Here is a 519,088-nt window from a genome sequence, read left to right as displayed (position 1 = left end):
AAAATGGTTTAAAAAGCAAGCTAGAAACAATAATAATATTATGTAGAGGTGTTGGCATCCGACTACCAATTTAATTCTAGATTCGAGGAAAGCTCGCCGGCGACTGCTGGCCAATTGCGGTGAACTAACTCCTACATAGGTAGGTACACCACCCAAAAACATTACTTGGACGGTTTAATAGGGGTATTAGTGAATAGCTAACGAAAAATCTTCTCAGTCGTTACAATCTTGAATTCTTGACGTCATAGTCGTCAGGAGTGTGAATTGTTGTGGGTAGTTGTTGCTCGCCTTTCGATGTCTCCCCATCTTTCCCTGTTGGTGATCAATCAAACAAATAAATACTATAGGTCTAATGCGTAAGTCAGTCAGTTAGTGCCTGAGGGTGATACTTATTGACATATTATGACGCGAGAGAGCTGAATCTGAACAATATGGCGGTTATCACACTGCGCCGCGCTCCGCCGCGGAGCGCGTGATTTTCATATAAAAAATCACGCGCGCGGACGCGTTGTCAGTGTGAAGTGCCGCGCGTGTTTTCTATACAAACTGAGGTACTTGCATACAATGATTAAATCTGTCGCGGCGCAGTGTGATAACCGCCTATCTGAAGTCTCGCTGACGTTTGATGTTTCAAAAACTCTCCCGTACCGCTCTCATACCTCGGTCACTTTTTTTTAATATTGTTATCAATTAATATCAATGTCGGCCGTTTGATGTAGTGGTTCAGAACGTGCTTCTATGCCAAGAGGTCCCGGGTTCGATTCCCGGCCGGGCAGAAATTGATATGATGAATTTTAATTTCTGTGACGGGTCTGGGTGTTACTATGTATAATATGTATGTATTTAAAAATGAAGTCGGTTGAAAAAGTATATAAGTAGTATATCCGTTAAGCTAGCACCCATAACACAAGCATTAAGTTGCTTACTTTGGGGCTAGCTGGCGATGTGTGAAATTGTCTAAAGATTTAAAGATTTGTCTAAAGATTTAAAGATTTATTTGTATTACACAAATTAGTTACCGTAAGCCCCTCGTGTTAAGCTAAATAAGCTTGTGTTACGAGTGGGCTCACCACAATAGTCGATTGGCGGTGGGATTCGAACCCGCGTTCCTCGGATCTCGAGTCGGTCTGTCCAACCACTTCACCGTTGGGGTATCGTGGCTATACTGACCGAGATAAGCGCCAGACACAGTACCTTCTAAGAAAAGATTTTCAGCTAGGCTAGATTGGCGACCGATTCTACATCACCACTCGTGCGCGCAAGTATTGCGTGATAATGAACGATAATAATCATTTCCAAACGATAATACTACTTCAGTGTTTGTTGGGACACTTGTGCAGACGTCTACACCTTTTCAAATACTTCAAACTTCTTATACTTTCTATTTGAATCAGTGAAATTCTTTGCGAGTGGACTCTACGCTTCTTGTTGGTTAAACTGTCTACGTTCGTTCGTTTCAGTCAAATGACGTCCACTGCTGGACAAAGGCCTCCCCCAAGGCTTTCCAGAAACTTGTCTTACATCCACTAAATTCACATTGATCCCGCCTGGTGAATTGTGACGTAACCTAACCCACAGTTGGGGCGATGTCTTGTCTGCAATTGGATGATTAGATTCGTGTCAACAACATGATGATTAAAGGTCTTCGTTATTGTTTGCTGGGGAAAATTCTACGAACTTAAATTGCAAATGGTAAAGTGGTTACTTTGAGTGGGTTTAAGTGGGTATTTTACCCTGGAAATAATGCCTAGGTATTACAGCACTTTATTACAGGATGTTGTCTTTTACATTCGATGGCGCGAGGCATTTTAGCGAAAGCTGAAAAAGGTGTTTTTTAACTTCAGTCTTTTAAATGGTTCTCATTTTCTTTGCGTATTAGCAATTAATGGCCCACAGCAGTATTGAACTAAAAATTTTGCTGGCTCAAGCTTGTTGGGTTAGTTTTATGAACTGCAACGTGTGAACAAAACGCTAATTTTTAATTGGGAGAAGATACTAACTACTTAGCGGACTTCTCTAAACTAGCATTCTCTCGTCCGTATTCACAAACATTACTATGAGGTCTCACAATGCGCGTGGACGCACAGGGTGCCACAAAAACCATTCAATTTGTTGCTTCACTTAAGCAAGCATCGTTTGAGAATTGTGAATACGGGCGTCGATCTGCTAGCTATAGTCTGCCTTATAGCAAAGCAGCGATCAACAGTGAGAGCAAATAATAACAAGAATTCGCGAAAATATAACCGTAATTATTAGTTAAGACATAATAAATAATAGTATTAATAATAATTATGTTAAAGGAAGGTTATATCATCTAACACGAGACAAAATGAGTGAATTTATTAGAGCGCAGTCGCCGAGTTAATATAATTGCCGTGCTCTTGTGAGACGTAATTAAATCTGGAAGATAACGAACACTCGTTACACGCACAATAAAGTGTTGAATAACTTTTTTTGTTATTATATTCGCTATGGCCTACTTCCTAGTTATTAGTAAGGAAGTATTAACTACTCATCCCTGAAGTTAGTGGGTTATGTTCGTTATAAGTTGTATAGGCAATTGACAACTGAAGACGACTCTAGTTTTATAATACTTAGTACAATTCTATCGATGGTTTGGTTTAACATGCTTTCCGAGGCATTTTATATTACCTTTTTTTCGAAAATCAGGTCAAACTGGGCACAGATTCTTACGCGTTTCCCATCTGGGAATCGCACCTGGAACTTCCGAGTTTAGAGAGTCGATAGGAAGTTATTTATTTTACCTGTACCTACTATACAGTTTATTTACTTCTTTGGCCAGGTTATAGGAATTCGAGGCGACAATTATTGTTCTGTTATTAATATGTACATACTTAAAAATATAAGAGCAGGGGTGGCCAACTTGATTAGACATAATATCTACTGTTTACTAACGAAACCCTGGGCGATCTAACACTTACATACTTCTTGAAATCTTAAATGGAACAGCATAGTTTAGTACACAATCCACCACCGTTGCCCTCCCCTGATATAGAGCTTTACCCAAAGTTAAACAAAATGAATGAATTTGAAGAAATTATTTTTCGTAGACACTTCAAAATATTGGATTGGTATCATTACACCCCAAAATGATAATGACAATCATGAAAGCGATAAATAACAGCATCACTACCCCATTTGCAATTCAAAAAGCTCGAACGTGTCCAAAAGGGAAATATTTTATTTTAAAGCATTTAAGAGTGATAAGGGTCCACAAATTCACAATGCGGGCACACAAAAGCATTAACATAATTAACCTTGTTGCGGTCGCTATGATTGATGATTCTGTTTCGCATTGTAATTTGAGGTATAGACAGGTTTATGTATTGTTAAATTTCATAATAGGTAGTCACGAGTGGTTTGAACTCCTGGGATCGATCCAGATGGGACACAGATTGAAAAATCACTTTGAGTAATCGTTACATGTGTCAAACAAGCATGTCAAACAAGGCTGTATGTTTCTATAATAAAGATAAATAAAATAAGATATTATAGGCTAAAATTGACTGAAAAGGAAATTGATGTCATGAATTTCCATTATGAAGTCTGACATCAGTAATAATTTGTTAGTCTACTCTAGACACGATCGAAGATTAAGATAAGATAAGAAAAACTTTATTTGAAACAAAAAGAAAAAAAAGAACAAAGGGACATAAACCATACCTACACGCATATTTTTTGTAATTACACCTACTTTTATATCTACATTAGACGATAGTATTACTTAAATGACTTATATCAGAGTTTCTCAAATAGTTATCAATTCCTAGAAGGTCTAGATGACGGGAACTGATCAATAAATAGACTGAAAAAAGGAGGGTTTTTGAAGCCACTAGCCAGGATCTAGAGCTGGACCATCAATAATATCTTAATCAAAAGACCTTAATGAGAACTAATCCGTAGATTGTCCTTCTTTAAATAGTCTCTATCTACCTCAGAATACCTCTATAACACAGATAATATAATTTAGTCTACACCAAGCCGTTCCGTTTCACTCGGCATGTCAACGGTCTCCGAATCCATTGACTGGCCGCACCGACGACCGACGTCTGCGCGGTGATTTATGAGCGGGCCGACGACCTTGCTGACCACGACGGATTTCCACGGCATATTCTGTCTATACTGTGCGAATTGTTTCAATCAGACTATTCTGGAGACTGAATAGTTCAATTAAAACTTTGGTACTACATTTGTTTATCTCTCACAATCAAAATGTTAGCTCAAACTTATTTATGTATCTGTCTTGAATAAAATAGCGCCCTAAAGAAAGACAGCTGCTGTAGCTACTGACGCCCGTAGTCATAAACGATGCTAGTGAAGCAGCAAATTGAACGCACAGCGTTGAATAGAGCTCTGTGATTGGTTCGTGTGTCACCCTGTGCGTCCACGCGCACTGTGAGACCTCATAGTAATGTTTGTGAATACGGGCGTAAGAGTCTCACAGTGCGCGTGGACGCACAGGGTGACACACAAACCAATCACAGAGCTCTATGCTGTGCGTTCGATATGCTGCTTCACTTAAGCAAGCATCGTTTGTGAATACGGGCGTTAGATAGAATATTATGCTTTTCACACCACTTACACTTGCGAGACAAAAAGTAAAAGTGCTAAGCAAAATGCATTAAACATTTAAAAATATCATTTATTATTTATTGATGTTTAATAAAATAAATGTTAGTATGGAAAAACCAATGTATTATACGAGCATTCGCGTGTCTTCTATTTTTATTTTGCTAATAACGAAAACTCAGTAAGTCAATTAAAGTATTGCTTATCGTTTTTACGTAATCGTTTAAGAAATTCATAATGTTTTGTCTTTCTTGATAATATTTGCACCGATATGAACAAAAAGAATGCAACGACCGTTTCAAAACACTCAAACTGCAATAAAACAATCAAACACTTATCTCGCAAGCAGTTTCGCAATAGTTACGGAAGCCGTTGCAAAGAAATAAGTTGTTGCAAGAAAGTTTTATCGTGCAATTTGTATTGCAGATTTTAAATTTCATCTGAGCATTGCAGGTAGTGTTTCCTAGTTCTCCATTATACGAAAAAAGTCATAATAAAGCTCAAATGTGGAGGATAAAAAATCTAGATACCGTTTTATCTTCAGCTGTGCCTTTTCCCATTCCATTTGGGGTCTCCCCTTCTCGTTCTAATGCACCGTCTTTGTGCATTCTGTCTTATAAAAAATCTTGATACCGCGGTTTACAAAAATACAATAATGTGACAACGCCATCTAGTAACAGAAAATCAAACCAATCTAAGTGAGAGATTGTACAGCGTTATAAATCAGGGATCTCGCAGCGTAGACTGCAGTCATTTACAAGTCAAATTGAAGATCGCAGCCTCCGCGCTTACGTAATAAAGTGCCATCTACGCAGTAGCTGCCTTAAGCGAGTTTCCTCGATGCTCAGTTTGCTGTAGTAGGTACTAGAAATTTGTAAGGTTATTATTACGTAATTTTGTGAAAATAGACTTAGGTCTTAGAGTATTTACTACCAGGTTATAAGTAGAAGTTACTTACTCCATTTAAAAGAACACATTTTTCACTCCTTTTCAACCAAAAGACGGCCACTGCTGTTAGTCCTGTGCTGCCAGCATCCAGATGCTTCCTGCAACCTTCACCAGTTAACCACCGAGTTAGAGAAGAATGTGTTCTACTTACTTGGTGTATTCAGGTGCGTGATCATCATTAGGTTAATTTAAAAAGGTATCTTCATGACTTTTTTGAGCTTTAAATTACAAGCTTTAGTGGGCATTAATCCTCGGTAGCCTTTTTAAACATGCTACTGCTAGAGCAACAAATAAAACAGCATGTTTAAAACCAAATATCGAATTTACGAAAACCAGCATTCGTGCAAGGACAAAACAATCTGACGTTCCGATCGGGAAACTAATCTGGAAAAGTCCTTCCGGAGTCTTGAATGCAAATTGAATGCAACGCTCGAGTGGTCTGTTGCATAGCAGTAATTATAGACGGCTGTTGCTACATTTGAAGTTATATCGACCTACGTGCAGTGAACACTCCGCGTAGGATGGTTTTGAGTCATGGAAATTTAATAATCTTTCTAAGTTAGTGATGCAAGCGTAGATACTAATATTCGAAGCTTCAAAATTTTGAGTAAAATAAGTTTATATTTTTATTTTGTTTAGAGTTAAGTTTGCCTTAGTTTTAAAAAAAATTCTGTTTATTGTAAATAAAAGCTTCAAACTCGATTGATTATGAACTATAGGCTTTTGATTGGTCCATCATCATTTCAGCCATAGGACGTCCACTGCTGAACATTCATAGGCCTCTCCCTATGATTTGCAGATTGGCCGTTGGTAGCGGCCTGCATCCAGCGCCTTCCTGCTACCTTTATGAGTACCTACCATTTTGACTGGTTGAATTTCAATATATACTCGTAGAACAGAATGTTAAGGAAGAAAGCCTTAAAATTTTCAAGTAACTTACTAAAACTGCCTACAGAAATTCATAGAGCTCTAACGAAAAACTTGGGGATCTCTTATTTCACCTAATAATTTAACTCAAAAACTTTAACTTAGTAACACTTTACTTCAATTATGTAACCACAGGAGTGTTATTTAATAAGTCCTAATTATAGGCTCTTAGTCTCTTAACCAAGTATCTTGCATCACTATTCTTGCCTACTCAAGCATACCGCAGTGGCGAAATGCGTGGAAATAGTGAAGTGAGCAGCCGTTCTCAGCGATAACAAGTACTTGCGTTTCCTGTCTTCACATGGATTATGCTAAGAGGTGTAGTGTGTGAATGAATAAGTAGCTTAGCTGGGCATGGTTATAGACTGGTTAACTTCGTTAATCATTAATCAGGTAAGGACTAGTAGGTATTTATTATGTGGTTAAAGTTACCTTAGACCTGGATTTTAAACGACTATAGAAGAAGACATGAAATATGTAAATGACATGAAAAAATCGTATTGCCTAAGGTGGGAATCAAACCCACGACAGTTTTTTTTTATCTCAGCCATAGGACGTCCACTGCTGTACATAGGCATCCCCCAGTTATTTTAAGTTTTTTAAAACTTACTTTGAAATGTGACTCTTAATTCTAAACATTTTTGAATAGGTAACTGAAATAAGAATTACGCAATTAAAGAAAATTGATTTGATTTATCAAAAAGTTTATTGCGTTGCAATTTGTTTGATTGCGAGTTCTGATTTATGTGTAGTCTTTTAAAAAATAAGTTTAATTAAGAATCTAAAACTAAATGAAATTGCTCGTGTTCTTAGCTCAGCTTTTATTGCAGTAAAAGTCAAACGCAGGTAAGTGGCGCAACGCTGCAGCGGTAACGAAGCGCGGCTTGCTAATTGGGCGCCCGAGTGGTGCTGCATTTAGACATTTATACCTCAGGCCGTGAGGGTCTGTGCTGTCATAGGGTCAGTATTTTGGATCAGTTTCTAGTTTTCTGTCTTTATCAATTTGATACAAACGTCTGTCATTAAAATAATCTAGGACTAGTAGGTTTTTGAATTAGTATCGAGTGTAGTTTTTATTCAAATTCGAGTAAATTGTTTGAAGGAAGTTTTCAGAGCTATTGTGATCTTAGTTTGTGCGAAAGGACGTATAGCGGCTGTTTCAGATGCAATCTACTTCAGTTTCAGAATCACAAACTTTAGTTTCTCATGGAACTCGTTTCAAAACCTTCTAAGCCTTTTTAAGAGCTTGTTGTAACACAAATTGTCAGTTCTTACTTTTCACACATCATGATTTCAGATTGAGTGATCACATTAGCTATTGCCCGCGGGTTTGCTCGCGTGATGAGTCCCACTCCCATGCCCTTTAAAGTTAAAGATCTGTTCTTATTTCTTACTGATGCTGATGATTGAATACCCCTTAATTCTTCACAATGAACAGTAACCTTCAAAGAGGTCCATTATTGTCTTATTGACTCACGTGTTCGAAATTTTCTGAGAAGAGGCCAAAATTAAGATCGAGTTTCATGAGTCAAAGAGAGCCGCTTTATTTCTTCTAATAAACTCCTTTTAATTGCACAATGACAATGCGTCTATTCTCGCCATTGTGTCAAATTGACACAAAACGTATTTTTAGACGGTGACGAAATGAATTCCGCTTGGTCCATTGTTCGAGTTAAAGGAAAAAATAGCGTTTTATAGGACAAGGATACGCAGTAGAATTTCGCGCCTCTAAGGTTGTAGATAGCGGGACTCTACCACATACAATTCGCCATCATTTTCCACCACGCCACTAAGTTAATTTTCTGGAATGTTTATCTAACAGCTACCTACTAACTAACTAAAGTAACTTGGCGCTTATCCCTTCTCCATTACCTTAGAATTATAACACACCTTACACGCGGCCTTGTGTACTTTCTTTCCTTTAGGACCATAAAGGGAGCTAAAAAATACCTTTTATATCAATTGAATGTTTTTTTTTTTTACTTCTTCATCATACATAATCATCCTTTTTTTGCATAATTGATATTTGGTTATTCATTTTCATTTGCTTCTCCTGAATCGAATGCTATTAGAACTAATTAATATTATCTGCCAGGAGTAAGCCTTTTTTATTATTTCTTGACTATGTCACCAACTCCGAAGAATACTTTTTAAGTGCGACTATTTTTACCGCGCCTGAAGAAAGGGCGGGGGTCGCAAGTTGAGTTTATGTACAGAGGACGGCTTATAACCTAAACACTGGCATCTTGTGTAGTTCTAATAGGGTCTATTTTTCAACAAAAATACAGACTACATTACACAGACTATACAGTCTGATGTGCTGTACTTTGAACACTGAAAGCGTAATTTTATGTAATAACTGTAGGGAGTAAAGGGTGAGAAATTTGTTACTTCATATTACGCAAATTGTTTTATAGATACGCGTGTTGAGACTTGAGATACGTGCAAAAAGGTAAAAGTATTTTTCAAATTGTTCCATCGCCTTCGCAATTTCATGGAGTTCTTGCTTTGATTCTTAAAAGCCTTACGTTGACGTGAGACAGAGAAATTCTTGTGTTATGATGTCTTTTTACGTTGTATTGTTGATTCCATGGTTATATCGATCAACTACTAAAGTGTTTAGTACTCTTGTTTATTTATTTTAAGAATTAAGTTTCATGAAGACTGCACATAAATCTAAAACTGCTGCTCTACTCCATCATGGACTTTTTTTCGACTTCTAGCCGTCTCTCTTCCTCCCATACTGTCTGAGAGAGACAGATAGAGCCGAATTATTTAATTTCGTTGGGCTGGTTCGGCAGCTTCGGCAATCGATCAGCGAAGGCTTTGATTAATGAACTGCTCGATACACTCAGGTGTCCGATCCTGAATGACACGATGAAAGGGAAATCTTTTGTAGTAATGGAAATTGTTGGTACTTTGCAAGAGGAATTGAGTGGTAGGTAATCCTTAACTGATATTATAGAAGGAAGGTAATCAAATAATAATTTAGTTTGGATTTTGTGTGGTGAGCTCAAAAGCTTCTTGAGTAATGTTCGGAAAATCTTTCAAAAAATATTCAGGTTTGAATCACACATCATTACACGGTCGAAAATTGTATGTGTTTGTACTTTGTACTCGCAGATAAAATGTATTCTGTGAAATGAAGTATGTACTGATCTGTACTTCTGACACTTTTTTGTTAGACAAGGTAGAATTTCTAAGATGCTATAAAGGGTTTTTAACTTTCTATTCTGTATAAATTACTTTCTCAGTTATTAATTTTATTCTATCAGAACTTTCAGGTTCTGAGCTCTATTATTTACCTTTATTGTAGGTACCTACTTACTCCAGAAACTGTACTAGTTACTCCACAAACCGTGAAGAACGGACTTGTTTAACTTGTTTTACAAAAGAGAATATTCAGGATTTAAGTTTACAAATAAAAAGTGCAGTTTCTTTGTGACTTTAATATTAGCAATGATTATTAAAATTTAATCTCTAAAGAGGAAGTCCAATTTAATTTTGACCTTTTACCTTCTCTGGCATTTACAAGGCAATTGGTTAATAATGTACATAGTATGTTTACTAAGTGCATACATTAAAAATGGAAATGGAAAACGAATAAATGTTACCAACAGCGTTAGTGGAAAGTCCACCCACGCAGTTTCGTCCCACGTGTGTACCCTCATTTCTATAAATCCCTGGCTACACTAAATTTTTCAGGAAAACAATCTTTTTTAATGTTGACCGGTTATTTATCAGTTGATATTTATAATTTAACTGAGCTATTGTCTATTTATTTACTTAGGCTGGGTTGCACTATCTTACTTTAACTTTGACAAACGTCAAAAATCTGTCAAACTCCATACAAAAAAACATCGGTTATCGTTAAAGTTACGGTCAAAGTTAGGTGGTGCAACTCAGCCTTATTTTTCAGAAAGCTTGTAATGTGTAAAGGCAATCAGACTAAAGTCCGTATTCACAAATGATGCTTGCTTAAGTGAAGCAGCAAATCGAACGCACAGCGTTGAATAGAGCTCTGTGATTGGTTCGTGTGTGACCCTGTGCGTCCACACGCACTGTGAGACCTCATAGTAATGTTTGTGGATACCTACGTAAGTAGCATTTTATCTATCTCTCTGTGTTAATAAGTTTTATCTGCCGACTCTTGTTATCTCTTATATCTTCCAAGATCTGAATACCAGATGGTCAGCCGAGCTGGTTGCTGTCGGACTATGATAACAGCTTATTTATGCGGTCGCACGAACATGGCGCTATCGGCGAAAACTTAACTAGGACGGTTTTACATATTCGCGGATGCCCAGAAATGTAGCAAGCCAAGCGGTGACCGAACTTGACTTCATAACTGTTAAACCTTTTTGAAATTTATCGCCTTTTACATGCGGCTCACGCTTGACCGTATTTTTATTTTTTATTTTGTCTATGACAACTCTGTCACCTTTCTACTCTCTGATCTACGATCCGTACATGTAATTGTTTGGTTTTAATAAATTCACATTTATTTCCTCGATAAAGACTTTAATTTATCAGGTTATGGGCCCAGTAAGCCCTAAAAGTGAAGCAGTGTAAAAACTTTTGTGGAAATACATACAGCGAACATTACAAAGTGAATGTGACAATCTACAACACGGCGGGTATCTTTTGTTTTTCAAATTTTCGTCTTCAAACTGAGCAAAATCTCGAAAATGGCAGGAAATAATTCACTGGCATTAATTGAAAAGTTAACTGGCCGTGAAAACTATGCAACCTGGCGGTTTGCAGTCCAAACTTACCTGCAACATGAAGAGCTATGGGACTGCGTCGAAAATTTTGACTCAGCGGCAGTTGTGGACAGAAAACGTGATACAAAAGCTAAAACAAAGATCATTCTTCTGGTTGACCCCATTAACTACGTGCACATTCAAGAAGCGAGTACTGCAAAAGAAGTGTGGGACAAACTGTCTTCTGTCTTCGATGACTCTGGGCTAACACGTCGAGTCGGCTTACTGCGTGATCTGTGTAACACCTCACTCAGTGCATGTCAAAGCGTAGAAGAGTATGTGAGCAAAATAATATCAACAGCTCATAAGCTCCGGAACATAGGCTTCAAGGTGGATGATGAGTGGCTCGGAACACTGCTGCTCTCCGGTCTTCCTCAGTCTTATCAGCCTATGATCATAGCTATCGAAAGCTCCGGCATGAAGATAACTTCCGATGCTATAAAAGCAAAGTTATTACAAGATGTAAGGCAATCCGAAAGTAATACTGAAGCATTTGCTGTGAACAAAAATTTTAAGAAGTTTCACAAAAAAGAATCTAAGGGACCTAGATGTTACACATGTAACAAATATGGACACAAGAGTCCCGAGTGCAAATCCAAACCAAATAATGCACAGAAGTCTACGAAGTCTTCATATGCTGCTGTGTTTATGGCATCATCCAGAGACTATGGTGATGCATGGTATGTGGATTCCGGTGCGTCCGCTCACATGACAAAACACAAGAACTTGTTTCTGACTCAAACAGTTCCCGGTGTTCAGAATATAAGAGCTGCAGATAATAAGTTGTTAACTGTAACATGTGCAGGACAAGTGAGCTTAGATGTCTACAATCATAAAGGACAAGAAAACAAAGTACTGCTTACCAATGTACTGTATGTCCCAGATCTGGCAACCAATTTGTTGTCCGTGAGCCAGATATTCAAAAGTGGTGGCCAAGTGAAATTCAACAGTACTGGCTGCACTATTTTAAACAGCAAGAACCAAATTGTTGCCACAGCAAGTCTCGTCAACAACATGTACCGGCTGAATATGCCAAAAGGCTATGCATGCATGTCAGATGTTGAAGAACATGATAGTTACTTATGGCATCAACGGATGGGGCACTTAAACTTCTACAGTTTAAAGAAGATGACATCCAACACTGAAGATGTAGTTCTCTCAGCAAAACCAGAGAAGGTGACATGTTTAACTTGCAAAGAAGGTAAACAGACACGACTACCTTTTAAACATGAGAGCTCCAAAGCTACAAAGGTTCTTGAGCTGGTCCACTCTGATATTTGCGGGCCTATGGAAACACAATCACTTGGTGGTGCCAAATACTTCATCACATTCCTTGATGACTATTCGAAGAAAATCTACGTTTACTTTCTCCGAAACAAGTCTGATGCCATTGAAAAGTTCAAAGAGTTCAAGAATGAAGTTGAGAACCAGTTAGATGCTCGTATAAAAACTCTTCGCACAGACAACGGCCTGGAATATGTAAATGGAAATTTCTCAGAGTTTCTGAAAAGTGCTGGCATCATTCACCAGACAACCACACCCTACACACCGGAACAAAACGGAACTGCAGAACGAATGAACCGGTCATTAGTCGAAAGGGCAAGATGTATGCTGCTGAACGCTAATTTGCCAAAAATGTACTGGGCTGATGCCATACATACTGCAGCTTACGTCATAAATCGTTCTCCAACTAAGTCCCTATCATTCAAAACTCCAGAAGAGATGTGGTCCGGTCTGAAGCCAACAGTCAATCACATGAGGATTTTCGGCTGTGAAGCTATGGTGCACTTACCCAAAGAAAAACGAAAGAAATTTGATCCAAAGGCACACAAGATGATTTTCATCGGATATTGTGAACACACAAAAGGTTACAGATTCATAATACCTAATACTAAAAGAGTAATTAAAAGCAGGGATGCTGTATTTATAGAATCCAGCGTGAAAAGAGACTTTGTTCCTGTAGAGCTGTCAACAGTGACACCTGAAACAGAAAAATGTGATACAGATGATACAGATTCAGAAAACTCATATGATACAGTAACAGAGAACAGGTCTACTTCAGAAAGTGAGTACTTACCAGACACAAGTATCAGTTCCCCGGAGACCAGAAATATAACATTGAGACCTAGAAACAGAAACATACGAAAGGTACAAAATCTGGAAGATGAAGAGGAAAATACTTACCTGTCTAGACACGAAGTCGATTCTACAGTATACATTCCTGAAACATACAAAGAAGCTATTAGTTCAACTGAAAAAGAAAATTGGATAAAAGCTATAAATGAAGAGTTAGATGCACACCAGAAAAATGAAACATGGACATTGGTAGAGAAGGAACCAAATGCAAAAGTTGTTGGATGCAAATGGGTGTTCAGACTAAAAGATGAACCAACTGGTCCACGTTTCAAGGCAAGGCTTTGTGCAAAAGGATTTTCACAAACCCCTGGGATTGATTTCAAAGAAACTTTTGCTCCTACCGTGAGGTACGACTCAATCCGTTTATTGTTGTCAGTGGCTGCGCACAACAATCTTGAAATCATCCAGCTTGATGTGAAGACTGCCTTCCTGTATGGTGAGCTAGAAGAAACCATATTCATGAGTCCACATGAAGGTCTGTCCTGTGATAAAAAGATATTTGAAATGAAAATATTAGATAAACCAAGTAACTATGTAGGAATGCAAATTGAGAAATCAGACAAAGGCATATTTATACATCAGACTAAATATGTAGAATAGGCATCAAATACAAAATAATACGATTATTGTGTTGCACAATAACTATTAATTAGTTAGCCAGTAGGGTAACACAACTGAGTACCTACTGTTGCAATACCTCCTAATATGTTAGTTGAATTTACAAGGCGAGAGTGAATAGGCACTTACAGGGCAGATATGTACCATCCTAGACTGCAGCCCACTTAACATCAAGGTGCGATTGTGGTCAAATATCTGCCTTGTTATGCATAAAAAAAAAGAAAGTAATTAGGCCCGGTTTCTGAATTGAAATTTTCTGCTTGAAAATGCTCATCTTCTACTGGAATACAGGATGCATACAGGTTTAATTTGATAAGTATGAAAGGTTCATACTTGATTATAAGACGAAGCTCGCTCAAGCCAAAATTCCCAATTCAGAAATGGGGTCTGCATTAAACACCTTATGTACTTACCTATACAGGGTGGAAACCATAAGTGATCTCATTCGATTATTTCTAAACTATACAAGATATCGAAAAGCTGGTTACTGATCCTGAAAGTGCTTCACTAGCTCTATCCAACGGTACTAATAGGTAATCACTTATCGTTTCCACCCTGTATATTTAATTTACACTATTACAATGCCACTTATTTCGCAATAAATAATTTGGATTTCAAGCCCGAAGTTAAGTAGTGTCTGTATGTACTTCCTGACATCTTCTAACCACCGTTTTTGTTTCCACTAATAGTCCGTTTAACAGTTGATGGATCCCCTGCACAAGCGAATCAGTTTAGTTTGCGGCTAAGTAGAGTCCGGTGTAACAATTAGGGAGAAATCAATCGGCCACGCTCCGGTCGAAGCTGGTCTGCGGGTATTGTGGGTAGCGGTCAAATGCGTAATTATTCTGTAGGTAGACGGAATGTCCCTATAAGATGCTGGAATTATCAACATTAGTATTATGATAACGAGATGAAATGACGTGAGGCATAATCTAAAATGAAATGTAGTCCAAAACTTTCTTTTTATGCATCAAAATGCAGGCAATTTGCTTCTTGAAAATTGGAGAGGATCATGCTCCTGAGTGGAGACTAAATTACCAGATAAAGAATCTGAAATCTTGATGTCATCACCTTCATTCTCACTAACATGACGATCCTAAAGATACCATGGAATAAGTTCTGTAAAAATTATGTTATCTGTTTGTGTTTTCACAAAAACTGCAGACAATTTCAGTTTCAAAACCTAGCCAACAAGATCAATATTATGTAAATGTACTAATGTAGACTCGCCGTTGCCGGTCAGAATAATATCTATGTTGAATGTCATAACCTCGCTGTATACAAGACTATTCATATCATTGAAAATTATTTGAGGGAATGAATCCGGAGTTTGCTATAATGTTTGTAGATATTCGACCGGAATGTCGATACACTTGGTACATGTAGCCCGAGCCTTAATGTTATGAACTCACCAAACATATCGTATTAAAGGCATATCCCAATCTACTGGCATGTCCACACTAATCCAGCTACCTAATGCCTAAGGTTGCACAGTAAAAGTTAATAGTAAAACATGATTTTATTAGTGACAAGCACAAAAGGCAGGTTGAAAGTGTCTTTCAGCGCTTCTTTGGTCTTTTACCTTTATGATTTGAGTTATCTATCATCTAACTAAATGTAGCATTTATTCAAAATAGCGCAGGTAACTTTCGTTACAGCTCAGGCCCAGCCCTTATTAGAAATACATAAGGTGTGATAGTGTTCACCTGTTTTGCCGTTCGTACTGGGCAGAAACGAAGCTATAACGTAAACGGAATGCAACTGTGTCTTTTTGTAAAAGCTGACAAAAAGCTACTTTTTCGCAAGTCATACGCTTCACGAACATTTGGTGTGTTTTAGTGAAAAAATAAGGTGTTCGGACTTATAATGGAAAGTGCTTAAATCCGTTGTTTTGTCTTTATTTACGCTTGAACTTTACCGCTATACCGAATTGCATATAAGCTGGAATGAAAATGGAGCGTGACTGGAGTGTGGACTAGAGATGATTCGCCATTGAATTGCAGACATTACAAATAATCACAATCGGGGCACTGGTCACGTTGCGTCATAAAGGTGGCAGGAAGACGCTGGATGCAGGCCGCTACCAACCGGCCAATATGGAAATCATTGGAGGAGACCTAATGTTCAGCAGTGGACGTCTTGTGGCTGAGTGTCGTGTTTGAATAATACACGCAAAAACAAGATATTATAAGGTCTTTTACTTCCCTTTGACTATGTCACCGTTGCTTGTCGGTCAAGTAATCCCGTATCGACAGTTTGCGCGGGAAACGTCGATACCGGATTACGTCACGGCGATCTTGTCAAAGACGTCTCCTTACAGTCGAGTGGTGCTGAGGATTTGATACGATTGCGTTCTGCCATTTGTGCCTTGTCCTGGGCTTAGTTGTATCCTTGTTTCTGGAAGAAAGAAAAGATGACATTCTGGGTTAGAAATTGGATTACTAAATGTACTACTTATTTTGATCGTGGAAGATTGGGCTTGCTTTAGTATTATGTTGGAAGTTTGTTTATTTGCAACTTTGGTAAACTATAAAAGTAATTAATAGATGGCGCCACCGCCAGTGTAAACATCGGCTCCGTATATTTCTTTAAAAATAAAAACACCAAGGATCTTTTGATGCTCACAAATAAACTCAAATTGTTAAACAACAGTGCGGACATATGTACAAGTGTTTGTGACGATAAATATTGCGGGACAGTGACAATATCTGCAACGATATGAATGCGAAATTATGTGAACTAAAAGTAAATTAGTGACTTGCCTAAGAACTAAATGGTGAAAAAAACATAGTTAAAAAACATTCTTCGAACAGTGCAGTGTTGTTTACCAAAATAAACTATAAACAAGCTTATTTCAAACATAAAATGACTAACTATTTTGTGTGAAGGTGTAATTATAAAACTTGTAAAAAGCACTACCCGAACCCAGTAAACAATCAACTGCTACAATACATCGCATACGGTGCTTATTTACATCAGACTTCATCAAGACGGATTGGCGCGTTGGAAACTTAAGCAGACTGGCCGAGTTGAACAAATCGGAGAGCACCAAGTTCCGATCCCACTGACATCAATAAAATTTGTTTTTCCTTTTTTACTTTTTGTTTGTTTTATTTTTATTATTTTTTATTTTTGTTTTTTTTTGTTTGCTTTATTTTCTCATTTATTGAAAAATGGAGAATATAACAATTCGCAACAAAATGCCCAGATCGAGATCGGACTTCGATTTATCTCGAGTAACACAGGATCTTTTAAACTCGACGATTATGGACACGACAATGTTAAGCATACAGAACGAATCTCAACTTATTGACACTTCAAACACTTCAAACAGTGACGAATACATGAAAGAAATAGCTACATTGAGGTCAGTGGCGGGGCAAGACCTAAATTTGATGTGGGCAAGACAGATTTCGCGAGGCCTTGTTCTGTGGCGAACTGAATTATAAAAAAAGTAATAATAAAAAAACAATGAACACTGACAAGTTTTTATTCATAAAAATACAAATTATAGATGACCCACGCTGAACTGTCCCACCAAACTCAATGACAGGGGGGCGCTACCATCGTTCAACTATATGGTTTTCAACATGGCAAAAATCGGAACCAGCGATTCGGTATTGACGGTGGCGCCCCACTGTCAATGTCATGCATAGGACAGTTCAGTATTTTGGAACTATAGATTAATATTTAAAAAAAAATTTTTTTGAGGCGCGACACTGGATCGAAATGGCAATAAAGTGGACATAGTAATTTTTTCCGGAAAATCGAATTTTAAAAATTGCCAATCGATAGGCCTTTACTCACTCATCACGACATGTCATATCACAGTTTTCTCTAAACCTGATACTTTAGCTTAAAAAAATAATTTGTGTTTTTTTTGTATGAAACGAGACATAAAGTACTAATTTTCTCCGAAGACCTGCTAGATTGTGACTTGAAACAACCTAGGTCGGTATAACTGCTTTATTTACTAATATTCTAAGTTATTTCCAGCTGCTCCAAACCGCAACTTGGCCTGTTAAACGATTCCGAAAAAAAATTAAAATTGACTCTTCTTGTAATTCTATTTTAGTACTTTTTTTTAGAATAAGCGTCTATTACGGTACTAGAAAGTGATTTTATCGTTAGGTGACATCGTTATCTATTCTCAGAATCTGTTAAACCCTTTCTTTCCTATCAGCACATGACTTCAAAACAACAATGAAGTTACACATACCTCGTAATTAACGTGTTTTGCGAATAAGCAGATAATGGTCAGGGGTGTGGGTAAAAAACAGATAAGGATTGTTTATTGGTCTTAAATTTAGTTAGGGCTGTGTAACGTCACCAATAAAATTCAACTTTAAATGCGGTTTTTAACATGTAATTACAATGGAAGCTATTGTGAATAATATAGATTTGTTCGTAGTCTTAAGAAATACGTTAAAACCTTTGATAGACAGTGAGGAACTTTATAATCACCTTTTGCAGAAAATGGTACATTTAACAGAAGAAAACAGTGTTAAGTTAAAAAAGTTTTGCCGGAATTTTTGTACTAATCTTAATGGACGACGGACAAACAGTCATCTATCTCTTCCCCAATTTTTAAGAAGAAACAGTGATTGGCTTGAATCTCCAATTAACTGGGTCTGACGCGCTCACAATGTATGAAAATGTTTGTTTTTGAATGTTTCCCGCTAGGGGCGCTGTACAATCCGTCATACATTTAATGTTATTTTTTGACGCGCTCAATGTAAACTCACACTAGGCCCTCAGATCTTTTTAATGTATGTATAGTAGCTGCGTTTATTTCTTCAGGAGAATAAGACTCACTTATACGCGCCACACAGCTTTATTTCTGTTTCGGAGTTAATTTATGTAACGGTTTCCTCGGGATAAAGGAAGTAGTCGAAGCATGTAGTGTAGAAGTGGCACGTTTTCTTTAATTGCATTTATATTTGACTAACACCAATATTGTTGGGGCACCATGATTGTGTCAGAAGAAAATCTCTAAAGTTCGCGTCGTGGAAGGTGCGATTTATTTGATGTTGAGTGTAGTTGCCAGACCCAGTTAATTGGAGATTCAAGCCAATGACTGTTTCTTCTTAAAATTTGGGGAAGAGATAGATGACTGTTTGTCCATCTTCCATTAAGATTAGTACAAAAATTTCGGAAAAACTTTTTTAACTTAACACTGTTTTCTTCTGTTAAATGTACCATTTTCTGCAAAAGGTGATTATAAAGTTCCTCACTGTCTATCAAAGGTTTTAACGTATTTCTTAAGACTACGAACAAATCTATATTATTCACAATAGCTTCCATTGTAATTACATGTTAAAAACCGCATTTAAAGTTGAATTTTATTGGTGACGTTACACAGCCCGAACTAAATTTAAGACAAATAAACAATCCTTATCTGTTTTTTACCGACACCCCTGACCATTATCCGCTTATTCTCAAAACACGTTAATTACGAGGTATGTGTAACTTCATTGTTGTTTTGAAGTCATGTGCTGATAGGAAAGAAAGGGTTTAACAGATTCTGAGAATAGATAACAATGTCACCTAACGATAAAATCACTTTCTAGTACCGTAATAGACTAAAAAGTACTAAAATAGAATTACAAGAAGAGTCAATTTTAAATTTTTTTCGGAATCGTTTAACAGGCCAAGTTGCGGTTTGGTGGAGCAGCTGGAAATAGCTTAGAATATTAGTAAATAATGCAGTTATACCGACCTAGGTTGTTTCAAGTCACGATCTAGCAGGTCTTTGGAGAAAATTAGTACTTTATGTCTCGTTCCATACAAAAAAAACACAAATTATTTTTTTTAAGCTAAAGTATCAGGTTTAGAGAAAAATGTGATATGACATGTCGTGATGAGTGAGCAAAGGCCTATCGATTGGCAATTTTTAAAAATCGATTTTCCGGAAAAAATCCCTATGTCCACTTTATTGCCATTTCGATCCACTGTGCGCGAGGCCCCTTATACCGCGAGGCCGTAGGCGGTGGCCCACGTCGCCCACGCCTTACGCCGCCTCTGATTGAGGTACACATTGGAGAGAGCGCATGATGAAATTGATAACCTAAACTTAGAAAATAGCGAATTAAAAAAGACTATTACAAAACAGGAACAACAAATAATATTACTCAAAACTATCAGCAGCGACTTTAAACGTAAAAATTTGACAATGACTCCAGTACGACATAAAATTATGCATATAAATAAAAACATATCAAGGACATCACCTATACATATGGACAAGTCTGTTATATATAATAGTACATCGACAAATATACCCGTTAGCCATAACATATCATCGCATACAGCTGAGAACTCCCACTTATCTTCCAATGATAAGAATAACTCATCGTTTAGAAACGCTAACAGTAATGCGGATGAAGACATTATTGCAAAATCTCAGATCTTCATTCTCGGCGACGAGCAAATCAAGGGCCTTTCAAGAAAACTTCATAGCAGTCGCAATCATGTAGTAAACGATCCTTACACAATCACTACCATGATGAAGACAGGAGCAACGTCGACCCAGGTTCTGAATTCATGTGACAGCTTTCAAGAAACTCTTAGAAAAGACGATGTTGTGATCTTAGCAATAGGTTCAAACGATAAAAATCCCTACATCCTTCTCTCGGAATTAGGGGCAGCGTTGTATAAACTAAGAAACTTTAATGTGTTTATAGTAAATGTATTAAATAGTGCACATCTTAACATAGGCTTATTGAACTATAATATTAAATTATTAGTAAGGAATTATGAAAAATGTAAATTTATAGATACTAAAAATAATAAGATGTATTTACAGGAATTATGCTTCAAATTAAATATTGAAATAGACTATTTACATTATAAACATGAGTATCTCGCACCGCAGAAAGTAAAAAATCGACTATACCAAAATAACATTACACACACAAAATTAAATATTCCTAATGATATGACTATGAGAGATAATATTAATAAGACACAAACATTGATAACAAATTATTTTCCTAAAATAGTGAAAAAGAATAACCAAAATAATGACATTGAGTTTTTTCGTTCCGGTGACAAAACTAACACTATTTCACCAAAATATAGCCAGCATCCTTAGCAAACAAGACCTATTTATGGTAACATTGGATGAACTAAACAATGAACTGAATGGTGTTGATTTTATTTGCCTTTCAGAGACATTTATCAAAAAAGGCTCTGAGAAAAATCTCAACATTAGTAACTTTAAAATGGTCGCTTCTTTTTGCAGAGGGGAACGACGTGGTGGCACTTGTATTTTAGTAAAAAATAATTTAGAGTACAAGACCTTAGACATAACTCAGGCATTACCATACACATTTGAATGTTGTGCAGTAGAGATTATACAATATAATCTTATAATTGTCTGCATATACAGAACTCCAAATTCTAAATTAGATATCTTTTTCCAACAGCTTCAGGCTCTTCTTAGCATGTTATCAAAAAAACGCAATAAGAAAATAATACTTTGCGGAGATTGGAATGTAGATATGTTGCAAAATAATAAACACAGCAAAGATTTAAAAAGTCTGTTGAGTAATTATAATATAAATAATCATATTAATTCTCCTACCCGTAAAAACGCTTGCTTAGACCTGATCACAAGTAATTTAAATGTTAACGTGACCTCAAAAATACATTGTTTATGTTTGTCGGATCATGAAACGGGGCAAAGTATAACCTTTGAACTTGACACAGACCCTAAATATAAAAAAAAGATAAAGTTTTGGTTTGAATATAGGCGTGATATGTGCAAGGAGAACGTAAAAAAATTTATCGACTGTATATCTGCACTATCATTTATGGAAGTTATTCAGGAAAGTGATATTAACAAAGCATTTAAGTACTTCCATGATATCATCATCCTATTTTTTAATCTATGCTTTCCAATCATAAAAGTAAAGGTAAAAAATAAACCTTTGAAAAATAATTGGCTTACTAAAGGTTTGAAGCGTTGCTGTATTCATAAAAGACAGCTATACCTCAAATATCGATTATCCAAAGGAAATAAAAATATAACAAAAAAAAGATACTTAAACTACACTAGAATACTAAAAAAATGTATACATCAAGCACAAAAAAATACAAATACACATTATATTGCTAATTCAAAAAACGTTTGCAAAACATCATGGGATGTCCTAAAAAAATACACACAAAATACAGACTTTAGAAAAGACATTCAAAATATAAAACTTGACAATAATAAATTAATTGACAATCCTAAAGATATATGTGACGAATTTAATAAATATTATATAGAATTGACGAAAAATAATAAAAATGACAGGGAAACGCAACTCAAACAAGCATTAAACAATATACCATTTCACCCTAATACCATATTTTTAACTCCTGTTAATGAAAATGATATATTTAAGATAATAAAAGGTCTAAGAAACACTAATTCTGCAGGTTACGACAACATCAACACAGAAATCATAAAAAAATGTGCTGAATTTGTATCGATCCCCTTAGCCTATTTAGTAAATCTTTCTCTCGAACAGGGTCGGTTTCCGGTAGAACTAAAACGATCCATTGTGAAACCCCTTTACAAGAATGGTGCTGATGATGAGCTAGGTAATTACCGACCCATTACCTTGATACCTATATTGTCTAAAATATTTGAAAAGGTTATGCATAATAAGATAACAACATTCATTTCATCTGAAAAGCTATTAAAGGATGAACAGTTTGGGTTCCGTAAGAATAGCTCAACGACGCTTGCTTGTTTTCATTTGATAAGGGAAGTAACACAAAATCTAAATGACGCAATGCACACATTAGCCATATTTTTAGACATGAGCAAAGCTTTTGATTTTGTCTCTCATAAGCTGCTACTTAACAAACTGGATAGATATGGTATAAGGGGAAACGCTCTATCCTGGATAGAAAGCTATCTAACGGACCGTCAACAGTGCGTAGAAATCACAAGAATATCTGAGAATGTTAAGAAAACATACTCATCTTCATACTGCTATAATAGATGCGGTGTTCCCCAGGGTAGCGTATTAGGACCGTTGTTATTTCTTTTGTACATTAATGACTTGCCAAATGTCACTAACCAACGATGTTTACTTTTTGCCGACGATACCACTCTTACCGTTAAATGTAAAAATAAAGAAGAGTTAGATCGTATTGCAAGTACTGAATTATGTAAAATAATAAAATGGCTTGAATGTAATAATTTGAATCTTAATGTTAATAAAACCAAATATATTAAATTTGAAGCAAAATTCAACAATGACATAAAACTACTTGACATATATTGTGACAATCGTAAAATAGAACATATAAATTCGACAAAGTTTTTAGGATTAAAAATAGATCAATTTTGTAATTGGAAAGACCATATTGACTATATGTATAGTTAACAAAATTGACAGATTTGTTTACGCCCTCCGCAGAGTTAGACAAGTAGCATCTAAAGATGCAGCAGTCATGGCTTATCATGGATATGTGGGATCTGTGCTACGATATGGTCTCATATTATGGGGAAACTCTGTGGATATGCCAAGAGCTTTTAAAGTGCAAAAGAAATGTATTCGATCAATCTGTGGGGTACATTATTTGGATAGTTGTAAACCTCTATTCAAGGCTCTAAACATTTTGCCACTTCCCTGCCTATATATATTGGAAATTTCGATTTTTGTTAAAAGATACATTCATCTCTTCGATAAAAACAAAGACTTTGATAGGTACAGAGGCAGGAAAACTGAAAATTTGAGAATTCCTCCACAAAGATTGACCCTCTACTCAAGGAATGTGTATTGTATGGCAATAAAAATATTTAATAAATTACCCGAAGATATTAAAACATTGACATTTACTAAATTTAGAAATAATTTATTAGAATTCTTAAAACAAAAGATGTATTACACAGTCAATGAATTCCTGACAGAAAAATCTTTTTGACATTTTGTACTTGACATCTAAAAATTTCTTAAAATATGACATTGTGTATCATTGACATTGTATGAATCTAATGTAATAATATGTTTGTGCTATTTCAATAATTCATAATCATTTTCTGACATTTGCATGACATTCAATTAATAATGATACTACTTTTTAATATTAAAAACATAACCGTATTTTTTGTAATATTTGCACATCGTATGTACGATAGAATATGTTGGAAACTTCTCTTTTTAAAACCATTTGTAACCGTATTCTGGCAAATAAATGATTTATTATTATTATTATTATTAAAATCTGAAACGCAAGTACTTACACAGGGTATTTCTCCAGAGGCAAAATTTTCGATGTCTTTGGGTATAGTTCTGTAACCAACTAACAAAATGGCATGCAATATTTTTTTTAGTATAGCTTAGCTTTACCCCTATCTGGCGCAAATTACATTTTTGAAATAATTGCTGTCTTTTTACAAAATAAAAATATTTGAAGTGTGATTCTCTGATTCATATGGTGTGTCCGTTAGCCATTTTCCGGAACAAAATGGTTGATGTAGCATTTTCCTTTTGATATATCAATATAAATTAAAATTATTTCGAAAGCTAATGAGTTGTCCTTCTACGAAAAAAATGTGTCATAATTTTAATTAAGTTAGTGTGTTCGCAAAAAAATAAATAAGCAGTGTCCGGCGTAAAATACTGATTTATATGGCGTGAGCTGTTCTTGACCATAACTGGTCAGGTTTTAATCATGAGAGTCTGGTTTCTGGCGTGGAGGCAAGCCCATCTTGCAACGGATGAGCTAGAAGGCAGACGTGGAGCTGGTTGGCTTAGAACCCGGTGTGACGAAGGCAAATACTTGATTCATCTGTGCTTGGTTCAGGTGGCATGCTGATTACAATGCCTACTTTATAAAATTACGTTATTACATTAAAAATCTAATCTGTCTTTCTTGTGATGCTTTTGGGTTATAGATTCATGTAGAAAAATGACAACCCTGTAGTCTGTATGTATGACGAGTTTTTCTCGATTTTAGGCAAAAAACTGATTTATCTGTGCGTGATTCATATGGTCAGGGCCCTATATGAATCATAAAATAAATTAGTTTTTGGTCTATCAAGCACCTAAAAAGGGTTTTTTAGCTAAGAATGACATCTCAGACTGCATCTCACTTAAGACCAGGTGCGATTGCGGTCTTGTTATGAATAAAAAAATACATTATCATTTTTATGCTAAGAATAATTTATGTGTTTAAACAGTAAATACGTAGTATATCCGTTTAGCTAGCAACCATAACACAAGAATATTTGTTGCTTATTTTGTGGCTAAATGGCGCTGTATGAAATTGCTCAACGATTTATTTATTTTTATTATTATTTCAGCTACACTTATGGCATCCATAGCACATAATAATATACTGCTGAGCATAGGCCTCCAAAGATTTCGAGATTAACTGATTGCCATTGCCACAACCTCTATAAGCTCATCTCACCTTCTTCACCTTGTAGGTGGACGTCTTAACAACAATAGCTTGGATAAGTGATAAAGCTCGGTAGAGTCATCTAAAATACCTTAGTGCCATAAGATGAAAGTCTACATCCAGTGTGTGTTATCAGTGATGACAAATTGTACTGAAAAGCGGCCTCTCACTGTAGGCTTACGAATCACAAAGTTGCATAGTGTACTATGGAATGGACTATGCTTGTTTTTTTTTATGCAATCGAATCTGAAATGAAAAGATCCGTAAATGATCTAAAAAGTCGCATGGTGGCATAGTCCAATGTTTTAGCAAGCTGAGGTGATAATGGGCAGGACACATAGTATACAGAAATGATGGTCGATGGGATAGCACGTTTCTGGAGTGGAAGCCACGTGCCGGAAAGCTCAGTGTAGAACGTCCTCCCACAGGAAGGCGCAGGATGCAGGCCGCTACCAACCGGTCATTATGGAAATCTTTGGGAGAGGCTTATGTTCAGTTGAAATTATTATGATGATGACAAAATATTATGGATGTATAGTAAAGTTTCAAAAAAATGAGTTTTCACGAATTATTGTGGAATCGTTGCATTTTTTCATAACAACAGACCATGGTTTTTGTTATAATATGATTATTTTCTTAATTTAGAGCCAATTGTACATAAAGATTATAAATTTTATTTCTATTTTTGATTAATATGTAACAAATTCTGATTCATATGGGCACAAAATATTTGAACGGCGATATCTTGAAAACTACTTTACAAAAACGAGTCCCTTATCCAAATATATGTTATTGGGTGTACCTATTTTCATATGAGTCTATGTTACAAACCTAAAATTGAATTTGAAATTTGTCCATATGAATCAGCCGAAGAATGCGATTTCGAAGAAGTGCCCCACAATGAAATCCCTCCAAAAACATTTTCATGTAGAATGTTAACAAGATGAACTGTCTGGCTCGCACTTAAAAAAGTTATCAGATCCCATGTAGAGCCAAGCTTCCAAACTCTACACCTCACCTATTTTCGTCAGCTAGTCGTTAAATTGTATCAAAATGGTCAGCACTCCAAATGTAACTTTACTTTCCTACTGCCAAACACGTTACCTACTCCCTATTTCTAGTTCTCTATGCACTAGAGAACGGACAAGATTTTCGTGGAAAATCCACGCTATATGCCTGTCTCTCCAGCTTTTGTGCTGTCTACTTATTGTCGCGCTGTCCGTGCACGGGGAAATTGTTTCGTGGAAGCTGAAAACGTGGTTGAGAAGGTAGAAAGTCGACATCAGACTGCAATTTCGTTGGAAAATAGCCACTGTTACAACTGTATAAGGTGGTGTGGTTTAAATAAGATGTTTATGAATAGCTTAACGTGCTGTGGACTGTGTAAAGATATGGAATTTAATATGACGGCCGTCTTCTACGTCACATGTTTGATTTTTTTAAAAGGGTGTGTTACATATCCACTTAACTACTATACTAAATGCGAAAGTCTGTGTCGCTTTCACGCCTAAACCACTGAACCGATTTTGATGAAATTTTTCATAGAGATAGTTTGAGTCCCGGGAAAGGACATAGGATAGTTTTTATCCCGGTTTTTGAAACAGGTACGCGCGCGATGAAGTTTTTCTGTGACATACAAAGTTGTATGCGTCAAGCGCAGCCGCGGGCGGAAAGCTAGTCTTCTATATCTCTATCTCTAAATTTAAGCTAGATTTCCGAGATTAAGTATAAGTAATAATTACTAGGTTATAAAGGTCAACAAGTAATCATAGTGAAAAAGAAATTCACATAGCCATACCTATTACACAGACTATTAAGTAACCAGAGAAAATTACCTGTATTAGATTTTCCACGATGTTTTCCCATAATTTTATTAGCCTCGTAACCGTGTGTTTTGCTCCTCAAATTAGATCCCTTTAGTTTTTATTAGAATTTACTGCGTCTGCTTTTAAGAAAGTTTAAATAAAGCTCTTTTTAAATTGCCTTAGATTCAAGTTATTAAAGAAAAATATCTTTACATTGTTGTCACAGATGGGTATAATTATTATGTTGCAAGTACTGTTCTGTAGAGCAGGGCAAAAATGATAACTCAGTAACTGTTATTCATTTGTTTTAGTCGAAGTAAATTCACCTCTTTTGTTCAAATTCAATGAAGCGCTCACCCATTCATGTGGGATGTGTGACATTGAATGACATGCTCACTGAAACAAAACACAACAATTAATCACACCTTCATTTGTTTATTAAAACGCTCTATGATAAATGTAAAGAAAGGACAGTGCCAGGGTCTGGACCAAGTGCTGCCCAGAATCAACCCATAGTGAATTTTGTTCCTCAGGCCTATTCTAATGTGTAAACCGAAGCGCACTGAAATCTATCCCTGGAGTTAAGAGAAAAAAAGAGTTTTGTTTCGAATTATTTACATACAAAATATCATCGATGTATACGTACTACGCATAAGATTTCGCGATTTTGGAATTAAATAACACTCGCTATGTTAAACTTAACCATACTGCATCCGTACACGTTACTTTAGTGCGATTTAGACATTCTTTATAAACTATCTAGCGCTGTTTTAATTGTTTGGTAAGTTGATAGAAATCCATTATTTCCAAAAATGAAGCAAGAAGTTTTAGTTCTATATCATTGCAAAAAATCTATTTATTGGTGTATTACAATCGATTATTGGAGTTATTCAGCTAAAACTTCTTGCTCCATATTGGAAATAATTAATTTCTGTCAACCTAACCAAACTACTGCAACAGCGTTTTATCGCTTATAAAGAATGTCGAAGTCGTACTTAAGTAAGGTGAACAGATGCAGTATGGTTAAGTTCAACATATTGAGTGTTATTTAATGCCACAATCTCGAAATCTTATGCTTAATACGTATACATCGATGATATTTTGTATGTAAATAATTCTAAACAAAACTCTTTTTTTCTCTTAACTCCAGGGATAGATTTCAGTGCGCTCCGGTTTATAAATTAGTATTGGCCTGAGGAACAAAATGCACTATGGTTTCATTCTGGGCAGCACTTGGTCCAACTTCCATACATGGATTGGCACTGTCCTTTACTTGACACTGGCACAAACCACGCGAAGCCATAAATGAAAGAAAAAAAAATGTTAAGAAGAAAGTGTTCTAAATTCAAACATTATGAAGTTATTACGAAACTTTTTGTAACAATAGAAAAAATATAACCAGGCAACGTAACCGTCACGGGTCAGTTGACAATGCAAACGGGTGGGAACCGCGGCGTGTTTACGATCTATGTCCGCTCCCGTGCGTTTGATTATACACTTTGCGATTCCAAAATAGAGATGTAATTTGAATGGAAATAATAGTATTGTCGTATAGCAATTTTGTTGTTTTGTTGAGTTTTTTTAGTCCATTGTTTAAACGTGCGAATATACCGAAATTGAGTTAGGTTTTTCTTCTCAATTTATTTGTTTATCGTAACTCAATTTTTTAAAGATATTTTTCTTACAAAGTGATGTATGTATACGAACTTTCTGAGAATCGATTGAACCGAGAAGGCGAAACGCCGAGAAAACGGAGAAGTTATGTTCATAAAACTTCGTACCAATTTATTAAACTGTATTGGCTCAGCCTCAAAGTATACAATGTATGAAGATTTTCCGTATTTTATATTAAAAGCGTGGAAGTAATCCATCCCGTGTATCATTACGTATTCTAAATATTTTACGGTCGGCTGGCGACGTGAATGTCAATATTTTCACGTCCACATCCCTTACGTTTTGGTTTTACTTTAGTAGCTAAATGTTGGTTGTTTTTATATTATGACAAATCAAAAAAAAATTGAAATCTTTGAATGCAATTAGACTCTTTCTTTTCATAAATAAAGGAATGTTTTCTTTTGAGTAAAATTTTCTGTTAGTAGGTATTAAGAGTACTTTTCCTCCAGGTGGCATTACAAAATTCCATCTTGTGTAAATGGAACGCGAAAGTTTAAAATGTTATAATTATTAAACTTTTTCATTATTTTAATGACTATAAGTGCGAAATGATCCAAAAAAGAGATCATAAGGTCAACCTTTTCATTATTTTGATAACTAGTCCAAAAATAAAGATAAAGTAACTAATTTAATTTCAAAGCGAGCCTGAATATCTGCTCCACATTTGTTACATAATTGCTCAGTAACCAAACATAATAACCCTTATTCAAATAAAGGTAGATATATTACCACTTCGTACCACTACTTTTAAAAAAGGATCCTAATTTTCGATATGGTGATACTTAAAGATATCGTGGTCACTTATTTATATTTTTAAATATATTTTTTTACTTATCTATGCCATCTTTCAACTTTTCAACGTCATTTGTCACTGTCAGGTAATGTCAAAGTCAACCAAACGGTTTTGGTGTGAAAAATTTCAAGTTTTTAGCGCGCGTTTTTGGTATTTTTGAAACTTTGTTCAACGAAAATTCTGATAAGTGTTTTTTCGATTCAAAATCCTAAACTATAACATTTATTGTATAGTCTCACTTATAGGCAGCGTCTGCAATTGATTTATTCATATAGTTTAGATATTTTAAAGAAGTGGTAAATAGTTTACCACTGTCCGATCCCGTCCTGACAAAAGTTTGATGATAATAAAAATAACTGTTGTTTTTTGTATGTGCACAAATAAAACTAAATAAATATTTGGAGAAATTTTAAGTTATTTTGATAACTGTTTACGTAACGTTTTGACATTACGTAATTAGTGAATTTATTGTTAGTTTCAGACTCAAGGTAAGCATAATAATTGTAAGCATAATGACCAATATTAATTAATATTATTTTTATAAAAACAATATTATTTCATTCCCAAAATATTTAATAAAATATAGGTAGAACCAAGAGGAAGTCACTAGTCAAGAACCAAAAATAAACCAAAACGGACAATGGTAACTATTTTACCACCAACATTGAATAATTTGTAGTCATGAATGGATAATGGTAAATTATTTACCACCCAAAAAACTACCCCTTCCCCTATTTTTTAATAAATGATCAAAAATATGAAATAAGTGACCCACAATTACCCAAAATCCACTTCAACTTTGTAAAAAAAATGCATACCAGCTCGCATTTGAATAAGGGATGACACGTTCGTCAAACGAATTCACGAGATTATTTAAAATTATCATGTATTTTAATTATTCATGATGTAGATTTTAATTATGAAGCACGGTTGGATTCACGAGCTTTTTCGTTTGAAAAAGGCTTTACAGAGGTGTGTTAATAATTCGTACGTGTTTGTCTACATAGTACAGTTCAGAACATCAGGTTATGGTATACATTTTTGTTCTAAAATAGCGCCTATTACAATAAAATACAGTGTAACTGGATGTGCTGCCGACTGTACCTACCAACGGGTTTAGGTAAATACGAAATTAGTTTTTACAGTAACCCTTTTTGAGGTCGTATGAGGTTCTAATAGGTATTTGTTAAATTTTGTCAGTAGGTACATTAAAATTTTATTCGTTAGACAATTTATTGTTATAGCTACTTACTTGCCTTAGTTGCACCACCTTGACTTTAACCACCTTTAACCGTGCTTAACTATAACCTTAACCGGTGTTTTTGTATGGAGTTTTGACGTTTGTTAGGAGTTAAAGTAAGATGGTGCAACCCGAGGTAAGTGTTAATTTTATATTTGAATGGTAAGCGGCAAATTATATCGCGATCGAACGTCGAGTCTTTCGTCATCGTAGTGCGCACTCGCTGAAATAATATTTTGTATATCTGAAAGTGTTGTGAATGCTTATATTAAAACGTTTGTTTTTATTTGTATAGAGAACAATAGTGTCTAGACAAACCTAAAAAGGATTTAGGACGCTATTTGGATCAAATATCGCCCATTTGCGACGACACTGTGACATCTCGACATAAACGATTTTTTGTTTTACCGAAATTCTGAACCGCGATCTTGCGTTCTTTTATCTCCAAAAACAGGGTATTTGTTACTCCAAAAACAACAATACTATGAGAGAAAGAGACAAAATATTACGTTATAGCGCTGGCTCGTTCGGCGATCTAGTTGGCTTCGACACTGTGACAGTTCAGTTGCCACTTGCGCTTTGAGATGTGAGGTGCTCTTCGTTTTTAAGAAAAACGTGACATCTCGAGGATACCGCGGTATTGATGACAAAGGTAAGTTTTTAAAATATTTTTATTTTATTCGACAATGTGGCACGTCATACTTATCACAGTGTTCTTGTAAAACAAAAAGCAAAGTAAAAGAGAAATTATTTATATGTCACGTTATTCTTGTAAGAAAATCGAAGTATCATCGGGACATCTTAACTAGTAACGTTGTAGATGATGAAAATTTTTCCTATATTGAAAATATGTTGTAGGTCATTTGTTGATGTTCTGTTATTGCAGAATACATGTTATTGAAATTGAATGGTATATCTACTTGTCACGTTGTATACGCTAAACAGTAATACTAAACTCCAGATATCATTACAGATGGGGACTAGCAATGCAAAAAAGCAAAGTTTAACATTTGTGGCGATGCACTGCCTGAAGGAATTCCACAACCTAATCCGACAACATGACTAACAGCGCTATGCGAGCGCTGTGAAAGGGTCTCTTTGAGCTACAATAACGTCGGAACTAATACGAGTAGATGTAGACTGATAAACATACATTCGTTTTGAAGAATAGTTCAAATACTAGAAATACAGTGCAAATAAAACATACTTATACGACTGTCTGTTTTTACAGACACAAAAAGCAAAATATTTTATATTATCATACGATAGCCTTAGATTAGCTTAATCTAAGACGATAGCTAACAAAATTATCTATTAGTAGAAGTATGCTACGTCTTCCAGCCCGTGGTCGCCATCGGCCATCGTCTCTACGAGCTATGTGCCCCGCCCACTGCCACTTGATTTTAGCAATTCTGCGAGCTATGTCGCGTGGGCAGGCCTCCTACTAGGTGGACCGACGATCTGGTAGAGGTCGCGGGAAGAGCCTGGATGCGGGCAGCGCAGGACCGTTCATTGTGGAAAACCTTGGGGGAGGCCTTTGTCCAGCAGTGGACGTCATTTGGCTGAAAAGAAGAAGAAGAAGAAGAAGAAGTATGCTAGAATATCAATGCGTTAGATGACCCCAGATATTTATTTATTTATGTAATTATTCAATGTTACTTAGCTGTATTGGCTATGTTTTGCTTTCTGCAAAAAATGTATTTTAATGTTTTAATATAATTACAGATAATCAGCAATTGATGGAATTTTATCGCTTCTTGCCCAAATATACTTTGGCGGGCGCAACATTGTTTTGTATAATAACATTGCAATAGGTATAACTATTTCAGAAAAAATACGCCAATAAAATGGCTACATTATTTATAAATAGTGGTTGTTATTTTTCACTATTAATACATTTTTTAAAATATCTTTTATAAATTTAATTTTAAATAAGTATAAAAAATTAAAACACCATAAAAGGTACCAAAATGTCGCTTTTTTGCCATTTTATGCGCCGGAGACGGCGATTTTTGCGTTGATAATTTTAGGATTAAATTGTCATGACTAGTCAGTTAAAAAAATCTATTTACTAACCTAGTAGGTACCTACAATTTTTTCTTCTGCATACAAACATACTTAGTACCTACAGTTTCTCTTACTGTGTTTTTTTTGTAGTAGTTTACGAGGTTTTACTTTTGAGAGTTTTTCGTTTATTTTGATAAGCATTAGTTTTTAGAATAAGAAAACTTAATGTGAGCTTAAATATTGTATACAACTGTCTGTCTACTTAGATAATATTTTTATAAGTGAAATTTAACATGGCAAAGCGAAATATTCGCCTGTTCCAATAATTACCTCATTTTTACTGATTGTAATGTTATTAAAATAAAATAAAAATTTTCAAGATCAACGTTTTATCTAAATAATGACTTATATAAATATATTTTTTTACATCATCTTCAACGTGACAACTGAACTTACCATCTTCAAAATATTATTTTTTACTAGAACAACGTGATAAGTTGTCTCTTTTTTTTTCAATCGCTATAATTTCATCAATTTAGATGCAAAGTTATGTCTTACTATAAATATTTAAATTCATTAATAGTTAATCTTTAAACGTTTCATACACAATTAGGTAATCCTAACCTTCTTTTAAGAGTTATGGTCATTCAAAAGTTAAAAAGTCGATTTCTGTAAAACCACTGTTTTTGATATATCACAGTGTCGTCGCAAATGGACGATATGTAATTGCTCAAAATGAATAATAAATAAATAAATATGTTTGTCTAATACTTAGTTTGGAATAGGTTACCAAGCACTACTTACTAATAAATAATTCTGTGAACTAGTTCATAAAAAGCGGGCATAAAATATGCATGAAAAGCTAGCTCGTTGCCGTTTCTTCCATCTATTCGATTTTATTTACTTTAAAATCAATAAATCATTCCGCTAGCTGACTAGTCTAGAAAGAAGTATCCACCACACAATGACGTCAAACGTAATATTTCCATATTTCATCATCATCCCTATATTGCTAACATTCCACCAGCTCGCACTAAGCGTTTCGATGACTCTTTTATAATGCGAACAGCTAGGGACTGGAATTCGCTGCCTGCTGCTGTCTTTCCTGAAGACTATAATCCGGACCTTTTCAAGGCGAGAGTGAATAGGCACTTACAGGGCAGATAATATGTACCATCCTAGACTGCATCCCACTTAACATCAGGTGCGATTGTGGTCAAATACCTGCCTTGTTATGCATAAAAAAAACCATTTTAGCCACAGGACGTCCACTGCTGAACTGAACATGCCTCCCCCAATGATTTCCATGTTGACCGGTTGGTAGCGGCCTGCATCCAGCGCCTTCCTGCTATCTTTATGAGGTCGTCAGTTCACCTTGAGGGTTCTCATTCAAATATTATCGCATCCCATTTCCATATTAACCCTAATTTATAGTAGCAGCTAGCAGCTTTTTTGATAGATCTTAGAAAATTCCAGCTACCGGTGGTGTTAGCCTCTATTATAAAATATCCTACTTATTTACATCTTATGGGTTCTCAATAAACAAGGTATACCTAACTAAAGATACTTACTCAGATTTATATCTTTCGTAAGTATTTATTGAAACAGGTGCTGCAGATTAACTTTATTGTCGCGTAACTTTACTGCAACAGATTTTGTAGCTTTATTGATTGTTCCTCCCATAAAACAATCGAAAGACAGCCATGACAAATTATTATTACGACCTATTTTGAATTATAAGTTAAAGGAATAAGGTCGAAGTTCCTTTGCATCGTGTTCGTTAACCCCTGGGTGCCTGTCTAAAGGAAGTATTAACGGACGTCGAGAATTTTTATGAACGACTCATTATTCGAAGCGACTCTTGTTTATTTATGAATGAGCATCATGAGACCCGAATTTATGTTTTCCTCGAATAGCTGTTGTATTTTGGTATTCCGAATTTCCGACCTAGGTTTAACATGATAAAAGTTGTTTACTTTTAAGCTATGAAGTTAAATGCAGTTTGTTGCCACTGACCAAGCACTGATAGGGTTAAATTCAAACATTTTGTATGAGTATGCGTATTTATTGTAAAAAAGAGAGGGGACAATGAGTTTGTGTTTATAAAGCAGGAATCTTTAGAACCAAAATACGTATTTGAAACAGTATTCAACCATTTGAAAGGTACCTTATTCCAGATCGACATGGTCTCACAGTTCGCGTGGACGCACAGGGTGATATACGAACCAATCACAGAGCTCTATTCAACGCTGTGCGTTCGATTTGCTGCTTCACTTAGCATTTGTGAATACGGGCGATAGACTATTATAATATTATGATAATATTACTAAAGAGTTAAGACACACTTTGAACCCGGGCAAATGATAATTAAAGCCTCCCAACGATTTTAATTATCGTAACTTCTTAACTTCTGAAAGGCTCTTCATATTAATTTAATTAAATCTTTGTCTATTCTCCGCCTACGTTTGGATCATTCTGAGGTCAGAGTACTTTCAGAAGCTCGCTTGATTGATTCTGTGGGTAATAACGTATAATACCTGTAATACCATTAGGTATTATCCATTAGGACTGCTGTAACAGGCAATCGCAGCTATTATGGGTAAATAATTAAGTGTTTAGCCTGTGACCGGTAGAACTAGATCGATAGCACAAACTACTATTGACATAAGTGTATGCTAGTTACTTTTCATAGGCTATGTAGGTAAGTACTACTAATATCGAACGCTTCAAGAGCACACGTGATAGGTCCCCATAGTTAAGCGATTACTGTCCGTTGTGTATTTTTCTTAAAGGTTAACCTTATTTGTACATAGCTTTTCACCTAGCCTTAGCGTACTTACTAACTAGCCATAAGTAGGTACTGTCTTTTGTTTTTTTTTGTTATTGCTAGTCAAATGGCGGTTTATCTTTCCCCTGGTGCCTTAATATATAAATTATTTCGTAGCAGGGGAAACGACAGGTACGATCTCTACCTACACTCATAATACAGTCACAAAATCGTTAGGTAGGAAATATTGCCGCAAAGGGTTAAGTATTATGTAGGGTAAGCAACATGTTTCCATTCCATAATGTTAGATTTACATTAAAAAACTTGAAATTATAAACGTAAAGGTTAGAAAGAAGATTAGAAACCGAATAAACTTATCTTGGAAAAGACATTTTTACTTATTGCCGGGCTACTCCAGTCAGACACCTAACTAACATTCATGTAAACATTAGGTAACTACTCTCCTTTATTCGAATAAGCAGTTCATCTAGTGGAGGGGCGCTTTTCAGAGTGGATTTCCATACTTATTTAAACATTATTCCATTTTTACGTGAAATGCGTCAATGATTTGGTCAGCCGCCAAAAGTATTGAGGTAAATGCTACTATTGACAGATTTGAGACGGTATTTATTTTCGCTATTTGGCTTTCTAATATGTTTAATTGCGTAATTGACTGTCAATTTAATAATCTACACATGTCTATTACGAGAATTCAAGTAAAAGTGAAATCTGTAATTATTTTTTATAACATTTGCAATTATGATTTAACAAAGCAGACATCTGTTGGTAGGTACTTTTAATTTGATCTATTAGTTTTAAGAGTGTTATTCCAACAAGTAATTAATTTATTATTTACTACTGAACTAATCGTATATTAGAAAGTGTTTACAGTTCAATAATACAACTACATTTTCTCTAATAAGAATAACATTTCGATTGATGCACAGACTTTCAATCTAAATTTTCAACACAGTCAGTGACAATTAAAAAGTTTTTTAGCCTTACTTCTTTTGCCTACTTTTTTCAGCTTTTCTTTTTTTTCATATTTTCTTTGTGGCCAGCTCCACGTCAGCAACCGCACGTAACCGCCAATCGTTGTTCTCGACTAAAATAGCGTAATCGATTGCCTCGCCGATATCAATTTTTCACAACACTGCCTCGGGGGTAACGATCCAAAAATTTTACGCGCCCTACGCGTATTTATAATCCGATCGCGGTTTGAGAGGTCATTAAATGTAATATCTGATAGTTAACCCTCCTTGAGCCCAAAAAAGAACCTAATCTACAATTATTTTGCAATTTTTGTGCCATTTCGTGGGAAATTTTCTCTAAATATGCTTCAAACGACGATACCATTAAATAAAATCCTCGTTTCACGTTCGAGAGGCTTCAAGTTTGAGTTTGCTGGAACAAAAAGGTTTAGTGACGGTCTTTTTACAAAATTGGAAGAGAAAAGGTAATGTAATTAAAAAAGGTCGAGTGTTCGTTATCTGAACAGCTTTATAGCCATTTGCTGTAAAAGGTTTGAGAACACTGAACTCGAGCAATTTGGAGTTACCTTAAGTATTCAAGTTTGGGATTACATGTAAAAGGGACTGGTTTTCAGTTTTTTGAATGTTAAAAAAACGTATTAACCTTCGTCCACCGCAAATAAGGCTTAGTATTAGTCCAATTCATTTTAATGTAATAGGGACATGTAATATTGTCTTACAACTTAAGGTAAGGTTTAGATCTTATAAAGGGTTTATTAAATACGACCTCTAGACATGAGGGTAGATAAGTTGGAAAATATAGTCGTCAGTTTAATGTCATACTTTCTCATAGCATCCAAACGTAATAATCAAATTTAAAACAAGCATCTATTCGTAAAATTTATCTAAATAGATATTGATGAACTGCCTCGGTGATCTCAAGTCTCATCATTACTTTCAGATGGCAATCAGATAAAATTCGGTCTCAGTTTCAGTAGACTTGGCCTTATTTAATTATTGGATTATTACAGTCTATGTGCGAAGACTAGCACTATTGACTCTACCATAAAATCACATCTTTCCATGAGATTATCCATGCGAGAAACTTATTATCCTCATCTAAAATAGTTAGATCAAATGCTCAACACATTTAACCTCTCGAATATCATGGCCGGTCTAATTTCATCAGTGTAACTAAAGTGATATCCAGTTTAATTATTCAAGCCCGCACGGGACTGGCGGTTGCCTGAAACTAATGTCTCTACACGTTGAGAGTTTAGTGAGATAGTCCCATTTGGGTAGCATTTTTAATAGGTTAGATTAGACAAACGTGGGCTGTACACAAGTTTTAGTTTTGCTGAAAACCAGGCACACGTGAACGCTGAGGCGTCTCAATTAATGCTGAACGGGCGCCTTTTTATAATATGTAGGTATGTATAGTTTTTTCTCTTAGTTCACTGTATTTTTTGTGTCAAATAAAGATTTTCTATTTTTATTTTTCTCCCTATAAGCTGTGCTATAAGGCGAAAATGTGCAAGTTTTTAAAACCGTCAACTTATTTGTTTTTATCACAACACCACCATCCATCGGAAAACATACGCCTTTTGTCCAAATAGACTCTTCAATATCATCATCAATCCAGCCATAGGATGTCCAATTGTCCACTGCTGTAATAATAAGACTCTTGGCTCTCAGAAAACGGCAGTTTTATGGTACTCATAACATAAGTCATATACCTACTTAATCCTTTATTTAGCCTTAAATATGGCTACTCCGTCCAAAACCCGGCGCAGACGATTGTTCCCGACTCAAAGGCAGGAATTATGCTAAGTTGGAGCTCCTGATACTTTTTATTAACGTCTGCAGAAAGTTAACTGCAAGATATTTCGCGGGAGAGGACCGAGTCGAGTAAATAAATGCACGACGTTTTTGAAAATATCTGCTATTTTATGAAGTTATGGAGATAAAATTTAATATTTAAAAACTTTCATTTTGAATTTTTACTAAATTGTCAGTACTTGGCTTGGCTTTACTACTAGCCCGGTCTGTGAGCACGTAGTCATTGGACAAAATTCTACGTGCTCGCAGACCAGACTATACTAGGCTAGACCGTCTCAAAGAAACCCGGACTCTGTTAGTGTAGTTTGTCAAAATGACTGTGCCACGGTTGAAAATATTGTGCAAATGCGGGTGGGTGGAGAAAATTAATCGCGCCCGAGCAGACGACGCCGCATCTCTTCAGTCTGTCCGCGACCATGACTCGTGCAACCGAGTCGACGAAACGCCGCGAAGGTATTTTACCTTTTTATAAGTGGGTGTGTGTTGCCAAATCCCGTAGTAGTGAGAATTTGATAAAATTAAAGTAGTAGGTGAGTAATGGTTTCCATTATGAAGATCATTTTACCTACAACCAGGGTGCTAGTAACAATGTTTATTCTTCTTTTCACTGTTTTGGTTATAAAATTTCTTCAAGCATTAAATTTGGTATGCCAAATTTTATTATTATGTTTGTACAAAACACCTATAATGCCTATCCATAAACCATCAGCAGAGTTAATTAAAAACTACATTCCCAAAAGTCCACAGATACGAGTTCAAAAGTTTAATTCGGGCGCATTCCCGTCCCGTAAAAAGTTCCGGGTCTAAAACTGGAGTGTTAAAATTTTAATCCCCATCATTTTCGTTTAAAAATAGAACCGGCGCGGTTCCGGGCGGCCCCTCCCTACGCCATAATCGACGTAAGCATCCACATCCTCGACTCGCATGCATTGTTATTAAATCGACACACCTTGGACGCACTAGTGCCGGTTGATTTAATTTTAATTTGGCGCGAAGTTCAGTCAGCCATTTTTAATTTCAGTGGCCTGTAAAATGAGTTTTTAGAGGCCACAGTAAAATATGGAAAGTTTTTGCATAGGATAAAACTCGTAATATAGTTATGCAATAAATATGAGTCTTATTTATTGTATATTCGTACGATAAATTAAATTAATAAGACATTTAACGAAGCAATAACTACCTAAGTATTTGAAACATTCACAATAAACTTATCCAACTTTTAGAAGATTTCTTTACATCAATCAATAAACGGAATTTGGTTTTCAAATACCTAATTACTAATTGTTTTACTTTTGATTTGTGTAATTTATTTAATAATATTACTTAACTATTGTGAATATTAAAACGAATTAAATTCGCTACATAAAGCAATTGTATTGTACTTACGATAATTGTATTACATCACTGAAAATAAAATAAAATAGTGACATCATTAAGTTAATGATGTGTGCAAAAATGCTGCCAAAAGTATCTATGTATATGTTAGTAATGACAGCTAGAGAGCGTGACATTGAATAATTACGCTCATTAATAATACACACATAGCTCCAGTTATACAAAACTGATATTGCGTCAACTGATGCACATTATGGAAGATCCAAGCCCAAACTAACACCCACTTTATTCGATTCGTTTCAGTACCTCTAGTAGGAAAAACTTTCGAGTTCGTTTCGTTGCGTATTCAAAGTGTCATCGAAAAATTTTGTATGAAAAATTAAACAGCGCCCCCTAGGGCGGCTATAATATAGGGGGCGCTGTTTAATTTTTCATACAAAATTTTTCGATGACACTTTGAATACGCAACGAAACGAACTCGAAAGTTTTTCCTACTAGAGGTACAGCTCGTAATGACAACTTCTCAAAATGACAACCGGTTCACAAAATGTCCACTTCTCGAAATGACAACTTCTTAAAATGTCAACTTCGCTAAAAGACAACTTCTCATAATGTCTATTTCACACAATGACAAATTCTCATTTGGTCAACTTCGCATAATGACAACTCTAGAAATAATGAAAGTAAAATATCAACAAGTAGTTTTTCGCCCCGGTTGTCATTTTGAGAAGATGTCATTACGAGCTGAAACGATTCGATTCACATTTCATTCGATCGCTTCTTTTATTCGATTGCGAGAGCTGTCAGAGGCGCTTCCTTAATGTTGAGCACTCGTACGCTGCGAGGCTGACAGATGGACGGTCATGATTCCTGTTTACATACACTTAATGCTGGCAGACTTGCGACTTGCGTTTCCTTTTTCACACTTGTCGATTTTTAAAATGTGTCCAGGAAAAAAAATCTTTCGTTGCGGGTCCAATGACAGTTTAACTTTCCCCCGGGACAAACTTGACCTTCATTGGTTGGGTTTTTATGGCGGTCAAGCTGTAGATCCTGGCTACACAGGAGTTGTAGTGGTGGGAATGAGAGGTGGGAATAGTCCCGTACCCAGGAAAAATATGGACTGCTAGGATTTTGCTGACTAATTTGTTATGCATCCCTAGACTGTTGGGCTATGTAGAGCGGTTTTTCGTTTTTCCTGTTGAATTGTCCCAAATGACAAAGCCAAATGACATTCACTGGACAAAGGCTTCCCCCAACGACTTGTCCTGCTGAATTGTAACTCATGTAAACATAGGAAAACTTTTTTATTCAAACCAACGCATATTTATTCAAACTTACATTTGTTGTTTTATGCATAACCAAACAAAATACGATACTTACGTGATTCAAATACGACGCTGCGATTAATCGCATCTGTGTAGGGCAGAGGGCACGTAAGCTGCGTTTAAATCGGATAGCCCGCTGAGAGATTAGTTAGCCAACACTTAGCCCGATTGCTTTTTGGTGTTCAATGTTTTTATGGCGCGGACGGAGTTAGATTTAGTATCCACACCGGTTTTTATACGGGTCAAAATCGCGTAAAATATTCACTGGGGCTAGTTTTAGGGCTAACCTAAAAGTAAGGGTAAGTTTTACGATTTACGATAAGTGGCTCAATTTATTTTGCGAATGGGGGTCTTGTTTATCTGAAAACGCATATGTCTACAGTCTTTTTTCCTTTACATAAACCCTATGTTCGCTTTATTTGACTCTTTTAGTCTGAAATCTGATATGTCACGTATCCATTTCGCACTACATCATGAGAGACAATCTCTTTTTAAAAACGTTATCTCCACGCCCAAACAAAATAAACAGCAATATGTAATAATACCTAAACCTATTGAAATCTGAACGTAAACTAATATATCACATCCGTATGATCATAAATAAAGCACCTGAATACAAATTGCACACCTCAAACACAATTTCTTTACCTTCAAAAGAGAACATGAATTTTCGCGCCACTCCTTTCGCCGCCATGACAGTTTTTTCCCGCCCTTTTCCCAGCGCTGATTTATAACGTCTAGGAGTTGATGTTTGCTCGTACCGCAACAGAACAGATGCTTGGGTCTGATGGTCGTTGCTAAGTGGGCATGCGAATTTGTAGCTCGTTATTGTAATGTAAATAAAGGTTAGCCCCTAAACTTTTAGTTCCTTTGCCTAAATGTTACTGATTCTTTCATTTTGTTACGAAGAGAGCAAAAATAAAAAGTCGAAAAATTGTTCGAAAGTTTGACATCTTTATTTTGTTTTTAATTTCTGTCCTTGACAGTTACGTAATTTTATCCTAGGTACTTTACCTACAGAAATTGGTGAAAAATGGATAAATTTTATATGAGAAACACATCGTTCATTCGTTCGTTTCAGCCAAATGACGTCCATTGCTGGAAAAAGCCCCCAAGGATTTCCACAACAATCGGTCCTGCGCTGCCCGCATTCAGGCACTTCCCGCTTCCTGAAAAACACATAAGTAACTTCTCATTAAGAAACGTGAAAACTATTTATAACATTTGGTAATAAATCATTTGTGTTATTTGATCGGTTGAAACGTGTGTTGTAAAAAAAATATGACATTGCAACCCAAATTCGCGAGTACAAGTCTCAGGTAATAAATCGATACAAATGGACCAATTTTTTCATGATTTCTACATTTAGAGAATGTAGATACCTAGACAATAACTCCGGTCGCTCACATCTTAGTCGTTGAAGCGGTACTAAGTAGAAAAAGTTAGTTTCATTGCGGCGCCAGCGCAGAGTTACGACATACAAGTTTATGTCAGAATGTTGCGATTACCAGCTATATTATTAAATCCATTGTTTTTGGTGAGAACTCCACAAACTAGAGGTGTGGCCGGCTGATTATCATGTTCATTGTTAACAGATATTTTACACAATTTCGTTGTGACATGACACCGCATTATGATGATTTATTATGAAAGCTAGTAGTTTCGTGCCGGGGCATGGCTACAATAAAGCTGTAAATGGAGTTTTAAGCGGAATGCCTGACCAGAAGAAAAAAAGGTTTAAACAATGAAATAAGAAAAAAGCGCTTATAAAAATGTTTAACTTTTGGAGCGTGAAAACATGGAAAACTCTACGATACATTACAATGGACGTGAGGTATTTAATTTTTATGAACTGTTACTTCGATAGTGAGTGTAGTGGAAGTTAATTAAATGAAAGAGTGGACTGTATACAATTAATTGTCTATTCGGTATAAATTAACAATGATATTGAGACCGTTTAGTGCCAAGTCGTTGAAGAGAGTGCGTCAGAATCGTCTTCTTCGATGTTCGCTCGCGAACCGAACATTGCTCGTTCGTTCGCCGAACGCTCGCCGCTCCCTCCGGTCACGCCGCCCGCGGGCAATGTCTGTGAGTAGACATGAACTCAATCGATGAGACTATAAATTTTCTAGCATATGATTTTAACGTTCACTTTTACTATCATCATGTGAAGTGGAAGTGATGAAAGACTATAGAAAAGCTTGAGAACTAGATCACTAAGCGATCCCTTAGGCAGATATAGTTGTTTGAAACATTTACAAACTATTATATTAACTTTTCGCTTACCCACACTTCAGCATCTTTTTTAGGCCAGCATTTTCCAGTTAGACGTTAAATAATACATTTTTCCATTTCGGCTCTACTAAAATAGTCATAACGTCCCGCCACACTCGGCCGCGTATTGCGTCGGCCATTACGCTGTAGTTTTTGAGCGCAAACGGTTTTTAGGGTTCCGTAACTCAAAAGGAAAAACCGAACACTTAGGCCCGGTTTCCACCAAAGTGCGGAGCAGAAAAGTGTGTTGAAAAATCAATCAGTTATCATTATTTCTACTTCTTGTCTTCGCTCCGTGCTGCGCCGCTGCCACTGGCAAATTCTATAGAAAAATTTGACGGCCCGATACTTCTCTGCTCCTCTCCGCTTTGGTGGATGAAGATGGAAGGAAGGTGATCCACTTGAGTCCGTCGGTCTATCAAAACCCTTTTTCTCAGAATGATATTAAATGTATTTGTTTGAATGGAATAGCGAGGGATATAAATTAAATTATAAATTTCTCCGAATTGCGTGGATGTTTCAAGTGAAATTAACTAAGTACAATAAGTAGGTAACTTTTTCTGCGGTCCCTTGAAGGTATAAAATATCAAGCTTCTAAGTTAGCGCAATCTTAAGTTACGAGTTACTCCATTTGAACCTTCTAATAATTCGCAGGGGAACCAAAAAAACCTATTAGGGTACTTTTCATAGACCTAGAATCTTGAGGCAAGAAAAAGAGCCAAAAAACGTTAAATTGTTGTCCCATCCCAAAAAAAAAACTCTTTTTATAGGTACAAGTTTGTACGGAGCTCTCGGTGCGCGAGTTCGACTCGCATTTGGCCGGTTTTAGTTTTTCCGCGCGGAACTGTTCGCGGCTGGAATTCGCTGATTGCAGTATCATAAGGTTTTTGTAGTTTGATATTAAAATATAAACGGTATTTGATGGTGATTGATCATTGGCGCTGGTTTACATATATGGGGCATTCGTTATGTTATGTGTTGTCACTTTACAAGGGGGTCCTAAAATAAGCAGGTTTTTAAACGTTGTAGTTGTTACACAATGGAACTTCTTATAGTGATAGATTAGACTTCTTATAGAAAAGTAGTGAAGCCATACAGCTATTTATTTAAATGATAAAATATGAATGTCGGATATCTCTCAATGCATCATTGAATTTTGGTGGTACTTTTGACTTATTCTAAATATTTCCTTTGGTACCAAAATAGCCCAAGGGCCTCAATACCAGCTTAAAATAGAACACCAAACACGATTGCGTCAATCAAAACACTATGAGCGCTACAAAAAGTAATTTTATTTGTTTTACTTCCCTCTATATTTCTGTCACGTCCGTGTCCATCTGTGGGCTGTAATGACGCCATATTTCCTTTATTTTACAAGCTTTTAGGTTCCAGGACAGATGTAATGGGCCTTGGTGGATTCCTTTTAGTGTCATGCCTAGACATTTTGTGATTAGGTTTTTATCTAGGAATTTCGTGCTCCCTATTATTGCAACATAGTTGATTATTGGATTTGGTATTCTATTCAACCAGTCGAAAACGATAATTTACTATACATTGCATCCATAACTTTGACTTCGTCTATGAAATCTAACCTTACGAGTTAAGTCATTCAGTAGACTTTTTAAAACTGCATAAGTCCTCTATTACTTTCCTTCTAAAAATTTCCAATTTTTATTTTTAAAAGCATAAACACTAAACTAGTAGGTTACCAGCGAACTAGAACTAGTAGGAATATTGCAGAAACTTGTATTCCTCTGCATAATGTTATCAAATTGCTTCTATACGCTTAGATTACTCTACGAGTTCGTTCGTTATTCTACGAACGAGATTACCTACAAATAATAAATTACTTAGCATGATATACCATAACCCATTTTTCGGTTAAACCGATTTAACTTATCCAATTCGTATACTTTGTAGGGTTCCGGAATTAAATATGATGAAATAGATCTTGTATGGGTTTCGGTCTTTTTGTCCGCGGAAACATAAAACGTTCTTGTCGAGACCAAAGACGTTCTTGATTATGGTGATTTCCTGCATTTGATTATTCGTTTTCGAATGAAGGAAACGTTTAATAATGTTGCCAAATTTTCATTATGAATTTATGTGATTTGTATAATTTGTACAAACGTTCGTTATTTATTATAACTAACTACATAATTGTAATTATTAGTATATAAATTAAGTTACCCAATTTAAATTCAATTAATTATTAGGTGTCCTATCACTATCACAGAATATAAATGACGTATTCATCCAATATCCATCCTTGCGAAGCTTTTACTCGTAAAATAGTTTCTCTAAACTTCAAGGAGCCATAAACTACGGACGGTTATGGAATACAACAAATTGTAGTATTGAACATAGCCATGCTTTATGTGGGAATAAAGCAGATAACCTGAAAACCTTTGACTTGTGCCCTTATCGAAAGTACATTTTAAACAGTAATGATATCATTACAATGTCACCTCCATTCAACTTTATAAAGTTACAAAGCTAAAACGTCTTGAAATGGGCCTTTAAACAACACGAAAAGAAGCTAGAAGGTCTTTAGCATTAAGTAGGACAATTCAGTCTGGCATTACGTAGTTCCAAATTCTAGGCGCGAGTTTAAAAGAGTCATTTCACGAACGATCCTCCCCAGTGAGAAACAATTCAATTGAACTGGAAATAATAAAGAGTCCGTTTAGTCGTTCTAGCCAGGAGTGAAGGAATCCTCAAACAATAAACCGTTCTTAGCTGAGTGAATGACGATTAAAGCACACGAAACTGGACTTTGTGTTGTACTTTCAAGGTTTACAATGGAGCTGAAAGTTTTAAGGTACATGAGACCTTTGTGAAGAGAGATGGTAGTCGCTTTAGCGTCAATGATGATTGCTGCAAAAGGAAAATTGATTCTTAAGTTAGACATCTCAAGGTGCAATTTGGAAGTTTTAAGGCAGGTGTAGCTACGTTCTTTTGGGTTCTAGACGACTGACAGCTTCCCTAGTAATCAGGTCACGTTCCTTTGAAGCGTAGTGACGAAAGCGTCGTTGTGACGTGTGCGTATGGGCCTGCCCAAAATAAAGTTTATTGTGCCGGACTTAATTCCATTGTAAGTTACAAGTTTAGTTTGGATAGGTGTTTAAGGGGTACTCTGACCTTTTGAGACTATAAATCAACAGTCATGAGTAAAATTATGCTACAATGGAGACATAATATGTGCCTTTTAAGACCATAAATCAAGAGATGTAGACGTGTGTTTAATAAAGCAGTAAAGTTTTTGAAATGAGTATCTGAAATAAGCAATTTTCAGCTCCATCCTCAGAGCAATGATAACAATTACTCATATAAGTAACAGACAAGTTATCTTAAATTTATTAATAGTTTAAAAACTATTTTGGTCAGAGAATTAGCCTGGCCATTCAACGTGGCAATGCTGCCAGCCTTTTGGGCACCATTCCTGACTGCGGCGCTGGGGGTGAAGTATTTTTTATTTTGTAAATAGTTTTTATAATTAGTAATTTTTAAATTTTTGTTTGTAAGTCATTTTAAGTTAATGTATTATTATAAAATTTATTCCTTATTAATAAAAAGTTACACCCGGGATGAACACTGGATTAAAATTACACTTTGAATCGGAGTTCAACCAACAACTTTTATTGATAAGGGGGATTCATTGCGGTCCACCTCCACCCATTATACGTCGTAACTCGTTCTTTTCCCACATACTCTTTATTAAGGGCCCGATCTGGCGCAGAGGGGTCTCCTATAACCTTATGTGACCGCCAGTAAATACTTTTCAGTAATAAGCTCCGGGCGCCATTTTCCAAACCAATGGCGCGATGGCGACAAAGACTGAGCTTTACTTTGCTGTACTATAATATATTTGTTGAAAAATAGCATCTATTACAACAACTTAAGAAGGTATGTGAAGCTTGATAAGCCGTTGTCTGTACTGCTTTTGTGTTTTAGTTTTGTCGACAAGTAAATAGGTCGCGCAAAGAGAGTTGAGGCCATAAAACAAACAAAAAATTATCTTTATTCGCTTGTCACGCTGACGTCTTGCTTTTTTTGATTGATTTATGTGTTCTGTATTTAAATATTACATCAGTGTGAACTATGAGTATATTCGCCTCAACTTTTGTTGTGCGACTAATAGGACGCGAGTGAATTTAAGGCGTACTTTTCCCGACGAAAAATAAAGGCGTCCTATAGAGCTATTAGTTACTAAAAAAGGCTATGACTAAAATGTTTACACACGTTACGTGGATAGTAAATTAAACGGTGTTGTGTTATAAATAAACGGCCCATGGGAAATCTACTGAAAGACTGAAACCTTGGAAATTTCATTGCGGTCATTTATTTTTGGAGTTTAACTAACTGTCAGCACCCTATAGTCGATAGAGGATAATTTATTGGTGTACCTATGTGTTAACCAGCTATCGATTGAGATAGAAACGTTTTCTGTTATAAGTTCAAAACACGTACCTACCATAAGTCCAACGCAACGCATCACAACACAAGCCATTTGTTGATCATGCACCAATGGGTCACCCTGTATATCTAGGAAAGTATGTAGGTATTATAATACAGCATAAATGTAGGTCCGCAGTTTCACATGCCGTCGTCACTTGTCAAAGGCAGACACCCATAAGTCGGTCTTAATTACCCCTCAAGTGCCGGTTAAACCCCACGACCCCATAACCGGCGCATTGACACACATAAGTGCACGTCGCGTATGGGAAAGCACTGTCAATGTCATGGTGGCCATACTGTGCCCAAATGTGACTAAATGACGTACAGACGGTTAAACTAAACGTTGGGGAATCTTATGAGGCTTGTCATAAGTGCTATGTTGCAATGAAAATGTAGTGTTGTGAGCTCTTGACTGTGCAAGTCAGTTTGGTGATAGAAAGTTGGTAAAGGAAAAATGAGATCATTTTTAATTACTGACGTCACCAACATATTGGTGAGGCTTTGTACGTTAACACCACATCATCATGAGGTCATTTGGTCTCCATTAACACGACCCTTTCTAATTTACCAAAGTATAAGGAAATGCAGCGTGGGACGGTCCACCCACAAGGTGGCACAGGCGCTGGATGCAGGCCGCTACCAATCGGGCGATGTGGAAATATTGGGGGAGGCCTGTGTTCAGAAGTGGACGTCCTGTAGCTGAAATGATGATGATGAAAAGGAACATGGCCCATTATTTTGTTTTGAGAGACATGAGTTTCGCACATTCGTCCTTTTGCAAAGCAAAGCAAAGCTTTGTAATGTATTAAACTATTATATTGCGGGTTTTAGTTAGGTATTTAAATGTAAACACATAATAAAATTGGTCAAGGCCCTTCAATGAGTAAGGAAGACAAATGACAACGTTCGATGCCCTTGATTGTGATACTTAATCAAGTATAAAATATAATGAAAAGGAACCATCATTCATTATGATAGACAATTAATAAGCCTAGTTGGCATGCGAAGACAGACATGATGGAAAATCAATGAGGGCTATCGTTTTTATACTTAACAGTTGGCACCCCTGGCCATTGACAGGACCTTACTCTACAGTGGCGCCATCTTGATGAGTGCAAATCGATGGCTCCTACGTATAAAGGCGAAACTGCCGCTTACGCCTTTTTCCAATTATTTAAGCAATGATTTCATTTTGCTCTAATCTATAACGTCAGTAAGAAAAAAAAAATTTTTTTCCATTAGATACAAAATAAAATTTTAGGCAAATAGGCGTATGTGCAAAACTACGCCACGTATAAAGCCCAATCATACGATTCGTCAATCTATACGAGTAGTTGCTTACATAAATATATATTTTTTATAATCCAAATCTTAAATAAAGCCATGAAAATATTTAGCAAATTGTTTTATTTATAAATTACTAGCTTTCCGCCCGCGGCTTCGCCCGCGTGGAATTTTGTCTGTCACAGAAAAACTTTATCGCGCGCGTCCCTGTTTCAAAAACCGGGATAAAAACTATCCTATGTTCTTTCCCGGGACTCAAACTATCTCTATGCCAAATTTCATCAAAATCGGTTGCGAGGTTTAAGCGGGAAAGCGTAACAGACAGACAGACAGACAGACAGACAGACAGACAGAGTTACTTTCGCATTTATAATATTAGTTGGGATGACACATTATATAGTTATTTAATTTTTAGCGTTAAGAGTCGCATCTCAAACTAATTTGAAAATTATAAATAACTTGAAAAAATCGAACTGCCTAAGGCATCGTGGGTTCAATTCCCGCCTTAGGCAGTTCGATTTTTCAAGTTATTTATAATTTTTAAAAATATGACACATTATGTTAAAAGACCTAACTAAATCTCGAGGACAGTATATGGGCGTATTTGCGTTAAAACGTAATAACGATACATTAAACAACTTTTTCTAACTGATTTATTATTAATATAGCACATGATAACAATTAAAATAATTACATGCATACATAAAGAGAGTAATCGCTTAAAATATTATATTTACGTTGTCATTTAAGTCTCTTTACGTTGAACAATATACATTAAATTATAGAAATGTGACGACGTAAAAGGGCAATGCGTAAAATCTCAAAATATATAAGAAAAATATAAAAATTGATAACAGCAGTAGCAAAAGCATTACATGTTAAGGCTAAATGTGAAATTTCATTAAATTCGTTTTAGTAGGTCAGAAGATATGACCCAAAAATATGGTTCTGGCCACTAAAATGGCTCTCCTGTAAAATTTACTTTTTTCACTTACGCCAGTATACGTAGGAGCCATCGAAATGCGATAGTCCTCCTACCACTTTAGCGCTCACCAGTTGGTGCCACTGTCTTCGCTACTAGCAAGTGACAGGAAGGACAAGTGACAGGACTCTACAGTGGCGCTAACTGGTGAGCGCTAAAACGATAGCCCTCATTGTTGGCAGTACCGCGGAACTTTGAAGCTATCAATAAAGAGGGTGTATGTTAACTAAACAATAAAAGTTCTATGTAATGTAATCCTAACAATGTATCCTATTAGGATTAGTACATAATAATTGTTAGGATTTTGGTAGCGATGTAGAGTTCCAAAAATCAATGTTTGAAATATGAGAGATTTTTTATCGATTTTTTTTCATGCCAATGGAGTTCGTGAACGAGTGGCAAATAAGCTTCTCTCATTGCCAAATAAAACTATTTTGAAAGCTCAGAAAAAGTACAATACGTCAACGGTTGGATATTGATGTCAAGTATTGTCAAGTCATTGTCAAGTACTCAATTTTATCAATTCCTTTTAGAGTAGGCGCACACCGTTGATTTTTCGTCGGCCGATAGTTTAGTTGGGCAGTTGATCAGTATGGGCATGTATGGGAGTGCGCACACTACGCCGATTAGATTTGGCCGATTCTTCATACAATTTAAAATCGGGCACAACTATCGGCCAACTAAAAATCAACGGTGTGCGCCTACTCTTAAAGCCAACGAAATATCGCATCGTATCTAAACTTACTAACTTATCGTTTAAACAAAATTACCGATAATCAACTTAAAGATTAATATTCAGGGATCAAACATCCTTCAACTTTACTTTACCCGTATCCTAGAACGAGGTCAAACTGTCAAGTTGATATCAATACAAAATAGAGATCACGAGCGAAGGTCGCATTGATAAAGGAATTTTAATCTAGACTCAAAGGGCAGGCTGTGCCCTTTCACGGAGTGGTATTGTGCAAAATGTCAACACATTTTGTGCCAATAAGCAGGCAAGTGGAGTAGTGGCTTATTTTATTGTGGTGGTGATTCATGAAAGGTCACATTCTTAGCCTGCAATGCGGCTGTGATAGTGCGGTTTTGGTTATAGTCTGGTCCGTGAGCACGTAGAATTTTGTCCAATGACCCCTAGCTACCCATCCTTATCGCTCGCGCGTAATTATGTTGCTATCGCGCTCGCACACTCACTGCGTGTGCCAGTCGCACAGTCGCGACAGCAATATTATTACGCGCGAGTGATAAGGATGGGTAGCTAGGGTCATTGGACAACATTCTACGTGCTCACGGACCAGGCTTTAGAATACCCGATTATTAAAATTATTTGGGTGCTTTTAATATCATTCATCATGGACGCGGGATTGTCCTGCTCACCCCCACGCGTGCGTATTCCACGCATTGCAATAAATACTTGTATGAAAAGAACACTTGCGGTTAAGCATGGGGAGCAATCCCGCGTGCGTGAGGAAATCTGATATACGACATTAAAAACACCCTTAGTAGTACGTAGGCCCTTTTCTGGGCTTAAACACGTCCCAAATATAGCTTGCCTTTCCACTACTTCGGGACAACAAATCAGATGGTGCTGAGAAGTGACGGAAGGAACATGTAAGAGAGTAAATATTATATGAAACACCGAGTTCGGTGGCTTGGCTTTTGGCTTGTTCTCCAAAGTTCAAATAATAATTTCTTTGACCGTATAAACTCCGATGGCTCAAAGTTTCTGTTTCAGTACCTTTTGTCGTATCTTGTCTACAAGTTTGCATGTTTCTATTGTCTCAAATATTATACTGTAAGTTTTCGCAGTAACCGAATCCTATGTCGCAAAGCTGCGGTCGGCTTCAAATCCGCGAAACCTGAACTCTGGCGTGGTGATTAGGTTCCACCAGGTTCACGGGGCAGGAAACCTTTATTTACATAAAAATATTTACTAAAGATTTTTAAGTTGTACATTGTTTTATAATGCGCTGTGCATTAAATAGGTAATATTTCTTCAATTAGATAGCTTGAAATCTGTCTGTGTATTTGATGGCATTTTGTGAATTTTATATAGAGGCAATGGTAGCTAACAAATTCAAGTCAAAATGTTTTAACTCAGATAATAATTATTATTATTTGTAGGCTACATTTTGCTTGAGTTTGAACTGAGTTAGGTACTTGCGTCGTTTCTTACGGGCTTATTACTTCGGCGAATTCGCTTGTGTTTGTACACCAAAAATAGTGTGTTCCAATAGTGTATCAAATAATGATTTTCCCTGTAATTATGTTTCTAATTAATATTTGTTTTGCTTCAGGTAACTTCGAGATCCACTTCGTATTGAACATGTGTATTCTCGCAAAATTCATAATTCGGAGGGCATGGCGTATACAGTCAATGTTACGAGGACGGCGATTCGAATCCCGTAAGGTATTGTGTCATTATCCCGTCTATTTTTATTACATTTCCAAGAATTATTCCTTTTTGTATTAAAATGAGATCGTTGACAGTTTCTTTTCAAAGGAAATTTATATTTCTGTAAATATGGCAAGTCAACTTGATAAAATGTAAATTTAATTGCTTTCAGAAAAGGATAAGTAATACATTTAGGTGATTATATTGCTTTTTTAAAGGATTTGCCACGTTAGATGCGTTCTATGGCCAGCGGCCCCCACTATGTATGAAAAACATTGTAGGTCTAACACATTTCGGGCTTTTACTTGCAGAAGTATGCTTGTTTTTCTACCTACAATCAGAAATACACCTTCGGATACGTAGAAAAACAAGCATACTTCTACGAGTAAAAGCCTCTGTATACAGGGTGGAATTTTGTAATGCCACCTGAAGGAAAAGTAAGTATCCTTAATACTGTAAATAGAAAATTTTACTCAAAGAAAACCTTCATTTTTTCATTTCCGAAATTTTTTCGAAAGTTCACCAATAATTTAAGATTTCGAGGTTTTCCTTTCATTTAATTTATTAAGTTTCTTAGAAAGATTTCATCCTTATACTTAACCCTAACGATTGATGCAATAAAAATACAGGGTGTAATTTTTAACAGATTTTAGTTGTTTCGATTCCCGGGAGTAGCAACTTAGCAAGCAATTTTTTGTAAATCTTTGAATGCAGTTCTATTTCTTTTCAAAAATAAAGGAATGTTTTCTTTGAGTAAAATTTTCTATCTACAATATTAAGAGTACTTTCCCTCCAGGTGGCATTTCAAAATTCCACCCTGTATATCTTCGGCAAACCTCTTAATCCAGGCTTAACTTGTAGTGTACTCCGTGCCTCAATAACTAAGTTTTCGAGTTGGATTAGTGGGAGGTGGTCACGGGGAGAGGCTGGATATTGAAATTAAAATACCGTGAGTTTAGATTACTATATCGTTACTTAACTTAAATGTTTGCTGTCATAAATTAAATCCTACTAATATTATAAAGGTGAAAGTTTGGATGTCTGGATGTGTGTTACTCTTTCACGCAAAAACTACTGAATGGATTTTGTTGTAACTTTACAGTATTATTGTTTATAACCCAGATTAACATATAGGCTATAATTTATGACGATATGTTACAAATAAATTTCAATAAATAAATAAGACGTCTAAAAAGCGCCATCTATCAACATGATATCTAACGAGGGTAAAACGAGGTCCACGAGTACGAAGTCGCGGGCGGCCGCTAGCGTAAAATAAATATTGGTTAGATCTCATTCTTTGTTTAGGTAGGTTTATTATTATAATGTATTTACATAAGTTATTGAACTGGCGGAAAAGGTGAAAAGTTAATTTGTATTTGATTAGATAGAGGGTATATGCTAATTTGAGTTCCTTTTTTACCCTCTGGGTGCGAGTAAACAGGAAACTTCTGCCGGGCTAGAATGCGCGCCGTGATAAAATCTTAACGATTATTTTAGACGTTAAAATGTATGGGCTAAAATCGATAAAATGATCGACAAAAGATATTCGCGGCGTGTATCCTAGCCTACTGGTTTCGCTTTATCAAAGGTTTTTTCGCTCACCAGTAGGCCTAAGATGCGCACCGCGATAAGCGGTTATCACGCCATTTTATCGATTTTGCCCATACAATTTGGCGTCGATAAAAGTTATCACGGCGCGCATCTTAGGCCTACAGGTGAGATTTTTACTTATATCTAGTCTATATCTCCGTACTACATAAAACCGAACTGAATTTGTGAAAATGAATTTCTATCAGTTTTCTTCCCCCACTTACCACCCTGACCCTCGTCTCATTGACAGGTTTAGAACTAGAGAAATTTCATTCAGAACTTTTGAAGGCTCCGAAGGATTATACCGATTGTTTGACGAAAATTAATTGTTTGAACCGCGGATTCCTGTAATTCGATTGGAAGTCGCTTTCTTCGTTGTTAATGTTTCATCGACAGTTCGCACTTTAGAGCTTTGTTTGAAGTTAGTTTATCGATTATTTTCATGAAAAGTTTGTTGAGAAAACTACGCTGTCTTGGGAGTGCTAATACATATTATTATAGAATGGAAAGATTAGTTACCTACATGTAGTATTGAGAAGATCTGTGCGTTACATTGGAAAAACATCCACTTTGTAATTAAAAAATGATGAATGTCGTCGAGTCACAATGCAAGTCAGTGCTAAAAATACACTCGACATCAAATAAATCGCACCACCCGCGACAAGCATTTTCAAACTTATGCATCCCCACTTCCCACCAATATTGGCACCATTTAAAAGCCTAGTTCTAACCTTCATTTCATTAAAGGAAAGGTTTTTACCCCAAAAATGTGTCTTTACAAGGATCCAGAGTCACTTCTTCAAAAAATAAGTAGTTACGCTTGAGCCAACTTTTATGGCTATTAAACTGTTAAGTTGGGATTAATCGCTATCCATCTGTTAAAGAGGACACGTGAGATCATTATTTGGTTTTATAATCATAAAAATTGGTCTAATTGATCCCATAGTTGGGCCCAAAGTGAGGTATTTTTTCAAGTCACATTTATGGTATATGTTAATTATTTATTAAGAAATTAAATGTGTTTTTCTTTAAGGATATTTATTGGGCTTTCAAATAACACCAATATTGTTGAGGCACCATGATTGTGTCAGAAGAAAATCGTTAAAGTTCGCGTCGCGGAAGGTGCGGTTTATTTGATGTTGAGTATAGTTTCGGAAAGTTCTTAAATCTAGTTAAGATTGTCCAGCAGTCTGAAAATTCCAACTGGTAACCAAAAGGATGGTGTTACCTCGGACTCAAATGTTTTTGGATATCCAGAGAGGTAATAACAGCACCTTTTTGGACCTATTAATACAAATTAATAATGCAATATCTTCTGATCCCGCTGCCGCGCTGCGAATATCATATCAATATCGAAACCAATTCTAAATATCAAGCCTTCGATTACAACTTCATTGCAAACGTCACAGATATGCAAATTCAAATTAAAAGGCACATCTTAACCCGTTGGCTGCCGCTCCGCTTGCCAGCCGCTGGCTTTCTGCCATGAGAGACCCAATGGAGGAAATTGCTTCTCTCTGGGTGAAGGGGAAATTAAAAGACACATGTAAGCTAGTGGTTCTTCTAACATAGATTCTGTAGTTGACCTTATTTATTTTGCTTTTTTTAAGTAGGTAATTTGTACCTACTTACCTTTTTTCACACAAATTACCAATAGTCAATGTTATTTGTACTACAGTTGTTCAACTTACGGTTGTTTGCATGGTTATGTCTATTGCAATCCGCTGCTAAATTTTCATCCAGCCATTCCTAGCTAATTCAAATCTTCGTTTATGATACAAAAAGTGCTACCAATAGTTGCTATTCCACAAAATAAATATTCATCATGAAACCAAATACATTAACATTATCGAGTGGGTGGGTATACATGTGTAGGTACACATGTAAATAGGTATTTATGAGTAGTATTGAAAGGACTCAATAAATGTCTGCCTTAGTTATTTGATTTCTAAGAATACCATTTTAGGAAGATTGATAGAAGTACTTCATGTGTCCTTAAAAGAAATGCCAAATGTTTTAGAACATGTTAAGAAGAAAATAATACTTTGTTACGAATATAATATGAACTCTGGTAATTTTATTAACCAAAAAAACATTTTTCTTTTTTTCTTGTAAGATTTCGTGACAAAATATCTTTGAAAAGGGTGCAATTTGCGTTAACTCAATGAGTTACCGATAACTCGCGGCCGTTATCGAGTTAACGCGAGAAATTTCCCGACTTACCCATCCGAGAAATTTCCCGACTTACCCATCTAGGCTTTGGCATTACATGTGTTAAGGAAACAACCTGCGACTCGTTTGGCGCTGGCGGTAGCAGCCAACTTGGCCATCTGCCATATTGGTGCTCTCGAGTAGGTACGCGATCCAGCCAATATTTGCCGAACGTTCCGCCGAATTTCCGATCTTGTTATCTCGATCTGGAATAACAATGTTAAGTTACTGCTGATGTCTCAGCTGCGAACTGTGGAATAACATTTTCGACATAACCTGTATTTTGGCAGATCTTCTGTATAACTTTTCGTCGTCGTCGTACCTATAGTATTGAGTAAGAAGTATTTCATAGGTCAATAAGCGAGATAGATATTATAAATCAGAGTATCTAGAAGTCTCGTTTTTTTTGCAGTTGCAATTCGAAACATAGTAACCATGTCTTAGGAAGTTAATTAGAAAGTCTCCTTTGAACTTTTCTCAGATGGTTAATGGTACTTAGTTAATTGTCCAACCATTATATTAAAAATCCACCATGGCCATCAAATTGGCAGTAACGGAATATTACGGAAGACGTTTAATTTTCTTCTTTAATTTATCTATCTGAGGGCTGGATATTAAACTGACCAAACACAAAAAAATACTATTACAAAAATTAAAATCTTCACACCGTGTAACTGAACACTTTAGTAGTTTAACAAGCATCGTACCACTGAATAAGCCGCCTAATCCGGTCTAAGTAAACGCTTATCTTATTACCGCCAGCAATGTAAGACGGGACAAAGCCCACTCCGCCTTGTTACGCAAAGCATGTCACAAAGACGTGTGACAGCGAGCAGACTTGCTTTGACATGTCCCAAGAAATTCCTGAAATATGGTTGCTATGGGTAGGAGGTAAATCCATAATTTAGAGTCATTGTATTCATACCTCCACGAATAACAAAAAAATTAAAACCGACTTCAAAAAACCTGCACTAAAAAGTGGAAAAGTTTTGATAGTCCTTGGTCAAGGCTAGACTCGGCTAGAGGACATCTCGACAGTTTTATTAAGCAAAGTTTTACTTTGTATTTTTCGTAGCAGACACTAGAAAAAACTCAGATCAAGGAAAACAGGTGGTTTAACAACTAACAACTAAATATTCGTATTTTTACTAGCTTTCCGCCCGCGGCTTCGCTCGCGTGGAATTTTGTCTGTCACAGACAAAACTTTATCGCGCTCGTCCCTGTTTCAAAAACCGGGATAAAAACTATCCTGTGTCCTTTCCCGGGACTCAAACTATCTATATGCCAAATTTCATCAAAATCGGTTTTGTGGTTAGGCGTGAAAGCAAGACAGACAGACAGAGTTACTTTCGAATTTATAATAAATTATAAGTATAGATAGATATTTTGATCTCTGGAATAATTTCAGGCGGTCCGGTACGACAACCACCGCCCGTCGGCCACTATAATTGTGTGCTTTGACGTGTAATCGTTATCACTTGTCTTGGTAATTATAGAATTGACCTAATTTTGAGTTTAACCTGTTGAGGCCCGCACTACCTGCGGGACGAACTTACCCAAGTTGGTATCTTGGGACAAATCTCAATAACTTTACAGGTTATCGGCAATCAGTTTTGGTAATTTATGAAATTCTCTATGATACCTCAAATAAGAATGTTTGAATTTTATTTGGGTTTAAAAATTCTTTAAAACTTATTTTATCTACAGGATGATATAAATGGGTATATGAGCCGACACTAGCCCATGTTAACATTATGCATATAAATGGTCTCGTGAAGTCAGAAAATTGATTTTTAATTTTCATACAAATGTGATTTTATAAATTCTATTTTGTATGAACATTTACCTAGCAGCCTGTGTAAAAGTCATTATTTTTTTGGAGTTAACATATTAAACACTAATTAAGAAGTAACTATGAAGAAACTGTAAAAATATTAAATTGTTACTAACCAAACTATAGACTGCTTTTGTCTGAAAATAAATGCTTTTAGTTATTTATTAAATATATCTTTATTGAAGTGTTCCTGGCTTGATTGTGACAAAGTGATACACTTCCTGAACAAGACAAAAATATTCTCAAAGTAACTAGTTTAATTAGCTAGTTCAGAAAATTTGATTTCGCTAGTCTCACATATTCCATTTTAAGCAGCAGGTAAGCGAGATAAGACGTGTATTCTCAGGATATTTAGGGACTACCTGTAGCCTCTCAGGCTAAGAACTTGCGAAGTTTCCCCACGTTGCACCCTTCTGTGTATTAACCTACGTGGATAGAGGTTCCCAACATTTTGAGGGTTCACTATAGTGTTGAACTACCAGTTTTACATTTTTAATGACGATGAACTTGAAATAAAAGGTGGAAGAAAAGTTAATAATATTATCTTTCATATTTTTTAAATAAAATTAAGTTAGGTACATATGATTTTGAGTTAATTAACATTATGGCTTTAGACCCTTTGTTCAAAATTACTTATTTTGGAGACCTATAACAAATTATTATGTTTATTAAAGTAAAGTAAAATTGACTCAAGCGAGATCGTAATGTTGGTATTTAAAGTCTCAAACGTTTTCTTAGACCCAAAACCAGCCAATCGAAATTACAATGTGCTATTCTATTTCTGAATCAGAAATGAGGAAATCCGTAAACGAACTAAAGTCGCTGACATAGCCCGACGGATTAGCAAGCTGAAGTGGCAATGGGCAGGGCACATAGTGCGCAGAACTGACGGCCGATGGGGCAGCAAGGTTCTGGAATGGAGGCCGCGTACCGGAAGGCGCAGCGTGGGACGTCCACCTACAAGGTGGACCGACGACATCGTAAAGGTAGCAGGGAAGCGCTGGATGCAGGCCGCTACCAATCGATCAATGTGGAAAGCATTAGGGGAGGCCTATGTTCAGCAGTGGACGTCCTATGGCTGACATGATGATGATGATGATGATTCTATTTCTGAAAATGTCTGGAGTAGAGACTTAATAAATAAATAAGCATTTAAATAATTTCTTTGTATTTCGTCTATTTATATGTATACTTGTCGTTTGAAAGGATCTGTGCTATATTTTTGCTTCAGTGGAACATAATAGATCCAAAGGATTACTACTGTACTTAACGTCTGTCTGTATTTTATACTAAAATAGAATGGCTTTTCCCGTAGATTGCTTTCCAACTGAGAAAATATTGAGAACCACTGTCCTGGAAATCCAGCCAGCATGACAGGTGGAATTTCATTACACGTACTTCATGGTCTAGTCTAGGACCATTTATAGGCAAATTAAATTCCCTAGATATTGGTCTACGGACCGTGTAGAAGCTCTCTATGGTTATAAAATTTAGTTATGATCATATTTTATACTTATGGCACTGCATTAAATTTTAGTATAGAATCGAATAAGATTTGTTGAACACAGTAAGCACAATTTATAAATAAACAAATTTTAAGACACACCTTTTACGTTTTTTAAACAAGTTTCCTCTAGATTTTGTTGTAGACTTTTGTATTGCTTTAAAGCGCATTAAGACCGCCTAAAATGTGCTCTCTTCTCTCTCTCAGCAATAAAGTGTGTTCTATTTTTCTGTCTTTCTATCTATATTTTCTTTATTCTATCTACTAGCTTTTGCCCGCGGCTTCACCCGCGTGAATTTTAGTTTGTCACAGATCGTCATAAGTCATATGTTATTCTGGGTCATAAACTATAATACTGCAAAGTTTCATCAAAAGCCTTTTAGTAGTTTTTGCGTGAAAGAGTAACAAACATGTTGACATCCAGACATCCATACAAACTTTCGCATTTATAATATTAGTAGGATAATAGGATTACATTTTGTAGACTTTATCATTACGTAAAGGCACAATAATAATAATATAGATGAATAGCGTATAAATGAACAGATTTTAGCATAGCAGGTAATAAGGTTAAATAGGTCTCAGTAGCAGATATCAATAGCCCTTCTTCCCAGTTTCCCACTTCCCACCTCATTACTATGCAGCGGCGAGCTCCGCTGGATGGAGGCATCCTCTTCATTATGCCGCCTTATTGTTATGCAGGCCCCAGTTTGTGCTTGATATAATATATGTATCATTTCAAATAAAACATGGTTTCAGGGATTATTTTGTTTTCTTGGAAATGTTGAAGATGCCTCCGGAATATTTGTGAATTTATAGGTATTCTTCTATTATGTCTGTCTGGTGACAGACTTTATGCCGACATAGTCACAGGTGTGTAATGTGCTTCAATCGGAATGGCGGCTTAACATGGCATGCTAAGCTCATAATTATATTTTGGATCAAGTTGATTAAAGTTCAAGCCTGAAATGTCGTAACGAAAGTAATAACAACAAAATTAAATTGTCCCATTTGGGATTTGAAGCCCCAACTTCGTAAGTCGAGAAAGTCCTAGAGAGAGTATAATTTGAATCAGAATTTATTTACATGAATAATAATCGCGGAAAAATTCGTACACTTGTTTTGTTACAGACATGATTTATATTCTATTTCCTTGACAATAACTCGTATGTAACAATCATGCCTATTATATTAATTATTGCTTAAGAATTGTATGCTCATTCATATACATTTGCAAATGATTTCGTCATGAATTATACAGTAATTTTAATACCGTGAACGGACTTCAGCTAAATTATGCGTCCCTTCAGGATTTGCGAATAAGTTGGCGTCGGCATTAGCATTTTTATTCGTCCAATCGTCAGTAATCTGTGCAATTAAATTGCCATAATCGTTGCGTTGGCGTTCCGGCCGCGGGACCAGGCGCTGTCCCATTAGTGGTATCAATTATACCTACAGCGGGACGCGAGCGTGGAGGGGTTAACATGGTGCCATTTTATTTAGCGATGTAGTGGGAATTTGGTAATAGTTTAATAAGTAATTTTGTCTTTTCGACTAAGTATTTTTTATAAATATTTAGTTACCTACCCCTGACACATCAGAAAGCTTACCTACTTTTATGTTATTAATTTCTGGATGAGTTTGTATAATTTATAGATTTACGGCCGAATACTGAAACGCCATTTAAATATTTGACGGCTTCTCAAATAGTTAAGCAGCTCCTAAACTTACATTTCGCATACTCAAAACAATATCTGAGCAGTTCTCAATTTTTAAGCACCTCTCTAATTAAGTTGCACTCAAACGCCATTCAAATGAATTTTCGCATACTGAAACGTCATTTAACGCTAAGCATTACTCAAACAACTGTCAAATCGTCCTAAGCAGCTGTTAAATTTGAGAGTGCTTGCGCGGTATCTTAAATCCTATTCTTATACCTAAATCGACCTAAATAGTGGTAAATAATGTGTGTCATCGTTATCATTTCTTTCGAGCCTCGAGGAAATACCTAGATCTAATCGCAGGAACGCAATAAGGCTGAACGCTATTGAAAAATATTATTATAATGACATGCAATTCCGAGCGAGGTTCCGCGTCTCTAAAGAAACGGTCTTGTTTCTGGATTCATAATTTGGAAGCTCTTTGAAACCCCTCACCAAACGCCATACAACCAGTGGACCAAATACTTATTATAACCCTACTGTTCTACGCAACGGGAAGTTATGAACGTGTACTAGGTGATATCTTCCACATCGAAAGGCCAACTGTGCATCGTTCTAGTGCACAAAGTAACAACCAAAATAGCTGCTATGAAATCGCTAAACATGCCTATTTCTGAGGAATATGGGGACATCGCATAGCAGCATTTCCAAGAGTTGTTGATTTGTCAATTTGATACTCTGTCAACAATGATAAATCGTCAGTTGCAGGTTCACTTGGGGTAACTGACAAAATACGGTTTTTGAGTTAAATATACAGTTTTTCTTAGTTTTTTCTGCTCTTTCGAATGGTATACTTAAAAAAATTCTAGCTTTAAAAAAAATACAATTACACGGACATTTTCAGGTGTGAACTTTTCAGATTTCCTTCACAATTTTGGTGTAACTGACATTGTAATAATTTTACCAGGTTGAATTGGTGTATCTGTAATAATGTAAAAATTTTGCTACAAAACTTTGCAATTACACTGATTTGCTAAGGTTTATAACATGAAATAAAATAGGAATTTAGAAAGTTTTAAGGCTTATAACATTATTATTATACCAGCAGTATCAGTTAAAGAAGTTAAAGTTAGCTCAACAAAAAAAATAATTGAAATTGAGCAACTATCCAGCCAACTAGGCGTCACTGCGCGTTGCTAACATTAATCTGTTGTTACTCTGTTACTTTTAGTGTTGTAGTCTCATGACCTTAATTCAACATTGCTATAAAGAGGTGGGAAATTAAATCCATTTTGTTTACAGTTTAAGTTGCCCTGTAGAGCTAAATACGGTATTGGTAAGTCAAAGCTTAAAAAAATATTGAAATTACTTAGTTTCACAGTAATACTTTAGTTATTTCAATATTTCTGTCTTAAAAAAATTAAATACACATATTTTCTTGATTCCCATGGCTTTTTTAACATTTTTTAATGAATAAAATAAAAGTTACTTCTAATAAAATAAAAAAAAAACAAAGAAAACGACAAAATGTTATTTTTTTCATGAATTCTCTTATTTTTTAATACTTTTACATAAATTATACAGCAACTAAGTAAACAAAACCCAGCAAAAACATCAAATTATTTTAATTTGGGCAGTACTTACACCAATTTGACCTATGTTTTTTCCAAAAGTATGGTGTAAAATTAGTGTAACTGTCAAAAGTACAAAAATACATTGGTGTAACTGCAATTTATTTCCTTAACTAAGACATATTAGATAATTCTTTTTATTTAATCTAAAACCGCGTAGAATTCTAAGCATTTCTGTAAAAACAGATCCAAAAAAGGTTAAATAGGAAAAAAGCTATGTCCGATTTAAGACGAAAAAAAACTTTAAACGGCTCTACTGAAAAACTGTATTTTGTCAGTTACCCCAAGTGAACCTGCAACTGACGAAATGTCAATTGTGGTTACGTTTCGGTCCACGATCGCCACTTAATAGATTTCAACAATAAAAAGTATCACCTTTAAAATTATTTTTTTAATTAAATAAAAATGCAAGCATAAATTTCTTTATATGATAAAACGAGATTTATATACAGTGTGAGTCACGTTAAAGTGTACATATGAAAATAGATGAAACTAGACCTATTTTTATCGACAAAAAAGAGGTCAAAAAATTTTTGAGATTTTTTTTAAATTTTTTATAGATTTTTTTTTCTTCAAATTACTTATTGTAAAGAAAACGTAATAACTTTTAAACTAAGCGGTATATCCTGATAAAATAAAAACAATAATAATGCTAAATAACAGGCGATACTAAAAAAATACATAAAATACACAAAAAATGCCAACAAATAATAAAAAACGATACTTTTTGAAAAAAATCTGCTTAAAAATTCGTGTTTTTTTTGGTTATTTTATAAATTTCTCCAAAAAATGCCCCTATAACAGGTGGTTTTTATTACTTTGTATTATTTTCTATCGTATTATCTTTGTAAAACCAAAAATCGCATGTCTCTATCCCTATCACAACATTTGCTATGATCGTTTGAACAAAGGCCTGCCACAAAATTATTCTCCGCTACAGGTAGAGACAATTTTAATTTTAACTAAAATGCTTATTTTACTTCGAAATCTTTTGTTTTTATTTGAAATCTAGCTTGTCTTTATCAAAATTACAAATCTAGAGCCATTTTCAGTTTTGTTGTTAACGAAGCGTTGAATGGCGCGCCCGGAGAGGCTTAGTTCAAACGATCATTGCAAACGTTGTGATAGGGATAGAGACATGCAATTTTTCGTTTTACGAAGGTAATACGATAGAAAATAATACAAAGTAATAAAAACTACCGGTTATAGGGGCATTTTTTGGAGAAATTTATCAAATAACCAAAAAAAACACGAATTTTAAGCGGATTTTTTTCAAAAAGTATAATTTTTTTATTATTTGTTGGCCTTTCTTGTGTATTTTATGTATTTTTTTAGTATTGCCTGTTATTTAGCATTATTACTGTTTTTATTTTATCAAGATATACCGCTTAGTTTAAAAGTTATTATGTTTTCTTTACAATAAGTAATTGGAAGAAAAAAAATTCTATAAAAAATTAAAAAAAAATCTCAAAAATTTTTTGACCTCTTTTTTGTCGATAAAAATAGGTCTAGTTTCATCTATTTTCATATGTACACTTTAACGTGACTCACACTGTATAATAGAAACTAAAAATAAACTGTTCTATGTTAAGTTGATTGAGTATATTTCCATAAAAGACAATACATAACCAAACGATGCTGCGTGTATTGGAATGGGCCCAAGCTCAGAGTAGATATCCAAAGAGGCTATGCACTCACATATTTGCTACACCCAAACATCGCACAGCAGCTTTTCGCGGATCATTCAGATTTGCGTCGTCCCGGTGCTGGAACGACCTGCCTCCTCCTCTGCGCGCCCTGAAAACAAAATTTACTTTTAAACATAACCTAAGAAAATATTTAATGGAATTGCAAAAGACTGACAATGATGGGTTACTTACCAGCGGGTCATGCGCGGCAAGCGTAGGAGACCTATCAGGGCGTCCTGGCGCCGGTAAGCCGCAGTAAAATGATGGACGGAGGCCGTGATCATGATCATAAAGCGCTGGGTTCATTCAAAGTTGCCACCATTCCCATTTCTATTCCCCATTTTCATTCTCGGGGCCCTCCCTGCGCATGAGTGCATCCTGGAAAGTAAAGTAGTATTATTTTTATTAAATTGTATAATGTATCAAACTAAACAGTGAATGGATAACTTTCTCACCAAGTTACTTGCACTTCATGCCCAAAAACCAAGGCAATGAGTGGGAATCAAAACGCCAAGCACTTCGTTTGGCGTCGTCTCGGGCCTGCTTTACTTTATTTTATTTTCTGGTTTGACCTTTATATAGTGTGTCTATGAATCACTTTCTTCCTGTGCTTTCTTCAATCAAAATCAGGAATCCAATTCCAAAGATGAAATCACGTTTTTATTGCGTGGCAGCACGCGGTCTTCAATGCATGCTTCATTCCACACTTCATTCAGTCATCAACCATTTTTTTTTTTTTATTTTTTTTTTTCTCTGTTTCATGCCTTTGAGTTTTATGGTATTCACAAGGGAAGTGAAAAGGTGTATTTGGATAGTTTATTATAATTAAATATTTTATAAATGTTTGAAAGTTTTAATATAATTTATTTTCTTTTTGTCTGGTTAATCTGTGTATTGTGATTGTGTGATTTTTTGTTTATGTGCTTGCATTGGTGCACACTGGGTTGGCCATAACCTTTGTTGGGCTGGCGTCATGAGTCGCCTCCAGTGTTGTACAATATTTTAATTTCATAATTTAATTTTTATTTTCTTCTTGTTGTAATTATTGTGCGGTGAGATAGTGGCGCCCTCTTTGTCAATGTTTTGTATAATGTTATTTTTTATTATTTTTTTTATTTTTAATTTAAATGTTGGTTGGAGAGGCACCCGCTGAAAACCAGCGTCGGGGCACGCGTGCATGCACGCGTGGCTCGATTAATGCTGAGCGGGCGCCTTTTTGACACAAGTATGCGTGTATAGTTTTAAGTTCCTTTGTTCTATTTTTTATTTTTGTGTCAAATAAAGTTTTTCTTATCTTATCTTATCTTATCTTATTGGATAAAAAACGTAAAGTTATCATTTGTGTAAATGAAAACATACTTTTTTTGGTAAATGTTGCCAGTAGGTAAACATTTGAGAGCTGCTTAGCTGATCACGGCTTCAAATCCTTTGAGTGGCGTTTGAGAATACCATTTAAAATTGAAGGATACTTAAATTTAGGAGCCCGTCAGCTGAGTGAAAGATTTGAGTAGTGTTTCAGTATTCGGCCGTTAGACACGTTGTTTTTTTTTATGTGATAGGAGGCAAACGTATGGATATTACGTTTTATAGTTGAATTCTTTACCTATATTTTGTTTACTGTCCGAACGTCCAAATCAAATGTTACCACCAGTGAGCGTCAGTAATAAGTAAATTAAAGGATAGTGCCAGGGTCTGGACCAAGTGTTGCCCAGAATCAACCCATAGTGCATTTTGTTCCTCAGGCCTATACTAATGTGTAAACCGAAGCGCACTGAAATCTATCCCTGGAGTTAAGAGAAAAAAAGAATTTTGTTTTGAATTATTTACATACAAAATATCATCGATGTATACGTACTACGCATTAGATTTCGCGATTGTGGCATTAAATAACACTCGCTATGTTGAACTTAACCATAATGTATCCGTACACGTTACTTTAGTGCGATTTAGACATTCTTTATAAACGATCTAGCGCTTTTTTAATTGTTTGGTAAGTTGAAAAAATTCATTATTTCCAAAATGAAGCAAGAAGTTTTAGTTTTCTATACTTGCAAAAAATCAATTTATTGGTGTATTACAATCGATTATTATTGAAGTTATTGTAAGCTAAAACTTCTTGCTCCATTTTGGAAATAATTAATTTTTGTCAAGTAACTAAACTACTGCAACAGCGCTTGATCGCTTATAAAGAATGTCGAAGTCGTACTAAAGTAAGGTGTACGGATGCAGTATGGTTAAGTTCAACGTAGCAAGTGTTATTTAGTACGTATACATCGATGATATTTTGTATGTAAATAATTCAAAACAAAACTCTTTTTTTCTCTTAACTCCAGGGATAGATTTCAGTGCGCTTCGGTTCACAAATTAGTATTGGCCTGAGGAACAAAATGCACTATCGTTTCATTCTGGGCAGCACTTGGTCCAACTTCCATACATGGATTGGCACTGTCCTTTCTAAATAAAATACTTGGTAAGACTTGTGGAATAATACCGGTTGTGGAATTTCAATGTATTATTTTATTACAACAGTTATTTATTGTTTCCGATTAGAAATATTTATGACTGAATTCTGCTGCTACTATTGTAACTTCAGTCAAATTGCATAATGCAATTACTAATAGGAATATGCAACTATTTAACTGGAGCGTTACTACACGGTAAATTATAATTAATTTATAGTACTAAGAACTTTTATATGTAATTAATTAAAAATTGGGAAGTATAAGAAACTTTCTTATTGTGAAATATCTTACTTATTACTTGATTTACAGTTATTCTATTACGTACTGTCTAAACTATAAATTAAATAAATAAAACCGTCAATGTGTCAATCGTGATATTATCAGCTGCCTATTCATTTTCAGCAGCCTAATAATCCCGTGTCAAATTGTCATTCCGCTGTGACACGTGAGGTGTCAAAACAATTTTGTTTTTATTATTATAGTGGCCCCGGGTCTACCTATCTGGTGAACTGGGGACTAGGGTTGCTAAACGATCGGAAAATCCTCGTTGTGGATAAAAAAAAATCGCGGATAGTCTTGCAATAGAGTACTTAGACGATCCTAAGAAGTTAGCTGGCAGTAGCTACTTGAAAAATCGTGCCTTATTTTTTACAGTGCTGCTTAAATGATGATTATGAGGGCCTAGGATGTAGGATGGACCTGTAAGCCTAGGATGCGCGCCGCGATAATCGGTTATCACGCCATTTTATCGATTTTGACGTCGATAAAGTGGCGTAAATATCACGGCGCGCATCCTAACCCGGTTGGTCTCATGTTATAGGTTAATGCACTAGCAAGCCATAAGACTAAAGAAATTTTTGGCTAAACCCTACAGGCTTTTTTGTCCCGAAATTAGCGCATCCAAATTTGGCAACCCTAAGTGGTCGGACGTGTCAAAAGTGGCCTACCTTCGTTTCGGCAGTTCGTCGAGGCACGCTCTGACGTCATTGCTTTTTTGGCAGGTCTTCATGTATTTATTTACAAATTCTTGTTTTTATGCATCGCTTGATAGGAATGGCCTACTAACCTAACCTACGGCCGAATACTGAAACGCCATTTAAATATTTGACGGCTTCTCAAATAGTTAAGCAGCTCCTAAACTTACATTTCGCATACTCAAAACAATTTCTGAGCAGTTCTCAATTTTTAAGCACCTCTCAAATTAAGTTGCACTCAAACGCCATTCAAATGAATTTTCGCATACTGAAACGCCATTCAACGCTAAGCATTACTCAAACAACTGTCAAATCGTCTTAAGCAGCTGTTAAATTTGAGAGTGCTTGCGCGGTATCTTAAATCCTATTCTTATACCTAAATCGACCTAAATAGTGGTAAATAATTGTGTGTCATCGTTATCATTTCTTTCGAGCCTCGAGGAAATACCTAGATCTAATCACAGGAACGCAATAAGGCTGAACACTATTGAAAAATATTATTATAATGACATGCAATTCCGAGCGAGGTTCCGCGTCTCTAAAGAAACGGTGTTGTTTCTGGATTCATAATTTGGAAGCTCTTTGAAACCCCTCACCAAACGCCATACAACCAGTGGACCAAACACTTATTATTATAACCCTACTGTTCTACGCAACGGGAAGTTATGAACGTGTACTAGGTGATATCTTCCACATCGAACAGCCAACTGTGCATCGTACTAGTGCACAAAGTAACAACCAAAATAGCTCCTATGAAATCGCTTTACATAAACATGCCTATTTCTGAGGAATATGGGGACATCGCATAGCAGCATTTCCAAGAGTTGTTGATTTGTCAATTTGATACTCTGTCAACAATGATAAATGTCAATTGTGGTTACGTTTCGGTCCACGATCACTACTTAATGGATTTCAACAATAAAAAGTATCACCTTTAAAATTATTTTTTTAATTAAATAAAAATGCAAGCATTAATTTTTTTATATGATAAAACGAGATTTATATAAAATAGAAACTAAAAATAAACTGTTCTATGTTAAGTTGATTGAGTATATTTTCATAAAAGACAATACATAACCAAACGATGCTGCGTGTAATGGATAAAAAACGTAAAGTTATCATTTGTGTAAATGAAAACATACTTTTTTTGGTAAATGTTGCCAGTAGGTAAACATTTGAGAGCTGCTTAGCTGATCACGGCTTCAAATCCGTTGAGTGGCGTTTGAGAATACCATTTAAAATTGAAGGATACTTAAATTTAGGAGCCCGTCAGCTGAGTGACAGATTTGAGTAGTGTTTCAGTATTCGGCCGCTAGGCTTCCAGATTTATGCCTAACATTAGATAACGATTTGAAACCCATCGCTTTGCTACTGGTAACATTTAAGTTTTGTCGATTCATAAAAAAACTTAAATCATATGAAATAAAAACCAACTGATAGTAGAGTAATTAACTGCCCATGTTAACATCCTAACCATGGGTTACACCATCTTGCCTTAACTGTAACCAACGTCAAAAGTCTGTGAAATCCATACAAAAATTCCGGTTAAAGTAGATTTAATCGACCAATAAAACAAACATAAAGTTAGGGTGATACAACTCAGCCTAAGACTATTTTCAAATAGGGCCCAGCCAGAACAGACGGTGAAACGCAACTGCAACGAAACTGCAACTGCTAGTTACTTTTGAGTTGCATCTAAGTTTCTGCCGTAGCGTCCGTTGAGAGACCACACATGACGCGATCAGTTTGAAACTTTCAGTTTCAGTTTCATTCATCAGAATCATCAGAAAGTTGCAGTTTCGTTGCAATTGCGTTTCACCGTCTGTTCTGGGCCTATTTTTCTGGCGTAGTCGGGTAAAAAACAAAGTCCAAAGATCCGAGATAGCGTTTGATAAATTAATACAAACTCATTTAGCGCCTCAACGAGCTGCCAGCGACCGGAGACAACTCATTGTCTATTGCGTGTATGAATTTTAATTTGGAATACTAATTACTGGCGAAGGAAGGAGGAAGCTTGTTCAACGTTAACTGATAATCAAACACAAGTGGTTGACTGTCTGACACCACCAATCAGCTGACATACTTTTTAAGAGCTGTAGATTTAGATCCGCACTAAAGACTACCAAAACTTGATTCAATATTAGCCAGATTCTGTTCTGTGATTGTTGTTAGCCAAAAAAGAATTTGAATTTGAATAGCCAATCAGATGTCTCAATTTATGCTTGAGAACATGATTCTATGACGTCACGAATTCGCTAACTAAAATAAAGCAACTAAACATCCTTCATAAGGAAAATTAATTTTTTTTAGAATAAGTTATGCTTTGGAATTCAATTCGCGAACAGATTACTCTCAAAGTCTCAATGAAGGTAGTCCACCAATAAATTGTACAATACAAAAACTTAGTAGCCACATACGTAGGTAATATTAGATATTGTATTATCAGATAGTATGCTGTCATATAATGTAGAGTCAGCCAACCGTCACTAACGAGCGATTAGAACGGGCAGTTCGCGCGGAATGACCCACTAACTGTAGTGTGTAACAGCCCTAATGCTTTCCTCACCTCTGAACAATGCCCTTATTAACAAAAGTAACATTACTGCCGAATCAATTCAATCATCTTGTTCAAGGTGTAAAAGCTTTGACCGAAAGAGAGTGATTCGTAAATACGATTATTACTTCACTAAAGGTCTTTTTCAAGTCTGTAAATCTTCGGATTTTATTAAAGCGAGATCAAAGACAAAATTCCGCCAGACTTAAGAAATTTGGACTAGAAAAAATCCACCAAATCACACTAAATTATTCAGTGCCGGATTAAAACTATACTGAAATACTGAAACCTGCTAAAAATCATACTGAAAAACCACCAAAAAAATTAAAACGCGAGGTGATGGAAACAAATCACCAGGAACCTTGCAAAAGCGCCAGTTCTAGTGGTAAAACCACCAAAGTAACACTGTATGTTTGTGTCAGGAGCAGGTTCACTATAATATGTAGTCCTGCGGCGACGGAGTTCGAATTCGCGTTTCTCGGATCTCGATTCGACCAATACTTAATAATAGTCCATAATATCTTAATTCGCTTCAACCGCAGTCTACTGTAGACTGTTCTCAAATTAATAGTTAATTATAATTATCAATTCTATGTACAGTTGACAAGGAGAAGTAGGGCAGAACAAAAAAAAAGTTGTGCAGAAAGCTCGACCCGACTCGATACGGCCGTGACAGCAAAAAGCAAACTTCGCCATACTTGGAAAGCTCTATTTGGCCAGAGCCTTTTGCAGATAACGGACGTGCGCAATCAAGTTCAACCAACAATGAACTAACGACTTTTCAATGGCGTCGTTTTGGACATACTATGTATGCTAGAATATAAGAGCGCTTTCACATTTTAGGTGATTTAGCAGCGCGACAAACGCGCGACAGATGCGCTGCTGAAAATTTCATACTATGTGACAGCGGATCCATTGCCTTCACATTATAAAAAAGCCGCTGCCGCGCTGCAGTCGTGCTACTAACGCCCTAATGTGAAAGCGCTCTAAGAGTTAACATTTTTGTAGCAAAAATACTAACCATCACGACTACATGCCACAGGCACAGGATTGTTCAAGTTAGCCTCACGTTCGTACGTACGAGTACGAATTTCCCTTGTATTTTTTTTATAAAATAAATATGTACTAAGTAAGAATGATCTCAATTTTATTGAGCTTGATAAGTTAAAAAATTGAAGCAAAGTTGACTTTCTGACGAAAAGAGTCGCACATCACATTATACGTTCTGGATGTTTCCCTATAGAAGGGCTAAGCATCTTTTATGGTTAAACATTACTTACCAAGCAAACATTTGTTGTTATTCGCTCTACATGTACCTATGTGTGTAAAGTAGATTAGCTTGTAGACACCTCTATACTCATAAGGGGCTCATGAAAATCGAACTCTACATTTTATGTTTGTCCCTATTTGGGCAGAAGAATCATTCCATAAGATGACTTCTTGCAAATAAAAACTTACTATACAAGATACAAACAGTATGAAAAATAAAGCTACCCATGCTTCCCATCAGTCAATGTTCAATAAAAACAATGACCTCATCGTTTGTATAACATAGAGACCGAAATTATGGTCCATCTTTAGTCCCGTCCCACTCCAAAATTATCAAAAAGACAAAGACGGATGATCAGCTCCGTGTCACGGTTTGTTTACTCGTGAGTCACTGGCGCCGCGCGTGGGCTTGAGGTCGACTGGTTACGTCGTGTTGCGCAGGCGCACAGTATATGCCTCAGATCATAGAAAGAGAATAGATATTATTATGAAGTCGCGCGTAACTACAACGAGAACCAGTGTCCCCACATTTCCCCCACCACAGCTCCCACACACACATTCAACTGTGTAAAAACAAAGCGACTGAGAGTCTACGACAACATGTGCAACCGGCTTAAAAGTGCTGTGATTGGCCAGAAGGCGTGCCTTATGGCCAATCAATGGCCGCGTGACGTAACGCACACTTTAAAAAAAGCAATTAGAGAGAAGAAAGATAAAATGGAGTCGATAAGATATCGATACTTTAAATCCTGGGGGCAAGGCTCGAAATTGGTTTAAAAAATGCTTGTATGAAATCCTTTTTATTATTATACGTTATTATTATGTTCTTTAACGATTTTTGCATAAAGGAGTCAGTTCCATTTTGTATGGACGAAAAACTCAGAATCAATTATTGGGACTAAATGAAGTTACCTTATATTAATTTACCCCAACCAAAGCTCAATGTCGCTATCGCGCATTAACTTTTTAATTATGGCGAAATTCGTACCGCCTATGTTTATCAAAAATAATGCCTATATTAGGCTTTCAACTAGCTCTTATAGTAATTACATAGTTGACAGTTACTAATCCCTTCTACTATTGTTATTGTTTTTGTAAAAACTTAAAAATCGCAAGCAACTCATGATTTTTTCATTCAAAATTAGAAAATAGAAAATAATAATTTACTTCTATTTATCGATAATAGGAAACCGTATTAGAACACGAGCCCTGCACTATGTTACGACCGGCACATGCGGCCGTACTGTGTATTTTCACGCGTCAGTGGATATCGGAAGAAATAAAATACATTGCGCAGTAGTTACGCATGACATAAAGTGGTTGCTAACTAAATCGTCAATGTACAACGTGTTTGAATTTTTATCACCACTAATTTCGATATCGCAGTAAATGTCACGGCACTGAATTCGTTCGTAAAAATGTTTAGTTTTTTTTATTTATAAGCAAAATACCAATGGATTTGCAATACTTACATGTGGTAAATGACTTCATTGTTCCTGTAGTTCTTCGTTTCACTTATGTTATTGCACGTTACGACGCATTATCCAACAATATCGGAGAACATTTCCTCAGTACGACTGAATCGCGACTAACCTGGCGTCGCGGGCGATGTTCGTTTCTGGGCATATCGCGGAGACACGCGCCACGCCCCCGTTTCACATCTATTCCCTTCTATGATCTGAGGTATATGCTTACTATGACAACAACATTGTGCAAAATACTACCTATATTCTTTCAATAAATCCACAGGATTTTAGTATTACAAATGCTGCCTCGTTACACCAAAAGACGTCCACTGCTGGGCAAAGGCATTCGCTAAGTATTTCCATAACGAAAGGTCCCACCCTGGCCGCATCCAGGTGCTTCCGCGACTTATGAAACAATATTTTTCACTTAAAAATCTACTTCTGCTGAATCTTGAACTCTCAACCTTTCACTCGCTTACGGACGACTGCTCTTCTAATGATCGTAGAATAAAATAGGACTTCCTTTTCAATCAAAAGACGTTCACTGCTGGAAAAAGGCCCCCAAATATTTCCAAAACGAATGGTCTTGAATTTTCCGCAACAAGGAGTTTCCCGCTCACCATTATGAAACTTAGACAATGTTTGAAAGTTGTCGCAATAATTTCGTAATTTGATAACGTGATCCGAATTTACCGACAAACAAATTCTATCAACTTCGCAATTGTATATTTTGCCCCGTTATATCTCCCCTCCATATTTCGCTCGCTGGGATTGTCCCAAGTTCATAATAATGGTAAAGTTGGAATTAACCTTCGCGTTTGACTCGCAAAGATCTTTCTTGTAACACGCCAATGGAGCTTTTAGCGATAATTGAAAGGGATAGGGACGTTCTGGATATGAAATTTCGGATACTGGATTTTTTTATTTGTTATGGAGAATGTAGAATAATTATGTTACTTAACCCTTATTATGTGACCTTGGTTGATGCGCTGTAATTTTGTGATCTCGGATCGGAGGCAGTCGGTGTTTTCAACAGAATTTATCTTGATTTGGAATGAAGAAGTTATTTTGCTTAAATTGAGTTGACATGATTTCTGAATAATTGTTGAAAGATGTTTAGTCACGTCACTAGCTCGGGGTTTGGTTTGCTATAATAAAATTTACGGGTTCGTTTTATTCGGATATCGGGTATCTTCGGATATTGTTACCAATTTTCATAGCCAGGTTCTAACTTTTGAGGGGGTAGATACAAAAACGTACAGTGTTCTCGTTCTATTCTCCGCCTTATCATAATTGATATAAGATCGATCGTTTACATTTTATTCCTTCAATTTTGGGTATCTCGTAGAAAGTCTTTAAAAATAAGGATTCTTTGATCACCCGTGATTCGCGATTGCAATATTTACGAAAATACTTTTTTTGTCAAAAATTAATTTATTTTGCTTTGACACGACTTCGAATCGGGGTTTAAGTCGTAATATTTAGCTTGAATCATAACTTGTGAGGCAGATGAAAAGGTTTTTGTATCAAAAGTCTTCGTAATTAATTAGTACGAATGGAATATCGCATTGGATCACCGATGAAAAGAAAAAAGACTGTGTTTTTGATTACATTTGGATCCTTTTTTTTGCTTTTCATGTGTTCTGTAAAATCCTGCTGAAGATAATCATCTTTTACCTACTCAGTGGATAATGCCCTTTCCCTCTTCGGGATATTGATTTCAATGTGCCTTTTATTCACGCGAGTATTCTCATCAATAGATCGTATATCATAATACATTTGGGGTCAATGTCAAAATGGGGTAATATTTCTTCTGGTCCGAATGTTATCGGTGTCGGTTGATTTGTGTGGAAATAAGGTTTTGTTGTTATTGCAACATTGCCTCCAAAATATCTGTGGGTTTTTAACCGACTTCAAAAAAGGAGGAGGTTTGGCTTTATGTATGTTTTTTTGTACAAGACAGTGCCCAACAGTGGGACGATAAAGGCTGTCTTTTTTTTGAGTGGGAGAGCATTTTAAGTTCAGCGATCTTCACTATTCTTCGATAAAGTTGTGTCATTGAGTTTTATCGCTATTCTTGCTCGTACAAGTTGTTTAAAAGTATAAGCGCAACTGTCAATATACTTAATAGTTTTTTTTTCTGGCGAGTCGCCTCTCTATCTAAATATTTTTAAAATAACTTGAATAAATCGAACTACCTAAGGTGGGAATCGAATCCACGAGTTTCAAAGTAACTCAGATGGACGAGCAGTCGCCACACAAGCAAAAGATCGTGGGTTCGATTCCCACCTTAGGAAGTACGATTAAAAAAAAACTCATAAAAACTAATTTATTTCTGTTAATAGGCTTTAAAAAAGCACTTTTACGATTATATTATATTATATTTTTTTAAGTTAGCTCAATATATGGTTTAGATTACTTTGTAGTACTTTGTAGAAATGTGCAGGAAGCCATATTACCTCTTTTGTAAGTAAAAAACACAGACGGACACCTCAAAAGGAAATCGAAAGTGGTCAAGCGGGTGGCAGAGACAGTCGCATGCGCATGCATAAAGAACAGCTCACGTAACAGCTTGTCTGGTCAGTGTTGGTTGGTCCAGTGCCATAGAATTACCTGTCATGAGGTGTAGAGCTAAGTTATGGGCAATTTAGATTCATTCGATAACTTGTCATAATAATGTAAGATGATTGACATTGTCATGAATGTTATTAGGTACTGCAACTGAGTAATATGACTTTTGAGATAAGCAACTCGATTTCAGCATAATCAAAAGGTATCATAATAATTGTCAGTGAGAAATCGATGGCTCCTACGTATACTGGCGTAAGTGAAAAAAGTAAATTTTACAGGAGAGCCATTTTAGTGGCCAGAACCATATTTTTGGGTCATATCTTCTGACCTACTAAAACGAATTTAATGAAATTTCACATTTAGCCTTAACATGTAATGCTTTTGCTACTGCTGTTATCAATTTTTATATTTTTCTTTTATATTTTGAGATTTTACGCATTGCCCTTTTACGTCGTCACATTTCTATAATTTCATGTATATTGTTCAACGTAAAGAGACTTAAATGACAACATAAATATAATATTTTAAGCGATTACTCTCTTTATTTATGCATGTAATTATTTTAATTGTTATCATGTGCTATATCAATAATAAATCAGAAAAAGTTGTTTAATGTATCGTTATTACGTTTTAACGCAAATACGCCCATATACTGTGCTCGAGATTTAGTTAGGTCTTTTAACATAATGTGTCATATTTTTAAAAATTATAAATTACTTGAAAAAATCGAACTGCCTAAGGCGGGAATTGAACCCACGATGCCTTAGGCAGTTCGAGTTTTTCAAGTTATTTATAATTTTCAATTTAGTTTGAGATGCGACTCTTAACGCTAAAAATTAAATAACTATACAGGGTGACTTTTGTATCAGTATCCAAATTTTTTTCAGACATTAGGTATCGTTTATAGATGTCATTTTTAATAAAAAATAGGTAGGTCAAGTTTTAACAAAATAAATTTTTTCCCTAACCAAATAATAACGTAGTGTGGTCACCGCGCTTAGCGCGTAAACATTTTGCGGGTCGGGCGGAGAGCTGGCAACAACGCTCGACCGGCCGGCCTGGCCGCGGCCGCGCGGTGCATCAATCAGTCGCCCGCGCAACCCATTACGTGACGAGCGTACCGCTGCGCGCGCCGACCGTTACGTCGCGGTCGCTAACGTAACGACGATGTATTCGCACCGCGAGTATTATGAAATGGTTCGGTGCTACATTTTAAGTGGAGAGAGTTTGAGCCGAGCCCAGAGACTCTACGAATCGGACAGTGTTCCTAGGCTTCGTAACCAAGGTCTAAATCCAACAGTGCCAAACCGTCGAACGATTTTAGGGGCAAATCAAAGACTTTTAGACCATGGTCAATTTACCACACCCGTACACGCACAAGGACGTGGCGGAACCTGGCTGCCGTTGGAAATCGAAGACCAAATCTTTGATTTCTTCGAGCGAGATCCGCGAGCAAGTACACGTGACGCAGCTCGTCGCTTCGGTGTAAGCCAATACGGTGTGTGGAAATTATTAAACGTAAGTGGGTTACACCCGTACCACTTCCAGAGAGTACAGTGCATAAATGAAGCGGACGCAGTCCCTCGTCGTGCTTTCTGTGAACGGCTGATCACACATCCCAGTGCCTCAATTTTGTGGACAGACGAAGCTATGTTCACACGCGTCGGACTGTACAATATCCACAATGAACATTGGTGGAGCTATCAGAATCCCCACGTCATTAGAGAGTGTCACCATCAAGTGCGGTTCAGTGCAAATGTGTGGGCCGGGATTGTCGGCAACCAAATACTGGGGCCGTATTTTATTGAAGGCCGATTAACCGGTGGTACCTATCTTGATATGCTGCGAAATGTAATTAGTGATTTTATGAACGATGTGCCCTTAGCAAACTACCGGGACTTTTACTATCAACAAGATGGTGCACCGCCGCATTACGCCGCCTCCGTACGTGACTACTTAAATACCGAATACGGCGATCACTGGATCGGTCGCGGGGGCCCGGTCGCCTGGCCTCCACCACCTCCACGATCACCTGATCTCACACCTTGTGACTTTTTTTTTGTGGGGTGAGATTAAGCGGCGGGTTTACGTGGATGAAGCCCAAAGCCTTGAGGCACTCAAAAATCAAATAAGGTGTGCGTTTGATGCAGTGCGAAATGACACTGTAGTGTTAAATAAATTGAAAGAAAATGTGCAAAAGCGTGCAAGACTCTGTCTGGAGAGAAATGGTATGCATTTTGAACAATTATTAAAATACTCATAATTATTTATTGTGTTAGTTTGTAGTTAGGTTAGGTAGGTTTGGTAAGAAATCTCAATTATTGTACATAAAATGATGATTTTTTAAATTAATGTACATAAGTTGATGAACTTTTTAAATACGCCTGAATGCAAAAGAAACGTAGTTACCGCTCTCGGTGATTTTATTTTGTTTTTGTTAGCGTAATTATTGTCGTAGGTATTTAATTTTTCTAACTTAAATTAGTAAGTCTGTTTAATTAAAACTAATTACCACTTTGAAATCTTTTGCATTTTGACGGTCCTAAGCCCGTGAAAGTATGAAGGGAAAATCGACAACTTATGAATCGTCTCGCAATGAATGACACGCGGCGCGGGCAGGCGCGCTTACGTGTGTGCGTGCTGCGTGCGTAAGCGAGTGAGCCGTGACCACGGTGTAAGTGTTTTTTCAGACTGTTTCTGGGTGCTTTATTTTGACATTTTTGTACTGGACGATACAAAAATAAAAAATACGTGTTTTGTCTTTCGCTGCATAGATTATTATATTCAAATTTGGATACTGATACAAAAGTCACCCTGTATAATGTGTCATAATTTATAAATAAAACAATTTGCTAAATATTTTCATGGCTTTATTTAAGATTTGGATTATAAAAAATATATATTTATGTAAGCAACTACTCGTATAGATTGACGAAACGTATGATTGGGCTTTATACGTGGCGTAGTTTTGCACATACGCCTATTTGCCTAACATTTTATTTTGTATCTAATGGAAAACATTTCTTTTTTCTTACTGACGTTATAGATTAGAGCAAAATGAAATCATTGCTTAAATAATTGGAAAAAGGCGTAAGCGGCAGTTTCGCCTTTATACGTAGGAGCCATCGAAATTGTCGCAACAGTTTCTTGACCAGAACCTGTGATTTCTTTTACTGGACAAAATATGGAATTTCAGGAAAAAGAGATGGTCGCAGACACTCAAAAATAAGTCTAGGGCTTGTTTTAGTACTACCGGAAAAATTCTACTAATTCTAATTCTGAAATAAATCAAAAACTCATAAAACTTATTTTTGCAAATAGGCTTTTCTAAAAAGCACTTTTACAGCAATTTTACTTAAACTTTTAGACTAGGACATCTCGTGTAGAGACTTCTGCGGTTAAAGTCACCAGCAATCTTTATTTATTAGATAGTGTTATATGTATAAGATAACTATCTAACTCTACCAAGAAGCGATGTAACTGACCGCACAGCCTAGACAATTATCAGTCAATTCCATCGATGACGTAGGCGTATAATCGCAAGATAATCGTTCAGTATTAATCACGGAAGCGCCATCTGGACCTTTTGGTTTGAGGTCATTAATCCCGTGATCAGGTCTCGGCATTTTGATCACTCCGAGAAGCTGTTAAAGTTTGGTTTGCGATTTAGTTCCAATTACATTCCAGGAATGGAAGACCATAGAGGCTTCGACCCTTCGTAAAGTCAGCGTCAAATAATTTGTGACACCCAAAGTAGTCAAAAATTTCGCAACACAATATCTTTGTTACAATTGGAATAAGGTTGTGTTTACCTTGGCCACTTTGGGTATCACGAACTATTTGGCGCTCACTGTACCGGATGAATCTCTAAAGAGGTTGCAAATGTCTAGTTTCTTCGTCGTTCTTTTCTTTCTTCTAGTCTCTCCATCTCAATTCACAATTTTGTCAGACTTTTTGAACTGTCTTAGGATTCTAGATCCTAAGGTTTATGGTCTAACATAACATAACATATCTGGTGTCTAATATTTTTAATCAGGACCTAGACTAGATGTTTGTAGCTGATAGCGACAGTGACTGTAGTATTAACTTGCCACAAAGTTTCAGTTAATTTCCTCTTGATTTTTGAAGTAAAGTCTATTCGGAAAATTCATCCTTTAGTAATGAGTTGATGTGCTGTTGACTCTACTTCAATATTTACATATTTCACATTAATTTTAGTAGCCATTCTAACATTTATGGACGATCGATTCAGCATTACAGTAACAATGTTCTATTTCAAAGTAGCCAAATAAAATATTTTAGTGTGGCAGCAAAATTCGTATTTTGCATTTATAACGCAAGTTTGGAGTCTTTACTACTATCGGGGCTATAAAAGTTCTCTTTACGATCAGATCGGGTGATTGATGATACATGTATTATGTTTGGGGTAAGAATACCATTTGTCATGACACGATCGTTTTGACGCGTTCGTAGAGAATCAGTGATGTATTTGAAGTGATAGAAAATGTTAATTTTTCATCCATCTTCATCAAACTGATGATTTTATCTAACATAATATTGTGTTCTTAGATTGTAGGTATAATTTTGAATTGCAACTGAGTAGGTGCTTCAATGATTGTATGCAAATCGTCTTAGATAAGCATGTCTTCCACACATAGCTAAGTCAAAACTAACTTATTGAATTTCTTTAATTATAAAGAAAAGGTGATGTATCTAGTAGCTTCTTCCATCGATTTTCTGGTAACAAAGGGCAGAACTATCGTTTTAAACATATTTTTGATCGAATTAAAGAAAATCTACTATTCTGGCGATATCGGATCGTCATTTTTATAGCGGTGTCGATACAAAGCGAAACGCAATGTGTAACTTGATTTCCCCGAAAAAAGTGCGAATTCGAAATTAATACTAAGATCTCTATTGTATGAAAATAATTAACAGACTTTTTTTTAAAGATTATAGCAATTTCTATTTCACAAATTAGTAATAGTCCCGTTAGCCCCTTGTGTTAAGCTAAATAAGCTTGTGTTACGAGTGGGCTCACCACAATAGTCGAGCGGCAGTGGGATCGAAGCCGCGTTCCTCGGATCTCGAGTCGGCCAGTCCCGACCCATTCACCGTTCGGCTATCGTGGCTATTATGGACGTGTCACAGCTTTTTTTTTTTTTTTTTGTTAATTACACTTTCACTAATGGCATTCGAGCCTATTCGACAATCGCATCGCTTGACGTGCAAAAGATGATCCTAATTACTCAGCGGTTGACCTGAGCACTCGACATTAGTACGGCTTCGCACTGCAAGACGTTTCTAGAAATTATTAACAAGTACAGCCAATAGCACATTAAACTAAACACTGTGGAAACTTAAGCTTGTAGTGCTATTTTACAACCTATTTTGTACCTTTCTCACAGTAACATTTTGGGTTTTTTGTAGCATTTTGATATTGCTGAAATAGATTTTTAAGTCATCATCATTATCTCAGCCATAGGACGTCCACTGCTGAACATAGGCCTCCCCCAATGCTTCCCATGTTGCCCGGTTGGTAGCGGCCTGTGTCCAGCGCCTTCCTGCTACCTTTATGATGTCGTCGGTCCTATGTACCATCCCACGCTGCGTTTTCCGGAACGCGGCCTCCACTCCAGAACCTTGCTGCCCCATCGGCCGTAAGTTCTGCGGACTATGTGCCCTGCCCATTGCCACTTTAACTTGCTAATTCGTCGGGCTATGTCAGCAACTTTAGTTTGTTTACGGATTTCCTCATTTCTGATTTGATCTCGTAAAGAAACACCGAGCATAGCCCTCTCCATTTTAGATTTTTAAGTAGGTACTTAATTAGAATTACTGTGTTTAACGATATAACTCAAAATGCTGCTTAAGGTAACCTGAAAAATAAACAGAGACAGACACTCTTGTAGAGGTTTTCCGACATATTTAAAATTAATTTATTGCGCATAAAATAGGCCTTTGTGAATTAAACCCCTAAAATAAAAGCAACTTTGTGAGAAAACTTATTCGAATAGTCAAAAAATTCATTAAGTTCTAAAGTAGGTCATGTCATAGAGTGCGGAAGAAAATTCGGACGCATTAACAAAGGTCAACGACCGGCTACCTGTCACAATCACTTACAGACGCCGTCCTTATCCGACTCGTGGGTATTCATAGCGCTGTCTTACTCGCACGAACGCGTGCGCGTAGCATATTGTTGATAGCCGCTTAAATGGGTGTTTTCAGACATAAATATTTACCTTTTTTAACTTTTAAGAGGAGTTTATAGGTATTTAACATCTGTTTTTTAGGATTTATCTTGCAAAGTTTGTGTCTACTGTGTGATCTTATACAAAGCTGAATTTGGGAAGAAGTTGTTTTAATTTATTTATCTACCTAACTACCTTCCCTTTAAATAATAACAGTTTTAAGTGCAAATTAGAGCAGAGTCCCAGAATCCCATGCCGTTTTATGGGTAAAATGACCTAATACAAAAGCATTCTCATAATATTATGTAATGTGTTTATTGTTGATGTTCGTAGACATTCTCACGATTAACAATTCGCTAAAATTATTCAAATTAATTAGTAATTTTGTTAATTAAATCTGGAAATAATTTATCTTAGCAAAAATCTGTGTTTTGGCATTTTTTTTTTTTTTTTTTTTTATGTGATAGGAGGCAAACGAGCAGACGGATCACCTGATGGTAAGCAATTGCCGTCGCCCATGTACACCCGCAACATCAGTGAAGTCAAGTGGCATTTCCTATTATCACTGTTTTTAGTCTTCAAGATGGGTTTATTAGATTTTACAGGTGATAATAATTAATGCTTAATAATTATACATTGTTCTTGCCACAGTTTGTGAGCACGAAGTTTTCTTAAACCATACTTATGAGATTAACTAAAACTTTAGTTTACTTTGGTGTTCATTTAAGTAATGTTAGAATATACATATTTATGGTAGTTTTTTCGTTTGCTTACGGTGCCGTCATGCTTTCGTGAGCGTTATTAAAAATTCTTTGGTAGTTTTTTACTATTTTCCAATTTTAACGGAACTAGGGAGAAGTGATCTTTAAAAAAACCTCTAAAACAAATTTCAATTTTGATAGGCAGTCTTCTTTCTTGGTAAGTAATTTTAGCAAAGTAAATGAATTTTTTAGAACGTTTAATGTTTTTTTATTTACTCTTAGGTTTACTTGTGTGTTTTCAGTTGATTTTAAAATCTATTTAAACATGCAGCAACTTACTTCATTTGAATAATGAAAAATAAAGAAAAATAAGAATGTAATTAGTGTACAAAGATTATCTAACTAATACCATTTCAGTTACATATTAACTAATTAAAGGATTAAAATTATTAATTATTATACTACTTTAGAATTTATTACTTCATACTGGCAACATTCTGACGTAAAAAAACAGCTTTACCTGCACCCCTGTGATCGGATTACCTCCCCCGACTCAAGAGGGATAAGGGACGGCTCCTGCCGGGAACACGGGAATGAAGTAGTTATTACGGGATATGGGGAGAAAGTAGCGTGTAAACATGAAAATGGGGTGATTTGTGGCATTGGTTTGTTGATGGAATGTAAATCTTTGAGCTTTTCCGGGCATTTTCAGCTTCTGGATATTTTATGCTGTGTAGTGATAATTTGTTAAAACTGTGACTTAGTTTGTTATTTTGTGAGAGAGTGACTCCTTCTGGCACAGGTGCCATTACTGTTGCACTTACAAGAAAGAGTCTCCCTAATTAACCATTTTTCATTTTTATTTTTTATTTTCTTTTGTTAGAAGATATTTAGTCAATCTCTTTGATATTAGTACAGAAGTTCTGATACGATCACTTCTCATTATCATATCATAAGGATTAGTGCATTGAATGTGCGTAAATCTAATATTTTCACACAAGGAAATATGTAAAAATAAAGCAAATTAGGTCCCGGACAACGTCCAAAAAATATAACATACAGAAACATAAGCGTTTACAGTAAAAACGGACAAAACATAACAATTCTTTCAGCAAAGGTTGTTCCCAACAAATTGTATGCCATCAACAAACCTCCAAGTGTAGCTCATTCCGCGGACTGTTATCAAATGGCTGCTCAAAAACTGCAAAAAGAATTGGTAGAAACGCTCCAGACTGAAATGGCAACACCGATTAAAACTGGCCGCAAAAAGTCCGCCCAAATTGCTCTCAAAAAGAAGAAAAAACTTCCCGCGCAAACTGTAATCGTTGGAACGCGGGTATGAATGGGAATGTCCCGCCGTTTTCGCGCGGGTTTTGTTTATTCAACGTTCCATTGGTCCTCAGTATTGGCACGCTGACAGGAATTTTGGGTATTGTAAGTCGAAACTCGTAGGCGGGCTGCTGGCTGGCACGCTCGTCAAGCGAATAACTTTATTGGATGAAGCAGATGATGGAGTAACGCCTCGATTGTTTATAGTGCAGAAAAGACCTAAGAATATTGGATAGCCCTCATTAGTAGGAAAACTCTTTGAGATGGTTTCCATTATGGCTATCGCTGTAAGTTTGTATCGACCTAATAAATTGATAAATTGATAAAGTTTAGTATGACGCCGTTGATACTCATACAGGTTTGATTCTTCACTTTAAAAGTAGTAGGAACGCGCCAACTCTTTTCCTGACTCATAAGTGAATCTTAATTATTTATCTTGTTACTTTTTTAAGGGGACTTTTTTAAGGGTAACTATGAGATATACATGCAGGTTATTATTGTGCAAGTATGTAATACTCTCAAAAAATATTTTATTCGGTAATGCACACGGTTCTTACAAAAACCAAGTTGATTCGGCAGTGGCGTGCTTTTTACGCACTGTTTATTTACTTAATGTATTACAAAAAATATAATAATGATTAACTGACAAAAAGAAGACCAGACTCAAAAAGCTGGAATTAATTGTTATAAATATGTAGTTGGAATTTCAGATTTTTATTAGGTATACGTAAGTATAATTGGAATTGAATTACATACATAACAAGTTTAGTAATATTACCGCAGTTACGTCTCCAGCTTGCCTCAGTCTAATATTAGATATAGAGCTTCCATGAGGAAACATTAGTTTGCCAGTAAAACCTTTCCTCGCATAATCTCTTTTTATCATCATATCATCTACCAGCCTTACGTATCTAACACTCATCGCTCCACCTTCATAAAATTCAAATGAACACATGCTTAGATGTTGACCAATCATTAAGGGACTTGCGATCAAGGTTAGGATTTTCTGAAATGTTTCAATTCGTTCTGCGGACATTCTCACCGTAAAATCCACAAATGGCTGGGGGGAATGCGGTGCACGAATGTGCGGATGTAATCTAAGCAACTGGACGTCCCATTGGCTCCAGCCAGGCCGATAGAGCGGCGGGAGTCGTAAAATGAATTTATTGCAGCTCGTAATGACGAAGTAATGGGCGATTTTCAAATGTCCTTTTTGCAATTGCTCTGGTTCACTCGTTCTTGCAAAAGGTATCTTGACTCCTTGTCTAGCAAGGTCTTTTTAGTAAAATATGCGTACTTACATTCATGGTCTATTCTAATCTCTCTAATCTCGTAGAGAGATCGTCTCGTGGAAGCCATGGAACCCTTTTTTTGACACGTCATGTAAACGGTTTTTCGACGGGGCACTACTATAATTTTTTATTTATTTTTTTAACATTTTAATACTCCCGTCAGCCCCTCGTACTAAAATAAATATGCTTGTAACACGAATAAGCTCACCACAATAGTCGAGCGGCGGCGGGGACCGAACCCGCGTTCCCCGACTCACGAGTCGGCCAGTCCGACCCCTTCACCGTTCGGCTATCTAGGCTTCATAGTATGTATAAAGAATGCCTTAATTAACGAATAAATATCATTGTTCCAGATCCAACTGACCCCCAGCATGGTGCGATGACCTGAAAGCGATGCTGCTGCAGCAGGCGTCGTCGTCGCCTGGTCCCAGCGGCACGGCCAGTCCCAAGCTCCCTCCCAGCCCGCGTCCCAACCCCAGTCCCAGCTTCAGTTCCCGCCTGACTGGCAGCCCCAGCCTCAGCGATGGCGCCGGCTCCAGCCCCAGATTGGGCGCCAACAGCCCCATGTTGGGCGCCAACAGCCCCAAGTTGGGCGCCAGCCCGAAATTTGGAAGTCCGCGGCTGGGGTCGGGAAGCCCAAGGACTGGACGCACGGCGGTGGAAGACGAAGCTGCATTGGAGAGGCTGCAAGCTGAGCTGAAGGAAGGCTGGACGGTGCACACGGGGAGAGATGGCAGACTGTATTATTGCAAGTAAGTGAAGTATTTTCAGCGCTATTCTAAGTAGGATATCATCGTCATATAAACGAGTCATAACGTGTCACTTTTTGATAGATTGTAGTTCATATGTGGACAGAACCGTCAAAATATTTACATGTCATGCATCAAGTAGCTACATTCAATCCCACGAATATTACATAACGTTTGTTTGGAACGCGACTTCCAACTTCGTATCATAAACGATTCCAGTATAAATCTGAGCCGGCTGCATCCAAATTGTTTCCATTTGCTTTGAAGTCTGGCTCCGAGCGCAGCTGCAGCTGACTGCGCAAACGGCCGCTTTGCAAAAAAACAAATCATAACTTTACTTACCTTTACATGCACGTGGGCTTGCAAAAGGGAGGTATTTTAAAACTTGCTCGTGCTATGCGGGATTTCGCTTTGAGTGGGGACATTCAGAGTTTAGACTAGCGGTAGGGATTTATTTATTTTGTTTTTCTAAACAGCTACAATTTTCATCACAATCTCATAATATTATAGTGAAAACTATTATACTCGTTCAATCTTTGCGCTTCATGAGACTAAAGCCCGTATTCACAAACGATGCTTGCTTAAGTGAAGCAGCAAATCGAACGCACAGCTAAACAGTTGAATAGAGCTCTGTGATTGGTTCGTGTGTCACCCTGTGCGTCCGCGTGCACTGTGAGACCTCATAGTAATGTTCCTGAATACGGGCGTAAGTATGGTTAGGATTACTCTAAAAAGTATTTTAAATCTGTTACGTAATGGCGAGTTCTATTTTCAAAATGGAAATTGACATTTTGTTTTTTTCTTCTTCCCAAAGTTGCCAGTACTTTTCGAAAATATTTTCACGTGGAAAATATCATGCGTATAGCCTGACCAGGAACATAAAAACCCTGGCATAGAGGCGCGTCAATTGCATTTGATAGTGCAACACTGAGTACAGTCGTACCTGTGTTAAATTAATAGGCTAACTTTATGTATCAGGATTCAGGATTACGGGCTAATTTGATATTTTCATAAATTAACGAAAAAATATTATTATAGGTAACCTGGTTTAAATAAATTAAATGAAACTATCAATCGAGTTAGTAGGATTTATTTTATTATTCATCAATAATCAAATTCAGAACTTGAATATTCAACTGCAATGTCTGCTCATGAACGCTTCAAACTCGGTACTTCTTTCCCAATTCCATAAAATTCAACACTTAGAAAGTGACAAAAAACTTTAAAATAGGTAGTTGAAACAAACCACAGCTAATTTTCATAGTGGACTGTACTATACGATAAACATGTCAGTCAATTTGACAACCTTTGTCGAAAACATTATTCAATGAAAATATTGTCCGAATCCTTAGTATTTCTCTTCGACAAATACTTTAACACATTGTGAACCACTTTTCTTTCACGACTATAAAAAGATTTTAGCAATTTAATTCACAAAATCAATTGCGCACATTTAAAATAAAGTTTGTTTACACTTTGACAACAATAGACTGACATGCAAGGTGACATGTCAATGAAGTTTTCAGTTACTGTTGCCATTAAAAGAAATTAGTACCATTAGTTTTCCGCAACATGGCGAGGGTTTTTATGTTCCTGGTCAGGCTATACTTCCGGAAACACACGCGGCCCAGTAGCGCCACCTGCACAATGGGCGCTGTCACTGGAACAGGCAGTGACGTCAATATTCCGCTTTGTCCGCTGACAGCTGCTGGAAAATAGCGCTTCGTTGCGAAAAATGTGCCTCATTTCTCTAACACGTGGTAATTTTTTGTGTTTATTATTACTCAACAGTTCAAAGAAAAAATGTTTAATTTAAAAGGCTTGTTATGTAACAATCGATATTTTGGTTACCGGAAGAGGTAGGTGTGGAGTTTTTCCTTTTTCTTTGGACTTGTTTTATTGTATTAATTTAATTGGTTTAACTACTTATTATTTTCGATTTTTAAGTTTATTACGAGAGATTGGCTACAAATTGCACCTGGTGATGGGTCACACATAGTTCGCGTGAACTCGATATTTTTTCATCTGTAAAACTGCTACTTTTTTCTCCACGTCATAAGAAAAAGCAGTTTTTAGTTGATTGCGGTTCGTACTACACTCGCGAGCAAAAGTATGGAATCACTTACATGAAGTTGTTTCCACGCGATCTTGTGTACTAACAAATTTGTTAGGAACAAAAAAAGTGGCACCATTTTAAAGATTAAACTTTTATCTTTAAATTGATACCAAATTCATTTAAATCACACCAGTATTTAAAAAGATATCCCGGCTGATGTGAAGAAGTAACGAAAAAGACATGTATGAACTGTTTGATACGTCGCGAGTTGCGGCCTATTTACCCCCTATAAAAACACGCGTTTTCGGATTTTTGCTTTCACACGTTGATTCATACACATCTCCGCTTCTTTTGACACTTTACCTGGGATTCTACACCTTCAGAAGCAGCACAAATCGTTGCACTATTGCAAGAAGGGCTCAGCCAGCGGGCTGTCGCACGTCAGCGCCACATAAGCCAGTCCTGGGTTTCGAAAGTTTTAAGACGCTTTCGGGAGACTGGTGGCTTTATCCCGAGACCAAGTTCTGAACAGCGCCGGCGCACATCGCAGAGGGAAGACCGTTTTTTCATGTCAACCTCTCTATGAAATCGTCATTTGACTGGAATCGACGTCCAGTAAGAGCTCAGAAATGTTCGTAGGATAGCTGTTAGCGAGTAGATAGTTTGTCTAAGACATAAGCAATAGAATTTAACTCCAAAAAGGCCTGCCACAGGCTCAAAACTGACGGCAGGTCACCGATAAGCACGCTTTCAATTTGCTCGTATACATCTCGATGTTAAGTCGAGCAAGCCACCCCCATAAGCCACTGTTTCAGCGAACCAGCACTGCACAAATCGCTCCTCAGGCCGCCTATAAACCCGACCTCTTCGACTGGTGCCCTGCAAACACAGTTTGCATTCATCGGAGAACAGAACTCGCCTCCATTACTCGCCTTCCGAGTGCGAGCTAATTGAAAGCGTGCTTGTCGGTGACCTGCCGTCAGTTTCCAGCCTGTGGCAGGCCTTTTTGGAGTCAAATTTTATTGCTCATATCTTAGACGAACTGTCCACTCGCTAACAGCTATCCTACGAACATTTCTGAGCTCTTGCTGGACGTCGATACCAGTCAAATGACGATTTCTTAGAGAAGTTGACATGAAAAAACGGTTTTCCCTCTGCGATGTGCACCGGCAATGTTCAGAACTTGGTCTCGGGATAAAGCCACCAGTCTCCCGAAAGCGTCTTAAAACTTTCGAAACCCAGGACTGGCTTATGTGGAGCTGGCGTGCGACAGCCCTCTGGCTGAGCTCTTCTTGCAATAGTGCAACGATTTGTGCTGCTTCTGAAGGTGTAGAATCCCAGGTAAAGTGTCAAAAGAAGCGGAGATGTGTATGGATCAACGTGTGAAAGCAAAAATCCGAAAACACTTGCTTTTATGGGGGGTAAATAGGCCGCAACTCGCGACGTATCAAACAGTTGATACATGTCTTTTTCCTTACTTCTTTACATCAGCCGGGATATCTTTTTAAATACTGGTGTGATTTAAATGAATTTGGTATCAATTTAAAGTTAAAAGTTTAATCTTTAAAATGGTGCTATTTTTTTTGTTACTAACAAATTGGTTTGTACACAAGATCGCGTGGAAACAAATTCATGTAAGTGATTCCATACTTTTGCTCGCAAGTGTATTTTAAACTAACCTTGCTCTCGGTTAAAAACCTGTTTTCTTTCTTTAGGCTGTGTGTAACCGTGCGTTAAAACTGAGGGTACTTTGTCAGCCGTCCGTCACTCACAGTCACAGACTCACATGTTTTTTTAATTTATCCTGAACAATATTTTGGTAACTTAGATTTTACCAAAACGATTGTAGCAGCTACTTGGCTCAGATTTGCGTACAAATAAATACCTACCTTCAATTACTTAAACGCATTATAAGAATAGGCATTTTGATTCTTTTCACATGTGATAACTACTGAACCGATTTTGATAAATTCACATTTTTAACTTGACGAAATATGATTCTGGTGTGTTTCTAAATCGTTCGTTTCAGCCAAATGACGTCCACTGCTGGACAGATGCCTCCCCCAAGGATTTCCACAACGACCAAATGTTTCCAAATGTTCAAACAATAATAATTAGGACATAAAACATACTGTAGCATGTCCGAGTCAATGAAATTAACCCTCAACAAATTGGCCTCTGTCCAGCGCGGGAGCAGTCGCGGTGACACAGTAATTAATATCAATTACTTAATGAGTGACGCTTTATTTGAATTACCAACGTGAAAGCTGAATTTGAAGCGAAGGTAAGTAGAATCACCATCTTACTTTAACTTTGACAAACGTCAAATATCTGTCAAACACCATACAAAAACACGGTTATCGTAATAGTAACGGTCAAAGTTAGGTGGTGCAACTCAGCCTAAGTTTATTTTTTACCTCTTCCCGCGGCTTTATTTCGACTCTGTAATTAAACACTCTTCACTTCTCACCAAAACTAAAGCTAAACTTTTAATTTCCTAACTAACAAATAATTTTGATATCCCCTTTAAGATTTTGTCCTTCTGCTAGATCTATCAAACAAGGCATAGACCAAAGATAAAAATTAATGGCGTTTAGATTTAGACGACTCTACACCGTATTCATTCAGTACACCATTTTTAATACTTCTTTGCTCTACAAGTATTGTAATTATCATTTACACAAAGTCTTTTTTAACTTAAATAGAGTTTACTGCGATCCTTTCATATGATCTACCCGTTACCCATAGGGTGTTTTGGACCCCACCTTGGCATGCAGGGTTAATTTATATCCTCAGTGGCACATGCTAAGAAAATTAATAGTCCTTCTGCGGCGTGTTCCGACAACACTTGGGGTCTATTCGACCCCGAAAACAGATTTGTGCGACACGAAGAATTTATGTTTTATGTTTGTTTGTTGATGGTGGTTTTACTTGTAGTAAGTAAGTATAGGCAGGCATAAAATATTATTATCAAAACGTTTTCACAAAATGCGGTTCTTATTGAACTACTCTTATTTCTTAAGCAAGTGAATATATTTCAACTATTTTCGACATTATCTCGTTATACAGATACAAGTAGGTACATGTGTAATGATAAATGAAACCCATGTTCTGATTAAAATTCAAACTAATTATTCCTGTCGGTTCCATGTTCCATGATAGTTTAATGTGACTTGTTTGGGTATGATAGACATTTGAATGTTAAGTAAAATAAACATTCAATTCCAGAACCATTTGATCGCAACACTCACTGTTTTTACAGTCTGTTTTGTTTTCGCAGTTCCAGTGCCCCATGAAAACTAAAACTTAATTTTGTCGTTTAATTAAGCCCCGTTAATAAACCGGGCGTTAACTAAACACAATTTCCATCGTGTTCGTTGGGATAAACTAAATTTCTGTTAATTTCAAGCTTTTGCTCCAGTAGAAAATCAACGTTTTCAGAAATACTTGGAGGGCGAAATGAGAAATTTGAGGTCTACTTCACCCCGACTTAGCCCGCGAGTTGTTTATTAAAATTAATTGGAGGGATTGTTTTGTATGGTGAGGAGGGTTGGTGGTCTGTGGCCCTCGTTTCCCATCGTTTGAAGGAAGTGGTGTCATTGGTGTTTGAATGTCATCGTTTGATGTAGATAAGTACCTTTGTAGAGTAAAATTCAAATCTTAATTGCACAACAAAATGTCTAAAGTTTGTGGATTTTTTTAATGCTAAATATTAAGCCAGTTGAGCTTGAGTTACACATGAAAACATTACAAATAGTAAAGGAAATAGAAAATGTTTCTCTACTAAACTTCTTCACTATGACAGCAAAATAATACATTTTTACGGAACAAAAGCCGCAATATCAAAAGTCAAAATCAAAGTCAAAATTTCTTTATTTATTTAGACTAATAAATAGTTCTTACAAATCGTCATTTTGCTCTTAAGGAGCCTCTACATGTCTCATAATCTTTTTACCCTACCAGCGCTTCGAGACCAACATTTGGCAAGTGCTGAGAAGAAGCGCCGCAACAAACTCAGTCACCACTGTCTGCCGGTTAATATAAATAAATAGAAATAGTAGTAGTAGGTACACTCGATTCAGGAGCAGTTCACTGAATTTACCATGCATTCTTGTATGGTGTATCATAAGAATGGGTATACAAGATTGCGTGGTATATTAAACAAGGTAGTGACGTGCTAATATAAAAATGAAACAGATTTTACTTTCAGCACAATGAATCTTGTATAAATCGAACACGTTCGGAGCAAATTTCGACGCGTCCCAGATATCGGCTGTCAGTCACTCTACACTGTATAAGGCAGTAACCACACCACACGTCTATCATATATTTTTTATGGGTTCGATGACGAATATTTTTGTACTTATTATAAGCTAACTGTCATGCCAATAATCATCATTTGGCATAGTTACAGATGACTGAAGCTCACACGCGATGGTTATTGAAATACCTACAGAAAAAACTGTATATTATTAGGTAGAGAAATATAATCTATATCTAAAAAGCGTTAGGTTACTGACTGACTCACTCATGACGAAATCTCAGAAACTACAACTAGGATTCTCAAATTTTGCATGGGGGTTCTTTTTAGAACTTATGTGCTCACTAAGACGAGATTTTGCAAAATTCAACTCCTAAGGGGGTAAAATAAGATCCACGCGTAGGAAGTCGCGGGCGGCCGCTAGTTTTGTTATAAACGTACCGTGTGTTTTTGGGCAAAATAGAAGAACACTCCGATTCTTCCTGAGAATGTAGTAAAAGTCAACTTAAGGATAAACATTCTAGGCTAAATCCTCGATTTGCCTCTGGTAAATAAGAGACGGTACGGAACGTAACGGACCCAGTGATAAAATACGTGAAACTTAATGTTATTGATAGAATCTGTCTCTACCCTTTGCAGCATTTATAATTCAATGAGAAATTACAATCAACGAACGAAATAGTGACTGAGTTTCTTGCGCTGCTTTTCAGCATTGGCCCATTTATTGTCCCGAAGCAGTGGTAGGGTGAATACTGGGACGGGGGACGTGTAAAAGTGCTTTTTAAAAGCCTATTTGCAAAAATTTATGAGTTTTATTAGAGAGAACAACCTTGAGGTTTACAGAGCTCTAGAGAATCTCCACGTTTTACTGTGCCGTCCAAACAAAGCCGTGTGCACATCTAGTCGGTCCCGCGAACATTCGCTTAACAATGCGAGCTTAACATGCCGCTTCACTATTATCGCCCCGGCGCTTCTGCGACCCACATCTGTCATTGGAGGCGTTTCCATAGTCGTACGTCACGATATTGGGGTTATTATTTCATTTTGTGCTTTGCTTTAGATGGATATCGTATCATTGATCCATTGGTGTTTCATGTTTGTTCTTTCTTAATGTAAGGAGTAGAAACCGTGGCTAAATGGACTAATCTTTTTTTCTTTAAAAATTAAATTTTGAGAGCCTTTTGCAACCAAACCTCCTCTTTGAGAACCTTTAGGAATCATATTATGTACAGTCAGCAGCACATAAAACAATACATTTTGGCTCAAAGTAGCATCTTTCTCATCAACATATATACTCTAAATTTATATAACTGTAAAATAGTCATATTTAAGTACCTTCAATGTTTGACATATGATTCAACTGAGGAGCTACTTGTAGTACCTATGTAACCTAAGTATTCTTAATAATTGTATTTAATAAAGCTAATTGTTAATTTATTTAATTTATATTTAACGTGTGAGCTTTTTTCGCCTGAAACACAGGTTTTTAACCTAGCTCAGGCTACAAAAGACTATGAACCGTATATGTAAACTCTAGCATAATAAGTTCTTGTAATGCTCTTATTTTTAATGAACAAACTATTTATTTATTTTTATTTATTTATTTTACAAAATTAGAAAAGTACCACAGTGTTTAGCTTGACTAGCTGTCATCCAACAAGTATTATATAAGAGCAGAATGGTAGAAACAGAGAGCCAAAGTACCTACTCAAAAAAGATAAAACTTTGCTTTTAAAGCTTATTCAAATTTCTATGAGAACGGCACAAGTATGTCGTGCGTGACAGCGTGACAGTGGACACGAGCTTTCACGGAAGCTTTTATGCCATCCGAATCGCTTTGATTTACGACTGGGTCGAATTACAACGAGCAAAGTGTATCACAACTTCACACTTGCGTAAACACGCGGTGCGTGCGCAATACGTCATGCGTTGGCGACTTCTGACTTAGCGGCTTCGTTTGATGCGAGTTTGTTTTGCGTGGAAGTTTTTGTTGATGATTATTCTGGGAACATATTGATATACTTTATTTTAGCTTCCTCTTTTTGTATTTTCCATTTGAAGGGAAATTGCCAATACTCGCCACGCTTGGTAGGCGAGTTGGCGAGCGCAGTTTTTTATAGGTTTCACACGCAGACGCTTCTGCCCATCTTGTGCTACAAGAATTAGTCGCCTCTTACGACACGCCTCCTGTTGGCGGTGGGGAATTGTTTTCTTTACGTCCGTCCCCCCCCACACTGCACAGTCATTATCGAAATCATTGGAGAGGCCTATGTTCAGCAGTAGACGTCCTATGGCTGATACGCTGATCAAATTCTAAATCATAGACTCAGTAGGTAGATCCAGTAATTCACTCGAAGCTTAACTCTACTCCCTCCCTATTTCCTTATTACATTACTTAGTGTTGATTAAGTGTAAATAATTTAATTATTGACTTCATTTATTACACTCAATAAACTCAACCCGTTGAATCGTAATAATTTGTTAATTGGCCTTTTATTGAATCAAGAATATCAGGTTATATTCGTATCAGAAAGTATGCAAATGTAAGTAGTTCCAGTGGTAATAAAGTGTCGGCCTAGAGATTAATAATTAGGTTAAAAGGTAAAAACTTGTACCTATTTGACAATGTGTTGTGTGGCCTAGTGGCTTTTCTAAAGCAGGGATGTTATGGATATCCGTAACCGTAACCGAAACGATCGGATATCCGAAATAAAAAAATATCCGTAACCGAAACCGATTCAAAAGGATAAAGGCGGAGTTTACCTAAATCTTATTATTTTTTAATATTTGTTACTTGTCTGGCATTCCCTGGCATCAACTACTATCCCCGCCTTTTTACCTTTATCATAGGTGTCGTTGTAGTACATAAAGTGGCTATGTGGGTCATGCAGCATCTTGCTATTTGTATTTTACATTTTTAAAATTCTAATATCCGTAACCGAAATTATCCGAAACTTTCGGATAATCCGAAATGATTTCATATCCTTAACCGTAACCGAAACCGGTACAATATTATTCTAATATCCGTAACCGTATCCATAATACAACATCCCTCATATAAAGCTTTGGCCAAATCAACGCGTGCAGCTTGCGTCGACGATAGCGATCACGAGGCGAGCGCGTACGTAGATCACCGCGACCAATGACAGGACGCGTTGATGTGAACTCATCGCTACAAATTCATACATGACATCTGATCGCCATCGCCACCGCACACAGGTTGCACACGTTGGTTGTGCCGAACCTTCACTAATAACTAGTCTTTGTCCATAGTTACTTTTTAACCGATTTCAAAAAAAGGAGGAGGTTCTCAATTCTCCTTTTTGTTTTTAGATTGTTATTAAAATTTATTGTGATTAATTAGAGAGTTAAAACAATAGGTTTCACAATAGCGCATCTACTTATCTTGCGAATTCTCTTTTGATGAAGTTGAGGACCGCTCTATCAAGTGGTATTCTTCTTCTTCTTTTTTTTCAGCCAAATGACGTCCACTGCTGGACAAAGGCCTCCCCCAAGTGGTATTATATCACTATTATCATAATTATTAATTGTAACTAATTTTAAAACTAAAATAAGTCTCAGTGTAAAATTTTTCAAACGACATCGTTTTTGTGAAAAACTGTTCAATTTGGTCAATATCACATTTCCTGGGTGAAAAATATTGCAATTGTGGAAACATAATAACATATGATTATTACTATGTCTTAACTCCCAAAGGAGGCGTGTGTCAGGGCAGGCTCATGGCCCTGCATTACTCTACGTCACCAGACCCTTATCTGCTGGATTAGTGCCGCCGGAGCCACGCACTTGATAGTGGACTGTTATAATTAATGAGGGTAGTCTAAATACATTGTGTTATTATCATTCCGAGCTTGATGTAGTGTGGGTGCAACGTGTATATGGACTGAGGATTGTCTTGGGCTCAAATTACAGGCTCGGATTAACTTAGTGGGTGCTCGGAAATTATTCTTATCGAGCATATTTATTATTTAGCTTATTTAATCGAGATTATTTAGCGTTTCGATTTAATTAAGCTCTGTCAAGTTTAGTCTGATGTAAAGCCTGATCTAGATAGGTACGTACATTTCCACTGTTTTAATTTTAAAGAAGTTTTGATCTGTGAGGGTGACGTTTTAAGCTTCCATAGCCAATGCATTTTTCTCAGCTAAAACACATTCTCTTTGTCTCTAAGTAATCTTGTAGCACCACCACGTTCGTTCGTTTCAGCCGAAAGACGTCCACTGCTGGACAAAGGCCTGGGACCAAGGATTTCCACAAAGACCGGTCCTGCGCCGCTTGCATCCAGGTACCTCCCGCGACCTTCAGCAGATCGTTGGTCCACCTAGTGGGAGGCCTGGCCACGCTACGTCTTTCAGCTCGTGGTCGCCACTCAAGAACTTTCCTGCCCCAGCGGCCATCAGCTCTTCGAGCTAAGTATGTGCCCCGCCCAATATTTGTCCCCGGCGAAAATCCAACTTGCGACTCTTAAATTATTATCCCAAACGTTTAGTATCTTGCCGAAGAATCTACAGACGATTATCATGTCAAGCATTCGGCAGCGTTAATGGGCCGCGATCGAAGTTCGCGTCCCCAAAGTTCGCCGCGAGCCGAAGTTCGGCGAATCTTAGATGCCGCGAATGCCTCCGGCTGTTTCGGTTTGGTTCAGTCTAATACTATGCTGTTATTATTGGAATTTAATTGGTTTGGGTTATGAGTTGGAAATTGGTAGATGCGAGTTTGATCGAAAAGTTACTCGTATTGCTAAAGTTGCTGGCATTGTTAGTTACCTAATTATTCGATTAAATTAGGTGATTAGGTAATATTAAGATGTTAATGGGTGGTTGGCGACATCCTACTTTTTATGAGCAGTCTAAAGGCAGAAAAAAATTGTATGTATTTTAAATTATTAGAATAGTAGATAATCTATTTATGTAGAGACCCAAAAAAAAGTAGGTGCTTAATTAAAACTTGCCCTTTCATAACGAGAATGAAATGTTGGTATTTTGCAAGGTCGACTGACACCATGACCCCAGTAATTTCAGTAAAGATTAATTGCAAATTAAACATTACAGAGAGATACGCTCAAAATACAAACTGACAATCTTCATTTTTTTTATTGGAACATTTTTTATTTATTTATTGAAGTTTAGAGTGAGCGCACAATACGAGTAGTCTCCTAGTTCGCAATAAGTAAATAATTTAATTTTGAATTTGATACTAACAGAGACTATTTATTTATCTTAATCTTGTAGGTATATTATACTAAGAGTCAAATCGATTGCGTCACAAATGTGTGCCCTATCGAGGAATCGATCCTAGACACACAGGCGCTGTAAGCCCGGGCGCTGGACAGCATATTGATGGCTCGTGCCGCTAAGCCGCACTGATACACATGTCACGGCTCCAGACATGTCCTGAGCAGGGGTTTAATACACACTATTAATATCATGGCTGGTATATAAGTACTTGGAATTATGTGGGATGATGGTGGTCGTAGTAAGATTCGAGCGAGTTTGAGTCAAAGTGTCGGCCGTTTGGTGTAGTGGTTCAGAACGGACTACTATGCTGAGAGGTCCCGGGTTCGATTCCCGGCCGGGCAGAAATTGAAATGATGAATTTTAATTTCTGTGACGGGTCTGGGTGTGACTATGTATAATATTTATGTCATGAGTACGGACACTAAAGTGAAACGCAAGTGCGCCACCTAGCGGCGAATCGGCGCAACACCGCTTTGGCGCGCTTCGACAGAGTCGTAACGGTCACGGCGGGACGGATCGAACTCACTTTCGCTCCGGACGCCGACAAGAGAAGACATCGTCACGGAACTGTCCCACGTTTCACCTAGTGCCTATTTTATCGCTCGACGAAGTCTAGATTGTAATACTAAGAACTAAGTGCTGATTTTGAACTCTGTTTGACGATTATTAAAAGTGTTCGAACACAAGTCTTATTCTCATTGCACGATACCCTATTTCGCCCACAATATCTGAGGTTCGAATCCCTGACGAGCCGACATGTATTTAAAAAAAAAAAAAAAAAGTATATAAGTAGTATATCCGTTAACACTAGAGTGCTCGCGCCCCTAAATACTCCTAGAGTGCTCGCGCGGGTGACATATGTCCCCCATTATGATATGGGTTTATTTTTGCTAATCTTATTTAATACAAGTAAAACAATTTATAATATTAAACATCAACTATATTTCTTACTAAATAATTTTAAAAAAGTGAGAAATTCTTTCATGAACTTTTATTATAATAAACCAAAAGAAATACTTCAATATTTTTCAAATATTTTAGAGTCGAAGAGACCAAAGTAGTTTAAATAGTCGTTTGACCCGTTATTTTGGCAAAAATATCACCTAATTAGAAAGTTAATCAATAGATTGATCTTATTCTGTAATATTTTGATCACAACTCGGGCACGATATGAGTTGATGATCTGGATAAAAACGCCTATTCCACTTGTTACATTTGCTTACGAGTGCTTCGATTTCTTGCTCTTGTGCAAAAAACACATCGTCCTTTGCCACGATACTGGCAAGTTTTGTGCTAGTTGGTGTTCTCGCAAGCCCAGAAGAATCCTGGTTTTTTATTTTATAGTCCTAGGTGAATTATTACTACATTGCATACAATCTAAAACAAGTACTTTCTTGCATCAGTTTACGCTTATAAAACAATATAATTATTGTAAATGTTTAAAAAATGGTTAAAAATTATAACTTTGAGCTTACATGAAAGTAAACTTGATTTTAAACCGCGACGATAGGGGATCAAACAATTCCTCGAGTGCTCGCGCGGGGGACATGCGTCACCCAAACACTTTAAATGTTTTCTGCACTCACGTTGATGCGTCTAGCAAGATGGCGTTACTACTAAAATGTGCGACAATACATGCTAGAAGAATACCTGAGAAGGCAGTACTGTAGCTCGATACCTTGAAAAAATATTTACAAATTTTACACCCTGGGTGACATATGTCACCCGCGCGAGCACTCTAGTGTTAAGCTAGCACCCATAACACAAGCATTAAGTTGCTTACTTTGGGGCTAGCTGGCGCTGTGTGAAATTATCCAAAGATTTATTATTATTATGTTTGTACGCTTTGGAGCTCACGGGTCAAAAGTGGCCCGGTCCTTTATAAGGCTTGCGTGGGGATACAGATCCAACAAGTAGAGGCCGTTTTAAGCGCAAAATAATCGACAAAAGTGAAAGTGGTGCACATACTGGATCTAGTCTCTGACTATATCATGGGATGTAGCCAGAGACCATCCCCAGCCTGTGCACAGGAGCTATTGCAGTTATTGGAGAATGGACTAGGGTTATGGATGAAGGATGGATGGACTGGTTACTGGGCTATGGATGGAGACTACGGGACACCTGCCTGGTTCATAGTCTCTGACTGAAAAAATGGCAGGCGGTGACTAGCCAGCGACTAAATGGGCCCCCCCTGGCGTCATGGGTCGTATAGACCGGACTGAGGGGCAACATTGGCGTCTGCCAGCTCAGGGGTGTAGAGAGGTGTGCTGCGCTTTCTCCGGAGTTACTCGCGGCGTTATGCCCTTTAACACTTCCACCCCTGGAGCATATAGCTCTAGCGACTCCACTCTGGCCGGCCGGTTAAGGCAAGCCAGAGGTGAAAGTCCTGCAGACCCTCTCGGATTCCACTTCGGCAAGCCGAAGACGAGGGTCTTGACCGACTCTCGGGAGCACTCGGATTAACAACTGGCCCCGTGGTGTCGCTACTCACCAACAGCTCGCCACAAAGCTGCCCTGCGGGGCTATTATTATTATTATTATTAAAGTCAAAGTCAAAATATCTTTATTTGTTTAGAGTATTAAATAGTACTTACAAATCGTCAAATATTTTGCTACTACCAGCGCTTCGAGACCAACATTTGGCAAGTGCTGAGAAGAAGTGTGTGAAGTGTTGTGTGTGTCAGAAGTGATGTGAGCAGTGATGCATGACTGTACGAGTACTATAACGAATAACATATCATCATTTAGGATCTCTGTGATCCAAACCCTAGAAAACATATACAGGGTGACTGGAACTGAACCCGCCATAGCTAATACGCGTATAGAGGAGGTCATTTGCTAATTATTGAACCTTACTTTCTATAGTTTAGGAGATATGTCAATTTTTAAACTTTTTTCAGATTTTTCCGAAATTTAATTTTACCTAAAAACTGCTTAAATTTTTTTCTCGCATGATTTTAACCGATTTTTTTATTTGACACTAATATCGAATAAACTTTTAGTTAAATAAAATAAATTTCAGATCCAGATAATGCCACGAGCCGCCAAAGTTCAACAAAAGTACAAAACACGATAAAAAATGAAAGTTCGAATTTGATTTAAAAAAAAGCTAATGGTGATAACGGATTGCCAATGATCTTCGGAAAAATCTAAAAAAAGTATAAAAATTTACATACTTATCTCCTAAACTATAAAACTTTAGTCATAGAAAGTAGGGTTCAATAATTAGCAAATGACCTCCTCTATATATGCAGAAAAAAGCGAATTGGCCCAATAGTGAATTGGACCAATTGCGAATTGGACCAATCGCGCCTAAACGTCTAAAAGAAACCCCCATGCAAAATTTGAGACTCCTAGCACTCGTAGTTTCTGAGATTTCGTGATAAGTCAGTGAGTCAAATTAGTTTTCTATGTATGAGATGCACTAGCCTGATGTCTCGATTATGTCCCATATCTGCGCTTGGGACATTGCTATACGCCCGTATTTACAAACGACGCTCGCTTAATTGCAAATCGAACGCACATCGTTGAATAGAGCTCTGCGATTGGTTCGTGTATCACCCTGTGCGTCCACGCGCACTGTGAGACCTCATAGCAATGATTTATGAATACGGGCGATAGTATCTTTGTTCACCTTTAAATTGACGAAAGACGTAAACGATAGAAACTCCCGATCCTCGAGTGATTTAGTTAAAACTTAAAATTGGTAACTAAAGTAAAACCACTTTAGGTGCGGTCCGTCTGAGCGCAGTTTCCAACTTGGTTAAGTACAGACAGACATCGAGGCAAATAATATGACCCTTTATATCCTTGAAATAGATGCCATTTTGCAGTTGTATAGTTGGAGGTCGACTGTACCGTAGTTGTGAACTAACTAATCTAACTTTGATTTGAATAAACACAAGTTAAATTATAAACAAAAGCTAGACATACGAACTCGCCACTAATAACTTGTGAACGTTAAAATGGATAATGTTTAAACCATTTCGCTGAAGATTCAATTAAAGGCGAAAGAAATTAAAATTTCAGAAACATGAAAGAATAAAAATAATAATGAAAGTAATTTCTTACAAAAGTACAGTTTAGTAAGAACTAAAAAGTGTCGCTTTCTCAAGATTTATAATTTATAAAAGTACATAGCGGTACGTCCGTGTTTTTTGTAATCTTGTATAATAATTACGCGAATTTGAACGTTATGTACTTACTATCTAAAGCACGTCAAGCTTTACATTTTACGCTTTTCTATACAAACGTTCCAACAATATCAAATCTACTGTCGGACTGACTTCCGAACTGCCTATCACAGACAGTTTTCAACAACTTGTTATCGCTTACTTAGAAGGCACTTAGACAAGCGTCTCAACTATCGTTTTATCAGTACACTGCCTCCACAGTAAAGATAGTTGGATTCGATTTGGGTTCAATTCTCGGAAGGAACATGCAAATTGATAATTAAATTGATTTGTGATTCACTTTGGGACACTATATCGGCACAGCTTAATCGGCATAACCTTTTAGCCATTTTGAGAGAGAGACAAAAAAGTCATTTAGTTGTAAACATTGCATTCTTCTATCGTATCTTTTACACACACACACACACGCACACGCACACGCACACGCACAGACCACACTTTATGAACTTTCTCACATGGCTTAATCAAATGATGAAATCCACACACTTTTTTCTCTTTGTCTAACAACATAGGAAAGTCCATGTACATGGGTTTGTGCCTGCTCTTAGGTATTGGAAGCAGGCTTTTCTAAAAGCTAAGAATCCATTGGTAAAAAAGCCATCATTTTTACCGCATAACATTACTGAGTTTCTAATTAACTTTTTAAAACTATCACATTTGTAATGGTCAAAGTAATAATCGTAAACTTAATTTTATTAACATTATAAATACGCAAAACAACTCTTTCTGTTTGATTGTTGTGTTTTAACACCTTAACCGCTGAATTAACTTGGACAAGGATACGAGCTACGCCGTAGTATAGCTACGTAGATCTTAGAGCAAAGCCACGGGCCGTAGCTAGTCTACGACTTTCGTAGCCGCCTGTACTACGAATTCCGGTTCGTAGCAGGAGCGAATTCGTAGTATTTGTTGTAATTAATTATTTTATTTGGGTAGCGCATGAAGTTGAACAGGCTTTGCTGTGCACGCGAAAGGCTCATTTAATTTTATGTATTAATTTTTTGGTTCTGGTAATTCATTGTTACAAAAAGGGTACACGGTTATTTGGTAAATAAATATTATTCCAAATACACATTTTGGTTAATGAATACATACTGGTCATCACAAAAATCGGCCCACCTACGTTTTACAGGAAAACTCGTTTCTACTGACACAATCATGGTGCCCCAACAACATTGGTGTTATTTGAAAGCCCAATAAATATCCTTAAAGAAAAACACATTTAATTTCTTAATAAATGATTATTAAACGATTAACATATACAATAAATGTGACTTGAAAAAAGACCTCACTTTGGGCTCACCTCTGGGATCCATTAGACCAATTTTTATGGTTATAAAACCAAATAATGATCTCACGTGTCCTCTTTAACAGATGGATAGCGATTAATCCCAACTTAACAGTTTTATAGCCATAAAAGTTGGCTCAAGCGTAACTACCTATTTTTTGAAGAAGTGACTCTGGATTCTTCTACACACATTTTTAGGGTAAAAACCTTTCCTTTAATGAAATGAAGTTTAGAACTAGGCTTTTAAATGGTGCCAATATTGGTGGGAAGTGGGGATGCATATGTTTGAAAGTGCTTGTCGCGGGAGGGTCGATTTTTGTGATGACCAGTGTACATATTTAGGTATCGGTAGCTTGTTTAACTTATCATTTAGTAGTTTTCTGTGTTAATATACTGTAATTTAATGTCGTATGCGAAAACATTTATTTCTTAAATTAGAAGACTTTCTAAGAAATATTTTTTTTCATTTCATTTCAGTTCTTTTTAATCTTACATTTTTGTTCTAACTTAATGATAAGCTATTAACAGTTGATATGATATAACGAGCATCGATTCTAAAATAACGGTATCGATCGTCCCCTAAAACAGAATGTGTTTAATTTCCAAACAGTGAATAACGGGAACGGGAATTGGTTATCAACCGTATCGTTGACCAATGGCCCTGGAATAACCTTTGAGCACCGCTGCCAGTCCTGTATTCATGCCGTTCCAATTCCATACAATAGGTATATCAATTTAAAGTGTATAAGTGGGAATATTATCCAAACAGTGTTCATGGAGAATTGGCTATCAACTGTATGTTATTGACCAATGGCCCTGCAATAACCTTTGAGCACCGTCAGTTCCCTGTATTCATTAGCCTATCCAATTTCATACTAAATGACATTTTAAACTAGTGTCGAAAGCGCGAGAAACATTTTTGTATCGTATAGCAGGGGTGGCCAAACTTTTGACCTGTGAGGTCTACTTATGCTCCAAAATATTTCTTGCGGTTGACTGCAAGGTACAGTTTAGAGGAGTGAAATAAAACATTTTTCATTTTCAATCATTTTGTTCAGTTTATATAACTCGCGGGCTACCAAAATCGTCTTCGCGGTCGACCGGTAGACCGCGGTCGACATCAAGGCCATCACTGTCGTATATAGCACAAAATATAACAGAAGACAAACTCCATACTAAACGCGCTCGAGCCACGCACACATAGACACCGCTCTAGCAAGACTGTCTTGGACGAATGCGAGCGCGACGTGGCGCGAGCGCGACAAACGTTCGCCACACGTTCGCTGTGGTTCGCTTGAGTCACGCGCCGGTCATCCGCCTGTGATATGTATTATTTTGTTTTGCGAAATTGACGAAAATGAGTGAACAGAAAAAGTCGTATTATAATTGTTCGGTATTTGGTTGCTTAAACTCATCATTAAATACAGAATTTTCATTTTTTAAATTACCAGTTGATTCGGTGAGGTAAGTAAGTTATTTATTTGAATTTCAATTGAAATTGAAAGCCAACTCAATTATTAGGAATATCGAATTGTTTTAGAGAGGTTTTATGAATTATTGGATAACTAGCTTTTGCCCGCGGCCTCACCCGCGTGAAATTCAGTTTGTCACAGATCGTCATAAATTATAGCCTATATGTTATTCTGGGTTATAAACAATAATACTGTAAAGTTACATCAAAATCCGTTCAGTAGTTTTTGCGTGAAAGAGCAACAAACATCCAGACATCCAAACTTTCGCATTTATAATATTAGTTGGATTAGTTGGATAATAGTGTCAACCACTCAACTAAATACTACTTCCTTCTCGTGTATTTGTTTGCAAACTATTACTTATTGTCTTTCTTGCATAGTATTAAGAGTAACATTTTTCTATCATAACGAAATAAACGCAACACATGACAAGACAACCCTAGCGCGACGGCCGAGCGTGCGAGCGAGAGAGGTATGCAAAGCGAGGTACATACATGAGTTTACCTTCTGTTATATTTTGTGTATATAGTCTGGTCCGTGAGCACGTAGAATTTTGTCCAATGACCCCAAGCTACCCATCCTTATCACTCGCGCGTAATTATGTTGCTATCGCGCTTGCACACTCACCGCGGGTGCCAGTCGCACAGTCGCGACAGCGATATAATTACGCGCGAGCGATAAGGATGGGTGGGTAGCTAGGGGTCATTGGACAAAATTCTACGTGCTCACGGACCGGGCTTTAGTACAGTTGACGTCGGGAATGGTTATCAACGTGTATCGTTGACCAATGGCCCTGCAATAACATTTGAGCACCGCTGCCGCCCTGTATTCATTAGCCGTTCCAATTAGCCGCTGTCCTCCCGTGGCCTTCGTTGTTTTGTTCCACGCCGATCGCCTATTCGTTTTTATTTACATCGGGGTAACTCTCAAATGCATGCAGTGGAAACAAACCAATCTATTCCTTGGATATTAACCGAATTTTTCCGTTATTACACCGTTATAGTATTTTTGTCGACAGATGTAAACAACTTTTTAATAAGACCTTTTGTCACGCAATTATTTTGATGCTTAATTTTGACTTTTGCAAATGCTTTTTTAACACACGATCGAAATTGGTTAGGTATTTTTCTTTGAATAAAATATGATTAGTCCTTTAATTTTGTTAATGTAGAGTGACATGACCATTGAGTCGCCTAAGAGATTTGTTTATAAAATTAAACGAACACCTTTTTTGTCTTCGCAGAATATTGTGATAATTTTGTAGTAAATAATTTTTCATGCATTGGTACCGGTTTGAAAAATAAACAAACTCAGTTGACACGGACGATATTTAATTTTGATTACGTGGTTTCAACGTCTGATTAAAATTCTTGTACAGTCAGCGTCAAATACATAGTTCGTGACATCCAAAGTAGCTAAAACGTTCGCACAAGTCTTTGTTAAAATTTTAATAAGGTTGTGTTCTCAACTTTAGTCAGTTAGGGTGTCACGGACTATTTGGCGTTGACTGTACAGCCCCGTAGTTGGCGAAACTCGGGTGATTCCCCAGCAATTTAGGAGATCAAAATGTTAAACACATTGGAACGTTTTTCGCATAACAACGAAATTACTTGTTGCGTCCCACAAACCGCGGTCGATACGGCAATTTGGGGGTTTAGGGTCTTCGCATACGATGTCCTTTATTATATTAAGAGTCAGTACCTAAAAGTATAGTATTAATGAGAAAGTTTGGGAGAAATAATCCATTTGTGTCATTCATGAAAACTGCAAACATTCTGATGAAATTTGACGATATCTAGGTTTATTATTAAACTAGCTTTTGCCCGCGGCTTCACCCGCGTGAAATTTAGTTTGTCACATATCGTCATAAATTATAGTCTATATGTTAATCTGGGTTATAAACAATAACACTGTAAAGTTTCAACAAAATCCGTTCAGTAGTTTTTGCGTGAAAGAGTAACAAACATCCAGACATCCAGACATCCACACAAACTTTCGCATTTATAATATTATAGCATTAGTAGGATTCCTGACAGTTTCACAGTTCCCAGTACAGTACAGGGTTTGATGAAATGTTTTTTAAAGGTGGGAAACATTCAAGCAATGAAGATGAAGCGACGAAGAATCAATAGCTTGTATTCGGGGCGGCCTACATCAATCAAACGTAGCCATATCTTTAACAATGCTGTGTGTACGCGTTTTTGGGTGATGGTCTAGTTCTAAGCATAAATGTTACTTTCTTTATTTATTACTTGTTGTGTATGCCTAATTCATCAACTCATTCTGTCAGTATATTTCTGTATTTTTACTAGCTTTCCGCCCGCGGCTTCGCCGGCGTGGAATTTTGTCTTTCACAGAAAAACTTTATCACGCGCGTTCCTATTTCAAAAACCGGGATAAAAACTATGCTATGTCCTTTCCCGGGACTCAAATTACCTCCATGCCAAATTTTATCAAAATCGGTTCAGTGGTTTTGGCGTGAAAGAGAGACAGACAGACAGACAGAGTTACTTTCGCATTTATAATATTAGTATAGACTTGTTGTGTATGCCTAATTCATCAACTCATTCTGTCAGTATATTTCTGTATTTTTTATGTTACAATGGAACAACCTTATTTGTAAGTGAAATGTAAATTTTCTTACGTCCTTAGGTCTTGTCAGGGCATGATAACGACGTGTTCAAACGCAGGATGAAAGGTTACGAGTACATTTGCCAATTTTCTATCTTTAGGCGACATCATTTGGCGCAGGAAATGAATATTTCGTTTCCACATTCGGAAAGGGTGCGAGGGACGGTTGAAGTATAAATTTCGTCTTATACGGGTAATTTATAAGATCTTTGGTTAAAAAGAGCCTTTGGAAGAGCTAATAGATACCATATTATATCGTAAAACGAAACTAAATGTCACAGGTCGATTTAAATTTATCAATTTCCATGTCCCACAACCAAGAACGGTGTACCTATCTAGATTCTAGACAGTCCAACTTTCTAGCTATGAGCAAGACGTAAAGGCACTCTTATGGGATGCCTTTTAATGCTTATTTAGATTGCCTAGATTACTATAATCTTCAACTATTTTATTTTATTTTTTGTTATACTGAAACAAAGGATTTCCAAGCTTATCAAAATACAAGGAGCTTTAAGTAAAATATGTTTTAATTTAAGCTCCTTGTAGTCTTAAAAATCCTAATCAAAACCAACAAAGAAAGGCGATCATCCCGCCAGCTTACGAATGTAAATGGAGGTTAAAATAAAAAACTAAACCAATTAACTAGAGGAAAATAAGTAGGTAGAACTGGAAAGCTACGGAACTTTTATCAAATCATTTGAAATGTACTGTGAAAAATTTTCCTTTTAAAACCTGAAACAGGTAATTTAGAGGGAGCGGGGTAGACTTGGGGTTGTTAGGAATAAAGAGGGAGACTCACCGTTGTTAAGAACAGAAATACAAAACCCAGACTTGTTTTTATAGTCGATTTGATGAAAAGTATTAGAAAATAAATAGGCGCCTACTTACATTTATGAGCAAAGTTGTTTTGGTTATCATTTGCTTGTAAAATTTACGTTGGCTTTTGATAAGCGATAAGTTTACTTTGTTTGGAAAGAAGATATTAAAAGTACCTACTTATCTCTTGTTTGGTTCTCACTTTACGACTGATTCAATTTGGGCTCTGATCAATGATCACATTGGACTTTTCCATTGGTTAGTTGAATTTGTTATCTGACCCTACTCTTACAACTGCTGTTACAAGTTTGACTTCTCTTACATATTTTTATATCATTCGTATAGATTGAATTTTGTGATGCCTTTTTGCAAAGTAATCGCTACGTGAAGCAATAGTTAGTCTCTGTAAAAAGAGGGATATTTTGCTGTCCATCCTTCCTAACCGTGTGTCGCTGAATCAACAGGGCGAGCTAATGAATACAGACCGCGGCCGTAGTCCACCTCTCGATCCCAATCTCGTCTCAAATTGCCATCGGTATATTGTTGGGGTATGCACGGAGAATTACTTTGTGGAGGAATTTTAAAACGGTCTCCTACGACTTTCGTGCGCTTTGTTACAAAGAAACGGTTTCGGTAAATTACGTAGTTGATTTCTATGAAAGCTTTGAAGGAAAAGAATAATTATATTATGTAGAGGCAAAAGTACATCAGATGTTTCAGTTGCAGAATCGTCCATCGTCGAACAAATATTTGAAAGAGAGCTCTATCAAAATTATAAGGAACTCGGATTGGAATAGAGAAAACAAGTGAAATAGAACGTACAAAGGCAAGTTTTAATTATGTTTGCTGTAGATAATCGTTCGTTTCAGCCCAATGACGTCCACTGCTGGACAAAGGCCTCCCCCAAGATTTTCCACAATGAACGGTCCTGCGCTGCCCGCATCCAGGCTCTTCCCGCGACCTTTACCAGATCGTCGGTCCACCTAGTAGGAGGCCTGCCCACGCTTTATTGCTGTAGATAATAGGTAACGTTAAATAGATAGGCTTTAGTTTGCACACTAAATAAAACTGCCGAATGTAAGAAATACTTACAAAATTGAAACTGTACAATGTAGGCGGTTTTATTGTTAGGAAATAATCTCTTCCAGGCAGCCTAGGACAGATGTTTAAGATAAAACATAAGGGGGCTTAGTGCGAGTTTACATCAAATGTATTCGATATCTACAGGATCTTTTGTATGAACATTAAAAAAATTAAAATGATGATATCAAATTTCTGACTTCACCATACCATTTATATGCATATGTTAACTAACATGGGCTAGTGTCGGCTCACATACCCATTTACCTAACACCCTGTATAAAGATTTTAGCTTTTGAAAGTATCCGCTATGGGCGCTGTACAATCCGTCATACTTTTAATTTAATGTAATTTTTTTACGCATTCGATATCGAATACGTTTGATGTAAAGTCACTCACACTACGCCCCCAGGACAGTACCCTGTGGCACTGCTCAAACTCACTTACTAGCTGTAGCTAGAACAAGTTAGTAGTTCACCGAAATTATTTCGTTATCCTCTTTGCATATTTATTTCATGTTTGCCACCTATGCTAGCAGTGTGTCAGCCTACAGAGAGCAGGTCGGTACAAGCTAATGAACACAAACCACTCCCGCTGCGCCCTGCACAGATTGATCGCCACTCGTAGGCCGATCAAACAGCTCTGCGAAATCACTTTGAAGCTTACAAGGCCTCTGCGACAGTATGAGTGCGGCACAGAGTTAGATAGACAATAATAGATATAGTACCACAGAATAATAATAAGTACTAGTACCTACTCCGGCAGTGGGAGACGGCGTATGTGACCGCACCAGACAGTCTGCCAACAGAGAGAGATGGCAGGAGATCGTGCGGAGGGCTCAAAAACTGAACTCCAACAAACTTTACTTCGACATTACGTTACTCCGACACTACTGAATATCGACATGACTTTACTTCGACACTAGACTACTCAGACAAAGGCGAACATCCTTAATGTCGAAGTAACGTTTATCGGAGTTTACTTAGGTATCCCGTGCGGAGAGTTGTATCCGCCTCTACAACCGATGTGAACAACGCCTCTACGTGACCACAAGAACGAAACGAATAAGAAGACCTATTCCTAGTAAAATAGTTATAGTATAGGACTATGAGTATTACCACTTTCGCGTTCACGACGCTGCAATTCCTGTGTAGCCTACAGCTTGACCACCAATAAAGACCCATCCAGTGACGTTTGTCCCGGGGTACATACTCGTATACATAATAATTAGTTCTGGTACAGGACATAACTATATCACCTTTTTCAAATCTTACTGTGAAATTACACACGCGGCCAGATTGTTCTATGTTTGGTGAGAGAACGATAATCTGTGGTTTGCTGTATTGCTTTCTGCGAGCTAATGTATACTACTCCTACTTTTTTAACGTTTTCTCAAAAGCAATTTTTATTTATTTCCCAATGGCAGTAGAAGATGAGAGCTTGAAATGAAAAATACATAACGAAATAAAGGTCGCTAATTGTTGTCACGTTTTTTTCTTCCAGACTCATTTTTCATTCCAGAGCATTCGATGACAGCTAAATGCGTAGGTAATCTAAGCTTTTATTCGGTCACGACCGCCCTGTATTTCATCTGCCCTGGATTAAGTCTGTAAGCCAGACACGATTCCTCGCAATATTATTAGGGGTCTTCTAAGCCTTCTAGTTTAATTTATTATGCTCTTTTGCGGGGAGGATATCTCTTAAACACTTTTTCTTTTTATCTTAGGTGCAAAGAAAAGTAGCTTCTTGCCCATAATTAAATTTAAAACGGCGAAGCAGCGAGCCGTAATACTTGTGGACCTTTTTATGCGTCTGTCTCGGAGAAAGATATTTAAGTCTCTCCCGCTTTGATATTTAGAAAACGTTACAAGAAAAAAATGTTATTGTTGTGATTTGAATCGTTATAACAATTTAAAATGTATTTTCAGTTTGATCTCATACACTTAATTATTGTGCATGTGCAATTATTATTTACTTTTAAGTGAATTTTCATAAAATTTTTAAGTGCTTTCGTAGAGTCATACTTAGGCGTCGTTTTACGACCTTCTGTGTCATAATTACTTAAAATATTTTAGCATCTACCACAAGTCAAGCTGTGAGGGTTGCTCTCCTTAATTTGTTTCGTAATCATCACCAAAAATATTTTCTAAACATTCCGAAAGAACCTTTCTATTAAGTTTAGTCTGGTAGTAGTAGGTTTAGGGTAGTCGAACCTTAATTTCGAACTCCTCTTAAGTTCTTCTGATTAATTTCGTTGCGGGTCCAATGACACTTTAACTTTCCCCCGGGACAAACTTGACCTTTATTAGTTGGGTTTTTATGGTGGTCAAGCTGTAGATCCTGGCTACACAGGAGTTGCAGCGGTGGGAACGAGAGGCGGGAATAGTCCCGTTACGAGTGCAAAGTCACAAGTCATAGGAAATTCAATTAAATACATATTAGTGTGCGGTCCTTATTTTTCTTGTGTCCCCACTTTGCATCTTAAAAAAGGGTTGTACAGTCGACAGGACATCAAACTATACATTTTTGTTCCAAACTCTACGTTAATACCCCGAAATAAGGTGCCACAGTGTTAATCTTGATGTGCAGTCTTCCCGGTGTTTCCCGGGACAAGGCAGCCCTCTTGCGGCGGTAGATTCAATTATTTCTATCCCGTCACGTAAATTAGGGAAGATGGGGAAGTAGGATGAGGTGCCTGGCTTGGGAGAACGCGGGTACTTACACAACTTATAAACGTGATAGAAAAGTGTTGTATTATCTTTGGGTTTTTAGGGTTCCGTAGCCACATGGCAAAAAATGGAACCCTAAAGGTTCGGCCAAACCAACGCGATCACACGCGATCAGACGGCGCGTGCAGCGATGGCGACCAGACTTAAATGCATTGATCGCCATCCTTTATAGATTCGTCATGTCTGTCTATGTCACAGCCAGTTTTTTTTCCGAAACTATAAGAGCTTATACAGTTGAAACTTGGTAAGTAGATGTATTTTGTGAACCGCATTAAGATTTTCATACAAAGATAGAAAAAAAAAACAATAAATTTTGGGGGAACCCTCGGTGCGCGAGTCCGACTCGCACTTGGCCGGTTTTTGTATTGTCCATGAAGGCAAGGAAATTTAGCGTTGATTAGAGGTGAGGTGCGCTGAATTTTGTCAGTGTGTGCGTGCGCGCCGCATACGTATTGGCGCGCGCTCACAAACAAACCGCGCTCGGTGCGTTTCTATGAAGATGACCTACTCATTTGTATTTACTCTGATGAAGGTTTGTCTTTGGAAAAGCCTGCGAAGGGCTCAGGAATTTTGTTGCATCAATCAACACAAATAAACGAACTCAGTATTAAAAGAAGAGAGAGCAGAACTAATAGTTTTAAAACTAAGTTTATTACAGTTGGGTAAGTAAGTAAGTAATCAAAGCAAAAAAGGCTTATTACCTCTGAATTGTCAAAAAATGACAGCTGTCAGAATTCCGTCGAATTAAAAATCGGACTTTAGTAGCGAAGACAGTGGCGCCAACTTGTGAGCGCTAAAGTGGTAGGAGGACTATCGTATTTGCACTCATCAAGATGGCGCCACTGTAGAGTAAGGTCCTGTCAATCGCCAGGGGTGCCAACTGTTAAGTATAAAAACGATATCAACTCTCAATACAAAATACAACGATATCAATACTCAATAACAATATCATTGCGCGTTTGTGCGATTGTGTAAGTATCATTATAAATAGAAAATTTCTGAGAATTATTACACCAGTTAGTCCAATTAACTCAAACTTAGGGAAGTAAAATTCCAATCCCATCACAGAGTTGAATAATTTATTTGCTTGAATTTTGATACGTTAATATCTGAGAATAAATCCTCAGTCAGACGAGACGGGCTATCTCGTAGACCCATTAGGAATTAAATTGATCTGCAATGCAAACATTATCGTCTATCGTAGAGGAACTTGAGAGTGATTGCAGTTAGATGAGTTGCCTTAGGGAGCTTACAGACGAGCGACAGTATATCGGTGACTGCTTGCGACTTATGTCGGCGACCGTTGCCGATAATCGCCGAAGACAGATATTCAAATTAGACGACCGTCGCCGTCGCATCGCGAATACCGCCAATGGTCGCCGATTCATTGCGACTTTCGAAAACGGGCAGTCAGAGAAGCGAAATCATGACAGCGAAAGGCGCAACTTGGTGACTGTCGCCGACAGTCGCCTAGCTCTATCGCAAGCAGTCGCCGAATGTCGCTCGTTTGTGAGCTCTCTTAGGAGTGACTTTACCGCGCAGATATAAATCACAAAGGGAGTTTAATTCTATGTATGCTCTGATTACAATGGCCCAGTGTGGGGAAATCCTTCCTTAATGGTATCCATGTTTCCCAAGTTTGCTGGTGCAATTATTGTAACGTAGGTGCTTAAGTAAATGCATCATAGCTGTTTAAAAGCTGTATAAAGTATTGTTTTAATGCTAGAAGTTGTATATTTAGTCTCATCTTAAAACTCGTAAACCATGGAGTAATTACAATTTACTATTTATTATATGCTGACTATTCCTCCTCGGACTCTGTCTCGTGGAACTCTAAGTGATCACTAGGGATTGCAATCCGGTATCATTTTCAATCCGGCCGGATTTCACCGGATTGACGCTAATCCGGCCGGATCCGTCCGGATCCGGCCGGATTGCAAAGTTACTTGGTCTAGTATTTAGTGATTTTTAGTTTTGATAATAGTACATAAAAAGAAAAAGAAAATACGTATTTATGGAAAATAAAGTCACTTTTATTTATATTTTTCGGTATTAATTGTAATTTTTGGTAAGTACGTACTATTTGTACTAATAAAATTATGAAAATTCTAAATAATAAAGTTAGTAATCAGTCTGACTCTCACTTATTGCTGTATGTAAGTACCTGAAAGTACTTAAGTAATAATACTATTAAGAAAGAAAGAAAGAAAGAAAGAAAGACACATTTATTACAATGGACATCACACAAATACAGGCAATTACATAGACATGACAGTGGCACATAATAATGGAAGAAGAAAAGATAAAAACAAGAGTAAACTGAGCAGTGCCACCCATCCACCAACAAGATGCCCACTGCAACGGGACTCCACTCAGCATATGCCGTGGCCCACGGTGACGAAGGCCACGGCGCTGGTTTTCAGTGTGCCCCATGCCGAGTGAGGGTCACGGACCATTGGTAAAATAAATAAAATACTAAGCTGCATAAAATTGTCTAGATAAACATACATAAATAGTAATATTAGTGCACAGATAAATACAAAAGGCGGTAAATCGGTAAGGATGATAAGACTACGTTTATTAAGAATACTAATGAAAAGAATACTAATAAAAAGATAAAACTGTTTGTATAGGTGTGTGTGTAGTAATGGTAAAGTAATATTGTGTTAATGTGTAATATTCGTAAAGAGTGTCTCGACGCCCGCAAAATTCAACTCTTATTATTAAACTCTTATTAATAATTTACACAGACTTAAATCAACAAAACAGTCTTTTAAATTTGTACTTATAAATTCAACTTCAGTTCTTTTTAAGAAATAATCTGACTCCTAAGAAACAATAAAACAAGAAGCATTTATTTTTTGCAAAGGAAAATGCAATGTAGTGTCGCGGCACGTCTAGCGATCTGGCAAATGCGCGCGCGCTTGACTTTCCCAGTTCACGTTCGCGTATTTTTTGCTTTACCGGATCCGCCACCAGATCCGGCGCCGACTCACCGGATCCGGTAGGTCCAAAAACACACCGGATCCGCCGGATTACCGGATCCGCCGGACCGGATTGCAATCCCTAGTGATCACATAAGACTGAGGTAACAATTAATTTAATTTCTATTGCGTCTTGATTCGGTGTTAGTTACGGACGAACTTGAAGGGCTACAGCATGTTTCCATGTTCTTTAAGTTTTCACGTTTTAATTACAATCCATCCAGTAATACGTATAAACAGAATATCAACTCCAGCTAAAATGAGGGACCATAAGATATTGAGACGTCGTAATGGCTTACCGGGCGGATTATGTCCTCCCTACTTCAAATGGATGAGGCTCTGCCCTGGCCAGAGTGAGAGGTGTTACATAACGTTGGCTATGTAACAAGTAATTTTTATGCTCTATGACTATAACTTTTACCCCAACAAAAAGTAGCAATAAATACTTCAAGATCCAATTTATTTCTAAAGCAAACTTCATCAAAATTCAGTAACAGACAGGCAGGCAGTTATTTATGTAAGTGGATATTTTACAAAATATTATAAAGATGAGAGAAGATGTATTTAATAGCCTTTTGTAGAATACTACTGTTGTCCTAGAATGTCCATGTTGCGCCTTACCCAGTTTCGGTTGGGGGCTCAATTCTCGAGATTGTTGACAAGTATGTCTACCTCGGACAAACGATTCAGCTAGGTAGGTCCAATTTCGAGAGGGAGGTCAATTGTCGAATCCAACTCGGCTGGGCAGCGTTCGGGAAACTACGCAACATCTTCGTCCAAAATACCTCAGTGCCTGAAGACGAAAGTCTACAACCAATGTGTGTTACCAGTGATGACAGTGTTTTTAATGAACATCTATTGGCATATTTTAGGCGGTACGAAATTTGCCGGGTCAGTTAGTAGTTTATAGATTGGCTCTGAGAGAATGTTCTGTACAGCCAAAAGTAAATGTCACACAAAACATTTTCGTAGCAAAGTAGCACCTATCACAACTAACATAAAGTACCAGTATTTAGCTAGACGCCGTTACACGTGTTCTATTAAACAATCAATGTATCCATTAGCCTCCCAGGAGACGTTTTTCCGCCGCATTAGGGCTCGAGACAACACACGCCAGCTTTCGCTGAAACACGCATTAACTACGAGTTGGGAACTCGAGTGTAGCCCATAAAGAACAGCCAGCTCTTTCAAAAAAAGTTATTTATAAGTTTCGTTTTTTTCCTTTTAAGGTACCTACTACGGAACCTTAATATCCCTGTCATTTTAGTACTTTTTTTCTCATCTCTCGTGCTATAAAGTGTTACCATTGTTATCATTGCGATATTTGTGTGGAAATTCAATTGAAATAACCTGTAGATAAAAGCTCTTGAAAAAGTATGGGCTTTCTCTTGTCATCCGAGACCCGGTTTATGGTAGAGCGAGCTTTTCCAGAAAATGCCCTGTTCACTCATGCCTTGTAGGTTATAGAATTTATATATTTTCAGGAATATAAAGCTAACCGAGAATTCCACTCCTTGGTAGAAGATTCAATGGTTTTTGTGTAATTAAAATTATCGCTAATATTCCCACAAGCGCGTAAGCATTTCAAAGAATGAATAGGTTTTTATGTACTGTCAACAGTGTTAACTACCCATTGTAGGTCCACGACATGCGTCTCGTTCTATCGCAAAGAATCACCATTTGATGAGAGGGAGAGCAAAAACGGAAATGGATAGTTTACACTGTGGGCGATAGTACTAGCAATCTTACAATGAATGACAATTCTACTTATCCCTTCTTACGAGTTCTACTCATAAAGACGAAATAAGATTTTAAAAAAATGCGTGGATTTCGTTTTGGCTGATCTATTTTACCCATTTTAAGGTAATCACTGCGGAGGATTCCCCTCTCGATAAATATTTAAATTGTCGTCGGTCGCTCCCTCATTACGATTACCTCTGCAGAACTTTGTTTCCAGGGTTGTCAGCCTAATGAAAGTAATTTCGTGTTGCCAGTGTGGCTTTAAAGTTTGTTGTTTGTTTATTATTACGTCTGCTGAGATTCAATATTTAACATACGCGTTAACAATTGGCATAGCTGGGCACCGTTAATCAAATAGTTAACTTCGTTAATCGTTAAACCGTTAATAAAAAAATTAACTTCGTTAAACGTTAAAACGTTACATTTAGCAAGATTTAACGGAAGTTAACGTTAATCGTTAATCCGTTAACACATGATAATAAAACAAAAAAAGTAATTGTATGCAAGGTTCAAATAATTTCGAAAGCTTATATTGCGCACGGAATTTATTCCTCTTTTATGTTTGCGCTACAAGCTTTCGAAATTATTTGAACCTTGCATACAATTATTTTTTTCGTTTTAGTAACAACTGCATTTCAGAATAAAAGCTTGTTTTTATTAAAAAAGTATTTTATTATTGTAATTTTAATTTACACTTTTTAGTAGTAGACTTAGAGCTAGTGAACGCCAGACCTACGTAATTTTATTAAAGCTAAAAGTTTGTCAGCGTATGCTCCTAATATAGGATAGAATGTTGGTGAATCATGAAGTTTGGGTCATCGTGACTTTAGCATCCTAAAAAAACCGTCTGGCAAGGAGTTGGAACTGTCAAAGCTGTCTGGCTGATGAGAAAACTACTTTTAATTATTGCCCTAATATTTTATATAAAAATCATCTGTATATTCAATAGACTAATTCTACTTACGTTATACAATAAAATCTGATTTTTATATATGTTACGGTTAATGTGATAAATTGAAAATTATTAATAATAACCGGTTATTATGAATAATTCCCGACAGTCGCGGTAAAAGTGATAAATTAATCACATTTAACAGTGATTATTTAATAATTCAATCTTAGTACTAACAAATTTCATAAAAGAGAACAACATCTTGTGTACGTGTTCGTCTACAGCCAAACTTTTGAACGTTTTGATATCATATATTAATGTAATTTGGCATAATGAGTTTGGAATGTTTCTTGCATAATATTACTTTTCCATGATGACTATAACATAATGTTTTGATTTAAAGTGAAAAATAGGTTAAGGTGCGGCGGGGGTTGCCCTTGGGCCACCCCTAAGCCGCCTATTTAGTTTTATACACATATAAATGACCTCATATTAATCACATTTACCAAATCATGCGGTAATTATTCATAATAACCGGCGATTATTCATAATTTTCACATTTATCACTTTGACCGTAACAATTATATAATATTTGGGGAAGGATTAGAAGTTGTTTCGACATCAGCCACACATAGGGTTGTCAGGTCCAAAAACACAAAAGCCGGACTCTGTGCTTTATTTGGCCGGACATTTTACCCTAAAAGCCGGACATGTGACGGGGGGGGGGGGGGGGGTGAACAGGCCGGACAAGATAATATTTGGCCGGACAAGACCGTAAAAAGCCAAACATGCCGGACGCCTGGCAACCCTAGCCACACAGCTTTGACAGTTCCAATTCCTTGCCAGTTTTTTTCATAATCCACCAACATTCTAACCTATATTGGGAGCATACGCTGACAAACTTTCAGTTTTTATAAAATGACGTAGGTCTGGCATTCACCAGCCCTTAGTCTATAGTATCTCAATCTCTGAGCCTTGGTTCAATTACAATACAATTTAGCACCAAAATGCTCGAAAAGACAAATCCAACACACCCAAACTCGATAAGTTTCCACCGTTTCGTTTAGGAATTTCTATGGCCACCTCCTAACTCCATGATCAGGACCCTGGACATCATCTAATACTAAAATGCTCGAAAAGACAAATCCAACGAACCCAAATTCGATGCGATGCCGCCGTTTCATTTAGGAGTTCCTATGGCCACCTCCTGACTCCATCATCAGACCAGCTTAATGGTACCATAACATTGCATTTTGATCGTACTTACATAAGTATCCCAAACAAGTCAATCGGTTGAGAACTGGTCTTAAAAGTTGCAAGATTTGTCCCACAACTCCCACACATACCTACTAACAAGTGAAGTCAAGCTTGTAAATAAATTAAAAAATAGCATTTTTTATATCGTTTCGTTCTGGTTACAAAAACTGTTGTTTTGGGTTCTGGAAGTTCTGGAAGCCCGAACGTACTTGTCAGAACGCGTTTTTCTAGTGCTTTTCAGCGTGCCTGCTGTATCTTTTTGGTAAATAGTAGGTACTTCATTAACGATTAACGGACTTAGGATAATTTAACGGAAGTTAACGAGTCCGTTAACATTTTTTAAAGTTAACTTAAAAGTTAATCCGTTAATAGAAATGTTAACTTCGTTAATTAACGATTAACGGATTAACGAGTTAATGCCCAGCTATGACAATTGGGAAATGGGGACACAAGTGACGTCAGACTAGGTAGAAGCTAGTAGGTAGAAGCGTTTGATAGCTCAATCAGACAAATTCTGTTCTTTGAAGCCATAACCAAAGTACTATTTTATGTTTTTTTTATGCATATGCATAACAGGGAAGATATTTGACCACAATCGCACCTGATGTTAAGTGGGATGCAGTCTAGGATGGTACATATCTGCCCTGTAAGTGCCTATTCACTCTCGCCTTGAAAAGGCCCGGATTTTAGTCTTCGGGAAAGACAGCAGCAGGCAGCGAATTCCAGTCCCTAGCTATTCGCATTATAAAAGAGTGCAAGCTGGTATTCGTGGTAGTAATAGACTTGTAAAATTTATCAAAACGCGTTCTTAATTAGCATGGACAAATCAACCATCCTTCCATCTATCCACACAAAATTTCGGCATTTGTAATTATTAGTATACCCAATTAAAGCTATGGACCATCCTAAGATGTGGGACTTAGATCGTGAGTACTGCACTGCTATGCAGCACCGGAGGTGCTGCATATCCCTGCCCTGCAGAATTATTCTGACCTTAAAATGTATCTCGTATGCTAAAGGACCCACTGCTGGACAAAGGCCTACCCTAAGGATTCCCACTGCTGGACAAAGGCCTACCCTTAGGGTTTCTACAATGACCGGTCCAGTGCTGCCCGCATCTAAGTGTTTCCCACGACTTATACCAAATCATCAACAAAACATACCTATTTGAACTTACTGTATCTGGTTAAAACCAGTTACTGCACCTTATTGTCTTCATTTTAATAATTCATATTCAACGTACGAATAATTTTACTGTTGTAATAAATCTGGGGCCTGGAAACATAAATAAAAACTGGCCCAAGATACAAATACGATAAATAGGCCTATATGAGTAAGTCCACTCATACCACTCATGTCTTTTATTGAATTCAGATGTTACGGAGATCTGAGTCTTTGTGATGATTGAATTGCCATCGATTACTAATAAATAAAATAAGTCGTCGGTCCACCTTATGGGTGCACCTTAGCAGGAGAGCGCTGGATGCAGGCCGCTACCTAACCGGTCGATGTTCAAGTCATTGGGGGAGGCCGCAAACCTGTGGCTGAAATGGTGTTGGTGATGATGATGATGACTAAAATAGGAATCAATGGTCTGTATGTGGATATCGATTGTTTTGGGCGACTATGGACTGACTGATGGACTGGTTACAGGGCTATGGGTGGAGACTACGGTCACCTGCCTGGTTCACAGTCTCGGACTGAAAAAATGGCAGGCGGTGACTAGCCAGCGACTAAATAGGCCTCCCCTGGCGTCATGAGTCGTATAGACCGGACTGAGGGGCAACTATTGTATTAACTGTGTATATTGGAAAAGCCTTTGTCATTTGGCTGAAAAGGACATTAGTCCGTAATTTTGTATAGGTTTTTAGTCAAATGTGAGGCTACTATACCTACCCATGTTGTGACATACAAGCAATAACCGTGCATGTCTGGCGACGGGCCAGGCCGCAGGTTCGATGCTCGACTCGTATTTCACGATTTTGTTTTAGGGTCTCCATTTGCATTTGGCTCGGGATGCTTCTTTACTGCTACACGATGTTTTGGTTGGCTTGGATTACAGAGGTTTGCGGGTTTTTACAGTTTTTGCAGTGTCGGCTTTCTTTTAGATGTTTTGATATTTCTATTTGAGTAGAATATTGCTTTGAAGAGTCTTGTTTGATCGATTAGGTTAAAGACTTCTTATTTTACTGACAATTTAATTTACTTTTGGATACTTTTGTTTGACCCTTCAAGTACCCGTGAATCGAGACAATAGAAATTAATTGCTACCGCGGTCTCATGCAATCGCTTAGGGTTTGTTTGGTTAAAGGAAGTATGTACACACGTGTTAAGGACTAAAAATGTATTATAACGAATGTTGTTACTCCATATCCATAAATTCCAACTGCCTAACGGGATGAGCAAACAGAAGCCAGATAAAGTTTATCTTCCGGAGCTCGCTCTGATAGTTCGATAGCTATTCGCGGAACTTCGCAGAATTTCGCAGACTTCGCATTAATGGATTTTTAGTCTGGAGTTTCTGGATAAAAAGAGGGTGAAATATTGAGGTTTTTTGTTGAGAATAGAGAATGTATAGTGACTTGAATGTTTCTAACGGTTTATATTATTTGATAACCAAGTAACTAAAGTCACTGTTTATCAAAAGACTGTAGAATTGACCCCTTTCTTGGCGTTAGGATCAGTTTGATTTCTGGGCGATACAAAAGTGGAATTTAAGTTCACAATGTGAACTACTTACCCGTACTTGTTCCATTTTGTTTTAAGTAGATACTTCTTAAGGACGTAGGCGTAGGACGTCCTCCCATAAGGTGGACCGACGACCTCATAAAGGTTGCGGGAAGGCGCTGGATGCAAGCCGCTACCAACCGGCCATTGGAGAAATCATTGGGGTAAGCCTATGTTTAGCAGTGGACGTCCTATGGTTGAAAATGATGATGATGATGAAATACTTCTTTCAGATCTATTGATCATCATTGATCAGTGATATGTCTAAAAACAAATATGATTATGTGAGTTGGATGCCTCTGAAGTATGAGGAATAATAAGACTCAGTAATTAAAATTGCCATAGAACCATAACTTTATTTCTTTAATTTTCTGCTGCTGATACACACCTTTTTCTGCTGACGGTTAATTTGTCTTGAGCATTCGAAACTTCTGCAAAGGATCCAACAATTAGAAAACAGGAAAAATACGTGAGCCCAATACAAACAGTTTCTGGAGTTGATTATCGGATTCGACGCTCTTGCTGCCTTAATCTTAAGGTTCAAATTGGACTCGTTTTCGGGGTTAATTAATTTATGTAGCTAATTCTTAATTACACCGAAACTCGCTGTGAAGGTATAATTACTGAATTTAAAGGAAACGACTTTTAGTTCGTTTTACTCTGGACTTGGTCACTTACTTTGTATAATTACATAGACGTTAATGTTTTGTAAAAAGTAGGTAGTATAGTGATTTACTGATAGGACAGAAAAGTCCTCGAGTGGCGATCTTGAACCGGAAAACTTAGTGTAGAGTAAGCCTCCCGCTCGATGGACTGACGATCTGGTGAAGGTCACGGGAAGTACCTGGAATACCTGGATGAGGGCAGCGTAGGACCTTTGATTGTGGAAATCCTTGGGGGATGTATGTAACTATGTCCAGCAATGGACAACATTAGTCCGAAAGTTATTAGACGAAACGGCGCAGTGTAAAAAATTACCAAAGATGTTTAATAATATTTTTTGCTTGTCGTTCAAGTTCGCGTTTTTCACATTTTTTTCTCTAAGAAAATCAAAGAATTCCAAACAACTTAGTTCCAAAACGGGCGTCTCTCGGGGGTAGTTGTTTGTAGCAACAAAGCAACAGCTGTAATTAGCTCCCAGACGCTTCAACTTCAATTAACTTGGCTACAATTACGATTTGTGATCGCTGAAAAGGAACGGTCTTTTGGGACGTTACAAAATAAAAAAGTTAAATTTTCACCGTAGACAATAAGAACTTCTTAAATATTTAAAAAAGGCAATTAACTTGTTTTCAGTTTGGGGAGGACATTGCATTCTAGAATCAACCTGATCGTTCGAAAAGAAATATCGTTGATACTTCGTTTAAGTAAATTAAATAACTTGAGGAAATTAGCGACATAAACATTGAAACCAAGTGTATCGCATGTACTTTACACACAAGATACCTAATATCTGATCAATCAATTAAGTAACTGGAAATAGAAATTGCATTTTATTTAGTAAGGGACGGGTCTTATTAACGCGACGTTTATTAATGAGTTACATTATGTACTCACGGCTTGACCACGGCTGCTATGCTGCAGCCGTGGTCACAAGCAGACTGTGTCTTGCTAATTTAGTTGAAATGGAACACGAAAGTTTAAAATCTTATGTTGCATTTTATATGTCACAAACTAATTGTATGACATAATCCATGCGGTGTCCTTTTAGCGAATAAATTGCTAAATTACATAACGGTTAACGGACTAAAATACTCTTGGTTAACGATTTCGCTAACAATTTCTTAAACTAAGTTTGTGACTTAATCCTTTAAAATTAACAATGTTAAACCCCGCTATTCTTAGAAGTAATCCTACATATCATGAGTATGTATGTCGTAGAATTGAAAGGGGATTACACCTGTCTCCTCGACTACCCGGGCCCAGCTGGTGTCCGCACCGTCAGCATAAAAAGTAACAGGTTTTATGAACCCTTGTGTGCTGTCCGTACGAGCCTAATCATGTTCAGTATACCTATTTAACTGACCGTATTTTTTCCAAAGTGTAGCGAGTGCTGGTAAATATAAAAGCGAAAGGTCACTGATCTCTGACTCACTCATCACGAAATTAAGAAACTACAAGTGCTAGGAGTCTCAAATTTTGCATGAGGCTTCCTTTTAGAACAGGGGTGGCCAAACTTTTACCTGTGAGGTCTACTTATGCTCGAAAATATTTCTTGCGGTCGACTGAAAGGCACAGTTTAGAAGAGTAAAATAAAACATTTTTCATTTTCAATCATTCTGTTCAGTTTATTTAACTCTCGCGGGCTACCAAAATTGTCTTCGCGGTTGACCTCTTGGTCAACAGTTTTAGAACGTAGGTGCTCACTAAGACAGGGTTTTGCAAAATTCAACCCCTGAGGAGGTAATACGGTATCCAAACGAAGTGGCGGGCGGCCGCTAGTTAATATAGGTACTAAATGTAATTAATTAACTTGATGGATGATTAAGCTAATTAAACAATAAGTAGGTACGGTAAAGTCAAGGTACTATAATATTAATTGAGTAATTGCTATCTAATTTGTAGCAGAAACTAGGGCTGAGTTGCACCACCTGACTTTTACCGTAACTACAACTAACCGGTGCTTTTTATATGGAAATTGACAGATTTTTGACGTTTGTTAAAGTTAAAGTCTAAAAATCAACCTACTACCACGGATGTAATGTTGTTGTTCCTATTAAGTTTAAGTTTTCATTGCTACTTAACATTACAAAAAAACAATGTGCCTTTGCGATGTATTGAATTCGATTTGTTCTTTAATTGTAACATTTTCATTAATATCTTAGGTTTCAGAGACTCGTATAATAAATTAAAACTGTAATGCCTGTTTTCACCATCAATCCCTAATTTTTAAGTGACCTCTAGGTAACACTTTACATGAATAAATAAATTGTGGTTTCATAGGGGTCACTTAAAATTATGGATTGATGGTGAAAACGGGCATAATTCCATCAATTAATGTTGTATAACGATGAATTAATTGCATTAAAATCAGGGTATTTAACCTACTTTTGTTTTTCTTACAGGTAAGTGTTTCTGTTTCATTGCGGTGCCGTGGAAGGTAATTATTATTTAGAAGTATTGTTTTAATCTTATACCTATCCTTGGTAGAAACAAAGGTATAAAAACATCGCTTCAAATAGAGTGAAGGTAGTGGTTGTTAACACCACGTTGCCCTACCACGTTAAATTGTTTCAAAAACCACGTTAGTGCCCTATACGACGTTTCACGTGGTGGTTAGGACATCAAATCATCTACATTCTACAGGTTAGTACCTACATATTTTATAGATCGTGCCATCCACGAAGACGCGCCCCACCAATTTTTGGTAAGTGACTGAGTTTGTTGCGGCGCTTTTTCTCAGCACTTGCCAATATTGTTGGTCTCGAAGCGCTGGTAGGGCAAAAAGATTATGAAACTTGTAAAGGCTCCATAAGAGCAAAACTTTATTTATTAGTGTTTTTTTTTTAATATTTGACAATAAGTAAAAGCACTTTTTTATTTATTAGAGTAACGTAAATAAAGAAATTTTGACTTTGACTTCACTGTTGCTATAAATGTAACGAAAAACATTTCAATTTTCACTTGATTTTTGAATGATTGATTTCAATTTTCTGAACAGGACCAAAAACTTGTCCTAATTCAATACCTAGTCTTCATTTTGCTTACAGAGGTCTTAGAATCAAAAGAATTGACCTTTTGTTCAATTGCGTTTATATTTTATCCACTTTGTCCGAATTGCTGCAAAGTATATAAGGATATTTCCATCCGTTACAAAGTTAGGTCCAATCGGAACATGTCCGGGCACACTTCTTTGCAACTAATTTCGTCGAACAAGACCCTTGGGTGACCCTTTACTAGGGTTGTCGACGTTACAAAGAAAGGGACACTAATTCAATTACTAGGGCCAATGATAAGTAGGTAGGACATGAGAAAAAAAAGGCAAACATTTCAGACCATTTAGTCTAAAAGCATATGCCCTGGGTACCAAAAGCTGTTGAGGGCAAACGATAATAGTAAACTTTGAACTACTGGTGTGAATTTACTTTGAAAATCAATTTGGAATAACAGAACTGGCGAACAGCACCATGTATAATATTACACGAACCATTTGGAGCCATAACCCCCTTATAACTCGTAAAAGTATTTCACATAAACGTGTCAAATTTGGCTCATATACTGAGACTTGTGAGATAATAATATTATGTATGTGCTCCTTTCATAAACATCATATCAAACGGTTATATTTAGGTATAATATTTTTTAGAATATTTTTATTGATCATCCGCTCCTATTGATCGTACGGAAGCGGGTAAACAAAACAGCATGTGTAAACTCGTCTTTACCACTTTCGATTTTCGGAATTTTGTAAAGTGTGACGAATCGACTTTGTGGCGAATCGACAGTACCTAACCCAAATAAGCCTATCGATAAAATGGACTATCCAACGCAAAGCGTTTCAACGAAACAAACTCTTCAGCTTTATAAAAATACGCTTGTTAAGAATACTTATGTAGATTAAAAAGAAAATAATATCTTGGCTAAAATATTGTCTTAATATAAATCATCAGTGCTAAGTACGGCTTAAGACAAATGGTCAAGTATTTATTATTTTGAACCAAGGGGAATGTTGAAGCATTGTTTTACAGCGTACTACGCGTTTTAATTAATTCTTAAGCTCGGCCTTAGACGTCATTCGAGTTATTATAGGGTAGTAAAAGAGAATCACTGGCAACTCCCGCTTATCTCCCGACGCGGGGTAGCCAGGTTTTTGCGCACTTTCGGTTACTGGTCTGGAAAAAGCTTACGCGGGAGCTTTCGTGGTTATTTTTTTACTTTTCAAATTTTTTTTATCCACAACAAGGAAGCTCTTGGCCTGTATCTCACCTCATGGTAAGGGACGATCAGGCCGAAGGTGGAATCGAGCTTCACCCGGAATCCTCAACCTGCCGAAACACAATAATACTGTTAACATTGTTGTTATGGCGACAGACTTAGGTAGGATGGTGGTAGCTAGCCAGGCGGACTTAGAACAATCCCTACCACCTCAGATCATAGAAGGGAATAGATATGAACTCGCGCGTAACTACAACGAGAACCAGTGTCCCCACATTTCCCCCACCACAGTTCCCACACGCACATTCAACTGTGTAAAAACAAAGCGATTGACAGTCTACGACACAGGCGCAAAAATGCAATGATTGGCCACAGGCACTTCACGCACACTTTGAAAACGCTAGTGAGAGAAGAGAGATAAAATGGAGTCGATAAGATATCGATACTTTAAATGGTTGGGGGCAAGGCTCGAAACTGGTTTAAAAAATGGTTATGTATGAAAACCTTTTTATTATTATTATACGTTATTATTAACTACTATCACGCATAAATTTTTAATTTTGGCGAATTTCGTACCGCATATGTTTATCAAAAATAATGCCTATATTAGGCTTTCAACTAGCTCTTATAGTAATTACATAGTTGACAGTTACTAATTACTTCTACTGTTATTATTGTTTTTGTAAAATCTTAAAAATCGCAAGCAACGCATCATTTTTTCATTCAAAATAGAAAATTATAATTTACTTCTATTTATCGATAATAGGAAACCGCATTAGAACACGAGCCCTGCACTATGTTACGACCGACACATGCGGCTGTACTGTGTATTTTCACGCGACAGTGGATATCGGAAGGAATTAAATAAGTACATTGAGCAGTAGTTGAGCATGACATAAAGTAGTTGCTAATTAAATCGTCAATGTACAACGTGTTAGAACTTTTATCACCACTGATTTCGATATCGCAGTAACTGTTACGGCCTGAATTCGTTCGTAAAAATGTTTAGTTTTTTTTATTTATAAGCAAAATACCAATGGATTTTCAATACTTTAAAGTAGTAAATAACTCCATTGTTCCTGTAGTTCTTCGTTTCACTTGTGTTATTGCACGTAACGACATAATACAATGAAAATTAAATATCAGAGAACATTTCCTCAGTACGACTGAATCGCGACTAACCTGGCTTTGCGGCCAATGTTCGTTTCTGGGCATATCGCGGAGACACGCGCCACTCCCCCGTTTCACATCTATTCCCTTCTATGATCTGAGCCTACCACCAACCAAACCGAACAGAAAAATCTGCCCCCACTGGGAATCGAACCCCCGTCTGCGTCTGAAGCAGGTGGTCTTACCACTAGACCACAGAGGCGGTTAGATTAATATAGAATTTTAATATCAAAAGATTTTCTTCTCTGGAACAAACTTGACCTCCATTGGTTGGGTTTTTATGGCGGTCAAACTGTTAGATACTGGCTACACAGGAGTTGCAGCGGTGGGAACGAGAGGTGGGAATAGTCCCGTCAAAAGCTTTTCTTTTGTGTAAGTAACTTATAACAGAAAGACTTAAGAAATGGTTTTATGGTTTTAGATATTTATTTTTCTAAAAGAATACAATTATATTCACTTATAAGAAAAATACAGAATACACTTTATAATAAATAAGCAGCAAGTGCACGCAACAGACAAGCTCGTTTCATTTATGTATTAAATGAAACTAGGTACAGAAAATAATGAAGTTAAAATAAAATAAAATAATAACAAACCACTCAAATGCTATATTTTTTCAAATTCATGTGTAGTTTTATTCTTAACCTACCCACACTGCGACTACAAAACCAGAAAGAAACCGGTATAAAAACTATCCTACACATATTTTCCTCATCTGAAATTATCTGTATATCCATCAATATAAAATATCATGTATATTTTGGAAATATATACGAGTACGAGAACATACTTTTTAATAACATAACCCTCCATCTGTCGTAGTCGGGTAAAAATGATTTTGCATTTGTTATAAACTAGCCTATAATTATGTTATTCTGGGTCATAAACTACAATACTGTAAAGTTTCATAAAATCCGTTCAGTAGTTTTTGCGTGAAAGAGTAACAAACATGTTAACATCCAGACATCCATACAAACTTTCGCATTTATAATATTAGTAGGAAGTAGGATAGTTTGCTACAAAAACAATGAGAATTTTGGCAATCAGTAAAACCGCTTTTGTCCTAAATTGCATTAGGTATATAAATAGAACATCAACAATATTATTGAATGATCAAACGAACTTACCAAGTGAAGTTCGATCTAAATTATCCTGTTTTCGCCGAAGAGATTTATTTTACCATGTAGTACCCCTGTACGACAAGCCAATCCGCACACAATATTCAGCGCAGTAGTAGTAAAAAACAAAAGAGCGGGCAACCCCACCCCTACCACGCTGTGGGCTCGGTGTCCGAGCGGTCTCATTATATTTAGAGAAGAGATGACATTGACGTTTACCTCCAGGGAAGAAGATATAGAAATCTTCGGGTTGGGAGGGACCTTAAATCTCTTCGGCGAAAACAGGATAATTTAGATCGAACTTCACTTGGTAAGTTCGTTTGATCATTCAATTATCCTGCTTTCGCCTCCGAGATTTATTTTACCATGTAGATGTTTAGAGCATGGATCAATGTCCATGTTAAATGGTTAAGAGAGTAAATGTCAATGTACTAAATACATAATAAAGCAATATTTTTGTATTATAATCGTATTGCATCACTTATTCATAACAATAACAAGTATCACGGTCTCAACAAGATTTTGTTCATTATAGAGTATTATTATATACATTTATTTGTACTTCTATTAACTGTTAAGTACGACTACTGATTGTAAAAAGTTGCCAAGACAGTTGACAGAGCATCCTGTCTATCCAGCACACTGGCTAATTGTATCAACGTTGACAGCGGCGCAAACCGCAGGCAATACTGCCGCGTGTCGCGTGCTGTGTGGGCCGAACACCCTCGTGTCGACACTCCTTTCCTATATTTATCCAGTTTCATCTCAGAACTGAGCTTGACGACGGTAGTGGTTAACACCGAATCGATCACAGTGACTGCAAGGCTAACACTCTGATTGTTGTAAAACATAAGCTCACTTGCATTTTAATTAATAAATAAATAATGTGGTTAATTAAAACTTATTAATTTATTTGGATACAGTTTGACCAGTATTCCAAAACAGTATTAATTTGGATTCCAAGTAACACTGTTGCGAGGAAAAAGTTTGGTTTCTATTTAATAGCACCTTTTAATAGCAATCTTTTGATTCTTGAAACCTGACCTATAAATTATATTATTTATTTAAATAATTATATATTTCAATAAATTATATGATTTCACTAACGATATTGCTAAGCGGTGGTTATTTAATGTTATTATAGGATGCACCCGACTTTAGAATATGCTAAGAAAATAGAGTAAGGTAGGTAAAATGATGTAATTGAGCATTGTAAAAATATTTATTTGTCAGTCATTTAGTGTAGTGGTTTCAAAACGGACTACTATGCCGAGAGGTCCCGGGTTCGATCCCCGGCCGGGCAGAAATTGAATTGATACATTTTAATTTCTGTGATGGGTCTAGGTGTTACTATGTATAATATGTACTTATGTATATAAAAACGGTATTTAAGTATGTTTATATCCGTTGTCTAGGACCCATAGCTTTGCTCAGTGTTTGGGACTAGGAGCGTAGTGTAAAATGTCGAAGGAAGGATATTTATTTATTATTTGCGGAGTGTATAGCGGAGTCTGGTACGTTTTGTTTGATCCACGACTGCCAAATACAAAACTTACTGCAAAGGAAAGGTAAGCTTAAATGGGCAATATGGTACTACTGATGTACCTGTTGCCCCAGCATTCTATTTAATTTTTTTTTTATTATTATTATTATTATTTTTTATTTATTTATTTTTTAGTGAAAAACGTATTAACGTCTAAAAAAAAATGGTCGCCATTCTAAGGCGAATTAATTGGAATTAATTCATGTTAATCGTGTAGAAATCTCTACGCCAGACGATAAAATATGAATTATGACTAAATATCAAACAAAGTTCAAGAAACAAAAAATAGGTTTATGTCATGTACAGAAACCAAAGCGTCTAACATTTTCTGAGACAATATTAAACCAAGCTCCTACTCCGTGTCTTTATTCAGACACCTTGATTCAGTCAGCTTCAGTATTATGACTGTGATGATTGAATTTTTATAATCATGCTAAGAAAAAATAACAAAATACTAATTCTCAATTTATACTTCATAGAAAGGGAAGAAAGACTCATTCATTATTATGAGTTTGTGGCAGCGTTATCAATTCGTAAAATAATATCGCATTATTTTTTGGTATTATTAAAAAATGTCCTTAATCTAAACTAAAGGTTACAAGTAGTGGTAGTACTGGTAGGTACCTACATAATACATAGTTTATTTTATGTGGTTGATTCGTTCTTTGACTGACCAAAGTCCACTAGTCCGGTTGTTATTACAAGCGGCCCGATTTATTTTTTGATGCGTCAATAATTTTCTATTACATTGATTACAATGTAATTATTATTGTGTTATATTTATAAAGGCATAGTTATTATCGCTTTAACGCATAATAAGATACTTTGCTTGTCTAAAAGATTTAGCAAGATAAGAAATGATTCAATGTATTTCATGATGTCGCATCTCTTCTTATGAGAATTCTAACGTTATACATAAATAATTTATACGAACCAATTGTAAAACAGTACATGGAGTTAAAACTGACCTTTTTTTTTTTTTTTTTAGTAAATAAATAATAATAATGATGATGAAGCCTTACTTTGTAAGACTATCAATAGTATTATTAGCATTAATCATACATTGATTAGTAGGTACAAACCTACATAATAATGTTTTTCCAATACAAGAAAAAATGACGTCATCTTATGTACCGATACCGATACAGTTTAAGGAAGCTCTTAGATTTTATCTATTATTTATAGATACAAGCTGGTGAGACGTCATGAATAAAAAAATAAACTTTGTAAAAATATCAGGGCTAAAGAAAGGCCGCAAAGAGACAAACAAAAATGTTGCCTGTTTGTTCAGATACAAAACAAGCATCCGTTAAAATAAGACCATAATTCTATTTGCTTTTCAGTGGCTATCGTGTTTATGTAATAAACATATTATATTAGTAATAAGTTTCTTTAAACCATAAATGAATCTTTTGTTAAAAGTTTAATTGCGGTTAAAATATCATCCCTTTTGAAGTGCTTAAACCACATAAACTTTGTTTAGCATCTTATATAAACGCTATCTAAGTCCACCATCTAGGAACATTTTTTTTTTTTTTTTTTAACAAGTGGGTAATCTCAGAATGTACTCGTGTCGACGGGTGCGATTAAGAATATTTTTAATATCAACGTCTCTGCGCCGACGTGTATAATTATTTTTGTTATGTACCTATAATTAATTATGTTTACTCGCATGGTTATGATGATTATGAAAAAAATCATCTGGGTTCGAATCGGGAATCGAATAGGTATCTCGGTACAATAAATTCTGTAACCGGATATTAGGTACATTGCATTTAAAATAACAATATTTTAAGCGGCCAGCACATACCTGTACATAGATGGCGCGTCGTCTAGGGACGCGGGTTACCTTGGTGTTCTGGTCGGTCTTTAATGGCGCTTCCCGCGTTGCGCTGGCAGCGCTGGGCATGCGGCGGCGGCGGCGCGGCGCTGCGGCGTAAATAACGGCGCCTGCGCTTGTGGAAGGTGGCGTGGTTGCGCCGCGGGCGGGTGATAGGTCTTAGCCCATCATACCATACAGCAGGGCGTAGCTTGTCGGTACGGCCTCTGTATAAAGCCTCGATTCACACAGTTATGCGAACGGCTAAAGCTTAATTATACAGTGTGTCCGGGCATGTAGTGATCAAACTTTAAGGGCGTAATCTATGGACAATTTTATCGATGAAAATACTTCAAATTTGGGGCTTGACCCATTTCTCGCAAAATTACAAGGATTTAAGTTTTGAATTTTAAGTTTTCACCTCTTCCTTCAAAAACAAGTGATAGCGTGGGTAACTTAACACTAATAAGCAAAAATTTTTTATCATGCGATAGCCAATAAAATTATCTATTAGCAAAAGTAGAAAACAGATACAAGTTTCATACATTTTAAGGGAGTAAGAACGGATTTAATTAGAAAAAAACATGACTTTTTTCACTTCTTTTTCAGTTATTTTCCAACACAAGAAAAACCAGGTCGTTAAGGTATGTTTTATTTGCATTGTATTATTAGTATTTGAGCTATTCTACAAAACGAATGTAAATTTATTAGTCTACGTCTATTAGTTTCGACGTAATTGTTAAACAAAGATACCCCTTCCCAGCGGTTTCCATAGCGCACGCGACATGCGAAAATGCACTGCCTGAAAGAATCACACAACCTATTCCGATTACTATGGAAACCGCTGGGAAGGGGTATCTTTGTTCAACAATTACGTCGAAACTAATAGACGTAGACTAATAAATTTACATTCGTTTTGTAGAATAGCTCAAATACTAATAATACAATGCAAATAAAACATACCTTAACGACCTGGTTTTTCTTGTGTTGGAAAATAACTGAAAAAGAAGTGAAAAAAGTCATGTATTTTCCTAATTAAAACCATTCTTACTCCCATAAAATGTATGAAACTTGCGTCTGTTTTCTACTTCTACTAATAGATATTTTTATTGGCTATCGCATGATATAAAATATTTGCTTATTAATGTTAAGCTACCCCACGCTTTCACTTGTTTTTGAAGGAAGAGGTGAAAACTAAAAATTAAAAACTTAAATCCTTGTAATTTTGAGATAAATGGGTCAAGCCCCAAATTTGAAGTATTTTTATCGATAAAATTGTCCCTAGATTTGGCCCTTAAAGTTTGATCACTACATGCCCGGACACACTGTATATTCAGTGCAGCAGCCTGGATTAGTTGTCATATCAAATAAATACCTCTTTTCCCGTTTTAGAGGATTATAATGAGTTATAGTTGTCGACCGTCGATGTAATTGGTCGACCGACCGGAAATGTAGAAAGATCTTTGTAAGTTTCTAACAAAAAAAATGTGAGACTGATAAGTACTCAAAATCACAATGTCAGTTAATATGAGTCGTTGCATAGAAAAAACGACATATTGTCATACTTCATATATAAAGTAGGCATTTATTTCCACTTCGACTCGGTTCGGTCAACAAACCGGCCTAAGGTTTATTTAGGATCTTTTATTCTGACCTTATAATAGCAAGTAATGAATCTACATAAATGCACTTTGAATTTTGATCTGATACTTATTTCTTTCTTACTAGCCTTTGTATTTAGACCAATATCGATTGGTGTAATGTATAAAAATACGAAACAACAAAATTATTCAGTTACCCTTTGTAGCATTGAACAATGTGTATGGCCACAGGGTCATCGGTCGTTATAAAAGCAGGCGGAGGCTCGACTGGGGCGAGTGCGTCCGCGGCGCCGGGTCATCAGGCTCCAAGACGGTTGATGGTTCATAAGGTGTAAGGCCAAGAAGGCAAGCTCTTAATGTGGGTAGTTTCGTACAAACGCAACATTTTTCTGTATGAGCTCATTATGTTCTGTTTTTACGGCTTTTTAAAATGGCCGAAAAGAAGATACTTAACTCGTAAAAGTGAATAATATTACAATACCTGGCTATCTCGGTAGTTAATATCTCGTTTTTACTCGCTAGAGCAAAAAACGGCTACTGGTTAAAAAATAACCGAACATAAAGTGGCTGCTGGTTAATATCTCGTATTAACGCTACTGGTTAAAAAATGACCCGCAAAAATGACCGAATATAAAGTGGTTGCTGGTTAATATCTCGTATTAACTCGCTAGAGCAGAAAATGGCTACTGGGTAACATCTCGCATTACCTCGGAGAAAAAAAATGGCTACTGGGTAACATCTCGCATTACCTCGGAGCAAAAGAATGGCTACTGGGTAACATCTCGCATTACCTCGGAGCAAAAAATGGCTACTGGTTAACATCGCGCGTTAACTTGGAGCTAAAAATGGGTCAAAGTTACGCGTCGTGTCACAACGCTTATAATAAAAATGTACGAGCACTTGCACAAAATAGTTGTTACAACCAACCTTGTGTTGGGTCTAATTCTCGTCACTACACTGCACAACTTAAAATAATTACGTTTTTTGTCGGTAAAAACGTCCTGGTGACGTCACTTAAGCATTTTTCTTATACTGCGTGCGGTCGTTGCGCGTGCGCACAAAGGAATGAGACCGCTCGGACACCGAGCCCACAGCGTGGTAGGGGTGGGGTTGCCCGCTCTTTTGTTTTTTACTACTACTGCGCTGAATATTGTGTGCGGATTGGCTTGTCGTACAGGGGTACTACATGGTAAAATAAATCTCGGAGGCGAAAGCAGGATAATAATTGTCAGAGATTACCCGACTTCGCTAGAGATCGGACAGTTTGAGAAATACAGTTTTTTTTGTTATGTATTATAATATTCTGCAGTCTATGTGAGTAGCTTAATTATTATTAACGAAATATTGTAGGTACTTATCTATACTAATATTATAAATGCGAAAGTAACTCTGTCTATCTGTCTGTCTCACTTTCACGCCTAAACCACTGAACCGATTTTGATGAAATTTGGCATAGATATAGTTTGAGTCCCGAGAAAGGACATAGGATAGTTTTTATCCCGGTTTTTGAAACAGGGACGCCGCGATAAAGTTTTTCTGTGACAGACAAAATTCCACGCGGGTGAAGCCGCGGGCGGAAAGCTATATAATTTATGTATAAACTACGTGTTCGAGGTATAATTTAAAGGTGCGGATAACTACTACTTTTTAATACCATAATTATTATGGTATTAAAAAGTAGTAGTTCACCAGAAGCAATTTTAAATACTTCTTTTGAGAAATTGCTACTTAAAAGTTTCTGTTTAGGTTGTTGTCTTGAAACCTTATATTTTCATGTTAATATGGATGCTATTTTTAAGTTTAAGTTATTTGATTTTTAGCGATAAGAGTCGCATCTCAAACTAATTTGAAAATTATAAATAACTTGTTCAGTAGTTTTTGCGTGAAAGAGTAACAAGCATCCAGACATCATGACATCCATACATCCAAACTTTCGCCTTTATAATATTAGTAGGATATAAACTAAATGAATATCAATATTTAAATAATAATACTGCATGACGACTAAATGTTTGCTATCGCTATGTCGATGAAACATTTTGTTCTCCTAACAAAATAATAACTGAAATGTACGTGTTTTAAGCAAATAAATAAATTTGAATTTGATTTTTGAAAGTACCAAAACGTAAATCTTTGATAAATAGTTACTTAAAGTAAGTTATATTTTGACTCTTTTCACGATCACCTCATAGTCATCCTTCTCTCTTGTCAGTAACATACAAAATTCATGCGTGAATTAATAAACTGCTCACAAAATTAAGTTAATGTTAGAAAGATATCAAAACAATGAAAATAAATGAATAATATTAATATTTTTGAACACCTTCACACAGCACTTCGCACAGGGCTAGATAGCCCCAAATTAAGCAATTAATAAACGTATGTAAAGGGAAGGTGCGTCAAAATCAAAACTAGCATTAATTAAGATTTTTAAAAACTTCTGAACCTTTAAAACCATTAGTTAGTAAATAAACAACTGTTTTGAATTTTCGAAATAAAACAATTAATATTTGATATCTCGCTAAATCAAAAATATTTACCTATCATTTTTCTTGACTCATTTTTCATCATAATTTAACACAGCAAGATTACTATTCTGAAGAAAATACCTAAAAATATGTGTTCTTTTTATGCAGAACGGTCACGATTGATAGGTACTTACCTTCGTGGATCTTCCAAGAAAAAGCTGAAGAAATATGGGAAAGAGATAAAAGTCACAAAATTGCCTTCTTGTATGGTTAAGCAACCCAATAATTGTGAAGAATAACATCACTAATTTATTTGCTATACCTACTTATTTTTTTTTCTAAAATTGGTGAAGGGATAAGAACGTTATTATTACAAAACGAAGGCAAATTAAGGACAAACTACAAGACATTCCTCGTTACGGTTAAAAATATTGACAACATCATTATTATGGAGGAGTGGTTTCAACCCCAGAATCTGAACTACTTTCTTATAATAGCAATAACAATATTATCATGTTATCTATACTGCTCTTACAAACTAAACTACTGGAAAAGGAGAGGTGTTATACAACTGAAAAATACAAGTAAGATATTTGGGGATTTCAAGGATGGAATTTTGTTTCGAACTGCACCTGGCTACCATTTGGGCCAGCTGTACAAAGAGGCGCCCGCTGACGCTCCTTACGTTGGATTCTACATTTTCCACAAACCGTGCCTCCTGCTGAAAGATCAGGAGATTATCAAGCAAATACTGATCCGCGATTTCGATAACTTCTCCAACCGGCACTTTGCGGGCTCCTTACAAAAAGACAGCATCGGCATGGTCAATCTCTTCGGCATAAACAACCCTGCTTGGAGATACTTGAGAAGGATGATCACCCCGACGCTGTCCCGGGGAAAACTCAAGCAAATGCTTCCGCTGATGATAGAAACCGGTAAACCTATGATGGATCATTTGGACCACTTGACTGATTGTAAAACACCTAAAGTTATTGATGCCCAGGACGTTAACTACAAGTATACAGCTGACCTCATCTCTAACGTCGCTCTTGGCACCAAGACTAATTGCTTTAACTTCCCCGACTCCGATTATTGCAAAAACGGTAAGTTATGCATAAAATAACTCGATACATGACGATCATACTAGAACCCAATAATTAATTTCATAATTCTATGTACATTATTCTAGTTATGGCGTTTTTCCATTCCTTCAAGAGAATGGTGGCTTTGGTCACAGTATTTTTCACGCCAGAACTCGTTAAAATGGTCGGATCTCCTATTTTATTTGATTCGACGTTCATCGGAAAAATGTTTTGGAATGCTGTGGAGTCACGCGAAAAAAGCAGGGAAAAAAGAGGAGACTACATTGACTCAATCATTAACTTGAAAAATGGGACGCAGGATTCTCTTTACAGTAAGTTATAAATAGGTAGTTGAGGACAAATGTTGTTAGACGTTAATAATAATTATCCCGTTTTAGAATTCGATGGTGACAATCTTTTGTTCCAATCCGGAACATTCTTCTCCGGCTTTGAATCGAGCTCGACAGTAGCCGCTTTTACACTCATGGAGTTGGCAAAAGAGAAAAATATCCAAGACCGAGTTAGAGAGGACGTCAAACGTGCCATCGATAAGCATGGGTGGACCCTGGAGGCCTTTTCTGAAATGAAATATTTGGACCAATGCATTTCAGAAGGAATCAGGCTGCATCCCTCGGTTACTACTGTTGATCGTATCACTTTTGAAGACTACCAGGTAGTTCTTTTCTTATCGCAGACCAACAATAAATTAGCAGACATCGATAGCTAATAATTAAGTTCATATTTTAGATCCCGAACACAGATGTCGTTATCGAGAAAGGAACCCCTGTCTACATTACACTGTATGGTCTGCACGGCGATCCACAATACTTTGAGGAGCCAGAAAAGTTTAAGCCGGATCGTTTTGACAGCGACAGAATCGTACCTGATGCGTACATGCCCTTTGGTGCTGGGCCTAGGAAATGTGTTGGTAAGTAATGGTAATTACTCATGTTCTAATTTCTTCAAATATATCAAATGAGCAAAATGTACATAGTGCTGGAAAGATGGAGTAAGATGCACTATTTGACACTGTGCTGTTAGATATTTGTGGCCTGTAAAAATACTAATAATTTTAATTGAAAAAATTATCATCTTTCAAGCCTGCTGCAGACGTAATTTTAATCTTAGAACAACTAAAATGAAGGCAACGAAGAATTAATAGGTCTTTTAGTAACAATCAGTCGTATAGTGCAGTTTCGAAGGTACAACATGTTATTTTAAAAGAGCCATTTTACACTGCTCGCTCCAATAACACCAACGTTTAATGTTGCAGGTGTCCAAATTGGCCAATTGCACGTGAAAGTGGTGTTATCCATGATTTTGTCCGAGTACGAAGTGCGTCAACCGAAATCAGCGGAAGTCAAATTGGACAACCGGTCCACCGTTACATCAGCTGCTGAAGGAATCAACTTGGAATTCATTAAACTATAAACATTGTTATTTATATCTCATAATCTTAACGGAAACTAACGATCTGAATGGGTATAGTTTTCTATGTGTCAGTCACATTAACGATAAAGAAATAGGTAGCTTTAATCGCCCGATTTTTCGTATCAATTAATAGTAGGTCAACAAAGCGGTTATCACTATCTCCAAAGTCAACTTTATTATTGTTAATTACAATTGTATGCCAGATTAAGATTGGATGTTTATTTGAAAACGTGACGTTCACGCTTATCATGTGACGTCGAATGTTTTGTTTTAGATATTCGCTATATCGACCATTCAACCAGCGGTCCTAAGTCTTTGCCCTCCAATAGTACAGTGGGTCACAGTTCCAGCTACCTATTTCCGCTTTTTCTCTCGCTCTCATCAAGTGGTGATTCTTTGCGTCAGAACGAGACGTTATGACAGTGGCCCATAGTAACATGTGGAGTGTAATTGTTCGAATTCTACAATAATGAACTTTGAGTTGCCCATCCTGAATCCCGAATTCAATATTATCAGTCTATACATTATTTGTCCACAACGAGGAAGCTCTTGACCTGCATCTCGTTTGTTCGTTCGTTTCAGAACGAAAGAAAGAAAGACGAACCGAAAGACGTCCACTGCTGGACAAAGGCCTCCCCCAAGGATTTCCACAAAGACCGGTCCTGTGCACCTCCCGCGACCTTCACCAGATCGTCGGTCCACCTAGTGGGAGGCCTCGAGAACTTTTGAGAGCTATATTATATCGGTCACTTTGGTTCTTCTGCGACCTGCATCTCACCTGATGGAAACTGATGATCAGGCCGAAGGTGGAAGCGACCTGAAATCCTCAACGACAGAGGAACTGGCTAACTTCCTTCCAACTGCTGGAACACAACAATGCTGAACATTGTTTTTATGGTGTTAGACCTAAGTATGGTGAACACTTTTAGACCGCTACTGTTTTTTTAATTGTAGTTTGTACCTCATACCTACTTATGTTGATAGTTAGTACTTATTTTTTCAGCCTTTAGTGGTATAGGGCCTTCTATTAAAGAAAAAATGCAAAAAGATATAAATGTAAAATGTGTTTACTAGAACTAATTTTTATCTTATAAGACTAGTGTGAGTAATATAAATGTACTTTTACTGTATAAAATGTTTTATTTAATAAATATAAATATAATATAAATATCCTTGGACATTTTACACTGCGCTTCTAGTCCCAAACTAAGCAAAGCTTGTACTATGGGTACTAGACAACGGACATAAACATACTTAAATACTTTTTTTTTGTAAATACATACTTATTATACATAGAAAACACCCAGTCCAATACAAACAAATTTATATGTTCATGCACACAAATGTTTGTACTGTGCAGGAATCGAACCCGCTACCTCCGGAATAGTAGTCCGTTTCGAACCACTACACCAAACGGCCGAAATGGTGCATTAAAAATAATTATAAAAAACTGAGTTAAGTATAAGTTAAGTATGAGTTACGTACCTACAGTTTTTTTTTCAGTAGTATCGCTCTTACTGTGAATGCAGATGTTCTAATGACAAAGATTCTACTAAAATTACTTTTTCATTGGTACAGTCGGCGTTTGTGACACCTAAAGTTTCCAAAAAGTTCACAACACAACTTTATAGACATATCGCGAACTTTTTGGATACTTTGGGTGCCACGAACTACTTGAATGCTGACTGTACTCTACATAACAAGTAGAATCAAACCTTTGTTTGTGGACTCATAAAAGAGACACCCTGTATACAGGTACTTTTATCAGGCTCCATAGTTAAATTTCGTCCGCCGTCGCGTCGCGTGTGTAGCCCCGTACCTACTTATAAACCCCGTTTTATTTTAGGAGGATTATGAACTGGCGGAGTGCCGTAATTTTGAGCCGGGTTCTTAAGGGCTCCTATTATCATGGAAGGGCCCGAACAATGGGACGTGATGAAGATGCCATGTAGAGATTATGTCCGACCTTTTTGTTCTAGGTTAGGGTTCGTTAGGAAATGTCAGGACGTGTTGAGTGCCTGTCATATTTCTAGGTAGGGAATGTTTCATGTTTTTTTTATCATTATTATCATATTTAATCATTATTATCATATCTTTATTTTATTAATTTATCATATTTTATCTTTAAGTGAATATAATGACGTATCCTATGTGATATGATGTGTGTATCTCCATAATTTTTCACCTTCTAAAGACCTACGCTTAAATTTTGCGAGTGCACCTTTAATAGTGACTGAGTTTCTTGAGCTGCTTCTTCTCAGCACTGGCCCATTGATTGTAAAGCTGGTAGGGTTAATACTGGGACGTGTAAAAGTGCTTTTTAAAAGCCTACTTGCAATAATAAAATTAGTTTTATGAGTGCGCCTGCGTGCGCGATGGCGATCAGTACCTAGAAAGTCTGTCGTCATAACAACAATGGTAACAGCATTATTATGTTTCGGCAGTTAGAGGTAAGATAGCCAGTTCCTCCGTGGTTGAGGATTCCGGGTGAAGCTCGCTTCCACCTTCGGCCTGATCGTCACTTACCATCAGGTGAAATACAGGCCAAGAGCTTCCTCATTGTAGATATAAAAAAAATGACTGTATCGCCATTGCCATCGCTATCGCGCACGCGGGCTGCACGCATTGGTTTAACTTTAACTGAACCGCGGGATCAAGGCTTAACTCGAGCGAAGTCGCCGTGAAAAGCTAGTTGTACACCCATATATTTCTATCAGGCTTAAACCTTGTCCCGTTGCTATCTAAAGCAATAAAATGCTATCTACCCAAGAAATCCGGAGTCTCCGTCTGACTGCGCAATAAAAAATACCTTCCTTCTGGAGGCAACAGGTTGACCTTACGCCTGACCCTTGAAATCTGGATCTGTTTTACGCCCTTTCTCAGACCTTACGATCTTAACGGCATTGTTATGGATATTTTAGAGGCCTACTATCCGAGACATGATCTTTATGGTAGGGAAGTTCTTTCAGGACAAGTTTTATGACGTCATTACCTAAAGATTCGGATTGATTTAGGCGTATTTGATGGTGATTTGGATGAAAGTAAACGCCGTTCGATAACCCATTTTGGTCTGCAAGGGTTTTTAAATTGTTTTGCATAATTTAATGCTACCAAACTCTACGTTTCAATCAGGTATTCTATAAAAAAAGTAATGTATATTCATTTTGCCTTTTTATAGACTTAAATGAAATGGTTTAAAATACATATTCATCAATTGTTTAAAACACCATCCGTTGATGAATTATCGCAATATTTTTTATGAAAGTTGCTTTTGATGTTAGATTTTATAGACAAAATTGAATTAAAGCCTTAGAAAGTTTCCATCCAGCCACTGATATAGTACGACCGTTAAGAACTTTACTCTATCACAAGCAGCACTAAGTTGAAAATTAAGTTGAAAAGTGTAATGCGACTCTAGTGTCGGCTAACAAAGGCGTGGAGTTCACAAAAGATGCATCAAATTAGCCGACGGCTGCTCTACAACTTCAGAAAGTTCCTAAAAAGATGAGTACTATGTAACAACACTACCGCCTCTTTGTTTACAAAGGGCGAGTACCTAGTTAAAAAGCTGGATAAATCATTAATAAACTTTTATACCTAGTATGTACCAATAGAAGTGTAGGACAAATTAAAAATGAAAATTCTTCTTACTCTTCAGAGTGGCCGTGGTTGCGCTGACGAGGTACATGGTGGGGTGATGTCATCTCCGAGGGTAGCTCTCCTGGCGATGTGCTTCCATTTCTAGCGGGTAGAGGCATCGCGAGTACACTGGCCCCTAGCCCCTATTCCACATATTATCCCTACTGAGATATCACCACCGGTAGGGAAACTAGGATTTTTTTCCAATTAAAGCTACCGGTAGAGATACGTCATCCAACGCATTAAAATGTGCATGTGGATTGAGTGATCCTTGCTTCAATCTTAACAAAAATCGAGGAAGTTTTACTTAAAATATGTTAAAACATTGCGATGAAGTTTAAAAATTTGTTAAACCTAAGATAAAAATGTTATGGCCAATAAATAGGAGCACTCATACCGCACGCTTTAAGAAAACGTCAACATGTTTATTTCAGAAAATAAAGCCTTTCCACTTCTTTTTATAGTATTGAAAAATTGTTAAGAATATGTTAAAACTATTAACAAATTCCGAAATCCCTTGCACGTCCCGTTCCAAAGTTATGACGATTATTTAGGATCACTCACACCGCACACGGGCCGTATGAGTGCTCTTCAAAATCATGACTATTTATTAATAAATACGTTTTATTTCTGTTGGGAAATGTGTGCAAACTGACGAGCGAATTTGTTAAAGAATAAGTGTGACAAAACTTAAAAGCTGAAGGAAGAAATTAACCTTTATTCTTTCCTCCAATATGCCGTGTGAGTGATCCTTACTTTTACCTCTATCTGCTCATATGTAGTTCGTAGGCAGACTGAGATAGTATCTAAAATTGTTAATCGTTTCTAACAATAACTTGGCATATATTTTGCTTTTATTAAGGTCATAATTTAAGAAATATCAGGCTTAGATGATTCCTAAAGGAAAATGTTGATTAGGGTACATATGATTTTTTATTTTGTGAGACTGTTTCGATTCATCAGAAGTTTTCCTAAGGACGTGTACGAGCTAATTGAAAGCGTGCTAGTCGGTGGCCTGCCGTCAGTTTTGAGCCTGTGGCAGGCCTTTTTGGAGTCAAATTCTATTGCTTATATCTTAGACGAACTGTCCACCATCCACACGCTAACAGCTATCCTACGAACATTTCTGAGCTCTTGCTGGACGTCGATACCAGTCAAATGACGATTTCATAGAGAGGTTGACATGAAAAAACGGCCATTCCTCTGCGATGTGCACCGACGCTGTTCAGAACTTGGTCTCGGGATAAAGCCACCAGTCTCCCGAAAGCGTCTTAAAACTTTCGAAACCCAAGACTGGCTTAAATGTGGAGCTGACGTGCCACAGCCCGCTGGCTGAGCCCTTCTTGCAATATCGTCGTCAGTTTGCACACATTTCCCAACAGAAATAAAACGTATTTATTAATAAATAGTCATGATTTTGAAGAGCACTCATACGGCCCGTGTGCGGTGTGAGTGATCCTAAATAATCGTCATAACTTTGGAACGGGACGTGCAAGGGATTTCGGAATTTGTTAATAGTTTTAACATATTCTTAACAATTTTTCAATACTATAAAAAGAAGTGGAAAGGCTTTATTTTCTGAAATAAACATGTTGACGTTTTCTTAAAGCGTGCGGTATGAGTGCTCCTATTTATTGGCCATAACATTTTTATCTTAGGTTTAACAAATTTTTAAACTTCATCGCAATGTTTTAACATATTTTAAGTAAAACTTCCTCGATTTTTGTTAAGATTGAAGCAAGGATCACTCAATCCACATGCACATCGCATTAAACGCAAGTCAAACTTGTAGATGAAAATAATTTATACATTTTACATGCTTAATTAAATGAGACAGAGATTTGGTTTTTATCTTATGCTTTTGAGTTCAATCAAAGATCTGTCTAGGAACCATTTTTAGTAAAGTAAAAGTAGGTAATTAGGCATCTAAATCTGATTTATGTTTATATCGATTACCAACTTAAATTGGCATGCAAAGAACAAATTTTTGGTACCCAACATTATTTTTAACGAACAAAGGGAATAACAACTGCCATTAAGGCCCGATCAACCCAGTCTAAACAAACAGGACCGGGACACCGATTAACAGACTACCCTCCCATTGGATTGTGTAACTACCGCCATTCAGTAGCCCATTTGTGCGTCTGCCCCATTGACCCAACTGCCGGCTTTGAACTGAGTTGCGGAGAAGCACCATTTATTTATTTATTTATTTATTCAGAAACTCAACAGCTGTTTTACAAATTTATTGAAATAAGATCATAAAATATTCTGTAATTAAAAAGCGAAATGAGGTGACCAGTAGGCGGAGGATACGAATGCTAGGATTTTTCACGATTACCCTTTCATGAGTCGTCTAGAAATTTTGATGACACAATGTTATAACTTTATGTGTGACGTGTGAGTCTTGATAAAGTGCACATATGAAAATAGGTGGACCTATTTTTATCGACGAAAAAAAGGTAAAACATATTATCAGAGATTTTTTTTTCTTTCATTTACTTGTCGTAAAGAAAACGTAATAACTTTTAAACTAAGGGGTATATCCTGATAAAATAAAAACAGTAGGTAATAATGCTAAATAACAGGCAATGCTAAATAACAGGAAATACTAAAAATACATAAAATATCCAAAAAAGGCAAAAAATAATATAAACATGTTACATTTTCAGAAAAATCTGCATTTTAATTCGTGTTTTTTTGGTTATTTGATAAATTTCTCCAAATAGTGCCCTCATAACAGGTGTACGTGTCCTTTTGATTTCCCGTAACTTTAAGGGTTTAATCTATGAATAAAAACTAGTTAAAATATCTTAAGAACTAAACGCATATTTTCAAAGATATCATCAATCTTAGTAGTGTTTATTTCAAAGCTTCCAAATTATTATCAATCAATTATCTAGTTTTTATGTACGTACAAATTTTCATTGATAAGTTATTTTTTGAGTAAAAATACATGGTTTTACATAGTTATTTAACTAGGGCGAGTAATTTTGTATGAAACAATTGTTTTTAGTACGAATAATGAAATAATGTTCGGCCTAAAACATTTTTACTCAGGTTATCTTCTAAATATATAGAATATTTATAGTTGGATTATAGAGTATACTCTATTCTTAAGGTAACCCCACAAAAATAATTTTGCTGGAGTGAAATCGAGGCTTCCTGATGGCCAGGTCAGGAGATGTCACCCCTGCGTGAAGATTGTCCAACAGTAACACTAACCTGGCGTGAACACATTAAGAACAAAGAAGCCTGGAGAACAAACTGCTGATTTACAAATGCATTGTAAGACCCATGTAGACATTTATGATATAAACCCAGCTTCTCAAATGTAGAAATACTTTAACGTTTTCAAAATAAAGTATTAAAAATCTTGAACTGTGCACCTTGGTTTACAAAGTCCACTGAAGTGCATGAATACCTAGAGATACCAAACGTCAAAGAGGTTGTAGAAAAGTCTTGTAAAGATTTATAAACAAAAACTTCAGCGTTATGAAATCAGCTTGCTGCATCCCTTCTAAATTCTGAGAACTCTACATTCAGGCTCAGGAGAAAGCGAATAGCATCAATCTGAATACTTATTATAATCGAGGAGACACATCATGGTATGTGCAGAGCCGGAACTGTCATTATTACCAATTCAATCCAATCTGATAAAATGGCTGATGTCTGATCGTAGATATCTATCTACGATCAGCCATCAGCCATTAATTAGCCAAATAAAAGAGGAAAAAAAAACATCATTAATTACTATTATAAATATGCATGTCCGAAAAAATATATTTGTGAGACCTGATCCATTTAAAGCAAATAATTTTTTATGATGATTTAGATTCTGATTCAGCTAAATGCTCTCATTTGAAGTGTGACACGTAACCCCATCTGGCTGAAACTAAATATTCCTGTTATAGGCTCCATTCTTGCAGTATACTGAAAATAATATCTTGATTCAATAAATAATATAAATTAGTGTTTTTTCTTTTTACAAAGGATTATTAAGAGTACCTACAGTGTTTTTCATGAGTTAGCGGGAAAATACTTTTGTATGACTGACTCACTGACATATCAACGCACAGCCTAAACGGCTAAACGTAGGCACTTGAAATTTGGAAGGGACGTAGCTTAGGTACCGTAGAAGTGCACTAAGAAAGGAATTCCCAAAATTCCCACGGGAACGGGAATTAGAGTGCAAATCCTTTTGTATGAAAAATCTAAACCGCTTAAGTTAGATGCTTGAAATTTGGCATGCAGGTACCTTAGTAAACTTAAAGCTTAGTTACAACAGGATATTGCAAAATTCCCACGGGAACGGGAGTTAGCGGGAAAAAACATTTGTATGAAAAAATCTAAACCGCGTTGGATAGATGAAGGGGGTAAAACGGGATCCACGCGTACGAAGTCGCGGGCGGCCGCTAGTTTTAGATATTTTTCTTCGAGTGTTTTCCCGATAATATTTGATGAGAATCAATGGACAATAATTATCACACTAATCAGCTTAGTGTCACTCAATTATGAAAATCACACTTGATTACTTTATTTATGAACGGAGAAGTAACATTAGTAGGTATTAGTAATTATTCATTTTTGTAAGGTTTTCTCTTTACCCCTTAAAGTGTATATGTGTTTGATAACAAATTATCTATACTCTATACTTATAATAAATCTTGTAGAGAGGTCAATTCTGTACATGAAATATATTTTCAAAATAACTATCAGGGGGTGATAAGTGATCGATATTGATGCCAAAAATGCAATCAGTAAAATTTTTGTCTGTCTGTCTGTCTGTATGTTCCTTATAGAAACAAAAACTACTCGACGGATTTTAACGAAACTTGGTACGATTATTCTTCATACTCCTGGGCAGGTTATAGACTAGGTACCTTAGTAAACTTAAAGCTTAGTTACAACAAGGAATTCCCGAAATTCCCACGGGAACGGGAATTAGCGGGAAAATCCTTTTGTATGAAAAATCTAAACCGCTTAAGTTAGACGCTTGAAAGGCACGCAGATACCTTAGTAAACTTAAAGCTTAGTTACAACAGGATATTGCAAAATTCCCACAGGGGCAGGAGTTAGCGGGAAAAAACATTTGTATTAAAAAATCTAAACCGCGTAAGATAGATGAAGGGGGTAAAACGGGATCCACGCGTACGAAGCGTCTTGAATAATTGCGTCAAAATAAAAAACTTGCCGCAGTAGTGTTCATACTTTTTTTTACAAAACGATGAGTTCAACATTTTAAGGAAATAACATATTTTGATTAACTATTGTGTAAAAAAAACTGCAATTATTCTGGGGGTTTTAAGAGTTGGGGTGGACAGCAGCACTACTTAGGTTGCCGATACAAACAAAAAAACAGAAACATTTGAAAAATTTTGGTCATGGTAATGTAAAATATCATAAGGGGTGTCAATTTTCGACGAATTTCATAATTTATTGTGTAACTGAAAAAATAATTGAGATAGATTTTTTTTCTTATTTTTCCTAAAGTAGTCATGACTATGTCCACCCTGCGGCGCCGGCTTATCGTTGAATTTTGGGACACTTTGTATAAATGCAAAAACAAAATGATTATTCCTTTCCATGTAGAATCAACAAGTTTAACAAGTACAATAAAGTAGTGCGCAAGTAGATTAATTTCAGCCGACGTTAAAATGTGTAGTTGAACTAATCAAATCAATAAATAGACGCATTGCTATAAATACAGGGCCATTTCCCAAGCGGCGCACAATGCGCGAGGTGACTGGCGTGACGCGTGACTGTGACTGTTGACAAACAGGTAACTGATTTTTATTCTTTCATGAATTAAAAACTGCTATTCGGTAGCCATTTTGTGATGTTAAAACTTTAAATGTTTTTTCACTAGATTATAAGTTCGCTATATGACCACCAAACAAGACACAACTAAATGCATACATAATATTTTCGACAAAAAGTACATCTTAAAATAGAATATTGAAATGTAACGTATTATAATAACATACGAGTTTTGAGTAATTAGACTTCACTGCAATAACTTCATTGAAATAATTGAAAACATGATCTGAAACTGTATCTTTTTCCGAATGTCATATTATGAATCCTCTATTCACATAGGTACATAATAGTCTAGTCAATGAATGCTTTAACGACTGTGTAGAGAGAAATCCGTGGAACACAATTTCTGACTTCGGGACTTTATTTAGACTAGTTAGGAGGTGAACATAGCAAAAGTCCCCGCCCTTAGCCCTTGAGCCGGCGGGGTGAGGGGGGTTTAAAGGTACCACTTTTCGGTTTTTCGCTTAATCCTCGGAAACTACTTATACGTCCTAGTGACATGACTACTGAACCAAAAAAAGCTTATTCAATTTGCTACAGGTGAGATAGTCATGTTTTTCTATATCTTGTATAGTTTACGCGGCAACTGCTCTAGAAGGTCTGTAATATTGGAAATTTTATTTTTGTCTTACATGTTCCCATCAGTAGAAAATCGACTAAATCAATATTGAGCAAACTACTGTGCATTAACACTTCAAATTTGGCTCTTGTGTTGAGACTTGCAAGATAAACGTTAGCTTCAAATTTCATAAATATACCTCAAACGATTATTTAGGTATTGACGTTCAAACGTCGAGCTCGTAGCGTGAAAGGGTAAAGAGACAGTCGTGATCCGACGGCGTTCCTAACTGGAGTTTTAGACCATAAAGGTTATTATTATTATTTTAAACTTAAATGCACATAAAACATTGTACAGTCGCGGAATGAAAAGGTTCGTCACCTTAGTGTCGGTTTTCGCTTGCAGTAGGTACTGTAAGAGTAAAACCTGCCAACATAACCGTGCAAGAAACAGTGCTGCTAACATTTAAATAAATATGACGTTTGCTAACGAATAAGGTTTTGCTTATTTATTTTTCTATCTCATCAGTGCAATCACGGTGCAATGTTACAAAATGTAGTTTTTTTTATTTAATAGATAATGGCAGGTTGAACCAGCAAGAAGGTTTTAGTTTATCAATCATAATAATAATTATCTTCTTGACAAGTTAAATCGTCAAACAACTTTGATCTGAATAATTTTGAACTTTACTGACGAACAGTTAAAGATTATTTTCTCTAACTCGAGATTATTCTGTAACATAGTTTCAAAAGATAATATGTGCTCGCGATTCGTTGAAGGAATCAATTTGAAAACTGACGAACCTTTTCATTCCGTGACTGTACATAAGGCGGACTTAATGCCTTTCGGCATTTTCCTCGGTTCGGTCAAACCAACGCGATTACACGCGATCAGCCGGCGTGCAGCGATGGCGACCAGACTTAAATAAATGCATTGATCGCCATCGCTACACGCCGGCTGATCGCGTTAGTTTGGCCGAACCTTAAATCAAAACCTTGAACTCTGCTATAAAACCTTAATTACAACAATCAAAATGTAATTGCAAGTACGTAGCTTGTATTCGTTGCTGAATTAATGAATGATAACAACTCAATGGATATTATAATCGTATCTCTGATAAGAAAACATGAAAGTTATCAAAAAGGATAATACACTAGTTTTCAAGGTTTAAGTATTACCCAGAGATGAAACTAATATGTATCGGTAGAGTCATAAACCCTTACATAAAAACTGAAGTAAAAAAAATTAGGACGTCCAATTTTGTAAATATTAATGATATTAAATTTACTTATTTTTTATAATGTTTGTACAGTTATCTCAAATACAAATCAAAATGGTTCGTTTTACTCCATATTTTATACTGATTAGTATCGTTTCCCTTATTATAGACCAGCAGTAATCCGCTAACATAATTATTTTTATCCGAAAATCCTTAGTATATTTCTTCAAAAACCTTCAAATCTTGGTGAAAACATTCGCCACACCTATCACTCACGTTTCCCAGGTTCTCAGGGAAAAATTCAGGTGAGAATGTAAAAAAATAATTTTTAACGACATATTCACTTCCATTCTTTGGTATTTTCTTAATAAATTGGAAACAATTTCTGCATAATTTTTTGTTTCCCAATAAATTTTCAAGCATCTATTTTTTGACTCAGGATAAGTAACAATCAAAATTTTCATCGTTTAATATCTTTCTTATTTTGGGCCCCACAAAGATTCCTTCTTTGAGTTTTGCATCAAACAAACTAGGAAAAACGGTTTTTGTTGTTAAAACCTGTAGTGTCAGTGAGGCAGAAGTAAACAATCAGTAGTATGACTTGTTGGTTCTCTCCATGTCATTAGAATGCCGAATCGTAAATGTTTTCTCTTTCCTGCAGTCCAGTTCAATAATATAGGGGAGAGTTCGGTATATTGTACCGCCGGGTAAATTGTACCACCCTCATATTTCGTAAAGTATTTATTGAATGTCTGTAATTGCAACACTCAGCGATACACAACTAAAATAAATCAATATCGGCCATGTGGTTTTTGCCGTGACAACAAACACGTGTGTTTTATTTTGAAAAGTATTTTTTCATTGTTTTCAAGTAACTTTTGACAATGCATGTTTAGTTTGTAATTTTGTTAAATTTAATCACAGGGTGTTTCTAATATATTATTTAGAAGCGTAAATTAGTGTGGATTACAATTATTTGAAACATTTTTCGGTATTTATAAGCTATATTTTTTACCGATTTTTTAAAAGCACTATCACCTAGTCGGCTAAATTGTACCACATCAAGTTGTATGGAACTTTACCAAAGGATTTTGAAACTTTTTTTACTAAATCATATTTTGAAGTTATAATAGCGTAGTTATGTTTGACTAACAATAAATGAAAGCAAAAGACTGGCAAAGTAGATTAGGTACAAGTGTGCGTTACGATAATTGGAATTGCAAAACTTGTACTCAAAATCGTGATAACGTGTAAAACAATATCGATTGTCTATGTTATTAACTACTGTTCCTTTTCGTTTCCTAATTTGTTAAGAATGTATCGTATAATATTTTGCCATAGTTTTTTTATAGGCTTGAAATTTATTGAAATTCAATTTAGTAACCCTGTGGTACAAATTATCCAACCGGTTGGCTAAATTGGACCGAAGCTCTGAACTCGTACTTTGTTGATTTGTGCTAAATATACAACAATCATGTTAATTAATACTTATGAAATAGTAAGTTGAATAATGTATCTTTTATTATATACCATGGACATTAGCAAAAACAAAAGAAAACTATGTGTAAAATGGGATTGAAAAAAACTGGTCCAAATTAGCGGACTCTCCCTTACATCTGCAATTTTCGCATTTTTATCAAGGCCCATTGTTTCAATAATTTTAAAGTAATAGAAATAAGCTCGTTTTACGGCCTCAGTGATTGGTCTCTTCTTTTTTTGACAAAATAATATTTATGACCACAAACTTAGTAAAAATTGTTTGAGTTTAATTACCCTGCCTTGGTGACATTTTAAAGCAAATGAAAATGTTTAAATAATACTTAAACGCAATAAAAACAAAATAGAAACTAATACATGGCTAACAAGATAGCTTACGTTACTGTGGATATCTCAAAAACATGACGTGATAAAAATATGACATATATTTTTGTAGTAAGGGGATAGGCAGATAACACATCCAATATTATGAATTATCTTTGGGTAAAAGAAAAACGTTTTTTGTAAAGTAGTGTTATAGGTACCTATTCAATATAGGAAGAACCTGCATAATAGGTACTTCATTCGTTCATCAGGATTCTAAAATGATAGAAGACGATTTTTTTAACTATGCATGGGTCAATAAAAATGTAATAATCACACACTAGCTTGCTGGTGAGATAAGCTGACCTGTCTAACTTAACAACAAATCAAAATCAAAGATAATTTTGATTTTGATTTGATTTTGATCTACCTTGTTGTATTACCATGTCTCGGTGAAAATGAAATGATCTTTTCACCATTTCGGTAAGTTCTTTGGCTATCATCTTTTCTTTATCGACGAGTGTATCTAAGTACCTAATCTAATTTCACACTATCTATTTAATTAAAGTTAATTCCAAGGATTTCGGTAATTATGAGTTTGCGGATCTTTATCAACTGCGTAGCAAATATTATTATGTACTCGTATATTATGATAATCCATTTTTATTGCATAAAAGGCGTTTTGATTTGATCGCTGTAAATAAATATAAAATGTGATTAAAATTTCATTGCGCAGTCATTCATAAACTTAGTAAGACCTTATAGATCTTTTTGTAGCTAGATCTTTATGAGATTATTACTTTTAATATTATCGTGATCTATACTAATCTATACTTATATTATAAATGCGAAAGTAACTCTGTCTGTCTTGCTTTTACGCCTAAACCACTGAACCGATTTTGAATAGAGATAGTTTGAGTCCCGGGAAAGGACATAGGATAGTTTTTATCCCGGTTTTTGAAACAGGGACGCTCGCAATAAAGTTTTTCTGTGACACAAAATTCCACGCGGGCGAAGCCGCGGGCGGAAAGCTAGTTAGTTAACTATAAAAGAATTGCAGTGAAATCATACGAAGAATTCAACCACTGATCAGGGACGCCCGCTGATTGGAAGGTACAACTTACGTCAAGAGCAAAACTAGCATTTAATTGGGACTTTTATAAACTTCTGAACCTTTAGAGTAGGCGCACACCGTTGATTTTTCGGCGGCCGATAGTTTAGTTGGGCAGTTGATCAGTATGGGCATGTACGGGAGTGCGCACACTACCTACTCGTACACCGATTCGATTTGGCCGATTCTTCATACAATTTAAAATCGGGCACAACTATCGGCCAACTAAAAATCAACGGTGTGCGCGCCTTAAAATCAACGGTGTGCGCGCCTTCTTAAAACTATTTGGTAGTAAACAACTGTTTGGAATTTTCATAATAAAGCTACTATCATAGTTTAGTTCATATATTCATACAGGTTGTCCCAAAAATAGGGTCAAGCCGAAATCCAGAGGTAGAGCAACACTAAGACTGGGTATTCGGGTGAATCATCCCCATGTTGTTCTCCGATTTATTGATAGTATTCGAGTTATGATGATTCTTTCAAATTTCTGTGCTTAGGCACTTTTTTGGTCACTGTGGCGCGAATAGAAAAGGTAAGAATACTAGACCTAGCTGATTCAGAAGTATTTGCATTCATAACACGAATGAAAACTAAAAAAGTTTAAAATCCTGTATGTTGTAGAAAAAAAATCATAACCCGAAAACTATCAAAAGTCGCGGTGATTCGGGTAGCCTCAGTGATGCTCTACCTCTGTAGCCTTATTCACGTAACAAAACTTCAATGACAACAAATCGCTGAGTTACGATCCTATCGAGTAATCGTTCTATCGAAAATGACCCTTGTGAATACTGATTTAGAACTGTTTTTCAATGGGACGACGTAACAAAACTTCAATAACAACAAATCGCTGAGTTACGATCCTATCGAATAATCGTTCTATCGAAAATGACTCTTGTGAATACGGATTTAGAACTGTTTTTCAATGGGACGACGTAACAAAACTTCAATGACAACAAATCGCTGAGTTGCGATCCTATCAAGTAATCCTTCGATCGAAATGACCCTTGTGAATACGGATTTAGAACTGTTTTTCAATGGGACGACTTCTGAACGTCAGTGAGATCTTGACTGTCAAAATACGTGAATTGGGCCACTGAGCTTCGGCATAACACTATTTTTGGACGCCCTGTTTATTCATTCTAAGCTGAGAATTTATCATTTTTCTTGAATAATTTTCCATCATAACCAGCTCGTTATAATTTAATACAACAAGCTTACACAAGCATCAAAGCAGCCACTATTTAATTACATTCCACTCTGAAGAAAATTACCTAAAAATATTTCTTCTTTTTATGCAGAACGGTGACGATTGTGTAATACCTCCGTGGATCTCCCAAGAAGAAGCTGAAGAGAAATATGGGAATTTAAAGAGATAAAAGTCATAGAATAATATTGTGAAGAATAACATCACTAATTTATTTGCAATATGTTAAAATTGGTGAAGGCATAAGAACGTTATTATTACCAAACGAAGGCAAATTAAGGACACCCCACAAGACATTCCTCGTTGCGATTAAAAAGATTGACAGCAGCATTATTATGGAGGAGTGGTTTCAACCCCACAATCTGAGCTACTTTCTTATAATAACAATAACAATAATATTATCATGTTATCTATACTGCTCTTACAAACTAAACTACTGGAAAAGGAGAGGTGTCATACAACTAAAAAATACAAGTAGGATATTTGGGGATTTCAAGGATGGAATTTTATTTCGAACTCCACCTGGCTACCATATGAGTCAGCTGTACAAAGAGGCGCCCGCCGACGCTCCTTACGTTGGATTCTACATTTTCCACAAACCATGCCTGCTGTTGAAAGATCCGGAGATCATCAAGCAAATGCTGATCCGCGATTTCGATAACTTCTCCAACCGGCACTTTGCGGGCTCCGTGCAGAAAGACAGCATCGGCATGATCAATCTTTTCGGCATTAAGAACCCTGCTTGGAGATACTTGAGAAGGATGATCACCCCGACGCTGTCCCGGGGAAAACTAAAGCAAATGCTTCCGCTGATGATGGAAACCGGTAAACCCATGATGGATCATTTGGACCACTTGACTGATTGTAAAAAACCTAAAGTTATTGATGCCCAGGACGTTAACTACAAGTATACAGCTGACCTCATCGCTAACGTCGCTCTTGGCACCAAGACTAATTGCTTCAACTTCCCCGATTCTGAATACTGCAAAAACAGTAAGTTATAGTACACAAAATAACTCGATACATAACGATTATACTAGAATCCAATATTAATTAATTTATTAATTGTATTTATTCTAGTAGAATCCAATAGTAATTAATTTATTAATTGTATTTATTCTAGTTATGGCGTTTTTCCATTCCTTCAAGCGAATGGTGGCTTTGGTCACAGTATTTTTCACGCCGGAACTTGTTGAAATGATCGGATATTCTATATTATTTGACTCTACGTTCGTGCGAAAAATGTTTTGGAATGCTGTGGAGTCACGCGAAAAAAGCAGGGAAAAAAGAGGAGACTATATTGACTCAATCATTAACTTGAAAAATGGGAAGCAGGATTCTCTTTACAGTAAGTTATAAATAGGTAGTAGAGGACAATATGTTATGTTAGACGTTAATAATAATTATCCCGTTTTAGAATTCGACGGTGACAATCTTTTGTTCCAATCCGGAACATTTTTCTCCGGCTTTGAATCGAGCTCAACCGCAGCAGCATTTACACTCATGGAGTTGGCAAAGGAGAAAAATATCCAAGACCGAGTTAGAGAGGATATCAAACGTGCCATCGATAAACATGGGTGGACCCTGGAGGCGTTTGCTAAAATGAGATATTTGGACCAATGCATTTCAGAAGGTATCAGGCTGCATCCTTCGGTTTCTACTGTTGATCGTTGTACTTTTGAAGACTACCAGGTAATTTATGTTTTTCTTATTGCAGTCCAACACTTAACGTCTTATGGTCTTTTACTGTGGGGCTCAGCAGCAGACATAGAATCAATTTTCATTTTACAGAAAAGAGCTGTCCGGGCAATATACGGTCTTAAACCACGTGACTCGCTTAGAGAAGTTTTTAAAGAAATCAATATATTGACTGTGGCTTCGCAATACATATTTGATAACATTATGTATGTCCGTAAACATCTACATTTATTTACTAAGAAAAGCGACGTCCACTCATTTAACACGAGACATAAGAATAAACTTGCTGTTCCATCTTTTAGGTTGCATAAAATAGGTAATTGATTCTTGGGGAAATGTATTACCATATTTAACAAAATACCACACAACCTTGTCGAATTGCCAATAAACAAATTTAAGAACATATAAAAATACCCTTATGTCCTTATGTCACAAGGTTCAAGACTATATTGATGACAAGGATGCGTGGTCAGTTCAGTCTGCACATATTTGATGTACTCGAATTTGGTTATTCTTACCGTTAGATAATTCCTGACAATTGGTGGTGACTGAGTTTGTTCCGGCGTTTCTTCTCAGCACTTGCCATAATAATATGTTTGTCTCGAAGCGCTGGTAGGGCCCAAAAGATAAGGAGACATGTAAAGTGCCCCATAAGGGCTACCTTTTCTTTTTTTATTATTTTCTATAATAATATTTTGACGTTTATAAGTGCCACTTGTGGTCTAAACTGAATAAATATTTTTGATTTTGATTTTGATTCTGAACAGACACGGATAGCTAATAATGAAGTTCATATTTTAGATCCCGAACACAGATGTCGTTATCGAGAAAGGAACCCCTGTCTACATTTCACTGTATGGTCTGCACGGCGATCCACAATACTTCGAGGAGCCAGAAAAGTTTAAGCCGGAACGTTTTGACAACGACAGAATCGTACCTGATGCGTACATACCCTTTGGTGCTGGGCCTAGGAAATGTGTTGGTAAGTAAATAGCCGTGCTTGTGTTCTAAACTAGTTTGTTTAAGTACTTCACATGTACGAAATGTATGTAGTGATGGATAGATGGAGCAAGAAACACTATTTGAGACTGTGTTAGTGGTTTGTAAAAATCCTTATTAAGATGTTGTTTGTCTGTCTGACCTGATGGGACTAAAGGCGCTATAAGGGAGATAATCATCTTTCAAGTCTGTTGCAATGTTCCGTCTCGTATTTTTAATCTTTGAACAACTAAAATGATGGCAACAAAGAAATTAGTCTTTTAGTGCTATTATTTGCTGTATGTAACATCTGCAAATAAATAATTTTCATTTTCATTTTTCGAAGATAGCTACAACATGTTATTAAAAGGCATTTTACACTGCTCGCTCCAATAACACCAAGCGTTTGTTGCAGGTGTTCAAGTTGGCCAGTTGCACGTGAAAGTGGTGTTATCCATGATTTTGTCCGAGTACGAGGTGTATCTACCGAAATCAGCAGAAGTCAAATTGGACAACCGGTCCACCTTTACAGCAGCTGCTGAAGGAATCAATCTGCAATTCATTAAACTATCGTAGACCTTATGATATTGTTAGACCTATAATTATGACCTTATATTAGAGCTAACGATCGGAACGGGTATATTTTTCTATGTTTGTGTTATTTATTTATCAGTCATAATAAAGTCATTAAGATTTAGAATAGTCTATTGTTAAAAACTGTCAATAAGTTATTCAATAAAGATTTTTTATAATTTATTTATTTATTTAGAGTTCCAATACAAACCAACAATAAAATCTTTACTTTTAAAATTAAATAAAAGCCCACACAAAAAAGCTCACTCAGAATCAAAGAAATAGGTAGAGTAAATTTTAATAAATCTGCAGATATTACATCCCAATTTTTAAATAGGTCAACAAACCTGCGACTATCGATAGTAATAAAATCTGCTTTATTTTTGTTAGTTAAAATTTGATTGTATGCCAGATGTTTGTTTTAAAGCGTGACGTTCACTCTTATTATGGGTCGTCGAATGTTTGGTCTAAATATTCGCCATTTCGACCACTTAACCAGCGGTTTTAAGTCTCTGCTCTGCCCCCTAATACGTACATGTGGAGTGTAATATTTTTATACAGGGTGTTTGAATATCAGGTCGGTTGCTGACCAACAATATTTCGAGACACCCAATTCATCAGTTTTGTTAGGGTCTTCTAAGAAGGAAACTATGAGATTTTAAAGATAATTAATGATTTTAAAAGAACTTGAAGTTCAATTACGTGAAGTTCAATCATAATTATACGAAGTGCTTCGTCCGAAGAGATTAGTATAAACATAGATTATATTATTATAACACAATGTAGTTTCGCATAGTCACTCCACTTTTGCACTGTTGTTTAAAGAAAACAATAAAAAATAACCCATTTGAGGGCAAGCCTGAAAATGTTTTACTCTCCTCTACCGGCGCCGATTTTCTGTATACTAATATTATATGCGTAAGTAATTCTGTCTGTCTGTCTTGCTTTCACGCCTAAACCACTGAACCGATTTAGATTAAATTTGGCATAGAGATAGTTTGAGTCCCGGGAAAGGACAAAGGATAGTTTTATCCCGGTTTTTGAAACAGGGACGCGCGCGATAAAGTTTTTATGTGACAGACAAAATTCCAAGCGGGCGAAGCCGCGCGCGTAAAACTAGTATTTTAAAATTGCAACTACGCGCTTGCTGCGACCGCTCCCGGAAGACTGATCGGGACGGGGCGGGACGTTAGCTATGAGTCGAACTAGTAAGTTCTGACACTTCCATCATCATCATCATCATCATCTCGGCCATAGGACGTCCACTGCTGAACATAGGCACGGTAATACTATCATACAGTATTGTAACTTCATATAAACGGACGAAACGCGAGCTTTCCTTCGAAATTCAAATCTCGGTATGCGCTCGACATGCAAAAGTCGGGGGTGTCGCGAATGTGCCACAGTAATAAACGGAAGATGTGTTGTTTTTTAACAGTAAGCGCTCTTTTTTTATAAAAATAATTACAAGTACCTATTTATACAGGGTGTTAGGTAAATGGGTTTTATAAGCCGACACTAGCCCATGTTAACATTAAATGGTATGGTGAAGTCAGTGATATCATCATTTTATTTATTGAATTTTCATACAAAATAAAATTTATAAAATCAGATTGTTATGAAAATTAAAATTATTAAAATGATGATATAATTTTCAAATCAAATCAATAGATTTATTTCAGACACTATAATTTTTCTGACATCACCATACCATTTATATGCACATATTAACATGGGCTAGTGTCGGCTTGTAAACCCATTTACCTAACACCCTGTTTAATAATCAAGCATTTTGTACGCTTCAGTCGAGGCGCATACATTTTACGGTCGCAAAATAAGATTTGTTACTAAATCTTAACACAATATATTTTTTTAATTAAATCTACTAATCACAAAACAACGTGCATTTTTATCCTATTTCATTCACAAAGTATTTTGTTTGTCAAAATAAAATAAAAAATTACATTCACAAAACTAGATAAAAATTCTTAGTAGGCAGATGTAATGAAAATAGGGTCTGCAGGTGGGCAGCCCTATCGCATGTTGTCATACCGTGACGTTCCGCGCGGCTGTTGACATTTATTTCAAAAATATGGTCGAGTTGGAATACTGTATAGATAGTATTACCGTGACATAGGCCTCCCCCAATGCTTTCCATGTTACCCGGTTGGTAGCGGCCTACATCCAGCGCTTTCCTGCTACCTTTATGATGTCGTCGGTCCACCCTGTGGGTGGACGTCCCACGCGTTCTGACACTTAATGTCATGGAATTTGGAGCTATGGTAACTTTGTCTCCTGTGGCTGCTGAGCTTTTAGCAGATTCTACGTAGAATTGTATGACTATCTTCGGATCGGCTCAAGATCAGCAGAACGTTCCCGGGCCCGGGAACCGGAGCAGATTTTTGCCGGCCATTGTGATTTGTGATGGCTGAACCATTGATAGTATAATCTGTATGTTTTTTGAACCTAAGTCAGTAAGCAAGTAAGTTTTCACCATCAATCCCTAATTGTTAAGTGACCTTATGGTAACAAATAAAATGAATTTTGTTTTTATAGGGGTCACTTAAAAATTAGAGATTGATGGTGAAAACGGGCATAAGTGTCATAGATACTATAGGGTCCTGTCCCCCAGCAATGTGTTTTTTGGCGCACGGCGGACTCGTGTTCACACGACAGTACAGTATCCCGTTTTTTGCAGGTACGGTTTTTTGCGGTACAGGTTGTTCTTGTTATAGCTTCTTTAGCTACTCGTCACTGTAAAATCTATACAGTGTGAGTCACGTTAAAGTGTACATATGAAAATAGATGAAACTAGACCTATTTTTATCGACAAAAAAGAGGTCAAAAATTTTTTGAGATTTTTTTTAAATTTTTTTGAGATTTTTTTTTCTTCCAATTACTTATTGTAAAGAAAACATAATAACTTTTAAACTAAGAGGTATATCCTGATAAAATAAAAACAGTAATAATGCTAATTAACAGGTGATACTAAAAAAAAAACATAAAATACACAAAAAATGCCAACAAATAATAAAAAAATATACTTTTTGAAAAAAAATTGCTTTTAAATTCGTGTTTTTTTGGTTATTTGATAAATTTCTCCAAAAAATGTCCGTATAACAGGTGGTTTTTATTACTTTGTATTATTCCCTATCGTGCTATCTTTGTAAAACCAAAAATCGCATGTCTCTATCCCTATCACAACATTTGCTATGATCGTTTGAACAAAGGCCTGCCACAACATTATTCTCCGCTACAGGTAGAGACAATTTTAATTGTAACTAAAATGCTTATTTTACTTCGAAATCTTTTGTTTTTATTTGAAATCTAACTTGTCTTTATCAAAATTACAAATCTAGAGCCATTTTCAGTTTCGTTGTTAACAAAGCGTTGAATGGCGCGCCCGGAGAGGCTTTGTTCAAACGATCATTGCAAACGTTGTGATAGGGATAGAGACATGCGATTTTTGGTTTTACAAAAGTAATACGATGGAGAATAATAAAAAGTAATAAAAACCACCTGTTAATGCGGCATTTTTTGGAGAAATTTATCAAATAACCAAAAAAATACGAATTTTTAAGCAGATTTTTTTCAAAAAGTATCTTTTTTTATTATTTGTTGGCATTTTCAGGGTATTTTATGTATTTTTTTAGTATCGCCTGTTATTTAGTATTATTACTGTTTTTATTTTATCCGGATATACCGCTTAGTTTAAAAGTTATTACGTTTTCTTTACAATAAGTAATTGGAAGAAAAAAAACTCACACTGTATACAGTGTGAGTCACGTTAAAGTGTACATATGAAAATAGATGAAACTAGACCTATTTTTATCGACAAAAAAGAGGTCAAAAAATTTTTGAGATTTTTTTTAAATTTTTTATAGAATTTTTTTTCTTCCAATTACTTATTGTAAAGAAAACGTAATAACTTTTAAACTAAGCGGTATATTCTGATAAAATAAAAACAGTAATAATGCTAAATAATAGGCAATACTAAAACAATACAAAAAATACACAAAAAATGCCAACAAATAATAAAAAATGATGCTTTTTGAAAAAAATCTGCTCAAAAATTCGTATTTTTTTGGTTATTTGATAAATTTCTCCAAAAAATGCCCCTATAACAGATGGTTTTTATTACTTTTTATTATTCTCTATCGTATTACTTTTGTAAAACTAAAAATCACATGTCTCTATCCCTATCACAACATTTGCTATGATCGTTTGAACAAAGGCCTGCCACCACATTTTTCTCCGCTACAGGTAGAGACAATTTTAATTTTAACTCAAATGCTTATTTTACTTCGAAATCTTTTGTTTTTATTTAAAATCTAACTTGTCTTTATCAAAATTACAAATCTAGAGTCACTTTCAGTTCCGTTGTTAACGAAGCGTTGAATGGCGCGCCCGGAGAGGCTTAGTTCAAACGATCATTGCAAACGTTGTGATAGGGATAGAGACATGCGATTTTTGGTTTTACAAAAGTAATACGATAGAGAATAATAAAAAGTAATAAAAACCACCTGTTGTAGGGGCATTTTTTGGAGAAATTTATCAAATAACCAAAAAAATACGAATTTATAAGCAGATTTTTTTAAAAAAGTATCATTTTTTATTATTTGTTGGCATTTTCTAGGTATTTCATGTATTTTTTTAGTATTGCCTGTTATTTAGCATTATTACTGTTTTTGTTTTATAAGGATATACCGCTTAGTTTAAAAGTTATTACGTTTTCTTTACAATAAGTAATTGGAAGAAAAAAAATTCTATTAAAAATTTAAAAAAAATCTCAAAAAAATTTTGACCTCTTTTTTATCGATAAAAATAGGTCTAGTTTCATATATTTTCATATGTACACTTTAACGTGACTCACACTGTATATAAAAGAAAGTCGTGTTAGTTACACCACTTATAACTCAAGAACGGCTAAACCGATTTAGCTGAAAATTGTCAGGGAGGTAGTTTAGAGCCAGGAGAAGGACATAGGATACTTTTTATCCCGTTCGAAATTTAAAAAAAAAGTCTGCTTATTTATTGCCATTAAGGCGGAACAAAGTTCGCCGGGTCAGCTAGTGTAGAATAAATAGGTACGTGTTTGTTTTAAAACTGTCACATACATCTTGTAGTACTTTTAAATAAAATAACTGCCGTCAAAATGCTGGGCCATATATTCTACAAATACCCACAATAAGTTTATTTTGCACCTTTTCTCACATCTTCCTGTTTTTCATGTGGGATTGTGAATAAATCTGCCATATTTCAAGCGGAACACATTTGTAGCGCTTAGTTTGAGACAGGAGAATAAAAATGATAAAATGGTGACAACACTACGGGTTGTTATGGGGGATATAAAAATATTCAAACAACTGTGTGAACAAACCCTAATAAAAAATATTTTAGTAATTTTTATTTTCTACAGTTTACTCTTACGCCCGTATTCACAAACATTACTATGAGGTCTCACAGTGCGCGTGGACCCACAGAGTGACACATGAACCAAACACAGAGCTCTATTCAACGCTGTGCGTTCGATTTGCGGCTTCTCTTAAGCAAGCATCGTTTGTGAATACGGGTGTTAAGATTTTATTCGCGAAGCTAGTTCTTTTTCTTAAATAAAAGCACCCCTTGAAAGTCTTCGTTACATAATATACCTTACCAAGTTAGTAGACTACCAATGAAAGTCCTGTCAAAATCAGTTCAGCAATTTTAAGGATTTTCCACACTGGATGCGGTCTGCAGTCAGCAAAGTTATCATACTTACATTCATAAATTCAAAGCACATATTAAAAGTACCTTAATGAATAAGGGCTACTATAAAGTCGATGATTATTTAAAAGATAAAAATGTTTGGGATGCGTTACTGCCTAGCTCGCATAAATATTTATATAACTATAATTATATATTTTAAACCTTTGAAAAAGAGGCTGACAATAGTGACTGAGTTTCTTGCGCTACTTCTTCTCAGCACTGGCCCATTTATTGTCCTGAAGCAGTGGTAGGGTTAATACTGGGACATGTAAAAGTGCTTTTTTAAAGCCTAATTGCAGAAATAAATGAGTTTTATAAGTTTTTATTATGCTGACTGCATTCACATGGACGACCGCAGGCTGCATTCAGTGGGTCAAATCATTTTAAGATAAGCTGGAACAAACAGAAAAAATTAAAGCAGTTATTTTGTTACGAATACCGTTTACTTATCTTTTACAACTTGACCTTCAGTGGTTGGATTTTTATTGGCCGTCAAGCTGTAGATCCTGGCTACACTGGAGTTGCAGCGTTGGCAACCAGAGGTGGGAATAGTACCGTATCTTCATTTGCATTTAGTGAAAATCTGTTATTTTTATTGGCATGCTAGATACTCGTACACACTTCGAGTTCATTAATTTGTTTAGATTTCATTAAAGCTTGTATGTCTAGCAAGGAGCAAACTCCAGCTCCCAAATATAAACAAAAAGCAAATTCACTTCCCAACATCCTCACTAAACTGGGACTCCTACACAAAGGCTCTATGCAATCAGCAGCTGTACCTACACTTTGTTTTAGACCTAAACAATAAACGTTAAGGTTCAAAATTAAATTCAAGGCAGTATCTGAAAGTTTGCTCTGCAAACTAGGCAGGCCTTGTTTTCCAAGGCAGCTAATTTTCGCATATTAATCTTACTCATTTTTCCACCCCCCATTTTTTACTGGACTCCCTGACCTAGAACGCCACAGACTTTCAGCTTACGACATATCGGCATGGATGATTTGCTGATTTTATGATTTATCAACATAACTAAATAGTATAGCGTTTACATGCGAAACGCGTATAATGTTATGATGCTGATTCCATTAGTAAAAAGTTTATTTTATGTACCAGTACAACGTCACAGGAATTATAAATTATATAAGTACATCATCACTACATAATATTATAAAACATAGTCGCTTTCCAGTCTGTCTGTCCCTATGTATGCTTAGGTCTTTACAACTACGCAACGGATTTTGATGCGGTTTTCTTAAATAGCTAGAGTGATTCAAGAGGAAGGTTTTAAGTATCATTGTACCTGTGCAAAGCAGGAGCGGGTCGCTAGTATTAAATCAAATAAAGGCCAAAGGTGGAAGCGACCCAGGTAATTTAGACGTAAACGCAACTCTGTGGCACACCAGCCAGCAGGAAGGCCGCCTGGATAAATTATCGTCCAGGAGTGACTTTTTTAATTATTTTCCGAAACTAATCGCTGAAACCCTTGCCATTACTTGAGCTCTGATAGGCAATTTGGGCCACGACGATAAATAGGGGTGCTTAGGCAGACATCCATCTTCACCGGTAGCAAGGAGTTACGTAATTAAATTAAAGGCATCTAAGAAACATAAAAAGCGACTCTCAAAGATTATAAGTTATAGACGAAGATCTGGTGATTGCCAGACCTACGTCATTTTATAAAAGCTGAAAGTTTGTCAGCGTATGCTCCTAATATAAAATATCCTATATTATACATAAAAATCAGATTTTATGGTATAACGTAAGTCTAACTTTTACGGGCAGTAAAAGACGGCATTTGGGCAATAATTAGAAGTATTTTCCCCAACAGCCAGACAGTTTTGACAGTTCCAACTCCTTGCCAGACAGTTTTTTTAGGGTAGCTCCCAAATTCACGATGACCCAAACTTCATAATTCACCAACATTATATCCTATATTGGGAGCATACGCTGACAAACTTTCAGCTTTTATAAAATGACGTAGGTCTGGCGTTCACAAGCTCTTAGTCTATTAGGGAGAGATATGAATATTGTAAGAGTTGATAATCAGTTATTACTTTGTCACTTTGTCGGTTTCATTTAAATTTAAAATATTTAATGTGATTCAGTTTCTTCCGCCATTTCTTCTCAGCGATATGTTGTCCCAAAGTGGTAGTAGGGTATGCTATTTTGGGACTGTATACTCGTATGTATAAATGCCCTGAAAATAGTCTACGTATTTTTTTTTTATTAAAATGAATTAACGTTTTTTAATAAATGCACGTGTTCTTCTCAGAAATATTTGCCATATCGTAGGATTAGATACCTTTGAAAATAATAAAGGTAAAATGAAAGGTACCTGTATTTTTCAACTTTATTTTCTACCAGTAACATCGAAAAATGGAGAGTCAGTAAACGCGAAGTGTATGTCTGTGTACTCTTCTTCGGGGTACAGGAGAAGATATCTGTAAAACAAATCATTTTATTACATTAATCTACACTAATATTATAAATGTGAAGGTAACTCTGTCTGTCTGTCTGTCTCGCTTGAACCGATTTTGATGTAATTTGGCATAGAGACACGTCGTTTGAGTCTCGGGAAAGGACATAGGATAGTTTTTATCCCGGTTTTTGAAACAGGGACGCGCGCGATAAAGTGTTTCTGTGACACAAAATTTCACGCGGGCGAAGCCGCGGGCGAAAAGCTAGTAAGTAATAAATAAATATCCTTGGACATTTTACTACGCTTCTAGTCCCAAACTAAGCAAAGCTTGTACTTTGGACACTAGATAATGGATATAAACATACCTACTTACTTAAATACTTTTTTTGTAAATACATATTATAAATACATACTCGTAGTAACACCCAGACCCGTCACAGAAATCAAAATTCATAATTTCAATTTCTGGCCGGCCGGGAATCGAACCCGGGACCTCTCGTTACATTACACTGAATGTTTTTCATCTTAACTAATTCTAACTTTTCTTTATTTGCAGGTAAGTCAACAATCATCATTTTCACACCAAAGGGTAGGTTAGGTTAGAAATTTCTGCCTGTGGTATCATCCGTTAAGATTATATCAAGGGAGTGGATATTTTTTCTCTAAAAAAAATAGGCTTAAAGCGATGTGTCGGCATCTAACCTCCGAGTCGACGAACGGTAGTTAGATTCTTGTCGATCGCTGGATTATGGAGAAATTAACTTTATAAAAACATTCTACAAATAATTTAAACAGTGGATGCCTCGTAGTCTCTACACTCCCCTAGGTCTATAAGGCATTTCACAATAGTGAAATCCTATTGTTCCGAGTACTATAGGGGTGAAACGCGGACTTTTTTATGGGAGGCAAACGAGCAGACGGATCACCTGATGGTAAGTGATTACCGTCGCCCATAGACACCCGCAGTCCGAGGGGCGTCACAAGTGCGTTGCCGGCCTTTAAGGTGTAAAAACACTCTCTTCTTGAAAGTTTGCTGCAAGGACTGCACAGTGTTTGTACCTTTCAAGAGCGATCTTCGCAGTAAAGGTATGGAGCCTGCTGGTGAAGGGCAGGGCGAAGTCCTGCGCCGCGTTGATGTGCTGCACCAGCTCATACGCCCACTCTGACAGCTCGTACTCTTGGACTGCGAACAAAATTATTGGTCAAAGATTTTTATGTAGTAAACAATGTAGGTAGGACCATCCTAGACTGCTTCCCACTTAACATCAGGTGCGATTGTGGTCAAATACCTGCCTTGTTATGCAAAAAAAAAAACTTTTAGAATTTAATTAGATAGGTAGGTCAAAGCACGGACGGTTATTGAAATAACTTTTAATCAAGTAACGATATGTGTTAGGTGTTAGTTTGTGGAATAAAAATCTTTGAGAGTTGCTGCGAGCAGCAGATGCCTTTTTCCTTATTTGCAATCGACTAAATGAATTGTAGAGACCGCAACTTAGAGAGAAAGTTAGTCCTAGCTAGACGTCCCTCTATTAATATCATCGTAAAACAAAAGGGTGAACAATACAGGTTCACTGTAGCGATTTTCCACCAATTAAGTACCTAATTATAAGGGAACAACTACCCTACACTACACGCATCATATTTTTAGCATAGCTACATTATAGAGACCGTCTTGCACTTGCAAATGTACGCGTATATCGAATTAGTATTATGGACCAACCTCTTCTTAAATTACCACTTCTTTCCGTCGCGCAGTCGGGTAAAACTGTGCCAACTTACCAGGAATGTTATGGATATCCGTAACCGTAACCGAAACTTTCGGATATCCGAAATAAAAAAATATCCGTAACCGAAACTGATATAAGTATTGTTCCTATATCCGTAACCGTATCCATAACCGAAACTACATATCCATAACATCCCTACAACTTACTGTCTTGCTGGGTTCCCAATCTCAACTCCTCCAAGTCCGGGATGTCCAGGATGACGTCCAGGCCCTCTTCCCCCAGGATCATGTGCATGTTACCCTTCTTCTTCTTCAAGTCGTACGGGTATATCACTTGAACGGTAGCTAGAAAAATCAAATTTTGAAAATAATTTGCAAAATATTGTGAGCACGGTAAAAATAAGGGCCAAGTTGCGCAAATATGCATATTTGATAATTACAATTTTTATTGTATTGTAAATTAATATCTTAATAAATAATAAGTAATTTGTATAATGAAATAATAAACACTGTAAAACGGTAAAGATTTTTATTCTAAACAACTGTATCTTTAATTCCTTAAATATTTAACTTTGAAAATGGAATTTAGATTTTTACATGACCACACCATCACACTTTTTCTATTACATAATTCTGGAACATTTTTACATATAAACCGTTTCAGAACCTCGCTTCTCTTTTCTATTTTGTGCTCGCCTCATGAACTATGCATACAATAGTATGCTGTGTTGTTTGTTCACTCCGGTTAACCGGGGAGCGCTGAATGCAGCTAATTATACTGAGCACGGCTCGATACTCCGCTGTGCCGGGTGCCTATTGTTTATGGACTATATTCTGTATCTGTATGTCAACTACATTGAGCAGCAAGATTCAAGTAGTCTATTATACACTGCGGACTATGCAATTTTGTTGCAAGTATCCCCTATTACAACTACATGTCATATTGGGGATAGCAAATAAAAAATAATTCGTACAAAGAATATCTTATGCTATAATAATAATGTTAACAATAAACGATTCAGTATTGAGTAAGTTTTCAGGATTCATATCGCTTTAAAGATGTTAATCATGAAATAAGAAAATTAGTGATAACTCGTTTATGTTAAAATATGTTAAAGGAGAAAAAACTATGAGCAGTTCAATACTACTGGAACCATATTTAACTTTCTACTAAAAATTTGCCCTTAAACGCAAGATTTTTCGAAATTGCTTTCTTCATCAACAGGCCTTTACAGCCTACTGCTGGACTATGAGCCTTATGGTTTTGCCATAATCTCCACGCTTGGCAGACGGATTGAAGATTGCACTTTAAAATATTAATGTTTAACAGAGTTCGCTTGCTTTCTTAACTCAAAGATAAGGTTCTAATTTTATTATGATTATAAACTCAGGCAACATTATGCATTGAAGATTTAACTGTGTGAGAACTATGTCATCTGTCCAGCCATCTTGTATACTCATCCTCATCCCCAACCCTCGGCTGAATGCATCGCTAATTACGCCATAGCTCGAGTTCCATTGTTGGGTATTGCGGTGCTTTGTGGCGGCCAAGGGCTGGATCTAGTGGGTATTGTACTATTATGTAGAATTCATATAGGTAATTTATCTGTCTAACTCTACTAGAGCTTTAATAATCGTTTAATCGTTCCCCATGCGAGTATAAATAGTTGAAGATTGAATACTGGTTCACAAACAATTTTGCAAAACTTGGACCCAAAGTCAAATTGATGGTGTGGCCGTCAACACTACGGCAAAATAACTAAGCTCGTCGTCCGAACTTTGGAAGCTCCGAACATAAAGCTTCGCGGGATGATTGATATCGCTTTGTGGAAGCTCTGAAAAGATTTCAAAGGACAGGATAAACAAAAACGCTTTCTAATGGCTGAGGATTATTACAGTGAAATATAATATTATTATAATAATGTAGTATGATTTCTGAAAAGTAAGCTTTGTTTTGAATTAAAAACTTTTAAGTAGTAGGTATTATTTATAACCCAGAATAACAAATAGGCTATAATTTATGACGATCTGTGACAAACCAAATTTCACGCGGGTAAAGTCGCGGGCTAAAGCTAGTCTTTGATAATTTTGTTAAAATAACTATTTCGCGCTGTATTATGTCGTCAAGCTGAGAGACAACTGAATATTTGTGAATCTTATTACGTACAGCTCATCATAATAATACAGTTTTGTTGTAAAAATCGCTTTTATTACACCTACATAAGAAGCCACAATATTTATTTAAACGTGCCGACGTCCATAGATCAAAAGAAAATTAAATCGTTAAAGAGTCCATTAACGTTCCTATTCACATTATTAGAGTGGTCGGAAAGTAACTAAATAGGCTATTAGAGAACGAAATTAGAATTACAATCCCAAGTGGCAATAATAATGTGTTACTTGGAAACGAGAAAGTCGAGCGAATATGGTCCGAATGTCTGTATAATGGTATATTTATTCAGTAAGTACAATTAATTATCAGGAGTTATTTTTATAAAAATATATAATTTAGTATCTTTAATCTGATTGATAAAAAGTATATTAAAGACCTAATCTTTTAAACTCTTATTATTTAAAATGTTGCAACTTGGCTCATCTAAAATAAACTCTACTGTGCTAAAAATAAATATTGGTTGTAAAAACTTAAAAAAATTATTAATATGCACGCTTTCATAAAAATAAATTCATAAAAATTCTGACCAATAGAGTAAAAAAAATTAAAAAACAAATTAGGTAAGCGTTTAATATTATTACTGAAATAAATAATTCATTACTCACCGTTTCCAGTGAACTTCTTCAATGGGCCTGAAATAATAAAATAGCCTAGGTATAAACGATGTTTATATTTTAGTGTGTTTACATACAGGGTGTCCCAAAAACAATGGATAACCCTGTAACCATCGATAGGCCTCGCCATGGTCTCCCTAATGTCCAATTTTGACCCCAGTAAAAATATCACCGTTTTCAAGATTTTTAAGTTTTTGTGCATTTTTAGAAAATTGCCACCTGCGATTACTTTTTCTCATGCCATTTCTATAAATGAGGATACTTTTCAATCTAGTTTTTTTCCTTATCACAAGGGATAGTTGGGCTATCAAAAGAAAAGATTAAAGTTCAACAAACTAGTTTAAAAGTATGAAATTTTTAAGAAATTGCAGAGAAGAAGGAAAAATTAATTCATTGTCTTGCACTTTTGACCAGCCATCGTGTAAAAAAAATGTAGGAAGACCATCGTGCCCATTACCTTAAAAACTTCCTTGGTTAATTGAGATTCTGAAAAGGTATCACAAGCTTATGTATTCTGTATTATTTTTATCTTATGGCTACTTGAATAGCAACTAGTATGAAAACTGCAAAAATGAGTTTTTCTCGTAATAGTTAAACTAGGACTGCATATTAAAAATATTTTATTGATATGATTGAATAACGTATTGATTACTCGACAACAGTATTTGTTTTATGTGTATCTGTTTTTATACGTCACTTTTTATATGAATAATACTTAAGTTTGAACTACGAGTATACAAACAGAGTTAAATCTCAATAGGTATTGTGACACTTACCATCTTGCTCTCCAATACCGGAAAATGCTGTAGAAATAATAAAATTATATTAAAAGGGTTTTCTTAAATTAAAATGCTAGCCGAGAGTATAAAAATACATGACTTTATTACACAGACTGACCGCAATATAAATAAGTAGGTATAATTCGAAAGTATCCAGTAATTTTGAGTGAAGGACTAACTAATATTCATGTGTTCCCACAAAATTAGCAATATAACTGCAGTTTTAATGTTTAATAATATACTAGTTTTATAACTTACTAGCTGTGCCCGCGACTTCTTACGCGTGAAAACCCGTTTTCGCAACATTTTTGCTCTGCACCTATTACTCGTAGCGTGATGGTATATAGCCTATAGCCTTCCTCAATAAATGGGCTATCTAACACTGAAAGAATTTTTCAAATCGGACCGGTAGTTCCTGAGATTAGCGCGTTCAAGTAAACAAACAAACTCTTCAGCTTTATAATATTAGTATTGATTAAAATAACCAACACATACCGTGAGCTGGGTGAGCTGGGTCGGAGCACGGTTGCGTGTCATTCCTCACTTGTTGTATTTTCAATGGCAGCTCCAAAATTAATGTGTATAAATTCGTGTCACTGTCAATTCTGAAACAATTAAATATTCATATTTATTGTACTGGAATTAATATTATACACGAAAAAGTGATTCAGGATAGTAATTATAATGTTCTACAAGCTGAAAAGGCTCACTAGTAAGCGCTACTGTAGAGTAAGGTCTTGTCATTCTAGAGGCTAAAATACTACTGTATTTTACCTCTGTATTGTAATGCCGAAGGAAGCAGTAGAAGTATGGCATTCAGATTCACCATATTTTAATTAAATTACTATCATTTTTTTTTATCCACAACGAGGAAGCTTTTGGCCTGTATCTCACCTGATGGTAAATGATGATCAGGCCGAAGGTGGAAGCGAGCTTCACCCGGAATCCTCAACCACGGAGGAACTGGCTATCTTAACTCTAACTGCCGGAACACAACAATGCTGTTAACATTGTTGTTATGGCGACAGACTTAGAGATGGTGGTAGCTAGCCAGGCGGACTTAGAACAAGCCCTACCACCAACCAAACCGAACAGAAAAATCTGCCCCACTGGGAATCGAACCCGGGACCTCTGCGTCTGAAGCAGGTGGTCTTACCACTAGACCACAGAGGCGGTTAAAAAAAATCGAATACGTTACAAACGAAGACACTGGAGAATTGAAGTCTATTAAATGATTTTAGTGTAATATAGTACTTGTTATTATTCTGTGGTAATAGTTACCTACACATAGACAAATGCATTCGTAAATATAAAGCTCAGAAATTCCAACCTCAGTACATAGTGAATAATGTTAATTAAAATTATTAAATTATTCAACAAAATAACAGTACTTCGAGCATAAACCAACGCTAAAGTATGTAATATAATAAACCAGTCTGCGGGATTCTCCACAAACTGTTAGTTTCTGTTAACCGTAAACTGCTCGTGTTCCAAAGATTCCAAGTGAGTGCTAAGTTTGGTTACACCTGTCTGGAAACTTCCAGAGTGGAGTTCCTCAAAGTGACGCCAAAGTGTCGATAGTTGTTGTTACAAAACAATCGTAGAGAGCTGAAATATCTTTGCTGGAACTTTGAAGTAGGTAGGTATGTGTACGTGTAGGTGTGATAAAAGTAAGTACATACTAGGGTGGAGCGAATTTTTTTTTTTCAGATATCTGTAATGTAATAGTCAAAATTTTGTGCCTTTAGGGCTTAAATGAAGTCATGCAAAATATTAATCAATTCGGTTTAGAGTAACTGCCTCCGCATCGACACTGAATTTATAAAAAAAGTTGGTTTTAGACCTCACTTAGGCGCCACATATCTGTGCAATATTTAAATAAAAATACTATTTTTTTATCACAAATCGTTTACTGATATGCTATATTTTCAATGTAAAATACACAAAAAGCCAGGCTTTGGGTTTATAATTTTTATAAGGGCGTGAGAGAGCGCGAGAAGAGAATTTTTCTGGCCCTTTTCGCGACTCGCGTCTTTGTCAGATAGTCTACTGGAAAAGCTCTGGAAACATGTGAGAAACTACCTATCTATAAATTTGAACAAATTGAAGGACAAATGTGATCAGAAATGGCCAATTATCTGAGTACTGATCAGCAGAACTTGCATAAAATTGCTTCGGCGGTAATTAGGCGTATTCTCACAAAATCTCGCAATAATTTCTCCTGGTGAATTGTATCATGCCCGTTAGATCACACGAGCGTACCGAATACTACGTTTGTATTGTAGAAACTTAAAATCCAATAGAAATTTTGATACCTCTGGCTACTATTGTGGTTAAAGTCTATGCTTCTTCCTGGTTTTTGATTAAGACAAAACCATCATGCAAAATGGCACCCGTCATCTGTTTAAAATTATTATGGCCTCGAGAGGCCTGCCAGATACCCTATGAAAGATTTAAGAACTAGTTACCCGGAGAAAAAGCTATTACGAGTATCCTGATAGCAGTCTTCTTACGATGTCAGAGAGCTGGCCGCTCGTCGCATACTAAAGTCACACAGTACGAGTCACCCTTCAATACCTAGAATTTTTTAAGTACTAGTGATACACTTTAATGCTATTTTATATATTTATTTAATTTACTTAACCAAACAGCCGCTTTTGAGATATTTATTTGACTAAGAAATTTAGCACATTGTCAAATCTGGTGGTGAGAGCAACCCTTTGTTTTAAGGCTTCTCTACCTCACTCAAGCTGTTGAGGGACCTGTGAAGATTACAATCAAAGATTCTATTTCTCACTGCATCCAGAAAGTCACTAATAAGGTGCAATAAAAGTCAAGCTGGAATCGCGAAACGTGATGCCTAAATTTTGATCAAAAATGGATTTTCAAGCATAATAATTAAAGTAATTTATCTAATTCTTGTATGTATTTCTTGTTATATTACCTTAGTAAATATCTAATCTATAAATTATCTGTCATTTAATACCTTCTTACTAATAAATAGAGCGCAATATTTCACCTTAGACGACTTTCAACTTTAAATAAAATTTTAAAATTTTGAAGTCACTGCGGAGGCAGAAGATATTCATTAAATGGGATAAAAAATTACAGTTATTTATACTTTCATATAAGGCACAAATCCCCCCCTATTAGAACTTCGAAACTAAAAAAAAATTTTTTCCCATACAACCGTGCTCCACCCTAGTACATACTTAACATCAGGAGTGTATAAAAAGAACAGGACAAAAACTTATATTATCAGGAGTGTATAAAAAGAAAATACAAAAACTTAAATTTAATCTATAGGTATTTTGCTCAAATGAATGTCTCTAACTTAGTACATACCATTTGTTTTGTTTCTCAGTGACATAATAATATGATCTAAAAGAATTAAAGTAGGCACAAAGAGAATATAAACATTTTAATAAATAAAAACTTTAAAAAAAGTGAACCAAGCTAAAAGTAGAAGAATCACTATGTAAATCATTTATTAGAATTACAATTTAATATAAGCTGTATGCTAACTGACAATAATAGGACTGCACTTTTGATAAAATACCATCTCATATTATTATTGAAGTACACTATTCTTATGCAAATAAGGAATTTGAATAAGACTATCGAGTTTCCATGTCAGAGCATAATGGATTATCGATAAGTAAAAATAAACAAACCACACTAGTGAGTGCTGCATTAGACGGCGATGAAAGTGTTAATGTTTGGAAATGCACTTCGAGCGGTTTCAATCGATTCGCTTGCTAACGCTGATTACTTGTGGTTCAATTTATCTTCCTCCTGGATTAATCCTTCCTTTTTGGTAAAGGTATACAATATAGTAAAAATAATTGAAGTCGTTACTTAAGAAAAGACACATTAGAATCTAATACAGTACATTCGTTAAATTAATAAATATTGAGAAAAAATGCTGAAAAAGTGTATGGAGATTGGAGTTGCTCATATCAACGAGATAGAAAAAGTTAGTACCTATCTCTATTACACAAAGAACTGACACTTTTTAGACGTCAGAATTGCACATTCCATGCGGATCAAAACTATGCTTTGAGGGAGTAAATAACAGTTTTTTTAAATGGTGAAGTTAATGGATTTTTTTAACTTTAACTTACCCAATGCCAACCAACCGGCTCTCCTCCAGTCCAGACAACTTGATGCAGGTTCCGCTGTCGCCATACCGGAAGTAGTAAGGCTCGTAATCCGCCAGGCCCAGCTGTGGGCTGCCCAGCAGGAAGTTGTCCCGTAGGGACTGGTACTGCTTCTTGAAGCAGACGAAGTCGGTGGAGTGACAGGCTATGAGGTAGCGGTCTGGGAGTGACAGAGAATAGTTTAAGTTGTGGTAAAAACCTCGGATATTTACTACTTCTCATAATATTTATGCATTTGCGGATTAAATTAACTTGATAAATTAACAAAAAAACAAAAGACACCGTACAACATTTTTACAGCACGCAGTTTCTTTTTCCTCTTGAACAATTATTATTACTTTTACACTTAAGAGATTTAAACTCTAAGGCGTCGGTATGCTATTGGACTCTAAATTGAAAATTATAAACAACGCAATCTTATTGAAAACCTTTTTCTTTTTATTATTTGGTTTTTAGATCTACGGGTATCTGTTGATGGCCTAGTAAAGAAGTAAATTTTAGAGACCACACGGCCAAACTCCTTGACTGCAACTGGCCGGCGAGAAACTTCTTTTTAATTAATTATTATTTTTCGTCTGTCATTAGTTTTTTCTTTTCAACAGAAATTATTAATTAAATTTTAATATCTTAACTCTACTAGAGTTCAGACATTCAAAATTTAATTTTATTAATTTGAAATGATTGATGAGATGTCATTATCAGTAATATAGAACGTTTATTTTTCGCCCGAAAGCTAAACCAAATAACCGCAGCAGTTGGTTTAATAGGGATTGACCTGCCGCTTGACCGATGGTCGCGCACCGGACCACAAAGCCCGCGGTTGCGGTTTGAGTCTTTACTGGTTTGAGGGCGCAGTAATATCAGTTTGGGGCAAATTGTGTGACCAAACGAGCTTTTAATTTTACTTAAAACAATACTCGTATTTTATGTCTGTGACTTTTATGTGCCTACAATCATCGTACGGTATGTATTCTTTATGAAAACTTGTACAAATAATTGCTTTATTCTTTGCCATTACTGATGAGGTATTGTATGATTTCAAGATAACAATTAAATGACAAAAATTTAGTAAATATTTGGACATTTCACACGTCGCTGTAGACAGCCCCATACTAACAAATAGAGGGTACAGCCTGATTGAGCTAATGCTAATTGCGCACCTGGCTGGAATGCGATTCTCCCTCGCATTTACTCGCGCACCTACCCGCGTTTGCCCCGTCCGTACAGCAGGGTACTCGGCTAGATAGCCGTGTAGCATGTAATGTATCAGATACTGTATCAAGTGAGTACATAGGCACGAGCCCGCTGCGAGCTGCTCACGCGTGGTTCGCAGGGAGATCGCAGCGACCCGCCGAGTGGCGGTATCACTGCGAGCACAAAGGCGGCTCGCAGTAGGATCCAGGAGCTCGCAGCCAGATACGCGATGACCGTGGACGAGCCGTACTAACTTAAAGGTTGGTTGCGTTACATGCTACGTTACGTGCTACATGGCAGGTGAGTAGCCAGGTGTGCAGTTAGCTCGACCGAGTTGTATGGTAGAGTTCTCGTGCTTAACGAGTCCATGAAAAATTATCTGCCCAATATTTTATCGTAACAACTCTCATACTAGAGGCACTGACCCGTGTGAGTTTGCCATTGAATTTTAAATCGCAATCGAAATCCCATACAATCCTGAAAAAGTCTGCATTCAACAAAAGGGGTGGATGAAATATTAGTACTTCGCGCCATAACATAAATATTTATGGGCAAAGAATAGTCGATAAGGTCTAATAGGGAACGAAATGACATAGAAGTGTAATGTTACCACACTTTTGGAATATTTGGAGTTTGCAGCAATATGTAAAAGTATATTGTCATAAAAATGATGGTATTTTGTGCGAATAAGTGTATGCAATTAAATAGTGTTGAGTTAATGAAATAATAAATGTATCTTTCTTTCTTTCTTTCAAATAGGTTGCGCGGTTAAATGTCGGACCATGTAACCTTAAGAACAGAAAGTCTTGATAGTCCGACTCCTTAATCGAACCAACAGGAAAAAAAAGTTCACGTGGTCCGATTAGTCGGACAAAGCAGTCGGACCACGTGTCCAGAGGGGTGTCGACAGCAAAAAAGTAAGCAATAAGTTGACATCAAAAAGTTTTTCAAAAGCTCCCATTTAAATATCTTAAAAACACTTGAACCGGACACACTGTATATTATTGCTTATAGTAATAATGTTTTTCTCTTGGTAATTGTTTTTCTCTTTTAGATTTGTATAATGAACTGACATTAAAAACTTAATTTAAAGTTATAATAAAAGCACGTAGGTACTTAATAGCGTAATTTCAAGGAACCAGTTTTTCGCGGTCATCCGGAAAAATCGTCATTAAAATAAGCCTTTTATTTTCAGTTTTTCCTTGAAGCTGAAATATCTAATATCTGCTTCTATTTTTTCCTGGGACCAAATTGTCGTCTGGGGAATCTGAAATATGCATGGGAATGACGCGTCACATCGGATGAATACTTGACGTGCTCACCGACTCTTCAATCGGCTTGCCTGGTTACATTTCACGGTGAATGGTCTTTGGGAATTACCTAGATATTAGGTACAATAAATAGTGTTTGGAGCTTAGGACTTGATTTTGTGGTTGCTGCTTGCAGAATAAAATGACTTGAACGCTTTACTTGAGCTCATTTACAATTCGCGGATGCCCATAATAATATCGTAAGTTTTAAAGGCTGAGGCTTATTTTCACGCACCATAATGCCTATTAAGCTTTGGAGTTAACTGTGTGTACGTAATTTTCCAAGAACGAAGTAAAGTGGCAATTTTGAAACCATGCGGAGCGGATAAAAATAACTTGAAAAAATAATTTTAGTAACTTAAAATTATTTTTTTCAAATTCTGAGTCGCTCCTGGCAACTATTTGCAAAATTACCGTGAATTTTCCCAATTTTACATTATTTCGATTTTTTATTTTGTTATTCTAACATAAAGTAGATCATAAACTTACCCAGCTTATCATAAAATTCCCTGGCACTACACAGGGCCACGCACAGTAAAACTAAAACACTCGAGCCAAACCTCATTTTACACCAATTTCCATCAGAAATATTTTAGACTAACTGAAGTAAATCGCACGCACGTCATTCCGAATGAAAAATAATACCTATCACTACAAACACTGGCGACTTAGGAAAACTTGAAATATATCAAAAGGTACGCAGTACGTTTATTGCCGTGTGTGTCGAGCGACTGAAATATTTTATTTGCAAAGAACTCGACTTAAACTGATTGTGTTTTAATTATTGTTTTAATAAGGAAAACGTACGGAAGTTTGATTATAAACAACACCTAACAACGGATTAGAATACCAAATCACTTGTAAAGTTAATTGTATGAATATAGATTATTTTATAATAAATGTTATTGACATTATAACTTTTATAATAATTTTAAAAAATATTTTCACGCTAGTCGGATATTTTTTTATTTTCTCTTTTACATAACGCCCATTTGTTAAACTGGCATAATATCTATAAATAGTTATGAATTTATTATTAGGTACAGTTACATGCGATAGAGCCGTAGTTTAAGTATTGTACCGAATCTCTTTAAGCGATCTTGATTTGACTTATGGTCCTATGTCCCCTAGATGGGGCAGAGGGCGTCCAAAACGGTTTACTGTTGTGTTCGTTTCGTTAATCGAGTATTTTCGGGCAAGTGGGTGATTAACCTGCTGTACCCTAGTCCGGTGGTGGGGCTGCCACCTCAGAGCTTCTGGACTCGCTCGGTTTTTTCCGGGTATCCTCCCTAGTGATGAGATTCTGTTTTCAGGCGCAGAATACTCGCCTTTCGCCCTGCATCCTCAGCTCAGCTGCAAGTCTAGGTAGTGGGCACGCAAAGCGTGGCTGCAGCAGGTCCCAGGGTGGACGACGAGGACGTGGATGACGCGGACTGGCCGGGGTTCTGCTACATCGGTGTTTCACTACTTAACACAGCAGATGGTTTCTTGGCATTTTGTAGGCAATGCTGACCTCACTACGTCAGCAATTACCACCAAGACCATGCCCCGGCTTCCCCCCCAACCCCGGCTTCCCCCCTCTTTAAGCGATCGCGATATTTAAATATAAATAGTTATGTAATTAAATAGTCCACAAGAACTCACTTATGTTAGTAACGATATATAACGTGATGTGATATAATATTGTGTAATGGATAAAATAAGAAAAATGGGTCTCTGTCCGTTTTCACCATCAATTCCTAATCTTTAAGTGACCCCTATGATACATAGCACATAACAGGAATTTTGTTTTCATAGGGGTCACTTAAATTAGGAATTGATGGTGTAAACGGGCGTCGGACTCTCTTTCGCCCCTTTGCCTTAAAATGAAATGGGTTATTAAGAATCATATTAGTATGAGGGGCGAACTTACTGGGCGAACAGATCCGAGACAGAAAGAAATTAACAACCCTTTTTTTTAGTGATCTGTCTCATCTATTTTATAAACTTTGCCCAAGTCCAAATGTTTAGTTTCGGCATTGATGATTGTTTATTGTACAAAACAATGGTCTTCAAATTGTTTGTCCAAGTGTCCTCGTGCTCTTGAAAACGAACGCGGTTAAGTTACGCTTGTTTCATTAATTTGCATGCTATTAAGGAAATTAATAAGATTTCTCTATTTTTTGTTCACTTAATTTGTAATTTAAAGTGGTTCCTTACTTGTTGAAGACCGTCCCCAAGGATTTCTTTGACCAGCCCAGCGTTGCTCTCCTCCTGGTGCTTCCCGCTACCTTCACCAAATCGTCGGTCCCCCGAGTGAAACAAAGCCTATACTTCCCAGTCTGTCGTCGCCAATCGAAAACTTCTCTGTCCAAAAGCTTCTTAAGTTTGGCAATTCAAAGTTTGTAGCTGTGGTCGTGTCGTGAACTATCAAAGTCGACCCATACGTCTATTGAAACTCGCTTTAAAAGAATGAGGACTAGGTTAATTCTATTTTTTTAACATGTCAATGTAAACAAACTACTGTATTTACAAAGTCGTGCTAAAAAAGTATGCCCGCCGGGTTTTTATCTAAAAATCTTTTGAATAACTTTGTAATTCCCTTATAAGAAATCTGTCAGTATTAATGACATAATTTACAATTTCCCTTTCATTGTGCGCGTGCGCATTCTGCGAACATCAGCGAGCGCGAAAAACGTGTTGATTAGATCTATTGTATCTGTATGTACCTACCTGCTTACTTGTTAATAAGAAAGATATAAAGGCTTTCAAAGATTGTAAAGTTGACAGAATATCAGACATTTATACTAGGCGCAGATCACCGATTTTTAGTTGGCCGATAGTTGTGCCCGATTTTAAATTTTATGAAGAATCGGCAAAATCGAATCGGTGTAATGTGCGCACTTCCATACATGCCCATACTGATTAACTGCCCGACTAAACTATCGGCCGACGAAAAATCGATGGTCTGCGCCTAGGCTAAATTTTTGTCGCAAAATAGCACTTACGAGTTTAACAAATACTTACATTTTCTGGTACTCGTTAAGATAAAGAGTATTTGTTTTTGCAATACGTAAATAATTAAATTAATAGTACTTAATTATATGATTCCTCTTTTAAATCGAAAACAATTCAAGTCAAACATAGAATAAAGTACCTTTTATTTGAAGAGTTCTTCATCACATTATCTTTTAAAATGTAAACTCGTTCCATTACTTTCCGGTGGGGTATTAAAATCTAGATCCAGCTTTCACTTTGCAGATGCCCTCGCTTTGAGGCTGGATCTCGTAGATTGACGAGGAGCAAAAAAATACCTCCTGCATGTTAAAAGATTGGATTTAAAACGAGTTCTTAGGTAAGAAACGTTTTTAATATAAAAATAGTAAAGTAAAAAATAAAGTATCTTTTATTAGTTAGTAAATAATCTGCTCTTTATTTTTCTTGCTGTTCTTGCATGTTATTTTTTAAGTTACGATTCAAATAAAATGAGTATAACAAGAGCTTTTGATCTTCAAACAGTAAAGTTATACTGGTTATCTTGAAAATTATCTGAAAATCACTTTCTGTCCTTTGTAAAATGCGTTCTGGGAATTTCGGTGCTTTTTATATGGGGTTTGACAGGTTTTTGACGTTTGTCAAAGTTAAAGTGGAATGGTGCAACCCAGCCTTACTGTCACGGTGTGACAAGAAGTGACTCGTGCGCGCAATGCCCAAGTGCATGACATCGCCCGCAAAATACTTACATTGCGCCCGCACTCCTGTGTCGCGTTGTCGCGTAGTATGGAAACTATAAAGTGACACCTTCTTGCAATAGTTGCGATACTGCAATAAAAAGAAATAATCAGATGTACCCGACAGTACTTGCAATGATTCGAGATATTTTTGTCGAAAACCGTCTGCTTCAAAGAGAAGCAATCACAGTTCAACTCGGGATTGTCGGTAACCAGTTGCGCATGAACAACTCAAAGAACGTTTTTAGGGTTCCTCCCTAAAAGTCTCATAAACCTTAATGAGTAGGTAGACAGTTAAAATTTTCACAGAATATGAATGTATTTTGAAAGGAAACATGTTTTTTGGAATCATTGGTTGATTTTAGTATTGTCAAGGCTTTCTTATATTGAATGAATTGACTTTTGATGACAACGACCTGAAAAGGGCAAACACGATCAGTAATAGAGCGAGCCAGTCCAAAAGATGCCTTGTTTGATGTATCTTAAAGTTTGCTTTCAGTTTAAATGTTTTGGTACGGAACCCATCGTTTGTAAACCCGGCTCGCCCTTAGCCAGTTTTTTAATATTCGTTCTCAGCAAATCTCCCTCGGTCTGAAATTACTTCCTTCAATATCTTTGCGTTTTTACACCGTTAGTTTTCTCTTTAAACGCAAACTTTACAGCAGTAGTTTTGTTTGAACTGGTGAAATTTTAAGTTTTCTGAGCTGTAATGCAACTAAATTAATATGCGGGTTGTAATAGTAAGTTTAATTGATTCTGGTAACCAATTACTAAGACTCTCCAGAGTTCGAATGCTAGAAATTACGCTTTAAGATAATAATTTTGAATGATTTATTGGAATTAGGAAGGTACAGAAATAGGTACCTACATAATATTTACAAAGTATACAGCGTAGCAATGTCAATCTTCAGCAGACTTATTTTTAAAACAAAGAAAGACAATTTTAATAACATGTTTGAAAAATATTACAAAGGAAGCTTTAGTAGAGAAATAAATTTTTGACTTACCACTCTGATCATGTGGTAAGCCACAGAAATTATCTTGATGCCTGGATCAGCAGCTTGACCACAACCAATGAAGTTCTTGTATGCCCAAGTTTCAGCTTATATTTTCCTTCAACAAAATAGCCAATAAGCAAACAAACCCTTTATCGCGATAAGATGGTATTCTCCGGCCTGCTTCTCAGATCTGGAGCAGTGGGTAATCGGAAATTTCCGCAGAGGCGCACGTCAAATGCATTTCTCTTTATCTTTGGATCAATTTTCTATTTGTGCACTATGTTATATTTTGATTAAGATACAGATATTTGTGTAAGGTGGAATGGAATGTCGCAGTGGTCAAAACATATGTAGAGTAATGACACACGCCTTTACACCCTTGCAGTATATTATTGTGTACTTATGTAATCGTGCCGCTTTAAGAATATTTTTTATTCTTCGGCCAGCATGCGCCCTAAGACTCTATTTATTCGCAAATAGCATTCTATGCGAATTAGCTTGCAAGTATTAAAATTATCACATGCATATTTGTCTGTCTGTCTGTCTGTCCGTCCGTCTGTCTGTTTGTGTCTGTTTGTTTATACATGCATTTCACACAACCCTCACAATTAGATTAAACATACCTATTGGGTGAAATATTTATTCCTGTAGGTAAATAAGGATTGAAATAAAATTAGAATAGAAAATAATTATGAAGAACATTAAGTACCTAACTTTACTTACCAATATTTTTCACTTGTAGCATACCTAGTACCTACCTATTTTGGGCTTTAGCTTGTAATCTTAATATTCTTTAGAGCAATTTTAATATAATATTTTGTATTCATGTCGACTGTACTTCGTATTTATTCCGTATTTTCTTATAAACCGCACTGGCAGTTCACAAACAACCCACGAGCGGCGAAGACAAATTTGTTCGCCATTCCCACGGGACGGGAACGATACGGGAACGTTTCCAGTTCGATCGGGACGCGTGTCAATACATCGGTTTCTGAAGCAGACTTCAGGATAAATAACTATCATTCATTCTAAATCTTGTTCTTTAGATATTTAAATTAGCTCGCATGGATTTCGATAAATCGTGGGTCGAATCACGAGAAGGCGTAACTAACAAAATGAAGATATTGAGAAACACAACATGTTATTAAAAAAAGCATGCATTTTATAACCTCACAAAAGATCTTAACTTAATTCTTTGTCAAAACTTCAGAAGCCATTGACAGTTAAAAAATGCACATTTTCCAATACTTCAAATTTTCTGATGTCGCTACTGTAAAATTGATATAAAGCAGTTACGTCTTTTCATGATTCGATCATAATAACCTGTGTTATGAGTTGTTTAGCGTTATTTAAGTTTGTACTTTACAATTTATAAACTGTCCAATGTTTTTTGTGCCAAGGAGTAACAAAAATCCTCCCATCAATCCTGTAGATAAGCAGTATTTCACGCTTAGCTATAAAAACTAATTAGAAATACTTACATTATGTTCTTTGAGTATCAGTTCATTGTCTGTAATGATTGAGAGGATAGGTAACTACAAAAGCATAAAATAGAACCCTTGCATTAATTTGTTATGTAATATACGTGTTATCCTTTAAAACATATCGCTTAGTTAGCCATAATTTGACTCGCATTTTGACAGAGTTTACGCAGTGTGTTTGCTTAGGGTGTTAGGCTACGAACACACAACTGCTGTAGTCTAACTACGAGTGCGTATAATATACCAAACAGGCTAGGATGCGCGCCGTGATAAAATCTTATCGATGATATTATACGATAAATAGACTTATCGAGTTCGTTCGTTTCAGCCAAATGACGTCCACTGCTGGACAAAGGCCTCCCCCAAGGTTTTCCACAATGAACGGTCCTGCGCTGCCCGCATCCAGGCTCTTCCCGCGACCTTCACCAGATCGTCGGTCCACCTAGTAGGAGGCCTACCCACGCTACGTCTTCCAGCTCGTGGTCGCCACTCGAGAACTTTTCTGCCCCAACGGCCATCGCCTCTACGAGCTATGAGCCCCGCCTACTGCCACTTGATTTTAGCAATTCTGCGCGTAAAATCGATAAAATTGAGCTATAAAAGCTTCCTACAAAACAGTGAAAAAAGCTATGACCTAAAGCTACCTGTTCCAAAAATACAAGTTTAAAAAGATGTCAGGCAAGTTAAAATGGTCAGTAGGGAATCATTGTAGCGTAGAGTTAGGAACATTATCAAATAGGAAAAATCCTTACCTAAGTTGCCCCATAGGTCGATTAAATAATGACGTAAACGTATTTTCTACAAAATTCATTGCTTGTTATCTATTAGATCCATTGATTCGCGTATTTTGCACAAGTGCACACCCAGCTTAAGAGTAGTTCGAAATTCGAATGTTAATTTTACACCCCCTTAACGTTTACGAGCGGTCCGCAAACTGTTAGCACGTGCTTGTTCGATACGCGGCGTAGGCGTCTTGATCGTTTATGTCGAGTTTGGTGCCCGATTCGACCAAGATTTGTTTGTCTACGCTATATTGGATCATGGGTAAACTAATTAGTTAATTAACGGGTCTTGTCATGACGTATTGATTATGAATTTTGCGTGTTGGCTCTATTATGAGCACGTTTGGAGTTAGTGCAGTGTGAAGACATAATTATGGAGGCCTGGGAAATTAAATAAAGTGTCGGTTTATAGTTTATACACCACACTTACATTGTGTCCTTTCTATTGATGATTCAATTGTTAAAATTTTAGGCACAGCAATATAAAACAAACTGTTTAAAAACTTACTTATTCAAATACCCTACACTGTTTGAAGCTTAGTCAAACATGAAAAAGATTTTCTTTTCACGGACCAAAGAAAACAAAACTCTTTCGAGTGATCGTTGGGATAACATCGAGTTGAGTTTAAACGAGCAACTTCATCGCAAACAGTTTTATTTGCGCGGCATTTAGGGAGCAACTCGAGAACTCGCAAATGGCGGCCGAGTTAGAGCCAAAGCACACGATGCGCTGCGGCGGCGATGCGGTGTCGCTGCGTCGTGTTAGGGCTTGTTCCCACGGTGGCCATTTTTTGCTGTAACAGTTTTATGCAGGATCCCGTATAATAACGTTCACATGAACATCCCGTTTGCAGTGTTCCACAAAAAGCCGATACGTTAGAATTTGTAATTCGAATTTCAAACACATTAAGTTAGAGCCAAAGCACACGATGCGTTGCGGCGGTGCGACGCCGGAGCGGTGTCGCTGTGTCGTCTTAGGGCTCGTCCTGTAGTCCTACGGCTATCCAGTTTTGCAGGAGCCAGTAATTCAGCATTCGGCAAAACTGGATTGTCATGTGAACACACATGTATGTTGAAATTTCTAATTCGAACGGATCGGTTTTTGGGGGACACTGCAAACGTGATGTTCATGTGAACGTTAATATTAAAACACGTATACTACTAAACAGGATCCTGCAAAATACGGGATGGCTCCGTGGGAAAAAGCCTTTACATAGGAATATCTGTGGCGGGCACAAGAGTGGTGCGACGATACGGTGAAATCTTTGCGGTGCAGGCAGCGCCGCAACGCATCGTGTGTTTTGGCTCTCAGGAAATGGCAAGCGGAGCGGTTTGGAGAGATTTTGTATTGTTCGTGACGTTTTTGATTGAAAAAAGAAAAAATATTTGAAACGGTATTACGAGCCTCCCCTCAAGGTCTTATGCTGCGCAAATCCTGGTGCTTCCCGCGACCTTTACCAGATCGTTGTTCCAAAGAGTGAGAGGCACTACGTTTTCCTGTACGCGATCGTCCACATTAACAAGAACAAAAGTTTTAAATGGTTGGCAGTCCACAACTGTGCGTTTCTCTAGAAACCTACTGCCCTGCACAACCAAACTGTGGAATGGACTGTCGTCTGCGGTATTTACGGGCTGATACGACCTACATTTTTTCAAGAATAGAGCATAGGCTTATTTCTGAAAGGCCGGCAACGCACCTGTAACTCCCCCGGGGCTGCGAGTGTCTATGGGCGGCGGTAACCAAGCATTTACCATCAGGTGATCCGTCTATTCGTTTGCCTCCTGACCCATAAAAAATGCTTCAGGAACCCTAAAAAAGAAAAACTGGACACATTTTCCCATCTCTCTCGGGCTCAAAATTTTCCACGACAACGTTGTAAACCAAGCCTTAATTATTTTTTGGACGCGGGATTAGGGGGGCGGGGAGGGGTAATAAACCGCGTAATTAAGTGTTTCAAGCCCTTCCTTTGTGTTTATCTAACATCCTAGGGGACACCCTTTGTGCTGTCTTAAAATTGTTCCAGGATAAAATAAAATTTACCCAATTTAATTGAATTTAAGGTTTTAATTGCTAGTTACAAAGTTATCGTTCCAGAATTCTAATTAGCTAGGTACCAATATTGTAGGGATTAAATTTTGCGGGTGATAAATTCTAAAATGGTAGTGATAGAGGTAATATTACAATTAATTTCTGACTTGTCGTCGCGATGTTTTTGGTAACTTAATCTAGAAAGTTAGGTTGATTTACGAGTCGTAACGAGGTCTGAGGAGGTAACTATGTTGTGATTTTCGGTTATAACTCTCCCAGAGGTATGATAAAGGTTTAACGTAAACTTGTAGTTTGATTCCTTAATTTATTAATTTAGGTCAAATATTTTACCTACCTTCAATGTTTCCATAGTTTTGTAATGTTTTTTATTAAATTAGTTTTGTTTTATTTAAATTATAGAGGACTATATTTTGAAAAGTTACTACACCCTAGTTGAACTCTGGTTTAAATTGTCATTTAGTATGAAAATCTCACTATAATCCAGTGTTCATATCGGGTGTAACTTTTTCACCCCCCTTTTTAGGTTTCCGTAGTACTGACAAGGAACCCTTATAGTTTCGATATGTCTGTCTGTCTGTCTGTCCGAGGTTTTTCTTGGAAACTATTGGCACTAGGGAGCTGTAATTTTGTGGAGGTATGTATATTAATCACGCCGACAAAACGGTAGGATAAATTTTTGAAAAAAAAAAAAAACAATTTGTAGGGTAGGTACCTACCTTACATGTAAAATGGAGATGATTTTTTTTAAATGGCTTAGGGGTTTCTAAGACCATTTTTCGATTTAGGGATCCGTTTGCAAAATGTTAAAGTTTAAAGTGCCAATTTTTGTCCGAGTAGGGCGTCCCCCAACTTTTCAAGCCCAGATTTTTCAAGCCACCAGTTTAGTTTTTAGAGGGGGGGCCTCTATCTATCATATAGTTATCAGAAAAATGTTAAGGGGTCACTCTGAGTTTATTTCTAACTCAACACCAGAAAAATAAGAAACTTCAGAGGTCACAATAACTTTATTTCTCACTTAACAAAACAAAAAACATGGTCAAACGATAACCCGAATAGGTTATGAGGAAAAATGGCTCTTCCTTAATCCAGTTGGACCAAACTAGAAAGTTTCTGAACAAGCGAGGCGCAACATGTTTTGGCCTTTTTGCGCCGTTTGTTTGTCCTCGATATTTGTTTGAAGGGTTCGTGGTTTGTTTCGAGTTATTGTTGTAACTAGTTAAATGGACAAGTGCATTTGTTACAGATATTGTATACATCTTACTTACTTTGACCGTAACTATGACGATAACCGGTGTTTTTAGTATAGAGTTTGATAGATTTTTGACGTTTATCAAAGTTAAACTAAGATGGTGCAACCCAGCCTAAGATGCCTTATGTCAGGTGTATTCAAATCATCTCCATGTATGCCATGTATGCTCTACGACAGGGTTTCCCAATTTTTTTTTTGCCAAGGAACCCTAATTGATTATACTTTTCCTAGCGGAACCCCCGCTACTCCGCCCGCACGCTCTGCCCCTCCCTTGTGCGTAAACGTCGGTCACGAAACGTGGGATAGTATTTTTTACGGAACCCTTGCGGCCCTTCCACGGAACCCCAGGGTTCCGCGGACCACCTTTCGGGAACCGCTGCTCTACGATTTTGCCTAGTTTTGGAGACAGAATTGTTATTTTTGTTATTTTTAACTTTCACCTATTGTTGGTTTTCAGCAGTGAAATGATATATAGGCCAGTAGAATTAAACACAAAAATTGATTAAATCGGAAATAATTCCTACAAAATATTTTTTTGCTTTAATGGCTTCATTGGTTGCCCATTAAGACTCTCCTAAGTTTTCGACTTCGACGGAGTTGTGCTTAAGTGGTGGGGCCCCCCGAAAGGGGCGTTTTTTCGGTTTTCCGGTTATACCGCGTAAAGGACTTACCCTATCGAAAAGTGGTCTTCATGACGGTTAAAGGGCACTTAATCCTGCATTGAATAAGACCAAATTCATATGTTTTGGACAAACCGTTCTCGCACTAAAGTTCGGCAAAGTAGAAAATATACGTATAATTAATGACCCTCTCCACGTCCAATGGCTTGTTACCCACATGCTTCCAAGCCTTGTAAAGGGTCGCCTTAACCAGTGTAACCCTAACAAGGCTCACGAGTTTGATTCGCTTATCCTTGTTCGTCCCAGCCGTTCCTTAACTGCGGTTGCTCCACCTCTTCTTGGCACTCTCCTGAACGACTCTGTGTTACCTAATGTGGCTGCCCCTCTTCCTTGTACCCTCCTGTACGATTTCATTGCTTAGCCATATGCCTGGTCCAAGGTTCGACGCCACAAAATCAACTTCGTACGAGTGAAAATAGTTTAAATACTATTTCCCGTGCTTGCAACATTTTTCTTTACTGCTTCGCCTCTATTAGTCGTAGAGTGATTGTGTATATCATATAGCCTTCCTCAATGTATGAGCAATTCAACACAAAAATAATGATTTCAATCAAACTAGTAATTCTTAAGATTAGCGCGTTCAAACAAACAAACAAAAAACTCTTCAGCGTTTTAATATGAACTTGTTGTTGTTGATTTTTGGCGTCGAACCTTAGACCAGGCATACGGCTAGGCAACGTAGTCATGCAGGAGGATACAAGGAAGAGGGGCAGCCACAGTAGGTAACACAGAGTCGTTCAGGTGAGTGCCAGGAAGAGGTGCAGCAACCGCAGTTAAGGAACGGCTGGGACGAACAAGGATAGGCGCATCAAGCTCGTAAGCCTTGATAGGGTTACACTGGTTGAGGTGGCCCTTTTCAAGACTTGGAAGCCTGTGGGTAACAAACCATTGGACGTGGAGAGGGTCATTAATTATACGTATATTTTCTACATTGCCGAACTTTAGCGCGAGAACGGTTTATCCGAAACATATGAATTTGGTCTTATTCAATGCAGGATTAAGTGCCCTTCAACCGTCATGAAGACCACTTTTTGATAGGGTAAGTCCTTTACGCGGTATAATCGGAAAACCGAAAAAATGCCCCTATCGGGGGCCCCCACCACTTAAGCACAACTCCGTCGAAGTCGAAAACTTAGGAGAGTCTTAATGGGCAACCAATGAAGCCATTAAAACAATAAAATCTTTTGTAGGAATTATTTCCGATTTAAAAGCTAATTCTACTGGACTAATATGATAATGATGATGATTGTTGGTTTTCAGTTTTTTTTTTTTCGAATTTAGAATCTGCCAGCATTGATAAATTCCTCTATTTGCCTGTGTTAAATTTAAGAGGGACAAGCTCCTGCAGTGTAGTCTAGACAACTAAGATGAGTTCGCGTCGCGTACTTATACCAATCTTTAGGCCATGGAAATAAATTATATTTTTTTAATAATTTGTGAAACTCTGTGGATAAAAGATACCAAGACATTCATAAAGTACAAGATAAAAAAAGCGCGGGAAACGTTGAACGCGACGGGCGTCTTTTTTGGTTCAAAAGTTTTGTAAATTTGTTTTAGCATATAAATAGATCAGTATTGTATAGTGTTCTTGTAAATTTATTGTTTTGTGTATATATTTTATGTAGATAGTGTTTAAATCTTGCTGTACTACCGGTGAGTCTATTTATTTAATTACTTGGAGCCGCAATGAACGACCCGCCCAATCCGGGCGGTTCTCTGCCGCCCGATGAAATTTCCCTTGATGCTAGTAATGTTCCGCCGGCGGGTCATTTCGTTACGGTTACATCTAACCATGGTTGGGAATCCGATAATTCCACATCGGGTTCAACAGCTTGCCCTCGCAAGCGTAGCCGTAATAAGAAAAGTCGTAAACATCAGGCTAAAATTGAACGTAGACTTCTTGCTAAAAATATGACAGAAGAATCTACTGATATGGATCACCAAGATGTTCCACAGACACAGCAAAAGGTCATTGCACCTGCAACTAGTATCTCTGACTTGCCTCCGTGCAACCCTACTCCAATTGCTCGTAATCTGTATAATGAATCAGACAGTGCGCCCTACGTAGTCCATGTTCAGAAGATCGAAACTAGCCCAAATGAAGGTCCGTCAATGCACGCACTCTCATTTGGGAAATTCCTGAAACAGAATTCCTTTCAATGTATAGTTAATGGTAGTGTAAAGCAAATTGGCCGGAACAAAATTTCGATTTCATTCTCGAACTTCAACCATGCGAACCTGTTTTTAACTCACAATAGTTTAGTGACCAAAAACTACAAAGCCTTCATTCCCTCCTTTAATGTTACAAGGATGGGCCTTGTCAGAAGTATACCAGCGGATTGGTCACCGGAGGAAATAATTGAAAACATTACAGTACCAGATGATTGTGGTAAAATTATAAAAGTTAGGCGGCTGAATTACAAAGTCTTTGTGGATGGTTTTTTTTTTTTTTTTTTTTTTTTTTTTTTTTTTTTTTTTTTTTATGTGATAGGAGGCAAACGATGGTGCTCCTATTTGGAAACCATCTCAATCCATTGTATTAACTTTTGATGGACAAGTATTACCTAAGCGCCTATTTATGTGTTATAATGCCTTACCTGTAGAGCTTTACATTTTTCCCACTATCCAGTGTTATAATTGTTGCCGTTTTGGACACACAAAAGTTCAATGTCGTTCCAAAGCAAGATGCTTCAAGTGTAGCCAAGGTCATGCTGGCGACACATGCCAAACTGACGAAATTAAAGCATCATGCTGTTTGTGTTCTGGGTTCCACTATGCCACAAGTAAATCCTGCCCTGAATTTCTAAGACAGAAAAACATAAAAACTTCTATGGCTAATAACTCCATGTCATATGCAGAAGCCTCAAAAATTCATCCACCAGTATCCAAGTCTTATGCAGACATAGTTACAGCAAAATCGAATTCCCAAATAGTACAGGATAAGTCTCCTAATCTTGTTTCATCCTACAAAAAAACGGTATACAAAACTCCTCGTTCCACTCCCACATTAGGCAAAAGCTATGACCGTGAAGCACATGAGACTATCATTAGGGAAAACTTAATTCCTTCCCCATCTAATGGTTGTGCTATTAATACCGAATTTCATAATAAAGAATCACCAGTATCTCTAACTGAATTAATACTTGCTCTTATTAATATTGTTTCTAAGTCAAATTCTAGTTCACCGTCCCACGCTGCCTATAGAATTGATAAGTGTATGAGAGTCATTCAAGATGGCGATGCAAGCTAAGCTGCTACAGTGGAACTGTCGCAGCATAGTTAGTAAAAAAAGTGAAATTATATACTTGCTAAACAAATATAAGCCATTTGTCTTTGCTTTAGCAGAGACATGGCTCAAACCCATGCAAAATTTTAAAGTGCATGGATATACCTCTGTCAGAGATGACAGACCTGATGGGTATGGTGGTACTGCACTTTTAGTTAAAAGCTCAGTGCCATTTTCTATTATCTCACTACCTTCCCATTCTGTAAATATGTCAATTGTAGCTATAAGTGTGTATAATATCTGTATAGTTTCATTGTACATTCCTCATCCATCTGTAGATATTTCTGAAGTAATTAACCGGTTATTCTCCCTTCTCCCTAGACCTTTTCTAGTATTAGGAGATTTTAACTCCCACCACCAATCTTGGGGTAGCTCGCTAACTAATAGTTTTGGTGAAGATTTTATTGAAATGTTTGATGCACATAACCTTTGTATTTTAAATACAGGAGCACCCACCCGTCGTTCTCAACCTGGTCAAAACAATAGTGTTGTTGACCTATCAATTTGCACCCCTAGCCTGGCTTCTACACTATCCTGGGAAACATTACAGTCAAGTTTCGGCAGTGACCATTTTCCGATCATTATCTCTTTTCCATCCATAAGGTCAACAAACTCTAGCCACTGTTCTCGGCTCAGATACTCCATCCCTAGTAAATCAGTTACTCAGTGGAACCAGTACAGGAGTTGTGTTGAAAGAAGAGCATCATTACTTCCAGTTTTCGATTCAAATAACCTTAGTTCTTGTGCTGCTGCTTTGGCTAATATTTTAGTAGATGCCGCTAATGAAATTTTTCCTAAAAAGACTACCCCTACAAAAATACCTTCCCCCCCTTGGTGGGATAAAGACTGCACTATAGCTATCAAAAATCGTAAAGAGGCCGAAATAAACTATAAAAATAATATGAATGAAGATAATTATAATATACTCTTAGAAATTACAGCTGATACGCGAAAACTGTTTAAAATGAAGAAGTTCGATGGATGGAGGAAGTTTTGTGATTCTATTTCACCAAACACTCCTCCGACCTTAGTGTGGCGCAATATTAAAAGATTTAGATCAGCTATGACAGACTCTTCTTTCAGCACAGTTCCTGTATCTCTAGCGGACGAGTTTCTTGATAAGTTAGCCCCACCCTGGGTACCAGAAAACATTAGCCTTTTTCCATATTCTTCGCAAGAATTGATTGGTCTAAATTCTCCCTTCACTATAACTGAGCTCAAAGGCGCTATTGCTAACGCCAAAGACTGCTCCTGGAGCAGATGGGATTTCTTATGCATTTTTAGCCAACATTTCCAATAGCATCCTTTGTTATTATTTATCCATCATCAATGACATATTGTTGACAGGTGACATTCCTCCATCTTGGAAATCACAGATTGTATTACCGATTCTGAAACCAGGCAAACCTTCTTCCGACATTTCTTCATACCGTCCAATATCGTTATCGTCGGTGCTACTTAAATTAGCAGAACGTCTGATTAAAAATCGCCTAGAATGGTATATTGAAAGTAACAGCCTGTTAGCCAATAGCCAATATGGTTTCAGAAAAGGGAAATCCACATTAGATAGTATTAGTATATTTGTATCTGATATTCGGTATTCCCTTACGTTAAATGAGTCTCCCATAGCGGTGTTCCTAGACATAAATTCTGCATATGATAATGTTCTTTTATCTGTTTTAAAAACTAAGTTAAATGCGTTAAAAGTGCCCCATTTGCTATGTAATTTTATTTTAAAGATTTTATCTCAGCGGTGTTTAATACTTCCGGTCGCCGACTCAGAAACAAAGCGCTCAGTGTGGAGAGGATTACCTCAAGGGTCTGTGTTAAGCCCCCTTCTATATAATATATACACGTATGATCTAGCTTCATCTTTAGGCAATAATATAAAAATACTTCAGTACGCAGACGACTTATTACTTTATCAATCTAGCCCGTCTGTAGGGCAAACTCAAAACCTATTACAGAATTCTCTTAATCTGCTTAAAACCTGGATGGATGAAAATGGTATGAATTTATCAGTAGCTAAAAGCGCTGTAGTTATTTTTTCTCGTATGCGCAATCCTACTCCTTTTCAGTTGTACTATGTTAATAATGTTATTCCTATTCTCAATGAATACAAGTTTCTGAGTGTAATCCTTGATTCAAAATTTACCGGAGTTCCTCATTGTAACTTTGTTTCCAACAAGTGTGAAAAACTTCTCAATATGCTAAGATGCCTTTCAGGCGTCTGGTGGGGAGCTCATCCTTTTTCTATGAAATTGATATATAACGCATTAATTAGGAGTATATTAGATTATGGCACATTTCTATTGGAACCTGCAAATGTTTCAGCTTTTAAAAAGCTGGATTTAATCCAAAATAAGGCTTTAAGAATTATTACGGGTGCGATGAGGTCTAGCCCGATATATGCTCTTCAGGTTGAAACCTGTGAGCCCCCACTCCATCTAAGAAGACAGTATCTATCTGACAGATTTATTTTCAGAGTTATTCAGTTAAATAACCATCCTCTTATATCCAATCTCCAGGCTCTCCAAGAGGTATCCTCTGATAGTTATTGGTCTCATAAGTCTTTGCCCTGTATATTAATTAGTTACCAAAAGTTCTTGTCCCTCACTTCTCCTACTCATTGCTCTAATCTTCTTCCTCTGTTTTCCAATTCATATGAAGTCTTAACCTTTTCCCCGGTAATTCATTACAACCTTTTTGATAAGTTAGACCCTTACATTAAGGATAATTTTAGGTTTATTACTGATACACAATTTAATGATTATCACCATATTTTTTCAGACGCTTCTAAACATTCCAATTCTGGCTGTGTAGGCGTGGGTGTATTTCACTCGCAATCTAAAATAGTACAAAAAGTGAAGCTTCCTCCTGAGTCTTCGGTATTCACAGGGGAATGTTTTGGCTTGTTTAAGGCAGTAGAATATATTCGTGTAATGAAATTGAAAAGAGCCATTATTTTCACAGATTCGTTAAGTGCCCTTCAGGCATTGGAAAAATTTCCATTCCATCATAAAACTCCATATCCTATTATTTTTGATACAAGAAAGATTGCCTTTGAATGTTCACTGAAGGGATATTCAATTCAATTTGTTTGGGTTCCGGGTCATCGCGGAATTTTAGGAAATGAAACTGCATACCGCGTCGCTAATGAAGCTATATACTGTGGTGACATGTTTCCATTTAAAAACTATAGTCACGATTTGTTAAATTTACCAAAAGCTTACCTATATGATACATGGACCAGTTTATGGCAATGGACGAGTCTGTCTAAAGGTAAATTGTATTCACTTATTCAGCCTCAAATTCCGCGCAAACCTTGGTTTTTTAAATCTAAGTTTGGTAAAAATGTTACCTCAATGTTAATCCGAATGAGGTTAGGTCATGTCTGCACTCCGGTGCATCTGGCCAGACTTCATATTTTAAATAGTTCATTATGCGAGTGTGGGTTGGACGAAGGTGATCTGAACCATATTTTCTTTTCATGTCCTCTTATCAACCGTGATTCCTTTATAAATAATCTCATTTCCCATAAAATTCCTTTCCCTACCACCATATTAGCATTACTTAGTCTTAATGATGTAAATATTCATAAATTCATCTGTGATTTTATCAATGTAAATAACTTAAAAGTTTGATTGTTTTTTTATGTACAATTAACCATTGTACAGTCACGGAATGAAAAGGTTCGTCAGTTTTCAAATTGATTCCTTCAACGAATCGCGAGCACATATTACCTTTTGAAACTATGTTACAGAATAATCTCGAGTTAGAGAAAATAATCTTTAACTGTTCGCCAGTAAAGTTCAAAATTATTCAGATCAAAGTTGTTTGACGATTTAACTTGTCAAGAAGATTATTATGATTGATAAACTAAAACCTTCTTGTTAGTTCAACCTGCCATTATCTATTAAATAAAAAAAACTACATTTTGTAACATTGCACTGATGGGATAGAAAAATAAACAAGCAAAACCTTATTCGTTAGCAAACGTCATACTTATTTAAATGTTAGCAGCACTGTTTCTTGCACGGTGATGTTGGCAGGTTTGACTCTTACAGTACCTAGTGCAAGCGAAAACCGACACTAAGGTGACGAACCTTTTCATTCCGCGACTGTACATAAAAAAAACTGTATAATACTTATGTCCTATACTTAAGTTTATGTAAATATCTCTGTATTTTTATACTATAATTTAATATCTAATCTTTTAATTTACTTTCCTGATCTATCCTTTTTCCAAATTCCGATTTCCGTTCCTTGTTTTCCTAATTTCACGTTTCCTCGTTTTATGGGGGGGGGGGAGAAACTTGATATTGGCAAATGCGCAAGACGCGCGAGCCATAAAAAAAAAAAAAAAAAAAAGTACAAGATATCATAGAGAATATCATATCCAATATCAACACGTCAGCAGCAACCACAGATAAGGATAGCGGCCATCAATAATGGCACAAGACGATTGACGTTGACGCGGGTTGCGTCGCCGCAACAAATTCCACCGATTCACGACACGACACGCTTTACTACATTTTTATAGATTAATATTGGTAGGTTTTTTAGCTATGTCCTGCTATGACTCGACAAATAGAGCTTTTTATTATCTTACTAGCTTTCCGCCCGCGGCTTCGTCCGCGTGGAATTTGTCTGTCCGTGAAAAACTTTATCGCGCGCGTCCCTGTTTCAAAATCCGGGATAAAAACTATCCTGTGTCCTTTCCCGGGACTCAAATTATCAAAATCGGTTCAGTGGTTTAGGCGTGAAAGTAAGACGGACAGACAGACAGAGTTACTTTCGAATTTATAATATTAGTATAGATTTGCAGAAAATTTAAGACTTTTATCATCATGATTTCGCCCATGCCCTGGCATGATGGTATTTTTTATCCAGTTACTGCCAGTTATCTTCTTGAGGTCGTCGGTACATTGAGAAGGGAAAATCTTGCACTAGTTTTTCGTAGACTCTATTCGAGTTACAATCTATTATTTTAACTATTTCTGGGTAGGTACTTGGCTAATCGAACCTATCTCTTAATTTTTTTCATAAATACCAGAGTTTAGTATACCTTATACTTTACAGGACATAATTTTACCCTATCTGAATTCATATTCATTCGTGTACCTATTTACCTATAAATGGATATCCTTGGGGAAGGCAAATAATATGTCCATCAGTGGATATCATTTGGATGAAACGAACGAACCTATGCATAAACGTCCTTCAAGGTAGAAGAAAAAAATAGTAACCTGCGAATAGTAGGTCATCTTAAATTTCCAAGTTTTTCACAGATAAAATACGAGTAGGCATACCGGTGCCCCAGTGTTACCAGTTCATTTGCGGGGAGTCCCCGGGGTGCCCTGAGCAAGCCCCTGATTACGGCGAGATTGAAAAAGTGCCGCGAACATGTATTTTTTAGCAACTCCCAACAAAATCGATTTGTTTTTGTATCTGTATTTATGAGGTAGAACCCTGTTAACATTTTCAGCCGGTTATTTTTGTTGGTGCAAAGAGGTTACCTTAGTTATTTATAACGTTTACCGCTGTATTTGAACTTTATGAACATTACAAATTAATGTTACTCCTAACTTTCGCATAAAAGTAAAAAATATTTCTGTTACATTGTCCTTTCATATTTAGATACTTTGATGCGATGGGTTCCTTATTATTTTACCTATAATGACGCTGAAATGACCAAAGGGACAGAATTTTGAAAGTTTAGTTTTGATATATTCTCGTAGTTTAAAAACCAAGTCCTCATTTTGAACGAAGTGATTCAAACCATTTTCAATTGATAACAAGACATGGAAAAATATCAAAAGCACCTACATTTCAAATGGAAACCTCCACAATATCCAATGCATTAAAATGCAGTCGTTTGCCGATAATGCAGCAAATCGATCGTATTCGTGGAGGCGGCGAGACGGCGCGTGTTCAATAATAGGGAATGCAGAATCGGTTCTGGTTTGAGGAACCGGGTTTTTCGGGTCTGGTGGTCATAAGAACCGGGAGCCCCGGTTTTTTCGGTTCTTTCGGTTCCAAAAAAACAATATTTTGATTATGTTTTTTTTATTGAAATAACACTTCTTTGAATAGACTAGGAATAATCAACAAACATGATTTACAATATTTTTCTATTTTTACTAAATTCTACTCCCAAAAATAAAAAAAGTAAAATAATTAGTTTTCAATTGAGGTACCACAATCAGTCTTTTTCATCCAACTTATCGATATATTTGACTATTTATATATTGACTGTCAGATGCAAAGCAAATAAAGGAGAAGGAGTGTTGCTAACTCTCACACAAAAATATCATCATCATCATCATTTAATTTTAAACCATAGGATAGGACGTCCACTGCTGAACATAAACCTCCCCCAATGCTTTCCATGTTGATCGATTGGTAGCGGCCTGCGTCCAGCGCTTCCCTGCTACCTTTATGATATCGTCGGTCCACCTTGTGGGTGGACGTTCCACGCTGCGTTTTCCGGTACGCGGCCTCCATTCCAGGACCTTCCTGCTCCATCGGCCGTCAGTTCTGCGTCCGCGTCGGGCTATGTCCGCTGAATCCGCTGACATAGAAATGAGGAGATCCGTAAATGAACTAAAGTAGCGACTTTAGTTTGTTCTGATTCGATCTCGTAAAGAAACACCGAGCATAGCCCTCTCCATAGCACGCTGTGCAACTTTGAGCTTCTGTATAAGGCCTATAGTGAGAGGCCACGTTTCCGAGCCATAAGTCATCACTGGTAACACACATTGGTTGTAGACTTTCGTCCTCAGGCACTGAGGTATTTTGGATGAAAAGATGTTGCGTAGTTTCCCGAAGGCTGCCTAGCCGAGTTGGATTCGACGATTGACTCCCTTTTCGAAATTGGACCTACCTAGCTGGATCGTCGACAATCTCGAGGATTGAGCTCCCAACCGAAACTGGGTAGGGCGCAACATGGACATTGGACATAAGCTTTGTTTTGTCCATATTCATCCTCAGGCCTACCTGTTAGGAAACTCGATTAAGGTCTTTGAGCATTGTGCCAAGATCTTACAACGATTCTGCCATGATGTACTCGCCATTAATGTTTATGCCGAATCCTTTCCATTCAAGGAGTTTGAAAGCGTCTTCCAATGCAGTGGTGAACATCTCCCTGCCTAACGCCTCACTGCAGAGGAATCGTCCTCGTGCTCTGCTCCTGTACTCGGACCGACATGGTGGCGTTTTTGTACAAGCACTTCAGCACCTCGATATACCGATAGTCAATACGGCACCGCTGAAGAGACTGTAAGCACTGCCCAAGACCCGAACGAATCGAAGACCTTCTCATAGTCTACGAACGCCAAGCATAGTGGCAAGTTATACTCGTCAATCTTCTGTATAACCTGTCGCAGCGTAAGCGAAAACAAAAATATGCCAGTGATTTAAAAAAATTGTAAGAAAAATGCTTAAAATATTTACATATCTCATAAAAAAAACAAAATACAAAACCAATAAGTAGGTAATCTTTATTAGTAGCTAATCTGATATCTTTAGGTTCTCTATACGTTCGCAATGTTCTTGTTACGACTCATGCCTAATACCTATAACAGATTTTTAGATAACTATGCAAAACCCGAAAGTACCGAAAGAACCGGGTTTTGAATTTTTAAAACCCGGTTCTTAAGCTGTCGAAAAAACCCGGGTTTTCCCGGTTCTTTCGGTTCCGGGATTACCCGGGTACAAACCCTATTCAATAATATGCATACTGCAGTTATCATTAGCGATAACTTCGGGATATCACGCGCACCCAAGTACCTACTTTGTATGTTATATGTCGTTATTTAATATCGGTATTTAATTAGTTATTATAAGCGTGTATCCAAACGTAGTTAGTTTCTAAGCATGATTCAGGATGTGTATACGAGATTCCTTCTTCTTGATTCGCAAGGCAAAATGGCGATAAGTAGGCAATCTTGTAAGCTCTGTGTTTAATCGAAAATAAAAGACAGTATCTTCACATAGAAACAACTTTTATTTACGTCTCCAAGGCGGAGACACCACAGAACAGGGCACTTATTTTGTATGGAACAGGGCACTTATTTTGTTTGGAACAGGGCACTTATTTTGTTTGGAACAGGGCACTTATTTTGTTTGGAACAGGGCACTTATTTTGTATGGAACAGGGAATAGAATAGAGAGTAATAGAATGGACTGTATTGAACACACTTTATAAACAAGCTTTCCACCCGCGGCTTCGCGGAAAAATTCTCAGTTGTAGCTCTACCAACCGAGACAGTAGTTAAAAGAACTTTGCTTATACGCGATTAGCTTATTATGTCTAGAAAACTTAGCTATTAAATGTTGCTGCTTGCTAGTTGATATTTTTTCAAAGTTAAATGATATATTTTCTTGCCAGTATCGATTGTTTTTATGTTTATTCTCGCGGGCGATAACAGCTCGGTGCCCAGAGTTTATGAGGCGCCACGGGCCTCCAGGGTTCCTGTAATGACCCCTTAAGGAGGAATATACTGGGAATAACGACTAACGGTTTGCTGCCCTTCGGAGTAGTCATCCTTCACGGATAGGTTGATGACCGAAAACTAAAAAGTCTGAAACCTGGAAAGGTGTATTTTTGGAGTGATAAATTTATTGGCACTGCACTACATTTATTACAACTACATAATATGAAAGATGCCAGTACTTAGCTTGACGTCCTGTTCCTATTTCTTTTTTGCGCTCATCTGCAACAGTCCTAAACTATAAGCAGATTTGTTCCATGTAGTTTTATATGTTCAAGGAACTCCCCAGCAGGACACTCCTCATTCACCATCTGTCACCGAGTATATCGTGGCTGTTCAGTCGTTTAGTGCAGCTGATGGTTGCCAACGCGGTAGCCAACTGATGGGTGATTTCCCAATCGCGTTTTATATTTATTCCCTGTTAGCTTTAGCTCCTCCCTAACAGTTCTTATGCTCACAGCTTCATGGACTTCTGTGTTGGTAAAGAACCATGGTGCATATGAGATAACCATCTTTCAGGGTTTGTACTCGTCTTTTAGCTTATTTTACCAAAAAACCGAGCGAAAGCTTACTGGATTTTCTTTTAAGCCATTTTCATAAGCCTTTGGTAAGTCCAAGAAGAGTCAGTCGATATGTATCCTCTACTATGTATTATGTAAATGTATGTATGTAGTCTTTAGAAGCCGAATTGCAGCGAAGATCCTTTTTGTAGACGGGTAAACTAAATAAAAGTGACACAACGTTCAATTTCTTTGGGACACTTGAATCTGACCGCTGGGTCTGCCGTCATGAATAAAATATGTCCACCCTAATGCGACCCACTTGTTCCACATTTGGGTCCTCACACAACCGTATCACTGCAACTGAAACTTTATGCCACAAGGAATAAAGACTATGCAACGCAAATGGTACGGGAAACCTCTTTGCCATGTTTACTTACTGAGTCAAGAAGCAGGTCTTTTATCTTATAAGTTTTATTTGATCATTTGATTCCGAACGCCCTTTATATCCCTGACAGATGATACAAAATGGCGTCTATTTCTTGTTATCTTAGACTCAAGTTTGGTGCTAAATCTACTTAGAAACTTGGCTGTATTTCAGTACTTTAATGGTCTTTACATTGGACGAAATTTCTTATTCAAATCGCGGTCTTAGCGGCGACCGAGCGGGTGCATCTACTTGTAAATTAATTTAGTAACTAAGTATACTTTGAAATACTTTGCTGTTGAAACTTACTCTTTATGATGGACACCACAAAGCATGTTCTTTTGTTTTTTCTTTAAGCGGGTACTTAGCACGTTATTACAATATGCTCTATAAGTTATTTAAATTTCATAAACAGTTTCGCTTCATAATACACGTTTATTTTTATTTTGATGCACAAAACACGCTGTTGCAATAAGGTTTCGCTTATTCATGCGAAAATCGCAGTAAGTTTGTAAAAAAATGAAATTCAAAGCTCGTTCTTTATTTAATTTCAGAGTAAACAAAGTGTAATAAACAGGGGCAGGTTTTATTACTTATGTAACTTTCCACCCATTTCTACTGTGATGGCATTGAACTTAGTTACATTAATGAGTTATTCCAATATCTCAAATTCAAATTCAAATTCTCCTTTGAATTCAGAGAAGTTCCATTAACAAGATTGGCCTACAGTGCCTACCTATAGCTAATTCGGGGACTTTTGTCTTCCCGCCGCCTCCAGACTGCTTTCAAGTCATTCCAGTCAATGTCCGCCATTTAAAATAATTACTGCTTCGTATTGAGTAAGTGGGTCCATCACTGGGAAAATTTTATGGCGGCAGAAAACCCTCGCCTTGCCAGATGGCGCTTTCTTTTTGTAGAAATATATATAAGTATTTTTTATGAATTTCCTTACTTTAAAGACGTATTAAAGAGGAGAAACACTGGTTTCAACGCGACATTTTTATGACGTATCTTCAAATCATCGTATTTCCATTCGCATGCGAAATCAAATTTATTATTACAAATTAATCCCAAAAAATAAAAAATAGATGCAGATTCATGTCCAAATTAGAACTGAAGGCTGCATTTTTTGGCATTTCGTAAAAAAAAGTCTAATGTGTCTATTTTCCTACGCAAAAATGCAGCAAAGTCAAAGTTATACGCTACTTACAAAAAAATGCACACAAACGACGCCCTTATGGCAAATCGGATCCATCATGCTCCCATTATTTACCCCCTAAATTAGGGAAAAAGCCCCTCAGTTAAACAGAGGATTAATGGTATAATTGAATAAAAACGCTTTTCGCTTACAATCGGCCCCACATTCTAAAATTCTTTTCGATTCAGAAGGGTGATCTTTTCAGTCGAAAGGCTTTTCAGGTCAAATTTCAATGAAAGGGACATCGTTCAATATGTAGCCTGACACTGAATTGGCCAAATTATACCGAATAGGCTTGTTGGAGAACAAAGCCTTTTCGGATTAGGTATCGTATTGTATAAAATAAGGGATATGTACATAATTCGAATGATTTTTGGGTTCAGTAGTTCTGAAAAGGTGAAAGATGAAATTAATTTCCCAATTTTATTTGTTATGTTTTGAATTAAATTTTAGTCTGAAGAAACTGTTGTGATGCTCTCTCACATCATATTATTATTTAAATACAAAATGCAGTTAAAAGGTTCGTGTAAATAACATGTTTTTTTCAGGCGCACTAAAATTCTACTAATTACTTACAGCCAAATGAAAAAAATCGAACCAAAGTGACAAACGCAGATGTCGGCTGCTAATCCTGCATCGCGCTATCAAAGTTTCGGAAACTTTTGGCAACTTTCCCTTTAATTGCTCCGACGTTTCAACTTCGCCGGAGCGTTCCAAACGGAAACCAAATTTGGAGGGAAATTCGTACAAATCGCTTACAGACGAAAAGTTTTAATTCTTTTCATTTGCTTGAAACAGTGCTGAGTTAGTTTATCTAACTGTTTTTTGGATGAAATTATACAGAAGAGCCTTTTTTAGTTCTAAAGTCTACATTGAAATTGGTTCTTAATGCGCCTTGAAAGTAACTAGAGATTTCGAAGTCTTACGCTTATTCCGAAGTTGTTTTTCGAAGATTGTTGCATAATTACTTCTAACTTTGCCAATTTGCATAGCACGCCGTAAGTATTTAGAAAAACACACTTTTTAAAATCATTTTAGTAGGATCGTATAATGAATCATAACCCTCCTTTTGCTTTGCCGTAGTCGGGTAAAAATTGACATGTTTTCCCCAACCAGGCACTAAACGCAATCCTTTCCTTCAAAGCGGTGCCAAACCCAATAAGCATGCATCACGAACAAATCGATCACACGTTCAATCAAGCCCGTCCCACTAAGCCAAGAGGTCACGGGACAAAAACTGGAACTTTTCCGGTACTTTCCGGAATCCTTCATATCCAATAAACGGAGGTGACGACATTCCACATTCCGTACCCATCGCGCGATAGTTCAAAGGGTACTCGTATATTGATGCGAATAGTTTTGAAGATTCGCGCGTTGTTTTCCTGTTTTTATGATGTTATGGGGATTTGTTTGGGATAATTTTGAGTTTAAGTTAAACAAATCTTGAAGGTTTTAGAAGGTTTCCAAGAATTTTCGGCAATCTTTGCTTCAGCGGCGTTAAGTACAGAGTTTAGCGTCTTGTGAAACGTATTATAAGGTGACCCTCAAAAAGTACCTACCTCATAATGGTTTGTGGAAATGTGGAATATGACACATGGCTACTATAATGTCTCGATGTCTTGCCTACCCCGAAAAACTATGATCGCTTTGTTGAGATCGTGTGGACCATTTCTCGGCACTGTATCCCCCGGGGTTGCAGGACATCCTACATTCCGGGGCTGTCGGCGGACTCCGCCGAACTACTAAGGCAGTATGAGCTCATGTATGACTCTGACCCTTTCTCGGAAGATACCACCTTGATAGGCGAAAAGCTCCTGACAAATATTGGTGAAAACCGAAAGATGAGGTGGGTTAACACTGTCACTAGCGTCGATATGACGCACAACAGTAAAAAGGCCTGGACAACTCTCCGCAAACTCACAAGCGAGCCCCCTCAACCCGCATCGCCCAGCCAAGTCACGGCCAACCAGATTGCGCATCAGCTCTTGTTGAATGGCAAATCTTCGTGTCCCCTTGGTAGAGTCCCCAAATCAAAAGACATCACGAACAACTGTGATGATATCAGCAAACCCTTTAGCCTGACTGATATAAAAACCGCAATAAAACTCCTTAAGTGCCGTAAATCCCCTGGAGTCGACGATATCTCAGTTGAGCAAATTAAGAACCTTGGTCCTGCTGCGGTGTCATGGTTGCTGCAAAGGTTCAACTTCTGCCTGGAACATGCCTCAATCCCCCGGCTCTGGCGAAAGGCAAAGGTCATCGCTATCCCAAAACCGGGTAAGGCAGCGGACGATCCGAAAAACTTTAGGCCAATATCATTATTGTGCCATTCTTACAAGTTGTTCGAGAGACTGTTGCTAGCCCGGCTTACCCCAATGATCGACCCAAAGCTAATCCCCGAACAAGCCGGTTTTAGGCCTGTTAAGTCTTGCAGCAACCAGACGCTCAAACTAACGCAGCACATTGAAGATGGTTTCGAGACAGGCATGGTTACGGGTGCTGTGTTTGTAGACCTCTCCGCAGCCTACGACACTGTTAACCTGAGACGTTTGTTGTGGAAGGTGGAGTCCCTTACCAATGACAATAAATTTGTCAACGTACTCCGCGAACTTCTGCACAATCGGAGGTTCCAGGTCCACTTCCTGTCCGACAAAAGTCGTTGGAGGACACAAAAAAATGGTTTGCCTCAAGGCAGTGTCTTGGCACCCATTCTATTTAACGTGTACACCAACGACCAACCATCTAACCCCCACACGTCCCGCTTCCTATATGCAGACGACCTTGCTTTAACCTCTCAGGCTGCTAGCTTCGAACAGGTTGAAGACGACCTATCGAACGCTCTGGAAAGCCTGGGAGAGTACTATGAGGCTAATTCCTTGAGGCCAATGTAGCGTTGCAGTTTTGGCTGTTTTCACAAATTGATATTTCTTCTCGATATTTGGATTTAGGATACCACTGGCGACATCTATTGGCGTGATTTTGAATTAATTTGCAATAGATGGCGCTTTTTGCTCAGTCAATTCAAATATATTTTATTGAAACATTTCCTGATGTTTTTGTTTTGATTATTCTATTTTTTAATGGAATATTTTCAGTGTTCAGGAGATTGTTTTCATCATGGTTTTTATTAGTATTTGCTTTTTACCTAAGCGGCGAAACGAAACGTCTTGCGATGTCAATGACTCGCAGGCTGTCAGTTGAGCTGTCAAATCACTTTGGAATTTTGGTCGATCTTGCGCAACCGCAATTTTATTATTTTCGGGGATGTAATCCCCTGTGTTTTAAATCGTGTGTTGCAGAATGCATCCACGATAATTTCATAATATAATTTAAAATAATCACACATGAGGTAAGTTCCCGTCGGAGAATTTATTTATTTTTCGTGATTGATATTTTTCGTATTCCAGTACGTGGTATTTTATGTGATGGTTTCTTTCAGAAATTCCCTAAATTCTATTCGGATGAGGGTATTGGGTTGCTGAGGGCTGCGAGCGAAGCTCAAATTAGTGAACAGCCTTCGTAAGTATTTCTTTCCCATTGCGGGGTTTTTCATAACCTAATGCCACGTTCCACATGTGATGCTGACAGTGTTTTTTTCGTTTCAGATGCGGAATTTCAAATTTTATATTTTATATTTCATATTTTACGATTTTACATTTCATATTTTAGATATTTCAATATTTCATATTGATTTCTATAATTATTACTCCTTTCTGAACTGCTGATCTCTTCGCATTTCCTCCTTGTCATCAAACCTCTGTCTCTGCAAGAGTTTGAACGCTTACCTGTCAAAGAGATGCAAGAGCTTCACCTGGCACTGCGCGCTTGAGGCCGTGGAGGACGCTGCTTGTAACCTAAAAGTGTGCGAGACCCGTTGGACCCCGGAAGAAGAGAGGAACGTTCAGGGTAACGGCTTATAACCGCATGGCTTCCAAGGTACCCACTTTTCCATCCTTCAAGTAGGAGTCTTTCCGACCTGACATCGCGCAGTTATCTTAACTAGTAGAGTCTTTTAATATTTAGGCTGAGTTTTAAGAAATTTGTAGTGGCGATAATATTCACCAAACCGAACCTAATTAACGACCCTGAATCCCTTGAGATTGGCACTATTACAGTAGTTATTATAATATCGTAATTGTTAACTATATACGAGCATACGAGATAAAAATAAATTGTGTCAATTGAGAGGGAGCTGTTTTATTTACATTTTTAATTTCATACAAGGAACGGTAACTTATATAAATTTCTGCAAGCCGGACAACCTCTTTTTTCACGTGCAGACAATTCACCATCTTCTCCGTCTGCACCGGTGGCGGTTCAATTCCAGTCACCAAGCCGCCAGGAAAAACTGCAAGAAAGGATTTTTTCCTGGCGGCTTGGTGACTGGAATTGAACCGCCACCGGTGCAGACGGAGAAGATGGTGAATTGTCTGCACGTGAAAAAAGAGGTTGTCCGGCTTGCAGAAATTTATATAAGTTACCGTTCCTTGTATGAAATTAAAAATGTAAATAAAACAGCTCCCTCTCAATTGACACAATTTATTTTTATCTCGTATGCTCGTATATAGTTAACAATTACGATATTATAATAACTACTGTAATAGTGCCAATCTCAAGGGATTCAGGGTCGTTAATTAGGTTCGGTTTGGTGAATATTATCGCCACTACAAATTTCTTAAAACTCAGCCTAAATATTAAAAGACTCTACTAGTTAAGATAACTGCGCGATGTCAGGTCGGAAAGACTCCTACTTGAAGGATGGAAAAGTGGGTACCTTGGAAGCCATGCGGTTATAAGCCGTTACCCTGAACGTTCCTCTCTTCTTCCGGGGTCCAACGGGTCTCGCACACTTTTAGGTTACAAGCAGCGTCCTCCACGGCCTCAAGCGCGCAGTGCCAGGTGAAGCTCTTGCATCTCTTTGACAGGTAAGCGTTCAAACTCTTGCAGAGACAGAGGTTTGATGACAAGGAGGAAATGCGAAGAGATCAGCAGTTCAGAAAGGAGTAATAATTATAGAAATCAATATGAAATATTGAAATATCTAAAATATGAAATGTAAAATCGTAAAATATGAAATATAAAATATAAAATTTGAAATTCCGCATCTGAAACGAAAAAAACACTGTCAGCATCACATGTGGAACGTGGCATTAGGTTATGAAAAACCCCGCAATGGGAAAGAAATACTTACGAAGGCTGTTCACTAATTTGAGCTTCGCTCGCAGCCCTCAGCAACCCAATACCCTCATCCGAATAGAATTTAGGGAATTTCTGAAAGAAACCATCACATAAAATACCACGTACTGGAATACGAAAAATATCAATCACGAAAAATAAATAAATTCTCCGACGGGAACTTACCTCATGTGTGATTATTTTAAATTATATTATGAAATTATCGTGGATGCATTCTGCAACACACGATTTAAAACACAGGGGATTACATCCCCGAAAATAATAAAATTGCGGTTGCGCAAGATCGACCAAAATTCCAAAGTGATTTGACAGCTCAACTGACAGCCTGCGAGTCATTGACATCGCAAGACGTTTCGTTTCGCCGCTTAGGTAAAAAGCAAATACTAATAAAAACCATGATGAAAACAATCTCCTGAACACTGAAAATATTCCATTAAAAAATAGAATAATCAAAACAAAAACATCAGGAAATGTTTCAATAAAATATATTTGAATTGACTGAGCAAAAAGCGCCATCTATTGCAAATTAATTCAAAATCACGCCAATAGATGTCGCCAGTGGTATCCTAAATCCAAATATCGAGAAGAAATATCAATTTGTGAAAACAGCCAAAACTGCAACGCTACACCAAATCCTACCAAGACCCAAAGTTGCGTATTCCACCTGCGCAATAGAGAGGCGGGCCGAAAACTCAACATCCAATGGCGTGGGGTGCCCATTGAGCATACCGACTTTCCCAAGTACCTGGGTGTCTTTCTGGATAGGTCACTGACTTTTAAGAAAAACTGCCAAAACATCAAGCAGAAGGTGCATTCCAGAAACGACCTCTTGCGCCGACTGGTTTCCACTAAATGGGGAGCCTCGCCCGCTGTTCTGCGGTGCACTGGTTTGGCGCTTTCCTTTTCAGCAGGTGAATATGCGAGCCCCGTATGGAGCCGCTCAGCCCATGCCAAGCTAGTAGATACAGCACTGAATGAAACCTGCCGGTTGATTACTGGTTGCCTAAAACCGACACCGGTACAAATGCTGTATCCGCTGGCTGGAATAGCGCCCCCAGAGATCCGCAGAGCCGTCGCGGCCTCCTCCGAGAAATCGGCCATGCTGAGTGACACACGGCACCCACTTTTCAATTACGACCCTGTGCCTCAAAGGCTAAAAAGCCGAAGCAATTTCGTAAAAAGTGTGTCCCCTCTCCTTCATGACGATCGGTCAAAAGAGAGATGCAGGTTATGGCGCGAGAGAGCTGATCTCCCCTGCCCTTTTGTCCCTATGTCTGAGAGTCCTCCACCTGGACATGAGCTCCCCTGGCTTACCTGGAAGTCTTTAAATAGACTTCGGACGCAGGTTGGCCGTAGTAAGGACAATCTTCTGGCCAGGTGGGGATTCTTGTATGGCTTGAACATGGAGTGCAGGTGCGGTTTTGTTCCCCAGTCGATGAGGCACCTGATGTCATGCCCTGAGTGCCCAAGCAACTGCACTCAGGAGGATTTGATGAGTGCTACTGACAACGCCACTCTTGTGGCGGAGTTTTGGGCTGACACTGTGTAGGTTTGTTGTCGACACGAAAAGAAGAAGACTATAATGTCATTGTCGTTTCTTTTCTTTTGAGCTTGGATTGACACGTGTCGTGACTTCTATACAGTTTGCTTCTATAAGTACTCAAGCATAAATTCAATCGTGATCTAAATAGAGAAATTCAGCCAATCATTATTGCTAGCTCTAATTATCGAAATCCACAAATAGGTGTGTTTTGTATCTATGCGCTTGCTATCAATCTATATTCTAGTTGCGTTTCAAGAGCGTTTCAAGAGCGTTTCAGGTGCGTTTCAACGGTCAGTACCTACTTAATGATTGCGCATACCTACTCTACATTAGGGTACTATAGAAGTTATTGTATTTTAGGTTCATTAATCTAACCAATTAGTTCGAAATTGCGAGCCTCTTTTATTAATGCCCACAATTACCTATCTTAAGTTTTCTATCTAAATAACGAAAGTAACTGTGCGTATGTCGCACTGAAAATTGCGTTTATTACGCTGGTTCAGGGAATTTGATTTGAAAGTGGACTGTATAGGTTTTTTATAATAGAAAATTGATGAAAAGTAGATCAGTCCTCGCAACACAGAGACAGGTAATCTGAGCTTCACCAACCTTAAAATCGACCCTCGCCACGGACGGAAGCCAACCTGCAGACGCACGGCGTTCTGGGCGGTGGAGCACTGCCAGAGTATGCTCGGAGCTGATGCTGATGATGATGATGGTACGCGGAGCACGGCTACACGCGAATTATAGCAAAAGACACGGTCTTTTCAGGGAGTGAACGTCACTCGTAGACTCGCTAAGCGTGCGCGACACACGGGTGTGCGCGATGAGCGTCGCCGGGCAAGTGGGACTTGCTCCGACCATTGGACGATGGTAGGATAATAAAGTTGGCGAAGCAAATGTGAGAATACCCGCCAATATTTTTACAAGGACTGAACATACCCCCCACCGAAATCACTGTGATGATTTCTAGTAATTATTATTTGTGACAGGTATGAAATAAAATAAATTTAGTGCCTAACTACCTTACATAGACCTAGTTATAAAATTAAAATTAGAAAGTGTATGTTATTTAAATTAATTTGCATAGGGTAAAGGGCAAACTTTATTAACGGGTCTTTTAAAGATGCAATTTTGAGTTCTTACAGTAATGATGCGGACAACATTATCAGGTCCAGGATGAATTTCTTCAATCCTGCCTCGCGGCCACTGTAAGGGTCGAGTTAGATTAGATTTAAGCAATACTAAATCTCCCACTTTTAGATTAGGTGCAGAAGAAAACCACTTTTCCCTCTGCTGAAGAGTATGAAGGTAGTCATTCGACCAACGCCTCCAAAAGGTTTGTGAGATCTTTTGGACTGATTGCCAACGAGACAATCTGTTCAGAGGAACGTCCTCAACTTCATATTCCGGGACGGCAAGTAAATTTTGACCCACCAAAAAATGACCAGCGGTCAGGATATCAAACTCATTGGGATTATTTGACATTGCACACAAAGGCCGAGAGTTCATTACGGCTTCTATTTTGCAAAATATTGTTGTTAACTCTTCAAATGTGAGAGAACGGTCGCCTACTGCGCGACACAAGTGATATTTTGCTGACTTTATGCCAGCTTCCCAGAGGCCGCCCATAGAAGCGGCATTTGGCGGATTGTTGCGCCATTCTACAGATCTAGATGTCAAGCCATTTAGAATTTTTTCTTGCCATTCCTTTTTTTAAAAATAATTATGAACCTCCTTAAGGTGTTTCGCGGCAGCAATGAAAGGACAATGTTCGTTCTCCATACATTGTTCGCCTAAGAACCAACAATTTTGACATATTACTACCCGAAAGCGAAATAATACGATTCTGTGTGTAAGAACAATGATTCCTGATGGACACTTGCCATAAAATTAATGATTAAGAATATTAAATCACAGCGATTTTATAATATGTCGTTTATGACAACATGGCGTCTAATGTATTAAGTGAATGTATGAACACCGATTCGCGAAAAATGTTTTGTATTGTCGTCACGCCGAGTCGCAGCCAAATAGTATAAAATAATAGAACAAGTTTTAGAAATACAACTCGGCATTCCACTTTTATAATATGCCCACATATTGCACGTAAATAAACAACATGAATCGTAGGTTGTTTCCACCCTTGTCATCTGACACATGAAATAAACTCCTATTGTATTATAGATATCGAAGCCGAATCGTATATAATAATAGAATGGGTTTTGGAGATCACTCGGGGTTCCACTTTTATAAAATACCTACATATTGCATAAAAATAACACGAATCATGAGTTTTCTTTTCACCATTTACATCTGACACGAGATAACAAACTCCTATCTCCATGACTACCGTCGTAGTCTATGCCAAAGACTACAATATTTTAAGCAAGAAGTTTCAAACCTTAGCGGCTACGGTAACCCCTGAGCCACATACATCGTGATAACATTCGGTCGACACTGGAACGAAGTCTTGCGATTATGCAAAAAAGCATCGTATTCTAGTGCGGCTATATCACGTTCAACCGGGGTTTTAATTCGACTAAAGTCCTGACTAAAGACTGGAAGAAAATACGCCGCATTGTATGAGCACTTCGTGTTCGCTAAAGCGGCTTCAGATCTAGAGCCCACATAGTTTTCTTTCCAATAATATCCGCAAGTAGCGCTGCATGATCTTTACAACAAAAACGGCAATAGTTATTCAGGTGCCAAAATTATATGATTACTTTGGCACGGTATTATACACGTTCGAAGATTTGTCATTTTCATTCATTTCATCATCATCATCATCATTTCAGCCACAGGACGTCCACTACTGAACATAGGCCTCCCCCAATGACTTCCACATCGCACGGTTGGTAGCGGCCTGCATCCAGCGCCTTCCCGCTACCTTTATCAGGTCGTCGGTCCACCTTGTGGTGGGTTGACATTGCAGAATATGACTTTTGATAGGTTCATCATAGAATTCGGCGGGGATATCCTCACGGAGGAAGTTCGTAAAAGGGCGGAACAAGATCTTATAATAATGCAAGGCCGAAGCTGTAACGCGCGTGCTCCTACGTGTAATCCGGCGAGTATGCAATAAATAGTAATGTCTGGTAAATAGTGGTAATACGTATCGTTCGTTCGTTCGTTTCAGCCGAAAAGACGTCCACTGCTGGACAAAGGCCTCCCCCAAGGATTTCCACGAAGACTGATCCTGCACCGCTCGCATACAGGCACCTCCCGCGACCTTCACCAGATCGTCGGTCCACCTAGTGGGAGGCCTGCCCACGCTACGTCTTTCGGCTCGTGGTCGCCACTCAAGAACTTTCCTGCCCCAGCGGCCATCAGCTCTACGAGCTATGTGCCCCGCCCCGTCTATGTCTATATGCGCTACGATTACAGGGTATCATTTTGCATAGTCGCAAGACTTCACTCCGCTGCTGTCAAATCAATGTCGCATAATGTTATCGCAATGTGTGTGGCCCTTGGCCAAATCACAGAAGCCTATGCGAAGAAAGAGCACTTGAATGACAATGAAAATCAGGGTTACCATTTTATAAGATCTCCTCACTATTGAGGGTAACAAAGTAACATTAATAATCTAGCCATTAATTACATTTATTACCTATACGAGAAAGTAAAGCAACATGCGGTTTTATTTTAATTTGTAAAATATTTGTAACAGTTTGTTCCAAGTTTAGTTTTACAACAGTATTGCTGTTTCAGCTGTCACTGTGAAGCTTTGGGAAAATAAATAAATACAAAAAATATTAACATAAATATTTATTTAAGTTTTTATGTTCATTATCATAATATGCCAATTTAAGTTACACTGTGTGACAGTCTTTGACACTAAACAAACTCTTCAGCTTAATAATACCTACCTACAGGGCGTTTTTATAGTTACTCTTGCTGATGAAACAAGAAGGGTTGATTCTACTACTGAAATACAACTACTTTTCTTACAGGACCAATATCAAATTCTCAAAAAAATTCACATCCTCGTGATGGTGATAATTTCTATGGAGAGGTTTTTTTTTATATTCGGTCTCTTGGGATAAGTATTCCATTTGAGCAGTAGAATTAATCCTTTTTATTTGATCACATATAAAAATAACACAAGTGTGTGTGTTTAGGAAAACTTCTTCTTTGGTATGGTATCACTACGGAGTTATAATGTCGGCAACTCTGTATCACTGACTTGTAACTTTCAAACAGTATGAATAATAAGGGCACCACATTGGTTTTCTTTCTGAAAAAAGGCTTTCACTTTTAGTACTAACCCTTTAGCACTATTTCACTGAAATAAAAATACAATAAACGCACAGAAGACTGAAATTGAGTCAACTGACGTGACATTTATAATTTGTTGACATTATGACAGTTTGACAAGACTAGGGATTGAAAAAGTTTTAATTGAAAAAGTAAAATGACAATTTATTAAAACGATTCACAAGGATATAATCGATTAAAAATATTTATAAAATGTTCTGATACTTGCCTGTAGCGATTATCCAATCCTGGTTTCTACTGAAAAACTACTTCGTGGCAAGATTTTAATAAAATAATAAAATCTTTATCTTCTCTTTCACAATCTATAAAAGTTCATTTGGTCTATTATTAATGTGCTATGAATGAGGGTTTTCGCGATTGAAAAATCCGCGAGATGGCAATACGTAGACGCGAGGTCCAAATGCTGCATGATTGGTGGATATCTGTCAATGTCATGTCAAAAATAACCAATCATGCAGCATTTGGACCTCACGTCTACGTATTGCCATCTGGCGGATTTTTCAATCGCGAAAACCCTCATTGGCATAGATTATGAGAGACTGGCAACTATACTAGGTTGATATATGTTTCTCACACTTCAACTGGCATTGGATTCAACATCGGATTCTGACACTTTTACAGTTATGATACCATGAATATCAGTTTATGGTCCTAATTATTTTTATTTTATTTACGACCTTCGACCAGTTGGACACTTTAGATAGCTTCTTGTAATAGTGTCAATATCTTTTTAGCTTTTAACGCAAATCTAGTCTTCAAAGCAGTTTAATCGATTTATTTTATTTTCAAAATCGATATTTTATTGTCTATGATGGCCGCAGGAACATCACTATACATGGACTCCCAGCAATAAAGTACGGTAATGCCTCGTACAGATTTTATCGGCAAAAATTATGGAACTTGATAGGTTTTAGACCATGCCACGCACCAAAACGTCCGGAAGTTGTAATAGTATTATAGAATAAACGTTAAAAGACTTATTTATTTAATTTTTCAATGCTTAAGTGTCCATTAGAACGAAAGGGTGCTTAATGTATTAAAAAAAATAGAAAATAATTATGATGGGTTAATGTTTTTTGGCGGTTTTTTAGGCGGTTTCTGACAATGTCCTTTGTACCGCAGTCGGAGTACAAGCAGCTACATAAACCACGGCGCGAAACGAACCGATCAAAGGCAGCTAAAAAACATTCACATGAGAGGTCAGTGAGAACCTCTAAGTGAACTGCTTTTGTAGAAAAGCAAATAAATAAACAAAGATATGCCTTGTGAACCTTTGCATTACGACGCAGACTTTCTTTTACGAAGAAAGGTCCACCGATATCACAACCAACGTGGTTGAACACTTTATTAGGCAACAATCTAGACGCGGGCAACGTGCCCATAATAGGTTGTAAGGCAGAAGGCCTGCATTTAAAGCACTGAACACATTGAGACAGCACGGATCTGATGATGCTACGAGCATTTATAATCCAATATTTTTTACATAGGATTCCGTGCAACGTGCGCGGACCTACATGTAAATACATGTGATGATAATATTTTATTATTAAGGAAGTGGTATGACACTTCTTAGGAAGCAGCATGGGATGCTTCATATTATATGAAAGGTCAGATTGTGAAATTCTACCCCCCACCCTGAGGAACTGGAGGGTGTCAATGAAGGGAGAAAGCTTACGCAATGAAGTCGCGTAGCCATTTTTGTTTAAGGAATTAATTTCATCATTAAAATGATTTGTTTGAAGTGTTAAAATAATTGAATCGTGACCCTTTTTTAACTCTGATGATTTCAAAGGTCCAAAACTTCGATTTTGTTTGGTTTTTAAATTATTAATGAAGCGATGACACCATGCCATAACGCGTTGTAATTTGTTAAAAGAAGAAAATTTGTTAAAAGTTAATTCGAGGTCATTAGATAAATTTTGTTGGTCACATGCATTAAAACAAAAAGTGTCAACATTTGATTTTAATTCTGGTATTTTCGTGTCATCTTTTAAGAAAAATGTGTTTGTTGGCCAATCTTGTGGCTCAAAATGTAACCACTGAGGACCGTTAATCCACTCAGTACAGCTTTCAAGAAACTGTTGAGGCAACATTCCACGCGAGCAAATGTCTGCGGCGTTGCTTTGACTGTTTATGTGACGCCAACAACTAGGAGGAACAACGTCTATGATTTGACTGACGCGACCAGATACGAAAGTTTTAAGTTTATATGGCATTGTATGTAGCCACGACAACACAACACTCGAATCAGTGAAGGCATAAATTGGACCATTGAAATCAACAAAAACATTTTGTTTTATAAAATTAATGAGCTTAGTGAGCAGCACGGCTGCCATTAATTCAAGTCTAGGAATTGACATAAGAGGCTTGAGCGGAGCGACTTTTGATTTGCTACATATCAATCTCACCTTAACGCATCCGTTCCTATCTACGCTGCGTAGGTAAACACAAGCGGCATAACCGCGCGATGACGCATCACAAAAACCAACTAACTGCATCTCACAATGGGCAGGTATCAATAAATGCCGCTCGAGGCGTAGATCGGCCAGCGACGGCAATTCGTTTACGAATTTACCCCACTTGTTTTGCAATGTTAATGGTAAATTATCGTCCCAGCCTAGACCCAATTTCCATAAATCCTGCATGATGCATTTTGCTACAAAAGTGCAGGGAGAAATAAATCCCACGGGATCATAAATGCTAGCAAGCAACTTTAAAACTGAACGTTTTGTCGACATTGAGTCGGTAAAATTGTAATTAAAGGAAAAACAGTCGCACGAGGGTAACCATGTCAAACCTAGGACTTTTAAGGATGAAGATAACGTATCGTCATCAAAATTAATTTTTGTAATATGATCTCCTTCCATTCGAGTCAGGAGCTCTGGTCGATTGCTTGACCACTTTTTTAAGTCAAAACCACCACATTTGAGAAGTGACATTAATTCGTCCTGTATCTTGCAAGCTTCAGTGATAGATTGACAAGACCATAAAAGGTCGTCAACATAAAAACCGTTTAGTAGGATTTTAGATGCAGAACTGTCCAAGTTATCCTGCGCAAGCTGGTGCAGCGTGCGTACCGCAACAAACGGAGCGCTGCGAAGCCCGTATGTATTTGTTTTTAACTCATAGATGCGGACCGGTTCCGACGGATTGTCACGCCATAAAATATGCTGATATTTACGTTCTGAGGGATCGATAAGTACCGCACGATACATTTTAGAAACATCAGCTGTAAAACATACTTCATACAGTCTGAAATTGGTGATAATTTTTATAATATCAGAGTGTAGTTTTCGTCCGGTCAAAAGTATATCATTTAGTGACAAACCGTTATCTGAAGGAGCCGAGCCGTCAAACACAACCCTGAGGGGCGTAGTGGTACTACTTGGGCGCAACACGCAGTGGTGCGGAATAATGTATTTAGAAGGCTCTGTGCCTTGATACAGTTCCATGTGATCCAAGGATTCATATTCCTTCATGAAGTCACCATAGGCCTTACGAAGGTCTGGTGCTCTGGCGAGACGGCGCTCGATTTGAGTGAGTCGTTTATAAGCGACATCATAAGAGTTACCTAGATCCTGGTGATCAGGCTTCATTAATATTGGGGAAACATATCGACCAGTTTCATCACGATAATGTTTTTCTGAAAATATTTTTTCAGCTATTTCTTCAGACGGACTCATGGGAATTGAGCACGGCTCAGATTCCACCTCCCAAAAACGTTTGAGAGTTTCATTGAGGTTATTTTCCTCGATAGTGTACGACACTAACGATGTTGTAGACGCTACAACGGTGACGTCACGGACGTCATTCACTGACTGAATTGACAGTTTACCGGTAATCACATAGCCAAAAACACTGCTTAATGCAACAGGCGTGTCTGCATTGATAACAATCTTTTTTCCATCGTATATGTGAGGAAAAACATCACCGGCTAAAATTAAATCAATTGAAGATTTTTTATAAAAGTTAGGATCGGCTAAAAACAAACTACTAAATTCCTTAACAACGTGCTGAGGAACTTGTACATTGGGCAAGTCGGATGTTATTTTTGGTAAAACAACAGCGTCTATATTAAAAGTGAATTCATTACTATGTCGCGGTTTAATAACACACGACGTCATACCGTGATTTTTTATGCCTTCTCCGGCGAGTCCAAAAATATTAAAAGAACATTTACGTTGAGGTAGGCCTAAACGTTGTAAACAAGAAATAGAAATAAAGTTCGATTGCGCTCCCGAATCAATGAGAACGCGACACGGCTGACGGCCGCCAAACGCGTCCTGCACGTGCACAACAGCTGTTCCCAATAGTACGGACGTATAGCTATGCATAGATGACGCATGGCAGGTATTGGATGCGCGCGGCGAGTCGCTCGCGCCCGCGCCGCTTGAGATTAGTGGCGGCGGCGGTTGCGCCATCGACGTCCCGGGTTCACTGCCTGCGCGTGAGTCGACGTGCAATAATGAGTTATGCATTTTTTTGCATACAACACATCTGAATTCGCTCTTACAATCCTTAACTTCATGATTTTGCTTAAGGCAATTGTGACACAACTTTAATTGCTTAGCACGGCTAATACGTTGTGTACTTGACATTTTACGAAAATGTTCACAGCGGAAAATCATGTGATTTTCTCCACAATGCGGGCATGACAACATCGTTGAGCTATTATTAGAACGAGTAATTGAATTGTGCGAAACTTTATTAATATTTTTGTCATATTTTATAAATTGTTTATTTTGTTTATTTTGCACTTGTAAAGTGCTTGAATAAGACATAGAATGATTAAGTACCTTTACTTGGTTATGAATAAATGTCATTAATTGTGAAAATGTGGGTATTTCATTTTGATTAGAGCCTTGTTCAAAAGACTTTCTTGTACTTGGGTCTAACGCCCTTAAAGCAATATGACACATAATAATGCTGTTTAAATCTTGTATGTTAAGCGCTTCAATGGCCTTATATGAATTCTCAAATGTTTCTATGAACAAATTTAAATTATTTGAGGACTCTTTAGTGAGTGGAGAAAAATTTAACATTTTATCTAAGTATCTTCCGACAAGCAACCTATTATCTTGATATTTATCAAGTAAGCTTTTCCATACTAAATCATAGTTGTTCGCAGAAATTGGAATGCTTTTTACGATATTTAATGCCGAACCTTTAGTACATGATAACAAATAATGAAATTTATCTATCTTCGGAATATTAGGCTGGTTATGAACCAATGAACAAAATGTTTCATAGAAGGTGGTGAAGTTTTCTAACTCACCGTCAAAACAATAAAGTTCTAACTTCGGCAGACGTGGCCGAGATTCAATTGAAGCATTATCGACCTTAATACTTTCAACAGAGGGTTGAAGCTTGGATGCAAATAATTTCGTTCGAAAATATAAATCATCGAAATTTTTTAACTCTTGGTTTTGTAATGAAGCATCCGATTTAAATTTAATTTCTTGCTCAAAAATTTTAAAAATACATGCCTCAAATGATTTTCTTAAATCATCCAACTCGTTGACACGCATTAAAAATAATTCCTTTGCGTTAATATTGAAAGGTGGCTTGATTAAATCGTAAAGACTTTGCATTTGTTCAAAATATCTTTCTTTACGAGATATTAAAACGTAATATTCTGAAGGTATTTCAACGTCGTCATAGTGAACTTCAGAAGACCCAGAAGGTTTCGTATTTTTAGATTTAGACATATTGAAGTTATGTAGTTAAATGCAAATAAATAAAAATAACACTTTCTGTAATTTACGTAATAAAATTTGACGAATCTGTCATATGTTCTAGAAGCTTCGATAAAAACTATTGTAAGGTAGTTTGACATAGAACGTCTATGTAAGTTAATGAAACGATTTTTAGCTAGGGCTAAATTGATGTTATAGTTCTAAATATGTATTAAAGAATTTAAATATGGAACAGTCGGCTCGAAGACCAAAAAATTGTGCGTATGTCGCACTGAAAATTGCGTTTATTACGCTGGTTCAGGGAATTTGATTTGAAAGTGGACTGTATAGGTTTTTTATAATAGAAAATTGATGAAAAGTAGATCAGTCCTCGCAACACAGAGACAGGTAATCTGAGCTTCACCAACCTTAAAATCGACCCTCGCCACGGACGGAAGCCAACCTGCAGACGCACGGCGTTCTGGGCGGTGGAGCACTGCCAGAGTATGCTCGGAGCTGATGCTGATGATGATGATGGTACGCGGAGCACGGCTACACGCGAATTATAGCAAAAGACACGGTCTTTTCAGGGAGTGAACGTCACTCGTAGACTCGCTAAGCGTGCGCGACACACGGGTGTGCGCGATGAGCGTCGCCGGGCAAGTGGGACTTGCTCCGACCATTGGACGATGGTAGGATAATAAAGTTGGCGAAGCAAATGTGAGAATACCCGCCAATATTTTTACAAGGACTGAACAGTAACTTTGGTTAATAAAACAAAAACTAAACCAGCCATAATGGTTTGTAATAAAGAAAACACGTAAGAGCTTAGATTCCTTTCAAACAATCACGAACAAATCGAACTCGTATAACTTCTAAGCGTCTAAGTTTTAGCCACTACCATATACAGGGTGTAAGTTACAATACAGCTCACATTATTTAGTTACTTATTGAATGAAAATAAGGCTTATTTCTGTATTCAATAAAAACGTTATGATCTTTTAAAAAAGCTCGATTTAGATTAGAACGTTAATGGCCGATGATGATCGCACACCATCAGGTAACATACCGATTTTATCTTATTCTCAAAATATCATTAAAATTATACGATGCGACTTCTTTCCATGTTTTGGAGAAAAAAAGCAATTTTACAAACGAAATAATTCTTGATATTTTTTCTATAATTAAATTAATCACATAAGTACACGAATTTGAATTCAAATAGTTGATTCTCTACATAATATTTTGTTATATTAAGAAGAGAGCAAAAATGAAAAACCGTATTGCGTTGCGTTTGTTTGAAAGTAGGTAGATATAGCTATCTTAAAAATACAATCTTAAACCAATTACGAATAACTGAAACTAGCAAGATATAAAATATATTTATAAAAACAGTTACTAACATTTCTCGTAGCAAGCTCAATAGCAAGCTAACCTATTTTAACGAAAGCCTTTACATAATATAGGGTGTAGACGTTCCTAACCGTAGCGTTCATGAAACCGTAAACCGATATTGGCCCGAGCACCGATTTACACCGTAGTAAATCCAGCAATAAAAGTGGTTTAAGTCTGAAATGGAGGCACTAAGTCTATTTCGGGCTAGAATTAGTTTGTGATTTGTAAAACAGCAACCCATTTCGAATTGAATTTTTCGTTTCTCTCTCACTTGACTGTCTTTTTTTATGGCTAATATCCTATCTTACTACTAAGTACATACTTAATACTCGTATTATAATGTGAAAGTTTGTGAGGATGGATCGATGTTTTTTACTCTTTCAGGTGAAAACTACAGAACGGATTTTTACGATACTCTACAATACTATTTTATAATATTAGTTTATGTTGATGAAACCGGGACCAAAAAGGAAATTTTAGAATAATTGTGTTTTGATGTTAAATATTACATGAGACTAATGACCTTATTCTTTCTTTCCAGGTAAGTTCCAGCATTTCGCCTAAAGCATAAAAAGGTACCAGTAAACACAAAGGGCATTTTCCAAATGAGATGCGTCGCTAATGGGCCACCCTTACTACGCGAGTGGGTCACGTAACTCGCCGTTAGCGGCGGATTAAGATTTAATTACGCTTACGTTAATTACACTTTCAAAGTCAGTAAACATGTTAGAAGCTAACATATTATAGTTTCTTGGTACATACTTGAAACTTGCGATACCTTGGTTTAGATACTTCAAATAGCTAGAACTGGGAGCCTTGAATTTGATTATAACCCTATATTTTAGGCGGACATAAATTCAAAATCAAAAAGACCTAACGAAAAAATATTTGAATTGAAAATGAAACTGGCCACGCAAATTGCAAACAAAAGACATGCTAACAAAAAAATGCAGACGCGCGCTCTAGAAAAATAGAAATAGACGAACAACGATAAAGTTTTAAAAACAATAAAGCAAAGGCATAACCTAAAAGATGCTTGTAAACATCATCAAAACTTAATAAAGCAAAGGCATCAAAATATAAAGCCTTAACAGATACGGCCACGATAAATCCCTAGCATTTGCATCCCGTCCGATGCAGTCGCGATAATTGCACTGATTCATTTGCTGTCGCCGCGGACTGTTAGGACTTCAGGGCGTTTGTAGATGGCGTTAGTGGCTGTGCTTGTTTGCAGCGCTTCGATTTGAATTTGAGGTCATGTAAACAAGCATGGCAAAGATAGAGCGATAAAAAATAGGTACTACCCTCATATTTTTGTACTTACTACACTTGCGAGCAAAAGTATGGAATCACTTACATGAAGTTGTTTCCACGCGATCTTGTGTACTAACCAATTTGTTAGTAACAAAAAAAGTAGCACCATTTTAAAGATTAAACTTTTAACTTTAAATTGATACCAAATTCATTTAAATCACACCAGTATTTAAAAAGATATCCCGGCTGATGTGAAAAAGTAAGGAAAAAGACATGTATCAACTGTTTGATACGTCGCGAGTTGCGGCCTATTTACCCCCCATAAAAGCAAGTGTTTTCGGATTTTTGCTTTCACACGTTGATCCATTCATATCTCCGCTTCTTTTGACACTTTATCTGGGATTCTACACCTTCAGAAGCAGCACAAATCGTTGCACTATTGCAAAAAGGGCTCAGCCAGCGGGCTGTCGCACGTCAGCTCCACATAAGCCAGTCCTGGGTTCCGAAAGTTTTAAGACGCTTTCGGGATACCGGTGGCTTTATCCCGAGACCAAGTTCTGAACATTGCCGGTGCACATAGCAGAGGGAAAACCGTTTTTTTTTTCATGTCAACTTCTCTACGAAATCGTCATTTGACTGGTATCAACGTCCAGCAAGAGCTCAGAAATGTTCGTAGGATAGCTGTTAGCAAGTGGACACTTCGTCTAAGATATAAACAATAGAATTTGACTCCAAAAAGGCCTGCCACAGGCTTGAAACTGACGGCAGGTCACCGATAAGCACGCTTTCAATTTGCTCCTACACATCTCGATGGGAAGTCGAGCAAGCCACCCCCATAAGCCAATGTTTTAGCGAACCAGCACTGCAAAAATCGCTCCCCAGGCCGTCTATAGACCCGACCTCTTCGACTGCTGCACTGCAAAAACAGTCTGCATTCATCGGAGAACAAAACTCGCCTCCATTACTCGCCTTCCGAGTGCGAGCTAATTGAAAGCGTGCTTGTCGGTGACCTGCCGTCAGTTTCCAGCCTGTGGCAGGCCTATTTGGAGTCAAATTTTATTGCTCATATCTTAGACGAACTGTCCACTCGCTAACAGCTATCCTACGAACATTTCTGAGCTCTTGCTGGACGTCGATACCAGTCAAATGACGATTTCATAGAGAGGTTGACATGAAAAAACGGTCATCCCTCTGCGATGTGCACCGGCGCTGTTGCGAACTTGGTCTCGGGATAAAGCCACCAGTCTCCCAAAAGCGTCTTAAAACTTTCGAAACCCAGGACTGGCTTATGTGGAGCTGACGTGCGACAGCCCACTGGCTGAGCCCTTCTTGCAACAGTGCAACGATTTGTGCTGCATCTGTAGGTGTAGAATCCCAGGTAAAGTGTCAAAAGAAGCCGAGATGTGTATGGATCAACGTGTGAACGCAAAAATCCGAAAACACGTGCTTTTATAGAGGGTAAATAGGTCGCAACTCGCGAAGTATGAAACAGTTGGTACATGTCTTTTTTCTTACTTCTTCACATCAGCCGGGATATCTTTTAAATACCGGTGTGATTTAAATGAATTTGGTATCAATTTAAAGTTAAAAGTTTAATCTTTAAAATGGTGCTTCTTTTTTTGTTACTAACAAATTCGCTAGTACACAAGATCGCGTGGAAACAACTTCATGTAAGTGATTCCATACTTTTGCTCGCGAGTGTACTAAGTTGAGCTGTGAAAAAATGACTTGTGTTTAACATAAGGCGAATCTTCTATGTAAAAAGAAATGCGCACTGGCTAAAATAAGAATAAATAGGATACTAGGGGTACCATATCCAGTGTAGAAGATTTTTTCTTACCAATTGTTGTACGACAAGTTCTACGATCAAATGTAGCAAGGAAGGCATAATCCCATTTCTTTGAAATCCTACGTGCTAACACGTTCAGCTTCACCATAATAAGGTGAAGAAGAGACTCTCGTTTTAAGTTAACATTATTAAGAAAGCACGTCATGTATCAATTTATAAAAGACCAAATTAAATATAGCAGGAATCAAAAACCAACACACAACTTCACAAACTTTTAATTAAAACTAAAGCAAAGGCATCAAAATATTAAGCCTCACGTACACTAAGCATTAACACCGCTAACTTTTAAACACCGAGTGAGGGGCAAAGGCATTAAAATTACCGGGAGTTCGCGCAAGTGTTATTAGTGCTCTGTGATTAATTTGCTGTCGGTTGCCAGCTGTTAGAGCGATGTTTGTCTGTGGCACTAGTCGTTATTTGCTGTCAGAATTTTAGACGAATCTGCATAGTATATTGATATTTAATTAACTAAGAGGGCTGAATACTTATTTACTAAAAGGATAGTAATAATGTATTATTGGACTTATACTTAAAAGATGTTTGAAAATAATATTTAATGTACAGACTCGATACTCAATGAGGGCTATCGTTTTAGCGCTCACCAGTTAGCGCCACTGTAGAGTAAGGTCCTGTCACTTGCTAGTAGCGAAGACAGTGGTACTGGTGGTACCAACTGGTGAGCGCGAAAGTGGTAGGAGGACTATCGCATTTCCACTCATCAAGATGGCGCCACTGTAGAGTAAGGTCCTGTCAGTCGCCAGGGGTGCCAACTGTTAAGTATAAAAACGATAGCCCTCATTTGTAATTGTCTGTTAGTCCAACTAATGCGACTCTCGATTCTCTAGCAAATTACATCGATATATTAATCCAATAAACTCCTGAATTATGTATACAGTTTCTTTGCGACAATACTGGCTTAAAACAATCTGGCCATTCGAAAAAGAAAATTATTCTGTGTTTCTGAAGGCATGTTAAGCCGGTCCGATTGAGCCATGTGAGACACCTATGGTGGTGGTCCATTAAGTCTGCCTACAGGGTTGTGTCATTCCCAGTTGTTACCAACATGATAAAAAGAAAAAGAATAAATAAAAACCGACGAGTACCTTATACGCAGCACCCCAATGGCACGGGCACAAAGGATGGAATGTTTCCAACGAAGTTTTTCCCAAATTAAAATGCACGAGAAATAGTTATAACCCGTGAAAATAATCGGCTTTGCAAAAATACTCGCGGGTTTTTGTAGGTTAAGAGTAAACTTTAAAAAATACAGCCCTGAATTTTTTGGTTAAAACTTAAATACGAAAATATTTTATACGATATTTTGTTGTTGTCGTTATAACTTTTCAAATTATAAATCTTAGTTTTATTGCGAAAGATTTCCATTATATTATGACAATATCAATACTGTTTTTGTTGGAATAATATTAAAGCTTGTTTCGATAAAAAATCGTTTATTTTTGTAAGAGTAAATTGAGTTTTTAAAACATCAAAAGAAGATTAAAAATGTAGGATAACAAAAAATACTAGAGAGAGTTCTAAAATCTCTGTGTAACGCACGAAGGTTATTGTTTTTTATTTATTCATCTAAAACCGTTATTATAAAAGAAAGGCAATTTTACGGGTAAGTTATCAAAATCACTAAGGCTGGCTTACACCATCTTACTTAACTTTAACAAACGTCAAAAATCTGTCAAACTCCGTACAAAAGCACTGGTTATTGTTATAGTTACGGTTAAAGTAAGTGGTGCAACCCAGCCTAAGTTACTTACCTAACCGTTTATAATTACTATTACCAGTAGTAATTTTCTCATACTTCTCATTATGAGGTGAACTTAAATGGAAAAACTTAGTGATGTATCGCTTAGATTCTAAAAAGTTGTTATTTATTTACTACGATTAGTCTTTGTGCTTTCTTCCGTAGATAATAACCTTACCAACTTAATACTTAAAAAGTATTTACGTCGTTTTCGGCCTGCCTATTCATGAAATAAATTATAGTTTATCTAGCTTTTGCCCACGGCTTCGCCCGTGAAATTTAGCTAGTCACAGATCGTTATAAATTATAGTATAATATTCTGATGTATAAACAATAATAGGTACTGTAAGGCTGTCAAACTTCATACGAAAAGGCACCGGTTAATGTTATTGTTACGGTTAAAATAAGGTGGTGCGACTCAGCCTTAGGGCCTTATTACAAAAAAGTTAAATCCGGGATGAACACTGACTGGTTTAAAATGAAATGACAGTTCCATACTAAATGTCCAACTTTTTGTAATAGAGTAAAAGTTTCATTAAAATCTGTTCAGCAGCTTATCAGTCAATAGGTACCACTTGTCTACACGTCTGTTTCATTCAAAAATCGCATATATTACAAATATCACCGAGCTTAGCTTGATACCAGCGCTCAATTTAGCTCATTTAAAAAACTTACGACACAGTGTATTCACAATTTCACACAGTGTGTAACTGTACTTAATAAAGTGCAAGCAAAATCTACATAGCATTATAATAAAAGTATACCTAATAAATAAATTTATTACTTAATGAAAGTGAGTGAAAACAAATTTTGTTTACTTATTTACTAAGCGGGTACTTAGAACTAATTTACAAAATAAACGTTACGCTTGTTTACGCCTATTTGCAATCACGTCAACATCTGCTCAAACTTTCTATATAATTAAGTAAAAGTCTACTAAGCCCTTAATTACAATGTACAGACTGTTCCAACGAACGTGAGGGTATTCGTAATTCCCTAATATCACACACTGACATTCTTTTCCTTCGTTATTGAAATCGTGTCAAGAATTTCGTGCGATTCTCGAATCAGGTTTGTTATTTTACATTGGACCTACGTGGGTACGTGGATTGAGAATGATTTACCTACTCCACACGTAATATTAACATTTATTTGATAACCAAGTATGTAGACTATTTGACTGACAGTTTCTCATATTGTAGATTGTCCTGTAGGCCTAAGATGCGCGCCGCGATAAGCGGTTATCACGCCATTTTATCGATTTTGCCCATACATTTTGACGTCGATAAAAGTTATCACGGCGCGCATCTTAGGCCTACTGGTTTCCTGAATAATGAAATCTGATTGGTTATGCAAAACACTGGCCGTATAATATTATTGCTACCATTTTAAGTTTTTTGTGTCTAAATACATCTAAGCTGTTTCTATTGGTTTGAGTGTACCACTACAATAAAGATTACTCATAAGTCATTCATTTAGTTTTAAATGCTGAAGGACTCTCTAATTTAGCAATTAGCAGAGGCAAATCCTACACGCAGATGAGTTGGTGATGCGATGTTCACATTTGATTTTTCTCTTACAATCACAGGAAGTTCGAATACGTATGTTTTTGTTACACAAATTACACTTGTAATAGATATGAAACAAACTTATCCCAGAAACATGCCAAAATGTTAAACATACAATTAAAACCTAGAAATAGACCGCAACGTTTGTGTTTTGATTGTTCCGAGTGACCTTTTGCCTCCGGCTTAATTAAAGGTCGGAGAGGGCGCAAATCCGCGGTTTTGCGGTAGTTTTGACTCGTCACATGACCTGGATAGCCCGACACAGACAAACGAAAACAACCATGCTTACTTAGGTACTACTTATATCTAGCCGCTCCCATACCTCGGGGATTGACTTACTACTAGACCGAATACAGGCATGTAATAACTGTATGACATTTTGAAGACGTTGCTTAATTAGTCATAGTCATAGTCATATATGTTTATTGCATCATGTTGGTACATTTGGATCTTAAATATTAATACAGAGTCCCGAAACATGGCCCTGTAAGGGCATTGCAACATTATAGGTACATACAATATTAAAATCTAAATTATCAAAATAACAATATTACAGACAATTGCTTAGGTATATTTATTTATTTATCTAGATTTGAGATCAAAGAATTCTTTTAACGTGTAGAAACATTTACTTAGTAGCCATTCTTTTAATTTTTTACAAAACAAATTATCTTTTTCAATGCCTTTTATTTCCTTAGGTATCATGTTATATATTTTTATTGACATATGATAGGTTCCTGAGCTAACTAGATGTAATTTAGTGAAAGGTGGAACTAGTCTATTTCTATGTCTAAGGTTTCTTTCCTGAGGATAGAGATCTTTGGCTTGGGAATATTCATGACAATTTTTTCTGACAAGTTTACATATTTCTATAATATACAAAGAGGCGAGTGTAAGAATGTTAAGTTTTATGAAGTGAGGTCTGCAACTTTCCATATCTGTAATGTTAACGAGTATTCTAATAATTATTTCTAATGAGTTCCTTCGGAATCCTTTTTAGGTACCTACTAGCTCTGTGGAGTGTACCCATGATCTCAAATTCTTAATATCCTACTGACTCTCATCTCTCTCTGTTGCATAGTAGAAGTTTTGACTTTTTCGGGACTCGGCAGAAACTACCGTTCGTTCGTTTCAGCCAAACGACATCCACTGCTGAACAAAGAAGATGTGAGATACAGGCCAAGAGCTTCCTCGTTGTGAATAAAAAAAACATCCAGGTTCTTCCCGCAACCTTAACTAGAAACCACCGTGCTATTTTTTTATTTATTCAACATAGGTAACTAGCAGCAGGAGTTTGTGGAATAGCATAAAGTATAACCAAAAATCCCTTCGTAAAGGGTCCAAATTCTAAGAAAAGTTCTTTTAACTTTTTTTTTCAAATGAGTTGTCTGCATTTCCCTAAAATAGTTCCCTCATTAAGCTCGGGCCGTAATTAGAGAACTTCATTACGCGCTAGGAATGATCGATGTCCTCTGTCGATCACCGGATTGGCCGAAAATAAAGCGAGCAAAATTAGCATTGGATTTCCGCGAAAAGTAATTTAGTGGAAGTAATTTTGGACGATCATGACCAATTTATTTGGCGAATCAAGATTTTCAGGGGTGATTGTGGATTGTTTAAGAATTTTGATGTGTATATTAAAATCTAAGATTTATATCGCTTTAAATAATGATATAGCAAAGCTTTCGGTTAGGACGGTTTGCAACTTGAAATTGGAGGTGCACACATCATCATGCATCACATTTTTATGTTGCACCATCTTATTTTAACTATAACAAACCTCAAAAGTCTGCCAAACTCCTAAAAAACACCTGTTAAAATTATAGTTAAGGTTAAAGTTAAGGTCATGTGTCTCAGCTTAAGAATTTCCCTCAAAACTTCAAAGGACAATGTTCGTTCTCCATACATTGTTCGCCGTTAGATCAACAGTGCCGAAATAATACTTTCTAGGTTCTAAATGACACAAATCTTTATGTAAGAACAATTATTCCTGGCGGACCAATTCTATAAACTTATTGATAGCAATATTGTTATCATAACCTCTTACTTACTAGTATTGTATTATATTATTTCATGCACATCGATTTGGGAGATGTTCTGTATGGTAGTTGTCGCAGCCAAATTGTATTATAATATTGGACGGGTTTTGGAAATAGCTCGGCGTTCCACTTTTATGATTTACTTACTTACATTTTGCACGTAAATAAATAACATGAATCCTATGTTTACTTTCCACTCTTGACATTTAACACGTGACTTACCAAACTAACTATCTCCATGGTTACCGTCTTAGTCTATGCATGACTAGGGATTGAACAACTTTTAATTGAATATTATTAACAATTCTCGATAATTATTATCGATTGAAAAATATTCGGTATTTGAATCGAAAGATATATTCACTTTAAGCGGCATTGGATTTTTCATCGAATTTTGAAACTGTAACAGATATATTAAAGATGATCCCATATTGTTGTCATTGTCTATATCAGTGTTATGATCACAATTCTTTTTATTTTATTCATGACCTTCGACCAGTTGGACACATTAGATAGCTTCTTGTAGTATCGTGCAATATATTTTTTAACTTTTAATTAAAATCTAGTCATACTGTAGCAATTTGGACGATTTATTTTATTTACAAGATCGGTATCTTATTGTCTATGATGACCGCAGTCAACATCACTATTACATGGATTCCTAACAATGAAGTATGGCATTGCCTTGTGCCGATTTTACATAGATTTTATCGACACAAATTATGGAACTTCATAGGATATGGAGCAGGCCACGCCCTAAAATGTCCGGATGTCGTCATAGTATTATGGAATACATATAAAATACTTTTATTATTTCATTTTTTAATCCTCAAGTGTCCGTTACAATCTAATTAATATTTAAGTATTCAAAAAGTAAGAGATTAATTTTGATACTTTACTGCTGTGCCCAGGAATCTAAGGCGGTTTCTGACAATGTCCTTTGTTCACTAGTGGTCAAATCCTGACATAGATATTTATTCCAGTGCTTGATTTATCGACAACTGCACGTCCCTAACTCTCGTCACTTTCCCGCCACAAACGGAATCTGTGTCAGTCAGTGATAGCGCCATTTCTGGAAGTGTTCCCGACTGTCCCCGTGGGACATACGATCTAGGAACACGACCGCTTGTGATCGTTTGATCCAGTTTTCAACAAGGATCTGTTACTGACACACACTTTGTAGTTTTGCAAAACCTAATATGTGTAGGTTTACAACATAATGTAGTGTTCTTAATGAGACCATTCCCGCCACACTAGTTCACAATGATATTATTATGTTTCTTTTTCTATCAGCCAGGATCTAAAAAGATACAGTAAATAATAACTTTTATCCAGGCAATCTGTGTCTAAAGTTTTGATAGCCAATTAAATATAAAATGCATAAAATATTGTATGGTGTGAAATATTCGGTTTCTACATCTTTGTAACATTAAAAAATGCATGAAAAAATCGAGCGGTCGGGAAGTCGCAAAGTATTTTTTCACTAGCGGCCGCCCGCGACTTCGTACGCGTGGATCCCGTTTTACCCCCTTCATCTACTTGTATTTTACGCGGTTTATATTTTTTAATACAAATGTTTTTTCCCGCCAACTCCCGTTCCCGTGGGAATTTTGCAATATCCTGTTGTAACTAAGCTTTAAGTTTACTAAGGTACCTGCATGCCAAATTTCAAGCGTCTAACTTAAGCGATTTAGATTTTTCATACAAAAGGATTTTCCCGCTAATTCCCGTTCCCGTGGGAATTTCGGGAATTCCTTTCTTAGTGCACCTCTACGGTACCTAAGCTACCTCCCTTCCAAATTTCAAGTGCCTACATTTTGCCGTTTAGGCTGTGCGTTGATATGTCAGTCAGTCAGTCAGTCAGTTTCTCATTTTATACATATTTAGATACTAGGGGGGGTCGTGTCATGAAAAAGGTTGAAAAACACTGCCTTAGCCCACATTTCAGCCTTGCCTCTTATAAATTCCATCTACAGAGCTGACAAAGACAAATATTGTCTGAATAAAAATAATAATCATCTTGTCGTACTAACATGGTGGAAATATGGAGGTCTTAAAGCGTCTAGTTCTAGAACCTAGATTGTAAGTTATGAGAGCATTACTCAACGCCGAGAATTGAATTTGAAACCATACAGTTCAGTCGCTGGTCGTATGAAGGAATCTCCTTGTGAATTTGTCGCTGTCGGGGAAATAAATTGCTTTATAGTGAGGTTGTTGTTGGTTTTCTGAATCTTGTCATAATCTTTTAAATATTAATTTGTACTCCAAATTAATAAAAAAAATATTTATTATTATTATTTGACAACTTTTGACGTTTTTTCTTGCAGTGTGATTATATTAACCTTTTATTGCGTTTAATTAAAGACTTTGTTTGATTGAATAATTAAACAGTTTTCCACTTTTTCTCATTATAGAACCTTGATTGGAAATCAACGTAATTTTGAAAAAAAATCGTCGTACTGTTCGACCATTTTCGATATTGCGCTTATTTTTCGACACAAACACAACTTATTTTTCGAGCAACTTAAGGAGTTACGAGTATTCATATTGATTTTTAAAATAGAAGTTTATGGTTTATAACTTGACTCTTCTTTTTCTATTTTGTTTTATCTTAGGTCATTGTCATGCGCTAGAGTCGAGTTCGCTTAACAAAGTTGACAACGAGCTATTTGTTCACCTTCGTCGGGAAATTCGCATCAAAAATAGAAAACCACATTTCGAGACGTTCGCGAAATTGTGCGCTTAGAAACACGGAAAAAGCCATTTGTCAAATCAAGTAGAGTGAGAACAAACAAGCTAAAAACCCGGTCAAGTGCGAGCTGTACTCGTAAATAGAAGGTTCCGTAGAGTTCAGTCATCGAATCGCATGATTTATCGTTTTGAGAACAAAATACCTATTTTTATATTCTATAGAAAACCGACCATCCGTCAAATAGAAAAACCTGAACGATCTTGTAATTATTATTTTTTTAAACTATACGGAACCCTACAAAGGCATGTACAATCAGCATCAAACAGTTTGTGACACCCTTCTTTTCTTTTCTCTAGCCCTTTTCCCATTTGGGGTCGGCTCTCCTTGTTTTGAGGCACGAGGACAGTTTGTCCTGGGTTGTCGAAAATGTCTGAGCACGATCTAAGTCCTTGGCCACCTCTGCCTTTCTTTTTATACTCGTAGTTCGTGTCTTCGTGACACCCAAAGTAGCCAAAAAGTTCACAACACGTCTTTGTTACAAGAATAAGGTTGTTTTGTCAACTTTTTGACTACATTGGGTGTCACAAACAATTTGACACTGACTGTACCTACTTCTTCTTCTTTTCGTGTCGACAACAAACCTACACAGTGTCAGCCCAAAACACAGTACTTTTGGTACCTCGTAGCAAAGAAAGAAGATTTCTACGAGGTTTTGTCGGCCGTTTGGTGTAGTGGTTCAGAACGGACTACTATGCCGAGAGGTCCCGGGTTCGATTCCCGGCCGGGCAGAAATTGAAATGATGAATTTTAATTTCTGTGACGGGTCTGGGTGTGACTATGTATAATATTTATGTATTTAAAAAAAAAAAAAAGTATATAAGTAGTATATCCGTTAAGCTAGCACCCATAACACAAGCATTAAGTTGCTTACTTTGGGGCTAGCTGGCGCTGTGTGAAATTGTCCAAAGATTTATTATTATTATTATTATTCTTTGCAACTAGGTACATAACAGGTAACTATTCCTCATAGCACCTATGTGTTTACAAATACTCATACATACTTATTTTTGTTAGTAGAATTCTGTTATAAAACCAATCGTACCACTTCCTGCTTTCCTAGCCTCACTTATCGCCGCAGAAAAGTCTGACATCGGAAAAGGCGTTATGTTCGAAGTAAGTCGAGATTTTTGTTAAAAATGCAGATATTTCAGGGACGTACTTACCACTACTGCACGTTTCTGCCACTTGCAAATTGTGGAGACGTGGAATACTTGGAAATGGGGGAATTTATTTTTCTTTGTTGTAAAGTCGGAGTGGGTACATGATGGCGGATTTGAAACACTGTTTTTCGCCCGCGTGGAATTTTGTCTGTCACAGAAAAAGTTTATCACGCGCGTCCCTGTTTCAACAAACCGGGATAAAAACTATCCTATGTTCTTTCCCGGGACTTGAAACTATCTCTATGCCAAATTTCATCAATTCTAGACACTTTCTTTCGACGTTTTACGAATTTAAGTCACCTTTTTAATACTTATTATTTGTTGTCATAGAGACGATACATATTTAGTGAAAACCCACCACTACGATGTAACGCCTGGTTTCCACCAAGACGGAGTAGAGCGGAGCGGAGACAGACGGACAGCAAAGGTTTAATAATAAAATCGAATACATACAGAACCTTTAAAATGGCTGCATATTTTTTTAAGTTGAGCTTCAAATAGCTAAGTCATAATAAACAGAGATATTTAACTTTAATCCAGTCATTAGACAATGTCTCAAAATCCCATTAGCATCTGTTAAAACCGTGCCCTATCCCGAATTCTGGTACAACCTAAAATTAACTGAAGTGTGCTCGTTTATTTTGACAACGTATCAAGGGCGAAGGGCGCAAATCTTTCGTATGTAACACTGTTAGACTAAACTTGAACCTTATGCTTATTAGGGTTAGGCTTAGAGTTGATTGTGAGCCTGTATTTATGCTTAAAATGACACGATGTGTGGTACCTACTGTTGTGAAGCATTGAAGATTTACTTAAGTCAAATTCGTCGAGTTTCAGTATGTGTGTCAATACCAACTTGTCTTGATAAGAAAAATACATAGTATTATCAGTTTTAAGAACTTTGTTTATCCTTAAAATATAATACATGACAAAAAGAATATATTGATTCTGACATTCATCTTCTTCTAAAGGTCGAAAAAATTTGGATGGATTACGAATTTCGAGCGCCGATACAAAATACGGGCAGTATTTGGTAGTTTACTTTATTTAGAAGTATCTCTCCTTAAGTATTCAAAAATGTTTTTGTAAGTTTTTTGGGCTAGGTAGTAATTAACGGGTTTCTTAAAAAAAAATATTATTATGTAATTGCTGAAAATAAAAGCGCCAAATGCTTAAAAATTAAGCGAGAAAAATTAATATCTGAAAAAAACAGCATGTTCCAACATTCGTGGAACTCAAGCCGCAATAAACGACAGAGGGATTCCTGGAAATCCTCGTGGAATTGTTTCAAATGACGTATCCATTGAAAATTGTAAAGAATTCACAAGCAATTCCAGGGTAGGCCCTAGTACAGGGAGAAACGAACGACAGCTGCCAACCTTATCACGATAGACATGAGGGTTATTTTAACGAGCAATATTATTCCCGACTGTGCCCTCACTCTTTGTGCGCGCAGAGCGACATTTTATTAAAATTCTTCCAGAGAAAATGTGTTTCCCGATTTTTGTGGCAAATTAAATTCCGCTATAGCAAATCTGCAAGTATGTCGCACGACTAATCGCTCGGAAACTTATTGGATTACAATTTATATCTTAATAGCAATTTGATCAAAACATTTTTTGAAGTCAAAGTGTTTTTAACATTTTTCGTTGTGGCTAATTCAACAAATGCCTTTTTTGCCTGTAATCAATTGATAATTAATTTTTCATGATTCAACTACAGGATACAGTATCTTAAACATGACTTTAGCACTTATAAGTTATGACCCAGACGAGACCTGAACCCACAACCTTTCTCTTGCTGGTGGATAACTCTCATCGCTGAGCCATTGAATTTTGAAAATCCTAACCACCAGCATCATTAATTCTATCAATGTGAAAACTCAAAGTGCTACTAGTACATACATCCTAGACTGCATCCCACTTAACATCAGGTGCGATTGTGGTCAAATACCTGCCTTGTTTTGCATAATAAAAAAAAAGTTTATTAATTTCTCATCGGAATTAATAAAGGGAATATTTGTCCAGAATATAACAAAGAGCACATTCTAGACATATAATTAAAGGTTTCAACTGTATGCTCAAGAAAATGCCTTCGGAAAAAACAATTACAATTTCCTTAAACAATCTCCTTTGTTGAGACAGTGAAAAATACCTCATGAGTTCAACAAAGGGATCCCTTAATTTCCTTTATCATTGAATGTTTTCCATATCATTAAATGTAAGACAATGTTTTGAGGGACGGGTCGGCGCATGTCAGACGCGGTCGCTGTCATCAGATAGACTAAGAGCTAGTGAACGCCAGACCTACCTACGTCATTTTATAAAAGCTGAAAGTTTGTCAGCGTATGCTCCCAATATAGGATATAATGTTGGTGAATTATGAAGTTTGGGTCATGGTGGCTTTGGGAGCTACCCTAAAAAACTGTCTGGCAAGGAGTTGGAACTGTCAAAACTGTCTGGCTGTTAGGGAAAATACTTGTGATTATTGCCCAAATATTATAACATAAAAATCAGATTTTATGGTATAACGTAAGTCTAACTTTTACGGTGGCTTTTTCTGTATATTCAATAGACTGTAATTCTACTAACGTTAAAGCATTAAATCTGATTTTTATGTATAATATTTGGACAATAATAAGAACTATATTGAGAGCATACGCTGACAAACTTTCAGCTTTTATAACATGACGTAGGTCTGGCCTTTACTAGCTCTTAGTCTAAGAGGAAATTAAACGTCAATTTGTAGACGGGCCTCGTGCAAAACGTATGTAGGCACATGTAGGAATATGAAAAACAATTTTAATATAACGTCTCCACGTTTTATTTACATATTTATCTCGTTCTATCTTGAAAGCATCTTTGGATATGTAAAAGAGAGTCTTCCAGTGACTTGGCCCAGTTTTAGCTTGGTCCACGGGCCAAGTCGCTGGTTTCTTCTTCTTCTTCTTTCCGTGCCTCTTCCCATTATTTGGGGTCGGCCCTCCTCGTTCGCATGCGCCAAGTCGCTTCTTCTTCTTTTCGTGTCGACAACAAACCTACACAGTGTCAGCCCAAAACTCCGCCACAAGAGTGGCGTTGTCAGTAGCACTCATCAAATCCTCCAGAGTGCAGTTGCTTAACGCCAAGTCGCTGGTTGGAATTTTTAAATATTTTTTCTTTCAGCAACTGGGCCCACCTTCAATGTTATATTAATAAATTAAACACCAAATCAATAAAAATCCTCTCTAGAATCTTAGTGGGCCCAGTTTCCGGAAGAAAAAAATGTTTAAAAATTCAATCCGGCGACTTGGCCCATGGACCTAACTAAAAATGGGCCAAGTCCCCTATCCCTAATTTTTAATTGACCTCTATGAATACAAAGTTCCTGATAAGTGTTACCATAGGGCTCACTTAAAAATTAGGGATTGATGGTGAAAACGAGCATCAGAGATGCTTGTGTAGCTGCATTAAATTGACGTAAGTATCTTGAGAGTACCGTAGTTCGTGTTTCGAAGGGCCCAAAGATAAGGAGAAAGGTAAAGTGTCCTCTAGGGCCGTTTTAGTTTGACATCCTAAAGTGCCGTTGTGCGTTGCGCGGAAATTGAATGAATATTTTTTTATTTCATGTAACACTCGTATGTATAAAGCGGAAAGAGACTTGTATGTGCATAATATCTTAATGTACAAGATCTTAAAACCGTTCAGTTATCTATACTAATAATAAAAAGCTGAAGAGTTTTGTTTGGTTTAACGCACTAATCTCAGGAACTACTGGTCCAATTTTTAAAATTGTTTTTGTGTTGAATAGCCAATTTATCAAGGAAGGATTTAGGCTATGTAACATCACTCTACGGCTAATAGGGGCGGAGCAGTAGAGAAAAATGTTGCAAAAACGGGAAATATTATTCAAACCGGGCACAGCTTAGCTTAGCAGTCTTATAAAACGCACCTGATAATGCTTTTCTTTCAAAAGCATTTGAAGTCTTACGAAAAACCTATGGCTTTATCCCAATCTTCAACCATCAGGTCGTAATCCTCTATACGAAAAGGCAAACTGAACTGAAGATGAGTGGAATCCAAGTAACTCACGCAGGCATTAGCATAACGAGGTGTGAGTGAAAGACAGGCATGGATCCAGGTGAAAATGAACGATTTTCTACGAAAAAACATGCTCTACAACCCACAACCGACTCCTCTTACAGAGGTTGGTCGTTGCAGAGACGAATTCAAATTCTTTATTAGTATGTATTGTAGGCCCTTTTTAGCTTACTTTTTTCTATGCATAACAAGGCATGTATTTGACCACAATAGCACCTGGTACTCTACCACCACTTACAACATAGGTATTAGCTGGTGTTGAGAAGAAGTGATGGAAGAAATGTTTATATGAGCCGTTGGGAACTAAGACTGACCACATGTGAGAAAAGGGAGAAGTTTCAGTCGAAGATTCTCCTTCTGGAATGCCCTTTAACATCTGCAAGGGATGCTCTGAATACGTAGAACAACGAGGAATGCGAGGGTTCAGTTTTGGTCTGGCAAAATACAATAGTGCCGTTGACAATAACATGAAGGAGGTGGGAAGGTAAAAGAGACAACTTCTCACCCCGTTCGCACTCTCGTTCGAACACTGTCAATTTAGGACAATATTAAAATGAAAGCTTAGGATTGTGGCACACCTCGTAAATTTACCCTGGATCCGGACCTGGAAAAGAAACCTCGTTTTGTCTCTCGAATGAGGGGAACAGATTACTTGAGACTTCGTCCTCTCCAGAAAAGGGTCAGGGGCGTGTGTAATAATATGATAAAGGGGTGTGAAAAGGGTGTTTTCATGGTTTTTTGTTGATAATGTTTAGTGGGAGTGGAATATCTTGTGTTTGATTTCAGGACATGTCATGTTTCATCATATATAGGTATCTCTCTGTCCCGAATATTATGTTAAATAAATAAGAAAGTTGTTTAAGTTTAATGAATATTTTTGAATCTGGGTACGAAATAACCAATGAAAGAAAATTATTTCGAAATCCAGACTCAAACTCGTTTGGCAAGTACCTAAAATATAAAATGTTGAAAGTACACAGTGTCTAACAATTTAGGGGATATTCTCGTAAACAAAATCGGCAAATTGCTTAAAAAATCTTAGAGTAAAGTAGAACGTTATCCTTTCCTTGTAAGTGGGTATTTGTTTCAAACAGGTGGATAGGTCTGCTCGTTCAAATGCTAAGAAATTATGCATGTCGTGGCAGCCTATTAACTAAGGCAACACTATTCAATATACCCCCTTAGTGTATTTTTGTAACGTTTAGGTAGGTATATGCTTTGTTTGCTGTCCTAAAATAAATAGCTGGTATCAACTGGTACCAATGAACCTTACTTCCTTATCACTCTATCGATCACAATCAGAAGAACCCGATTTCGCGGAGGGGAATGTACATTGTCACGTATTATTTATGATTATCTATTATATTCGATGTCGTCGATACATCTCCATTACTCGATGTTATTGTAATCTCGACATCGCTCGCGGCGTCAATTTGCCCGAAAGACACAACTAAAGTGGAGATGGTAGAAGTACCCCAAAATCTCAAAAAAAAGTAAGTATAAAATATAAGGCCCGATTCGCCAAACTTTTATCCGATAACAACTCGTGGTATAACTGGCAAACTGACAGTTTCAGAGTGGGAAATATTATGCAAAAATTTCAAATAACTGACGATTTATTCTGAGATTAATATTTACTCTTGTTTGGTCGAATCCACCCTAAGAGAAATATCTAATATTTAAACAATCAAATATGAGACTGTTACTGGGAATAAACACTTATTTGACAGTGAAATTCACAAACTTTAACCCCTTTAGATACGTCGTAACGAAAAGTTACAAAGTAAGTAACTACTAAACGTTACTTCAAAGGCTTGTAACTTTTATTAGTCCGTCCTTTTTTCTTTTTTTTTAGGTTTATAGGTACCTACCCAGGGGAGTAGTAGTGGCTTATAACCACTCACATAACTGAAATATAAAGTGCAACAGAAGCCTGATCTGTTTGAATTGAACTTTAGGTAGCTATATTTATTTGTAACTTAAAGTTAGACGGTTTGGTTAACTTAACTGTTTTGTAAATTCTTTTTTTCGTATGGGTATGGGTTCACTACTTACAATCTTGACTTGACCTTCACTGATTGGGTTTTTATTGGCGGTCAAGCTGTAGATCCTGGCTATACAGGAGTTGCAGTGGTGGGAACGAGAGGTGGGAATAGTCCCGTTTTATGGAAATTTTGTGCGAGGAGATGATATCTAACCTACTGCATTATACCTCTTTTGTGGAGGCCTCACAGGCCGCGAATGCCTCTTTGTGTCGACGTAACGAACTCGGAATGAAGTGGTTTATTTACTCATTTCAGTCACAAACTCGATTTCTCGAACCAAAATCGAGCTGATAAATCGAAATCAAAGGCTAACTCGAATAACAGGCAATCACATTTGTACTGTTTCTATGTTAACATCGAAAGAGATTATTTTTTATTAGAAACGTTATTTTATCTGAATTATTGTCAGTGTGATTGCAATTTATTTCATCTTAAAGAAAAATAATACTATCTGTGTGAATAGCTAGACAAAAATGTGCACAAAATTCATTTCTCTAGCGTTGACTTCCGCAATTATGAAAATACTCGAGTAGGTAGGTACCTAACGAATAAAAAAGGCAAACAAATAGCTATCCAGCGAGGAAAGGCAACTTAACTTTTATTTTTTACAATAGAAATAGCTTTTAGTTTCTTTTATATTTCAGTTATTTACATACTTTTTAATTCCAATTCCACTTTACATCCATATCATAATCCTTTAAAAAAAGAACATCATATTTCACACGTCATCAAAATAACGACAAAGGGCGTCTGCGAGAGTCGAGTACGTCGGCTCGCAACTAAATCAGAGCCCGCGCCTCTGGTGAAATTACAAGGGTGCAAAGCAGGTGGAATGAAGATTCCGTATAATGTTTTACTATCGTATGACCTGGATAAGTAAGGCATAAGTTCTTTTGTACGGAAATATTTAAGGAATAAGGAATTTAGAGCAGCTTAATTCTTGCAGTTAACGAAGAGACGACGAAAAGCAAGTAAAAGAATCTATTTTTGCCTGTAGACAATCTTACATTCGTAACTTATATTGTTTACACCGATTTTGATTCTACAAAGTAGTATTACTGTTTGTACGAAACTCAAGAACGTTTCGATCACGAAATATAATCTGCCATAAATGTCTTATTGTCTAAAAGTCCTGTTGAACTTTAGATATTCTTTCCGATTTTGGCATTTTAATTTAATTTAATTCTCTAGATGTGAGATGTCTCAAGAGGGTTTTCTTATTAGACCCGCGGAACGCTAAAAAAAATCATTCACGCACGTTCTCGGATAACCCAGTTCGCGAGATGAGAGCACAAACACACCTGCACTATTTAACTGCAAATAGGTACGGAGTTGCGCTAGTGATATGAATAAATCACTTTTATCGATAGTCTAAAAACCCAAGGAATAAACAAAACTGAATTGAGTACCTCGTGCTTAGTCAGTTCATAAAACCACCACCGAAACACACCTACCACGGGCACATGAAAATGGAACAATTAGTGAAAATCAATTTTCTTTTTTAATTAATTTAGTGATGTTTATAATAAAAACGAATTTTGCAATTACTTATCCGTTTCGAGCCCAGCAGAGAGGTGGTCAAGCAGGCATGGAACGTAACAATTTTAAATATTGACAGTCATAACAAGTGTAAAATTATCGGTCACACAGCTGGCTTCGTTCGTATCAGTCAAAATATGACGTCTACTGCTAGACAAAGGCCTCCCCAAGGATTTCCATGTGTGCCAGAGTACAATATCAAATTATCGATGTGTATTAAAACCGTTGCATGTCGGACATCACTATCATAGTACACCTTTTTTATTTAAACTCTCTGAGCTGCATTCATTTGATCCATTTAAGGACACATTCGATATTATAAATGCTTTGGATTCGTATGTAGATTTTATTCAATATTGCAATTTGTTCGAGAGGTTTTAAATTGTTTTACAAATGGATTTCGTTTGATACAAAATTGTATCAGTTAATTGAATAGTTGTAAACTCATGTCAGCAAGCTCTGTAGTGATCTACATACTGGACAAAGCTAAATATAGTTGGGGGTTTGATTCTCGGTGGGAGCTTAATGGATGAGTGCGAACGCTCATACTTATGGTATGGCCTACCTAGGTACCTTTACTAGGCAGGTCAAAAAAACTTCTTAAAATCTGTTGCAACCTTTTCCTAAACATCTTTAAGCTCCTTAAAATTCATTGTGGATAAAAAAAAATGGACAAATCTTTAACATAAGTACCTACTATACTTAAAAGATTATATTGCCTTTCAACTAGCATCAATATTACATAAAAGCATAAATACCTTTTCCAGTAATACTTCAGCAATTATTCCAATAAACCGTACATGAACCTGACTGTACCTCGACTCAAGTATCCAGCTAACGAGGCTGCATTAGTTCCGAGCTTACAAAGCTTAAATTTATATATTTTAAAATCAAACAACGCTGTGCCGTCATTAAAATTACGAGAACGACAGAGTACCGTTCAAAGGCTTTGTTTCTATGGTGTTTTATTATGAACGGGGTTAAATACTAGGATGGAAGAAAATAGTCAATAGTTGTGGCGCAGACCACCGACTTTTAGTTGGCCGATAGTTGGGCCTGATTTTAATTTGTATGAAGAATCGACCGATACCAAATCGGTGTAATGTGCGCAATTAATCTATAATTTGATTGATTTTAGTCTAGAACCTTGGATGTCTAGAAAATATCGCTTTCTATCTAATTTTGGTCTCATAGAGTGTAGCTTAAATCCGCCCGTGATTGTCTAAAATTTAATTTTACCAAGACAAAACAGTTATAATATTTTATCTATGAGAAGATAAAATATCTTTGAGACCCAAAGATCATCACTTACCATCAGGTGAGATACAGGCCAAGAGCTTGCTCGTTGTGGATAAAAAAAAACAAGCATTGTTAAAATACCTACGAAAAGCTCTACCGTTAGATTCAAAGCTCGGATCGATAAAGAGGAGATAAGTTACATTTCTAAGTGCAGTCCGGTGCCGGTCCGGAGCGAGTTCCAGCAAATATTCGAGCCATTGTGTCTATCGGTATTGTTAAAAGTTAGCTCGGTGATTGTACACAGTCTGGCGAAGACAGACGGGCACATATAGGCCAGTAGAATTAGATTTTAAATCGGAAATAATTCCTACAAAAGATTTTATTGCTTTAATGGCTTCATTGGTTGCCCATTAAGACTCTCCTAGGTTTTCGACTTCGACGGAGTTGTGCTTAAGTGGTGGCCCTTTTTAGTTTAGGAAGAGGGGCAACCACAGTAGGTAACACAGAGTCGTTCAGGTGAGTGCCAGGAAGAGGTGCAGCAACCGCAGTTAAAGAACGGCTGGGACGAACAAGGATAGGCGCATCCAACTCGTAAGCCTTGATAGGGTTACACTGGTTGAGGCGCTCCTTTTCAAGACTTGGAAGCCTGCGGGTAACGAGCCATTGGACGTGGAGAGGGTCATTAATTATACACACATTTTCTACTTTGCCGAACATTTGCATGAGAACGGTTTGTTCAAAACATATGAATTTGATCTTATTTAGGCAGGATTAAATGCCCTTCAACCGCCAGGAAGACCACTTTTCGATAGGGTAAGTCATTTACGCGGTATAACCGGAAAACCGAAAAAGCGCCCCTTTCAGGGGCCCCCACCACTTAAGCACAACTCCGTCGAAGTCGAAAACCTAGGAGAGTCTTTATGGGCAACTAATGAAGCCATTAAGGGACTAAAATCTTTAGTAGGAATTATTTCCAATTTAATTCATTTTTGTGTTTAATTCTACTGGCCTAATAGGTATGATTAATAAATAGGTAAGATAGCCAGTTCCTCTGTGGTTGAGGATTTCGGGTGAAGCTCGCTTCCACCTTAGGTCTGATCATCACTTACCATCAGGTGAGATACAGGCCAAGAGCTTCCTCGTTGTGGATAAAAAAAATCCTGAAAATAGTTTATTTCTCGAAAATTGCAAAAACAAAACAGAACACAGCTTACAACTACAGTTAGGCGGTTATCACACTGCGCCGCGCTCCGCCGCGGAGCGCGTGATTTTCATATAAAAAATCACGCGCGCGGACGCGTTGTCAGTGTGAACTGCCGCGCGTGTTTTCTATACAAACTGAGGTACTTGCATACAATGATTAAATCTGTCGCCCCGCGCTCCGCGGCGGAGCGTGGCGCAGTGTGATAACCGCCTTACCTATTAACTAGTTTATTAATTTAATTCCATTTAATACTTACATAGTAAGAAGAAAGATATGTAATAATAACGAGGTCATACTGGTGTGAGAATTGAAACAAATCATGATTTTTTTATATTTCACTGCAGTTGATGTAAAAGTGAAGTGGCTTTTCTTTTCAGTATGTGGCTTCTAGTAACTTTCCTTAGAATCGGAGGTAGACTGGTATTCATGCATATTCTATGTCTATAGACAACATTGTTAGATACTGATCAAGTTTCCCTACGTATCTCCCTTCGCTATATTACGTTCCTGTACAAATAGCAAGCATTTTTAAACCGATATTTAGCCGATAGAGAAAGTTGATCCTTATAGTTAAGATCTAAATCCATGCTAGTGATACTGTTCCAGTGATGTGAGCTGTTTTGCAATGACTGATTGGTACTTCGATGTAACGTCATTACTGACTTAGTTACTATATTGTAACTTCCTATTTTTTTTTAATTTTAAACCGGCAGACAGTGGTTACTGAGTTTGTTGCGGCGCTTCTTCTCAGCACTTGCCAAATGTTTGTCTCGAAACGTTGATAGTGCAAAAAAAGAATGAGACATGTATAGGCTCCTTAAGAGCATTTGACAATTTGTAAGTACTAATTTAATGAGTCTACACAAATAGAGATAATTTTAATTTGATTTGATTTATTTATTACTTCAGATTTATTTATTACTATTATTGCTGAAATGATGATGAAAATAAACAATCAATCTCAAGCCCTTCAAAGTTTACTAAAGGTTAAACTCATTCGATGCGGCCGTAAACTGAAATACGAAGCTGTCCCAAAAGTTTCCGACCGTTGTTTCTTATTGTGCGTCTATTTTACGGAGGTTATTTTTTTTGTCTTGGTATTAAAATAATTTAAATTGACTAGTGCACGTATAAATACCACATATAAAAAAGGTAATTTTCGCATTTATTCAACAGACTTGTTGCTGAACAACTACTTTAACCACAGAGCAACAAATATACTAGAGTTATCTATTCTGGATTTTTAACGTAAAAGTCACTTAAAGGAAATCAATGTTTTGACAGCTCGGTGGTAATTAACCACTGGAAATAGCAGTCATGGACCCCTGTCCCACCTAAGGCAGTTTGTCAGCTAAATTATATTCCTGCTACATAGTCGGATACTTTCTGGACAAGTAAATACATGGTTATGGGAAACAATTACACCTCCGCCCCACTTTACGGCGCCATAAAAGTTTCATTATTTCCCAATTTGTAACGAAAATGAGATCCGCCATTTCCCGATAATATTTTGACAGCCGCCTTCAGCTACAGTGCCGTTTTTCATAAGCGTGTGTTTAAAAATCGCAACAGCGCGTTAAGAGAAAGTAAAGGATTTGTTTAAACCTAAACGTTTTTTAATATAAAATTATAAATAAAGAAATATCCGAAAACGCAATTTAGTCTAATCATCTAAGAAATAACTTTTTTAGGTGAGCATCAGGTTATTCACAATTCGGCTGAAAGGAAAGTTTGAAAAAAACTCACAGCAGTTCACCTTTGTAAACAAATATAGCACTTAGATACACTTAAAAATTTATCATTTCAATTTCTGTCCGGCCGGGAATCGAACCCGGGACCTCTCTGCATACTAGTCACAATTAAGTAGGTATCTTTGCAAGCTTGCAAGTTTCCAAACCGAAAGTTTTTACAAATAGAAATATAATTTTATAAAATGTCAGAAGATAGTCGATACATTTCCCATTTTTTATATTTTTTGCGGTTTGTAAACTTGCCAGTATTCGCTTTATTTTCCTAGCGATTTCTGGTACATATAATGTTGAGTCAGACTTTATGTCATTGTATAATAACACAGCTTTTAAAACTCATTTTATTTTTGCAAGTAGGCTTACACTGCTTCGGGACATTAAATGGGCCAGTGCTGAGAAGAAGCAGCGCAAGAAACTCAGTCACTATTGTCAGCATTTTTTTCTAGAATTTACAGTCTTTAAAATATGAATGTGACAGTCAAAACTTTGGTCAATATCACTTTTGACTGATTTTTCCTAACTAATGCCCTTGGTCAAATCCACTTTTGGCTGGAAAAATTAGTCAAAGGTGATATTGACCAAGAGCATCAGTCTAAACCACTTTTGACTGATTTTTGCGGTCTAAAGTGGTTTTGACTGATTATGAGTTTTTACTGCAACATAAACATTGATGCGAGCTAGACAGTTAAACATTCCAATGTAAGATGCTAGAGTTAAACTTAATATATTGACCTCTACACCAACTGTTCCTATTTTCTTTAGTGTAGTGAAGTGACAATAACATTTCTCAGTAGCGACAGAATGAGGTCAGAGCATATTGAGTCAAAAACTTTTTCACAGAAAGCGTTAAACCAATTATAGTCTTTATTACACTCAGTCCAGGATTTTCACCAGCGAATAAAACTAGTTTAAACTACTGTATCCGCAACGAAATATTATTATAACTCAATTTTACCGAGATCCGTGCGAATTGTGTTACAAGCAAAATTGAACTTTGTATGAAAGTGTGAGGGTTTATTTTTGTGAGGGATAGTGATAGCATTTTGCGGGTAATACGCTGCCATAGACGAATGTGGCGAAAGAGCGGTGATCCAATTGCTTCATAACAGTTTTCGTTACGTCAGAACGTTGTAAGCTAGATTTCAGAGCACTTGTCCGGTTGATCTTTTAGCTATTATTTACTAGTGGATATTTAAACACTTTTATAGACTTACTCGCGTATTCAACTGTAGTTCAATCAAAATTATTAGTTTTTTATACTAAACTTCACTTCAGTCCAATGACAGTTTAACTTTCACCCGAGACAAACTTGACCTTCATTGGTTGGGTTTTTATGGCGGTCAAGCTGTAGATCCTGGCTACACAGGAGTTGCAGTGGTGGGAACGAGAGTTTTTTTTAAACTTCACTTTAACTACGTTTTAATGCACATGCATAATTTAGGGGGCTAGGTTTTAAATAGGCATGTTATTTAGCTGTAGAACTCCGGCGCTTTTTATTTGTATTTTTAGATTTAAAATAGTCACCAAGGTGACTCTGCAATATTGTATTGTGTCCGTTAAACTAGGACAATTCTATGCATAAATATTTTTTCCATTAACCAACACGCTACAAAGCAGAGTGATGTATTGGGCCTTGCTTTACTAATATTACATGTTTTAAAATCACACTGTTACTGTAAAAATATTGCCACTGACCTTATTTTGTCATGGCAGCAATAATTGGTTGCAGATTCTAATCAGCTATGATGGATTCGATAGAATATAGATTTATTATAAAAAATACTTTATTTTAAAACCGGTACCACCGGTACTTATTATGTAGTACTATGTGCCCTGCCCATTACCACTTCAGCTTGCTAATCCGTCCGGCTGTGTCAGCGATTTCAGTTCGTTTACGAATCTCCTCATTTCTGATTCTATCTCGTAAAGAAACATCGAGCACTTCACTTCACTTCATAGCACGCTGTGCAACTTTGAGCTTCTGTAAAAGACATATAGAGAGAGGCCACGTTTCCGAACCATAAGTCATCACTGGTAACACCATACGTCATCACTGGTGGTGACTGAGTTACGGAGCTTTTCTCAGCACTTGCCAAAAGTTTCCCTCGAAACAATGTTAGGGGCAAATAAATCATGAGACAAGACATGTAAAAGCTCCTTTCACGTCCAAAAATATTAAAAACAATTTTATTTTATTATTAGAAAATCTTCCATTGTTAAAATAACATCGCTATCGTGCACCAGTGAAGCGCCCATCTCACGGAACGTTATTGAAGGAACAGTGAAATCACAGGACGAGTATCACGCGCCGTCACGCCCGCTGGCGGCGCTGACCGGAACCCACCGGCCCGGGTGACCCTTGTCGGGAAATTGAACATAGGGCTGCCATTGCGGGCAAAATTTCGGTTTCTAGAAAGGATGATATCTAAAATTTTACTTGAGTTTTGAACTTTCTGTATAAAACACGAGCTGACAACATATCAAACAAAACACTGTGGTATCTGAACGCTTTTGACGCGGAAAAAATACTTTGCGCACCATTACCACCGCCGAGGGACAGGGTGGTGTGTGGGACTACCGGCACCCTGAAAACCTGGTGGCTACCGGCGTTCCGTCATCGTCCGAGTGGGCGTGTCGTGAGGTCGTGAGTTACCGGCCTTATTATGTATTTGACTGTCATCATTTACTTACATAATACTTTAAGTTTAGAGTGCTTAATGAATAACTAATGTATTGCACTGAAATCGAACTAATAACAGGCTAGTATCAATAGAGTTTTGAGTCGTTTCAGAATATTCATCTACAGGGAACGTTTCATGTGCCAACCCTGTCACCGTAATCTAAACACCGGGCGCGTCGCGGTCGCTCTGATTGCAGCGGTTTGATCGACAATTGACCACCTGGAAACACACAGGTCGAGCGTTGACATAACGTGTACCTAGTATGTATACTTGTATGTAACAGACTGTTACTACCTCTTGTTCTCATCTCTAAAAACCTATACGATAAACCCAAATAATTGAGATTTGTTATGAATAAAGTGATATAAATAAAGGTTGGGGTATTTAAAGGCATAGTTAGTCAGACGATATTAACCTGAAGAAAATAGAAAGAATTTCAAGATAAGGATCAATTTTAATTTAATTGCAAAGCGGATGATAGAAACACAATGACACTTCATTAATATCTTTGGACATGAAAAGTCATATTATTCAGACAGAAATTAATGACTTTTATACCCATTATTAATAAAAGTTACACCCTAGTTGAACTCTGGCTTAAATTGTCATTTAGTATGGAAATGAAATTTTAATCCAGAGTTCATCTTAGGTGTAAATTTTTATTAATAGTACGAGTTATAAAGGTAAATAAAGGTAGCGGGTAAGCGCTGGATGCAGGCCGCCACCAACCGGCCATTGTGGAAATCATTGGGAGAGGCCTATGTTTCAGCAGTGGACGTCCTATGGCTGAAATGATGATGATCATGATGAGTTAAACTCAACCGGGAATCAAACTAACCCACGAGGAAGAGTAATAAACTAGTGAAAGCAATATTTCTCGTTTCGCCCTACTTCCAGCAATTCCCCAATACATCGCCGCAACATTTTGTGCAAGTAACGCCTCTTTACCGCCCTCTATGAAGGGATTTTTCTGGAATTTCTGCGTCGTTACTCACAGGACTGGCACTGCGTCACTAGCGCTAGTGATGGGATTTGACACAAGAGATTATCGATAAAATAAGTAGGTAAACATAATGAAACTACGTTTCAATTCACCATCAGACGATAGTGGTCATACGCAATATTGCTTTTAATAATAAATACTTAAAATTAAATAAATTGAGATCAATCAATGACATTTCTATTCTTAATTTTAAGATGAGCAACAACTACATGTGTAATTTTGGTGTTAAATCGCTACATTTATCGTTCTAATTCTATGAATAGTTAATCGTCGAGTTGATAGGTCATAAAAAGTATGACAATATGCATATTTATGAGCTTCGTATCGTATCTTTTTAATTTTATTACACTAAGCTGTACTAAACCTTCGATACCATCAATTTTGTGATGATTGCTTCTCCAGATTGTTTTCGCAGTCTGTCTCAACCGTGCGTAACGATTTACGATTAATTTTAATGTCACAATCGTTTACGATCTCCGACGATTGAATTATTGCTCGTTTGATGCATTGTTATTTTATCGATTTCTAGAGCTCCTCTGCAATTTCCATTTTCATAACAGCTTTTTATTATTAATTTTGACAACAGAATTAGGCTGTCATGGAGTTAATTCTAGCTGCCACATAGTTGATTCTAGCAATACAGGTTACTTAAACTTAAAGAGAGGAATTCCCCAACTACTTGTAACATTCTTACTAAGTGTCAATAAAAATATTTTTCATTTTCATTTCTAGCACAGTTAGTTTAATATGTATTTGACAAAAACCATTGGGTATAATCTGACCCGGTTTCAATACTATGGTGCTCAGTAACCTGGTTTAAAATGTATCAAGACAACATCAACCCTACCTTTGTGTTTTGCATTGAAACAAACACGTAATACGTATACTCGTATTCACAAACATTACTATGAGATGTAACGTGTGGACGCACAGGGTGACACAGGAACCAATCACAGAGCTCTATTCAACGCATGTAGGTTCGATTTGCTGCTTCACTTAAGCAAGCATCGTTTGTGAATACGGGCGGTAGGTCTTACCTAAGTTTTGCTATATCGATATTATTATTGAGTAGATGACATAGAACATCACTATTGCAGTTTACAGGCGTTCACGTCGTTTTTGTTGGGCTTATTGAGTTGCGGCTGGCGATTCAATTATAAGCTAGACTTCACAATCTGCTTTGACGGGCGCGTAATAAAATAACGCGACGAACAATGCCGACGGGCGGGGCTCAAAAAACAATTAACATTCATTTATTTCGATGATGAACAAAGGGCGTAGTGAAAGTAAAGAGCTAGAATTGAGTACCTACCGCTTGCCTATACATATGGTTCTTGTAGAGTAGAATAGGACCCAGCCAAACCTTCTGTGGATTTCATAAAAGGCCAAAGAGAATATTCCATTTTCCACTGGTAACTATAATTTTCCCAAGTTACTTCCTACCTGATTTTTTGAATTTGAATTTGATTTTACGGAAATTAAAACTTATCTGAATTACAGTAAAAAGTTACCCTAAAAATTCTAAGTCAAGAAAAATTCACGTATCCAATCAAAAACCACACCAGCATGGCTCGGCTGAATTACCTAAAGGGCAACTGAACAGTAAAAAAAAGCCCTGTAAGTTCAAAGTTACCCAAGGTATACTAGTAACTTTTATTATTTCTGCTGGCAAGTCAAGAATCACGTATCCATTCAAAAACCACTCCAGCAAACCTCGGCTGAATTACAGGGCAACTGAACATTACAACAATTTACAATAGTGTCTAGACAAACCTAAAGAGGATTTAGGACGCTATTTGGATCAAATATGTAATTGCTCAATAATGAATAATAAATAAAATAAAATAAATAATTAAAGTAACCCTGAAAATCCAAAGTTACTCATTAAACAAGTTACCCTAATAATTCAAAGTTACCCAAGGTATTCTAGTAACTTTTAATATTTCTGCTGTCAAGTCAAGAAATATTTACGTATTCAAAAACCACTCCAGCAAGCCCGGGATTTCCATATTCCCCAGTCCTCAGGTCCGGCATAATCCATTAAGCTTATATGCATTTGCATAGATCATATTTTATCTGCCGCTGCAGCCGCGGGCACAATGAGCCATTGTGTGGGGACTGGATTGTTTTAAGGTAAATGAGAGGTAATAAGGTTTTATGCAATAATATGCGCTGTGAAAAGGTTTCGCAATATAAACCTATGCTTAGCCATTTAAAATTGTTATTTTGATTTAAAATTAATAACGAATTAGCAAATTACTTAATATTATTGTGATGACTCAATTTTAGTTATTTAAAACAATATAAATTTACATTTATTCATACATTTTCGACACTGTCTATTTGTCTGTCATATGTACATATCCATAAATATAATAATTAATGCAACAGCCAAAATTTACTTTACGACCAATTTACGACTCTCTAAATAGAATATTCGTATTCAAGCCATGAAAAAACACGATTTCGGTAACAAGTGACATCGAACAATGGCTTAAATTTCAGCGACCGATGGCTCGTTCTTTGAATGCATAAAAAATAAAATTCCTCCAGCGAATTTGAGGCAAGAAAAATAAGAAAATAAGCATTCCGGTGGCCGGCAGCCACTTATGGCCCGCTGTAGAGCCGCACAATGGCGGATTAGCGACATTGTTCGCGTTGTTGCAGAGATTACCCCTCTGTTATTGCTTAAAGCTGTATAAAACCTAGCTAATAAACGACCGTAATGCGATTGCGGTTAAAAATGCTTTGTAATTAAGTTCAAATGAAGGAGCGTAAATAAGGAAATCCTTTGATTACACAGCGAAGTACACAGCTAAACAAAATGGTTGCTCTTGCTCTTATTTAGTTTCGTTTGTAATTACAGGGACTCGTAAATTTCAGTGTTTGTTCAGTTCAGGCGGGGATAAAAGCTTTCAGGCTGATAGACAAATTCAACATACAAATAAAGACAGGAGTTGAGCGCTTAGTGGGTATTCGTGTTTTTCCATGGAGTTTATTGATTCCTGGTGTAATTTAAAACTTATCAAACAGATATATTGTTTTAAACTGTTCTGGTCACTAACATTAGGATAGTTATCCACGGGTTTTCTACCGTGTACCTATTTATTTACGAGCATCCGATATTTCGGCACTGTTGTAAGCGCCATGATCACGGAGTAACAAACAGAATATGTACACGTACTTACTATTAAGATATCAGGAATATAAAGATATTCCTGATATCGTTTAAAATAGGCGAGTAGATTAATGAACTTTTTCCTGTCTTCTATAGAATAAGAATGAATAAGAATAAGAATGTCTTTATTTGCTTCAAACATGGTATAAGGATGTTGGTTTTTACAATGTGCTCATGTTTAGCCTTTTAAAAATAGCATGCAAATCATTTTCATAAAATGTCATTTTAATAAAATATTTTATTTTATATTTTATATACTTGTCCTTTCTTCTTCTTCTCAGTCATTACACTCTTGACTTTTGACCACTATCGTGTGTGTAATGGCAAATAAAATATTTGTATTTGTAATAAACGCAAGCCGAGAAAATCGCTGAAAATCTCATTATTTTTTGTTGTGATATCTCATTTGTTGTGATATCTCACCTACTAAAACTATACAAGTTTAAATGCCGTATACATACGAAATGCAACCGAGTAATTTACCGAAAGCACCACGCTATCGTCGAGTGTTATCTGGGGGTTATCTGGCGGATAAAGCCAGATTAGCCGCCGCAGCATCGCCTGTTAGACACGTCCGACGGGAACACTTAATCGATATTGTTCACAATCCATTACTAGTTGATTCCTCTGCTTTCAGCAAGTAAGGCGGCGAAACTAGTGAATTAAAATGAAAATGAAATATTACTATTATACTAATAAATTATCACGGTTTAGTAGGTACACGTAACGAACTACATACTTATGCCAGAGATTGCGGGTTAAATAATTCACTGACTTCAAAAAGGAGGAGGTTCTCAATTCGGTTGATATGTTTTTTAATCTACTATATAAAAATAAGTCGGGTTTTCCTCCCTGACGCTATAACTCCAGAACGCACGAACCGATTTCCACGGTTTTGCATTCGTTGGAAAGGTCTCGGGCTCCGTGAGGTTTATAGCAAAGAAAATTCGGGAAAAGGGGGTAAAACAGGATCCACGCGTACGAAGTCGCGGGCGGCCGCTAGTAGGTTATATGTTGCTGGGAACACTCAATCGATAAGATATTTTCATCAAGCATGGCGACGAAACTTGTGAATTCTTATTTTTGTATCTGTACTGTGTGAAAAACATTATTTTTCGTTTTGATATGTGCGTTTATCTACGTTTAAACATGTAGAAAAATGCTTTTAATTATTTTCATTGTCAGCAGCTATGCTTGGTTTAGGTCTAAATGGTGCTATTATTGTACTCGTATTTATCCAAGAATATTTATATTAATTTTATGTTTCATATAAAAATAATGTGAAAACCGCAACTCTATTATAGCGGCTGTCAGTCACTCGCTAAATAATAACCTCACAATCGCCACTACGACAGTCGCGAAAATGTCCGGACAGTGCGCGGCAATTACGGACAATATCCGTAACGACGTTACCCGGCCCGGACGGTCCGGACAGCTGTCCGCGCGGCTCGCGGATTGAATTACCCGCGTGGAATATTCTCGCGGTAGGGCTGAGACTTATTGTTTTAAATAAGTATCTTCATTATCATTAAGGATCATTTTCCTTCTAAATCTGAGTTTAGACTAAAGTTTGATACTTACAGCTTTACGATCATACAATGACGATATTTTAGTATTTATTAATCTAATCCTATAAATATAGAGATTCAATGAATCAGAAACTTAAATCTTTGCCGTTGTATAAAAGGATAGGCCTGAGAGTATTAACCTCGTCAGCGCAACCACATACACTCTGACAAGAGTGTCCGACTAAGAAGAAGAAGAGAGTATTAAACATCCATAATAGCCCCATGCCCTAGACCAGCGGTTCCCGAAAGGTGGTCTGCGGAACCCTGGGGTTCCGTGGAAAGGCCGCAAAGGTTCCGTAAAAAATATTATCCCACGTTTAGTGATCGACGTTGTTCGCGCGCACCGACTTGTTTACAAATAATTGCATAAATTTTTTTTATTGTTTTTCATTTAAATTTCCATTTATCAAAGTAGGGTTCCGCTAGGAAAAGTATAATCAATTAGGGTTCCTTGACAAAAAAAAATTGGGAAACCCTGCCCTAGACTGCCTATTATCACCTACTTTCCGTGTATTTGTAACGTGACATAAGTAGGCGAAAGCAAAAAAAAACACTTTTTAATCGTTTTTGTCGCATAATACACAATTCACAACATGGCACCCCAGTTTTGAAAGCATTCATTCGCGAATGGACTAATTCTCAGAAGAATTTATTCGGGAAAAGGCTAAATAAATATTAAAGAGCTTAATTCTTAAAAGGATTAAATTAAATCTCGCAAGGACTAACGCAAAAATACCTAAACCTTAAATTTGGTAGTTTTTTTTCTATTTATTTAGTACAAAACAGTCATTACAAATAACACTTCTAAACAAAAATAGTAACTAAGAAAATAAAGACAACGATTATGCTATAATTTCTTCGTTTTATTATACAGCATTTACCAACCCTACCGCAGGGACTTCGTTCTGGGAGTGTATTCTCGCATCGCTCGAATATTGCATTACTCGCCCAACGAGACCAGCACTTGGAGAAACACTCCACTTGAGTTAGACTACGTGAGGCGACGGTAGTTGAGGAGGAATTCATCTTACGAAATGTCAAAAGTTTGCAAACAAGCTGCGACCCAACAAGCAAGAGCTTGCTACGAATACTGAAGGAAAAATAGTTTTTTTTTCTACCTGTATACTATGTATTAAAGTTCAAAATAATCTAGCAAACTTTGTTATAAAACTCATTAAAACTCATTAAAACTCATTTATTTCTGTAAATAGGCTTAAAAAAAGCACTTTTACACGTCCCAGTATTAACCCTACCACTGCTTCAGGACAATAAATGGGCCAGTGCTGAGAAGAAGCAGCGCAAGAAACTCAGTCACTATTGTCAGCCTCTTTTTCAAAGGTTTACATGCTTTAAAATGTACAAAGTTATAAATATTTATGCGAGCTAGGCAGTAACGTATCCCAAACATTTTTATCTTTTAAATAATCATCGACTTTATAGTAGCCCTTTTTCATTAAAGTACTTTTAATATGTGCTTTGAATTTATGAATGGGTAATTCTACAACAGTTTGTGGTAATTTATTAAAGAATTTTATACATTTTCCCATAAATGAATTACCAATCTTATGCAAATATCTGAAATTTGGAACGGCAAGTTTATTTTTGTTTCTTGTATTAAAGTTATGCAAATCGCTCTTTTTCGTGAATTGCTCTATATTTTTGCGGACATATAAAAGGTTTTCATAAATGAACTGTGAAGCTACTGTCAGTATGTTTATTTCCTTAAAAAAATCTTTCAAGGAAAATCGGGGTCCAAGGTTATAAATGGCCCGCACTGCTCTCTTCTGCAGAACAAACACAGTTTCAATGTCCGCGGCTGAGCCCCACAACAATATGCCGTATGACATTATACTATGAAAATAGCTAAAATATACTAGCCTTGCCGTTACAATGTCAGTTAATTGCCTTATCTTTCTCACTGCAAAAGCAGCCGAACTGAGCCTTTTTGACAAAGTTTCAATATGAGGACCCCATTGAAGTTTAGCATCTAAAGTGATTCCCAGGAATGTTGTGGAATTTATGCTATTTAATGGTTCATTCTTCACCATTAATTGCGTGGAAACCTGCCTCACATTAGGTAAGGTAAATTTAATGCACTTAGTATAGCCTTTTGTTATGGCCTTATGGATGTTCAATGTCGCGTTGAGACCCGTGTTTTTCTATTTTTTTTAGTTGAAAATAATCAGGTAACATTTATATTACGTGAGCTATTTCATATTAACTGTCAAACAAATTTTGGTTAAACCGAAAAAATTAACCTTAACGTCATGTAATCACATTCAACAAACTATCACAAATTACTTTCCTAGAAAATTGAAATTACCTAACATTAAACGAGCCGTCACTAACAACTAATATAAAAGCACGAACCACCGACATTAATAAGTAACACGCAAAACAGGTTATTATACACAAAAGCTATTAATTTTTGTAATGACGTCACCAGCGAACCGATGGCTCAGCGATATTTTGGCCCAGCGAAATATTATAGTGACGTAATCCGGACATTGGAAGTCCATTAACACTGGATGGCGGCGATTAAGCGGGGACCAGCGCGATAATTGAATATTATTAACTAATAATAACGCTTTCGGAAAAGTGTCACAAGAACTATGAGATTTATTGATGTTTTTCTGTGACCAAGGATCGTTGCAATAAGCCAAAATTTAGGAAATTCGACAATTAAATCATAAATGTAAAAATCACAGCATATCGCGCTAAGGACTACGGCGTCTTATTAGTTGTTTTTGCAACTAAAATGTAGGTGATGTCCTTTGATATTGTAGAAATGTATTTTGTCATTGTGTCTAATATTTTTTCAGTCGATTCAGTCACGTGAAATAAGGCGTTTTTCTATATAAAACAAATTTCGAGTACCTACATAATGCGTATAACTTCAGTTACGCAACTACATAATTTCAGATGAAATGTTTCAATAACATTGCGCTATACATTCCTTTAAGTAACTTCCGAGTATTCTCTGTTTGTGGAATGTTGTAGGATACAGGTAATAAATAACCCATACCGTTGCATTACATACTTATAACAATTTATTTGTCTGTAATTGGCAATAAGAATGGAATACGGAACCAAATGTGGAATAGATTTTAGTAGTAACATTTATGTAGGTAATAAAATGCCTTTATCTTTGTAATTATGTTTTTTAAAAGATAGCAAGGTAAAGTCCAGTTTTATAGTAGGCTTTGTTTGCTGAAAATAGTTCTAAGCAAAAAGTTTGCATAGATTTACATAGGTAAATGGAAAAAGTAAAACGGTTTTTTGTTTCAGAAAAAACTAATTTGTTTCTAAAAATAAATAAATATTAAACAAGTCAAAGCCCCAATTGTTTGCTTTTCACCGAAATCGAGTTAACTTTAACACGGTTTTGGTCCCTATTACTAAAATAAAATAATTGGAGAGGCGAAAATATTCGATTTACATAAAAAATACCCGTCGCCCATAGTCAACGACTTGTTTGTAGAAAAAACGCTAATTTAGCACGAAGTCTACAATGAAAGACAATAACGCCCTTATTACTATGAGGTCTCACAATGCGCGTGGACGCACAGGGTCACACATCACAGAGCTCTATTCAACGCTGTACATTCGATTTGCTGTTTCACTTAAGCAAGCATCGTTTGTGAATACACGCGTAAGGTACAAATTGTCACAATGCAAATTTGGGCTTACTATTAAAACAAAAATATTTTAAATTTTTATGAACCCGGTGGAAAAAAAGAAGAACAATAGAGTCGTGGACCTTTGGGAATAAGCCACTAGCTATAATGTTATTTAACATATCTATTATCTGCAGGTTTCAGTTAAAATGAATAGCAACAGTCATTATCATTACTTTGCAAAAACCCATAACTTTGAGCGGGTTACACTAATTTCCATTATTTCCCACAACTTTAGCCCATACATTATTACGATTAGTTTCATTAAGCCAGCCCCATAGGGCCCCATGGGTTAACGCTATTTAAGTATAAGGATAAATATTATGGAAAGTGCTAGTTTAAAATTAAAGTCCAATGCTATAATTTTAACCACAAGCAATAAATTTTAAAATTGATAAAATACCGGTTTTTCAATAAATATCGTATCGTATTTATACCCTACTAGCTTTTACCCGCGGCTTGACTCGCGTGAAATTTCGTTTGTCACAGATCGTCATAAATTATAGCCTATAAGTTATTCTAAGTTATAAACAATAATACTGTACATTTCATCAAAATCCGTTAAATAGTTTTTGCGTGAAAGAATAACAAACATCCAGACATCCAAACTTTCGCATTTATAATAGTAGGATAGTTCACTTTTCTGTATGCAAATATTTTTCATAGATCTGTAAACTCTTTTTGAAATGAATTACCTATCAAAAGTAGCTCAGCCTGGTAAACATCTCACAAAATAATGGCTCTCGCAAAATAATGCTGCTAGAAAATATCGAGCCTTTACCGCCATTTTAGCGCAACCGACAAAAACCAAATTTTACAGGAGAAGGTTTTTTTTAAATATTTTTAATCAGAAGTGTGCTAATAACAAGAAAAATGACATACGTTAATGATTTTTAGAGATTTAAATATATGACTGAAAATAAAACAAAAATAATGAGTATTTATGCCATTTATGGCGCATACAATATTTTTGCTGTCACAGTCTATAGATATTCGGGCGTTTACGATAACATTACCTATCAAAATTACTATGTCCAAGAAATTATAATTGTTAAATAAATAGGCATTTTAAAAGGTTTTTAAATGAAATATCCACATAATAATCAAACATTACTTATTCATGAGAAATTTCTTCTTGTACAAATCAATTAACACCACTTATTCAACCACTTATTGCATCTAGAGATTGCAAATATTCAATTGTTTTCTATTTCGAATATTCGAAAAATTTTTCAGTGATATTCGAATATTATTCGAATACTTTCAAAAAATAAAAAGCACCTAAAATATCAATGTTTTTATTGCTGGTTTTATTGCTTTAAGAACTATGTTTTAACTATTTAACAATAAAGTTCTTAAAACAGTTATAAAATTCTCATCATCATCATAATTTCAGCCATAGGACTTCCACTGCTGAACATACGCCTCCCCCAATGACTTTCACAATGACCGGTTGGCACCGGCCTGTATCCAGCGATTTACCTTTTACTCAAAATTTGATCTTCCTAGCCGAATCGTTTGTCAGAGGTAAACATACTTGTCAACAGTCAACAGTCTCGAGAATCGAGTTCTAACCGAAACATGGACGTTGGACAAGCTTCGTTTTGTCCATTATCATCCGAAGGCCTACCTGTTGGGAGACTCGATTAAAGTCTTCGAGCATTGTGCCAAGGTCTTCAAGCGATTCTGCCATGACCACAATATCGTCAGCAAACCGCAGCTGAGTGATGTATTTGCCATTAATAGGTATTTATGCCGAATACTTTCCATTCAAGGAGCTTGAAACCGTCTTCCAATTCAGAGGTCAACGGTTTCGGAGATATAACATCTCCCTACCTCACGCCTCGCCGCAGAGGAATCACCCTTGTGCTTTGCTCCTGTACTCGGACCGACATGGTAGCGTTTCTGTACAGGCATTTCAGCACTTCGATATACCAATAGTCTGAGAGACTGCAGCACTGCTTAAGTCTCGATCGAATCAAAGGCCTTCTCATAGTCCAAGAAGAGCACCACCACGCTTCTATCCCATGCCTCTGGCGTTGTTCCCTGAAGTAAGACGGAGTTAAAGAGTCTCTGAACGAGTTTCGGTATTCCACCTGCGTTCAAAAGCTCCGAGGTTATGCCGTCATCAACTGGTGCCTTGTTGTTCTTTAGCTGTTTGAGAGCCTTCCCAATCTCGTATAGGCTGATATACGGGATGTCTTTGGTATAGTGTCGCGTTAACCTATCTCTTGCGTCTGTTGCTGAGCTATTAATTGGTTGGGAGGTATATAGCTGTCCATAGATCTTTTCGATCTCACCCAGAACCTCGGCTTTTGTTGACGTTACCGTCTTCCGTCTTCAGCATCGTCAGCTGACTTTGATCAATAGAGTTGTCTCTTTCAAGTTATTTGGAACCTTGGTTTCGCTCTATCGCCTCTTTTATACTATGTGTATCAAAGTAGCGAAAGAAACACAACTACGTAAAAATGAACAGAAAAGGTAGAAACAAGACAACAATGACTAGTTTTTTTAGTTGGTGATATGTATTTGATGCTTCCGACTGCATTTGCAAACACTAAGTCGTCTTTTTTCTATCTTTTCTGTTTATTTTTGTAATATTTGAATATTCGAATACATGTTAATTAACTATTTGAATATTCGATTGCAATCTCTAATTGCATCAGAACTTTTGCTGATATAAACAACAGGTTTGTTTATTAGTAAACGCCCACAGTGAAGCGCTAATGTCGCTTGCGATAACAAGTGCGGTCGCTTGCGATAAAATGCATGTGTCGCTTACGTTAAGTTTTAGAAAAAATGTGTATTCACGATAATTTTAGCACTTGCTGTAACTTTGTAACGGTTTTTTTTTTGGCGGGAAACACCAACAGGGATGGGTCCGTTACGGTTTAAAATACTAGAATCGATAAAAAACGGTTTTTTGACAAAAGTGTCGCTTACGATAATTTGGCGGTAAAGGCTCGATATATCAAAAATATTTAACTAGCTTAAACATCGCATTACTTACTTCTAAACTCGCTTAATAACTCCAGTCCCATATCCGGTGCAGTACTGAATATACCAAAGATGGGAACTCGCGCACGTAAGCCGTTAACGGGTTAAATTGCCCGCGGAAACGCGCGCGGAGCGGCGGGATATGACGTGTTAAGCGGGCCCATAAGCGACTAACTTTATGGGACCATCCCTTCAGTTTATAGAGAAGATTGCATGTGAGGAAACTGGCTATAATGAATAGTTTATATTCATTTAAGCTGTGGTTGGTACAGTCTCAAGATTAACCTCACAAGTGGCTCGTTAAAAGGAGACTCTAAGGAAAGATCATCGTGACATCTCATTAAGAAACTCATTCTAATGAAAAAGAAAGTCTTAAAGTAACGTTTTGAGAAATCATCAGATGAAATACTTAACTTAAAAAATCTATCTTTTCTTGTTTTTTACACGGATGAAAATTGAGACTCTTCTAGGAAGAAAACCGTTGTATGTGCAAAAGTGTAAATAAATAAATAAAAACCATTAAGCGACTAATAAATTAGGTAAAGAAAGCCAAATCAGATGAAATAACTAACCTAAACTAATTTAACTTTTGCTGCTTTTTACACGGATGAAAATTGAGACTCTACTAGCAACAAAACCATTAAGTGACTGATAAATTAGGTAAAGAAAAAACAGATATTACCTAATACTGTATTCCTATAAATAAAACCTTCTTAAGAATATTATAGGTAGGTACTATCAGCAACAGTGTTAACTGCCCATTGCCGGTCATGTCGTCTCGTTCTATCGCAAAGAATCACCATTTGATGAGAGCGAGAGCAAAAACGGACCATATTCTATTCGTACTCTATACCTAGCTATCAGGAGTCACATTTCACTTTACTTAAAGATATAAGCTGAATAACACTAAGCACTGTTTAGCGTGAATATTTCCAAAAATACGAGTAATTATACGTTGAATAACTGTATGATTTGTAGGGCCATACATTTATCTAAGTAGAGTTGAAGTTAGTTGAAGTAGAGTTGAAGAGCACGTCGAGAAGAAAAGATCTCCAAAGTTTAAAGTTTATATTGTATTAAAATACTGACAGAGTTATCGTGGCAAATCTTTTCTTGAGTAGTAGTGTTACGTGGGATGGTTGTTGACGTACTGAGTTATAATAAAGAAAAATACTTAAAATAGTAACTAACGCGCGCCCAAAAAGTAGGACGCAAACGTAAGCGTAAAAGTAAGTGCAATGTACGATGGCTTGCCCGTACATATTGGCAACCCGAAAAGAAAATAAGATGAACTAGGAAGTAAAACTATCAAGATTAAGATATGCCATTACAAAGCAAACAATTTTTAAATACTAATCGTCAAAACTAAAAGTAACGTGGTTCTTCTTTGGTGCCGCAGTAGCAGGCGTTGGAGGCCGGGACTCGCGGGGGCGCGGCGCCGGCGGCTGGGTTGGGGCTGTGTGTTCTTGACCCACCCCGTAGTGTGTCTTTATTTCTTCCAGTTCAAATGCTTCATTTGTATGAGTTGTCATGCCGTTGTGCTTGGTACGGTAAGAGTTGACAAGTTTTCTGGTAATCCATACACTCATTCCAATTATTGCTGCACTGAGGAGTGCATAGCATATGGTGTATTGATGAATGTCGTGATTGGAAATAGATGTGGGTAAAACTTCGTTTTCATGCAGGGAATGTAGTCGCTCGTCAATTTCTTGAAGTTCAGTATCATGTGTTTCTCGGAGTACTTTCCATGACACATTATGGCGAGTTAATTGGATAATGTTATTTGCCGTAGAGTTGAGAGTTGGGATTTCGGAGTAGTGATCGATGTTGATAATTTTGCTGTTGTATTCATTGTGCGAGTGAATAGTGAAGTCCTTGGATTGTAATACACATCCTTGCGCTAGGTTTACTATTCCAGATGACGTCATAGAGTGCGACGTCACGTCAAAGTTGCAAACCGTGCGCAAAGTGCAAGCCTCGCAGCAAACGGCCAGCCAGCTGTTCGGTTCGTGTAATTCGATCCAGGCGTCATTGCACGACGCTGGCCTGACGTCACAAGTTGTCCCCGAGCTGTGACTCAATAACTTAGCCTCGCACGGAGCATTGTAGTTATGCAAGTTGAAAATAGGCACATTTTTATAACATAAGTAATTATCTGTTTTGACTTGAGTACAAAACTTCAAATCAGTTTCTGTAACAGATATGTAGGTGTTCTTGTGGAAGTTGACAGCAATGTATTGAGATTGCAAGTTTATAATTGTTGTACCATTTTCAGTCTTGACAGGCAGTGGAATCATCTTGTAGATGAGGAAATCTTCGTCTGAAGTGAGTGGAATGTGAACTTCAAACAAAAAGTAATCTGAAGTAACTCTTGCTTTCGCGTACAGTAGTTTGTAGACTGTTTTGATGTCTTCTCTTATGTTTTCCACAGGTAAGGTTAATGATTTCGGCAATTTTCCAGAAATGTCATTAAGTTGGTCAATCAGGTTTACTGGAGTAAGTAAGTGCACGTCCATATGTCCTTTATAGACGTCTGTAAGTGTGTCGAATAGCATGTCTTGCATAACTCGCATATTTTTAATGAGTAAATATGCCGTCAGTGACGCTGAGTTGAAGTAACTAGTGGCCATCATGGCTTCCATAGTTGATTCGATCTTGGCTAAGTTGGTGTCAGTTTGGTTCATGTAGCCTTCCATCATGGAGACTTGGCGATTTATGTTGTCTTCAGTTTTCTTTAGCACCTTGTTTTCGAGTTCAACAATCGAAGTTTGATTTTTTACCAGAGTAAGTAAATAGTTTTCATTGTTTTGTAAGGTTTCAATGTCCTTTTGGTACTTGTCAGCGAATTGTTGATCCAAAACTCCAAACAAGGTGTTAGCGATACTGCCAATGCCGTTGATCAAGCCTCGTTTTTTCCGTTCGTAGAGGTGTTTATGCGGCGCTAGCAGAATCATGTTGTAAAAGTCAAGAAGTTCCATCTCGTGTGATAATTGATCTAAAGTTGTTTTGCAGTATCTGGGATCCGTTTTGTCACACATATCGCTTAAACCTTGAAGGTAAGTTTTGAGTTGGTCAACTTTAGTCCAATAATTAGTTAAGTTGTAGTACATAAGCAGCGTCCACTCATCGTGAATCATTTGCAGTTTGCCGACAGTGTCATAATATATCGGCCGGTCGGGTTCAAGTGTTGTAATACGAGCGCTTGACGCCGCTTCGCCATATGATCCAGTCAAAACAATAAACATTGTTAATAGTGCAGTAGTTAAGGCTGATAACCCTTTTGTCTTGCTATTTTTAGTTTTCGTTGATTGTTTAGGTGTGATTTCGTCTTGCTGGGGCTCTTCAGATGTGCATATTGGTAGTTTGGAGTTGATTTCAGTTTCCAACGGGAGCGGTGACAGTTTGACGATGGGGCGCTTTATAACGCCAGTTTGAGTTTTCAAAGTAGTCACTCGTACGTATCCGTCAGAACCGGGATGAGTTTCAAGCACACGAGCCATGGCCCATTTTCCAGGGGGCAAGTTGTTGTCCTTGACCAGCACGATATCACCTTCCTTTATGTTCTCAGATGCTTTGTTCCATTTGCTTCGTCCTTGTAATTGCGTTAAATACTCGTTAGACCAATTTTTCCAAAATTGTTGTAGCATATTTTCAGTAAGTTGCCATCGCCGACGTAAGTTGATGTTGTCGTCACTGTGGTCGGAGATCGGCAGTGACATCACAGGGCCACCGGTGAGGAAGTGTCCCGGAGTTAAAAAGTTTTGAAATTCTTCAGGATCTTCAGTTAGTGGACACAGAGGTCTGGAGTTCATGCACGCTTCGATCTGTGTTAGTAAAGTTTGAAACTCTTCGAAGGTCAGTTTCTGATCTCCGAGTACACGCCGTAAGTGGTACTTCATGGATCTCACAGCAGCCTCCCAGAGGCCTCCTGCTGTAGGCCAGGCTGGTGCGTTGAAGTGCCAATCTACCTCCAGGTGTCCAATGTGGTCGAAAAACTCTGAAGAAAGTTGCAGATGGAATTGTTCGGATTCCTTTCGCAATACTTTAGATGCGCCGACAAAGTTGGTGCCGCAGTCCGAGTAGACATGTTTTGGAGTGCCACGTCGAGCACACATCCTTTGGAAGGCGGCAATGAAAGTTTCAGTACTGAGATCTGATACTAGCTCTATATGTACGGCTTTAGTTGCCATACAAACAAAGATAGCTATGTATCCTTTTGAAGTTTTAACGCCTCTTCCCTTATTCAGTTTGACGTCCACGTGGCCAGTGAAGTCGACCCCGGTGTGCGTGAACGGCCGGGAAGGTGTTACACGTTGTTGTGGTAGGTCGGCCATAATCTGTTGGCTTTCAGTTGTTTTGTGTCGATGACACCGAATGCAATGACGTAATTTTGCTTTAACTGCCCGATTTCCGCCAACAATCCAGTAGCGTTGTCTTAGATGAGCCAACGTCAATCGAGCACCTCCGTGAAGTGTTGTAAAGTGAGCTTGATCGATAAGTAGACCAGTAAAACGTCCATTCCGCGGGATGATGGCGGGATGTTTCATCTCAAATGGTAAGTTGGAGTTGTTGATACGGCCGCCGACACGTATAATCCCTTTGTCGTCTAAGAAGGGGTTAAGTTTGAACATGCAACTTTTGTTCGAAATAACATCTTGTTTCATCAGTTGTCTGTACTCGTTATCGAACTCTGTACGTTGCACGAATTTAATTATTTGCTCATTAGCAGCTGATATTTCTGTAGTAGTCAAGTGTTTGGTGTCAAGTTTTGTCGTACGGCGCGCGTTTGTAATAAAGCGCAGTATCCACGCCGTGACTCTTGTTACACGTGTCAATGAACTGCATTTATTTATTAAGTTTTCAATAAAATGTTCTTGATTTGTTTTCAGGCCTTCCACCTTCTTGGTTTTAAGTTCAGTATTTGTAGTGTATAAACAAGTAAGGTTTTTCATTGACTTTTCAGTTTCAACGTTTTGAAGGAACTCGGGACCTTTCCACCACAGCTCAAAGTTTATCAGTTTGCTGGGGTACAGTCCTCGAGAAGCACAATCTGCAGGATTTTGTTCTGACTTAATATACTGCCAGTTTGTTGATGGAATAACTTGCTTGATTTTGTTGACCCGGTTGGCCACGTATCTCTCCCATCTGGATACGTCTCCTTGCAGCCAGGCGAGAATAACTTGAGAGTCACACCATGCTCGGACGTTAATCGTGTGTCCTTTGAAGGCTTCTTTTATTTTCTGTACAAGTTGTGAAAGTAGTAGTGCACCACATAATTCCATTCTTGGCAGTGTTGTTTTTTGTGTCAAAGGGGCAACCCTAGTCTTTGCAGTGAGTAATTTTATAGTTGGAGGGCCTTCAGGGTTAGCGACATAACTGTAGATGACGCATGAATAAGCCTTCTCGCTTGCATCTGAGAAGCCAAGTAGTTCGATGTTTGATTGCTGGCCCCCTAGCCATCTGTCAAGTTTGACATCTTGGACTAGCGGAAGTTCACTTCTAAGTTTGACCCAATCGTCTTGAATGTCGGAGGGTAGAGCTTCGTCCCACCCTAACTTGGCCGTCCATACTTTCTGGAACAGTAGTTTTGCTGTAATTGTGACAGGTGAGAGCCATCCCAGGGGATCATAAAGTTTTGATATCTCTGATAGTAACGTCCTCTTTGTAAGAACAGCTTTCACGTTGTCTCCAAGTTCCCAGTTAAAAGAGAATTTGTCAGTAGTGGGGTTCCAGCCGAGGCCAAGTGTTTTCAGTGATTCATCATGTTTGAAGTCGAAGTTGTTGCGTGATGAAATTTGATCTTCAGTTAAGTTATTTAGTAGAATGGGGTCGTTCGCTGACCATTTTCTCAGGTTCATGCCGCCCAGTTTTAGTAGTTCGATTAGTGATTGTTGAAGTTTGATTGCGTCATCGAGTACGTTGTGACCACTGACAAGGTCGTCCACGTAAAACTCATCTTGAAGTATGCGTGCTGCTTCTGGGTGTTTGTGACCGTCGTCCATTGCAAGTTGTTTGAGAGTTCTCATAGCAAGCCATGGAGCACATTTCATCCCATAAGTCACGGTACACAGTTCATACTCTCGGAGCTTTTCAGTTGGTGAGTCACGCCAAATAATTTTTTGTAGTTTCTGTTGATCTGGAGTTATTTCTATGCAGCGGTACATTTTCTCTATGTCCGCGGTGTATGCATATTTGTATGACCTCCATTTTAAGATAAGCGCCTGAATATCTTTTTGTAGATTTGGGCCCTTTTCTTGTAGTTGGTTGAGACTGAAGCCACTTGTAGTTTTTTGAGAAGCGTTGAACACGACTCTCAGTTTGGTAGTTGTTGATTGTTCACGTAAAACGCCATGATGCGGTAAGTAATGTTGCGGTAGGTATGTAGGTATCGATGACGACGGCGTCATGTGACCAAGTTCAATGTACTCGTTGATAAAGTCTCGGTACATTTGAGCAAGTTTATGGTTTCTCTCAAATCGTCTCTCCAGTTGTAAGTATTGTGAGAGAGCGATAGATCTTGAGTTTCCCATTTTTTCTTCATAGTTAGATAGAAGTGGCATTTCAACGATGTACTTCCCGTTTGAGTGACGTTGCACGGTGTTTGAGTAGTGTTTTTCACAGAAGTCATCCTTAGACAGGTCATTGTCGTCTTGGACGATGTCTTCGCTTTCCCAGTATTTCGATATTTCGTTAAGATCGATAAGAGTCACGTGACAGTTTAAAGTTTTCAGTTTGCCGCACAGAATCCATCCCAGTTGTGTTTGTTGTGCAATCGGTGATTGTTGACTTCCTTTGAGTACTCCGTCTAGTAAGATGTCGGAGTATACGTCGGCTCCTAGCAGTAGGTCAATAGGGCGCGACATGTGGAAGTCTGGATCTGCGAGCTTCAAGTTTTCTAAGTGTGGCCATTCATTTGGCTCAAATGACGAGTTTGGCAAGTTGTTAGTGAGCTTTTTCATTACGAGGGCTTGTACCTCAAACTCGTAACTGGAGTAAATGGACTTGCAAGACAGATTTAGACGTCCTTTGCAGTCTCCAGAAACAGATCCTACTCCTGTTACGGTTGCGTTCAGTCGCTTTCTAGGCAGACGTAGCAGTTGCGCCGCCCTTTCAGTAATTAAGTTCACTTGCGAGCCTTGATCTAGTAAAGCCCGAAGTTTAATTTGAGTGCCGTTTGCAGACATCACTTGCAGCTGTACAGTCGGCAGTAAGATCTCCACATCTTCAGTCGATAGATGATTGGAAGATGGTTGAGAAGAAGTTGAAGGTCGTGGTTTTGAGGTAGTTTCGTTTGATGTTTTAGTTGTTGGTGAATATTTCTTTGTAGAGTTGTGCAATAAAGTGTGGTGTCGCATATTGCATTCTTTGCAAGTTTTTGTAGAATTGCATTTGTCGTTGCCGTGCCTGTATAAGCAGTTTTCGCACAAATGCAGTTTTGCAACAGTGTTATTGCGTTGAGTGGGGTTCATGTCGATGAACTTTGGACATTGCATCAACACGTGATTCTCGTTACAGTTAGGGCACTTTCCATAAGTAGTGTAATAAGTTTTCTTAGGTTCGTTGTTGTATTTCTTGAATGAATAGTTTCTCTCGCTGGTATTCCACGATGGAATGTTTCTGTTTGAAGTTGAAGTCTTCGTAAAAGTATGCTTCTGATTTTGAGTACCAAAAGCTTCTTTTTTGGTGTTTTTCATGGACTCGTACGCCATGAACTTGCACTCGAGAAAGTATAGAAAGTCGTTTAGGGGCTGCAATTCTCTGTGGTCTTGTAGTTCTTTCATGTATTCCGAGTAAGTACTTCTGTCGAGTTTTAGTGACATCAGGTGGACAATAAGTGGGTCCCACGTAGTCGTGTCAATGCCAATGTTTGTGATTCCATTCAAACATTCAGTGATGACGTCGTGCATCTTTTTCAAGTTGTAGCTATCAGGATTTTGTATAGTAGGCAAGTTGAGCATGGTGTTGATGAAAGATGTAAACTGAAGGCGTCGGTTTCCATAGCGTTGCGTTAGTATCTCCCAGCATGAGTTGTAGTTGTCGGCACTGATACTGAGATGCTGCACTATGCGTTCTGCCTCGCCTCTCAGTTTAGATTTGAGATGCTGCATCTTCTGAGCGTTGTTTATCATTGGATTGTTGTGAATGGTTTCCATGAAAAGATCTTTAAAGGAAATCCATTGAGTATAGTTGCCAGAAAATTCAGGTATTTCCATTTTCGGCGCTGATGTTTCGTAATGCACAGTCGACCATATTCTTGAGTTTAAAACTCGTCGGATGTCGTCATACTTGTCTTCCATTTCGACAAATATGTTGTAGTATTTGTCGTTAGAGCCCTTGTACTTAGCTTCTAATTCCCAATGTAGTTTGTCAATGTCTTGCCACTTAGATTTTAGTATAGCGAGATGGTCTTGAAGCTCCCACTTCTCGGTGATAGTTTTGAGGTCAATTTTGGACATAGCACGGTCAAGAGCCTTGAAGTTACACATTTGTTTTTCCAGCAGTGAGTTTGAAGATGAAGTTTCATCCGAGCTGTCCTCCAGCATTCCTGATAGGTCGAATTCCAGAGACTTGGGCTCAGATAGTTTTTTCAGTAAGCTCTCCATGCTTGTTCTAGTAGTTTCGTAAAGTTGTTTCGTATTCTCGTAAATGTTTTCGGTGAAGTAGTTGATGTTCTTGTCTTCGAACGTTTCTAGTAGTTTTTTATGTCGTGCACTGAAGTCGCTCCACTGTGCCTCGAGAGACTCCAGACGTTTAAGTAAGTATTCTTGGTTTTTTCGGTTTTCGCTGTCTTTCTTGTAGTTAGAGCAGAGAGTTTTGATGTTGTTGAAACACTGTTGTTGTAGTTCCAGCATGATGTTGTTGAAGTAGTTAGTTGATTGTAGTTGTAGAAGTTGGATGAAGTTTCGTAAGTAGTTCGTAGCTTAGTGATCTGGCACGTAGTTGACGGTGGCAGATGAAGCTTGGTGTTGGTTCGTTCCAGGAGGTAGTGTAAGTACGTGATAGGATTCCTCTGCGATATGTGCGCCTTCTCAATTGATCTGGGGATTTCCTCTTCCGGAAGGCCAGTCAACCGATTCGCTACCGCAGATTTATCACTGATCACACACTGTACACTTCACTGGTGAATTTATACTCGAAGGACCATTAAATGTATGATTTGTAGGGCCATACATTTATCTAAGTAGAGTTGAAGTTAGTTGAAGTAGAGTTGAAGAGCACGTCGAGAAGAAAAGATCTCCAAAGTTTAAAGTTTATATTGTATTAAAATACTGACAGAGTTATCGTGGCAAATCTTTTCTTGAGTAGTAGTGTTACGTGGGATGGTTGTTGACGTACTGAGTTATAATAAAGAAAAATACTTAAAATAGTAACTAACGCGCGCCCAAAAAGTAGGACGCAAACGTAAGCGTAAAAGTAAGTGCAATGTACGATGGCTTGCCCGTACAATAACGTTGCCGTAATACCGTTATTCCTGCTAATACCCATAAATACGACGCGGAAAAAGGATATTCCGCTAAACAATTATCCATGTCCCGATAACTCTTCACTGTTTATCTTTTTAGGGTTGCCATTTAACACATTTTATATGTATAAAACCTTTTAATAATAAAATAATAAATTTAATCACTCCTTCAGAGATCGCATCTGTAAACCTTGGGTGAGATTGTTATCAAGTTATGAGCAAGCCATACTGACTGTAAAGAATTTCTAGACTAAAATCAGGTCCTGAACTCCTGATAAGTACTTAACATTTGATCTGACTTAATACGAAAGTAACTCTATCTATCTGTCATTAGGAATCAGGAATACTAGACAAAGTGTACATTATAATCGCAAACCAGTCGAAAAGTGGTCGAAAAGCCTTTTTTTTTTGTATGGAGTTTTGACGGATTCAATTTTCGATTCGATCAAAAAGTGCATTTTGTCTAGGGGTCTACCTATTAACTTATTTCAACTGCCTAAGCATTTGCTCAAAGCAGCTGCTCAAACCCCAGCTAGGGCAGTTGTTTCGCTATTGTAATAAGGGACAACATGACCCTTATATTGAAAACAACCCCTTTTATTGGAAACAACTGTCCCTCGGGTTTTCTGGAGGATGTCGTTTTCCAGCGATAAAACTGTCTGAATTGTGTTATTCCAACTTACACAACAAAATATATCTTAAGAAATAAACCTTATGCAGAAGACTGCAATGTAGCATGGTGATGGGTTCTGCTGAAGCTTGCTACCAAACAAAGTGAGACGACCACGACCACTAGGTATGTCAAGAGTGTAGTGACGAAGAAGAAGAAGAAATTCGCATTATTATTAGTAAAAACGTGTTTTATAAATGTTTCAAGTCTCAATAACTAATACCTAGGTCTAAGTATTTGAAAGAGTATCATACATTGGATAAATACATTGGATAGGTTCGTTTGCAGCCAAATGACGTCCACTGCTGGACAAAGGCCTCCCCCAAGGTTTTCCACAATGAACGGTCCTGCGCTGCCCGCATCCAGGCTCTTCCCGCGACCTTCACCAGATCGTCGTGGTAATGCTTCCTAATCCCAGCAAAAAGCGGGCTAACTAGGCAAATCGTTTAATAACCAGGATCAAGGCCGAACAGTGTCCTGGCACCTTCCCAGCGGTAGGTATTGTGGTGAAACCTTTTCCCATATATTTCACAAAATGTAAAAATAATTATTTCATTTCAAATAGAGTAGTAGAGCAGTCAATTTAAAGCCTTATGGTGCTCAAAGATAGTTCAACTTGTCCGTTGTCTTTAGTTAATAAGAAACGGTTGACCTCTTGCAGTGGAGACTTGAAGAAATGCCTTGATGATTATGAGTTCAATGGATTGAGCATTCATAGAGCCTATATTAAAGTAGTCTTCCCCTAAACGAGGGGATTAAAGTCTATTATCATAGAACAAGTTAGTGACGAGTAGTATGGCAATAGTTCGTTGGAACGAACTCATTAAGCTGCGATCAGATCGACTCATAATACGCCCGTATTCACAAACATTACTATGAGGTCTCATAGTGCGCGTGGACGCACAGGGTCACACACGTATCAATCACAGAGCTCTTTTCAACGCTGTGCGTTCGATTTGCTGCTTCACTTAAGCAAGCATCGCGTCGTTTGGGAATTCGGGTGATAGTCAAATATCTTTTCAACTTGGTCCTGTGTCAGGTGTAAAGAACGCAAACAGTTATTGGCTCGACTTTGTCCCGGTAACATCGCGTATCCCAACCCTACCCTGACGGGCTGATTTATGCGGCGGCCGATAATGCCGACACCTCCGCTAATGAAATTGTCACGCAGCTAATGCGGGACACGGGACACCCAGGGAATTACTTTATTTATTTATCCGTTTATTCTTTATTGCTATCGGAATTGCGCAAATGGTGGGCATAATGACACGTGGCATTTCCATCAGTCAAGGTAATGGTTTTGTGCCCGAATTAGTGAACAGAAAATGTTGAAGGCGAAGCAAATAAGAAGCTGATTAAGGTATGATGAAAGTTAATATAACGTCCCTATTAACGTTACATACGTTTTACCTACCAAATTTTAATTTTAGACAAAAAAGAAGTATGATTCTTTTTTCAATATTTTTTACCTCTTTAATTAATCACTCACGATTCTAGTCTGCCGATCCTGTATTAAGTCACGGTAATACTATCTATACAGTATTCCAACTCGGCCATATTTTTGAAATAAATGTCAAGAGCCGCGCGGTACGTCACTGTATGACAACATGCGATAGGGCTGCCCATCCGCAGACCCTATTTTCATTACATCTGCCACTTAGAATTTTTATCTAGTTATGTGAATGTATTTTGTGATTGTAATTTTTATTTTATTTTACAAACAAAATAGTTTGTGAATGAAATAGGATAAAAATGCATGCTGTTTTGTGATTAGTAGATTTAATTAAAAAATATATTTGTGTTAAGATTTAGTAACAAATCTTATAAATTTACAACCGTAAAATGTATGCGTCTCAACTGAGGCGTACAAAATGCTTGATTATTATTATACAGGGTGTTAGGTAAATGGGTTTATAAGCCGACACTAGCCCATGTTAACATGTGCATATAAATGGTATGGTGAAGTCAGAAAATTGATATCATCATTTTAATAATTTTAATTTTCATACAAATCTGATTTTATAAATTTTATTTTGTATGAAAATTAAAAAAAATTAAATGATGATATCACTGCACTGTCTTCACCATACACATGAACATGGGCTAGTGTCGGCTTATAAACCCATTTACCTAACACCCTGTATAAATAGGTAGTTGTAATTATTTTTATAAAAAAAGAGCGCTTACGTTTTAAAAAACAACACATCGTCCGTTTATTACTGTGGCACATTCGCGACACCCCCGACTTTTGCATGTCGAGCGCATACCGAGATTTGAATTTCGAAGGAAAGCACGCGTTTCGTCCGTTTATATGAAGTTACAATACTGTATGATAGTATTACCGTGATTAAGTAGATTATCCCGCGGAATTATCCGACCTCACACACGGCACGGAGCGTTCCTTGTGCACCATGGACTTACCATGGACGCTGGTCTTGATTAGCCGGCCTGTCACGGCGCGATTTCTGTGTATCCAGGATACTCATTTTATGTGTTTAATTGTCACCTGCCATTGGTCCCCTGCACAGCCGATCAGGAGACTCCCCGCGTGTTTAGCTGGCCCGTCACGACACGTTCTCTGTATTATCCGGGATTATCGTCTCGTGTGTAGCCTGTCACGGCGCCCGGGATTACCGGGAATCCCGGGATCTAGGCCACTCGTGTGAATTCCCTTATTTACCAAAAAAGAATTTCGAGACGTTGTTTATTGAAGAAATACTTTTTAAGAGCGAGATGAGTTGTGTGGGATTTTATTTTAGCACAAAATTAACTATGTAGGAATGCGCAGAAAGTACGTAGGTGTTATATGTTGAAACTAGACAGGCGAGGCAGAAGAAGAATGTTAGAGAAATTAAACCTTCAGTTTTCAGCCGAAAGACGTCCACTGGTGGACAAAGGCCTCCCCCAAGGTTTTCCCACAAATACCGACCCGCATCCAGGCACCTCCCGCGACCTTCACCAGATCGTCCTTTACCGGTCCACCTAGCTAGTGGGAGTCCTGCTCATACTACGTCTTCCGGCTCGTGGTCGCCACTCGAGAACTTTTCTGCCCCAGAGCCATCTTAGTTCTACGAGCTATGTGCCCCGCTCACTGTCACTTGTTTATAGCGTTTCTGTTCTGCGGGCTATGTCAATACGGGCTATATTAATTTTAAAGTGACATGTTGTATGCACAATAATCAAGAACACGAGTAATGATTTTCACTTTATTCTCGCCGTATTTTGATTTTCAGGAACATTACAAGTTGTGCGGGAGTTGATGCCTCATTTACGTTATAAATGTGCTAATCAAGCTTCAGCCAAGTTTACCTCGAAGGCCCGGATTTCCGCTGAATAAAATTAACTCGACGTTTGATTAAGTGTTTGTTACAACAAACAGGTAAATCGTGCCAATAGAAACTGGCTATTTTTATAACAAATGAAGCCAAAAAGAACATTAACATTCCACAGCACTGTGTAGTGTGTGCTTGCGTTAGGTGTGCAGTCTGCACGCTAACGATAGCGTAAATTTACATGAAATGTATGACAGATTCTATAGCGCCCCTAGTGGTTACTTTCAAGCACAAAAATCTCCATATATCTTTTTGACGCACTCGTTAACGATGACTTTTAATGTAAACTCATGGTATAGCGACTGTTAAGTTCCGGCAGTTGGTGGTAAAATGCCAGTTCCTCTGTGGTTGAGGATACCGGGTGAAATTCGCTTCCACGTTCGACCTGATCATCATTTTCCATCAGGTGAGAAGCTGGCCTAGAGCTTCGTCTTTGTGGATAATGTATTTATAATTACTAGCTGATAGTGTACTCATAGTTACTAAACTCATCATTAATTGAAGACACAACACGCACAGGAAGATTTAATGAAGGCTACTGACATCGCCACCCACGCCAAGAAGAAGATTGATTGAAAATGTGGTAATTTCAAGGGTACTGAGGCAGTTAAATCTTTCTTTGAGTCGATTCTTATAATAATGCATTAAAAAGCTGCCAGTTTCTATTGGAGCGTTATATTTGTTTAGTTATAGTTACACTTCATAGAATATTCTATTTCTGGGTTGATAAAAGCAATGCTTAATTTAAGACGAAAACGTAGAATACGTAGGTTGTTTCGACATGATGTTGTAAGTGTAGACTGATGAATGAGGCGATGTTAGGGCTGCCACTTATATGTTTTATAAAAGATCATACTTAAAACAATTATAATTTGTATTTAGAGTAGAAATCGTATGGATGTGGTCTAGGATTAGCAAGCTGAAGTGGCAATGGGCAGGGCACATAGTACGCAGAATTGACGGCCGATGGGGCAGCAAGGTTCTGGAATGGAGGCCGCGTACTGTAAAACGCAGCGTGTGACGTCCACCCACAAGGTGGACCGACGACATCATTAAGGTAGCAGGAAAGCACTGGACGCAGGCCGCTACCAACCGGGTAACATGGAAAGCATTGAGGGAGGCCTATGTTCAGCAGTGGACGTCCTATGGCTGTAATGATGATGATGATGATTTAGAGTAGCTGATTGATGTCTTCTAAATACATAATTATTATTATGATTATTTAACCAAAGGATGTTTAGAAAGTAGTTGATATAATATTGGTATGTAGGTACTGTTACCCTGACTCCACATTGTATTTTATTGTGAACTACTAAAATTGCTCACAAATAGACCAATAGCAGTACCATTGATTCCTTAGAATCACAAGGAAGGAAACGAAACCACAGTGATTATCCACCTATCGATGTCAACAACGAATCAAAAAAGTCCAACAAGAGAACTTTATGAAACTTAAAATTATACTTATTTCCAAAACCAGTTACGTGGGGTCAAATTAAGGTGAATTAAGGTAATAAAGGTGATAGGTTTACTAAACTCAAACCAGACGCCGCTAAGTTAGGTCTTTAGTTACGTATCAACCCTAAACTGTGTAATATACGAGCGCCCATTTGCGGCGTCCACGCTATTTTTCACGAGCGCGTTTTTTCGCAATATTGTTGGATTCATTACGCTGAAAGCCGAGCATTACGTGATAAAGCCGAATCTTGCGCTTACCGCTGGAAATATATTTTAATAACACGAGGGGGGACAACTCGAAACTGTCATTGTGGCGACAATTTTGTTTTGAAAAGTTTTATCTAACTCCGAAAGCAAAACGGTGCTATAAAGAATAAACCGTGGAAATTGTCGTGGAAAGTATTCGGAACAACGCCGTATACAATTTTCAGGGGAATATTGTTTGATAAGTTTGTATTTGCCCGCGGGTTTGCTTTGAAATTGGGATTTGTTGAAAATCAATTGTAATGAATTTAGTAACTTCAAATTGTCACATCCATAATTATTATTTAAGAATACACAAAACTGTTTAACTATTTGTGTTTCTTTATCCACTAGTTTATCTTTAATATTTTAAAATAATACTAGTTTATTTTGCCTAAATCATCAATCACTAACATCTATATTAATAATTTCGTCAAGGGGTACGGTAGACTGGATTGAAACCTTATATGAATAACAAAGCATAAAAAAATATCGATTTTGAGTCGACAACATATATCCGCAAAATTCGGATAATGGAGAATTTCGTTAAATTCCGATGGCACTGACAAACAAACCGCTGTCGCCATCTTTAGTAGTTCACCATCCACTCACTATGCGATCAGCGCCAAAACCTTACTATTTGCTGGGTTGTCATCGATCCATAAATAAATGGAGATATAGTTCCAAAATAGTGAACTGTCCTATCGATGACATTGACAGTGGGGCGCCACCGTCCATACCGGATCGCTGGTTCCGATTTTTGCCATGTTGGAAACCATATAGTTGAACGATGGTAGCGCCCCCCTGTCATTGAGTTTGGTGGGACAGTTCAGCTTGGGTCATCTATAACAGTGCGTTTCGCGATTTTTATGATAATACTCTTTGTTATGTGTTTTTTCTTTAAACCTGATATTGGCCGATTCAACCACAGAAGAAGAATATTAGCCATAACCATAAAAGTTGAAGTTCAAATGTCAATGTCATTTAGTTTCGCACAGTGATAAATTCCAGTGACATGCAATTTTTGTAATGGCAAAATATTTGTAAGAAACTGCAAACAAATGCAAATGTGCAGTCGATGTGTGGAATGCGACAACATTATACTCGGTAAGCGGCTTAATATTTTTTTTTATTTAACCCGACAAATAATAATAAATGACCACATGCATAGCCTGTGTAATGGCCTGTGTTGAGTTGTTATCAACATACAGAAACAGACACGATTTTTGCACCGTTTTTTCTGATAACGGAATAGACTCCTTCATGCGCAAGTTCCACTTGAGCTCGGCTGGTTCTTATTATAAATAATTGTGTAATATATTTTTGCAGATAATTTCAATTATTGCGAGTGTTGTCGCTTAGAAACAATTAGGCAGTTAAGAATAAACAAGGCTCGGGCACTATCAAACCTTTTTCCTAAAAAGCAAAAAGCTGCTTCTGCTGCATCACAAGATTTATTTGATGACTTTCAGGTAAGTTAATAGTGTAGGTCACTGAGTAAAGTAAAATAAATATAGAGGTGGGAGGATATACCTACACCTACATACATTCACAATACTTATTAATATTTGAATATTTGTCTAAAAATAAAATATATTTCTCTTATTAAACTCAGTTAGCTCAGATGGTAAGAGCGCGACAACGGAGAAGTCGAGGATGTAGGTTCAATTCCTGCATGTGGTGTATTTTTTCATCACATCTTATTAAATTTGTTTAATAAGAGTAACACAAAAAGCATTAAAAATTTAAATTAAATCTTTAAATTAGCTATTCATAAATATATTTCTCTTTTAAGGTTGATAACGAAGAGTTGACGCTAACCGAGGATTCATTGATGATTGATGATGCTTCTTCGGACAACAAGAAAAAAACAGCTACTGTCAGTCAGCAGTGATGAAGCTTCTTCGGACAACAAGGAAAAACAGCTGCTGTCAGTCAGCAGTGATTTTATTTCTTTAGAAGAAGATGAGAAAGAAAACATATCAAATGGCGGGCAGACCCCCGAAAAAACGTAAATATTCAAGCAGGTTTAGTACAGAATATCAGCCCCCCAGGACTAACTATTTATATTTAGCACTTTCAAATAACTCCATTCAAGTATCAGTACATTCAGTTGGTTCTATGATTTATGAATGTGTTCAATGTCAAGCACTTCATTCTGACTATTAATAAGAGTTATTTACATAACCTATATTAAAGATTGAATTTGATTGTTTTGTTAATTTGTCTTAGTTTATTTTGAATGTTGATTTAAAATAAAAACAATTTGTGTAAAAACTTTTGCAGTTTTTATTTACCATATTTATTAAACGCAACTAACGAAGCTATATGAATCTATATTTAATATTATTTGAGAACCGATGACTACAGAAACATCTATCTACATTTTGCACCTAGAATTGTGTATTATGAGTCAAAGGACATTGTCAGAAACCGCCTAAAAAACCGCCCAAAAACATTAACCCATCATAATTATTTTCTATTTTTTTTAATACATTAAGCACCCTTTCATTCTAATGGACACTTAAGCATTGAAAAATTAAATAAATAAGTCTTTTAACGTTTATTCTATAATACTATTACAACTTCCGGACGTTTTGGTGCGTGGCATGGTCTAAAACCTATCAAGTTCCATAATTTTTTCCGATAAAATCTGTACGAGGCATTACCGTACTTTATTGCTGGGAGTCCATGTATAGTGATGTTCCTGCGGCCATCATAGACAATAAAATATCGATTTTGAAAATAAAATAAATCGATTAAACTGCTTTGAAGACTAGATTTGCGTTAAAAGCTAAAAAGATATTGACACTATTACAAGAAGCTATCTAAAGTGTCCAACTGGTCGAAGGTCGTAAATAAAATAAAAATAATTAGGACCATAAACTGATATTCATGGTATAACTGTAAAAGTGTCAGAATCCGATGTTGAATCCAATGCCAGTTGAAGTGTGAGAAACATATATTTTTTTTTTATGTGACAGGAGGCAAACGAGCAGACGGATCACCTGATATCAACCTAGTATAGTTGCCAGTCTCTCATAATCTATGCCAATGAGGGTTTTCGCGATTGAAAAATCCGCCAGATGGCAATACGTAGACGTGAGGTCCAAATGCTGCATGATTGGTTATTTTTGACATGACATTGACAGATATCCACCAATCATGCAGCATTTGGACCTCGCGTCTACGTATTGCCATCTCGCGGATTTTTCAATCGCGAAAACCCTCATTCATAGCACATGTATAATAATAGACCAAATGAACTTTTATAGATTGTGAAAGAGAAGATAAAGATTTTATTATTTTATTAAAATCTTGCCACGAGGTAGTTTTTCAGTAGAAACCAGGATTGGATAATCGCTACAGGCAAGTATCAGAACATTTTATAAATAATTTTAATCGATTATATCCTTGTGAATCGTTTTAATAAATTGTCATTTTACTTTTTCAATTAAAACTTTTTCAATCCCTAGTCTTGTCAAACTGTCATAATGTCAACAAATTATAAATGTCACGTCAGTTGACTCAATTTCAGTCTTCTGTGCCTTTATTGTATTTTTATTTCAATGAAATAGTGCTAAAGGGTTAGTACTAAAACTGAAAGCCTTTTTTCAGAAAGAAAACCAATGTGGTGCCCTTATTATTCATGCTGTTTTAAAGTTACAAGTCAGTGATACAGAGTTGCCGACATTATAACTCCGTAGTGATACCATACCAAAGAAGAAGTTTTCCTAAACACTTGTGTTGTTTTTATATGTGATCGAATAAAAAGGATTAATTCTACTGCTCAAATGGAATAACTTATCCCAAGAGACCGAATATAAAAAAAACCTCTCCATAGAAATTATCACCATCACGAGGATGTGAATTTTTTTGAGAATTTGATATTGGTCCTGTAAGAAAAGTAGTTGTATTTCAGTAGTAGAATCAACCCTTCTTGTTTCATCAGCAAGAGTAACTATAAAAACGCCCTGTAGGTAGGTATTATCGATGGCTCCTACGTATAAAGGCGAAACTGCCGCTTACGCCTTTTTCCAATTATTTAACCAATGATTTCATTTTGCCCTAATCTATAACATCAGTAAGAAAAAAAAATTTTTTTTCCATTAGATACAAAATAAAATTTTAGGCAAATAGGCGTATGTGCAAAACTACGCCACGTATAAAGCCCAATCATACGATTCGTCAATCTATACGAGTAGTTGCTTACATAAATATATATTTTTTATAACCCAAATCTTAAATAAAGCCATGAAAATATTTAGCAAATTGTTTTATTTATAAATTATGACACATTATATAGTTATTTAATTTTTAGCGTTAAGAGTCGCATCTCAAACTGTATGAAAATTTATAAATAACTTGAAAAAATCGAACTGCCTAAGGCATCGTGGGTTCAATTCCCGCCTTAGGCAGTTCGAATTTTTCAAGTTATTTATAATTTTTAAAAATATGACACATTATGTTAAAAGACCTAACTAAATCTCGAGCACAGTATATGGGCGTATTTGCGTTAAAACGTAATAACGATACATAAACTACTTTTTCTAACTGATTTATTATTGATATAGCACATGATAACAATTAAAATAATTACATGCATAAATAAAGAGAGTAATCGCTTAAAATATTATATTTACGTTGTCATTTAAGTCTCTTTACGTTGAACAATATACATGAAATTATAGAAATATGACGACGTAAAAGGGCAATGCGTAAAATCTCAAAATATATAAGAAAAATATAAAAATTGATAACAGCAGTAGCAAAAGCATTACATGTTAAGGCTAAATGTGAAATTTCATTAAATTCGTTTTAGTATGTCAGAAGATATGACTCAAAAATATGGTTCTGGCCACTTAAATGGCTCTCCTGTAAAATCTATTTTTTTCACTTACGCCAGTATACGTAGGAGCCATCGTTATTAAGCTGAAGAGTTTGTTTAGTGTCAAAGACTGTCACACAGTGTAACTTAAATTGGCATATTATGATAATGAACATAAAAACTTAAATAAATATTTATGTTAATATTTTTTCTATTTATTTATTTTCCCAAAGCTTCACAGTGACAGCTGAAACAGCAATACTGTTGTAAAACTAAACTTGGAACAAACTGTTACAAATATTTTACAAATTAAAATAAAACCGCATGTTGCTTTACTTTCTCGTATAGGTAATAAATGTAATTAATGGCTAGATTATTAATGTTACTTTGTTACCCTCAATAGTGAGGAGATCTTATAAAATGGTAACCCTGATTTTTATTGTCATTCAAGTGCTCTTTCTTCGCATAGGCTTCTGTGATTTGGCCAAGGGCCACACACATTGCGATAGCATTATGCGACATTGATTTGACAGCAGCGGAGTGAAGTCTTGCGACTATGCAAAATGATACCCTGTAATCGTAGCGCATACAGACATAGACGGGGCGGGGCACATAGCTCGTAGAGCTGATGGCCGCTGGGGCAGGAAAGTTCTTGAGTGGCGACCACGAGCCGAAAGACGTAGCGTGGGCAGGCCTCCCACTAGGTGGACCGACGATCTGGTGAAGGTCGCGGGAGGTGCCTGTATGCGAGCGGTGCAGGATCGGTCTTCGTGGAAATCCTTGGGGGAGGCCTTTGTCCAGCAGTGGACGTCTTTTCGGCTGAAACGAACGAACGAACGATACGTATTACCACTATTTACCAGACATTACTATTTATTGCATACTCGCCGGATTACACGTAGGAGCACGCGCGTAACAGTTTCGGCCTTGCATTATTATAAGATCTTGTTCCGCCCTTTTACGAACTTCCTCCGTGAGGATATCCCCGCCGAATTCTATGATGAACCTATCAAAAGTCATATTCTGCAATGTCAACCCACCACAAGGTGGACCGACGACCTGATAAAGGTAGCGGGAAGGCGCTGGATGCAGGCCGCTACCAACCGTGCGATGTGGAAATCATTGGGGGAGGCCTATGTTCAGTAGTGGACGTCCTGTGGCTGAAATGATGATGATGATGAAGAAATGAATGAAAATGACAAATCTTCGAACGTGTATAATACCGTGCCAAAGTAATCATATAATTTTGGCACCTTAATAACTATTGCCGTTTTTGTTGTGAAGATCATGCAGCGCTACTTGCGGATATTATTGGAAAGAAAACTATGTGGGCTCTAGATCTGAAGCCGCTTTAACGAACACGAAGTACTCATACAATGCGGCGTATTTTCTTCCAGTCTTTAGTCAGGACTTTAGTCGAATTAAAACCCCGGTTGAACGTGATATAGCCGCACTAGAATACGATGCTTTTTTGCATAATCGCAAGACTTCGTTCCGGTGTCGACCGAATGTTATCATGATGTATGTGGCCCAGGGGTTACCGTAGCCGCTAAGGTTTGAAACTTCTTGCTTAAAATATTGTAGTCTTTGGCATAGACTACGATGGTAGTCATGGAGATAGGAGTTTGTTATCTCGTGTCAGATGTAAATGGTGAAAAGAAAACTCATGATTCGTGATATTTTTATGTAATATGTAGGTATTTTATAAAAGTGGAACCCCGAGTGATCTCCAAAACCCATTCTATTATTATATACGATTCGGCTTCGATATCTATAATACAATAGGAGTTTATTTCATGTGTCAGAGATCAAGGGTGGAAACAACCTACGATTCATGTTGTTTATTTACGTGCAATATGTGGGCATTTATAAAAGTGGAATGCCGAGTTGTATTTCTAAAACTTGTTCTATTATTTTATACTATTTGGCTGCGACTCGGCGTGACGACAATACAAAACATTTTTCGCGAATCGGTGTTCATACATTCACACAATACATTAGACGCCATGTTGTCATAAACGACATATTATAAAATCGCTGTGATTTAATATTCTTAATCATTAATTTTATGGCAAGTGTCCATCAGGAATCATTGTTCTTACACACAGAATCGTATTATTTCGCTTTCGGGTAGTAATATGTCAAAATTGTTGGTTCTTAGGCGAACAATGTATGGAGAACGAACATTGTCCTTTCACCCGAGCGAAGCCGGGTTTTCATCTAGTTATAGTAATAAACTAGTAATCATTATATTATTTTTGACATTAACCTCATAAATAATTTTATGTCAGCATCGAGCTAACCCCAGCGAACTTAATGAATATTTTCATTGCTCATAACCTCCCCAATATAAACTTAATCGAAGAAAAACTGCCAAATCGAGCCGCCATTATTATAAAGTGCGCACGCAAGCAAATATTTTGCGGTAATATCGCCTGAAAAATTTCGCAAAGTTCTATCATTTTTCATACGAAATTACAAAATGAAAATTGACGACTACGGACTTGCTAACTTGAGAATTATTCACTTGTTTCTACGTTATTATTAAGGTACCTTTTTGCTGATTTGGAGTCAGTTTGTTTATTCAAGTTGCTAAACTTTTTTTAGTGAAATATTCGGCCTGAGGGCTGTGTGAGTTTACATCAAAAGTCACTAGTGAGCGCGTTTAAAAATGTATGAAGATTTTAGTTCTTGAACGTATCCGCTAGAGCCCTAGAGGTGCTGTACAATCCATCATAAATTTCAGTCAATTTTTTTACGCGCTCACTAGTGACAACATTTGATGTAAACTCGCATTAAAAGCCCTCTGATCGAGCTTTGGCAATCGCGAAAGCGTCGCTAGAGCATACAGTGTAATAATGCATTTTAGTGAACGTAAATAGTAACTATCTAATAAAGAAACATTCACCTTTAATAGGATTTTACTAGGCCATCCGTCAGGCAGCCTAACACCGCCTTCTAAAACAGTTTTTTCTCGTCTAAAGTCGTATCGCCCTTTACAAAATTTTTCATTATTCTTTAAAAACAAAATCTGCAAAGTTACAAGATTAAACGACTTGTCAAAGCATGTTAAACAAGTTGCTCCTAACCGTCATTACAGCTTAAACAACCAGGCGAGCTGGGACGTCCCCAGCTCAAAATTTCAACACCCACTCAAAGCCTTTTAGGGTGTATTTTTCCGCACCTATTCTACGGGCAATTCGCACTTTGTACTCCCCGGACTCTGGACCCTCCTGATAAAAGTACACACAATACTGAGAAACAGTAGACTCAGTACTTAACAATCAGTAAAAACAAACGCACGAAAATATTGTTCCGAATTCGAAATTCGATTTCAAAAGAAAAATAAATAAAAAATGTACTCGTGTTGTTCGAATTTTTAAAAAGTTTCGATGACCGGCCAAACATATCGATAAATAAATTAAGATATTCATTTAATAATTCAGATATTCACACCTATGGAGAACTAAGCTGACAACAGTGACGATCTTTTTCTGCTTTATGTCATATGAACGTCTTAAAAATTAAATAGGATAAAGTACAGGATTAAATAAAGTTGTTTTGAAATGTGTACAAGAAAAAGCTTTTTTGAATTAGGTGCCAACTCTAATATTGGAGATCTGTCTCTCTTGTTTTAATATTGTTTTTGTTTTAATCTATGACTTTGAACCTTCTTACTTTTACTATACTGTGGCTTCCAGGACAAACACGTTTACATTCCCCCGCCTTATCGTGGCTCTCATTATAATAAATTCGCGCAATTCTTTGCAACTTCGCGCAATATTGTATTTTTATTGCGCTGGGAATCATTTTAGGCGTAAGGCAATACATTAGGGTGATTGTTTAGGCGATAAAACACGTAAATTATAGAGTTCCTGAATATTCTTCAGGATTTCAAACAGAATTTCATCGCATTTAAAGTTAGGATACCTAACCTAATAAATAAAGCTGAGGAGAAAGTTGTAAATAACTAAACGTCAAGTAACTAATTATTTGTAATTTAATTTTTAGGACCTTGTTGTGCTTGTGACCTCCTTGGCCGCGCGACACTGGCCACCGAGAAAATTACGTTGTTTTTTCATCGCTGAATATCGTTACTCTTTTGTTTCTCTTCTCGCTTACGACCCTCGAATCGTCCTCGAAAATGCATAATATATTTTCCACGACTCGTTTAATTTGTAATTATCTATATACAGGGTGTTTCTTGTAAGGTGTCAAGCCGAAGGCAGGTGATAGGTGAGGACTAGACCTATCGATTTCACCCCCATGTATGTTCTACGATTTTTCATAGTTTAGAAGTTATCGTCAATTTTGTGATTTTTTCAAATTGTATAACCCAGTAGGCTTTAAATTTTTTTATCTTTTTTTTGGGTCGACTTTTCTCAGATTTCTTTTTTTTGACAGATTCCCTATTAATTGCAGATTTTTTAAAAAAATAATCAACTTCCTATCTTTGATGCAAGATACAAAATTTTTGCTAGAAACATAAAAAATATGCTATTAGCGGAATATTCTAAAATTTTCAACTTAAAAGTTAAAAAAAAAAGAAGAAATTCCATAGGTCCAAAATAATTTTAAAAACTGCGCAGTTTTCTGAACTTTCATAATAACACAAAAAAACATGTACTTAATAGGCCATTATTTTCTGTAATCGCTCCACTAATGTGGTAAGTCGGAGATTCCGTTACATGTTTTTGACTTTCTTAGGACTAACTAATGATTGCAATTCTCTAAGTTTACGTTACTTAGAACACATTTAAAGACAATAACTGAACAGAACATTTTTTTATCCACAACGAGGAATCTCTTGCCCTTCATCTGACCTGATGAAAACTGATGGATGATCAGCGAGCTTCACTCGGAATCCTAAACCACAGAGGAATTGGCTGTCCTAAATAGGTGGCCTTACCACTAGACCACAGTGGTGGTTGTTACTTTACGATTAAATTCGATATAACTACCTACATATTAGAGTGTGAGAGAAAGGGAAAGAGTTTGTGTGTGTGTGTGTGTGTGTGTGTGTGTGTGTGTGTGTGTGTGTGAGAGAGAGAGAGAGAGAGATAAAGAGAGAGAGAGAGAGAGAGAGCAAAAATGGGTGTAATGATTTATTTTAAAGTAAATGTTCATAATGTCCGCCGTTGACCTGAATGCACATTCGACAACGACGCAAAAAAATCTTCGTAAAACCTTCTTCTTCATTTTAATTTGGTTTTGTGCTTCAGTCAGCTTTGTCCGCAGTTCATCAATATTTTCATATTCCCTATTGTATACCAGATGAAGGGCAAGAGCTTCCTCGTTGTGGATAAAACAATGTTCTGTTCAGTTATTGTCTCTAAATGTGTTCTACATAACGTAAACTTAAGGGATTGCAAACATTACTTAGTCCTAAGAAAGTCAAAAACATGTAACGGAATCTCCGACTTACCACTTTAGTGGAGCGATTACAGAAAATAATGGCCTATTAAGTACATGTTTTTTTGTGTTATTATGAAAGTTCAGAAAACTGCGCAGTTTTTAAAATTATTTTGGACCTATGGAATTTTGTTTTTTTTTTTAACTTTTAAGTTGAAAATTTTAGAATGTTCCGCTAAAAGCATATTTTTTATGTTTCTAGCAAAAATTTTGTATCTTGCATCAAAGATAGGAAGTTGATTATTTTTTTTCAAAAATCTGCAATTAATAGGGAATCTGTCAAAAAAAAGAAATCTGAGAAAAGTCGACCCAAAAAAAAGATAAAAAAATTTAAAGCCTACTGGGTCATACAATTTGAAAAAATTACAAAATTAACGATAACTTCTAAACTATGAAAAATCGTAGAACATACATGGGGGTGAAATCGATAGGTCTAGTCCTCACCTATCACCTGCCTTCGGCTTGACACCTTACAAGAAACACCCTGTATATAAAAGAAAGTCGTGTTAGTTACTCCACTTATAACTCAAGAACGGCTGAACCGATTTAGCTGAAAATTGTCAGGGAGGTAGTTTAGAGCCAGGAGAAGGACATAGGATACTTTTTATCCCGTTTGAAATTAAAAAAAAAGTCTGCTTATTTATTGCCATTAAGGCGGAACAAAGTTCGCCGGGTCAGCTAGTTTTTAAATAAATCCACGTTTTTTACATGATCTCGCGTAATGCTTTATTTTCTACGCATCGAAACCACGATACACGCCATATTTAGGGCCATCGAGCCCTCACTTACCTTACCAAAATAAAACTTTCGAAATAGGAAAATTATTAATGTCTACAAAAAAAAGAAAAACGTTAAGGCTTGGGTTGCACCATCTTACTTTTACTTTAACAAACGTCCAAATTCTGTCAAAATCCGTACAATAAACACCGGTCGTTATAGTCACGGTTATATTAAGGTGGTGCAACTTAGCCTAAGCCTTTTCCGAGGCCCAAATCTGTATAACTAAAGTGCACACTATTAATAAATAATAATGTTGTCTCAAATCATACAATAACTTCCTGCCCCGTACAACCAAACTGTGGAATGGACTGTCGTCTGCGGTGTTTCCGGACGGATACGACCTGCAAGCTTTCAAGAGGAGAGCGTATCTTTATCTTAAAGGCCGGCAACGCACCTGTAACGCCCCTGGGTCTGCGGGTGTCTATGGGCGACGGTAATCACTTACCATCAGGTGATCCGTCTGCTCGTTTGCCTCCTATCACATAAAAAAAAAAAAATACTAATAAAGAATCTCTTGTTCCAGCCATATCACGCGGACGGCGAGCTGGCTACCGCCGGCGGAGAGCTGGCCTTCCAGCAGGGAAGGCAGCAGCGGCAGCCAGGCGGAGGACGAGGATGACCTGCCCTATGGCTGGGAGCAGGCCATGGATAGCCATGGGAAGCCTTACTACATCAAGTGAGTGAAACTCTTTTATTTGACTGTGAATTTTATGTCCTAGATCATCAGCATTTGAGCTATTCTACAAAATGAATGTTATTAGTCTACGTCTATTAGTTTCGATGCTATTGTTGAACTAAGATACCCCTTCTCAGCTGTTCCATAGCGCTGTTTACATGCGAAAATGCACTGCCTGAAAGAATCAGATAACCTGAAAACTTGACTAGCCGCGCTATGTAACCGCTACTACTAATAGATAATTTTATTGGCTATCGAATGATATAAAATGTTTGCTTATTAGTGTATAGTCACCCACGCTTTCACTTTTTTTTGAAGGAAGAGGTAAAAACTAAAAATTAAAATCATAAATCCATGTAATTTTGCGAGAAATGGGTCAAGCCCCTGAAGTATTTTCATCGATAAAATTGTCCATAAATTACGCCCCTAAAGTTTGATCACTACATGCCCGAACACACTGTATATCACGAACACATGGAGCACGATTATGACTTCTTGAGATAGACCGAAGCCTCTGACCTCTGAAGATTGCGAATGTTTGTTAAGCCTGTGGCTAAACAAATTAAATTATATGAGCACTACTGCTCTACAGTCATTATGGTACCGTACCTATCCTCATTGCGTTTGCGATGTCATTGCCATGGTCGGCTATATCAGTCATTTTCGAGCGTACCAGTACCAATAACACTCTTAGAACTCATTTATTTTGCAAATAGGCTTTTAAAAAGCACTAGGAGGGACTTTGTAGTTACTTTGTACATAGTAGGAATCGGTCGAAAGCATCATCACCATCACTATAGCTTTGATCAGATGCTATTATCTGTACGTAATAAGAAGTAAGTACACGAAAATCTTATTAGAGGTAAATCTATAAATTGATCTATTTGTACTACAAGGTTCGAGACTATATTGATGACAAGGATGCGTGGTCAGTTCAGTCTGCACATATTTGATGTACTTAAATTTGGCTGTTCTTACCGTTAGATAATTCCTGGCAATAAGTGGTGACTGAGTTTGTTCCGGCGTTTCTTCTCAGCACTTGCCATAATAATATGTTTGTCTCGAAGCGCTGGTAGGGCCCAAAAGATACGGAGACATGTTAAGTGCCCCATAAGGGCTACCTTTTTTTTATTATTTACATTTTGTCGTTCATAAGTGCCACTTGTGGTCTAAACTGAATAAATGTTTTTGATTTTGCCTGCTTTGCCTTGAATTAATTCCCCCATTTTATTAATTTCAGTCACGTCAACAAAACGACTACGTACGTGGCGCCCGAAGGCTGCTCGTGCGAGTCTCCCCCCGCCCCCCGGGACGTGGTCTTGGAGCGAGACCCCGAGCTGGGCTTCGGCTTCGTGGCGGGGTCCGAGAGGCCGGTGCTGGTCCGGTTTGTAACCGACAACTCGCCTAGCGTGGGCAAGGTATTACTATCCCTGATAATAACAGCCACAAAAAGGAATATAATTGAAAACCTTTGAAAACCAAGCCTTCTCGGTGTACCTATTGATCATCCATCAACACAGCGAGCATTTTATACTCGCTGTTAGGGTCTTACTAGACGTTAGATATAAATTAAAGGCGGACTGTATTTCATAGGTGTAATGATTATAAATATATCGCTAGTTCGCGCCTACGTGGGAGGGCCGCGTCTGACACCGGTGACGGTCGTGAGGCTGAGTGGGCGTCGGGCACGTACGAAGTGTGCCGGCGCCTCGCGCGGAGACGATGATGGCCGATCGATGTCGAAGAAGCCCGAGGACCCGAGAAGCGCCAACATACTCCCCGGGTTGAAGAGTCATCTTCTTCAATGAAGTGGAAGCGGGCAGATGCAGTTGAAGGCTCGACGTATGGTCCCCCTCTTGGTCTTCAACTCGGCCACCCTGGTGATGCCATCCACGCCTGGATAGGTCTTTACGACCCGCCCTAGTGACCAGAGCAGTGGCGGGGTCTTCTCCTTGATGAGCACCAGCTGTCCAGGCTTGACCTCGCCTGTGGATGCCAACCATTTCGTCTTGGTCTGTAGCAGAGAGACATTCTCGTTATGAAACCGTCGCCAGAAGTGTTGCTGAACGTGTTGGATGCGTTTCCATCGATCCAGACGGGTGATAGTGACGTCAGCCACATGAGGGTGAGGTACAGTCAGCAATGGTCGCCCAATTAGGAAATGGGAAGGTGTAAGAGCCGAAAAATCGTTAGGGTCAGAAGAAAGAGAGGTAAGAGGTCGTGAATTGAGGACGGCCTCGATTTTACAAAGGCAAGTTATCATTTCCTCGAATGTAAAATGAGTGAGATGCAATAATCTTTTTAAATGATGCTTGCATGATTTGACTGCAGCTTCGGCTAATGAATTAAAATGGGGTGTGTAGTAGGGTGTCCCGTCGTTGTATGGGAAAAAATTTTTTTTGAGGTACGGTTACGCAAGAGGTATCAAAAGTTGCGTTTTGACATATAGATTACGATAAGCATTAAATTTATTGAGATATCTGTCATCTTGAGGCCTCTACCTGTCCTTAAAAAAAATTTAAATTGCTATTTTAGGGGTTCCTAACATAAACTATTAATAATACAAAAATAGCGTTTTTATGAAATTTGAGGGTACACAATGAGTCACAGCAAGGTTTAAAATAGTTTAAAAACCAATAAATCCATAAATACTTTCAAAACAGAATTGGCTTTTTGACCAGAATTAGGCATTTACGCGCGCGATTTTTATGTATTCCTAATTAATCCATGGGTCAGCCAAGATATCGATTTAATTCGAGGATACTCAATTCCCTTCTCACAGCAGGTTAATAATTTTACTACGCTATTATAAAACAATGATTGGCATCTCTAAGTGGAAGCTAACAAAAATGGCAGTCAATTTTAGAAAATCAACCATAACTTGAAAACCATTTGTCCGATTCCATTACTTTTTTATTTAAATGATAGCTCTACGTGTGCGCTTGATATTTTGTGGTATAAATTGTATCGATTAAATCAACCTTTAGTTAGTGATTAAAGGAAAATTGATTTTTTTTACATTGTTGTGATACTACTTTTTAAATCATTTTTTTACAAAATGTCTTATACTCTACTAAAAGTTTTACACGAGCCAAAGAAGTGTATTAAATTGTCTGTAATTTGATATATAACATGTATGCGTTTCATAACTAAAAATATATTTTTACTTCCGTTGAAGTTCACCATTGATAAAAAACTGCGTAGACAACAAAAACTTCAGCTAGTAAGTGTATGTAATGTACATAAATGTTATTTATATTTAATAGTATGCTAAAACTATTTAACATGTCAATTAGTATTCTGTTTAAATATAATATTATAAAGATTTTTGACTAGGTAGTTTTTACCTGAAAAAAATCAAAAAGTATATTACTACCATATATTGCTAATTTTTTGTTAAATTTATGCTAAAAGTATGTAATATTATAACAAAAAAGTACGGTGCGATACCTTACTGCAATTAAACCTCAACAAAAACAATACCAACAGTCTCGCCGAAGGAGTAGAAAATTTGAGAAAAACAAGTCAAAATATGAATTCTGCTAGTTCGAACCAAACCTATTCCTCACTAGTCCTAGTCTGTCATTGCCTGCAAATCATACCATAGGGTTCCACTGCCACTGTTATTACAAAATAAAATGAAATAATTGTGAAAAAAATATAATAGATGACCAACAGTGAAGGGCTAATTAAGTGATTTTTTGAGACATAAAAATGCCGGTAGAGCCCTTGAGACATTATTTTATATTTTTTTAATTATTTTTACGGTAATCTACATCTTATGACGCAACTTTTGAGGGGTCTTGTGTAGCGAAAATATAAAAAAAGATATTTCGGGACACCCTAGTGTGTAGGGAGGAGTAAAAATAAATTCAATGCCTTCCTGTGCTATATGAGATGCAAGATTATTACTCGAAAGGAACCTTTGCAGATCATTCGATGCACCGACAAAGTTAGTGCCATTATCGGACGTGATGCTTTGAGGCTTGCCTCGCCGCGCCACGAACCGATTCAGAGCAGCCATGTAAGCTTCGGTGGTGAGGTCCGTAACAAGCTCCAAATGTACAGCCTTCACTGCAGAACAAACAAAAATGCACAGATAAGATTTCAACAACTTACAACCACGTCCCTTTCGATCGGCTATCAAAACTGGGCCAGCATAGTCAACATTACAGTTTTGAAATGGAAAATCTAATTGTGTTCTATTAAGAGGTAGCTGTCCCATTACAGGTTGTACATTTTGAGCTCTATGTCTGTAACAAATTACACATTTGTTAACAACATGCTTTGAAAGATTTCTGCCTTTAAGAGGCCAATAGGTTTGGCGAACGCTAGCCAAAAGTAATTGAGGGCCGGCATGTAAAAGTTTTATATGTTGCATTTGAAAGATAAGTTTAGTAATGTAATGAGAGCCACATAATAAGATTGGATGTTTTAAATTATAGTCGTAGGGGGAATTATCAAGCCTCCCGCCTACGCGAATAAGACCATTGTTATCTAAAAATGGTGATAATGGAATCAATTTATTTTTGTGTGGCAATGTCTTCTTGGACTGTAATAATTTGTATTCGTTAGGAAACATTTGAAGTTGAGCACAATGTAAAATTAAGTCATGAGAACTTTTTAATTCAAATAAAGAGAGATTGCCACACCTTTTATTATTTATGTTTTTAAGGTTATGAACAAATCTACACAAATAGGCTACAACTCGCTGTAACTTAGTAAAGCTTGAGTATTGCGATATTAAAGATTGAATAATTGTTATGTCAATGTTATTGGTTAAGAAAGCGCTACTACGACTACAAGCATTATCTACAGCATCACTACTGCTAATGATGTGAGAAGCTACTTCAGGTAGATCACGCTTCACGACATTAGGCATGACGGGCCATTCATTTTCACTCTGTGTTAAAAATGAAGGTCCAGACCACCATAGATGGGTGTCGCCAATGACGTCAGCTCTTAGGCCCCGTGAAACGAGATCTGCCGGGTTGTCCTTTGACGGCACGTAGCTCCAGGTATGACCACAAGTACTCTCTTGAATTTCGTTGACTCTATTTCGCACAAAGGGTTTTAATTGAGTAGATGGAGTTGACAGCCAACCTAAAACTATTGTGGAGTCACACCAAAATCTACATTTATCTATGTGCAAAGTAAGCGAGTTAACTACTTTTGTACACAGTCTTGCACCTAACAACGCACCACAGAGTTCAAGTCTAGGTATGGTGGTGGGTTTTATGGGAGCTATGCGGTTTCTAGACGCCACAAGTTGAACATGCACCGAGTTTGAGCCAGGGTTGTAAGATCGAATGTACAGGCAAGCTCCATAGGCCTTCTCGGATGCATCTGTGAAAACATGGACCTCGTAAATAGACGATTCCTCACAAGAAATCCAGCGTGGGATGCTAAGTTTGTTAAGAAAAGATAAAGTACTTTCAAACAAAAACCATAAGTCCCTAATTTCAAGTGAAACCGTGTCATCCCAATCGTACTTTTCTAGCCACAAACGTTGCATAATGATTTTTGCTTCGACGACACATGGTCCCACAAGTCCCAGGGGATCAAAAATTTGGCTTATTACCGAAAGAATGTGACGTTTGTTATGATTTTAGAATGTTCTATATGAATTGAAAAGGTTAAGTTGTCTGTATTACATATCCAATGAAGACCTAAAGTTTTAGACTGACAGTTGCCTTGGCCCTGCTCTGAAAAGTCAATAGAATTATTTGGCTCACCAGAATGCGCGCCACTAATTTGAGACAAAATTTCGGGAGAATTTGATTTCCATTTACGTAGATGAAGTTGGGCTGAAGACAGTACCGATGCTACTTGTTTAGCAACATCGATGGTTTCTGAAATTGAACTAGCAGAATGGAGGAAGTCATCTACGTAAAAATCACGTTGTATAGCGGATTTAACTTGACTGTCTTCTAAATTGTCCGCGAGGCTCACTAGACATTTGGTGGCCAAATATGGCGCAGAAGCAGTACCATACGTTACTGTATTTAAAGTGTAGGTTTTAAGAGGTTCCTTTGTATCGAACCGAAATATGATTTTTTGTAAGGGTCGTTGGATGGGATTTATTTCTATCGCTCTGTACATCTTTTCTACGTCGCCCGAAATCACGTACCTATGTTGGCGAAAGCGTATTAAAATGGAGAATAGATCATCTTGAACGACAGGCCCTACCATTTGGAGGTCATTAAGAGACACTCCTGAAGAAGTGGGAGCTGAAGCGTCGAAAACTACGCGAAGCTTAGTAGTGGAACTAGACTCCCTAATAACGCCGTGATGTGGAATAAAATAACTTCCCTTAGAGCTGTTAAGCATAGAGGCGCAATCATTGTCTAATGTCATGTGACCTAGTGATTCATACTCGTGCATGAAATCAAAATAACGATCTTTGAAGATGGGATCGCGGTGAAAACGTCGTTCTAACGACAAGAACCTACATTTAGCGTTTTCGTAAGAGAGTCCCAGTAAACTTGGATCTTGTTTCAGTGGCATAGAGACGACAAAACGACCGTCGTCCTTGCGGAAGGTTGTCTCAAAAAAATGTTTCTCACATGCTCTTTCCTCTAAGGATTGTGAGTGATTAGGTGAGACATAATCAAGTTCCCAAAATTGAGATAGGTCAGGAGTAGGGGCTAAACTTGTGTGGTTACAGGACTGAAAAGTAGTGCTATTCTTTTGGCATGATACGCTTCCTGAAACCAACCAGCCAAACTTTGTTTCACACAATTTGGGGAGATTTTTACCTAAATCAATGAAATTGGAACCTAAGACATTCCAAAAGACTTCCGCGCCTACCAGGATGTCGATGACCGACGGAATATTGAAATTCGGGTCAGCTAACTGAAGACCTGGGGGGATAGGTACGTGATTTATGTTCACGAAAGAAGAGGGTAGAACATTAGAGATCTCAGGCAAGACATGACACACTATATCTAGATTGTAGGCACAGCATAAAGACTCGATTGTGAGGTTACAAGACTGTGTACTTGAAGAGATATGGTTGTTGATACCTGTGACCTTTGTTCTCGTGCCGCATCGTGACAAACCCAACTTGTCACACAAGCGTTGCGTTACGAAGTTGGCTGTACTACCGTTGTCCAGTAGTAGCCGGGCAGTGTACTTCTCGCCCGAAGTGTTCAAGACGTTCACCAATGCTGTGGACAGTAAAACATGGGAAGAAGTAGCAATCTGCAAGGAAGTAGCTGCGGAGGTAACATTGTCAATAGCAGAAGGCAAAGGATTAATAAAAGGTACTAAATTTTGTGATTCCAAATGTAAAAGAGTGTTGTGTTTAGTTTTACAATATTTGCAATGAGTGAGCTTGCATTGCTTAGCAAAATGACCAGGGCGTAAGCAGTTAAGACAAACTTTAAAATCCTTTGCGTTTTGTATGCGGTTCTCAATAGACAAAGCTCTAAAAGATTCACACGAAAATAGTAAATGGCGTTGGGAGCAAAGCGGACAAGTTAAAAAGTTTTGTTTACTATTATTATAACTGTTATTATTATTTGATTTTTTATTTTGTTGTGTTTGTTTATTTAAGTTTGTATGATTATTATTTAAGGCAACCAATATATTATTATTAGACGAGTTATGATTTGTTTCAATTGATTCCAATAAGTCCGCTTTCCTTCCTATAAAAGTACAAAATTGATGTAAAGTGGGTTCAATAGACAACTCATTGCGATACTCTTCCCAGTGGCGACTTGTTGTTATGTCCAACTTTTTAGCCAATATAAAAATAAGAAGAGTATGCCAATGTTCAGTAGGTTGTTTTAATGTTGTAAGGGCTCTAATGTTTTTATTGATTACATCAACTAAGTTTCTAAGAGAAGTACTGGACTCCCTCAATACGGGCTCAACATCAAATATTGCCTGCAAATGATTGTCTATAAGAAGGCGATTGTTATTAAAACGTTCGCATAATAAGTCCCATGCCACATTATAGTTATCGCCGGTAAAATCAATATTTTTTATAATTAAGGCTGCATTTCCTTGGAGTGAAGCTCGCAAATAATGAAATTTGTTAATATTGTCTATGCTATTATTATCATGAATTAACGAAATAAATGTGTCTCTAAACTCGAGCCAGTATTGATAGTTCCCATCGAAGCTAGGTAGATTGATTTTAGGTAATCGAACAAAGTTGTTATTGAATTGTGCATTAGTGTTATCATGTTTGGAGTCTGATACGGAACCTTTGGAAGAAACCCCAAGCAGAGAGCGTGCGAGGGCCACCTGGCTGAAGTACTGGCGCTCGAAGTCCTCGCGCTCCTCGAGCAGGTCCTCGGGGTCCTCCTCGAGCATCTCGAGGAGGACCCCAGCGAGATGATGTCTCAGGATCATCATCTCGCTCTGCAATGCATCGAATTCAGTGTACATAACATTGAATCTACTAAAGCGTTCCTCGAGGTCTAAACGTTGCAATTCTGAAATTGTGGATCCAGTGTTTAATAAATTTAAATAATTGGTAAAGATTGTAAGCTTACATTTATACGTGCTTCGTTTTTTAAGTAAAGATTTTATGTCAGCCATTTTGATTTGAGCAAGCACGTGTAAAGTTTAATGAAAGAAAGGGAAATTATGCGTAATAAAATGAATGAATAGCGCGCAAACAGCTGATTGATGCAGTCAATGCAGTTTAGTGCGATTACGTAAGGAAGGCGGGTCCCGTTAGGGTTATTGACCGCGTGTACGTAAACACGAGCTTGCAAAAAAATACGAAAAGAAAGAGACAGATAGTAGGTTTGCGGGCTGATAAAGTGAGAAGCAAGACGATGAATGAGAAAATATGAATTAAGTTGGCAAATAAGAACGATTTTCGGCAAAGTTGAAAAAAAATAGACAATTAGGGAAGCGACTAATTGGAACGACTCACGCATGAACTGTATACTCCCCAACAATAGGTGACATCAGCTCCAGGATCCTCTTCCACGCGGCTAAGGTGACGACGGTTCCACGTTGTTCCGGTCAAAGTCCACGACGAACGGTGACACGCAGTTGTACAGCGATCACTCAGGAACCAGACGAGTAGACGGCGAGATAAGGACCAATGTTAGGGTCTTACTAGACGTTAGATATAAATTAAAGGCGGACTGTATTTCATAGGTGTAATGATTATAAATATATCGCTAGTTCGCGCCTACGTGGGAGGGCCGCGTCTGACACCGGTGACGGTCGTGAGGCTGAGTGGGCGTCGGGCACGTACGAAGTGTGCCGGCGCCTCGCGCGGAGACGATGATGGCCGATCGATGTCGAAGAAGCCCGAGGACCCGAGAAGCGCCAACACTCGCTTACATTTTAGAGCATCTACTGATGCTACACTATAAGCTGGGGAGCACGTTAATATCTATACTAATATTATAAAGCTTAAGAGTTTGTTTGTTTGTTTACTTGAACGCGCTAATCTCAGGAACTACCGGTCCGATTTGAAAAAATATTTCAGTGTTATATAGCCCATTTATCGAGGAAGGCTATAGGCTATACAGGGTGGAAACGATAAGTGATCTCACTCGATTATTTCTAAAGTGTACAAGATATCAAAAAACTAGTTACTGATCCTGAAAGTGCTTCATGAGCTCTATCAAACGGTACCAATAATAGGTTAAAGAATAAACTGGATCTAGCCAAAAATTCAATGTTTCCGGCTTCCATACATTTGGTACAGTCTCATAATAATAAAAACTACAAAAGATATCGTAAAACTGGTTACTGATCCTAAAAGTGCTTCACGAACTCTATCCAATAGTAATATTTTAAGAGAGAAAATATCTTCATATTTTCCACAATGACTTTTCACTATGACATTCATTTGATAAACGTCAAAGTCATAGACAAACCATAGACCTTAAAGTAAAGAAGTATTTACTTTACATACATTTAGTACTATCACAGATATGGCGCACTCATCTCTTGATAATAATATAGCAAATAAAGCCTAAAACTAATGTTTTCCATAAATAATTTTAAATAAGAATGCAATTTACGAGTTTATTTTAAGTTTAAAAAAAAATACACTTCTAATATTGAGTAGTTGGCATACATTTAGTATGGAAGCTGGAAACATTGAATTTTCGGATAGATCCCGTTTATTCTGTAACCTGTTATTGGTACCATTTGAAAGAGCTCGTGAAGCACTTTCAGGATCAGTTTTTCGATATCTGGTATAGTTTAGAAATAATCGAGTGAGATCACTTATCGTTTCCACCCTGTATATCATCACGCTACGAGTAATAGGTGCAGAGCAACAATGAAAAATGTTGCGAAAACGGGTTTTCACACGTACGAAGTCGCGGGCACAGCTACTAGCTCATATTACTGAATGAAATAGTCTCTTCAGTTCAGGAGAAACTCGATAGAAACAAAATACGAATAGGAGCCAGGGGAGTATCTAATAATACTTAGAGCTCATGGAACTTTTGTGTGGATAAAAAAAGAGACACTAGTTACACTATAATAATGTACATTACCACGCTACCATTATAACCAAAGGATCTCCACTACTGGACAAAAGCAACCCCCAAGGATTTTCACAACGGCCTGCCCACCAGATGCTTACCACAACACAGTAACATAGTCAAAATTGTCGCGTTAAGACCCGTGTCTTTCTATTTTAAGGACCGATGTTGTGCTGCCCGCTTCCCGCGACTTACTAGATCGTCCGTTCACCTTACACTTAACTACATCTTCATAATCCCTAATCCCCATTCCAGCTAGAGCCAGGCGACCAGATCCTCTGCGTGAACGGCGAGGACGTGAGCTCGGCCGCGCGCGAGCACGTGATCGCGGCGGTGCGCGCGTGCGCCGAGAAGGTTACGCTGCGCGTGTGTCAGCCGGCACGGAGCGGGAACCCTATGAGGAGGTTATTACAATTTTTTTTATGTGACAGGAGGCAAACGAGCAGACGGATCACCTGATGGTAAGTGAGTACCGTCGCCCATAGACACCCGCAGACCCAGGGGCGACAGGTGCGTTGCCGGCCTTTAAAGAGAAGATACGCTCTCCTCTTGAAAGCTTGCAGGTCGTATCGTCCGGAAACACCGCATACGACAGTCCATTCCACAGTTTGGTTGTACGGGGCAGGAAGTTTCTAGAGAAACGTACTGTTGTGGACTGCCAACCATCTAAGTGATGAGATGGAACACAACACTTTCTAATACAAATCCTGAAAACCTGAAGCCTTTCAGACCTCCTGTATCATTCAATTTTGAATCTATTGTAGAAGGGAATATAAAAAAAATATAACTGCAATTAACTTTTTAAAAAAATAAAACCGACTTCAATGCGTGAACACAAAAAAAAACTAAAAATTAAAAATATTGCGTATAAAAAAGTTCATCCCCAATTTTCCACCCTTGGGGGTGAAATATTTTCTTCAAATTCGCATGAAACCACCCTTTTGATAATACCTATTCAACAAAAAAATAATCGTTCAAATTGATTTATAATCGGCGGAGATATTGCGTATAAAAAAGTTCATCCCCAATTTTCCACCCTTGGGGGTTGTTTTTTCTATTATTAAATTTAAATGGGACCACCCTTGAGGTATTACCTATACGCCGAAAAAAGATTTGTTCAAATCGGTTCATAATTGGCGGAGTTATCGCGTAACAAACATAGAAAAAAAAAAAAAAAAAAAACATACGGGTCGAATTGAGAACCTCCTCCTTTTTTGAAGTCGGTTGAAAATAAACGTCACTTCTATGGCCTGGCGTCTCGGCCGACCTTACGGAAGGTCCGCGCCGCCTAATCAAATTTCACGATTACGTCACCCTACCTACCGGTAGGTCCGGAGCTATTTTGATTAATTGCATTCTTTAACACTTCTGCTTAGCCGTACCTATCAATATCTGTAAATCGTGAATCCTACCTCCTCAGGGCAGGCAATTCTGTTTTGTATTAGTTAATCTGGCAATAACTATTTTTAACTTTTTTCACTTTTCAGGTCTGCGCTGTTGTCGGCGGCAAAAAGGGCGCGACTGAGGGCTAGGCCTCCGAGGGTCCGGTTTGCGGACTCGGTGCAGCTGAATGGGGCTCCCATGTATCCCGTAAGTCACGAATTGAAACCTTCATAGGGTCCAATACATGAAAATCATAATTTGAACGTTACTCACTTATCGTAAAGATCTAAAAGCAATGAAAATTGTCAATGACTGTGTTGTGCTTTAAAAAGGGTTTTACGATAGGGATCACTGACGCTTATTAAACAATACTGATCTTATCATACTAAAGCGTATTCTCTTCGCAAAAAAACCCGGTGACCAACTGACCATACCAGTACAACCAGATTAATTTACTAATTTATAATGTTTGCTGTTAAAGAACAGAATAAAAATAGGATGAAATAATTCCTGCGATGAAAACTAGTAATTTTGTCCCAATTAGTAGAAGATTTATCAGTTGCGTTTCCTGTTTCAGCCCTCCGCCTTCTCCCTCGGAGACCTTTGCCTTCCACCAATGGCGAACGTCCTAAAGGTTTTCCTCGAGAACGGTCAAACCAAGTCTTTCAAGTACGACACCACCACCACCGTCGCGGACGTCGTCCAAAGCCTGAAGGACAAACTGTGCATCACGGCTGACGAACACTTCAGCCTTGTGGTTGAACATGTCAAGAGCTTGAGGAGGAATAAGCTCACGTTGTTGGACCCGAAGGAATCTTTAGCGAGGGTATGTTTCATAACCGATAAATAATATCAATAGTTTAAAAAAGAACTAGTGTTGCTGGCAGTTTGGCCAGCAATCCTCTTTTGATAATTGTTTATGGTTTTTTACTTTTTTTAAATATTGTTTTAGATTTTTAAGTTGCTTTTCTACTCTCTTGTGTTCTAGTGAAAATGTCTTGAGCAATATACTGATTTGGCCCTATTTTGGAGTGTTTCCTTGCTTCTTGCATAATATCACCACCGGCAGGCCTATCTCTACCATACAGGCCACTCCATCGTTTTTAACAACTAGTATCTGTTGTCCAACAACGAAACAATTATTATTAGTACGTCATCTAGATACATCATTTATACAAATATTATTATCTCTTATTAATATTTTAATTATTCTTTAGTAATCATTAATTAATCCAAAACGCCTAATAAAATAGGGATATCCACCACAATTAATTAAATAAATTACAATAAATCTCTAACAAATCCTAACTAACACCTGATAATAACCCGTGCCCATATCAATACTCCAGATCGCTGCCCGCCCCGGCTCCCACAAGATGCGTTGCCTCTTCCGAGTGGTGTTCATGCCTAACTCGGCTGCCGAGCTGGCCCAACGAGACCTGGCTGCCTTGGACTACCTTTACATGCAATGCTGCAACGACGTGGCCCAAGAGCGGTTCGCGCCGGAACTACAGCCCGATGTGGCGCTGCGGTTGGCAGCACTGCACATGCATCAACACGCGCTTGCTAATAATCTCTCGCCGGCCAAGCTGACTGTTAAAGCTGTTGAGTACGTACTATGTGTTCATGACTTTTTAATAATACGATATGCCCTCAAAATTGTAACCAATCTAGGCCTCACTGCATTACAAAGGTCGACCCAGTGAGCGAGACAGAACGAACAGCTCTAAGTGCAAGCGAGATATGGTCAGCGACAGTCGACACACATTTTATGTAAAAGAAGCATCTAAAATGGATCTTAAGTATCTGTACTTAAATACGTATACGCATTACAATACTTCTTATCATAACACACACTGTTGCTAGGGCTTGATAGATTAGTATAAAAAGGCAAACAATTAGATTAGCTGACTTCATTGTCTACCTTTTCTAAGTATTTAAGTACAGATACTTATGATCCCACAGTGTTTAGCTTGATATTATGCTGGCATACCTTTATTCATTTACGATTTCAAAATATTTTAAACCCTCCACCTTTCTAATACCAAACCCCTTGGTTCCAGAAGAGAGTTCGGCCTAGAGCGGTTTATTCCAAGCGGACTGCTAGAGAGTATGAAGCGTAAGGAATTGCGGCGGTTACTGGCTCACTGTCTCAAGCTCAACTCGCAGATGACTGGGAGTCAGAGGCAGCTCACACAACTACAGGTATAAATCTATACTTCTATACTATCTATACTAATATTATAAATGCGAAAGTAACTCTGTCTGTCTGTCTGTCTTGCTTTCACGCCTAAACCACTGACCCGCGGTTGATGAAATTTGGCATAGAGATAGGTCGAGTCCCGGGAAAGAACATAGGATAGTTTTTATCCCGGTTTTTTAAACAGGGACGCGCGCGACAAAGTTTTTCTGTGACGGACAAATTCCACGCGGGCGAAGCCGCGGTCGGAAAGCTAGTTAGCAATAAATGGGGCTTTATTTTCATTCTTAAGGACACGGATTTTTTACACGATTTTTGATAAGCTTACCAGTTTTGTATGAAATGTCTTTGAGGAGCCATATAACACCAGCTCATATTACAACTAAATGTACATAGGTAGGTACTTGAAGCAATTTGAGTCCGTACACAAGTCAACAGTTCTAAACTGTTGACAGCTGTTATGCTTCTTTAGAATTTCACTTTTGGTTGGAAGCTTTATAAACTGCCATAGAACTGGGATGGCATGTACGGACTGTCTCGAGATCTTCTACGATATCCAATTCAATTTCGCATACATTTCACATCAAGATCGCGTGAGCAAAGTTATGAAATACTCGAGCTTTTCGTATTATATCTGCCCGAAAACGTTCTCTCAATTCGAACTCTATCTCCAACACATAAAATTCAAATTCCAGGCAAAACTGCACTACCTAGACATAGTGGCGGGACTGCCGAGCTACGGCGCCAAATGTTTTAGCAGTAGCCGGCCGGAGCGGGTGCTGCTCGTATCTCCGAGGTTTGGACTGAGCCAGATAGTCGGGAGGAATAACTCTGTGGTAAGTTATTATGAGATATTGAAGATAGAAGTACAAGTCAGCTTCGGAAAGTTTAAGATGAGTAGACACTAAACTCTTTGTTAAATTTATGTGAGCTATAGTCTGGTCCGTGAGCACGTAGAATTTTGTCCAATGACCCCAAGCTACACACACATCCTTATCGCTCGCGCGTAATTATGTTGCTATCGCGCTCGCAGTCGCACACTCACTGCGGGCGGGTGCCAGTCGCACAGTCGCGACAGCAATGTAATTACGCGCGAGCGATAAGGATGGGTAGCTTGGGGTCATTGGACAAAATCCTACGTGCTCACGGACCGAGCTTTAGAAGACACCGCTCTGAAGTGACTAGCTTCAGAATAAGTATTCATATAAATTGGGAATGGTCCAGGCAAAGATTCTTCGTTTGGCTCATTCCCATTTTATTTGGGGTTAGCCCTTCTTAACATTCGTCTCCAGGCGGCTTGGTCCTAGGTCGTCTCCTTGTTGACTTGAGTCTCTTTGAGGTCCTTATTTACTACGGATATCTATATGTCATACGGATATCCATAGGGGTTTAGTTTCGATGTCTAGCACTTTTCTGGTCATATTGTTGAGTTTTCGTTATTGAATTCGTACCATTCGAAACCTCATACGCCTATACATAGATTTAGCCCTTCCAATTTATTATTTCCTGTGATCCTCACTTTTGTGCGGTACACAGTCAACAGCACATAAAACTAGAGATGTTTCTTTGATGTAGGTACTACACTCAACATCAAATAAACCGCACCTTCCGCGACGCGAACTTTAAAGATTTTCTTCTGACACAATCATGGTACCCCAACAATATTGGTGTTATTTGAAAGCCTAATAAATATCCTTAAAGAAAAATACATTTCATTTGTAAATAAATGATTAACATATACCTACCATAAATGTGACATGAAAATAGACCTCACTTTGGGCTCACCTTTGGGATCAATTAGACCAATTTTTATGGTTATAAAACCAAATAAAGATCTCACGTATCCTCTTTAACAGATGGATAGCGATTAATCCCAACTTAACAGTTTTATTGTCATAAAAAATGGCTATAGCGTAACTACCTATTTTTTGAAGAAGTGACTTTGGATCCTTGTAAAGACACATTTTTGGGGTAAAAACCTTTCCTTTAATGGAATGAAGTTTAGAACTAGGCTTTCAAATGGTACCAACGTTGGTGGGAAGTGGGGATACATACGTTTGATAAGTGCTTGTCGCGGGAGGTGCGATTTATTTGATGCCGAGTGTATATTCTTTTACATCTACTATTTACATCTTCCGCAGCCTCAATCGATCGCCTCTCTGGAAGAGGTGGAGGGCATCAGGGTGAAGGGCTCGGGCGCGGGCAGCGCGGACGTGGCCATCTTCCTGCGCCGCGACCGCGTGCTGGCGCTGCTGATGGACGAGCGCGACGCCGGCGAGATGCCGCTCGTCATCGCAGGGTGAGCGATGTTGTCAGTCATTGACACAGCCTTATTCAACCACCTCTCAGGAGAGGTAGGCCCTCCTCAGGATGAAGGACGACGCGATGTTAGTGAGATGCCGCTCGTCATCGCAGGGTGAGCGATGTTGTCAGTCATTGACATAGCCTCAGTCGACCGCCTCTCAGGAGAGGTAGGCCCTCCTCAGGATGAAGGACGACGCGATGTTAGTGAGATGCCGCTCGTCATCGCAGGGTGAGCGCTCCCACTGTCTCCACAGCTTCAGTCAACCGCCTCTCAGGAGAGGTAGGCTCTCCTCAGGATGAAGGACGAGTCGATGTTAGTGAGATGCCGCTCGCTCGTCATCGCAGGGTGAGCGATGTTGTCAGTTATTGACATAGCCTTATTCAACCACCTCTCAGGAGAGGTAGGCCCTCCTCAGGATGAAGGGCGACGCAATGTTAGTGAGATGCCGCTCGTCATCGCAGGGTGAGCGCTCCCACTGTCTCCACAGCCTCTCGACCGCCTTTTAGGGGACTCCTCAGGATGTAAGACTACTCGATGTTAGTGAGACGCCGCTCGTCATCGCAGGGTGAGCGCTCCCACTGTCGTCACAGCCTCGCGACCGCCTTTTAGGGGACTCCTCAGGATGTAAGACTACTCGACGTTAGTGAGATGCCGCTCATCATCACAGGGTGAGCGATGTTGCCAGTCATTGACACAGCCTTATTCAACCACCTCTCAGGAGAGGTAGGCTCTCCTCAGGATGAAGGACGACTCGATGTTAGTGAGATGCCTCTCGTCATCGCAGGGTGAGCGCTCCCACTGTCTCCACAGCTTCAGTTAACCGCCTCTCAGGAGAAATGGACCCTTCTCAGGATGAAGGACGACGCAATGTTAGTGAGATGCCGCTCGTCATCGCAGGGTGAGCGCTCCCACTGTCGTCACAGCCTCGCGACCGCCTCTCTGGAGAGGTGGGCCCTCCTCAGGATGAAGAACGAGTCGATGTTAGTGAGATGCCGCTCGTCATCGCAGGGTGAGCGATGTTGCCAGTCATTGACACAGCCTTAGTCCACCGCCTCTCAGGAGAGGTGGGCCCTCCTCAGGATGAAGGACGAGTCGATGTTAGTGAGATGCCGCTCGTCATCGCAGGGTGAGCGCTCCCACTGTCGTCACAGCCTCGCGACCGCCTCTCTGGAGGTGGAGGGCATCAGGGTGAAGGGCTCGGGCGCGGGCAGCGCGGACGCGGCCATCTTCCTGCGCCGCGACCGCGTGCTGGCGCTGCTGATGGACGAGCGCGACGCCGGCGAGATGCCGCTCGTCATCGCAGGGTGAGCGATGTTGTCAGTCATTGACACAGCCTTATTCAACCACCTCTCAGGAGAGGTGGGCCCTCCTCAGGATGAAGGACGACTCGATGTTAATGAGATGCCGCTCGTCATCGCAGGGTGAGCGCTCCCACTGTCGTCACAGCCTCAGTGACCGCCTCTCTGGAGGTGGACGGCATCAGGGTGAAGGGCTCGGGCGCGGGCAGCGCGGACGTGGCCATCTTCCTGCGCCGCGACCGCGTGCTGGCGCTGCTGATGGACGAGCGCGACGCCGGCGAGATGCCGCTCGTCATCGCAGGGTGAGCGCTCCCACTGTCTCCACAGCTTTAGTCAACCGCCTCCCTGGAGAGATGGGCCCTCTTAAGGATGAAGGACGACGCAATGTTAGTGAGATGCCGCTCGTCATCGCAGGGTGAGCGCTCCCACTGTCGTCACAGCCTCTCGACCGCCTCTCAGTGGACTCCTCAGGATGTAAGACGACTCGATGTTAGTGAGATGCCGCGCATCATCGCAGGGTGAGCGATGTTGTCAGTCATTGACACAGCCTCAGTCCACCGCCTCTCAGGAGAGGTGGACCCTTCTCAGGATAAAGGACGACTCGATGTTAGTGAGATGCCGCTCGTCATCGCAGGGTGAGCGCTCCCACTGTCGTCACAGCCTCGCGACCGCCTCTCTGGGGACTCCTCAGGATGTAAGACGACTCGATGTTAGTGAGATGCCGCTCGTCATCGCAGGGTGAGCGCTCCCACTGTCGTCACAGCCTCGCGACCGCCTCTCTGGAGGTGGAGGGCATCAGGGTGAAGGGCTCGGGCGCGGGCAGCGCGGACGTGGCCATCTTCCTGCGCCGCGACCGCGTGCTGGCGCTGCTGATGGACGAGCGCGACGCCGGCGAGATGCCGCTCGTCATCGCAGGGTGAGCGATGTTGTCAGTCATTGACACAGCCTTATTCAACCACCTCTCAGCAGAGGTAGGCCCTCCTCAGGATGAAGGACGACGCGATGTTAGTGAGATGCCGCTCGTCATCGCAGGGTGAGTGCTCCCACTATTGTCACAGCTTCAGGCGACCGTCTCTCAGGGCAGATGGGCCCTCTTCAGGGTGAAGGACGACGCAATGTTAGTGAGATGCCGCTCGTCATCGCAGGGTGAGCGCTCCCACTGTCTCCACAGCTTCAGTCAACCGCCTCTCAGGAGAGGTAGGCCCTCCTTAGGATGAAGGGCGACCCAATGTTAGTGAAATGCCGCGCATCATCGCAGGGTGAGCGCTCCCACTGTCGTCACAGCCTCTCGACCGCCTCTCAAGGGACTCCTCAGGATGTAAGACGACTCGATGCTAGTGAGATGCCTCTCGTCATCGCAGGGTGAGCGCTCCCACTGTCTCCACAGCTTTAGTCAACCGCCTCCCTGGAGAGATGGGCCCTCTTAAGGATGAAGGACGACGCGATGTTAGTGAGATGCCGCTCGTCATCGCAGGGTGAGCGCTCCCACTGTCGTCACAGCCTCGCGACCGCCTCTCTGAAGGTGGAGGGCATCAGGGTGAAGGGCTCGGGCGCGGGCAGCGCGGACGTGGCCATCTTCCTGCGCCGCGACCGCGTGCTGGCGCTGCTGATGGACGAGCGCGACGCCGGCGAGATGCCGCTCGTCATCGCAGGGTGAGCGATGTTGTCAGTCATTGACACAGCCTTAGTCCACCGCCTCTCTGGAGAGGTGGAGGGCATCAGGGTGAAGGGCGACGCAATGTTAGTGAGATGCCGCTCGTCATCGCAGGGTGAGCGATGTTGTCAGTCATTGACACAGCCTTATTCAACCACCTCTCTGGAGAGGTAGGCCCTCCTCAGCATGAAGGACGACGCGATGTTAGTGAGACGCCGCTCGTCATCGCAGGGTGAGCGCTCCCACTGTCGTCTCCACAGTCTCTCAACCGCCTCTCAGGGGACTCCTCAGGATGTAAGATGACTCGATGTTAGTGAGATACCGCTCGTCATCGCAGGGTGAGCGCTCCCACTGTCGTCACAGCCTCGCGACCGCCTCTCAGGGGACTCCTCAGGATGTAAGACGACTCGATGCTAGTGAGACGCCGCTCGTCATCGCAGGGTGAGCGCTCCCACTGTTTCCACAGCTTCAGTCAACCGCCTCTCTGGAGAGATGGGCCCTTCTCAGGATGAAGGACGACGCGATGTTAGTGAGATGCCTCTCGTCATCGCAGGGTGAGCGCTCCTACTGTCGTCACAGCCTCTCGACCGCCCCTCAGGGGACTCCTCAGGATGTAAGACGACTCGATGTTAGTGAGATGCCGCTCGTCATCGCAGGGTGAGCGCTCCCACTGTCTCCACAGCTTTAGTCAACCGCCTCCCTGGAGAGATGGGCCCTCTTAAGGATGAAGGACGACGCGATGTTAGTGAGATGCCGCTCGTCATCGCAGGGTGAGCGATGTTGCCAGTCATTGACACAGCCTCAGTTATCCGCCTCTCAGGAGACACCCCTCCTCAGGATGTAAGGTGACTTGATATTAGTTAGATGCCGCTCGTCATCGCAGGGTGAGCGCTCCCACTGTCTCCACAGCTTCAGTCAACCGCCTCCCTGGCGAGATGGGCCCTCTTAAGGATGAAGGACGACGCGATGTTAGCGAGATGCCGCTCGTCATCGCAGGGTGAGCGATGTTGTCAGTCATTGACACAGCCTTATTCAACCACCTCTCAGGAGAGGTAGGCCCTCCTCAAGATGTAAGACGACGCAATGTTAGCTAGATGCCGCTCGTCATCGCAGGGTGAGCGCTCCCACTGTCGTCACAGCCTCGCGACCGCCTCTCTGGAGGTGGAGGGTCCACAGGATGAAGGACGACGCGATGTTAGTGAGATGCCGCTCGTCATCGCAGGGTGAGCGATGTTGTTAGTCATTGACACAGCCTTATTCAACCACCTCTCAGGAGAGGTAGGCCCATATCAGGATGAAGGACGACGCGATGATAGCGAGATGCCGCTCGTCATCGCAGGGTGAGCGATGTTGCCAGTCATTGACACAGCCTCAGTCAACCGCCTCTCAGGAGAGATGGGCCCTCCTCAGGATGAAGGACGACGCGATGTTAGTGAGACGCCGCTCGTCATCGCAGGATGAGCGCTCCCACTGTCGTCTCCACAGTCTCTCAACCGCCTCTCAGGGGACTCCTCAGGATGTAAGACGACTCGATGTTAGTGAGATGCCGCTCGTCATCGCAGGGTGAGCGATTTTGTTAGTCATTGACACAGCCTTATTCAACCACCTCTCAAGAGAGGTAAGCCCTCCTCAGGATGAAGGACGACGCGATGTTAGCGAGATGCCGCTCGTCATCGCAGGGTGAGCGCTCCCACTGTCTCCACAGCCTCTCGACCGCCTTTTAGGGGACTCCTCAGGATGAAGGACGCCGCGATGTTAGTTAGATGCCGCTCGTCATCGCAGGGTGAGCGCTCCCACTGTCGTCACAGCCTCGCGACCGCCTCTCTGGAGGTGGAGGGCATCAGGGTGAAGGGCTCGGGCGCGGGCAGCGCGGACGTGGCCATCTTCCTGCGCCGCGACCGCGTGCTGGCGCTGCTGATGGACGAGCGCGACGCCGGCGAGATGCCGCTCGTCATCGCAGGGTGAGCGATGTTGTCAGTCATTGACATAGCCTTATTCAACCACCTCTCTGGAGAGGTGGGCCCTCCTCAGGATGTAAGACGACTCGATGTTAGTTAGATGCCGCTCGTCATCGCAGGGTGAGCGATGTTGTCAGTCATTGACACAGCCTTAGTCCACCGCCTCTCAGGAGAGGTGGGCCCTCCTCAGGATGAAGGACGACGCGATGTTAGTGAGATGCCGCTCGTCATCGCAGGGTGAGCGCTTCCACTGTCGATACAGCCTCAGGCGACTGCCTCTCTGGAGAGATGGGCCTTCCTCAGGATGAAGGACGAGTCGATGTTAGTGAGATGCCGCCCGTCATCGCAGGGTGAGCGATGTTGCCAGTCATTGACACAGCCTTATTCAACCACCTCTCAGGAGAGGTAGGCCCTCCTCAGGATGAAGGGCGACGCGATGTTAGTGAGATGCCGCTCGTCATCGCAGGGTGAGCGCTCCCACTGTAGTCACAGCTTCAGTCAACCGCCTCTCTGGAGAGATGGGCCCTCTTAAGGATGAAGGACGACGCGATGTTAGCGAGATGCCGCTCGTCATCGCAGGGTGAGCGCTCCCACTGTCGTCTCCACAGTCTCTCAACCGCCTCTCAGGTGACTCCTCAGGATGAAGGACGACGCGATGATAGTCACATGCCGCTCGTCATCGCAGGGTGAGCGCTCCCACTGTCGTCACAGCCTCTCGACCGCCTCTCAGGGGACTCCTCAGGATGTAAGACGACTCGATGCTAGTGAGATGCCGCTCGTCATCGCAGGGTGAGCGCTCCCACTGTCGTCACAGCCTCGCGACCGCCTCTCTGGAGGTGGAGGGCATCAGGGTGAAGGGCTCGGGCGCGGGCAGCGCGGACGTGGCCATCTTCCTGCGCCGCGACCGCGTGCTGGCGCTGCTGATGGACGAGCGCGACGCCGGCGAGATGCCGCTCGTCATCGCAGGGTGAGCGATGTTGTCAGTCATTGACACAGCCTTATTCCACCGCCTCTCTGGAGAGGTGGAGGGCATCAGGGTCATGGACGACGCGATGTTAGTGAGATGGGGACTCCTTAGGATGTAAGACGACTCGATGTTAGTTAGATGCCGCGCATCGTCGCAGGGTGAGCGATGTTGCCAGTCATTGACACAGCCTCAGTCCACCGCCTCTCTGGAGAGGTGGAGGGCATCAGGGTGAAGGGCGACGCAATGTTAGTGAGATGCCGCTCGTCATCGCAGGGTGAGCGATGTTACCAGTCATTGACACAGCCTCAGTCCACCGCCTCTCAGGAGAGGTAGGCCCTCCTCAGGATGAAGGGCGACGCGATGTTAGTGAGACGCCGCTCGTCATCGCAGGGTGAGCGCTCCCACTGTCGTCACAGCCTCGCGACCGACTCTCAAGGGAGATGGGCCCTCTTCAGGATGAAGGACGACGCGATGATAGTCACATGCCGCTCGTCATCGCAGGGTGAGCGCTCCCACTGTCGTCACAGCCTCGCGACCGCCTCTCTGGAGGTGGAGGGCATCAGGGTGAAGGGCTCGGGCGCGGGCAGCGCGGACGTGGCCATCTTCCTGCGCCGCGACCGCGTGCTGGCGCTGCTGATGGACGAGCGCGACGCCGGCGAGATGCCGCTCGTCATCGCAGGGTGAGCGATGTTGTCTGTCATTGACACAGCCTCAGTCCACCGCCTCTCTGGAGAGGTGGAGGGCATCAGGGTGAAGGGCGACGCAATGTTAGTGAGATGCCGCTCGTCATCGCAGGGTGAGCACTCCCACTGTCGTCACAGCCTCTCGACCGCCTCTCAAGGGACTCCTCAGGATGTAAGACGACGCGATGTTAGTGAGATGCCGCTCGTCATCGCAGGGTGAGCGCTCCCACTGTCGTCACAGCCTCTCGACCGCCCCTCAAGGGACTCCTCAGGATGTAAGACGACTTGATGCTAGTGAAATGCCGCGCATCATCGCAGGGTGAGCGATGTTGTCAGTCATTGACACAGCCTCAGTCAACCGCCTCTCAGGAGAGATGGACCCTTCTCAGGATGAAGGACGCCGCGATGTTAGTTAGATGCCGCTCGTCATCGCAGGGTGAGCGATGTTGTCAGTCATTGACACAGCCTCAGTCAACCGCCTCTCAGGAGAGATGGACCCTTCTCAGGATGAAGGACGCCGCGATGTTAGTTAGATGCCGCTCGTCATCGCAGGGTGAGCGATGTTGTCAGTCATTGACACAGCCTCAGTCCACCGCCTCTCTGGAGAGGTGGAGGGCATCAGGGTGAAGGGCGACTCGATGTTAGTGAGATGCCGCTCGTCATCGCAAGGTGAGCGCTCCCACTGTCGTCACAGCCTCGCGACCGCCTCTCTGGAGGTGGAGGGCATCAGGGTGAAGGGCTCGGGCGCGGGCAGCGCGGACGTGGCCATCTTCCTGCGCCGCGACCGCGTGCTGGCGCTGCTGATGGACGAGCGCGACGCCGGCGAGATGCCGCTCGTCATCGCAGGGTGAGCGATGTTGTCAGTCATTGACACAGCCTCAGTCCACCGCCTCTCAGGAGAGATGGACCCTTCTCAGGATGAAGGGCGACGCAATGTTAGTGAGATGCCGCTCGTCATCGCAGGGTGAGCGATGTTGCCAGTCATTGACACAGCCTTATTCAACCACCTCTCAGGAGAGGTAGGCCCTTCTCAGGATGAAGCACGACGCGATGTTAGTGAGATGCCTCTCGTCATCGCAGGGTGAGCGCTCCCACTGTCTCCACAGCTTCAGTCAACCGCCTCTCTGGAGAGGTGGGCCCTCTTCAGGATGAAGGACGACGCGATGTTAGTGAGATGCCGCTCGTCATCGCAGGGTGAGCGCTCCCACCGTCGTCTTCACAGTCTCTCAACCGCCTCTCAGGGGACTCCTCAGGATGTAAGACGACTCGATGCTAGTGAGATGCCGCTCGTCATCGCAGGGTGAGCGTTCCCACTGTCGCCACAGCCTTTCGACCGCCTCTCAGGGGACTCCTCAGGATGTAAGATGACTCGATGCTAGTGAGATGCCGCTCATCATCGCAGGGTGAGCGCTCCCACTGTCGTCACAGCCTCGCGACCGCCTCTCTGGAGGTGGAGGGCATCAGGGTGAAGGGCTCGGGCGCGGGCAGCGCGGACGTGGCCATCTTCCTGCGCCGCGACCGCGTGCTGGCGCTGCTGATGGACGAGCGCGACGCCGGCGAGATGCCGCTCGTCATCGCAGGGTGAGCGATGTTGTCAGTCATTGACACAGCCTCAGTCCACCGCCTCTCAGGAGAGATGGACCCTTCTCAGGATGAAGGGCGACGCAATGTTAGTGAGATGCCGCTCGTCATCGCAGGGTGAGCGATGTTGCCAGTCATTGACACAGCCTTATTCAACCACCTCTCAGGAGAGGTAGGCCCTTCTCAGGATGAAGCACGACGCGATGTTAGTGAGATGCCTCTCGTCATCGCAGGGTGAGCGCTCCCACTGTCTCCACAGCTTCAGTCAACCGCCTCTCTGGAGAGGTGGGCCCTCTTCAGGATGAAGGACGACGCGATGTTAGTGAGATGCCGCTCGTCATCGCAGGGTGAGCGCTCCCACCGTCGTCTTCACAGTCTCTCAACCGCCTCTCAGGGGACTCCTCAGGATGTAAGACGACTCGATGCTAGTGAGATGCCGCTCGTCATCGCAGGGTGAGCGTTCCCACTGTCGCCACAGCCTTTCGACCGCCTCTCAGGGGACTCCTCAGGATGTAAGATGACTCGATGCTAGTGAGATGCCGCTCATCATCGCAGGGTGAGCGCTCCCACTGTCGTCACAGCCTCGCGACCGCCTCTCTGGAGGTGGAGGGCATCAGGGTGAAGGGCTCGGGCGCGGGCAGCGCGGACGTGGCCATCTTCCTGCGCCGCGACCGCGTGCTGGCGCTGCTGATGGACGAGCGCGACGCCGGCGAGATGCCGCTCGTCATCGCAGGGTGAGCGATGTTGCCAGTCATTGACACAGCCTTATTCAACCACCTCTCAGGAGAGATGGGCCCTCTTAAGGATGAAGGACGACGCGATGATAGTGAGATGCCGCTCGTCATCGCAAGGTGAGCGCTCCCACTGTCGTCACAGCCTTTCGACCGCCTCTCTGGGGACTCCTCAGGATGAAGGACGACGCGATGATAGTCACATGCCGCTCGTCATTGCAAGGTTAGCGCTCCCACTGTCGTCACAGCTTCAGGCGGCCGTCTCTCAGAGGAGATGGGCCCTTTTCAGGATGAAGGATGACGCAATGTTAGTGAGATGCCGCTCGTCATCGCAGGGTGAGCGCTCCCACTGTCGTCTCCACAGTCTCTCATAGTCTAAGATCCCGCTTTACAACGACCTTCACCGAGATGCTTATTTGATGAAACATATTTTATATTCAATTTAACATGTCAATAATTATATTGCTTAAGGGTTGCCTAATAAATTTCAGTCCAGGATATGATTAATTAATAGTTAAAAATAGATATTTTTTTTAATATTTCATCGGTTTGACTATTAAACAAACTCCATACCAATCGAAATTATGAAGCCCATAGAATATGCAAACGTTAGGTTGCCTATTCTTTTCCAGTCATAACTCTCGGGTTGCCAGGTATAAACAGGTAAATTGATAGAGCATTTTGCACCGGTCTGATAATTTAATCAAATTTCAATGAAAATAAAGATTATTTCATTATGAACACGGTGGTATAGGGTTGCCTGCGAAAAATCAGTCCTGAATGACGGTTGTCGAATTTTGTAAAGTGAAATTAAAACTCAAAGGTGACATTTTTCGAGTAGTTGGCAACATTTGGGAAAGACGAGTTGTATGAGGTGTTTGTGTGTCTTGTCAAGAGGTATCGCTTGGGTGAAGAAATTTCTCCAGTGTTGCCATGCTTTGGGAGATTTGGTCCAAAAATGTCGAAAGTGGAAATAACGACTTCCGGTCAAAAATTTGGATGACGCCTCCTGCAAAAGGGTCGTGCAAATGATATTTGACCATTTTCATCTCGATCACCTGGCAACACTGGCAGCTACGGGGAAAAGTATTTTTTTTCGACATGGGTGTCTTTAAAGTTAAGGACGGACAGAATGAGATATGGCAGAAAAAATCCAAAAATGGGGTTTGGTCGGTTATACGACCCAAATTATGGGAAAAATCCGAAAATTCAGAAAATGTAGATAGCGACCGAGTGAGCGGCCATTTTGTAAAAAGTTTCAGATTTCTGATTTTTCAAATGCATTTTTTTGGCAGTTGGCAACATTTGGGAAAGTCGAGTTGTACAGAGCGATTACGTAGTTTGCTGAGGAGTGTCGTTTGGAAAAACAACATTTTCCAGTGTTGCCATACTTATTGCATTTTTCGCTTAATCTAGACCATTTTCCGCGCCGAAACCCATTTTTACTTTTTTTCTAACTTAAACCAATCCCGTGAAACAATTCCTTAAAACCACCCAAGTCCCAAAATTTTGTGGCCCCGTAACTGCCAGTGTTGCCAGGTAATCGAGATAAAAATAGTCAAATGTCATTAGTTTGACCTATTTGCAGGAGGCGTCATCCAAATTTTGGACCAAAAGTCGTTATTTCCATTTTTTACATGTTTTGACCAAATCTTTCAAAGTATGGCAACACTGGAAAATGTTGTTTTTCCAAACGATACTCCTCAGCAAACTACGTAATCGCTCTGTACAACTCGACTTTCCCAAATGTTGCCAACTGCCAAAAAAATGCATGTGAAAAATCAGAAATCTGAAACTTTTTACAAAATGGCCGCTCACTCGGTTGCAATCTTGATTTTCTGAATTTTCGGATTTTTCCCATAATTTGGGTCGTATAACCGACCAAACCCCATTTTTGGATTTTTTCTGCCATATCTCATTCTGTCCGTCCTTAACTTTAAAGACACCCATGTCGAAAAAAAATACTTTTCCCCGTAGCTGCCAGTGTTGCCAGGTTATCGAGATGAAAATGGTCAAATATCATTTGCACAGGGCCGCGCCGACCGCCGCCAGCGCCTGTGTGCGGAACCTATGAAGCGCCTCTTTTCTAATGAATCGTCATAAAAAAACGAATTTAAATTTTTAACGAATATTTTAATTGTTAATTTTGACTAAAATAAATGTTCTCCAGTTTTACAGTACTTAGAATAATATTATCATAAGTGTATTATAACTGGAAACCACTTAGGAATTAGGATACTAAATAGGTAAATCCCGTTCGTTCTGCTTGCCAATTACTACGAAAAGGAAAACTCGAACTAAATTTTTACATACTTAATACAAAGAATTGTATACTTAAATATTAATAACAAAGAAGCTGACTTTTTTCTAATCATAATAATACTAATATGACTATTACGTACCTACCTATGCTATGTTTAAAAAAACAGCAAGTCTAACATTTGCAAGAATATTTTAATCATACTTAAATTATAATACAGGGTTTGGCGGAAGGTTAGACAAACTTCGTGGGTGTATAGGTAAGGTCATTTTAAGAATACAAGTTCGCCCATTTGACCCTAAGTGGTAATTTTTTTTTAATTGATATTTTTGTTTTCATTTAATTTTTTCCGAAATTTGACCTAAAAACTGCTTTTTTTTTCTCGCGTGTTTTCAATCGCTTTTATTATTTTAATATCGAACATGTCTTTAGTCAAGTAAAATACATTTCAGATCCAGATAATGATTGGATAGCTAGTTACGAGCCGCCAAAGTTTAACAAAAGTACAAACCACGATAAAAAATTCAACTTGGAATTCTATTTAAAAAAAATAATTAAAGTTTTAATCGGGACATCCTAACATGGTGTCCCGATTAAAACTGAGCGGGCGCCCTTTTATCACACTTTTTTCTTTTATTTTATTACTTTTATGTTTTTATGCTGTGTGTTTAATAGTCTTTTATTATTTATAGTTTTATTATTTATAGTTTGTGCTTTTTCTACCTTAGCTTAAAAGCTGGAAAATTTAAGATCAGCTACGGAATATTAATTATTATTATTTTGATTTTTTGTATGGAAAAATTACATTGTTTTGCGTAGGCAAATACTTATCTAATTTGATTGCAATCAATTCAATCATTATCTGGGTTACTTATCTAATTCAATCATTATCTGGATCTGAAATTTATTTTATTTGACTAAAGACATATTCGATATTAATATCAAATAAAAAATGCGGTTGAAAACATGCAAGAAAAAACATTAAAACAGGTTTTAGGTCATATTTTGGAAAAAAAAAAATATAAACAAAAACATCAATTAATAAAAAAGTAGGTCACTTAGGGTAAAATGGGCGAACTTGTATTCTTAAAATGACCTTACCTATACACCCACGAAGTTTGTCTAACCTTCCGCCAAACACCCTGTATACTGTGGTTTTGACTCTTTCGTTAAAATCCCCGTGGCGGGGAATCCCCGGGACCCCATCCCGCTTGTGTCGCAACGCAATTCGCACGCATCGCATCGGGTTGCGTTCATAAACTCACTCATAGTCATAAACATTTTGTATTACAAACTCGGCGCCTCTACGGTTCAAAATAACTATACTTTATTTGAGGTTCAAAAGAACTGCCGCCGTTTTACGTTGAGCTCGTAAGTAATGTAAACTAAAACCCTAAGCGCTTAGGTTTTATTAATCTAAGCCTAAGCGTAAAAATGAAACCATAAACTTGAATCATAATAAACATATATAGCCTGACCAGGAACATAAAAACCCTGGCATAGAGGCGTGTCAATTGCATTTGATAGTGCAACACTGAGTACAGTCGTACCTGTGTTAAATTAATAGGCTAACTTTATGTACCTACCAGGATTCAGGATTACGGGCTAATTTGATATTTTCATAAATAAACGAAAAAATATTATTATAGGTAACCTGGTTTAAATAAATTAAATGAAACCATCAATCGAGTTAGTAGGATTTATTTTATTATTCATCAATAATCAAATTTCGAACTTGAATATTCAACTGCAATGTCTGCTCATGAACGCTTCAAACTCGGTACTTCTTTCCCAATTCCATAAAATTCAACACTTAGAAAGTGACAAAAAACTTTAAAATAGGTATTTGAAACAAACCACAGCTAATTTTCATAATGGACTGTACTATACGATAAACATGTCAGTCAATTTGACAACCTTGTCGGAAATATTATTCAATGAAAATATTGTCCGAACCCTTAGTATTTCTCTTCGATAAATACTTTAACACATTGTGAACCACTTTTCTTTCACGACTATAAAAAGATTTTAGCAATTTAATTCACAAAATCAATTGCGCACATTTAAATTAAAGTTTGTTTACACTTTGACAGCAATAGACTGACATGCAAGGTGACATGTCAATGAAGTTTTCAGTTACTGTTGCCATTAAAAGAAATTAGTACCATTAGTTTTCCGCAACATGGCGAGGGTTTTTATGTTCCTGGTCAGGCTATAAATATTGAGAGACTTGTTTAATAAGCATAATATTTGTTTTGTTGTGTACAAGGCTTATGTTGCGCATACTGTACCTACTTACTTATCGATACTCCATTTAAAAAAAAAATAGGTGGCAGTAGCGGCGCGGCGCCCCTATTGTCTTGGCGCCTGTGTGCGCCGCACACATCGCACACAGGGGCCGCGCGGCCCTGTTTGCACGACCCTTTTGCAGGAGGCGTCATCCAAATTTTTGACCGGAAGTCGTTATTTCCACTTTCGACATTTTTGGACCAAATCTCCCAAAGCATGGCAACACTGGAGAAATTTCTTCACCAAGAGATACCTCTTGACAAGACACACAAACGCCTCATACCATACAACTCGTCTTTCCCAAATGTTGCCAACTACTCGAAAAATGTCACCTTTCAGTTTTAATTTCACTTTACAAAATTCGACAACCGTCATTCAGGACTGATTTTTCGCAGGCAACCCTATACCACCGTGTTCATAATGAAATAATCTTTATTTTCATTTAAATTTGATTAAATTATCAGACCGGTGCAAAATGCTCTATCAATTTACCTGTTTATACCTGGCAACCCGAGAGTTATGACTGGAAAAGGTTAGGCAACCTAACGTTTGCATATTCTATGGGCTTCATACTTTCGATTGGTATGGAGTTTGTTTAATAGTCAAACCGATGAAATATTAAAAAAAAACATCTATTTTTAATTATTAATTAATCATATCCTGGACTGAAATTTATTAGGCAACCCTTAAGCAATATAATTATTGACATGTTAAATTGAATATAAAATATGTTTCATCAAATAAGCATCTCGGTGAAGGTCGTTGTATAGCGGGATCTTATACTATCAACCGCCTCTCAGGGGACTCCTCAGGATGTAAGACGACTCGATGTTAGTGAGATGCCGCTCGTCATCGCATGGTGAGCGCTCCCTCTGTCTCCACAGCTTCAGTCAACCGCCTCTCTGGAGAGGTTAGGGTATCAGGGTGAAGGGCGACGCGATGTTAGTGAGATGCCGCTCGTCATCGCAGGGTGAGCGCTCCCACTGTCTCCACAGCTTCAGTCAACCGCCTCTCTGGAGAGATGGGCCCTTCTCAGGATGAAGGACGACGCGATGTTAGTGAAATGCCGCGCATCATCGCAGGGTGAGCGCTCCCACTGTCGTCACAGCCTCTCGACCGCCTCTCTGGAGAGGTGGAAGGCCCTCAGGATGAAGGACGATGCGATGTTAGTGAGATGCCGCTCGTCTTCGCAGGGTGAGCGATGTTGCCAGTCATTGACACAGTCTCAGTCGGCCGCCTCTCAGGAGAGGTGGGCCCTCCTCAGAATGAAGGACGACTCGATGTTAGTGAAATGCCGCGCATCATCGCAGGGTGAGCGATGTTGCCAGTCATTGACACAGTCTCAGTCGACCGCCTCTCAGGAGAGGTAGGCCCTCCTCAGGATGAAGGGCGACGCAATGTTAGTGAGATGCCGCTCGTCATCGCAGGGTGAGAAGAACCAACCATCGGCTTTACCCACAGTCAAGTTCACCTTGTAGCCAAGGTCACCGAGTACCCAAGCTCATCCAATACTTAATTTGACCCAAAACTTTAAGCTCATAATAGAATACCCAAAATCACCCAAGTTCCACGGATTAGCAAGCTGAAGTGGCAATGGGCAGGGCACATAGTACGCAGAACTGACGGCCGATGGGACAGAAAGGTTCTGGAATGGAGGCCGCGTACCGGAAAACGCAGCGTGGGACGTCCACCTACAAGATGGACGGACGACATCGTAAAGGTAGCAGAGAAGCGCTGGACGCAGGCCGCTACCAATCCATCAACATGGAAAGCATTGGGGGAGGCCTATGTTCAGCAGTGGACGTCCTATGGCTGAAATGATGATGACGATGACCCAAGTTCACCCTACTCTCTACTCAATATCCAACCAACCATGATGAATACTGAACTTATCCACCACTTAAGCTCGCCCAACACTGAAATAAACCCAAGATCTTATTTTGGCCATTCAAATATTAATTATATTTTCAAGCATATCTCTTGACCATGTACTCGTAACACTATCATAAAATCCTGAACATGTTTTTATTTTAACGTTTCAGATACTACCGTCTTGCTACGGGCCAGGAACTGAATGTAGAACAAGAAAGAGAGCCAATAACAGAAGATATAGGTATGAAAAACATTTATTGTTTTAGAACATAAAACATATTATGCTGGTCATGTTTTTGGTTTTCTGATTGACACACCATTCTTCGTTTCAGCTCCGCCATATTTATCTCAACACAATGTGGTGCCAACCAAGTGGAGTTATTTACACTTCGACGATCCCAATGTTCTATCCAAGAAGCACTACGCCATCTTCAGCATGCCGCCGCCGTACCACTCCACGCCCGACCAGTCCAGGGCCAGCCTCGACACCAACATGAACTCTATGTCCAACAAAAACAGCAACCATTCAAGCCCCCTCATCGGATACGACTCCAAGGGACTCCTAGGACACGATGTCCACTTCGACAAATGCAAGAGAAACGAAGACTTCAGACTCTTCGATCCAAACGACTCCTGCTATCTCGACGATGGAATGGGTTTCGACCTCCAAAGCGTCCTCTCCATGGAGCTCCTAGAAAACGCAACCAACAACCCCAAACTAGTAGAGGCCAAAAACGAGGAAGTGTTGCGAAGAGTAGCAGAAATGCAAAAGCTCGTCGAAAACTCCGAACAATATTTGACTGAAAATTGTGATGTTTTTAATGATGATCCTTATAATGATGGCATTTTAAGAGACGAACTAGTAGGTAAAGAAACGTGTGTAGATAATACTGAAAGTGATACCGAATCTAATAATAGTAGGATGTCCGCGGCTGACGACGCCCCGGGAATACTGAAGCATAGCGATTCTTTATTACTTCTTACGGAAACCATTAACCAGGGGTTGAGTGTTTTGAACGTACCGGAAAATGGTACAGACAATAACAGTGTTCCTCTAACCAATCGCCAGTCTCAAGGCCTCAGCGCTATACTGAATAACTGTGGCTTAACGGACGCTTTATTAGCTTTAAACAGTGATCTCTGCCATTCCGAAAGTGATAACGATTCTCTATATACACCGACAAACAGCCCTATACGAAGACACCAGAATAAGCCTACTAATAAAGTAGTTAGAACTAGTTTCGGCCTGCATAGCCCAGACCCGCAAGACAATAAAGAACCGAACTTAAAAGAATATTTAAAGCAACTTAAAGAAAAGAGCAGTCAAGAAGACGCTAAAGCTGCCGAGGTACCATTTTTTTACCAAGAAACTTTGGTGGACAATGACGCCGAGCTTATAGATTTAACTTTAATACCTCCCCCGCAAACCCCTGATGAACTAGATTGTGCTACTCAAGTGCCTCAAATTTTGCCAGTCGTACCACCTTCGTTTGCTGACGACAGAGAAAATGTAGTACAAAACAGTAGCTATGCTGCGCCAAAAGCGAATACGCTCGAAGAGTTTATCGCTAATGTCACAATACAGCCACCAACTGTCAAAGTGACGCCAGCTATAGAATTAACTCCGGAGGAGATACTGTCGTACATAATCCCTCCTCCGCCTGGCTCAAATTCGTCGACTTTAGACAGAGACCAGGTCAGCTACGCTAATCATTCTCAAATTCTCGAGGCAAAAAATGCTCAAAATACAAATATTGATGTCAAGCCTAGTAATGGTGAGGTAGTGAAAGGTACATTAAGCGTTAGTGAGATTAGGAATATGTTTACAGCAAAAAGTTTAAGTGATGCTAGAAACAGCCTTTTGCTGAAAGATAAGAGCAAGACTCAAGTTCAGGGTAAGTCAGATTCGCCAAAAGGTAAAAGAAAAAGCATTAGCGAGAAGCAGTCGAACGGGACTGCACATGTGATTGAATATCCTACTGTAGAAAGGAAAGGAATGTTCTCATGTTGTAGCAAAGATAAGAATAAATCTGACGACAGTGATGAGGCTGATAAAGTTGAAGGCCACCTAGAAAATTCTGATTCCATGCCGGACGTTTGTGAAATAAGGCCTCCTCCTCGAAGAAAAAACTCTGAAGTGCGTAAAGCACCCGAGAGACCACCCAAAACACCGCCTGCGCCGGCGCCTAGACCGCGATCGAATTCGTTTACGTGCCTGAATAACGAATTGAGTGCGGTGGAAATACCCAATAGTCATTTCAATACGCTGAACAATAGAAAACTCAATTACAAAGTTGTATGCGAAATTAACGAGCAATGTGTCGACCCACTGGTGCTCCCTCCGAGAATAGAGAACAAAGTGTTGCCGCCACCGCCTCCGCTCCTACTCCCGCCCAAGAAACCGCCGCTACCGCCCGTACCGAGCATCGAGGTTCTTCGACTGAAGAAAGCTCAGAAGCAATCCCCATTAAGAAATTCCGAGCAACGTCTAGCCAGCATCGGCTCGCCGCACTTCCAGCGAAATCTGAACACGTACCGCAACCTCGAAAACGAGAGCCGGATGACGGACGAGGAGCCTTTAAACGTGCGCTCCTCGCAGAACTACAGCTCGATGACTTTGCAGAGCAGGCACGTGCGGTCGCACTCCGAAACTAAGAACACCATACTGAAGAATAAGGAGATGTCAACAGCCTTATCTCTGTGCTCGCCTCAGATGAACCGGCGGTTTAGCAATCGTCCGGATCTGTTGAACGGTGCCCCGACAAATGAGCATAAGGTTTTCAGTCCTCCGCTGGCGGAGCGAAAGGCGTTCCGATTGGAGAGTGGGAGCCCGACGCCGAAGGTTCAGAATCACGTGCGGTTTAAGGAAGACGTGGTAGATGATATTCCGACGCCTCCGTCACCGCCAGCGGGGTTATTGGCCGGGCACAATGGCCACGTGCCGCTTGAAGCGCTGCTTCGCAAGACAGAGGCGGCGGTGGACGGGCTGCTGCAGCGGCTGCACGTCGCAGCGCAGACCTGCTCTCATCAACACGCGCACGGTGGCGGAGAAGATATCGACGAGGTCAAGTTTCAGGTAAAATCTTTATATCCCTTTTTCAGTCATCGGACTCGGCTTTGCTATGGGAAGTCTATATCATATTACTATACAGGGTGGCCAAAACAGTGAGGTCTAAAAGAAAAATTTAGATTCCTTACATCAATGTGTATCTAAATCACCCCCATGTGTATCATACGATTGTGCTTAGTTTAGGAGATAGAGTTAATTTTGTGATATTTTAAAATTTGATGACCTAGTAGGCTTTAAACATTTTTATCTTTTTTTTGGGGTGACTTTTCTCAGATTTCTTTTTTTCGACACATTTGTTATTATTGCAGATGTTTGAAAAAAATAATCACTTTCCTATCTTTGATTCAAGATACAAAAGTTTTGCTAGAAACATTAAAATTATGCATTTATCAGAACACTATCAAATAAAAATATATTTTTCTTCATCGTTTCCGAGACAGTAACCTATCCCTGGAACTTCTCCACTTTCTTTGTGGTCAGGTTTTATTGGAGGCCACATAGACCTGTGCCCCGATTACGCTAATTTTTAACGTCTCCAATACAGACGCGCTTATTAGATTTCTTCGATTCTGCGATACGGATTTGTTCAAAACAGCTGACGTCCGGGCCCGTTAAAGATGAAAATTTTTAGCGTAATCGGGGCTCTGGTTATACAGGAGTTGCAGTTGTCTTCTTTGAGTAATGTGACATTATCAGATGAATCACACACGCTGCTAGAGCGTCCGATCTTAGGCCGTATACAGAAAGAAAGCTGTAAACTTATAAGCACTTGTCAGCGCTGGTAACCCGCGCAGGAAAATATATGAACGCGCGCCGATAAGCACTGAACGGCGCCGACTAGTTTCAACACGCGCGCGTTTTCCAGCTTTCTTTCTGTATACGGCCATATCCCCGTGATAGAAGATTATAATATTCTCTTTCCAATTTATTGACCGACCAAGTAACAAATGTACCCTTCTATCATCCAGCGCGCGCGCAGCGAGCTGACGTCATGCGCGGTATCCTTAGTGGGCGCGTCACGTGCCCTCGTGGGCGCTTTGGGCGCGTCCGCCCCCTCCCCCGCCGCCTCCGCTGCCCCCGCTGCACTAGCGGACTGCCTCGCGCCGCTACGTAGACTGGCTGACCTCGCACAGGTAAGTGCGTTCGTTTCAGCCGAAAGACTTCCACTGCTGGACAAAGGCCTCCCTAAACACTAAAAAGAATTAAAATGAAAAGTAATGTATAAACTAATAATAATTTCTCAAATGTTATAGTGTCATGCTTCTCAATCTGGACTGTTACTTAGCTTTATTATTAGTTTTTTTAAAGAGATAACTTGGAATTGTCATTCTCACTAAAATGTCTCTGGGGTGGTGGCGTAGTGAGGCGGGTCGTTACATTCCCTCTAATATGGTCGAGTGAAGCGATGGCTGGTTCACTCGTCATGTCTGTGAACAGGCTACTACTATTCCTATTTATTTATATTAACCGGCAGACAGTGGTGACTGAGTTTGTTGCGGCGCTGCTTCTCAGCACTTGCCAAATGTTGGTCTCGAAGCGCTGGTAGGGTTAAAAGATTCTGAGACATGTAGAGGCTCCTTAAGAGCAAAATCACGATTTGTAAGAACTATTTATTAGTCTAAACAAATAAAGAAATTTTGACTTTGACTTTGAAAGACTTCCACTGCTGGAAAAAGGCCTCCCCCAAGGATTTCCATAAACTATTCCGGAAGTAGCGGGTTCGATTCCCGCACAGTACAAACATTTGTGTGCATGAACATATTTTATTTGTATTGGACTGGGTGTTTTCTATGTATAATATGTATGTATTTACAAAAAAAAGTAGTTTATTATGTTTATATCCGTTGTCTAGTACACATAGTGTAACAAGCTTTGCTTAGTTTGGGACTAGAAGCGCAGTGTAAAATGTCCAAGGATATTTATTTATTTATTTATAAAGAGCGGTCCTGCGCCGCTCGCATCCAAACAACTTCCGCGACCTTCAACAGATAGTCGGTCCACCTAATGGGAAGCCTGCCCATGTTACGTTAACCGGCTCGTGGTCGCCACTCAAGAACTTTCCTGCCCCAGCGGCCATCAGCTCTACGAGCTAGGTACCCCGCCCACTGCCACTTGATTTTAGCGATTCTGCGGGCTATGTCAGTCACTTTGGTTCTCCTACGGATCTCCTCATCCAATATACTCTAGCTAGAAGACCAATTTACACAGGACTTAAAACTCTATGCTGCACTTGACTTCAACACCACAGAATGATGTTTCTGATACCGCACTTTTAAAACTATACCGAGATTAGGGTAAACCACCACGTACAAGTGGTTCTTCCTTAAGATGACGACCAAAATAAGGGTCGCTTTCACTGAAACCAATTTATATTTATTTCAGGCGCTTGGCAGACACACCTCAGCGCCTCTCCAAACCAGGAACCTGGTTCTACGAGTGCACGACGTCACGGCTGCCTTCAAAGAGCTGGCAGGCGCCGACATGGCAAAGATCATTCACGAACACAACACCAAAAAGGCCCAGGGCCAAGGACAAGACACCAACTCCACCCTAGAAGGCCAACTCGCACTTAGAGCGGAATGCTTAGCCAACGTCCTGGCCACGCTGCTTCGAAGCTTAAGAGTTTTTTCGCCATAAAATATTAAAAAAAAACTACTGTCACAATGACAGATCACAACCATAGACGTAACTACCCACCACAGAAAAAGGCCACCAACCGGCCAGCATCATTTCCTTCGACTAAATCGAGCTATGCAACCGGAACGTAGTGTAAAAATAGTTTTCATTTGTTATTATTAAGAATTTCTGTTGAAATGTAACCGTTACTAAAATGAGACCAAATAAAATTAGGTACGTTTGTATAATTGTAGTTGGCAACACCTTGTGTTAATTTTAGTTGTAGTTTTGTAAATTTTAACATGCGTTAATGTTTAAATTTGTTGTTAAATACCTGTATTTTTGTCTTGTGAACTTATTTTAGGAATCACTAAAGCTTTTTCGCGAGTCACTTTGATTACCTTCATTCTTTACTGTAGAAGTATTTATAAAATTAAAGGTCTAATGTTTAATCGACTATGTTACATATTATGAGCCAGATACATAGTTTTATAGTACACATATATCAGTAAAATGGCTCAATGTATTTTGAAATAGATACTTATAATATCACAGTGACTCAAAAAGCGACTATATTGATATCTGGCTAGGACTGTAGTATTTCTTCTGGTCAGAACTTTGCATAAGATTCCAGTGTTACCATAGAGGTTAATTTACATTTACCTATACATATCTATTTACATAAAGTATTGTATATTTCTACTTAAGGGCATGTGATGGCGATGTAAGTCCAATAACTTTGTCATATCTCAATGTCTACTAACCATATCTTGCATGAGTTGTCGTTGATTGCAGTTTGATTATGTTTTAGTACGTGAAATCGTTGTAATTGCCGCGCTGTAAAAATTTGGTGTTGCTAGATGTAAAATGTTTTTTTCTTCTGAGGCAAGGAATTTTGTTGCAGTTTTAAATAACTATGTAACATTTTAACTACGATGTGTGATTTTGAATGTATTATTTTATATAGCCTTATTTTTAATCTATTCATTATCATATTCAATTTTTCCATTGTTTTTTTCTTGTGACAATTTCCATGCCTCAGAACGGATAAAATGTTGCCAGCGCTCGTTTTTTGGTACACACGATGTGCTGATATTATAATATTGGTGCTATTTTGAGGATACTGTACGTTTTTTGTATTGTGATCGGTTAATATCCTACACCAATATGATATTGTTTTATCGATAACACTGCACAGTGATTTGAACTACCTAATAAGTATAAATAAGGTTGTTTTTGCAATGCAATAATCTAACGCCTAATGTAAAGATATCTTGCTGTACCTCTTCACCTGCTGAGTACAATTGTTTTTTTTGCTCACGTTCCAAAGACAAGTGGAACCAAAGACAGTTTTGTTTCCCTGTTAAAAGTTTTTATTTACATAATAATAAATATTATTTACATTTTTCATTCCTTCTTTGGCTTAATGTTTCTTCTTGTTCTATAGAGCAGATTATACTCGAAATATCGAAATACTAAATACATAGAATAATTGTTTTAAATGCCCATCTAGTACACATTAATTGTTCACTATTGTTTTAATGAATGCCTTTAAATATTGCAGTTTATTCGCATTATTAGTACTTATCTATTGTTATTTATATTTAATAAATTTATGTCTAAAGTACCTATGTTTATCCGTATTATACTTTGTCGCCATAATAAAGTTCTGCTTGTACGGAAATAGCTAAGTAAATTTTAGTATAATTATTGAAATGGTGGAAAAAACACGCGTCCTTTATTTATAGATTTATAGACATTTCATAAAACTATGTATAAAACACATAGCTTTGAGTGAAATAGGTACATATCTTTTGCAACGTGTGTACTATGTGGGCATTTAATCGTTGTAATATAAAAGAAACATAGTTAAAACGTTATATACAAGGTAATAATGTATCACACCAGTTTATTTATTGTTCAAAATAACATAATGCAATGCATTTGATGTAATAAACGATATGAATCTATTTTTTGTTTTAATTTCTTTTGTCAATTTTTTTTTCATTTTCTTTTTTTTTTGTCTAAGAATAAGAAGAATCTAAAGAATATAAATAATCTACACGGGGTAGTCTTAATTTTCTAGGTCCTATCCACCAAAAATCATCAAAATTCTGTTACCTAATTAGGCATGGAGCATGTATTAAGATAGACAGACATTCGCATTTATTTTTTGTTGCCACTGTGCACAAAACTTTGAAAGTACAAGTACGTAGTACTTATTATTATTCTGTGGTACAAGTAAGTATACTTGTACCACAGAATAATAATACTAATAATAATAATACCGTGGACGTAGACAAAAGAAATAAAGGAGAGTAGAGTCGGCCCTGCGGTAAAGATCTGTGGTCGACTTTAATCCGGTAAACCTTTAGGTGTTACTTTCATATCAAATTACAGCTCAGAAAAAATAAATTTTATTGGTGGTGGATGATGGGCATATTGGGCGTTAAACCAACAGAAACAAAAAGTATACTAAATTAAAGCTTAATACTAGTACTTCATTTCATAGTATGACAACAACCCTGAAATACGCGGGGATACGGAGATAGAGGTCGTTGAATATGCAAAGTTTCCATAGTATTTCACATCACATTAGGGTAATAAAAATAGTATTAGGTCAATTACATTGCTTTTATCGATCATATTGAGAGTATTGTATCATATCTTGCTATCGATTCTATCGATTTAGTAAGTATGTATACCGAATAAATCATAATTGATTTTTCGATTGCAATAATCGATTATATTGCTGAAAATAAGGAATTGAATTAACAATCAAATGATAGTAATGATGGTAATAAATAAAATCGATTAATCGAATTGTTAATCGATAAATCGTTTTTTGGAAATCGATTAATAATCGATCCGTGATCGATTATGCGACAACACAACAACTTAACTGGTAGAAATCCCATTGAAACATGACTGTGTTCATGTCATTTCTCTAAATGGTACCTAGATAATGGTCCTACGCTTATAATGTAGAACATGGTTTAAATAAACCATTTGTTGGCCCCACTCCTGAACTGTTGGACATAATAATGTATAAATAACTTAATGTATTTAAAATGTAAGTAGATAAGTACAGTGGCGGCGTAGCATGGGTTGGTACCCGGGGCGATCCCCCCCCCCCGTCATAAGTCCTAAGGCACCCCCTACCCCCCAGCCCCCCAGCACCCCCCGTATCATGAGATAGACCGCAGACTTGTCATGCAGATGCGCTAATCAGTACTAATTTGCGCGACTTGTGTCACCCCCTGAGGCTTGGCACCCGGGGCGGACCGCCTCCACCGCCCCCCCCTAACGCCGCTAGTGGATAAGTATATTAATTAATAATATTTTTTGTTTGCGTAATAAAGCACCTATTACTATTACACATTATGTCAATTTCCAAGCAAACCCGGGAGTTTTTGGTAGTTATTTATATGAAAATATATTTCTGATATTAAGTCCTAACAAATAATAGTAGTTACATTTCTGTTGGTTTTACGCCCAGATTCCATAGAAAAGTGCCCATCATCCTTTAAATTTTCAGGCGTAGCAAAGAGATAACTAATTTTAAACAGTAAAAATAGAGAATATAGAAAGCTAAGCTAATCTAGAAGCCAAGTTTTTACAAAAATAGAGTGTGTAGGGTAAATAAGAAGGTAATGCTTGCCCAGTTTTATCAATCCTTTTTTAAGAATGTTTTATGGTTTTATCGATCTCCTTAAGTGTTTAGATATTTTCCCAAGAGATCGTTTTATTTCTAACCACCATATATTCTGCGTATTAAGATTATATCATAAAATGTCGCTTATGTGTGGCTGGGCAATTAGCGCCGTAACGTAAGCTAGGTTGTCGCCGCCCGGTCGCAACCGGTTGCCCGGGATATCTAACGACCGGTCGCGGGTTCTGGATAAATTGCTTATTCCAGGGGTGGCCAACTTGATTAGACATAAGATCTACTGTTTACTAACGAAACCCTGGGCGATCTATCACTTACATACTTCTTGAAATCTTAAATGAAACAGCATGTTTAGTACACAATCATGTAGTATTTTTTGCCTTCCCATGATCGACTGGACTAATATTCGCGATCGACCGGTTGGCCACCCCTGGCTATTCTAAGAGGATGGATTTCGTTTTCAGCCAAAAGGGACAGATGCACATCTTGTTTCACAGAGTAAAATATTTTTTATTTAGTTATCAACCATTAACACCCTGTAATTTAGAAGTCTTCTGAAAAGAAGAGATGCTGAAAGTATCTAGTCTTACGCCCGTATTCAGAAACGATGCTTGCAGCAAATCGAACGCACAGCGTTGAATAGAGCTCTGTGATTGGTTTGTGTGTCATCCTATGCATCCACGTGCACTGTGAGGCCTCATAGTAATGTTTGTGAATACGGACGAGTTGATAGTTTGTGTTAGAGTTGATAAAGCAAAAGTGAAAAGAAGATTTTAAAGTCAGTCTGAAATCTGAAAGAAAATATCTCCACGAATAACGCCGCAAGTCAAAACTAGTCAACGTCAATGATTCAATAATCTTCATTTTTATAAACCATGCATTGTTATCATTCAGTAAGCAGTTTATCAATTAAGGCAGGCCTTTTTCTCAGTGTTGTTGAATAAATAGTACCTAGTTATTGTCCCGCGGACCCCTACCCGACTGGTTTTGCGGTCAACCTGCCTTCTGCAAAAAGAAAACGAATCTAGCACCTGTATTCTGTTTTCCAGTTCAAGCTAGGATATTTGCTACGACCACAAATCTAGTAAGTAAAAAAGTTTGGTCAGAAAACAGAGGCGCTGGATGCAGGCCTACCAACCGGCCTATCTGGATATCATTGGGGAAGGCCTATGTTCAGCACTGGACGTCCTATGACTGATATAATAGTGATGACGAGAGCTCAACATAAATGACTGCAAGGTTGACCACCCAATAGGTACGCAGTAGTGGAGTATAAGAGTAGGCGCACACCGTTGATTTTTCGTCGGCCGATAGTTTAGTCGGGCAATTGATCAGTATGGGCATGTATGGGAGTGCGCACGCTACGCCGATTCGATTTGGCCGATTCTTCATACAAATTAAAATCGGGCACAACTATCGGCCAACTAAAAATCAACGGTGTGCGCCTACTCTAAGCCTAGAGATGGAGTGAGACTTTTGCCCTCAACCCATTGAAAACGGCTGTGTTTTTCATGACCATGCCTTAGAATATTAACTTTATTATGTTTTTTTTTTACGTTCATAGAACTTGCCCATAAGATTTGCAAACAAATAGCAACGAAAATGAGGTCTAATTTCGCTAATAAGTAATATCAAATACGACCAAAAAGCTAGCTTTAAGAAATCATGTTATTTTGTGAACGATCTTTGGCTGAAACGATGATGATGAAATTGAATTCGCTTTTAAAATAGCTCTCCCAGTGGAACATCTCACCTTCGGCCGCTGCCAATGTTTACAAATAAGGCATGTGATCCACCGGTGATTGAACCCGCACTTTTTGCTCTTGCGCAGCGACGACAAAGTTTATGCTGCAACCACTAATTTGATGGACACGCAATGAATTATTATAATAACTATACTTTTCTAGGCTGGACTTGTAGACCGTGAGGTGGTTCTGTAATGGCCATAAGTGTACTGAAGATTTGTTACGTTTCAGGCAAAAATGCTGGTATCAGTCGGTTCCGAACAAATTTTAGCCGAAATGAGTAAAAAAAACTGTTTTACAAGAAACAACATTAATACCTGCTTTAAAATAATCAACATCTAAATAGACTAAGAACCGAAAATATTGTACATTTTCAATGTGATTTGATGAAAAAAGGTATTAATGCATTACGTAGGTACCAAAGCCTATTTTTAAAGTTTCAATTTAGTAACAGTAAAGCTGAAACTGGAAGAGAGGTTGAAAATTCCATGGTGTGATAAACGCTGCTGTTGATAATAACTGACATTTTCAAAGCTGATCAGTTTACGTTGGGCGAGGTGCTGATCTAATAGCTAAGGCCCTAGAGTAATGATATCCTCCAGTTAATTCGCTATCACGGGGAATCGAACCGAGACCGTTCATCTTCCGATTCCCATCTCAGATTGAGATCGTCTCAATTATGTAGATATACAGAATATGCAAACTCTTTTAATTGCTAGGAAACTGGTCATTAATATTGATAACTAGTACGAATATAGATCTCTGATCATGGAGAAAACTAGATTAAATTATTTGCCTTGGGGACTACAATATACAATAGTGAATGCATTAAATAAACCTAATCAACGAAAGTAACAGAATCATGACTTTGTATAGAGTTCTAAACTAATTTGGAACACTCTTTATCTGATCTTCAGCAGAAATTATTGTTCAACATTTTATTCCTTAGGAACCATTTTTACGCCAAAGAATAGGAATCTACCTCAAGGTTATCATTGACTTTTCGCCTATTTTCAGGTCAGTTCTATCTTTACGTCAAAATTAGATCTTAAAAATGTAACTTTTGCATAATAATAACATTAAGGCCCGATTCAACCAAACTTTTATCCGAGGATAACTCTTGGTATAAGGTATACCTAACTTAGGAGAGGCCTATGTTCAGCAGTGGACGTCCTATGGCTGAAATGATGATGATGATGATAACTGGCACATTGACAGTTTCAGTATGGGAAATATTTCAAAATGTCTAATAACTGACGAGTTATTCTGAGATTAATATTTACTCTTGATTGGTCGAATCCACCCAAAGAAGACTTGGTGTTACAGAACTAATAAAATGTCTAACTAACATTTTTGTATAACTAGTAGTTGTGATCACAAAATACTAAAGTATAGCGACCATTATTCCAGATATAGTGATCATTTTATTTTAATGTCCATTCTCCGCCCAACACCGCCACAATTTGCCTTCCCTTATATTGCAATCACATCGTTCTTCCATGGTATGCTCAGTCGTTATTCCATTACAAAAAATGCTTGGAAAAAGTCATTTCCAGACACGCCCAGCAAAAACCAAGGATTCTCATTAGACCATAGCGTCTCAAAGTTTTTTCGAACCCTTAAATAATGGCGCTTGACGCCCGAAGTAATAAAAATATAGCATAAAAAATACCTACGCTCTTTAGGGGTAATTATTTCGTAAATAATTAACATTGGCTTTGTAGCTCCTTGCCTTTGCATTGTACCTAACTTTATTTATATTTGCCTATTCACCTATTTATGTCGTAAGATCTATTTGATGAAAAGTGACTTGACCTAAACATTCAAATATCAAGGTATGGAGTGGACAAAACAAATTCACACACGAAATAAAGGGAAAAATTGCAACTCCTTCCCCAAATTCTGAAACACACTCCCGTTCTGTTGGTCCTGAGGCTGACAATAGTGACTAAATTTCTGGCGCTGCTTCTTTTCAGTCCATTTATTGTCCTGAAGCAGTGGTAGGGTTAATAGTTTTTATGAGTTCCGACTAAGACAAAAAAAGCTCAACCTTCTAGCCTCAAGTTAGAGAACCAGTGACCACAAAATTCCCTATTTTACCGATAGACAACTGATGAATTAAGTCAGACGTTAGGCAAGCTGTACATAATTGCTGCCCCATTTAGCGCCCTATAATGAGGTCGCTAAAGGTCACCGATGGCTAATTAGATGGTTAAATGTCAGCCGCAGACGGACCTTTGGAAAGGTCACGTGAATGACTACCTCGACGTAGAAAGTTTGCATGATAACGGCTTTTTATTTGTTGATTAGTGCAAGTGTGCCTTTGGCGGTGGCTATGCTTGGTTAACGTTGAGAAATGTGCAGGATTATACAACAACACCGTAGCTCTTGTGTTAAGTTTAAAGCTGAACTAATTTTGTTGGAGCTGTTATAACATAGAGATAGATTAGACATTGTGTTGGTAGATTAATGTTACTTTTGTTTAAGCAAAAAAAGCATGAAAATGTAAATTTAGATATGATTCAGTAAGAATTAAAGAGTTTCAGAACAGTTTCGATATTCCAGCAGTGCTAGAGTCATGCGGGACGAGTGATAAGACACTGTTTCATTTTCCCGAAATCCATGCGGGAAAAGACAGGATTAAATCTTATAGGTATGCATAGACTCAAGAACTGTTTATTATGTAGAGATGAGAGAAAATCAAACTAAGCTTTAGTAACAGGCGCTAATTTACATGGAAAATTTATAGTCTGCTGTGCTGCATGAACGGAAACAATGTAAGTACGAATGGTTTTTAGAATTAAACTGTTTTATTCGAAAAAGATACAGTTGTGGATAAAGTTACTTGCACAATGGATAAAGTTGTTTGCTTTTAGTTCATTATTATCTCCAGTATGCTGCGATAGAGTTAGGCTGAGTTGCACCAACTTACTTTAACCGTTACTGTAACAATAACCGGTGTTTTATGGAGTTTGATAGATTTTTGACGTTTGTCAAAGTTAGCCTAGGCGCAGACCATCGATTTTTCGTCGGCCGATAGTTTAGTCGGGCAGTTGATCAGTATGGGCATGTATGGAAGTGTGCACATTACACCGATTTGATTTGGCCGATTCTTCATATAATTTAAAATCGGGCACAACTATCGGCCAACTAAAAATCGATGGTGTGCGCCTAGTCTTAAAAATATTATGTCGAAATGGATAGAGATTTACGTTTTGATCTTATTATTGAGGGAAGATTTTATTTTGATTGCATACCTTTGCGCAGAGTTAAGAGAATGTTTACCATAGTATTGAAAGTTTTAACATTTAAAATGCAAGCATAATTTACTAGTCAAGGCAAGAATTACGCGTAGTTATGTAGATAGAGTCGAGGGGCTTGTAGTCATAAGGACTTGTATTATTTAATAATAATGCGTAATAAAACCCATTTAGACTATCAGGAATAATTTCAGGTATCAAAGGTTGTAAATAATTATGTACAACATGAAATAATAAATAAATGATGATGACCGCAGTGACATTATTGCTAAAAAGCTCGTTAAGGTAAAATGATTAAATACTTAGTTAACATTTTCACATTTCACCTTTAATTACACTATCATTATAGACTTAACATAAATGTTATTAAAACTAAATGATTTATATTCATGTATTCATTGAAAAATTGTACCCAAAGGAGCATTCCTGAATAGATTTTTCTAAAACAGCGACATCGATTACCATTTTTAATTAATTTCCAAACAGGCACGTCTGCTTTTTATAGTTCCCATGGGATACGCGAGGCTCGTAGTTAATTCAGCCATTTCTAAGCATGGGCGGTTTGAAAAACCTAGACTCGCCTAATCCAGTCTAAACAGCATATCTGAACCTCATGACCGATGTCAATGAATCCCACTTATTTTATCGCTAACCCGCGAGTCTCTAGCGCGCATTCCTCGGTTCGCTCGTGTTAGTCTTGAAAAAGTGCATGGGAAACGTTCGCGGAACGTATTTGCAGCGCGTTTTGAGTCTTCGTGACTGGCTATTAAATTGGAAGTCTGTAAGTTAGGTTGAAGCGAACGTGGCGGTTAGCGTTGTGGTCTAAAGGGTTGTTGTACGGGGGATTGGCCGTAACTGGCAGGGGAGCGGGCTTAGGAGTTGCGGAGTGCGGGGTCCCGTGCATGCAGCCCGGACCGGTTTCTAATCGCCGTATTCGCAGCGATCGGCCGCCGAGAAAAAGTTAGTTGAGTGCATTCAGGGGTTTTAGTTCGAATGCAGCAGCCGAAGCCGGGACCTAGCGCGGACAAATCGTTCAGTTTCATTCTGACTTACGCTTGCACTGTTCCTTTCGCTAGAAGAGATGAACGATTATTTTACAGAAAAATAATTTTACAGCGGCTTTTAACTTTTTTTAACTTTAGATTGTTATTGTAGACACACAAAAGCAATATGGAAAGTTGATTACTGACTGAAATTTTTAGGATGACCGTTGGTTGGTACTGAAATTTTAATAGACTAAAAATGATATAGCGAATTTAAAATATAGCTATAGTTCTCACTTAGTAAAAGACTGCATGTTATATTTTTTCAGTCTTTAAAATTTTTCCAGGAAAAGTTTAACACTACCAGAATTTTAAACTACATTAGGTACTGGCCGGTATAACACTCGACGATAATGCAAAAAAAGTAAAAATCATGAAAAAATTTCGGCTGCGTTCCAAATTCGAACGCAACGGACGCGTCTGTGGTCAGCACTTTCGCGCGCATCTCTCCCAAGGACACGGGCCGATAAAAACATGGCCGCGCCAAATTGAGCAATAATCATAAGGTGATGGCAGCTACTGGATTCGGGCGTGGATTTGTTCCAACGAAATTCTAGGTTATTGCAGTTCAGGACAAAATAGAAACGAAACGCTAAGTTGCTATCTAAGATGGAGACCATAATTCTAGTCACGATTTTTTACTTTTACAGTCGTAAATCACTGCTAAATGGAATATCAGAATTTGATTTAAGTAGGTATCATACAAAACACGTTAACAAAGCTAGAGATGAATATTAAACATAACCTTAAGTGTTGAAAATGGAGGGAACTGAAATCATCCTGATTGTTACGAAAAGTATCGCTATGCGTACGTACTAATGGTAGCTCGCGAAGTCTGTGACCGCAGTTACTAAAACTTACAATATAATTTTAAAAAGCCTATGAACAAGAACTAGTTCCCATATAAAAATATGTTGTATTTGCACGAGAAACACCCCTATCGGATGATAGTTTTTTTACATAACTGATAGTTAGCAGACATCGTTTTGCTTCTTGAATATTCGTATGGCCTAAGCCCGTCCAGCTCTTGATTCAATTATCTCAAACGCCTGGTTTAATTGATTGATGCTGGCTAGGTGAGGATGGTAAACTCGTATTAGGTCTAGTTGCTCTCAAAACTAGTAATTTAACCTAACATAGTGCTAACAATAGGTAGGACACAACTACCTATTGAGGGTCTATTCCACTTTGATCACCTGGCTTTGATGACCCAGGTGATCAAAGTCCACTTCCAGCGACAATTTAGTGTCCTTTGATCACCCACGGATATGATGCTCTGGGCGCCTCTGGGTGATCAAAGTGGACTCCAGTTAGATTATTATTTTAGTGTCCTTTGATCACCTACATACAAATCACACCTCCTCTTATACTTAATGTACGGACAAACATTGTTTAGGTTAGTAACGCTTTAAAATATTTCATGCTGTAAATAAAATTGTCTATTATATTAAGAAAATGTTTGTACCTACTTACAACAATTGGACATGACGTGCCTATTCAGAGGAGATGATTTGTATGTAGGTGATCAAAGGACACTAAAATAATAATTTAACTGAAGTCGACTTTGATCACCCAGGGCATCGTATCCGTGGGTGATCAAAGGACACTAAATTGTCGCTGGAAGTGGACTTTGATCACCTGGGTCATCAAAGCCAGGTGATCAAAGTGGAATAGACCCTATTGAGATGCCTCCTTTTATGAGCAGTCAAAACAATCCTAGAACCTATCTTTGAAGTTACTTGTGAGTTCGGTTTTAGAAGTCGACTGATGATTCTTGAAATATTTTCAGATTCCTAAATACGTAGTATATGAAGACGTTAACCCTACCTAAATTATACAAATAGGTTTACATGAGTTTTCATGACGCACAAGATTAAGTTTTCCGTAATGCTATTTTTATGTTTAAAATTTCCCCTCGTTCGTTTAAAAAATACTCGTATTGAATAAAAATGAAGAAATGCATTTTATAAAATTCAGTAAAATATCCTTGCAAGACTAGCTAACCTGAACGATTCTCTCGAATCACGCGTCTACCGCAAAAACTAAGCTGCGTGGCTCACGACAGGACCACTGCCAATCGCGATAGCAACAAATCAAAACTGGTCACTGGACTGCAGCCTTACGCATTGCCATCAACGCATCCAACACTGGCTTTCCACCAACCCTCAACCTAAGCGCCTTGTCGACATCCATTCTAAAATCCATCTTAGTTATAAGACTGTGAGTCGGAAAACCAATGGAAATAAAAATGAGTTATAGCGTTTTGTTGCGTGGAACGACTCCTCAGTAGCAAGGCCCTAAGTGAACAAAAACCATAGGAGACTGGCGACATTCTTGCGCTCGCGCAGCCTCAGACATTAGGGACTCATCTGAAGTCTAAACGAATGGTTAGGATTGTTCCGAGACCGTGGTATATGGAGGCCATTTTGCTTTGATTCTCGTAAATGGGAATTCTTTGTTTTTATAGCTCGCAATTGTGGAATATGTTGGAGGCTTTTTATTGGAAATCTATTTACGATCGATGCAATAAAACGATAATTTCTGAACACATTGCTATGTCTGGAGAAAGATTAAATAGAAGTCTTCCTGCACTTAGTTTTTTATGTAAGTAAAACACTTAAATATCAGTGCATCTGCTGTTGAAAACTCAAGATAAAGGAGAACGCAAAAATCTTATATTAATGATAGATAGAATTTACTCATGGAACATGAAACCAAAATAATATTTTCAGAAACCAATGCCGAGAGCACAAAAATTTCACCGCCTTAACTTATGGTTACAAAAGAAATAAATCGCCAGTGAATATTAAGTTATCTCACAACCCATCAACCGAGGCTACCCTGGGACCTACCACTGTATCTTACGACAGCGTAATATCATCCTTAATTTCATATTTCTGCATGGAATTTGACGTATTAACTATATTCTTTAGATCCAGTTTGACGATCATGGTACGGGCGTAAGAGGTCTACCCTGTAAAACTGCTTAGTACAACACCACTTTTCTCTCTTTCACTCATGTTTAGATCAAGAAATTAGTGAGAGAGAGAGCTATGAAAATAATTTTCCGAAGTAGAGCCCCAGGTCAACGCCCCCGTGTAATTGGGAGTGGTGGGTAGTTTGCAAATAGCTTGTACGGGGAACGAGCACTCATTAAAAATAACCGAAAACGCAATTTAGTCTAATCATCTAAGAAATAACTTATTTGAGGTCATCAGGTTATTCACAGTTCAGGTGAAAGGAAAGTTTGCAAAGACTCACCTGATGCAGTTCACCTTTGTGGAAAAATATAGCACTTACCTGTAACAAAAAAAAAACAAATTAATTAACATAATTTGAGTGAGACAGCAATAGCATATTCTGGAACAAGGTTCATTATAAAGGATGAAGACAAAATAACTATTAATAATTTCAGTTGCTGAATCTGAATTACTTATTACTTAGATGATATTGTGCAGTGAATCGTCAGATATTATAGTAAGTGCTGTAACACCACAATATTTTACTCATATTTTGAAAAGTGCCGTTTCGTTAATTCCTATTGGTCTGACGTGTGATTACCTAGTTACTGAAATAAAAAGTTGGACGATATTTATAAGTAGGTACTTAAGCCCTTCACCTTTTCATCTTGCTAATTTTGACTTAAGTGGTATTATTAGTACTCAAGCCATAAAACACAACGCATTGTTAAACTTTTAAATTAAGCATGGTCGTGTAAATACCCAATATAATATAATTGGGGTACTTAGTTCAACTAATAATAAGAATACGAGTGAGCTTCCAGCTTCCTTCGTAACTCTATACATTTTTTTCTGCGCACAGCTAGGTCCAATTTAACCTGCATCTAACCCGGGATCGCGACAAGACGAATGGCCAGCGCTGCCCATATATGGCACTTGTCAATTTATCGAACGCTTACGCAGTGCAGTGGAAGATGTTACAGTGGGCACACCGCGCAAGAGTTGGGAATTTGGGATGTGTGTAGACTTAGGCCTGAAACTGCGGTAAGCGGATGCCCGCGCGGTTTCATACGAAAGTGCCCCGCACGGGTGCCCGCGATGGAGCACTTTGTATAAAACCGCGCGGGTGCCCGCTTAACGCAGTTTCTGCCCTTAGATAGAGAAGCCTAAGACTGAGTTTCACCACCTTACTTTAACCGTAACTGGTATTGTTTGTGTGGAATTTGACAGACTTTTTAAGTTTAATGTAAGATGGTGCATCCCAGCCTAAGCTTGTAGATGAGACGTCATTACACATCCATTCGTCAACCCTCGGCCAGTGATGTGGTCTAGTAGAGTTTGACCCGTGTTTGATTGTCAAGCAGGCCATCTAAAATTAGATAAGTATGTAACTGAAATAATACCGTGCTCCATATCTCTTTCATTAATGACATGGCAGGACGTTTTTGACAAACTTTAAGTAAGAAATTGAGTGCATTCGATTTTATGCCTATGGTTTTGAAAAAAAGTACAGATGCGATAAACAAAACGCAGGCAAAGACGCGGGTAAAAGACTAAAGCAAAAACCCTATCTCAATTCCATTATAAATATTTACAGTGCCCTCACTGTATTCGTATCGACTGTGGCTCTCCATATTTCGCGTTCCCGCGCAAACGATCCAAAATGGCGGCTGCCTCGCCACTTTTGTCCTTTTTGTCATGTGTTTTAATACACTTAGTTTATTATTAGATCCCATGGGACAATAAAGCCTTAGATATCCAGGTTACTGTTTTTATTTCTGCAGACCTGTCAGCCAACTCCTATTGAACTGAGTTAAACTCTGTTTTTGCAATTTAAATTGTAGATATGGTATTACAAAGTATAATAAGTGTTTACAAATGATAATTCAGCCATGGATATTCCATATGGAATGTGAACGATTCTCACTTTCTGTTTCAATGGCGTTACGATACCATTTTTGTCATTTTATGATAGGTACCCACCCATAATCGTATGATACCTATCTTCGAATACCAAACTTTATGGGTTGATATGATTGGGTTTATGCAGGAAGCTGTGAGTAGCTGTAAATCTGTAGATCAGAATACCCTAGGCTCCATAAACTTCATGCCTTCGACTTTTGACTTGACAATCTCGGGTGGTCGAAGACGCGTAGCTTTAAGTAGCGCTACCGGACAAAGATTAAGCCAAATAAAACCTACTTACCAATTCGGGTCTAAGTCTGGTCTGTGCATGCACGCTTTCTGAACGATATTGACGGTCTCCACACAAACCCTTCAACATAGTCTATACTGCCAACCATCAGGTCCAATCCCACACAAACCACAAAGTTCTCACAAAAACGTTATTGGTGATACACATCACAATTCAAGTGCCTGCCACATACTTTCCTAATACTTGGATGGTCTACGTCCAACTGCAGGTTGATTTTTATAATTTTTGCAAAGGTAGACCGCACCGATGTCATCTTAATAAAATTATGACATTTGACATAGTTTTTTTTTTAAATATAGTTTGCATCAAAGGAATAAAGAAAATGGACAAACGATATTTTGAGCACATAAAACAACTTGAAAATCCCGATTGCAAAATTCGGGATGCATTTTCAGCAATGCACTGCTTATGGCAATAAAATGAACATGATGATGGCAGAAAGACATAAGTCTTAAAAATCATGCGACATTTTTTTTAAACTCACAAGAGTTGAAGAAAACTTAGAAACGAGATCCAAGATGGATCGTTAGACGCAAGAAACCTGGAGCAAACCCGCTCGCTCGGAGGCGGCGCCCGCGCATGCATTATTGAACGCGCGACAAACTGTAGTCCGCGCCACTAGCAACTGGCAATTTTGGAATTAAAGTGTGATAAAAATTGAGTACCTTTTTAACATTAAGTATCTACTTTATTTTCACCCGGTTACTGAATCAAGGTATTTAGCTTGATCGTGCCCATTTTCTACTTTGACTTCCACCCACAAGGTGGTCCACCTTAGACGACCTCATAAAGGTAGCAGGAAGGCGCTGGATGCAAGCAGATACCTACCGGTTATATGTATAGAAATCATTGGGGGAGGCCTATGTTCAGCAGCGGACGTCCTGTGGCTAAAATGATGATGATGAATATAGACTGAAGTGCATCCTTATATGGAAAATCACGCTCAAGTTTAAAAGTTACTTTGAAGGTTACTTAAATCATTAGGATAGTGAGGTTAGGGGGTTAGGGAGCTCGGTGTCACTGCTGACTTTATTTGTAATATTGACAGTTTCTCTTGGTGCGGGCTTAGGCCTCTAGTGATTCACGCTGCTTAGTGCACGCACAGCGCGCACAATATCGTGGCAACAGGTTGTAAGATAACCACTGAGTTCTAAACTAGCCAAGTGCGAGTTGTACTGTGGTTGTACTCGCAATAATAAGGCCCCGTAGTGTAAAATCAAAATTAAAATCGTTAATTGCTCTTAAGGAGCGTAAAAGCTCATTATTTCTTGTCCAACGAGCAGCGATTCGAGACTTGAAACATTTGGCAAGTGCTGAGAAAAAACTCCACAACAAATTCAGTCACTAATTGTGAATTTGATGTGTAAGTTCACCATCATCATCGGCTAATTTACGCCCGTATTCATCAACATTACTATGAGGTCTCACAGTGCGCATGGATGCACAGGGTATCACACGAACCAATCACAGAGCTCTATTGAATGCTGTGCGTTTGATTTACTGCTTCAGTTAAGCAAGCATCGTTAGTGTATACGGGCGTTAGTCTCCATTGCAGGTGCATGACAGTATCTAGTTTAAAGATTAAAAAGGATTTAACCTATGACAATGATGTTCATTTAATTAATTCCATTAGAAAGTTAATCGGCGGAGCTCTTAGTCCATTTCGATTGATTGAGAACCTTTTAATTGTTTGAAGGCAACAATTAAAAGGTTAGAATAACCTTTTTCTAGAATCGCTAGTTACTCAATGAAAAACCAAATTCCGTGAGGGTGTAATTAACTACAATCAAAGTCCACCTTGTGCACATAACAGCATAGCGTAACTATTGAAAAAAGCTTATATTTTAGGCGAAGTAAAAGCGAGTTTCGCACAGCAACTGTCACGCTTGACTTGCCGTCGAGTGAACATACCAATTATTAAGTGAGCTGGTGCAAATTAAGTGACTGCATAGGGTCATTAATCATTATGACCCTATGACCCGGTCATAGGCTAACAAATGTTGTTGCTATCCACTTGGCAGAATAATTAATAGCATTATGATTATGTCTTTTAATAGTAATAAAGAAGTGGTTTATAACAATACCACTAGGTATAATTTGCTCCTGCTAGGATTCGAACTGCCACCGCATATGTTATAGTCATACGCCCGTATTCACAAACAATACTATGAGGTCTCACAGTGCGCGTGGACGCACAGGGTGACACACGAACCAATCACAGAGATCTATTCAACGCTGTGCGTTCGATTTTCTGCTTCACTTAAGCAAGCATTGTTTTATCTATACTAATATTATAAAGCTGAAGAGTTTGTTTGTTTGTTTACTTGAACGCGCTAATCTCAGAAACTACTGGTCCGATTTGAAAAATTCTTTCAGTGTTAGAAAGCCCATTTATCGAGGAAGGCTATAGGCTATATACCATCACGCTACGAGTAATAGTTGCAGAGCAAAAATGAAAAATGTTGCGAAAACGAGTTTTCACGCGTACGAAGTCGCGGGCACGGCTAGTTATTGAATACGGGTGATAGTCAGGTAATCGAACCACCGTCAATTTAGAATTATAAGACCTATAAATGGCTTATATTGGACCACTATTAAAATTATACATAAAGCATTGAGATTAGTGAATGCCACCAATAACCATAATTTCAGTTTTCTATAAATCCTTTTGACTGCAGATCTAACTGTCAATACAAGAAATTTCAATTTCAATAACTTTAAATTCGATTAAGCCTTTCGTATTGAAATAAATCCCTACTATGTACATAGAAATGAAACCATTTGTCCTTTGGTAACGCTATAAATTGAGAACGACTTACTTAACAGATTTTTTTTTTAAATGGAACAAGGCTTTTACAGAAACAAAATAAATTTATAATATTGGCCAAAAAATTGAATAATTTCAGTAAACTTGACCAACAAGTAGGTATTATTTTTACTCCGTTCATACGAGTACGACAGTCTGCATTCTGGAGGTTTGATGGATGAATGTGAATTGAACAGGCATAAATGAGAAGATTTAGGAAAACGATTTTCACTCTTATAAAGTCTTAATTCTACCTGTACCTATGATAAGAGAAAAGATTTGTATGTTTGTGACGAATAAACTAAAAACTACAGAACCGTTTACAAAAAATCTTACACCATTGAAATGTCACATTATCCCCAAGTGACAAAAGCTATAGCAGATCGAAATTCAAGCAGGTAAAGCCGCGGGCAAAAGCTAGTTGCTTATAAAACCTATTCGAAGAGCAGTTGCGTGTTGCGCTGTGCTGGGGCATTGCGTTATCAAGTGTAGATACCTACTCCGGCGCATGCATTATTAATAATCTTAGATCACTTATTAATAGCAACAACATCACAGATATCTGTAATGCAGCTTAGTTTTCTTAGGTGCAACTTACAGTGGCGCATTATAACGCTTCGCAATTATTTTTCTGTAGAGAATATTTACGAAACGAAAGTATTTTTTCAGTTAGACCTACTCTACGATTCCCAATTCCCATACCAGTCACTTAAAAAGCTCGGCTCTACAGCTTGATCACAATTGATATTTCGAGTTATTTTTCATCAACACATCATTTTCAGCTCTTAGTACGACTAAAATACCTACCTCTTAGCACGAATAAAGAATTACATTATTATTGATAGCCTTTTCAAGGACTAACAAATTGATATGATTTTCAGAGACCAACCAAATATTCATCGCCAACCTATTCAGATCATCCAGAGGTGTGTTTAAGGCATCATCAACTAATGATCCTCTGTTCTAGCAGTTAACACTCAAGTCACGTTAAATCAGCATCTTTCTATCTATCAAGAAAGTATCAAGCAACAGTCTTAAGTTTAATTCTGACTAGGTATCATATGAGCAAGTGGAAATTTCCACTACAGATAAATAACACAACTGCGTTTTCTTCCCCCAGTGTCCGCCGATCCTGTGCGTCCAGGACGCCACCCTCCACCGGTCGTTAGAACCTGTCCTGGCTCTTATTAGAAGTTATTAAGCTGCCCCCGCGCAACTCGCGCCTAATTGCAAACGTGAGAAACAGCGCGAACGCAACATTGCCGTAAATGTATCAGGCAATTAAAATATACTTCAGATGAATCTTCTAGATGCGGATAGCAGCGTGGTTTGAATGTTAGACCTGGATTTGGTATAAAAACTGGGTAAGTGTAAGTTATACTCGCGTACTGAGGGTTCCGTATGTATACATCGGATGATGCGAAGAACAGGTCAGTTTTTTTTATTCTATAGAACATACTGGAACTAAATCTTACTTACAAAAATCTAAAAGACAAAAAAACTTTTGCTCTTTAGCTTCTTCATGTCTAATTATTATTTCTATACTTCTACATGAACGTTTACTTTGGTCAATATGCAGTCAACATTCACTAGTAGAGTTTACGAATAGGTACGTACGATACTTTTAGTGATATAATTTCTTTTGCACACTCCAAAATCTTATTAGATTGCTACAAAACAAATACTAAAAGAGTAGAGCAAGGGAATCAACTCTTTAATTACCTATTATTAAAACTGAAAGAAAATGAATATACATTAATCGACGAAACGTTGTCTAAAACCGATTAACAATCCTCGATCGATATAACTACACTATTCGATACAATGTAGATCGAATAATATACGAGTATGTTTATGTCGTAGCATCTGTTTTATCCGCTTGTTAACATAGTATATGAACGGTTGCGGACGCGTCCCGAAGGCTTATCGGGCCCATCCCTCGTCATTAGCGATAGGATGCGATCTTGCGCATTAGAAACGTTTTAGAATCTGTGATTACTTGTGATCTGTGATCGAATACAGGAGTACCTGATAGCTACTCTTTATAGTAGGAGTTTTTATGGATATTTAGGTTTAGCACAGTAAACCAAAAACTCATGAAAACCCATTTTATTTTTGCAAGTAGGCTATTAGAAAGCTCTTTTACACGTCCCTGTATTAACCCTAGCACTGCTTCGGGACAATAAATGGGCCAGTGCTGAGAAGAAGCAGCGCAAGAAACGTAGTCGCTATTGTCAGCCTCTTTTTCAAGGGTTTACAGTCTTTAAAATATACATAGTTATAAATTGACGCGAGCTAGGCAGTTAAACTATTTTGAGAAAAGCAAAGTGGGAAAGTGTCTCTACCACAGAAAGCGGGAAGAGAATCAATTTTAATATTTTGTGCATAAATAATAAATTTAAGATCATAGATGGGCTTATTAATTGAGAAAAAGGTTTTTATTTCAGTATAGTCGAGGTATGAATTATGTAGAGCTAACGTATCAAATCAAATCAAATCAAAAATATTTTATTCAATTTAGACCACTAGTGGCACTTATTAAGGTCAAAATACAGTAGATAAAAAAAGGTAGCCCTTATGGGGCACTTTACATGTCTCCTTATCTTTTGGGCCCTACCAGTATTATTCAATGTTACAATAATATTAACAAGAAATAATATTACAGGCTGAAATTCACGCAGGCAGAATCTAGCAAAACTATAATGCTAAAAATATCTAAGATACTCAGTACTCACACCTAGCTAGTGTTGAGATGCCTACCTACATGGCTGCCTGGAATCCCAGGCATTTTCTCTTTGTTACACATTACAAAAGAACATTTAGTTTTGAACCCACAGCCCGTAAATACGCGAGTTTAGAGCAACCACTAAGTATAACCATAATTTAGTTAATGTATGAAGGAATGGCGGAAAGTTTCCAAAGATGAAAGACGGAAATAAGGTAAAAGAGAATTACCTACTATGGTATGATGAAATTATGTATGATAGTTTGGTTTAGTTTTAATTATAGTGAGCTGAACACACAATAAAGTTGTTAACAACTATAAGAATTTGTAATTTTTTATGAGTTGCCTGAAAGGTAGATGTGGTAGCTATTCAGAATTTATACGTAAGATAAATATTGGTACAGAGAAGTATTATTTCAACAATTTAATACTACATAGGAATAAATAAATAAAATAGCAAATAAAATTTAAGTAGGAACATACTTGAAAAGAATGAGAACCTCCTTATGTTGAAATCGGTTAAAAAACATAAGCTATTACCGTTAAACAGACTTATTTTATTCCTATTACTACGAGTATGCTCTTTCTGGGTGGTCTATGTCCAGCTGTGGGGTGTAATCGGTTCAACAATACTTTTAATACTCCTGAAGACACCAATCGCCGTGGTCACGATCGCGAACTGGAGAACCGTCTCCTGCACGAAGTGAGACAATGGATTCTTGCTGGAGGCGTCTCCCAGCAAGTATTTGAAGCTATACGAATTGCCAGACTTTTTAAAACTATACTAATATTATTATGAGTATAAAGCTGAAGAGCTTGTTTGCTTGAACGCGCTAATCTCAGGAACTACTGGTCCGATTTGAAAAATCATTTGATGGTCAGATAGCTCATTTCTTGAGGAAGGCTATAGGCTATACAATCGTCATGGTTAAGGCCCGATTCGACCAAACTTTTATCCGAGTATAAAGCTCGATTCACACATATCAGTGAAGCTACAGTTCCGTCACAGTACTGACGAAAGAATATGAAAGAATATGTCGCACTGTGCCGGTACTGTGACGGAACTGTGGCTTCACTGATATGTGTGAATCAAGCTTAACTCCTGGTTTATCTGACACATTGAGAGTTTCAGTATGAGAAATTTGTCAAAACTGACGATTTATTCTGAGATTAATATTTAGTTTACTCTTGTTTGGTCGAACCCACCCTAAGACAAGTAACTACTCCACGCGGACGAAGTCGAGGCGAGGGCAGAAGCTAGTCAACTATAAACACTAAATATCTTACAAATCAATATTAGATACATAAATAAAGCCACCCAGACATTTATAATAAAAGCACGCCATTTTTGTTCCCCCGAGGTTGACTGGCATAAATTGTCCGGCTTTAAGTCAGCCGTACTTTGTAGCAAATGAAATAAATAGTAAACCGCCGAGGTGGGTTCCGCTGTTGGCCGCCACCTTGGGCTTGAACTAGAGGCAGCTCTATCGCGGCTGCCTGTCACACCGAAGCGTAATGGATGCACTTTGGCGAATGTTCGGTAATAGAAAAATTTAATTAAATTTTAAAAACTCATTTTATAATTTTGTAAACTTATTAACAGTGATAACTTATGGCTCGGAAACGTGGCCTCTCACTTATAGGCCTTATACAGAAGCTCAAAGTTGCACAGCGTGCTATGGAGAGGGCTATGCTTGGTGGTTCTTTGCGAGATCGAATCAGAAATGAGGAGATCCGTAAACGAACCAAAGTCGCTGACATAGCCCGACGGATTAGCAAGCTGAAGTGGCAATGAGCAGGGCACATAGTACGCAGAACTGACGGCCGATGGGGCAGAAAGGTTCTGGAATGGAGGCCGCGTACCGGAAAACGCAGCGTGGGATGTCCACCTACAAGGTGGACTGACGACATCGTAAAGGTAGCAGGGAAGCGCTGGACGCAGGCCGCTACCAATCGATCAACATGGAAAGCATTGGGGGAGGCCTATGTTCAGCAGTGGACGTCCTATGGCTGAAATGATGATGATGATGATGAATTTTGTAAATAGAGGCTCTTTTACATGTCTCTTTACTAGAGTCTAAGAACTTAACGAGCAATCAAGTTATGTGAATGTTGCAAGCAATCTACAATGACTATAGATACTATGTTATCAATCTCGTTAAAAACAATAATCTAGATTTTTTGTAATAATGATGACGTTGATGTCTTTTTCTAAGCTTTTTTTATAGGTATTGAAAAAACTGATTTTCATTATGTATAAGTTTTTTTTTATACATAATACTTCAACAACTTAAACAGATAATACTCATTACTTAAAGATACATGTGAAACGCGAAATTTGTGAAATGCAATGGATGAGTATTTTTACTCCTTAAAGTGGAGGATGGATTTTCGTTGAAAGTAACATTAAATATAGTACCTACTCAGGCCACATTGATGTCCTTTTTACACGTATTATTTTTCGCAATCAACATTAAATGTGTGGAATTAAGTTCAACGTTATCAGCTCTACATGTTAGTTTATCCGACTTCATGTCCTTCTCCTTATGAAATGTATCACTATTAGTTTAGACTTGAAAAGGTTTTTTTTTTCGTAATACAGATTTTCTCCTTATTTTTCATGTAAATTAACGCAAATATATCTGAAAAAATCTCAGTCTAGCTCACAGCAATACAAAAAATCTTGTAAGATTACTGAAAAAGAGGCTGACAATAATGACCGAGATTCTCGCGCTGCTTCTTCTCAGCACTGGCCCGCATCATTGTCCCGAAGCGTGGTAGAGATAATGTTTAAAAAATGTTGGGACGTGTAAAAGTGCTCTCTAAATGTCAACTTACAGAGAATAAATTAGTTTAACGATTATTTTAATGATTTTAAGACTTCGGTGTAACTGCCTCCTTCATTGACGGTGTGCGCTGTGTACTTAGGCCGCACGCACACTGGCGCGCGGTTACGTGAGCGCACATAATAAGGCGCACGCACACCGCGCTGCAGCGGGCAACGTCCCTAGCCGGCGGTGCGTACAGATAGTTATGTTTTATTTATACTTTCTTAGGTTAGGGGATACGTGGATAAGGCGGTAACTGAGTTCTGATGTTACAATCTTATTGTAATCCGATTGTATTCTCATAAGAACTTGTTTAGTTGGAAATGGATAGGTAGAGATCAAAAAGTTTGTTAAGTTAAATGAATTATTCGGCAAATAGGTAAGCTATTGTTATGTACTTACAATCGACAGCAAATCAGACTCTATAAGCACTTATTACAATAGAATTAGGTTTGTATTTTGGTTGTTTTATTCCAGAGCATTCTCTCAAGATCTTATTTTTTGTAATATTGATTTTTTTTAAGACCAACAGTGAGTTTCTTGCGTGATGTACTAGTCGTTTGTACTTACATAAAACACTTTTAACGGTCTGTATTACGAGTATTAAGATAGTTATAAGTTATAACTGCTAGCTAAAGCCACCAGATTGACATGGAATAGGTTGATGTGGACAGAAGCTGAACGGGACAGGACATTGGCTTGAAGAAGAAATGAAATTGAGTTATTTGGTCAAACTTAAATAATAACATTTTATAGTACGGAATCATAAGACTCTATCGGGTTTTATTTTAGAAAGAAAAGATATATCTAAACAGAATTGCTTCTTAAATCCTTCATGGTAGAGAAGAGAAAGATGATGAGGGATAATATTAATTACAATTTTTAACTCATTTTTTGAATTCTAACGAATGAAATTTCTGTCTTAAAAAATCAGAAGCCATTCCGAATCCCACTTTCGTCTTCATCCCTGGAACTCCACAGGCATTAGAGCCGCGTCTGCGTCTGTGTTTGTGTGCGTGAGCCCGCGTGTGCAAGTGTGCGCGCGCGCAGGTAACCGGGATCGTCTGGGAGGCGGCCGCGGCAAGGCTAACGTATTAGAATTTTGCTCTTAGATTCTTACTGGAACTTTGTCAACTCTTTTAGAGTGAAAATAGTTTGGTTTACTAGTAAAACTATTAGAGAGGAATAAAAAATAAGTTTGAAGTAATGTAGTACCTAAAAGTTTGTAGAGTAATTGAAATTTTTTCATTGCATACGAATGAGAAGCGTTTAAAGAACCAAACGTTATTATTAATACCGCATGTCGATTTGACCACAATCAATCACATGCCATCAGCGGGCGCGGCAATTACGAAAAAAATTCGCCTCCGCCAAAATCTTACAAGAAATTAATTACGGAAAAAAAAGAAAGGGGTGCGCGGCCCGAGCTGACGTAATTTCTCAAAGGACGCGCTGCGCTAGCGCAGTGACGGGCCAGGCCTCGCGCGCCCCGCACGCCGCGCCCGTGTCTCACCCCCACAACAACCCTCATATTAAACCTCTCAACCCACCTTTTCAGAAAACCAGTGATAACAAACGAAGAACACACGTCACGCGGCCGGATTTCGTAAGTTTTTACAACCTTTTTTTTATCGGTGTCTAATAAGTTGCGAATAGGGGCGTTTTGATGCTGTCGATGTCTTTTTTTCTTTGTCCCTTTTTTGTGGGAAGATTACATGTTAATGTCTTTTTTCAGTCAAAAAATCGACTGTTACTTTCATTTTGATCGAAAAACTGCTGTTAAGTATTCCTGTATTAAGTTATTTTAGAACGGGTCATTTTGAAATTGTTAGACACATCGCATAATATTTCTTTACTCTTTCTTTTCATGATATCGTTAAATAAAAAGATTTTCTCACTTTTCTGTGCGTCTGAAACGGTATTCGCCGCGTTCCACGTCACTGCAGCTAGACCTACGCCAACATAGACGTCGGCGACAACGCCGGCATTCACTTTTCTAACCTAGCTACATTAATTTTACATTTTTTGAATCACTTTTTCATTCAAAAAAACATTTTTTAACGTCACAGTATCCACGCGGTGCATCAAAAGGCTCTACATTTATCCAATTGTATACTTATTAGACATCTTTTTATTTTGTTATTTCATAAAATGTGTTTTATTTTTTGTTTTAATATAACATTTCCAAATATTCCTGTATGTTCAATACAAAATTCGTATTTTCAGACGTTATAGGTAAAGTTATTTGATTTTGAAATTGTCATTGTAATACATAATATTTTTTCTAACGTGCAACATTTTAAAACCATCAAACCATTATTTGGCAGCCTCCTCTAAAATTTTCAAATTCCACACCATTCTCATACATACCCGGCCATGTGCTACAAGATGCTAGGCCACGTCACCAAAACGTAACCTAGGCCAACATAGAGTGGCGTATCGGCGCAGGCGCAGGTCAATACTCTCGGTCGGACGCGGTGCTTTCACGGGAATAGCATCGTTCTCGTTCAGACTTGCCCGACGAATTCTAATTAATACCTATCCGAGTACGTTCTGCTACTGATTTCGTGATTTTTTATTCAATTCTAGAGTCGCTGTAGTGTGAAGGTGCCTTTACTTTTACTTTTTGAGATGCATTATATTTGCTTTAAAGCATTTTTGAGAAGAATAGAAGAGATCAGTGTGCTCTACGCCTATTTTAAGCTCGTATATTTAAAAAATAATAATAATACACGTGAAAATTTTGACGATTTTTTCATCATTTAATTTTTTGTTTAAATTAATGAATTTCATGCCCCACAAAAGTTTTTAAAACTGATCGATGTAAAGAAAAGTTCGACAACCTCCAGCGTAAAGCGGGATCATGTTAAATGTGACTCAAATGACAATACAAACATGACTGGAGTTCATCAAACTGTAGATCAATCGAGAAATCACGACTCATGTCCTAAGGAACTGTTTAACATGGCTTAACATCTTACTACTCACTCTTACACCCACACGTGACCATTGTGTGACCAATGTCCATTTTATTATCACAAGGAATGATATTTAATTTTTATATTCTTAAAATAACTTGAAAAAATCGAACTGCCTAAGGTGGGAATCAAACCCACGACCTTTCGCTTGCCGGGCGACTGCCCTTCCATCTAAGCTACTTAGACACTGGATGAACTCGTCGAAATGTTCAAGAGGCGACTCGTAACGCCAGAACATTAATTTTAATAACATATGATATTTAATATTCTATCAAGTCTATAATATCAGTCAAAATTACCAGTGTTGAAGTATCTAATAATTTTACTAGATGACCTAGCAAACGTTGCTTGATTTCATAAGAATCGGTCAAGCCGTTTCGGGAGAGTTTTGTTACGAAGACAGTGACATGAGAATTTTACATAATAGATATAAGTTAGTTTCCGACTAAAATACTCGTAAAGGCTATTTTCAATATTAGTTATGAAATTGGACATAAGACATTAATATCAGTTTAGATACACGTGTAGGTATTTAAATTTCCACCCAGTTATAATTGAGTTAAACCTACAATACTGCATAACAAAGCAGCGTAAGGTTCTTTTTAAACCTACAGTACATACAGGAATAATAACACATAATAGAGTCAAATACCTAAATACATTTGAGTACTACATAACTGATTGTATGAGCTAGTAACAAGTAACAACTGCCAGACTATCTTGCTGAGTTGCACTTCAATTTGCAGCGAGATGCATTCTATACGATACGCGTACCTATCAGCACGGCTGCTAACTGAATCAGTTGCTATGCTAAAGGAATAATATACTTTATTAATTTTACATTAATGATTAAATGTAATATTTGACGTTCTGACTTGGTGATTCGCGTACTAGATAGCGATCGGTGTTGTGGCTTCGAATCCCGCGGGGGGCAAGTTAGAGAAATTAACCGAACTTTAAGTTTGTAGTGTCATGAAAATTATATCAGTGTTGTGTAACATTGCATGATTGCATGAAATACAGTTTTTAAGGTCTGCTGGGACAGATTATAATCTGTCATGAACCTCTAGCAAATCTGGAAGTCAAAGTAGAACGTAGTGTGTAGGTACAGCAATTGAAAGAAAGAGTAAATATCAAAATAACAGAGTTAAAGGTGCTGGTAGAGACCAGGGATGAGTGGCAACTTCTTCACTGGTAAAGCAAAGCTCAATAGATACATCAATGAAGAATTTTATATTCTGAAGACTTTATTTATTTATTTTTACTCGAAAACATTTCTATGTTCCGAAAAGTCGAATAAAATACCTACCTATGATATTGAATAACCGATTTTTTATGGTATTCATTCGATTGGCGATTGGTTGAACTATAAATGTGTTACTATGGGACATGGCGGGGCTCAGCGAAGCGCGGAAAATTTATGCATCCAACCTTACCATCATTCTCATGCTTTTTACAGTTATGGGGCACGTCAAGTCATATTTTATGCATAATTTACGATGGAAATTTATCTATTAATATTATTTATAATCGTGACTGGTCATGAAATATGGCAAGGGGTACACAGACCACCATTTATGATACCATTATTATTAGTTTCCGTTTTTTGTCTTTAGTTTTACTTGGCATTTACCTGATTATAAGTGACGAAGGGAAATGAGTTTAACAATAAATATACAAAGTTTTCGCTTTTTTTCAACTAAGTACTGATTACAAATTGCTTCAATAAACCACACTATTTAAGACAAGTTTCATTCTTATTAGAATTGACAAGCCCTTAGAGGTTCCAAAACTTAAAAGAGATAAAAGCTGTTCAATAAAGCAATATATCATATCAGTCACTTAAATAAACGCGAGTGTAGAGACAAAGACATAAAACTACCGATACCTATAAATCAATTCCTGAACGATTCCAATACAAGAAACAATCGGTAAAACGTTCGCAATCATAACCGCCTCTGTGGTCTAGTGGTAAGACCACCTGCTTCAGACGCAGACTGCAGAGGTCCCGGGTTCGATTCCCAGATTTTTCTGTTCGGTTTGGTTGGTGGTAGGGCTTGTTCTAAGTCCGCCTGGCTAGCTACCACCATCTTACCTAAGTCTGTCGCCATAACAACAATGTTAACAGCATTGTTGTGTTCCGGCAGTTAGATGTAAGAGATAGCCAGTTCCTCCGTGGTTGAGGATTCCGGGTGAAGCTCGCTTCCACCTTCGGCCTGATCGTCATTTACCATCAGGTGAGATACAGGCCAAGAGCTTCCTCGTTGTGGATAAAAAAAAATCCCTCCCTAAAGTAACATTTTGCCAATTTATAAACGTCAATTACGTGCAGACGAACAAAAAGCTCAGGGGCTGCGCCGGCGCACGGGTTACGGGGTTATAGGCCGAACTATCGAACCGTGCACCGCGCCCAGCAGACAGGTTTTTGTGAGATAGTGGCGCGCCGCGCGTCAGCTGTTTCGGATATCGATATCGAATTATTACAACCGGTTCGGATAACCCTAATTGAATTTATCTCAACTAATTACGTTTAAAGGTTCTTTATTAAGAGTGCGGTGGTCTTTAGATTTTTTTAGATTCGTTTTAAATATTTAAAGACTAATTAAACAGATCGTTCACCCGAGTCAGATAATTAGGCGTCTAAATCGAAACTAACCGAGTCAACTCTTTGAGCTTTATTAAATTTATAATTAATCACCAACTGGAGAGCGGAGAGTATTTAATAAGTAACGCATATTCGAGCGAATATTTTGTAATTTAAATAATACTTTGTAAATAATGAGTCCTACTTAAGATTTCGTGTGTAGAATGCAGATAGAGAAAACGGGAGTCAGAGCAATGGTTTATCTTTGCCACAAAGTAATTTCGTAAGAGTCATGCCCCCAGTTTCTGAATTTATATTTTAACTTGAGCGTGCTCATACTCTATCTATAAGCACAAACTTAGTATAAAAAGTTCATAGTTAAGAAGCAAATGAGCACAATCAAGCAAAAAATCTCAATTCAGAAACGTTAGGTAGTCCTATACTGAAATTCTAGTAAATTTCTGATGCCCGTTTTCACCAACAATACTTAATTTTTAAGTGACCCCTATTAAAACAAAATTCCTGTTGTGAATTACTATAGGGGTCACTTAAAAATATGGGATTGATGGTGAAAACGGGCATAAGTCAAACGCTTGTACGACATAAATGCATTTTACGGCATTGTTACTGATATCCCGGTAAAGAGGTTACAAATAAAACTTTCGATGCACGTGCCCTCACTAGGCGTGCAAGTGCGGCCGGTTTGACATTTCACTGCCAAGGTCTCACCACCCCGTCTGCTGCGGCGGGCATGCGTCGCGCTGCACCGCTGTTACTATCGACATCGATGTTTAAGCTTTAGGGCTCGACGTTTAAGCTTTAGGGCTCGACATTTAAGCTTTAGGGCTTGACGTATAAGAGCTAGTTGGCTGCGAGTGAAATCGATAGAAGTGCGACTAGAAACGTTAATTAAACCGCAAAAAATATTTAGGTACAACTTATTTTAATTTTTAAATACGTAATTTTTATCTACCGAAAGAGAAAACGATGACATTTTTGAATCACCACGTAACGTGTACAATGTACATGTTGTCATTGTGATTTCGGGATGCGAACCAGCGTTCCTCGTATCTCAAGTAGGCCAGTCCAACACCGTTTAACTATTGTCGCTTCAAATCGCGTGATATCTACTACATTTTTTTTCCATTATTTGATTAATATGTAGTTCCAAGATGAAAGCTGGCTATTTATATATCCACCTAAATCATCACGTGCCTACAAGTGGTCTGCCCTGACCTGCCCCAGAACCAAACGCACTACCTCTCAACCACCGCCAGACCACACTCATAGTCAAACAGGGAGCCCTTTGTTACAGTAGCACGTGGCGGAAGCTTCGCCAGCTGTGCTCCTCCGAATTAGTGAGGACTTAACCAAGATAGAAATGATTAAGTGGCCCATTTATTAAATTGATTGCCCGAGGTGGTACTAGATAGAACCCACCAATTGCTCTAACTAACCGGTAAGCTACTGTCAAATTTTGAAGCGATTTTTATGATGAGATGACCTCTCATCTCAGCTCTTGGCCTCCCAAGAGCTTCCTCGTTGTGGATAAACAAAAAAAAAATACATAGATGTAATTTTTCGCTTTAGTGACCTTTACCATTCGACAGAAATATTATTGTCTTAATTAACGTTAATTCTCTGTAGCTCAGTGCTTTATAGCGTAGTTGGTTCGTATCTTCGTTGAGGCAATCGAGCTTCAAGTCAAAAATCATATTCTATTACAGTTACTTAGCTTTATGATCATTTGGGTAGCGAGTTCCAATACGATTAAGAGTATAACCACAGAATAATAATAAGTACTACCACAGAATAATAATAAGTACTACGTACAGAAGTTTTTCTTCGCGAAGGTATTCAAAAAAATGTATGCTCAATGTCATCAACAATATGGTGTAATTTAGCTTGTCTTAAGAGTCGAGCACCGTTTTGTTGACATACGTCAGTGATCGGTACTGTCTTGATGCCATAGGGCTGACTGCTACAAGAAGCTACTGTGTCGCCATCTAGCGCACCACACTTGCATTCACTGCTCTTCGCGGCAACGCGCAGCTACATGCGGCCGCCAGTTATATAGTGTAAGAGCTAGCACCTAAATATTTTATAACACACATAACTGTGACAATTTATTTCACGTGGGCGAAGCCAAAAAGCTAGTAAGAAATAAAAATTCAATTCAGTAGGTATTTCAAACCAAATTTTATTACATAAACAAACATTATACTAATTTCATTATGGGCCCTTAGTATGTGAAAACTGCAATTGACGATATTTCGCACTGTTTTCAATATTATGTATTACAGAACGTATGTGTGATGGGATGATATTTTCGAAAACACGATTAGAAAAAAATTTTCTCGAAAAAAAACATTTACCTCTGGATTTTTTTATAAAAGTTTAATATGACCGTGTTTTACAATAAAATTCCTATAAAATCACAAAGGTATCATGTTTGCCTCTTTGATTTCCTGGCTGTTTTAGATTTCAAAAACCTAAATATATTAATTTATTAACTTTCTGATAAAAATGTGAATGGCTCTTACGATGTCCCCCCCTTAAATCAAAATGTCTTTAATTGGTCTATATGCCCGTCATCACTACGTAATAATTATAAAAAAAAGTCGCTTTCCTGTCTGTCTGTCCCTATGTATGCTTAGATCTTTAAAACTATGCAACAGATTTTGATACGGTATTTAGGGTTCCGTAGCCAAATGGCAAAAACGGAACCCTTCTAGATTCGTCATATAGTCTGTCTGAACATAGAACGTTTTTGTGCACTTTTTAAAATGAGTTAACCAAGTATATGGCTATTAGACTTGCACACGTCCGTCCGTTTTTTGTAGGATTAATATAATTAAGTAACATTTATTTTTTGCATTCGGCTCTTGGTCTAACCCAAACGAAACACGAACAACTAATGAACTAACAATGAACAAAGTTGATAAATTAGTATTACATATAAATAATGAATTTGTTTTACGAGCTGTCCCGGCGTACTTCGTACCGCAAATTAATATAAAGTTGTTTAAGTGATTTATAAAATCGCAATATTAATTTTTGAAAGTAGGGTCATTGTGCTGGTTTTCTATCTAACTTCGGTTTTCGTCCATTTCACTGAGCTGCCATAAACACATGCGTAAAATTTGAATACAAAGTATTGTATTCACAGAAGGCAGTAGCCATCCCGCGCTAGTTTTGTTGCAATCTATAATGCCTAAGCAACAGTTCTACCTAAATGAAAATGTAATTTAAAAAGTAGTCAGTTCCAAAAAATAAAGTAAATGCGCGGCCATACACCGGTCACCGGTACATTGCAGAAATCATCGCGCTAGAAAAAAAACGTGCTGACAGGAAAAGTTTTTGGCACGTATGTCTTTAATTGATAGCATTATAAACACAATTTTAAGTGTTTATTAAACTTCTTCATACAAAATTAAATCTTAGATGACTAAGGGTCATTTTTTTAAAGCATAGCTCAGGTCATATAGCAGGCAAATCAACTTGGAAAGGGATCAACAACGTATCGCCTTTTGTGGCATGGAGGTAATAGTGGAGAGGAAATATAGATCTATACAAAAATTCGACAAATTAATGACAAACAGCTGTTTATCTCTTTCTAACTTACCCCGTGATGTATAAAAAAAAGAAATAGATAATGTTTGGTCAGTACTCATTCTGGCAACATTTTCATGTGACGTCACTAACTACCTGACTTGTGCCGAGTAGGTACCTACATACAAGATTTAAGAAAACAACATATTTATAGGCAATCAGCTGACAACTACACGCACACACACACACAAATACCTGTCAGCTGATTGCCTATATTGCGGCCATGTTGTTTTCTTAAATCGTGTATGTATTTATAATGCGTGTAAATGTGTGCGTAATGTACCGAGTACGTTTATTTTAAAGTTACGCCAAGTCCATGAGACATTGATATACGTCAGTGTTTTGCGAGCTGTCATTGCCCTTCGCGCACTGTCATCGGCGAGGCAAGGCGTTTACGTCAACGTTACGGTGCGGATTGTGTGTGCGTTGCAGTATGGACTTTAGTTGACTGCCTTTATGAGCACTCGAACGACATAAAATAATATGATACATTTATGTAAGGGTATTTTAAGATCACAAAGTTGGCAACTCCGATAGTTGGACGAAAACCAGCGCAAAGACCCTATCCTGTTTGACACCTATAATAATTGACAATAGCTGGCTCGGCGAACTTCGGCAAACTAATGTGTGACGTGAAGTGCCAAATCGCGGAAAATGTCGGAAGAAATACATGAATTTGCATGAATTATCATGAATAACAATAACCACTTATTTACCTCTCAGTGTCTTCAGGCAACTTAATTGTGTGTTTTTATTATTATTTAGGTAGTTAAATACTGCACAGTATTTTTTTATTTTTTTCCATAATACAAGAGTAAGCGTGCGTGTGTCAATGCTCGCTCGTATCTCGTATGTGACGCCTTGTCGAATCGCCTCCTGTAGGTGGGCTATCGTGCGTGTTTTGTTTTCGATGTGAACTCGCGGAGATGAACAGGCCTGGTACTACGTACAGAAGTTTTTCTCCGCGAAGGTATTCAAAAAAATGTATGCTCAATGTCATCAACAATATGGTGTAATTTAGCTTGTCTTAAGAGTCGAGCACCGTTTTGTTGACATACGTCAGTGATCGGTACTGTCTTGATGCCATAGGGCTGACTGCTACAAGAAGCTACTGTGTCGCCATCTAGCGCACCACACTTGCATTCACTGCTCTTCGCGGCAACGCGCAGCTACATGCGGCCGCCAGTTATATAGTGTAAGAGCTAGCACCTAAATATTTTATAACACACATAACTGTGACAATTTATTTCACGTGGGTGAAGCCAAAAAGCTAGTAAGAAATAAAAATTCAATTCAGTAGGTATTTCAAACCAAATTTTATTACATAAACAAACATTATACTAATTTCATTTTGGGCCCTTAGTATGTGAAAACTGCAATTGACGATATTTCGCACTGTTTTCAATATTATGTATTACAGAACGTATGTGTGATGGGATGATATTTTCGAAAACACGATTAGAAAAAATTTTTCTCGAAAAAAAACATTTACCTCTGGATTTTTTTATAAAAGTTTAATATGACCGTGTTTTACAATAAAATTCCTATAAAATCACAAAGGTATCATGTTTGCCTCTTTGATTTCCTGGCTGTTTTAGATTTCAAAAACCTAAATAATATATTAATTTATTAACTTTCTGATAAAAATGTGAATGGCTCTTACGATGTCCCCCCCTTAAATCAAAATGTCTTTATTTGGTCTATATGCCCATCATCACTACGTAATAATTATAAAAAAAAAGTCGCTTTCCTGTCTGTCTGTCCCTATGTATGCTTAGATCTTTAAAACTATGCAACAGATTTTGATACGGTATTTAGGGTTCCGTAGCCAAATGGCAAAAACGGAACCCTTATAGATTCGTCATATAGTCTGTCTGAACATAGAACGTTTTTGTGCACTTTTTAAAATGAGTTAACCAAGTATATGGCTATTAGACTTGCACACGTCCGTCCGTTTTTTGTAGGATTAATATAATTAAGTAACATTTTTTTTTTGCATTCGGCTCTTGGTCTAACCCAAACGAAACACGAACAACTAATGAACTAACAATGAACAAAGTTGATAAATTAGTAAAATGTAAATAATGAATTTGTTTTACGAGCTGTCCCGGCGTACTTCGTACCGCAATTAATATAAAGTTGTTTAAGTGATTTATAAAATCGCAATATTAATTTTTGAAAGTAGGGTCATTGTGCTGGTTTTCTATCTAACTGCGGTTTTCGTCCATTTCACTGAGCTGCCATAAACACATGCGTAAAATTTGAATACAAAGTATTGTATTCACAGAAGGCAGTAGCCATCCCGCGCTAGTTTTGTTGCAATAATGCCTAAGCAACAGTTCTACCTAAATGAAAATGTAATTTAAAAAGTAGTGAGTTCCAAAAAATTACGTAAATGCGCGGCCATACACCGGTCACCGGTACATTGCAGAAATCATCGCGCTAGAAAAAAAACGTGCTGACAGGAAAAGTTTTTGGCACGTATGTCTAATTGATAGCATTATAAACACAATTTTAAGTATTTATTAAACTTCTTCATACAAAATTAAATCTTATATGACTAAGGGTCATTTTTTTAAAGCATAGCTCAGGTCATATAGCAGGCAAATCAACTCGGAAAGGGATCAACAACGTATCGCCTTTTGTGGCATGGAGGTAATAGTGGAGAGGAAATATACAGGGTGTTAGGTAAATGGGTATATGAGCCGACACTAGCCCATGTTAACATATGCATATAAATGGTATGGTGAAGTCAGAAATTTGATATCATAATTTTAATTTTTTAAATGTTCATACAAAATAAAATTTATAAAATCAGATTTGTTTGAAAATTAAAATAATTAAAATGATGATATCAATTTTCTGACTTCACCATACCATTTATATGCACATGTTAACATGGGCTAGCGTCGGCTCATATACCCATTTACCTAACACCCTGTAGATCTATACAAAAATTCGACAAATTAATGACAAACAGCTGTTTATCTCTTTCTAACTTACCCCTGGTGATGTATAAAAAAAAGAAATAGATAATGTTTGGTCAGTACTCATTCTGGCAACATTTTCATGTGACGTCACTAACTACCTGACTTGTGCCGAGTAGGTACCTACATACAAGATTTAAGAAAACAACATATTTATAGGCAATCAGCTGACAACTACACGCACACACACACACACACAAATACCTGTCAGCTGATTGCCTATATTGCGGCCATGTTGTTTTCTTAAATCGTGTATATGTTACGGTTAATGTGATAAATTGAAAATTATGAATAATAACCGGTTATTATGAATAATTACCGACAGTCGCGGTAAAAGTGATAAATTAATAACATTTAACAGTTATTATTTAATAATTCAAACTTATTACTAACAAATATCATAAAAGAGAACAACATCTTGTGTACGTGCTCTTGTGCAGCCAAAATTTTTGAACGTTTTGATATCATATATTAATATAATTTGGCATAATAAGTTTGGAATGTTTCTTGCATAATATTACTTTTCCATGATGCCCATTACATAATGTTTTGATTTAAAGTGAAAAATAGGTTAAGGTGCGGCGGGGGTGGCCCTTGGGCCACCCCTAAGCCGCCTATTTAGTTTTATACACACATAAATGATCTCATATTAATCACATTTACCAAATCATGCGGTAATTATTCATAATAACCGGCGATTATTCATAATTTTCACATTTATCACTTTGACCGTAACATATATATTTATAATGCGTGTAAATGTGTGCGTAATGTACCGAGTACGTTTATTTTAAAGTTACGCCAAGTCCATGAGACATTGATATACGTCAGTGTTTTGCGAGCTGTCATTGCCCTTCGCGCACTGTCATCGGCGAGGCAAGGCGTTTACGTTACGGTGCGGATTGTGTGTGCGTTGCAGTATGGACTTTAGTTGACTGCCTTTATGAGCACTCGAACGACATAAAATAATATGATACATTTATGTAAGGGTATTTTAAGATCACAAAGTTGGCAACTCCGATAGTTGGACGAAAACCAGCGCAAAGACCCTATCCTGTTTGACACCTATAATAATTGACAATAGCTGGCTCGGCGAACTTCGGCAAACTAATGTGTGACGTGAAGTGCCAAATCGCGGAAAATGTCGGAAGAAATACATGAATTTGCATGAATTATCATGAATAACAATAACCACTTATTTACCTCTCAGTGTCTTCAGGCAACTTAAAAAAAGTACATTGTGTGTTTTTATTATTATTTAGGCAGTAAAATACTGCACAGTATTTTTTTATTTTTTTCCATAATACAAGAGTACGCGTGCGTGTGTCAATGCTCGCTCGTATCTCGTATGTGAGGCCTTGTCGAATCGCCTCCTGTAGGTGGGCTATCGTGCGTGTTTTGTTTTCGATGTGAACTCGCGGAGATGAACAGGCCTGGTATAACTTACACTTATTAAAAAGCTTAACCCTAACCCTTTATAAGAACGTTACACTCTAAAAAGTGTGTGGTCACTCTGACATCGCCGTGACGCCTGATGATCAGTTATAAAAAACCGGTCGGCCATAACTGGACTACAAAACACAAATAAATGATGCGCAAGCGACGACTGTTCGACCGATGCAACGTTTCGTCTCACTTTAGGTTCTAGAGATATTTACGTCATTATAATAAACAAAATTTTATCTATATGGTTCGAGAGGTATGTGCCTACAAGTACTATTTTTTAAAGCATTTTTCGCCAATTTTTTTTGTTATGAAATCAATAATATTAATTTATTTGATTTCTAAAATGAGTGTAAAGTCATCTAATTGAGGCATCACAAATGTACGAATGCCTCGTGAGTAGATTTCAGATGATTATTGATTTAGATAAAATAAGCAGATTATAGAAATTATATCGGTAATCTTCTCGGCCTAGTAAAATATTTAAACGAGTCAGAGAATACCAAAATCAAATAAAAATGAGTGATATCTGTAACTTTTATATTTATAAAATATCCTCTCAACTGCACATACACTTTTAAGTCTACATTAATGATGCAAAAACGGTCTAGTTGCATTGGCAATGGCGATGGAAAACCTATATTTCAACTCGCAAACTCGTCCATGCGAGTTCATTATACAAACTATCTGTTTATCCTATCCATATTATTTTGAAGCGTTTTCAAAAAGATGATCGCGAATTAAAAATTAATAAGGCATGAGATTATAATTGGCTCGGTGGGATAGCTGGTCTGTGCAGCATAGTTATAATGATCCTGAGAGTAATTCACACGGCAGGTGTTGAAGGGTTTAATTCGTAGAACCTAGAGCCCTCACACACGATATACTATTCGTGCGGCAAATGTTTTCTCGCTGACTTTTATATTTCTTTTTTATAAATAAATCTTTGGACAATTTCACACAGCGCCATCTAAAACCAAAGTAAGCAACTAATATGCTTGTGTTATATCATATTAGTTGCTTACTTATATAGTGCTACTTTAACGGATAATGCTACTTATATACCTCTACTAATATTTGTCTACTTTTCACGTATTTTAAGTATTTTAAATATTTTAAGTACTTTATTTGTAATCAATTGGAAGCAATGGTAGGGTTAATAATGTGACGTGCAAAAGTGCTTTTTAAAAGCCTATTTGCAAAAATAACTGAGTTTTATGAGTTTTTTAGTTTTTGATTTGTAAAAAGTGCATTTATGTCTATTTACTGTATCAATTGGATTAATAATTGTTTTACGTTCCGAAGAAACTCAATCAGATCAATAGTTTTTAATTTATTTAACGTCTCTTCGGTGCTTAGCTATTGTCACTTCACATTTTATTTTTCTTACTTTATTTAACAATCGTAACCACCGTCCATAAAAGTTATGTATGGTCTAAATGTTGTCATTAATTGATATATTAATAGAGACGGAAATCATTGTCCTTACATAAGAACATTCTCTTGAACTAAGTACTCGTAGTCGTGTGCGAGGTCCCTAATTATAGGTAATTGTCGATCAGAGGAATCCCACAATAATGTTCACAGAAGGATGCGCAGGCGTCCAGCGTTATTGCAAGTGTAAGATACTATAAACGATGGGTAATTACCACCCCATGTGGTTTACTAGCAACCGATTCGACTGTACTCAGAAGTAGACAATGTTGCAGACTTGTTTGTGGAGCATTTCGAAAATGACATTAAAATAAGTAGGCGCACGCATCTACTATTAATACTTTTTTGTAAAATAACAATGATTGTGATCATTCGGCATGGGCAACTTTGTATGTTACTTTTTAGAGGAATTATGTGTGCTACTTGAACTTGAATAACGTGCAAGCATTGTTGAAAATATAACGAACGAACTGCCTATTTAGATTTGTAAAGTACGATTCAGGATAAAAGTCCATTTTCGTTCTGGGTCGCCGGTTCGACTCCCAGCTCTGTTTGTAGAGCTAATTAACGTGTTCCTGCTAATTTATTTTAGAATTTTGGGAAGGTACTTCATTAGCAACTACCGTTTACCGAAGCGCCTGTCCTTAGGATTTATTACTGCTCTATTTCCATTACTCTATTGAGTAAATATTTAGAGAGTAGGTATATGAATACAGCCTACCAATTATCTCTACTAAAAATCTCTACTTGTCCTACCAATTAGAATCCTGTAGCGCTACTTTTTCCGTGTTTTAATGCTTGAAAACGATATTCGTATAAGATCAATTTCGTGAATTCACGTTACGACTTAAATACGTCCCCAAACAAATGCCATGGCAAAACGATCACGAAGTCGGATCTATCACGACTGTTACTTTGTCTATAGTCCTAGAATAATGTTACTCATAGATAGACCCGAAAATACGAAAACCTCGTTCGAAAAAAGTCCCACTGGTTGGAGCCCTGAAGTCTGAAGCAACAAAATTATTCAACCTTTTTGATTGCCGATGGAATTTTTCTCTATCTACCAGGTTGCTAGGTGGCCTGGACTACAGCTAGCGCATAATTGGCGCCAGATTAGCATAGGGGGAAGGGGGGAGTGGTTCCCACGATTGTTCCCTCTTCCCACAGTCGGGCGTATTTAATGTTCCCGTTTATCGCCACTGCCATCTATGGGGCATCTCGCAAATGAATATAATTTTCTGTTGTCATAACTTTTCGCACTGGAGTAATGGAAATCTGGTAAATTGTTTTTTGTGACTAAAGTCGGTCTTAATGAGAGGCAATTTAAGCAAAATGTTTTCTGATAATTCCTATAGCTTTCAATAGGTACCTAAGATACTTAATGGAAAAAAATCATACAGAAGAATTCAGAACCTTCTCCTTTGTTAAAAATCATAATTAATACTCTGGCATCACTGATATTTTGGTTAGTAACATGAATGATACACCTGCCCCTGTAGACAAGTTGCACTTTTTGATCGAATCGAAAATTTTAACCATTTTAACCATTTTTCGACTGGTTTGCGATAATGTGCCAGTTGAAATGGGCAAAGCAGCGGATAATGTGCACTTTGTCTACTAGACCTACTGCTCAACCCTGATACTCTACACATAGGGATCACGTTGTATTGTCAATACCATCGTGTACGGAACCCTCGGCTGCTGTGACCAACATTTTTAATGGCAAAAAAATACGCACAGACAAAAAGGTGCCATGAGTGATGAGCTGCAGAATGTCATCCGAGCATCAGATGATCGCGCACTTTTTGCCGCGGTAATGTAAGCATTATATCGTTTTTGCCGCAGACACAAAACGCGCAACAGGAATTTATGGACGATCCAGACAAGTTATTTCATTGACTTTTAAAAACGAGTAGCGATCGACGCCAAAACGAAAATGTCTTAACGAGAACTCTTACGTGCGACAAACCGACAAAAACTTGAGGCATACCAGCGATATTTGTTCCAAGAATTCCTGTGCACTTGTCAAAAAGCAAATAGTCTATACAAAGAGATCGGAAAGTAAAAAATAGAGGAAGAAAACAAAAGGTCGGGCTGGGAGAGGAATACGAATGAGATGATACTCTGTGCGAGCCGCGGCATGAAATAAATCATTATGTATTCGAAACACGGCGGTTTACCGATAATAATAGACAGAAATCGAGACAGGGTTGACAGACGTTACATCACACGCCCCTGCCACCACGCCACAGGTGCGTTCTAAGAACTCGGCGTACATGGGCGCTTTACCTACCTCGGCGCGGTAATGAGATATTAAAATACCACAGGCTCGTCATTAATGCAGGTTAACATCGGCACTCAATTAAATAATTCGAGAAAAAACGAATAAGAGCTTACGTGAGAGCTTTAGAAAAAGCTGACACCCCTAGCGATCCAGTTGAGCAAACGACGCGCATCGCTGCGCCCGCGCCGCCCCCCCATTGGCCGATGCAGCGGCGCGGCGGCGTGCGAGCGGGACGGAGATACGCGCCGCTGCGGGTGCGAGCGAGAGGGCGCGCAGTCGGCGGATGCGAGGGCTTCCGATCGTTGACTCCTTTCAAGGCCACATTCAAGTCACTTTTTGTTGTGTGTCATCGTAACTCCTGTAATACTGAACTGAAATGACCTTCAGCGCTTTCATTTGAGGTCGATTATTGAGCAGGGATGTGTATCGCGCGTGTCCAGTGCGCGGCCACCGCGACGTCCGTTCTCAATATTCGAGCGAGCTTTAAGCTCTGACTTATAATTCGCTCTATGAAAACTGCACGCTTTAAGTGCAGCAATAATAATAGCATTTTATGAAGCTTTTAAATTTCAATTCAATTATTTTTTGATGCGAGTAACTAAATCCTTATTAGTTCCCGAATTGTTTGCCTTAAAAAACCTGAAATAGAACAACTAACTGATCATGACCAAGACTATGACATAGAGCAAACACCAAAACCTACGATATTTTATCTACATTCTACATTTTGAATTCAGATTTTGCTGATTTTGTTGAGTTATTATTGTTAGAAAATTTTCTATTTTTTCCAAGCATTCCTGTATACACCAGACACCTTATTGTTACTTAAAAATAGTTCCTCATTTTCTCTTTTATAGCAGCCACATTTATTGTTTTCTATCAAACCCAACCACAAATTTGGTCATCGGGAGCTAGTCGTAGTCACACAACGGTAACCATTACCGGCCTATTACGGACCTACCTCAACGGTTTTTGTTAACGCCTACGCAAACAAATGAAGATAAGGTACACGTCGTCGAATTCGGGATCATTGACCCTTTATCTGATTACAGTACTATTAAAACGCTATTATTATTAGTAGTCGCATTGTTCATACATTGTGACTTAGGGCCCATTTCAGGGCTTCCTGGTAAACTGTACAGAAGGGAAATATCCCCGCCATTATAGTGTCGGATAACTGACAGCTAAATGGGAAAACGTATGGCTTTTATTTGTTGCTTATTCGTACCAGTGGGTCTAGACAAAGTGCAAATTATAATAGCAAACCAGTCGAAAAGTGGTCGAAAAGCCCCTTTTTTGTATGGACTTTTGACGGATTCGATTCGATCAAAAAGTGCGTTTTGTCTAGGGGGGCAGATCATTGATACAAATGTCAGCTATTAGATACAGCTATTTATTCACTTCTTCCCCCTTTTAAATTGAAACGACTGACCCAAGAAAGTGATTCGCTTCCTATAGATAAGACCGTCAAAATTTTGCCGTTCCAATTTTTTATATTACTATTCTATTCTTACGCAGAGCTTTTTAGTTGCTACGAAAATGGTATTTCGCTACTCGTCGTAGCTACGAGATCCGTAGTAAAGATTATTAGACCCACATTTTTGAGTTTATCTACTTCGCAAATACAGGATTTCGGTTCAAAGTCAAGTCAAAATTCCTTAATTTGCATAGACTATTAAAAAAAGTGCTTACAAATCGTCAAATTAATATAAAAATAGTTGTATATTTATTACTTTTTGGTCGTAGCTAAGTCGCATCTGAGCGGCTGAAAATACATTGTTACCATTTTAATAAATTAAATTATACCTACTTATTTAAAAATCTGGTTCTCCGGTGTTTTATATTCTGGTAGAGACATTTATTTTCATTTATTACCTAATTTATACACGTACATACTTATTTAGCGATCGTATAGGTAGGTACTCGTACTTTATTATATACTTTTCATTGATAATTAAGTTAATCATTTAATTACTAGATCTAATTAAAAGCTACAAAAGAGCGTTAAACAGACACGCCGACCTTTATCTAATCAAAATGTACTAATTAGCAGCGTCATTATAACATTTGATGCTAGGACAACCATAGCTTAATTAATCTGTAATTTGTACTCGTGCTATATCAATGTTACAAGCTGTAAATTAAAAGTAAAGTAGTTAAGTATAGCGTAAAATAATAATTGAGTCATCTATCACTGTACAACTGTACAATAAGATCTGTTATAATCTTTAGAGTTTTATAAACACATACATTTCAAAATTCACAACAATTTTGTACGCAAAACTCAATTTTATGAATTGTCTGACAATATGAGTATTGTATTTTTTTAATGCTAAGATTTGGGATTTATAACTTATGCAATCTGCAGTTAGTGAAACTTTCTCTAAGGCTGGGTTGCACCATGTTAGTTTAACTTTGACAAACGTCAAAAATCTGTCAAATCCCATACAAAACACCGGTTATCGTTGAAGTTACGGTCAAAGTTAGGTGGTGCAACACAGCCTAAGCCTGCTACAAAATTACTTTCCCCAATGAATTTATATCTTTATTACAAGGTTGAAAACGAATAAAAAAATACTTCAATTTTTAATTCAGTTGGAATGTCACTTTCTAAGATTATTATTGGTCAAAATGATGTTTCGGCAACTCTTGTCTGCGATTTCAGTAAGTTAATGAGTGAAATCAGATACTGGAATTTAGAATTAAGACGATTAAAATCTTTTAAAATCTTCTTACTCTATACAAGACACGTGTTGCGCCAGAGAATGGACAATCACAGAATTCCTTGAATCATTACATCAGTAGGTATTTTGTTATTATTACTTTAATAAGACAATAGTGTCATAGATATTGTTTGATCAGCTGAATCACTAGTTCAAAGGGCAGTGAGTGCAGTGACGCAATGCAACGTATATTTTATAAAAATGCTAATATTTTGATTTAGACACGTTTTATAGAGGAATGGGAATACATCGACGTTGTATAATGTTTTAATTTAAAAGACAGAGTAACCAATTGAATTTTATTCGTTTCAACTAAATAATATTTCTTTTTTTGCCTGATTGGCGTAGAAGGGACTGATACCTACAAAATTTCGGTCAATTGATCTCACTACTGAGCTACGAAAACAGTGTTACCCCTATCAAGAAATTCTATATAGTCCAGTAGAATTAGCTTTTAAATCGGAAATAATTCCTACAAAAGATTTTATTGTTTTAATGGCTTCATTGGTTGCCCATTAAGACTCTCCTAGGTTTTCGACTTCGACGGAGTTGTGCTTAAGTGGTGGGGGCCCCCGAAAGAGGCATTTTTTCGGTTTTCCGGTTATACCGCGTAAAGGACTTACCCTATCAAAAAGTGGTCTTCATGACGGTTGAAGGGCACTTAATCCTGCATTGAATAAGACCAAATTCATATGTTTTGGACAAACCGTTCTCGAGCTAATGTTCGGCAAAGTAGAAAATATACGTATAATTAATGACCCTCTCCACGTCCAATGGTTTGTTACCCACAGGCTTCCAAGTCTTGAAAAGGGCCACCTCAACCAGTGTAACCCTATCAAGGCTTACGAGCTTGATGCGCCTATCCTTGTTCGTCCCAGCCGTTCCTTAACTGCGGTTGCTGCACCTCTTCCTGGCACTCACCTGAACGACTCTGTGTTACCTACTGTGGCTGCCCCTCTTCCTTGTATCCTCCTGCATGACTACGTTGCCTAGCCGTATGGCTGGTCTAAGGTTCGACGCCAAAAATCAACAACAACAAGTTCATATTAAAACGCTGAAGAGTTTTTTGTTTGTTTGTTTGAACGCGCTAATCTTAAGAATTACTAGTTTGATTGAAATCATTATTTTTGTGTTGAATAGCTCATACATTGAGGAAGGCTATAGGATATATACAATCACTCTACGACTAATAGAGGCGAAGCAGTAAAGAAAAATGTTGCAAGCACGGAAAATAGTATTTAAACTATTTTCACGCGTACAAAGTTGATTTTGTGGCGTCGAACCTTGGACCAGGCATATAGCTAAGCAATGCAATCGTACAGGAGGGTACAAGGAAGAGAGGCAGCCACATTAGGTAACACAGAGTCGTTCAGGAGAGTGTCAGGAAGAGGTGCAGCAACCGCAGTTAAGGAACGGCTGGGACGAACAAGGATAAGCGAATCAAACTCGTGAGCCTTGTTAGGGTTACACTGATTAAGGCGACCCTTTACAAGGCTTGGAAGCATGTGGGTAACAAGCCATTGGACGTGGAGAGGGTCATTAATTATACGTATATTTTCTACTTTGCCGAACTTTAGCGCGAGAACGGTTTGTCCAAAACATATGAATTTGGTCTTATTCAATGCAGGATTAAGTGCCCTTTAACCGTCATGAAGACCACTTTTCGATAGGGTAAGTCCTTTACGCGGTATAACCGGAAAACCGAAAAAACGCCGCTTTCGGGGCCCCCACCACTTAAGCACAACTCCGTCGAAGTCGAAAACTTAGGAGAGTCTTAATGGGCAACCAATGAAGCCATTAAAGTAAAAAAATCTTTTGTAGGAATTATTTCCGATTTAATCAATTTTTGTGTTTAATTCTACTGGCCTAATACTCAACATCAAATAAATCGCACCTTCCGCGACGCGAACTTTAAAGATTTTCTTCTGACATAATCATGGTGCCCCAACAATATTGGTGTTATTTGAAAGCCCAGTAAATAAACTTAAAGAAAAATACATTTAATTTTTTTATAAACAATTAACAAGTACCATAAATGTGACTTGAAAAAAGGCCTCACTTGGGGCTCACCTCTGGGATCAATTAGACCAATTTTTGTGATTATAATACCAAATAATGATCTTACGTGTCCTTTTTAACAGATGGATAGCGATTAATCCCAATTTAACAGTTTTATAGCCATAAAAGTTGGCTCAAGCGTAACTACCTATTTTTTGAAGAAGTGACTCTGGATCCTTCTAAAAACACATTTTTGGGATAAAAACCTTTCCTTTAATGAAATGAAGTTTAGAACTAGGCTTTTAAATGGAACCAATGTTGGTGGGAAGTGGGGATGCATACGTTTGAGAAGTGCTTGTTGCGGGAGGTGCGATTTATTTTATGCCGAGTGTAGTTAAGTTGTGAGCCAGTTATTTTTGTTGTTCACTTATATTTTATGTAGGCACCTGGGACATCTCACGGCATTATTCCAATTAGAATTTGAAGATTAGCTAAAACAATATCATTTTAAAGCTAATAAAGCTAAAAAGTTGTCATTAGGTAGGTTGTATAAAATAGGTATTTTTGCATTGATACCTATCCTTCGTACCAACAGCTCCGTCTACCCACACATGCGTCAAATTACATCGTTTAATCAATGCAGACTTCAAAACAACATTTAAGCTTAGGTATTTTACATATTATCATAGACTGGGAGGGAAATAATTTTAACCCCAAATGATTCACAAAAATTACAAAACTGAGTTTTTATCTTCACTAAAATAACCTGCACCAAAATTACGAAAAATATAATTGTATGTATTTATAGTTTTGGTATAAAGTACTAAATTGCAAGTCTATTGCCATCACACTTTACTAGTGACTTTTCAACGAATGCGCGAGAGTTGGCATCTTCCGATTTTACCTACCTTTTGTTTTTATCGTCAAATTGCTCGATAACGAAAATCTTGTCGAATTCAATCCGTTTTTTTTTACTGTACTGTGCACGCGAGTTGTCGAGCAAGTCTTACTTTCGTCTCGGAGAGTGAACCGCCTAAACCTTCGAATGAGTCATCCTTAATGAAAATTCAAACCTTCAACGCCCAGAGCGGTCTGCCCGATAAACGCATGCGTCCCAACTTTCTTTTATACTGCACTGCCTACGCCGGTGGCGCCGCCCACGCTCCACGAGCTTATGGGAACCCAATACTTACGTTACACGAGCGGGTATTATCGCAGTATTAAACACTGCAAATTATCTTGAGAATTTTTAACATAAACAACCAGTCACTATTTCCTGTAATACCAGTACGAAATGTTCGCAAGACAAGATCTGGTGACAATACCTGTTTTGGTGCCCATTCAACAGAAATGATAGTTAAACCGCGTAAACAAGATGATGAAATTCGCAAAAATACTGCAATAGCTCGTTTATTCAACTTTTATCAGATCCAACTTTCATCATGTAGCAGTCGTTAGAATTCTAAGACAATATGTAAGTTAATTTCATTCTAAAAGTAAAATAAACAGATCGTCAACATACAATACTAATACAAGTAGTTGCAGTTCCCACTCTGCAATTACAATTGTACGTTTGAACAAAACCTATAAGACTCCAATTAGCTTCAAAACTCGACAGACTCAATGCAAACCTTTTGTCCCTTCATAAAACCGAACAAATACTAATAAATTGTGAGCAGTATACAAAACAAATCAAAACCCGTGTTTCCAACAATTGCACAAAGAACTACCCTAATTGACAAGGCGCCTTGAAATTAAATTAGCAGAAATGAACTTGAAAATGTTCCTTCCCACAAAGATAGAGTAGCGGCCAGTCTAATCAACTTTACACTTTAATATTAAGGGGAGAAGAACCAGTTTTGAAATTAACGGCCGCGGCAAGATGGCGGCCAACTCAGGCGCAGCTTTTTCGTTCCTTTTTCAATTTCAAATAGCAAGCATTCCCTCAGTCGGGCTCGAAGGGTGGCGCGAAGAGCGCGCGAGTGACAAGGACAGGCCAGTGCTTAGTGTGGCTCAATTGTGAAATTGTGGCAGTTCCAGTTAATAATTCTAAAACTAACCAGTTACTAATAGAAGAATGTGCGTTAAGGAAGAAAATTTGAACGGAGAAAGAGAACTTAGAGTAACGGTTGCGGTTATTTTCAAAATGGCCGACAAGTATTTAAATGTAGAGCTTAAACTTTTCTTTAAATTTGCATTGTGTTAAGTGCAGTACCTAAATTAATTATTACTCGTATCGTATCTCTTCCTTCTTCTAAATCCACAGTAATCAGTTCATTACTATTTAAAGTTTCAGTTTTATTTAACTGTGAGAAGAAATACCTATTTTCTCATATTATTATTGAAAGTCTTCCGTTAGCCGGATATTTGTGCTATTATTACTATCGTATTGAAATTCGTTAAAGATCCCCTAGCCCGTATGGCAGCTTATCAGCCGGTCGTGGGGCGTAAGACAGAGGGTGTGAACTCAAACGTCCCGAACTTTGTTTGATATTATAGTTTCCAAGAATTCCGGTTTAAGCAGAGACAGAGAAACTTAAAAAGCTAATAATAGAAGAACTGGAGGAATTACTAAAATTTCGGCGTGTTTTTTAACTTTTTGTAAGTGAAGTTACATGACGTTAGTGTAGTAATAAAACTTTTTACAATGTTTGAATCATACAAGAAAATTGCCTAAAAGAAAAACGCATTTAAAGAAATATTTAGACCTCAGTTTATTTGATTCTTTAAACTTTACAAACTTTATTCCAAAAACTGACCCCGTGAATTTCGGTTACGAAGCTATCTCATCTAGGTACCTCTAAAACTGTTCTTGGTATAACAATACAGCTCAGAAATTATTAGTTAGCCATGGAATATTATTTTCAGAATCGGATCAGTGTTTCAATTATTACAGACCTTTTTATAAAGAGAATTGAGATTGCTTAGATGGTAAGTGAGAAGTGACAATGAGTCTTTATTGATATAACTTTTAATTCGTGTTTTTAACCACTTACTTATGTGTTTGAAACTCCCCAGTACAGTAATAGAACTATAATAGTTCGGTAAAGTGACCAATATAATTCCACTCTTATGCATAGTTAGATACCGCGTGATAAACGTAATATGTAATAGCTTTGCACCTTCCACCTTCGACATTCCACCAGCTAGCACTAAGCGTTTCGACAACTCTTTTATAATGCGAACAGCTAGGGACTGGAATTCGCTGCCTGCTGCTGTCTTTCCCGAACATTATAATCCGGGCATTTTCAAGGCGAGAGTGAATAGGCACTTATAGGGCAGATAATATGTACAATAATCCTAGACTGCATCTCACTTAACACCAGGTGCGATTGCGGCAAGTCAGGTACTTGTTATGCATAAAAAAAACCTACGTAACAGAGAGATGTCAATTATCGTTAAGTGTTTTAAAACCTTTTGATTAGTAAAGCTTAATTGGAAAGTTTAATGCGCAATGTCATAAAAGATTTTAGTTCAAAATCAATTTAAAAAACTTTCCCATACTATTTTGGACTACTTTGAAGATTTAGAAATATTTTTTATTGTATTCTTCTTCTAAAAAAGTTAAAATAAATTAATTGCTTCTGTTAGTTTAATCGTTTATTTTCGTCTCAGGTAGGTACCTAATTAACTAGCCGGTGTTTGAACTTGATACTAACTAAATACCTAAAAAGTTTATTGGAATTAGACCTAACAAAACTAGTAAACACATTTTGTTTTATGAAGTTCTGTATTACATTAATATAATTAAGACATCTCTTAACTTAAATCGAGTTATTACTACTTTTGATAAGCTAATTTTAGAGGATGTCAAAGTATAAAATCGACAGCTTTAGGAGGAAGTTAAATCCACTAACGACACAATACAAAGAATACGAAGGGTCTCTGTAGGTCATTGGTTAAAACACGTCACACGGCAAGCAAAAAGATCGTAAGTTCATTTCATCACTGTCAATTCTGCGAGTATCGAGTGAAAACACATATTAAAATGCTATTAAAACCAAAATATGTAGATCATTTGAATTTGTATTTCTTTTGGAATTCAGGCCCACCTACGACTACATCTCATGACCTCACTGATAGCACGCTAAGATAAACTCTAGACTAGTCACAACGTAATGATAAGCACAAATTAAATAATCCAATACTGCACGACGAGATAAATTAAATTCATTGTTTGCAAATAAGTATTTGATTTTTTTGAGACAAGACAGGATTAAAAAGTTTATAAAAAGAAAATTTCTGTTGTTTTATTTAGGTATTTTTCATTTCAGAAACGCCGAAAGTCATCGATAGGATACGCGACACAGAACTACCATTTTACAGATAAGGTACGTATGATCATTTCGTCTTATTCCTAATACTCAAAATATATTATCGCTATTTCGTAGAAGAAAGAAACTAAATATCACCTGACTGCTTATGAATTTCATAATAATTAGCCAACTATAATGAAAATAATGTAAAAAACTCATAATGACTTTTCAAAGAACTAAGCATATTTTGTTTAAAATTGTTATTTCGCGACTATTAATTAAGTACTTGAGACCCTGATACCACCACATTGTTGGGTAACTAAACTACCCCACAATGTAAACCACATTACCAAAAACTTGGGTAGCAAAGGCACGCAGCGCGGTTGCCGAAAATAAACTAAATGCGCACACACATAAATAATAAATTGATATCGTTTTATCGGTCTCATTAAACCGATGAATATTCATTAGATTGTCGACTGCACCCTCCGAAAATTAAGAAAATAAAAAAGTACAAACATCGCTGCTTCGCAGCATATTGTTTCTCTAGCCCGCTCGCAATCGACCAAAAGATTTGCCTTTCAAACTTCAGCACTTTTTCTCTAGTAGGACAGCCCATCAAGCCAATACTGTGTTGTCTTATGTCCCTATTGTTGTAATAAATGCTATTTCGTAACAATAATGCCCGAATAGTCCGATGTGCTGTCGACGGTACATACAAGTTTTATGCACTACGCGAAAGAAACTAAAATCTTACCTTTCTCGATTTCAGAAGTGTCGCCGCCGACTCGTAGTCTCGTACCGAAGAACCGAAAAGATGACGCCGCATCCGATGGCTCCAAAACCCGAAGTCTCCGTTCATGTGTACTACCCACTGAAAAGAAAGTTTTAGTATGCCAAAGTCTGGACAATCATCGGTAATTCATAAGATAACATGGTTAGACATAGATAACTTACCTAATATAATAGCCAAATGTCCATATAAATCACGATGTGGTACGCTTGGCTCGGTGATTCATAGCACAAAATTCGATTCGGTTAGTATAGTCTACTATACTATAGATAGTGCAGGTAGATTTGATTTCGAATCGGATATTTGATCTGGTGTTTTAGGATTGAAAAGCGCCACAGCAAAATATTATGTATTATGTAAGCTTGGCTGTAGTTACATAATAATAACTTCTCAAATGTAAATTATTTTTTAAAATAATAAGTATAATCTTACTAACTTGAGACCATGATGATCGACAGTGTGTCTTCAAATATTTCACACTTCACTATTTCACATCCCGATCACTACATCCACTTAACAAAATGTATTTTACAATAAATTATTCACTGAATTACACAATATCAATTAAAAATACACTCAAAATTAGCGGAAAACCGATTTTAGCACGGAGAGAGCCGTTCTCTTGGCGATTGAGAAGTTTTTAAACTACCCTGCAGCCGAACAATATTAATTTGTTTTTTTAACAAGCAAAGGCATAAGATGTTTTACAGCCTTATGCAATGTTTTTGAATAAAATATGTTAATGAATGTGATATTGATATTTTGAAGAACAGATTAAAATATAAGTAAAATTCTCAAATCATGATTTTTGTTCTTACATTTTTAACTGTTAGGCGTGCTATGGAAATAATTACCTAAGATTTTTGTCGTCTTCATTTTAGCGGCTTGGGGAACTTAAAAAAGGAAGGTTTTAACAAAGCTGCAAAATGTTTTCTTACCATAAGCATAATAATTACCTAAGATTTTTGTCGTCTTCATTTTAGCGGCTTGGGGAACTTAAAAAAGGAAGGTTTTAACAAAGCTGCAAAATGTTTTCTTACCATAAGCATAGAATAAAAATTTAATTTCATAGTACAATAGCTGCATTACCTTCAGGAGTTTTTGAAAGGTTTTATCGATTATGTTTTTGATTAGATTTTAAAAAAATATGAAATTTTACGGTTTTTTAAGGTTTTACATTCTAAAAATACACTTTTGTTTGTATTTTTTTAATATTGTGGACATAAATGTAGATATACTACTGTTCTGCCCCCCTAGACAAAATGCACTTTTTGATCGAATCGAAAATCGAATCCGTCAAAACTCCATACAAAAAAGGCTTTTCGACCACTTTTCGACTGGTTTGCGATTTTAATGTGCACTTTGTCTAGCTCTAAACCCACTGGTTGTGAAGAAGAAGAAATCATCGGTTATCTTGAAGTCAAGACACATGTCGTCGGACGTACCTGGGCTTGGTAACTCCACCACCGTTGGCGTCTCCTTGCCAACGGCGGACGAGTTCCCGCTCCTAGATGCGAGGCTCAGCGTGGGACAGAAACGGAAGATCGGGAACAGCAAGGACAGAACAGAACAGAAGATCGCGAACATACTTGTTCTTACAGGGTGCATGTGATGTACTATCCTACCATTTATCAACTGTCAAACCACACATGTAATGCAATCTATACTAATATTATAAAGCTGAAGAGTTTGTTTGTTTACTTGAACGCGCTAATCTCAGGAACTACTGGTCCGATTTGAAAAATTCTTTCGGTGTTAGAAAGCCCATTTATCGTGGAAGGCTATAGGCTATATACCATCACGCTTCGAGTAATAGACGCAGAGCAACGATGAAAAATGTTGTAAAAACGGGTTTTCACGCGTACGAAGTCGCGGGAACAGCTAGTAAATAATATTTGGTTTGATTTGAACAGGAAGAAGAATCGAACAAAATTTTGAATTGGGAGGATATTTGAAATTCTATTGGGATGTTATGTTATGGAGATACTTTTCTCGGCATTTACTTTGTTAATAATTTTTACATGTTATGATTGCTGTTATGTGGTATTGTTTTTTGGGCTAGTTTTGTTGTAAAAATAGAAAATACGATACTCTGTACCGCATTTAGTATAAATTTAATTTTAAATATTCGCTATGTGTTGAAGATGCAAAGTAAAATTACCAGTTGGCGCTACTGTAGAGTAAGGTCCTGTTACTCAATAGTGCCTGACACTAGCGCCACCTAGTCAGCGCTGAAGCGGTAGAACTACTCAGGATGGCGCTACTGTAGACTCAAGGTTCTGTCAGTCGTCAGTGGTGCCAACTGATAAGTGTAAAAACGATAGCCCTAAAAAATAACGAAAGACTATTTGAGATTAGGCTATCAGTTAAACTTTGTACTTGAAAGTGTTTTAACTGGTAAATAATCGGGATAAGGAAATATAATAAACAGAATAATGATTACAACAAAATATTTACGTTTTATTAATCGTAAATAATCAATACATAACTCTAAGGCGTTAAAATATTACAGAGCATCACAGTAAACTAACTGGCAACCCTGCGAGGGGCAATCCGCTAGCTAATGGTTAGTATTATGTCCGAATTACAAAACTCTACTTTTATTTTGCATCACCCGTCGGAATGTTGCCAGTGTCGAACTCGCTGTAAAATACATGGCGAATTCTTTACTTCTTTTTCTAGTGGTGGCTAATTGTTTGAATGCCACCACATTTTGAACTTTATTTAGATGACTTATGATTGAAAACCAATAAAATATATATTTTTCTATACTATGCTGGTAAAAATTTAACCCAACCTTAATTCAAACATAATAATAGAAAGAAAGAAAGAAAGAAAGAAAGACACATTTATTACAATGGACATCACACAAATACAGGCAATTACATAGACATGACAGTGGCACATAATAATGGAAGAAGAAAAAATAAAAACAAGAGTAAACTGAGCAGTGCCACCCATCCACCAACAAGATGCCCACTGCAACGGGACCCCACTCAGCATATGCCGTGGCCCACGGTGACGAAGGCCACGGCGCTGGTTTTCAGTGTGCCCCATGCCGAGTGAGGGTCACGGACCATTTTTAAAATAAATAAAATACTAAGCTGCATAAAATTGTCTAGATAAACATACATAAATAGTAATATTAGTGCACAGATAAATACAAAAGGCGGTAAATCGGTAAGGATGATAAGACTACGTTTATTAAGAATACTAATGAAAAGAATACTAATAAAAAGATAAAACTGTTTGTATTGGTGTGTGTGTAGTAATGGTAAAGTAATATTGTGTTAATGTGTAATATTCGTAAAGAGTGTCTCGACGCCCGCAAAACCGGTTTGTGCAATCGAATGATTGATTGCGCGCGATTAGACAATTTAGTTCATCCCATATTGTTCAGAGCGTTACACGCGTACCCACAAACAAAAAACAAAATAAAAAATAAATAAATTCCAGCAGTATTGGTCGTCTAAACATATAATTCAATTTCAATTAGTGTCAAATATATAGTTATGATGTCATTAGAATTAAAATAATAATCATGAAACAAGTATTTAATATGGTGTTATAATGGTGTTACAAATAGTATGTCCGGAGAAAAAAAATGTCAATTTTCAAGTAGTGATGTCAGGCTACAGCAGTCTCGATCGTCTTGCCCACTTCCGTGCTTGATCGTCTGAAACCTTTAGGTAAGGATACAAGTAACCTACTCCAGTGTTTGTTCGTTAAAAATGTGTTCCCGGTATTTCTTTTTAAAAGTGTACAATGTTTGCAGACGACGTAATGGCGGTGGCAAGTCATTCCAGCACTTGGAGGCGGCAAACCTGAAGCTACCCCGGAAGGCAACGGTTCGGTGCGGCGGAAGAACGAGAGTGCTGCTGGAGCGACGGGTCTTGTGCGAGTGGAATTCCCTTCATAATAAATACATCCCTCTTTTATGTGTTTTTCAATTTAACTAGGTATACAATCACATAAAACTAATAAGTCCGATTGACAGTATATTCATAATAGCAAGTGAAATACGCAAGCAGTTGTGTTTATCATAAGCATGCTCACGCGACGGTTGTTTCATACAAAAGTCACACATACAACAATGTCAATATACCTCATAACAACAAACCACAATTGCCTCTGTCAAGACCTACACTACTACTACTACAACCATAGTAGTATTCCTGTAGCTATCGATATGAAATGACTACATAATCGTTTGAGGTGACAATACCCTAATGGTGTCGATGTCGGACTGCCGACTTCAGACTTGTCGGAGGTCGGTAGTTCGAACTCACATGAAGCATACCCTAGCGTACACTCGTAGCTTACCTTGAAGGGTTAACAGGACTATTGGTAACTTGTACAATACAAATTACTAATATTCTTTTAAAAATAAAGTGGACTGACATTTCATACAACGGGCGAGTACATTATAATAACGCTCAAATATAAACAAAAACATGACTGTATAAGTCAACAAATGTTGATCGACGTTCAACTTTAATCTTCTATATATATATAAAAGAAAGTCGTGTTACTTACTCCACTTATAACTCAAGAACGGCTGAACCGATTTAGCTGAAAATTGTCAGGGAGGTAGTTTAGAGCCAGGAGAAGGACATAGGATACTTTTTATCCCGTTCGAAATTAAAAAAAAAGTCTGCTTATTTATTGCCATTAAGGCGGAACAAAGTTCGCCGGGTCAGCTAGTATGGAAATAAAACAAGAAATTATGAAAATGTCTATCGTGTTGACGTCACCTTACACCCCCACATTGAAGTAAACGTACGTTATTATTAACATAAATCCATATAAATGTAATCTAACATTTCTAAGCCTAGGTATATAGTCTTTCGTAACATATTACAGTAAATAATAAGTCTTGATATTAATAAATTCTAACTTTGGGTTATATAAAATAATTAAATCTAGAATGAGAATTCTACATCGTACACCTTTATTTCTCTATCCCTCGTACGTATTTTACAGCCAGTCCTTACATAAAATCCATTCTTATATAAAAATCATACAATCAAATACACCACCGAATATGTTTATAAGGAACCGTGTAACAAAAGATAGATTCATACAAAACTTGGTGTTTCCATAATCACCACAAGAAGAGACAAACAAGTGTATTCAGTTTTAAAATATAACTTTATTTAACTGTTAATATATTTGAGACTAACTACGGATCTACTATCGGATTAATTGGTTTAACAACTCGACATTCGAACTGTCATATTGATACAGTAGTTGTCTATGGTTCGAATGTCAAATTATTTAATAATAAATCATGAACAGCGCAGCGATACGCAGTCTTATTGTGTCTGTTTAAAGTGTGATTCTCAATAAAACAAACATGAAACAGCGTGTCACACAAATAAGGTCTGTATTCGTTTGGTGTGCAAGTGGTAGAAGTGGAATTCGAAGAAATTTGACAGCCACAAAGCTACAGCTGTCACAACACACACATAGCCCCAACGTGTTTCAATGATCAACTAATCATCGTTTTAGAAAGTTGATTGAACTTTTTGAAGCAACATTTTTATGCTTTTAACGATGACTGACTATCGACTTCGCGCCGTCAGTTGTCAATTTGATAATGCATAATAATATTACCATAGACAAGATAGATAAATTAGGATATTTTTCAATTTACTGAATTAAAATAACATTATAAAGACCATCGTGTGACTAAACACAGATGGAACACAAAAATGATCACACACAATAAGGCCAGTATAAACTGCATTTACTATTTCCATTAAAGGTAGTTCTCACACAGCAGAAATGGTTTCGTTTTGCACAACTGTCGAGTACACTATTTTTGTGTACAGTGACTGTACATTCTTCAAATAGCACCTATTTCAAATTACTTAAAATTCACATAGTTGAACTTAATGAGAGGTCTGTTTGTACCTCAAGATATCAACGTGACGAAGTAAAGGTCAAATTTGAGATCCCATAACTTTAACCGTAGGTTAGCAATAAGCCGGATTATCTTACCATATTTTTATTATAACTTCTAAAATCAATTCATAAGCTACAATAATTATAAAAATATTTTACATCTCGCCGTGTGAGGGATTGAGTCAATCGATCGTATTATTGCAAATATCTGCCACCAGAGTGTAGCACTAGCACAGAGTTTTCTACTATTGATGTTCAACACATGATTAAAACAGCAAAATAAGTTTAATACAGTTAACATTTAAATTAATCAGTGTTGAGTCAATAACAATGTAATTTGATTTGACAGTTAATTAGTTACAAATATTACGTCACGAATCACGATACAGTTTGTAGACTGTTTGTGCTAGTAGCGTCATCTAAGTTTTGAGTAACATTCCAAAATTATAAGTCAATTTAACAGCGACACTTACCATAATGTTCGTATGAAAAACCGTGATAACCGTTATAACATTATTTCGCATATTTATACATTTCCGTGATACGTAACATCCGATCCAGCGGAGTGTCATATAAATCATATTAAGGCCTCGGCCTATGTTTCAAATGACAGCGTTACTGTTACATTTCGAAGACAACACTCTCCCAGAGAGGTTAAATGATCAACAGATTAATTCCATATATTTAAACACATAATTAAATGACGTAGGAACAATCTTGTCTTCATTTACTTATTCCAAAACACAAAGTTTTATTATAGAAACAACAGCACATCTGGCTATACATTTTTGTTGCAATAATGCACCTAATTACGTCTACAGAAGGTGCAACAGTGTTTATATTGATGCGCTGTCGTCCGGAAAATATTTTCACATCGCCACTTATGACGCACGAAGCTACCACAGAGCATAGATTACTTTTTTAGGATCTACGATTGTTCCTTTTCAACTAGTGAACCGGAAATTAAACCGTTTGCACCTGAACATTAACATCCATTATTCCTTTATTAAATGACATGTTAAATGTTTATTATAAGCCTCGATATTAGGACTAAAGCCCGGTCGCCGAGCAGATAGAATTTCGTTTAATGACCTTATCGCTTGCGCGTAATTATATTGCTGTCGCGACTATGCCACGGGCGGCCGCAGTTAGTGTGCGAGCGCGACAGTAATATAATAAGGCTGGGTAGCTTGGGGTCATTGGACGAAATTCTATGTGCTCGGCGACCGGACTTTAGACCTTGTGAAGCATAGCTTAATTCGAATGAGGGCTATCGTTTTTCTACTTAACAGTTGGCACCACTGGCGAGTGACAAGTTTACTCTACAGTAGCGCCATCTTGGTAAGTGCGATAGTCCTACCGCTTCAGCGCTCATCAGTTGGCGCCACTGTCTTAGCCACTAGCAAGTTACAGATGCTTATTCTTTGGCGCCAACTGGTAGTGCTAAAAACTTTAAATAATGTATAATTTTAAGGTTAATTTTGTATTTCTCTTGTAAGTGAATGTAATTCTTTTAAAGAAATAAATGTCTTAAACCATAAACCATAAAACGGTAACCCTCATTCGTACACTATCCCGTGATCATGTATCGAAGTTATACCTTACAAGGTTTAATAAAATCGCACTGAATTCAATGATGTCAATAGGATCGGGCAAGGCAATGAGGCAGTGCGCTGGGCTAGTATACAATCGGTAATTAATATTGACTATTTTAACTATGTATTTTTATTATGCATCGTTAACATTGATACTATTTTAATAATAATTGGATATGCGTATTCTTAAATCTAAAAACATTCATGGATATAAATATAGTTATATTTTTCTCTAAAAGCTTCAGAGTTTATATATTTTATATCTTTTTTATTGACGATATAATCTAGACGACAAATACTATGATCTAAGTGGCTTTGGCTACTGACATCATTGAATAAAAACCGTTACTTTTTAATACGCCTTTTCATTTGCTAGACGGGAGAAACGTCTTAGCTCTCCATCATATTCAGTCCGTAAAAAAATACTTAAATATAAACATCCTAACACTTTATCATATCGCACTACTGCATATTTAATCAGATAAATAATCGTTTATTAAAATTTAAAGTAATAAACCTTGGCACCATCATACGAACTGCACTCGTGTTGAAACAAAAACTTACTCCCCGTTGGAAATAATATAATTTTAAGGAGAATAAACAATCGAATGCTTGTTCTGAGGCACACACTCACTAACTTTGTATTCCTTGTCATCTGTCAGAATGACAGCTATAATGTGACTGTCAAATATTTAAGGAGTGTGCGTCAGAACTAGCATTCACTTCCATGTAAGACTATGTACAAATGACTGATGAGTTGTGGGCCTCGCGAGAGCACCCTGCCGGACACAAAATGCCGTGTGCTGATCATTGCCTGAAAAGATAATTCTGTATGTAGCGATGTGTCGATTTGCATTTACTTTTGTTACGGTAAGTGTGTGCATAAGTCATACTGATTGTGCCCATGTGTTCCTGTATTATAAGAATCTAAACTTCATCGTACTGTCTGCGTGGGACAGTATAATAAGGAAGTATATTGCGGACCTATTCCTACGTGGGTCAACGACCATATTATACTGTACCTACGAAAGGCCCAGTTTCCACCAAGGTGGAAAGGAGCGGAGCCTAGAGATGTATTTTGAATAACCAATCAGATTTCGTTATTGCCACTTCTTTCTCCGCTCAGCTTCAGTAGAAATGATGATGAGCTGTGCTGTATGTCGACATACATCTCCGCTACGCACAGCTCACATCCTTTTTTTATGCATAACAAGGCAGGTATTTGACCAAAATCGCACCTCATTTTAAGTGGGATCTCTAGCCCTTTCGTCTTCAGATCTCTCCGCGTTGGTGTAAATAACCAGCCAGCTTAGTCGCACATCTTTCGTCTCCTCACGTCTTCGTTCTAGTGGGAACCGAGCCTTATGCTGTACTTAAGTGGACCCTTACCTATGAGGGCCTGCAGGCTTCAGCCTGCAGCTCTCGATCTGGATTCCCAGCAAAGGAGATATTGAGCAGCATGGCCTCGAAGGGGTCGGAGCGCATGCGGCGCTGGTTGGTGTAGGCCGCGCCGAGCGTGTGTTGTTTTGTGAGGGATAGTGTTCTTGTGTGACTGTACTGTAAGACGCTAAATTGCGGGTTTGTACCTTCAATGTCAATACCTTCATTGTAGTAGTATCCCTAAGAGCATCAAAACCTATAGTATACTGTACCTACCTAGGTCAATATCTACATAAGGCCCAGTTTCCACCAAGGCGGAGAGCACAGCTCACATTCATACCCGTTTCTACGCTTTGGTGGCATTAATCAGCCTGCTTAGTCGCACATCTCTCGTCTCCTCATCTCTTAGACTAAGAGCTGGTAAACGCCAGACCTACGTCATTTTATGAAAGCTGAAAGTTTGTCAGCGTGTGCTCCCAATATAGGATAGAATGTTGGTGAATCATGAAGTTTGGGTCATTGTGACTTTGGCAGCTATCCTAAAAAAATGTCTGGCAAGGAGTTGGTTAAAAATCAGCTTTTATGGTATAACGTAAGCCTAACTTTTACGGTGGCTTTTTCTGTATGTTCAATAGACTGTAATTCTACTTCTCTTCTTCTAATACGCTGACAAACTTCTCTCTTAGTCTATCTCCGATTTGGTGGAAACCGAGCCTTATGCTGTACCTAGGTGGATCCTCACCTATGAGGGCCTGCAGGCTTGAGCCTGCAGCTCTCGGTCGGGGTTCCCAGCAAAGGAGATATTGAGCAGCATGGCCTCGAAGGGGTCGGAGCGCATGCGGCGCTGGTTGGCGAAGGCCGCGCCGAGCGTGTGTTGTTTTGTGTGGGAGAGTGTTCTTGTGTGACTGTACTGTATGACGCTACATTGCGGGTCTGTACCTTTATGTGCTGTACCTACGTGAGTCAATACCTACATTATGTTATAATGTACCTACGTAGGTCAATACCTTCATTATACTGTACCTACGTGAGTCAATGCCTATATTATACTGCACCTACGTAGGTCAATAACTACATAAGGCCCAGTTTCCACCAAGGCGGAGAGGAGAAGAGACTCAACTTCGGTAGAAATGATGATGGGCTGTGCTGTATGTCGACACAAACCTCCGCTACGCACAGCTCACATATCCACTTCTCTCGGCTTCACATTTCTACGTTTTGGTGTAAATAACCAGCCAGCTTGGTCGCACATCTCTCATCTCCTCACGTCTTCGTTCTAAAGCCTGGTCCGTGAGCACGTAGAATCCCGTCCAATGACCCCAAGCTACCCATCCTTATCGCTCGCGCGTAATTATATTGCTGTCGCGACTGTGCGATGCGCGCCCGCAGTGAGTGTGCGAGCGCGACGGATGGACGGGATTCTACGTGCTCACGGACCAGGCTTTAGTGGGAACCGAGCCTTATGCTGTACCTAAGTGGACCCTTACCTATGAGGGCCTGCAGGCTTGAGCCTGCAGCTCTCGGTCAGGGTTCCCAGCAAAGGAGATATTGAGCAGCATGGCCTCGAAGGGGTCGGAGCGCATGCGGCGCTGGTTGGCGTAGGCGGCGCCCAGTGTGTGTTGTTTTGTGTGGGACAGTGTTTATGTGTGACTGTACTGTATGACGCTACATTGCGGGTCTGTACCTTTATGTACTGTACCTACGTGAGTCAATACCTACATTATACTGTACCTACCTAGGTCAATACCTACATAAGGCCCAGTTTCCACCAAGGCGGAGAGAAGAGACTCAGCTTCGGTAGAAATGATGATGGGCTGTGCTGTATGTCGACACAAACCTCCGCTACGCACAGCTTACATCTCCACTTCTCTCGGCTTCACATTTCTACGTTTTGGTGTAAATAACCAGCCAGCTTAGTCGCACATCTCTCATCTCCTCACGTCTTCGTTCTAAAGCCTGGTCCGTGAGCACGTAGAATCCCGTCCAATGACCCCAAGTTACCCATCCTTATCGCTCGCGCGTGATTATATTGCTGTCGCGACTGTGCGACGCGCGCCCGCAGTGAGTGTGCGAGCGCGACGGATGGACGGGATTCTACGTGCTTACGGACCAGGCTTTAGTGGGGACCGAGCCTTATGCTGTACCTAGGTGGACCCTTACCTATGAGGGTCTGCAGGCTTGAGCCTGCAGCTCTCGGTCGGGGTTCCCAGCAAAGGAGATATTGAGCAGCATGGCCTCGAAGGGATCTGACCGCATGCGGCGCTGGTTGGCGTAGGCCGCGCCCAGCGTGTCTTCCACTACACGACTCTCTTCGTTCCCGTCCTGGAATCACACTAAGTCAGTCAGGATTTGAATTCGGTTAGTGATATTTGCCATCATTTGCTCCTGAGCAGTCAAGAGTGTAACGGCTGAATGTTAGTTGGTTATTGTAATGGGTAGTTTGGTTTGATATTGAATTTTGTTACCTTTTCCTGGGCGCCAATCGAGGATGTAATAAATGAATTTATTTTATAAAAAAGGGGTACCATACCACGATATCTACATTCTAAATAGTACAAATAAGGGGCTGCGCAAACGTAGACACTTTTTACTATTGGTACGGCATGATCATATCGTTATATTATTATGGTGTCGAGCGAAAGTAACTGGATTCAAAAAATGACTATCTACGTTTGCGCAGCCTCTAAGATGTGTCGGTGAATTGAATCATTATAGCATCCTGACAACACACTCCTGTAAAATATGATAAGCAATAAACAATTTGTATTCAAAGCACTTAGCCGTGTGGTGACGGCAGAGTAGAATACATTTGTCACCAACCCCTACTCTTCCCGCGGGTGTCGTAAGAGGCGACTTAGGGACTACTACACATCAAACAGAGAAAGGGCAGCAGCGCTCTCTGAAAAACATCAATATTTTAAACTGCGATCTAAAACCCGCCTGCCAAGCGTGGAGATTATGGCAAAACCCTCCACTATAGTGGAGGAGGCTCATAGTCCAGCAGTGGACTGTAAAGGGCTGTTGATGATTCAAAGCACTGTTCACAATAGGTAAATTTTCGGAAATCTGTGGACCAAGTGTGTTGACCTATTTGAGTGAGTACCTCTGGCTGCGGGCTCCACAGGCGGACCGCGGCCTCGATGCCGCTGGTGGCAGCAGGAAGCAGGCGGGGTGCAGGTGACGATGGGCTCGTGTGAGTGAGTACCTCTGGCTGCGGGCTCCACAGGCGGACCGCGGCCTCGATGCCGCTGGTGGCAGCAGGAAGCAGGCGGGGTGCAGGTGACGATGGGCTCGTGTGAGTGAGTACCTCTGGCTGCGGGCTCCACAGGCGGACCGCGGCCTCAATGCCGCTGGTGGCGAGCAGGAAGCAGGCGGGGTGCAGGTGACGATGGGCTCGTGTGAGTGAGTACCTCTGGCTGCGGGCTCCACAGGCGGACCGCGGCCTCGATGCCGCTGGTGGCAGCAGGAAGCAGGCGGGGTGCAGGTGACGATGGGCTCGTGTGAGTGAGTACCTCTGGCTGCGGGCTCCACAGGCGGACCGCGGCCTCGATGCCGCTGGTGGCAGCAGGAAGCAGGCGGGGTGCAGGTGACGATGGGCTCGTGTGAGTGAGTACCTCTGGCTGCGGGCTCCACAGGCGGACCGCGGCCTCGATGCCGCTGGTGGCAGCAGGAAGCAGGCGGGGTGCAGGTGACGATGGGCTCGTGTGAGTGAGTACCTCTGGCTGCGGGCTCCACAGGCGGACCGCGGCCTCGATGCCGCTGGTGGCAGCAGGAAGCAGGCGGGGTGCAGGTGACGATGGGCTCGTGTGAGTGAGTACCTCTGGCTGCGGGCTCCACAGGCGGACCGCGGCCTCGATGCCGCTGGTGGCAGCAGGAAGCAGGCGGGGTGCAGGTGACGATGGGCTCGTGTGAGTGAGTACCTCTGGCTGCGGGCTCCACAGGCGGACCGCGGCCTCGATGCCGCTGGTGGCAGCAGGAAGCAGGCGGGGTGCAGGTGACGATGGGCTCGTGTGAGTGAGTACCTCTGGCTGCGGGCTCCACAGGCGGACCGCGGCCTCGATGCCGCTGGTGGCGAGCAGGAAGCAGGCGGGGTGCAGCTGGACGCAGTTGACGATGGACTCGTCGCCGCGTAGGACCCGCACGATGTTGCCGGAGCGCCGGCACCAGATGAACAGGCAGCCGTCGTCGGAGCTGAAGTGTTAAGAGAACCCTTTAGGAACTTTCGATCTTGAAGAAAGCTTTAGGCATTGCATTGGAACATTCTCTACGAGATCGAATCAGAAATAGAGATCCGCAAACGAACTAGTCACTGACATAGCCCAACGGATTAGTAAGCTGAAGTGGCAATTGGCAGGGCGTTAATAGTATGCAGAACTAACGGCCGATGGGACAGCAAGGTTCTGGAGTGGAGGCCACGTACCGAAAAGCGCAGCGTAGGACGTCCACCCACAAGGTGGACCGACGCACGGTGGTCCCGATTTAATAAAACATGGACATTGATGCTAGAAGCACGAAATTTTTTTTGATGGTTACTGCTATGATAACTAATAAGGCAAAAAAATATTACAATCCTACGACGTCTATTTCGTAGTAAAAAAATATATGTAGATATTTTTTGTATGGAAGAAATTACGTTTCTGTAAATTTTTCGAAATTCTTAAACGATGTCAAGATGCCGATCACACATGTTATAAAACAAATGATTCTGAGTATTTCATGCGAAGATACTTGTCACTTATCTCTGCGTACTTTTGAGTTATCGAGGGTTGAAAAATCGATTTTTTTATATTAAATATTTCCACGAAAAATTGCCAAAATTACAATATGGTGTATAAGGGACACCTTTGATGACACATAACAACGACTCGCATTCGCGCGCGCTCGTATGCATCAGCTTTTAATAAAATAAAATAAAAAATTAAGGGAAATACTTAATACAACGTTGTATGTATAGGTCCGCTAGCCGTCAAAAAGTAGCTTATACGAGAGGTTGCCCAATTTACAATATGTCCATCATTGATAACTCACACAAATATCATCTCTCTCTGAAGGATAACAAGTTTTTTTTGTTTCCAGAATAAATAAAAAACCTTTTGAAGATTTATGCAAAATTCTTCTTCTGCAGAAGAAGAGGCGCTCTCTAACACTTTTAGATCATTCTGAGGAGGAATTAGTTTACGCTTTATGTGCTAAACTAAAAGAGTCTAACAAAACGAAATTAGCGACTACCTATAATCAAAGAACTGTTCCAAAACGAAGAACAGTGTGAAATAGTAGACAATCTTTTAACTTAAAACTGTGTCTACCTGAAGATAAACGTTAGCGCTAGTTACATCATGTAATTTGTCAAAATGGCAATATCGCAATTTGAGATTCATTCTCGCTTCAGAGAGTATTTATGGGCTTCCATCCTATCAAGAGCTTCTGGAAACAAAAAAACTTGTTATCCTTCAGAGAGAGACGATATTTCTGTGAGTTATCAATGATGGACATATTGTAAATTGGGCAACCTCTCGTATAAGCTACTTTTTGACGGCCAGCGGACCTATACATACAACTTTGTATTGGTTAAGTATTTCCCTTAATTTTTTTTTATTTTAGTAAAAGTTGATGCATAAGAGCGCGCGCGAGTGCGAGTCGTTGTTATGTGTCATCAAAAGTGTCCCTTATACACCATATTGTAATTCTGGCAATTTTTCGTGGAAATATTTAATATAAAAAAATCGATTTTTCAACCCTCGATAACTCAAAAGTACGCAGAGATAAGTGACAAGTATCTTCGCATGAAATACTCAGAATCACTTGTTTTATAACATGTGTGATCGGCATCTTGACATCGTTAAAGAATTTCGAAAAATTGACAGAAACGTAATTTCTTCCATACAAAAAATATGTATATATTTTTTTTTTACTACGAAATAGACGTCGTAGGATTGTAATATTTGTTTTGCCTTATTAGTAATCATAGCAGTAACCATCAAAAAAATTTTCGTGCCTCTAGCATCAATGTCCATGTTTTATTAAATCGGGACCACTGTGCGACGACCTCATGAAGGTAGCGGGAAGGCGCTGGATGCAGGCCGCCATCAACCGGCCATTGTGGAAATCATTGGGGAAGGCCCATGTTCAGCAGTGGACGTCCTATGGCTGAAATGATGATGATGATGATTGGAACATCATAACTATCGGTCCGTCTCCGTGACCCAGTGCTAAACAGTTAGACTTCAGGTTTCAGATGGGACATAGTAGTAAATCACCAATGGAACTGTTAGCAGTTTATTAGGTCTGATACCAGCGATGAGATCTCAGTTGTTACAGCCCATGTGATACAAGATTCAATTATAAATAGCATCATTTAAATACACAACGGAACTGTTTGCCACATTATCACACTTCAGTGAGGAGAACAGACAGCAAAATTCACCCATTGCAGCAGCAATTGTTGCTCGCTGATTTAAAGATGTTGATCTGTCTGGTTGTAAGGCGTAAAACTGTCTGTTTTATTTATTTATTTATTTATTTATTTATTTAAGGACAACCAACAAAACATACACCATACATTCACAGTATCCTTATAAATAAATTAAGCTAAGGTGTTGCCTTAATTAAAGGTTGCCACGACATGCACAGAATGTTGGAAAACAGTAACGTTGCCAAAGTGACAGAATGCAAAACAATAAATTATTTACTAACCGTCGGAGTATACAATTCAGAAATTTGTTTTTTGAACTTACGTAGCGAAGATGACATATCAACGCTGGCCCCGGACGAACGTGACAGGTTGCTAAATTGTGACTGAATCCTGTTGATAGAGGAGAAATGACCCAGATTTGTCCTAAAACCATTTGCTTTAAACGGCAGATACCTGGACAACCGAGCTAGTTTGAAGGGAACATTGAATTTAATCTGTCTAATGAGATCAGGACAATCTATGTAACCATTTATTATTTTGTATAGGAATAGACTATCCAATATTTTCCTGCGGTCTTCCAAGCTATACAGTTTAAAATAATTTAGGCGTGTATTGTAGCTTGGGAGCTGTTTAGCTAATTTATGTTGATATGACAAATGCCAAAGAAATCTCTTTTGTATTGATTCAACTCTGCGTTTATGTATTTCATAAAAAGGAGTCCAAACGACACTACCATACTCTAATCCCGACCGAACCAGTGAGTTGAAAACAGCAATTTTGCTCGATGCCTTTCTGAAATCCCGACAATTTCTAAGTATGAAACCCAGCAACCTAAAGCCTCTTGTGACTATTTTATCGATATGCACGTGAAAACGCAGTTTATTATCAATGTAGACTCCAAGGTCTCGAATGACATCAACTTCTCGTATCACTTGGTTGTCTATATTATATGAATTAAAATATTGATTCTTATTACGCGAAAAATGTACAAAGTTGCATTTATCTGCATTTAATTTTATTTTATTTATATTACACCACCGCGCAAAGCGATTCAGGTCATCCTGGAGGAGGCGCCAGTCATTAACGTTCTCCAAGCGAACTGTAATTTTGAGATCATCAGCATATAAATGTATTTGTGAGTTATGAAAGCATGAGTGAACGTCATTGATGAAAATGTTAAAAAATAAGGGACCTAAGTGGGAACCCTGGGGCACTCCTGATGATGCCAAAAACCTATCAGATGCGAATCCGTCGATCACAACTTTCGACAACCTGCCGACGAGGTAAGATGCACACCAGTTCAGCAAGTTTCCTGTGATACCAAAGTGATAAAGCTTGTTAACAAGGATTTGATGGTCCACCTTGTCAAACGCCTTGCTGAAGTCCGTGTATATAACGTCAACAGGAGTGCCACGATCCACCGATTCAACCAAGTCAGACATGAAACAGACTAAATTTGTTGAGGTTGATCTGGCTTTCATGAAGCCATGTTGCTCAGGTATGAGAGTGTTTTTTACGTGCCAATATAAAATGGGATGAATCAAAACCTCAAAAACCTTTCCAAATACAGGCAAGATAGAAACAGGACGATAGTTTTTTACTGCTGACTTGTCACCCGATTTGTGTATAGGAATAACTAGCGCCTCCTTCCATGCAGATGGGAACTGGCCTGTAGAAACAGAAAAGTTAAAAATTATGCTTAGAGGTTCAGCTAAGTATTCACTACAATGAGTAACAAATATAGGGGGTATACCATCTGACCCTGCTCCCTTATGTGGGTCAAGTCTTTTTAAAACCCTTTCAACGGCATCTTTCGAAAAAGATATGCTATTTAAGCAATGTGAATCAGGATTGTCAGGGATAGTTGGTCGCAAAGTATCGAGCTTATCGCTATTTTCATATACATCGGAAAAACACGAAGCGAAAAATTCACATATATCAGATCTTTGAGTTGCAATTTGGTTACCATAGTGCATGCTCGAGGGATACGAACTGAGGCCATTACGTTTTTGTTTTAAAAAAGACCAAAACAGTTTAGGGTTTGCAGTTAAAGAGGACTCGATCGATGCAATGTATTTTTTATAATTCATACGTGTGAGTTGTGTACATCTCTTCTTAAGTAAACGATATGTTAAGTCATCTAGCGGATTCAAATATTTGGAAAAAAGCTTACGATATTTATTCTTTTCACGGAGAGCATTAATTAAACACTTACTGTACCACCTTGGGTATTTATCTGAGTTAGACTTAGACAATGGAACATGTTTCCTAATAATGTCATTGATAATATTATAAAATGCAGATACCATTGTGTCAATACTAGAATACTGCGAGAACAAATCATGCCACTGTATTTCCATTAATGCGGCAATTATTTTAGAGTAGTCTGCTTTATAAAATTTAAACCTAGGTTCTTGTTTAGTGAGAACACAGAGTGAAGTGCTACATTGTAACTCGCATTCCAATGGTGGTATACACTTAGATAAATCTTAAACACATCATTTCGAACAGACAGCATCGGTGACCTAGCAGCAGCAATGTACGGTCGACAGCACGTCAACGTAAACACTGCGGTATCTTACGTAGTTGCGATAGGGGCGAGTTTGCAACGAAAATGTATAGCTTGATGTGCTGTCGACTGTACTTGGTATCTTTAGGGCCTTGCCACACTGGCGGATTACAAGCGTTATCAAAACGGAGCATCGACGCACCGAAAATGTCACGGCTACGCGGCGAAAACTTGAGGTGGAAACGTTGAGAATCCGGGACACGTTTGCTCCGCTTTAAAAACACTTGTAATCCGCCAGTGTGGCAAGGCTGATAATTTCCGTAGTGGTGCAGCAACAAAGCTGCGCTAGCTGTATATCAATGCCTAACTCGTTTTTCTAACGCGCTCACTTACCCAGCAGCAATATATTGTGTTGGGCCCGAGGAAACTGGCCTCTTTGATGTCGGTTTTTTTTATGCTAGACAGGGCAGTTATTTGACCGCAATCGCACCTGGTGTTAAGTGAGATGCAGTCTAGGGTGGTACATATCAGCCTTGTGGTGTGTTGTGGTGGTGGTGTTGCTTGGCCGAGGAGCGCCGGCTGTAGTCCAGTGCCTCATAGCTAGCCGCTGGTCTAGCTGCCACTGTCCCCTGCAGTATGACTCACCCGGCAGCAATATATTCTGCGTTGGGCCCGAGGAAGGTGGCCTCCTTGATGTCGGTGGTGGTGTTGCTTGGCCGAGGAGCGCCGGCTGTAGTCCAGTGCCTCATAGCTAGCCGCTGGTCTAGCTGCCACTGTCCCCTGCAGTATGACTCACCCGGCGGCAATATATTCTGCGTTGGGCCCGAGGAAGCTGGCCTCCTTGATGTCGGTGGTGGTGTTGCAATGGCCCAAGAACCGCTGGCTGTAGTCCAAAGCAGACGCTCGCAGCTGGCGCTCCAATACGCTGGTATTATGGCTCTCGTCGGTTTCGCCGGAGTTCTTTGTGTTCGCTTCTGGAACTGAACATGGGATGTGGGAGTTAGAGGCTGGGCAAACATAGAACACGCTAGTACTTTTTAGTGTTCACTTCTGGAACTAAATATACGGGACTTAACAGCTGGGCAAGTGTAAAGCCCGGTCCGTGAGCACGTAGAATTTTGTCCAATGACCCCTAGCTACCCATCCTTATCGCTCGCGCATAATTATGTTGCTGTCGCGCTCGCACACTCACTGCGGGCGCCCGTCGCACAGTCGCGACAGCAATATAATTACACGCGAGCGATAAGGATGAGTAGCTAGGGGTCATTGGACAAAATTCTACGTGCTCACAGACCGGGCTTTAGAAACTTTTTAGTTTATAAGAAGTTCTAAACCACATCTCTGAGAGGTTTATTTCTACTAGAGTTTATATTGAGTGTTTTCGTTCTATTGTTTTTCGTAGATTCTGTGGAGACAAGTCTTCCCGTAAGCAGGTTTCATGACACCATCAGGTCTAAAGCGACACTTGTTACCGACACGGTACTATCACAGGAAACCGTGTCGTTGTGTGGTGTTAAATGGGAGCAACTGGACAAAAAAGTGTCTACGTTTACGCAGCCTCTAATAAGCATAAAGACAGAACCACAAGCAGCATTAAATATACTTATCAGATATCCATCTCGATAGAAACTGAAGACTCAGTCATCTAGCACACACCTACTATGGGACGTGAGTGTGTGCATAGTGATGCACATACTGCACACAAATTAAATAACATACTTACCTTCATCCGGGTGAGGCTGTTCCATCCCTTCGAGGGCTACATTGATATCCTTCTGTAGAAGGAACACCGCGTGGCTCCCAGAATGCCGGGGGAATTTGTCCTATCAAACACAAAATCTTTAGTATTAATTCACCATCAGCTCATTTAGCAGGAGGACGACCCTCACTAATTTTACAGCAGCAAATAGAAGAACTGATGTCCGCATATTTTTCCCTTTGTCGATTCTAACAACATCCACGAAAAGAACAAAAAATAATTTGCAAACTGTCTATGGCACGAGATTTAATTGTGAATCAGTTTTGACGTAGGCAGACGGGGAGCATGACGCGAAGTCAGCTACGATATTCACTTCAGTTCCGTCACTTGCTAATTAACCTCAAGCGTATTGTCTTCTCGCGCCCAGAGACGCCATTAACACTGGCCTTCGAAAACCATTTGAAGTCTGGAACTAACCTTGAAATAGAGCAAGCATTCGTGCGCCTCTCTCGCTCGTTTCATGTCCATGAGGCCCTTGGCGAGTCGGAAGTGAGACTTCACGTGCCCGGGGTCCAGCTTGATGGCGCGGTAGCAATCCTGGATGGCTGCGTAGATATCACCCGACCTGGAGAGGAGTTAGGATTAGAACCAGGGGGGTTACTCCGAAAAACGTTATCCGTAGTTTCGAATGTTGCCATTCCTCTCACGCAAAGCAAGATGCCAGTATGAGCGACAGTGACAAACCCGAAACTACGTAACCAACGTTTCGGAGTAGGTTAGGTTAGGTACAGCACATCAAGGTAAACACTGTGGGGTCTTATGTTCTTGTCATAGGGGCGAATTTGCAATGAAAATGTATAGTCTAATATCGAAGTTACAATTTTTAGCACATCAGGGCCTTTACCATGAGTCAACATTAAACGTCATGGCTAGCGAGTGACATCTATGAAGATATAAAAAATGAAGATTTTAGTTCTTGAAAGTAACCGCTAGGGGCACTGTACAATCTGTCATACTTTTTATGTCTTTTTTTGCTAGCGAGCACACCTAATGTAAACCCACGGTAAACACACAGACTGTACACTTTCAGTATGTATTGCAACTACACGAGAAGCCACAGAATATACAGGGTGTTACTTTGCATTCTTGCCATATTTACAGAGGTAACTATATTACTGATACTGAACACAAATCCATTAAAAAATAATGCCCGAAAATTTCGATTTTTAATTTTGAATATTTTATTTTATCGACAATCTGTTAAACACATCACTAACTATCGTAACGCATGCACATCACTTATGTTAGCGATGGCGATTGAGACTTTTTTACTTTTTATTGTATTTTTAAATATCTATTGCAATCTATTGTCTTTAAAATGTATTTTTGACACTTTTGTAAAAAATTGAGAAATCCATCAATCACAAATCACGTTATAAATAATACAAAAATGACTGAAGTGTATTCAAACAACGAATAATTTAATCAAAATGGTGCTTGGAGTGTCTGAAAGACGTCTTAAACGAAATGCTTGATGACGTACCCTTAGCGTTACACCAAATGCTCTACTACCAGCAGGATGGTGCTCCCCCACAATAAGGACGTCAAGTGCGCGAATAATACGTTTGGTGAACAGTGGGTTGGACGAGGGGGTCCAGTAGCTTGGCCACCACGATCCTCGGACCTAACACCAATGGACTATTATTTTTGGAGTGACTTGAAACGACCTGGTATGCGCAGAAGAGATAAAAAGTGTAAACGTGTTACGTGAAAGGATTGCTTCAGCGAAACTGTGAGACAAAACGTTTATGTGTTTCGAAAACTAAAGCGAAATACCTACGCTTCGCCGTGCTAGACTGTGCCTTCATCAGAACGGAGGATACTTTGAACACTTGCTTCGCAGTAAGTAAACTTTGTAAGTAGGAACTCGTAAATAAATAATTAATTGTGAATAAGGTGATTTCATTTCATACTTAATTTATTAATTTGTAAAAATAGGGAACAATGTTATAAATTAATTAAAAGCCTAATAATTATTACGTATTTTTGACGGTCCTTAGCCCGTAAAGTAGAAACTGAGAGTAGAAAGGAAAATCTAAAATCAACTGAAGAGTATTTTAAAATAATTATTATGACTGGATAAAAAGGCTGGTACCCAGAGCCATAAAACATCACAGATTAATAAGAACTAGGCCACGCCCACTAGGTTTATTCCACTTGCACCTGTAGAAAGTGCGAGACAAAATTGGTTTATTCCAATTTGAACTGCAAAACCAAATTTACTAAAAACTCAGTGTACTTTCTTTATGGGAGTCGCTTGTTTATCTTAAATAACAGGTATTGGTCCCTACTTTTATCTCTGTGAATATGGCAAGAATGCAAAGTAACACGGTGTATTTTGATGTGCTGAGCATCGTCTGACTTTAAAGGCCGAAACACGAAACCCACGTTACGTACACGTTTACGAGTAAGGACGCAAGCGATACAGTGTCTTACATACATTTGATTTGAAGTTATTGAGATTTTTGCATTTAGGCTTTTTTTAAAGGATTTTTAAATTATCTGAAACATAGTTTAATACTATTAAAAATGTTTCGGCCTTTAGACCGCATGCGTTTTGTAGATGTCCAATGGAAGTTCAAGTATGAGAACTTTGGATGTTCCCAAAATATCTTAAGACAAAGTACAGAAGCCCAACTTGGCACAAACAGATTACAGACAGAGAGGCACAGAAAAACATTGCGACAATTGAGAATGTTACTAGGTATGCAAAATCACTTGAAACCTATGTTACAGTTAGGCTTTTACATTTACAAATACATTAGTTTTTATTCCATTCAAAAATACCCAGTAGTTATGATTTTATAGGCATTCAAAGTTCGCTTAAATTTAATATTGAGTCCCGCCGACGGTCACGTGACCCCGCGTGACGTACATTCACAGTGGCCGCTCACTAGAAAACATATAAAACATACTTAAATACATTTTTTTTTGTAAATACAAACTTATTATACATATTAACACCCAGACCCAGCACAGAAATTAAAATTGAACCAAACCCAAACTTGATGCGATTGTGTCGTTTTATTGCGAATTACCTTCCAGCTCCATCATTAGACCCTGATTACTATATAGAATTAAAGTACTCATCAATACAAAACGAACGAGCCCAAACTCGATGGATTTAAGTCGTTTTATTATAGAGTTCCTATGGCCACCTTCCAGCTCCATCATCAGATCAGCTCCATGTCATCATAATATTACATAGTCATCCAAATCACATGTGTTTGCGAAATTTCAGCTTAATCGGTTGCCTGGAAGTGGGTCTTAATTCAGCTTGCAAGATTCCACCCATACAAATATGAGCCAGTCACTGTAATATGACGTCACGCGCATAAAATGGCGGGCCGGCCGCCGCCCGCACTTTTAAAATTCAATATCTTGGAAACTAATTGACGTATCGAAATAATTCTTTCACGTGTATTTTTTATTTTTAACAGAGAATACAGAAAGCTAAAAAACAAAATTAGTGAACATTCTTCATTAAAATAGTTGTGCATACATTTGAAATATCACAGACAACAGTTCACAATTCCGTATGCGATGCGATTAAAATCCGAATAGGAGAAGCCTAGGGCAATTTTGTGCTATAACCAATCATCATCACTGTATGGTATTTAATGAAAATAATATTTATTCTTTCAGGTCATCAAACCTACTAATTCACATAAAGGCTGAGAAAAAAATCATTTTTATACTGCATAGTGCATATAAATATTTTGATGAAAAAAAAAATTATACACAATCTTCTTATCGAGTGAATTTATTTAACAGCCTGTCCTATTCTTATCGTAATCGCATTAGAAGAAATACGAACTCAAAATATAACAAACTTTAAGAAGCACACCAAATGTTACAGCAAAAATAAATAGTAACAGCACTCGCACAGCCAATAAATAGTATTCATCTTTTAGATATAAATAAATAGATCCCAAAAAATATAAATAAATAGAGTACATTCATCCCTTACATAGTAGAGTAGAACCAAATAGAAATAAGCTATGTATCATAAACACAAAACAAAAACAAATTCTAAACATCTTTGTTGTGTATCATGGTGACTTACCAGTTACCAGACCTTCCTTGACCGTTTTGAACCTAGCTAAATGTAAAAGGAATAACTTTTCCCCGAAATAGTAAATAATGCTTCTTATTTAATCAACAAAGAAATATAGAAGTAAGATTTTGATCGGGTAGATTGGAATAGGTACTTATCGTATAAAAGGCATAAATGACTCACACGATCATCAGATAAGAAATTGTGGAGTACAGTGTTTCCATCTTCGTCCACAAGAAAGTTAGCTTATAAGAGTGCTCATCCAGTAGGGAAAGAACAAAAAGAAATCCCCATTTAGTAGTTAGTATAAGCTTTATGAAATACACTCGACAGCAAATAAATCGCACCACCCGCGCCGCGAACTTTAAAGATTTTCTTTTGACACAATAATGGTGCCCCAACAATATTGGTGTTATTTGAAAGCCCAATAAATATCCTTAAAGAAAAACACATTTAATTTCTTAATAAATGATTAACATATACCATAAATGTGACTTGAAAAAAGACCTCACTTTGGGCTCACCTCTGGGATCAATTAGACCAAATTGTATGGTTATAAAACCAAATAATGATCACACGTGTCCTCTTTAACAGATGGATAGCGATTAATCCCAACTTAACAGTTTTATAGCCATAAAAGTTGGCTCAAGCGTAACTATCTATTTTTTGAAGAAGTGACTCTGGATCCTTCTAAAGAAACATTTTTGGGGTAAAAACCTTTCCTATAATGAAATGAAGTTTAGAACTAGGCTTTTGAATGGTACCAATATTGGTGTGAAGTGGGGATGCATACGTTTGAAAGTGCTTGTCGCGGGTGGTGCGATTTATTTGCTGTCGAGTGTACATTAATGTCTGAAGCAAAGTTGTAGTATACAGCAGCAAATTCAGCATCTATAAACGCGGACTGTTATAAACACACCAACACTCTTCAACCTTTGAGGCTTTTTAGATTAACGATTTCCAAGGCTCAAATCATGGTCCCGAAGCTACAGTAGTGTTAAATTTTGATTAGGACATATAAAAGTAGTCTTTACTTTGATTTTTATGACTAATACGAATACAAATCATTTACCACGTATACGTGCCAAAAAATCGCAAATCTAAAAGAGCCCACGTTCCATTTAAAAACCCCAAACCACACCTAAAAGATTCAAACCACACCCATATGCATTATGGATCCAAACCACACCTAAAAGATTCAAACCACACCCATATGCATTATGGATCCAAACCACACCTAAAAGATTAAAACCACACCCATATGCATTATGGATCCAAACCACACCTAAAAGGATCAAAACCACAAAAGGATCCCAGTGCCAACCCTTGACAAACACGGTGAAACCTTGCCCTAAGGTAGCAACGTTCGCGTCGCATAATTACCATCCTCGGCGCATGAGCGCGGCGGCGCGGTTCGAATACAGCACGGCGCAGCGCGGGCAATCGGCTATGGCGCGGTTGTACAGCTGAATGGCCGCCTCGTAGTCAGCATTCTTCACGTGATCGTTCGCCTGGAAAGCCAGAAACTAACATAAGATGATGTGGGAAAGTCTGCGCGTGTCCAGCTATAGAACGAAAATAATAATAACGAAAATCATAAACTGAAAATTGTAAGAAATGAAAATAACGCTTGATTGATGGCGACTGGCAGGTGATTTATCTGGAGTCTTCGAGGCTGAAATGAGGTTACAAAGTTATTGATACACATATTTAATACTTACAAGCCATGGTGAACTGATGACAAAATAACAAATGAGCCAAGTCATAAGTTGGGCTCATGATGGCAGCGATAAATGTGAATTTATCATATAGGCGTCGTCTGAAAGCTGAGATGATGATATTACTCTTGTTACCAAGTAACTGACTGTTCCATCAGATCACTATTGGTATTGGTACGTCCTGTGGACTGAGGTGTATCAGGTGACTTACTAACTCCTGATAATGCAAGGTATTTGTTGACAATCACTAGATACACATTTTTAGCAATCGATGAGTATCATGAAGTAACTGACCAGCTCTCTCAGATAGCAGTGCACATTGTGACTAGGCTGAGAAAGCTGATCTTTGGTTACCAAGTAACTTACCAGATCTTTATATTACCGCACTTATAGAAAGAAGCTCATTGTTGTTGGTAGTTTCAAGAGTATAAATAGTAATAGTCAGGTTTAGTTCAGCCTTGGGTGTCATCAAGTAACTTACCAGCTCTTTGAGAAGTCGCACGCGGTCTGACAAAGGCTGATGCATACAGCAGTCGAAGTTACGATGACGCCCCAAACCTTACAATTATGTCGTTTCGTAACTTACCAGTTCATGAGTTGCTCCGGGGCGATGACGGGGCCGGCGTTGGGTGTATTCGGGGCGTGGCTTGATCTTTAGCCTTGGTGCCTTGGGTGTGTGGAGTGTAGGGCATGACGTAGAGCATTAAGATTTCATATAATGACCGAAGCATGTAAAGCAACTTACCAGCTCTTTCAGATGTTTGACTCGATCCGGCATGGGCGGGTCGGACGCGGGGCCTGCTTGGGGCGTGGCGTGGGGCGTGGCGGCGCGCGCGTGGCCGTTGCGCGGGCGGTCGCGCACGCCGTAGTTGTGGGGCATTGCGGGGCGTGGGGCATACTCGGGGCGTGGGGCGTGGCCTGATCTTTAGCCTTAGGGGTCATCAAGTAACTTACCAGCTCTTTGAGATGTTTGACTCGGTCCGGCATGGGCGGGTCGGACGCGGGGCCTGCTTGGGGCGTTGCGTGGGGCGTGGCGGCGCGCGCGTGGCCGTTGCGCGGACGGTCGCGTACGCCGTGGTTGTGGGGCATTGAGGTGCGTGGGGCGTACTCGGGGCGTGGGGCGTAGCCTAATCTTTAGCCTGGGGTGTCATCAAGTAACTTACGCAGGCGGTTCGACATAGGCTGGTCTGGAGCGGGCGCGTATGGGGCATAGGACATGATATAGAGATTCAGATGATGACCGAAACATGTAAAGCAACTTACCAGCTCTTTGAGATGTTTCACGCGGTTCGACATGGGCCGCTCCGCGACGGGCGGTCGTAAACACCGTGTATTGTGGGGCATTTAGAGGTGTGGGGCGTAGGACATGACATAGAGATTCAGATGATGACCGAAACATGTAAAGCAACTTACCAGCTCTTTCAGATGTTTGACTCGATCCGGCATGGGCGGGTCGGACGCGGGGCCTGCTTGGGGCGTGGCGTGGGGCGTGGCGGCGCGCGCGTGCCCGTTGCGCGGGCGGTCGCGAATACCATGATCGTGGGGCATTGCGGGGCGTGGGGCATACTCGGGGCGTGGGGCGTGGCCTGATCTTTAGCCTTGAGTGTCATAAAGCAACTTACCAGCTCTTTGAGATGTTTGACTCGGTCCGGCATGGGCGGGTCGGACGCGGGGCCTGCTTGGGGCGTGGCGTGGGGCATACTCGGGGCGTGGGGCGTGGCCTGATCTTTAGCCTTGAGTGTCATAAAGCAACTTACCAGCTCTTTCAGATGTTTCACTCGATCCGGCATGGGCGGGTCGGACGCGGGGCCTGCTTGGGGCGTGGCGTGGGGCGTGGCGGCGCGCGCGTGCCCGTTGCGCGGGCGGTCGCGAATACCATGATCGTGGGGCATTGCGGGGCGTGGGGCATACTCGGGGCGTGTGGCGTGGTCTGATCTTCAGCCTTGGGTGTCGTAAAGCAACTTACCAGCTCTTTAAGATGTCGCACGCGGTCTGACAAAGGCTGATGCATACAGCAGTCGAAGTTAAGATGACGCCCTTAACCTAACAATTATGTCGTTTCGTAACTTACCAGTTCATGAGTGGCTCCGGGCCGGTGTTGGGTGTACTCGGGGCGTGGGGCGTGGCTTGATCTTTAGCCTTGGGTGTCATAAAGCAACTTACCAGCTCTTTCAGATGTTTGACTCGGTCCGGCATGGGCGGGTCGGACGCGGGGCCTGCTTGGGGCGTGGCGTGGGGCGTGGCGGCGCGCGCGTGCCCGTTGCGCGGGCGGTAGCGAATACCATGATCGTGGGGCATTGCGGTGCGTGGGGCGTGGCCTGATCTTTAGCCTTGGGTGTCATAAAGCAACTTACCAGCTCTTTCAGATGTTTGACTCGGTCCGGCATGGGCGGGTCGGACGCGGGGCCTGCTTGGGGCGTGGCGTGGGGCGTGGCGGCGCGCGCGTGCCCGTTGCGCGGGCGGTAGCGAATACCATGATCGTGGGGCATTGCGGTGCGTGGGGCGTGGCCTGATCTTTAGCCTTGGGTGTCATAAAGCAACTTACCAGCTCTTTCAGATGTTTGACTCGGTCCGGCATGGGCGGGTCGGACGCGGGGCCTGCTTGGGGCGTGGCGTGGGGCGTGGCGGCGCGCGCGTGCCCGTTGCGCGGTCGGTCGCGCACGCCGTGGTTGTGTTGGATGATGAAGCTCTCCACCAGCATAGGACGTCGGGCGGAGTTGATGTCATAGAGGTACACCTGGAGAATAAAATAAATATAAATAAACTAGCTGACCCGGCGAACTCTGTTCCGCCTTAAAGGCAATAAATAAGCCATCGCAATTTTTCCTTATTTGCTCACCGTTTAGACCTACCCTGGACTACGACAAACATTTTAAAACCAAAATCAGCTCAATCGGCCCAGCCGTTCTCGAGTTTTAATCAGACTAACGAACAGCAATTCATTTTTATTTATATAGATATCTTTGGACAATTTCACACAGCGCCATCTAGCCCTAAAGTAAGGAATTAATATGCTTGTTATGGGTGCTAGCTTGATGACGAGTTACTTAAATTTGTCATCTATCTGAAGGGCTTTGAGTTTTTGAATGGGCCTCAATAAACAGCTAATATCAACAAGTCATTTACTCTTCACTGCAGGAACACTAAACTATCCGTTTCACCAGAGGTTTAAATTCCCCAAGACTCCAACCCGTCTGGGGTTCAAGAGGTAGACGTTTGTATATGCTCTCTTAGGCCTTTATGAGAATGAAGGCGAAGGCGCACTTCAGCGAGAGAGTCAAAATTACTTAAAACCACACGACGTTATAACACTGTGGACGATACGGGCGTAAAAACCACACCGCTACATTTCATCATTTTTACAGACCACATAATTATAGAATGAAAATGGTACTCATAAAGGCTAAGAAAAGAGAAACGGCTCGGAAGAAGACACAACCAGCAGTAGGCGTGGTAGGAAGCTTACTTGTTCGGAGCCCAGGTTGACGAGCAGCTCGTTGCCGTCGTGGCTGAAGGCCACGTAGGTCGTGGCTTTCTTGGGGAACGGCTGCTCACCAGTTTCCATCGTTAGGTGACCTGGTAAACAAAATTGAAGTTAATTCACTCCATATCCAGATTCGTCTAATGATAACAGTTCAGTGGGTTTAGCATGGTTTTACACATCTATTCATCCATCCATTCTCACAAACAAAGGTTAGTAGGATAGGCATGTTGCAGACGAATGTCCATTATTGTCCAGTGAAGTAAGATAGGCGTGCCGCAGATGAATGTTCACTATTGTCCAGGACAATAGCTCGCGACTCCGTTTAATTGGGCTCTGAAGAACATGTTCAGGTTTTAGTTGGTAGGCCTCATTAGCTCATATAGCTCATTGGGGGTCCCTATCTGGCAGTGAATATGCATTTTCCGATGGAAAAAAAGGGACTATAGGTATGAGCGCCTGGATGCGGGCGGCGCAGGACCTGTCATTGTCTATCTTTGTCATTTCATTATCATTAGTGGGTATAAACTTTTTTTTTTTCTGCGAGGGTAATTAAATAAATACTTTATATCATGCGCGCGCGTAATTAGGTAGTAAATAATTGCACATGACAGTCTGCAATTTCGAAGGAATGCGAGCGGTTATCGATATGGGACGCACGGCACGCGTCTCTCCCTAGCGCCCGAAAGTTTTATTCCCCATCGGCAGCGAGTCTTTGACTTTACTATAGTGATGTTACCACGACACACAACACTCACAGTATCTAAATAGTAAATGGAACGCGAAAGTTTAAAATGTTATATGAGACCATAGCACAGTGTGTTATGGGACTGTATAATCGGACATTCTCATTGATTTGATGAACCGTATAGAGCTCAGTTATACAAACATGATAATGCAATTAAAAATGGTTGCATATATAAAGGTATAATTCAGAAAAAAAATAAAAACAAAAATCACAAAAATATTTTTTTCTAATTAACTGAATGCGTTTACGAAGCACTTAATACGCTTATTACTTGTAGTTTTAAGTAATCTATGAAGTATTATAACATTTCTGAATTAAATGTTATTAGTTAACGAGTGAGAATATTTTTGCATAATTTTGAAGTAGAAAAATAGGTTACTTTGAATTTTTATACCGCGAAAACTACGTGGAATTTTCAAACGGGAGTTTTACTATCATGTTTGTCCTCCTAGGTCACTAAGTCTTAAGCCCATGTGTATGTAATTTCCACCATTACAATAATTGTCACTTAGTACGCAATAAAGATTTGAATTTGAATTTGAATTTGAATAATTGAGCTCTATACGGTTCATCAAATAAATGAGAATGTCCGATTATAGTCAAAGTCAAAGTCAAAGTCAAAATTTCTTTATTTGTTTAGACTAATAAATAGTTCTTACAAATCGTCAATTTGCTCTTAAGGAGCCTCTACATGTCTCATAATCTTTTTACCCTACCAGCGCTTCGAGACCAACATTTAGCAAGTGCTGAGAAGAAGCGCCGCAACAAACTCAGTCACCACTGTCTGCCGGTTAATATAAATAAATAGAAATAGCAGTAGTAGGTACATTCGATTCAGGAGCAGTTCACTGAATTTACCATGCATTCTTGTATAGTGTATAATGGGTATATACAAAATTGCGTGGTATATTATACAGTCCCATAACACACTGTGCACAGGTACGAGACTGACCGGGCGCGAAGTAGTGCACGGCGGCGCGCGGCACGTTGTTGTCGGGGTCGCCGGCGCCGGCGCGCGCGCAGCGCACGTTCTGACGCTCCCACATCATGCGCGACGACGACCCGCCGCCCTGGCAGTTCTGCACGAGACAAAGCACGATTGATATTTCATTATAAGAAGCCAACGCATGCCTGGTTATTTCAAGGTATCTATAGCAACACTTTACACAAAAAAAAACAATCTCTAAAGGTTCCAAAGAAATGTTCGTGACGGCATTTTGGTCATAAATCAAAGTACAGCAACCGATGTCGTAACGTGACGACCTGCACCGTATTTATTTATTTATTTATTGCACATAATAGATACATTGTATATTGTTAGGTACTAGGTACTAACATACAAATGCACACCCGGTTGGGTACAGCAATACAAATAACAATTATTAAATATTATTAACAATTATTATAAATCTTAAGTCATTTATGAAAAATGTCCGTGCTTTGAAGGCAAGAAGAGGTATAGGTTTACTTTATCTTTGCGAGTCATGCATCTTACACTCACGTTTAGATTTTATTGATATTCAATGTTAGCAGAAGTTGTTTTCAATAAAATAAATACTGATAGGCTTATAACATTACAGTCAGGCATTATCATCGTCCTAGTGTCTTAGGGAGAAGCCACACGGTGCGCTGCGGTACCGTACCGCAAACATTTTGCCGCATCACTGTACACATGTGGTATGCGGCGCCGTAATACGGCACCGTCTCGCTCAATCGAAGTGCGGTGTGCCTGCGGTGCGGCACCGGAACGCACCGTCTGGTATATCATTGATTTTTATATGCAGGACGCCGCAGCGACACCGCTCCGTCGCCTCGCCGCGACCGCACCGTACCGTATGGCTACAGGCACGCAGAAATCAATAGCACCCATTGCCAATTGGTATGCTAGCTTCAGTAATTAAAGTAACAAGCTTAAAATCTTCCCAATTAATTGCCTTACCTCGCTAACCTGCAGCCGGGCCAACTTAATCATCCGTGTATCATACAGTCGCACGTAGAAGTCATTGGCCCCCACAGCCAGCTGGTAAGCGCGGCGGGGGTTGACCGCCACGCACTTGGCCTCGGCGTAGCGGCCCATGTGGTTCAAAAGGTTGACCAGCACGTTGCTGGAGTCTGCGTTGCATCGATGCGGCAGGCGCATGTCGTGTTGCCTGCGGAATAGATAAGTTTAGTTTTATGTCGTGAAGAGTTAACAGATTGGACAAATGCTCTAAACGAGTAGCATTGTAGTTCGAAACGTAAGCTAAAGGTCTAAGCCATTGGTTTCCAAAGTAGGGGGCGCGCCCCCCAGGAGGGGGGCGCAAAGACCTTTAAAGGGGGGCGCGGGCCATCTGTGTACTTAAGTATAAAAAACCTGCGACCGCTGAGAGAATGCATTCCAGACTGCTCGATACGACCAATAAATAATCTTGACTGGAGGAGGGGGCGCGGATTTTTTTGTAAGGACTAAGGGGGGCGCGTCTCAAATAAGTTTGGGAACCAATGGTCTAAGCTAATCCGCGAAACGCACCAATCCACCTGATAGATGAACTGTCTGATGATGCATGCAGTAATTTCATACACGCTACGCGTCATCTACACCGGAACCAGTTACAGTCCACTGATGGCATCAGCCAACCCAAGTCACACCACTACCAGCTATCATCTTGAGATCGTGGCTCTATCAAAGGGCAACGCATACTATGTTCGCCGTGGTCTCAACTACGATCGGAATAGCGAGGTACCAGTGGTAGACCGTTACATAGATGTGTCATACAGAAATCATGATGCACTTTTTTTTTATGTGACAGGAGGCAAACGAGCAGACGGATCACCTGATGGTAAGTGATTACCGTCGCCCATAGACACCCGCAGACCCAGGGGCGTTACAGATGCGTTGCCGGCCTTTAAGGTAAAGATACGCTCTCTTCTTGAAAGCTTGTTACTTAAAGGATAAGCAGTGGCAGGAGCACTCCAGCAGAGATGTCCCCGTGGTAGACCAGACACACGTGTGGTACAGGACAGAGGAACACTTACAGGATAAGCCCGTCCTCCCCGGCCGACCAGGAGATACTAGGGTTCTCTGGCGAGGTGGCCAGGCGCTTGACGCGGCCGCAGTGGCAGGAGCACTCCAGCAGAGATGTCCCCGTGGTAGACCAGACACACGTGTGGTACAGGACAGAGGAACACTTACAGGATAAGCCCGTCCTCCCCGGCCGACCAGGAGATACTAGGGTTCTCTGGCGAGGTGGCCAGGCGCTTGACGCGACCGCAGTGGCAGGAGCACTCCAGCAGAGATGTCCCCGTGGTAGACCAGACACACGTGTGGTACAGGACAGATGAACACTTACAGGATGAGCCCGTCCTCCCCGGCCGACCAGGAGATACTAGGGTTTAGTATCCTCTGGCGAGGTGGCCAGGCGCTTGACGCGACCACAATGGCAGGAGCACTCCAGCAGAGATGTCCCCGTGGTAGACCACCAGACACAAGTGTGGTACAGGACATGTGAACACTTACAGGATGAGCCCGTCCTCCCCTGCCGACCAGGAGATACTAGGGTTCTCTGGCGAGGTGGCCAGGCGCTTGACGCGACCGCAGTGGCAGGAGCACTCCAGCAGAGATGTACCTGTGGTAGACCAGACACACGTGTGGTACAGGACAGATGAACACTTACAGGATGAGCCCGTCCTCCCCGGCCGACCAGGAGATACTAGGGTTCTCTGGTGAGGTGGCCAGACGCTTGACGCGACCGCAGTGGCAGGAGCACTCCAGCAGAGATGTCCCCGTGGTAGACCAGACACACGTGTGGTACAGGACAAGTGAACACTTACAGGATGAGCCCGTCCTCCCCGGCCGACCAGGAGATACTAGGGTTCTCTGGTGAGGTGGCCAGACGCTTGACGCGACCGCAGTGGCAGGAGCACTCCAGCAGAGATGTCCCCGTGGTAGACCAGACACACGTGTGGTACAGGACAGATGAACACTTACAGGATGAGCCCGTCCTCCCCGGCCGACCAGGAGATACTAGGGTTTAGTATCCTCTGGCGAGGTGGCCAGGCGCTTGACGCGACCACAATGGCAGGAGCACTCCAGCAGAGATGTCCCAGTGGTAGACCATTAGACACAAGTGTGGTACAGGACATGTGAACACTTACAGGATGAGCCCGTCCTCCCCTGCCGACCAGGAGATACTAGGGTTCTCTGGCGAGGTGGCCAGGCGCTTGACGCGACCGCAGTGGCAGGAGCACTCCAGCAGAGATGTACCTGTGGTAGACCAGACACACGTGTGGTACAGGACAAGTGAACACTTACAGGATGAGCCCGTCCTCCCCTGCCGACCAGGAGATACTAGGGTTCTCGGGCGAGGTGGCCAGGCGCTTGAAGCGGGCGCAATGGCAGGAGCACTCCAGCAGAGATGTCCCCGTGGCAGACCAGACACACGTGTGGTACAGGACAGATGAACACTTACAGGATGAGCCCGTCCTCCCCGGCCGACCAAGAGATACTAGGGTTCTCTGGCGAGGTGGCCAGGCGCTTGACGCGGCCGCAGTGGCAGGAGCACTCCAGCAGAGATGTCCCCGTGGTAGACCAGACACACGTGTGGTACAGGACAGATGAACACTTACAGGATGAGCCCGTCCTCCCCGGCCGACCAAGAGATACTAGGGTTCTCTGGCGAGGTGGCCAGGCGCTTGACGCGGCCGCAGTGGCAGGAGCACTCCAGCAGAGATGTCCCCGTGGCAGACCAGACACACGTGTGGTACAGGACAGATGAACACTTACAGGATGAGCCCGTCCTCCCCGGCCCACCAGAAGATGCTGGGGTTTTCGGGCGAGGTGGCCAGGCGCTTGACGCGGCCGCAGTGGCAGGAGCACTCCAGCAGAGATGTCCCCGTGGCAGACCAGACACACGTGTGGTACAGGACAGATGAACACTTACAGGATGAGCCCGTCCTCCCCAGCCGACCAAGAGATACTAGGGTTCTCTGGCGAGGTGGCCAGGCGCTTGACGCGGCCGCAGTGGCAGGAACACTCCAGCAGAGATGTCCCCGTGGTAGACCATTAGACACACGTGTGGTACAGGACAAGTGAACACTTACAGGATGAGCCCGTCCTCCCCGGCCGACCAGGAGATACTAGGGTTCTCTGGCGAGGTGGCCAGGCGCTTGACGCGGCCGCAGTGGCAGGAACACTCCAGCAGAGATGTCCCCGTGGTAGACCATTAGACACACGTGTGGTACAGGACAAGTGAACACTTACAGGATGAGCCCGTCCTCCCCGGCCGACCAGGAGATACTAGGGTTCTCTGGCGAGGTGGCCAGGCGCTTGACGCGGCCGCAGTGGCAGGAGCACTCCAGCAGAGATGTACCTGTGGTAGACCATCAGACACACGTGTGGTACAGGACAGATGAACACTTACAGGATGAGCCCGTCCTCCCCAGCCGACCAGGAGATACTAGGGTTCTCTGGCGAGGTGGCCAGGCGCTTGACGCGGCCACAATGGCAGGAGCACTCCAGCAGAGATGTCCCCGTGGTAGACCAGACACATGTGTGGTACAGGACAGATGAACACTTACAGGATGAGCCCGTCCTCCCCGGCCGACCAGGAGATGCTGGGATTTTCGGGCGAGGTGGCAAGAGCACTCCAGCTGAGATGTACCCGTGGTAGACCATCAGACACACGTGTGGTACAGGACACATGAACACTTACAGGATGAGCCCGTCCTCTCCGACCGACCAGGAGATACTAGGGTTCTCTGGCGAGGTGGCCAGGCGCTTGACGCGGCCGCAGTGGCAGGAGCACTCCAGCAGAGATGTCCCCGTGGTAGACCAGACACACGTGTGGTACAGGACAGATGAACACTTACAGGATGAGCCCGTCCTCCCCGGCCGACCAGGAGGTACTAGGGTTCTCTGGCGAGGTGGCCAGGCGCTTGACGCGGCCGCAGTGGCAGGAGCACTCCAGCAGAGATGTCGCCGTGGTAGACCATTAGACACACGTGTGGTACAGGACAGATGAACACTTACAGGATGAGCCCGTCCTCCCCGGCCGACCAGGAGATACTAGGGTTCTCTGGCGAGGTGGCCAGGCGCTTGACGCGGCCACAGTGGCAGGAGCACTCCAGCAGAGATGTCCCAGTGGACACGCTGCGTGCGCGCACCATTCCGTCCGCCGCGCATGTTGCTAGGATGTCTGGAGTTAGGAACTGGAAGGCAAGCCAGTAGCAGTACTTATCAGGGACCACAATATTGACGAAAGAAACTAAGCATACAACGCAACGGCATTAATAAATCTAACATCATTGGATATTAACATAAGGTCACTCAAAAAGACAAAAATACATAAGGGTCAAATATGCACAAGGTCAATCTCATTAATGTATGGCCTAAGTCCCAATTCAGCCATGAGGTACAATTTATTAATCTATAGTAGTAGATAGACAACTAAGATTATCCAATAATTCTAAGTAATATCTTCTCACTGCTTATTAGGAGACTCGTGTGTATCATCAGTATCACGTAAATTGTTGCATTATTTAATTCAGTAGATTAGTGTTCCTTATATGGCACACACACATTGCATCTTTTGTGAAGGCTTAAATGTGCTAATTTACATATTAGTTGTAACAGAAAATTCCTAGTGTGCAGATTTTTTATTCGGAGTTAATCTAGCCAAGACCATTGCAGCAATAAGTTTAAGTACCTAAAGTACCACATGATGACGTCATACAATGACGCGCACACGAGCTAGCTTGCAACTGAATAGAATATCTTATCTTAAACTTGATTAGGTATCCATTACTAGCAATAAATGCACTTACAGCAAACTATGAAAAGATCCAACAATAGAAATATTGTAAGAGATACATATTACAATGAATTCGTGTATAAATTACACACAGATGGTATACTTTTAAGGAAAAAAATATGAGTTTATTGATAAGACAAAATATGCAGTTACAAAATCACAATAATTATCATAGTGTATGGAAAGTAGGTATCAACGTTTACAAAGAAGTATCCTTAAGCAGATTACAAACCACTAAAAAGTTCAATGTGTTCAAACAAGAATATTAGGAACTTCTGAAAAAGACAACTTTGAAATGAAAGGAGAAGATGCATGGCACGGCCCATACAAAATTATTAACTCAGGTACTTTTCTTTCCTGTAGAATGTGGGTCAATTTTGCACCTTCTTCTTTGTTATTGCATTTTTGAACTTCCATTAAATCAGTGCTTGTAAGAGGAAGCCAACTTATTTGAATATGTTAATGTTAATGAGATTCATATACATTATGCAACAAAGCAAACAGAATATAGAAAGTATTATGCAGTTGCAAAAAACAAATTATAATAAGTATTGAAACCATTTTCCAGAAGACTTATTTCTTGTTTACTATATGTATTTATTTGTAAACATGTTTATTCTATTATTTTGATATCACAAGTCATGGATTACCAATACCTATTACTTTAGTGTAATAAACCCAAACAGAAGTAAACAAACTCAAAACAAAAAAGTCAATGAATAAGGAGAGAAGAAAAATAAATATGACACATAACTAAACAAACATGCACAAACATATTATGAAGCATTTCACTATTATTTAGATTCTAGGCCAGTAGATAATGAGCACTGAGTAAATCACAAACATGATTGTATAGACTGCCCATAAACAATCACAATTGGTCATGATCAATAATAACCTGTGATTATGTAGGTATACATAAACCACACACATTATGTATATTGAAGCAATAATGGATGATTTGCATGAAGAGAGAATTGCATAATTTTTACCTTCACTGAAAAAATGTTGCCAGTGTGTCCTGTAGTGATTTTGTGAATCTTTTTGTGGCGGTAGGGGTCCCACAAAATGATGTGGAGATCGTCAGATGCCGAAGCCAGCACACTTGAAAGATAAAAGGTACTCCAGTCAAGCAATCAAATCAATACTTTCCAAATAGTTCACTACAGAGTTAAACACCACTTACGATCCGTCCTTATTCCACTCGAGGCAGTTCACGCAGCCCATATGCCCGTGAAGCGTAGCTTCATGGCCCAGTCTCTCGATGGTGTCCCGTGTCACCGTCAATCGATGCTGGAACTGTTTCTGGATGTCGCCGCGCTCGCGGGCCATGGACAGCCCCACTATCCCCCTCTTCCAGGCGGGCTCCTCTCGTCGACCCATATTTGCTCAGTAACTAGTCAATATGTCTGATCAACCATCACAATCAGACCAAATTACAACTAACTGCGAGCTATGCTATTTATAGTGCACGACATTTTACAACACATTAGGAGTCATTAACTAATTGTAGATACACAGAGAAACACTTTAATGAGCAATCTACACGGCTAACAAACAAATAACAATGAACAAAAAGATTTTTTCTAGACGAAGACAAGTTAATTTCGTGAAGAAAACGAAAGCAAACTGTCAAATGTGACCGAATGATAATTTATGACGATGAGAGCCGAATGTGTCAAATGAAAATAGCGATCGATTTGCATGTTGCTCGATTACAAAATCGTTCTGTAGATGCTGGACACAGAACGATGCTAAATCAGAAAGTATTTTGAGGATAAAGGATACAGAATAAGAAACAAGAATTTGCTGCATCTTATCATACGAATATGCGATTGATTTATCAGCGCGGATGAAATCACCCTAGACTTCTTTCTTCTTTTTAAACCCTTTTATACGTCAATACGGGAATGAATTAGTGTCTGATTCGACTGCTGATTGTTTGATTTAAATCAAAATCCACTAAAAATAACTGTCGGGCTTCAAATCGATACGATTATCGATTAGCTGGAAGAGCGAATGTAGAACGAACGTCGTTCAAACTATCGATATGTCATATTCTCGCTCGTCGCTCCCCTATTGTAAATGTCAAAACACAGCTGATTTGTGATTTTTGTGAATAGGACTGCAGTGTTTTAAAATTTCTTTATCTACAAAGCACATGAGCAAAATAATAAACAAGTGATTTAATTTTAATATTTTTCCAGCTTTTAAGCAACCGGTAAGTAAGGAGCTTCAAATTAAATGGTTTAACTTTAACCACAAAACAAAGTGCTTCATTTTAATCCACCTGTTTTAAACTGTATTTACAGGACTTCTAAACAGTCAAGATGGGTGAACGCAAAGGCCAGAACCTGTACTATCCCCCTGACTACGACCCCAAAGTCGGGGGGTTGAACAAATTCTTGGGGACCCATGCACTCCGGGAGCGTGCTAGGAAGATCCATATGGGGATCTTGATCATACGCTTTGAAATGCCATACAACATCTGGTGTGAGGGCTGCAAGAACCACATCGGCATGGGCGTGCGGTACAACGCTGAGAAGAAAAAGATTGGCATGTATTACAGCACTCCGGTGTACCAGTTCAGGATGAAGTGCCATTTATGTGACAATCATTTTGAGATCAAAACTGACCCTGGAGTAAGTGGTTTGCAAATACTTTTTCATTTTGAACAAAAACAACAGATAAATCTTTTTAGTTTATTTTGTTAATTTAGTCAGTATTTTTTTTCTAGAATCTAAGGTCTAAAATTATATTTCAATGCCTTTTTCAGAACTTAGACTATGTTATTGTATCCGGAGCAAGACGGCAAGAAAACAGATGGGATCCAACAGAGAATGGGCAAATAGTACCAGAAACCAAAGAGGCACAGAAAAAGCTGTTCGATGATGCCATGTTCCGTTTAGAACATAAGACCGGTGATGAAGATGTGGCCAAGCAAGACAAGCCGAGACTTGGCCGACTGGTTGGGAGGAATGAATCCGTCTGGAAAGATGATTATGAATCCAATTGTATGCTGAGAAAAAGTTTTAGGGTATGTTATGTTTTGTTCATACTTTATCTTTATTTAAATCTAATAGCCTTGTTAGATCTAAGTGGCATAAATAGATATAAAACAACTCTCACTAAATAAAAGTTTTGAAAAAACCTTTTTCATTTTTCCTGTTACATTTTATTTTACAGAAAAGAAGAAAAGAGCTTGAAGAGGCTTCAGTCAACGACAGCTTGCTGCTAGCAAAGTCTTCCCTCAATATTGACTTGCTACCGGAGTCCCAAGATGACCGGAACATGGCCTCCCTCCTGTCTCTCAGGCCTTCAAGAACAATAGAAGAAAAACAGTCCCAGGTTAGAAAGAAAATCTTAAAAACTCCTGTGTTGCCAAGTTCCAGTAAAGGCACTAAAGATACTAAAATAATCTTAAGCAAAACTGCTACCATAACAAGATCCTCATTAGGAATTGCTTTAAAGAAACCTAGAACAGAAAAAGATGATGTAAAAGAAAAAACAGAAAATAAGTCATCAGATAATAAAATAGTTCTAGAAAAAAATGTAAAGGAAGACATTAAAGATGAGAAGAAAGTAATAGACAATAGTGATTCTGTACCTGTTGAAGAAAAGGAAGATGTTAAAGATAATTGTTTAGCTGATACCTCTAAGAATAGTAACAGTTTGTCTTTGCTAGGTGCCTATGGATCCAGTGATGATAACTCTGATACAGCCCAAAGTGATTGACACCTATAAAGTATTTTGTGTTGACACAGTACTGTTATTATTAACAATCACATCACATATTTTTCTAATAATTTATTACAAAGATTAAACATAGAAATAAATATAAAGATAAGTTTATTTGTTACACACTAAAATTACAAATAAAACTACATTTAAGTTATATACTGTTTTATTTGTTCCATTTAAAAAACATTTGTTTCATAGGCATGGATTAACATGATCAATTCGATGTAAGCTTATAATTACGCTTAGTGCTAATATTTGATGGCTTCTACACATATCGGCCAACTGTAGTGTAGACGCACACTAGGCGACACGCGACAGCTCGGCGACTAGACGCAAAGACAGGCTGCGGCCGACAATTTCATATATTTTTGGCTTTGGGTATTATTAGTTATAAAATGTAAATAGATACTGTATGGTTAGTTTTTAAGTTATTATTAAGCCTACCTAGATTAAGTTATGCTATCGCATTAGGTTTTAAGTACCTGTAAAGATAGTGATAATGTGTGTGGAAATAAATAAATAAATTTTGGACTACGCGACTCTGACGCCAAGTGTGCGAAGCTTTGAAGCTTGTTGTCGCGTCTAGTCCCGAACTGTCGCTGTCGCGTGTCGCCTAGTGTGCGCCTAGTTGGCTAGATGTCAGCGTTCTCTTTCATCATACGCCAATGAAAACGGTTCTCCAGAATTCATTGAGTACTATCTAAATATCATGTGAATTGAATTTATAATTTTCTTGCGGAGATTAGTACCAAAGAAAAAACTTAAAGGTTCACTGAGAGCGTCTGTGTCAAATCAATACGCTTCTTTAGTTTAGGTACGTTTTATTTAATATTTTTAACTTTATGTGTAGAAGCCTACTCTGGCGCAAGATAAACCATTATACAGTTTGACGAGCTAAGTGAAGTGTGGCTACACTATAGCATGCACGAGAGAAGTAACAAAGATTTGATGTCAAAATCTGCCAAGTGTAGTTAAGGCCCACCGACGGTATAACAAGTTAAACGTCATCGAACGTTTTGTACGTAATAAGTGCAATACTGTAACAAAAATGTGATTTTTATGGCAATCGAGCAGACGGATCACCTGATGGTAAATAATTACCTTCGCCCATAGACACCCGTAGTCCCGAGGGCGTTACAGATGCGTTGCCAGCCTTTATGGTGTTATTTTAAAGCTCTCTTCTTATGTCTATATTCGTTATTAAACGACTGTTTTAAATTGTAATACTCCTCGTGTATGCTATAGCGAAACAGTGTATGGCGACCGATTATGTATGAGTCAAAATTAATTAAGCGAAGCGTGACCAGTCTCTCAATAGCGGAGGCACGTCAACTCTTCACTCAACGTGGCTCATATTAAATTATAGACTAAAGCCGGATTTATATTTGTCTAGAGTGCTGTGACGTGACGTATCAGAACGGAATCAATTTCATTCACTAGCTAGAGTGTTAAGTGAATGACGTATCGTGTCCTGTCGTTATAGCTTTTGACCTGTCGCAAAAAGTTTGTAACCAATTCAGTTCTGATGCGTCATGATGACACAACACGTCAGACAAATATAATCTGGCTTAACAAATAAACATAGCATACATAATCGGTCTCATAGTTAACATTTATATGACTAGACAACATAACAGACTTATAACTAATAGCATAGACACCAATAATACAGTTTTAATGTAACGGGCTTGCTGCATGGGTTGTCAACCACTATCCCAAAGATACAGGCGTCTGCACCTCAAGCTTGTCACTGAGACATCTTCAAATTGCCAATACCGAACTACCTACAACGGCGGTGATTCTAGTACAATTTGAATCATATTTTTTTCGAACTCAGTGGAGGACATTGGTTGACAATACATACGGCCAGCCCCGTACATAAATGCTTGGTTACGAAAATACTTTAACATTCAAATTCAATACGCTACCTACGGGAGTATCCGGCGATGTAGACAATTGCACTGATTCGGTCATGCGGGAGTAATGTGACAATAATCGTTTTGTTGTTCATTTAGATCAATAATAACTTTATGTAAATTGCTTGCGATATAGATATTATTTAGGATTTTAGGCCATTTTGATCTAAATGTACAACACGTACTTATATGTTAATCGTCTAAATGACCTCGTAATTTAGTAAATCGATATCATATTATGGATTAAATACTCTTTAGTATGTCCCTGCTACCGTTCAAATGAATATAGGGCACCTATTTCATTTGCCCAATGACGTCATTTCAATTTATTTTTCTTGCTGTAAGAATGTCTGCTTATAGTAGCAATAATTTGCTGTGCGTTTAGATCTTATATTAATACTAAAATTAACAATATTTCAAACATTTTTCTAAGAATATAGCTAATACAATCTTGTGTCTCACATATAAAGTTCTAAGCGACGACCAACAAAACATTAAGCAATAACAATTCAATAAACAAGTTTTAAAATTAATACTGTATTTGGTTAAAATAAAATACATAGACTAGAATATAGAGATCGTACATTTTTATGTAGATATCGTCTACAGTTTGCAAAAGTGTGCAAGTTTTAGTTATACACGATTTTCTTATCAAATTTAAAAAAGGTTTAGAGTAAAAAACGTTGGGAACGGATTATTGTCAAGAAAACAATGTCAGCTGATTGATATGTCCTGCCATTTTGTATTAGCACAAGATGGATGCCGAACATAACTGAGAATGAAACATTGTTACTAATATTAAAAAGACAGATTTTTTAATTCACACAACAAATTTTTTCTACATTCGTGTGAGTACGTCGTCCAGTTAAAAATACTGACACAGTAGTCTTTAGTTATTATGTAAGTATTCTTAAATATTATTTTAGCAACTTTAATCCAGTCGGTGCATAAGTTAGATTGAGAAAGATACTAAAATAATGAATTCCTCAAAATAATATTAAATATTCTCACTTTGAACGATCAAAGCTAGTGATTTATATTCGATGTCCCAAAATTACAAGGAAAGAGTGAAGGAAAAGTTGCGTCATTAGATAGTGGTGTTTGTCACTTAATTTTCCACTCAAAATCAAAATAAAGGCTCTCACAACCCGGCATATATGGGTACAGACGACAGCACATCAAGCTAAACACAGTGGCGTCTTATCTCGTCGCAATACAGGCTATTTTGCATCGAAAATGTATAACTTGATGTGCTGTCTGCAATGTAAACGTTATATTACTTAGATTTTTTTTAACAAAATCTAATTAATACCTCTTTGGGTATAATTTAAACATTTCGCCGTAACTAAAGCTGCATAGGAAAGCAGTATTTAACCAGAGTCAACATACATAACTAAATAAAAAGAAATCGTCCAAACGAACCCAATAGAGCCGGGCCGGGGATTCCATCAGATGCCGATTACAAAAACATCTTACGTAGAGTGCTCAGTTCTGTGTATTTGTAGCAAATTCGTGGCATAGTCGTTACTCGTTGGGGCAACGCTTGTCCTCCAGCGCCAGGATGAGGGCACACTCCACCTTGGCCTTCAGCCAGAGCAGCACCTCGGGGTCAGATACTTCGATGACTTTCTCATCGGTGGAGAAGTAGTTCACCATTTCGTCCTAAAATTAAAACATAATAATTTTCATTGCTTTTTGATTAGACGAAGCTCTGGCGCTAATGTGGATTCTTAATACAAACTTCTTCAGCCTCATCATCATCAACAGCCCTTTACAGTCCACTGCTGGACTATATGCCTCCTCCACTATAGTGGAGGGTTTTGCTATATCCCCACGCTTGGCAGGCTTCAGCCTCATTGTAGAAAATATTTGAAATTTTATGGGAGAAGGGGGTAGATATACTCCTTGTCTATGAATTTATTGCTACCACAGTACCGAGCCTCATGCAACACGCAGTGGCGAGTCATGTGCTCTAGCAGATATGGCCGCGACAACGCGACGCGAGCATCATCTGCTCATACGTCCATCGTTACGCTGAACAAACGCTAGTATGAAGGGACTCTTATGATGATGAGGAAAAGAGCCACAGATGGGGCATACCTGTTTGATGTTTAACACGAGCTGGTCTCCTCTCACTACGGGCGCGCCGATGATGTCGTCGAGCTTTACCACCCACTCGATGTGCCACGAGCCGCCGCCGCCGCCCGCGCGCACCATGAATATGTGCCTGAAGAAGTCATAAAAGTTAAGAGTTTGCAATTAGGATTTTAAAACGCGCCTTCACTCACACGTTGTAAGATTCGGCCAACCCAAGTTAAAGTAAAAATTTCTTTATTTGTATAGACTATTAAATAGATCTTACAAATCGTCAAATACTTTGCTCTTAAGGAACCTCTACATGTCTCATAATCTTTTTACCCTACCAGCGCACTGTGGGCAAAAAATCGACCTCCCCTTTCATAGGATTTTCATACATACAGTCAAACATACAACCTCCTCCTTTTTTGAAGTCGGTTAAAAAATGATTTGGTAATTTGTTGTTCAAATGAGCTCCCTGTACATAATATTTCTCTTTCCGTAGTACCTTAGTAATACATTATCTACACAGAATTTCACAGGAATGTCATATAAATATTCATTTTATTATTAAATTCATAACTTCTATTCGGGACCGTTTGGGATCAAAGTAAAAGATCGTGCAGCTTCGTTACAGACTCGGTAACAATACCTGAAAGTTTCAGCCTGACCGAGCAAGACCGAAAAAAGTTATGAGGTATTTTATTTTCATTTTCATACATTTGAAACATACAATTTCACATTATGAGGTGTAAACGACGAGACAAGGCCCATGAATACTATAATAATAATAATAAAACTTTTATTTCAGACATTACATCCATATGTGTTAGTAACATGATAATCTTAATCTAGTGTTAGTAATAAGCTAATGACAAGTAGGTAGATAATTATTTAATGTTTTGATGTGTTCTATAGACCTGCATACTTTATTTGTGCCAAAAGCAACACTTATTTTTTTCATAATCCTATGAAAGGGGAGGTCGATTTTTCGCCCACAGTGCAGCGCTTCGAGACCAACATTTTGCAAGTGCTGAGAAGAAGCGCCGCAACAAACTCAGTCACCACTGTCTGCCGGTTAATATAAAAACCAAGGTGTGCAGCCTGCGTGCGCGATGGCGATGGCGATCACGGCGGTCAGATCGCCATCGCTGACGCGAGCTGCACGCGTTAGTTTGGCCGAAGAAAGCGTTAACGCTACCATAAATACGGGAATAAGGTCAGTACAAGAAGAAGCAGCGTATCCTTTCCTCAAGTTTCCTGTGTCAGCCTATTTAGTTCATAGTTTTAACCTTATTATGTTGATAACTGGCGATCCGCTACGATCAACGTGGCATGTTGTTAGTACGGTCTAGTGCCCGGTTCTAGTCCCTCTTCGCCCCTGAGCACTTACCTAGGGCCTAGCGATCGAGGCTCCCATCTGTTCTTGTGGCCCCCTTGATCCTTGAATGCCCAAGGCCACCAGTAGGCTTAAAGATAGCCCTGGGCTTACATACGGTGGATTTCTATATTCAATCCTAATCCAAATTATATGGATTTGGATTGTCAACTGTCAAATTTTAATATGTTTTTGGCCAAAATAACTGCGGTTTTTGATGTTTTTACATTTTTATATTGTTTATAAGACTATTTAAACAATATTAAAGTGTAAATGCATCGAAAATTTTGAAAATATAATCTAAAACTGAATTCAATTTGACAGTTGTAATCCGGATTTGGACAAGGATTGAATATGGGAATCGGGCGATAGTCGTGCGAGTGACTGCGGCCCAGCTGCCTCCCTAGCAGTAGCTGCAGCCCTAGGGCCGCGTGCTGCGAGTGCGGCCTGCTGCCTACAGGTACTCACTGCGTGGTGACCAGCAGCGTGCCGAGCGAGGCGGGCGCGATGTAGGCGTCGGTGTCGGCGTAGTGGCCGCGGCCCAGCTGCCTCAGCTGCAGCCCTAGGGCCGCGTGCTGCGAGTGCGGCCTGCTGCCTACAGGTACTCACTGCGTGGTGACCAGCAGCGTGCCGAGCGAGGCGGGCGCGAGCGGCGCGTGCGCGATGTAGGCGTCGGTGTCGGCGTAGTGGCCGCGGCCCAGCTGCCTCAGCTGCAGCCCTAGGGCCGCGTGCTGCGAGTGCGGCCTGCTGCCCACAGGTACTCACTGCGTGGTGACCAGCAGCGTGCCGAGCGAGGCGGGCGCGAGCGGCGCGTGCGCGATGTAGGCGTCGGTGTCGGCGTAGTGGCCGCGGCCCAGCTGCCTCAGCAGCTGCAGCCCTAGGGCCGCGTGCTGCGAGTATGGCCTGATGCCCTGCAAACCATAAATAGTTAGTTACATACATTATTTAGGGCCTCCATTGCGTTGCGAGCGCCGTAGGCTCTTTGAGATACTTAATAAGATTCAAATTCTGAAATAATCCATGCATTGTAAGTGCCCTTTTCGGCAGGATTGACATTGACCGGCGCGAGTCGGCGCGCAGCGCAGCGTAAAAATGTGGTGAAATTCGCGCGTATCCGCTGGAATACGCTCGGAGCCGACCGGCTTTCGACGCATGCTCGCGCATCCGTCCGGATTGAAATGTCAGTTAATCAGTTGTAAGCAATTATGACTCTAAGAACTGTTAATAAAATACTATTTTCTTTGCCGCGGCTGTGTAAGTGCGCTTCGACGCGCTCCGACGCGCGCCGGTCTATGGGTATCGTCCCTTCCTGTGATGCGGATTTCAGCACGCATGCGAAAATGTGATCTAGCAAGATTTGTAAGGAAGAGAAGAGGAGAAGACTGGAGAGGAGGATCTGAAGACCTAAATCTACAAGCTTTTGTACTCACGTCGGCAGGGCAGTGTCGCGGCAGCCGCTGGCGCGCCACGAGACGGCCGCCGCTGCGTTCCACGCACGCCTTCAGAGCGTTCTCCGCGCTGTTGGCACCCAGCTGCCGCGATAACGACGCACGAGCAGCCTCGCGGCATAAGTCTGTAAGTTTACGTGTTATTTTATGTTTTTTTATTTGATTGGCTGCTAGTACTCATTTACATCACAATAATAAGGCGTATTCTCGCTGTCCCCAAATGGCGGACATCGGGGAAAAAATTGCGACATCCACCAGTGACAGACATATGGTGGAGGAAAGCGAGAATACCTACGCGAATGTTAATATGCAAACGAATTCGGAAATTATTGAAAAGCAATAGATTTTACAGTTGCAAGACTTTTTTTTTTCAGTATAAAATTACCACGGCTGCGATGGTTAATTGGTTTGATAGTAACGGGTTTTTGTAAAAAAAAAGACTCCATCTTATTTCATATTTTATTAATACCAAACAAACACAATAAATACTTATTTCATTTATTAAAACAATAAATTATGTACACAATGCCGTATTTATAGTATTTCTCTCAAATCGCAATCAAATCTTCACAGCCGATGTTCAAACTCGAAAATATACTTCATGATCTTTGAATACAGAAAATCCTTAGCCACACCAGCGAACATGAAATCCATATGGTTAAAATCCCTTATGTAATTCGACTCAACAACATTCGGCAAATGTTTCTGCAGTGTTGCGACATCATCAGGCACCGCCAACCAATCGTTTTCACCGAAGTATATAACTACAGGAACAGTCATTTCACTGAGATCATAATCAGGAGGAATTTCAGTACCGTACAGTTGAATATTTTTGGCCTCTCCATAGTCAAACCGACAGAACCTTCCAGACTTCACGAGCTGCCCGAAGTGAACTAGCTGCAGCGTCGACGAAGTGGTCGGCATATGACCCATTATCGCCGGCATTATGCCAGCCAAATACTTGCTGTCATTGCCGATGATTATGTTCAGAACGTTGTTACATGACGCGCTTATGTAATTGCAAAAGGAATCTAACATGGAGCTAAGAAAGTCTGTATTAGGAATGTTACTGTTTAAGAGGATATTCCCCAAGACAGTTGACGCTGGAGAGAACATCTTCACGAGCGGACTCTTCACGTGTGCCATCCAAGCCACAGGCGCCATCGAAAACATCAGCTTTACCTTTTTAATATACTCTGGCTTCAAAGCGCTCATCGCGTAAAAGCTCGTCGACCCTTGAGAGTACCCCACGTAGTATAAACTGTCTTGTCCAGTAACATTAAGGGCGAAATCAATCATTGCTGGCAGATCAAAAACGCCAATTTCTTCCCACGTGAATTCCCAAAATTTCGTCTGGTTGGGGACCATTGAGATGTGTCTGTTGGCGTATTTATTCCCTCTAGCGTTCCCCATCCACACATCGAAGCCCTGATCAGCTAATATGTAAGCTAGAGCCTTGTCGGGACCCTGCAGAACCCAGCTGTCGGAGCTTTCAACGAACCCGTGCATCAGGAAGGCTACTAAATTATTGGTGACATTATTCTTGCCTCGTGGTATTCTATGAACGTTAATGATGTATCCATCATCAGACAGGACATCGTGTTCTTCAATGGGATATCCATACTTGGTAGCCAATTCAGTGATGTTCAGATGTGCATCCTCTAGAGCAGTTGTATTTGACTGAGTGTTTTCTTCTGGTGCGTTGAAAATTATGTTGACGGTGTCTTGTACGTTGGTTATGAAGTTTGCGATGTCTGTGACGGTTTCGTATATTACGTCAAGTATTCCCCGGTTTGTAGGTTCCAGCGTTCTTGCGTCAGTCGCTGCGAACAGCGCAACGACAAACACAACACTCGTACGCATTTTTACGGGACACGTTTGAAATAATCGCGAGACAAACTATTAGGTACATTATATATTAACGATACCTCATTAGTATTTAAACTTCACCTCATTTATATTGAGCACTTGACATTGTTCTGCTCGTCGTAATTAACGTTTACGTGCGTTCGTCACCGAGGTGCTATTATCGTTAGTTCCCGTGATTTATGTGCCCTTGAAGTATGAAACAGATTAACAACAAATTAAGAAATTAGTCTCGTTAATTTTGGGGTCATTAATTACCTCATTATATTAAAATAAATTAATCGGTTCAGATAACTCTACCATGCCATGCGGTAAACTTGGAACTTGTAATAATTACACCTGTAGCATTGAATAAATATTATAGTAACTTAGTGTTAATAAAACAAACATGCTCTAAGATACTTACGTCGAACAACAAGATAGTCGTCGTCTATCCACGCAGACAGAAAAGAAAACGAAAATATTAATGGACGAATACACCACGTGACAGAATGAGACATGAAATTAACGTATCATTGAGTGCTTGTTTGTTAACACACCAAATAAAATTAACAAAATATGAGTATGTGTAGCCATGCTTATTTCGATAAATATTTCGATTTAGAGACCTAGGTAGTAAGTAATATAGCTAAAAGATCAAGAAAAAGACAGATTCACTTATTGTTTAGCTAGCACCCAATCAGACGTTAATTACAAATTAATGTGACCTAATTACTTTCAGACAGACCATTCCAAAGCTGTAAATTCAGACTTTATTAACAGTTAATGAAATATGGACAATAATAATAGAAGGCTGCACCAAATAATAAAATGAGTAAGTAAACATTTTAAAGTTTTCTAAACATTAATATTAAAATGATTTTATCATTTACTCTTCTAAGCATGCAAACATGCATCTGAACATCAATAGGTACAAAAGTAAGTTTGCAACTTGGTCCATATTCTACAAAATTGTTTACTACGATCGCTAACGTATTTGCAAATATAATTCGTGATCGTATAATAAAATATGAGAAAAATATTACTAAATAAATAATGTAGTTCATTTTGGGAAGTAAATAAAGTACTTTTAGGTTTCATCATTATCAAAACGATTATTTCACTTAGACCGGCTTTTCAGTTTCTAAGAATATATCATATCGTCAACGATCATAGCAAGGGTATGGATTAATATTCACGACGAGTTTGTCACAACAAAGTGGGAAAACATCGATATTATAACGTCAATACTAGCCTTTTATAATATCAATAATAGTAGTAGAAGTTTCTATCACAGAAACATTTATGAATTCAATAAAAAATACAGATCTAACTAATACTCATGTTACTTTTTAAAGTATGTTTGCAACGTGTCTATAAAAACACTGAAAATAACAATTTTAAAGCGAAAATAATCCAATGATGTCGGTGTCGAGTCGGATCCGAGAAACGCGGGTTCGATTCCCTCTTCTATAGTCTGGTCTGTGAGCACGTAGAATTTTGTCCAATGACCCCAAGCTACCCATCCTTATCGCTCGCACGTAATTATGTTGCTGTCGTGCTCTCACACTCACTGCGGGCGCCCGTCGCACATTCGCGACAGCAATATAATTACGCGCGAGCGATAAGGATGGGTAGCTTGGGGTCATTGGACATAATTCAACGTGCTCACAGACCGTGCTTTAGATGAGCATATTGAGCATACCACGAGGGTAGTATTATTTGAAAATACAAATTCTTAGAAAAAAGTGGTTTTAACTCTAATGTCGATGTTTTCCTTTCCAACTTTATCCCACATCAATGTATCCCTAATATCAATCTTCGGTAGTCCACAAGACCCAGGGAGGCTTACCGACAGTGGGCCGCGCGATGAGTCCGGCCAACGCTAGCGCCACGCTGGCCGGGTGCGCACGCGCCGCCTCCAACACGGCCGCTGGCAGATCGTTGCTGGCTGACTCCTCGTCACCTTTAGACGGCCATTGTCAAACTTGTATTATAAACACTAAAGCTTTGGTTCCCAAACTTATTTGAAACGCGCCCCCTTTCGACCATACAAAAAACTTCGCGCCCCCCCTCCTCCATTCAAGATTATTTATTGGTAGTATCGAGCAGTCTGGAATGCATTCTCCCAGCGGTCGCAGGTTTTTTATACTTAAGTACACAGATGGCCCGCGTCCTTTAAAGGTTTTTGCACCTCCCCTGGGGGGCGCGCCCCCCACTTTGGGAACCAATGCACTAAAGTTTCTAACATGCCTGTTTGACCCTCTTTCATAAAAAACAACTGGTCAAATTTATCGAATAAGTATTTAAGATACTGAGGATGGAGTCTGTAACCCATTCACACAAAAGCTACTAGTCGAATTAATGAAACTCAGAAGACAAATAAAACCCAAATATCGATGCTCTGTGAACGATGAAGAAAACGAAAAAAAAAACGAAAATCAAAACAACAAAGACAACTTTTTTGAAACAAAAAAGACAACTGAAAAATAAACGAGGAAGACACAAAAAAGAAGACATAAAGATGAGAAGCAAAATATAAGTTTCGTGCGTGGAACACATAAAGAATAAATAAGAAAAAAAACCACAAAATTAGTATCCTGTAATAGAAACCTGATGGATAGATGAAATCACATCACAAAAATATCTTGAATAGGATCGTTAGTATTTATGCTGTAAAACATAAAGTTGTGTCTAACATAGATAGGTACTCTCCCGTATAAGCATGTATCACAATTTTAGAAGAAAATATTACTAATTTTAGTATTTTTATTCATATAAGCCATCCTATTATTCATATACCCCGATCCCAAAGTGCACTGACCTGGCTTCCTCCGTGCCGGCTTGGCCTTGGGCACGTCGCGGAAGATGTCATCGGCAGCGTCGGCGCCCGCGCAATGGCCCAGCAGGGCGCGCGCGCCGCCGCTCACGCGCTGCGACGCCTCCAGCGAGCGACGACCGAACACTGAGCCCTGGGGGAGAACATGGAGAAAACGGTAATATACAGGGTGGAATTTTGTAATGCCACCTGAAGAGAAAGTACCCTTAATACTGTAAATAGAAAATTAAAATACAGGATGTAGTTTTTAACAGATTTTAGTTGGTTCGATTCCCGGGTGTAGCAAGCAAATTTTTGGAAATCTTTGAATGCAGTTCTATTTATTTTCAAAAATAAAGGAATGTTTTCTTTGAGATAATTTTTCTATTTACAATATTAAGAGTACTTTCCCTCCAGGTGGCATTACAAAATTCCACCCTGTATACTTACGAGCAAAAGTATGGAATCACCCCCTTGTGTTCCGAGCGAGCGATCTTAAGAACCGAATGATTATGTATTATCTGTGGTATCAATTTAAAGTTTATAATATTGCCTTTAAAATGGTACCATTTTTATTTGTCTTCTATTAGTCATTTAGTTTTTGTGATCGCTCGAAACAAATAGAGTGATTCCATATTTTTGCTCGCGAGTGTAGAAAGAAAAACATTTATTTGGTTCGAACATTAATAATACAGTTTGATTATAAGCTAGTTTAGAACCGAAAATGGCTACCGCTCAACATGTGTCATGTCATATAGGGTTGATCATGATCATCATCTCAACCACGGCGTGTCCACTGCTGAGCATAGGACTCCCCGAAGATGTCCATATTGACCAGTTGGTAGCGGCCTGCATCCAGCGCCTTCCTGCTACCTTTATGAGGTCCTTGGTCCACTTTGTGGGTGGACGTCACACGTTAACATTATTAACACTTACTATAATTATATAGTACTATTTACTATTCCCTTAAATACATACTTCATATTGGACTTGATAATGTAAAGTTGCTTTTAAATCAATTTTTGCAAGGTTTATTTTGTTCAAGTTCACTATTATCTAGTAATCGCAAACGTGATACCAGATTTATCGCTTATCAGTAGGTGCCACTGTCTTAGGTAACTCGAAGCACCAGCCGTGCTAGAATGCGTGTCTCGATCAGATTTATCGTGGGCCGTGGCACGCATACTAAGCCTACAGTACAACTGCCAAGCGAGAAGCAACTCTAGCACTCACCAGATAAGGCTCATAGTACTGCTTCATGCCGCGCGAAAAGTCCCCGATGGTGCTATAAGGGTTCCCGAGGATGCTCAGGCCTAGTACTAGCACGTGGAACTGCTGCACCAGCTGCGTCCAGCTGCCAAGCGAGAAGCAACTCTAGCACTCACCAGATAAGGCTCATAGTACTGCTTAATGCCGCGCGAGAAGTCCCCGATGGTGCTATAAGGGTTCCCGAGGATGCTTAGGCCTAGTACTAGTACTGCTGCACCAACTGCATCCAGCTGCCAAGCGAGAAGCTGCTCTAGCACTCACCAGATAAGGCTCATAGTACTGCTTCATGCCGCGCGAGAAGTCCCCGATGGTGCTATAAGGGTTCCCGAGGATGCTCAGGCCTAGTACTAGCACGTGGAACTGCTGCACCAGCTGCGTCCAGCTGCCAAGCGAGAAGCAACTCTAGCACTCACCAGATAAGGCTCATAGTACTGCTTAATGCCGCGCGAGAAGTCCCCGATGGTGCTATAAGGGTTCCCGAGGATGCTTAGGCCTAGTACTAGTACTGCTGCACCAACTGCATCCAGCTGCCAAGCGAGAAGCTGCTCTAGCACTCACCAGATAAGGCTCATAGTACTGCTTCATGCCGCGCGAGAAGTCCCCGATGGTGCTATAAGGGTTCCCGAGGATGCTCAGGCCTAGTACTAGCACGTGGAACTGCTGCACCAGCTGCGTCCAGCTGCCAAGCGAGAAGCAACTCTAGCACTCACCAAATAAGGCTCATAGTACTGCTTCATGCCGCGCGAGAAGTCCCCGATGGTGCTGTAAGGGTTCCCGAGGATGCTAAGTTCGAGTACTAGGACATGGAACTGCTGCACCAACCGCGACCAGCTGCCAAGCGAAAAGCAACTCTAGCACTCACCAGATAAGGCTCATAGTACTGCTTCATGCCGCGCGAGAAGTCCCCGATGGTGCTATAAGGGTTCCCGAGGATGCTAAGTCCAAGTACGAGGACATGGAACTGCTGCACCAGCTGCGTCCAGTAGTGGCGTGATGCTGCGTCTGCCAGCCCTGCTGCCGTCAGCGGCGCGTTGCGAAGTTCTAGGTAGGACATCCTGGAATAGTGGAAGATAAGGAGATTAATGCGAACTCTTGTCCTCGCCACGACCTCTCTGACAAGAGTGTCTAAGAAGAAGTTGTCATCACAAAAACTCCTGCACAACTAGGATCTACGGTTTGGCTGACCATTAAACCCAACCAGTCATTATCGAGACTGAATATCTTGGAACTCGCAGCGAATTTAATCAGAAGAACATATCAACAAACACTACTGGAATATAAGTTTTTGCTAAACAGGATTCAGATGGACTCACAATAGTAAAACAAATGACTAGAAAAATAATAGAACAGCAAATGTGTTACTTTATAAAACGTACCTTAAGACTACATCCTTCATGTCACAGAGCGATGAGCCCCACGAATTGAAGAGGTACTCCAACAGATCACTATTAAACAGTTTAGGCCTGTTCTCCTTCTTGGTTCCGAACCTTGTCCTGCTCGGACTACTAGCGCTCTCCGTCAAGTAGCCTCTCGAGGACAAACTTAACACTATCTTGATAGGAGAGAGGTGCACGAACTCAAACAACACATTCTTTTGCGCGCTCGTTTGGCTCTTTATAGCAATAATTGGCAACGGCATATGAACCAAAGCCAAGTCAGCTCGCAGTCTCACCGCTGGCTTCTCTTCTATCTTCCAATGGTTGAGGATATCGAACACGTGGTTAACGAAACCTCTATCCAAATTCACACAGTACTCCCTGACTAGAATCTTGAGGTATTTGTACACGTCTTGGTTCAGCGTAGGCCTGTGCTGCTTCAAGGCTACGATCTCCATGCATGGCTTTAAGCCACGGTTTGACCTCGCTTCTGGTGGTAAGGGAGCTGGATACAGAACGCTAGGAAACACCGCTTCATTCAGCTGGTTATCTATCTGCAGTCTTTGTACCTTCATGTGGAAATAACTATACGTGTCAGATTTACGGAATTGCAACCAAACACCAGGGTTGTACGTCCGCCGCAGTTCTGAGAAGAACGGCTTCGTCATTTGCATCTTTTCTAAGTCTATATCGATGTATTCTTTTAATTGGCACTTCTTTTGTTCAGTCTGGTATTTCTCTTCGATCCAGGCGGTCAGGTCTGGGGACAGTTGCTTCCACTTGCGACTCACGTTGACCTCCCATTTGGGCAATGAGTCAGTAATACTAACGTATGCGAGTTCTTTGACTGCGTTATTATTTTGGACGCAAACTGATAGGCTCACGCCTGATAAGGATAGATATACTTCGTAGTTACTCCTTTCAGAGTTGATCCTCATTCGGTACTGGTAGGCGATTCTTTCGTCTTGGGCCAGCGCGAAGACTCTTTGGTAGCCTTCCATGTACGAGATCCAGTATACGATGACCTTGTCTTTCCTCATCTTCTTGGTCTTGGTGTGGTTTTCTGGAAGGTCTGAGCTGTCGGAGTCGTCGCTGCTGGAGGAGCAGGGTTCAGGAGACTTGGGCGTCAGGCGCTTGAGGGTAGACGACAGTTTGGAAGTCACGCTGCTGGTTGCGACCAGCGTCGAGTGTTTCACCGACTGGAAGCTGACTTTTTCTTCGCCATATCTGCGGAAAATATGCAAGCGAGTTTAGTAATAATAATAAAACACAATCTATGCACAAAAGCAGGATATTAGGCCACTCGCTCACGGCGACTTTTTGTAGTGTAGCATTACTTTTTGTAGTGTAGCATTTGCCACTCGCTCCCACTCGGTGGACCGACGATCTGGTGAAGGTCGCGGCAGGTGCCTGGATGCGGGCGGCGCAGGACCGGTCTTTGTGGAAAACCTTGGGGGAGGCCTTTGTCCAGCAGTGGACGTATCGGCTGAAACAAACGAACAGAAGTGTTGCCAACGCGCTTCTCACCCGTCCTGGCCGAAGTCCGCCACGAAGCCCTTGCCCTTGTTGTTGTATATGTTCCAGTACAGCGTGCGCTCCTTGGCGGGGTCGTCCCAGGTGTACAGCAGCGACTGGTAGGGGCTCAGCAGCGCCACCTGGCCGGAGTCGGCTTGGTGTAGCTTGAGGAACAGGTCGTCGCACAGGTTGTCGATGCGCACGGGCGCGTCGCCGCTGGTATACGGCTTGAAAGTGATCGTGAAGGGACGGTCCGTGCCGCCGGTCACGTCCACGCAAATGGCCGACTGGAGAGGAGAATTCAAAGTCAAAAACTATTAAATAAATAAATGTACTTGGACATTTTACACTGCGCCTCTGGTCCCAAACTAAGCAAAGCTTTTACTATGGGTACTAAAATAGTACTTACAGTTAGATTAAAGCTAACAGGGGATATGAAAACACTTTTGGGCTGTCATTCGATCGCCGTCAATTCAATCATCACATGGGAATTTAAATCAAACAAAAAGTTTTTAGAAAGTGTAGATATTCATAAAAGAAAAGTATTTAATTCTGTATTACTAACTGTTATCAAATCATGACTCTATTTTATGTACCTACATCAACGTCCACCCACACAAAATTGCAATAGCATCATAAAGTTTTAAAATTACAGCTTGAATTTAACTTTACGGGATCCAAAGAAACCGTAATTCAGTACACAAATTATCTCGTTTACATAATTTGCGCATAACTAGCTTCGATATCATTCATACATAACATTGCAAATTACGCCCCTACCACACCCGCACTTAGGTCACACACCTGTACTTAGCACGCGCCCATTACCGCAGCCATATCTCCTAAACACGCTTACGTCACGGCCATAAACAGAACTGCCCCTACCCGAAGTGGCGAACGCTCTAACACAATTAACACCGCTTTCGACCCAACTATTATAAGACTCCGCGACAATTTCACTTCCTCTCAGTTTTCAGACAAACGAATATGGGCATGAAAGTCTTAATACTTGTCGTGGTGCTATGTGCAGTTGTGAACAGTGACGAGTATGGACGCTCGCGACAAATGCCGGAGTATCTGAGGGTTAAGAGAGCGAAGTACTACTCGAGCCCGAGTAGGTTCTACAGAAAGCCACCTCCGCCGTTCCTGACTAAAGGAGCGTTCTCATACACGCCGCCGCCAAATTACATGGAGAGCGACGACCCGCACCCAGGCAGCTTTAGGCCCAAGGTTAGTACCAGTAAACGACCGATTAACGACGGGTTAGGAGACGACGACATTAACAATCTCGTTAAACATCTATCTAAGCAGGATTTGGATAGAATCATCGAGTTCGCTGGAGAGAAATATGGAAATCCCTTGGAAAAATATAGCACTTCATTGAACAAAGTCAAAGAAAATGACGATGTGAGAATATACAAGGTAGCAGCTCAAGAAACGGATCAAGATCACCAGTTCGCACTCAATGGTCCCTACATTGGCAATAATGAACACACAGGCTATGAAATGGAGTACAAATCAATCAGTAAACGCCCGGCAGACACTGACAAATACGTAAACAACGCCAATCAGTTCGCATTCAACGGTCTTTATGCAAATGTTAACAATGCAAACTTTCGAAACACCCCACCGCAATTTCATCCATCACCTGAAATAAATTCTCAGGAGCTGGCTAACACCCCGTTAGATACGCAAGAATCTATGCACAGCGGTCAATTTACGCTTTTAGACGCGTACATTCAAAAGGAGTTAAATGGGGCTGCATCAGAGAAGGTCATTGCTTCGTTCACTGACAGTCAGGCGACACAGGAAGAGCAGTTGCCGAAGCCAGTGAACTTGAGAGAGGATCACTATGAGACGTCCAACACGGACAATGTGGAAGTTGTGAAGCAGAGTTCCTACAAGCTAGAGAACTTCGGGAACCTTCCTCTCATGGACTATAGCTCTAAGCGGGACACGGTTAGCTCGTATCACGTACCACATTACAGTGTAAGTATTATGACAGCCCGTGATAATCATTTGATTTACGACATGAAGCGATATCAATCAGTGATAGATGAATAGATCTGGTATTTTTGTATTCCCGTTTAGTTGAGAACATTTGCGTCCAAACTAAAGTTACTAGTAGAAAAATAATGATTATAACGTAAATGACAGAATCTATCATTGCTATTTATTTACATAATAAAAGTCGCCGGACCGGACTAATTTTTATTAACACCATCTGCACATTTACATTTACAACAATAATAATATACACAAAACAGAAAAGTAGCGTAAATAGCGCCTTCTTTTTGTAATAACAATTATTTAATCACCAGAAATATATTTCATTTCGTCATCATTTCTTACAGGTGGTTTCCTCCCCTAACAACGCACCTCCACCACCGGCACCCGCATCCTACGGGCCATCATCAAACATCAAGACTTTACCCATAGAACCGGCGCCGCCGGTGTCCGCCGCGAAGGAACAAAGCGATGCCCATCTCAAAGCCATCAAGATCTGGACGCACCGGTCTAAGGGAGCGGCGTATACGCTGCACGATGACGGGAGTTTGTCAGTTGAGACGCCGGGACGACCAAAGCCGGCTTATGGATATTTTTAATTTAAATATGCCCAATGTCGATAATACGTTACTTACACAAATACATTTGTAAGATCGATATTCTAAAATGTAATTCAAATTAGACACCAAAACAAAACTTTTTGAAAAAAGATGATGATGACGATGCTGAAGAATAGGACTTATAATTATAACCCATCTTTAAATAAATGCTCAAATAGATAATGTAAATAATACTCCTTAATTTAAGTTAAGTAAAAATACTTATTAATTATAAGTAGAGAGTCCTTTTACGAGTAATTATTGTATTTTATAAAATAATTTATTGCAAAAACTTTTTGCATCTTTATTTGCATTTCCTTTTTGCCCCACTTTAGCTTCCAAGCCTAAATACCATTTGTATTTCCGACGGAAAGTGTGAGTCTATGACATAATTCAATTGGCACTAAAAAATAACGGCCCACAAACATTTCATAACAGAGTAACTGCGAGCGCCATAACTGTCGTTAACTGCTCTAAATGTTGTCCAAATAATGCGTACCTAAGCGCAAACCGGATATCAGTTAATAGTAGCATAATGAAAACATAAAAGACGATAAACTTATTATTTGAAAAGGTGTGATTGGGACAGAGAATCTAAAAATAGGTTAGTGCGTCACTTAATAGTGAAACATTTTTAACACTTTAAATCTCTAGAGTCGTTACTGTCTTTCTTTTTTGTCTACTTTCAGAATTTATTTATTTATTTTATTTTTTATTTTTATTTTATTTCATTCGGAAAACCAATAGCAATACAATACAAATAATGGGACCTTAAATTATGTATTTGCTTAGCCATTTATAGGTAATCGCAAATGGAAGTTAAGATGCAAATAAACCATATGCCATAGCAGACATTTATAGAATTTACAAGTGAAAACTTAACAGTCAACAATACTTTTTAAGCGCCGCTGGAGTGGGAGTCGAAAAAGTTTGAATTGAATAATTTATTTATACCTAGTAGTGGGTTTCGTTCGAAATAATTCTAGATCACTATAATTTTTTGATATATCGTTAAAACATTATAGAATATTATACTTGGGTCCATATTATAGCCCGACCAGGAACATAAAAACCCTCGCCATGTTGCGGAAAACTAATGGTACTAATTTCTTTTAATGGCAACAGTAACTGAAAACTTCATTGACATGTCACCTTGCATGTCAGTCTATTGCTGTCAAAGTGTAAACAAACTTTATTTTAAATGTGCGCAATTGATTTTGTGAATTAAATTGCTAAAATCTTTTTATAGTCGTGAAAGAAAAGTGGTTCACAATGTGTTAAAGTATTTGTCGAAGAGAAATACTAAGGGTTCAGACAATATTTTCATTGAATAATGTTTCCGACAAAGGTTGTCAAATTGACTGACATGTTTATCGTATAGTACAGTCCACTATGAAAATTAGCTGTGGTTTGTTTCAACTACCTATTTTAAAATTTTTTGTTACTTTAGTGTTGAATTTTATGGAATTGGGAAAGAAGTACCGAGTTTGAAGCGTTCATGGGCAGACATTGCAGTTGAATATTCAAGTTCTGAATTTGATTATTGATGAATAATAAAATAAATCCTACCAGCTCGATTGATGGTTTCATTGAATTTATTTAAACCAGGTTATTTATAATAATATTTTTTCGTTAATTTATGAGAATATCAAACGAGCCCGTAATCCTGAATCCTGATACACAGTTAGCCTATTAATTTAACACAGGTACGACTGTACTCAGTGTTGCACTATCAAATGCAATTGACGCGCCTCTATGCCAGGGTTTTTATGTTCCTGGTCAGGCTATACAAAAAAAATCGCAAGATGGTAGATGGGATGGGATCAAACGTGGTCATGAAATTGTAATGATTGACTTTGGTGCAGACGACCGATGGGGCAGCAGGTTCTGGAGGCCACGTACCGGAAAACGCAGCGAGTGACGTCCACCCATAAGGTGGATCGACGACCTCATAGAGGTAGCAGAAAGGCGCTGAATGCAGGCCGCTACCAACCGGGCGATGTGGAAATCATAGAGGCAGGTCTATGTTCAGCAGTGGACATCTTATAGCTGAAATGATGATAATGAAGCGCCCTCACTCACCCCCTTATCCATCCTAAGCACCGTAAAATGGTTCTTCGTGATCGGGAAGTGCTGTGAGATGACGCAGGAGTCACGGAACTTGCAGTGCATCATCATAGAATCCGTTTGAGGCCAGAAGGGCGCGCACTGCTGCGGCGCCAGGTCAAGCCACAGGTCGGCTGCTTCGTTCTCCTCCATGAAGCGGAGGTGGCGCCGCGTATCGTTGTAGACGACGAAGTAAGGAAGTAGGGTCACGATCTTGGTCAGTTGCGGACACAGTTCTGACAGCGTCACCTGCGGACACGGGGGAAATAAGTAAACAGGGTGGAAACGATCTGACTCGATTATTTCTAAACTACTTAAATAAATTTCGAAAAACTGATTACTGATTCTGAAAGTGCTTCAAGTTCAATCTAACGGTATTTACGGCTATAAGAGTAGTGGCAGCAGGAGTGATGACGGCTAGAGTAATCACGGCAGGAATAGTAGTGGCGGCAACGGTATTGGCGACAGGAGTATTGTTGGCAGCGGTATTGGCGGCAGGAGTAGTGTCGGAAAGAGTAGTTTAGGCAGGAATGGTGGTATCAGGAGTGATGGTGGAAGAAGTGGTGGCGGTACGAGTATTGATGACTTGAGTAGTGGCGGCAAGAGTAATGGAGACAGGAGTAGCGGCTGCAGTTGTCGTAGCATCCGTAATAGTAGCGGCAGGAGTAGTGGATGACAGGAGTCTCATACACGCAGCAGGCGGACGCGTTGTGGTGCGCGCCCAGGCACGCACAGTGCCGGCTGTGTACTCACGCACAGCAGCAGGCGGTAGTCGGTGCGCCGCTCCGAGTGCGAGCAGACGACGAGGCCGGGCGCGGCGGCGGCGAGCGGAGTGCGACGCGAGGTGGCGCTGTGGTGCGCCCGCAGACGCACGCACAGTGCCGGCTGTGTACTCACGCACAGCAGCAGGCGGTAGTCGGTGCGCCGCTCCGAGTGCGAGCAGACGACGAGGCCGGGCGCGGCGGCGGCGAGCGGAGTGCGACGCGAGGTGGCGCTGTGGTGCGCCCGCAGACGCACGCACAGTGCCGGCTGTGTACTCACGCACAGCAGCAGGCGGTAGTCGGTGCGCCGCTCCGAGTGCGAGCAGACGACGAGGCCGGGCGCGGCGGCGGCGAGCGGAGTGCGACGCGAGGTGGCGCTGTGGTGCGCCCGCAGACGCACGCACAGTGCCGGCTGTGTACTCACGCACAGCAGCAGGCGGTAGTCGGTGCGCCGCTCGGAGTGCGAGCAGACGACGAGGCCGGGCGCGGCCGCAGGCACGCACAGTGCCGGCTGTGTACTCACGCACAGCAGCAGGCGGTAGTCGGTGCGCCGCTCGGAGTGCGAGCAGACGACGAGGCCGGGCGCGGCCGCAGGCACGCACAGTGCCGGCTGTGTACTCACGCACAGCAGCAGGCGGTAGTCGGTGCGCCGCTCGGAGTGCGAGCAGACGACGAGGCCGGGCGCGGCCGCAGGCACGCACAGTGCCGGCTGTGTACTCACGCACAGCAGCAGGCGGTAGTCGGTGCGCCGCTCGGAGTGCGAGCAGACGACGAGGCCGGGCGCGGCCGCAGGCACGCACAGTGCCGGCTGTGTACTCACGCACAGCAGCAGGCGGTAGTCGGTGCGCCGCTCGGAGTGCGAGCAGACGACGAGGCCGGGCGCGGCCGCAGGCACGCACAGTGCCGGCTGTGTACTCACGCACAGCAGCAGGCGGTAGTCGGTGCGCCGCTCGGAGTGCGAGCAGACGACGAGGCCGGGCGCGGCCGCAGGCACGCACAGTGCCGGCTGTGTACTCACGCACAGCAGCAGGCGGTAGTCGGTGCGCCGCTCGGAGTGCGAGCAGACGACGAGGCCGGGCGCGAGGTGACACAGCGGGAACAACGGGACACGGCGAGATGTAGAAGAGCACAGTGTGATGCGACGAGATACAGCGAGATACGGCGAGATACGGCGAAATACAGCGAGATAATGAGTTCGGAGTTTTCGCGCACACACACTGATCACTGTTACTTCGGATGCGGTTACCGAGGATTTCTTTAAATCCCTTGAGCTGCCACCAAATGTTGTACGAGGTCTCGAGATTGGAGTTTTAAAAAAACAGTTTATTACGTATTTAAAGTTTATTCACTTTTTAAACATTAATTTTAAAGACAACCCGTTGCAGCAAGCTCTCAAACCGAACTAAACTTTACAGTGGGGTCTCTGGCGCTCCCATAGTTTAGAAACGCTGACTCGGCGCGACAGCGGCGGGTCAGCCTTATTCTATACAAAGACCGGGTATAACAGCGCGCAGGCACGCACAGTGCCGGCTGTGTACTCACGCACAGCAGCAGGCGGTAGTCGGTGCGCCGCTCCGAGTGCGAGCAGACGACGAGGCCGGGCGCGGCGGCGGCGAGCGGAGTGCGACGCGAGGTGGCGCTGTGGTGCGCCCGCAGACGCACGCACAGTGCCGGCTGTGTACTCACGCACAGCAGCAGGCGGTAGTCGGTGCGCCGCTCCGAGTGCGAGCAGACGACGAGGCCGGGCGCGGCGGCGGCGAGCGGAGTGCGACGCGAGGTGGCGCTGTGGTGCGCCCGCAGACGCACGCACAGTGCCGGCTGTGTACTCACGCACAGCAGCAGGCGGTAGTCGGTGCGCCGCTCCGAGTGCGAGCAGACGACGAGGCCGGGCGCGGCGGCGGCGAGCGGAGTGCGACGCGAGGTGGCGCTGTGGTGCGCCCGCAGACGCACGCGGCAGGCGGACGCGCGGTTGGAACGCCCGCTGGCGCGCCAGAGGACCGGCTCGTCTGTTAGCTCGTACCAGATGTCTGAGTGCTGGCCCTGAGCAAAATAAGTGAAGGTGACACCATCATCTCGAGGTACAACTCGTGCTAGACAAAAACGCTCAGAAATCGATGACTCCCAGAACTCAAAGTTAGACCATACACACGCGTGTAAAGCACCCATACAAATCGAAATAAAACTAGTGCAGCGGCGCCGCGGCAGTGGCGGTACCGCTGCCGCTGCGACATAGTATGTAAACTAAACGCACTTAAGAACACCTGTGTGCTTACCATGAGCTTACATTACAAAGAAAGAAAGAAAGTAATTTTATTTTGGCAACAAACTCAGGCAACAAACGACATACAAAAAAAAATGGAACAAGTTGCCAAAAAGGTCACCCACTCAGTAACATCTTGACAGTGTAACTGCCAAAACACAGATTTTCAGTGGATGCCTTTTATGCAGGGTTAAAAAAAAAGACTCGCTAGCGAACACACCAGTCCTGGATCTGTCAATAGGCCGTATAGGCCGCGGCCTAGGGGCGGCAGATTTCAGATGACGCTTACTCGATTTCAGAAGACCCAGCCTACGGGCGGCAAAACTAAATCCGCCACTGGAACACACCTAACGTAAACCCACAGTAAAGCCTGGTCCGTGAGCACGTAGAATCCCGTCCAATGACCCCAAGCTACCCATCCTTATCGCTCGCGCGTAATTATGTTGCTGTCGCGCTCGCACACTCACTGCGGGCGCCCGTCGCAGTCGCGACAGCGACATAATTACGCGCGAGCGATAGGGATGGGTAGCTTGGGGTCATTGGACGGGATTCTACGTGCTCAAGGCTTTAAACACACTGGCAAGTCACCCGTCTGCAGTCACTCGGTTACCTTGAGCTGCAGCGGCAGCTGCGTCTTGTTGATGAGCCAGTGCTGCGCGTGCAGGAACAGCCGCCAGCTGGCGCGGCGCTCGGCGCGCACGCTCACCTGCAGCGGCCGGCCCGGCCCGTCCGACCCGTCGCACGACATGTTTATGGTTTTCTCCGTCACGTCTGCAACGGATACGATTGTATAAGTTTGAGTGTCAAGTAAAAAGCAAGTCCACCAAGAACAATGGGTAAGTAAAACATAGTTTATATTTGGGATAATAGATGGCGCTGTGCTCCTTTAGCTCGCGCTAACATTTGTTTTTTTCCTGGCTTTATATACCCCCTGGAAATGTATGCCCACCCAGGTTCAGCTAGGTTCAACTAGGTTCATCACATAGCTTAGCTTTGCATCTCAATAAACGATGCTATTGCCTGTAAAATAGCTTTCATTTTCCCATGCACACCTCGCTATCGTAGGGTTGTACAACGATGCTAGAGTAGTTTCTTAAACTCTTTTGCCCACGGACCTCTTACGCCCGTTTCCTATATTCAATCCTTGTCCAAATCCAGATCACAACTGTCAAATTGAATACAGTTTTAGATTATATTTCCAAAATGTTCGATGCATTTACTTACACTTTAATATTGTTTAAAAGTCTTATAAACAATATAAAATGTAAAAACATCAAAAACCGCAGATATTTTGGCCAAAAACATATTAAAATTTGGGTGAACGTCAGAATGGCGGGTGTATGATCACAGAAATGAATAAAATAAATATGATTAATTAATACCTGAGGTGTACCTTGGTGTACCTTTAGTTATTTATTTTGTACTTCCCTAAGACGGGAACAATTAGGATTACAAAATGAGCCGCCAACCTGATATCAGGTTGGCGGGTGTATGCTGAAATTGGACGAAACAGGTAAGTTATGGTATTCTAATATTTATCATTATTTAGTACCTGAGATGTACCTCACAAATATATTAATACGAACCAAATGCGACGAATAATTAACGAGAAGTACGATACGAAAAATTAGATGTCCACCATTTCCTTGATGGCCACCATTTTTTATAAGAAGTTAGAAAGTTGATACCGACACAGATAATACATACCATACTATTTTTAAAGTCTGTTTTTTATGGCACGCACACTTGTGAATTTGCCAATACCATTAATTTGCTAAAATCAAAAAGTATTGATAGCAGCGCCCTCCTGTAAATGCATAGAGGAATTAACGTGTAAATGTCATAAATAAGGTTGTCCAAGGTGCAAATTAGTGGTATTGGCAAATTCACAAGTGTGCGTGTCATAAAAAACAGACTTTAAAAGGGTATGATTTAAGCTGTCACCAATTAAAGTCGTTTTCTGTTTCCTTATTAATACAGTTTGTCCCCAAAATAATAGATTTGTCACCAAAATCAAGTCACCAAACAATATAAAATCAGTTCCACGAAATTATACCTAAAATCATGGAGATAATAATAGGGTCTAGTACCAAATAAATATTTTTGAGTGTATTTTAATAGGTTTGTCCTAATAAGTATTGAAGCAAATTAATTTAAAGTGATCACCAATTATAATTATAAAAACCGGCCAAGTGCGAGTCGGACTCGCACACCGAGGGTTCCGCCGTACAAACGTAGCGGTTTACAATTTATGACGTATTAAATCAAATTACTTACTAGATATCGTAGTAGTCTTTAAGTTTTGATTCCGTTGCGAGTAGTGGCGAATTTCAAAATATGCGGTGTGATTATAGGTAGGTACCTAGACCTACCTCAGCGTTTTGAATTTTTGCGTTGATTTAGAATTTTTCACAGTTTAGAGGCAATTAGATTTAAGAAGTGTTTGATATGAATTTCAACTTTAACATCTCTACGCGTTCATGTGAAAAAGGGTAGGTAGTAAGTTTATAATTATTAAAAAATATTTTATGTCATGTAAGCAACAATAATATTTTAATATTTTATGTAACTTCAAATTTCTCATTTTCTCAATTTTTTCCTTTATCTGTACTATATACCTAACGTTGCTTCGTGCCGAATTTCAAGATTCTGAGTTCACGGGAAGTACCTTGTAGGTTTTGATTCCCTAGCGTGTGACGGAAATTCGTCTAAGGCGTCGGTATAAACTGCTGTATCTTTTGATCGCGTTAACTTAGAAGTTTGATTTTTTTACTGCTCAAAGGGACAATAGACCTAGGTATATTTAGTATAAATTTCAATTTGATACCTTTATTCGTTCGTGAGAAATAAGGTAGTAAGTTTCATTTTATTAAAATATTTTTATTATATTATATAACTGAAAAAATGTGATTTTCGCAATTTTTCCTATATTTGCATTATATGACAATGCTTCATGTCAAATTTCAAGATTCTGAGTTTACGGGAAGTATCCTGTAGGTTTTGATTCCTTTGCGAGTGTCGAAAATTTGTTGAAAATATCGACATAATCGGCTGTATCTTTTGATTGGCTTGGCTTAGAAGTTTGATATTTTCACAGCTTAAAGGGACAATAGACCTGAGTATTTCATGTGAATTTCAGCTTGATACGTCCACGCGTTCTTGAGATAAAGGGTCTTGACAGACAGACAGACGGACAACAAAGTGATCCTATAAGGGTTCCGTTTTTTCCTTTTGAGGCACGGAACCCTAAAAATCATATTTTTGTCGCTAGAAAATTTCAAAAATTTTCACTAAAATTAGGAGTTATCATCACGAATACAGTCTACCTCTACTTTGCTGGACATATAATGCCTCCCCCAAGGATCTTAATTCCCACAGGTAAAGCAGTATTTAGATGAAATTTCTAGCAGGATAGTAAATAAAACACATAGTTTACGTGAAATAATCAACATTGAAATAAAATGTTACCATTGTATTGGTGACAAAACAACAAATTAAAGGGAATCGCTGTTTGGGATCGAAAATCGATTTATTTGGTGACAGATCTACCATTTTGAGGACAAAGCTATTATTTAAGTAACTAAAACTATTATTATGAGAACGATGTTTATATTCAATCAATGCACTACAATTTATTTGGTGATCCATCTTTTAATATTTTTTTTTTTTTTTTTTTTTTTATGTGATAGGAGGCAAACGAGCAGACGGATTTACACATATTATTATTATATTAACATTAATTTGGTGATTCATACCTGGGAACCTCAGCTGAGAACACATTTGTTTATCTGAGAACGAAAATATTTCGTGGCGATAGATCCAATTATTCGGTGATGACAAATATAAATTTTGGTGACAGAAAATATGTAGTTCCCCTTTAAAAATACTACGGTATGTATCTGTGTCGGTATCAACTTTCTAACTTCTTATAAAAAATGGTGGCCATCAAGAAAATGGTGGACATCAAATTTTTCGTATCGATTTTCTCGTTAATTATTCGTCGCATTTGGTTCGTATTAATATATTTGTGAGGTACATCTCAGGTACTAAATAATGATAAATATTAGAATAGCATAACTTACCTGTTTCGTCCAATTTCAGCATACACCCGCCAACCTGATATCAGGTTGGCGGCTCATTTTGTAATCCTAATTGTTCCCGTCTTAGGGAAGTACAAAATAAATAACTAAAGGTACACCAAGGTACACCTCAGGTATTAATTAATCATATTTATTTTATTCATTTCTGTGATCATACACCCGCCATTCTGACGTTCACAAATTTGGCAGTTGACAATCCAAATCTGTCCAATTTGGATTAGGATTGTCTACTCACGGACATTGCCCGCGGGCGGCGTGACCGGAGGGAGCGGCGAGCGTTCGGCGAACGAACGAGCAACGTTCGGTTCGCGAGCGAACATCTAAGAAGACGATCCGGACGCACTCTCTTCAACGACTTTGTACTAAACGGTCTCGATATTATTGTAAATTTATACCGAATAGACAATTAATTTTATACGTCCACTCCTTTTCATTTATAACTTCCACTACACTCACTATCGAAGTAACAAGGATTGAATATAGAAATCCAGCATTAGGAAACAATAAAAAAGCAGCAATAAGAAGGTACTTTTTCTATTAGTGGCATTTACGGTGGCATTTCCTACTACGATTGTTAAATAGTTCAAAGATAAGGCTGCGGACTCCGATACATATGTCCGTGGATCTCTAGGGGTCCGCGAAATAAATCACAATAAAAGTTAACTTTGTCAAGTGTTAGAGCCATAGCACTAACGCTACCACTATGGGCTATCGACGATTTAGCCGCTTTTTAGAAATTGAAAGCTCGACGCAGCGACAACACCACAGCAATCGCAAAAACGCGCGATTCCCATACCGCATGAAGTTGCGAAAACGCGATGCTGTATATCGATACACTCGCAAAATTACCGATGTTAGAAGCAGCATGTCTACTCGTAACAGCATTTGGCCTTTCTCCATTCCATATTTGTTCGTTACCACATACCTGGCGCCAGAATAAAGCTGCCCGCCCACGGCAGGCCCATGTATTTGATGTCGAGCGTGAGCCGATGTGGCATAGCGGGCGGCAGAGTGTAACAAGCAATGGCCCTCACTCGGGTCCCACAAACTTGGCGCCAGCGAAGTATAGCGCAAACAGAAAAGAGCTTCGAGCAGTACCTACCTATACATGCACTCTCCCGACCCATGAGTTGGCAATTACCTGGTGCCAGCGTAAAGCTTCCCGCCCACGGTAGGCCCATGTATTTGATGTCGAGCGTGAGCCGATGCGGCATGGCGGGCGGCAGAGTGTAGCAGTGCGCGCGCTCGCCGGCTTCTAATCGCACGCGCCAATCACGCGCGGCGCACGCCAGTTCAAGCGCGTAGGGTAGTCGGTTGTAAATGACTAGCAGCGGGACCATTCTTTCTCCATTCCATATATTTTGTTTTGTGTTATCACATACCTGGAGCTAACGTGAAGCTTCCCGCCCACAGCAGGCCCATGTATCTCGCGTCAAGTGTGAGTCGATGCGGCATGGCGAGTGGAAGCGTATGACAATGTCCCCCAGCCGGGTCCCACATGCGTGGCGCCAGCGAATTATAACGCAAAAAGAAAAGAGCGTCGAGCAGTACCTATGCACTCTCCCGACCCATGAGTTGGCAATTACCTGGCGCTAACGTGAAGCTTCCCGCCCACGGCAGGCCCATGTATTTGATGTCGAGCGTGAGCCGATGTGGCATGGCGGGCGGCAGCGTGTAGCAGTGCGCGCGCTCGCCGGCTTCTAGTCGCACGCGCCAGTCGCGCGCGATTAGAAGCCGAAGCCGCGCGCGTAGCCAGTTGTAGATGACTAGCGGCGGCACCGTCCTTTCTCCATTCCAGGATTGTTTTACGTTATCACATACCTGTCGAACCTTAATTTCGAACTCCTCCTATGTTCTTCTGATTAATTTCGTTGCGGGTCCAATGACAGTTTAACTTTCCTCCGGGACATGACCTTCATTGGTTGGGTTTTTGTGGCGGTCAAGCTGTAGATCCTGGCTACACAGGAGTTGCAGTGGTGGGAACGAGAGGTGGGAATAGTCCCGTTATCACATACCTGGCGCCAGCGTGAAGCTTCCCGCCCACGGCAGGCCCATGTATTTGATGTCGAGCGTGAGCCGATGTGGCATGGCGGGTGGTAGTGTGTAGCAGTGCGCGCGCTCGCCGGCTTCTAGTCGCACGCGCCAGTCGCGCGCGATTAGAAGCCGAAGCCGCGCGCGTAGCCAGTTGTAGATGACTAGCGGCGGCACCGTCCTTTCTCCATTCCAGAAGGCCTAAGATGCGCGCCGTGATAACTTTTATCGACGTCAAAATGTACGGGCAAGATCGATAAAATGGCGTGATAACCGCTTATCGCGGCGCGCATCTTAGGCCTACAGGATTGTTTTACGTTATCACATACCTGTCGAACCTTAATTTCGAACTCCTCCTATGTTCTTCTGATTAATTTCGTTGCGGGTCCAATGACAGTTTAACTTTCCCCCGGGACAAACTTGACCTTCATTGGTTGGGTTTTTGTGGCGGTCAAGCTGTAGATCCTGGCTACATAGAAGTTGCAGTTGTGGGAACGAGAGGTGGGAATAGTCCCGTTATCACATACCTGGTGCCAGCGTGAAACTTCCCGCCCACGGTAGGCCCATGTATTTGATGTCGAGCGTGAGCCGATGTGGCATGGCGGACAGCAGAGTGTAGCAATGGCCCTCACTCGGGTCCCACAAACTTGGCGCCAGCGAATTATAACGCAAAAAGAAAAGAGCGTCGAGCAGTACCTACCTATACATGCACTCTCCCTACCCATGAGTTGGCAATTACCTGGCGCCAGCGTAAAGCTTCCCGCCCACGGTAGGCCCATGTATCTCGCGTCAAGCGTGAGCCGATGCGGCATGGCGGGTGGCAGCGTATGACAATGTCCCCCAGCCGGGTCCCACATACGTGCTGCCAGCGAAGTATAGTGCTAAGGGAAAAGAACCTCGGGCAGTACCTATGAGCTCTCCCGAGATTCGGTTCGTACGCTGTGAGGCAGGTAGAACCATGGGTTGGCGGAAGGATACCTGGAACTAACGTGAAGGAGCCGGCCCAAGACAGGCCCATGTATCTCGCGTCAACGCGCCAAGCGTGAGCCGATGCGGTGCAGTGGACGGCAGCGTGTAGCAGTGCGTATGCGCACGTGAGCTCCAACGCATAGGGCAGGCGACGACCATTCCATGTTTGTTTTGCGTTATCACATACCTGGCGCCAGAGTAAAGCTTCCAGCCCACGGCAGGCCCATGTATTTCGCGTCGAGGGTGAGCCGATGCGGCATGGCGGGCGGCAGAGTGTAGCAATTGCCCTCACTCGGGTCCCACAAACTTGGCGCCAGCGAATTATAACGCAAAAAGAAAAGAGCGTCGAGCAGTACCTATGCACTCTCCCGACCCATGAGTTGGCAATTACCTGGCGCTAGCGTGAAGCTTCCCGCCCACGGTAGGCCCATGTATTTGATGTCGAGCGTAAGCCGATGCGGCATGGCGGGTGACAGGGTATGACAATGGCCCCCGCCAGTGTCCCAAATAACGGGCGCCAGCGAAATATAGCGCAAAAAGAAAAGAGCGTCGAGCAGTACCTACCTATACATGCACTCTCCCGACCCATGAGTTGGCAATTACCTGGCGCTAGCGTAAAGCTCCCGGCCCACGGTAGGCCCATGTATTTGATGTCGAGCGTGAGCCGATGCGGCATGGCAGGCGGCAGCGTGTAGCAGTGCGCGCGCTCGCCGGCTTCTAGTCGCACGCGCCAGTCGCGCGCGATTAGAAGCCGAAGCTACGCGCGTAGCCAGTTGTAGATGACTAGCGGCGGCACCGTCCTTTCTCCATTCCAGAAGGCCTAAGATGCGCGCCGTGATAACTTTGATCGACGTCAAAATGTACGGGCAAGATCGATAAAATGGCGTGATAACCGCTTATCGCGGCGCGCATCTTAGGCCTACAGGATTGTTTTACTTTATCACATACCTGTCGAACCTTAATTTCGAACTCCTCCTATGTTCTTCTGATTAATTTCGTTGCGGGTCCAATGACAGTTTAACTTCCCCCGGGACAAACTTGACCTTCATTGGTTGGGTTTTTGTGGCGGTCAAGCTGTAGATCCTGGCTACACAGGAGTTGCAGTGGTGGGAACGAGAGGTGGGAATAGTCCCGTTATCACATACCTGGCGCCAGAGTAAAGCTTCCCGCCCACGGCAGGCCCATGTATTTGATGTCGAGCGTGAGCCGGTGCGGCATGGCGGGCGGTAGCGTGTAGCAGTGGCCCCCGCCCGGGTCCCACGTACCTATAGCAGTACCTATGAAACAGGTTTGGGTTGGCGGAGGAATACCTGGTGCCAGCGTGAAGCTTCCCGCCCACGGCAGGCCCATGTATTTGATGTCGAGCGTGAGCCGATGCGGCATGGCGGGCGGTAGCGTGTAGCAGTGGCCCCCGCCCGGGTCCCACGTACCTATAGCAGTAACTATGCGTTCGTACGCCGTGAGGCAGGTAGAACCATGGGTTGGCAGAAGGATACCTGGAGCCAGGGTGAAGGAGCCAGGATGAAGGAGCCAGCCCACGGCAGGCCCATGGCGGGTGGTAGCGTGTAGCAGTGCGCACGCGCACTGAGCTCTAGCGCGTACGGCAACCGGTTGTAGATGGCTAGCAGCGGGACCATTCTTTATCCATTCCTTGTTGGTTTTGCATTATCACATACCTGGCGCCAAAGTAAAGCTTCCCGCCCACCGCAGGTCCATGTATCTCGCGTCAAGCGTGAGCCGATGTGGCATGGCGGGTGGCAGCGTATGACAATGTCCCCCAACCGGGTCCCACATAAGTGGCGCCAGCGAAGTATAGCGCAAAGGGAAAAGAACCTCGGGCAGTACCTATGAGCTCTCCCGAGATTCGGTTCGTACGCTGTGAGGAAGGTAGAATCATGAGTTGGCGGAAGGATACCTGGAACCAACGTGAAGGAGCCGGCCCAAGACAGGCCCATGTATCTCGCGTCAACGCGCCAAGCGTGAGCCGATGCGGTGCAGTGGACGGCAGCGTGTAGCAGTGCGTATGCGCACGTGAGCTCCAACGCATAGGGCAGGCGACGACCATTCCATGTTTATTTTGCGTTACCACATACCTGGCGCCAGAGTAAAGCTCCCGGCCCACGGCAGGCCCATGTATTTGATGTCGAGCGTGAGCCGATGCGGCATGGCGGGCGGCAGCGTGTAGCAGTGCGCGCGCTCGCCGGCTTCTAGTCGCACGCGCCAGTCGCGCGCGATTAGAAGCCGAAGCCGCGCGCGTAGCCAGTTGTAGATGGCTAGCGGCGGCACCATTCTTTCTCCGTTCCAAGTTTGTTCATTACCACATACCTGGCGCCAGAGTAAAGCTTCCCGCCCACGGTAGGCCCATGTATTTGATGTCGAGCGTGAACCGATGTGGCATGGCGGGTGGCAGCGTATGACAATGTCCCCCAGCCGGGTCCCACATACGTGGCGCCAGCGAGGTATAGCGCAAAGGGAAAAGAACCTCGGGCAGTACCTATGAGCTCTCCTGAGATTCGGTTCGTACGCTGTGAGGAAGGTAGAACCATGGGTGGACGGAGGGATACCTGGTGCTAGAGTAAAGCTTCCCGCCCACGGCAGGCCCATGTATTTGATGTCGAGGGTGAGCCGATGTGGCATGGCGGGCATTAGAAGCCGAAGCCGCGCGCGTAGCCAGTTGTAGATGACTAGCGGCGGCACCGTCCTTTCTCCATTCCAGAAGGCCTAAGATGCGCGCCGTGATAACTTTTATCGACGTCAAAATGTATGGGCAAAATCGATAAAATGGCGTGATAACCGCTTATCGCGGCGCGCATCTTAGGCCTACAGGATTGTTTTACGTTACCACATACCTGGTGCCAGCGTGAAGCTCCCGGCCCACGGTAGGCCCATGTATTTGATGTCGAGCGTGAGCCGATGCGGCATGGCGGGCAGCAGAGTGTAACAAGCTATGGCCCTCACTAGGGTCCCACAAACTTGGCGCCAGCGAAGTATAGCGCTAAGGGAAAAGAGACTCGAGTAGTACCTATGCACTCTCCCGACCCATGAGTTGGCAATTACCTGGCGCCAGCGTAAAGCTTCCTGCCCACGGTAGGCCCATGCATTTGATGTCGAGCGTGAGCCGATGTGTCATGGCGGGTGGCAGCGTGTAGCAGTGCGCGCGCTCGCCGGTTTCTAATCGCACGCGAGCTCGAGAGCGTAGGGTAGTCGGTTGTAGATGGCCAAGCGTGCGACATTCTTTCTCCATTCCATGTTTATTTTGCGTTACCACATACCTGGCGCCAGAGTAAAGCTTCCCGCCCACGGCAGGCCCATGTATTTGATGTCGAGCGTGAGCCGATGTGGCATGGCGGGTGGTAGTGTGTAGCAGTGCGCGCGCTCGCCGGCTTCTAGTCGCACGCGCCAGTCGCGCGCGATTAGAAGCCGAAGCCGCGCGCGTAGCCAGTTGTAGATGACTAGCGACGGCACCATTCTTTCTCCGTTCCAAGTTTGTTCATTACCACATACCTGGCGCTAGCGTAAAACTCCCTGCCCACGGTAGACCCATGTATTTGATGTCGAGCGTGAGCCTATGTGGCATGGCGGGTGGCAGCGTATAACAGTGCGCGCGCTCGCCGGCTTCTAGTCGCACGCGCCAGTCGCGCGCGATTAGAAGCCGAAGCCGCGCGCGTAGCCAGTTGTAGATGACTAGCGGCGGCACCGTCCTTTCTCCATTCCAGAAGGCCTAAGATGCGCGCCGTGATAACTTTGATCGACGTCAAAATGTACGGGCAAGATCGATAAAATGGCGTGATAACCACTTATCGCGGCGCGCATCTTAGGCCTACAGGATTGTTTTACGTTACCACATACCTGGTGCCAGAGTAAAGCTTCCCGCCCACGGTAGGCCCATGTATTTGATGTCGAGCGTGAGCCGATGCGGCATGGCGGGCGGCAGCGTGTAGCAGTGCGCGCGCTCGCCGGCTTCTAGTCGCACGCGCCAATCACGCGCGGCGCACGCAAGCTCCAAAGCGTATGGTAGTCGGTTGTAGATGGCCAGCGGCGGCACCACCCGAATTAGATAGTTGGGGATGGAGCGCGTCACTTTGTGCGACTGGCAGCCTGTGGGCAGATAAGTTGTTGGACTGAAGCAGGGATTCCGAAACGCCCTAGGGCGTTGGTTTAACCTTAAGGCCTCAGCCTCGAATTTAGCGGGCAGCGGCGGTAGCGGCGCGGGAGCGGCAGGATCTTATGCGTAAAATCAAATAGACCGGTTCTCGAAAACAGCGGCGCGGGAGCGGGCAACGAGCGGGCAGCGCACTCCTTCTTTTGCCCACAATAAATCGAGCGTTAGGAATAAATTTGAATCGAAATAAAATTGTCGCCGTTGTTCAGACATTTCGTTTGCGAATAAAAACAAATATCTCGACAACACAACCCCGAACACAACACTTCGCCGCTAAAGCGCCGCGCGAGCTGCCCGCTTGTTTCGAGAACGGGTCTGCGTTGCCCGCCCCGCTCCCGCGCCGCCGCCGCTCCCGCGCCGCTGCCCGCTAAATTCGAAGCTGAGGCCTAAACAACGCCCCAGAGCGCCTTAACTTAGGGCGTCATAGTAAAAAAAAGTTTGGGAAGCCTTGGATTTATACCCGTTTTCACTGTAGTATGTGTACGCGCCACCCTCACACTAACATACACTTTACCTATAAATCTGATGTTGCTATGTAAATGGAGACACAAATATAGTACTCGCATCGCACAGTATTATCTCTTTCATTGACAACTCCCGGTCCCCACATTACATGGCAACCCTGCCAGGATAATAAATATATGCCATAAATCCCTAATTTTTAAGTGACCCCTATGAAAACAAAATGCCTGATAGGGGTCACTTAAAAATAAGGGATTGATGGTGAAAAAAGGGGATTTGGCCTTTGTCCAACTACGAACGATGAATGAGAAACTTTTACCCTGCGCGCTTCAGCGGGACAGTCCATCCCAAAAAAAAAATAAAAAAAGAGAAACTTTTATTGCTACTGCTGGTTTCTCTTGTCACAAGAAACTATAGAGTCCTCGTCCGTAATTTTAGTAATAGTTAGAAAAAAATTAAGCTAGTAATCAAGCTAATGACAAAGATTAGACATTTTCCACTAGATAGACAAAATTACCCAAAGATACCGTTCAATTTCCGAAAGAATAAAATCTTATTTTAACTAGATTTAAACATGAAAAGTCAGCCTTAGTAATAGATCAATAAGCCTACCTTCAACGGTGATGATCCTCATGGCGAATATCTTGTGTTCGGGCCCGTCCTTGGTGGGACAGATGACGTCACGTGGCGTGCCCAGGTCGTTAGCCAGCTCCTTCCACCAGAGGCCGTGAGCATGGGTCTGGTACGTTCTGTAAATATTATCAAAATTAATTCATGTGACGTAACAGAGCTGGCAAAGTATACGTGTCTGAAGCCTCGCAGTAGTTTATGTGACAAAAATACACTCCATTTGCGTCTTTTCGTCGTCCTATAGCAGTAACAAACTTACTCGCTTGCCTGAAGCAGCATATTAGGACCACAAGCGAAATAAATAGACTCACTCGAAGCCTCACAGGCCTCAAATAAGTTCCGTAACGACACAGGTTTTGCGTTGCCCGCATACGTACTTTCTGCGAATTTCACTAGATCACCAGTTTTGCCGGCGGGAGGTTTGCCTACACTAAGTTTTCGGGTCCGTGGTCACCACTGGAAAACTGTTTTGCTCCAACGACCATCGGTATAGATCGTTTCATCCACGAAGTAACGCCCCACCATTCTTCCGCTTATGTTTGAGTGTTATCGGTACACGTTAAATTATCCATGAGTGCACACGCACACTACAATAATGACGCTCGGATTGCTCGGATCAAACTCCCCGCACCCCGCGCGACCGAGACCAAACATTTGTGGTGCGCGCGTCTTCGTGGATGAAACGATCTATACCAGGGGTGGCCAACTTGATTAGACATAAGATCTACTGTTTACTAACAAAACCCTGGGCGATCTACCACTTAGGTACATACCTACTTCTTGAAATCTTAAATGAAACAGCATAGTTTAGTACACAATCGTGTAGTATTTTTTGCTATGCTGTTTATATTAGCTAAAATAATTTTTTTGCGACAGTTTTTTGTCATAAGTATTTCAAAATTATTTAAAAAGTGTAGTTTTTTTTAATTATTTAAATTACTATGTACAGTTAATTAATTATTATTCCTAAATATTACGATTTTCCATTAAAGAAGGATAACAGTGCTGTTGGAGCAAAAAACCTTAATTGTGACGATGATCGACCGAGCGTGTATAGAAATACGCGTGTGCTCACAGGCGCGTGGCGGCCCTGACTGATTTGCAACTTGAAGTTGTCGCGCGCTGTAGGTAATTATCTCGGCCGGCATAGGCGAGTGACGGAGGCCTGACAGTACTCACTGTGCGCTGGAGGGCAGCAGGAACAGCCTGCAGTGGTAGGCGATGTACAGCGGCACGTTGTACTGCTCCTGCGGCGCCAGCACGCACAGCCGCCGCTTGTCGTCGAAGGGGTTGGTGAGGGCACCAGGCGCGCGCGCACAGTACTCACTGTGCGCTGGAGGGCAGCAGGAACAGCCTGCAGTGGTAGGCGATGTACAGCGGCACGTTGTACTGCTCCTGCGGCGCCAGCACGCACAGCCGCCGCTTGTCGTCGAAGGGGTTGGTGAGGGCACCAGGCGCGCGCGCACAGTACTCACTGTGCGCTGGAGGGCAGCAGGAACAGCCTGCAGTGGTAGGCGATGTACAGCGGCACGTTGTACTGCTCCTGCGGCGCCAGCACGCACAGCCGCCGCTTGTCGTCGAAGGGGTTGGTGAGGGCACCAGGCGCGCGCGCACAGTACTCACTGTGCGCTGGAGGGCAGCAGGAACAGCCTGCAGTGGTAGGCGATGTACAGCGGCACGTTGTACTGCTCCTGCGGCGCCAGCACGCACAGCCGCCGCTTGTCGTCGAAGGGGTTGGTGAGGGCACCAGGCGCGCGCGCACAGTACTCACTGTGCGCTGGAGGGCAGCAGGAACAGCCTGCAGTGGTAGGCGATGTACAGCGGCACGTTGTACTGCTCCTGCGGCGCCAGCACGCACAGCCGCCGCTTGTCGTCGAAGGGGTTGGTGAGAGCACCAGGCGCGCGCGCACAGTACTCACTGTGCGCTGGAGGGCAGCAGGAACAGCCTGCAGTGGTAGGCGATGTACAGCGGCACGTTGTACTGCTCCTGCGGCGCCAGCACGCACAGCCGCCGCTTGTCGTCGAAGGGGTTGGTGAGGGCACCAGGCGCGCGCGCACAGTACTCACTGTGCGCTGGAGGGCAGCAGGAACAGCCTGCAGTGGTAGGCGATGTACAGCGGCACGTTGTACTGCTCCTGCGGCGCCAGCACGCACAGCCGCCGCTTGTCGTCGAAGGGGTTGGTGAGGGCACCAGGCGCGCGCGCACAGTACTCACTGTGCGCTGGAGGGCAGCAGGAACAGCCTGCAGTGGTAGGCGATGTACAGCGGCACGTTGTACTGCTCCTGCGGCGCCAGCACGCACAGCCGCCGCTTGTCGTCGAAGGGGTTGGTGAGGGCACCAGGCGCGCGCGCACAGTACTCACTGTGCGCTGGAGGGCAGCAGGAACAGCCTGCAGTGGTAGGCGATGTACAGCGGCACGTTGTACTGCTCCTGCGGCGCCAGCACGCACAGCCGCCGCTTGTCGTCGAAGGGGTTGGTGAGGGCACCAGGCGCGCGCGCACAGTACTCACTGTGCGCTGGAGGGCAGCAGGAACAGCCTGCAGTGGTAGGCGATGTACAGCGGCACGTTGTACTGCTCCTGCGGCGCCAGCACGCACAGCCGCCGCTTGTCGTCGAAGGGGTTGGTGAGGGCACCAGGCGCGCGCGCACAGTACTCACTGTGCGCTGGAGGGCAGCAGGAACAGCCTGCAGTGGTAGGCGATGTACAGCGGCACGTTGTACTGCTCCTGCGGCGCCAGCACGCACAGCCGCCGCTTGTCGTCGAAGGGGTTGGTGAGGGCACCAGGTGCGCCCGCGCCCGATCCCGCCGCTGCGAGCTCAGACTTCTTGTAGAAGAGTTCGAGAGGGTAGGAGGTCTCGTTGCGGATCTATAACAGAATAACGTTACGGAACTTCAAATGACAAGCGTTAAGACGCGGTAGTAAGGCAAGATCAGTCATAGAGAATGGAAGTTTCCACACTACAAGATGCATGGATTAACTGGACAATCCAATAAGAATTGAAAACGCGCGCATCAAGATACCGGCAAAAAAACGCAAGAATCACGCGTAGCAAATGAACGCGAGGTCATGCAAACGGTCCTATGTAATAAAATAAAATCTGTTTACGCACGTCGATGCGCAACCATTTCAATTTATTCCTTTAGTACAATTTGAAAGCGAACGGACTCACGTTGCGGATATACGAGGGCAATAAACTTGAAAAATTAAAGAAAACAAATTGTTTACTTAGCACAAGACGTATCATATTGCGGCATTGTGATGGAGCTGTGGTAATTGTGACTATTTGAGCATGCTCAAGCTCGACTCATGCGTCTCCACTAGAACGGCTCGGCCAAATGAGCCGCTTATTCGCCTGTGTATACTCAAGTGGATACAAGCTTTACCTGCAGCGGCGAGCGGACCACGATCTTCTTGGTGTTGTACTTGGACGCGCGCTCCACCACGATGTAGTAGCGCGTATCGTGGCGGCTCGGATGCAGCACGTGTAGTTTAGTTGCGTTACGTGATGGGCACAGGATCTGAGGGACAGAACAAATGGCAAATATCTATCACTATTTACAGTGGACGCGTTGCGTGAAAGGCACATTATCTGAGGGACAAACACACGTCGAATATCTCTTAGATGCATCTTTAAATATCCATTAAATAGTTGTATTTCATCTTGAGCTGGATGGGAATTCGACATAACCGTAAGCTAATTAGATGATTGGAGTAAAACTTAGTTGAGATTGAGCGTAGTGTAATTTTGTTGATTTTTGTCCCCTGTCGTATCCAGAGCTCAAATCAAACAACAAAATCACGGTCCAATGTGGATCCAGTTATGTTCAACAACCATTACCCCGTAAAATCCACAAGGTAGACCTAGTAACGGATGTTAGAAGTCACTGGATGCAGGCCGCTTCCAACTGGACAATCCGTGAAGTCGGCGTTGCGTTTAGCAGTGGGCTCTCATAGCTGAAATGATGATGATGATGATGCCATAATGCCTACCGTGAGCGGGTCCATGTCGTGCAGCCTGACAGACAGCGTGAGGTCGGTGAGCTTGGCCCGCAGCTGTGCCGGCGGGGCGGGCGGCGCCCAGCTGGCGCCCGCTAACACGCTGGAGACAGTAGATATACTCTTGAAGCCTACCGTGAGCGGGTCCATGTCGTGTAGCCTGACAGACAGCGTGAGGTCGGTGAGCTTGGGCGGAGACATGCCGCCCGCGGGGAAGCCGCCCCGAACACGCTGGAGACAGTAGATATACTCTCGAAGCCTACCGTGAGCGGGTCCATGTCGTGCAGCCTGACGGACAGCGTGAGGTCGGTGAGCTTGGCCCGCAGCTGTGCCGGCGGAGACATGCCGCCCGCGGGGAAGCCGCCTCGAACACGCTGGAGACAGTAGATATACTCTCGAGGCCTACCGTGAGCGGGTCCATGTCGTGTAGCCTGACAGACAGCGTGAGGTCGGTGAGCTTGGCCCGCAGCTGTGCCGGCGGAGACATGCCGCCCGCGGGGAAGCCGCCTCGAACACGCTGGAGACAGTAGATATACTCTCGAGGCCTACCGTGAGCGGGTCCATGTCGTGTAGCCTGACAGACAGCGTGAGGTCGGTGAGCTTGGCGCCCAGCTGGCGCCCGCCCCCGGCCGAGACATGCCGCCCGCGGGGAAGCCGCCTCTAACACGCTGGAGACAGTAGATATACTCTCGAAGCCTACCGTGAGCGGGTCCATGTCGTGTAGCCTGACGGACAGCGTGAGGTCGGTGAGCTTGGCCCGCAGCTGTGCCGGCGGGGCGGGCGGCGCCCAGCTGGCGCCCGCCCCAGGTGGAGACATGCCACCCGCGGGGAAACCGCCTTCGAACACGCTGGAGACAGTAGATATACTCTCGAAGCCTACCGTGAGCGGGTCCATGTCGTGCAGCCTGACAGACAGCGTGAGGTCGGTGAGCTTGGCCCGCAGTTGTGCGGGCGGGGCGGGCGGCGCCCAGCTTGCGCCCGCCCCAGGTGGCGACATGCCGCCTGCGGGGAAACCGCCCTCGAACACGCTGGAGACAATAGATACTATAGTCATTTTCACCTAAGATGATTCGTATGACGTTTCGAGTTTGAAAGTTATAGAGATGTCACATAACTAAACCATAGCGATTTATCTATCGATTTTTTTCTAAGAGTTAGTAAAACCTACTTTTAGAGAAATATTTTGTACAAGTGTTATTTAACAAAAAACATGTTTTTTTTATTACAAATATTATTGTAACAATTTTTTATTGATAATATTCAAATTCCATGGACTTCGTGTTCAAAAAAAACGATTCCTAAAAAGTACTGGTTCTGTTTCTTTAAATTAAAAACTATTAATTTATTTTCAATGCGTTTATTAAAGTCAACAATCGAAAAATATAGTTGATTTTTGTGATGTTTTTAATAACTAAGTATTCACTGCAATCGATTAATGAACCACGGAAATAATCGATTTTGTTATACAACAAATACCCCAGCACTAAATCTATTCCGTTTCACACATTGCGTACATTAAATAAAAAATATTTTTACGTCGTATTTAATTAAAATATAATCAATGAACTCAGATTTTACTATATTATTTCAAGACAAGTAGTTAATTTTTTTAAATTATATTGCTAATAAAATACAAATATTTTTTCAAAAATATTCTGCATATGTAGTATGCGTAATATGGATAACCTTGAAGTGTCATACGGATCATCTTACGTGAAAAATACTATAGTTAAGGCGATTAGTGTCCTCAATCCGCGCGAAATGGTCATTTTGTAAAGCCTACTCCTCTTTTACTGCTGGACAGAAATAGTTGAAAAAAATATATGTTATACAACAGTTCAAGGACTACATTTGACACGTTTGAATTTTTCCTACGTCTCTTTGTTGTGGATTAAAAAAATAAATACGGGACATCGATTTTTTACTTCAATTCCCTACTCCTCCCAAACGGCTATGTTAATTTTAAAGATTTTTGCACGAATAGGCTAAGAATTCTTTAATCTTTAAATGACACGTTGCGTTTTTCAATCGAACATTACTTTCATTCATAAATTTTACTTTTGATAAATTCCGAACGTTTTGCTGTTGAGGGGGCCTTCGCGGGGTGCGGGCGGCAGTCGGCCGCTGGCCTTCAGACGGGGAGGTTGTGTTACTCGCTGCAAACTGACATTAGCGATCAAAATGAATTTTTTCTTTGGCTGAGTTGCACCACCTGACGTGACCTAACTTTGACCGTAGCTTTGGCGATAACCGGTGTTTTTTTGTATGGAGTTTGACAGATATTTGACTTTTGTCAAATTTAAAATAAGATGGTGCAACCCAGCCTTTGTTTGACAATATATTTTATGTCAGAGTTGTTCATAGAGTACGTTCAGTCAGACGATACGATTGAATTAAGGCATGCTTGGACGCTATTATCTACCTAAATAGAATCTATTAGTGTAAAAAAATCGACTCCAAAACAAACTGCATTAACCTTTAACTATGGACGTGAAAAAATAATCACACTCCCATGGACGTCGGGTCTCACAGACCCCTATCTAAAATTCTTCTTATTTTCATATCTGAATTAATTTGAATTTATTAAAGAGTTGATATATATCTAATAACTATTAATAAAGGATTTAGTGGTAAATATAATCAAATTTTAACCATCATTTAATTATTTTTTGCAAATTTAAAAAACTTAGACATTTTTCAGTGTTAATTGACTTGCCATCACATATAGGCTTCTTGATTACAGTCGATTATTAATAAATGAAAGTAATATTTTTTTCCTTGCTAATTAATAACCATGTAACATAAAAACATGAACAAAACTTCTGAAGGACATAAATTAAAAAATTTGACAAGGGTTAAAGTTAGTAAAATTATACACAGTGGCCCAGAACACTGAAAACAAATTATCTCTACAGGCATGTGTTATCTTTCTTTGAGAGTTTTGATTGACAAAATGTACACCATTCAGAATCGGAATCTGCAGCAATGGTGAATTCTAAGAATCTAAACTCAAAAGAAGAATCGTCTACAAATAATACCTTACTTCTGAAATGTTCTTTAGATAGTTGGGCTAATAATATAGCTGATGTACTCAGATACTTTCTGCCATTAAATATTCATAAACTAGAGCAATTTACTTAAGATTATAATAATATAATATAAAAAAATTATAGTTGACAAGTCACATCCATACAAGTATGTTTGTATGGAAATTATAGTCATCGGGTCTCCCAGGCCCGGACAAAGTTTTGGATGGTTATTACTCACGTAATAAGTGCCGGAAGATGCGATTTTATGCCTCCTCGGTCCAAACACAGTTAAAACTGAAGCTCTGAGATGGTCGAGAGCAACACGTGGCGGGAAGGTGTTTAAACCGAGAAATCGGAAAGGGGGGTGGGCCTCTGAGACCCGACGTCCATAGTTAAAGGTTAAATAAGTAAAAGTAGAAAATATATTCCGTTATTTATTTACTAGGTCAAATTTATACCATGATTGATATTTTCGGAGTCGGTGGCAGCACTGGCAGCCTACGGTTTGGTAATTTGTTTTGGAGTTGGTTTTAATTTTTAGTGAAAATTAATTTATTTCATGCTTTTGTTGTTGTTGACCCTGTTGTTGCTACTGAAAGACGACATTGAGACCATATTTTTTATGTTAAGTGCTGTTATCTATACATATGAAAAAAAGGGTCTTGACAGACAGACGGACGAATAACAGAGTATAAGGCCTCAGCCTCGAACTTAGCGGGCAGCGGGGCGGCGGCGGCGGCGGCGCGGGAGCGGCAGGATCTTATGCGTAAAATCAAATAGACCGGTTCTCGAAAACAGCGGCGCGGCAGCGGCGCCGGAGCGGGCAACGAGCGGGCAGCGGCGAGGGAGCGGGCAACGAGCGGGCAGAGCGCACTCCTTCTTTTGCCCACAATAAATCGAGCGTTAGGAATAAATTTGAATCGAAATAAAATTGTCGCCGTTGTTCAGACATTTCATTTGCGAATAAAAACAAATATCTCGACAACACAACCCCGAACACAACACTTCGCCGCTAAAGCGCCGCGCGAGCTGCCCGCTTGTTTCGAGAACGGGTCTGCGTTGCCCGCCCCGCTCCAGCGCCGCCGCCGCTCCCGCCCCGCTGCCCGCTAAGTTCGAGGCTGAGGCCTAAGGGTTAAATAATTAGTTGTTTCCTTTTGAGGTTCGGAACCCAAAAAATATATGCGCGTTGACTTAGGAACCTGATCTGTTTTTTCGTTGGTTACTATGAACCTTATTTTTATAGTTATTTTATGATTATGATTTTTGAATGCATCGAAACTTTTAAATGGAGAATAAAATTGGCCTATTGACAGTCTCCGTATGGGAAATATTTTGTCAAAATGACAATTTTATTCTTGAGATAAAAGCTCAGATAAAAGATGATAAGTATGCAATAATACGTAATTCAAAGTCTTTATTTCGCGCATATACCGACATAAATAACGACATCTGATTGAGTTTATGAAAATGCCTCGAAAAAATGGTTCGATGAAATATGCGGCCATGAGAGCTTTGAAAATGAATGCAGTGATGTAAGTATCTATCTGACATTCCTTCAGTAATTTGGAACGTGTCTTTTTCTATTATATACCTAGATTCTGTCCTTACGCAATTTATCTGACTAAAAGCTTGTTACGAGATTTAGGTAAGTTCTTGTAGATGTACCTATTATTTACCTATCCGTGTTTTTTTTAGATTTACTTTAAAATTAAGTTACGTTATGAATGTATTTTTGTTTACACAAGTAAATCTCGCGACGAGCTTTTAGTCATATAAATTGAGTAATGATAGAATCTTTATTTTTTATTCTATTCTTTTTAGAGCATACAAAACCTTGTTTTTTAAAGAATGTTTTTCTTTTAATTTTAATTTAAGCATTTTAGTATTTATGATGCGGAATTTACTACGGCGTAGTAGCATCGTTTTTCTCTAATGTAGCTCGTAATAATTCGAAAAATTCTTATGGCCACATTCCAGCTCCATCATCAGACCCTGTTTACATATAGAATTGAAATAGGTACTCGTGATTTGTAAAGTAGTTTACCGTAACTATGTAAACCTTAATGTAAATAAATAAATACAAATCAAACGAGCCTCAACTCGATGGAGTCGTTTTATTCCGGAGTTCCTATGGGGTCACTGACTTTCCAGCTCTATCATCAGATCAGCTCCATGTCATCATAATATTGCATTGTCATCCGAATTGCATGTGTATCCGAAATTTTAACTCAATCGGTTGTCGTCAGGAAATGGGTCTAACTAATTCAGCTTGCAAAATTCCACCCGAACAAACATAGTTTACACACAACATACATTGTAAGCTAAATAAAATAAAATAAAAAATATTATCCCATACAAAATGTTCATGGATTTGTAATTTTTGTTAAATATAAATACCTTACTATACGGTGCGCTAGTTTAGAACATTTCGGGCGATCACTTGCGCCTGGGTTGAATGACATCGACATCAAGGTTCATCAATTCAAGTTTAAAATAATAGGCAGTAATGTATGAAGAAAGAGCTTCTATTCTGTACCTACCTATGCCCGTGTATTTTTGATCGGTGTCAAATCGGAGTTTTCGTGCGGGGTGCGCGGGTGTTGTGCGAAGCCTGAAGGTCAAACGCTCAAGGTCATTGAGGACTCTAATCGCCTTAAGGCGGTTATCACACTGCTCCGCGGTGCGCGGGGCGACAGATTTAATCATTGTATGCAAGTACCTCAGTTTGTATAGAAAACACGCGCGGCACTTCACACTGACAACGCGTCCGCGCGCGTGATTTTTTATATGAAAATCACGCGCTCCGCGGCGGAGCGCGGCGCAGTGTGATAACCGCCTAAGACCTGGACAAAATGGGCTCCCAGTCCCTATACTTAATATTATAAATGCGAAAGTAACTCTGCCTGTCTATCTTGCTTTCACGCCTAAACCACTGAACCGATTTTGATGAAATTTGGCATAGAGTTTGAGTCCCAGGAATGGACATAGGATAGTTTTTATCATAGTTTTTTAAACAGGGACGCAAGATATACCACTGGCTTATTTTTGCCCATACATTGTGACAGTTGACAAAGTCAAACACTAGTGAAAACGTATGTAAAATGACATTGGATGAGATATGATTTTTGCCTCACTTTAGACGAAGCACTTGTATGTAGACCATGCATCTAAGATTAGGTGTTATGAGGTTTCACGAAGAAGAAGCGATAATGAATGTTAAAAAAATAACAAGACTTACCAATCCCAGTCTTCGCTCACATCAGCCATTTCAGGTTTGGTTTCTTTTACTATTTCTTCGTCCAGTAGATCTGCTCCTGATGTGTCACAGCCTACAACCATTAACAAAATGTTCATAGTACCCACATTTTAGTATCATTCAATGGAATTTGGTTGTTCTATTTACTTATTGATTACCTGGAGTACTAGGGCGGCTGGCATCGGCGTCATAGTCGGCTATAGCCAATACCCTGTCATTCCCTGCTAAATCAGTTTCTGCTCGCGTCCTTAAATGCACCGTTGATCCAGGTCCTGAAATTAAGATTTTTCATAAAATATTCATAAACTGTGGATGGATTTATGTACGTGATCGTAGATATCATCAGAAGATGCGATATAAAGTCATGCAGTGGGCTATCTCTAACTCAATGTGCGACAAACAAGGTAGTGACAACGTTAATCTATTGATATATTTTTCTTGAGCTGTCAAAAGGCAACTCTTGCATTGATTTTGTCAAGGGCGACTACCATTAGGCCATATTAAATCATCAGGCCGCGAATCGTTTGAAAGTGTCAAATACCCCATTGACATGTCATTATTATTGACTCACCGATGTCATGTTGTCAACATAAATCATTGTTGACTTACCTATATCATTGACCAATACGAGCCCAGTCTCACTAGTAACAAATTGTCGACACGCCAGCGGGTGTGATGGTGATGTTAAGGCTTTCTTTACCTTAACATATCATTGTTGACTCACCTATATCATTGACCAACACCAGCCCAGTCTCACTAGTAACAATAGCCGACACGACAGACGTCCGATCGCTGATGGCAACTGACAGAGCTAGTAATGCGGTGGGTGTGTTGTTAAGACTTACCTATATCATTGACCAACACCAGCCCAGTCTCATTAGTAACAATAGCCGACACGACAGACGTCCGATCGCTGATGGCAACTGACAGAGCTAGTAATGCGGTGGGTGTGTTGTTAAGACTTACCTATATCATTGACCAACACCAGCCCAGTCTCATTAGTAACAATAGCCGACACGACAGACGTCCGATCGCTGATGGCAACTGACAGAGCTAGTAATGCGGTGGGTGTGTTGTTAAGACTTACCTATATCATTGACCAACACCAGCCGAGTCTCATTAGTAACAATAGCCGACACGACAGACGTCCGATCGCTGATGGCAACTGACAGAGCTAGTAATGCGGTGGGTGTGTTGTTAAGACTTACCTATATCATTGACCAACACCAGCCCAGTCTCATTAGTAACAATAGCCGACACGACAGACGTCCGATCGCTGATGGCAACTGACAGAGCTAGTAATGCGGTGGGTGTGTTGTTAAGACTTACCTATATCATTGACCAACACCAGCCCAGTCTCATTAGTAACAATAGCCGACACGACAGACGTCCGATCGCTGATGGCAACTGACAGAGCTAGTAATGCGGTGGGTGTGTTGTTAAGACTTACCTATATCATTGACCAACACCAGCCCAGTCTCATTAGTAACAATAGCCGACACGACAGACGTCCGATCGCTGATGGCAACTGACAGAGCTAGTAATGCGGTGGGTGTGTTGTTAAGACTTACCTATATCATTGACCAACACCAGCCCAGTCTCATTAGTAACAATAGCCGACACGACAGACGTCCGATCGCTGATGGCAACTGACAGAGCTAGTAATTCGGTGGGTATGTTGTTAAGACTTACCTATATCATTGATCAACACGAGCCCAGTCTCACTAGTAACAATAGCCGACACGACAGACGTCCTGTCGGTGATGGCAGCCGACAAAGCCAACAATGCGCGTGCACCAGCTGGTGTGATGGTGATGTTGAGGCTTTCCTTAGCTTCGAGTATGACGTATGTGCACATGCGCTCTGCGAAGCTTTCCGTTTCGAGGCCGGAGTCTACGCTGTCTTCGCGGACTGGCTCCTGCAAAAGACAGCAGATTTTGACGATTGCTAGTATTTGGTGATTTGAACCAGTGACTATCCTACTTTGTTTTGCCAGTGGGAATCGCCCACTGGATGCAAATATTAGAGTTTCTTATGTGCCCAATCTTAGTCAAAATTTAATAAAGACAATTATTTCACATTACTTATGAGTATAACATAAAGAAAGGGTGATTTTTAAAAAGAGTTTAAAAAATTGAGAAATAATTGACATGTTAATGGATATGTTACGGTCAAAGTGATAAATGTGAAAATTATGAATAATCGCCGGTTATTATGAATAATTACCGCATGATTTGGTAAATGTGATTAATATGAGGTAATTTATGTGTGTATAAAACTAAATAGGCGGCTTAGGGGTGGCCCAAGGGCCACCCCCGCCGCACCTTAACCTATTTTTCACTTTAAATCAAAACATTATGTTATAGGCATCATGGCAAAAGTAATATTATGCAAGAAACATTCCAAACTCATTATGCCAAATTATATTAATATATGATATCAAAACGTTTAAAAGTTTGGCTGTACACGAACACGTACACAAGGTGTTGTTCTCTTTTATGAAATTTGTTAGTACTAAGGTTGAATTATTAAATTATCACTGTTAAATGTTATTAATTTATCACTTTTACCGCGACTGTCGGGAATTATTCATAATAACCGGTTATTATTAATAATTTTCAATTTATCACATTAACCGTAACAGATACAAAGTCCTGTTCTAGATTTGATGTCTAATAATAGCCACGATAGCCAAACGGTGAAGGAGTCGGACTGGCCGACTCGTGATCCGGGTAACGCGGGTTCGGTCCCCGCCGCCGCTCGACTATTGTGGTGAGCTCACTCGTGACACAAGCATATTTAGCTTAGTACGAGGGGCTAATGGGAGTATTAGTAATTTGTGCGATAACAAATTACTAATAAATTAAAAAAATATATTAATAAATTAATATTGTTCTTGCCTGCAACGTGACAGTCTTGTGCTCCGTATCCTTCTTCGGCTTGTTGTCGGAGTCGGTGAAAGAGACGGCCTTATCGTTGTCTTCGTTGTCGCTGCCCTCGGGCTCGCTCTGCTCCGGCGCCGAAGAATCTTCCTCGTTACTTAGATCGTCGGCACTTGAATCACTGTTGGCATAAAAAAACAACTCAATTTACGCTCACGTAATAAGAGCCAGAGATTTTGCACTTTTCCCATCTGCTCTCTATAAATTATACGCAAGTACAAGCTTCACCTTCTATGAACGATTGTAGCCCAGTGACCAGTCTACTTTAGGGACGTAATCGGCATGGTAATTAATTAAATTGGTATTGTTTTTATTATGTCTACCTACATGTAATACTACAGATCGAGCGTACAACTGAGTCAAGCCTGTGGTATGGGAAAAGCACGGGAAGGGTGGTTTTGTGACGTTAAACGTTAGTGAGATTTCAAATGTGCTTCAGACTTGAATACTCTGTCATTTCATTATGTCACCCCTCCTGAGCCGCTCTTATAGGCCTATAACCTACTTCAAGCACTGACTCAGTTATCCACTAAACCTGTAACACAATTATAGCATTATCTTGGTACTTACTCCGTAAATAGGTGGCTAATAGCCGTCGCCAGTTTATCCATCAGTCCATTCTCGTTCTCCGAATCCGATTCGTCCAGATCCAACGCTCCTAATAACGACATGTTTCCTGCATTGAAGTCCACGTTATAAGGCTTGCTTTCCCTCCCATTAGGGTTCTTTATGAATACCATCTCGTTGTCTGTATCACCCTCGTCTGCTGAGGTCTCGGATTCGAAGCCGGTTTTCTTTTTAGGTTTTTTAGCACGATCTGATGAAGAGAGGTCTTCGGGCTCGGTTTGGACGGTCGTGTCGAGGCGAGCCGACATTGGGTAGGATTTGGCCTGGACAAAAATGAGATAGATAGACACTTTATTATACACCACAAAAGACAAAGAAAAAGAAAGAATCAAGGGAGACGAGATATTTTATAACTTTGAAGGTGACAGTTTTATGGTAGGATGAAGCAGTGATGAAGGTTTCAGCCTTGATTACACCAGCGCAGGGAAAATATCCTCCGGACGATGCGCAGTCTTAGAGCGCTTTCACATTAGGGCGTTAGTAACGCGACTGCAGCGCGGCAGCGGCGTTTTTATAATGTAAAAGCATGCATCCGCTGTCACATAGTATGAAATTTTCGGCAGCGCGTCTAACGCGCGTTTGTCGCGCTGCTAAATCGCCTAAATGTTAAAGCGCTCTTAGTGTATGTCGCAGCGACATTAACCAGTGTCAATGTCACGCGCTCGTTGTACAGTGCACTTGCAGGCCTCGTAGGCAAGTTATAGGATCGTGGCATCGAAGACGCGCCCTACCATTCTTCCGTTAATGTTTGAGTGAATCGGTACACGCTAAATTATCCATGCACACGCACACCACAATAATGACGCTCGGATTGCTCGGATCAAACTCCCCGCACCCCGCACTTCCCTCGACCAAAAATCGACCTCGACACACAAAGAGATATAGAAAGATGCCAACTAATGCGCCTGAGTTCGAAACTCAGTGTCGCATTAGAAATTCACACACACAACAAAATATGTGCTCATTATCCACTGCGATGTCAGTACTCAACGTTCGAATAATCTTTAATACTACGCAAGCCGACTATCTGGTGAAGGTCGCGGGAGGTGCCTGGATGCGAGCGGCGCCGGACCGGTCTTTGTGGAAATCCTTGCGAGAGGCCTTTGTCCAGCAGTGGACGTCTTTCGGCTGAAACGAACGAACGAACTACGCAAGCAATGTAAACTGTTTACATTATACCGTCGCTACTGTTATCATTGCTGTCACGAGCAATGTGTTCTGTTTTTGGGCATATTGCTGCGACACCGGCCCCGCCCCCTTGTCACATCTCCCTTTAGTTTCTGTGATCTGTGTATATGTCAGTCAGTCCGTCAGATTATAATCTGACGTAGATAAATTACAATCTAACCTAACCTAACCCACTGTTAGTTTACAATCTAACGCGTTTTATTTATTTAAACTTTAATGCCAAAATAAATTTGTACATAAGGCGAACTTAATGCACTAAAGCAGCGGTTCCCGAATGGTGGTCCGCGGAACCCTGGGGTTCCGTGGAAAGGCCGCAAGGGTTCCGTAAAAAATATTATCCCACGTTTCGTGACCGACGTTGTTCGCTCGCACCGACTTGTTTACGCCTGCGGGAGCCCGGCAGCGGCTCCCACGCGTCCGCGCGCTCGTTGTACAGTGCGCCTGCGGGAGCCTGGCAGGCTACACACCTGCAGCAGGGTGGCGGCGAGCTCCCACGGCCGGCACGCGTTCTCGGCGCGCGCGCCGGGCTCCAGCAGCGGCTCCCACGCGTCCGCGCGCTCGTTGTACAGTGCGCCTGCGGGAGCCTGGCAGGCCACACACCTGCAGCAGGGTGGCGGCGAGCTCCCACGGCCGGCACGCGTTCTCGGCGCGCGCGCCGGGCTCCAGCAGCGGCTCCCACGCGTCCGCGCGCTCGTTGTACAGTGCGCCTGCGGGAGCCTGGCAGGCTACACACCTGCAGCAGGGTGGCGGCGAGCTCCCACGGCCGGCACGCGTTCTCGGCGCGCGCGCCGGGCTCCAGCAGCGGCTCCCACGCGTCCGCGCGCTCGTTGTACAGTGCGCCTGCGGGAGCCTGGCAGGCTACACACCTGCAGCAGGGTGGCGGCGAGCTCCCACGGCCGGCACGCGTTCTCGGCGCGCGCGCCGGGCTCCAGCAGCGGCTCCCACGCGTCCGCGCGCTCGTTGTACAGTGCGCCTGCGGGAGCCTGGCAGGCTACACACCTGCAGCAGGGTGGCGGCGAGCTCCCACGGCCGGCACGCGTTCTCGGCGCGCGCGCCGGGCTCCAGCAGCGGCTCCCACGCGTCCGCGCGCTCGTTGTACAGTGCGCCTGCGGGAGCCTGGCAGGCTACACACCTGCAGCAGGGTGGCGGCGAGCTCCCACGGCCGGCACGCGTTCTCGGCGCGCGCGCCGGGCTCCAGCAGCGGCTCCCACGCGTCCGCGCGCTCGTTGTACAGTGCGCCTGCGGGAGCCTGGCAGGCTACACACCTGCAGCAGGGTGGCGGCGAGCTCCCACGGCCGGCACGCGTTCTCGGCGCGCGCGCCGGGCTCCAGCAGCGGCTCCCACGCGTCCGCGCGCTCGTTGTACAGTGCGCCTGCGGGAGCCTGGCAGGCTACACACCTGCAGCAGGGTGGCGGCGAGCTCCCACGGCCGGCACGCGTTCTCGGCGCGCGCGCCGGGCTCCAGCAGCGGCTCCCACGCGTCCGCGCGCTCGTTGTACAGTGCGCCTGCGGGAGCCTGGCAGGCTACACACCTGCAGCAGGGTGGCGGCGAGCTCCCACGGCCGGCACGCGTTCTCGGCGCGCGCGCCGGGCTCCAGCAGCGGCTCCCACGCGTCCGCGCGCTCGTTGTACAGTGCGCCTGCGGGAGCCTGGCAGGCCACACACCTGCAGCAGGGTGGCGGCGAGCTCCCACGGCCGGCACGCGTTCTCGGCGCGCGCGCCGGGCTCCAGCAGCGGCTCCCACGCGTCCGCGCGCTCGTTGTACAGTGCGCCTGCGGGAGCCTGGCAGGCTACACACCTGCAGCAGGGTGGCGGCGAGCTCCCACGGCCGGCACGCGTTCTCGGCGCGCGCGCCGGGCTCCAGCAGCGGCTCCCACGCGTCCGCGCGCTCGTTGTACAGTGCGCCTGCGGGAGCCTGGCAGGCTACACACCTGCAGCAGGGTGGCGGCGAGCTCCCACGGCCGGCACGCGTTCTCGGCGCGCGCGCCGGGCTCCAGCAGCGGCTCCCACGCGTCCGCGCGCTCGTTGTACAGTGCGCCTGCGGGAGCCTGGCAGGCTACACACCTGCAGCAGGGTGGCGGCGAGCTCCCACGGCCGGCACGCGTTCTCGGCGCGCGCGCCGGGCTCCAGCAGCGGCTCCCACGCGTCCGCGCGCTCGTTGTACAGTGCGCCTGCGGGAGCCTGGCAGGCTACACACCTGCAGCAGGGTGGCGGCGAGCTCCCACGGCCGGCACGCGTTCTCGGCGCGCGCGCCGGGCTCCAGCAGCGGCTCCCACGCGTCCGCGCGCTCGTTGTACAGTGCGCCTGCGGGAGCCTGGCAGGCTACACACCTGCAGCAGGGTGGCGGCGAGCTCCCACGGCCGGCACGCGTTCTCGGCGCGCGCGCCGGGCTCCAGCAGCGGCTCCCACGCGTCCGCGCGCTCGTTGTACAGTGCGCCTGCGGGAGCCTGGCAGGCTACACACCTGCAGCAGGGTGGCGGCGAGCTCCCACGGCCGGCACGCGTTCTCGGCGCGCGCGCCGGGCTCCAGCAGCGGCTCCCACGCGTCCGCGCGCTCGTTGTACAGTGCGCCTGCGGGAGCCTGGCAGGCTACACACCTGCAGCAGGGTGGCGGCGAGCTCCCACGGCCGGCACGCGTTCTCGGCGCGCGCGCCGGGCTCCAGCAGCGGCTCCCACGCGTCCGCGCGCTCGTTGTACAGTGCGCCTGCGGGAGCCTGGCAGGCTACACACCTGCAGCAGGGTGGCGGCGAGCTCCCACGGCCGGCACGCGTTCTCGGCGCGCGCGCCGGGCTCCAGCAGCGGCTCCCACGCGTCCGCGCGCTCGTTGTACAGTGCGCCTGCGGGAGCCTGGCAGGCTACACACCTGCAGCAGGGTGGCGGCGAGCTCCCACGGCCGGCACGCGTTCTCGGCGCGCGCGCCGGGCTCCAGCAGCGGCTCCCACGCGTCCGCGCGCTCGTTGTACACGTGCGCCTGCGCCGCCACGCTGCCGCAGCCGTGTAATTGACGCGACCAGTCGTGCAGCGTCAGCTCAGCCGACATCTGGACATGATACGGGAAAACATTTTATTACTGGTTGTAAGGGATGGAAATAAGACCACTATTTTCGATAGGTAAAAACGGTGCGACCGAGGAGCTATATGCGTGCTTACGTTTGCGGTGGCGCGGGGACGACTGAACTTAGGTGCGTTTTTACTGCGTTTTGCTAATTTACATATGGCGGTAACTCCTTGGTCGGCCGTAGATTTATTTCGTAAACGATAGACAAGAGAATAATAAAAAACAGTACAATTCATGAGCACAGTACGAATATGTGGTGCGTCGCCTACACTGGTGGTTGTAACAACTCTGTATTTTGCCAGACCATAGACGCGGGCGCGACGCAAACTCGGATAGAAGAACGACAATGGAAACGCGGGAAACAACGAGTAGTAAGCCGCACTGCAGCTGTGCAGTCTGACTCTACGCTCGTTTTAACTGCGGCACACACACATACAGCACATAATCATAGCTGACACAGCTGACATGGAGCTCATATCGAACTTTTTATGACTACAAATTTTAATTCAGTCAGTTTCACCAACGTGTCCATAAGTTGCACTCACCTACACTTTATTCAACATCATCTATCAACCAAACTTCTACGTCACAGGGTCCTTTAACGTCACTGACCTCAAGCATGAGCACAGGCACTCGCACAGTTTGCTCCAGCTCAAATAGCACCCTCACACTGGGCACTCGCACACTACACGTCTCCGTGGGCGTCACCGTGGGATACTTGGGCTGCACGTAGCTATCCTCAGGGTTCAGCATGACGTAGGGAGTCAGCTTTTTGGGTGACCATAAGTCTTCGTCAGGCTTTTCCATCTTAGGGTGGTAGGACGCGAAGTTGAAAGGCTCCTTCTCATCTGGGATCGAGAGTTCGGTCGTGATCTCCTCGATGATGTCTGTGAAGAAAGAGAATCATTGAATAGTATAGCAAATAAGCTTTAAATACTGTGAACATTGACCAAGTTTAAAAAAAAAACATCTTGCGCCCCAGTCTTGCGCGAATGAATTGCCTTAAATGTTACATGATCGCTTTTCACTGCCATCCACGCGGCAAAAGCATCTCAATAACATTACACATACATAGTAAATGCAAATTAGATATGACAACATCACGCTTAGAAACAGAAAATTTGTGTAACAAACTGCTTGTGTAGTGATGAGAGTTTTCAATACTTGTCCTGAAATGCATTCTGTGGTTATACGTACCCATAACTGTATGCACCGTAGTGGCAGCAATATGAACTTCTATCTCGGACACGGAGAGCTTGACCTTGACGCCCTCCTCGACGTTCTTGAAGCACTTCGAGAATTCCACGTCGCATGGCTTCAACACAGGTTGCGGAGGCAGGTTCTTTAGCTTGGACTGCAGTTTGGACATCACCTGGTGGACGAAGAAAAATTTGTGTTTTCAAATTGATTATTTAAATTGATGATTTCGACAATTTAAACTTTAGAGTTCAAAAAGTTGACATATATGGTGTTTTGTCTTCTGGGTCACCTGTGAAAATGGGAGTTCCGCAGGGGTCCATTCTGGGTCCATTCTTGTTTCTTATATACATTAATGATCTACCATATTTTGTTAAGGACTCTTGCGAAATCGTGTTATTTGCTGATGACACATCTTTGATTTTTAATATCGATAGAAGTAAAAATAACTTTGACGATGTAAATAATGCACTAACAAGAGTTTTAAGTTGGTTCACTACAAATAATTTACAACTCAATGCAAAGAAAACAAAATGTATAAAATTCTCTTTGCCTAACGTAAAAACAGTTAGTACACAAATAGAACTTAATAATAATGCAATCGATCTGGTAGACTCTACTGTATTTCTGGGAATTACCCTGGATTCAAAACTCCAGTGGGGCCCCCATATAGAAACTCTGGCGGGAAAGCTCAGCTCAGCGGCTTTTGCAATAAAAAGGATACGGTCATTAACCGATGTTTCAACAGCTCGCTTAGTCTACTTTAGCTACTTTCATAGCCTAATGTCATATGGAATCATGCTATGGGGCAAAGCTGCAGATTTTGAAACAATATTTATTTTGCAAAAACGTGCGATAAGATACTTGTATAAAATGAAAGCAAGAGCATCCCTTAGAGAATTGTTTAAAGAAATTGGCATTCTCACGGCCGCTTCACAATACATCTTAAACTGTATTCTATTTATTCAAAAAAATATTACTGAATTCAAAAAGAAAAGTGATATTCACCAAATTAACACTAGAAATAAAAATAAATTGGCTATACCCGCTTTTAGACTTAATAAAGTGTTTGCCACTTTTATGGGACAAGGTATCCATTTTTATAACAAAGTCCCTGATAAATATAAAGAGCTACCGTATAATAAATTTAAAGATATAGTAAAAGATCACATGCTTAAAAAAGCCTATTATACAACTCGAGATTTTCTTAATGATAAGTCATCCTGGGAGTAGGATTATGGTCCTCTCATGCTCGCACTAAAAAGAATTAAAATGAAAAGTAATGTATAAACTAATAATAATTTCTCAAATGTTATAGTGTCATGCTTCTCAATCTGGACTGTTACTTAGCTTTATTATTAGTTTTTTTTTTTTTTTAAAGAGATAACTTGGAATTGTCATTCTCACTAAAATGTCTCTGGGGTGGTGGCGTAGTGAGGCGGGTCGTTACATTCCCTCTAATATGGTCGAGTGAAGCGATGGCTGGTTCACTCGTCATGTCTGTGAACAGGCGCTGCTTTCGGGGACTGGTCAATCCAAGTTATTCAAATTTATGTATGCGAGTCATTTCTACTAGTATCTTAATATGTAAGTCTAGATATTAGCACGTCACTACCTTGTTTAATATACCACGCAATCTTGTATACCCATTCTTATAAGATACACCATACAAGAATGCATGGTAAATTCAGTGAACTGCTCCTGAATCGAATGTACCTACTACTACTATTTCTATTTATTTATATTAACCGGCAGACAGTGGTGACTGAGTTTGTTGCGGCGCTTCTTCTCAGCACTTGCCAAATGTTAGTCTCGAAGCGCTGGTAGGGTAAAAAGATTATGAGACATGTAGAGGCTCCTTAAGAGCAAAATGACGATTTGTAAGAACTATTTATTAGTCCAAACAAATAAAGAAATTTTGACTTTTGACTTTTTTTTGATTTGGTTATATTCTAACGGCTGAACTTTATGCTGTTGCCAGGTTGCTGCAACCAACTATATTTTATTTATTTATTAGGTACACCAGCAAAGTCACATACATAATACAGTTCATACATTTTAACATGGTTTAACACATGATGCGTATATGCAGGGCCGCCGCAAGCGGGCGTGCAATGCGTGCACCGCACGCGGGCGGCACGCCCAGGGGGGCGGCAAATCGGGCGCTCAGAGCTTGCGAGAAGAGAAGCTCAGGGCGCTCAGAATAGCTGGGATCACGCAGCTGTTCCCGTCTGACGGAGGAGATGGTGTGTGCAATGCAGGCGGGGGCACCCCCACACTGTCAGCCGCTGACCATCACCGTGGAGGGGAATCAGGAAGCGATCATATTGTCCCCTCCTCTGACCCCTTCGCCGCCGACGGAGTGAGGGCGCGTTTGGTTCGTCCTCGTGCTCTCGCTCCGAGGACTCATTTTGCAACATGACGTTTTCGCAGAAGGAGGCTATGGCCGCCCAGGCCTCATTACTGTCCAGCATTGCTTTGACTATGCTAGCCAGCACGAGGTCCCGGCCCAGCGCCTCGAGCCCACGCCGCACACACTGCGAGGGTATCGTGCGCCTCGTCCTCCGAGCCACGCGGCGGACCACCTCTCTTCTCGAGCGGGCCTCTCGACTTCTGTCGAGGATGTCAACCCATATGGGAGCCCCGTAAAGCGCAATGCTTTTCAAAATGCTGGCGTAAAGGAGCCGCCATTTGGCTCTCGAACCCCCCCACGATAAAGCATCCGCGGCCTTAAGCAGGCGCTATGACAGTATGGCAAAATGAGGGTCAAACTGACACCGGCTATCCACTATCAGGCCCAGACAATTGCTCTGAACCTTAACTTCTATCCTGACTCCATCCACGGTAAAATAATATGGGCGTTAGGAGAAACACTCCAGTCTCCAGATGCGCTTGGCAATTTAAGTGCTGGCAGTGGTCGCCAAATTGGCCGCGTCCATACAATCCCTCCCTCAGGCTGTGACGAGTGTCACCTGCATTGCTGATAACATCTACGCCCGGGAGGAGGGCGCCGCTTTGTACCCAGTCATATCCGATGTTGAGTTAGCTGGACGGCATTCCTTGCGCAGCAGGCATAGTTGTCCGGCCTAGGCAGGCAAAGAGGGGCCCCCTCCACAGCTGAGTTGACACTGCGGGAATCTATCATGGATGGTAGAGCGAAAGAGGCAAACGGGTTCGGGAAGAGCGCTCGCAAAACCTTGTCTAGCAGAGCCTGCTCTTTAGCCAGTAGAGGACCAATAGGCTGTAGTTGGTTTCTAGCATATAATCTCCCACAGTTTGTATCGTCGTCCAAACTTGCGAGCATTTCTGCTCTCGCTCGGTCTTTGGCGGCTCCGATTTCATAAAGGCAAGCCATATGACGGGTCTCGTGAACGTCTACGCTAGCTACGAGTGAACGCAGCTCAGCTAGTTCAGCCGACCACCAGTAGACAGCACGACAAGGTGTGCGGTAGCGTGATCGAGGCTGACTATCGCATACGAATGCAGCCTCCTTGGCCATCTCCCGATCAAAGCGGGTAAGCGCCCATCTGGATAAGAGGAAATTGAGCGGGCGGTTAGAGCGGGGGTAGCACACGAAACGTCCACCACTAACCCTCCCTGCTATCGCACACTCGTGTGCACCGTCCCTCTACCCAAGAGGGATGGGGAGGCTACTACAATGATTTTTGTGCAAATATAAATTTTCTCCCTTGTATAACTTTTTATCTACGCTACGTACAGAATAGATAAAAATACTTAAACAATAGAAATTTTATCGTCTTTATACTTCTCAAAGACATTTTTCTCATATAGTCAACTATTGTAGCGTTAAATGTAAAAAATAATTAATGTTCGGCCCTTTAACTCAAGATGGTGACTAACGCTCTGACCTCTCGAGTTCGAAAACATACTTTTTTCATAACTAGCCCATACATAAACATACATTTATACTTAATACAAATTAAAACATTTTACTTTCCACCTTTTGCAGGAAAAAAATACCTATTGATGGACTATTAAGTTTAAGAAAATATGTCATAGCATGAAAAATGAGAAAACATCAATTAAATTAGCCTTTTTTTTGACAAAACTCATTATGTAGGTACTCAGTCGTAGGGCGGCATAATCGGTTTTGCACGCGGGTGACGAAACAGCTAGCGGCGGGCCTGCGTATATGACCTCAATTACAGGTAGGTATACACAGCATTTATTTTTGCAATGTTAGGGTAATTATACACTAGTAAAAACAAAAATCAATTGAATAGAGTTTAGAGTATACATTTAAGTTTCTTTATGGGTTTTCGGATTTTCACCATGCCTGACCTTACCCTTAAGCAGGAGAAGCAAATTAAGATTCTTCATTGGACTTTGGGCCTTCAGGTCAAGACGATAAGGTTCAAAATCACATCCCCTCCCCCTGGACTGGATAACTGGATAGAAAGGATAGCCTCTCCTGCTGCAGGCCTCACCTGCAGGCCGGCCAGCGACAGCACCAGGCTCTCCTGCGCGGCGTGCGAGGAGTAGTCCAGCATTAGCTCGGCTCGTAGCAGCAGCGCGTGGCCTCCGACTCGCTAGGAGAGGACAGCCCGGGCTCTCCTGCTGCAGGCCTCACCTGCAGGCCGGCCAGCGACAGCACCAGGCTCTCCTGCGCGGCGTGCGAGGAGTAGTCCAGCATTAGCTCGGCTCGTAGCAGCAGCGCGTGGCCTCCGACTCGCTAGGAGAGGACAGCCCGGGCTCTCCTGCTGCAGGCCTCACCTGCAGGCCGGCCAGCGACAGCACCAGGCTCTCCTGCGCGGCGTGCGAGGAGTAGTCCAGCATTAGCTCGGCTCGTAGCAGCAGCGCGTGGCCTCCGACTCGCTAGGAGAGGACAGCCCGGGCTCTCCTGCTGCAGGCCTCACCTGCAGGCCGGCCAGCGACAGCACCAGGCTCTCCTGCGCGGCGTGCGAGGAGTAGTCCAGCACGAGCTCGGCTCGTAGCAGCGCGTGGCCTCCGACTCGCTAGGAGAGGACAGCCCGGGCTCTCCTGCTGCAGGCCTCACCTGCAGGCCGGCCAGCGACAGCACCAGGCTCTCCTGCGCGGCGTGCGAGGAGTAGTCCATCATTAGCTCGGCTCGTAGCAGCAGCGCGTGGCCTCCGACTCGCTAGGAGAGGACAGCCCGGGCTCTCCTGCTGCAGGCCTCACCTGCAGGCCGGCCAGCGACAGCACCAGGCTCTCCTGCGCGGCGTGCGAGGAGTAGTCCAGCATTAGCTCGGCTCGTAGCAGCAGCGCGTGGCCTCCGACTCGCTAGGAGAGGACAGCCCGGGCTCTCCTGCTGCAGGCCTCACCTGCAGGCCGGCCAGCGACAGCACCAGGCTCTCCTGCGCGGCGTGCGAGGAGTAGTCCAGCATTAGCTCGGCTCGTAGCAGCAGCGCGTGGCCTCCGACTCGCTAGGAGAGGACAGCCCGGGCTCTCCTGCTGCAGGCCTCACCTGCAGGCCGGCCAGCGACAGCACCAGGCTCTCCTGCGCGGCGTGCGAGGAGTAGTCCAGCATTAGCTCGGCTCGTAGCAGCAGCGCGTGGCCTCCGACTCGCTAGGAGAGGACAGCCCGGGCTCTCCTGCTGCAGGCCTCACCTGCAGGCCGGCCAGCGACAGCACCAGGCTCTCCTGCGCGGCGTGCGAGGAGTAGTCCAGCATTAGCTCGGCTCGTAGCAGCAGCGCGTGGCCTCCGACTCGCTAGGAGAGGACAGCCCGGGCTCTCCTGCTGCAGGCCTCACCTGCAGGCCGGCCAGCGACAGCACCAGGCTCTCCTGCGCGGCGTGCGAGGAGTAGTCCAGCATTAGCTCGGCTCGTAGCAGCAGCGCGTGGCCTCCGACTCGCTAGGAGAGGACAGCCCGGGCTCTCCTGCTGCAGGCCTCACCTGCAGGCCGGCCAGCGACAGCACCAGGCTCTCCTGCGCGGCGTGCGAGGAGTAGTCCAGCATTAGCTCGGCTCGTAGCAGCAGCGCGTGGCCTCCGACTCGCTAGGAGAGGACAGCCCGGGCTCTCCTGCTGCAGGCCTCACCTGCAGGCCGGCCAGCGACAGCACCAGGCTCTCCTGCGCGGCGTGCGAGGAGTAGTCCAGCATTAGCTCGGCTCGTAGCAGCAGCGCGTGGCCCTCCGACTTGCTGAGGTCGGTGAATAACATGACCTCCGGCTGCCGGAACTGGATGGAGATGGAGAGTCCAGGGTTCTCTTCGGCTATCGATGTACCTGCAACGGGATAGTTAAGAGGATCGATTTCTCGTGTATGATTGAAAAAGAGACTGACAATAGGGACTTTCGGTTTCTTTCGCCACTTCTTTTCAGTGTCCATGTGTTGTCCACGTGTTGTCATGTGTGTGGAGGTAGGGCAAGCTCTTTGGGACGTGTATAAATGGCTAAGCAGATACATAATTTAAGGTCCCATTATTTGTATTGTATTGCTGTTGGTTTTCCGAATAAAATAAAATAAAATAAATAAATAAAATGAATGTGATGCAGCATACCAGATCATACAGGGGACATTGCGAGATGTAAAATTTTTAATGTTCCTTCACTTGTTCAATTTATTAGCTCGTCTCGTCAGTGTCCGATTTACATTAAATCTTAAAGTGCAAGTCTATACCTATCAGACAAGTTTCAAGTTTTTGTGTAGATTTAACTCACTTGTAGAGTAGTATCCACTAGTAGAGTCGCTGGAGCTTGGGAACCGCGCCGCGCGGTTGTTGTTGCCCGGCTTCGACGGGTGCAGGTCGCCCACGTAACCATGGTTCACCACTCCGCCATCCATCGCCTTCTCCCCTATAAACCAAATGTAAGGTCTTTATTTGCGTCAAACAAGATATAGGACATGTTCCTGACTCATCATCATTTCAGCCAAAGGACGTCCACTGTTGAACTAGGCCTCCCTTCATAATTTCCATGTTGATCGATTGGTAGCGGCCTGCGTCCAGCGCTTCCCTGCTATCTTTATGATTTCGTCGGTCCACCTTGTGGGTGGACGTCCCACGCTGCGTTTTCTGGAACGCGGCCTCCATTCCAGAACCTTGCTGCCCCATCGACGGTCAATTCTGCGTACTATGTGCTCTACCCATTGCCACTTCAGCTTGCTAATCCGTCGGGCTATGTCAGCGACTTTAGTTCGTTAACGGATCTCTTCATTTCTGATTCGATATCATAAAGAAACACATAGCTATGATCTTATCACGGTATTCAGTTCAAGTTTGTCCAGTGTAGCTCTAATATGAAAGGTGGTGCCAGATTACCCCTCGCACAGTCACAGGCGACAATGGGCTCTGTGTCCTGTGACACAAGGCCGCGAGTACCTGGCACGGCGTCCAGCAGAGTCTTGGCCAGCTGCAGCAGGAAGGGCGGCGCCGGGTCGAGGCCGTGCGGTCCCCGCAGGCGACAATGGGCTCTGTGTCCTGTGACACAAGGCCGCGAGTACCTGGCACGGCGTCCAGCAGAGTCTTGGCCAGCTGCAGCAGGAAGGGCGGCGCCGGGTCGAGGCCGTGCGGTCCCCGCAGGCGACAATGGGCTCTGTGTCCTGTGACACAAGGCCGCGAGTACCTGGCACGGCGTCCAGCAGAGTCTTGGCCAGCTGCAGCAGGAAGGGCGGCGCCAGGTTGAGGCGCGTCCGGTCAACGCGCACGTCCACCTGTGCCGCTCGGGCCGCTCCCACGCGCACGCTGCAGTCTATGAGCGGCGGGCGCTGGACGCTGATGCCGCCGGACGCTCGGGTGGCACCGCCTTGGCATTGGAAGATTCTGGAATAAAAATCGAAACGTCCATAAAAATAACAAGTGAGAATCTGAGTACTCGTGAATTTAAAGGACGAAACATACTGAATGCGTATGCGTCACGTAAGCGTAGACGTGTGCATAGCACGTCCGCACGTCATGTAGTAATACACTCTAAGTTTACGCATATATTTTTCATGATTGAAAATGTATACGAGAATTTGAAAAGATATCCTGTCAAAAGTATTCTCCTTCGCAAGACCAGGCCTGTTCATCTCCGCGAGTTTACATCGAACAAAACACACACGATGCCCACCTACAGGATACTATTCGACAAGGCCTCACATACGAGCGAACATTGACTCACGCACGCGTATTCTTGTGTATGATGGGAGAAAATAAAGAAAATGGTGTACTAAATACTGTGCAGTATTTAACTGCCTAAATAATAATAAAAACACAGAATGTACTTTTTTAAGTTGCCTCAAGACACTGAGAGGTAAATAAGTAGTTAATATTATTCATGATAATTCATGCTAAATCATGTATTTCCTCCGCCATTTTCAGTTTGGCACCTCACGTCACATAATTTGACCGAAGTCAGCCCTATAGCTTCGGCGCAGTGCCGATCACTGACGTTTGTCAACAAAATGGTGCTTGACTATTGAGACAGGCTAAATTACACCATATTGTTAATGACATTGAGCATACATTTTTTTAAATACCTTCTCGAAGTAAAACTTCTGTACGTAGTACTTATTATTATTCTGTGGCAAGACTACCTCAAGATCTAAACATACCTCTTGATCACAATAGTGGGGTCAGGCCTAATATCCTCAATGAGCAAGCTCTGCAAGCTGGCCTTCATCTCAGTACTGCTATCAGAATAGTAGTCCAGTTGCACCGTCGCCTCGCCAGCTGTTAGTTTTGCTAAGCCATGGTTCAGGTCGCGCACGGGCGAGCTGAGAACTTCATCCATATCCGAGAATAGTTTGAGTTCGACGCCTTCGAGGGTGAACCTAGAAACGGGAAAATAATTTAGATTGTATTATTCTGAAAGGAAAAAGATCAAATCGAGTGCGGCTTAGTATTTTTACTGTTCACTTTGAATTCGTGTATATCAAAATATTGCTCCAGTTTTAGACTAGGCTCAGACCACCGATTTTTAGTTGGCCGATAGTTGAGCCCAATTTTAATTTGTATGAAGAATCGTCCGATACAAAATCAGTGTAATGTGCGCACTTTCATACATCTCCCTACAGATTAACGGTCCGATCCAACTATTGGCCAACTAAAAGTTGGTGGTCTGTGCCTAGGCTTAGGGCAAAAATTTCCTTAGAAGATATGAAACAAATACGAAAACATAAATCGCTCACCTAAATACAGCCTCTTTTCTGATAGGCTCGCCTTGTGCCAGGAAGGCTTGAAGTTTCTTCACCGACGCATCTGAGGGCGCCACTTCTACAGGAGACGTTGGCACTATGTTCCCTGTGAACAAAAGTAAAGTTTTATTCGTTGTAGTAGCCAAATAATGACTGAAACGCTTTATAATGCTTTTATACTCTCATCGGAATTTCCGAAGTGAGAAGTGAATTTGTCCAAGCATTTGCCCTAATAAGATGTGGGTCTGTCTGAGGTGCTGACGTCATCCAGCTGGGGACAGTACAGCAGCACGCTGTCCACGTGACGTCGCCTCGAGGCGGCGTGACGTCACGCGGGACACTGACCGATGTAGTGCGCCTCGCTCAGGTTGTCGGCCCACGTACAGCAGCACGCTGTCCACGTGACGTCGCCTCGAGGCGGCGTGACGTCACGCGGGCCACTGACCGATGTAGTGCGCCTCGCTCAGGTTGTCGGCCCACGTACAGCAGCACGCTGTCCACGTGACGTCGCCTCGAGGCGGCGTGACGTCACGCGGGCCACTGACCGATGTAGTGCGCCTCGCTCAGGTTGTCGGCCCACGTACAGCAGCACGCTGTCCACGTGACGTCGCCTCGAGGCGGCGTGACGTCACGCGGGCCACTGACCGATGTAGTGCGCCTCGCTCAGGTTGTCGGCCCACGTACAGCAGCACGCTGTCCACGTGACGTCGCCTCGAGGCGGCGTGACGTCACGCGGGCCACTGACCGATGTAGTGCGCCTCGCTCAGGTTGTCGGCCCACGTACAGCAGCACGCTGTCCACGTGACGTCGCCTCGAGGCGGCGTGACGTCACGCGGGCCACTGACCGATGTAGTGCGCCTCGCTCAGGTTGTCGGCCCACGTACAGCAGCACGCTGTCCACGTGACGTCGCCTCGAGGCGGCGTGACGTCACGCGGGCCACTGACCGATGTAGTGCGCCTCGCTCAGGTTGTCGGCCCACGTACAGCAGCACGCTGTCCACGTGACGTCGCCTCGAGGCGGCGTGACGTCACGCGGGACACTGACCGATGTAGTGCGCCTCGCTCAGGTTGTCGGCCCACGTACAGCAGCACGCTGTCCACGTGACGTCGCCTCGAGGCGGCGTGACGTCACGCGGGCCACTGACCGATGTAGTGCGCCTCGCTCAGGTTGTCGGCCCACGTACAGCAGCACGCTGTCCACGTGACGTCGCCTCGAGGCGGCGTGACGTCACGCGGGCCACTGACCGATGTAGTGCGCCTCGCTCAGGTTGTCGGCCCACGTACAGCAGCACGCTGTCCACGTGACGTCGCCTCGAGGCGGCGTGACGTCACGCGGGCCACTGACCGATGTAGTGCGCCTCGCTCAGGTTGTCGGCCCACGTACAGCAGCACGCTGTCCACGTGACGTCGCCTCGAGGCGGCGTGACGTCACGCGGGCCACTGACCGATGTAGTGCGCCTCGCTCAGGTTGTCGGCCCACGTACAGCAGCACGCTGTCCACGTGACGTCGCCTCGAGGCGGCGTGACGTCACGCGGGCCACTGACCGATGTAGTGCGCCTCGCTCAGGTTGTCGGCCCACGTACAGCAGCACGCTGTCCACGTGACGTCGCCTCGAGGCGGCGTGACGTCACGCGGGCCACTGACCGATGTAGTGCGCCTCGCTCAGGTTGTCGGCCCACGTACAGCAGCACGCTGTCCACGTGACGTCGCCTCGAGGCGGCGTGACGTCACGCGGGCCACTGACCGATGTAGTGCGCCTCGCTCAGGTTGTCGGCCCACACGGCGAGCAGCGTGGCCAGGTCGCGCTGTCCCACGTACAGCAGCACGCTGTCCACGATGACGTCAGCTTCTAACGCCGGGTGTTCACGCGCTGCGCCGACGCCGCCTGCTACCAGGCGCTTCATGTCGCAGCGAGCGCATACTGGCTCGAGGATCGGCTCCTGTGGACAACCCAACAATCGATCTATTAGGAAGACCTTTTTTTTTTTTTTTTTTATGTGACAGGAGGCAAACGAGCAGACGGATCACCTGATGGTAAGTGATTACCGTCGCCCATAGACACCCGCAGACCCAGGGGCGTTACAGGTGCGTTAGGTGCCTAAAGCACTTGCGGTCCCCACCCTTTCTGAAACCCAATCTTCAAGTCCTTCTTCTTAAAGTGTAAACGCATCAAAAATTATGGATATTTGATCGAAAACAGATTCAAATTTGACAGTTGCAATCCGGATTGAATATGGGAAACGGGCGTTAGTGTTCACATAATATGCAGTCGGAGGCATCAAATACATCACCATTCACCAACAAAAGAATTAGTCATTGATGCCTCCGACTGCATTTGTGAACACAAAGTTGTCTTGTTTTTATCTTTTTAATTTATTTTTACGCATTTGGGTTTTTTGTTTATTTCATTCGAGTTCTTTCGTTACATGAGTAAATTGAGTTATTATTTCTTTACAGAAATCAAAAATATTACATGATTAATATTTTACCTGCACTTCCAAAGTGCCTGCTAACGTCATCACAGCTCTTGACAGCGTGACGTTGACGAGCTTGATCAGTATATTGTCTATGATGGGGCTCTGCACGGGACTGCTCGCGTCCTGGCCCGGGTTCACTAGCTTGAAGAAGTTCTCTATGGACAGGTCACCTGGAAAAAAGTTTTTAGCTTAAGTGGAAATTGAGTTCTGGGTAAATGTATAAAAAGTGTTTTTTAACTTACCCATGTTGAGAACCAGTAAGTTGGGCGAAGATGGCTTCTGAGGTAATAATAGAACTGGTGCATGTATCTAAAAAAAGAAGAAAGTTCTGGATTAAACTAGTTGGTAAGTAGTTTTTGCTCGCTTGCTTACGGGTCTGAGGACTCACTCCAACAAGATGGAGCGAAAGTCGCTGGCAACAGACAAAAGATAATTCATTGAATCGGATTCGTCATCATGCATCAGAGAGGCCTACGTTCACCAGTTAGCTAGTACAATCAGGCCTGTTCATCTCCGCGAGTTTACATCGAAAACAAAACACGCACGATGGCCCACCTACAGGATACTATTCGACAAGGCCTCACTTATGAGCGAACATTGACTCACGTACGCGTATTCTTGTGTATGATGGAAGAAAATAAAGAAAATGGTGTACTAAATACTGTGCAGTATTTAACTGCCTAAATAATAAAAACACAGAATGTAATTTTTTAAGTTGCCTCAAGACACTGAGAGTTAAATAAGTAGTTAATGTTATTCATGATAATTCATGCTAAATCATGTATTTCCTCCGCCATTTTCCGCAGTTTGGCACCTCACGTCACATCATTTTACCGAAGTCAGCCCTATAGCTTCGGCGCATTGCCGATCACTGACGTTTGTCAACAAAATGGTGCTTGACTCTTGAGACAGGCTAAATTGTACCATATTGTTAATGACATTGAGCATACATTTTTTTAAATACCTTTGCGAAGTAAAACTTCTGTACGTAGTACTTATTATTATTCTGTGGTACAATCGACAGCACATCAGACTATACACTTAAGTTGTAAAATGGCTCATATTACAACTTCATAAGACCCCAGGGTGTTTAGCTTGTTATGCAGTCGTCTGGTATAAACAAAGGCACCTGTATGACGAGGTTGAGGCGCGCAGCGGTTGAGCGCAGGGGCCGCGCACGCGCCGCCGCCTTTTCAGCTGCCGCCGCCGCTTGCCCCGCCGCCGCCGCCGGAATTAGCGGCTCTAGGAATTGCTGGAACAGACGAATTTCTCGATATTTAAATGTGTGCAGTTATCAATCGTCAATCTGTAAAATTACTTCTGGAAATCTCAGTCAGGATCAATCAATTGATACCACAGGCTCGTTTTATGAGTTGATTAGCAGTTTCAGAATAGGATTCTTCATCGTCAAAGATCATGCCTCTGCATGCAGGTAATTTAATGTCTATCTTGGTTGAAAAATCAAAGGTTCTTTATACAAGTCCAAGATGGATCACATAGTTTAAATTAATCCGTGATTTTTTCCAGTGTAGTGCTTGAAGCTGAGTTGATAAATGTTTCACCAAAGCGCTTGTATTTACAAACGATGCTTGCTTAAACAAGCACTTAAGTGAAGCAGAAAATCGAACGCACGGAATTGAATAGAGCTCTGTGATTGGTTCGTATGTCACCCTGTGCATGAACGCACAATGTGAGACCTCATAGTGATGTTTGTGAATACGGGCGTTAATATCTGTCTTGCATGGTTATTTAGAAAAATCAAAGGTTCTCTATACAAGGATGGATCACATAGTTTTAATTAGTCCGTGATTTTTCCAGTGTGGTGCCTGAAGCGGACTTGATAAATGTTTCAGCAAAACGCACAGCTTTGAATAGAGCTCTGTGATTGGTTCGTATGTCACCCTGCGCATCCACGCACAATGTGAGACCTCATAGTGATGTTTATGAATACGGGCGTTAATATCTATCTTGCATGGTTATTTAGAAAAATCAAAGGTTCTCTATACAAGTCCAGATGTGGAATTGTGTAAAGCAATGAAGAATGTTCACTAATTTTGTTTTTTAGCTTTCTGTATTCTCTGTTAAAAATAAAAAATACACGTGAAAGAATTATTTCGATACGTTAATTAGTTTCCAAGATATTGAATTTTAAAAGTGCGGGCGGCGGCCGGCCCGCCATTTTATGCGCGTGACGTCATATTACAACGACTGGCTCATATTTGTATGGGTGGAATCTTGCAAACTGAATTAAGACCCACTTCCAGGCAACCGATTAAGCTGAAATTTCGCAAACACATGTGATTTGGATGACCATGCAATATTATGATGACATGGAGCTGATCTGATGATGGAGCTGGAAGGTGGCCATAGGAACTCTATAATAAAACGACTTAAATGCATCGAGTTTGGGCTCGTTCGTTTTGTATTGATGAGTATTTTAATTCTATATAGTAATCGGGGTCTAATGATGGAGCTGGAAGGTAATTCGCAATAAAACGACACAATCGCATCAAGTTTGGGTTTGGTTCAATTTTAATTTCTGTGATGGGTGTTAGCGACGCGATTAGCAAGAACCTTTATAGTGTTAGTTAGTTAAACTCCTTGAATTAGAATTAACCTTTATGGTGTTAGCCCTAGATTTAAAAATAAAATATGTTTTTTTGACTTGTAATCCGTCAAGGGGTCATGGAACTTTCGTCTTGGTTTTTATGTTGAACAAATACAGTCCTTTTGAAGAAACGGCTTTTCATTTATGAACTGCAAGACTTCCACCGCCAACATTGGTCCTTCGAGCCGGATCTAAATGTTCCGCACGCCGCCGCGGTGTACGTCTACGACAATGGTCAAAACTCGCAGTGCACGAAATAATGAATGCCCCAACAATGGTACTAACATCGGTGAGCAGGGCGACGAACAAGGAAAGGAGAATGTGATCGAACCTGGAACAAGCGGGGTCAAAGAGGAAAATGTAAAACCCAGCACGTTACAAAAATTTTCGGTAAAGTCGTCGCACAAATCAAAATCAAAGATGGCGTCGTCCGCGATAAAAGCTCAACAGAAGAAATTGGAATTGGAAGCGGCAAAGGAAATGGCCCGCATACAAATGGAATTGGTCCAGAAAAAGCTAGAGGCTGATTTGGCTGCTGTGGAGGAACAGTACAGTTCATGTTCATCAAGATGCGACGAAAGCGAGAGTAGATACGATGGCAGCAACGTGTGTGAATGGATGAAGCGCAGCCAGCGTGAATTAGAGAGACAGAAAGCTAACAACGATGGAAATAACAAAGGCTATCTGTTTCCACCGCCGCCAGTTACTGACGGCACTGAAGGGCCCATTCAGCAGTTGACAAGCGCGCTGAAGGCATTGGTTGCCACATCTGCACCCACAAAGAGTCACGACACTAATCTACTGAGCCGTTTGAGCACCCCCGGGGAGCTGCCTCTGTTCTCTGGTGACTATATGGAATGGCTATCCTTCAAGAACGCATATGAAGAGTCCACAGCAGTATGCAACTTCAGCGACAGAGAGAACTTGTGGCGTTTAAGGAAATGTCTGCGGGGTCCTGCGAAAGAAGCAGTCACGGCCTTGTTGATCAGCACCACGTCGCCTGCAATAGTGATGTCCACCCTAGAGTTGCAATTTGGAAATCCAGATTTGATAGTAACAAGAATATTGCAAGATGTCAAGAAACTTTCACCGTTGCCACAAGAATATCATAGAGACATAGTATCATTTTCTATCAAAGTGAAGAACTTTGTTGTTTCCGTGCAAGAACTAAAGCGTGAAGAATATCTACATGGAATAGAAGTGGTAAACTTGATATTGGCTAAACTACCAACTGTATTGCTGTCAAAGTGGGTGGACTATAGTTACCCACTCATATCTGAGAGAAAGAAACCTAGGCTCACTATATTATCAGACTTTCTAAATACTGAAGCTGTCAAAACATCTACATGCAGTGCAAACTTAATGAACATTCGGTGTGACTACAAACGAAAACTTTATGGTGATCAAGGCTGTGAACGCACGCAGACTGTTTTGGTGCAGAGTGACAATGAACGTAGTGACACATGTCGTTTTTGTCGAGGGTCTAAGCACGATCTAACAGACTGTAGAAAATTCAAAAAATCACTACGCAAAGATCGCTGGTTTTTTGTGAGACGTTCCGGTTTGTGCTATAAATGCCTAATCTCACGACACGAAAGGCAAACTTGCCCCGCTGCAGTGTGTGACGTAGCCGGCTGCGGGCAACCGCACCACCGCCTGCTGCACTACACCCCGAGCGCGCGCCCGCACGACGCGGCGCCCGCGCGAGCCGGGGGCGACGCGCCACCGGCCGCAGAGACTGAAACCAGTGCCCAAAGTGAAGCAGTCACTCATATTAACACAAACAACTGTTCGGTGTTACTGAAGGTGGTTCCTGTGAACATTCATGGACCTAATGGTGTGTTTAAAGCGTGTGCTCTACTCGACGACGGCTCCACTGTCTCAATTATGAGTTCTGCTCTTGCGGAGCGCGCAGGTATACGCGGCCGTAAGTAATCCATGCGAGTGCGCGGTGCGTGGGACAATACCGAGCTAGTTTGTGAGACACAACTATTGGACTTGACATTATCTAATAAACATGGCGAGAAATTCGATCTTCAAGTGCGTAGCGTGGACGAGCTTAATTTACCGAAACAAGACTTAAGCATAGTACATTGTGGAAATTATGGTCACTTACTTGAACTCGAAAGTGAATTGTGTTGCGCCTCCCTAAAACCAGAGGTGTTAATCGGTCAGGACAATTATCATCTACTCGTACCTTTGGACGTGGTCGCAGGGGGCCCCGCCGAGCCGTGTGCTACCCGCACGCCGCTGGGGTGGTGCGTGCACGGCCGCGTGCCGCGTGCGCTCTCGGCGCGCGCTCCGCACGCCACGCTCTTCATCACCGACGCCGCCGTGCACACCGATGACAACAGTCTCCGCGATCTTCACGACGACGTTCACAACTTCTTCTCCATCGAGTCTATGGGAGTCTCCGCTGCTAAACCCCGCCAGAATGCAGAAGATCTACGCGCCTGGAACCGTTTGGAAGAGACCGCCACACTTATCGACGGCAGATGGCACGTCGGGCTACCCTGGAAAGACAAAGATTGTGTGCTAACTGATTCACTGCCGTTAGCTATGGCTCGACTCAAGCATGTGGAATTGAAGATGAGGAGAAGTAGAGAATACGCCGAGAGGTACCACGAGCGCCTGCAACACCTGCTACAAAACGACTATGCAAAAGAGCTTGAAACTGATAAAACTTCAAGCAAGACATGGTACTTACCTCATTTTGGCGTTGACAACCCAAACAAAAAGAAATTACGTTTGGTGTATGATGCTGCTGCTAAGACCGGTGGTTTGTCCCTCAACGACTATCTTCTTAAAGGGCCCGATCTGTTAATGTCACTATTTGGAATAATGTTGCGGTTCCGTGAGAATAAGATAGCCGTAACAGCTGACATCAAAGACATGTTTTTGCGTGTGAAAATTCGCCCTGAAGATCAAGATGCACTGAGATTTATTTATAGAGGAGACCCCACTAAAGCTTTTAGCCCAGAGATGTTAAAAGAGCCACTAAAAACATTTGTAATGACGTCATTAATTTTTGGCGCTAACTGTTCGCCGTTCATCGCACAATATGTAAAAAACAAGAACGCGGATCGCTTCGAGTCTACTATGCCAGCCGCAGTCAAGGCGATACATACTCAGCACTACATGGACGATTATGTTGACAGCGTACCTGATGATCAAACAGCTGTTCAACTGGCGAGAGATATTATGTACATTCATCTGCAAGGAGGCTTCGAGTTGTGCGGCTGGAATAGCAACAGCAAGATCTTGCTGGACAGCGTGCCAACACAATCCCTTGGGAACACAGCAGTAAGGTTCAAATCGGGTCAGCAAACTGATGGTGATCGAACGCTTGGGCTTCTGTGGCACACTGAAGATGACACACTACGATTTGATGTATCGTTCAAGAAGATACCGGAGAACATTCTAAATGGAGAAAAAAAGGTGCCAACTAAAAGAGAGATGCTACGAGTAGTTATGACTATTTTCGACGTGTATGGTTTTTTATCTCCGGTGACACTTAACGGAAAATTAATTCTACAAGAGACATGGCAATTAAAGATCAGCTGGGATGATCCTGTCAGTGATGACATATTCACGAAGTGGCTCAAATGGATTGAATTATTGAAGACATTACATGACGTAAAATTCCCTCGGTATTATTTAGCTGCTTCTATGCCTACGTCGTTTACCACGCCTGAGAGCACGAGTTATAAAGACCTACAGTTGCATGTGTTCTGCGACGCGTCTTCGCAAGCATTTTGTGCTGTAGCATACTGGAGATGGATAGATGACGATTCAAATGTTTACGTTGCATTTATAGCAAGCAAATGCCGGGTGGCGGGAAATAAGGCAACGACAATACCCAGATTAGAGCTGCAAGCGGCTGTTTTAGCGACCAGATTGGCTGATTCAATCACTAAAGAACACAGAATGAGTGCCGAACGGCGGGTGTTTTGGAGTGACTCCACGACGGTACTACATTGGATTAGAAACGACGCTCGTGACTACAATACTTACGTTGCAAATCGCTTGGGGGAGATAGATGAGCTCACACATGCTAGCGAGTGGCGTTACGTACCTACCAAGTTGAATGTCGCCGACATAGCTACCAGGGAAAACTACGATATTTCGGCTCTGCAAGGTGAATGGTTTAATGGGCCTACCTTTTTGCACAAAGACGTTGATGAGTGGCCACTAGATGTCGTTAACCTGGAAAATGAAAATAACAAATTAGAAATTATTACTGTCATACAAACGGAAGAAAACTTACCTGTGCCGGAACCTACTAGATTTTCTTCGTGGTTACGTCTGGTCAGATCAACAGTACGAGTACTTACCTTTATTGACAGTTTGATGATGATCTTAAAAGATAAATATAAAGACAGAGGTTATACTTACAGAACGGATGATGATGACATTATGGAAAGAGCAGAGTGTTTACTTCTTCGCTACTCGCAGAATCAGTCATTCAGCAGAGAGATTAGTTCACTTCAAGCCTGTAAAACAATACCCACCACTAGTAAAATACTTAACCTGTCGCCTTACCTCGATGAACACGGAGTCCTGCGCGCTGCTGGCCGCATCGACGCTGCTACCGACGTGCTACCTGAAATGAAAAGACCGATTATTTTGGATGGGCAAAATTATGTCGCTCGTTTGATCGTCAGACATTACCATATCAAAGCGGCTCACGGCAACCAAGAAATGGTGGTCAACGAACTGAAGCAAAAATTTCATATAATCAGAGTACGACCAACAGTTAAGAATGTAGTGAAGAAATGCATGTTATGTAGAATGAGGAAATGTAAACCAGAAATACCAAGAATCGGTGACTTACCTTATGCTAGAATGGCACATAACCATCGTCCCTTCAGCTTCTGCGGTCTTGATCTGTTCGGTCCGATGGAGGTCACGGTTGGAAGACGTCACGAACGAAGATATGGAGTTCTATTCACTTGTCTCACTGTAAGGGCGGTACACATAGAGACAGTGCCCACACTATCTACCGACTCTTTGATCATGGCGCTCCGACGGATGTCCGCGAGGCGAGGATGGCCCCGACATCTTTTCTCAGACAATGGTACAAATTTAAGAGGAGCTGACACCGAGCTTAAAAAGTCGATACTTGACATGGATAAGAAGGCACTGACCGATGAGGCTTCTAACTATGGAACTAAGTGGACCTTCATCCCTCCAGTCAGCCCACACTGGGGTGGGGCTTGGGAACGCCTCATCCGGAGCGTGAAAACCTCGCTACATGTAATACTCAAGGAGAGAGCTCCCCGCGAAGAGACTTTGAGCACGCTTTTAGCAGAGGTTGAGAACATTGTAAATAGTAGACCGCTGACTCATGTTTCTGTAGAACCAGGCAGCATGGAAACACTGACGCCTAACCATTTTTTAATAGGTTCATCTTCCAACATGCCACAGATTGGCGCATTTGATAATTCCGATTTATTTCTAAGGAAACAATGGCGTATCTCACAACGGCTAGCAGATATGTTTTGGAGTAGATGGTTGAAAGAAGTACTTCCCGACTTGTTGCCACGAAACAAATGGAACCAGGAACAGAAACCCCTGCAAGTGGGAGATCTGGTGCTGATAGTGGAAACAAATGGGCCCAGAAATATATGGCCAAAGGGCCTAATTGAGGAGGTCTGTCCAGGCAGAGATGGCAGAGTCCGGGTAGTCAAAATAAGGACAGTATCCGGGGTCCTTACACGTTCTGCTAATCGCGTCGCTCGCATTCCTCTGAGCAGAGAGTGCTGCTAGCTGCACTGGGGTGGGGTGTGTTAGCGACGCGATTAGCAAGAACCTTTATAGTGTTAGTTAGTTAAACTCCTTGAATTAGAATTAACCTTTATGGTGTTAGCCCTAGATTTAAAAATAAAATATGTTTTTTTGACTTGTAATCCGTCAAGGGGTCATGGAACTTTCGTCTTGGTTTTTATGTTGAACAAATACAGTCCTTTTGAAGAAACGGCTTTTCATTTATGAACTGCAAGACTTCCACCGCCAACAATGGGTCTGGGTGTTAATATGTATAATAAGTTTGTATTTACAAAAAAAAAAATATTTAAGTATGTCTATATCCGTTTTCTAGTGAGCGGACGCTGTGAATGTACGTCACACGGGGTCACGTGACCGTCGGCGGGATTAAATATTTAAGCGAACTTTGAATGCCTATAAAATCATAACTACTGGGTATTTTTGAATGAAATAAAAACTAATGTATTTGTAAATGTAAAAGCTTAACTGTAACATAGGTTTCAAGTGATTTTGCATACCTAGTAACATTCTCAATTGTAATCATTTGACAGTTCATAACGTACGATAAAGTCAGTTAAACAAAGCGTTTGCTAGAATAATCGTACGTTATGAACTGTCAAATGATTACGATTGCTTTACACAATTCCACCTCTGGATGGATCACATAGTTTTAATTAATCAGTGATTTTTTTCTGTGTGGTGCCTGAAGCTGACTTGTTAAATATTTCAGCAAACGGCACAGCTTTAAATAGAGCTCTGTGATTGGTTCGTATGTCGCCTTGTGCACGCGCACTGTGAGACCTCATAGTAATGTTTGTGAATACGGGCGTTAATATCAATCTTGCATGGTTATTTAGAAAAATCAAATGTTCTCTATACAAGGATGGATCACATAGTTTTAATTAGTTCGTGATTTTTTCCAGTGTGGTGTCTTAAGCTGACTTTTGATAAATGTTTCAGCAAAATTCACCCGTGTTCACAAACGAAAGCATCGTTTAATCGCTTTAGTGCAGATTTTTCAATCGTTGGATAACTTTTATCTGAAGAATAAGTTTGGCACATTGACAGTTTTAGTATGGGAAGTATGTCAAAATTACAAGGTTATTCTTCAGTTAAAAGATATCTGACGATTGAAAAATCAGCCCTAAGTGAAGCAGAAAATCGAACGCACAGCTTGAATAGAGCTCTGTGATTTGTTCGTGAGACTTCATAGTAATGTTTGAGCATCATACCTGCAGCTGCATGAGCACGCAGTGGAACAGCACGACGTGCACGCGGCCCACGTGCACGCGCAGCTCGCCGTGCGCCTTTAGCTGCGCGTCGCCGTACAATCTCGGCGCCGCGCGCACGTACTTGATCTCCAGTACTTTGTCTTCGTCCGGCCAGACCAGCTGGAAAGGAGTACCATGTTATTCATGAAAATAATTCCACCAGCCCCCTTTCATCATTGGAGAACCAGACGCAGGTTAGCGTACCATCCCTATATTGTTGACATTCCACCAGCTCGCACTAAGCGTTTCGATGACTCTTTTATAATGCGAACAGCTAGGGACTGGAATTCGTTGCCTGCTGCTGTCTTTCCCGAAAACTATAATCCGGGCCTCTTCAAGGCGAGAGTGAATAGGCACTTACAGGGCAGATATGTACCATCCTAGACTGCATCCCACTTAACATCAGGTGCGATTGTGGTCAAATACCTGCCTTGTTATCCATAAAAAAAAATAATTAAGCAAAATTGTAATGCTAAAGAACACTGGAGTTGTGCTACCAGTGGCCTAATTGACATATTTTGACAGTCAAGATCTCGCTGACGTTAAGAAGTCGTCCCATTGAAAAATAGTTCTAAACCCGTATTCACAAGGGTAATTTTGGATAAAACGATTACTCGATAGGATCGCAATCGCAACTCAGTGTTTTGCTGTCATTGAAGTTTTGTTATGTGAATAAGGCTATAGTTGGTTGGTTAGACTGGTCGAGAATGCTTTAGTGCATTAAGTTCGCCTTATGTACAAATTTATTTTGGCATAAAAGTTTAAATAAATAGTGCACCACTTGGCGCATGAGGTTTGTCACTCACGATGATTATGACAGCGAAATCAATTCATGCACTGAAACAATTGGAGAAATTTTTGCTCACCATTGGCGATTACTGCTCGGTGTTTCTTTACGAGATCAAATCAGAAATGAGGAGATCCGTAAAGGAACTATAAGTCGCTGACATAGCCCGACGGATTAACAAGCTGAAGTGGCAATGGGCAGGGCACATAGTACGCAGAACTGACGGCCGATGAGGCAACAAGGTCCTGGAGTGGAGGTCACGTACCGGAAAACGCAGCGTGGGACGTCTACCCACAAGGTGGACCAACGAGCTCATAAAGGTAGCAGGAAGACGCTGGATGCAGGCCGCTACTAACTGGGCGATGTGGAAATCATTGGATGAGATAAGATAAGATAAATTTATTGAATAAAAACTTAGCCTAAATACAAGAAACTTAAATGGGACTATGAAATTATTTGGTTAGTAACAATATGTTAATTAAGGTAGTATTCGTTCGTTCGTTCGTTCGTTTCAGCCAAATGACGTCCACTGCTGGACAAAGGCCTCCCCCAAGGTTTTCCACAATGAACGGTCCTGCGAAGACGTAGCGTGGGCAGGCCTCCTACTAGGTGGACCGACGATCTGGTAAAGGTCGCGGGAAGAGCCTGGAAGGTAGTATACTAAGCAAAAATGTTTGCCTGTGTTTTAGGTATCCATACTTATTATTGGGGGAGGCCTATGTTCAGCATTGGGCCATTGGACGTCCTGTGGCTGAATTGATGATGTGACGCTGTCTGGCGACTGAAAATACAAACACCCTCGTTGATATTCCCTTTTATGGTTATTATCCACATTACCTTGGGGTACAGCGTGGCCTCGGACAGGTCGTCGAGGTGCAGCGAGCTGAGGTACAGGCGGAACACGCAGCGGTCGTTGGCGCGGAACACGCAGTCGCTCTCCAGGGCTAGTAGCCGCAGCTCTAACAGCGCGCTGTCTAGTTGCCACAGCCGCAAGCTTAATGAGGTAGCCCTGCCGCACACATTTATTCTTCAGACAACAATAGGCTAGATGGCAAAATTTCAATTATTTGTCCGTCAGACAGATAATTAGAAAATAATAGACTCATATTTTTTATTTTCTTTCATAATTAAAAAATAATAGTGCTACATCGAGTTGAAATGGCGCGATACGTCACGCTTGAGTAGAATTTTTACTCAAAAGTGACGTCACGCGACATTTCAACTCAATATAATACTGTGATTATTCGATTATGGAAAAATTTAAAAAATATGAGTCTAATATTTTCTAATTATCTGTCTGACGGACTAAATAGAATCAATCAAATTCATTACCCAGTCATCATCCCTATTGCCAAAATACTCTGAGCAATCCTACTGGCAGTGGCCAGTAGGGCGGACGCTAAGATACTGGCGAAACACAATCTGGAGCTACTAAAATTATAATACAACTGCAGCAACGGCTTCTACTGCGCCGAAAGGGCGGGACAATGACTAGGTTTGAGCTACAGTTAAGTTTTCGAAGCCCCGGTAATGAGTAGCCCTGTCGCACACATTTATGCATTAGACAACCCTGTGCAGTGACGAGAAGTTCCTGAAAGGGGTGAGTTCGAATAGGAAGACAAACGATATGGAGATAAATTTAAACACTTACTTAGATTCAGGAATTAAACGCGTGAAGATTTGAAACTTTCGATTTTAATTACAGTTAGATCGACATATTATTATGCTCAGATTTTGCGTGGTTCGTCGACATTAGATCGTGCACCTAAGTGCCTCTTCTAATCAGAGAGTGGTGGATCATCCGGCGTATCAGATGCACTTTCGCCATTAGATACTGCGTTAGTGCTCATCATCACCCGTTAGAAATGTGAAAAATCAATAGAGAACTTATTTAATGACTCTACGTGACATTAGGCTAAAACTTTTTTTACTGAACTTTACCTGACTGAGTAACTGAACTTGGTGGCGCCCGGCGGCACGGGCGGGTCGGCCTCGGGCTTCATGATGTAGTCCCACAGGGTCTGGGCTCGCGGCGCTACCACCTTCTTTATATTCAGGGTCCGGCGGTTTTGTATCCTATGCAACAGAAGTTAGATTAAATTTATTGGTAGCAAATCATCAATGTATCGTATTAAAACGAAAGTTTTCTCAATCATAGGTCTCAGGTTTTTGCCTTAATCACTTGGCGATCGTAGTGTGATTTATGGCATGATACTCAGTAAGATGTCAAGGGAAGCACCTGGATGCGGGTAGCACTGGACCGTCTTCATCTTGCAAAAGCTTCAAAGCTGCCTTGAAAAAGTGGTCTAAGACCACACTCGTATAGCCTATAATCTAGCAACAAAACTGTCTTCATACATAATCGTTTTCCAACTCGCATCTAGTTATAGCACAGAATAATAATAAGTACTACGTACAGGTTTTCTTCGCGAAGGTATTAAAAAAAATGTATGCTCAATATCGTTAACAATATCGCTCGCACACTCACTGCGGGCGCCCGTCGCACAGTCGCGACAGCAATATAATTACGCGCGAGCGATAAGGATGGGTAGCTTGGGGTCATTGGACAAAATTCTACGTGCTCACGGACCAGGCTTTAGATTCACTGAGGAACTTACTTGTCGCCCACGTACTGCAGGTACTTGACGAGCGTGTGCAGCGCAGGCGCGTGCAGCAGGACCGATAACGCTCCAACATCCACCACTAGGGATTGTTCTACGCTGTGGAAGTGTGTGCGGAACTCCGGGCAGTCAGCGCGCACCTGTAAAGACAAGCTCATTACTGAGTTTCGAGGTGGAGTCACGACTCCACCTTGCGGATGCGGAACGTCCGCATCTTCTTCTTCTTTTCGTGTCGACATCAAACCTACACAGTGTCAGCCCAAAACTCCGCCACAAGGAATGAAACGTCCGCATGAAAACGTTGTAATCAAATCAAATCAAAAATATTTTATTCAATTTAGACCACCAGTGGCACTTATGAACGTCAAAATATAGTAAACTAGCTTTCCGCCCGCGGCTTCGCCCGCGTGGAATTTTGTATGTCACAGAAATACTTTATCGCGCGAGTCCCTGTTTCAAATACCGGGATAAAAATTATCCTATGTCCTTTCCCGGGACTCAAACTAACTCTATGCCAAATTTCATCAAAATCGGTTCAGTGGTTTAGGCGTGAAAGAGAGACAGACAGACAGACAGAGTTACTTTCGCATTTATAATATTAGTATAGATTAAAAAAAAGGTAACCCTTATGGGGCACTTTACATGTCTCCTTATCTTTTTGGCCCTAACAGCGCTAATTGTTTTTAGATCGATTTAAAATTTTCGCTATGGGGCGTTTAGAGGACGCTTGAAAAATGGTCTTATGTTCTAAAGTTTAAGACAAATTGGCCTCAAGCTACAGCACCACCAGGAAAATAAAAAAAAATAATAATAAAATGTTAAGTGTGTAATAATATGTAATATAATGATGCTCCAGCTCTCACCTTCCTATACAGCAGATTAAACAGCTCGCCATCACTTGTCAGCAGTTCCAAGTACTGCCCAGACGCGGCCCGATGCAGCTGTCAGCTGCCAGCTGGACAGCGGGCCCATAAGCACACGCACCATATCTCCACGCTCCAAAATGAGTTGAAGTGTGTAATATGATGAAGCTTCAACTCTCACCTTCCTATACAGCAGATTAAACAGCTCGCCGTCACTTGTCAGCAGTTCCAAGTACTGCCCAGATGCACTTCTATGCAACTTGTCAGCTAACAGCAGTTGTCGAGCCGCCAGCTGGACAGCGGGCCCGTAAGCCATGAGAGCCACGTCCACGCACGCCTTGCTGACACTCAGCATCACGTAGGGTCTGTCTACCTGCTCCGTCGAGCGGGACAGGTTGATCACTATCTCACCTGCACAGGACAAACGTCAATGGGTACTATGTGAATGAAAGGAATAGACATTTTAGGCGCTATTGCTGTTTAGAGTTCTCAGGTGCAGGCAGAAATAATTTAAGAGTCAAATGGCACATTAACTAAAAAACACTTATTCATTCGATGACATACGACACTATAGCAGAATAATGTAGTAAGCTAGTTCTTAATAAAGAGGTCGTGGTCACGTCAAAGGGGACTCAGTTTTTTGTAGAATCTCTCGCTACTTGGCAGAATGTCTGTACTACCAGATATTTCACTGCGCCAGACATACAGTGTCTGTACACTCTCACTCTTTCTGTAGAAAAAGCAAAGGCGACTAGGAGATTAGTGTTCGAAAACTAGGCCTCCCCAACCCGTCTGGAAAGCATGAGGGTTCGTGCATTTGCCTCTGGTTGTATTAGAGAGGGTCGCACGCCTGCAGCTCATAAAGGTAGCAGGAAGGCGCTGGATGTAAACGGCTACCAACCGGGCGATGTGAAAATGATAGGCCTATGTTCAGCAGTGGACGTCCTGTGGCTGAAATGATGATGATGATAATGACTCCTAAAGGCCTATGGCAGCGCATTGGTGACCTGTGGCAGGTCACCAATGCACTGGACCGACCAAGTGAAAACAGCAGTGGGAGACGGCGTATGTGACCGCACCAGACAGTCTGCCAATAGAGAGAGACGGAGGGAAATCGTGCGGAGAGTTGTATCCGCCTCTACAACCGATGTGAACAACGCCTCAACGTGACCACGACCGCTCTGCCAAGAGCGTAACGAATAAGAAGAATAAGGCCTATAGAGACTGTGAGAGGCCACGTTTCCGAACCATAAGTCATCACTGGTAAAGATTATACATACAATGACGTAATAACTCACCGACGACGAACCGCAGCAGCACGTTGATGTGGTTGCTAGGGGACACGTTGTCGTCGAAGCCGGGCAGGTCCACGGAGCGCGCGTACAACTCCATGTCTTCGTCGCTGTGCTCCGCTGAGAGGAAAGCCGGCGCCGCCGCCTGGAAGCCCAGGCGGGCGCCGTCGCGGTCCATGCATGACTCGCCCGCCCTGCGGTAGACATGGAAAACATTTTGTGTCATACATACGGACGGATACGACCTGCAAGCTTTCAAGAGGAGAGCGTATCTTTACCTTAAAGGCCGGCAACGCACCTGTAACGCCCCTGGGTCTGCGGGTGTCTATGGGCGACGGTAATCACTTACCATCAGGTGATCCGTCTGCTCGTTAACATAAGGCTGTACAACCCGTTCGCGCTAAGTTTGCCGGTCCGTGGAATGCGCGTCCCCTCCCCCAACCGCGATTAAACGCAATTAATGTGTCTTATTTTACCCAAATACACAATATCAATAATAATAAATAAAAAATATTTTAAATATAGTTTGTTAACGTTATAGACGCCTTCGAGTAATGTCATATCGCCAGCGGCAAACTTATCGCGAACGGATAGTACGCTAAAACTTGCGCAGGTGCATAGTGTCACAAAATATTATGAGCCGTACGCGTGAAAAAGCGTCTCACGCGTCGATGCCACAGTGCTATTTATTGATAAAGACTCGCGTGTGTGTGTCCCCGAAAGTTTTAGCGAAGGCCCTGAAGAATGGCATCCCAATAACAGACAAACCTATCCATTGGTATGAGCTGCACTTTGTTACAAATACCCGAACCAAATCAAATATTAAGTGAAATGGACAGACAGGCTGTAAGATCAGTGAAGGATTTTCATCAAGGACACGAGTTTCAGTAATGAAGATCACAAAGAAGTCCTTAATCTACAGTGATTCCAACTGTGAGCACAAATACTACGTTAGTCCTGATTGAAAATGATTGAGGTGAAAAATCATAATGCAACAAACAAACCTGCTACTCCTCAAATAAGCCGCCACAATCTTCTGCCTCAGCTTGACCAAGTCAGGGTACTCGGGATCTCCCGTCACTGTGTCCAATTCAAACAATTCAGCCAATTCTGGATCGTCTAGGTCTTCAGCGTAGTCTCCTGAGTCCAGGAATGAGACCGGCACGGTATTGGGGACTGGCATGGGTAAGTTGTCGGCGAAATCTAGGAGAAGACCGATGATGCGGTCTGACAGATTGAATTTTAAGCTGGAGAGAGAGATGTTGAGCTTGTATCTGTAAACAAAAGAAATAAAACTTGTATGCGTGTCAAATTATTTCCTTACTCAAGTGGAGTCGTCAAAATAATCTGTATCTACGTCATAGGGAAAGGATGGTAAGTATCCTTTTTTATGTATAACAAGGCAAATATTTATCCGCAATCGCACCTGGTATTAAGTGAGATGCAGTCTAGGATGGTACATATTATGCCCTTTTTGCCTGCGACATATACTCATCCTTAAATCCCACAATACTTATTTAATAGTTGTTATTATTTACTTTGTTAAGATCAGTTGATATGTTATATATTTAGTAGGTAGCTTTCAATGTCAAGTGATTAGTCAATTGACTGATTGGTGGTCTCGATATTCAACAAACAAATCGCCAGGTCGTATTTTCAAGTCTTACCTCGGCAGCAGCTTGTAGTCTTTCTTGATGCTGTTGGAGAAGACTACTTGCATCTTGATCTTGGGGACCAGGTGCAGCTCGGAGTCCGCGTGCTTTCTCTGCTCCCTCCAGGGGTCGTCCCATTCGCAGAACAACACCTATGATGGTAAAATATGTGTGAGTTGTATGAGCATTATCCGGTTGGTAGCGGCCTGCGTCCAGCGCTTTCCTGCTACCTTTATGATGTCGTCATAAACCAACCGGGTAACATGGAATGCATTGGGGGAGGCCTATGTTCAGCAGTGGACGTCCTATGGCTGAGATGATGATGATGATGATGATGATGTATGAGCGTTTCTGAGAAGAAAGTCCTCATCTTGGCGCCCAAATTTGAACGTTGCTGTCGCGATGCTTATGTAGCATTCTGGTCGAAGCGAGCGAATCGTCGCACTATAAAAGTCTATTAGATAACTTAATGAATAATTTTAAAAATAGGTACTGATTTTGTAGTCTAGTGCTTAACAGAATCAGTGCCCAAAAACGTCAGCGAGACGTAAGATTTGCTTCAGATTTGTGACAGAGCACGTCATAATATGTCGATATGATGTCCCTTCCGTACCGCTTCCATACGTTAGGCACTGACTTAATAGTTAAATGCACTAGGACTAGACCTACAGTTACTTGTTGGTGTGACTACAATCATTATTAAATACAAGTTTGTGTAGATCAGGGATGTTATGGATATCCGTAACCGTAACTTTCGGATATCCGAAATAAAAAAATATTCGTAATCGTAACCATAACCGATTCAAAAGTTTCGGATAGTTTCGGATGTAGGCAGAGTCAAGCAAGTCCCTACGCTGATTTAATTATTGCATTTTGAAATACATGAGTTTTTTCTTAAAAGAAAGCTTTTTTGTGAGACCAAATTCATAAAATAAAATTCATAAAATTCATTTATTTTTGCAAATAGGCTTTTAAAAAGCACTTTTACACGTCCCAATATTAACCCTACCACTGCTTCGGGACAATAAATGGGCCAGTGCTGAGAAGAAGCAGCGCAAGAAACTCGGTCACTATTAAAAGAAGAAGGTAACAGATGCCAAAGAAATTTCTTCTGAACCTACCCATTCTATTCGTAAGGCATGAACTATGATGGACAACTATTGCAATTTGCATTCTATAGCACAGATATCCGTAACCGTAACCGAAAGTTTCGGATATCCGAAATAAAAAAAATATCCGTAACCGTAACCGAAACCGGTATAATATTATTCCAATATCCGTAACCTTAAACATAACCGAAACTACATATCCATAACATCCCTAGTGTAGATATAGTCTGGTCCTAGAGCTCGTAGAATTTTGTCCAATAACCCCTAGCTAGCCATCCTTATCGCTCGCGCGTAATTATGTTGCTATCGCGCTCGCACACTCGCTGCGGGCGCCCGTCGCACAGTCGCGACAGCAATATAATTACGCGCGAGCGATAAGGATGGGTAGCTAGGGGTCATTGGACAAAATTCTACGTGCTCACGGACCGGGCTTTAGTACAGATACAAAATAGGCTTACTTACCTGGCACTCGCATTCAGCATGCAGGCGATCGTAGAGGCGCTCCTCCAGCTCCATGCACGTGGCGTCTTCCAGCGCCAGGTTTGGCGGCTGCAGGTCCGACTTGACCACAATGCGGCTGATGTCCAGGACTAGAAGACGGCCTGACCTGAGAGTGGAATGGTAGGTCAATTTACTGGTCTTTCGAATGTCTAAACATCGTTCTTGTAGCCTTATTTACGTAACAAAACTTCAACGATAACACTGAGTTGCGATCCTATCTACCCGATAGGATCGCAACTCAGTTCGTCTTATCAAAATGACCCTTGTGAATACGGATTTAGAACTGTTTTTCAATGGGACGACTTCTGAACTACAGCGAAATCTTGACTGTCAAAATACGTGAATAAGGGCTATCCTTTTTATACTTAACAGTTGGCGATTGACAGGACCTTAATCTACAGTGGCGCCATCTTGATGAGTGCAAATGCGATAGTCCTCCTACCACTTTAGTGCTCACCAGTTGGTGCCACTGTCTTCGCTACTAGCAAGTGACAGGACCTTACTCTACAGTGGCGCTAACTGGTGAGCGCTAAAACGATAGCCACTGGAGCCACTCATTACGCCACTGGAGTCGTTTCCACATAAGCGCTTTCGAGAGTCGTCGTCGCGACGCCAATGCTGAGCGGCTTCCGAACAAGAAACCCAACAACGGAGTGATTGGGTTGTGTTACTTGTCCGACAAAAACGTTGACGCTGTACGGGCGCTGGCGAGACGACAACGCTCGATTGGCGCTAGTGTGAAGTCGATATTTTATTTTGAATTGCACCTATATTGTACTAATTCGTAGACTGTAAGCAATACTCAACCTTTATTGGCTTCATTGGAGGCCAAGCTGTAGATCCTGGCTATGGAGTTGCAGTAGTGGGAAAGAAAGGTGGGGATAGTTTTGAGTGAGCAGCATACGCGTAGACGGCGCGGCTAACGCAGGGGCGGGCTACTGACGTGCTAAAGGTGTGGTCACCAACCTAGTGGGACATGGTGGCGGGGTCATCGACCTTTTGGACCACGGAAACGTGGTCACCAACCTTTTGGAGCGCTGGGGCGGGATCACCAATCTACTGAGGGGCGGGGCACTGACCTGCCAGGACGTGCGTGTTCAGGCAGCAGCACGCAAGGCGCTCGCACGCTCACACTGACGTGGAACAGCTGACGGCGGCTGACAGCATGTACTAGGGCGGCGCGGCTGACGCATAAGACCCACTGACGTCATAGCGGCGCTTAGGGAGTGGCGGGACATGGCCTTCTAAGGGGGCGTGAGGGGCGGGGTCACTGACCTTCCAGGACGTGCGTGCTCCGGCAGCAACACGCAGGGCGCGCGAACGCTCAGACTGACGTGGAACAGCTGACGGCGGCTCACGGCGTGCAGGAAGGCGGCCCGAGTGGCGGCTGACGTCATCGCGGCGTTTAATGAATGTCATGACCTTCTGAGACCATCTGAGGGGCGTGGTCACTGACCTGCCGGGACGCGCGTGCTCCGGCAGCAGCACGCAAGACGTGCGCACTCTCACTCTGACTTGGAACAGCTTACGGCGGCTGCGGCTGACGCAAGGCAGGCTGCTGACGTCATCGCGGCGCTCAATGAATGTCGCGACCTTCTGGGGGGTGGGAGCGGGGTCACTGACCTGCCAGGACGCGCGTGCTCCGGCAGCAGCACGCAGGGTGCGCGCACGCTCACACTGACGTGGAACAGCTGCCGGCGGCTGACGGCATGTACTATGGCCGCGCGGCTGACGCGGGCAGCCCTAGTGGCGGCTGACGTCATAGCGGCGCTTAGGGAGTGGCGCGACATGGGCCGCGTTTGGAAGAGGTTGATCAGCTCGGTGAACGCGTGCTGTGGGTTGAAAATACGATCCATTAACTTCTAAACACGTAATTATCCTATAATGTAAAGGTCACATTCACAAAAGACCACTCATTCAATAGCAATAAACTGCTCCGTTAAGCTCAAATTGTCGTAAGCGACTGCGAGAGACAGTCGCGGCGACTAAACGCCTGTTCCTGTCTATATTAGCTGTCGTTGTGACTCCGTGACTCTGACGAGCGTCTAGAAAAGTAACGCGACCAAAGTAATGGCATCTTTTGCTTGTGTCCTACGTGGCAGTATGTGACACGTATATCGTGACGCGTTGCACTCATCGCTGACTTAATACACCGTTTGATAGATATGATGTTCAAACTAAGGTGTGTAAAACTGTAACAATAAAAACCTCATAAAGAAAAGTATATGTAAATCTCTATCTAATCTTGGCTCCGGCGCCGGCGCCGCGCTCGGGCGTTAGTAGCGGCACAGTTTTGTCCAATGACCCCAAGCTACCCATCCTTATCGCTCGCGCGTAATTATGTTGCTGTCGCGCTCGCACACTCACTGCGGGCGCCCGTCGCACAGTCGCGACAGCCATATATTTACGCGCGAGCGATAAGGATGGGTAGCTTGGGGTCATTGGACAAAATTCTACGTGCTCACAGACCAGACTATAGTTCCCCATCAGATGACGCGCCCTCGATCACTATGCTCTCTACTCGTGCTGACAGCTGAAATTACGTAAAGTGTCTGTCTCCAACTCACCTCAACATAGAGCAGTTCCACCGGCTCCAACAACACAGTCAGTCCATAATCAGCGTCGCTGTTGACAGGGTTGCGCTCGAAGTCCACAGCGAGCAGGTTGGCTCCGGCGCCGGCGCCGCGCTCGGGCGTTAGTAGCGGCACAATTTTGTCCAATGACCCCAAGCTACCCATCCTTATCGCTCGCGCGTAATTATGTTGCTGTCGCGCTCGCACACTCACTGCGGGCGCCCGTCGCACAGTCGTGACAGCAATATATTTACGCGCGAGCGATAAGGATGGGTAGCTTGGGGTCATTGGACAAAATTCTACGTGCTCACAGACCAGACTATAGTTCCCCGTCAGATGACGCGCCCTCGATCACTATGCTCTCTGCTCGGGCTGACAGCTGAAATTACGTAAAGACAAGTATCTGTCTCCAACTCACCTCCACATAGAGCAGTTCCACCGGCTCCAACAACACAGTGAGACCATAATCAGCGTCGCTGTTGACAGGGTTGCGCTCGAAGTCCACAGCGAGCAGGTTGGCTCCGGCGCCGGCGCCGCACTCGGGCGTTAGTAGCGGCACAATTTTGTCCAATGACCCCAAGCTACCCATCCTTATCGCTCGCGGGTAATTATGTTGCTGTCGCGCTCGCACACTCACTGCGGGCGCCCGTCGCACAGTCGCGACAGCAATATATTTACGCGCGAGCGATAAGGATGGGTAGCTTGGGGTCATTGGACAAAATTCTACGTGCTCACAGACCAGACTATAGTTCCCCGTCAGATGACGCGCCCTCGATCACTATGCTCTCTGCTTAAACTGACAGCTGAAATGACGTAAAGTATCTGTCTCCAACTCACCTCCACATAGAGCAGTTCCACCGGCTCCAACAACACAGTAAGACCATAATCAGCGTCGCTGTGAACAGGGTTGCGCTCAAAGTCTACAGCAAACAGTTTGAGGCACTAGCTCCCCATCAGATGACGCGCCTTCGATCATTATGCTTTCTGCTCGAACTGACAGCTAAAGTTACGTAAAGAAAAGTATCTGTCTCCAACTCACCTCCACATAGAGCAGTTCCACCGGCTCCAACAGCACAGTAAGACCATAATCAGCATCACTATTGACAGGGTTGCGCTCGAAGTCAACAGCGAGCAGGTTGGCTCCGGCGCCGGCGCCGCGCTCGGGCGTCAATAGTGGGACCAACTCGCCGTCGGACGACGCGCCCTCGATCACTATGCTCTCTGCTCGAGCTGACAGCTGAAATGAGATTTGATTAGCTATTAATCGAATATCACACAGTGAAAACTAATAGCTGAAACTTGGCACATACGAGTAAGTAAATGACATTGGGAACTTTTTGCCCCACTTTTCGAAAAGTAGCGGACACAAACGAAACCTATCACAGATGATACATACTAATATCCAATGAATTTCCGTGAATTTTTTATTCTCTGTTATATGGGAATATTGAGAAAATGAAGTTTTAATATTTTATTTTATTTTACATTTAAACTTTTTATTGCATCTAAATATTAATAATATCATCACAAAAATACGCCAAATGACATCTGTCGTTGTGATCTGTGCGCTCCCGTGTTTTTTAACTTATTGCTGAACCAACTGATTGCTTTGTATTACGGACATTATCGAGTTTGCTCTTTGATTGGGTTCAGTAAAGAACCTTATTACTATATGATAAATAAACACTTGGTGATGATGATTATTATTAATTATTTATTATAAAAAATATTTTGAAATTGTCAAATACAGTATATTAGTTTATTAATATACTTAAGTAAAAAATACACACATACTTAGGTAACATTTTTGACGACCTCCGTGGCGGAGAGGCGCACACACCGGTTTTCAAGATGTGCCGGGCCAATCCTGAGGTCCCGGGTTCGATTCCCGGCCGGGACAATATAGAAAACGATCTTTTCACATTGTCTCTGGTTTGGGTGTGTTGTGGTTCGTCGTTCCCGATTTCCATAACACAAATGCCTTAGCTACTTATTTTGGGTTGGAGTAATGTATGAGATGTTGTCTAATATTAATTTATTTATAATATTTTATTTATTTATATTATTTTATTTATATTTTTTATTTATTTATATTATTTTATTTACCTTATTGGTTACTCTGCAATGCCAAACAACATACAATGTAAAAATATCAAATCATTTTAGACAAATATATTTTAAACTTAGACTCGTCATATCTCAGAATTCCCATATATCACAACATAGCGCTTTAAGTGAATATACAACGTGTCCCAAAATTCAAGGATAAGCCGGCGCCGCAGGATGGACATAGTCATGACTACTTTAGGAAAAATAAGAAAAAAAATCTATCTCAATTATTTTTTAAGTTACACAATAAATTATGAAATTCGTCGGAAATTGACACCCCTTATGATATTTTACATTACCACGACCACAATTTTTCAAATACTTCTGTTTTTTTGTTTGTATCGGCAACTTAAGTAGTGCTGCTGTCCTCTCCAATTCTTAAAACCGTCAGAATCCTTGCAGTTTTTACACAAAAGTTAATCAAAATATGATATTTCCTTAAAATTTTGAACGATTTTTACTTTCACTCCACTTTGACTCGTCGTTTTGTAATAAAACAGTATGAACACTACTGCGGCAAGTTTTTTATAAAGTTGCCGCAACTATCCAAGATTCCAAAATGGTATAATACTCTAAGAAAACTATTCGCAATAAAGATATGCGTACCATTTTTACAAGCACTTCGCTTGTTAGTTAGTATGGGATAAATCTTGCAATTAAATTTAAAACCAGTTCTCCTCAACCAATTGAGCTGAAATTTGGTATACTTATGTAAATACGATGACATTGCAATATTATGGTATCATTGAGCTGGATGGAATCTGGAGGTGGCCATAGGAACTTCTAAACGACACGGCGGAATCGCATCTAGTTTGGGTTCGTTGGATATCTTTTCGAAGCACTTTAGTGCTAGATGATGTCCAGGGTCCTGATGATGAAGTCAAGAGGTGGCCAGGAGCTGGCCAAAGGAACTCCTAATCGAAATGGCGGAAGATTATCGAGTTTGGGTTCGTTGGATTTGACTTCCCGAGCACTTGGACCATGAGATTGAGAAACAACTAAAAAGTGTAAAATAAAGTTATAATAAAAAAAACTTTTTTAAAAACAAGCATTAATGCGAAATTTTACGAAAGAATTTAACGATAAAAATAATTGTATGCAAGGTTCAAATAATTTCGAAAGTTTGTAAAGCAAACAGAAAAAAGAAGAATAAATTCCATGCGCGATTATAACTTTATTTTAAACTTTTTAGTTGTTTCTCAATCTCATAGCCCAAGTGCCCGAGAAGACAAACCCAACGAACCCAAACTCGATAAGCTTCCACTATTTCGTTTAGGAGTTCCTATGGCCAGCTCCTGGCCACCTCTTGACTTCATCATCAGGATCCTGGACATCATCTAGCACCAAAGTGCTTGAAAAGACAAATCTAACGAACCTAAACTAGATGCAATTCCGCCGTTTCATTTAGAAGTTCCTATGGCCACCTCCAGACTCCATCCAGCTCAATGATACCATAATATTGCATTGTCATCGTACTTACATAAGTATACCAAATTTCAGCTCAATTGGTTGAGGAGAACTGGTTTTAAATTTAGTTGCAAGATTTATCCCATACTACTAACAAGCGAAGTGCTTGTAAAAATGGTACGCATATCTTTTTTGCGACTAGTTTTCTTAGAGTATTATACCATTTTGGAATCTTGGATAGTTGCGTCAACTTTATAATAAACTTGCCGCAGTAGTGTTCATACTGTTTTTTTACAAAAGGACGAGTCAAAGTGGAGTTAAAGTAAAAATCGTTTAAAATTTTAAGGTAACATCATATTTTGATTAACTTTTGTGTAAAAACTGCAAGGATTCTGGGGGTTTTAAGAATTGGAGTGGACAGCAGCACTACTTAAGTTGCCAATACAAACAAAAAAACAGAAGTATTTGAAAAATTGTAGTCGTGGTAATGTAAAATATCATAAGGGGTGTCAATTTTCGACGAATTTCATAATTTATTGTGTAACTTAAAAAATAATTGAGATAGATTTTTTTTCTTATTTTTCCTGAAGTAGTCATGACTATGTCCATCCTGCGGCGCCGGCTTATCCTTGAATTTTGGGACACGTTGTATATACCTACAAGTAAAGCTTTAAAATAAAATACGTTTCATCTTTGTCCGCCGTGGGGCATTTTCTCATAGTAAAGTTCCCAATGTCCTTTAGAAAAAAAATCAAAAAACGGGAGTCAAGTGTCGGTATGAAAGTGCCTCGCTAGGTAAAGTCACTAACGCCCTTATTCACAAACGATGCTTGCTTAAGTGAAGCAGTAAATCGAACGCACAGCATTGAATAAAGTTCTGTGATCTGGTTCGTGTGTCAACCTGTACGTCCAGACGCGCTTGTGAGAACTCATAGTAATGTTTGTAAATATGGGCGTAAAAAGCTAAGGAAAAAAGATTGTAAAATTTGGAAACAGTGGCGGATTTACCAGCAGGCTGAGTACTACTGAGTAGGCTGAAGCCTAGAGCTGCAAATTTTAAGGGGCGACAGATTTAGATCATTAAAAAATTTGGTAATCGGCACAACAATTATTATTACTCGTTCGTCACTGTCTAGGTATATTGTTCAAAACTATGCTCACCTTATAAGCTTTTGCTGAGGGTCTGGTTTCCAAAGACGCCAGAAACTGTGTCAGAGTGACGACCATAATTTCCTTGCTCCTATTCATCAGTGTCAGTGAACAGTTGGCCAGCGTCAAGTTTAGTTTGTGTTCTGAAACAATTAGTTCGTTATTAATGGGAAACGCCCTGAACGCAACGTTGAGTTATCAGAGACTCATCAAATTCTTCTTCTTAGTCGGGCACTCTCTCTCGATCAAAGTAGCCTGATCTACCAGTCTCTCCATCGAGTTCTCCTTTCTAGAGACGTGACCAAAGAACTTCAGGCAGGAGAGGCTCATCAAATATACAGTGTGTCCGGGCTTGTAGTGATCAAACTTTAAGGGCGTAATCTATGGACAATTTTATCGATGAAAATACTTAAAATTTGGGGCCTGACCCATTTCTCGAAAAATTACATCGATTTAAGTTTTTAATTTTTAGTTTACACCTCTACTTTAAAAAACAAGTGAAAGCGTGGGTAGCTTAACATTAATAGGCAAATATTTTATATCATGCGATAGCCAATAAAATTATCTATTAGTAGAAGAAGAAAGCAGACACAAGTTTCATACATTTTATGGGAGTAAGAATGGATTTAATTAGAAAAATACATTACTTTTTTCACTTCTTTTTCAGTTATGTTCCAACACAAGAAAAACCAGGTCGTTAAGGTATGTTTTATTTGCATTGTATTATTAGTATTTGAGCTATTCTACAAAACGAATGTAAATTTATTAGTCTACGTCTATTAGTTTCGACGTAAATGTTGAACAGAGATACCCCTTCCCAGCGGTTTCCATAGTAATCGGAATAGGTTGTGTGATTCTTTCAGGCAGTGTATTTTCGCATGTCGCGTGCGCTATGGAAACCGCTGGGAAGGGGTATCTTTGTTCAACAATTACGTCGAAACTAATAGACGTAGACTAATAAATTTACATTCGTTTTGTAGAATAGCTCAAATACTAATAATACAATGCAAATAAAACATACCTTAACGACCTGGTTTTTCTTGTGTTGGAACATAACTGAAAAAGAAGTGAAAAAAGTAATGTATTTTTCTAATTAAATCCATTCTTACTCCCATAAAATGTATGAAACTTGTGTCTGCTTTCTTCTTCTACTAATAGATAATTTTATTGGCTATCGCATGATATAAAATATTTGCCTATTAATGTTAAGCTACCTACGCTTTCACTTGTTTTTTAAAGAAGAGGTGTAAACTAAAAATTAAAAACTTAAATCGATGTAATTTTTCGAGAAATGGGTCAGGCCCCAAATTTGAAGTATTTTCATCGATAAAATTGTCCATAGATTACGCCTTTAAAGTTTGATCACTACATGCCCGGACACACTGTATAACATATTATTTAATGTAAAGTCTGTTCGCCGAGAGTTGATAAATATTATGAAATGTCTTGCAATAGCGACTGTCGCTTAATTATCGCATTCTGTATGGCGGGCGTCGTTTGTCACATCGCGCACTGAGTACCATGGTACGAGCCACGCAGCTGTCGTCAAGCGCCCCGGCCGGCGGGCCGCAATGTGTGAAATGGAATAGATTTATTTTACATACGACCGAAATGAATGGTATGACAGTGGGTAGGGCTTTGCCCAACATTGGGATACATTATTAGCCACTTGATGATAATGAAATACTTTTTATCCAACACATGGACGCCACGTGTTTGATCCGTATCCCCACGTATGCCCTAACCGGAATAATTCCCGTAAAAAGAGATAATAATGATAATCTACCAACTTTTTCATTATATCGACAAAAATAATTAGCGGGCCGCAATTTATAATGAGTTTAGAACCTCTGATATTTAATTTTTTTTATCAACTCTCGGCGAACAGACTTTACCTACATAGAAAAAGAAGGTAATATCTAGATCACCAATGGCAAAGATCGCGGTAGGTAGCTGGATAGTGACAGCGCAGGATCAGTTTTTGTAGAAATCTTGAGGGGGGAGGCTTTTGTCTAGCGGTGCCCCTCTTTTTGCTAAAACGAACGAACTCACCGATGCACTGCTTGGATGAGTCCTTGCTCGGAGCCCCCTCGACGTAGCCGATGAGCTCACACACGCGCGCTCGCTCATTACTAGACAGCTGTCCCCAAGGACTACGGCAGCGCCCGTGCTTGACACACAGCTCAACTCGTGAGCGAGGCTGCTCGGGCTCCTATAAAGGACTGGTCGGCTTCCACCAGTCATATTCCCTGTCTTATAGAGGACACTCACCAATGCACTGCTTGGAGGAGTCCTTGCTCGGAGCGCCTTCTACGTAGCCGATGAGCTCACACACGCGCGCTCGCTCATTACTAGACAGCTGTCCCCAAGGACACACAGCTTCACGCGCGAGGTAGGCTACTCGCTCCGGTTAAAGATTTCTTCGGCTTCTACCAGTTATGCTCGCTGTCTACAGAGGAGACTCACCAATACACTGCTTGGAGGAGTCCTTGCTCGGAGCGCCTTCTACGTAGCCAATGAGCTCACACACGCGCGCTCGCTCATTACTAGACAGCTGTCCCCAAGGACACACAGCTTCACGCGCGAGGTAGGCTACTCGCTCCGATTAAAGTTTTATTCGGCTTCTACCAGTTATGCTCGCTATCTACAGAGGAGACTCACCAATGCACTGCTTGGAGGAGTCCTTACTTGGAGCGCCTTCTACGTAGCCGATGAGCTCACACACGCGCGCTCGCTCATTACTAGACAGCTGTCCCCAAGGACTGCAGCAGCGACCGCGCTTGACAAACAGTTCCACGCGCGATCGAGGCTGCAGGGTCTCTGTTGAAGGACTGGTCGGCTTCTACCAGTCATATTCCCTGTCTTATAGAGGTCACTCACCGATGCACTGCTTGGAGGAGTCCTTGCTCGGAGCACCTTCTACGTAGCCAATGAGCTCACACACACGGGTGCCCTCTCAGACGCATAACATTTTTCATCATAATTTAGTTTGGCATAACAGTATTGGCATAAAGTTTTTTCGCATAAACTTTGATTGGCATAGTTTTCTAAATGCATAATGGTTTCTTAGGCATAATAATAACTTTCTCTAATTTTCAATCCCATAATTTTAAAAATCATAAATGTAAATAACATAATTATTATATTCCTAAAGTTTGTTTTGAATAAAATACGATAAACATAATTTAATTATTTATAACATTTAAAGTCTATAAAAGCAACCAACATTGAAGAGTAATTCATTATGTATTTGTGACGTTGCGATTGCGAACGATCCTCCTTCCACCTTTATACGAGTAGGTACTCTTTCGGCGTATTTTGTAAAAACTAAATTATCTGTGTCATTGTCATTTTTGTTCCTAATTTTGACCTGTCTCTTAGAAAACTTAAGCTCCTGAAAATACATTGTTTGATCTCGAATCCCTCTTATCTTTTATTATGCACATATTATACAGTCCACATTTCTTTTACAACATTAAGCTTGCCTGATCTGGAATTATGTAGATCCCGACTGGCCGTGGTCTCTTCCACGTGGTACTAGTCTGCCCTATACTAGAGTGTAATTTAAAAGCCGGAGGCGCGGAGGGAGTGCGGTCCTCGCTCGCTGTAACATATGGCATGCCGGGTATATGTTACGCCAGAGCGGAAGGACCGCACTTCCCGCAGCGCCGGAGATAAGGCAATCCTAATGCTTGCTTGCATGCATGCTTGCTGCTTGCTTGCATGCTTGCTGCTTGCTTGCATGCTTGCTGCTTGATTGCATGCTTGCTTGCATGCTTGCTTGCTGCTTGCTTGCATGCTTGCTTGCTGCTTGCTTGCATGCTTGCTGCTTCCTTGCATGCTTGCTGCTTGCTTGCATGCTTGTTTGCATGCTTGGTTGTCTATTTATATTTGTTAACTTATATTTTATATGAATAACATTTTTATATTTCATATTTGTTAACATTATGGTATTTTGTATTATGAATGGTAATATTTATGGCATTGGTTTAGATGCCAATAAATGTTATGCCTAGAAATCGTTATTAAAAAAAAGAGAATACAGAAAAAATATATACTAAAATATTATTATAATAAAAGTGGTTATGGCAAAAAAAATTATGCCTTATGATTTATTCGCTGGGTGCGAAGTACTAGGTGGGGGGGACATAATCTATCGCAGCGCTCATGGTGGTCAAAAGTAGAAATAATGTAAGCTCTGCCATCAGATGTATCTGTCAATGGCAAAGCGATTCTACATAATACATTTTAATATCATTAATTAATCGCATGAAAAGGGTCCTACTGGGAACTTAAATAAAAGAGTGGACTGTATTTCGATAGGGCTGTTTTAATATCCGTTTACAATTTGGAAATAACTAAACTATACAACGTGGTAGTACAAAAATGAGTCACAGTAGTTGTTGTGCACAGATGTTTGCCTTATGATGAGAGCGTGAATTATTGAACTCTGCCCTTGTTTTGTTCTTAATTCTTCTACATCTCGGACTTGTCCAGCCAATACCAACAACTTTCCTTTAAATACGGTTTGTGGTTGGAATTTGATATTGTAACTCTCACAAACCCGGTCTTCAAAACGATACTCATTTCGATCTGAAAACGATATTTAATTTATTACTAGCGATACAGAAACATTTAAATATATTTACTGTTATATAATGAAACCGTTAAAGTAGCTTTTTCTTTTTGTTTTACTGTAAAACTACAACTATAAATGAAGTAAACAAACCCTGACACAATCAAAATTAAACACACTTTTTGGACTTACCTCATTTGATTTGAATGACCAAAATGATTTCAAAACCTTTTTTCCACCCAAATCGTGGTATCACAACAATTTATTAGTTGAAAATATTTGTTATTTTTTCATTTCGATATTTTTTCACAAATATACGACCTAAATGTCAATGTGACAGAACCCACAAAGTTGTGGACGCTAGTTGGCGCTGTAATCGTGCACGGAGCCAATACTGTATGAACGTTATGCGAAATGATGAGTATGCCAAAAAACTTTATGCACTCTTAAATTATGACAATATTTTTTATGCAACCGAATATGGACCCCACACACACGCGCCCGTTCATTGCTAGACAGCTGTCCCCACGGGTTACGGCAGCGCCCGCACTTAACACACAGCTCCACGCGCGACCGAGTCTGTTCAGACTTCGGCTCAGAATCAGATGAAGAACTGGTCGACTACCAGTCGTAATCCCTGTCTTATAGGATTGTAGACCCTGTATTATAGACCCGGCCTTAAAGAGGCCACTCACCGATGCACTGCTTGGAGGAGTCCTTACTTGGAGCGCCCTCGACATAGCGCCCGCGCTTAACACAGCTCCATGCGCTAGTGAGTCTGCTTCGACACCAATGAAGGTTGACTTCCACCAGTTATATTCCCTGTCTTATAGAGGACACTCACCGATGCACTGCTTGGAGGAGTCCTTGCTTGGAGCACCTTCTACGTAGCCAATGAGTTCACACACGCGCGCCCGTTCATTACTAGACAGCTGTCCCCAAGGACTGCGGCAGCGCCCGCGCTTGACAAACAGCTCCACGCGCGAGCGAGTCTGCTTCGACTCCAATGAAGGTTGGCTTCCACCAGTTATATTCCCTGTCTTATAGAGGACACTCACCGATGCACTGCTTGGAGGAGTCCTTGCTCGGAGCGCCCGTGACGTAGCCAATGAGTTCACATACAGCTCCACGCCCGAGGAAGGCTGCTTGGACTCCAATGAAGGTCGGCTTCCGTCAGTTATATTCTCTGTCTTATAGAGGACACTCACCGATGCACTGCTTGGAGGAGTCCTTGCTCGGAGCGCCTTCTACGTAGCCAATGAGTTCACATACAGCTCCACGCCCGAGGAAGGCTGCTTGGACTCCAATGAAGGTCGGCTTCCGTCAGTTATATTCCCTGTCTTATAGAGGACACTCACCGATGCACTGCTTGGAGGAGTCCTTGCTCGGAGCACCCTCGACGTAACCAATGAGTTCACACACGCGCGCTCGCTCATTACTCGACAGCTGTCCCCAAGGACTACGACATCTTCCACGCTTGACACACAGCTCAACTCGGGAGTGAGGCTTCTCGGGCTCCGGTTCGGTTTCTGATGATGGACTGGTTGGCTTCCACCAGTCGTACTCGCTTTCTACGACTTCGATTGTCTCTGGCTCTTGGGATAGCAGCTGTTGGATATACAACACATGTAAGTAAAAGAAACACAAGGTAGGTAGACAATAAGTGGTGTGATATTTTTTTATCCATGCTCTCAAAATAACGATAAACGTTTTCTTTCACAAAGTAACTGCCTTTGAACAGTCTAGTCTACTGACTGCCAACAATTTTAGCAATTTTGCAGAAAAAGTCGACTGACTTTTTCTGCAAAATTGCTAAAATTTTTCAGCGTCTATTTTTTGTAAACGCAACACATAAGTATTAAAAGATCTCACCTCAAACTTAGCGTGCTCCCTGGCTATAACCACAGAGATGATCGGCAGACTGTCCTCGCACTTCTGAAGGTCCAGCTTCAGCTCTGTATCATTGGGGCTCCTCAAGGTACTCTTGTAGGTCTTCTTGTATACGTTGTAGTTTTCTCTGTGCTTTTTGATGGCAGCCCAGGAGTAGGGCCTGACTCGTTGTTCTACGACAACGTTGTAGGCGTATTTCCACCATTTCTTCACATCTTTGTATAATGGTACTCCAGGGTGGAAGTGGCGGTATTTCCTGCAATGTTGGTAAAAATCAAAGTTTACTATTTCGTTACACGTTTGCCTTAACTGACAACCCCGTTATCGATTTTGGAGCTACTTAAATTGAGCACAGCTCAATCAGAATTTTCTTCTTCTCGATGATCAGCCGATCATCAATCTAAAGAAGCCCCTTGATCTCAAGCTGTCTTACTATAGTCTTACTGTCGGCCATTTGGAGTAGTGGACAGTGGTTCAAAACGGACTACTATTCCGGAGGTAGCGGGTTCGATTCCCGCACAGTACAAACATTTGTGTGCATGAACTTATTTGTTTGTGTTGGACTGGGTGTTTTCTATGTATAATAAGTATGTATTTACAAAAAAAAAGTATTTAAGTATGTTTATATCCGTTGTCTAGTACCCATAGTACAAGCTTTGCTTAGTTTGGAACTAGAAGCGCAGTGTAAAATGTCCAAGGATATTTATTTATTTATTTATAGCCTAGCCTTACCTGTTGAGTTTGATCCTAGCGAAAGAAGCCAGCAGGTTGTCGACGGACAGGAACTGGCGGCGCGACAGCTGCAGCGCACTGTCCTGCAATACGGCATCCAGCAGCAGACGTGGCACCCTCGCTTCGCCGGAGCGGTTGATGAGCACCTTCACCTTGCATGTTACTGGCTTCAGCACTGCAAGAGAAAAAGGACAATGAAAGTTCTATCATCATCAGGTTCGGCTAGATAGACCTGAAGTTCATATATTTTTCTAATTTACCACCTAAAATACCCACGGAAATAGAAATCTACACTTAACTATGTCGTAAAATACAATTCTGAACTCATAAAAAGAGGATAAGTTGCTAGAAAGCAATATTTTCCGAATAGCGATCGCCAAAATTCTGCCGATCCAAATGTTCTTCCGCTTAAAATGAAGTTTTGTAACAGTTTTGTGGAGACCATAGGAATATTCCGCCTCTAAAGGTTCATGTATCCAAATTGCGAGGCTTCATACTCGCGGTGCATCAAACGAGCGAACAGCATTCCCATCACTTGATCCTATAGAATCTAAACTATTCTCTACAACTTACAGAACTCGAAGTCTTCATGGTGCATAGAGAACTTGTCCAGGCCTGTCAGCATGTAGTGCTTCCAGTTGTAATACTGCATAGGTGTGATATGCGCGGTTTCATTGTCGTCCAGCGCAGTCGCCGTCGGATTCCAATAGAGAGATAGCGACTCCACGCGCATCATCTGGTACACCGTGGTTGCATCCACTGGGGTTACTGATGGCTTCCATTTGCTGAGGATATTCAGGTGAATCAGTTACATAACTACCAAAAATAGCAAATCAAACTTCATGATCCTAAAACTCATAAAACTCATTTATTTTTGTAAATAGGCTTTTAAAAAGCACTTTTACACGTCCCAGTATTAACCCTACCACTGGCCCATTGATTGCCTCGGGACAATAAATGGGCCAGTACTGAGAAGAGAAGAGCTAAAGTGTTCTGACTTACCTGTTAGTAGTCTCAATGGACAAGCTCTGGAGACAAAGTCCACAGGCCAAAGGCCCATCCTTGGAGCTGATCGAATCCTCGTACCTCACATGGACATTCCTGACATAAATCTGTAAGTTATTCACGATCGCCGTGAATAGATTCTCGAAGAAATTCTGCGGTCCCTTTAAGATCTCGCTTTCTGCTTCTAAGTCCTGGAGGATCTTCCTCTTGGCTGCCCTCGTAAGGCGCTTCTCTCTTTCTGGGTCGAAGTAGCTGTTGGAGATGGCTGGCCCGACGAGGACCAGTACATCTTCGATGTGGACCACCACCGGCTGGGTGTAGAGACCGGACCATGGTATTTGCAGGTTGATCCGTCCAATAGTTCCGATCTTCACATCGATTGGGAGGTCGAGTTCATACTGCAGGAAAATGTACAGTACATTTATTTAGATCCGTATATTGAGCTTACCTAATACCTACTTTTTAATAGCTTTATCGAACGCTTTGATAAGTAATTTATTAGAAATTACAATGCGCACAGATACGAGGTAAATTCCTCGCCAATTTAGTGCTACTTAATTCATATAGGTAACCCATCAACACACGATTAAAACAGTAACTTCTAAAGTTCTAAGCTAGCTTGCTTAACCCTAAATCAAATCTGCCCACTTGTGATTTAAGATTATTACTTATTATTAGAAGAACGCCTGGGCAGTACACCCAGTTACATAGTTGTAGGTAAATGACGCCCGTATTCACAAACACAACTATGTTGGTCTCACAGTGCGCGTGGACACACGGGGTGACACTCGAACCAATCACAGTCTCTATTCAAACTGTGCGTTCGATTTGCTGCTTCACAAGCATGTATCGTTTGTGAATACGGGCGTGAGATAGCACTAAAATGAAAGACAACTTACCAAGGCTTCAGGCTTGAGCTTGAGGTCGGTAAGGTTGACATTCCCGGAGAAGATGCCGACGTTGAGGTTCTCCGTGTCCAGGTCCTGCACGTACTTGCCCAGCAGCCGGTTGAGGATGCCGGCCACCGCGCCCTCGAACATGCTGCCGAGAGGTTAGCTCACGGGGCTGGAGGCAAGAGGAGAATAAATGAGGGCGCCATGCACACAACAGCACATCAGGCTACCCATTTTTGTTGCAAACTCGCCCTTATTGCAACTGCACAAGAACCCACAGTGGTAACGTTGACGTGCCGTCGTCTGTACATAAATAAGGTCTTTTCGCTTACAATGGCTAAGATAGTGATGCCAACTGGTGACGGCTGAAGTGTTAAGCTTTGACTAAACCAACGCGAACAGCCCGCGTGCACGGTATCGATGGCCATCCTACTGATTTGTACTGACTGCCATCGCCATCGCGTAGAGTAAGGGCCTATTACTCGGCAGTGGCGTCAGCTGTTAAGTATTAAAACAATAGCTCATTGCATTATATCTTTCGAGAACACTACCGATTCAGATCAGTAGTTACCAAATGACGCCAAGCATTCAGATAGTTTCGTTTAGTGTTACGCTTGGTGAGAAATGAAGTGCTAACCGCAGTACAATAGGATTATTCTCAACTCTCTTTCTAACTGCTGCAACTCCTGTGCAAACAGGAACTATAGTTTCATCACCAATATAAACTAGCAGTGAAGGCCAAGTTTTAAGTGACACGTGGGTGGGAAGTGAATTGGTCTGACAGCAAAGAACAATGAGAACAAAGACCAAGTTATTGATGATAAGCAGGCGTAGGTAGGTATTGGTAAAACTCTTTTGCAGACATAATATCAATCATTGTATACCAAACAGCGAGAGAAAACCTTAAACCTGTCAACGTAAGGTAAGTGCCCCCTACTTCGGTATATTAAGGCTCTTACGACTTTAACATTTTATTTAAAAATAACCAAGCATGATATCAGTATGAAAGCTTTTGTATGCTAAACTTTGGTCTTTTGACAGTAAGTTAATACATACTTTATAGTTATATAGTTTGAACTTTTTTTTATATTAATTGTTCTGCGGACCTCTTGTTTGGATCCTGTTTCGTGACAAAATTTTGCTCTGTTTCTAAGTTCGTGAACTCATGTCCCCTATTTCGGGATAAGGTTTTATGCATACAGTTAGGATATTTTAATAATGATTAAGGGTTTAATAAATTTAAAAACGATAATAAAAATGTAGAATAAAATAATTATGTGAAATTGACGATATTACTTACCTGAAATATTCATAAGATGTGAGTGAGTCTAGTATAATATTTTGATCTGTTAATTCTAACAATATGTGAATGAAAATATTTATATAACCATTAGAAATGTAGGGGGGGGGGGGAACTTAACCCCCACCCCCCCCCCTCCTTCGTACCCAAAAAAATTTGATTTGTAACCCCCCCCCCCCTTGCTTATTATTTGAGCTAGAAAAAAAACTTATGCCCCCCCCCCTTCTCCCCATAATCCCACCCCTGGAGCTGTTTCAAGTGAGGGTAGCCCCCCCCCCTGAAAATAACCCCAGATACGCCAATGACTAATAATAAAAAGTAAGTAATTAATTAATTTCTTAGGTAGGTAAGTATTAAAAACTAAAAAATATGTCGATATCTTTGATGGTGTGTGTCATAAAAGTACCTAACACCATACATTTATATATCACGAACTTGGAAAAAAGTAACATTAATACGGTTCCTTGTTTCGTGATACTGATTATTCAAAATTCCCCAAGTAAAATTCATGGATTATTGTCAAAATGTGTCAATTAACTATTATCTATCCCATATACAATACAAATAAACAAAGATAAATAAAACAAATCGAAATAAAACCAAAATTATGCTGGTACTACTTATGCTAATTCATCTTAAAATTGGTCATATATGTGAACTTCAAACTCGTGTCATATAAATTCTAGTGAACGAAACATATACCGAATCTAGGTCATGAGAAACTTAAATAAATGCATTATTTGTTTCATAACTTACATTTATATTATTATAAATAATTATTTAAAAACCAAGCATCAAAATGTTATCCATAATATCCTTGAATCGGTAGTGTCACGAAATAGGGGACACCCGAAAAATAATATGTACGCTATTTCGTGAGTCAATTAATCGCAATTTTAAAGGAATTCTACGTTTTCATATAACTTTTTTCTAAGCCAAATCAATTGTCAAGGAACACATGAAACCACTATTACAAGTTTTATTTAAATGGACGTTCCTTCGCCTTTTTATAAGCTTAAGAAGTTGGAGCGCTAACCTTACGGTGAGAGCAACCTTTGCAAGCCGCACGGCTGTTTTTGGCTCTCTGAGAGTTTGAAGCTTCATATTGCTCTCATTATTGGCGCCACAATGTTGGTACTTGGTTTTTTAGATAGCTTAAATAATAGAGTTTTTGTAGTAATGAAGAATTTTTATAAATAATATTCCATTTGCTTATTATTTGAGCTAGAAAAAAAACTTACGAACTTACGTACTATCACGAACTAGTAGCCGTTTACCTTAATCCGTCTGTCTGTCGATGACTCATGCCAGCTAAGAATACTTAAGAGGGATTCGAAATATTCTTCTAACTTAATGAAATCAATTTGGAACTTTACAACGTAATTACATAAAGCTGATGTTGTCATCATAATACTTACTGCGTCGAAGTATTGGAAACTCAATATACAGTCATAAGTATAGAAGTAAGTACCTATATCTCGTTATTAATTCTGAAGTCAGTGTCCATGAAACTTCAAAGCGGATCGTGTAATGTGTTGTCATGACTCAGAATATTAAAGTGTATTCATAGGCAAGTTACGAAAGCGTGGATTTATTACAAAAGCAATCTCTTAAATGAGATATGAAAATTATACAAACATACCCTAGTGCTCCTTACAAAATCAATATTGAGTCAAGCCCTGCTGGGCTGGGGAGGCTACGTGGGCGTATGGACACAAGACAATAACATTGGAATCGTCAAAAACAACGCGATCGTTTACAAACACTGGTGATAAGTGTTCGGGTAAACGTTATATTAAATTGATATCAGCTTATCGGTGATAGCGATACGTACACGCGTAATTTGAAGACAGACCGATCGAACGATTGAAATGATTGGTTCGTGACAAGGCTTTCCAAGGTCGCCATGGAAGTCGCTTCGGAAGCGACACGCAAGTTCCAGAATATCTGTACCCACAATATAGTACAGCACCAGTTTTGTTCAAGGGAAACTTATTTCATTACGCTGTAGCGCGGCGGATTAGTGA

General features: G+C 39.9%; 8 protein-coding genes and 3 long non-coding RNA genes across 11 annotated transcripts; 5 read left to right on the top strand and 6 right to left on the bottom strand.

The window, feature by feature from the left end:
- Nucleotides 1-64,634: 64,634 nt before the first annotated feature.
- Nucleotides 64,635-65,370, bottom strand: LOC135075818 (uncharacterized). The gene is made up of 3 exons (XR_010258118.1): nt 65,118-65,370; nt 64,855-65,040; nt 64,635-64,771 (listed from the first exon to the last, which is right to left on the bottom strand). It is a non-coding gene; the product is annotated as an uncharacterized LOC135075818 (long non-coding RNA).
- A 20,458-nt stretch (nt 65,371-85,828) lies between these two features.
- Nucleotides 85,829-324,890, top strand: LOC135076068 (uncharacterized). Its single transcript, XM_063970525.1, has 14 exons — nt 85,829-86,223; nt 286,428-286,580; nt 287,821-287,998; nt 297,308-297,456; nt 298,540-298,642; nt 299,013-299,261; nt 299,785-300,044; nt 300,499-300,640; nt 301,331-301,471; nt 302,777-302,934; nt 318,404-318,474; nt 318,566-321,309; nt 322,272-322,436; nt 323,686-324,890. The coding sequence occupies exons 1-14, from the start codon at nt 85,865-85,867 to the stop codon at nt 323,938-323,940; spliced, it is 5,127 nt and encodes a 1,708-aa protein (XP_063826595.1). The 5' UTR covers nt 85,829-85,864; the 3' UTR covers nt 323,941-324,890.
- LOC135075817 (cytochrome P450 6k1-like) lies at nt 136,386-139,726 on the top strand. The gene is made up of 5 exons (XM_063970275.1): nt 136,386-137,301; nt 137,388-137,612; nt 137,679-137,953; nt 138,028-138,208; nt 138,554-139,726. Exons 1-5 carry the CDS (start codon nt 136,647-136,649, stop codon nt 138,709-138,711), a joined length of 1,494 nt encoding a protein of 497 aa, XP_063826345.1. The 5' UTR covers nt 136,386-136,646; the 3' UTR covers nt 138,712-139,726.
- LOC135076052 (cytochrome P450 6k1-like) lies at nt 148,042-157,498 on the top strand. The gene is made up of 6 exons (XM_063970505.1): nt 148,042-148,132; nt 154,161-155,059; nt 155,190-155,414; nt 155,484-155,758; nt 156,566-156,746; nt 157,158-157,498. The coding sequence occupies exons 2-6, from the start codon at nt 154,402-154,404 to the stop codon at nt 157,316-157,318; spliced, it is 1,500 nt and encodes a 499-aa protein (XP_063826575.1). The 5' UTR covers nt 148,042-148,132; nt 154,161-154,401; the 3' UTR covers nt 157,319-157,498.
- On the bottom strand, nt 165,400-178,119 carry LOC135076060 (uncharacterized). Its single transcript, XM_063970515.1, has 8 exons — nt 177,929-178,119; nt 174,900-175,095; nt 171,281-171,380; nt 170,773-170,800; nt 169,988-170,014; nt 167,417-167,554; nt 166,540-166,663; nt 165,400-165,502 (listed from the first exon to the last, which is right to left on the bottom strand). Exons 1-8 carry the CDS (start codon nt 178,002-178,004, stop codon nt 165,412-165,414), a joined length of 780 nt encoding a protein of 259 aa, XP_063826585.1. The 5' UTR covers nt 178,005-178,119; the 3' UTR covers nt 165,400-165,411.
- Nucleotides 288,162-295,795, bottom strand: LOC135076039 (uncharacterized). Its single transcript, XR_010258167.1, has 2 exons — nt 295,742-295,795; nt 288,162-288,594 (listed from the first exon to the last, which is right to left on the bottom strand). It is a non-coding gene; the product is annotated as an uncharacterized LOC135076039 (long non-coding RNA).
- On the bottom strand, nt 289,873-294,944 carry LOC135075930 (uncharacterized). Its single transcript, XM_063970377.1, has 4 exons — nt 294,794-294,944; nt 293,687-293,749; nt 290,493-290,654; nt 289,873-289,880 (listed from the first exon to the last, which is right to left on the bottom strand). The coding sequence occupies exons 1-4, from the start codon at nt 294,942-294,944 to the stop codon at nt 289,873-289,875; spliced, it is 384 nt and encodes a 127-aa protein (XP_063826447.1).
- Nucleotides 324,891-348,671: 23,781 nt separating the features above from the next.
- On the top strand, nt 348,672-374,389 carry LOC135076072 (uncharacterized). Its single transcript, XR_010258173.1, has 3 exons — nt 348,672-348,777; nt 373,492-373,548; nt 374,246-374,389. It is a non-coding gene; the product is annotated as an uncharacterized LOC135076072 (long non-coding RNA).
- A 4,835-nt stretch (nt 374,390-379,224) lies between these two features.
- LOC135075961 (WD and tetratricopeptide repeats protein 1) lies at nt 379,225-412,281 on the bottom strand. Its single transcript, XM_063970408.1, has 19 exons — nt 411,807-412,281; nt 411,613-411,724; nt 409,840-410,018; nt 408,752-408,856; nt 405,772-405,982; nt 404,785-404,911; nt 403,070-403,179; nt 402,149-402,340; nt 401,226-401,513; nt 401,017-401,169; nt 400,558-400,710; nt 400,349-400,501; nt 399,269-399,396; nt 394,246-394,393; nt 393,793-393,892; nt 392,866-393,049; nt 387,171-387,339; nt 385,309-385,470; nt 379,225-382,582 (listed from the first exon to the last, which is right to left on the bottom strand). The coding sequence occupies exons 1-18, from the start codon at nt 412,001-412,003 to the stop codon at nt 385,309-385,311; spliced, it is 2,871 nt and encodes a 956-aa protein (XP_063826478.1). The 5' UTR covers nt 412,004-412,281; the 3' UTR covers nt 379,225-382,582.
- Nucleotides 412,282-412,701: 420 nt separating this feature from the next.
- Nucleotides 412,702-414,515, top strand: LOC135076038 (coiled-coil domain-containing protein 130 homolog). Its single transcript, XM_063970488.1, has 4 exons — nt 412,702-412,841; nt 412,933-413,262; nt 413,397-413,657; nt 413,807-414,515. Exons 2-4 carry the CDS (start codon nt 412,951-412,953, stop codon nt 414,353-414,355), a joined length of 1,122 nt encoding a protein of 373 aa, XP_063826558.1. The 5' UTR covers nt 412,702-412,841; nt 412,933-412,950; the 3' UTR covers nt 414,356-414,515.
- Nucleotides 414,516-417,566: 3,051 nt separating this feature from the next.
- LOC135075960 (intermembrane lipid transfer protein VPS13A-like) lies at nt 417,567-518,820 on the bottom strand. The gene is made up of 57 exons (XM_063970407.1): nt 518,704-518,820; nt 515,768-515,933; nt 514,866-515,266; nt 514,437-514,648; nt 513,864-514,038; nt 513,114-513,387; nt 512,600-512,849; nt 506,678-506,808; nt 503,040-503,237; nt 501,051-501,259; nt 499,389-499,533; nt 497,833-497,969; nt 497,170-497,439; nt 496,172-496,359; nt 495,055-495,284; nt 494,008-494,150; nt 493,331-493,465; nt 492,227-492,398; nt 490,564-490,722; nt 482,087-482,209; nt 481,200-481,266; nt 480,970-481,127; nt 480,225-480,420; nt 478,474-478,585; nt 477,898-478,116; nt 476,928-477,124; nt 476,025-476,159; nt 475,402-475,589; nt 469,384-469,558; nt 468,799-469,073; nt 467,992-468,168; nt 463,886-464,205; nt 463,817-463,819; nt 463,274-463,436; nt 462,066-462,291; nt 460,532-460,645; nt 460,356-460,446; nt 454,969-455,116; nt 453,476-453,610; nt 452,749-452,957; nt 450,072-450,208; nt 448,685-448,933; nt 438,346-438,506; nt 437,306-437,515; nt 434,691-434,963; nt 430,015-430,289; nt 428,488-429,714; nt 427,974-428,166; nt 427,670-427,810; nt 427,333-427,513; nt 424,877-424,990; nt 421,815-423,002; nt 421,162-421,304; nt 420,508-420,642; nt 420,341-420,462; nt 418,378-418,504; nt 417,567-417,939 (listed from the first exon to the last, which is right to left on the bottom strand). Exons 2-57 carry the CDS (start codon nt 515,906-515,908, stop codon nt 417,802-417,804), a joined length of 12,015 nt encoding a protein of 4,004 aa, XP_063826477.1. The 5' UTR covers nt 515,909-515,933; nt 518,704-518,820; the 3' UTR covers nt 417,567-417,801.
- Nucleotides 518,821-519,088: the final 268 nt, after the last annotated feature.

Source organism: Ostrinia nubilalis, chromosome 11 (assembly GCF_963855985.1).
Source record: "Ostrinia nubilalis chromosome 11, ilOstNubi1.1, whole genome shotgun sequence".
In the NCBI taxonomy this organism is placed as follows: Eukaryota; Metazoa; Arthropoda; class Insecta; order Lepidoptera; family Crambidae; genus Ostrinia; species Ostrinia nubilalis.
Note: the sequence above shows the minus strand (reverse complement) of the source record. Positions and strands in the feature narration are given on the sequence as shown.

Bases quoted from the DNA above. Each gene is read 5' to 3' on its own strand.
- LOC135076068 (XM_063970525.1), top strand. From the start codon at position 85,865: ATGCTGCTGCAGCAGGCGTCGTCGTCGCCTGGTCCCAGCGGCACGGCC. The intron at 298,643-299,012 runs GTAAGTCACGAA...TTCCTGTTTCAG, and splicing joins ATGGGGCTCCCATGTATCCC to CCCTCCGCCTTCTCCCTCGG. The intron at 302,935-318,403 runs GTGAGCGATGTT...TTAACGTTTCAG, and splicing joins ATGCCGCTCGTCATCGCAGG to ATACTACCGTCTTGCTACGG.
- LOC135075817 (XM_063970275.1), top strand. From the start codon at position 136,647: ATGGAGGAGTGGTTTCAACCCCAGAATCTGAACTACTTTCTTATAATA. The intron at 137,954-138,027 runs GTAGTTCTTTTC...TTCATATTTTAG, and splicing joins TCACTTTTGAAGACTACCAG to ATCCCGAACACAGATGTCGT. The intron at 138,209-138,553 runs GTAAGTAATGGT...TTAATGTTGCAG, and splicing joins TGGGCCTAGGAAATGTGTTG to GTGTCCAAATTGGCCAATTG.
- LOC135076052 (XM_063970505.1), top strand. From the start codon at position 154,402: ATGGAGGAGTGGTTTCAACCCCACAATCTGAGCTACTTTCTTATAATA. The intron at 155,060-155,189 runs GTAAGTTATAGT...TATTTATTCTAG, and splicing joins TTCTGAATACTGCAAAAACA to TTATGGCGTTTTTCCATTCC. The intron at 155,759-156,565 runs GTAATTTATGTT...TTCATATTTTAG, and splicing joins GTACTTTTGAAGACTACCAG to ATCCCGAACACAGATGTCGT.
- LOC135076060 (XM_063970515.1), bottom strand. From the start codon at position 178,004: ATGAGGTTTGGCTCGAGTGTTTTAGTTTTACTGTGCGTGGCCCTGTGT. The intron at 171,381-174,899 runs GTAAGTTAAAGT...TAATTGTTTCAG, and splicing joins AGCCGGTTGGTTGGCATTGG to AATTGACAGTGACACGAATT. The intron at 166,664-167,416 runs GTAAGTTGTAGG...TTTTGTTCGCAG, and splicing joins ATTGGGAACCCAGCAAGACA to TCCAAGAGTACGAGCTGTCA.
- LOC135075930 (XM_063970377.1), bottom strand. From the start codon at position 294,944: ATGATGATCCTGAGACATCATCTCGCTGGGGTCCTCCTCGAGATGCTC. The intron at 293,750-294,793 runs GTTCCGTATCAG...TACTGTCCACAG, and splicing joins GCTTGGGGTTTCTTCCAAAG to CATTGGTGAACGTCTTGAAC. The intron at 290,655-293,686 runs GTAGTACAGCCA...TTTGTTCTGCAG, and splicing joins CCGGCTACTACTGGACAACG to TGAAGGCTGTACATTTGGAG.
- LOC135075961 (XM_063970408.1), bottom strand. From the start codon at position 412,003: ATGGGTCGACGAGAGGAGCCCGCCTGGAAGAGGGGGATAGTGGGGCTG. The intron at 401,170-401,225 runs GTAAGTTGCTTT...CCACGCCCCGAG, and splicing joins TCAAACATCTCAAAGAGCTG to TATGCCCCACGCCCCGCAAT. The intron at 393,893-394,245 runs GTTAGTTCCAGA...TGTGTTTGATAG, and splicing joins AATGCTTGCTCTATTTCAAG to GACAAATTCCCCCGGCATTC.
- LOC135076038 (XM_063970488.1), top strand. From the start codon at position 412,951: ATGGGTGAACGCAAAGGCCAGAACCTGTACTATCCCCCTGACTACGAC. The intron at 413,263-413,396 runs GTAAGTGGTTTG...TGCCTTTTTCAG, and splicing joins AGATCAAAACTGACCCTGGA to AACTTAGACTATGTTATTGT. The intron at 413,658-413,806 runs GTATGTTATGTT...TTTATTTTACAG, and splicing joins TGCTGAGAAAAAGTTTTAGG to AAAAGAAGAAAAGAGCTTGA.
- LOC135075960 (XM_063970407.1), bottom strand. From the start codon at position 515,908: ATGTTCGAGGGCGCGGTGGCCGGCATCCTCAACCGGCTGCTGGGCAAG. The intron at 478,117-478,473 runs GTGAGCGATTTA...TCCCGTTTCTAG, and splicing joins AGAAAAGAGGCTGTATTTAG to GTTCACCCTCGAAGGCGTCG. The intron at 460,447-460,531 runs GTAATCAATAAG...TAATGGTTGTAG, and splicing joins CAGCCGCCCTAGTACTCCAG to GCTGTGACACATCAGGAGCA.